The sequence below is a fragment of the Dipodomys merriami genome, unplaced genomic scaffold, assembly GCF_024711535.1.
Source record: "Dipodomys merriami isolate MVZ:Mamm:240054 unplaced genomic scaffold, mDipMer1.0.p SCAF_105, whole genome shotgun sequence".
NCBI classification, from domain to species: Eukaryota; Metazoa; Chordata; class Mammalia; order Rodentia; family Heteromyidae; genus Dipodomys; species Dipodomys merriami.
Window position 1 is genome coordinate 3,957,504 of NW_027202327.1, and position 571,683 is coordinate 4,529,186.

Genomic DNA, 571,683 nt, shown 5'->3' on the forward strand with positions numbered 1-571,683 from the left:
AGTGTTAGGGTGTGAGTGAGAGTTAGGGTTAGGGTGAGGATTAGAGTTAGGGTTAGGGTTAGGTTTATGGTGAGTTTAAGGGTTAGGGTGAGGTTTAGGGTGAGGGTTAGTGTTAGGGTGAGGGTTAGGGTGGGTTTAGGGTGAGGGTGAGGGTTATTGTTAGGTTAGGGTGAGATTTATGTGAGTGTGAGTGTGAGGGATAGAATTAGGATTAAGTTTAGGGTTAGAGTTAGGGTGAGGGTGAGGGTTAGGTTTTGGATTAGAGTTTGGGTGAGAGTGAGGGTGAGGTTCAGTGTTAGGATTAGGGTTAGGGTTAGGGTGAGGGTACGGGTGAATATTAGGGTTAGAGTTAGTGTTATGTTTTGGTTTAGTGGGTGGATAAGGGTTAGGGTGAGGGTTCGGTTGAGGGTGAGGGTGAGGGTTAGGGAGAGTTTGAGGGTTAGGGTTAGGGTGACCGTTAGGGTGAGGGTTAGCGTTAGGGAGGAGGGTTAGGCTTAGGGTGAGGGTTATGGTGAGGGTTAGGGTTAGGGTTAGAATGAGGGTTAGGGTGAGGGTTAAGGTTAAATTTAGGATTAGGGTGATGGTGAGGGTTAGTTTTAGGGTTAGGGTGAGGGTTAAGTTTAGGACGCGGGCTAGGCTGATGGTGAGAGGGTGAGGTTAAGGATGAGGGTGAGTTTTAGGGTTAGGGTTAGAGTTATTGTAAGGGTTAGGGTTAGGGTTAGGCTAAGGGTGAGTGCGATTCTTAGGGTTAGGTTTAAGGTTAAGGATAGTTTGAGGGTGGGGGTAAAGGGTAGGTTTAGGATTAGGGTTAGGTTTAGGGTTAGGTTGAGGGGGAGGCGAAGGTGAGGGTGAAGTTTAGGTTTAGGGTTAGGGTTATGGTTAGGTGAGGGCTAGGGTGAGGGTGAAGTTTAGGGTGAGGGTGAGGGTTTCGGTTAGGTAAGGGTTATGGTTATTGTCAGGGTGAGGATTAGGTTGAGGGTGAGGGTTAGTGTGAGGGTTAGGGTTAGGGTGAGTGATAGGTTTAGCGTTTTGGTGAGGGTTAAGGTTAGGGTGAGTTGTAGTGTGAGTGTGAGGGTTAGGGTTAGTTTGAGTGTTAGGGTTAGGGTGATAGGGTGAGGGTTAGTATTAGGGTGAAGCTTAGGGTGAGGGTGAGGGTTAGGGTTGTGGTTAGGTTTAGGATGAGGGTTAGGATTAGGGTTAGGGTTAGGGTGAGTGTTAGTGTGAGGGGTATGGTTAGGGTTAGGGTGAGGGTTAGGGTTAGTTTGAGGGTCAGAGTTAGGGTTAGCGTTAGGGTTAGTGTGAGGATAAGGGTTAGGGTGAAGGTTAGGTTGAGGTTGAGGTTTAGGGTTAGCGTTAGCGTTAGGGTGTGGTTTAGGGTGAGGGTTAGGTTTAGGGTTAAGGTGAGGGTTAGAGTTAGGGTGAGGGTTAGGGTAGGCTTACGGTTAGGGTTAGGGTTAGGGTTATTGTTAGGGTTAGTTTTAGGGTTAGGGTGACACTGAGGGTGAGGGTTAGCGTTAAGGTTATTGTTAGGTTTAGTATGAGGGTGGGGATGAGCGATATGTTTAGGATTAGTGTTAGGGTTAGGGTTAAGCTGATATGAGGTTGAGGGTGAGGGTGAGGTTTAGGGTTAGGGTTAGGGTTAGGGTGAGGGTGAGGGTGAGACTGAGGTTGAGATTTAGGGTGAGGGTGAGGGTTTCAGTTAGGTAAGGGTTAGGGATATTGTAAGGGTGAGTATTAGGTTGAGTGTGAGGGTTAGGGTTAGGATGAGTGTTAGGGTTAGGGTTTTGGTTAGGGTTAGGTTTAGGTTGAAGTTTAGGGTGAAGGTGAGCGTTAGGGTGAGGGTGAGGTTGAGCGTTAGGCTGTAGGTGAGGCTTAGGGTTACGGTGAGGTTTTTAGGGTGACGGTGAGGTTTAGGGTTACTGTGAGGGTTAGGGTTAGGTTTAGGGTGAGTGTTAGTTTTAGGGTTATGTGGAGGGTTAGTGTGAGGGTTAGGATTAGGGTTAGGGTGAGGTTTAGGGTTAGTGTGAGGGTTAGGGTTAGGGTTAGGTTTAGGTTGAGGGTAAGGGTTAAGGTGAGTGTTAGGTTGATGGTGAGGGTTAGGGTGAAAGTGAGGGTTAGGGATATGGTTAGGCTTAGGGTGAAGTTTAGGTTTAGGGTGAGGGTGAGGGTCAGGGTCAGAGTTAGGTTTCAGGAGAGGGTTAGGGTTTGGGTTAGGATTAGGGTGAGGGTGAGGGTGAGGGTTAGGTTGAAGGTGATGGGGAGGGTTAGTGTGAGGGTGAGGGTTAGTTTTAGGGTGAGGGTAGGGTTATGATTAAGGTTAGGGTTAGGGTGAGGGTGAGGGTTGGAGTGAGGGAATGGTGAGGTTGAGGGTGAGGGTGATGGTTAGTGTTTGGATGAGGGTTAGGTTTAGGGTTAGGGTTAAGTATCGGGTGAGGGTTAGGGTTAGTGTTTGGGTTAGGATGAGGGTTTGGGTTAGGGTTAGTGTGAGGGTAAGTGTTAGGGTGAGGGTGAGGGTTAGGGTTAGGATTAGGGTTAGGTTTAGGGTGAGGGTTATGGATAGGTTTAAGGTTAGGGTGAGGCTTTTGTTTAATGTTAGGTTTAGAGTTAGGTTGAGGGTGAGGGTGAGGGTTAGGATTTGGATTAGGCTCAGGATTAGATTTATGCTGAGGGTGAGGGTGAGTTTGAGGGTGAGGGTTAGGGTGAGGGTGAGTTTTAGGGTGAGGTTGAGGGTGACGGTGAGGGTTTCGGTTAGGTAAGGTTTAGGATTAGGGTTATGGTGAGGATTAGGATGAGGGTTAGGTTTAGGTCGAGGGTTAGAGTTAGGGTGAGGGTTAGGGTTAGGGTGAGGTGAGGGTTAGAATGAGGATTAAGCTGAGGGTTAGGGTTAGGGTGAGAGCTAGGTTGAGGGTGAGAGTTAGGGTGAGTGTGGGGTGAGGGTGAGGGTTAGGGTTAGGGTGAGGGTCAGGATTAGGTGTAGGTTTATTGTGAGGGTTAGTGTGAGGGGTAGGGTTAGGGTTAGGGTGAGGGTTAGGGTTAGCGTTAGGGTTAGTGTGAGAGTTAGGGGCAGGGTGAGGGTTAGGGTTAGGTTTAGGTTGAGAGTTGGGGTTAGGGTTAGTGTTACGGTGAGTGTTAGGGTGAGGGTTAGCTTGAGGGTGAGGGTTAGGGTTAGGGTGTGGGATAGGGTTAGGATTAGTTTTATTGTGAGTTTTAGCGTTAGGGTTAGTGTTAGGGTGAAGGTTAGGTTTAGGATTAGGGTTTGGGTAAGTTAAGGCTTAGGGTAATTGTTTGGGTGAGGGTGACGGTGAGGGTTACGTTAGGGTTAGGGTTAGGTTTAGGGTGATGGTGGGGGTGAGGGGTAGGTTTAGGATTAGGGTTAGGGTTAGGCTGACGGGGAGGGGAGTGTGATGGTGAGGTTTAGGTTTAGTGTTAGGTTTAGGGTTACGGTGAGGTCTAGGTTGGGGGATGAGGGTTAGGGTGAGTGTTAGGGTGAGGGTGAGGGTTTCGGTTAGTTAAGGGTTAGGGTTATTGTTAGGCTGAGGATTTGTTGAGTGTGAGGGTTAGTGTGAGGGTTAGGTTTTGGGTGAGGGTTCGGGTTAGGGTTTTTGGTGACAGTTAGTGTTAGGGTGAGGTTTACGGTGAGAGAGATGCTTAGTGTGAGGGTTAGGGTTCGGTTGAGTTTGAGCGTTAAGGTGTGGGTAATGGTAAGGTTTAGGGTGAGGGTTACTTTGAGGGTAAGGGCTAGGGGGAGGGTTAGGGGGAGGGTAAGGGTTAGGGTTAACATTAGGTTTAGGGTGAGTGTTAGGGTGAGGGTTCGGGTTAGGGTTAGGGATAGGTTTAGGGTGAGGGTTAGGGTTAGGGTTAGGGTGAGGAATAGGGTGAGGGTGAGGGTTAGGTTGAGGGTTAGGGATAGGGTGAGGTTTAGGGTTAGGGTTAGATTGAGGGTTAGGGTTAGGGTGAGGTTTAGGGTGAGGCTGAGGGTTAGGGTGAGGGTGAGGGTGAGGTTTCGGGTGAGGGTAAGGGCTAGGGTTTGGGTTAGGTTTAGGGTGAGGGTTAGGGTGACGTTGAGGGTTAGGGTGAGAGTGAGGGTTAGGGTGAGGTTTAAGGTTAGAGTTAGGGTTAGGGTGATGGTTAGGTTGAGGGTTAGGGTTAGGTTTAAGTTGCATGTTAGTGTTAGTGTGAGGGTTAGGGTTAGGGTTAGTGTGAGGTTAAAGTTTAGGGTGAGTGTGAGGGTTAGGGGGAGGGTGTGGTCTTGGGTGAGGGTGTTAGTCTGAGAGTGAGGGTGAGGGTGAGGGTTTCGGTTATGTAAAGGTTATCGTTATTTTTAGGGTGAGGATTAAGTTGACGGTGAGGGTTAGTGTGAGGGTTAGTGTTAGGGTGAGGATTAGGGGTGAGGGTTAGGGTAAGCATTAGGGTTGGGGTGAGGGTTAGGTTGAGTGTTAGAGTTTGGTTTAGTGTTAGGGTGAGGGTAAGGGTTAAGTATAGTGTTAGGGTAAGGTTTAGTGTTACAGTGAGGGTTAGGGTAAAGGTTAGGGATAGGATGAGTGCGAGGGTGAGGGTTAGGTTAAGGATTAGGGTTAGGGTGAGGGTTAGGGTTTCGTTTAGGGTTAGTGTTAGGGATAGGGTTAGAGTGAGGATGTGGGTAAGGATGAGGGTTAGAGTTAGTGTTATGTTTACAGTTATTGTGAGGGTGAGGTTGAGTTTTATTGTTTGGATTATGTTTAGGTTTAGGGTTAGGCTGAGGAGAGGGTGAGGGTGAGGGTTGAGGGTTAGGTTTAGTGTGAGGGTTAGGGTTAGGCTTAGGGTTAGGGTGAGGGTAAGGATTAGGGTGCGGTTTAGGGTGAGGGTGAGGGTTAGGTTTAGCATTAGGGTTAGGGTTAGTGTGAAGGTAAGGGTGAGGTGAGGGTTTCGGTTAGGTAAGGGTTATGGATAGGTTAGGGTGAGTAATAGGTTGAGGGTGAGGGTTAGATTGAGGGTTATGTTTAGGGTGAGGGTTAGGGTTAGGCTTAAGGTTAGAGTTATGTTTAGCGTGATGTTTAAGGTGAGAGTGAGGGTTAAGGTCAGTGTGAGGGTTAGGGTTAGGGTTAGGTTTAGGATTCGGTTTAGGGTGAATGTTAGGGTGAGGGTAAGGGTTTGGGTGAGGGTGAATTTTAGGGTGTGGGTGTGGGTTAGATTTAGGGCGAGGAATAGTGTTAGGGTTGGAATTCTGGTGAGGGAAAAGATTAGGGTTAGAATTAGGGATAGGGTGAGGATTAGTGTTAGTGTGAGGGTTAGGTTTAGGGTTAGGTTGAGAATTAGGTTTAGTGTGATGTTTATGGTGAGAGTGAGTGTTAGGGTGAGGGTGAGGTGAGGGTTAGGGTTCAGGTGAAGGTGAGGTTCAGGGTGAGGGTTAGGGTTAGGGTCAGGCTTAGTGTTAAGGTAAGGGTGAGGGTTACGTTTAGGGTGAGGGTTAGTGTTAGGGTTTGGGTTAGGGTTAGGGTGAGAGTTAGGGTTTCGGTTAGGGTTAGGGATAGGGTTAGGGTGAGGGTTAGGGTTAGGGTTAGGCTTAGGGTTAGGGTGAGGGTAAGGGTTAATATTAAGGTTAGTGTGAGGGTTAAGGTTAGGGTGAGGGCTAAGGTGAGGTTGAAGGTTAGGGTGAGGGTGAGGGTTTTAGTTAGGTAAGGGTTAGGGTTAGGGTTAGGGTGAGGATTAGGGTGAGGTTGAGGGTTAAGTTGAGGTTTAGGGTTAGGGTTAGCTTTAGGGTGAGGATTAGAGTTTGGATTATGGTGAGGGTAAGTATTCGGGTTAGGTTTAGGGTGAGGTTGAGGTTCAGGGTTAGCGTTAGGGTAAGGGTGAGGTTTAGTGTGAGGTTTAGGGTGAATTTTAGGATTAGGGTGAGGGTTAGAGGTAGGGTTAGGGTGAGGGTTAGGGTTAGGTTTAGGGTGAGTGTAAGAGTTAGTGTGAGGGTTAGGGTGAGGTTGAGAGTTAGGGTTATAATTAGGGTTAGGTTGAGGGTGAGGTTTAGTGTGAGGGTCAGGATTCGGTTTATGGATAGGGTGAGGATTAGGGTTAGTGTGAGGGATAGGGTTAGGTTTAGGGTTAGGGTTAGCGTTAGGGTGAGGATAAGGGTTAGGGTGAGGCTTAGGTTGAGGTTCATGGTTTGCTTTAGCGTTAAGGTTTGGGTGAGCGTTAGGGTGAGGGTTAGGTTTAGCGTGAGGTTTAGGCTTAGGGCTAGGGCGAGGGTTAGGGTTAGGGTGTGATTATGGTGAGAGTGAGTGTTAGGTTGAGGGTGAGGTTGAGGGTTAGGTTTAGGTTTAGGGTTAGGGTTAGGGTTAGGTTGAGAGTGAGGGTGAGGGTGAGAGTTAGGGTTCGGGTGCGGATGAGGGTGAGGGTGAGGGTTAGGGTGAGTTTCAGGGTTATGGTTAGGGTTACGGTGAGGGTGAGCATTAGTGATAGGGTTAGGGTGAGTTTTAAGGTTAGGGTGAGGGTTAAGGTTTGGGCTCGTGTTCGGGTGAGGGTGAGGCTTAGGGTGAGGGTGAGGGTGAGGTTTTTGTTTAGTTCAAGTTTGGGGTTAGGGTTATAGTGAGGATTAGCTTGATGGTGTGGTTTATCTTGAAGGTTGGGGTTTCGCTGAAGGTTAGGGTGAGGGTTAGGGTTAGGGTTATGGTTAGAGTTAGGGTGAGGGTTAGTGTGAGGGTTAGGCTAAGGGTTAGGTTTATGGTGAGGGTGAGGGTTAGTGTTATGGTTAGGTTGAGCGTTAAAGTCAGGGTGTGTGCTAGGTTGAGTGTGAGGTTTTTGCTGAAGGTGAGGGTGAGGGTTTCGATTAGGTAAGGTTTAGGGTTAGAGTTATGGTGAGGATTAGAGTGAGGGTGAGGTTTAGGTTGAGGGTTAGTGTAAGGGTGAGGGTTAGGGTTAATCTTAGGTTGAGGGTTAGGGTTAGGGAGATGTTTCTGGTGAGGTTGCGTGTTAGGTTGAGGGTTTGGTTTCGGGTGAGGTTGAGGGTTATGTATAGCGTTAGGTTAAGGATAACAGTTAGGGTTAGATTGTGTTTATGTTGAATGTGAGGGTTAGGGTGAAGGTAAGTTTGAGGGTTAGGTTTAGGGTTAGGGTTAGGGTTAGGGATAGGGTGAGAGTGATGGTGAGGGTGAGGGTTAGGTTTCAGGTGAGGGTGAGGGTGAGGGTTAGGGTGAGGGTCAGAGTTAGTGTTACGGTTTGGGTGAGGGTGAGGGTTAATGTTAGGGTGAAGGTGATGGTTTTGTTTAGGTAAGGGTTAGGGTTAGGGTTCTGGTGAGGATTAGCGTGATGGTGAGGTTTTGGTTGAGGGTTAGGGTTACAGTGAGGGTTAGGGTGAGGGTGAACGTTAGGGTTAGGGTTAGGGTGACTGTTAGGGTTAGAGTTAGGGTTAGGGTGAGGGTTAGGTTGAGGGGTAGGGTTAGGTTTAGGATCAAGGTTAGGGTTAGTGTGATGGTTAGGGTTAGGATTAGTGTGAGGTTAAAGTTTAGGGTGTGCGTGAGGGTTAGGGTTAGAGTTAGGGTTAGGGTGAGGTCTAGGGTCAGGTTGAGTGTTAGTTTGAGAGTGAGGGTGAGTGTTTAGGATAGGTAATGTTTAGGTTTATTTTTAGGGTGAGGATTAAGTTGAAGGTGAGGGTTAGTGTGAGGGTTAGGGTTAGGGTTCGGGTTAGGGTTCGGATGAGGGTGAGGGTTAGTGTGTGTGTGAGGGTTAGGGTGACAGTTAGGGTTAGGGTGACAATGAGGGTTAGGGTGAGTGTGAGGGTTAGGCTTAGGTTTCGGGTGAGGGTTCGGGTTATGGTTAGAATGAGGTTGAGGCTTAGGGTGTGGGGTAGGGTTAGTGTTAGTGTGAGGTTCAGAGTTAGTGTGGGGGTTAGGGCTGGGGTTAGGGTTAGGTTTAGTGTGAGGATTAGGGTTAGGGTGAGGGTTAGGTTGAGGGTTAGGTAAGGGTTAGGGTTAGGGTGAGGGGTAGGGTGAGTGTTAGGGTAAGGGTTAGTGTTAGGGTGAGGGTAAGCGTTAGGGTTAGTGTTAAGGCAAGTTTTAGGGTTAGGGTGAGGGATGGGGTAAGGGTAAAGGATAGGGTGAGTGTGAGGGCGAGGGTTAGGGTTACGGTTAGGTTGAGGTTTAGGGTTAGGGATAGGTTTAGGGTAAGGTTTAGGGTTACAGTGAGGGTTAGGTTTTGGTTTAGGGTGAGTGTTAGGGTTAGGGTTACGGTGAGGGTGTGGGTAAGGATGAGAGTTATGGTTAGGGTTATGTTAACGGTTAGTGTGAGGTTGAGTTTGAGGGTTAGGGTTTGGATTATGTTTAGGTTTAGGGTTAGGCTGAGGGACAGGGTGAGGGTGAGGGTTAGGTTTAGCATTAGGGTTAGGGTTAGGATGATGGTTAGTATTGGGGTTAGGATTAGGGTCAGGGTGAGGGTGAGGATTAGGGTTAGGTTTAGGTTGAGGGTTAGGGTTAGGGATTCGGTTAGGGTGAGTGTGAGGGTGAGATGATGGCTTCGGTTATGTAAGAGTTATGGTTAGGTTAGGGTGAGTAATAGTTTGAGGGTGAGGGTTAGGGTTAGGGTGAGGGTTAGGGTTAGGCTTAAGGTGAGAGTTAGGTTTAGCGTGATGTTTAGGGTGAGAGTGAGGGTTAAGGTGAGTGTGAGGTTTAGCCTTAGGGTTAGGTTTAGGATTAGTGTTAGGGTTAGGGTGAGGGTGATGGTGAGGTTTAGGTTTAGGATTAGCGTTAGGGTTAAGGTGAATGTTAGGGTGATTGTAAGGATTTGGGTGAGGGTGAATTTTAGCGTATGTGTGAGGGTTAGATTTAGGGCGAGGATTAGGGTTAGGGTTAGGTTTATGATGAGGGAAAGGATTAGGGTTAGAATTAGGGATAGGTTGAGGATTAATGTTAGTGTGAGTGTTAGGTTTAGGGTTAGGTTGAGGATTAGGTTTAGTGTGATGTTTATGGTGAGAGTGAGTGTTAGGGTGAGGGTGAGGATGAGTGTTAGGTTTAGGGTTAGGGTTAGGTTTAGGTTTAGGGTGAGAGTGAGGGTGAGGTGAGGGTTAGGGTTTGGGTGAGGGTGAGGTTCAGGGTGAGGGTTAGGGTGAGGTCAGGCATAGGATTAGGGTAAGGGTGAGCATTACATTTAGGGTGAGGGTTAGGGTGAGGGTTAGGTTTAGTTTCATATTTAGAGTGAAGTTGAGGTTTAGGGTGAGTGTGAGGGTTCAGATGAGGGTGAGGGTATGGGTTTGCGTGAGGGTTAGGGTGAGAGTGTAGTTTAGGGTTAGCGTTAGTGTTAGGGTGAGGGTTAGGGTTAGGGTTAGTTTTAGGGTGAGGGTGAGGTTTAGGGTTAGGATTCGGGTGAGGGTTAGGTTTAGGGTTATGGTGAGTTTTAGGGTTAGGGTTAGGGTGAGGGTTAGGGTAAGGGTTAGGTTTAGGGTGAGGGTTAGGGAGAGGGTGAGGGTGAGGATGAGGGTTAGGATTAGGTTTAGGGTTAGTCTGAAGTTGAGGGTTAGGGATAGGGTTAGGCTGAGGGTGAGGGGTAGGATTAGGGTGAGGGCTAGGGTGAGGGTGAGGGCTAGGGTGAGGGTGAGGGTTACACTGAGGGTGGAAGTGAGGGTGAGGGTGAGGATTAGGGTGACGGTTAGGGTTTGGGTTAGGGTGAGGGTTGCGGTTAGGGTGATGTTTAGGGTGAGGGTGAGGGTTAGGGTGAGTGTGAGGTTTGGGTGGGGTGAGGGTTAGTGTGTGGCTGAGGGTTAGGCTGAGGGTTAGGGTTAGGGTGAGGGTTAGGTTTAGGATGATATTTAGTGTGAAGTTGAGGGTTAGAGTGAGTGTGAGGATTCAGAGTTAGGTTGAGGGTGAAGGTTAAGGTTTGAATTAGGGTTAGGGTTAGGGATAGTTGTTGAGTTTGAGGTTGAGGCTAAGGGTGAGGGTAAGTGTTACGGTGAGGGTTAGGGTGAGGTTGAGGTTTAGGGTTAGCATTAGTGTTAGGGTTAGGGTGAGGGTTAGGTTAGGGTTAGGTTGAGGGTGGGGTGATGTTGAGGGTGAGGGTTAGAGTTAGGATTAGTTTTAGGGTGAGGGCTAGTGTGAGGGTAAGGGTTAGGGTGAGGGTGAGGGTTTCGGCTAGGAAAGGCTTAGGGTTATGGTTAGGGTGAGGATTAGGGTGAGGGTGAGTTTTAAAGTGAGGGTTAGGGTTAAGGTGAGGTTAGGGTTAGGGTTAGGGTAAGGGTTAGGGATAGGGTGATGTTTATTGTGAGGGTGAGGGTTAGGGTGATTGTGAAGGTGAAGGTGAGGTTGAGGGTGTGGATGAGCTTTAGGGTTAGGGCGAGGGTTTGGGTGACATTGAGGTTTAGGGTGAAGTTGAGGGTTAGAGTTAGGGTTCGATGAGGGATAGGGTTAGGGTTATGTTGAAAGCTAGGGTGAGGGTTAAGGTTAGGGTTAGGGTGAGGGTTAGGGTTAATGTGAGTGTTAGGGTTAGGGTTAGGCATAGTGTGAGGATAATGATTAAGGTTAGGGTTAGGGTGAGAGTGAGGGTTTGGGTTAGCATTAGAGTTAGGGTGAGAGGGTGAGGGTTAAGGTGAGGGTTAGGTTTAGTATGAGGGTGAGGGTTAGAGTTAGGTTTAGAGTGAGGGTTAGGTTTAGGGTGAGGTTTAGGGAAAGTTAAGGGTGGGGGTGAGGTTTCAGTTGTGGGTGAGTTTTCGGGTATGTGTGACGGTTAGGGTTAGGGTGAGGGCTAATGTGACAGTGAGGTTTACGGTGAGGGTGAGGGTTAGGTTTGCCGTGAGAATTAAGGTTAGGGTTAGGGTTATGATGAGGGTTAGGGTTAGGATGAGGTTTAGTGCGAGGATGAGGTTTAGGGATAGCGTTAGAATTAGGGTGAGGTTTAGGGTGAGGGTTTGGGTTCAGGTTAGGCTTAGGGTGATAGTGAGGGTTAGAGTTAGGGTTAGGGTTATGGTTAGTGTGCGGATAAGTTTTAGGGTGAGGTTTAGGGTGAGTGTGAGAGTTAGGGTTAGGTTGCAGGTTAGGGTGAGCATTAGGGTGAGCGTTATGTTTAGGGTTAGGGTTAGGGTGAGGTTTAGTGTTAGTGTTAGGGTTGGGGTTAGGGTGATGGTTAGGGTGAGGGTAAGGTTTAGAGTGAGGGTTAGGGTGAGGGTGAGGTTTAGGGATAGCATTAGGGTTAGGGTTAGGGTGAGGGTGAGGGTTAGGGTTAGGGTTAGGGTGAGGGTTAGGGTTAGGTTGAGGGTTAGGAATAGGGTTGGGGTTAGGTTCAGGGTCAGGGTTAGGGTTAGGGTTAGAGTTAGTGTGAGGGTGAGTGTCAGCGTTAGGGTTTGGAATAAGGTTAGGGTTAATGTTAGGTTGAGGGTGAGGGTGAGGGTGAGGGTGAGGTTTAGGGTTAGGTTTAGGGTTAGGGTTAGGGTTAGGTTGAGGGTTATGGTTAAGTTTCAGAAGAACGTTTGGCTGAGGCTTAGGGTTAGGTTTAGGATTAGGGTGAGGGAAAGGTTTAGGGTTAGGTTGAGCGTTAGGGTTAGTGTGAGGGTTAAGGTTAGGGTTAGGTTTAGGGTGAGGGTTAGGATGAGGTTTAGTTTTAGGGTTAGGATTAGGTTGAGGGTAAGAGTTAGAGTGAGGGTTAGGGTGAGTGTGAGGTTTAGGAATAGCATTAGGGTTAGTGGTAGGGTTAGGGTGAGGGTTATGGTTACAGTTAGGTTTAGGGTGAGGGTGAGGGTGAGGGTGAGGGTTATATTGAGGGTTAGGGTTAGGGTTAGGTTTAGGGTGAGTGTTAGGATTAGGCTTAGGTTTAGGGTGAGGGTGAGGGTTAAGTTTAGGCTTATTTTGAGGGTTAGGTTTACGATGAGGTTTAGAGTGATGGTCAGGGTAAGGGTTAGTTTGAGGGCTATTGTTAGGGTTAGGGTTAGAATGAGGTTTTGGTTTAGGGTTAGGGTTAGGGTTAGGGTGAGGTTAAGGGTTAGAGTGAGGGTTAGGGTGAGGGTGAGGATTTGGGATAGCATTAGGGTTAGGGTTAGGGTTAGAGTGAGTTTTAGGGTTACAGTTAGGTTTAGGGTAAGGGTGAGGTTTATTTTGAGGGTTAGAGTTAGGGTGAGGGTGAGGGTTAGGGTTAGGGTTAGGGTGAGGGTGCGGCTGAGGGTTAGGGTTAGGGTAGGGTGAGGGTGAGGATTAGGGTTAGGGTGATGGTAATGGTAAGGGTGAGGGTTAGAGTTAGGTTTAGGGTTAGTTTTATGGTTAGGGTTATGGTGAGGATTAGGGTTAGGGTGAGGGATAGGGTTAGCATTATTGTTAGGGTGAGGGTTAGGTTTAGTGTGAGGGTTTGGGTTAGACTTAAGTTTAGGGTGAGAGTAAGGTTTAGGGTGAGTGCTAGGTTGAGATTGAGGGTTAGGGTTAGCCTGAGTGTTAGGGTGAGTGTTACGGTGAGTGTTAGGTTTAGGGTTAGGGTTAGGGTTAAGGTTAGGGTGAGGGTGAGATTTATGGTTAGTGTTAGGGTGAAGGTTAGGGTTAGGGTGATATTTAGGTTGAGGGTGACGTTTAGGGTGAAGTTTCATGTTCGGGTTAGGTTGAGGGTTTGGGTGTGGGTGAGGGTTAGGTTTAGAGTGAGGGTTAGGGTGACGGTGAGAGTTAGGGTGAGTTTGAGGTTTAGGGTGAGGATTAGGGTTAGTGTGAGGATTAGGGTTAGGTTTCGGGTTAGTGTGATTGTAAGTGTTAGGAAGAGAGTTAGGGTAACGGTGAGGGTTAGGGTTAGCATTAGTGTTAGGGTGAGGTTTAGGGTGAGAAATAGGGTTAGGTTTAGGGTTAGCGTTATGGTGAGGGTTAGGGTTAGCATGAGGGTTAGGGTTAGGGTTAGGGTAAGGTTGAGGGTGAGGATGAGGGTGAGGGTTAGAGTTAAGTTTAGGTTTAGTCTGAGGGTGAGGGTTAGGTTTGGGATTAGGGTTAGGGTTAGGGTTAGGCTAAGGATGAGGGTGAGGGTGAGGGTTAGGGTTAGGGTGAGGATTAGGTTTAGGGTTAGGATTAGGGTGAGGATGAGGGTGAGGGTTAGGGTTAGGGTGAGGGTCAGCGTGAGGTTTAGGGTGTGGGTATGGGTTAGTGTTAGTTTTAGGGTAAGGGTTAGGGTGACGGTGAGGGTTAGGGTGAAGGTGAGGGTTAGGTTTAGGTTTAGCATTAGGGTGAGGGTTAGTGTTACGGTTAGATTTAGGGTGAGGGTTAAGTTGAGGTTTAGGTTTATGTTTAGGTTTAGGGTTAGTGTGAGGATTAGGGTTAGGGTCAGGGTTAGGTTTAGGGATAAGGTTAGGGTGAGGGTTAGTGTTAGGGTTAGGATTATGGGGAGGGTTAATGTGAGGTTAAGGGTTATATTTAGGTTTAGGGTTAGTGTGAGGATTAGGGTTAGGTTTAGGGTTAGGGTGAAGTTGAGTGTGAGGTTTAGTCTTAGGGTTAGGTTAAGAGTTAAGTTTAGGGTGAGGTTCAGGGTGAGGGTAAGGGTTAGGATTAGGGTGAGGGTGAGGGTGGGGGTTAGGCTTTGTATTAGGGTTAGGGTTAGGGTTAGAGTTAGGTTTACGGTAAGTGTAAGGGTTAGGCTGAGGGTTAGGCTGAGAGTGAGGGATAGGGTTGGCGAGAGTGTGGGTGAGTTTCAGAGTTAGGGTTACGGTGAGGGTGAGGGTTATGGTTAGTGTGAGGGTGAGGGTTAGGGTTATTGTGAAGTTTAGGGTAAGGGTGAGGGTTAGCGTAACGGTGAGGGTGAGGGTTAGGTTGTGCGTGAGGGTTTGATTTAGGGTGAGGTTTAGGGTGACGGTGAGTGTTAGGGTGAGGGTGAGGGTTAGGGTTATGGTTAGGGTGTGGTTTAGGTTTAGGGTTAGGTTTGGGGTGAGGTTTAGGGTGATGGGTAGGGTCAGGGTTAGGGTGAGGGTTAGGGTAACTGTGAGGGTTAGGGTTAGGTTTAGGGTTAGTTTTAGGATAAGGGTTGGGGTGAGTGTTAGGGCTATGGTGAGGGTTAGGGTTAGCCTTAGGGTTAGGGTGAGGGTTAGCGTGAGGGTGTGGTTTTGCGTTAGGGTTAGGTTGAGTGTCAGGTTAAGGGTTAGTGTTAGAGTGAGTGTTAGGGTTAGGGTGAGGGTTATGTTGAGGGTTAGGTTAAGGGTTAGGGTGACGTTGAGGTTTAGGGTTTGGTTTAGGGTTAGTGTGAGTTTGAGGGGTAGGTTTAGGATTAGGGTTAGGTTTAGGGCTAGGCTTACGGTGAGGATGAGGTTGAGGGTGAAGTTTAGGGTTAGGGTGAGGATTAGGGTTAAATTTAGGGTTAGGGGGAGGGTGAGGTTTAGGTTGAGGGTGAGGGTGAGGGTGATGGTGAGGTTTAGTGTGTGGGTGAGGGTTAGAGTAAGGTTTAGGGTGAGGGTAAGGGTTAGGGTAAGGCTTAGTGTGAGGGTGAGGGTTAGGGTGAGGTTTAGAGTGAGGGTTATGGTTAGGGTTAGTGTGAGGGTTAGGTTTAGGGTCAGGGTTAGGGTGAGGGTGAGAGTAAGGCTGAGAATGATGGTTAGGTTGAAGGTGAGGGTTTCAATTAAGTAAGGGTTAGGGTTAGGGTTAGGATGAGGATTAGGTTGAGGTTGAGGATTTTTTGAGTGTTAGGGTTCAGGTGAGGGTTAGTGTTAGGGTAAGGGTTAGGGTTAGGATGAAGATTAGGTTGAGGGTGAGGCTTAGTTTGAGGGTTAGGGTTAGGGTAAGGGTTAGGGTTAGGGTGATGTTTAGGGTGATGGTCAGGATTAGGGTAAAGGTGAGGTATCCGGTGAGAGTGAGGGTTCGGGAGAGGGTGAGTGTTAGGGTGTGTGTGAGGGTTTGGGTTTGGGTGAGTGTTAGGGTGACGGTGAGTTTTAGGGTGAGGTTGAGGGTTAAGGCTAGGGTTAGGTTTACATTGAGGGTTAGGGTAAGTGTTGGGTTAAGGGTGAGGCTTAGTTTGAGGGGTAGGGTTAGGGTTAAAGTTAGGGTTAGTGTGAGGATAAGTGTTAGGGTGAGGTTTAGGGCGAGGGTGAGGTTTAGGGTTAGCGTTAGGGTTAGGGTGAGGGCCTGGGTGAGGTTTAGGGTTAGGGTGAGGGTTATGGATAGGGTTAGGTGAGGGTTACAGTTAAGGTTAGGGTGAGGGTTGGGATTAGGGTGAGGTTGAGGGTTAGGGTGAGGGTGAGGTTTAGTGTTAGATTTAGGGTTAGGGTTAGGGTGAGGGTGAGTGTGAGGGTTAGGTTTAGGATTAGGGTTAGGGTTATAGTTAGGGTGAGTGTTAGGGTGAGGGTGTGGGTGAGAGTGAGTGTTAGAATATGGGTGAGGGTGAGGGTTAATATGAGGATTAGGTTTAGGGTTAGGGTTTGGGTTATGGTGAGGTTAAGGGTTAGGCTGAGGTTTAGGGTGAGGGTGAGGTTTAGGGATAGCGTTAGAGTTAGGGTGAGGGTTAGGTGTAGAGTTCAGGTTATGGTGAGGGTGAAGTTGTGGGTTAGCGTAAGGGTTAGTGTTAGAGTTAGGTTGAGGCTGAGGGAGAGCGTTAGGGTTAGGATTAGGATTAGGTTTAGGGTTAAGCTTAGGCTAAGGCTGAGCCTGAGGGTGAGGGTGAGGTTAGGGATAGGGTGAGTGTTAGGGTAGTGTTAAGTTTAGGGTTAGGGTAAGGGTGAGGTTTATGGTTAGGGTGAGGGTTAGGCTGCAGGTTAGGCTTAGGGTAAGGGTTAGGGTGAGGTTTAGGTTGAGGGTGAGGCTTAGGGTTAGGATAAGGGTAAGGGTTAGAGTGAGGGTTAGGGTGAGGGTTAGGGTTAGGGTTAACATTTGTGTTAGTGTGAGGGTGAGAGTTAGGGTGAGGGATAGGGTTAGGGATAGGGATAGGTTGAGGGATAGGGTTAGTGTGAGTGTTTGGGTTAGTGTGAGGATAAGGGTTAGGGTCAGGTTTAGGTTTAGGGTTAGAGTGAGGGTTAGGGTTAGGGTGATGTTTAGGGTGTGGGTGAGTGTAAGGGTGAGGGTGATGTTGAGGATGAGGTTTAGGGTGAGGATGAGAGTGAGGGTGAGAGTTACTGTTATTGTTAGGGTTAGGGTGAGGGTTAAGTTTAGGGTTAGAGTGATGATTAGGGTTAGGGTGATTTTTAGGGTGAGGGTGAGTTTAAGGGTGAGGGTTATGGTGAGGTTTAGGGTGAGGGTGAGAGTTAGGGTGAGTGTTACGGTTAGGGTTAGGGTTAGTGTGAGGTTTAGGGTTAGAGTTAGGTTGAGTGTTAGGGTTAGGGTGATGTTTATGGTGAGGGTGAGGTTTAGGGTGAGGTTTAGGTTTTGGGTGAGTGTGAGGTTTAGGGTTAGTTTTAGGGTGAGGGTTAGGGTGAGTGTTAGGGTGAGGGGTAGACTGTGGGGTAGGGTTAGGGTTCAAGTGAGCATTAGGTTTAGTGTGAGTGTTAGGGTTAAGGATAGTGGTAGGGTTAGTGTGATGATAAGTGTTAGGGTGAGGGTTATTGTGATGGTTAGTGTTAAGGTTAGCGTTAGGGTTAGGGTGAGGTTTAGGGTTAGGGTTAGGGTGAGGGTGAGGGTTAGTGTTAGAGTTATGTTTAGGGTGATGGTGAGGGTTAGATTTAGGATTAGGGTTAGGGTTAGGCTTAGGGTGAGGGTGAGGGTGAGGGTGAGGGTTAGGATTAGGTTGATGGTTAGGGTTAGGATTAGCATTAGTGTGAGGGTAAGGGTTAGGGTAAGGTTTAGGGTGAGGGAAAGGATTAGGGTAAGGCTTAGGGTGAGGTTGAGAGTTAGGGTTAGGGTGAGAGTGAGGGTTAGGTTTAGGGTGAGGGTGAGGGTTAGGTTAAGGGTCAGGGCTAGGGTGAGGGTGAGAATTAGGTTGAGGGTGATGGTGAGGTTGATGGTGAGGGTTTCAATAAGGTAAGGTTTAGGGTTAGGGTTAGGATGAGGATTAGGTTCAGGGTGAGGCTTAGTTTTAGGGTGAGGTTTAGGATTACGGTAAGGATTAGGGTTAAGGTGATGTTTAGCGTGAGGGTAATTGTTAGTGTGAAGATGACATTTCATGTGAGGGTGAGGGTTAGGTTGTGGGGGAGGGCTCGGGTTCGGGTGAGTGTTTGGGTGACGGTGAGGTTTAGGTTGAGGGTGAGGGTTAAGGTTAGGGTTAGGGTTACAGTGAGGGTTAGGGTTAGTGTTTGGTTTAGGATGAGGCTTAGTTTGAAGGGTAGGGTTATGTTTAGGTTTAGGGTTAGGGTTAGTGTGAGGATAAGTGTTAGCGTGAGGTGTAGGGTGAAGGTGAGGGTTAGGGTTAGTGTTAGGGTTAGGGTGAGGGTTAGGGTGAGGGTGAGGGTGAGGTTTAGGGTGAGGGTGAGAGTAAGGGTGAGGGTTACGGTTAGGGTTAGGGTTAAGGTGAGGTTTAAGGTTAGAGTTAGGGTGAGTGAGGTTTAGGGTGATGTTTATGGTGCGGGTGAGGTTTAGGGTGAGGTTTAGGTTTCGGGTGAGGGTAAGGTTTAGTTTGAGGGTTAGGGTGAGTGTTAGGGTGAGGGGTAAGCTGAGGGGTAGTGTTAGGGTTCGGGTGAGCATTAGGTTTAGTGTATTGGTTAGGGTTAGGGATAGGGGTAGTGTTAGTGTGATGATAAGTGTTAGGGTGAGGGTTAGTGTGATGGTGAGAGTTCGGGTTAGCGTTAGGGTTAGTGTGAGGGTTAGGGTGAGTGTTAGGGTTAGGTTTAGTGTGAGGGTGAGAGTTAGGGTTAGGGTTAGGGTGATGTTGAGGGTTAGATTTAGGATTAGGGTTATGGTTAGGCTTAGGGTGAGGGTGATGGTGAGGGTTAAGATTAGGTTTAGCATTAGTGTGAGGGTAAGGATTAGGGTAAGGGTTAAGGTGAGGGAAAGGATTAGGCTCAGGCTTAGGTTGAGGTTGAGGGTTAGGGTGAGGGTGAGAAAGAGGGTTAGGATTAGGGTTAGGGTGAGGGTTAGGTTTAGGATCAAGGCTAGAGTGAGGGTGAGAGTTAGGCTGAGGGTGATGGTGATGTTGAGGGTGAGGGTTTCAGTAAGGTAAGGGTTAGGGTTAGGGTTAGGATGAGGATTAGGTTGAGGGTGAGGCTTAGTTTGAGGGTTAGTGTTCGGGTGAGGGTTAGGGTTAGGGTAAGGTTTAGGGTTAGGGTGATGTTTAGGGGGAGGGTCAGGGTTAGGGTGAAGGTGAGGTTTCGGGTGAGGGTGAGGGTTCGGGAGAGGGTGAGGTTTAGGTGTGGCTGAGGGTTCGGGTTCGGGTTTGTGTTAGGGTGACGGTGAGGGTTAGGATGAGGGTGAGGGTTAAGGTTAGGTTTAGGGTTACAGTGAGGTTTAGGGTTACTGTTAGGTTTAGTGTAAGGCTTAGTTTTAGGGGTAGGGTAGGGTTAGGGTTAGGGTTAGGGTTAGTGTGAGGCTAAGTGTTAGGGTGAGGTTTAGGGTGAGGGTGAGGTTTAGGGTTAGCGTTAGTGTTAGGGTGAGGGTTAGGGTTAGGGTGAGGGTTCCGCTTAAGATTAGGGTGAGGGTTAGGTTTAGGGTGATGTTTACGGTAAGGATGAGGGTTATGGTGAGTGTTAGGGTCAGTGTTAGGATGAGCATTAGGTTTAGTGTGAGGTTTAGGGTTATTGATAGGGGTAGGGTTAGTGTGATGATAAGTGTTAGAGTGAGGGTTAGTGTGATGGTGACGGTTAGGGTTAGCGTTAGGGTTATGTTGAGGGTTAGAGTGAGGGGTAGGGTTAGGGTCAGAGTGAAGTTGAGGGTTAGGTTTAGGGTTAGGTTTAGGGTGATGGTGAGGTTTAGATTTAGGATTAGGGTTATGGTTAGGCTTAGGGTGGGGGTGATGGTGAGGGTGAGGGTTTGGATTAGGGTGAGAGTTCGCATTAGGGTTAGCATTAGTGTGAGGGTAAGGGTTAGTTTAAGTTTTAGAGTGAGAGTAAGGGTTAGGGTTAGGCTTAGGGTGAGTGTGAGGGTTAGGGTGAGTGTGAGAGTGAGGGTTAGGGTTAGGGTTAGTGTGAGGGTTAGGTTTAGGGTCAGGGCTAAGGTAAGGGTGAGAGTTAGGCTGAGAGTGATGGTGAGGTTGAGGGTGAGGGTTTCATTTATGTAAGGGTTAGGTTTAGGATTAGGATGAAGGTTGAGGGTTAGGCTTAATTTGAGTGTTAGGGTTCGGGTGAGGGTTAGGTTTAGGGAGAGGGTTAGGGTTAGGGTGATGTTTAGGGTGAGGGTTAGGGTGAAAGTTAGGTATCGGGTGAGGGTGAGGGTTCGGGAGAGGGTGAGGGTTAGGGTGTGTGTGAGGGTTCGGGATGGGGTGAGTGTTAGGTTGACGGAGAGAGTTAGGGTGAGGGTTAGTGTTAAGGTTAGGGTTAGGGTTACAGTGATAGGGATAATGTTGGGTTTAGCGTGAGGATTAGTTTGAGTGTTAGGGTTTGGGTTAGGGTTAGTTTGAGGATAAGTGTTAGGGTGAGGTTTAGGGTGAGGGTGAGGGTTAGGATTAGCGTTAAGGTGATGGTGATGGTTAGGGTGAGTGTTAAGGTTAGGGGGAGGGTTACGAATAGGGTTAGGGTGAGGGTTACAGTCAGGGATAAGGTGAGGGTTAAAATTAGGGTGATGTTTAGGGTGAGGGTGAAGGTTTTTGTGAGTGTTAGTGTGAGGGTTAGTCTGAGGGGTAGGGTTATGCTTAAGGTGAGCATTAGGTTTAGTGTGAAGGTTAGGGTTAGGTATAGGGGTAGGGTTAGTGTGATGAAAAGAGTTAGGGTGAGGGTTAGTGTGATGGTGAGGTTTAGGGTTAGCGTTAGGGTTAGGGTGAGGGTTAGGGTGAGAGTTAGGTTTAGGGTTACGGTGAGGGTGAGGGTGAAGTTTAGGGTTAGAGTTAGGGTTAGGGTGATGGTCAGGGTTAGATTTTGGATTAGGGTTAGGGTGAGGGTGAGGGTGAGGGTGAGGTTTATGTTGAGGGTTAGGATTAGGGTGAGGATTAGGGTTAGGGTTAGCATTAGGGTGAGCCTAAGTGTTAAGGAAAGGGTTCGGGTGAGGGTAAGGGTTACTGTGAGGCTTAGGGTGAGGGTGAGGGTTAGCGTGAGGGTGAGGGTGAGGGGTAGTGTTAGGGTTAGTGTGAGGGTTAGGTTTTGGGTCATGGCTAGGGTGAGGGTGAGAGTAAGCCTGAGGGTGATGGTGAGGTTGAGAGTGAGTGTTTCAATTAGGTAAGGGTTAGGGTTAGGGTTAGGATGAGGATTAGGTTGAGGGTGAAGCTTAGTTTTAGTATTAGGGTTCAGGTGAGGGTTAGTGTTAGGGTACGGGTTAGGGTTAGGGTGATGTTTAGAGTGATGGTCAGGTTTAGGGTGAGGGTAAGGGTTAGGGTAAGATTTACGGTTGGGGTTGGGGTGAGGGTTGCGGTTAGGGTTAGGGTGAGGGTTAGGATTAGGGTGATGTTTAGGAGGGTGAGGGTGAGGGTTAGGGTGAGGGTTAGGGTTAGGGTTAGGTTGAGGTTGAGCATGAGGATTAGGTTTAGGATTAGGGTTAGGATTAGAGTTAGGGAGAGGGTGAGGATGAGGGTGAGTGTTAGGTGATGGGTGAGGTTTAGGTATTGGGTGAAGATTAGGTTTAGTGTTTGGCTTATGGTGAGGGTAAAGGTTAGGATGAGGCTTAGGGTGAGGTTTTCGGGATAGTGATAGAGTTAGGGTGAGGGTTATGGTGATGGTTAGGTTTCCGATTAGGCTTACGGTAAGGATGAGTGTTAGAGTCAGGGTTAGGGTGAGAGTTACGGTTAGGGTTAGGGTGAGGGTTAAAGTTAGAGTTAGTGTTAGGGTGTTAGGTTAATGTAAGGGTGAGAGCTAGGTGGGGGTGAGAGTGAGATATTCGGTTAGGTAAATGTTAGGGATAGGGTGAGGATTAGGGTGAGGGTTAGAGTTAGGATTAGGGTGAGGGTTAAGGTGAGGGGTAGGGTTAGGGTTAGGGTGAGGGTTAGGGTTAGTGTGAGGGTTATGGTTAGGTTTAGGGTTAGGGTTAGGGTTATTGTGAGGATAAGGGTTAGGATGAGGGTTAGTGTGAGGGTGAGGATTAGGGTTAGCGTTAGGGTTAGGGTGAGGTTCAGGGTGAGGGTTAGGTTTAGGATTAGGGTGAGGGTGAGGGTTAGTGTTAGGGTTAGGGTTAAGGTGCTGGTGAGGGGTAGAGTTAGGATTAGGGTTAGGGTTAAGGTTATGCTTAGGGTGAGGATGAAGTTTACAATTATGGTGAGGTTTAGGGATAGAGTGAGCGTTAGGGTGAGGGTAAGGGCTAGGGTGAGGGTTCGGGTTTGGGTTAGCATTAATGTTTGGGTGAGGGTGAGTTTTAGGGTTATTCTTAGGGTTAGGGTGAGGTTGAGAGTGAGGGTTATTCTGAGGATTAGGGTTAGAGTTAGTGTGAGGGTGACTGTAAGTGTTAGTGTTAGGGTGAGGGTTAGTGTGAGAGTTAATGTGAGGGGTAATGTTAGTGTGAGGGTTAGGGTTAGCGTTATTGTTAGGGTGATGGTGTGGGTTAGGGTTAGAGTTAGAGTTAGGGTGAGGGTTAAGGTGAGGGTAAGGGTTTAAGTGAGGGTAAGGTGAGGGTCAGGGTCAGGGTTAGGGTTACGGTGAGGGTGAGGATTAGATTTAGGATCAGGGTTAGGGTTAAGGTTAGGCTTAGGGTGAGGGTGAAGGTGAGGGTGAGGGTTAGGATTAGGGTTAGGGTTAGGATTAGCATTAGGGTGAGGATAAGTTTTAGGGTTAGGTTTAGGGTGAGGGTGAGTGTTAGGGTTAGGGCTAGAGTTAGGATTAGTGATATGGTGAAGATTAGGGTTTGGGTAATGGTTAAGTTGAAGGTTAGGGTGAGGGTTAGGTTGAGATTTAGACTGAGTGTTAGGTTAATGTGAGTGTTAGGGTTAGGGTACGGGTTAGGGTGAGGGTAAGGTTTTGGGTGAGGGTAAGTTGAGGGTGAGGGTTAGGGTAAGCATTAGGGTTAGGGCTAGTGTTAGGGTGGGGTTTAGGCTTAGGGTAACATTTAGGGTGAGGGTGAGGGTGAGGGTTAGCGTTAGGGTTAGGGTATGGTTAGGTTTATGGTGAGGGCTAGGGTGAGGGTGAGAATTAGGATGAGGGTGATGATGAGGATGAGGGTGAGTGTTGCAGTTAGGTAAGGGTTAGCGTTAGGGTGAGGGTAAGGATTAGTGTGAGGGTGAGTCTTAGTTTGATGGTTAGGGTTAAGTTGAGGGGTAGGGTTAGGATGAAGTTTGGGGTGAGGTTGAGGGTTAGGGTGACTGTGTGTTTTCGGATGAGGGTGAGGTTCAGGAGAGGGTGAGGGTTAGTTTGTGGGTGAGGGTTCTGGTTCGGGTGAGAGTTAGGGTGACGGTGAGGGTTAGGGTGAAGGTTTTGGTTAGGGTTATGGTTAGGGTTAAGGTGAGGGTTATTTTTAGGGTTAGGTTTAGGGTTAGGTTTAGGTTGAGGGGTAGGGTTAGGGTTAGGATGAGGGTTAGGGAATGTGTGAGGGTTAGGGTTAGGGTTAGGGTTAGGGTTAGTGTGAGGATAAGTGATAGGGTGAGGTTTAGGGTGAGGGTTGGGTTAGGGTTAGGGATAAGGTGAGGATTAGGGTTAGGATTAGAGTTAGGTTGAGGTTTAGGCTGAGGGGTAGGTTTAGGTTTAGGGTGAGGGTTAGTTTAGTGTGAGTGTTAGGGTTCGGGTAATGTTTAGGGTGAGGGTAAAGTTTAGGGTGATGGTTAGAGTGAGGGTGAGGATTAGCTTTAACATTAGGGTTAGTTTTAGGGTTAGGGTGAGTGTTAGGTTTAGGGTTAGGTTTAGGGTAAGGGTGAGGTTCAGTGTGAGGGTTAGGTTTGGGGTTATGGTGAGTTTTAGGGATAGGTTGAGGGCTATGGTGAGGTTGAGGGTTAGATTGAGGGTGAGGGTGAGGGTGTGGGTGAGGGTTAGGTTTTCAGTTGGGTAAGGGTGAGGGTTAGGGTTAGGGGTAGGGGTAGGGTGATGTTTAGTGTGAGGGTGAGGGTAAGGATGAGGGTGAGGGTAAGGGTGTGGGTGAGGGTTCGGATTCATGTGAGTGTTAGGATGACGGTGAGTATTAGGTTAAGGGTGAGGGTTAGGTTTAGGGTTATGGTTTGCGTTAGGGGTAGGATGATGTTTAGGGTGATGGTGAGGGTTCGGGTGAGGGTGAGGGTTAGGGTCTGGGTGAGGGTTCGCGTTCGGGTGAGTGTTAGTGTGACGGTGAGGGTTAGGGTGAGGGTGAGGGTTAGGGTTATGTTGAGGTTTGGGTTAATGTGAGTGTTAGGTTCAGGATTAGGGATAGGGTTAGGGTTAGGCTTAGGGTGAGGGTTAGGGTTTGGGTGAGGGTTAGGCTTAGGGTGAGGGTTAGGGTGACAATGAGGGTTAGAGTGAGGGTGAAGTTTAGGGTTAGGGTTAGCTTTAGTGTGAGGGTAAGGGTTAGGATGTGGGTAAGGTGAGGGTGAGGGTGAGGGCTAGGGTTAGGGTCAGGGTTAGACTTAGGGTGAGGTTTAGTGTTAGTGTTAGGGTGAGGGTGAGAGTGAGTTTTAGAGTTTGGGTAAGGTTACGGTTAGGGTGAGGGTGACAGTGAGTGTTAGGGTTAGGATTAGGGTTAGGTTTAGGGTTACACTCAGGGTGAGGGTGAGGGTGAGGGTTAGGGTTAGGGTGAGGGTGAGGATTAGAATAAGGTTTAGGTTTAGGTTTAGTGTTAGGGTCAGTATTAGGGTGAGAGCTAGGGTGAGGGTGAGGGTTAGTGTTAGGGTGAGGGTGAGGATTAGTATAAGGTTTAGGTTTAGGGTTAGGGTGAGGCTTAGGGTTAGGGTTAGAGTGAGGGTTAGGGTTAGTGTGAGGGTTAGGGTTAATGTGAGGATAAGGGTTAGGATGAGGTTTAGTGTGAGGGTGAGGTTTAGGGTTACCGTTAGGTTTAGGGTGAGGGTCAGGGTGAGGGTTAGGTTTAGGGTGAGGTTGAGGGTGAGGGTTTGTATTAGGTTTAGTGTTAGGGTGATGGTGAGGGTGAAGGTGAGGGTTAGTATTAGGGTTCGGTTAGATTTAGCGTGAGGGTGAGGTTGAGGGTTAGTGTGAGGGTGAGGGTTAGGGTTAGCGTTATGGTTAGGGTGAGGGTGTGGGTTAGGGTTAGCATTAGAGTTAGGGTGAATTTTAGGGTGAGGGTTAGGGTTAGGGTGAGGGTGAGGTTGAGGTTTCGATTTATGTTATGGTTAGGCTTAAGGTGAGGGTGAAGGTGAGGGTGAGGGTTAGGATTAAGGTGCGGGTTAGGCTTAGGTTTAGCATTATGTTGAGGGTAAGTTTTAGGGTGAGGGTTAGGATTAGAGTTAGTTCTAGGGTTTACGATTAGTGATATGGTAAGGATTAGTGTTTGTGTAACGGTTAAGGTGAGGTTTATTGTGAGGGTTAGGGTGAGGGTAAGGGTTAGGGTGAGGGTAAGGTTTTGGGTGAGGGTTAGGGTGAGGGTGAGTGTGAGGGTAAGCATTAGGGTTAGGGCTAGGGTTAGGGTGAGGTTTAGGTTTACGGTTAGGCTTACGGTGATGGTGAGGGTGAGGGTTAGGTTTACGGTGATAGCTAGGGTGAGGGTGAGAGTTACGCTCAGAGTGATGATGAAGTTGAGGGTGAGGGTTTTAGGTAGGTAAGGGTTAGGGTTAGGGTTAGGTTGAGGATTAGGCTGAGGGTGAGGCATAGTTTGAGTGTTTGGTTTTTGGTGAGGTTTAGGGTTAGTGTTTGGGTGAGGGTTAGGGTTAGGGTGATGTTTAAGGTGTGGGTGAGGGTTATGGTGAGGGTGAGCTTTCAGGTGATGGTGAGGTTCATGAGAGGGTGAGGGTTATGGTGTGGGTCAGGTTTGGGTTTACGTGAGTGTTAGGGTGACGGTGAGGGTTAGGGTGAGTGTGACGGTTAGGGTTAGGGTTAGGGTTATGATGAGGGTTAGGGTTAGAGTTAGGTTTAGGGTGAGGCTTAGGTTGAGCGGTAGGGTTAAGGTTAGGGTGAGGGTTAGGGTTAGTGTGAGGGTTAGGATTAGGTTTAGGGTTAGTGTGAGGATAAGTGTTAGGCTGGGATTTAGGGTGTGGTTAAGTGTTAGGGTTAGCGTTAGGGTTAGGGTGAGGGTTAGGCTGAGTGTTAGGGTTAGGGCGAGGGTTACAGTTAAGGTTTTGGTGAGCGTTAGGTTTAGGGTGATGTTTAGGGCAAGGGTGAGGTTTAGGGAGAGGGTGAGGGTTAGGGTTAGGGTTAGGTTTAGGTTTAGGGTGAGTGTCAGCGTGAGGGTTAGGTTTAGGATTAGGGTTAGGGTTAGGGTTTGGCTGAGTGTTAGGGTGAGTGTGAGGGTGAGTGTTAGTGTGTGGGTGAGGGTTAGGGTTAGGGTGAGGATTAGGGTTAGGTTAAGGGTTAGGGTTATGGTGAGGGTAAGGGTTAGGATGAGGTTTCGGTTGAGGGTGAGGGTAAGGGATAGTGTTAGAGTTAGGGTTAGGGTTAGGATGAGGATTAGGGTTCAGGTTAGGCTTAGGGTGAGGCTGAGGGTTAGAGTTAGGGTTAGACTGTGGGATAGGTTTAGGGTGAGTGTTAGGGATAGAGTTAGGCTTAGGGTGAGGGTGAGGGTGTTGGTTAGGGTTATGGTTAAGGTGAGCCTGCGGGCGAGGGTTAGGTTTAGGATTATGGTTAGGGTTAGGGTTAGGCTTAGGCTGAGGTTGAGGATGAGGGTGAGGATGAGGTTAGGTTTAGGGTGAGGGTGAGGGTTAGGGTTAGGGTTATAGTGAGGGTAAGGGTGAGGGTTAGGGTTAGGCTTAGAGTGCTGGTTAGGGTGAGGGTAAGGGTTAGGGTGAGGTTTAGTTTGAGGGTTAGTCTTAGGGTTAGGATGAGGGTAAGGGTTATGAGGTTTAGGATGAAGGTGAGGGTTAGGGTTATCATTAGTTTTAGGGTAAGGGTGAGGTTTAGGGTGTGGGATAGGGTTAGGGTTAGGGATAGGGTGAGGTTTAGGGTTAGTGTGAGTATTAGGGTTAGTGTGAGCATAACGTTTAGGGTGAGGGTTTGGGTGAGGGAGACGTTTAGATTTATAGTTCGGATTCAGTTGAGGATTAGGGAGAGTGTTAGGGTTAGGATGAGGTTTAGGGTTAGGGTTAGAGTGAGGGTTAGGGTTAGGGTGATGTTTAGGGTGAGGGTGAGTGTAAGGATGAGGGTGAGGTTTAGGTTGAGGGTGAGAGTGAGGGTGAGGGTTCCGGTTAGGGTTATATTTAGGGTGAGTCTTAGGGTTAGAGTAAGGGTGAGTGTTATGGTTAGCGTGATGTTTATGGTGAGGGTGAGTTTAGGGTGAGGTTTAGTGTTCTGGTTCTGGTGAGGTTCAGGTTTAGGTTTAGGGTGAGGGCTAGTGTGAGTGTTAGGGTGAAGGTTAGGTTGAGGGGTATGGTTAGGGTTAGGGTGAGCGTTAGGTTTAGTGTGAGGGTTAGGGTTAGGAATAGGTTTAGTTTCAGTGTGATATAAGGGATAGGGTGAGGGTTAGTGTGATGGTGAGGGTTAGGGTTAGCGTTAGGGTTAGGGTGAGGGTTAGGGTGAGGTTTAGGGTGAGGGTTAGGGTTAGGGTTAGGGTGAGGGTGAGGGTTAGGTTTAGGGTTAGGGTTAGTGTGTTCGTGATGGTTAGATTTAGGATTGGTGTAAGGGTTAGGCTTACGGTGATGGGAGGGTTAGGATTAGGGTGAGGATTAGGGTTAGGATTAGCATCAGGGTCAGGGTAAGGGTTACGGTGAGGGTTCATGTGAGGATAAGGGTTAGGGTGAGGGTGAGGTTTAGGGTTAATATTAGGAATGGGGTGTGTCAGGGTGAGAGTTAGGTTTAGGGTTATGGTGAGGGTGAGGTTTAGGGTTAGGTTTAGGGTGACTATGAGGGTTAGATTTAGGATTAGGGTTAGGGTTAAGGTTACTCTTAGGGTGAGGGTGAGGGTTAGGATGAGGCTGAGTGTTAGGGTTAGGGTTAGCATTAGAGTGAGTTTAAGGGTTAGGATGAGGTTTAGGGTGAGGGTGAGGATTAGGGTTAAGATTAGGGTTAGGGTTAGTGATAGGTTGAGTATTAGGTTTTGGGTAAGGGTTAAGGTGAGGGGTAGGGTGAGGTTTAGGTTTAGGATTCGGGTGAGGTTTAGGCTGAGGGGTAGGTTTAGGGTTAGGGTGAGGGTTAGGTTAATGTGAATGTTAGGGTCAGTGTAAGGGTTAGGGTGAGGGTAAGGTTTAGGGTGATGTTTAGTATAACGTGAGGGTAGGGTGAAGGTGAGGATTAGGATTAGGTTTAGGGTTAGGGTTAGGGTGACGGTGAGGGTGATGGTGAGGGTGAGGATTAGGTTTAGGGTTAGGGTGAGGGTTAGGATTAGGGTGAGGGCTTGGGTGAGGGTGAGGGTTAGATGAGGGTGAGGGTGAGGGTGAGGTTTTCACTTAGGTAAGGGTTAGGGTTAGGGTTAGGTTGAGGATTAATGTGAGGGTGAGCGTTAGTTTGAGGGTTAGGTGTAGGGTGAGGGTTAGGGATAGGGTTAGGATGAGGGTTAGAGTTAGGGTTAGGGTGAGGGTTAGGGTTAGGGTTAGGGTGAGGGTTAGGGTGCAGGTGAGGGTTAGGCTTAGGGTTAGGGTTAGGGTGACAGTGAGGGCTAGATTTAGGATTAGGGTTAGGGTTAAGGTTAGGCTTCGGGTGAGGGTGAGGGTTAGGATTAGGGTGAGGGTTAGCATTAGTGTTAGCATTAGTGTGAGGGTAAGGGTTAGGGAGAGGGTTAGGGTGCTGGTGAAGGTTAGGGTTAAGATTAGTGTTAGGATTAGTGATAGGTTGAGTTTTAGGGTTTGGGTAAGGGTTAAGGTGAGGGGTAGGGTGAGGGTTAAGTTTAGGGTTAGGCTTAGGGTTACGGTGAGGGTTAGGGTCAGGGTTAGATTTAGGGTGAGGGTAATGGTTTGGGTGAGGGTGAGGGTTAGGGTTAGGGTGATGTTTAGGTTGTGGGTGACCGTTAGGGTGAGGGTGAGGGTTAGGGTTATGTTTAGGGTTAGGGTTTAGGTGAGGGTGAACATGAGGTTTAGGTTTAGGATTAGTGAGGGTTGGGGTTAGGGTGAGGGCTAGGGTGAGGGTGAGGGTGAGGGTGAGTATTAGGGTGAGGGTGAGGGTTAGGGTTAGATTGAGGATTAGGGTTAGGGTTACTCTTAGGGATATGGTGATGGTAAGGTTTAGGATGTGGTTTAGGGTGACAGGTAAGGATAGCATTAGTGTTAGGGTGAGGGTTAGTGTGAGGGTTAGAGTGAAGGTGAGGGTTATGGTTAGGGTTAGCGTTATGGTGAGGGTTAGTGTTAGAGTTAGGCTGAGTGTTAGGGTTCTGGTGATCTTTATGGTGAAGGTGAATTTTAACGTGAGGTTTAGTGTTCTGGCGAGGGTGAGGTTTAGTGTTAGGTTTAGGTTGAGGGTTAGTGTGAGTGTTAGGGTGAGGGGTAAGTTTAAGTTTAGGGTGAGCGTTAGGGTTAGTGTGAGGGTTACGGTTAGCGATAGGGTTAGGTTTAGTGTGATGGTAAGGGTTAGGGTGATGGGTAGTGTGATGGTGAGAGTTAGGGTTAGCGTTAGGGTTGGGGTGATGGTTAGGGTGACGTTTAGGGTTAGGGTTAGGGTGAGGGTAAGGGTTAGTGTTTGGGTTACTGTTAGGGTGAAGGTGAGGATTAGATTTAGGATTAGGGTTGGGATTAGTCTTAGGGTGAGTGTGACAGTCAGGGTGAGGCTTAGGTGTAGTGTGAGGGTTAGGGTTAGGGTAAGGTTTAGGGAGAGGGTAAGTGTTAGGGTGATGGTTAGGGTGAGGGTGAGAATTAGGGTTAACATTAGGGTCAGCATTAGGGTTAGGGTTAGTGTTAGGATAATGTTGGGGGTGATGGTGAGTGTTAGGTTTAGGGTGAGGGTGATGATAAGGTTGAGGCTGAGGGTGAGGGTTAGGGTGTGGATGAGCGTTCAGGGTCTGTTGAGTGTTAGGTGACCGCGAGGGTTAAGGTGAGGGGGAGGGTTAGGGTTAGGGTTAGGGTAAGGTTTAGGTTTAGGGTTAATGTGTGGGTTAGGTTTAGGTGTAGGGTTAGGATTAGGGTGAGGGTTAGGCTTAGTGTGATTTTTAGGGTCAGGGTAAGTTTTAGGGTGAGGGTGAGGGTTAGGATGATGGTTTGGGTGAGGGTGAGGTTTAGGTGTAACATTAGGGTTAGGGTTAGGCTTAGGGATAGTATTAGGGTTAGGGTTAATGTTAGGGTGTGGGTCAGAGTGAGGGTTAGGGTTAGGGTGAGTGTGAGGGTTAGGATTAGGGTGAGAGCTAGGGTAATGTTGACGGTTAGGTTGAAGGTGAGGGTGAGGGTGAAGGTGAGGGTTTCAGTTAGGTAAGGGTTAGGGTTTGGTTTAGGTTGAGGATAGGGTGAGGTTGAGGGTTAGTTTGAGGGTTAGGGTTAGGGTTAAGGTTAGGGTTAGGTTTAGGGTGACGTTGAGGTTTAGGGTTATGTTTAGGTTGAGTGTTAGGGTTAGGGTGAGGGTGAGGTTTCGGGTGAGAATAAGGGTTCGGGTTAGGGTGAGGGTTATGGTGTGGGTGAGCATTCAGGTTCGGTTGAGTGTTAGGGTAAGGGTGAGGTTGAAGGTGAGGGTGAGTGTTAGGGTTAGGGTTAGGGTGAGGGTTAAGTTTAGGGTTAGGGTTAGTGTGTGGGATAGGTTGAGGTGTAGGGCTAGGGTTAGGGTCTGCATTCGGGTTAGTGTGATGGTTAGGGTTAGGGTTAGTGTGAGGATAAGGGTTAGGTTGAAGTTTAGGGTGAGGGTTAGGGTTAGCATTAGGGTTAGGGTGAGGGTTAGGGTAAGGGTTAGGTTTAGGTTGAGGTTTAGGGTAAGGGTTAGGGTGAGGGTTAGGGTTAGGGCAAGGATGAGGGTTAGGGTTAAGGTTAGGATTAGTGATAGGTTGAGGATCAGGTTTTGGGTAAGGGATAAGGTGAGGGTTTGTGTGAGCGTTAGGATTAGGGTTAGGGATAGGGGGAGGATTAGGGTTAGGGTTAGGATTAGAGTGAGGTTAAGGCTGAGGTGTAGGTTAAGGTTTCGGGTGAGGTTAGGATTAGTATGAGTGTTAGGGTTTGGTTAAGGGTTAGGGTGAGGGCAAGGTTTAGGGTGATGGTTAGTCTGAGGGTGAGGGTTAGGTGTAGCATTAGGTTTAGGGTAGGGTTAGCGTGAGGGTAATGGTGAGGGTGAGGGTGAGGGTGAGGGTGAGTGTTAGGGTTAGGATTAGGTGAGGGTAAGGGTTAGGGTGAGGGCTAAGATGAGGGTGAGGTTTAGGTTGAGGTTGAGTGTGAGGGTGAGGTTTTCAGCTAGGTAAGTGTTAGGGTTAGTGTTAGGGTTAGGACTAGGGTGAGGTTGAGGGATATTTTGAGGGTTTGGTTTAGGTTGAGGGGTAGGGTTAGGGTTAGGGTTAGGTTGAGGGGTAGGGTTAGGGTTAGGGTGAGGGTTAGGCTTAGTGTGAGGGTTAGGGTAAGGTTTAGGGTTAGTGTGAAGATAAGGGTTAGGGTGAGGTTTAGGGTGAGGCTGAGGGTTATGGTTAGGATTATGTTTAGGGTTAGGGTGTGCGTTAAGGTTAGGGTTAGTGTGAGGGTTAAGGTGACAGTGAGGGTTAGGTTTTGGGTGAGGGGTGGGGTTATGGTGAGTGTTAGGGTGAGGGTTATTGTTAGGGTTAGTGTGAGGATTAGGGTTAGGTTTAGGGTTATGGTGAGGGTAAGGGTTAGGGTGAGGTTTAGGATGAAGGTGCGGGATAGGGTTAGCGTTTGGGATAGGGTGAGAGTTAGGGTTAGTGTGAGGGTGAGGGTTAGGTTTAGGTTTAGGGTTAGGGTTATGGTGAGTGTTATGGTGACAGTGAGGGTTAGGTTTTGGGTGAGCGTTGGGGTTATGGTGAGTGTTAGGGTGAGGGTCATTGTTAGGGTTAGTGTGAGGATTAGGGTTAGGTTTAGGGTTATGGTGAGGGTAAGGGTTAGGGTGAGGTTTAGGGTGAGGGTGCGGGATAGGGTTAGCGTTTGGGATAGGGTGAGAGTTAGGGTTAGTGTGAGGGTGAGGGTTAGGTTTAGGTTTAGGGTTAGGGCTATGGTGAGGGTTAGGGTTAAGTTGTGGCTTAGGGTTAGTGTGAGGATAACGGTTAGGGTGAGGGTGAGGGTGGTGGTTAATGTGAGGTTTAAGGTTATGGCTATGTTTATGTTTAGGTTGAGGGTAAGGGTTAAGGTTAGGGTGAGTGTTAGGGTTAGTTTGAGGGTTAGCGTTAGTATGAGGATAAGTGTTAGGGTGAGGGTTAGGTTGAGGGCGAGGGTTAGGGTTGTCGTTAGGTTTAGGGTGAGGTTTAGTGTGAGGTTTAGGGTTAGGGTGAAGGGTAGGGTTAGTGTTAGTTTTAGGGTTAGTGTTAGGGTGAGGGTTAGGGTGAGGGGTAGGGTTGGGGTAAGGGTGAGGGTTAGGGTTCGTGTGAGGGTTAGAGTTAGTGTGAGATTAAGGGTTAGAGTGAGGGTTAGAGTGAGGGTGAAGTTAAGGGTTATAGTTAGGCTTAGGGTGAGACTTAGGGTGAGGTTTAGGGTTCGGGTGTAGGTGAGGTTTAGCGTGTGCCTGAGGGTTAGGGTTAGGGTAAGAATTTTGGTGACGGTGAGGGGTAGGGTGAGGGTGAGGGTTTGTGTGAGGTTTAGCATTAGGGTTATTGTGAAGGGTAAGTGTTAGGATGAGTCTTAGGGTGAGGGTTAGGGTTAGATTTAGGATTAGGTTTAAGGTTAGGGTTAGGCTTAGTGTGAGAGTGAGGATGAGGGTTAGGATTAGGGTGAGGTAACCCTCACCCTAGGGTTAGCGTTAGGGTGAGGGTTAGTTTGAGGGTTAGGGTGAGGTTGAGGGTTAGGGTTAGATTTAAGGTTAGGATTAGTGATAGGGTGAGGATTAGGGTTTGGGTAAGGGTTAAGGTGAGGTTTAGGGTGAGGGTTAGGTTTAGCGTTAGGGATAGGGTGAGGATTAGGTTTAGGGTTAGTGTTAGGGTGAGGTTTAGGCTGAGGGGTAGGGTTAGGGTTAGGGTGAGGGTTAGGTTTAATGTGAGTTAGTGTTAAGTTAAGGATTAGGGTGAGGGTATGGGTTAGGTTGATGGTTAGGCTGGGGTGAGGGTTAAGTTTAGAATTAGGGTTAGGGTTAGGGTTAGGGTGAGGTTTAGGGATAGGGTTGGGGTTAGGGTGAGGATGAGGGTGAGGGCGTGGGTTAGGGTTAGGGTTAGGGGGAGGGTTAGGGTTAGGTTCGGGCTAGGCTGAGGGTGAGGGTTAGGATGAGGGTGAGGTTTCAGGTGAGGGTGAGGTTCAGGAGAGGGTTAGGGTTAGGGTGTGGGTTCGGGTTCGGGTTCGGGTGAGTGTTAGTGTGACGGTCAGGGTTAGGGTAAGGGTGAGGTTTGGGGTTAGGCTTAGTTTTAAGGTGAGGTTTAGAGTTATGGTTAGGTTTAGGGTGAGGCTTATGTTGAGGGGTAGGTTTAGGGTTAGGTTGGGGGTTAGGGTTAGTTTGAATGTTAGGGTTAGGGTTAGGGTTAGTGTGAGGATAAGTGTTAGGATGACGTTTAGGGTGAGTGTGAGGGTTAGGGTTAGTGTTAGGGTGAGGTTAAGAGTTAGGGTGACGGTCAGGGTTAGGTTTAGGGTGAGGGTTGGCGTTTGGGTGATGTTTAGGGTGAGGGTGGGGGTTAGGGTATGGGTGAGTGTGAGGGTGAGGGTTAGAGTTAGGGTTAGGGTTAGAATGAGGGTTAGGATTAGGTTTAGGGTTAGGGTGAGGGTTAATGTGAGGGTTATGGTTAGAGTTAGGTTGAGGGTTAGGGTTAGTGTGAGGGTCAGAGTTAGGATTACCGTTAAGGTTAGTGTGAGGATAAGGGTTATGGTGAAGTTTAGGTTGAGGGTGAGGTTTAGGGCTACCATTAGCGTTTGGGTGAGGTTTAGAGTGAGGGTTAGTTTTAGCGTTAAGCTGAGGTTTAGGGTTAGGGTGAGGGTTAGGGTAAGGCTTACGGTTAGGGTTAGGTTTAGGGGTACTGTTAGGGTTAGGCTTTAGGGTTAATGTGAGGGTGAGGGTGAGGGTTAGCGTTAAGGTTATTGTTAGGTATAGGGTGAGGGTGTGGGTGAGGGGTAGGTTTAGGATTAGTGTTAGATTTAAGGTTAGGCTGAGGTGGTGGGTGACGGTGAGGGTGAGGTTTAGGGTTAGGGTTAGGGTTAGGGTGAGTGTGAGGGTGAGATTGAGCTTTAGGGTGTGGGTGAGAGTTTCAGTTAGGTAAGGGTTAGGGATACTGTTAGGGTGAGTATTAGGTTGAGGGTGAAGGTTAGGGTTAGGTTGTGTGTTAGGGTTAGGGTTTTGGTGAGGGTTAGGTTTAGGTTGAGGTTTAGGATGAGAGTGAGGTTTAGGGTGAGGGTTAGGGTGAGGGTGAGATTCAGCGTTAGGCTGTAGGTGAGGGTTAGGTTTAGGGTGAGGTTTAGGGTGACGGTGAGGTTTAGGGTGACTATGAGGGTTAGCATTAGGTTTAGGGTGATTGTTAGGGTTAGGCTTAAGGTGAGGGTTAGTGTGAGGGTTAGGATTAAGGTTAGGGTGAGGTTTAGGGTTAGTGTGAGGGTTAGGGTTGGGGTTAGGTTGAGGTTTAGGGTTAGGGTGAGTGTTAGGGTGATGGTGAGAATTAGGGTGAAGGTGAGTATTAGGGTTATGGTTAGGCTAAGGGTGAGGTTTAGGTTTAGGGTGAGGGTGAGGGTGATGGTTAGGTTTAGGATTACCCTGAGGTGTAGGGTTAGGCTTAGTGTGAGGTTGAGGTTGAGGGTCAGAGTTAGGTTTCAGGAGAGGTTTAGGGTTACGGTTAGGATTAGGGTGAGTTGAGGGTGAGGTTTAGGTTGAGGGTGATGGTGAGGGTGAGGGTGAGGGTTAGGTTTAGAGAGAGAGTTAGGGTTAGGGTTAGGGGGAGGGGGAGGGGGAGGGTTGGGGTGAGGGTGATGGACAGGTTGAGGGTGAGGGTGATGTTTAGTGTTTGGGTGAGGGTTAGGTTTAGGGTTAGGATTAAGTTTAGGCTGAGGTTAGGGTTAAGGTTAGGGTTAGGATGAGGGTTAGGCTGAGGGTTTGGGTTAGGGTTAGGGTGAGGGTAAGGGTTAGGGTGAGGGTGAGCGTTAGGTTTAGGATTAGGTTTAGGTTTAGGGTGACTGTTAGGGATAGGTTTACATTTAGGGTGAGGGTTTTGTTTAATGTTAGCTTTAGAGTTAGGTTGAGGGTGAAGGTGAGTTTTAGGATTTGGATTAGTCTTAGGGTTATATTTAGGCTGAGGGTGAGGGTGAGGGTGAGGGTGAGTGTGAGTGTTAGCGTGAGGTTGAGGGTGACGGTGAGGGTTTCTGTTACTTAAGGGTTAGGTTTAGGGTTATTGCTGAGGACTAGGATGAGGGTTAGGGTTAGGTTGAGGGTTTGAGTTAGGGTGAGGGATAGGGTTAGGGTGAGGGTGAGGGTTAGAGTTAGGGTTAGGGTGACTGTTAGGGTTAGGGTGAGGGCTAGGTTGAGGGCTAGGTTGAGGGTGAGGGTTAGGTTTCGGGTGAGGGTGAGGATTAGGGTGAGGGTGAAGGTTTCGGGTAGGTAAGGATTAAGGTTAGGGTTATGGTGAAGATTAGGGTGAGAGTGAGGGTTAGCTTGAGGCTTAGGGTTAGGGTGAGGGTTAGTGTGAGGGGTAGGGTTAGGGTTAGGGTGTGGGTTAGGGTTAGTGTGAGGGTTAGGGTTAGGGTTAGGTTTAGGTTTAGTGTGAGGATAAGGGTTAGGTTGAGGGTTAGGTTGAGGGTGATGGTTACGTTTAGCGTTAGGTTTACAGTTAGCATTAGGGTTAGGTTGAGAGTTAGGGTTAGGGTGAGGGTTAGGTTGAGGGTGAGGTTTAGGGTCAGATTTCGGTTGAGGGTTAGGGTGAGGGTTAGGGTTAGGTTTAGGGTTAGGGTGAGGGTTAGTGTGAGGGTTAGGGTTAGGGTTAGGTTTAGGGAGAGGGTGAGGGTTAGTGTTAGGTTTAGGGTGAGGGTTAAGGTTAAGTTGAGGGCTAGGGTGAGCCTGAGGATTGGGTTAAGGGTAAGGGTGAGTGTTTCGATTAGGTAAGGTTTAGGGTTAGGGTTATGGTGAGTATTAGTGTGAGGGTGAGGGTTAGGTTGAGGGTTAGGTTAAAGGTGATGGTGAGGGTTAGGTTTATGGTGAGGGTTAGTGTTAGGGTGATGTATAGTGTGAGGTTGAGGGTTAAGGTTAGGCTTCTGGTGAGGGTTCGGGTGAGGGTTATGGTTAGTTTGAGGGTTAGGGTTAGGGTGAGGGTGAGGGTTAATATTAGGTTTAGGGTTAGGGTTAGGGTGAAGTTTAGGGTGAGGGTGAGGGTGAGGATGAGGGTGTATGTTCTGGTGCGGGTGAGGGTAAGGGTTAGGGTGAGGGTCAGGGTTAGGTTTAGGGTTATGGTGAGGGTGATGGTTAGCATTAGGGTTAGGATGAGGGTTAGGGTGAGGGTTAGGGTTAGGGTTAGATTTAGGATTAGGGTTAATGTGAGGATAAGAGTTACGGTGAGGGTTAGGTTGAGGGTGAAGTTTAGGGTTAGCATTAGGGTTAGGGTAAGGGTTAGTGTGAGTGTTAGGGTTAGGGTGAGGTTTAGGTTGAGGGTGAGCGTTAGGATTAGGGTTAGGTTTAGTGTGAGGGTTAGAGTGAGGGTTAGAGTGAGGGTTAGTGTTAGGTTGAGGGTTAGTTTTAAGATTAGGGTTATGGTGAGATTTAGGGTTAGGGTTATGGTTAGGGTAAGGGTTAGTGTTAGTATTAAGGTTAGATTTAGGGTTAGGGTTATTGTTAGAGTTAGGGTTTGGTTTAGGGTGAGTGTGAGGGTTGGCGTTAGGGTTAGGGTTAGGTTTAGGGTCATGGTGGGGGTAATGGTCAGGTTTAGGAATAGGGTTATGGTTAGGCTGAGGGGCAGGCAGAGGGTGAGGGTGAGGTTTAGGGTTAGGGTTAGGTTTAGAGTTACGGTGAGGGCTAGGGTGAGGGTGAGGGTTAGGTTGAGTGTTAGGGTTACGGTGAGGGTTAGGGTTAGAGTGAGGGTTATGGTTAGGTTGACGTTTAGGGTGAGGCTGAGTGTTAGGGATCGGATGAGGGTTCGGGTGAGGGTTCGGGTTAGGGTGAGGGTGAGGTTTAGGGTGTGGCTTAGGGCTAGAGTTAGGGTGATGGTTACGGTGATGTTTAGGGTTAGGTTGAAGGCTATTGTGTGGGTTAAGGTTAGGGTTAGTTTGAAGGTAAGGGTTAGGTTGAGGGCTAGGGTGAGGGTGATGTTTAGGGTGAGGGTTAGGGTGAGGGTTAGGTTTAGAGTTAGGGTTAGGGTGAGGGTTTGGGTGAGGGGTAGAGTTAGGGTTAGGTTTAGGATTAGGGTTAGGTTCAGGCTGAGGGTGAGGGTGAGGTTTAGGGTTAGGGTTAGGATTAGCGTTACGGTGAGTGCTAGGTTGAGGGTTAGGGTGAGGTTGAGTGTGAGGGTAAGTGTTAGGTTTAGGGTGAGGATTAGGATTAGGGTTAGTTTTAGGGTTAGGGTGAGGTTGAGGGTTGGGTTAGGGTTAGTTTGAGGGTTAGGGTTAGGGTGAGGGTTAGGTTGACCGTGAGCATTAGGGTGAGTGTTAGGGTTACGGTTATTTTTAGGGTGAGGGTAAGGTTGAGGTTTACGGTTAGGGTGAGGGTTACGGTTAGGGTTAGATTGAGGGTTAGGGTTAGGATGAAGTTTAGGGTGAGGCTGAGTGTTAGGCTTCAGGTGAGGGTTCGGGTGAGGGTGAGTGTGAGGGTGAGGGTGAGGTTTAGGGTGTGGCTTAGGATTAGTGTTAGGGTGAGTTTTAGGGTGAGGATTATGATTAGTGTTAATGTTAGGTTGAACGTGAGGGTGAGGGTTAGGTTTAGGGTTAGGTTGAGGGTTAGGGTTAGGTTGATGGCTTGTTTGAGGGTGAGGGTTAGGGTGAGGTTAAGGGTGAGGGTTAGGTTTAGAGTTAGTGTTAGGGTGAGGGTTAGTGTGAGGGGTAGTTTTAGGGTTAGGGTGAGGGTTATGGTTAGTGTGAGGATTTGCGTTAGAGTTAGGGTTAGTGTGAGGTTAAAGTTTAGGGTGAAGTTTAGGGTGAGGGTGAGGGTTAGGGTTAGGTTTAGGGAGAGGGTTAGGATTAGGTTTAGGGTGAGAGTTAGGGTTTGGGTATTGTTTAGTGTGAGGTTGAGGGTTAGGGTTAGGTTTAGGGTGATGATAAGAGTGAGTTGAGGGTTACGGTGAGCATTAGAGTGAGGGTTACGCTTAGCGTTAGGGTTTGGGGGCGGGTGAGGGTGATGTTGAGGGTTAGGTTTAGGATTAGGTTTAGGGTAAGGTGAGTGTTAGGTTGAGGGTAAGGATTTTGGTGAGGGTTAATTTTAGGGTGTGGGTGACGGTTAGGTTTAGGGTGAGGATTAGGGATAGGGTTAGGGTTATGGTGAGGGTAAGTATTAGGGTGAGGTTTAGGGTGTGGTTGAGGTTTTGGGTTAGCGTTAGTGTTAGCGTGAGGGTGAGTGTGAGGATTTCGGTTAGGTAAGTGTTAGGTTTAAGGTTATGGTGAGGATTAGGGTGAGGGTGAGTGTTAGTGTTAGGGTTGTGGTGATAGTTAAGTTTAGGGTGAGAGTTAAGGTTAAGGTGAGGGCTAGGGTGAAGATGAGGGAGAGGGTGAGGATGAGGTTTTCTGTTAGGTAAGGGTTAGGGTTATAATTATGGTTAGGATTAGTGTAAGAGTGAGGGTTAGCTTGAGGTTTAGGGTTAGAGTGAGGGTTAGTGTGACGGATAAGTTTAGGGTTAGGTTGAGGGTTAGGGTTTAGTGTGAGGGTTATGTTAGGGTTAGGTTTAGGGTTAGTGTGAGGACAAGGGTTAGGGTGAGGGTTATGTTGAGTTTGATGGTTAGGGTTAGCGTTAGGTTAATGGTTAGCATTAGGTTTAGGGTGAAGTTTAGGGTTTGGATGAGGGTTTGGTTGAGGATGAGGGATAGGTTTAGGTTTAGGTTGAGGGTTAGGGTTAGGGTTAGGGTTAGGTTGAGGGTTAGGGAGAGGGTTAGGGTTAGGTTTAGGGTTAGGGTGAGGGGTAGTTTGAGGGTTAGGGTTAGGGTTATGTTTAGGGTGAGGGTGAGGGTTAGTGTTAGGGTTAGGGTTAGGGTTAAGGGTAAGGTGAGGGCTAGGATGAATGTGAGAATGAGGCTGAGTGTTTCGGTAAGGTAAAGTTAGGGTTAGGGTTATGGTGAGGATTAGTGTGAGGGTGAGTGTTAGGTTGAGGGTTAGGTTAAGGGTGAGGGTGAGGGTTAGGATTACGGTGAGGGTTAGTTTTAAGGTGATGTTTAGGGTGAGGTTGAGGGTTAAGGTGAGGGTTCGGTTGAGGGTGAGGTTGATGATTAGGTTTAGGGTTAGGGTGAGGGTTAGGGTTAGGGTTAGGATTAGGTTGAGTTTTGGGGTTAGGGTTAGTGTGAGGTTTAGGCTTAGTGTGGGGGTTAGGGTTAGGTTCAGGATTAGGGTTAGTGTGAGGATAAGGGTTAGTGTGAGGGTTAGGATGATGGTGAAGGTTAGGGTTAGCGTTAGGGTTGGGGTTTTCGTTAGAGTTAGGGTGAGGGTTAGGGCGAGTGTTAGGGTTAGGGTGAGGTTTAGGTTGAGGGTGAGCGTTAGGGTTAGGTTTAGGTTCATGGATAGGTTTAGGGTTAGGTTTAGGGTGAGGGTTAGGGTAAGGGCTAGGGTTTGGGTGAGGGTTAGGATGAGGGCGAGGGTGAGGGTTTTGATAAGGTAAGTGTTAGGCTTAGGGTTAGGTTGAGGATTAAGTTGAGGGTGAGGGTTAGGTTGAGGGTCAGGGTTAGGGTGATTGGTAGTGTTGGGGTTAGGGTGAGGGTTAAGGTTAGGTTGATGTTTAGGGTGACGATGAGTGTTTGGGTGAAGGTGAGGGTTCGGGTGAGTGTGAGTGTTCGTGAGAGGGTGAAGGTCAGGGTGTTGGTGAGGATTAGGTTACGGATTAGTGTTAGCGTGACAGTGAGTGTTAGGTTGAGGGTGAGGGTTAGGGTTAGGGTTAGGGTGAGTGTTAGGGTTAGGGTTAGGGTTAGGGTTTGGTTCAGTGTTAGGATTAGGGTTAAGGTGAGGTTGAGGGTTCGGGTGAGTGTGAGTGTTCAGGTGAGGGTGAGGGTTAGATTATGGGTGAGGGTTAGGTTTCGGCTGAGTGTTAGGGGGATGGTGAGGGTTAGGGTTAGGGTTAGCATTAGGGTTAGGGTGAGGTTTAAGTTGAGATTGAGTTTTAGGTTGTGCGTGAGAGTTAGGGTTAGGGTGAGGATTATGGTTATGGTTAGGGTTTGGATTATGGTGAGTTAAAGGGATAGGGTGAGGTTTATTGTGAGGTTGAGGGTTATGGTTGGTGTTAGGGTTAGGGTGAGGGTTAGGGTTAGGGTGCGGGTTAGGGTGACAGTTAGGGTTAGGGTGAGGGTGAGGGTGAAAGTTAGGGTTAGGGTTAGGGTTATAGTTAGTCTGAGGGTGAGAGTAGGTTTAGAATTTGGATTAGGGTTATGGTTAGAGTTAAGGTGAGGGTGAGGGTTAGGGTTAGGATTAGAGTTAGGGTGAGAGTGAGGGTGAGGTTCAGTGTTCAAATTAGGGTTAGGTTTAGGGTTAGGGTGAGTGTTAGGGTTAGGTTTAGGGTTAGGGTTAGGGTTAGGGTTAGGTTGAGTGTTAGGTTTAGGGTTAGGGTGAGGTTGAGGGTTCGGGTGGGTGTGAGTGTTAGGGTGAGTGTGAGGATTAGAGTGTGGGTTTGGCTTAGGTTTCCGCTGAGTGTTAGGGTGATGGTGAGTATTAGGTTTAGATTTAGCGTTACGGTTAGGGTGAGGGATACGGTGAGGGTTAATGTTAGGGTGAGTGTTAGGGTTAGATCAGGATTAGGGTTAGGGTGATATTTAGGGTGATGTTGAGGGTTAGTGTGAGGGTGATGGTTAGGGTGAGGGTTAGGTTTAGGATTAGGTTTAGGGTTAGGGTTAGAGTGAGTGTAAGGGTGAGGGTGAGGTTTTGGGTAAGGTTGAGTTTTGGGTTTGGGGTGAGAGTTAGGGTTAGGGCAAGGATTAGGTTTAGGTTTAGGGTTAGGGTTAGGGTGAGTTTAAGGGTTAGGGTGAGATTTAAGGTGAGGGTGAGGTTTATGGTTGGCGTTAGGGTTGGGGTGAGGGTTAGGGTTAGGGTGCGGATTAGGGTGAGGTTTAGGTTTAATGTGAGAGTGAGGGTGAGGATTAGGGTTAGGGTTAGAGTTAGAGTGAGGGTGAGACTGAGGGTTAGAATTTGGATTAGGGTTAGGGTTAGAATTAGGGTGAGGGTGAGGGTTAGGATTACAGTTAGGGTGAGAGTGTGGGGTTAAGGTGAGGGTTAGGGTTAGGATGAGGCTTAGGGTGAGGGTTAGGTTTGGGGTGAGGGTTAGAGTGAGGGTTAGTGTGAGGGTTAGGTTTAGGTTTAGGATTAGGTTGAGGATGAGGGTTAGGGTGAGGGTGAGTGTGATTGTGAGTGTTTCGGTTAGGTAAGGTTTAGGGTTAGGGTTATGATGAGGATTAGGGTGAGGGTGAGGTTTAGGTTGAGGGTTAGGTTGAGGTTGAGGGTTAGGGGGAGGTTTAGGGTGAGGGTTGGTGTTAGGGTGGTGTTTAGGGTGAGGGTGTGGTTTAGTGTCAGTTTTAGGGTTATGGTTAGTGTTATTGTATGGGTTAAGTTTAGGGTTAGGGTGAGGGTGAGGGTAGGGTTAGCGTTAGTGTTAGTGTGAGGGTGGGGGTGAGGTGTAGGTTTAGGATTAGTGTTAGGGTTAGGCTGAGGGCTAGAGTGAGGGTAAGGGTGAGGGTGAGGGTGACGGTTTCTGTTAGGTAAGGGTTATATTTATTGTCAGGGTGAGGATTAGGTTGAGTGTGAGGGTTAGTGTGAGGGTTAGGGTTAGCAGGAACGTTAGGGTTACCGTTTCAGTGAGGGTTAGGCTTAGGGTGAGGTTTAGGGAGAGGGTGAGTTTTAGGGTGAGCTTTAGGGATCGGGTGAGGTTGAACATTAGGGTGTGGGTGAGAGTTAGGGTTAGGGTGAGTGTTAGGGTGTCGGAGAGGGAGAGGGTGACTGTGAGGTTTAGGGTTAGATTTAGGGTGAGAATTGGGGTTAGTGTAAGAGTCAGCATGAGGGTTAAGGTGAGGGTAAGGGTTAGGGTGAGAGTTAGGGTGAGGGTAACGGTTAGGATTAGCGTTAGTTTCAGGGTGAGGGTTACATTGAGTGTTAGGGTTTGGGTTAGATTTAGGGTTATTGTGAGGGTTAGGGTGAGGGTTAGGGTTAGGGTTAGGGTAAGGGTTAGGGTGAGAGAGAGGGTGAGGGTGAGGGATTCGTTTCCGTAAGAGTTAGGGTTAGGGAGAGGATTAGGGTGACGGTGAGGGTTAGGTTGAGGGTTATGGTTAGGGTTATGGTTAGAGTGAGGGTGAGGTTGAGGTATAGGTTTAGGGTTAGGGTTAGATATAGGGTGAGGGTGTTGGATTTGAAATACGCTTAAGTTTAGGGTTAGAGTTAGGGTGAGGTTGAGGGTGAGGGTTAGGGTTAGGGGTAGAGTTAGGGTGAGGGTGAGAGTGGGGATGAAAGTTAGAGCTAGGGTTAGGGTGAGGGTTATTGTGAGGATAAGTGTTATGTTGAGTGTTAGGATGAGGGTGAGGGTGAGGATGAGTGGTAGGGTGAGGTTGAGGGTTAGTGTTAGGGTTAGGGTTATGGTGAGGTTTAGGGTTAGGGATAGAATGAGGCTTAGGATTAGGGTGAGGTTTAGGGTTACGGTGAATGTTAGGGTGAGGGTTAGGGTTAGGGTCTGTGTAGGGTGAGAGTGAGGGTTCTTGTTAGGGTTATGGTGAGGGTTAAGTTTAGGGTGAGGGCTTGGGTGAGGGTGAGATTTATGGTGAGGGTGAGTGTGAGGGTGAGGGTTTCTGTTAGTTAAGGGTTAAGGTTAGTGTTATGGTGATGATTAGGATGAGGTTTTGGTTTAGTTTGAGGGTTAGGGTGAGGGTGAGGGTTAGGGTTAGGTTTAGGGTGAGAGTTAGCGTTTGGGTGATGTTTAGGGTGAGGGTGAGAGGTAGGGTGAGTTTGAGGGTGAGGGTGAGGATTAGGCTTATTGTTAGGTTTAGGGTGAGGGTTAGGATTAGGGTTAGGGTTAGAGTGAGAGTTCGTATGAGAGTTAGGGTTAGTGTTAGGGTGAGGGTTAGTGTGAGGGTTAGTGTGAGGGTTAAGGTTAGGGTTAGTGTTAGGGTTAGTGTGAGGATAAAGTTTAGGGTGAGGGTTAGGTTTACGATGAGGGTTAGGGTTAGCCTTAGGTTTAGGGTGAGGATTAGGTTTAGGGTGAGTGTTAGGGTTAGGGTTAGAGTGAGGGTTAGGGTTAGGGTGAGGGTTAGGGTTAGGATTAGGGTTAAGATTAGGGTTATTGTTAGGTTTAGGGTTAGGGTTAGGGTGAGGGTTAGGGTGAGGGTTAGCGTTAAGATTAGGGTTAGGTTTAGGGTTAGGGTGGGGGAGAAGGTTAGGTTTAGGATTATTGTTAGGGTTAGGGTTAGGCTGCGGGGGAGTCAGAGGTTGAAGTTGAGGTTTAGGGTTAAGGTTAGGTTTAGGTTTAGGGTGAGGGAGAGTGTGAGGTTGAGGTTAAGGTGAAGGTTTCGTTTATTTAAGGGTTAGGATTATTGTTAGGGTGAGGATTAGGTTGAGGGTGAGGGTTAGTGTGAGGGTTAGGGTAAGGGTGAGTGTTAGGGTTAGGATTTTGGTGACAGTTAGGGTTAGGTTGAGGTTTAGGGTGAGGGTGAATTTTAGGGTGAGCGTGAGTTTTAGGGTGAGAGTTAGGGTGAGGGTAAAATTGAGGATTAGGCTGTGGGTGAGGGTTAGGGTTAGTGTGAGCTTTAGGGTGATGGCGAGGGTTAGGGTGACTGTGAGGTTTAGGTTTAGGTTTAGCGTGAGGGTTAAGGTTAGGGTTACGGTGAGAGTTTGGGTGATGGGTAGGGTTAGGGTTATGGTGAGTGTTCGGGTTAGTGTGAGTGTTAGCGTTAGGGTTAGATTGATTGTAATGGTTAGGGTGAGGTTTAGCATGAGGGTAAGGGTTAGGGTTAGCGTTAGGGTTAGGGTGAAGTTTAGGGTGAGTGTTAGGTTTATGGTTAGGTTTAGGGTGAGGGTTAGTGTGAGGGTTAGTGTTAGGGTTAGGCTGAGAATGAGTCTGAGGATTAGCGTTAGGGTTAGGGGGAGGGTTAGGGTGAGAGTGAGGGTGAGGATGAGGCTTTCTGTTAGGTAAGGGTTAGTGTTAGGGTGAGGGTGAGGATTAGGGTGAGGGTGAGGTTTAGGTTGAGGGTAAGGGTTAGGGTGATGGTTAGGGTTATTGTTAGAGTGAAGGTTAGGGTTAGGGTGATGTTTAGGGTGAGGCTGAGGGATAGGGTTCGGGTTAGGTTTAGGGTGATGTTTAGGGTTATTGTGAGAGTTAGGGTGTAGATAAGGGTTAGGGTGAGGGTGAGGATTAGGGTTAGGTTTAGGGTGAGGGACAGGGTAAGGGTTAGGGTTAGGGTGAGGATTAGGGTGAGGGTTAGGGTTTGGGTTAGGATGAGGGTTAGGTTTAGTGTGAGGGTTAGGTTTAGGGATAGAGTTAAGTTTAGTGTATGGTTAAAGGTTAGGGTGATTGTTAGGGTGAAGTTTTGGGTAGGGTTATCCTTAGGGTTAGGGTCAGGGTTAGGTTTGGGGTGAGGTTTAGGTTTATGGTTAGGGTGAGGGTTAGGGTTAGGGAACTGTTTAAGGTGAGGGTGAGGGTTAGGGTTAGGGTGAGGTTGAGGTTAGGGTTAGGGTTTGGGTGAGGGCTAGGGTAATGATGAAGGCTAGGCTGAGGGTGAGGGTTGTGGAGAGGGTGAGGGTGAGGTTTTTGGTTAGGTAAGCTTTAGGATTAGGATTAGGGTGAAGATTAGGTTGAGGGTGAGGTTTAGGTTGAGGGTTAGGGTTAGGGTGTGGGTCAGCTTAGGGCTTATTGTGAGGGTTAGGGTGTTGTTTATGGTGAGAAAGAGGGTTCGTGTTAGGGTGAGGGTTAGGGTTCGGTTGAGAGTGAGGGTTAGGGTGTGGGTGAGGGTTAGGATTAGGGTGAGGTTTAGTGTGACGGTGAGCTTTAAGGTGAGTGTGCGGGTTAGGGTTAGGTTTTGGGTGAGGGTTAGGGTTAGGGTTAGGGTGAGGGTGAGGTTTAGGGTGAGGGGTAGGTTTAGGGTGATGGTGAGGGTTAGGGTTAATGTGAGCGTTAGGGTTAGGGTTATGGTTAGGTTTAGTGTGAGGATAAGTGTTAGGATGAGGTTTAGTGTCAGGGTGAGGGTTAGGGTTAGCGTTAGTGTTAGGGTGAATGTTAGGTTGAGGGTTAGAGTTAGGGTTAGGGTTATGGTGAGGATTACGGTGAGTGTTAGGGTTAGGTTTAGGGTGAGGGTTAGGGTTAGGGTGATGTTTAGGGTGAGGGTGAGGGTTAGGGTTTTGGTGAGGGTGAGGATTAGGGTTAGGGTTAAGATTATGGTGAAGGTTAGGTTTAGGTTTAGGTTGAGGTTTAGCGTTAGGGTTAGGTTTAGGTTGAGCGTTACGGTTAATGTTAGGGTGAGCGTGAGGGTTAGGGTGAGGGGTAAGTTTAGGGTTAGGTTAAGGGTTAGGGTTAGGGTGAGAGTTAGAGTTAGGTTTAGGGTTAGGTTGAGGGTGAGGGTGAGGGTTAGGGTTAGGGTAAGTGTGAGGGTTGAAGTGTGGGTGAGGGTGAGTGTTAGGGTTAGGGATACGTTGAGGGTTAGGTTTAGGGTGATATTTAGGGTGAGGGTGAATATTAGGGTGAGGGTGATGCTTAGGGTTAGGGTTAGGGTTAAGGTTAGGTGAGGGATAGGTATAGGATTAGGGTTAGGGTTAGGGTTAGCGTGAGTGTAAGGGTTCGGTTGAGGATTCGGGTCACCTTGAGTGTTAGGTTTTGGGTGAGGGTTTTCGTTAGGGTGCATATTAAAGTTAAGGTTAGGGTCAGGGTTTTAGTCAGTTTAACGGTTAGGCTGAGGTTTAGGGTGAGGGTGAGGGTTAGGGTTAGCGTTAGGTTTAGGCTGAAGGTCTGGGTGAGAGTTTGGGTTAGGGTTAGTGTGAGTGTGATGGTGAGGTTTAAGATTAATGTTATGGTTAGAGTTAGGGTGAATCTGAGGTTGTGGGTTAAGGTTAGGATTAGGGTTAGGTATAGGGTTAGGCTGAGACTGAGGCTTAGGGTGAGGTTTAGGGTTAGGGTGCAATTTAGGTTTAGGTTTAGGTTAGGGTTTGGATGAGGGTTAGGCTGAGGGTGAGGTTTTGGTTTAGTGTGAGTGTTAAGCTTAGGGTTAGGGTTAGGGTTAGGGTGATGGTAAGGGTTACGGTGAGTTTTAGGGTGAGTTTGAGGGTTAGGGATAGGGTGAGGTTTAGGGTTAGGGTTAAGGTTATTATGAGGGTTAGGGTGAGGGTTAGGGTGAGGGTTAGGGTTAGGTTTAGGGTTAGGGTTTGGGTGGTCGTTAGGGTGAGGGTAAGGGTTAAGGTGAGGGTTAGGATGAGGATGAGGGTTGGGATTGGGGTGAGGGTAAGGATAAGGGTGAGGGTTAGAGTGAGGGTGCGGGTTAGGGTTATCATTAGGGTTAGGTTGAGAGTGAGGGTTAGGGTTAGGGTTAAGTTTAGAGATAGGTATAGGGTGAGGATTAGGGTTAGTGTGAGCTTTAGGGTTAGGGTTAGGGTTAGGTTTAGGTTTAGGATGTGGGTGAGAGTGAGGGTTAGGGTTAGGGTTAGTGTTAGGGTGAGTGTGCAGTTGAGGGTTAGTGTTAGGATTAGGGTTAAGGTTAGGTTTAGGGTGAGAGTGAGGGTGAATGTTAGGATTAGGGTCAGGATTAGGGTTAAGGTTAGTGTGAGGATAAGGGTTAGGGTGAGGGTTAGGGTGAGGGTGAGGGTGAGGGTGAGGGTTAGGGTGACGTTGAAGGTTAGGGTTAGTTTGAGCTTTAGGGTGAGCATTAGGGTTAGGGTTAGATTTAGTTTGATGGATAGGATGAGGTTTAGGGTTAAGCTTAGGTTTAGGGTGAGAGTAAGTGTTATGTTTAGGGTGAGAGTTAAGGTTAGGGTGAGGGGTAGGGTGAGGGTGAGGGGTAGGGTGAGGGTGAGTTTGAGGGTGAGGGTTTCGGTTATGTAAGAGTTAGGGTTAGGTTTATGGTGAAGATTAGAGTGAGGGTGAGCATTAGGTTGAGGGTTAGGGTTAGGGTGAGGGTTAGGGATAGGATTAGGGTGAGTGTTATCTTTAGGGTGACTTTTAGGGTGAGGGTGAGGGTTAGGGTGAGGGTTCGGGGGAGGGTGCGTGTGAGGGTGAATGTTAGGGTTGGGTTATGGTGAGGGTTAGTATTAGGGTCAGAGTTAGGGTAAGGGTTAGTGTGAGGGGTAGGGCTAGGGTTCGGGTGAGGGTTAGGGTTAGTGTGAGGGTTAGGGTTAGGATTAGGGTTAGTGTGAGGATAAGGGTTAGGGTGAGGGTTAAGTTGAGGGTGAGGGTTAGGGTTACCGTTAGGTTTAGGGTGAGGTTTAGGGTTAAGGTCAGTGTTAGGGTTAGGGTTAGTTAGGGTGAGGGTTAGGTTTAGGGTGAGGGTTAGGTTTCGAATTGGTGTTAGGGTGGGTTTTTGCGTTAGGTTAAGGTATAGGGTGAGGGTTAGGGATGGGATTATGTTTAGGTTTAGGGTTAAGTTTATTGTTAGGGTAAGGTTTAGGGTTAGGGTTGGGGTGGGTGTGAGGGTTAGCGTGAGAGTTAGGGTCAGGGTTAAGTTTAGGCTGAGGGGGAGGGGGAGAGTGTGGGTGAGGTTAAGGGTTAGGGTTAGGGTTAGGGTTAGTGTGAGGGCTAGGATGAGGATGAGGTTTTGGGTGAGGGTGAGCGTAAGTGTTTCGGTTAGGTAAGTATTAGGGAATTGTTAGGGTGAGGATTAGGTTGTGGGTGAGGGTTTTTGTGACGGTTAGTGTTAGGGTGAGGTTTAGCGTTACGGTTTGGGTGAGGGTTAGGGTTAGACTGAGGTGTAGTGTATGGGTGAGGTTTAGGGTGAGTGTTAGGGTTCGGGTGATGTTGAGCGATCGGGTGTGGCTGAGGTTTAGGGTAAGGATGAGGGTTAGGGTGATGGTGAGGGTTAGGGTGACTGTGAGGGTTAGGGTTTGGGTTAGGGTTAGGTTGAGGGTAAGTGTTACGGTGAGGGTTGGGGGAGAATAAGGTTTAGGGTTAAGCATTAGGGTTAAGGAGAGGGTTAGGGTGAGGGTTGGGTTAAGGTTAGGTTTAGGGTTAGGGTTACTGTGAGGGTGAGGGTGAGGGAGAGTGTTAGGGTTAGGTTTAGGGTGAGGGTTAGGTTGATAGTGAGGGTGAGGGTGAGGGTTTCGTTTAGGTAAGGGTTAGGGTTAGGGTGAGGATTAGGGTGAGGTTGAGGTTTAGGTTTAGGTTTAGGGTTAGGGTGAGGGTTAGGATTAGGGTTAGAGTGAGGGTTAGGGTTACGGTGATGTTTAGGGTGATTCTGACGGTTGGGGTGAGATTGAGCGTTCGGGTGAGGGTGAGAGCTCGGTTGAGGCTGACGGTTAGTTTGTTGGTTAGGGTTAGGGTTAGGGTGAAAGTGAGGGTTAGGGTGAGGGTGAGGGTTAGGGTTAGGCTGAGGGTGAGGGTTAGGGTTAGGGTGAGGGTGAGGTTTAGGGTTAAGGTTAGGTTTAGGCTGAGGGTTAGGGTGAGGGGTAGGGTTAGGGTTAGGTTGAGGTTTCGTGTTAGTGTGAGGGTTAAGGTTAGGTTTAGAGTTAGGGTTAGTTTGAGGTTCAAGGTTAGGGTGGGGGTTAGGGTGAGGGTTAAGGGTAAGTGTTATGGTTAGGGTTAGGGTGAGGATTAGGGTGAGGGTTAGGTTTAGGATGAGGGTTATGGTTAGGGTTAGGGTGAGAGTACTGCTTAGGATAGGGTGAGGTTGAGGGTGAGTGTTAAGGTAATGGTGGGGGTGACTGTGACGGTGAGGTTTAGGTTTAGGCTTAGGGTTAGGGTGAGGTTGAGGGTTAGGGTTAGGATTAGGTTTAGCGTTAGTTTTATGCTGAGGGTGAGGGTGAGGGTGAGGGTTAGGGTGAGTTTGTGGGTGATGGTGAGTGTTAGGGTTAGGATTAGGGTTAGGTTGAATTTTAGCGTTAGGTTTAGCGTTAGGTTGAGGGTTAGGTTTAGGATTAGGGTTCGGGTTAGGGTTAGGGTTATTGTTAAGTCTAGGTTGAGAGTAAAGTTTAGGGTTAGGGTTGGGGTTAGGTTTAGGGTGAGGGTGAGGGTTAGGGTTAGGATTAGGGTTAGGTTTAGGGTTAGGCGGAGGGTTGCAGTGAGGGTGACGGTGAAGTTTAGAGTTAAGATTAGGTTTAGGTTTAGGGTGAGGGTTAGGGTGAGTGTGAGTTTTAGGGTTAGGGTAAGGGTAAGGGTTAGGGTTAGGCTGAGGGTTAGGGTTAGTGTGAAGTGTAGGGTTAGGGTGAGGGTTAGTTTAACGTTAGGGTTAGGGTGAGGGTTAGGGTGAGGGTTAGGGTTAGGGTTACTGTGAGGGTGAGGTTGAGGGTGATGGTTAGGGTTAGGATTAGCTTGAGGGTTAGGTTGAGACTGAGGGTGAGGGTGAGGGTTTCAGTTAGGTAAGCGTTAGGGTTAGGGCTCGGGTGAAGATTAGGGTGAGGGTGAGGTTTAGGTTGAGGGTTAGGGTTAGGGTGAGGTTTAGGGTTAGGGTTTGAGTGAGGGTTAGGTTTCGGGTGGTGTTTAGGGTGAGGCTGAGGGTTGAAGTTAGATTGAGGGTTCGACTTCCAGTGAGGGTTCGCCTGAGGGTGACGGTTAGTTTGTGGGTTAGGGTTAGGGTTAGGTTTAGGGTGAGTTAGGGTTCAGGTGAGTGTGAGGGTAATGGTTAGGGTGAGGGTGAGGTTTAGGGTTAGGGTTAGGTTTAGGCTGAGGGTTAGGGTGAGGGGTACGGTTAGGGTTAAGTTGAGGGTTTGCGTTATTGTGAGGGTTAGGGTTAGCGTTATAGTTATGGTTAGTGTGAGGTTTCAGGTTCAGGTGGGCCTTAGGGTGAGGTTAAATGTTATGGTTATTGTTAGGGTGAGGTTTAGGTTGAGGGTTAGGGTTAGGATGAGGGTTATGTTTATGTTTAGGCTGAGGGTGAGGGTGAGGGTGAGAGTGAGGGTTAGGGTGAGGTTGAGGGTGATGGTGAGTGATAGGGTTAGGATTAGGTTTAGGGTAACTTTTAGGGTTAGGTTTAGGATAAGTTTGAGGGTTAGGGTTAGGATTAGGGTTAGGGTTAGGTTTAGGGTTATTGTTAGGGTTAGGGTGAGAGTAAAGTTTAGGATTAGTGTTAGGGTCAGGGTTAAGTTTAGGGTGAGGGTGAGGGTGAGGATGAGGGTTAGGATTAGGGTTAGGGTTAGGGTTAGGCTGAGGGTGACGGTAACTGTGAGGGTGAAATTTAGGATTAGGATTAGGTTTAGAATTAGTGTGAGGGTTAGGGTGTGTGTGAGGGTTAGGGTTAGGGTAAGTTTAAGGGTTAGGGATAGGCTGAGGTTTAGGGTTAGGGTTAGGTTTAGTGTGAGGGTGAGGGTGAGGTTTAGGGTTAGGGTTAGGGTGAGCTTTAGATTTAGGTTGAGGGCCATGGTGAGTTTAAGGTTTACGGTGAGTTTGAGGGTTAGGCAAGGATTAGGTTTAGGGTTAGGGTGAGGATTAGGGTGGGGGTGAGTGTTAGTTTGAGGGTTAGGGTTAGGGTGATGTTTAGGGTGAGGCTTAGGGTTAGGTTGAGGGTGATGGTTCGGGTGAGGATGATGGTTTGGTTGAGGGTGAGGGTTAGGGTGTGGGTTAGTGTTAGGTTTATTGTGAGGGTTAAGGTGACGGTGAGGGTTAGGGTGAGGGTAAGGGATAGGGTTTGGGTTAGGCTGAGGGTTAGGGTTAGTGTTAGGTTTAGGGTGAGAGTTAGGGTGAGGGGTAGGATTAGGATTAGGGAAAGGTTAGGGTTAGTGTGAGGGTTAGGGTTAGGGTTAGGGTTAGAATTAGGGTTAGTATGAGTATAAAGGTTAGGGTGATGTTTATGGTGAGGGTGAGGGTTTGGGTGAGGATGAGGGTTCGGGTGAGGGTGAGGTTTAGGGTGGTGGTTAGCGTTAGGGTTAGGTTTAGGGTTAGGGTGAAGGTGAGGGTTAATGTGAGGGTGAGGTTTAGGGTTAGTGTTAGGGTGAGGGTGAGGAGTAGGGTTAGGGTTAAGGTGAGGGTTAAGTTTACTGTGAAGGTTAGGGTTAGGATTAGAGTTCGAGTTAGTGTAAGGTTAAAGATTAGGGTTAGCGTTAGGGTGAGGTTGAGTGTTAGGGTTAGGAATTAGGGTTTGGTTTTGGGTGAGCGAGAGGGTGAGGGTGAGTGTTAGTTTTAGGGTTAGGGTTAGGGTTAAGCTGAGGGCGAGGGTGAGATTGAGGGTAAGGTTTAGGTTTAGGGTTAGGGTTCGGTTGAGGGCTAGGTTGAGGGTGAGGTTTAGGTTGAGAGTGAGGGTGAGGGTGAGGTTTTCGGTTAGATAAGGTATAGGATTATCGTTAGGGTGAGGTTTAAGTTGCGCGTGAGGGTTAGTGTGAGGGTTAGGGCTTGGGTGAGGGCTAGGGTTACAATTAGGGTGAGGGGTAGGGTAAGGGTGATGTTTAAGGTGAGGGTAAGGGTTAGGGTGAGGGTTAGGGTTCGGTTGAGAGTGAGGGTAAGGTTGTGGGTGAGAGTGAGGGTTAGGGTGAGGTTTAGGGTGATGGTGAACTTTAGAGTGAGTGTGCGGTTTAGGTTTAGTTTTCTGGTGAGGGTTAGGGTTAAGGTTAGGGTGAGGGTGAGGTTTAGATTGACGGGTAGGTTTAGGGTTAGGGTGAGGGTTACTGTTAATGTGAGGGTTAGGGTTAGGATTATGGTTAGTTTTAGTGTGAGGATAAGTGCTAGGATGAGCGTTAGGTTGAGGGTGAGGGTTAGGGTTAGCATTAGGGATAGGGTGGCGGTTAAGTTGAGGGTTAGGGCTAGGGTTAGTGTTAGGGTGAGTGTTAGTGTTAGGGTTAGGGTTAGGGTAAGGTTTAGCATTAGGGTGAGGTTTAGGTTTAGGCTTAGGTTTAGGGTTAGGGTGAAGTGAGGGATAGGGTTAGCCTTAGGGTTCGGGCGAGGGTTAGGGTGAGGGTTAGGGTTAGGGTTAGGTTTAGAGTTAGGATTAGGGTTAGGGTGGTGTTAGAGTAACAGTGAGGGTTAGGGTAAGGGTGAGGGTTGGGGTTAGGGTTAGGGTGAGTGTTAGGGTGAGGGTTAGGGTTAGGGTGAGGGTTAGGTTAAGGGGTAGGGTTAGCGTAAGTTTGAAAGTTAGGGTTAGTGTGAGGTTTATGGTAAGGGTTAGAGTTAGGTTGAGGGTGCTGGTGAGGGTTAGTTTTAGGGTTAGGGTGAGGATGAGGGTGAAGTTTGGTTTAGGATTAGGGTTAGGGTTAGGCTTAGGGTGAGGGTGAGGGTGAGGTTGAGGGTTAGGGATAGGGTGAGTGTGACGGTTACGTTGGGGATTAGGGTGAGGGTTAGGGTTAGGGCGATGTTTAGGTTGAGGCTGAGGGTTAGGGTGAGTGGGATGGTTCGGGTTCTGGTGAGGTTTCGGTGAGGATGTAGGTTAGGGTTAATATTATGGTTAGGGTGAGGGTTAGCTTTAGGGTTGGGGTTAGGGGGACGGTTAGGGGGACGGGTAGGGTTAGTGTTAGTGTGAGGGTTAGGGTTATGCATAGGGTTAGTGTTAGTGTGAGGATAATGGTTAGGGTGAGGGGGAGGGTTAGGGTTAGCATTAGGGTTAGAGTGAGGTTTATGGTGAGGGTTAGGGTTAGGGTGAGTGTTAGGGTTAGGGTTAGGGTGAATGTTATTATTAGGATTACGGTTATGGTTTGGGTTAGTGTTATTTTTAGGGATAGGGTTAGGGTTAAGGTGAGTGTGAGTGGGAGGTTTAGCGTTAGGGTTAGGGTAATGGTGAGGGTGATGGTGAGTGTTAGGGTTAAGATCAGGGTGAGGGTTGGGGTGAGGGGTAAGGTTAGTGTTAGGGAGAGGATTAGGGTTAGGGTTAGAGTTAAAGTTAAGGTTAGTATGAGGATAAAGGTTCGGTTGAGGGTTAGGATTAGTGTTAGGCTTAAGATTAGGGTTAGGGTGAGCGTTAGGGTTAGGGTGATGTTTAGGGTGAGGGTGAGGGTTAGGGTGAGGGTGAGGTTGAGGGTGAGGGTGAGGGTGATGGTGACGGTGAGGATTAGGTTTAGGGTGAATGTGACAGTTAGGATTGGGGTTAGGGATAGTTTTAAGGTTAGGGTGAAGTTGAGGTTGAGAGTGAGGCTTAGGATTAGTGTGGGGGTTGGGGTTAGTTTGAGGGTTAGGGTGAAGGTGAGATTGAGGGTGAGGATTAGGGTGAGGGTGATGGTGAGGGTGAGGGTTGGGATTAGGGTTAGGGTTAAGGTTAGGTTGAGGGTGAGGGTGAGGGTTAGTGATATGGTTAGCGTTAGGGTGAGTGTTGGGGTTAGAGTTAGGGTAAGGATTAGGGTTAGGGTGAGGGTTAGGGTTAAGTTTAGGTTGAGGTTTAGGATTAAGGTTAGGTTTAGGGTGAGGGATAGGGTAAGGTTTAGGGTTAGAGTTACGGTGAAGTGAGGGTTAGGGATATCGTTACGGTTAGGTCGAGGGTTAGGGTGAGGTTTAGGTTTAGGGTGAGGGTTACAGTTAGGGTTAGGGTTAGGATAAGGTTCAGGGTTAGTGTGAAGGTTAGAGTTAGGCTGAGGATTAGGGTGAGGGTGAGGGTTAGGTTGAGTGTTAGGTTTAGGGTTAGGTTTAGTGTTAGGATTAGAGTGAGGATTAAGTTTAGGGTGATGTTTAGGGTGAGGCTGACGGTTAGGGTGAAGGTTCGTGTTCGGGTTAATCTGAGGGTTCGGGTTCAGTTGAGGGTTCAGGTGTGGGTTAGGGTTAGGATTAGTGTGTGGTTATGGTAATGTGAGGTTTAGGTTAAGGGTGAGGGTTAGGGTTAGGTTTAGGGTGAGTGTTAGGGTGAGGTTTAGGGTTAGGGTGAGGGTTATGTTGAGGGGTAGGGTTAGGGTTAGGGTGAAAGATAGGGTTAGTGTGAAGGTTAGGGTTAGGGTTAGTGTGAGGTTAAAGGTTAGGTTGAGGGTTAGGGTGAGGGTAAGGGTTAGGCTTAGGATTAGGGTTAGTTTTAGGGTTAGGCTGACGGGGAAGGTGAGGGTGAGGGTGAGCGTGAGGGTTATGTTAGGTTTAGGGTGAGGCTTAGGGTTAGTGTGAGGGTTAGGGTGAGGTTTAGTGTGAGTGTTAGGTTTAGGGGTAGGGTGAAGGTTAGGGTAAGGGTTAGAGTAAGGGTGAGGTTTAGGTTTAGGTTTAGGGTTAGTTTGATGGTGCGGGTGAGGGTTAGTTTTAAGGTTGTGGTGAGAGTGAGGGTGAGGATTGGTTTAGGATTTGAGTTATGGTTAGGGTTAGGCTTAGGGTGACGGTGAGGGTGAGGGTGAGGGTGACGGTGAGGATTAGGTTTAGGGTGAATGTGACGGTTAGGGATAGGGTTAGGTTTAGGGTTAGTGTGAAGTTGAGTGTGAGGGTGAGGGTTAGGATTAGGGTGAGTATTAGGGTTAGTTTGAGGCTTAGGGTGAGGTTGAGTATGAGGGTGAGGATAAGGATGAGGGTGAGGGTGAGGTTTAGGATTAGGGTAAGTGTTAGGGCTAGGGTTAGGTTGAGGTTGAGTGTGAGGGTTAGTGTTAGGGTTAGCGTTAGGGTGAGTGTTGGGTTAGGGTTAGGTTAAGGATTAGGGTTAGGGTGAGTGTTAGGGTTAGGTATAGTTTGAGGTTTAGGATTAGGGTTAGGTTTAGGGTGAGGGTTAGGGTGAGGGTGAGGGTGAGGGTGAGGGTTAGGGTGAGGGGTATGTTTAGGGTTAGGGTAAGGGTTGGGTTTAGTGTGAGGGTTCAGGTCAGGTTTAGTGTTAAGTTGAGGGTGAGGGTGAGGGTTAGTGTTAGGTTTAGGGTGAGGGTTAGAGTGTAGGTGAGGGTTAGGGTTAGGGTTAAGGTTATTATTAAGGTTAGGGTTAGGGTTAGGGTGAGGGTTAGATTGAGGGTGAAGCTTAAGGTTAGGGTCAGGGTTAGGGTTGGGGTTAGAGTGAGGGTTAGGTTTAGGGTGATATTTACGTTGAGGTTGAGGGTTAGGTTGAGGGTGACGGTTCTGGTGAGGGTGAGGGTTTGGGTGGGTGTGAGGGTTAGTGTGTGGGTGAGGGTTAGGTCTCGGGTGAGTTTTAGGGTGATGCTCAGTGTTAGGGTGAGGGTGAGGGTTAGTGTGAGTGTGAGGGTTAGGTTTAGGTTTAGGATTCGGGTGAGGTTTAGCATTAGGGTTAGGGTTAGCGTGAGGATAAGGGTGAGGTTCAGGGTTAGGGATAGGGTGAGGGTTAGGGTTAGTGTGAAGGTAAGGGTTAGGTATAGGGATAGGGTGAGTTTGAGGATGAGTGTTAGGGTGAGGTTGATGGTGAGGATTAGCGTTAGGGTTAGGGTGAGGGTTACGGTGAGGGTTAAGGTTAGTGTGAGTTTTAGGGTTAGGGTGATATTTATGGTGAGGATGAGGGTTAGGGTTAGGGTTAGGGTGAGGGTCAGGGTGAGGGTGAGGGTAAGTTATAGGGTTAGGGTTAAGGTTTTTTTAGAGTGAGTGTGAACGTGAGGGTTCGGGTTCGGGTGAGGTTGAGTGTTAGGGTGTGGTTGAGGTTTAAGTTTAGGGTGAGGATAAGGGTTAGGTTTAGGATTATAGTGAGCTTTAGAGTTAGAATGAGGTTTAGGGTGAGGGTGAGGTTTAGCGTTAGCAATAGGGTTAAGTTTAGGTTTAGGGTATGGTTGAGGTTTAGGGATAGGTTGAGGGTGAGGGTTAGGTTTAGGATTAGGGTTAGGGTTATAGTTTTGGTGAGGCTGAGGGTGAGGATTAGAGTTAGGATTAGATTTAAGGTTAGGGTTACAGTTATTTTTAGGTTTAGGGTTAGGGTTAAGATGAGTGTGAGTGTGAGGGTTAGCATTAGGGTTATGGTTAGGATTAGGGTGAGGGAGGGGGTGAGGTTTAGGTTTAAGATTAGGGTTAGGGTGTGGGTTAGGCTGAGGGTGAGGGTGAGAGTGAGGGTTAGGTTTAGGGTAAGGGTTAGAGTTATGGTTAGGATGAGGGTTAGGGTGAGGGTTAGTGTTAGGGTTAGGGTGAGGTTTAGGGTGAGGGTTAGGGTTAGGGTGAAGTTTAGGGTGAGGGTTAGAGGTAGGGTTAGGGTGAGGGTTAGTGTTAGGGGGAGGGTTAGGGTTAGGGTTATTGTGAGTTATAGGGTTAGGTTTAGGGTTAGAGTGAGGGTTAGGGTTAGGATTAGAGTTAGGGTTAGGGTTTCAGTAATTGTTAGTGTTACGGTTACGGTTAGGTTGAGGTGAGTGTGAGGGTTAGCATTAGGGTTATGGTGAGTGTTAGTTTGAGTGAGAGGGTGAGGTTTAGGTTTAGGATTAGGGTTAGGGTTAGGGTTAGGCTGAGGCTGAGGGTGAGTGTGAAGGTGAGTGTTAGGGTTAGGGCGAGGATTAGGGTTATGTTGAGGATGAGGGTTAGGGTGAGGTGTAGTGTTAGGGTTAGGGTGAGGATTAGGGTGAGGGTTAGGATGAGGGTTAGGATTAGGGTTAATTTTTTGTGTTAGGGTGAGGGTTAGGGTTAGGGTGAATTTTAGGGTGACGGTGAGGGTTAAGGTGAGGGTAAGGTTGAGGGTGAGGGTTAGGGTAAGCGTGAGTGTGAGAGTGATGGTGAGGGTTATTGTTAGGGTTAGGTTGAGTGTGATGATTAGGGTTAGGATTAGTGTTTGGTTAAGGGTTAGGCTGAGTGTGAGGGTGAGCATTAGGGTTAGGCTTAGGGTGAGTGTTAGGGTTAGTTTGAGGGTTAGGGTGAGGATAAGGTTGAGGGTTAGATTTAGGGTGACTGTGACAGTGAGGGTGAGATTTAGGGTTAGTATTAGGGTTAGGGTTAGGGTGAGGGTTAGGGTTAAGGTTAGGGTTAGGATTAGGGTTATTGTTATGGCTAGGATTAGGGTTAGGGTAAGAGTGAGGTTTAGGGTTAGGGTTAAGGTGAGGTTTAGGTTTAGCGTGAGGGCTACGGCGAGGGGGAGGTTTAGGGTGAGTGTGAGGGTGAGGTTGAGGGTAAGGGTTACGACTTGGCTTAGGGTTATGGTAAGGCTGAGGGTGACAGTGAGGGTGCGGCTGAAGGTAATGGTTAGGGCTAAGGTTGGGTTAAATTGAGGGCTAGGGTGAGGGTGAGGGATAGGGTGAGAATGAGGGTGAAGGTGAGGGTTTCAGTTAGGTAAGAGTTAGCATTATTGTTAGGGTGAGGATTAGGTTGAATGTGAGGCTTAGTGTGAGGGTTAGGGTTAGGGTTAGGGTGAGGGTGAGGGTTAGAGTTAGGGATAGGGTTAGGGTAAGGTTTAGGGTTAGGGTGAGGTTTAGGGTGAGGATTACGGTGAGGGTTCAGGTTAGGCTGAGGGTTCAGGTGAGGGTGAGGTTTAGGGTGTGGGTTAGGTTTAGGGTTAGGGTCAGGTTAGGGTGACGGTGAGGGTTAGGGTGAGGGTGAGGTTTAGGGTTAGGGTTAGGGTGAATGTTAGGGTGAGGTTTAGGTTGAGAGGTAGGTTTAGGATTAGGGTGAGCCTTAGGGTTAGTTTGAAGGTTAGGGTTAGGTTTAGGGTTAGTTTGAGGTTAAAGTTTAGGATGAGGGTTATGGTGAGGATGATGGTTAGGGTGAGGTTTAGGGTGTTGGTTAGGGTTAGGTTGAGGTTTAGAATTAGGTTTAGGATGAGGGTTAGGGTGAGTGTGAGGTTTAGGTTTAGGATTAGGGTCAGGATTAGGGTTAGGCTGAGGTTGAGGGTTTGATGAGGGTGAGCGAGAGGGTTCGGGTTCAGTTTAGGATGAGGGTTAGGGTAATTGTGAGGGTGAGGTTGAGGTTGAGGGTTAGGGTGAGGGTGAGTGTGAGGGTGAGAGTTAGCGTTAGGGTTAGGGTTAGGGTTAGGGTGAGGTTGGGGGTTAGGTTTAGTATTAGGGTTAGGGTTTGGATTAGGCTGAGGCTGACGGTGAGGGTGAGTTTGAGGGTTAGGGTTATTCTGGGGTTGAGGGTGAGAGTTAGGCTTAAAGTTAGCGTGAGGGTTAAGGTGAGGGCTAGGGTGAGGGTGAGGGTGTCGGTTAGGTAAGGGTTAGCGTTATTGTTAGGGTGAGGTTTAGGTTGAGTTTGGGGGTTAGTGTGAGGTTTAGGGTTAGGGTGAGGGTTAGGGTTAGAGTTAGGGTGAGGGTTAGGTTTAGGGTGATATTTAGGGTGAGGGTGAGGGTTAGGGTGAGGGAAAGAGTTCGGGTTCAGGTGAGGATTAGGTTATGGTTGAGGGTTAGGGTGAAGTTTAGGGTGACGGTGAGGGTTAGGGTGAGGGTGTGGGTTAGCGTTATCTTTAAGGTGACAGGGTGAAGGTTAGGGTTAGTGAGAGGGTTAGCGTGAGGGTTAGGGTTAGGGTTAGTGTGAAGTTTAGGGTTAGGGTTAGTGTGAGGATAAGGGTTATGGTGAGGGTTAGGAAGAGGTTGAGGGTTTGGGTTAGCCTTAGGGTTATTGTGAGGTTTAGGAAGAGGGATAGGGTTAGGGTGAGGGTTACGGTTAGGGTGATGTTTAGGGTGATGTTGAGGGTGAGGGTGAGGTTTGGGTGTGAGGGTGAGGGTTAGGGTGAGTGTGAGGGTGAGGGTGACGGTGAGGGTTAGGGTTAGGGTAAGGGTGAGGTTTATTGTTAGGATTACGGTTAGGGTTAGGGTTAGGCTGAGGGAGAGGATGAGGCTTAGTGTTAGGGTTAGGATTAGGGTTAGGGTTAGGGTGAGGGCTTGTGTGAGGGTTAGGGTTAAGGTTAGGGTGAGTTTTAGTGTGAGTGTTAGGGTTAGGTTTAGGGTTAGGCTGAGGGCGAGGATGGGGTTGAGTGAAAGGGTTAAGGTTAGGGTTAGGGTGAGGGTTAGGGATAGGGTGATATTTAGGGTATGTATGAGGGTTAGGGTGAAGTTTAGGGTTCGGTTTCAGGTGAGGGTTAGGGTGTGAGTGAGGGTCAATATTAGGGTGAAGATTAGGGTGACGGTGAGGGTTATGGTGAGGGTGAGGGTTAGGGTTATGTTTAGGGTGAGAGTTAGAGTTAATGTTAGGTTTAGGATGAGGGGTAGGGTAAGGGGTAGGGTTAGGGTTAGGGTGAGGGTTAGGGTTAGTGTTAGGGTTAGGTTTAGGGTTTGGCTTAGTGTGAGGATAAGGTTTATGATCAGGGTTAGGATTAGGGTGAGGGTTAGGGTTTGCCTTAGGGTTAGGGTGAGGTTTAGGGTGAGGGTAAGGGTTAGGGTTAGGGTAAATGATAGGGTAAGGTTTAGGATTAGGGTTAGGCTTAGGCTTAGGCTTAGGCTGAGGGTGAGGGTGAGATTGAGGGTTACAGTTAGGGCGAGGGGTAGGATTAAGTTTAGGATTAGGGTGAGAGTAAGGTTTACACTGAGGGTTAGGGTGAGGGTGAGGGTTAGGTTTATGGTTATGGTGAAGGTGAAGGTGAGGTTGAGGGTTAGGGTTAGGTTGAGGGTTAGGGTTAGGCTGAGGTCTAGATTGAGGGTGAGGTTTAGGGTTAGCATTACGTTTAGGGTTAGGTTTAGGGTGAGGGTTAGGCTTTGGTTAGCGTTAGGGTGAGGGTGAGGGGGAGGGTTAGGGTTAGGTTGAGGGTTAGGGTTAGGGCGAGGGCTAGGGTGAGGGTGAGCATTAGGGTGAGGGTGAGAGGGAGGGTGAGGGTGAGAGTTTCGGTTAGGTTTAGGGTGAGGTTTAGGTTGAGGGTGAGAATTAGGGTTAGCATTTGCGTTAGGGTTATAGTGAGCTTTAGAGTTAGAATGAGGTTTAGGGTGAGGGTGAGGTTTAGGGTTAGCAATAGGGTTAGGTTGAGGATTAGGGTAAGGTTTAGGTTTAGGGATAGGGTGAGGGTGAGGTTTAACTTTAGGATTAGGATTAGGGTTAGTGTTTCAGTTATTGTTAGGTTTAGGGTTATTGTCAGGTTGAGGTTTGTGTGATGGTTAGAGTTTTGTTCAGGCTGAGAGTGAGGGTTAGGGTTAGGATTAGGGTTAGGGTTGGGGTTACAGTTATTGTTAGGGTTTGGGTTAGGTTTAAGTTAAGTGTGACTGTGAGGGTTAACATTAGGGTTATGGTTAGGATTAGGGTGAGAGAGGGGGTGAGGGTTAGGTTTAAGATTGGTTTAGGGTTTGGGTTAGGCTGAGGGTGAGGATGAGGGTGAGGGTGAGGGAAAGGGTTAGGGTGAGGGTTAGGGTTACGGTTAGGATGAGGGTTAATTTGAGGGTAGGGTTAGCGTTAGGGTGAGGGTTAGGGTGAAGTTTAGGGTGCGGGTTAGGGTTAGGGTGAAGTTTAGGGTGAGGGTTAGGGTTAGGCTTAGGGTGAGGGTTAGTGTTAAGGTGAGGGTTACGGTTAGGGTTAGGGTGAGTTATAGGTTTAGGCTTAGGATTAGTGTGAGGGTTAGGGTTAGGATTAGGGTTAGGGTTAGTGTTTCAGTTATTGTTAGGTTTAGGGTTATTTTTAGTTTGAGGTTTGGGTGATGGTTAGCATTAGGGTTATGGTTAGTGTTAGGGTGAGTGAGGGTGTGAGGATTAGGTTTAGGATTAGGGTTAGGGTTAGGGTTTAGCTCAGGCTAAGGGTGAGGGTGAGGGTTAGGTTTAGGTTGAGGATTAGGGTTAGGGTTAGGATGAGGGTTAGGGTGAGGGGTAGGGTTAGGGTTAGGGTTAGGGTTAGGGTTAGGTTTAGGGTTAAGTTTGGGGTTAGGATGAGGGATAGGGTTAGGGTGAAGATTAGGGTGATGGTGAGGGTTAGGGTGAGGGTGAGGTTGAGGGTGAGGATTACGGTAAGTGTGAGGGTGAGTGTGATGTTGAGCATTATTTTTAGGGTTAGGGTTATGGTGAGTGTGAGGTTTAGGGTTAGGATTAGGGTTTGGTTAAGGGTTAGGCTGTGTGTGAGAGTGAGTGTGAGGGTTAGGGTTAGAGTTAGGGTGAGGGTTACGTTTAGTGTAAGGATTAGGGTGAGGCTGAGGTTGAGGGTCAGGGTTAAGGTGACTGTGACAGTGAGGGTTAGGGTTAGGGTTAGGATTAGTTTTAGGCTGAGTTTTAGGGTTAGGGTTAGGGTTAGGGTGAGGGTTAGGGTTAGGATTAGGGTTAGGGTTAGGTTATTCTTAGAGTTAGGGTTAGGGTTAGTGTAAGAGTGAGGTTTAGGGTTAGGGTTAGGGTGAGGTTTAGGTTTAGGGTGAGGGCTACGGTGAGGGTGAGGTTTAGGGTGAGTGTGAGGGTGAGGGTGGGGGTAAGGTTAACGATTTGTGTTAGGGTTATGGTAAGGCTTAGGATTATGATGAGGGTGAGGGTGAAGATTAGGGTTAGGTTTAGGGTTAGGGTAAGTGTGAGGTTGAGAGTTAGGGTTGCAATTAGGGTTAGCATGAGGGATAGGCTGAGGGTGAGGGTGAGGTTTAGGTTGAGAGGTACGGTTATAGTGTGAAGGTTAGGGTAATTGTGAGGGTTAGGGTGAGGGCTAGTGTGAGGGTGAGGTTTAGAGTGGGGGTGAGGGTGAGGGTGAGAGTTTTGCTTAGGTAAGGGTTAGGGTTATTGTTAGGGTGAGGATTAGGTTGAGGCTGAGGTTAATGTGAGGGGTAGGGTTAGGGAGTGTTAGGGTTAGAGTTAGGGTGTGGGTTAGGATTAGGGTGATGTTTAGTGGGAGAGTGAGGGCTAGGGTGAGGTTAGGCTTCAGGTTAGGTGAGGTTTAGGGTGTGGGGAGGGTTAGGGTTAGGGTGAGGGAAAGGGTTAGGGTTAGGTTTAGGGTGAGGGTCAGGGTGAGGGTTAGGGTTAGGGTTAGTATGAGAATAAGGGTTAGGGTGAGGGTTAGGGTGAGAGTGAGGTTTAGGGTTAGTTTTAGGTTTACAGTGAGGATTAGGTTTAGGGTTACGGTGAGTGTTTTGGTGAGCGTTATTGTTAGGGTTAGGGTTAGGGTGAAGGTGACGGTGAAGGTTAGGGTTAGCGTTAGGTTTAGGGTGAGGGTGAGGGTGAGGTTGATAGTTAGGGTTAGGGTTAGAGTTACAGTGAGGGTGAGAGTGAGTGTGAGGGTGAGGGTTAGGATTAGGTTAAGGGTTAGGTTTAGGCTGAGGGTGAGGGTGAGGGTAAGGGTGAGTGTGATCGTTAGGGTTATGTTTAGGGTATGGTCAGGGCTATGGTGAGGGTGAGGGTTAGGGTGAGGGTGAGGAAGAGGGTTTTGGTTACGTAAGGGTTAGGGTTAGTGTTAGGGTGAGGATTAGGGTGAGGTTGAGGGTTAGGGTGAGGGTTAGTGTTACGATTAGGGTTAGGGTTAGGTTTAGGTTTATTGTTAGGTTTACGGTTAGGGTTAGGGTTAGCGTTAGGGTGAGGGTAAGGATTAGGGTGAAGTTTAGGTTGAGGGTAAAGTTTCGGGTTAGGGTTAGGGTTAGGATTATGGTGAGGGTTAAGGTTAGGGTTAGGGTAAGTGTAAGGCTTAGATTGAGGGTTAGGGTGTGGGTGAGGTTTAGGGTTAAGGTGAGGGTTAGGTATAGCCTTAGGTTTAGGGTGAGGGTAAGGTTAGGGTGAGGTTTCGGGTTAGGGTTAGGGATAGGGTGAGGATTAGGATTATGGTTAGGTTTAGGGTGAGGTTTAGGCTGAGGGTTAGTGTTAGGGTTAGTGTAAGGGTTAGGTTTACTGTTAGGGTTAGGATTAGGGTTAGGGTTAAGGTTAGGTCAGGGTTAGGGTGAGGATTAGCGTTAGGGTGATGTTGAGGGTAACGGTGAGTGTTTCGGTTAAAGTGATGTTGAGGGTGAGGGTGAGGGTTTCGGTTAGGTAAGTGTTAGGGTTAGGGTGAAGATTAGGCTGAGGGTGAGGGTTAGGTTTTGGCTGAGGGTTAAGTTTAGGGTTAGGGTGAGGTTTAGGGTTAGAGTGAGGGTTAGGGTGAGTGTGAGGTTGAGGGTTAGTGTTAGGGTTATTGTTAGGATGAGGGTTAGGGTGAGGGTTAGTTTGAGGGTTAGGGTTAGGGTAAGAGTTAGGGTTAGATTGAGGGTTAAGTTTAGGGTTAGGATGAGGGTTCGGGTTAGTGTGAGTGTAGGGTTATAGTGAGGTTGAGGGTCAGGTTTACGGGGAGGGTGACGGTGAGAGTGAGGGTTAGGGTTAGGATTATGGTTAGAGTGAGTTTTAGGGTTGGGTTTAGGGTTAGGGTGAATGTTAGGATTAGGGTTAGGGTTAGTTTTAGGGTTATTGTTATGGTTATGGTTAGGGTTATGGTTAGCATAAGAGTGAGGGTTAGGTTTAGTGTGAGGGTTAGGGTTAGTGTTACCGTTAGGGTGAGGGTGAGGGTGAGGTTTAGGGTTAGGATTAGGGTTAGGGTTAGGGTCAGGTGAGGGTGAGGTTGAAAATTAGGATTAGGGTTAGGGTTAGGTTTAGGGTGATCACTAGTGTGAGGGTAAGTTTGAGGGTGATATTGAGGATGAGGGTGATATTTAATGTGAGGGATAGGGCTAGGGTGAGAGTTGGGGTTAGAGTTATTGTGAGGGTTAGGGTTATGGTAAGGGTTAGAGTGAGGGTTAGGGTTATGGTTAGGGATAGGGTCATGTTGAGGTTAAGGGTTAGGTTGAGGGTTAGGGTCAGGGTGACGTTTAGTGTTAGCTTTAGGGTTAGGGTGAGGGTGAGGGTTAGGGTGAGGGTTAGGGTTACGTTTAGGGTTAGGTTTAGGGTGAGGTTTAGGGTGAGGGTTAGGTTTAGGGTGAGGGTGAGGATTAGGTTAGGGTTATGGTTAGGTTGAGGTTTAGGTTTAGGGTGATGGCTACGGTGAGGGGGAGTGTTATGGTGAGTGTGAGGGTTATGGTGTGGGTTAGGGTTAAGTTTAGGGTGAGGGTTAGGCTGACAGTGAGTGTGAGGGTGAGGGTGAGTGTGAGGGTGAGGGTTAGGATTAGGTTTAGGGTTAGGGTGAGTTCTAGTGTGAGGGTGAGGTTTAGAGTGGGGTTGAGGTTGTGGGTGAGGGTTTCGCCTAGGTAAGGGTAAAGGTTATTGTGAGGGTGAGGATTAAGTTGAGGATGAGGGTTGATGCGAGGGTTAGGGTTAGGGAGTGTTAGGGTTAGCGTTATGGTGAGGGTTAGGTGTAGGGTGATGTTTAGGGTGAGGCTGAGCGCTAGGGTGAGCGTTAGGGTTCAGGTTAGGGTGAGGTTTAGGGTGTGGGAGAGGGTTAGGGTTCGTGTGAGGTTTAGGGTGAGGGGTAGGGTTAGGGTTAGAGTTAGGTTGAGGGTTCGGGTTCGGGTTCGGGTTAGGGTTAGTATGAGAATAAGGGTTAGGGTGAGGGTTAGGGTGAGGGTTATTGTTAGGGTTAGGGTGAGGGTGAGGGTGGGGGTGAAGGTTAGGGTTAGGGTTGGGTTTAGGTTGAGGGTGAGGGTGAGGGTTAGGTTTAGGTTTAGGGTAAGGTTTAGGGTTAGGCTTAGGGTGAGTGTGAGGGTGAGGGTTAGGTTTAGGATTAGGTTTAGGTGTAGGGTTAGGCTTAGGGTGAGATTGAGGGTGAGGGTTAGGTTTAGGATTAGGTTTAGGGTTAGGCTGAGAGTGAGGGTGAGGGTTAGGATTAGGGTGAGGTTAGGCTTAGCTTTAGGGTGAGGGTTAGGGTGAGGGTGATGTTCAGTGTGAGGGTGAGTTTTTGGGTTAGGTTGTGGGTGAGGTTTAGGCTTAGGGTGAGTGTTAGGGAGATGGTGAGTGTTAGGGTGAGGGGAGGTTTAAGGTTAGGGTTAGCGTTAGGGTGAGGGTAAGGGTTATGATGAGGGTTAGGGTGAGGTTAGGTTTAGGGTTAGGCTGAGGGTTAGGGTTAGTGTGAGGGTTAGGGTTAGTTTTAGGGTTTGGGTTAGTGTGAGGATAAGGCTTAGGGTGAGGGTGAGGGTAAGGGTTAGGTTTAGGTTTAGGTTGAGGGTTAGGGTGATGGTGAGGGTTAGTGTTAGGTTTAGTGTTAGGGTGAGGATGAGGGTCAGGGTTAGGTTTAGGATTAGGGTTAGAGTTAGGATAACGGTGAGGTTTAGGTTGAACTTGAGGGTTGAGCTGAGGGTGAGAGTTAGGGTGTAGCTGAGGGTTAGGGTTACGGTGAGGGTGAGGGTTAGGGTGAGGTTGAGGGTTAGTATTAGCGTTAGAGTTACAGTGAGGATGAGGGTGAGGGTTAGGTTTAGGATTAGGGTTATGGTTAGGGTAAGGGTGAGGGTTGGGGTGAGGGTGAAGGTTCAGTTGAGGGTGAGGTTTAGGGTGTGGCTGAGTGTTAGGGGTAGGGTGAGGATTAGGGTGATGGTGAGGGTTAGGGTAAGGGTGAGGGTTAGGGTGAGCGTTTGGTTGAGGGTTAGGTTTAGGGTTACGGTTTGGTTTAGGGTTAGGGTTAGGGTTACGGATATGGTGAAGGTAAGGGTTAAGGTGAGCTTTCGGGTGAGGGTGAGGTTTAGGGTTAGTGTTAGGTTTAGGATAAGGGTTAGGGTGAGGGTTAGGATTACGGTTAGGTTTAGGAAGAGGGTGAGGTTTAGGGTTAGAGTTTGGGTGAGTGATAGGTTTACGGTGAGGGTTAAGGATAGGGTTACGGTAAGGGTGAGAGTTAATGTTAGGGTTAGAGTTACGGTGAGGTTGAGAGTGAGGGTGAGGGTGAGGGTTGGGGTTAGGTTAAGGGTTAGGTTTAGGCTGAGGGTGAGGGTGAACATGAGGGTGATGGAGAGGGTTAGGGTTAGGGTTAGGGTTATAATCAGGGCTAGGGTGAGGGTGAGGGTTAGGGTGAGGGTGAGGAAGAGGAAGAGGATTTCGGTTAGGTAAGGGTTAGGGTTAGTGTTAGGCTGAGGATTAATGTGAGGTTGAGAGCTAGGGTGATGGTTATGGTTAGGCTTAGGGTTAGGGATAGGGTGATGTTTAGGGTGAGGGTGAGGATTAGGGTGACGGTGAGGGTTCACGTGAGGGTTAGGTTTAGGGTGTGGGTGAGGTTTAGGCTTAGGGTGAGGGTTAGGGTGATGGTGAATTTTAGGGTGAGGGTTAGTGTTAGGGTTAGCGTTAGGGTGAGGGTACGAGTTAGTGTGAGGGTTAGTGTGAGGGTGAAGTTTAGGTTTAGGGTTAGGGTTAGGATTATGGTGAGGGTTAGGGTTAGGGTTAGGGTAAGGGTAAGGCTTAGATTGAGGGTTAGGGTGAGGGTGAGGTTTAGGGTTAAGGTGAAGGTTAGGTTTAGCATTAGGGTTAGGGTGATGGTAAGGTTAGGTTGAGGTTTCGGCTTAGGGTTAGCAATAGGGTGAGGATTAGGGTTATGGTTAGGTTTAGGGTGAGGTTTAGGCTGAAGGGTAGTGTTAGGGTTAGTGTGAGGGTTAGGTTTACTGTTAGGGTTAGGATTAGGTTTAGGGTTAGGGTGAGGTCAGGGTTAGGGTGAGGGTTAGGGTTAGGGTGATGTTGAGGGTGAGGGGGAGGGTTTCGGTTAGGTAAGTGTTAGGGTTAGGGTGCAGATTTGAGTGAGGGTGAGGTTTACGTTTAGGCTGAGGGTTAAGTTTGGGTTTAGGGTTAGGTTTAGGGTTAGGGTGAGGGGTAGGGTGAGGGTGAGGCTGAGGTTGAGGGTTAGGGTTAGGGTTATTGTTAGGATGAGGGTTAGGGTGAGGGTTAGTGTGAGGGTTAGGGTTAGGGTAAGAATTAGTGTTAGAGTGAGGGTTAAGTTTAGGGTTAGGTTTACGTTGAGGGTGAGGGTGAGGGTTAGGATTAGACTTAGTGTGAGGATAAGGGTTCGGGTGAGGTTTAGGGTGATGGTGTGGTTTAGGGCTAGGATTGGGTTTAGGGTAAGGTTTAGGATGAGGGTGAGGGTGAGGGTGAGGGTTAAGGTTAGGGTGAGGGTTAGGGTTAGTGTGAGGGTTAGTGTTAGGGTGAGGTTGAGTGTCAGGTTTAGGGTGAGGGTGACGGTGAGAGTAAGGATTAGGGTTAGGATTAGGATTAGGGTGAGTTTTAGGGTTAGGTTTAGGGTTTCGGTTAGGGTTAGTGTTAGGATTAGGGTTAGGGTTAGGTTTAGGGTTATTGTTAGGGTTAGGGTTAGGTTTAGGGTTAGCATAAGAATGGGGGTTAGGTTTATTGTGAGGGTTAGGTTTAGGATTACAGTTATGGTGAGGGTAAGGGTGAGGTTTAGTTTTAGCATTAGGGTTAGGGTTATGTTCAGGTGAGGGTTTGATTGAAAATTATGTTTAGGATTAGGGTCAGGTTTAGGGTGATTACTAGGGTGAGGGTAAGGTTTAGGGTGACATTGAGGTTGAGGGTGAGGGTTAGTGTGATGGTTAGGGTGAGGATGAGAGTTGGGGTTAGAGTTAGGGTAAGGGTTAGGGTTAGGGTAAGGGTTATAGTGAGTGTTAGGGTTAGGGTTAGGCTTAGTTTCATGTTGAGGCTAAGGGTTAGGTTTAGGGTTATGATGAGGATGACTTTTAGGGTTAGCTTCAGGGTTAGGGTGAGGGTGAGGATTAGTGTGAGGGTTAGGGTTACGGTTAGGGTTAGGGCTAGGGTGAGGTTTAGGTGAGGGTTACGGTTAGGGTTAGGGTTAGGGTGAGGTTTAGGTTTAGGGTGAGGGCTACGGTGAGGGGGAGGGTTTCGGTGAGTGTGAGGGTTAGGGTGTGGTTTAAGGTTAGGTTTACGGTGAGGGTTAGGCTGACAGTGAGTTTGAGTTTGAGGGTTAGGGTTAGGTTGACAGTTAGGATTAGGTTTAGGGTTAGGGTGAGGGTGAGGGTGAGGGTTATGGTTAGTTTTAGGGTTAGGGTGAGGGATAGGGTGAGGGTTAGGGTGAGGGTGAGGGTTAGCTTTAGGGTTAGGTTTAGGGTAAGGGTGAGGGTGAGGGTGAAGGTTAGTGTTAGGATTAGATTTAGGTTTATGGTAAAGCTGAGGGTGAGGGTGAGTGTGAGGATGATGGTTAGGTTAAAGGGTTAGGGTGAGGGCTAGTTTGAGGGTGAGGTTTAGAGTGGAGGTGAGGGTGAGGGTGAGGGGTTAGTTTAGGTAAGGGTTAAGGTTATTGTTAGAGTGAGGATTAGGTTGAGGGTGAGGGTTAATGTGAGGGTTAGGCTTAGGGAGTGTTAGGGTTAGAGTTAGGGTGAGGGTTAGGGTTAGGGTGAGGTTTAGGGTGATGGAGAGGGCTAGGGGGAGGCTTAGGGAGTGTTAGGGTTAGAGTCAGCGTGAGGGTTAGGGTTAGGGTGAGGTTTAGGGTGATGGAGAGTGCTAGGGTGAGGGTTTGGGTTCAGGTTAGGGTGAGATTTAGGGTGTCGGAGAGGGTTAGGATTAGGGTTTGTGTTAGGTTTATTGTTATGGTGAGGGTAAGGATTAGGGTGAGGTTTAGTGTGAGGATGAGGATTAGGGTGAGGGTTAGGTTAGGGTTAGGGTGAAGGTGAGGGTGAGGTACAGGGTGTGGGTTAAAATCAGGGTGAGGTTTAGGGATACATTTAGGGTTAGAGTGAGGGTGAGGGTGCGTGTTAGATTTAGGTTTAGGGTGAGAGTTAATGTGAGGGTGAGGGTGAGGTTTAGGATTAGGCTTATGATTAGGGTTAGGCTGAGGGTGATGGGGAAGGTGAGGGTGAGGGTTAGGGTTAGGATGAGGGTTAGGGTTAGGGTTAGGGTTAGGGTTAGGGTTATGGTTAGGGTTTGGATGAGGTTTAGACTGAGGTTTAGGATTTAGGTTTATTGTGAGACTTAGGGTTAGGATTAGGGTTAGGGTTAGGCTGAGGGTTAGAGTTAGGTTTAGGTTTATGATAAGGGGTAGCCTGAGGGTTAGAGTTAGGGTTAGTGTGAGGGTTAGGTTTAGGGTTAGGGTAAATGTTAGGGTGAGGGTAAAGGTTAGGGTGAGGGTTAGGGTGAGGGTGAGGCTTAGAGTTAGATTGAGGTTTAGGATGAAGTTTAGGTTTATGATTAGTTTTAGGGTGAGTGTTAGGGTGTGGGTAAGTGTTAGGGTGAGGGTGAGTGTTAGGGTTCCGGTGAGCGGAATGGTAAGGTTGAGGGTTAGGGTGAGAGTGAGGGATAGGGTGAGGGTTTGTGTTAAGGTTAAGGATAGGGTGAGGATTTGGATTAGGGTTAGGTTTAGGGTGAGGGTTTTGCTGAGGGTAGGTTTAGGTTAAGGGCGAGGGTTAGGTTTAGTTTGAGGCTTAGATTTAGGGTTAGGGTGATGGTAAGTGTTAGGGTTTTGGTTAAGGTGAGTGTGAGGTTTAGGGTTAGAATTAGTTTATGGTTAGGGTTAGGATGAGTGTTGGGGTTAGGTTTATGGTTAGGGTTAGGATGAGAGTTAGGGTTAGGATTAGGGTGAGGGTTAGTGTTAGGGTGAGTGCTAGGGTGAGGGTGAAGTTTAGGGTGAGTGTAAGGGTGAGGGTGAAGTTTTTGCTTAGATAAGGGTTAGGGCTATGTTTAGGGTGAATATTAGGTTGAGGGTTTGGGTTAGGGTTAGGGTTAAGGTTAGGGTTAGGGTTAGGTTGAGGTTGAGGGTGAGGGTGAGGGTTAGTGTTATTATGAGGGTTAGGGTTAGGGTGAGGGTGAGGGTGATGGTGAGGCTTAGGGTTAGGGTTAATACGAGAGTTAGGGTTTCGGTGAGGGTTAGGGTTAGGGTGAGGGTTAGGATTAGGGTAAGGGTTAGGTTGAGGGTTAGGGATAGTGTGATGTTTAGTGTGATGGTTAGGGTGACCGTGAGTGTTCAGGTCAGAGTTAGCGTTAGGGTTAGAGTTAGGGATAGATTTAGGGTGAGGGTAAGGATGAGGGTGAGGGTTAGGTTTAGGATTAGGGTTAGGGTTAGGCTTAGAGTGAGTGTGAGGATGAGGGTATGTTTAGGATAAGGGTTAGGGTTAGAGTTAGTGTGAGTGTTCGGGTGAGGATGAGGATTCGTCTGATCTTGAGGGTTAGGCTTAGTGTGAGGATTAGGGTTAGGGTTAGGGTTTTGGTGAGGGTAAGGGTTAGGGTGAGGTTTAGGGTGAAGGTGAGGGTTAGGGTTAGCGTTAGGTTTAGGATGAGGGTTAGGGTGAGGCTTAGTATTAGGTAGAGGGTTAGTGTTAGGCTGAGGGGTAGGTTTAGGGTGATGTTTATTGTGAGGGTGAGGGTGAGGGTTAGGGTTAGGGTTAGAGTGATGTTTAGGGTGAGGTTTATTGTTAAGGTAATGTTTAGGATTCGGGTGAGTGTGAGGGTTAGGGTGTGGGTGAGCGTTTGGGTTAGGTTGATTGTTAGAGTGACGGTGAGGGTTAGGTTGACGTTCAGGGTTAGGGTAAGGTTTAGGGTGCTTGTTAGGGTTAGGGTGAGGGTTAGGGTGAGGGGTAGATTTAGGTTTAGGTTGAGGTTTAGTTTTTGGGTGAGGGTTACACTTATGTTTAGGGTACGGTAAGAGTTATGGTGAGGGTTAGGTTGAGGGTGAAGTTGAGGGTGAGGATTTCATTTACGTAAGGGTTAGGGTTAGACTTATGGTGAAGATTAGGGGAGGGTGAGGTTTAGGTTGAGGTGTAGTGTTAGGGTGATGTTAGGGTTAGGGTTAGGGTTAGGGTAAGAGTTAGGGTGATGTTTAGTATATGGATGAGAGTTAATGTTAGGGTTAGCGTGAGGGAAAAGGTTAGGGTTAGAGTTAGGGTGAGGGTTAGGGTGAGATGTAGGTTTAGGGTTAGGGTGAGGGTTAGGGTTAATGTGAGGGTAAGGGTTAGGGTTAGAGTTAGGGTTATTGTGAGCATCAATGTTAGGGTGAGTGTTAGGGTGCGGGTTAGGGATAGGGTTAGGGTTTGGGTTAGGGTGAGAGTTAAGGTTAGGGTGATGTTTAGGGTGAGGGTGAGGGTTAGGGTGAGGGTGAGTTTGAGGGTTATATTGAGGTTGAGGGTGAGGGTTACGATTAGTGTTAGGGTTTGGGTGAGTGTGAGGGTTAGTGTTAGGGTGATGGTTAGGGTTATTATTAGGGTAAGGATTTGAGTGAGGGTGAGGGTTAGGGTTAGGGAAAGGATGAGGGAGAGGGTTAAGGTGAAGGTTAAGGTGAGGATAATGTTTAGGGTTCGGATGAGGGTGTGGGTGAGGCTGAGTTTTAGGGTTAGGTTTAGGATTAGTGTTAGGTTTAGGGTTAGGCTGAAGTTGAGGGTTTGGTTGAGGGTGAGGGTTAGGTTTAGGTTTAGGGGTAAGGGTTAGGGTTATGTTTAGGTTGAGTTTTAGGGTTAGTGTGAGTGTTAGTGTGAGTGTGAGGTTGAGGTTGAAGTTTAGGGTGAGGGTGAGGAAGAGGGTGAGGGCTAACGTTAGGATTTGGGTTAGGGTGAGTTTTAGGGTTAGGGTTAGGTTTATTGTTAGGATTAGGATTGGGATGAGGTCTAGGGTGAAGATGAGGGTTAGGGTTAGGGATAGGATGAGGATTAGGGATTTGGGTGAGGGTTAGGTTTAGGTTTTTGGTGACGGTAAGGGTTAGGGTGATGTTTAGTTTGAGGGTGAGTGTTAGGGTGAGGGTGAAGGTAAGGGCTAGGCTTAGGGTGAGGGTGAGTGTGAGGGTTAGGTGTAGGATTAGGGTTAAGTTAAGGGTTAGAGTTAGGGTGAGGGTTAGGTTTAGTGTGAGGGTTAGGGTGAGGGTAAATATTAGTGTGAGTTTTAGAGTTAGAGTGAGTGTTAGGATTAGCGTGAGTGTTAGTGTGAGGGTTAGGATGAGAGTTAGGGTGAGGGTGAGGGTTAGGGTGAGGGTGAGGTTGAGGGTGAGGGTGAGGGTGAGGGTGAGGGTGAGGGTGATGGTTACGATGAGGGTTAGTGTTTGGGTGAGGGTGAGGGTTAGGATTAGGGTGATGGTTAGGGTTATTTTTAGGGGTAGGGTTAGGGTGAGGGTTAGGGTTAGGGAAAGGATGAGGGTAAGTGTTAGGGTGAGGGTTAGGGTGAGGATAAGGTTTAGGGTTAGGCTGAGGGTGGGGTTGAGGGTTAAGGTTAGGGTTAGGGTGAGGGTGAGTTTTAGGGTTAGGTTTAGGATTAGGGTTAGGTTTAAGGTTAGGCTGAGCTTGAGGGTTTGGGTGAGGGTGAGGGTTAGGGTTAGGTTTAGGGGTGAGGGTTAGGGTTATGTTTAGGTTGATTTTTAGGGTTGGGGTGTGTGTTAGGGTGAGGGTGAGTTTGAGGTTGAAGTTTAGGGTGAGGGTAAGGAAAATGGTGAGGGTTAGCGTTAGGATTAAAGTTAGGGTGAGTTTTAGGCTTAGGGTTAGGGTTATTGTTAGGATTAGGGTTAGGATGAGGGCTAGGGTGAAGATGAGGGTTAGCGTTAGGGATTGGATGAGGATTAGGGTTTTGGGTGAGGGTTAGAGTGAGGTTAAGTGTGAGGGTTAGGGTTAGGGTGATGTTTAGTTTGAGGGTGAGGTTTAGGGTAAGGCTGAGGGTTAGGTTTAATGTGAGGGTTAGGGTTAAGGTTAGGGTGAGCGTAAATATTAGGGTGAGGGTTAGAGTGAGAGTGAGTGTTAGGATTAGCGTGAGTGTTAGTGTGAGGGTTAGGATGAGAGTCAGGTTTAGGTTGAGGGTGAGGTTGAGGGTTAGAGTGAGTGTTAGGGTTAGGTTTAGTGTGAAGGTTAGTGTTAGGGTGAGGGTTAGGTTTAGGGTGAGGTTTAGGGTTAGGGTAAGGTTTAGGTTGAGGGTTAGAGTTAGGGGTAGGGTGAGGGTCAGGGTGAGGGTTAGGGTTAGGCTGAGGTTTAGGGTTAGGGTTAGTGTTAGTGTGAGACTTAGGTTTAGGCTGATGTTTATTGTGAGGGTGAGTGTTAGGGTGAGGGTGAGTGTTCGGGTGAGGGTGAGGCTTTGGGTGATGCTTAAGTTTAGGTGTGGTTGTCACTTAGCGTTAGAGTGAGTGTTAGGGTGACAGTGAGGGTTAGGGGAGGGTGAGGGTTAGGTTTAGAGGTAAGGTTAGGGTGAGGGTTAGGGTTATGTTTAGGATTAGGGTGAGAGTTAGGTTGAGGTGTCGGGGTAGGGTTAGGGTGAGGGTTAGGGTTAGGGTTAGGGTTAGTGTGAGGATAAAGGGTTACCGTTAGGTTTAGGGTGAAGGTGAGGGTTAGGGTGATGTTTAAAGTGAGGTTGAGGGTTAGTGTGATGTGAATGTGAGGGTGAGGGTTAGGTTGAGGGTGCGGGTGAGGGTGAGGTTGAGAGTGAGGGTTAGGGTTAGGGTTAGGATGAGGTTTAGGGTTAGGATTAGGATTAGGGTTATGGTTAGGGTTAGGGTGAGGGTTAGGGTTAGTATGAGGATTAGGGGAAGGTGAGGTTTGGGTTGAAGGGTAGGGTGAGGGTGAGGGTTAGGGTTATGATTAGGATGAGGGTTAGCGTTAGAGTGATGTTTAGTATGAGGATGAGGGTTACTGTTAGGTTTAGCGTTAGGGAAAGGGTTAGTGTTAGGATTAGGGTGAGGTTTAGGGTGACGTGTAGGTTTAGGGTTAGGGTGAGGGTAAAGGTTAGTGTGAGGGTAAGGGTTAGGGTTAGAGTTATGATTAGTGTGAAGATAAGTGTTAGGGTGAGGATTAGGTTGATGGTTAGTTTTAGGGTTAGGATTAGGTTTATGGTTTGGTTTAGGTTGATGGTGACGGTGAAATTGAGGGTGAGTGTTAGGGTTCGGGTGAGGGTTAGGGTTAGTGTTAGGTTTAGTGTCATGGTGAGGGTCAGGGTGAGGGTGAGGGTTAGAATGAGTGTGAGGTTGAGGGTGATGTTTAGGGTTAGGATGAGGGTTAGGTTGAGATTTTGGGTTAGGTTTAGAGTTAGGGTTAGGTTTATTGTTAGGGTGAGGGTGAGGGTTAGGGTGAGGGTGGTGCAGAGGGTTAGGGATAGGATTGGGGTTAGGGTTAGGGTAAGGCTGAGGGGTAAGGGGAGGTTGAGGGTGATGGTTAGGGTTAGGGTGATGGTGAGGGTTAGGTGTAGGTTTAGGGTTAGGGTGAGGTTTAGGTTTAGGGTTTGGGTTAGGTTGAGAGTTAGGGTGAGGTGTCCGGATAGGGTTAGGGTGAGGTTTAGGGTTAGGTTGAGGTTTAGGGATAGGGTTAGGGTTAGGGTTAGTGTGAGGATAAGGGTTATGGTGAAGGTAAGGGTGAGGGTTAGGGTTAGGGTTAGCGTTAGGTTTAGGGTGAGGGTTAGGGTTACGGTTTTTGTTAGGGTTAGGTTTAGGGTGAGAGTTAGGTTTAGGGTCATGTTTAGGGTGTGGTTGAGGGTTATTGTGAGGGTGAGGGTGAGGGTGAGGTTGAGGGTGAGGGTTAGGGTGAGGGTGCGTGTGAGGGTGAGGTTTTGGGTGAGGGTTAGTGTTAGGGTTAGTGTGAGGGTTAGGGTTAGTTTTTGGGGAGGGTGAGGGTTAGGGTTAGGATTAGGGATAGGGTTGGGGTTACGCTGAGGGTGAGGGTGAAAGTGAGGGTAAGGGTTAGGGTCAGGGTTAGGGTGAGGGTTAGGTTTAGTGTGACGGTTAGGGTCAGGTGAGGGTGAGGTTTAGAACAAGGGTGAGGGTGAGGGTGAGGGTTAGGGTTAGGATTAGGTTTAGGGTGAGTTTTAGGGTTGGGGTTAGGGTTAGAGTTAGGGTTATTGTTAGGGTTATGTTTAAGGTTACGAACAGGGTGCAGACAAGGGTTAGCATTAGGGTTACGGTTAGGGTTAGGGTGAGGGTGGGTTTGAGTGTTAGGGTTAGGATTAGGGTTAGGGTAAGGCTGAGGGGGAAGGTGAGGTTAAGGGTGAGGGTTAGTGTTAGGGTTAGGGTTAGGATTAGTGTGAGTGTGAGGCTGAGGGTGAGGGTGAGTGTTAGGCTTAGAGTAGGGTTAAGGTTAGGGTGAGGGTGAAGGTTAGGATTAGGAATAGAGTTAGGGTTAGGGTTAGGCTGAGGGTGAGGGTCAGGGTCAGGGTGAAGGTTAGGGTTAGTGTTAGGGTGAGGATAAGTATTAGGTTGAGGGGGAGGGTTAGGTTTAGGGTGATGTTTATGGTGAGGGTGAGTGTTTGGGTGAGGGTGAGGGTGATTGTGAGGTTTAGGTTTAGGGTTAGGGTTAGGTTGAGGGTGAGGGTGAGGGTGAAGGTTAGGTTTAGGATTAGGATTAGGTTTAGGGTTAGTGTGAGTGTTAGGGTGAGGATGAGTGTTCGGGTAATGGTGAGGGTTAGGGTGTGGGCGAGGGTTAGGGTTAAGTTGTGGATTAGGTTTAGATTTAGGGTTAGGATTATGGTGAGGGTAAGGGTTCGGGTGAGGTTTAGGGTGAGGGTGAGAGGTAGGTTTAGCATTAGAGTTAGGGTGAGGGTGAGGGTTAGAATGTTGGTTAGGGTGATGGTTACGTTTAGGGTTAGGGTTAGGGTGAGGGTGAGGTGAGGGTGAGGGTTAGGGTGAGGATGAGTTTTAGATTTAAGGTTAGGGTTATGGTGAGATTTAGGGTTAGGCTTAGGGTTAGGTTTAGGGTGAGAGTTACGGTGAGGTGTAGGGATAGGGGTGGGTGATGTTTATTGTGAGGGTGAGGGTTAGAATGAGGGTGAGGGTGAGGGTGATCTTTAGGGGTAGGATTAGGGTTAGGTTGAATTTTAATGTTAGGTTTAGGGTTAGGGTTAGGATTATTGTTAGCATTAGTGTTAGGGTGAGTGTGAGGGTGTGGGTGAGGGTTAGCGTTAGGGTTAGGGTTAGGGTTAGGGTGAGGGTGGGCTTGAGTGTTAGGGTTAGGATTGAGGTTAGGGTTAGGGTAAGGCTGAGGGGGAAGGGGAGGTTGAGGGTGAGGGTTAGGGTTATGGTTAGGGTGAGGATTAGGTTGAGGGTGATGGTTAAACTGAGGTTAGGCTTAGGGAGAGGGTTAGGGTTACGGTTAGGGTGAGTGTTGTGGTTAGGGTGATGTTTACGGTGAGGGTGATGGTTAGGGTGAGGGTGAGGGTGAGGGTTAGGTTTAGTGTTAGTTTTAGGGTGAGGGTGAGGGTGAGGGTTAGGATTAGGAATAGGGTTAGCGTTTGTGTTGGGCTGAGGGTGAGGGTCAGGGTGACGGTGAACGTTATGGTTATGGTTAGGATTAGGGTAAGGGTTATCTCTAGTGTGAGGGTAATGGTGAGTGTTAAGGTTAGTGTTAGGTGAGGGTGAGGGTGAGGATTAGGATTAGGAATACGGTTATGGTTAGGGATAGTTTGAGGGTGAGGATCAGGGTGAGGGTGAAGGTTAGGGTTAGTGTTAGGGTGAGGATAAGTGTTAGGGTTAATGTTAGGTTAGGGTTAGGGTGAGGGTTAGGGAGAGGGTAGGGGTAGGATTAGGGTGAGGTTTAGGGTGAGTGTGAGATTTGGGGTGAGGGTGAGGGTGAGGTTTAGTGTTAGGGTTAGGGTGAGTTTGATGGTGAGGGTTAGATTTAGGGTTAGGTTTAGTGTGAGGGTAAGAGTGAGGGTTACGGTTAGGTTGAGGGTTAGTTTTAGGGTGAGGGTTAGGGTTAGTGTGAGCGTTAGGATTAGGGTTAATAGGAAAGGGGGAGGATAAATGTTAGGGCGAGGGTGAGGTTAAGGGTGAGGGTTATAGGGTGTGGGTTAAGGTTAGGTTTATGTTGAGGTTTAGGCTGATGGTGAGTGTGAGGGGGAGGGTTAGGGTTAGGTTGAGGGTTAGGGTTAGCGTGAGTGTTAGGGTGAGGGTGAGGGTGAGGGTTCAGTTGAGGGTTAGGGTGTGCATGAGGGTTAGGGTTATGGTGAGGATTAGGGTTAGGATTAGGGTTAGGGTTCTGGTGAGCTTAAGGACTAGAATGAGTTTTAGTGTGAGGATAAGGGGTCGGGTTAGTGTTAGGGGTAGGGTGAGGGTTACGGTGAGTGTTAGGGTTAGGGTTAGGGTAAGGGTTAGGGTTAAGTATACGGTTAGAGTTAGGGTGAGGGTGATTGTGACTGTTAGGGTTAGGTTTAGGGTTAGAGTTAGGGTGAGGGTGAGGGTGAGTGTTAGGATTAGGGTTACGATTAGGTTTAGGCTGAGGGTGATGTGGACGTTGAGGGTGAGTTTTAGGGTTAGGATGAGGGTTAGTGTTAGGGTTAGCGTTAGGTTTAAGTTTAGGTTGAGTGTTAGGGTTAGGTTTAGGATAAGGTTTAGGCTGAAGGTTAGGGTTAGTGTGAGGGTTAGGTTTAGGGTTAGGGTAAGTGTTAGGGTGAGGGTAAAGTTTAGGGTGAATATTAGGGAGACGGTGAAGTTTAGGGTTAGGCTGAGGTTTAGTGTGAAGGTTAGGTTTATGGTTCGGGTTAGGGTGAGTGTTAGCGTGTGGGTACGTGTTAGGGTGAGGGTTAGGTTGAGGGTGAGGGTTAGGGTTCGGGTGAGGGTAAGGATAAGTGTGAGGGTTAGGGTGATGGTGAGGGATAGGGTGAGGGTTTGGGTTAAGTTTAAGGATAGAATGAGGATTTGGGTTAGGGTTAGGTTTAGGGTGAGGGTTAGGCTGAGGTGTAGGGTTAGGTTTTGGGTGAGGCTTATGTTTTGTGTGAGGGTTAGGGTTATGGTTATGGTTAGGATTAGTGTGAGGATAAGGGTTATTGTGAGGGTTAGGGTGAGGGTGAGTTGTAGGGTCAGCTTTAGTGATAGGGTGACGTTAGGGTGAGGGTCAGGGTTCGGTTTAGGATGAGGGTTAAGGTTAGGGTTATGTTTATGGTGAGGGTGAGTGTTGGGGTGAGGGTGAGTGTGAGGGTTAGGTTTTCGGTTAGGGTTAGTGTTAGGGTGAGGTATAGGGAGAGGATTAGGGTTAATGTGAGGGTTAGTGTTAGTGTTAGCGTGAGAGTTAGTGTGAGGTGTAGGTTTAGCGTTAGCGATAGGGTGAGCGTTAGGGTGAGGGTTAGTTTTAGGCTGAGGGTGAGGTTTAGGGTTAGGGTTAGGGTTAAGCTTAGGGTGAGGGTAAGGGTGAGGGTTCAGTTAATGATAAGTGTTAGGGTTAGCTTTCCTGTGAGTGTTAGGGTGAGGATGAGGGTTCGGGTGATGGTGAGGGTTAGGGTGTGGGCGAGGCTTATGTTTACAGTGAGGATTAGGTTTAGAATTATCATTAGGGTTAGGGTTAGGTTTAGGGTTATGGTGTTGGTAAGTGTTAGGGTTAGGTTTAGGGTGAGGGTTAGCGTTAGGGTAAGGGTTAGGGTAAGGGTAAGGGTAAGTGTTAGGGTTAGGGTGAGGGTCAGGGTGAGGGTTAGGTTTAGGTAGAGGGTTAGGGTTAGGATCAGCGGTAGGGTTAGGGTTATATTTATTGTGAGCGTGAAGGTTAGGGTGAGGGTGAGTGTTAGGGTGAGTGTGAGGGTTCGGGTGAGGGTTAGGGTTAGGGTGATATTTAGGGTGAGGTTTAGGGTTCGGGTAACTTTTAGGCTTCGGGTGAATGTGAGGGTTAGGGTGTGGGTGAGGGTTTGGGTTAGGCTGAGTGTTAGGGTGACGATGAGGTTTGGGGTGGGGGTGAGGGTTAGGGTTAGGTTTAGGATGAGGGTTAGGTTTACGGTGAGGGGTAGGGTGAGGGGTAGGGTTAGGATTAGGGTGAGGGCTAGGGTGAGGGTGAGGGTTAGCTTGAGGGTGAGTGTGAGGGTGAGGGCTTCGTTTAGGTAGGGTTAAGGGTTAGAGTTATGGTGAGGGTTAGGTTGAGGGATAGGGTTAGGGTGAGGGTTAGCGTTAGGTTTAGGGTGAGGGTTAGGGTTAGTTTGATGTTTAGTATGAGGGTGAGGATTACTATTAGGGTTAGCGTTAGGGAAAGGGTTAGATTAGTTTTAGGGTTAGGGTGAGGTTTAGGGTTAATGTGAGGGAAAGGGTTAGGGTTAGAGTTAGGGTTAGTGTGAGGATAAGTGTTAGGGTAAGGGTTAGGTTGCGTGTGAGTGTTAGGTTTATCGTTGGGGTTAGGGTGAGGATTAGGGTGACGGTTAAGGTTAGGGTTACGTTTTGGGTTAAGGTGAGGGTTAGGGTTTGGGTGATGTTTATGGTGAGGGTGAGGGTTAGGGTGAGGGTGAGGTTGAAGGTGAGGGTTAGGGTTAGGTTTAGGGGTGAGGGTTAGGGTTAGGTTGACTGTTAGGTTTAGAGTGAGGGTTACGGTGAGGGGTAGGTTGAGGGTGAAGTTTAGGGTGAAGGTGAGGAAGAGGGTGAGTGTTAGCGTTTTGATTAGGGTTAGGGAGAGTTTTTGGGTTAGGGTTAGGGTTATTGTTAGGATTAGGGCTAGGATGAGGGCTAGGGTGAAGATGAGGTTTAGGGTTAGGGGTAGCATGAGGGTTAGGATTTTGGCTGAAGGTTAGGGTTAGGTTTAGGGTGAGGGTTAGGGTTAGGGTGATGTTTAGTTTGAGGGTGAGGGTTAGGGTAATATTGAGGGTGAGGGTTAGGCTTAGGGTGAGGGTGTGTGTGAGGGTTAGTTTTAGGATTAGGGTTAGGTTTAGGGTTAGAGTTAGGGTGAGGGTTAGGTTTAGTGTGAGGGTTAGGGTTAAGGTTAGGGTGAGGGTAAATATTAGGGTGAAGTTTAGGGTGAGAGAGAGTGTTAGGATTTGCGATAGTGTTAGTGTGAGATTTAAGGTGAGTGTTAGGGTTAGAGTTAGGGTTAGGGTGAGGTGGAGGGTTAGGGTTAGGGTTATGATGGTGGGTTAGTTTTAGGGTGAGGGTTAGTGTGAGGGTGAGGGTTAAGGTGAGTGTTCGGGTTCTGGTTCGGGTTCGGGTTCGGGTTAGGGTTAGGGTGAGGGTCAGGGTTAGGGTTAGTGTGATGTTGAGGTTTAGGTTTAGCATTAGGATTAGGGTTAGCGTTAGGATCAGAGTTAGGGTTAGGGTAAGGGTGAGGTTGAGAGTGAGGGTGAGTGTTAGGGTTAGGTTTAGTGTGAGGGTTAGTGTTAGGGTGAGGGTTAGATTTAAGTTGAGGTTTAGTGTTAGGGTAGGTTTAGGGTGAGGGTTAGGGTTAGGCGTATGGTGAGGGTCAGGGTGAGGGTTCGGGTTAGGTTGAGGATTAGGGTTAGGGTGAGGGTTAGGTTTAGAATTAGGGTGACAGTTAGGGTTAGGTTGATGTTTATTGTGAGGGTGAGGTTTAGGTTGAGGGTGAGTATTCGTGTGAGGGTGAGGTTTCGGGTGAGGGTGAAGGTTAGGGTGAAGGTTAGGGTGTGGTTGAGGCTTAGGGTTAGGGTGATTGTTAGGTTGATGGTGAGGGTTAGGGTGAGGGTTAGGGTTAGGTTTAGGTTTAGGGTTAGGGTTAGTGTTAAGATTAGGGTGAGAGTTAGGTTGAGGTGTCGGGATAGGGTTAGGGTGAAGATTAGGTTTAGGGTTAGGGTTAGTGTGAGGATGAGGGTTAGGGTTAGGTTAGGGTGAGGGTTAGTGTTAGGGTGATGTTTAAGCTGAGGTTGTGGGTTAGTGTGAGGGTGAGTGTGAGGGTGAGGTTTAGGTTGAGGGTGGGGGTGAGGGTGAGGTTGAGGGTGATGGTTAGGTTTAGGGTTAGGGTGAGGTTTAAGGTTAGGGATAGGATTAGGTTTAGGGATAGGTTTAGGCTGAGGGTGAGGGTGAAAGTGAGGGTGAGGATTAGGGTTAGTGTGAGGATTAGGGTTAGTGTGAGTGTTAGGGGAGGGTGAGGGTTAGGTTCACCTATAGGGTTAGGGTGAGGTTTAGAGTTAGGGTAATATTTAGGGTGAGGGTGAAGGTTAGGGTGAGGCTGAAGGTTATATTTAGGGTTAGGGTTAGTGTAAGGGTTACGGCTAGTGTGACGGTTATGGTTAGTGTTAGGGTTAGGGGTAGGGTGAGGATAACGGTTAGGGTGAGGGTTAGGGTGAGGGTTAGGATTAGGGTTAGGGTTAGGGTGATGGTTAGTTTTTGGGTGATGTTTAGGTTGAGGATTAGGGTGAGGATGAGATTTTGGCTGATGGTGAGGGTTCAGGTGAGGTTGAGGGTTAGGGTGTCGGTGAGGATTAGGGTTAGGGTGAGGGTTAACATTTGGTTTAGGGTTAGTGTGAGGGTAAGGGTTAGGGGTAGGGTTAGGGTTGGGGTTAGGGTTAGGGTTAGGATTAGGGTGAAGGCTAGGGAGAGGGGTAGGGGTAGGGTTAGGGTGCAGTTTAGGGTGAGAGTGAGGGTTAAGGTGAGAGTGAGGGTGAGGGTTAGGCTTATGGTTAGGGTTAGCTTGAGAGTGAGTGTGAGGGTCAATGTTAGGATTAAGATTAAGGATAGGGGTATTGTGAGGGTGATGGTTAGGGTGAATGTTAGGGTTAGGGTTAGTTTGAGGGTTAGGGTTAGGTTTAGGGTGAGGTTTAGGGTTAGCGTGAAGATTAGGGTGAGGGTTAGAGTCAGGGGTAGGTTTAGGGTGAGTGCGAGGGTTAGGGTTACTTTTAGGGATTGCGTGAGGTTTATGTTTAGTGTTTGGTTGAGGGTGAGGGTTAGGCTGAGGGTTCGGTATATGGTAGGTTGAGTGTTAGGTTTAGTGTGAGCATTAGGGTTAGGGTGACGGTAAGGGTTAGGGTGAGGGTTAGGGTGAGTGTAAGTTTTAGGGTTAGAATTAGGGTTATGGTTAGTGTTAGGATGAGGGTTAGGGTTAGGTTTAGTGTTAGGATGAGGGTGACGATGAGGGTTAGGATTAGGGTTAGGGTGAATGTTAGCATTAGGTTGAGGGCTAGGTTGAGCGTGAGGGTTAGGGTGAGGGAGAGGGTGAGGGTGAGGTTTTCTTTTATGTATGGGTTATGGTTAGGGTTAGAGTGAGGATAAGGTGAGGATGTGGATTAGTGTTAGGGTTAGGGTTAGGGTGAGTGTGAGGGTTAGGGTTAGGGATAGTGTGAGGGTTTGGATTATGGTGAGGTTTGGGTTAGGGTGAGGGTTGGGGTAAGGGTTTGGGTGAGGGTTAGGGTTAGGGTGATGTTTAGTGTGAGGTTGAGGGTTAGGGTGAGGGTGAGGGTTAGGATAAGGATTAGGGTGTGGGTGAGGGTTAGGATTAGGGAGAGTTTTAGGTTGAATGTGAGGGCAAGTGTTAGGAATAGGAATAGGGTTAGGGTTAAGGTTAGGCTGAGGTGGAGGGTCAGGGTGAGGGTGAAGGTTAAGGTTAGGGTTAGGGTTAGGTTGAGAGTTATGAAGAGGGGTAGGGTTAGGTTTAGGGTTAGTTTTAGTGTGAGTGTGAGGATTCAGGTGAGGGTGAGAGTGAGGGTTAGCTTTAGGGTTAGGGTTAGAGTTAGGGTGAGTTTGAAGGTGAGGGTTAGTTTTAGGATTATGGTTAAGGTTAGAGTTATGGTGGGTGTTAGGGTCAGGGTTCGGGTGAGGGTGAGGGTGAGGATTAGGGTGTGCATGAGGGTTAGGGTTATGGTGAGGATTAGGGTTAGGTTTAGTGTTAAGGTTCTGGTGAACTTAAGGATTAGGCTGAGGTTTAGTGTGAGGATGATTGTGAGGGTTAGTTTTAGGGATAGGGTGAGGGTTATGGTGAGTGTTAGGGTTAGGGTTAGGGTTAGGGTGAGGGTGAGGTATAGGGTGAGGCTTGGGGTTAGGGTGAGGTTTAGGGATACGGTTAGGTTTAGGGTGAGGGTAATGGTGAGTGTTAGGGTTAGGTTTAGATTTAGAGTTAGGGTGAGGTTGAGGGTGAGTGTTAGGTTTAGGGTTAGGCTGAGGGTGATGTGGAGGGTGAGGGTAAGGGTTAGGGTTAGGATGAGGTTTAGTGTTAGGGTTAGGGTTAGGTTTAGGCTTAGGTTGAGTGTTACGGTTAGGTTTAGGGTTAGTATAAGGGTTAGGCTGAGGTTTAGGGTTAGTGTTAGTGTGAGGGTTAGGTTTAGGGTTAGGGTAAGTGCTAGGGTGATGGTAAAGTTTAGGGTGAATATTAGGGTGACGGTGAGGTTAGGGTTAGGTTGAGGGTTAGGTTGAAGATTAGGTTTCTGGTTCGGGTTAAGGTGAGTGTTAGGGTGTGGGTAAGTGTTAGGGTGATCGTTAGGTTGAGGGTGAGCTTTAGGGTTCGGGTGAGGGTAAGGATAAGAGTGAGGGTTAGGATGATTGTGAGGGTTATGGTGAGGGTTTGGGTTAAGGTTAAGGATAGGATGAGGATTTGGGTTAGGGTTAGGTTTAGGGTGAGTGTTAAGCTGAGGGGTAGGTTTAGGGTTAGGGTGAGGCTTAGGTTTAGTGTGAGGGTTAAGGTTAGGTTTAGGGAGACAGTAAGGGTTATAGTGTGGGCTAGGGTGAGTGTGGGGTTTACGGTTAGCATTAGGTTTAGGGTTAGGATTAGGATGAGTGTTAGGGTTAAGTTTAGGGTTAGGATTAGGGTGAGGGTGAGGTTTAGGTTAGGGTTAGTTTGAGGTTTAGTGTTAGGTGTGGGCTAGGGTGAGCGTAAGGGTTAGGGTGAGGGTGAGGGTGAGGTTTTTGGTTAGGTAAGGTTTAGGGTTCGGGTTAGGTTGAGGATTAGGGTGAGGGTGTGGGTTAGGGTTGTTGTTAGGGTTAAGGTGAGGGTGAGGGTGAGGGTTAGGGAGAGGGGCAGTGGTAGGGTTAGGGTGCGGTTTAGGGTGAGTGTGAGGGTTAGGGTGAGAGTGAGGTCAGGGTTCAGCTTATGGTTGGGATTAGCCTGAGGGTGAGGGTGAGGGTGCGGGTAAGTGTTAGGATTAGGGTTAAGGTTCAGGGTATTGTGAGGGTGAGGGTGAGGATGATTGTTAGGTTTAGGGTTAGTTTGAGGGTTAGGGTTAGTTTGAGGGTTAGGTTTAGTGTGAGGTTTAGGGTTAGGGTGAGGTTTAGGTGAGGGTTAGGGTGAGGGGTAGGTTTAGGGTGAATGTGAGGGTTTGGGTAACGTTTAGGGATAGGGTGAGGATAAGGTTTAGGGTTAGGTTTAGGGTGAGGATTAGGCTGAGGGGTAGGTATAGGGTAGGTTGAGTGTTAGGTTTAGTGTGAGGATTAGGGTTAGGGTTAGGGTGACGTTAAGGGTTAGGGTGAGGTTTAGGGTGAGTGTAAGTTTTAGGGTTAGAATTAGGGTTATGGTTAGTGTTAGGGTTAGGTTTAGGGTTAGGGTGAGGGTGACGATGAGGGTTAGGATTAGGGTTAGGGTGAGGGTTAGAGTTAGGTTGAGGACTAGGGTGAGCGTGAGGGTTAGGGTGAGGGAGAGGGTGAGGGTGAGGTTTTCGTTTAGGTATGGGTTATGTTTAGGGTTAGAGTGAGGATAAGGTGAGGGTGTGGATTAGTGTTAGGGTTAGGGTTAGGGTGAGGGTGAGGGTTAGGGATAGTGTGAGGGTTAGGATTACGGTGAGGTTAGGGTTAGGATGAGGGTTGGGGTTAGTGTTAGGTTGAGGGTTAGGGTTAGGGTGATGTTTAGTGTTCGGGTGAGGGTTAGGGTGATGGTGAGTGTTCGGGTGAGAGTTAGGGTTAGGTTTAGTGTAAGGGATAGGGTGTGGTTGAGGGCTGACGGTTAGGGTGAGGGTTAGGGTGAGGTTTAGGTTAATGTTTAGGGTTAGGGTGAGTGTGAGGGTTAGGGTTAGTGTTAGGTTTAATGTTAGGATAAGGATTAGGCTGAGGGTTAGGGTTGGGGTTAGTGTGAGTGTTAGGTTTAGGGTTATGGTTACGCTTAGGGTGAGGGTTAGGGTGAGGGTTACATTTAGGGTTAGAGTTACGGTTAGGTTTAGGGTGTGGGTAAGTGTTAGGGTGAGGGTTAGGGTTAGCATTAGGGTTAGGGTGAGGGTAAAGGTTAGGGTGAGCATTAGGGTTAGGGTGTGGGTGAGGGATAGGGTTAGGTTTAAGTTTATAGATAGGGTGAGGATTAGGGTTAGGGTTAGGTTTAGGGTGAGGGTTAGGCTGAGTGGTAGGGTTAGGTTTAGAGTGAGGGTTAGGTTTACTGTGAGGTTTAGGGTTAGGGTTAGGTTGAGGGTTAGGTTTATTATGAGGGTTAGGGTTAGGTTTAGGTTGAGGGTAAGGTTTAGGGTGAGGGTTAGGCTGAGGTTGAGTTTTATTGTTAACCTTAGGTTTAGAGTTAGGGTTAGGGTGAAGGTTTGGGTTAGGGTGAGGGTGAGGTAGAGGGTGAGGGTGACTGTTAGGCTTAGGTTTAGGGTGAGGGTTAGGGTTAGTGTTAGGGTGATTGTTAGGGATAGGGTCATGTTTATTGTGAGTGTGAGGGTTAGGTTAAGGGTGAGTGTTCAGGTGAGGGTGAGGGTTCAGGTGAGGGTTCGGGTTAGGGTGTGGTTGAGGCTTAGGGTTAGGGTGAGGGTTAGGGTGACAGGGGGTTAGGGTGAGCGTGAGGGTTAGGTTTACGTTTAGGGTTAGGGTGAGGGTTAGCGTTAGGGTTAGGGTTAGGTTGAGAGTTAGGGTGAGGTGTCGGGATAGGTTTAGGTTGAGGGTTAGGGTTAGCATTATGTTTACCGTTAGGGTTAGGATGAGGGATATTGTTATGGTCAGGATGAGGGTGAGGGTGATGATGAGGGTTAGTGTTAAGGTTAGTGTGACGGTTACTGTTATGGTGAGGTTTAGGTTTAGGGTGAGGGTTAGGGTAAGGTTTTGGTTTAGGGTTACGGTTAGGGTGAGGGTCAGGGTCAGGGTTAGGTTTAGGTTGAGGTTTAGGGTTAGGGTGAGGGTTAGGGATAGGGTTAGGTTGAGGGTAAGTGTTAGGATGAGGGTTAGGATGAGGTTGATGTTTAGGGTTACGGTGAGGTTTTGGGTTAGGGTTAGGGTGAGTGTGAGGGTTAGGGTTAGGTTTGGTGTTAGGAAAAGCGTTAGGCTGAGGGTTAGGGTTAAGGTGAGTTTTAGGGTGAGTGTGAGGATTAAGGTGAGGGTGAGAGTGAGGGTTAGGTTTAGGGTTAGGGTTAGAGTTAGGGTGAGTTTGAAGGTGAGGGTTAGTTTTTTTTTTTTTTTTTTTTTTTTTTTGTCGGTCGTGGGGCTTGAACTCTGGGCCTGGGCGCTGTCCTTCAGCTCTTCAGCTCAAGGCGAGCGCTCTACCACTTGAGCTACAGCGCCACTTCCGGTTTTCTGGTGGTTTATTGGAGATAGGAGTCTCACGGTCTCTCCTGCCCGGGCTGGCTTTGAACCGCGATCCTCAGATCTCAGCCTCCTGAGTAGCTAGGATTACAGGCGTGAGCCACCAGCGCCCGGCGGAAAATATTTTTTTAAAAGATGTGGTCTTATTGTTACAATTATCTTACACTATAAAAGACCTTATGCCCATGTTAGGGTGAGTTTGAAGGTGAGGGTTAGTTTTAAGTTTAAGGTTAGTGTGAGTGTTAGGTTAAGGGTTAGGTTTTGGGTTAGATTGAAGGTAAAGTTTAGGGTGAGGGTTAGGGAGAGTGTGAGGGTTAGGGTTAGGGTGAGTGTTAGGTTTAGGGTTAAGGTTAGGGTAAGGGTGAGGGTTAGGGTGAGGGTTAGGTTTAGAGTTAGGTTTAGGGTGAGTTTGAAGATGTGGGTAACATTTAGGGTGAGGGTGAGGGTTAGGGTTAGGGTGAGGGAAAGGGTTAGGGTGAGGGTTAGGATGAAGTGGAGGGTTAGGGTAAGAATTAGGGTTAGGGTGAGGGTGAGGGTGAAAGTGAAGGTGAGGGTTAGGGTTAGGATGAGGGTTAGGAAGAGGTTTAGGCTGAGTGTTAAGGTTATGATTAGTGTGAGGGTTAGGGTAAGACTGAGGGTGAGGGTGAGGTTTAGGGTTAGTTTTAGGGTGAGTTTTAAGGTTAGGGTTAGGGTTAGATTTAGGGTTATTGTTAGGGTTAGTGTTAGGGTGAAGGTGAGGTTGAGGTTTTTGTTAAGGTAAGGGTTAGGGTTAGGGTGAGGATTAGGCTGAGGGTGAGGATTAAGCTGAGGTTACGTTTAGGGTGAGGGTTGGGGTTATGGTTTGGGTGAGGGTTAGGGTTAGGGTGATGTTTAGTGTGACGTTGAGTATTAGGGTGAGGGTGAGGGTTAGGGTGAGGTTTAGTGTGTGGGTGAGTGTTAGGGTTAGGGTGAGTTTTAGGTTGAATGTGAAGGTAAGTGTTAGGAATAGGAATAGGGTTAGGGTTAAGCTTAGGCTGAGGTTGAGGGTCAGGGTGAGGGTGAAGGTTAGGTTAGGGTTAGGGTTATGTTGAGAGTAATGGAGAGGGGTAGGATTAGGGTAATATGAGTTTTAGGGTGAGTGTGAGGATTAAGGTGAGGGTGAGAGTGAGGGTTAGGTTTAGGGTTAGGGTTAGAGTTAGGGTGAGTTTGAAGGTGAGGGTTAGTTTTAAGATTAGGGTTAATGTTAGAGTTAGGGTGAGTGTTAGGGTGAGGGTTCGGGTTCGGGTTCGGTTGAGGGTTAGGGTGTGCATGAGGGTTAGGGTTATGCTGAGGATTAGGGTTAGGATTAGGGTTAGGGTTCTGGTGAACTTAAGGATTAGGCTGAGGTTTAGTGTGAGGATGATGGTGAGGGTTAGTTTTAGGGATAGGGTGAGGGTTACGGTGAGTGTTAGGGTGAGGGTTAGGGTTAGGGTTAGGGTGAGGTATAGGGTGAGGCTTGGGGTTAGGGTGAGGGTTAGAGATTCGGTTAGGTTTAGGGTGAGGTTGATGGTGAGTGTTAGAGTTAGGTTTAGGTTTAGAGTTAGGGTGAGGGTGAGGGTGAGTGTTACGATTAGGGTTAGGATTAGGGTTAGGCTGAGGGTGATGTGGAGGGTGAGGGTAAGGGTTAGAGTTAGGATGAGGTTTAGTGTTAGGGTTAGGGTTAAGTTTAGGTTTAGGTTGAGTGGTAAGGTTGGGTTTAGTGTTAGGATAAGGGTTAGGCTGAGGTTTAGGGTTAGGATTAGGGTAAGTGCTAGGGTGAGGTTAAAGTTTAGGGTGAATATTAGGGTGATGGTGAAGTTTAGGGTTAGGTTGAGGGTTAGGTTGAAAGTTAGGTTTATGGTTCGGGTTAAGGTGAGTGTTAGGGTGTGGGTAAGTGTTAGGGTGATGGTTAGGCTGAGGGTGAGCTTTAGGGTTCAGGTGAAAGTAAGGATAAGAGTGAGGGTTAGGATGAGGTTGAAGGTTAGAGTGAGGGTTTGGGTTAAGTTTAAGGATAGGATGAGGATTTGGTTTAGGGTTGGGTTTAGGGTAAGGGTTAGGCTGAGGGGTAGGTTTAGGGTTACGTTGAGCCTTAGGTTTAGTGTGAGGGATAAGTTTAGGTTTAGGCTGACAGTAAGGGTTAGGATGAGTGTTAGGGTTAATTTTAGGGTTAGCATTAGGTTGAGGGTGAGGTTTAGGGTTAGGGTTAGTTTGAGGTTTAGTGTTAGGTGTGGGGTAGGGTTAGGGTAAGGGTTAGGGTGAGGGTGATTCTGAGGGTTAGGTTTTTGGTTAGGTAAGGTTTAGGGTTAGGGTTAAGTTGAGGATTAGGGTGAGGGATTGGGTTAGGGTTAGTGTTAGGGTTTCGGTGAGGGTGAGGGTGAGGGTGAGTGTTAGGATGAGGGTTAGGGTTAGGCTTAGAGTGAGGGTGAATGTGAGGGTGAGGGTGAGTGTTAGGATGAGGGTTAGAGTTAGGGTTACGGTGAGGGTGAGGGTTAGGGTTAGTGTTAGTGTGAGTGTTAGGGTTACGGTGAGGGTTAGGGTTAGGGTGAAGGTTAGGGTTAGGTTTATGATGAGGTTTAGTGTGAGGTTTAGTGTGAGGGTGAGAGTTAGGGTGAAGGTTATGTTTAGGGTTAGGGTTATGGCTAGGGTTAGTGTGAGGGTAATGGTTATTGTGATGGTTAGGGTGAGGGTGAGGGTTACGGTTAGGGTGAGGGTTAGGGTTAGGTTTAGGGTTATGGTGAGAGTGAGGGTTAGGGTGAGCATTAGGCTTAGGGTTAGGGTTAGTTTGTGGGTTAGAGTGAGTGTGAGTTTTAGGGTGAGATTTAGGGTGAGGATGAGGGTAAGGGTTAGGTTGAGGGTTAGGTTGAGGTAGAGAGTTAGGGTTAGCATTAGAGTTAGGGTGAGGGGGAGGGTTAGGGTTAGGGTTAGGGATAGGGTGAGGATTAGGGTTAGTGTGAGGGTTAGGGTTAGGGTTATGGTTAGGTTTAGTGTGAGGATAAGGGTTATGATGAGGGTTAGGTTGAGGGTGAGGTTTAGGGTTAGTGTTAGTGATAGGGTGACATTAAGGTTAGTTTTAGGGTAAGGGTTAGGCTTCGGTTTCGGATGAGGTTTAGGGTTAGGGTGATGTTTATGGTGAGGGTGAGTGTTGGGCTGAGGGTGAGGGTGAGGGTTAGGTTTGGGGTTAGGGTTAGGGTTAGGGTGAGGTATAGGGTGAGGATTAGGGTTAATATGAGGGTTAGTATTAGAGTTAGGGTGAGGCTTAGGGTGAAGATAAGGGATAGGGTGAGGGTTAGGGTGAGGGTGAGCTGTAGGTTTAGCGATAAGGATAGGGTGCACGTTAGGGTGAGGGTTAGGTTTAGGTTGAGGGTGAGGGTTAGGTTTAGGCTTAGGGTGAGGGTGAGGGTGAGGGTTAAGTTTATGATAAGTTTTAGGGTTACCGTTAGTGTGATTGTTAGGGTGAGGATGAGGGTTTGGGCGATGGTGAGGGTTAGGTTTGGGCGAGGGTTAGGTTTACAGTGAGGATTAGGTTTGGGTTAGGCTTAGGGTTATTGTGAGGGTAAGGCTTAATGTGAGTATTAGGGTGAAGGCGAGGGTTGGTGTTAGAATTAGGGTTAGGTTTAGGTTTAGGGTTATGGTGAGGGTAAGGGTTAGGTTAGGTTTAGGTTGAGGGTTAGGGTTAGGGTAAGGGTTAGGGTGAGGGTGAGGGTTAGGGTTAGTGTTAGCATGAGAGTCAGGATGAGGGTTAGGTTTAGGTAGAGGGTTAGGGTTAGGCTGAGGGGTAGGGTTAGGGTGATATTTATTGTGAGAGTGAAGTTTAAGGTGAGGGTGAGTGTTAGGGTGAAGGTGAGGTTTCGGGTGAGGGTTAGGGTTAGGGTGATGTTTAGGTTTAGGGTAAGTTTTATGCTTCGGGTGAGTGTGAGGGTTAGGGTGTGGGTGAGAGTTTGGGTTAGGTTGAGTGTTAGGGTGATGGTGAGGTTTGGGGTGAGGGTGAGGGTTAGGGTTAGGTTTAGGGTGAGGGTTAGGGGTAGGGTTAGGATTAGGGTGGGGGCTAGGGTGAGGGTGACTGTTAGGTTGAGGGTGAGGTTGAGGGCTTCGTATAGGTAAGGGTTAAGGTTAGATTTAGGGTTAGGATTAGGGGAGGGTGAGGGTTAGGTTGAGGGGTAGGGTTAGGGTGAGGTTTAGCGTTAGGTTTAGGGTGAGAGTTAGCGTTAGTTTGATGTTTAGTATAAGGGTGAGGGCTAATATTAGGGTTAGCGTTAGGGAAAGGTTTTGGGTTAGGGTTAGGGTTAGCGTGAGGGTTAGCGTGAATGCTAGTTGTAGGGTTGGGGTGTGGGTTAGGGTTAGTGTGAGGTTAAGGGTTAGGGTTAGAGTTAGGGTTAGTTTTAGGATAAGTGTTAGGGTGAGGGTTAGGTTGAGTGTGAGTGTTAGGTCTATCGTTGGGGTTAGGGTGAGGGTTAGATTGAGGGTTAGGGTTAGGGATAGCGTTTGGGTTAAGGTGAGGATTAGTGTTTGGGTGATGTTTAGGGTGAGGGTGAGGGTTAGGGTGAAGGTGAGGTTGAGGGTTAGGTTGAGGGTGAGGTTGAGGTTGAGGGTTATGGTTAGGGTTAGGGTTTGGGTGAGGGTGAGCGTTAGGGATAGGGTGAGGGTTAGGGTTATTGTTAGAGTTAGGGTTAGGGTTAGGGTTAGGGTGAGGTTAAGGGTTAGGGTTAGTGTGAGGGGTAGGGTGACGATGAGGTTTAGAGTTAAGCTGAGGGTGAGGGTGAGGGTTAAATTTAGGGTTAGGGTTAGGGTTAGGGTTAGATTTAGGATTAGGTTTAGGTTTAGGGTTATTCTGAGGTTGAGGGTTTGGGTGAGGGTGAGGGTTATTAGGTTTAGGTGTGAGGGTTAGGGTTAGGTTTAGGTGGAGGGTTAGGGATAGTTTGAGGGTTAGGGTGAGGTGGAGGTGGAGGTTGAAGGTTAGGGTGAGGGTGAGGAAAAGCGTGAGGGTTACAGTTTTTATTAGGGTTAGGGTGAGTCTTAGGGTTAGTGTTAGGGTTATTGTTAGGATTAGGGTTAGGATGAGGGCTAGGGTGAAGATGAGGGTTAGGGTTAGGGCTAGGATGAGGGTTATGATTTTGGGTGAATGTTAGGTTTAGGTTTAGGGTGAGGGTTAGGGTAAGGGTGATGTTTAGTTTGAGGGTGAGGGTTAGGGTGAGGTTGAGTGTGAGGGTGAGGCTTACGGTGAGGGTGAGTTTGAGGGTTAGGTTTAGGATTAGGGTTTGGTTTAGGGTTAGAGTTAGGGAAAGGGTTAGGTTTACTGTGAGGTTTAGGGTAAAGGTTAGGTGAGGGTAAATATTAGGGTGAAGATTAGGGTGAGAGAGAGGGTTAGGATTTGCATGAGTGTTAGTGTGAGGGTTATGGTGAGGGTTTTGGTTAGAGTTAGGTTAGGGTGAGGTTGAGGGTTAAGTTTAAGTTTATGGTGGGGGGTTAGGGTTAGGGTGAGGGTTAGGGTGAGGGAGAGGGTGAGGGTGAGGGTTAGGTTTAGGGTTATTGTGAAGGTGATGATTAGGGTGAGGGTACGGGTTCGGGTTCGGGTTAGGGTTCGATTTCGGGTCGGGGTTAGGGTTAGGGTGAGGGTTAGGTTTAGCATTAGGATTAGGTTTAGGGTTAGGATGAGAGTTAGGGTTAGGGTAAGGGTGAGTTTGAGGGTAAGGGTGTGTTTTAGGGTTAGGTTTAGTGTGAGGGTTAGGTTTAAGTTGAGCTTTAGTGTTAGGGTAGTTTTACGATGAGGGTTAGGGTTAGGGGTAGGTTGAGGGTCAGAGTGAGGTTTAGGGTTAGGTTGATGGTTAGGGTTAGGGTGAGGGTTAGGGTTAGTGTTAGGGTGAGAGTTAGGGTGAGGTTGATGTTTATTGTGAGGTGAGGTTTAGGGTGAGGGTGAGTGTTCGCGTGAGGGTTCGGGTTCGGGTTCCGGTGAAGTATAGGGTGTGGTTGATTTTTAGGGTTAGGGTGAGTGTTAGCGTGACTGTGAGGGTTAGGGTGAGGGTGAAGGTGAGGTTTAGGGTTAGGGTTAGGGTGAGGGTTAGGTTTAGGGTTAGGGTTAGGGTTTGGGTGATATTTAGGGTGAGGGTTAGGGTGAGGATGAGGGTTCGGGTGAGGTTGAGGGTTCAGTTGAGGTTGAGGGTTAAGGTGTGGGTGAGGATTAGGGTTAGGGTGAAGGTTAACATTAGGTTGATGGTTAGTGTGAGGGTGAGGGTTAGGGGTAGGGTTAGGGTTGGGGTTAGGGTTAGGGTTAGGGTGAGGGTTAGGGAGAATGCTAGGGGTAGGGGTAGGGTGAGGTTTAAGGTGACTGTGAGGGTAAGTGTGAGAGTGAAGGTGAGGTTTAGGCTTAGGTTTAGGGTTAGGGTGAGGGTGAGGGTGAGGGTCAGTGTTAAGATTAGGGTTAGGGTTCGGGGTATTGTGAGGGTGAGGTTGAGGGTGAGGGTTATGGTTAGGGTTAGTGTGAGGGTTAGGGTAGGGTTAGGGTGAGGGCTAGTTTTGGGGTGAGGATTAAGGTTCGGCTAAGGGTTAGGGTGAGGTTCAGGGTGAGGTTTAGGGTTAGGTAGAATGTTAGGGTTAGGCTGAGGGGTAGGGTTATGGTGATGTTTATTGTGAGGGTTCGGGTTCGGGTGAAGTTTAGGGTTAGGGTGATGTTTAGGGTGAAGTTTAGGGTTAGGGTATGGTTTAGATTTCGGGTAAGTCTGAGGGTTAGGGTGTGGGTGAGGGTTTGGGTTACTTTGAGTGTTAGGGTGACAGTGAGGGTTAGGGTGAGAGTTAGGCTGAGGGGTAAGTTTAGGGTTATGTTGAGGGTTAGGTATAGGTTGAGGTTTAGAGTTAGGCTTAGGGTGAGGATAAGGGTTATAGTGAGGGTTAGGTTGAGGGTGAGGGTGAGGGTGAGGTTTTCGTTTAGGTAAGGGTTAGGTTTAGATTTAGGGTGAGGATTAGGGGAGGGTGAGTGTTAGGTTGAAGGGTAGGGTTAGGGTGAGTGTTAGGGTTAGGGTTAGGGTGAGGGGTAGCGTTAGAGTGATGTTTAATATGAGTGTGAGGGTTAATGTTATGGTTAGCGTTAGGGAAAGGGTTAAGGTTAGGATGAGGGTTAGGTTGAGAGTTAGGTTTAGGGTTAGGGTGAGGGTTAGGGTTAGGGTGAGGGTAAGGGTTAGGGTTAGTGTGATGGTGAGCATTAGGTTTAGGAATAGGGTTAGGTTTAGTGTTAGTCTGAGGGTGAGTGTCAGGGTGAGGTTGAAGTTTTGGGTTAGGATTAGGGTGAGGGTAAGTGTTAGGTTGAGGGTTAGGGTGAGGGTGAGTGTTAGGGTTAGAATTAGGGTTAGGGTGAGGGTTAGGGTTTGGGTGATGTTTAGGTTGTGGTTTAGCTTTAGGTTTAGGGTTAGTGTGAGGGTGAGGGTTACGGGTTGGTTTATGTTTAGGTTTAGGGGTAGGGTTAGGGTGAGGGTTAGGGAGATGGGTAGGGGTAGGGGTAGGGTGAGGTTTAGGGTGAGTGTGAGGGTTATGTTTAGGGATAGGGTTAGGGTTAGGGTGAGGGCTAGGGTGAGGGTTAGGCTGAGGGTGAGCTTTAGGGTTAGGGTGAGGGTTAGGGTTTGGGTGATGTTTAGGGTGAGGTTTAGTGTGAGGATATGGGTTCAGGTGAGGGTGAGGGTTTGGATGAGGGTGAGGGTTAGTGTGTGGGTGAGGATTAGGGTTATTGTGAGGGTTAGTGTTAGGTTTAGGTTTAGTATAAGGGTGAGGTTTAGGGGAAGGGTTAGGTTTAGGTTGAGGGTTAGGTTTAGGGTTAGGGTTTGGGTGAGGTTAGGGAGAGGGATAGGTTTAGGGTTAGGGTGAGGTTTAGGTTGAGTGTGAGGGTTAGGATCAGTGTTAGGGTTAGAGTGAGGGTTAGTGTGACGGTTATGGTTAGGGTTAATTTTAGAGTGAGGGTGAAGTTTAGGGTGAGGGTTAGGGTTATGGTGATGTTTATGGTGAGGGTGAGTGTTAGTGTGAGGGTGAGGGTGAGGTTGAGGGTCAGGTTTACATTTAGGGTTAGGGTTAGGGTTAGTGTTAGGTTGAGGGTGAGGGTGAGGATGAGGGTTAGGTTTAGGATTAATGTTAGGTTTAGGGTTAGTGTCAGTGTTAGGGTGAGGATGAGGGTTCGGGTAATGGTGAGGGTTAGGCTGTGGGCGAGGGTTAGGGTTAGGGTGAGGATTAGGGTTAGAGTTAGGGTTAGGATTATGGTGAGGGTAAGGGTTAGGGTGAGGTTTAGGGTGAGGGTGAGGGTGAGGGTGAGAGTTAGGGTTATCATTAGAGTTAGGGTGAGGGTGAGCGTGAGGATTAGGGTTACGGTGAGCATTAGGCTTAAGGTTAGGTTTAGGGTGATGTGGAGGGTTAGTGTGAGGGTTAGGGTTAGGATTAGGGTGAAGGTGAGGTATAGGGTGAGGGTTAGATTTAGGGTCAGGGTTAGTGATACTTTCAGGGTTAGGCTGAGAGTGAGGGTGAGTGTTAGAGTTAGGTTTAGGTTTAGAGTTAGGGTGAGGTTGAGGGTGAAGGTTAGGATTAGGGTTAGGATTAGGGTTAGGCTGAGGGTGATGGGGAATGTGAGGGTGAGGTTTAACGTTAGGTTTAGTGTGAGGCTTAGGGTTAGGGTTAGGGTTAGTTTTGGGGTGAGGGTTAGGGTTAGGTTTAGTGTTATGATAAGCGTTAGGCGGAGGGTTAGAGTTAGGGTTAGTGTGAGGGTTAGGTTTAGGGTTAGGGTAAGTGTTAGGGTGAGGGTAAAGTTTAGGGTGAGGATTAGGGTAAGGGTGAGGCTTAAGGTTAGATTGAGGGTAATGTGAAATTTAGGTTTCTGGTTAGTTTAGGGTGAGTATTAGGGTGTGGGTAAGTGTTAGGGTGAGTGTTAGGGTGAGGGTGAGTGTTAGGGTTCGGGTGAGGGTAAGGTTAACAGTGAGGGTTAGGGTGAGAGTAATGGATAGGGGGAGCGTTTGGGTTAAGGTTTAGGAAAGGTTCAGGATTTGGGTTAGGGTTAGGTTTACGGTGAGGGTTAGGCTTAGGGGTAGGTTTAGGTTAAGAGTGAGGGTTAGGGTTAGGGTTACGGTAAGTGTTAGGGTGAGGGTTGGGGTGAGTGTGACGTTTAGGGTTAGAATTGGGTGTAGGGTTAGTTTTAGGATGAGTGTTAGGGTTCGGTTTATGGTGAGGGTTAGAGTGAGGGTGAGTGTTAGGGTTAGGGTTAGGGTGAGTGTTAGTGTTAGGGTGAGTGCTATGGTGAGGGTGAAGGTTAGGGTCAGGGTAAGTGTGAGGATGAAGTTTTTGGTTAGGTAATGGTTAGGGCTATATTTAGGGTGAGTATTAGGGTAAGGGTGTGGGTTAGGGTAGGGTTAGTGTTAGGGTTAGGTTGAGGGTGAGGGTGAGGGTGAGGGTTAGTGTTAGGATGAGGATTAGGGTTAGGGTGAGGGTGAGGGTGAGGGATAGGGTTAGGGTTAGGGTGAGTTTGAGGGTGATGTTTAGGTCTAGGATTAGGGTTAGGGTTAGGATTAGGTTGAGTGTTAGGCTGAGGGTGAGGGTTCGGTTAGAGTGAGGGTTAGAGTGTGGGTGAGTGTTAGGGTTAGGGTGACAATTAGTGGTAGGGTTAGGGTTAGGGTTATGGTGAAGGTAAGGGTTAGGGTGAGGAATAGTGTGAGGATGAGGGTTAGGGTTAGTGTTAGGGTTAGGGTGAGAGTTAGGGTGAGGGTTAGGTTTAGGTTTAGTTTTAGGGTGAGGTTGAGGGTCAGGGTTAGGGTTAGGGTTAGGGTTAGGGTGAGGGTTAGGCTGAGGGTTAGGGTTAGTGTTAATGTGAGGTTTAGGTTTAAGGTTAGGGTTTGGGTTAGGGTGTGGTTTAGGGTTAGTTTTAGGGTTAGGATAAGGGTTAGGCTGAGGTTTAGGGTTAGAGTTAGTGTGAGTTTTAGGTTTAGGGTTAGGCTTTGGGTTAGGTTGAGGGTAAAGTTTAGGGTGAGGGTTAAGGTGAGGGTGAGGGGTCAGGGTTATGTTTATGGTTAAGGTGAGGGTTAGGGTGAGGGTTAGGTTTATGGTAACGCTTAGGGTGAGGGTTAGGGTGTAGGTAAGGTTTAGGGTGAGGGTTAGGATGATGGTGAGGTTTAGGGTTAGGGTGAGGGTAAGGGTTAGGGTGAGGGATAATGTGAGGGTGAGGGATAGGGTTAGCATGAGGGTGAGGGTGAGGGGATTGGTGAGGGTTATGGTAATGGTTAGGGTTAGGTTGAGGATTAGGGTTACATTTAGATTTAGGGTGAGGGTTAGGCTGAGGGGTAGGGTTAGGCTGAGGGAGAGGTTTAGGTTTAGTGTGAGGGTTAGGGTTAGGGTTATGGTGAGTTTTAGGTTTATTGTTAGGTTTAGGGTGAGGGTGAGGGATAGGGTTAGGTTGAGGTTGAGTGTAAGGGTTAGGGTGAGGCTTAGGGTGAGGATGAGGTTTATGTTTATCATTAGATTAACAGTTAGGGTTAGGATGAGGGTTAGGTTTAGGGTGAGGGTGAGGGTTAGGGTTAGGGTCATTGTGAGGGTTAGTGTTAGGGTGAGGGTTAGGATTACGGTGAGGATTAGGTTTAGGGTAAGGGTTAGGGTGAGGTTTAGGGTTAGTGTTAGGGTTAATGTGAGGGTCAGGGTGAGGGTTAGTGTTAGTTTGAGGGTTAGGGTTAATGTAAGGTTAAGGGTTAGTGTTAGGGTAAGAGTTAGGGTTAGGGTGATGTTTATTATAAGGTTGAGGGTTAGGGTGAGGGTGAGTGTTCATTTGAGTGTTAGGGTTCAGGTGAGGGTGAGGGTTTGGGTGTGGTTGAGGGTTAGTATTTGGGTGAGGGTTAGGGTGACGGTGAGGGCTAGGAGGAGGGTGAGGGGTAAGTCTAGTGTTAGGGTTAGGTTGAGGTTTAAGGTAAGGGTTATGGTTAGGGAGAGAGTTAGGGTGAGGTGTCGGGATAGGGTTAGGGTGAGGGTTAGGGTTAGTGTGAGGGTTAGGCTTAGGGTTAAGGTTTGTGTGAGGATAAGGTTTAGGGTGAGGTTTAGGGTGAGGGTTAGGGTTAGGTTTAGGGTGATGGTTAGGTTTAGGGTGATATTTAGGGTGAGGTTGATGGTTAATGTGAGGGTGAGGGAGTGGGTAAGTGTGAGGTTCAGGGTGAGGGTGAGGGTTAGGGTTAGGTTTAGGGTGAGGGTGAAGCTGAGCGTTACATTTAGGAATAGTGTTAGGGTTAGGGTTAGGCTGAGGGTGAGGGTCAGCGTGAGGGTGAAGGTTAGGGTTAGGGTTAGGATTAGGGTTACAGTGAGGGTTACGGTTAGTGTGAGGGTTATGGTTATGGTTACGATTAGGGATAGGGTGAGGGTAAGTGTTAGGGTGAGGGTTAGGGTGAGGGTTAGTGTTTGGGTGATGTTTAGGGTGAGGTTGAGGGGTAGGGAGAGGATGATGGTTCGCGTGAGTGTGAGGCTGAGTGTTAGGGTGAGGGTGTGGGTGAAGATTAGGATTAGGGTGAGGGTTAGGGTTAGGTTTATGGTTAGGATAGGGGTTAGGCTGAGGGTTAGATTCAGGGTTAGTGTAAGTGTTACTTTTAGGGTTAGGATAAAGGTTAGGGTGAGGGTAAAGGTTAGGGTGAGTGTGAGGGTGAGGGTGAGTTTTCGGGTTAGGGTTAAGATTAGGGTGAGGTTTAGGGTGTGGGTATGTGTTAGGGTGAGCGTTAGGTTGAGGGTTAGGGTTCGGGTTAGTGTGAGGGTAAAGGTTAGGGTGAGGGTTAGGGTGAGGTTGAAGTTTAGGGTTAGCATTAGGGTTAGGGTGAGAGTGAGGATTAGGTTGAGGTTTTGAGTTATGGTTAAGGATAGGTTGAGGATTAGGGTTAGGGTTAGGTTTAGGGTGAGCGGTTTGCTGAGGGGTAGGGTTAGAGTTAGTTTTAGGGTTAGGTTTAGTCTGAGGGTTAGGGTTAGGTTTAGGGTGACGGTAAGGTTTAGGGTGAGGGTCAGGATGAGTGTGAGTTTTAGGGTTAGCATTAGGTTTAGGGTTAGGGTTAGGATGAGGGTTCAGTTTAGGATTAGTTTTAGGGTGAGGATGAGTGTGAGGGTTAGGGTTAGGGCTGGGTGAGGGTTAATGTTAGGGTGAGGGCTAGTGTGAGTGTGAGGGTTAGGGTGAGGGTGAGGGTGAGTGTGAGGTTTTCGGTTAGGTAAGGGTTAGGGTTAGGTTTAGGGTAAGGATTAGGGTGAGGGTTTGTGTTAGCGTTAGGTTTAGGGTGAGGATGAGGGTGAGGGTTAGGGTTAGGGTTAGTTTGAGGGTTTGGGTTAGGGTTAGGGTTAGGGTTATGGTGAGGGTTAGGGTTAGGGTTAGGTTTAGGGTTAGGATAAGGGTTAGGCTGACGGTTAGGTTTAGTGTTAGTGTGAGTGTTAGGTTTAGGGTTAGGTTTTGGGTTAGGTTGAGGGTAAAGTTTAGGGTGAGGTTTAGGGTGAGGGTCAGGGTTAGGGTTAGGGTGAGGATTAGGGTGAGGGTTAGGATTAGGGTAATGGTTAGGATTAGGGTGACGTTTAAGGTGAGGGTTAGGTTTAGGGTTAGGGTTAGGGTTAGGTTTAGTGTGTTGGTAAGTGTTCGGGTTAGAGTTAGGGTGAGGTGGAGTGTTAGGTTTAGCATTAGGGTTAGAGTGAAAGTGACGGTTAGGGTGAGCTTAAGGTTAAGGTTATTGATAATGTGAGGATTAGTGTTAGGTTTAGGTTTATGGTGAGGGTTAGGCTGAGGGGTATGATTAGGGTTAGGGTGAGGCTTAGGTTTAGTGTGAAGTATAGGGTTAGCGCTAGGGTGAGGGTTAGGTTTACTGTGAGGATTATGGTTAGGTTTCGGTGAGGGTAAGGTTTAGGGTAAGGGTTAGGGTAAGGGTGAAGTTTAGGGTTAGCCTTAGCCTTAGGGGTAGGGTTAGGATGAGGGTTAGGGTTAGGGTGAGGGTGAGGTTGAGGGTGTGGGTGAGTGTTTGGGTTAAGTTTAGTGTGAGGGTTAGTGTTAGGGTGAGGGTTATGTTTATGATTATGGTTAGGGTTAGGGTGAGAGTTAGGGTGATGTGCCAGGATAGGGTTAGGGTGAGGTTTTTTTTTTAGTGTGAGTATAAGGTTTAGGGTAAGGGTTAGGCTGAAGGTGAGGGTTACGGTTAGCGTTAGGGTTAGTGTGAGGGTTAGGGTGAAGGATAGAATTAGCGTGAGGGTTAGGGATAAGGTGAGGGTTAGGGTTAGGCTGATGTTTAGGGTGAGCTTGATGGTTAGTGTGAGGGTGAGCGTCAGGCTTAGGGTGAGGGTCAGGGTGAGGGTGAGTGGTAGGGTTAGGTTTAGGGTGAGGGTGAGGCTGAGGGTTAGAATTAGGAATAGTGTTAGGGTTAGGGTTAGGCTGAGTGTGAGGGTCAGGTTGAGGGTGAAGTTTAGGGTTAGGGTTAGGTTTAGGGTTAGAGTGAGGGTTACGGTTAGTGTGAGGGTTATGGTTAGGGTTACGATTAGGGATAGGTTGAGGGTAAGGGTTAGGGTGAGGGTGAGATTTAGGGTTAGGGTTAGGGTGAGGGTTATGGTTTGGGTGATGTTTAGGGTGAGGGTTAGTTTGAGGATGAGGGTTCAGGTGATGGTGAGGGTTCAGGTGAGGTTGAGTGTTAGGGTGTGGGTGAGGATTAGGTTAGGGCGCGGGTTAACCTTAGGTTTAGGGTTAGTGTGAGGGTGAGGGTTAGGGGTAGCGTTAGGGTTGGGGTTAGGGTTAGGGTTAGGGTGAAGTTTAGGGAGAGGGGTAGGGGAAGGGTTAGGGTGAGGTTTAGGGTGTGAGGGTTAGGGTGAGAGTGAGGGTGAGGGTTAGGCTTAGTGTTAGGGTTAGGTTGAGGGTGAGGGTGAGGGTGAGCGTCAATGTTAGGATTAGGTTTAGGGTTAGGGGTATTGTGAGGGTGAGGATGAGGGTGAGGGTTAGGGTTAGGGATAGTGTGAGGGTTAGGTTTAGGGTGAGGGTTAGGTTTAGGGTGAGGATTAGTGTTAGGGTAATGTTTAGGGTGAGGGTCAGGGTGAGGTTTAGGGTTAGGTAGAGTGTTAGGATTAGGCTGAGGGGTAGGGTTAGGGTGATATTTATTGTGAGGGTGAGGGTTAGGGTAAGGTTTAGTTTTCGGGTGAGTTTGAGGGTTAGGTTGTGGGTGAGGGTTTGGGTTAGGTTGAGTGTTAGGGTGACAGTGAGGGTTAGGGTGAGGGTTAGGGTGAGGTGTAGGTTTAGGGTTAAGGTGAGGGTTAGGTTTAGAGTAAGCGTTAGAGTTAGCTTAAGGGTGAGGATAAGGGTTATAGTGAGGGTTAGGTTGAGGGTGAGGGTGAGGGTGAGGGTTTCGTTTAGGTAAGGGTTAGGGTTAGATTTAGGGTGAGGATTAGGGGAGGGTGAGGGTTACGTTGAGGGGTATGGTTAGGATGAGTTTTGGGTTAGGTTTAGGGTGAGGGTTAGCATTAGAGTGATGTAATGTTAGGATTAGCGTAGGGGAAAGGGTTAGGGTGAGGGTTAAGGTGAGGGTTAGGTTGAGAAGTATGTTTATGGTTAGGGTGAGGGTTAGGGTTAGTGTGAGGGTAAGGGTGAAGGTTAGTGTGAGGGTGAGGATTAGGGTTAGGAATAGGGTTAGGGTTAACGTTAGTCTGAGGGTGAGGGTCAGGATGAGTTGGAAGTTTTGGGTTACGCTTAAAGTGAGGATAAGTTTTAGATTGAGGGTTAGGGTGAGGATAAGTGTTATGGTAAGAGTTAGGGATAGGGTGAGGGTTAGGGTTTGGGTGATGTTTAGGGTGGGTGTTAGTATTAGCTTTAGGGTTAGTGTGAGGGTGAGGGTTACAGGTAGTGTTATGGTTAGGTTTAGAGGTAGTGTTAGGCTGAGTGGTTAGGGAGAGGACTAGGGGTAGGATTAGGTGAGGTTTAGGGTGAGAGTGAGGGTTAGAGTTAGGGATAGGGTTAGGGTTAGGGTGGGGTAAGGCTTAGGGTGAGGGTTAGGGTGAGGGGGAGGTTTAGGGTTAGTGTGAGGGTTAGGGTTAGTCTGAAGATTAGGGTTAGGGTTAGGGTGAGGGTAAGGGTTAGGGTGAGGTATAGGGTAAGTTATATGTTTAGGGTTAGGGTGAGGGTGAGGGTTAGGTTGAGGGTGAGTGTGATGGTGAGGGTTTCGTTTAGGTAAGGGTTAGGGTTAGGTTTATGGTGAGGTTTAGGGAAGGTGTGGGTTAGGTTGAGGGTTAGGGTTAGGGTGAGGGTTAGGGTGAGGGTGAGGGTTAGGGTTAGGGCTAGGGTGAGGGTTAGTGTTAGGGTGATGTTTAATATGAGTGTGAGGGTTACTGTTAGGGTTAGCCTTATGGAAAGGGTTAGAGTTAGCGTTAGGTTTAAGGTGAGGGTTAGAGTGAGGGTGAGAGTTAGGGTTAGCATTAGAGTTAGGGTGAGGATGAGGGTTAGGGTGAGGTTGAGGGTTAGGATTAGGTTTAGGGTGAGCGTTAGGCTTGAGGTTAGGGTTAGGGTGATGGTGAGGGTGAGGGTGAGGATTAGTGTGAGGGTTAGATTTATGGTTAGGATTAGGGTGAAAGTGAGGTATAGGGTGAGGGTTAGAGTTAGGTTCAGGGTTAGGGATACGTTTAGGGTTAGGATGAGAGTGAGGGTGAGTGTTAGTGTTAGGTTTAGGGTTAGAGTTAGGGTGAAGTTGAGGGTGAGCGTTAGGATTAGAGTTAGGATTAGTTTTAGGCTGAGGGTGATATGGAGGATGAGGGTGAGGGTTAACGTTAGGTTTAGTGTGAGGGCTAGGGTTAGGGTTAGGGTTCATTTTAGGGTGATATTTAGGGTTAGGTTTAGTGTTATGATAAGCGTTAGGTGGAGGGTTAGAGTTAGGGTTAGTGTGATGGTTAGGTTTAGGGTTAGGGTAAGTGTTAGGGTGAGGGTAAAGGTTAGGGTGAGGGTTAGGTTGAGGGTGAGGCTTAGGGTTAGGTTGAGGGTAAGGTGAAATTTAGTTTTCTGGTTAGCTTTAGGGTGAGTGTTAGGGTGTGGGTAAGTGTTAGTGTGAGTGTTAGGATGAGGGTGAGTGTTAGGTTTCCGGTGAGGGTAAGGGTAAGGGTGAGGGTTTGGGTTAAGTTTAAGGATAGGGTGAGGATTTGGGTTAGGGTTAGGTTTACGGTGAGGGTTAGGCTGAGGTTTAGGGTTAGGTTAATTGTGAGGGTTAGGGTTAGGGTTACGGTAAGTGTTAGGGTGAGGGTTAGGGTGAGTGTGAGTGTTATGGTTAGGGATAGGTGTAGGGTTAGGGTGAGGGTAAGACTTAGGGTGAGGGTTAGGGTGAAGGTGAGGATTAGGTTTAGGGTAAGGGTTAGGGTGAGGTTTAGGTTTTGGGTGATGTTTAGGGTGATGTTTAGTGTGAGGATGTGGGTTCAGGTGAGGGTGAGGGGTTGGATGAGGGTGAGGGTTAGTGTGTGTGTGAGGATTAATGTTAGGGTGAGGGTGAGGTTTAGGGGAAGGGTTAGGTTTAGGTTGAGGGTTAGGCTTAGGGTTAGGGTTAAGGTGAGGGTTAGGGAGAGGGGTAGGTTTAGAGCTAGGGTCAGGTTTAGGTTGAGTGTGAGGGTTAGGGTTAGTGTTAGGGTTAGGGTGAGGGTTAGTGTCAGGGTTATGGTTAGGGTTAATTTTAGGGTGAGGGTGAGGTTCAGGGTGATAGTTAGGGTTATGGTGATGTTTATCGTGAGGGTGAGTGTTAGTGTGAGGGTGAGGGTGAGGGTTAGGTTCAGGTTTACGTTCAGGGTTAGGGTTAGGGTTAGGTTGAGGGTGAGGAGTAGGGTGAAGGTTAGGTTTAGGATTAGGGTTAGGGTTAGGGTTAGTGTGAGTGTTAGGGTGAGGATGAGGGTTCGTGTAATGGTGTGGGTTAGGCTGTGGGCGAGGGTTAGGTTTAGGGTGAGGACTAGGGTTAGAGTTAAGGTTAGGGTTATGGTGAGGGTAAGGGTTAGGGTGAGGTTTAGTGTGAGGGTTAGGGTGAGGGTGGGAGTTAGTGTTAGCATTAGAGTTAGGGTGAGGGTGAGTGTTATGGTGAGGGTTAGGATTAGGGTTAGGGTGAGCGTTAGGCTTAAGGTTAGTGTTAGGGTGATGGTGAGGGTGAGGGTGAGGGTTAGGGTGAAGGTTTGGGTTAAGGTTAAGGATAAGGTGAGGACTAGGGTTGGGTTAGGCTTAGGGTGAGGTTTAGCCTGAGGGGTAGGGTTAGAGTTAGTCTGATGGTTAGGTTTAGTGTGAGGGTTATGTTTAGGGTTAGGGTGACGGTAAGGTTTAGGGTGAGGGTTAGGTTGATTGTGAGATTTAGGGTTAGCATTAGGTTTAGGGTTAATGTTAGGATGAGGGTTAGGGTTAGGGTTATGGTTAAGTTGAGGTTGAGGGTGAGCTTTAGGGTTAGGGTTAGGGTGAGGGTTAGTGTTAGGTTGAGGGCTTGGTTGAGGGTGAAAGTTAGGGTGAGGGTGAGGTTGAGGGTGAGTTTCTCAGATAGGTAAGGGTTAGGGTTAGGTTTAGGGTGAGGATTAGGGTGACCGTGTGGGTTAGGGTTAGGATTCGGGTTAGGGTGAGGGTGAGGATGAGGCTGAGAGTTAGTGTTAGGATGAGGGTTAGGGTTAGGATTAGGGTGAAGGTGAGGGTGAGGGTGAGGTTTAGGGTTAGGGTTAGCGTGAGTGTTAGGGTTACGGTGAGGGTTAGGGTTAGGGTGCGGGTTAGGATTAGGGTTAGTGTGAGGGTTAGGGTTAGGGTGATTTTTAGTGTGAGGGTGAGGTTTAGGGTGAGGGTGAGTGTGCGGGTGATAGTTAGGGTTAGGTTTAGGGTTAGAGATAGGGTTAGGTTGAGTCTAAGGGTTAGGGTGAGGGTTAGGGTGAGAGTGAGGGTTAGGGTTAGGGTGAGGGTTAGGTTTAGGGTTAGGGTAAGGGTAAGGGTGAGGGTGATATTTAGGGTTAGTATTACCGTTAGGGTGAGTGTTAGGGTTTGGGTGAGGTTCAGGGTCAGGGTGAGGCTTAAGCTGAGGTTAGGTTTAGGGTGAGGGTTATTTTTAAGGTTAGGGTGAGGGTTAGGTGTAGGGTGATGTTTAGTGTGAGGGTGAGGGTTAGGGTGAGGGTGTTTTTTAGGGTGAGGGTGAGGGTGTGGGTGAGGGTTAGGGTTAGGGTTAGGTTTCGGGTGAATGTGTGGGTAAGTGTTAGGATTAAGAATAGGGTTAGGGTTAGTCTAAGGTTGAGGGTCAGGGTGAGGGTGAAGGGTAGGGTTAGGGTTAGGGTTAATTTGAGAGTTACGGAGGGGGTATGTTTAGGTTTGGGGTGAGTGTGATGATTAGGTTGAGGGTGAGAGTGAGGATTAGGGTTAGGGTTAGGGTTAGAGTTCGAGTGAGTTTGAAGGTGAGGTTTAGGATTAGGGTTAAGGTTAGGGTTAGGGTAAGTGTTAGGGTTCGGGTTCGGGTTCGGGTTCTGGTTCGGGTTCGGTTGAGGGTTAGGATGTGCATGAGGGTTAGGTTTATGATGAGGATTAGGGTTAGGATTAGTGTTAGGGTTCTGGTGAGCTTAAGGATAAGGGTGAGGTTTAGTGTGAGGATGAGTGCTAGGTTAGTGTTAGGGATAGGGTGAGGGTTACGGTGAGTGTTAGGGTTAGGGTTAGGATTAGGGTTAGGGATACAGTTAGGGTAAGGGTGACGGTGATTGTGAGTGTTACTGTTAGGTTTAGGGTTAGAGTTAGGGTGAGGGTGAGGGTGAGTGTTAGGATTAGGGTTAGGCTGAGGGTGATGTGGAGGGTGAGGGTGAGGGTTAGGGTTAGGATGAAGGTTAGTGTTAGGATTAGGGTTAGGTTTAGGTTTAGGTTTAGGTTAGGTTGAGGGTGACGGTTAGAGTTAGGATTAGGGTGAGGGTTAGGGTTGGGTGTGGTTTAGGGTTAGGGTTAGGGTGAGGATTAGAGTGAGGGTGAGCTTTAGGGGAGGATTAGGTTTAGGGTGAGGATTAGGGTTAGGTTTAGGGTGAGGGTTAGGGTTAGATTGATGTTTAGGGTCAGGGTGAGTGGTAGGGTGAAGGTGAGGTTTAGGGTGAGGTTGAGGGTGTAGGTGTGGTTTAGGGTTAGGTTTAGGTTGAGGTTTATGGTGAGGTTTAGGGTTAGGGTTAGGATTAGGGTTAGAGTTAGAGTGAGGGTGAGGTGAGGTTTATGGTGAGGTTTAGGGTTAGGGTTAGGGTTAGAGTTAGAGTGAGGGTGAGGTGAGGTTTAGGGTTTGGATTATGGTTAGTGTTAGGGTTAGGGTGAGGGTTGGGCTGAGTGATAGGGTGAGGGTTATGGTGAGGTTTAAGGTTAAGGTGAGGGTTAGGGTGAGGGTTAGGGATAGCATTAGGTTTATGGTTAGGGAAGGGTTAAGATTAGGGTTAGGGTTAGGGTGAGGGTGAGGTCCAGTGTTAAGTTTACTGTGAGGGTTACGGATAGCATTAGGATTAGGGTTAGGGTTAGGGTAAGTGTTAGGGTTTTGTTGAGGGTGAGGGTGAGGTTTAGGTTTAGGATTAGGGTTAGGGTGAGGGTGAGGGTAATGGTTTGTATTAGGGTTAGGTTTAGGGTTAGGCTGAGGGTGAGTTTGAGTGTGAGGGTGAGGGTTAGGGTTAGGATGAGTGTTAGGGTTGGGGTTAGGGTTAAGTTTAAGGTGAGGGTTAAGGTTAGGGTTAGGGTTAGGATGAGGGTTAGGCTGAGGGTTTGGGTTAGGGTTAGGGTGAGGTTAAGCTTTAGGGTGAGGGTGAGGGTTAAAATTATGCTTAAGTTTAGGGTGAGAGTTAGGGTGAAGGTTAGGGTTAGTGTTAGGGTGAGGGTTATGGTTAGGGTTAGGAATAGCATTAGGTTTAGGGTTAGGGTTAGGGTGAGGGTTAGGGTTAGGTTTAGGGGAAGGGTGAGGTTTAGGGTTAGCAGTAGGGTAATGGTTAGGGTTAGGTTGAGGGACAGGGTGAGGATAGTTAGGGTGGGTGTGAGGGTGAGGGTTAGGGTTACGTTTAGGGTGAGGTTTAGGGTTTGGGTGAGGGTTACGTTAATGGAGGTTGAGGTTGAGGTTTAGGGTGAAGGCTAAGGTAAGTGTTAGGGTTAGGGTGAGTGTTAGCTTTAGGGTTAGGATTAGGGTTAGAGTGAGGGTTAGGGTGAGGGTTTGGGTTAGGCTTAGGGTTAGGGTTATGGTGAGGGTGAGTGTGATTGTAAGGGTTAGGGTGAGGGTGAGGGTTAGAGTTATTGTTAGTATTAGAGTGAGGTTGAGGGTTAGTGTTAGCATTAGGTTTAGGATTAGGCTTAGTGTGAGGGTTAGGGTTAGGATTAGCTTGAGGGTGAGGATGAGGGTTAGGGTTAGACTTAGGTTTGGGGTGAGGCCTAGGGGGAGGACAGGTTGAGGCTGAGGGTTAGGGTGAGGATGAGCGTTTCGTTTAGGAAAGGCGTAGTGTTAGGGTTTGGGTTGAGGATTAGGTGAGGGTGAGGTTTAAGGTGAGGATTAGGGTTAGGGAGAGGATTAGGGTGAGGGTGACGGTTAGGGTAAGGGTGAGGATGAGGTTGAGGGTGAGGTTGTAGCTTGGGTTTAGGTTTAGTGTGAGGGTTAGCGTGACGGGGAGGGTTAGGGTGAAGGTGAGTGTTAGGGTTAGGGTCAAGGTTAGGGTTAGGTTTAGGGTGAGGTTTAGGGTTAATGTGGGGTTTAAGTTTAGCGATATGATTAGGGTGAGATTTAAGGTTAGGGTGAGGGTTAAGGTGAGGGTGAGGGTTAGGGTTAGGGTGAGGGTTAGGGTTAGTTTGAGACTTTGCGTTAGGGTTCGGGTTAGTGTGAGGATAAGGGTTGTGTTGAGGTTTAGGGTGAGAGTGAGGGTTAGGGTTAACGTTAAGTATAGGGTGAGGTTTAGGGTGAGGGTGAGGAATAGGGTTAGCATTAGGGTTAGGGTGAGGTTTAGGCTTAGGGTTAGGGTTAGGGTTAGGTTTAGGGTTAGGGGTAGGGTGAGGGTTAGGATTAGGGTGAGGGTTAGGGATAGGTTTAGGGTTAGGATGAGGGTTAGGATGAGGGTTAGGTTTAGTCTTAGGGTTAGGGTGAGGGTGAGGGTGAGGGTAAATGTTAGGGTGAGGGTTAGGGTGAGTGTGAGGGATAGGGTTAGGGTTAGGTTTAGTGTTGGCGTTAGGGTGAGGGTTAGGGTTCGGTTTAGGGTAAGGGTTAGGGTGAGGGTTAGGTTGAGGGTGAGGAATAGGGTTATGATGAGGGTAAGGATTAGGGTGAGGGTTAGGGTGAGGTTGAGCATTAGGGTTTGGCTGATTGTAGGGTAAGTGTTCGGGTGTGGGCTCGGGTTAGGGTTAGGATTAGTGTGAGCGTTACGGTTATGGTGAGGGTAGGGTGAGTGTTAGCTTTAGGATTAGGGTTAGGGTTAGGGTGAGGGTTAAGGATAGTTTTACGGTTAGTTTGAGGTTTAGGATTAGGGTTAGGGTTAGGGTTATAGTTAGAGTGAGGGTGAGGTGAGGTTTAGGATTTGGATTAGGGTGAGTGTTAGGGTTAGGGTGAGGGTTAGGCTGAGGGGTAGGGTTAGGGTTATGGTGAGGCTGAGGGTGAGTGTTAAGGTGAGGGTGAGAGTTAGGGTGAGGGTGAGGGCTAGGGATAGCATTAGGTTTAGGATTAGGGAAGGGTTAGGGTTAGGGAGAGTTTGAGTGTGAGGATTAGGTTTAGGATTACGGTTAGGGTCAGGGTGAGGGTTAGGGTTAGGGTTAGGGGTAGGGTGAGGGTTAGAGTTGAGTTGAGGGTGAGGGTGAGGGTTAGGGTTTGGATTAGGGTTAGTTTAGGGTTAGGCTGAAGGTGAGTTTGAGTGTGAGGGTGAGGGTTATGGTTAGGGTAAGTGTTAGTGTTGGGGTTAGGGTTAAGGTTAAGGTGAGTGTTAGGGTTAGGTTTAGGGTTAGGATGAGGGTTAGGCTGAGGGTTATGGTTAGGGTTAGGGTGAGGGTGAGGGTTAAGATTAGGCTTAGGGTTAGGGTGAGGTTTAGGGTGAGGTTTAGTTTTAGTTTTAGGTTTATGGTTAGGATGAGGGTTAGGGTGAGGTTTAGGGTTAAAGTTACGGTTAAGGTGAAGGTGAGGGTGAGGGTAAGGCTTAGGTGAGGGTTAGGGTGAGGGTGAGGGATAGGGTTGTTGGTGAGGGTAAGGGTTAGGGCGAGGTTTAGGGTGACGTTTAGGGTTAAAGTTAGCATTAGCCTTAGGGTAAGGGTGAGGGTTTGGATGATGGTTAGGGTTAGGGTTAGGGATGGGTGAGGATTAGGGTTCCGCTTAGGGTTAGGTTGAGGGTTAGGTTGAGGGGTAGAGTTAGGGTTAGGATTAGGATGAGGATTAGTGTGTGGTTTAGGGTTAGGGTTAGGGTGAGGGTGAGGGTGAGGGTAAGGTTTAGGGTGAGGGTTAGGGTGAAGGTGAGGGATAGGGTTAGGGTAAGTGTAAAGGTTAGGGCGAGGTTTATGGTGAGGTTGAGGGTTAATGTTAGCATTACGGTTACCGTGAGGATGAGGTTTAGGGTGAGGGGTTGGGTTAGGGTTAGGGAGAGGGTGACGATTAGGTTTACGGTTATGGTTAGGATGAGGGTTAAGCTGAGGGGTAGGTTTAGGTTTATTGTTAGGGTGAGGGTTAGGGAGAGGGTTAGGGTTATTGTTAGGTTAAGGATGAGGTTGAGGGTGAGGGTAAGGGTCAGGGTGAGGGTAAGGGTAAGGGTTAGAGTGAGGTGGAGTTTTATGGATAGCATTATGGTTAGGTTTAGGGTTAGGGTGAGGGTTAGGGTTAGGGTTAGGGTGAGGGTGAGGGTTAGTTTTAACATTAGGGCTAGGGTTATGGTGATGTTTAGGGTTAAGTTGAGGGTGAGGGTTAGGGTTATGTTTAGGATTAGATTTAGAGTTAGGGTTAGGCTGATGTTGGGGGTAACTATGAGGGTTAGGTTTAGGTTTCGGATGAGGTCAAGGGTCAGTGTGAGGGTTAGGGTGAGGGTGAGGGTTTCGGTTAGAAAAGGCATAGGGTTAGGTTAGGATGAGGATTAGGGTGGGGGCGAGCTTTAACGTGAGGGTTAGGGTTAGGGTTAGTGTGAGGGTGAGGGTGAGGGTGAGGAGTAGGTTTAGGTTTAGGATTAGAGTTAGGGTTAGGGTTAACTGAGGGTTGGGGTGAGGGTGAGGCTTAGGGTGTAGGTGATTATATGTGTTAGGGTGAGGGTTATGGTGACGGTGAGGGTTAGGGTGAAGGTGACGGTTACGGTTAGGGTGAGGGGTCTGGTGAGGGATAGGGTGAGGGGTAGGGTGAAGGTTAGGATGAGGCTTAGGGTTAATGTGTGGTTTAGCTTTAGTTTTAGATTTAGAGTGAGAATAAGAGTAAGGGTGAGGGTTACGCTGAGAGTGAGGGTTAGAGTTAGCGTTAGGGTTAGGGTGAGGGTTAGGTTGAGGGTTAAGGTGAGGGTTAGGCTTAGGTTTAGGGTTATAGTTAGGGTGAGGGTGAGGGTGAGGTTTTGGATTTGGGTTAGCGTTAGATTTAGGCTGAGGTTGAAGGTGAGGGGGAGGGTTAGGGTTAGAGTGAGTATTAGGTTTGGGGTTAGGGTTAAGTCTAGGGTGAGGGTAAGGGTTAGGGTTAGGGTTAGAATGAGGGTTAGCCTGAGGGTTAGGGTTAGGTTTAGGGTGAGGGTAAGGGGAAGGGTGAGGTTTAGGGTGAAGGTGAGGGTTAGGATTAGGCGAAGTGTTAGGGTGAGGTTGAGGGTGAGGGTTAGGGTTAGGGTTAGCTTTAGGGTTAGGTGAGGCTGAGGGTGAGGGGAAGGGTTAGGGTGAGGTTTAGGGTGAGGTTGAGGTTTAGGTTTAGCATTAGGGTTAGGGTGAGGGTTAAGGTTAGGGTTAGAGTGAGGGTGAGGGATAGTGTTAGCATTAGGGTTAGGGTTAGTGTTAGTGCGAGGGTTAGGGTTGGGTTAGGATGAGGTTGAGGGTGAGGGATAGGGTAATGATGAGGGCAAGGATTAGGGTGAGGGTTAGGGTTAGGTTGAGGGTTAGGTTTTGGGTGAGTGTAGGGTTAGTGTCAGGGTGTGGGCTATGGTTAGGTTTAGGGTGAGGGTTAGGGATAGGGTTAGGTTTAGGGTGAGGTTTAAGGTTAGGGTTAGAGTTAGAGTGAGAGTGATGTGAGGTTTCGGTTTTGGATTAGGGATAGTGTTAGGGCTACGGAGGTGAGGGTTAGGCTGAGGGGTAGGGTAAGGGTTATGATGATGGTGAGGGTGAGTGTAAAAGTTAGGGTGAGGGTTAGGGTGAGGGTTAGGGTTAGGGATAGCATTAGGGTTAGGGTTAGGGAAAAGTGAGGGTTCGGTTTAGGGTTAGGGTGAGGGTGAGGTTTAAGGTTAGCATTAGGGTTTCCGTTATGGTTACGTTTTTTTTAAATTTAATTTATTTTTATTTGAGAACATACTGTACCGAGGAGTTACAATTACATGGACAGCATAATGCGTACATTTCTTACCAAGCATTGCAGCCTTCTCCTTTGTTTTCCCTTCACATCCCTTCTCAGCGTTCCCCCTCCCCCCCCAATCGGGGTTTCGGTTAGGGTTACGTTGAGGGTTAGGTTTAGCGTAGGTTACGGTGAGAGTGAGGGTGAGTGTTAGGGTTAGGGTTAGGGTCATGGTTAGGGTTAGGGTGAGTGTTAGGGTTAGGGTGAGGTTGAGGGTAAGGGTTAGGGTGAAGGCTAGGTTTAGTGTCAGGGTGAGTATTAGGGTGAAGGTGAGGGTGAAGGTGAGGGTTAGGTTTAGGATTAGGTGTAGGTTCAGGGTGAGGTTTTGGGATAGGGTTAGGGGTAGGGTTAGGGTGAGAATTAGGGTGAGGGTGAGGGTGAGGGTTATGGTTTGGATTAGGTTTATGTTTAGGGTGAGGCTGAGGGTGAGTTTGAGTGTGAGGGTGAGGGTTAGGGTTAGGGTGAGTGTTAGGATTGGGGTTATGGTTAAGGTTAAGGTGAGGGTTAGGGTGAGAGTTAGGGTTAGGATGAGGGTTAGTCTTAGGTTTAGGGTTAGGGTGAGTTTGACGGGAAGGATTAGGGTGAGGGTGAGGGTTAGTATTAGGCTTAGGGTTAGGGTGAAGTTTAGGGTGAGGGTTAGAGTTAGGTTTAGAGTGAGGGTTAGGGTGAGAGTTAGGGTTAGGGTTCGGGTTAGGGTGAGGGTGAAGGTGACGGTAAGGCTTAGGTGAGGTTTAGGGTGAGGGTGAGGTATAGGGTTTTTGTGAGTGTAAGTGTTCAGGCGAGGTTTAGGGTGAGGTTGAGGGTTAATGTTAGCATTAGTGTTACGTGAGCATGAGGGTTAGGGAGAGGGGTAGGGTTAGGGTGAGGGAGAAGGTGAGGATTAGGGTTTGGTTTAGGGTTAGAATGAGGTGTAGGCTGAGGGGTAGGTTTAGGTTTAGGGTTAGGGTGAGGGTTAATGTTAGGGTTTGTTTTAAGGTGAGGTTGAGGGTGAGGTTAAGGCTTAGGGTGAGGGTTAGATTGAGGTTGAGGCTTAGGGTTAGCATTAGTATTAGGTTTAGGGTTAGGTTTATGGTTAAGGTTAGGGTTAGGGTTAGGGTGAGGGTGAGGGTGAGGTTGAGGGTTAGGGTTAGGGTTAAAATTAGGGTTAGGTTTAAGGTTAGGCTGATGGTGGGGGTGACGGTGAGGTTAAGGGTTAGTTTTAGGGTTTGGTTTACAGTGAGATATAGGGTCAGGGTGAGGGTTAGGGTGAGGGTATCGGTTACAAATGGCTAAGGGGTAGGGTTAGTATGAGGATTAGGGTGAGGGTGAGGTTTAAGGTGAGGGTTAGGGTTAGGGTTAGGGTGAGGGTGAGGTTGAGGGTGAGGATTAGGGTTAGGGGTAAGATTAGTGTTAGGGTTAGGGATAGGCAGAGGGTGGGGGTAAGGGTGAGGCTTAGGGTGTATGTGAGGGTTTGGGTTAGGGTGAGGGTTAGGGTGATGGTGAGGTTTAAGGTGAAGGTTCCGGTTACAGTTAGGGAGATGCTTAGGGTGAGGGGTAGGGTGAGGGGTAGGGTTATTGATAGGATGAGGGTTTTGGTTAATGTGTGGTTTAGGTTTAGGTTTAGGGTTAGAGTGAGAATAAGGGTTAGGGTGAAGGTTAGGGTGAGAGTGAGGGTTAGAGTTAGCGTTAGGGCAAGGGTGAGGATTAGGGTGAGGGTTAAGGTGAGGGTTAGGGTTAGGCTGAGGGTGAGGGTTCGAAGTAGGGTTAGGGTTAGGGTGAGAATTAGGGTAGGGTGAGGGTGAGGGTGAGAGTGAGTGTGAGGGTGAGTGTTAGGGTGTGGGTGAAGTTTAGGGTTAGGGTGATGGTTAAGGTGACAGTGAGGTTTAGGGTGAGGGTGAGGGTTAGGTTTACGGTGAGCGTTAGGGTGAGGGTTATGGTTAGGGTTACTGTGAGGATTAGGGTTAGGGTTAGGGTTATGGTGAGGGTAAGGGTTAGGGTGAGGTTTAGGGTGAGGCTGGGGGTTAGGTTTAGCATTAGGTTTAGGGTGAGGTTTAGGGTTAGGGTGAGGGTGAGGGTGAGGTTTAGGGTTAGGATGAGGGTGAGGGTTAGGCATAGGTTTGGAGTTAGGGTCAGGGTCAAGGTTAGGGTTAGGGTTACAGTTAGGGTGAGGGTCAGGGTGAGGGTTAGTTTTAGGAGTAGGCTTAGGAGTAGGGTTAGACTTAGGGTGAGGGTGAGGTTGAGGGTCAGATTTATGTTTAGGGTATGGGTTAAGTTTATGGTTAGGGTTAGGGTGAGGCTGAGGGTGAGGGTTAGGGTGAGCGTGATGGTGAGGGGGAGAGGGAGGGGGGGTAGGTTTAGGGTGAGGGGTAGGGTTATGGTTAGGGTGAGGATGAGGGTGAGGGTGAGGGTTAGGGTGAGGGTGATGCTGAGGTTGATGATTAGGGTTTGGGTGAGGGTTAGGGTGAGCGTGAGGGTTAGAGTCAGCGTTAGGTTTAGGGTGAGGGTTATGTTGAGGGTTAGGTTGAGGGTTAGAGTTAGGGTTAGGGTGAGGGTTAGGGTTGGGTTGAGGCTTAGGTTGAGGGTTATGGTGAGGGTGAGGTTGAGAGTGAGGTTTAGGGTTTAGGTGACGGTTCGGGTTAGGTTGAGGGTTAAGTTGACAGTGAGTGTTAGAGTGAGGGTGAGGATTAGGTTAATGGTTGAGGGTTAGGGTTAGGGTTAGTGTGATGATTTGGGTTAGGGGTATGGTTATGGTGAGGGTAAGGGTTAGGGTGAGGTTTAGTTTGAGGGTGTGGGTTAGGGTTAATGTGAGGGTGAGGTTTAGATTTATCGTGAGGTTTAGAGATTGGGTTAGGGTTAGGGTTAGGGTGAGAGTTAGGGTTAGGGTTTGGATTAGAGATTGGTTGAGGGTTAGGTTTAGGAATAGGGTTATGGTTAGGGTTAGGCTGAGGATGAGGGTGAGGGTGAAAGTGAGGGTTAAGTTTAGGATTAGGGTTAGGGTTAAGCTGAGGGTTAGGGATAGAGTTAGGGTTAGGGTGAGGATTAAGTTTAGGGTTAGGTTTAGGGTTAGTATTAGAGTGAGGGTGAGGGTGAGGGTTAGTGTTTGGATTAGGGTTAGGGTTAGGGTTAGGTTGAGGGGTAGGCTGAGGGGTAGGCTTAGGGTTAGGTGATGTTGAGGGTGAGGGTTAAGGTCAGTGTAAGGTTTAGGGTGAGGGTGAGGTTTAGGGATAGCATTAGCTTTAGGGTTAGGGTTAGGGTTAAGGTGAGTGTTAGGGTTATGATTAGGGTGGGGGTGACGGTTAAGTTTAGGTTTAGGGTTAGGTTTAGGGTGAGTTTTAGGGATAGAGTTAGGGTTAGGGTGAGGGTTAGGTTTAGGGTGAGCGTTAGGTTTAGATTTAGAGTGAGAGTTAGGGTGAGCGTTAAAGTTTGGATTAGGGTTAATTTTAGGGTTCGCGTGAGGGTGAGGGTAAGAGTTAAGTGTAAGGTGAGGTTTAGGGTGATTGTGAGGGTTAGGTTTATGGTGAGGGTGAGGTTTAGAGTTAGCATTAGGGTTATGGTGGGTTAGGTTGAAGGGGAGGCTTAGGGTAGGGTTACGGTGAGTGTGAGGTTGAGGGTTAGGGTTAGGGTTAGGGTGAGGGTGAGGGTTATGTTGAGGGTTAGTGTTAGGTTGAGGTTGAGGGTAATGGTTAGTGTGAGGACTAGGTTTAGAGTGATGGTTAGGGTGAGGGTTCGTGTTAGGGTTAGTGTTAGGTTTAGGGTGAGGGTTAGGATTAGGATATGTGTGAGGATTAAGGTTAGGTTTAGGGTTATGGTGAAGGTAAGGGTTAGGGTGAGGTTTATGGTGACAGTGAGGCTTAGGGTTAGCATTAGGGTCAGAGTGATGGTTAGGGTGAGGGTTAGGGTTAGGTGAGGGTTAGGGATAGGTTAAGGTTTAGGGTGAAGTTCAGGGTTAGGGTTAGGTTTAGAGTTAGGGTGAGTTTGAGAGTGAAGATTTGGTTTAGGATAAGGGTTAGGGTTACGGTTAGGCTGAGGGTTAGGCTGAGGGTGAGGTTGTGGGTGAAAGTTAGGCTGAGGTTTAGGGATAGGGTTAGAGTTAGGTTTAAGTTTACTTTTAGGGTTAGGCTGAGCGTTAAGGTGAGGTTTAGTGTTAGGGTTAGGATTAGTTTTAGGGTGAGTGTTAGGGTGAGGGTAAGGGTTAGAGTGAGGTTTAGGGTTAGAGTGAGGTTTAGGGATAGCATTAGGGTTAGGGTTAGTGTTAGGGTGAGGTTTAGGCTTAGGGTTAGGTTTAGGGTGAGGGTGAGTTTTAGTGTTAGCATAAGGGTTAGGGTTAGGTTTAGGGTGAAGTTTAGGTTTAGGGTTAGGTTTAGGGTGAGGGTGAGCGTGAGGGTTAGTGTTAGGGTTAGGGTGAGGATTATGGTTAGGGTGAGGGTTAGGGTTAGGGTGAGGTTGAGAGTTAGGTTTAGGATTAGGCTTAGGTGTAGGGTTAGGCTTATGGTAAGGGTGAGGGTGAGGGTCAGATTTTGGTTTAGCGTTAGGTTTATTGTTATGGTTAGGGTTAGTGTGAGGGTGAGGGTGATCGTTAGGGTAATGATGATGGTGAGGGTGAGGGTTAGGTTTAGGGTGAGTGTTAGGGTTATGGTTACGGTTAGTTTGAGTTTGAGGGTGAGGGTGATGGTGAGGTTGAGGGTGAGGGTGAGGGTTAGGGTTTGGGTGTGGGTTATGGTTAGGGTTAGGATGAGAGTTCGACTGAGGGTAATTGTTAGGGTTAGCGTGAGGGTAAGGATTAGGGCGAGGCTGAGGTTTAGGTTTTGGATTACGGTTAGGGTTAGGTAGAGGGTTAGGCATAGGGTAAGGGTTATGGTGAGGGTTTTGCTTAGGGTTAGGTTTAGAATTAGGGTGAGGGTGAGGGTGAGTTTTAGGGTTTGGATTAGGGTTAGGGTTAGGGTTAGGCAGAGGGTGAGGTTGAGGGTGAGGGTGAGGGTTAGTGTTAGGTTAGGGTTAGGGTTTGTGTTAGGGCTAAGGTCAGGATGAGGGTTAGGGTTAGGGTTGGGTTTTGGATGATGGTAAGGCTGAGGGTTAGGCTTAGTGTTCGTGTGAGGGAAAGGGTTAGGGTGAGTGTTAGGGTGAGGGTAGTGTTAGGTTTAGCCTTAGGGTTCGGATGAGGGTTTGGGTGATGTTTAGTGTTAGGGTTAGGGTTAGGGTTAGTGTGAGGGAAATGGTGATTTTAAGGGTTAGCATGAGGGTTAGTGTGAGGGTGAGGGATAGCGTTAAAGTGAAGGTAATGATTAGGGCGAAATTTAGGGTGAGGTTGAGGGTTAATGTTTGCATTAGTGTTAAGGTGAGGGTGAGGGTTAAGGCGAGGGTTAGGGTTAGGTTTAGGGATAGGGTGAGGATTAGTGTTAGGGTTAGGTTTAGGTTGAGGATTAGGCTGAGCAGTATGGTTAGGTTTAGGGTTAGGGTGAGGGTTAGGGTGAGGGTTATGTTTAGGGTTAGAGTTAGGCTGAGTTTCAGGGTGAAGGTAAAGTTTAGGGTGAGGTTTAGGGTTAGGTTTAGGTTTAGGGTTAGCATTAGGGTTAGGGTTAGGGTGAGGGTTAGGTTTAGGGTTAGGGTGAGGGATAGGCTGAGGGCTTAGGGTGAAGTTTAGAGTTAATGTGAGGGTTAGGGTTAGGGTTAGCGTTAGTGTGAGGATAAGGGGTAGGGTGGGGGTTAGGCTGAGAATGAGGGTTAGGGTTAGCGTTAGGGTTAGGGTGAGGTTGAGGGTAATGGTTAGCGTGAGGACTAGGGTTAGGGTGATGGTTAGGGTGAGGGTTCATGTTAGGGTTAGTGTTAGCGTTAGGGTGAGGGTTAGGTTTAGAATATGAGTGAGGATTAAGGTTAGGGTTAGGGTTATGGTGAGGCTAAGGGTTAGGGTGAGATTTATGGTGATGGTGAGGGTGAGGGTTAGTATTAGGGTTAGAGTGATGTTAGGGAGAGGGTTAGGGTTAGGGTGAGGGTGAGGTTTACGGATTGGTTTAGGGTGAGCGTTAGGGTTAGGGTGAGGGTTAGGGTTAGGTTTAGGTTTAGGCTGAGGTTCAGGGTTAGGGTTAGGGTTAGAGTTAGGGTGAGGTTGAGGGTGAGGATTAGGTTTAGGATAAGGGTTAGGGTTAGAGTTAGGCTGAGGTTTAGGATAAGGGTGAGGGTGTAGGTGAGATTCAGGGTGAGGATTAGGGTTAGGGTTAGGTTTAGGTTTAGGTTGAGTGTTAGGGTTAGGGTTAGGATGAAATTTAGGCTGAGGGTTAGGGTTAGGGTTAGGGTGAGGGTTAGGTTTAGTCTGTGGTTTAGTGTTAGGATTAGGGTTTAGGTAAGGATGCGGTTAAGGGTTAGGGTGAGGGTTAGGGTGAGGGTTAGGGTGAGGGTGAGGATTAGGGTTAGGGTTAGGGATAGGGTCAGAGTGAGCGTTAGGTTGAGGGTTAGGGTTAGGTTTAGGGTTAGGTTTAGGGATAGGGTTAGGGTTAGGGTTAGGCCGAGGTTGAGGGTGAGGGTGAGGTGAGGGTTAGTGTTTTCGTTAGTTTTAGGGTGAGGGCTAGGGGGAAGTTGAGGGTTAGGGTGAGGATTAGGGTGAGGGTTTGGGTTTCAGTTCGGAAAGGCTTAGGGTTAGGGTTGGGGTGAGGGTTAGGTTGAGGGTGAGGTTTAAGGTGAGGGTTAGGGTTAGGGTGAGGATTAGGGTTCGGGTTAGTTTTAGGGTTAGAGTTAGTGTTATGATTAGCGTGAGTGTGAGAGTGAGGATGAGGGTTAGGTTGTAGGTGATGGTTAGGTTTAGGGATAGGGTGAGGTTTAGGGTTTGGGTGATATTTAGTGTGATGGTGAGGGTTAGGGTTAGCGTTTGGATTAGGGTGAGGGTGAGGTTATGGGGGGGGTCAGAATAGTATTAGGGTTAGATTTTGGGTGTGGGTGAGGGTTAGGGTTAGGATTAGGTTTAGGATTAGGGATAGGCTGAGGGTGAGGGTGAGGGTTAGGGTTCCAGTGAGAGTTAGGTTTAGGGTTAGTGTTAGGGTTAGGTTGAGGGTTAGGGTTAGGGTTAGGGTTATGGTAAGGGTAAGGTTTAGGGTGAGGGTTAGGGTAAGGGTGAGGTTTTGGGTTAGTTTAAAGGTTAGGGTGAGCGTGAGGGTGATGGTTAGTTTTACGTTTAGGGTTAGGCTGACGGTTAGGGTGAGGTTTAGTGTTAGTGTTAGGATTAGGGTTAATGTGAGTTTTAGGGTGAGGTTAAGGTTTAGAGTGAGGTTTAGGGTGAGGTTGAGGTTTAGGGTTAGCATTAGGTTTAGCGTTAGGGTTAGGGTGAGGGTTGGGTTTAGGGTTAGATTTAGGGTGAGGGTTAGGTTTAGGGTTAGGGTTAGGGGTAGGGTGAGGGGTTAGGGTGAGGGTTAGGGTTAATGTGAGGTTTAGGTTTAGGGTTAGCGTTAGTGTGAGGATAAGGTTTAGGGTGTGGGTTAGGCTGAGAGTGAAGGTTAGGGTTAGTGTTAGGGTTAGGGTGAGGTTTAGGGTGAAGGTTAAGATGAAGGTTAGGGTTAGTATGAGGGTGAGGTTTAGAGTTAAGTTTAGGGTGAAGGTTAGACTTAGGTTGAGGTTTAGGGTAGGGTGAGGATGAGGGTTAGGGTGAGGGTGAGTTTTAGATTGTGGGTGATGGTTAGGGTTAGGGTGAGGGTTAAGGTGATGGTGAGGGTTAGGGTGAGGGTGAGGGTAAGGATTACGGTGAGTATTAGTGTTAGGGTTAGGGTTAGGGTTATGGTGAGGGTAATGGTTAGGATGAGGTTTAGGGTGAGGGTGAGGTTTAGGGGTAGCGTTAGAGTTAGGGTGAGGGTTAGCGTGAGCGTTAAGATTCGTGTTAGGCTAAGGGTGAGGGTGAGGGTTAGAGTTAGGGTTAGTTATAGGGTTAGGTATAGGGTTAGGGTGAGGGTTAGGTTTAAGTTTAGTGTTAGGGTGAGGGTTAGGTAGAGGTTTAGTGCTAGTGTTTGGGTTAGGGTTAGGGTGAGTGTTAGGCTGAGGGTAAGGGTTAGAGTGAGGGTTAGGCTGAGGGTGAGGGTTAGGGTTAGGGTTAAGGTGAGGTTTAGGTTGAGGGTGAGGGTGAGTGTTAGGTTTAGGATTATGCTTAGGTGTAGGGTTAGGCTTCGTGTGAGGGTGAGGGTGAGGGTCATAGTTAGGTTTAGGGTGAGGGTTAGGTTATGGATAGGTTTAGGGTGAGGATGAGGATGAGGGTGAGGGTGAGGGTGATGGTGAGGGTGAGGGTGAGGTTGAGGGTTATGTTTAGGATGAGTGTTGCAGTTATGGTTAGTGTTAGGGTGAGGTTGAAGGTGAGGATTTGGGTGAGGTAATGGTGAGGTTGATGTTGAGGGTGAGGGTTACGGTTTGGGTGAGGGTTAGGTTTAGGGTTAGGGTTAGGATGAGGTTTAGGCTGAGGGTTAGTGTTATGTTTAGGGTGAGGGTAAGGATTAGGGTGAGGGTTAGGGGTAGGGTAAGGGTAAGGATCAGGTTGAGGGTGAGGGTTAGAATTAGGATTAGGGTTATGGTTAGGGAGAGTGTTAGGGATCGGGTTATGGGTAGGGTGAGGGTTTTGGTTGTAGTTAGGTTTAGAGTTAGGGTAAGGGTGAGGGTGAGGTTTAGGGATTGGATTAGGTTTAGGGTTAGGGTTAGGCTGTGGCTGAGGTTGAGGGTGAGGTTGATGGTTAGGGTTAGGGTGAGTGTGAGCATTAGGGTTCATGTTGGGGTTACAGTTAGTTTGAGGGTTAGGGTTAGGTTTAGGATTAGGCTGAGGGTTAGGTTGAGGGTTAGGGTCTGGGTTTGAATGAGGGTAAGGGTTAGGGTGAGGGTTTCGGGTGAGTGTGAGGGTTAGGCTTAGGGTTAGGGTGAGGGTAAGGGTTAGGGTGAGGGTTAGGATGAGGGTGAGGTTAGGGTTAAGGTGAGGTTAAGTGTAAGGGCGAGGTTTAGGGTGAGGTTGAGGGTTATTGTTAGCATCAGGGTTACTATGAGGGTGAGGGTAGGGAGAAGGTTAGAGTTAGGGTTAGGAATAGGGTGAGGATTAGTGTTGGGGTTAGGTGTAGGGTGAGGGTTAGGCAGAGGAATAGGGTTAGGGTTAGGGTTATTGTGAGGGTTAGGATGAGGGTTAGGGTTAGAGATAGGGTTAGGGTTAGGGTTAGGTTAGGGTGAGGGTTTGTGTTAGGGTTAGGGTTTGGGTGAGGGTGAGGGCTAGTGTTAGCATTAGGGTAAAGTTTAGGGTTAGGGTGACGGTTAGGGTTAGGGTGATATTTAGGGTGATGGTGAGTGTTAGGGTGAGGGTTACAGTGAAGGTGACAGTGACGGTGAATATTGGGGTTAGTGTTAGGGTTATGGTGAAGGTGAGGGTTAGGGTTAGGGTTACGGTTAGTGTAAGGGATAGGATGAGGGTGAGGGCGAGGGTGAGGGTGAGGGTTAGCGTTAGGTTTTGTGTGAGGGTGAGGGTTAGGGTGAGGGTTAGGGTTACGGTTACTGTTAGGGTTAGTGTGAGGTTTAGGGTGAGGGTTAGGGTTAGGGTTAGGGTGAGGGTTAGGGTTAGGGTTATGTTGAGGTTTAGGTTTAGGGTGAGGGCTGCAGTGAGGGTTAGGGTTGGTGTGAGTGTGAGGGTGAGGGTGAGGTTTTCGGTTAGGTAAGAGTTTGGTTATGGTTAGTTTTAGAGTTAGGGCTAGGTTTAGAGTGAGGGTTAGGGTTAGGGTGTTGTTTAGTGTGAGGCTGAGTGTTAGCATGAAGTTTAGGGTGTGGGAGTGGATTAGGTTTAGGTTGAAGTTTAGGGTGAGGGTTAGGGTTAGGGTTAGGGTTACGGTGAGGGTTAGGGTGAGGATGATGGTGAGCGTTATTTTTACTGTAAGGGATAGGGTTAGGGGGAGTGTGACGGTTAGGGTTAGGGTTAGGTGAGTGTTAGGGTTAGTTTGAGGTTTAGGGTGAGGTTGAGTTTGAGGGTCAGTGTTAGGGTGACGGTAACAATGAGGGTGAAGTTTAGAGTTAGTATTAGGATTACGGTGAGTTTTAGGTTTAGGGTTAGGGTTAGGGTGAGGGTTAGGGTTAGGATTAGGGTTAGGGTTTGGGTTATTTTTAGGGTTAGGATTAGGGTTAGGGTAAGAGTGAGGTTTAGGTTTATATTTAGGGTTAGGTTTAGGTTTAGGGTGAATGCTATGGTGAGGGTGTGGTTTAGGGTGAGTGTGAGGGTGACGGTGAGGGTAAGGGTTACGATTTGGGTTAGGGTTAGGGTAAGGCTGAGGATGACAGTGAGAGTGAGGGTGAAGGTTAGGTTTAGGGTTAGGGTGAGGGTGAGGTTGAGGGTTAGGTTGAGGATTAGGGTTAGTGTTAGGGTTAGGCTGAGGGTGACGGTGAGGGTGAGAGTGAAGATTAGGGTTAGTGTTAGGTTTAAGGTGAGAGCTAGCGTGAGTGTGAGTGTTACAGTGTGAATGAGGGTGAAGGCGAGGGTTTCGGTTAGGTAAGAGTTAGGGTTATTGTTAGGGTGAGGATTATTTTGAATGTGAGGGTTAGTGTGAGGGTTAGGGTTAGGGTGACTGTTAGGGTCAGAGTTAGGGTGAGGGTTAGGGTTAGGGTTAGGTTTAGGGTTATGGTGAGAGGTAGGGTTAGGGTTAGTGTGAGGGTTAGGGTTAGTGTGAGGGTTAGGGTTAAGGGTTAGGGTTAGGGTCAGGTTGAGGGTAAGGTTTAGGTTGAGGGTTAGGGTGTGGGTGAGAGTTAGGGTTAGCGTTAAGGTTAGGGTGAGGATTAATGTGAGGGTTAGGTTTAGGGTAGGGTTTGGGTGAGGGTGAGGGTAAAGGTGAGGCTTAGGTTAGGGTTAGGGTTAGGTTTAGGGTGAGGGGGAGGTTTAGGGATAAGGTTAGGGTGAGGTTTAGGTTTAGGGTGAGGGCTACGGTGAGGGTGTGGGTTAGGGTGAGTCTGAGGTTGAGGGTGAGGTTTTCAGTTAGGTAAGGTTTAGTCTTAGGTTTAGGGTTATGGTTAGGGTGAGGGTAAGGGTTAGGGTTAGGGTTAGGTTTAGAGTGAGGTATAGGTTTAAGGTTAGGCTGAGGGTGAGGTTTAGGGTGAGGGGTAGGGTTAGGGTTAGGGTGAGGGTTTGGGTTAGGGTGAGGGTTAGGGTTAGGGTGAGGGTGAGTGTGAGGGTGAGGGTTAGGTTTAGGTTTAGTGTTAGGGTGAGGGTTATCGTGAGGGTTAGGGTTAGGGTAAGTCTTAGGGTTAGGGTGATGGTTAGGTTTAGGGTTAGGGTTAGGGTGATGGTGAGGTTGAGCGTAAGGGTTAGGGTTAGTGTGATGGTGAGGGTGAGGGTGAGGGTATGGTTTAGGGTTAGTGTGAGGATAAGGGTTAGGGTGAGGGTTAGGGTGAGGGTGAGGCTTAGCTTTAGTTTTAAGTTTAGGGGGAGGGTTAGTGTTAGGCTTAGTGTTAAGGTGAGGGTTAGGGTGAGGGTGAGGGTTTGTGTTAGGATTAGGGTTAGGGTGAGATTTAGGGTTTGGATTAGGTTTAGGATAAGGGTTAGAGTTAGGGTGAGGGTTATGATTATGGTTAAGTTTAGGGTTAGGTTGAGGATTAGAGTGATGGTTAGGGTTAGGGTTAGGGGTACGGTGAAGGTGAGGTTGAGGGTTAGTGTGACGTTTAGGTTTAGGGTGAGGGCTACGATGATGGTGTGTGTTAGGTTGAGTGTGAGGGTGAAGGTGATTCTTTCCATTAGGTAATGGTTAGGGTTATGGTTAGGGTGAGGATTACGTTGATGGTGTGGGTTACTTTCAGTGTTAGGGTTATGGTGAGGCTTAGGGTTAGGGTTAGATTGAGGGTTATGGTTATGGTGATGTTTAGGGTGAGGCTGAGTGTTGCAGTCAGGGTGACTGTTGGGGTGAGGGTGAGGTTGAGGGTTAGGGTGTGGTTTAGGGTTAGGTTTATGGTGAGGGTTAGGGTGATGGTGAGGGTTAGGTTGAGGGGTAGGATTAGGGTTAGGGAAAGTGTTAGGGTTATTGTGACTGTTAGCATTAGGGTTAGAGTTAGAGTTAGTATGAAGATAAAGCTTATGGTGAGTTTTAGGGTGAGCATGAGGGTAAGGTTTATCGTTAGGGTTATGGTGAGGGTTAAGGTTAGGGTTAGGTTTAGGGTTAGGGTTGGGGTTTGGGTGATGTTTACAGTGAAGTTGAGGTTTAAGCTGAGGGTGAAGTTGAGTGTGAGGTTTAGGATGAGGGTGAGGGTGAGGCTGAGGGTGACCTTGAGGTTTAGCTTGAGGGTGAGGATGAGGGTTAGTTTTAGGGTTAGGTTTAGGGTGAGGGTGAGGTGAGGATTAGGGTTAGTTTGAGGGTTAGGGGGAAGGTGAGGTTGACGGTGAATGTTAGGGTGAGGTGACAGTGAGGGTGTGGGTTAGGGTTAGGATTAGGTTTAGGGTGACTTTGAGAGTTAGGGTTAAGTTTAGGGTGAGGGTGAAGTTGAGGGTAAGGGTTAGGGTTAGGTTAGGGTGAGGGTAAACTTTAGGCTTAGGGTTAGGGTAAGCATTAGGTTTAGGGTGAGTATTAGAGTTATGGTTAAGGTGAGGTTTAGGGTTAGGGTTAGGGTAAGAGTTAGGGTTAGGGTGAGGGTTAATGTTTGGTTTAGGGTGAGGGTTAAGGTTAGGTTTAGGTTTAGAGTGAGGTTTAGGCTTAGGGTTAGGGTGAGTGTGAGGGTTAGGGTTAGGTTTAGGGTTAGGGTGAGGTTTAGGGTTGGGGTGAAGTTTAGGGTGATGGTGAGGGTTAGGGTGAGGGTGAGGTTGAGGGTTAGGGTTAGGGTGAGGTTGAAGGTGATGGTGAGAGTTATTGTTAGGTTTAAGGTTAGGGTGAGTGTGAGGGTTAGGGTTAGGCTTATGGTTTGGTTAAGTGAGGCTGAGTGTGAGGGTGAGGGTGAGGGTTAGGGTTAAGGTTAGGGGGAGGGTTAGCGTTAGGGTTAGGGGGAGGGTTAGAGTGATGGGTAGGGTTTGCGTTAGGGTTAGGGTGAGGTTTAGTGTTAGGGTTAGGTCTAGGGTGAGGGTGAGGTTTAGGGTTTGGGTGAGGGTGAGGGTGAGGTTTTTGGTTAGGTAAGGTTTAGGGTCAGGTTCAGGGTTAGAATTAGGGTGAGGGTGTGGGTTAGGTTTAGGTTTAGGGTTAGGGTTACGGTGAGGGTAAGGGTGAGGTTTTTGGTTAGGTAAGGTTTAGGGTCAGGTTCAGGGTTAGAATTAGGGTGAGGGTGTGGGTTAGGGTTAGGGTTAGGGTGAGGGTGAGGGTGAGTGTTAGGATGATTGTTAGGGTGACGATGAGGGTGTTTGTGAGGGTGAGGTTTATGGTTAGGATTAGTGTGAGGGTTTGGGTTAAGGTTAGTGTTAGGGTTAGGGTGAGGGTTAGGGTTAGGCTTAGGGTCAGGGTTAGGTTTGGGGTGTGGGTTAGTCTGAGGGGTAGGGTTAGGGTTAGGGTTATGGTGAGGGTAAGGGTTAGGGTGAGGTTTAGGGTTAAGTTGAGGGTTAAGGTTAGTGTTAGGATTAGGATTAGGGCTAGGGTTAGGATGAGGGTGAGGTGAGGGTGAGGGTTAGGGTTAGGGTTAGTGTTAGGGTTAGGGTTATGTGAGAGTTAGGTTTAGGGTGACGCTTAGGGTTAGGGTGAGGGTTAGGGTCAGGGATAGGTTGAGGGTGAAGGTCAGGGTGAGGGTTAGGGTTAGGTAGTGGGTTCGGGTTAGGCTGAGGTCTAGGATTAGGTGATGTTTATTGTGAGGGTGAGGGTTAGGGTGAGGGGGAGTATTAGGGTGAGGGTGAATGTTCGAGTGAGGGTGAGGGTTAGGTTGTGCTTGAGGGTTAGGCTTAGGGTTGGGTTTAGGGTGAAGGTGAGTGTTAGGGTGAGGGTGAGGGTTAGGTTTAGGGTTAGGGGTAGGGTTAGGGTTAGGGTTAGGGTGAGACTTTTGGTTACTGTGAGGATAAGATTTAGGTTGAGGTTTAGGGTGAGGGTGATGTTTAGGGTTAGCGTTAAGTTTAGTGTGAGGGTTAGGGTGAGAATTAGCATTACGGTGAGGGTTTGGGTTAGGGTGAGGGTTAGATTTAGGGTGATGTTTAGAGTGATGTTGATGGTAAGTGTGAGGGTGAGGGTGAGGGTTAGTGTGAGGGTCACGATGAGGTTGAGGGTTAGGGTTAGGTTTAGGGTCTGGTTGAGGGTGAGAGATAGAATTAGGAATAGTGTTAGGGTTAGCGTTAGGCTGAGCGTGAGGGTCAAGGTGAGGGTGAAGGTTAGGGTTACGTTAACATTAGGGTTAGAGTTATTAGGGTTATGGTTAGTGTGAGGGTTATGGTTATGGTTACGATTAAAGATAAGGTGAGTGTAATAATTAGGGTGAGGTTAGGGTGAGGGTTAAGGTTAAGGTTAGGATTAGGGTGAGTGTTAGGTTTTGGGTGATGTTTAGGGTGAGACTGAGGGTTAAGGAGAGGATGAGGGTTCGGGTGAGGGTGAGGTTGAGGGTGAGTGTGAGGGTGAGGGATAGGGTGCGGGTGAGGATTAGGGTTAGGGTGAGAGTTAGTGTTAGGTTTAGGTTTAGTGTGAGGGTGAGGGTTAGGGGTAGGTTTAGGGTTAGGTTGAGGGTTAGGGTTAGGGTTAGGGAGAGGGGTAGGGTTAGAGTTAGGGGTAGATGTAGTGTGATTGTGAGGGCTAGGGTTAGGGTGAGGGTTAGGTTTAGGGTTAGGGTTAGGGTTTGGATGAGTTTGAGGGTGAGGTTTAGGTTTAGGAATAGGGTTAGGTTAGGGTTAGGGAGAGTGTTAGGGTGAGGGTAAGGGTTCGGGTCAGTTTTCGAGTTAGGGTGTGTGGGTGAGGGTTAGGGTTAGGGTGAGGATTAGGGTTAGGGCAAGTGTTAGGGTTATGGTGAGAGTTAGGGTTAGGGTGAGGTTTAGTGTGAGGATGACGGTTAGGGTTAGTGTTAGGGTTAGGTTAGTTTTAGGGTGAGGGTTAGGGTTTGGTTTAGGGTTAGGGTGAGGGTGAGGTATAGGGAGAGTGTTAGGGTATGGGTGAGGGATAGGGATAGGTTAGGGTTAGGGTGAGGGTTTCGGTGAGTGTTAGGGTTAGGTTTAGCATTAGAGGTAGGGTGAGGGTGAGGTTGAATTTTAGGATTAGGGTTAGGATTAGGATTAGGCTGAGGGTGATGTGGAGGGTCTGGGTTTCAGTTTGGGTTAGGGAGAGGGTTAGGTTTAGGGCAGGGTGAGGGTTAGGGTTAGGGTTAGTATTAGGGTTAGGATGAGGTTTAGGTTGAGGCTTATGGTTAGGTTAAGGGTTAGCATTAGGTTTAGGATGAGGATAAAGGTCAGGTTGAGTGTTAGGGTGATGGTGAGGTTTAGGGTTAGGGTTAAGGTTAGGGTTTGGGTTAGAGTCAGGGTTAGGTTGAGGGTTAGGGTATGGGTAAGTGTTAGGTGCGGGTTAGTATGAGGGTGAGGGTTAGGGTTACGATGAAGTTAAGTTTAGGGTGAGGTTTAGGGTGAGGTTGATGGTTAGGTTCAGCCTTAGGGTTAGGTGAGGGTGAGGGTTATGGTGAGGTTCGGTTTATGTTTAAGGATAGGGTGAGGATTTAGGTTAGGTTTAGGTTTAGGGTGAGGGTTAGGTTTATTGTGATGGTTAGTGTGATGGTGAAGGTCAGGGTGAGGGTGAGGGTTAGTATGAGGGTGAGGGTGAGGGTTAGGGTTAGGATTAGAATTAGGGTGAGTTTTAGGGATATGGTTATGGTTAGGGCTAGGGTTAGGGTTATTGTTAGGGTTAGGGTTAGGGTTAGGGTGAGGGTGCAGATGAGGGTCAGTGTTAGGGTTAGGGTTAGTTTTAGGGTTAGGGTGGTGTTGCGTGTTAGGGTTAGGATTAAGGTTAGGTTTGGGGTAAGGTTGAAGGGGAATGGGAGGTTGAAATTTAGGGTTAGGATTAGGGTTAGGGTTAGGGTGAGGGTTAGGGTAAGGGTGATGGTTAGGGTGAGGGTGAGGGTTTCGGTTATGTATGGATTATGGTGAGGGATAGGATTAGGGTGAGGGTGAGGGATAAGCTGAGCTTAGGTTTAGCGTGAGGGATAGGGTTAGGGTTAAGGTGAGGGTTAGGTTTAGGGTGATGTTTAGGGTGAGGATGAGGGTTAAGGTGAGTGTTAGGGTTAGGGTTAGGGTTAGGGTGAGGGTGTGGGTGATGGTTAGGGTTAGGTTTAAGTTCAGGGTGAGGGTGAGGGTGAGGGTGACGGTGTGGGTGAGGGTTAGGTTTAGGTTTAGTTTTAGGGTGAGGGTGAGGTTGAGGGTGAGGGTTAGGATTAAGAATAGGGTTAGGGTTAGGTTTAGACTGAGAGTGACGGTCAGGGTGAGGGTGAAGGTTAGGGTTAGGGTTAGGGTGAGGGTAAGGGTTACGGTTAGTGTGCGGGTTATGGTTAGCTTAATGGTTAGGGTTAAGTTGAGGTTAAGGTTTCAGGTGTGAGTGAGGGTGAGGGTGAGTGTTAGGGATATGGTTAGGGTTATTGTTTGGGTTAGGGTTTGGGTGATGTTTAGGGTGAGGGTTCGGTTTAGGGTGAGGATGAGTGTTCGGGTGAGGGTTCGGTGAGGGTGAAGGTAAGGGTTAGGGTGTGGGTGAGGATTAGAGTTAGCGTGAGGATTAGCGTTAGGTTTAGGGTTAGGTTGAGGGTGGGGTTGAGGTTTACGGTTCAGATTAGAGTTAGGGTTAGGGTAACGCTGAGGGGGAAGTGGAGGTTGAGGGTGAGGGTTAGGGTTATGGTGAGGGTGAGGGCTAGGGTGAAGGCGAGGTTTAGGGTGACGGTGAGGGTTTCGGTTAGGTAAGGGTTAGGTTTTGGGTGAGGATTAGGGTGAGGGTGAGGGTTAAGCTGAGGTTAGGTTTAGTGTGCGGGTTAAGGTGAGGGTGAGGGTGAGGGTTAGGGCTTGGGTGATGTGTAGGGTGAGGGTGAGTGTGAGGGTTACGGTTAGGGTTAGATTTAGGGTGAGGTTGAGGGTGAGGTTTAGGATTAGGAATAGGTTTAGGGTTTGGGTTGGGCTGAGGTTGAAGGTCAGTGTGAGAGTGAAGCTTAGGGTTAGGGTTAGGGTTAGGGTGAGGATTACTTTTAGTGTGAAGTTTATGGTTAGGGTTAGGGTTAGTGTTAGGGTGAGGGTATGGGTTAGGGTGAGGTTTAGGTTGTGGATGATGTTTAGGGTTTAATCTTAGGGTTAGGGTGTGTGTTAGGTTATGGGAGATGTTCAGGGTGAGGGTTAGGCTTAGGGTGAGGATGAGGGTTCGGGTGAGGGTTCGGGTGAGGGTTCGGGTGAGGTTTAATTGTGGGTTAGGATTAGGGTTAGGGTTAGGGTTAGGGTGAGGATTAGGGAGAGGGGAAGGAGTAGGGTAAAGGTGAGGTTTAGGATGTGGGTAAGTGTTAGGGTGAGGGTTAGGGTGAGGTTGAGGGTTAGGGTTAGGGTGAGGGTAAGGGTTAGGTTGAGGGTTAGGGTGAGGGTTAGGGTGAGTGTTTGGGTTAAGGTTAAGGACAGGGTGAGGATTAGGGTTAGGTTTAGGTTTAGGCTGAGGGTTAGGCTGAAGAGTAGCGATAGGGTTAGGGTGAGGTTTAGGTTTAGTGTGAGGGTTAGGGTTAGGGTTAGGGTTACGGTGAATATAACGGTTACGATGAGGGTTAGTGTGTGAGGTTTAGGGTTAGCATTAGGTTTAGGGTTAGGGTTAGGATGAGTGTTAGGGTTAGAGTTAGGGTTATGTTTAGGGTGAGGGTGAGGGTTAGGGTTAGGTTTAGGGTGAGGGTTAGTGTTAAGGTGAGGGCTAGGTTGAAGGTGAGGATTAGGGTGAGGGTGTGGGTTAAGGTTAGGGTTAGGGTTAGGATTAGGGTGAGTGTGAGGGTAAGGGTTAGGGTGAGGTTGAGGGTTAGTGTTAAGATTAAGGTTAGGGTTAAGGTTAGGGTGAGGGTGAGGGTGTGGGTGAGGGTTAGGTTTAGTGTTAGTGTCAGGGTTAGGGTTAGGGTGAGTGTTAGGTTTAGGGTGAGGGTTAGGTTTAGGGTAAGGGTTAGGTTAAGGGTGAAAGTTAGTGTTAGGGTTAGGGTTAGGTTGAAGGTGAGGGTTAGATTTAGGATTAGGGTTAGGGTGAGGGTGAGGGTGATGGTGAGGGTGATATTTATTGTGACAGTGAGGGTTAGGGTGAGGATGAGTGTTAGGGTGAGGGTGAGTGTGAAGGTGAGTTGAGGATTAGGGTATGCTTGAGGGTTAGGTTTAGGTTTAGGGTTAGGGTGAGGGATAGGGTTAGGGTTAGGGTTAGTGTGAGAGTTATTGTGAGGTGTAGGGATAGGATTAGGTTGAGGGTTAGGGTGAGGGTGAGGGTTAGCGTTAGCGTTAGGGTTAGGTTGAGGTTTAGGTTTAGGGTGAGGGTGAGGGTTAGGGTGAAGGTGATGGTGATGATTTCTGTTAGCTAAGGGTTAGTGTTATTTTTAGGGTCAGGATTAGGTTGAGATTGAGGGTTAGTGTGAGTGTTAGGGTTAGGGTGAGGGTTGGGGTTAGGATTTGGGTGAGGGTTAGGGTGAGGGTGAGGGTTAGGTTTAGGTTGAGTTTTAGGGTGATGGTGAGCATTAGGGTAATTGTGAGGGTTAGGTATGAGTTTAGCGTGAGGGTTATTTTTAGCGTGAGGTTTAGGGTGAGTTTTAGGGTGAGGGGTATTGTTAGGGTTAAGGGGAGGGTTAGGGTTAGTGTGAGGGTTAGGATTAGTGTTAGGGTTAGGGTTAGTGTGAGGATAAGGGTTAAGTTGAGGTTTAGGTTAAGGGTGAGGGTTAGGATTATCGTTAGGGTTAGGGTAAGTTTAGGGTGAGGGTTAGGGTTAGGGTTAGGGTTAAGATGAGGGTGAGGGTTAAGGTTAGGGTGATGTTTAGGGTGAGGGTGAGGTTTAGGTTGAGGATGAGGGTGAGGGTTAGGTTGAGGGTGAGGGTGATGGTGAGGGTTACAGTTAGGGTCAGGGTTAGGGTGAGAGTTAGGTTTAGGGTTAGGGTGAGGTTTAGGTTTATTTTAAGGATTAGGGTTATTGTTAAGTTTAGGGTTAGGGTGAGGGTGAAGGTTAGGGTTACGGTTAGGATGAGGGTAAGGTTTAGAGTGAGGGTTAGGGTGAGGGTGAGGCTTAGGGTAATGCTTAGGTTGAGGGTGAGGGTGAGGGTTAGGGTGAAGTTTCGGGTTAGGGTGAGGCTGAGTGTTAGCGTTAGTGTTAGGTTGAGCTTTAGGGTTAGGTATTCGTTTATTGTTAGGATTACAGTTAGAATGAGAGCTAGGGTGAAGGTGAGGGTTAGGGTTAGGTTTAGGTTAGGATGAGGGTTAGGTTTAGGTGAGGGTTAATGTTAGTTTAAGGGTGAGGGTTAGGGTTAGTGAGATGTTTAGTTTGAGGGTGAGGGTTAGGCTCAAGGTGAGGGTTCGGGTTAGGCTTAGGGTCAGGGTAAGTGTGAGGGTTAGTTTTAGGATTAGGGTTAGGTTTAGGGTTATAGTTGCAGTGAGGGATATGTTTAGTGTGAGGGTAAGGGTTAGGGTTAGGGTGAAGGTAAGTACTAGGGTGAGGGTTAGGGTGATAGTGAGGGTTAGGATTATCGTGAGTGTTAGTGTGAGGGTTAGGGTGAGTGTTAGGTTAGAGTTAGAATTAGGGTGAGGGTGAGGGTTATGGTCAGTGTTAGGGTTAGGGTTAGGGTTAGGGTGAATGTGAGGGTGAGGGTGAGGGTTATTGTTAGTGTTAGGGTTAGGGTTATGTTGAGGGTGAGTGTGAGGGTGAGGGTGAATGTGAGGGTTAGGGTTAGTGTGAGGGTTTGGATTATTTTTAAAGTTAGGGTGAGGTTGAGGTTTAGGGTGAGGGTGAGGTTTCAGCAGAGGATGATGGTAAGGGTGAGAGTTAGGGTGTCTGTGAGGGTTAGGGTAAGGTTGTGGGTTCCGGTTAGGGGTAGCATTAGCATGAGGGTTAGGGATAGGGTTCATATTAGGGTGAGGTTTAGGGAGAAGGATGGGGAAAGGGTTAGGGTTATGGTTAGTGTGAGGATTAGGGTTAGGGTTAGGTTTAGGGTGAGGTTTACAGTAAGGGTTAAGGTGACGGTTAGGGTTAGGGTTCGGATTAGTGTTAGTGTGAGTGTAAGGGTTAGGGTGAGGGGTAGTGTGAGAATGAGGGTTAGGGTTAGCGTGAGGGTTAGGGTGAAGGTTAGGGTGGGGGTTAGGGTGAGGGTTAAGGTTAGGGTTAGGGTTGGGCTTAGGTGAGGATTAGGGTGAGCGTAAGGTTTAGCATGAGACTTAGGGTGAGGGTGAGGTATAGGGTTATGGTCAGGGTAAGGGATAGGGCGAGGGTTAGGGTAAGGTTGAGGGTTAGGGTTAGCATTATTGTTAGGGTGAGGGTTAAGTTTAGGGTTAGGGTTAAGGATAGGGTGAGGATTAGGGTTAGGGTTACGTTTAGGGTGAGGGTTAGGCTGAGGGTTAGGGTTAGGGTTAGGGTTAGTGTGAGAGTTAGGGTGAGGGTTAGGGTTAGGGTTAGGGTTAGGATGAGGGTGAGGGTGAGGTTGAGATTAAGTTTTAGGATGAGGGTTAGTGTTAGGGTGATGTTTAGGGTTAGCATTAGGGTTAGAGTTAGGGTTAGGTTGAGGGTTAGCGTTATGGTTGTGGTTAGGGTGAGGGTGAGGTTTAGGGTTAGCATTAGAGTTAGGGTTAGGGTTAGGGTGAGGGTTAGGGTGAGGGTTACAGTGAGGGTTAGGGTTAGGTTGAGGGTTAGGGATAGGGTTGGGGTTAGTGTGAAAGTCAGCTTTAGGGATAGGGTTAGAGTTAGGGTGAGGGTGAGTGTGAGGGTTAGGTTTAGGATTAGGGCTAGGGTTAGGGTTATGCTGAGGGTAAGTGTGAGGGTGAGAGTGAAGTTTAGGGTTAGGGGGAGGGTTAGGATTAGGGTTAGTTTTAGGGTTAGGCTAAGGGTGATAGCGAGAGCGTACGTGAGGTTTAGGGTGAAGGTGAAGGTTAGGGTTTGGGTGAGGGTTAGGGTTAGAATGACGGGCAGGGTGAGGGGTAGGGTTAGGGTTACGGTGAGGGTTAGGGTAAGGTTTCGTGTTAGTGCTACGGTTAGGGTGAGGGTGAGGTTTAGGGATATCATTAGGGTTAGGGTTAGCGTTAGGGTGAGGGTTGGGTTAGGGTAAGGGTGAGGGTTAGTGTTAGCTTGAGGGTTAGGGATAGGGTTGGCGTTAGGGTGAGGGTGAGGGTTAGGGTTAGGGTTAGAGTTAGGGTGAAGGAGAGGGTGAGTGTGAGGGTGAGGGTGAGGTTTAGGGTTAGGGTGAGGGATAGGTTGAGGGTTAGAGTTAAGGTTAGGTTGAGGGTTAGGGTTAGGGTTAGGAAGAGAGTTTGGCTGAGGGTTACGTTTAGGGTGAGGGTTTCGGTTAGAGTAAGGGTTAGGATTAGTGTTAGCGTTAGGATTAGGGTAAGGGAAAAGTTTAGGGTCAGTGTTAGGGTGACTGTAGTGTTAGGGTTGGGGTTAGGTTTAGGGTGAGGGTTAGGGTTATTGTTAGGTTTAGGTTTAGGGTTAGGGTGAGGGTTAGGATGAGGTTTAGTTTCAGTGTTAGGGTTAGAGTTAGGGTGAGGGTAATGGTTAGAGTGAGGGTTAGGGTGAGCGTGAGGTTTAGGGATAGCATTAGGGTTTAGGTTAGAGTTAGGGGGAGGGTTAGTTTTACGGTTAGGGTTAGGGTGAGGGTGAGGGTTAGGTTTATGTTGAGGGTTAGGGTTAGGGTTAGGGTTAGTGTTAGGGTGAGGGTTATGTTTAGTGTGAGGTTTAGGGTTAGGAAAAGGGTTATTGTGAGGGTAAGGGTTAGGGTGAGGGTTAGGGTGAGTGTGAAAGTTAGGGTTAGCTTTAAGGTTAGGGTGAGGGTTAGGGTGAGGGTTAAGTTGAGGGTTAGGGTTAGTATGAGGGGGAGCGTTAGGCTTAGGTTTAGGGGGAGGGTTAGGGTTAGGGTGAGGTTTAGGTTTAGGGTGAGGGTTAGGGTTTTGGTATGGGTAAGGGTTAGAGTGAGTGTTAGGTTGATGGTGTAGGTTAGGGATAGCTTTAGGCTTAGGTTTAGGGTTAGGGTGAGGGTTAGAGTTACCGTTAGGATTAGGTTGAGGGTGAGGGTTATGTTGAGGTGTAGGGTTAGGGTTAGGTTTAGGGTTAGGGGGAGGGTTAGTTATAGGGTTAGGGTGAGGGTAAGGGTGAGTGTGAGGGTTAGAGTTAGGGTGAGAATTAGGGTTAATGTTAGGGTTAGAGTGACGGTGAGGGGAAGGATTAGGGTGAGGACTAGGGTAAGTTTCTGGTGAGTGTGAGGGTTCGGGTGAGGGTGAATTTTAGGGTGTGGGTTACTGTTAGGTTAAGGGTGAGGGTTAAGGTGACGGTGAGGGTTAGGGTGAGGTTGAGGGTTAGGTTTGCGGTGAGGATTACGGAAAGGGCTATGGATAGGGTTATGGTAAGGGTAAGGGTTAGGATGAGGTTTAGGGTGAGGTTTAGGAATAGGTTAGAGTTAGGGTGAGGGTGAGGGTGAGGGTTAAAGTTAGGGTTAGGATTAGGGTCAGTGTTAAGGATAGCATTAGGGTTAGGGTTAGTGTTATGGTGAGGTTTAGTGTTACAGTTAGGGATAGGGTTAGGGTGAGGGTTAGGGTTAGGGTTAGGGTTATGGTGAGGGTGAGGCTTAGGGTTAGGATGAGGGATAGGGTTAGTGTGAGGGTTAGGGTTAGGTTTAGAATTAGGGTGAAGGAATGGTTTAGGGTGAGGGTTTGGGTGACGGTGAGTGTTAGGATTAGGCTGTTAGATAGAGGGTTAGGGTTAGGGTGAGGGTTAGGGTGAGGTTTAGTTTTATGGTTAGGCTTAATGTTCGGGTGATGGTAAGGTTTAGAGTGAGATTTAGTGTGAGGGTCGGTGTTAAGGATAGCATTAGGGTTAGGGTTAGGGTTATGGTGAGGTTTAGTGTTACGGTTAGGGATAGGGTTAGGGTGAGGGTTAGGGTTAGGGTTAGGGTTAAGGTGAGGGTGAGGGTTAGGGTTAGGCTTAGGGTGAGGGTTAGGGTTACCGTTCAATTAGGTTGCGGGTTATGTTGAGGTGTAGGGTGAGGTTTAGGTTTAGGGTGAGGTTGAGGGTGAGGGTTAGGTTTAGGATTAGGCTTAGGTTTAGGATTAGGCTTAGGATGAGGGTGAGGTTGAGGGTCAGAGTCAGGTTTAGGGTGAGGGTTAGGGTTAGGGTGAGGGTGAGGGTGAAGGTTAGGTTGAGGGTGATGATGAGGATGAGGGTGAGGTTGAGAGTTAGGTTTAAGTTTAGGGTTATGTTTTGTTTTAGGCTTAGGGTTAGTGTGAGGGCTAGGGTGAAGATGAGGTGTAGGATTAAGTTTAGGATTAGGGTGAGGATTAAGGATAGGGTGAGTTTTAGGGTGAGGGGTAGGGTTAGGGTTAGGGTGAAAGTGAGGGTGAGGGTTAGGGTTAGGGTGAAGGTTAGGATTAGGTTGAGGATTAGGTTTAGAGTGACAGTGAGGGTAAGGGTTAGGTGAGAGCTAGGGTTAGGCTTAGGGTTAGGCTGAGTTTTAGGTTTGGGTGAGGGTGAGGGTGAGGGTTAGGTTCAGTATTATGCTTAGGTGTATTGTTAGGCTTAGGGTGAGGTTGAGGGTGAGGGTCAGAGTTAGGTTTAGGGTGAGGGTTAGGGTTATGGTTAGGGTTAGCGTGAGGGTGAGGGTGAGGGTTAGGGTGAGGGTCATGGTGAGGGTGAGGGTGATGGTTAGGATAAGTGTGTGGGTTAGTTTTATGGTTAGGGTTAGGGTGAGGGGGAGTGTGAGGGTGAGTGTGAGGGTTAGGATGAAGGTGAATGTGAGACTGTGTGTGAGGCTGAGGGTTAGGGTTAGGTTGAGGGTTAAGGTTAGGGTTAGGGTTAAGGTTAGGGTAAGGGTTAGTGTTATTGTTAGGGTTAGTATGAGGGTTAGGCTGAGGGTTAGGCTTAGGGTTAGGGTGAGGTTAAGGGTTAGGTTTAGGATTAGGTTTAGGGTTAGGGTGAGGGGTAGGGATTGATTTAGGGTTAGCATGAGGATTTTGGTTATGGTTAGGTTTAGAGTTATGGTGAGGTTGAGGATTAGGGTTTGAATAGGGTTAGGGTTAGGGTTAGGGTTAGGCTGAGGTTGAGCTTGAGGCTGAGGGTGAGGTTTAGGCTTACGGTGAGGGTTAGGGTGGGGGTGAGGAATAGGTTTAAGGTGACGGTAAAAGTTAGGGCGATTTTTAGGCTGAGGTTGAGGCTTAATGTTAGCATTAGATTTATGGTGAGAGTGAGTGTTAGCGTGATGGTTAGGGTTAGGTTTAGGTATAGGGTAAGGATTAGGGTTAGGGTGAGGGTTAGGGGAGGGTTAGGGTTAGGGTTAGTTTTAAGGTTAGGTTGAGGTTGAGGTTGAGGGTAAGGGTTAGGGTGAGGGTTAAGGTGAGGTTGCGGTTTAGGGTTAGCATTAGGGTTAGGCTTAGGGTAAGGGCTAGGGTTAGGGTTAGGTTTAGGTTGATTGTGGGTGTGAGATTGATGGTGAGGGTTATGGTGAGGGTTAAGGTGAGGGTGAGGGTTAGGGTTAGGGTGAGTTTAGGGTGACGGTGAGGGTTAGCGTGAAGGTGAGGGTTAGGGTTAGGGTTAGGGTGAGGTTTAGGGTTATGGTTAAGGTGAGGACTAGGGTAAGGAGTAGTGTTAGTGTTAGGGTGAGGGTTAGGTTTAATGTGAGGGTTAGGGTTAGGGTTAGGGTTAGTGTGAGGATAAGGGTTATGGTGAGGGTTAGGGTGAGATTGAGGGTTAGGGTTAGCGTTAGGGTTAGGGTGAAGGTTAGGGTGAGGGTTAAGGTGAGGGTTAAGGTTAGTATGAGGGTGAGTTTTAGAGTTAGGTTTAGGGTGAGGTATAGGGTAAGGTTATGGTGAGGGTGACGGTTCGGGTGAGGGTGAGTTTTAGGGTGTGGGTGACGGTTAGGGTTAGGGTGAGGGTTAAGGTGGCGGAGACGGTTAGGGTGAGGGTGAGGGTTAGGATTGCGGTAGGATTTGGGTTAGCGTTAGGGTTATGGTGAGGTTAAGGGTTAGAATGAGGTTTAGGGTCAGAGTGAGGTTTATGGACAGCTTTAGAGTTTGTGTGAGGGTTAGGGTGAGGGTTAGTGTACAGGTTAGGGTTAGGTTGAGGGTGAAGGATAGAGTTAGGGTTAAGGTTAGGATTCGGGTTAGGGTAAGATTTAGGGTGAGGTTTAGGGTGAGGTTGAGGGTTAGGGTTAGGTTGAGGATTAGGGTGGGTGTTAAGTATAGTGTTAGGTTTAGGTTTAGGGTTAGGGTGAGTGTTAGGGTGAGGTTTAGTGTTAGTGTTAGTGTGAGGGTTAGGGGGAGGGTTACGGTGAGGTTAAGGGTTAGATGAGGGGTACGGTGATGGTGAGGGTTAGGGTTAGCCTTTGGGTGAGTGTTAGGTTAAGGTTAAGGGTGAGGGTTAGAGTTAGGTTGAGGGTTAGATATAAGGTTGGGGTTAGGGTGAGGGTCAGGGTTAGGGTTAGGGTGAGAGTTAGGGTGAGGGTGAGTGTGAGGGTTCAGGTTAGGATTTGTGTTAGGGTTAGGGTTAGGCTGAGGGTGAGGGTGCGGGTGAGGGTGAGGTTTAGGTTTATTGTGAGAATTAGGTTTACGGTTAGGATTAGGATGAGGGTTACGGTTAGGGTTAGGAAGAGGGTTTGGCTGAGGTTAGGGTTAGGGTTAGGGTGAGGGATAGGGTTAGTGTGAGGGTTCGGCTTAGGGTTATGGTTAGGATTAGGGTGAGGGAAAGTTTTAGTTTGAGGTTTAGGGTGATGGTGAGTGTTAGGGTTAGGGTGAGCATTAGGGTGAGGTTTAGGGTTAGGTTTAGGGTTAAGGTGAGTGTTAGGTTGAGGTTTAGTTTTAGGGTTAGGGTTAGTTTTAGGGTGAGGATAAGGGTTAGAGTGAGATTTATGGTGAGGGTGAGGGTTAAGGATAGCATTAGGGTTAGGGTTAGAGTTAGGGTGAGGTTTACGGTTACTGTTAGGGTTAGGGTGAGGTTGAGGGTTATGTTGAGGTGTAGGGTTAGGTTTAGGTTTAGGCTTAGGTTGAGGGTTAGGGTTAGCGTGAGGGTGAGGGTGAGGCTAATGGTTAGGGTTAGGGTGAGGGTTAGGGTTAGGGTGAGGGTTAGAGTGAAGGTGAGAGTAACGGTTAGGTTGAGGGCTAGGTTTAGGGTGAGTGATAGGGTGAGGTTTAGATTTAGGTTGAGGGTGAGGGTGAGCATTAGGTTTGGGATTAGGCTTAGGTTTAGGGTTAGGCTGAGGATGAGGGTGAGGGTGAGGGTCAGAGTTAGGTTTAGGGTGAGGGTTAGGATTATGGCAAGGGTTAGGGTGAGGGTGAGGGTGAGGATTAGGGTGAGGGTGATGGTGAGGATGAGGGTGAGGCTAAAAATTAGGTTTAGGGTTAGGGTTATGCTTAGTTTTAGGTTTAGGATTTGGGTTAGTGCTAGGGTGAGGCTGAGGTCGAGGGTTATGGTTAGGATTAGGGTGAGGATTAAGATTAGGGTGAGTGTTAGTGTGAAGGGTAGGGTTAGCGTTACTGTTAGGGTGAGGGTCAGGTTTAGTGTGAGGGTTAGGGTTAGAGTTAGGGTTAGGGTTAAGGGTAAGTGTTAGGGTTAGGTATAGGGTGAGGATTAGAGTTAGGGTTAGTTTTAGGGTGAGGGTTAGGCTGAGGAGTAGGGTTAGTTTTAGGGTTAGTGTGAGGGTTAGGTTTAGGGTGAGGGTAAGGGTTTGGGTTAGGGTGAGTGTAAGTTTTAGAATGAGGGTTAGAGTGAGGGTGAGGGTTAGAAATAGCATTAGGGTTAGGGTTTGGGTTAGGGGAGGCTTACGGTTGCGGTTAGGGTTAGCGTGAGGGTAAGGGTGAGGGTTATGTTGAGGGTTAGGTTTAGGGTTAGGAATAGGGTTAGGGTGAGGTTTAGGGTTAGGGTTAGGGTTAGGGTGAGGGTGAGGATTAGGGTTAGGGTGAGGGTTAGGGTGACAGTGAGGGTAAGTGTTAGGGTGAGGGCTAGGGTTAGGATTAGTGTGAGGTTGATGGTGAAGGTTAGGGTTAGGTTGAGGATTAGGTTATGTTGAGGATTAGGGTTAGGGTGACAGTGATGTTAAGGGTTAGGTGAGTGCTAGGGTTAGGCTTAGGGTTAGGCTGAGTTTTAGGTTTGGGTTAAGGTGAGGGTGAGGTTTTGGTTTAGGATTAGGATTAGGTGTAGGGTTAGGCTTAGGGTGAGGGTGAGTGTGAGGGTCAGAGTTAGGTTTAGGGTGAGGTTTATAGTTATGTTTATGGTTAGGTTGAGGGTGAGGGTGAGGGTTATGGTGAGTGTCATGTTGAGGGTGAGGGTGATGGTTAGGTTTAGGGTGAGGATTAGGGTTATGTTTAGGGTTAGGGTGAGGGTGAGTGTGAGGTTGAGTGTGAGGTTTAGGATGAGTGTGATGGTGAGATTGAGGGTGAGGGTGAGGTTTAGGGTTTTGTTTGAGGATTAGGTTTAAGGTTAGGGTTAAGGTTAGGGTGAGGGTTAGGGTTAGGGTTAGGGTTAGTATGAGGGTTAGGCTGAGGGTTAGGGTTAGGGTTAGGGTGAGGGTAAGGTTTAGGGTGAGAGTGAGGTTTTGGTTTAGGATTAGGTTTAGGGTTAGGGTGAGCTTTAGGCATAGAGTTAGTGTTAGCGTGAGTGTTTTGATTAGGGTTAGGTTTAGAGTTAGGGTGAAGGTGACGGTTAGGGTTTGAATTCTTGTTAGGTTAGGGTTAGGCTCAGGTTGAGCTTGAGGCTGAGGTTGAGGTTTGGGTTAGGGTGAGGGTTAGTGGTAGGGTTAGGGTTAAGGTTAGGCTGATGGTTATGGTTAGGATTCGGGGGAGGGTAAGGTTTAGGGTGAGGGTTAGGCTGAGGTGTAGGGTTAGGGTTAGGTTTAGGGTGAGTGTTAGGGTTAGGGTTAGTATTACGTTTAGGTTAAGGTTTAGGTTGAGGGTAAGGGTTAGGGTGAGGGTTAGGGTGAGTTTGAGGTTTAGGGTTAGCATTAGGGTTATGGTTAGGGTGAGGGTTAGGGTTAGGGTTAGGGGTAGGTTGAGGGTGGGGGTGAGGTTGATGGTGAGGGTTAGATTTAGGGTTAGTTTTAGGGTGAGGGCTAGGTTGAGGGTGAGGGTTACGGTGAGGGTTAGGGTGAGGATGAGGGTTTTGGTTAGCAAAGGATTAGGGTTAGGGTTAGGGTGAGGATCATGTTGAGGGTGAGATTTAAGGTGAGGGTTAGGGTTAGGGTGAGGATTAGGGTTATGGTTAGGGTGAGTGCTAGGGTGAGGGGTAGGGTTTGGGTTAGGGTGAGGGTTAGGGTTAATGTTTGGGTTATGGTTAGGGTTAGGGTTAGTGTGAGGATAAGGGTTAGGGTGAGGGTTAGGGTGAGATTGATTGTTAGGGTTAGCGTTAGTGTTAGGGTGAGGGTTAAGTTGAGGGTTAGGTTTAGTATGAGGGTGAGTGTTAGATTTAGGTTTAGGATAAGGGTTAGGATTAGGGTGAGGTTTAGGGTAAGGTTATGGTGATGGTGAGGGTTTGGTTGAGGGTGAGTTTTAGGGTGTGGGTTTCAATTAGGTTTAGGGATAGGGATAAGGTGACGGTGAGGGTGAGGGTGAGGGTGAGGGTAAGGGTTGTGATAGGATTATGGTTAGGGTTAAGGTTAGGGTTATGGTGAGGGTCAGGGTTAGGATGAGGTCTAGGGTGAGGGTGAGGTTTAGGGACAGCGTTAGTGTTAGGGTAAGGGTTGGGGTTCACGTTAGGTTTATGTTGAGGTTGAGGGTTAGAATTAGGGTTAGGGTTAGGGTTAGGGTGAGGTTTAGGATTAGAGTTAGGGTGAGGGTTAAGGTTAGGGATAGGGTTCGTGTTAGGGTGAAAATCAGCGTTAGGATTAGGGTTAGAGATAGGGTGAGGGGGAGTGTGAGGTTTAGGGTTAGGATTAGGTTCAGGTTAGGGTTAGGCTGAGGGTGAGGGTGTGGGTGAGGGTGAGGTTTAGGGTTAGGGTGAGGGTCAGGTTTAGGGTTTGGGTTAGGGTTAGGCTGAGGGTGAGGGTGAGGGTGTAGGTGAGGGTTAGGGTGAAGGTGAGGGTTAGGGTTAGGATAGGGTGAGGGGTAGGTTTAGGGTTAGGGTGAGGGGTAGGGTGAGGTTAGGATTACTGTTAGGGTGAGGGTTAGCGTTAATGTGCGGGTTAGGGTTAGGGTTACTGTGAGGAAAAGGTATAGTGTGAGGATTAGGGTGAAAGTGAGGGTTAACGTTAGCATTAGGTTTAGGTTGAGGGATAGGGTGACCATTAGGGTGAGGGTTAGGTTTGGTTTAGGGTTAGGGTGAGAGTAAGAATTAGAATGAGGGTTAGGCTGAGGGTGAGGTTTAGGGATAGCATCAGGGTTAGGGTTAGGGTTAGGGTGAGTGTGACGGTTAGGGTTAGGATTAGGGTTAGGGTTAGGGTTAGGCTGAGGGTGAGGGTGAAGGTGAGGGTGAGGTTTAGGGTTAGGGTGAGAATTAGGTTTAGTTTTAGGGTTAGGGTTAGGTTGAAGATTAGGGTTAAGGTTAGGAAAAGGGTTTGGCTGAGGGTTAGGGTTAGGGTTAGTGTGAGGGATAGTGTTATTGTGAGGGTTAGGCTTAGGGTTAGGGTTAGGATTAGGGTGAGATAAAGTTTTCGGTTGAGGGTTAGGGTGACGTTAGGGTGAGGGTTAGGTTTAGGTTTTGGGTTAATGTGAGGGTTAGGTTGAGGTTTAGTTTTGGGGTTTGGGTTAGGGTTAGTGTGAGGGTAAGGATTAGAGTGAGATTTAGGGTGAGGGTGAGGGGTAAGGATAGCATTAGTGTTAAGGTAACCCTAGGGTGAGGGTTAGGGTTACGGTGAGGGTTAGGGTGAGTGTGAGGTTGAGGGTTATGTTGAGGGTTAGGGTTACGATTAGGGTTAGTGTTAGGGTGAGGGTTAGGGTTACGGTTAGGTTTGCGATGAAGGTTATGTTTAGGGTGAGGGTTAGAGTGAAGGTGCGGGTAAGTGTTAGGGTGAGGGAGAGGGTTAGGGTTATGGTTAGGGTGAGGTTTAGATTTAGGGTTAGGGTTAGGGTTAGGGTGAGGGTAAGGGTTAGGGTTAGGGTTAGGGTTAGGGTTAGTGTGAGGATTACGGTGTGGCTGAGGTTTACGGTTAGAGTGAGGGTTAGGGTGACAGTGAGGGTTAGGGTGAATTTGAGGTTTAGGGTAAGGGTTAGGGTGAGGGTTAAGGTTAGGGTTAGGTTAAAGTTAGGGTTAGAGTGTTGTGTACAGTTAGGTTTAGGGTGAGGGTTAGGGTTAGTGTGAGGTTTAGGGTTAGGGTTAGGGTTAAGGTTAGGGTGAGGGTTAGGGTTTGGGTTAGGGTTAGGATGAGGGTTAGGCTGAGGGTTAGGGTTAGGGTTCAGGGGAGGGTAAAGGTAAGGGTGAGTGTAATTTGAGGGTTAAGGTTCGGCTTAGGTTTAGGGTGAGGATTAGGGTGAGGCTTAGTGTTAGGGTTAGGTTGTGGGTTAGGGTTAGGTTAAAGTTAGCGTTAGGGTGACATGTACGGTTAGGTTTAGGGTTAATGTGAGGATTAGGGTTAGGGTTAGGGTTAAGCTTAGGGTGAAGGTGAGGGAAAGGGTTAAGGTGAGGGTAAGGGTTAGGGTGAGGTTTAGGTTGAGTTTGAGGGTTATTTGTTAGCATTAGGGATACGGTGAGGGGGAGGTTTTGGGTGAGGGTGAGGGTTAGGTTTAGCTATACTGTGAGATTTAGGGTTACGGTTAGGTTTAGGGTGAGGTTTAAGCTGAGGCGTATTGTTAGGGTTAGGGTTAGGGTGAGGGTTAGGGTGAGGGTTAGTGTTAGGGCTAGGATTAGTGTTAGTTTGAGGTTGAGGGTGAGGGTAAGGGTTACGGTGAGCGTTAGGGTGAGGTTTAGGTTTAGGGTTAGCATTAGGTTTAGGGAGAGGGTTAGGGTTAGGATTAGGGTTACGGATGGGGTGAGGGCTAGTGTTAGCTTTAGTGTTAGTGTTGGGATTAGGGTTAGGGTGAAGGTGAGTGTGAGGGTTAGGGTTAGGTTTAGGATTAGGTTTAGGGTTAGGGGTAGGCTGAAGTTGGGGTTGAGGTTGAGGGTGAGGGTTAGGGTTAGGGTTAGTTTTAGGGTGAGGGCTTGGGTGAGGGTGAGGGTTAGGGTGAGGGTGAGGGTGAGGTTGAGGGTATTATATTAGTAAAGGCTTCGGGTTAGTTTTAGGGTGAGTATAAGGTTGAGGGTGAGGTTTAATGTGAGGGTTAGGGTTATGTGAAGATTAAGGTTAGGTTAGGGTGAGGGTTAGGGTTAGGGTGATGTTTAGGGTGAGGGTGAGTGTTAGGGTGAGGGTGAGCATTAGGGTGAGCGTTAGGGTTAGGGTTAGAGTGAGGGATAGGGTGAGACTGAGGGTTAGGGTGAGCTTTAGGGTTAGGGTGAGGGTTAAGGTGAGGGCAAGAGTTAGTATGAGGGTGAGGGTTAGATTTAGGTTTAGGGTGAGGGTTAGGGTTAGGGTGAGGTTTAGGGTAGGGTTAGGGTGAGGGTGAGGGTTCGGCTTAGGGTGAATTTTAGGGTGTGGGTGGTGGTTAGGGTTAGAGAGAGGTTTAAGGTCATGGTGAGGGTTAGGGTGAGGGGAGGGTTAGGGTTTTGGTTGGGATTAGGTTTAGGGTTAGGTTTAGGTTTACGGTGACAGTAAGGGTTACGATGAGGTTTAGGGTGAGGGTGAGGTTTACGGATATGGTTAGAGTTAGGGTTCAGGTTAGGCTTAGGGTTAGCATGAGGGTAAGGGATAGGTTGAGGGTGAGGATTAGGGTTATGGTTAGGGTTAGGTTGGGGGTGAGGGTGAGTTTTAGGATGAGGGTGATGGTGAGGTTGAGGGTGAGGGTGAGGGTTAGGGTTTGGGTGAGGATTAGGGTTAGGGTTAAATTTAGGGTGAGGGTTTGGGTTAGGGTTAGGGTTAAGATGAGGGTTAGGCTTAGGGTTAGGGTGAGGGTAAGGGTTAGGGTGATTGTGAGGGTTGGGTTTAGGATTAGGGTTAGGGTTAGGGTGAGGATTAGGCACAGGGTTAGGTTTAGGGTTAGGGTGAGAGTTTTGGTTAGGGTTAGGATTAGAATTAGGGTGAGGATGCGGGTTAGGGTTTGAATAAGTGTTAGGTTTAGGGTTAGGCTGAGGTTTAGGTTGAGGGTGAGGGTGAAGGTTAGGGTGAGGGTGAGGGATAGGGATATGGTTATGGTTAAGGTTAGGGTGAGGATTAGAGTTAGGGTTAGGTTTAGGATGAGGTTTAGGGTGAGGGCTAGGTTTAGGGTTCGTGGGAAGGTAAGGGTTAGGGTTAAGGTTAGGGTGATGGTGAGGAATAGGGGTAGCCCTAAGGTTAGGTTTTGGGTAGGGTGATGGTTAAGGTTAGGCTTAGAGTGAGGATGAGGGTGAAGGTTAGCGTTAGGTTTAGGGTGAGTTTAAGGGTTAGGGTAAGGGTTAGGGTTAAGGTGAGGTGTGGGTAAGGGTTAGGGTGAGGGCTAGGGTTAGTATTAGGTTTAGGGAGAGGTTTAAGTTTAGGGTTGGGGTGAATGTGATGTTTAGGTTTAGGATTAGGCTTAGGTGTAGGGTTAGGCTTAGGGTGAGGGTGAGGGTCAAAGTTAGGTTTAGGGTGAGGGTTACGCTTATGTTTTTTGGTTAGTGTGAGGGGGAGGTTGAAGGTTAGGGTGATGGTAATGGTGAGGGTGAGGGTGAGGGTTAAGTTTAGGGTAAGGTTTAGGGTTATGGTTAGGCTTAGGGTGAGTTTAAGGTTGAGGGTTATGGTGAGGGTGATGGTGAGGTTGAAGGTGAGGGTGAGGGTTAGGGTTAGGGTTAAGGTTAAGGTGAAGTTTAGGGGTAGGGTTAGGATGAGGGTTAGGCTAAGGGTTAGGGTTAGGGTTAGGAAGAGGGTTAGGGTTAGGGTGAGGTTTATGGTAAGGTGAGAGTAAGGGTTAGGGTGAGGGTGAGGGTAAGGATTAGGATTAGGGTTAGGGTTAGGGTGAGGGTTAGGGGTAGGGTAAGGGTTAGGGAGAGGGTTTTGGTTAGAGTTAGGTTTAGAGTTAGGGTGAGGGTGAGGGTGAGTTTGAGGGTTTGGATTAGGGTTAGGGTTAGGGTTCGTCTGAGGCTGAGGTTGAGTGTGTGGGTGAGGGTTAGGGTAAGGGTTAGGGTTAGGGTGAGGTTGAGGGCTAGAGTTAGCATTAAGGTTAGGGTTATGGTTAGGGTTAGGGTTAGGGTAAGGGTGAAGGTGAGGGTTAGGGTTAGGGCTAGGATTAGGTTTAGGTTTAGGGTTCAGCTGAGTGTGGGCGTGAGGTTGAGTGTGAGGGTTAGGGTTAGGGTTAGTTTTAGGTTGAGGGCTAGGGTGAGGGTGAGGGTTAGCATGAGGGTTAGGGTGAGGGTGAGGGTTTCGGTTAGGAAAGGCTTAGGGTTAGGTGTAGTGTGAGGATTAGCGTGAGGGTGAGTTTAAGGTGAGGGTTCGATTTAGGGTGAGGATTATGCTTAGGGTTAGGATGAGGTTTAGGGTGATATTTAGTTTGAGGGTGAGGGTGAGTTTTAGGGTGAGGGTTAGCGTGTAGGTGAGGGTTAGGTTTAGGGTGAGGGATAAGGTGACGGTGAGGGTTAGAGTGAAGGTGAGAGTTAGAGTGAAGGTGAGAGTTAGGGTTACTTTCAGGGTGAGTGTTAGGGTGAGGCTTAGTGTGAGTATTAGGGTTAGGTTTAGGGTTATGGAGAGGGTAAGTTTTAGGGTGAGGTTGAGGGTTAGGGTTAGCTTTAGAGTAAGGGTGAGGTTTAAGGTGAGTGCTAGGTTTAGGGTGAGGGTGAGGATTAGGGTTAGGCTGAGGGTTGGGGTTAGGGTGAGGGTCAGGGTTAGTGTTAGTGTTAGAGTTAGGTTGATGGTGAGGGTTAGGGTTCAGATTAGGGTTAAGGTTAGGATTAGGCTGAGGGTTAGGGTGAGGGTTAGTTTTAGGGTGAGGGTTAGGTTTAGGGTTAGGGGTAGGGTTAGTTTGAGTGTTAGGGTTAGGGCTAGGAAGAGGGTTTGACTGAGGGTTGGGTTAAGGGTTAGGGTTATGGTGAGGGTAAGGTTTAGGGTGAGGGTTAGGGTCAACGTGAGGTTTAGGGTTTGGGTTAGGGTGAGGGGTACGCTGAGGGGTAAGGTTAGGGTTATCGTGAGTGTTAGGTTTAATGTGAGAGTTTTGGTTAGGGTTCGGGTTAGTGTGAGGATAAGGGTGAAGGTGAGGTTTAGGTTGAGAGTGAGGGTTAGGGTTAGCGTTAGGTTTAGGGTGAGAGTTAGGGTGAGGGTTAAGGTGAGGGTTAGGGTTAGTATGAGGATGAGGGTTAGAGTTAGGTTTAGTGTGAAGGTTAGGTTTAGGGTGAGGTTTAGGGTAAGCTTATGGTGAGGGTGAGTTTGAAGGTGATGGGAATTTTAGGGTGGGTGTGACGGTTTGGGTTAGGTTAAGGTTTATGGTGACAGTGAGGGTTAGGGTGAGGTTGAGGGTTAGGGTTGTGGTGAGGATTAGGGTTAGGGTTAGGGGTAATGTTATGGTGAGAGCAAGGGTTAGTATAAGGTTGAGGGTGAGGGTGAGGTTTAGGGACAGCGTTAGAGTTAGGGTGAGGGTTAGGGTGAGGGTTAGGGTGAGGGTTTCACTTACGGTGAGGTTGAGGGTTAGAGTTAGGATTAGGATTAGCGTTAGGGTGAGGGTAAGTTTTAGGGTGACAGTTAGGTTGAGGGTGAGGTTTAGGGTTAGGTTTAGTGTTAGTGTTAGGGTTAGGGTTATGGTGAGGGTTAGGGTGAGGGTAAGGGTTAGAGTGAGGGTTAGGGTGAGGTGAGGGTTAGGGATAGCATTAGGGTTAGGGTTAGGTTTAGGGTGAGGGTTAGCGTTAGGCTAAGGGTGAGGGTTAGGGTGAGGTTTAGGGTTAGGGATAGGGTTGGGGTTAGTGTGAAAATCTGCTTTAGGGTTAGGATAGAGTTAGGGTGAGTGTGAGTGAGAGGTTTAGGGTGAGGATTAAGGTTAGGCTGAGTGTGAGGGTGAGGGTGAGGTATAGAGTTAGGGTGAGAGTTAGGTTTAGGGTTAAGTTTAGGGTTATGCTGAGGGTGAGGGTGAGGGTGTAGGTGAGGGTTAGGGTGAAGGTGATGGTTAGGGTTAGGTTTAGAGTGAGGGTTAGGGTTAGGGTGAGGGTGAGGGTTAGGTTGAGTTGTAGGGTTAGGGTTAGGGTTAGGGTGAGTTTTAGCGTTAATGTGCAGTTTAGGATTAGGGTTAGGTTTAGTTTGAGCATAAGGGTTATGGTGAGGGTTAGGGTGAGATTGAGGGTTAGGGTTAGCGTTAGGGTTAGGGTGATGGTTAGGGTGAGGGTTTAGGTGAGCGTTAGGGTTAGTTTGAGGGTGAGGGTTAGAGTTAGGTTTAGGGTGAGGGTTAGGGTTAGGTTGAGGTTTAGGGTATGGTTAGGGTGAGTGTGAGGGTTTAGGTGAGGGTGAGTTTTAGGCTGTGGGTGACGGTTAGGGTTAGGGTGAGCGTTAAGGGTACAGTGAGTGTTAGGGTGAGGGTGAGGGTTAGGGTTGCGTTGAGGATTAGGATTAGGGTTAGGGTTATGGTCGTGGTGATGGTAGGTGTTAGGATGAGGTTTAGGGTGAGGCTGAGGTTTAGAGATAGCATTAGAGTTAGGTGAGGGTTAGAGTTCAGGTTAGGCTTTAGGGTAAGGGTGAGGGTTAGAGTTAGTGTTAGGGTTAGTGTTAAGGTGAGGGTAAGGTTTAGGGTAAGTGTTAGGTTTAGGGTAAGAGTTAGGGTTCAGTTGAGGATTAGGGTGAGCGTTAGGGTGAGGGTTAGGTTTAGGGTTAGGGTTAGGGTGAGGGTTAGGGTGAGGTTTAGTGTTAGTGTTAGGGTTAGGGTGAGGGTGAGGGTTAGGGATAGCATTAGGGTTAGGGTTAGAGTTAGGGTGAGGGTTAGGGTTAGCGTAAGGGTGAGGGTTAGTGTTAGGTTGAGGTTTAGGGATAGGGTTGGATTTAGGGTGAGGGTCAGGGTTAGGTTTAGGGTTAGGTTAAGTGTTAGGGTGAGGGTTAGGGTTAGGGTGATGTTTAGGTTGATGGTTAGGGTGAAGATGAGGGTTCAGTTGATGGTGAGAGTTCGGAAGAGGGTGAGGGTTAGTGTGTGCGTGAGGATTAGGGTTAGGGTGAGGATTTTTTAGGTTTAGGCTTAGTGTGAGTGTGAGGGTTAGGGGAAGGGTTAGGGTTAGGTTGAGGACTAGGCTTAGGGTTAGGTTTAGGGTGAGGTTCAGGGTGAGTGTGTGGGTTAGAGTCAGTGTTAGGGTTAGGGTGAGGGTTAGGGTGAGGGTTAGGTTCACCCTCACCCTCACCCTAACCCTTACACTCACCATAAAACTGACCCTAACCCTAACACTTCCCCTCTCCCTAACCCTAACCCTAACCCTAACTCTCAACCTAACCGTAACCCTAGCACTAACCCTCACCCTCATACTAAACCTAAACCTAACGCTAACCCTCACCCTAACCCTGATTCTCACCCACAACCTAACCCTCACCCTCACCCTCACCCTCATGCACACCCTAACCCGCACCCTAACCCTAATGCTAACCCTAATCCTCACCCTCACCCTAACACTCACCCTAAACCTTATCCTCACATTAACAAAAACCCTCACCCTAACCCTATCCCGGCAAATCACGCTAACTCTCACCCTATCCCTAACCCTAACCATAACCATAACCCTCACCCTAACCCTTATTCTAAACCTAACCCTCACCCAAAACCTAACCCTCACCCTAACGCTAACCCTCACACTAAACTTAACCCTAACACTCACCCTCACCCTCAACCTCACCCTCACCCTAACCCTAACCCTCATCCTAACCCTAACCCTAAACCTAATGCTAACACTAAACCTCACCCTAACCCTCACCCTAATCCTAACCCTAAACCTAACCCTCACCCTAACGCTCACCCTAATCCTCAACTGAACCCTAACTCTTACCCTAAACCTAACACTTACCCTAAACCTTACCCTCACCTTAACACTAACCCTAACACTAACTCTAACCCTCACCCTTACCCTTATTCTAAACCTAACCCTCACCAGAAACCTAACCCTCACCCTAACACTAACCCTCACACTAAACTTAACCCTAACACTCACCCTCACCCTCAACCTCACCCTCACCCTAACCCTAACCCTCATCCTAACCCTAACCCTAAACCTAATGCTAACACTAAACCTCACCCTCACCCAAACCTTACCCACACCCTAACGCTAACCCTAACCCTCACACTAAACCTAACCTTCAACCTAACGCTAACCCTAACTCTCACACTAAACCTAAGCCTCACCCTAACCCCAACCCTAACCCTCAGCCTAACCCTCACCCTAAACCAAACCCTAACCCTAATCCTCACCCTATCCCTAACCTTAACCTTAAACCTCACCATAACCCTCACTCTCACCCTAACCCTAATACTAAACCTAACCCTCACCCTCACCCTCACCCTCACTCTAACACTTACCCACACCCTAATCCTCACCCTAAACTAACCCTAAACCTAAGCCACACCCTAAACTTCACCCTAATCCTAACGACTACCTTAAGCCTAACCCTCACCCTAATCCTCAACCTAACCCTAAACCTCACCCTCACCCTTGGCCTCACCCTAAACTTTACCCTCAACGTAACCCAAACCCTAAATCTAAATCTAACATTCACACTAAGTCTAACCTTAAACCTCAGCCTAACCCTTATCCTAACCCTAAACCTAACCCTAAGCCTAACCCCTACCCTAACCCTAACGCTAACCCTAACAATAACTGACACCCTAAACCTTATCCTCACACTGACCCTAACCCTAACTCTAAACCTCATATTAACCCTCACCCTCACCCTAACCCTAACCCTAAACCTCACCCTACCCCTCACCCTAAACCTAATCATAACCCTCACCCTAAACCTAACCCTAACCCTCACCTTCACCCTAACCCTCACAGTCACACTAACCCTCACCCTAACCCTAAACCTCACCGACACCCTCACCCTCACCCTCAGCCTCACCTTCACCCTAAAGCTAACCCTCACCCTAAACATCAATCTAACAATAACCCTAACCCTAACCCTAACCCTAATGCTCACCCTAACCCTAATCCTCACCTTAAAGCTCACCCTCACTCTAATCCTCACCCGAACCCTAACAGTAAGACTTTCCTAAATGAAACCCTCAGCCTCACCCATGCCCTCACACTAACTCACACCCTCACTCTATCCCTCACTCTAAACCTAACCCAAACCCTAACCCTCACCCTCACCCTCACCCCCACCCTCAGCCTAACCCTAACCATAACCCTAATCCTATCCCTAACACTAACCCTTACACTATACTTTATCCTAACCCTAATGCTAAAACTAAACCTCACCCTCACTCTAAGCCTAACCCTAACTCTAATCCTCACCCTAACCCTACTCCGAATGCTAACCTTAAACCTCAACCTCACCCTAAAACTCATCTTAACCCTTACCCTCACCTTCACCCTCACCCTAATCCTAACCCTAACCCTAACCCTCACACTAACCCTCACCCTAACCCTAACCATAAACCTACCCCTCTGCCTAACCCTCACCCTAATATAACCCTAACAGTAATCCTCACCCTATACCTAAGCCTCACCCGAACCTTCACCCTAAGCCTAACCCTAAACCTAACCCTCACCCTTAAAAATCACCTTAAAAATCGCCCTCACCCTAATCCTCACCCTAACCCTACTCATAATCCTTTCCTAACCAAAACCCTCACCCTCACCCTTACCCTCACCCTACCCTCACTCTAAACGTAACCCTTACCCTAACCGTCATCCTCACCCTCACCCTCACCCTCAGCCTAACCTTAACGCTAACCCTAATCCTAACCCTATACCTTTCCCTCCCCCTCAACCTAACACCAACCTTAATCCTCACCCTAACCCTAACACTAACCCTAATACTATCGGTAAACCTCACCCTCACCCTAACCCCAACCATAACCCTAACACTCAACCTAACCCTAACCCTAATTCTAACCCTAACCCTCATCCACACCCTAACCCTCACCCTAACACTTAACCTCACCCTCACCCACATCCTCATCCTAACCCTAACCCTAACCATAATCCTCACCCTAACTCTCACACTAACCCTAAACCTACCCCTACACCTCAGCCTAAACCTCACCTTAACCCTTACCCTAACCCTAATCCTCACCCTAAGCCTCACCCTCACCCTAACTATAATGCTAACCCTAACCCTCAACCTCACCCTAAACCTCGCCCTAACACTTACCCTGACCATAACACTATCCCTCACCCTCACCCTAACCCTCACCCTAAACCCTATGCTCACCCTAATCCTCAGCCTAACCCTAAACGTAACCCTAACCCTAACCCTCACCCTTACCACCACCCTAACCTTCACCCTAACCCTCACGCTAACCCTAACCCTCACTCTAACCGTAACCCTCACCCTAACCCTTATCCTCACACTAACCCTAACACTAACCCTAACCCTAACCCTCACACTAAGCCTAACATTCATGCTAAACCTAACCCTACCTCTCACCCTCACCCTAAACTTAACCCTAAGTCTAACCCTCACCCTAACTCTAATGCTATCCCTAATCCTCTAACCATAACCCTAACCCTAACCCTATCCCCATCCTTCACCCTAAACCTCACCCTAATCCTAACCCTAACACTAACCCTCACGCTAATGTTACCCCTACCCCGATCCATCACACTTACCCTAACCCTCACAGACACCTTAACTCTCACCCTAACCATCACCCTCACACGAAACCTCACCCTCACACTAACCCTAACACTAAAAACAAACCTAACCCTCACCCTCAACTTCACCCTTACCCTATCCCTAACCCTAACCCTCACCCTCACCCTCATGTTCACACTCACTCTAACCCTAACCCTAACTTTCACCCTCACCTTAAACATCACCTTAAACCTAACCCTCACCCTAACCCTAACCATAACCCTCACCCTCAACCTAACCCTAACTATAACCCTAACCTTCACCCTAATCTTCATACTAACACTCACGCTAATCCTAACCCTCACTCTCACCCCAACCCTCACCCTAATACTTACCCTCACCCTAACCCTAACCCTAACCCTCACACTAAACCTAACCCTCACCCCAACTCTAACCCTAAACCTAACCCTAATCCTAAACCAAAACCTCACACTCACCCTCACCCTAAGCTTAACCCTCACCCTCACCCTCACCCTAAAACTCACCCTCAACCTAAACATCACACTAACCCTAACCCTCAACCTAAACCTATCCCTAACCCTCACCTAACGCTAACCCTCATCCTAACCCAACCCTAACCCTCACCTTCACCCTAGCCCTCATCCTAACCATAATCCTAAAAATAACCCTAACCCTTACCCTAAATCTCACCCTAACCCTAACCCTAACACTCACCCTCACCCTAACCCTAAACTTAACCGTCACCCTCACTCTCACCCTCACCCTAAGCCTAACGCTAAGCCTAACCCTCACCCTAAAACTCACCCTAAACCTTTCCCTCATCCTAATCCTATCAATAACCCTCAAACTCACCCTAACCCTAACCCTAACAAGAACCTAACCCTCACAGTAAACCTAACCCTCACGCTATTCCTAAACTTCACGCTCTGCCTAACCCTAACACTAACTATAACCCTCACCCTCACCCTCACCCTCAACCTAACCCTCACCCTCATCCTCAACCTAACCCTCATCCTCACCCTAAACATCACCCTAACCCTAAACCTAACCCTAACCCTAACACTCACCCTAACCTCACCCTAACCCTAATGATAATCCTAACCCTCGAACATCATCCTAAACCTCATGCTAACCCTTATCCTCACACTAACACTGACCCTAACCCTAACCCTCACACTAACTATAACCCTCACCTTAACCTTAACAATACCCCTCAACGTAACCCTCACACTAACCCTAAACATAACCCTAACCCTTTCCCTAACCCGAACCTTAACAGTAACCCTCACGCTCATACTAAACATCACCCTAACGCTAAGACTCACCCTAACCCTAACCCTAACGCTCACCCTAACCCTATCCCTGGACATAACCCTCACTCTACCCTAATCCTCACCCTAAACCTCACCCTAACCCTAACACTAACCGTACCCTCATCCTCACACTAAACCTCACCCTAACCCTTATTCTCACCATAACCATAACCCTAACCCTAAGCCTTACCCTAAACCTAACCCTCTCCCACACCCTAACTCTCAACCTCACCCTCACCCTCACCTCACCCTAACACTCTCCATAACCCTAACACTAACCCTAATCCTAAACCTAATCCTCACCCTGAAACTCACCCAAACCCTAAGCATAACAATAACTATAACCTTAACCCTCACCCTCTCCATCACCTAACAGTCACACTCACGCTAAAACTCACCCTAATCCTAAACCTACCCCTCTCCCTAAACCTAACACACAACATAACCCTAACCCTACCCCTAACACTCACCCTCACAAGAAACCTAAACCTAACGCTAACCCTCACCCTAAACCTAATCCTCACCCACACGTTCACCCTCACCCACACCCGAACCATCATCTTCTCCCTACCGCTCAACCTCACCTTAAACATCACCCAAACACTAACCCTCACCCTAATCCTAACCCTATCCCTAAACCTCACCCTAACCCCCACCCTAATCCTTACCCTCACCCTATCCCTAATCATAACCCTAAACATAACCCTCACACTAACCATAACCCTCACTCTAACCCTAAACCTAACCCTAACCCTAACCTTCAAACTCACCCTGATCCTCACCCTCAGCCTAACCCTATCCCTAACACTATTCCTAATTCTAACTCTCAGGCTCACCCTCACCCTAAACCTCACCCTAACCCTCACCCTCACCCTGACCCTCACCCTAACCCTCACCCTCACCCTCACATTAACCATCAACCTCACCCTAAACATCACCCTAACCCTAAACCTCACCCTAACCCTGAACCTAACCCTCACCCTCACGCTAACCCTCACCCTAACCCACTCTAACCTTAACGCTAACCCTAACCCTCACCCTCACCCTAAACCTCACCCTAAACCTTATCCTCACAATAAACCTAACCCTAAGCCTAACACTCACACTAACACTAACCCTCACCCTTACCCTATCCCGACACCTCACCCTAAATCTCACCCTAACCATAACCCTAACCCTAAATCTCAACCTAACCCTAACTCTAGACTTAACCCTCACCCTCACCCTAACCCTCACCGTCACCCTAACCCTCATCCTAACACTAACCCTCAACTACACCGAAACCCTCACCCTAACCCTAACGCTAACCCTCACACGAACACTCACCCTCACCCTAACCATCAACCTTATAATAAACATCACCCTAACCCTAACTCTCACCCTAACCCTAACCCTAACCCTTACCCTAACCCTAACCCTAAACCTAACCCTCACCCTAACACTAACCCTCACACTAACCCTAACCCTAACCCTCACCCTCACCCTAAACTTAACACTCATCCTAACTCTAATGGTAAACCTAATGCTAAACCTAAACCTCATCCTCACCCTAACCCTCACCCTAACACTAACCCTACCCCTCAGACTAACCCTGAACCTAAACCTAACCGTAACCCTAATCCTCAACCTAAACCTAACCTTTACCATAACCCTCACCCAACCCCTCACCCTAACCCTCATGCTAACCCTAACCCTCTCCCTCACACTAACCCTCACCCTAACCCTTACGCTCACCCAAAACCTAAATCTCACCCTCATCCTAACCCTGACCCTAACTTACCTACATCCTAACCCTCACTCTAAGCCTAACCCTAAACCTAACCCTCACCCTAACCCTCACTGTAACCCTAAACATAACCCTAACCCTCACCCTAACCTTTACCCTCAACCTAACCCAAACCCTAACCCTAAACCTAACACTCACACTAACCCTAACACTAACCCTCAGCCTAACCCTTATCCTAAACCTAAAACTAAGCCTAACCCTCACACTAACCCTAACCCTAACCCTCAGCCTAACCCTCACCCTAACCCTAACCCTAACCCTAACCCTGACCCTCACCCTCACCCTATCCCTAACCCTAAACCTAACCCTCACCCTAACCCTAACCCTCACCCTTACCATTACCCTCACCCTCAGCCTAACCCTAATCCTTAACCTAATCCTAACCCTCACCCTCACCCTAACTCTAAACCTAACACTCACCCTCACCCTCACCCTAAACCTATCCCTAACCCTCACCATAACGCTAACCCTCACCCTATACCTCAAACTCAACCTAACCCTAAACCTAAACCTAACCCTCATCCTAACCCTAAAACTAACCCTCAACCTCATCCTCACACTATACCTCACCCCAACCCTTATCTTCACCATAACCCTAACCCTAACCCTAACCCTAATTCTAACCCTAACCCTAACTTTCACCCACACCCTAACCCTCACTCTCACCCGAACCCTCACCCTCAACCTAACACTCAACCTAATCCTAACACTAACCCTAATCCTAAACCTAACCATCACCCTCAAACTTACCCTAAACCTAACACTAACCCTCACCCTCACCCTCACAATAACCCTCACCCTCACTCTAACTCTCACCCTAACCCTAACCCTCAACCTAATGTTAACCCTATCCCTAACCGTCACTCTCCCACTAACCCTAACGCTAACACTAACCCTCACCCGATACCTAATCCTCACCCACACACTAACCCTCTCCCTCAAACGAACCCTCACCTTTCCCCCAACACTCATCATCAACCTAAACCTCAACTTCACCCTAAACTTTCACCCAAACCCTAACCGTTACCCAAAACCTAACCCTAACCCTCACCCTAACCATAAATCTCAACCTAAATCTCAACCTCACGCTAATCCTCACCATAACCGTAACCCTTAGTTAAAAGAATCCCTCACTCTAACCCTCACACTAACCCTCAACCCTCACCTTAGCCCTCAGCGTAAACCTATCCCTAACCCTAACCCTCACCCTTACACTTAACCTCACCCTACCCCTTACCCTCACCCTAACCATAAACCAAACACTAATCATAATCGTCACACTAACCGTAACCCTCACCCTAACCCTAACCCTAAACTTCACCCTCAACCTGACCCTTACCCTCAGCCCAACCCTAACCCTAACCCTATTCCTAATCCTAACCCTCACACGCACCCTCACCCTAAACATCACCCTAAACCTAACCCTCACCCCAAGCCTAAGCTGATCCCTCCCCCTAAACCTAACCTCAGCTTAACCCTCACCCTCAACCTAATCTTCGCCCTAACCCTAACCCTAAGGTAAATGAAACCCTCACCCTCACCCTCACACTAAACTTCACCCTCACCCTAGCCCTCAACCTAAGCCTAACCCTAACACTTACCCTCAACGTCACCCACCCAAACCCCATCAGCTTAAACCTAACCCTTACCATAACCCTAACCCTAACTCTCACCATCACTCAAACATTCACCCTAACCCTTACCCTCACCTTGACCCTAACCCTAAAACTAAACCTCACCCTCACCCTCACCCTAATACTAACCCTAACACTATCCCTAACCCTCAACCTAATCCTAACCCTAACATTAACCCTAACCCTTACCCTCACCCTAAACCTCACCCTAACACTTACCCTCACCCTCAACCTAAACCTAACCCTAACCCTAACCAAAACCATAACCCTCACCCTAAACCTAACCCTCATCCTAAACCTAACCCTCTCCCTCACCCTAAACCTAATCCAAACCCTAACAATAACCCTAACCCTCACCCTCACTCTAACCCTCACCCTAACTCTTACACTGACCCTCATCCTTACCGGAATCCTCACCCTCACGATCACCCTAACCCTAACCCTAACCCTAAACATAACCCTCACACTAAACCTAAGCTTCAGCCACACCCTAAATATCACTCTCACCCTCACCATCACCCTTAACCTTACCCTCACCCTAAACCTAACCCTAAGACTAACAGTCACCCTCATCCTAACCCTTAACCTCATCCGAAAAATCACCCTAAACCTAAACCTCACCCTCACAATAAGCATCTCCCTAATCCTAACCCTCAACCTAATGCTAACCCTAACCCTCACCCTAACACTAACACTCACCCTAACTCTTACTCTCAACTTGAAACTCACCCTAAACCTAACCCTAACCCTAACCCTCACCCTAACACTTACCCTAAACCTAAGCCTCACCCTAAACCTAGACCTCACACTTACCCTAACCCTAACCATCACCCTCACCCTCACCCTCACCCTAAACCTTACCCTAACCCTTAACTTCAACCTTACCCTGACCCTTACACCTCAGCCTAACACTAACCCTAATCCTATTCCTAATCCTAACCCTCACACGCACCCTCACCCTAAACCTAACCCTAACACTAACCCTCACCCTCACGCAAAACATCACCCTCACCCTCACTGAACGCTCACCCTCACCCTAAACATCACCATAACCCTAAAACTGACCCTAAGCCTAAGCCTAAGCCTCACCCTAACCCTAACCTCAGCTTAACCCTCACCCTCAACCTAATCTTCACCCTAACCCTAACCCTAAGGTAAATGAAACCCTCACCTACACCCTTACACTAAACCTCATCCTCACCCTAGCCCTCACCCTAACCCTAAACCTAACACTTACCCTAAACCTCGCCTTCCCCCTCCCGCTCAGCCTAAACCATAACCATAACCCTAACCCTAACCCTAACCATCACGCAAACCTTTACCCTAATCCTTACTCTCACCATGACCCTAACTCTAACCCTAAACCTCACCCTCACGGTCACCGTAATACTAACCTTAACACTAACCCTAACCCTCACCCTAATCCTAACCCTAACACTAACCCTAACCCTCACCCTCACCGTAACCCTCACCCTAACCCTTACCCTCACCCTCAACCTAAACGTAACCGTAAGCATAACCCTCAAACTAACACTAAACCTCTCATTCTCCCTCACCCTAATCCAAACCCTAACAATAACTCTAACACTCATCCTCACCCTAACCCTCACCCTAACTCTTACACTCACCCTCACCCTTATCATAACCCTCATCCTCACAATCACCCTAACCCTAACCCTTACCCTCACCCTAACCATAACCCTAACCCTAAACCTAACCCTCACACTAATCCTAAGCTTCAGCCACACCCTAACCGTCACTCTCACCCTCACCCTCACCCTAAACCTTACTCTCACTCTAAACCTAACACTAACCCTAACCCTAATCCTAACCGTAACGCTCACCATACCACTCACACCAACCCTAACTCTAACCCTAAACCTCACACTCATCCTAACCCTCACCCTCACCCAAAAAATCACCCTAACCCTAAACCTCACCCTCACAATAAACATCAACCAAACCCTAACCCTCAACCTAATGCTAACCCTAAACCTCACCCTAAACCTAACCCTCACCCAAACCCTAACACTCACCCTAACCCTAACTCTCACCTGACCCTCACCCTAACCCTAACCCTCACCCTAACCCTAACCCTCACCCTAACCCTAACCCTCACCCTAAACCTAGCCCTCACACTTACCCTAACCCTATCCCTCACCCTCACCCTCATCCTCACCCTATCCCTAACCCTAACCTTGATTTTATCACTAACCTTCACCCTCACCCTCACTCTAACCCTCACACTCACCCTAACCCTAAACCTAACCCTAATCCTAAACTTCACCCTAATCCTAACCATTACCCTAAGCCTAACACTCACCCTAATCCTCACCGTAACTCTAAACCTCACCCTCATCCTAACCCTCACCCTAAACTTTACCCTCAACCTAATCCAAACCCTCAGCCTAAACCTAACACTCACACTAACCCTAATCCTCATCCTCAGCCTAACCCTTATCCTAACCCTCAACCTAACCCTAATCCTAACCCTCACCATAACCCTAACCCTAACCCTAACCCTAACCGTCACACTAAAACTAACCCTAACCCTCAGCCTATCGCTAATCCTAACCCTAATGCTAATCCTAACCCTCACCCTAACCCTAAACCTAACTTTCACCCGAACACTCAACCTCACCCTAACCCTCACCCTCACACCAAAAATCACCCTAACCCTAACCCTCACCCTAAACCTAACACTCACACGAACCCTAACCCTAACCCTCACCCTCACCCTCACCCTAAACCTAAACCTAACACACATCCTCACCCTAATCCTCACCCTAACCCTAACCCTAACCCTTACCTAACCAAAAACCTCACTCTCACCCTCACCCTCACCCTAAACCTCAACCTCACACTAGCCCTCACCCTAATTCTAACCCTCACCCCAGCCTTAACCCTAACCTTCCCTTTACCCCTCCCCCTAAAACTAATCCTAACCCTAACCCTAATCCTAACACTAACTCTAAACCTAATACTAACCCTAAAACTCACACTCACATAACCCTCACGCTAAACCTTACCGTCACCCTAACCCTAACCCTAAACCTCACACTAAACCTAACCCTAACCCTAATCTTCAACCTATCCTTAACCATAACCAAAACCTTCACCCTAAACCTCACCCTCACGCTAACCCTAATGCTAACCCTAACCCTCAACCTCACCCTAACCGTCACCCTAACCCTTACTCTCACCGTAACCTTAACCCTCACCCTCAACCTAAACCTCACCCTAACACATACCCACACCTTTACCCTCACCCTAACCCTTAGCCTAACCCTAAAACTAACCCTCACACTAACCCTAAACCTAACCCTCAGCCTAAACCTTATGCTAACCCTAAACCTAACCCTAACCCTCTCCCTAAACCTAACCCTAACCCTAAGCCTTACACTAACCCTAACCCTTACACTAACCCTAACCCTTACACTAACCCTAACCCTAACCCTCAACCTAACCCTAATGCTAATCCTAACCCTCACCCTCACCCTGCCCTAACCCTATCCCTCACCCTAAACCTAACTCACATTCTCATCCTCCCCATCACCCTCAGCCTAACCCTAATACTAACACTAATCCCAACCTATATTCTCACCCTCACCTTAACCTTAACCCTATCCCTATCCCTCACCTTTACCCTAACCCTCACCCTATACCTCACCCTCACCTTAACCCTAAACTAAACCCTAACCCTCACCCTAACCTTCACGCTAACCCTAACACTAACCTTACCCTCATCCTCACATTAAACCTCATTCTAACCCTTACTCTCAACATAACCCTAACCCAAATCCTTACCCTAAACCTAAACCTCTCCAACACCCTAACTCTCAACCTCACCCTCACCCTCACCCTCACACTCACCCTAAAACTCTCCCTAACCCTAACCCTAACCCTAAACCTAAACGTAACCCTCACCCTCAAACTCACCCTAACCCTAACCCTAACCCTCACCCTCAGCATCACCCTAACCATCACACTCACCCTAAAACTCACCCTAAACATAACCCTAACACTCTCCCTAACCCTAAACCTCAACAAAACCCTAACCCTCCCCCTAAACATCACCCTCACAAGAAACCTAAATCTAAAGTTAATCCTCACACACACCCTCACTCTCACCCTCACCCGAACCATCAGCCTATCCCTAACCGTCAACCTCACCCTAAACATCACCCAAACTCTAACCCTCACCCTAATCCTAACCCTAACCCTAACCCTCATCCTAACCCTCACCCTACTCCTTACCCTCAACCTATCCCTAATCGTAACCCTAACCATAACCCACACACTAAACGTAATCCTCACTCTAACCCTAATCCTAAACTTAAACCTAAACTTCACCCTCACCCTGACCCGCACCCTCAGCCTAACCCTAACCCTAACACTATACCTAATTCTAACTCTCAGCCTCACCTTCATCCTAATCCTAACCCTCACCCTCACCCTCACCCTGACCCTCACACCAACCTTCACCCTCACCCTCACATTAACCATCAACCTCACCCTAAACATCACGCTATCCCTACACCTCACCATAACCCTAACCCTAACCCTCGCCCTAACGCTAACCCTCACCCTAACCCTCACCCTAACCCTCACACTAACCCTAACCCTCACCCTAACCCTATGACGACACCTCACCCTAACTCTCACCCTAACCATAACCCTAACCCTAAACCTCAACCTAAACCTAACTCTAGACTTAAACCTGACCCTCACGCTAACCCTCACCGTCACCCCAACCCTCACCCTCACCCTATAACTAAGCCTCAACCACACCCAAACCTTCACCTTCACCCTAACCCTCACACGAACACTCACCCTCACCCTAAACCTCAACTTTATAATAAACATCACCCTAACCCTAACTCTCACCCTACCCCTAACCCTACCCCTTACCCTAACCCTAACCCTCAACCTAACAATAAGCCTCACTCTGACTGTCACCCTAACCCTAACCCTAACCCTCACCCTATCCCTTACCCTAACCCTAACCCTCACCCTAAACCTAACCCTCATCCTAACACTAAAACTCACACTAACCCTAACCCTAACCCTCACCCTCACCCTAAACCCAACCCTCATCCTAACCCTAACGGTAAACCTAATGCTAAACCTAAACCTCATCCTCACCCTAACCCTCACCCTAACCCTAACCCTCAAACTCACCCTAAGCCTAACCCTCACCCTAACCTAACCCTCACACTAAACTTAAAACTCACCCTAACCTCACCCTACCCATCAGCATAAAACTCACCCTAAACTTATCTGTAACCCTAATCCTCACCCTAACCCTAACCTTTTCCATAAACCTCACCCAACCTCTCACCCTAACTCTCATCCTAACCCTAAACCTCACCCTCATCATAACCCTCACCCTAAACCTTACCTACACCTTAACCCTCACCCTAAGCCTAACCCTAAAACTAACCCTCACCCTAAACCTCACCCTAACCCTAAACATAACCCTAAACCTCAGCCTCACCCTAACCCTCACCCTAACCTTTACCCTCAACTAACCCAAACCCTAACCCTCAACCTAACACTCACACTAACCCTAACCCTAACCCTCAGCCTAACCCTTATCCTAATCCCAAAACTAACCCTAACCCTCACTCTAACCCAAACCCTAACCCTAACCCTAACCCTCCCACTAACCCTAACCCTAACCCTCAGCCTAACCCTCATCCTAACACTCACCCTAACCCTAACCCTGACCCTCACCCTCATTCTATCCTAACCCTAAACCTAACCATCACCCTAACCCTTACCCTCACCCTTAGCATCACCCTCACCTTCAGCCTAAACCTAATCCTTACCCTAATGCTAACCCTCACACTCACCCTCACCCTAACACTAAACCTAACACTCACCCTCACCAGGACCCTAACCCTATCCCTATCCCTCACCATAACGCTAACCCTCACCCTATACCTCAACCTCACCTTAACCCTAAACCTAAACCTAACCCTCACCCTAACCCTCACCCTAACCCTAACCCTCATCCTCACACTATACCTCACCCTAACACTTACATTCACCATAACCCTAACCCTAAACCTACCCCTAATTCTCACCGTAACCCTAACACTAACCCACACCATAACCCTCACTCTCACCTGAACCCTTACCCTCAACCTAACACTCAACCAATCCTAACCCTAACCCTAATCCTAAAACTAACCATCACCCTCAAACTCACCCTAACCCTAACCCTAAGACTCACCCTCACCCTCACAATAACCCTCACCCTAACCCTAAAGCTCACCCTAATAGTAACCCTAACCCTCATACTAAACATCACCCTTACGCTAACCCTCACCCTAACCCCAACCCTCACCCTAACCGTAACCCTCAACCTAACCCTCACCCTCCCCTAATCCTCACCCGAACCCTAACCCGAACCCTTACCTAAACGAAACACTCACCCTCATCCTCACCCTCATCCTAACCCTCAACCTAAACCTTACCCTCAACCTAAACCTAACCCTAACACTCACGCTAACCCTAACCCTCACCATAACGCTAAACCTACCGCTACTCCTAACCCTCATCCTCACCCTAACCATCAACGTCACCCAAACACTCAACCTAACCCTAACCCTCACCCACACCCTAACCCTCACCCTCACCTGAACTCAAACCCTAACCCTAACCCTAAACCTCACCCTAAACATCACCCTAAGAATAACCCTCACCCAAATCCTAACCCTAACCCTCACTCTAACACTAAAAATCACACTAAACCTCAATCTCAACATAATAGACACCTTAAAAATAACCCTAAACCTTACCTAACAGAAACCCTCATTTTCACTCTGACCCTCACCCTAAACCTCACCCTCACACTAGCCATCACCCTAACCTTAACCCTAACCCAATCCCTAACGCTAAACCTATCCCTTACCATCATCCTACCCTCACCCACAACCTAAATCTAACCCTCAGCCTAACAGTCACCCTATCCCTAACTCTAACACTAACCCTCACCCTCATCCTAACCCTCACCCTAACCCTATCCCTACACCTCACCCTAACTCTCAACCTAAACCTAACCTTAAACATCGCCCTAAACCTAACCCTAAACCTAACCCTCACCCTCACCCTAACACTCACTGTCACCTTAACACTAACCCTCAAGCACACCCTAACCCTCACCCTCAGCCAAACCTTCACCGTCACCCTAAAACTCTCCCTCACCCTAACCCTCACCCTCACCCTCACAATAAACATCACCCTAACCCTACCCCTCAGCCTAAACCTAAACCTCTACCTAACTCTAACCATCACCGTGACTCTCACCCTAACCCTAACCCTAACCCTAACCTTCACCCCAACCCTTAGCCTAACCCTAAACCTCACCCTAAACCTAGCCCTCACCCTAACCCTAACCCTCACCTTCACCCTCACCCTCATCCTAACCCTAATCCTAATCCTAACACTAACCCACACCCTCACCCTGACCCTCACTCTAAACCTAACCCTAACCTTAACGCTAACCCTCATCCTAACATTAATGCTAACCATAACCCTCACTTTAACCTAAACCTCACCCTAACCCTTGCCCTCACCATAACCCTAACCCTAACCCTAACCCTAATCCTCACCCTAACCCTAACCCAAGCCCACATCCTAACCCTCACCATTACCCAAACGCTCATCCTCACCCTAACACTCACACTGAACCTAATCCTTACCCTAATCCTAAACCTAACCCTCAACCTCACCCTCACCCTAAGAATAAACCTAGTCCCAACCCAAAACCAACACTCACCCTCACCCTAAACCTAACCCTCACCCTAACGCTCACCCTAACCCTAACTCTAACCCTACACCTGACCCTCACCCTAACCCTCACTCTAACCCTTATCCTCACACTAACCAAAACACAAATACTAACCCTAACCCTCACACTAAGTGTAATCCTCCCCATATCCATAACCCTAACCCTAACCCTCACCCTCACCCTAAGTCTAATGCTAACCCTAACTCTCACCCTCACCCTAATCCTCACTCGAAACCTTACCCTCATCCTAAACCTAACCATCACCCTCACCCTAAATCTCATCCTAACCCGCAAACTAACCCTAACCCTAAACCCAACGCTCACCCTAACCCTCACCCTCACCCTAACCCTAACCCTAACCCTCATCATAACCCTAACCCTCACCCTCACCCTAACCCTTACCCTCACACTAACCCTATCCCTGTCCCTAACCCTAACTCTCACCAGAACACTCACCCTCAACTTAACAATCACTCTCACTCTAAATATCACCCTAAACCTAACACTCACCCTAAGCCTAACCCTAAACCTCACCCTAACCCTAAACCTCACCGTAAACCTACCCCTCACCCTAACCCTAACCCTCACACTCACCCTCACCCACACCATTACCCTAACCCTAACCCTCATCCTAGCACTCACCCTCACCCACACACTCACGCTAACCCTAACCCTAACCCACAAACTCACCTTAATTCTCACCCTAACCCTAACCCTAACCCTCACCCTAATTCTCATCCTAACACTAACGCAAACCCTAACACTCACCTTCACCCTAAACCTCACCCTAAAACTTACTCTCACCATAACCCTAACCCTAACCCTAACCCTAATCCTCAACCTAACCCTAACTTTTGCCCACATCCTAAACCTCACAATTACCCTAACTCTCATCCTCACCCTAACACTCACACTAACCCTAACCTTAACCCTAATCCTAAACCTAACCCTCAACCTCACCCTCACCCTAAGCCTAAAACTAGCCCTAACCCTAAACCTAACCCTCACCCTCACCCGAAACCTAACCCTCACCCTAATGCTCACCCTATCCCTAACGCTAACCCTACACCTAACCCTCACCCTAACCCTTATCCTCACACTTACCCTGATCCTCACCCTATTCCTAACTCTCACCCTAACCCTTACCCTCACCCTAACACTCATGCTAACCCTGCCTCTCACCCTCCCCCTAACCCTCACCCTAAACCTCACCCTAAACGTTACCCTCACCCTAACCCTTAAAATAACCCTAAATATAACCCTAACGCTCACCCTTTCCCTCACCCTAACCCTAATCCTAAACCTCACCCTCACCCTCACCCTAATCCTCACCCTAACCCTAAACCTAACCCTAACTCTGACCTGAACACTCACGCTCACCCTAACCTTCACACTAAACATCACCCTATTCCTAACCCTCATCCTATTCCCTACCCTAATCCTAACCCTCACCCTAACCCTAATTCTCACCCTGAACCTGACCCTAAAGCTTATATAACCAAAAACCTCACCCTCATCCTCAACCTAAATCTCACCCTCACCCTAGCGCTCACCTTAACCCTAACCCTCACCCTAACCCTAATGCTAAAACTACCCATCACTCTAACCCTCACCCTAACCCTAACACTAACCCTTACCTAACCGAAAACCTCACCCTCACCCTCAACCTCAACCTAACCCTCACCCTCATCCAAGCCCTCAACCTAACACTAACCCTACCCCTCACCCTACCCCTCACCCTAACTGTAACACTCACCCTAACCCTAACCATAACCCTCACACTAACCCTAACGCTCATCCTAACCCTAACCCTACCCCTCACCCTAACTGTCACCCTAACCCTCACCCTCACCCTAACCTAACCATAATCCTCACCCTAACCCTAACCAAAACAGTCACCCTAACAGTCAATCTAATCCTAACCCTCACCCACAACCTAAACCTCACCCTCACCCAAAAGCTAACCCTCACCCTAACCCTAAACCTCACCCTAAACATCACCCTAACCCTAACCCTAACCCAAATCCTAACCCTAACCCTTACACTCACCCTAACCCTCACCCTATCCCTAACGCTAACCCTAACCCTCACCCTCACACTAACCCTCACCCTAACCCTATCCATACACCTCACCGTAACTCTCACCCTAACCCTACCCTAACCCTAAACCTCACCATAACCGTAAACCTAAATCTAACCCTCACCCTCACCCTAACCCTCACCGTCACCCTAACCCTCACCCTAAACCTAACCCTCAACCACACCCTAACCCTCACACTCACCCGGACCCTCAACCTCACCCTAAAACTCACACTCACCCTAACTCTCACCCTCACAATATACATCCCCCTATCCCTAACCCTCAGCCTAACCCTAACCCTCACCCTAACACTAACCCTAATCTTAACACTAAACCTTACTCTCACGTACACCCTCACCCTAACCCTCACCCTAAACCTAACCCGAACCCGAACCCTCATCCTAACCCTCACCCTCACCCTAACTCTAATGCTAACCCTACCTCTCACCCTCACCTTAAACCTCACCCTAAACCTCACCCGAACCCTTACCCTCACCATAACCCTACCCCTAACTCTAACCCTAATCCTCACCCTAAACATAACCCTCGCCCACACCCTAACCCTCACCATAAGCTGAACCCTACCCTCACTCTAACACTCACACTAACCCTAACATTAACCCTAAACCTAAACCTAACCCTCAACCTAACGCTCACCCTATCCCTAACTCTAACCCTACACCTCACCCTCAACCTAACTCTCACTCTAACCCTTATCCTCACACTAACCCTAACCTTAACCCTCACACTAAGCCTAATCCTCACCCTATTCCTAACCATCACCCTAACTCTCACCCTCACCCTAAAACTCATGCTAACCCTAACTCTCACCCTCAACCTAACCCTCAACCTAAACCTCACCCTAAACCTTACCCTCAGCCTACCCCTTAAAATAACCCTATACCTAACCCTAACGCTCACCCTATCCCACACCCTAACCCTAACCCTAACCCTCACCCTCACCCTCACCCTAACCCTATCCCTAACCCTAACCCTAACCGTAACTCTGACCTGAACACTCACGCTCACCCTAACCCTCACACTAAACATCATCCTATCACTAACCCTCACCCTAAACCTTACCCTAATCCTAACCCTCACCCTAACCCTAATAATCACCGTAACCCTAACCCTCACAATAACCCTAACCCTAACGCTCAGCCTCACCCTCACCCTCACCCTAACCCTCATCCTAACACTAACCCTCACCCTCACCCTCACCCTCAAACTAACCCTAGCACTTACCCTACCCTAACCCACACCCTTACACTAATACTCACCCTAAACCTAGCCCTAACCCTTACATAACCAAAAACTTCACCCTCACCCTTACCCTCACGCTAACCCTCACCCTCACCATAGCACTCACCCTAACACTAACCCTCACCCTAACCCTAGCACTAACCCTCACCCTCACCCTAACCCTAACCATAAACCGAACCCTAACACTCATCCTAACCCTAACCCTAAACCCAATTCTAGCCCTAAACCTCACACTCACTCTAACCCTCACCCTAAACCAACCCTAACCCAAATCCTCACCCTATCCTTAACCTTAATCCAAAACCTCACCCTGTCCCTCACTCTCACCGTAGCCCTCACCCTTACCCTTACCCTCACCCGAATCCTAACACTCACCCTTACCCTAACCCTCACCCTAACACTTACCCACAACCTAACACTCACCATAAACCTAACTATAAACCTAAATTTCACCTTACCCTCAATCTAACCCTCAGCCTCACCCTCACCCTAACCCTCACCCAAACTTTTACCCTCACCCTAACACTTACGCTAACCCTAACCCTAACCCTTACCCTCATCCTAACCCTAACCCTCACCCTCACCCTCTCCATCACCCTCAGTCTAACCATAATCCTAACCCTAATCCTAACCCTCACCCTCACCCTCACTCTAACTCTAACCCTAAATCTAACCCTAACAGTCACCCTCACTCTCACCCTAACCCTAAACGTATCCCTAATCCTGACACTAACTCTAAACCTCACCCTGTACCTCACCTTCACCCTAATCCTAACCCTAAACCTCATCATCACACTAAACCTCACTCTAACCCTTACCCTCACCATAACCCTAACTCTAACCCTAACACTAATCCTCACCCTAACTTTAATCCTCATTCACACCCTATCTTGAACCCTCACCCGAACCCGAACCCATACACTGACACTCACCCTAACACTAACACTAATCCTTAACCTAACCCTAACCCTCAAACTCACCCTAAACCTAACCCTGAACCTAACCCTCCCCATCACCCTCACCCTCACCCTCACCCTCACCCTAAACCTCACACTAACTGTACCCGTACCCCTCTCACTACCCGTCTCCCAAACCCCAACCCTAACCCTAACCCTCAACTTAACCTTAACCCTACCCCTAACCCTCACCCTCACACTAACCCTAAACCTAAAGCTATCCCTCACCCTAACCCTTATCCTCACCCACATCCTAACCCTCCCACTCACCCGATCCCGAACCCAAACCCGAACCCTCATCCTCTCACTCACCCTCACCCTCACCCTAAACATCACCCAAACCATAACCATCACCCTAATACTAACTCTAAACATAACCCTAACCTTAACCTTAACCCTAACCCAAACCCTAAACATAACCATAACGCTCACACTAACCATAACCCTCACCATAACCCTAACCCTAACCATAGCCTAACCCTAACCTTCACCCTCACCCTGACCCTCACCTTCAGCCTAAACCTAACCCTAACTCTAATCCTAACCATAACCCTCACTCACCCTCACCCTCATTCTAACCCTCACTCTCATCCTGATCCTCAAAATCACACTTACCCTCACACTAACCCTAACCCTCACCCTAACCCTAACACTAAACCTCACTCTCACTTTCACCCTCAACTTCAGCCTAACCCTAACCCGAATCCTAACCCTAAGCCTAACCCTCACCCTCACCCTCACAATCACACTAAACCTCACCCTAAACCTAAACCTCACCCTTACCCTAAACCTCACCCTTACCCTAACCTTAATGCTAACCCTAACTATCACGCTCACCCAAACCTTCACCCTAAACCTCCCTCTAACCCTTACCCTCACCATATCACTAACCCTAACTCTAACCTAATCCTCACCATAACCCTAACCCTCACCCACAGCCTAACCCTCACCATCACCCGAACACTCGTCCTCACCCTAACCCTCACACTAACCCTAACCCTAACCCTAATCCTAAACCTAACCCTCACCCTCACCCTCACCCTCAACCTAAACCTAACCCTAAACCTAAACCTCACCCTCACCCTCACCCTCACACTAACACTCACCCTCACCATAAACATCACCATAACCCTAACCCTCACCCTAACACTATCCCTAAAGCTAACCATCACCCTAACTCTCACCCTAAACCTAACACTAACCCTAACCCTCACCCCAACCTAAACCTCACCCTAAACTTAACCCTACCCCTCTCCCTAACCCTCACACTAACCCTAAACCTAAGCCTAACCCTCAACCTAACCCTAACCCTTCGCCTAAATCTCAACCACACACTAACCCTCACCCTCATCTGAACCCTCACCCTCATCTGAACCCTCATCCTCACACTAAACCTCACCCTAAACATCACCCAAGCCCTAAACCTCACCCTAACCCTTACCCTCACCCTAAACCTCAACCTCAACCTAACCCTCACCCTAACCCTTACCCTCACCCTAACCCTAACCCTAACCCTAACCCTCACACTCACCCTAAACCTGACCCTAACACTACCCCTATCCCTCTCCCTAACCCTACCCCTATACCTAACCATAACCCTACCCGTAACACTCACCCTCACAATAACTCTAAACCTAACGCTAAACCTAACCCTAAACATTACCCAAACCCTAACCCTCACCCTAACCCTAACCCTATCCCTAACCCTCACCCTAACCCTCACCCTAAAACTTATCCTCACCCTAACACTAACCATAACCTTCAACGTCACCCTGACCCTCAGCCTCAGACTAAAACTAATCCTAACCCTATTCCTAACCCTAATCCTCACCCTCATCCTAATCCTAACCCTAACCCTAACCCTAATCCTCACCCTCCCCCGCACCCTCACCCTAAACCATACCCTCACCCTCACCCTCAAACTATCCCTCAAACTCACCGTAAACATCACCGTAAACCAAACCCTCACCCTCACCCTAACGCTAACCCTAACCCTCACCCTCACACTAACCTACACCCTAAACCTAATCCTCACACTTACCCTCACCCTAAACCTAACCCTAACCCTCACACTAACCCTAAACCTCACCCTAACCCTATCCCGACACCTCACCCTAACTCTCACCCTAAACAATCCCTAACCCTAAACCTCACCCTAACCCTAAACCTACACCTACCCCTCAGCCTCACTCTAAACCTCAACATCACCCTTACCTCAACCTAACCCTAACCCTCAACCACACCCTAACCCTCACCCTCACCCCAACCCTCACCCTCATCCGAGGACTCGCCCTCACCCTAACCCTCACACTCACAATAAACAGCACCCTAACCCTAACTCTCACCTTAATACTCTCCCTAATCCTCACCATAAAACTAAACCTCAACTTAACCTTAACCCTCACTCTGACCCTCACCCTATCCCAACCCTAATCCTAACCCTCACTCTAACACTCACCCTAACCCTAATCCTAAACCTTATCCTTAACCTAACCCTCACCCTAACCCTTACCCTCATCCTTTTCCTAACCCTAACCCTCACCCTCACCCTAACCCTATACAAACAATAACCCTAATCATCACCGTAACCCTAATCCTCACCCTCACCCAAACCCAAACCTTAACCGTAACCCTCAGCCTCACCCTCAACCTAAACATCAACCTCACCCTCAACCTAATCCTCACCCTCACCCTATACATCAACCTAAACCTAATCCTCACATTAACCCAAACCCTAACCCTCACCCTAACCCTAAAGATAAACCTAACCCTCACACTCAACCTAACCCTCATCCTAACATTTATCCTCACACTAACCCTAACTCTAACCCTAACCCTTACCCTCACACTAACCCTAACCCTCACCCTAAACCTAAACCTATATCTAACCCTAACTCTCACCCTAACCCTAACCCTAACCCTTTCCCTAACGCTAACCCTAACATTAACACTCACCCTCATACAAAACTTCACTCTAACGCTAACCCTCACCCTAACCCTAACCAAAACGTTCACCCTAACCCTACCCCTCAACCTAACCCTCACCCTCACCTAATCTTCACCCAAACTCTAACCCTAACCCTTACCTAAACGAAACCCTCACCCTCACACTCACCCTCAACTTAACCCTCACCAGTAACCTTACCCTCACCCTAAACCTAACTCTAACCCTCAGCCTAAACCTAAACCTCACCCTAACCCTAAACCAAACCCTCACCCTAACCCTCATCCTAACCCTCACCCTAAACCTAACCCTAACCCTCAACCTCACCCTAACCCTCACAGTCACCCTAACACTTAACCTAGCCCAAACTCTCACCGAACCCTAAACCTTACGCTAACCCTAAACCTCAACTTAAACATCACCCAACCCTAACCTTCACCCTCACCCTCACCCTCACAATAAACATCACACTAACCCTACCCCTCAGCCTATCCCTAAACCTCTACCTAACCCCAAAACTCACCCTGACCCTCACCCTAACCCTAACCCTCACCCTAACCCTTAGCCTAAAATTAACCCTCAACCTAAACCTCACCCTCACCCTCACCCTCACCCTCACAGTAACCCTAAACCTAACCCTAATACTAACACTGAACCTCACCCTCATCCTCACCCTAACCCTAACCCTAAACCTAAACCTTACGCTCACTCTCACCCTAACCCTCACTCTCACCCCAAAACTCACCCTAACCCTACGCCTACCCTTCTCCCTAACAATCATCCTAACCCTAACCCTAACCCTAACCCAAACCCTAACCTTACCCCTAACCTTAACCCTCACACTAACTCTAAACCTAATGTTAACCCTAAACCTAATCCTCACACACACACTAACCCTCAAACTCACCTGAAGCCTTACCCTCACACGAACCCTCAGCCTCACCCTAAACCTCACCGTAAACATCATCCAAACCCTAGCCCTCACCCTAACCCCAACCCTAAATCTCACCCTCACCCTAACCCTCACCTTAACCCTTATACTCACCCTAACCCTAACCCTAACACTAACCATAACCCTCACACTAGTGGTAAACCTTACCCTAACCCTAACCCTAACCATAAACTTCACCCTCACCCTCACCCTAAAACTAACCCTAACCCTCACCCTCACCCTCACCCTCACCCTCGCCCTCACCCTCAACCTAACCTACACCATCACTCTTTACTATAAACCTAACCCTAACTCTCGCCATAACCCTACACCTCAACCTAACTCTCACCCTCCCCTAACCCTCACACTAAACCTTACCCTCACCCTAACCCTAACCCTCACCCTAATCCTAACTCTCACCCTCACTTTCACCCTCACTCTAAGCCTAACCCTAACCCTAACCCTAATCCTAACCCTAACCCTAAACCTCACCATAACCCTAACCCAAACCATCACCCTCAACCTCACCCTCACCCGCACCCTCAACCTAACCCTCACCCTCACACTCACCCTTACCCTAAACCTCAACCTCACCTTAAACATCACACTAACCCTAACCCTCACCCTATCCCTAAACCTCACCCGCTCCATAAACCTAACCCTAACCCTAAGGCTAAACCTAAATCTCACCCTCACCCTAATCCTAACCCTAAACCTTATCCTCACACTAACCCTAACCCTAACCCTAACCTTCACCCTAACCCTATCCCGACACCTCAACCTAACTCTCACCCTAAACCTAACCCTAACCCTCACCCTCACCCTAACCCTCACTCTAACCCTTATCCTCACCCTAACACTAACACTAACACTAACCATAACCCTCACACTAGCCGTAAACCTTACCCTAACCATAACCATAACCATAACCTTCACCCTCAACTTCACCCTAAAACCAACCCTAACCCTAAACCTCACCCTCACCCTCGCCCTCACCCTCACCCTAACCTTCACCGTCACCCTAAAAATTGCCCTAACCCTCAGCCTCACCCTAATACTAACCCTCACCCTCACTTACACCCTAACTCTAAGCCAAACGCTAACCCTAACCCTAATCCTAACCCTAAACCTCACGCTAACGCTAACCCAAACCATCACCCTCAAACTCACCCTCAGCCGCACCCTCAACCTAACCCTCACTCTCACACTCACCCTTACCCTAACCCTCAACCTCACTTTAAACATAACCCTAACCCTAATCCTCACCCTAAACCTAACTTTAACCCTCACCCTAAACCTAACCCTAACCCTAACACTATACCTAAAACTCACCCTCAACCTTACCCTAACCCTAACCTTTATCCTCACACTAACACTAACGCTAACCCTCACCCTCACCCTCTCCCTCACCCTAACCCTCAACCTAACCTTAACCCACCACCATAACCATAACCCTAACACTCATCCTCACCCTAACCCTAAATCTAACCCTAAACTTCACCCTAACCCTCACACTAACACTCACGCAAATCGTAACCCTCTATCTCACTCTCACCTTCACCGTAATATTTACCCTCACCAAAACTTAATACTAACCCTCGCACAAAACCTCACCCTAAATTTTACTGTAATCCTAAACCTCACCCTCACACTCACCCTCACCCTATGCCTAACCCTCACCATCAAACTCACCGTAACACTTACCCTCAAACTTTAACATCACGCTAACCCCAACCCTCATCCTAACACTAACCCTAACCGTAATTCTAACCCTAAACCATACACTCACCCTAACCCTCACCCTAACCCTTACTGTCACCTTAACCCTAACCCTAACCCTCACATTAAACCTAACCCAAACACTAAGTCTAACCTTACCCCTCAGCCTAACCCCCACGTTAACCCTAATCCTCATCCTGTCCTTAAACTTAACACAAACACTCACCCTAACCTTCACGCTCACCCTAACCCTAATGCTAAACCGAACCCTCACCCTCACCCTAATCCTCACCATAAACCCTTACACTCAACCTAACACTAACCCTCACCCTCAACCAATCCCTCACCCTAACACTTACCCACACCCTAACCCTGACCCTAACCCTAACAATAAAACAACATTCACCCTAATCCTCAGCCCAACCCTAACACTCACCCTCACCCTAACACTCACCCTAACCTTAACCCTCACCCTACCCCTTAACCTAACACTAAACCTAACCCTCACACTAAACCTAACCCTAACCCGTATCCTAACCCTAACCCTCACCCTCACCATCCCCATCACCCCCAGCCTAACCCTAACTCCAACACTAAACCTAACCCTAACACTCACCCTCACCCTCACCCTAACCCTCACCCTAACCCAAACCCTAACCCTAATCCTAACCCTCACCCTAACCCTCACCTTAGTCCCAATGATAAACCTAACACTCACACTCAACCTAAGTCTCACCGTAACACTTATTCTCACACTAACAATAACTCTAACCCTAACCCTTCCCCTCACAATAACCCTAAACCTCACCCTTACCGTAAACCTACCGCTCACCCTAAACCTCACCCTAACCCTAACCCTAACCCTAACCCTTTCCCTAACGCTAACCCTAATAGTAACTCTCACCCTCATACTAAACATCAAACTAACGCTAATCCTCACGCTAACCCTAACACTAACCCTCACCCTAACCCTACCCCTCAACCTAAACCTTACCCTCCCCTAATCCTCACCCTAACTCTAACCCTAACCCTTACCTAAACGAAGACCTCACCCTCACCCTCACCCTCAAGCTAACCCTCACCCTCACCTTATCCCTCACCCTAAACCTAACCATAACCCTCACCCTCACCCCAAACCTCACCGTCACCCTAACACTCAACCTAACCCAAACCCTCACCCACACCCTAACCCTCACACTCACCCGAAGCCTAAAACTTACCCTAACCCTAAACCTCACCCTAAACATCACCCAAACCCTAACCCTCAAACGAACCTTCATCCTCACCCTAACAGTCACCCTCACCCTAAACTTCACCTTCACAATAAACATCACCCTAACCCTACCCCTCAGCCTAAACCTAACCCACTACCTAAACCTAACCCTCACCCTGACCCTCACCCTCACCCTAACCCTAACCCTAACTCTCACCCTAACCCTACCCTAACCCTAACCTTCACACTAAACCTAACCCTAACCCTTACCCTCACCATAACCCTAAACTTAACCCTAACCCTAACGTAACCCTAACCCTCACCTTCACCCTAATCCTCACACTGACCCTTACCCTCACCATAACCCAAACCGTAACCCAACCCTAAGCCTCACCGTAAACCTAACACTCCCCCACAACCTGACCCTCACCATCACCCGAACCCTCATCCTCACCCTAACACTCACACTAACTCTAACCCTAACCCTTATCATAAACTTAACACTCACCTTCACCCTCACCCTAAGCCTAATCCTAAACCTAACCCTTAACCTAACCCTCACCCTCAACCTAAACCTAACCCTCACCTTAACACTCACCCTATCCCTAATGCTAATACTACTCCTCACCCTCACCCTAACCCTCACCCTAACCCTTATCCTCACCCTAACCCTCACCTTAACACTAACACTAACGCTCACATTAAGCCTAATCCTAACCCAATACCTCACCCTAACACTAACCCTAACCCAAAACCTAACCCTCACCCTCACCCTCAACCCAACACTCACCCTCACCATAAACATCACCCTAACCCTAAACCTCATCCTAAACAGAACCCTAACCCTCACCCTAAACCTAACCCTAACCCTCACCCTAATGTCACCCTATCACTAACGCTAAACCTACACCTCACCCTCACCCTAACCCCCACCATAACCCTTATCCTCACACTAATCCTAACCATAACCTAACCCTAACACTCACACTAACCCTAATCCTCACACTATCGCTAACCCTAAACCTAAACCTCACCCTATCCCTCACCCTCACCCTAACTCTAATGCTAACCCTAACTCTCACCCTTAGCCTAACCCTCACCCTAACCCTTACCCTCACCCTAAACCTAACAATCCCCCTCACCCTAAATCTCACCATAACCCTCACACTCTCCCTAAACCTAACCCTAACCCTAACCCTCATCCTAAACCTAACCCTCACACTCACCCTAACCTTCATCCTAACACTTACCCTCAACCTAACCCTATCCCTAACCCTCACCGTAACCCTAAACCTCAACCTAAACCTGACCCTCAACCTAACCCTAACCCTAAACCAAACCCTTACACTAAACCTAAACCTCACCCTAAACCTAACCCTCAGCATAACAGTAACCGTCACACTAACCCTAACATTAAGCCTCACCATCAACCTCACCCTCACCCTCACACTAACCCTAACCCTCATCCTAACCCTAACAGTAAACCTAATGCTAACCCTAAAACTCACCCTCACACTAACACTCACCCTAAACCTTACCCTCACCCTAACCCTAACTCTAACCCTCACACTAAACCTAACACTAAACCTAACCCTATACCTCCCACTCAGCCTAACCCTCACCCTAAATCTAACTCTAAATCTAATCCTCACACTATCCCTAAACTTAACCCTAACCCTCACCCTCACCCTAACCCTCATGCTAACCCTAACCTTCACCCTCACCCTCACCCTCACCCTAACCCTTACCCTCACCCGAAACCCAAACCTCACCCTTATGGTAACCCTCACCCTAACCCTTACATACAATCTAAACCTCACCCTAAGCCTAACCCTAAACCTAACCCTCACCCTAACCCTCACCCTTACCCTAAACATAATCTAACCCTAACCCTCAGCCTAATCCTCACCCTAACCCTAACCCTCACACTCACCCTAACCCTCACCCTAAACTTTACCCACAACTTAACCCAAACCCTAACCCTAAAACTAACAGTTCCACTAACCCTAACCCTAACCCGCCGCCTAACCCTTATCCTAACACTAAAAATAACCCTAACCCTCACCGTAATCCAAACCCTAAGCCTAAACCTAACCCTCACACTAACCCTAACCCTAAGCCTCAGCCTAACCCTCACCCTACCTCTAAACCTAACCCTAACCCCCACCCTCACGCTCACCCTAAACCTAACCCTAAACCTAACCCTCACCCTAACCCTAACCCTAACCCTTAATGTCACCCTCACCCTCATCCTAACCCTAATCCTTACCCTATTCCTAACCCTCAACCTCACCCTAACTCTAAACCTAACACTCACCCTCACCTCACCCTAACCCTCACCATAGCGCTAACCCTCACCCTATACCTCAACCTCACCCTAAACCTAAATCTAACCCTAAGCCTCACCCTAAACCTCACCCTAATGCTAACACTAACCCCAACCTTCATCCTCACACTATACCTCACCCTAACCCTTACCTTCACCATAACCCTAACCCTAACCCTAACCCTATTTCTCACCCTAATTCTAACATTCACCCACACCCTCAACCTCACCCTCACCCAAACCCTCATCCTCAACGTAACACTCAACCTAACCCTGACCCTAACCTTAAACCTAACTTTAACCCTCACCCACACCCTCACAATAACCCACACCCACACACTAACCCTCACCCTAACACCATCCCTAACCCTAACGCTCAACCTAATGCTAACCCTATCCCTAACCCTCACCCTCCCACTAACCTAACCCTAACACTAACCCTCACCCTAACCCTAATCCTCACCCACACCCTAACCCTCTCCCTCACCCGAACCCTCACCTTTCTCCGAACACTCATCCTCACCCTAACCCTCTGCCTCACCCTAAACATCACTGAAGCCCTAAGCCTTACCCTAGACCTAACCCTAACCATCACCCTAACCGTAACCCTCAACCTAACCCTCAATCTCACGCTAATCCTCACCATAACCCTAACCCTTAGCTAAAAGAATCCATCACCGTAACCCCCACACTAACCCTCTCCCTCACCCTAGCCATCAGCCTAAACCTATCCCTAACCCTAACCCTCTCCCTCACCCTTAACCTCACCCTATCCCTAACCCTCAGCCTAACACTATCGCTAACCCTATTCCTAATACTAACCCTCTCATGCACCCTCAACCTAAACCTAACCCTAACACTAACCCTCAGCCTCACCCTCAACCTCACCCTCACAGAATGCTCACCCTCACCCTAATCCTAACCCTCACCCTAAGCCTAACACTAACCCTCACCCTAACCCTAACCTCAGCTTTACCCTCACCCTCAACCTAAACTTCACCATAACCCTAACCCTAAGGTAATTGAAACCCTCATCCCCAACCTCACACTAACCCTCACACTCAACCTAGCCCTCACCCTAACCCTAAAACTAACCCTTACCCTCAACTTCCCCCTCCCACTCCCACTCAGCCTAAACCTAACCCTAAACATAACCCTAAAGCTAACCCTCACCATCACCCAAACCTCCACCCTAACACTTACCCTCAAACTTACACAAACCCTAACACTACACCTCCCCCTCACCGGCACCCTAATCCTAACCCTAACCCTAACCCTAACAACTAACCCTCTCTTTCACCCTCACCATAATCCAAACGCTAACAAGAACCTAAACCTCACCCTCACTCTAACTCTCACCCTAACACTTACACTCACCCTCACCCTTACTGAAACCCTCACCCTAACCCTAACCCTTACCCTCACCATAACCCTAACCCTAACCCTAAACCTAACACTCACACTAACCCTAATCTTCACCCACACGCTAAACGTCACTCTCACCCTCACCCTCACCCTAAAACTTACCATCACCCTAAAAATAACCCTAACCCCTCACCCTAACCCTAACTCTAACACTTAACCCTCAACCTCATCCTAACCCTCAAACTCACCCGAACAATCATCCTAACCCTAACACTCACCCTCAAAATAAATATCACCCTAATCCTAACCCTCAACCTAACGCTAATCCTAAACCTCACCCTAACTCTAAAACTCACCCTAACCCTAACACTCACCCTGACCCTCGCCCTTACACTAACCCTAACCCTAACCCTCACCCTAACCCTCACCCTCACCCTAACCCTCACCCTCACCCTAAACATCACCCTAACCCTTACCCTAACCCTCACCCTAAACCTAACCTCAGCTTAACCCTCCCCCTCCCCCTAATCCTCAACCTAAACCTAACCTTTACCTAACCGAAACCCTCCCCCTACCCTCCCCCTAAACCTAACCCTAACCCTAACAATAACCATAACTCTATACCTAACCCTAACCCTAAAACTCAAACTGAACCTAATCCTAACCCTAAACTTCACCCTCACACTCACCCTGATTCTAACCCTCACTCTCACCCTGACCCTCAACATCACACTAACCCTCACACTAACGCTAACCATCACCCTAACCCTAACCCTCACCTTCACATTCACCCTCACCCTCAGCCTAACCCTAACTCTAACTCTAATCCTAACCCTAACCCTCACCCTCACCCTAAACCTCACCCTAACCCTTACCCTCAACCTTACCCTAACCCTCATCCTCACACTAACGCTCACACTAACACTTACCCACACCCTATACCTCACCCTAACCCTAACCCGAAACCTAATCCTCACCCTAACCCTCACCCTAAGCCTAACCATAACCCTAAACCTAACACTCATCTTAACCCTCACCCTAACCCTAACCCTCACGCTCACCCTAACCCTCATTCTAACCTTTACCCTCAACCTAACCCAAACCCTAACCCTGAACCTAACACTCACACTAACCCTAAACCTAACCCTCAGCCTAACCCTTATCCTAACCCTAAACCTAACACTAACCCTAACCCTCCCACTCACCCTAACCCTAACCCTTACCCTCACCCTCACCCTAACCCTCATCATCACCCTAACCCTCACCGTCACCCTAACCCTCATCCTCACCCTAAAACTCCACCACACCCTAACCCTCACCCTCAGCTGAACCCTCACCCTCACACCAACACTCACCCTCACCCTAACCCTCACCATCACAATAAACATCACCCTAACCCTAACTCTCAACCTAACATTAACACTAAACCTAAGCCTCAACCTAACCCTAACCCTCACCCTGACGCTAACCCTAACCCAACCCCAATCCTAACCCTCACCCTAACCCTTGCCCTAACCCTAACACTCACCCTAAACCTAACCCTCACCCTAACACTAACCCTCAAACTAAACCTAAACCTAACACTCATCCTCACCCTCTACCTCAAACTCACCCTCACCTTAACCCTCATCCTTACCCTAACCCTAAACCTAATGCTAACCCTAAAACTCACCCTCAGCCTAACCCTCACCCTAACACTTACCCTCAACCTAACCCTAACCCTAACCCTCAGAGTAAACCTAACCCTCACAATAACCCTAACCCTAAACCTCACACTAAACCTAAACTCAAACTAATCCTAACTGTACCCCTCAACCTAACCCTCACCATAAACCTAACACTAAACCTAATCCGCACCCTATCCCTAACCTTAACCCAAACAATCACCCTCATCGTAACCCTCACCCTAACACTTACCCACACCCTAAACCTCACCCTAATGATAACCCTAAACCTAACCCTCACCCTAACCCTCAACCTAACTCTACCCATAACCCTAAACCTAACCTTCACCCTAACAATCACCCTAATCCTAACCATCACCCTCACCCTAACCCTCACCCTAAACTTTACCCTCAACCTAACCCAAACCCGAACCCTAAACCTAACACTCACACTAACCCTAAACATAACCCTCAGCCTAACCCTCACCCTCACCCTAACCCTAACCCTAACCCTCACCCTAACCTAACCCTAACCCTCAGCCTAACCCTCGTCCAAAACCTAACCCTAACCCTAACCCTCACCCTCACCCTAACCCTAACCCAAACCCTAACCCTCACCTTAACCATAACCTTCACACTCACCTTAGCCTTCATCCTAACACTTACACTCAACCTAACCTTATCCGTAACCCTAAACCTAAACCTAACTCTCACTCGAACACTCACCCTCACCCTAACCCTCACCCTCACATTAAACATCACCCTAACCATAACCCTCAAACTAACCCTAACCCTAACCCTCACCCTAACCCTAACCTCACCATAACCCTAACCCTCAAACTAACCCTAACCCTAACCCTCACCCTCACCCTAACCCTAACCCTAAACCTAACCCACACCCTCACCCTAGTTCTCACCATAATCGTAACCGTAACCTATACCTAACCAAAAACCTAACCTTCACCCTCAACCTCACCCTAACCCTCACCCTCACCCTAGCCCTCACCCTAACACTAACCCTCACCCTAACCCTAATCCTAACCCTCAGCCTCACCCTCACCCTAAACTTCAACCTAACCCAACCCTCATCCTAACATTAACCCTAACCGTAATTCTAACCCTAAACCTTACACTCACCCTAACCCTCACCCTAACCCTTTCTGTCACCTTAACCCTAACCCTAACCCTCACACTAAACCTAACCCAAACACTATCTCTAACCCTACCCCTCAGCCTAACCCTCACGCTAAACCAAACCATAACCCTAATCCTCACCCTGTCCTTAAACTTAACACAAACACTCACCATAACCCTCACCCTCACCCTAACCCTAATGCTAAACTGAACCCTCACCCTCACCCTATTCCTCACCATAACCCTTACACTCACACTAACCCTAACCCTCAACCTCAACCAATCCCTCACCCTAACACTTACCCACACCCTAACCCTGACCCTAACCCTAACAATAAACCAACATTCACCCTAATCCTCAGCCCAACCCTAACACTCACCCTCACCCTAACCCTCACCCTAACCTTAACCCTCACCCTACCCCTTAACCTAACACTAAACCTAACCCTCACACTAATCCTAACCATAACGCTCAGCTTAACCCTTATCCTAACCCTAAACCTGAACTTAACCCTGACCCTAACCCTAACTCTCACACTAATTCTAACCGGAAGCGTCAGCCTAACCCTTATCCTAACAATAACCCTAACACTAACCCTCACCCTAACCCTAACCCTAACCCGTATCCTAACACTAACCCTCACCCTCACCATCCCCATCACCCTCAGCCTAACCCTAACTCCAACACTAAACCTAACCCTAACACTCACCCTCACCCTCACCCTAACCCTAACCCTCACTCTAACCCTAACTCTCACCCTATACCTCACCCTCACCCTAAACCTAACCCTAACCATAAACCTCACCCTAACCCTCACCCGAGCCCTAATACTAACCCTAACCCACGTCCTCACACTAAACCTCACCCTAACCCTTACCCTCAACATAACCTTAACCCCAACCCGAACCCTAATCCTCACCCTAACCATAACGCTCACCCACAACCTAAACCTCACCCTCAGCCAAACACACACCCTCACCCCAACACTCTCCCTAACACTAATCCTAAACCTAAACCTAACCTTCACCCTCACTCTGAACCTCACCTTCAGCCTAACCCTAACCCTAACTTTATTCTTAATCCTAACCCTCACCCTTACCCTCACCCTAACCCTAAACATCACACTAACCCTAAACCTCACCCTAACCCTAACCCTATGATTCAACCTAAACCTAAACTCAGCTTAACCCTCACCATCACCGGAATCCTCACCCTAACCCTATCCCTTACATAACTGAAATCCTCACCCTAACCCTTACCCTAACCCTCACCCTCATCCTAGCCCTCACCCTAAACCTAACCCTAACCCTAACCCTCACCCTCAACCTAAATTTCCCCCTCAACCTTACCATAAACCTAACCCTAATCCTAAACCTAAACCTCAACCCCAACCTCACTCTACCCATAACCCTAACGCTAAATCTAAGCTTCACACTCACCCAAACCTTACCCTAAACCTAACCATAACCCTAACCCTAAAACTCACCCTAACCCTAATACTAACCCTAACCCTCATCCTCACCCTGACCCCCACCATCACACTAACCCTCACACTAACACAAACCCTCACCCTAACCCTAACACTAAACCTCACCCTTCACTTTCACCCTCACCCTTAGCCTAACCCTAACCCTAACCCTAATCCTAACTTAAACCTCACCCTCACCTTCACCCTAACCCTAACCCTAAGCCTCACCCTCACCCTCCCCCACATCTCAAACCTCAGACTCACCCTCACCCTCACACTAACACTCAACCTCACCCTAAACCTCACCCTAACCCTAACCCTCACTCTAACACTAACCCTAAAACTCACCCTAATGCTAACCCTAACCCTAAACCTTACCCCAAACCTAAGGCTAACCCTAAACCTCACCCTCATCCTAAACCTCACCTTAAACCTTATCCTCACACTAACCCTAACCCTAACCCTAACCCTCAAACTAACCCTAACCCTCACCCTAACCCTATCCCTAAACCTCACTCTAACTGTAACCCTAATGAGCACCCTAACCCTAACTCTAAACCTAACCCCAACACTCACCCTAACCCTCACTGTCACCCTTACCCTCTCCCACATCCGAACCCTCACCCTGACCTGAACCCTCATCCTCACCATCACCCTAAACATCACCCAAACTCTACGCCTCACCCTAAACCTAAACCTAACCCTTACGCTCTCCCTAACCCTAACCCTAACCCTAAACATAACCCTCACATTAACCGTAAGCCTCACCCTAAACCTAAACCTAACCCTAACCCTAACCCTAAACTACAGCCTCACCCTGACCCTCAACCTCAGCATAACCCTAACCCTAACCCTAAACCTATTCCTAATCCTAAAACTCACCCTCAACCTCATCCTAAACCTAACCATATCCCTCAACCTCACCCTAAACCTCACCCTAACCCTTATCCTCACACTAACTCTAACCCTAACACTAACCCTCACCCTAACCCAATCCCGACACCTCAAGCTAACTCTCACACTAACCCTAAACCAATCCCTAACGCTCACCCTTACCCTAAACCTAAACCTAAACCTCACCCACACCCTAAAACTCACCCTAAGCCTAACCCTCAACCACACCCTAACCTTCACCCGAACCCGAAACCTAACACGAACTATCACCCTCACCCTAACTTTCACCCTCACAATAAACATCACACTAACCCTAACTCTCACCCTAACACTATCCCTAACCCTCACCCTAATCCTAACCTTCATCCTAACCCTAACCCTCACCCTGACCCTCACCGTAACCCTAACCCTAACCCTAACCCTCACCCGAAAATTTACCCTAACCCTACCCCTCACCCTAAACCTAACCCTCACCCTAAACCTAACCCTCATACTAACACTAACCCTAACCCTCTCCCTCACAATACCCCTAAACCTAACCCTAATCCTAGCACTAATTCTCACCCTCACCCTCACCCTAACCCTAACTCTCACTTAAACCCTCATCCTAACCCTAATGCTAACCCTAAATCTCACCTTCACCCTAAACCTCACAGTAAACTTTACCCGCAACATAACCTTAACCGTAACCCTAACCCTAAACCTCACTCTAACCCTGACCCTCGCCCACACCCTAACCTTCAACATCACCCTAACCCTCGTCCTCACCCTAACACTCACACTAAACCTCAACCTAACGATCCCCCTATCCCAAATGCTAACCCTACAGCTCACCCTCACCCTAATCCTCACCCTAAACCTAAACCTAACCCTTACCTAAACACAAACCTCACCTTCTCCCTAACCCTCATCCTCATCCTAGCCCTCAGCCTAACCCTAACCCTAAAACTAACCCTAACTCTAACCCTCACCCTCACCCTAACTCTAACCCTACACCTAACCCAGCACTCATCCTAACCCTAAACCTAAACATAATGCTAACCCTAAAACTCACTCTCACCCTAAATCTCACGCTAAACCTTACTGTCACCCTAACCGTAACACTAACACTCACACTAAACCTAACCCTACCCCTATCCCTCAGCCTAACCCTCACCCTTAACCTAAACCTAACCCAAATCCTCACCCTATCATTAACCTTAACCCAAACCCTCACCCTATCCCTCAACCTCACCCTAACCCTAAACCTAATCCTCACCCTATCCGTAACCCTAACCCTAAGACTCACACTCACCCTAGCCCTCACCATAACCAAACTCTAACCCTATTCCTAACCCTAAATCTCACCCTCAACTTAACCCTCATTCTAACCCTTACCTAATCCTAACCCTAACCCTAAAACTAACACTACCCTAACCCTCACACTAACCCTAACCCTACTCCACAGCCTAACCCTCATCCTAAACCTAACCCTAACCCTAACCCTCACCCTCAACCTCACCCTAACGCTAACCCTCACCCTCACCTTAACTCCACCCTTAGCCTAGCCCTAAACTTAACCCTAATCCTAAACCTACCCCTCAGCCACACCCTCACCCAAACCCTCACCATCACCCTAACGCTCACACTCACCCTATCCCTAACCCTAACCCTAAACCTCACCCTAACCCTAATCCTCACACTCACCCTCACATCACACTCACTCTAACTTTCACCTTCACCCTCACCCTAACCCTAACCCTAAACTAACCCTGACGCTAACCCTAATCCTAACCTTCCCCCTCACTCGAACCTCCACCCTTACCCTAAACATCACCCTATCCCAAACACAAACCTTAACCCTCATCCTCACCCTAATCCGCATCCTAACCTAACCCTAACCCAAAACTAAACTAAACCCTCACCCTCACCCTCACCCTAAAACTCACCCTCACCCTAGACGTTACCCTAACCCTAACTCTAAACGTAACCCTCACCCTCACCCTAACCCTCACACTAACCCTAACCCAAACCCTCACCCTAATCCTAACCCTCACCCTAACCCTAACCTTCACCCTCACCCTCACCCTAATACTAACCCTAACACTAACCCTAACCCTCACCCTCACCATAACAATCACCCTAACCCTAACTCTAACACTAACCCTCACTATAATCCTAACCCTCACCCTAAACCTAAACTTCACCCTCACCCTCACCCTAAACCTAACCCTAACACTAACATAAAACCTCCCCCTCCCCCTAACCCTCCCCCTATCCTTATCCTCACCCTAACCCTAACCCTAACCCTAAACCTAACTCTCACACGAACCCTAACCTTCACCCTAAACCTAACCCTAATCCAAACCCTCAGCCTAGCCTCAACCTAATCCTAACCCTTACCCTCACCGTAACCCTACCCATAACCCTAACCCTCACACTAACACTAACCCTCACACAAACCCTAACCCACATCCTCACCTGAAACTTCAACATCACCCTAACCCTCACCCTCACAATAACCCTCACCCTAACCCTAATCCTAACCTGAAACCTAACCCTCATATTAAACCTAATCCTCACCCTATCCCTAACCCTAACCCTAACCCTCACACACACCCTTGCCCTCACACTCACCTCACCCTAACCCTAAAACTAACCCTTACCCTAACCCTAACCCTAAACCTCACATGAACCCTAACACTCAACCTAACCCTTACCCTTACCCTAACCCTAACCCTTACCCTAACCCTAACCCTAAACCTCACACTAACCCTAACCCTCACCCTAAACCTGACCCTACCCCACAGCTTGAACCTCATCCTAAACCAAACCCTAAACATTACCCTCACCCTAACCCTAACCCTAACCTTAAACCTAACACTCACCCTAACCCTAACCCTCACTCTCACCCTCAGCCAAACCGTAACCCTAATCCTAAAACTAACCTTCACCCACACCCTCACCCTAACTATAACCCTAACCTTAATATTAATCCTCACCTGCACCCTCACCCGAAATATCACCCTCACCCTAAACCTCACCCAAATCCGCACACTAACTCTAACCATCACCCTGTTATCCTCACACTAAACCTAACTCTAATCCTAACCTAACCCTCACACTAAACCTAACCCTCACCCTAAACCTAACCCTCACCCTCACCCTAAAGCTACTCCTCACCCTAACACTCACCCTTATCCTAATCCTAACCCTAAACCACAACTTCGACCTAACCCTAACCCTAACCCTCAGCCTCACTCTAACCCTCACGCTAAACCTAACCTTCACACACACCCTCACCCTCAGCCTCACTCTCACCCTAACCCTCACCCTCACCCTGACCCTCAGCCTAACACTAACCCAAGCCCTAACCCTCACACTAACCCTAATCCTCACCCTAAGCCAATCCCTAACCCTAACCCTAACACTCAACATCACCCTAACCCTAAACTTAACACTTACACTCACCCTCACCCTAAATCTCTCAGTAAACCTAATCCTAAACCAAACCCTCACCCTAACACTCAACCTCACCCTCACCCTCATCATAACCCTCACCCTAACCCTAACTCTCATGCTAACACTAACCCTAACCCTCCCCCTCACTCGAAGTTTCACCCAAACCCTAAACATCACCCTAACCCAAACCCTCACTTAATCCTCACCCTCAACCTAATCCTCATCCTAACCTAACCCTAAACCTTACCTAAACAAAAACCACACCCTCACCCTCAACCTAACCATCACACTAACCCTAACCGGAACCCTAATCCTCACACTAACCCTAACCCTCACCCTAACCCTAATACTAAACCTCAGCCTAACACTGAACCTAACCCTAACCCTAACCCAACCCCGAACCCTCACCCTAAACTTAACCCTAATCCGAACCCGAACCTGAAGCCTCACCCTAAGCCTAACCCAAACCCTAACCCTAATCCTAAACCTAACCCTCACCCACACCCTCAGCCTAACTCTCACCCTAACCCTAACCCTAATCCTCACACTCCCACTCCCACTCACCCAAACACTCACACTTACCCTAACGCTCACCCTGACTCTAACCCTAACCCTAACACTAACCCTCACCCTCACCCTAACCCTCACCCTAATCCTCACCCTCTCCCTCACCCTAACTCTAACCCTCAACCTAAATCTCACACTCGCCGTATATCCTCACTATTACCATATCCCTTACCTAAAAGAAAACCTCACCCTAATCCTCACACTAACCCTCACGCTCACCCTAGCCCTCACTCTAATCCTAACCCTAACCCTAACCCTCACCCTCACCCTCACCCTAAACCTCACCCTAAACCTCACCCTCAAACTAATCCTAAACCTAACATTAACCATAACCCTCACAGTAAACGTAACACTCACCCTAAGCCTAACACTATCACTAAGCCTCACCCTCACCCTCACCCTCAGCCTAACCCTAACCCTAACCCTATTCCTAATCCTTACCATCACCCACAACCTCACATTAACCCTCACCCTCACCTCAGCCCTCACCCTCACAATAACCCTAACCCTAACCCTCAACCTCACCCTAACCATAACCCTAAATCTAATGCTCACCATCAGCATCACCCTAACCCTAGCCCTTACCTTCACCCTAACCCGAACCCTAACCCTTAACCGAAACATAGCCCTCACCCTAACCCTAACCGTCACCCACACCCTAACCCGAACCCGAACCCTCACCCTCAACCTAACCCTAACCCGAACCCTAACCCTTACCCGAACCCTAACCCGAACCCTAACCCTAAACCGAAACCTAGCCCTCACTCTAACCCTAACCGTCACCCACAACCTCAACCTAACCCTCACCCTAACCCTAAAACTTACCCTCACCCTAACACTAACCCTAACCGTAAACCTCACACTAAACCTAAACCTCATTCTAAAAGTAACTCTACCCCTCAGCCTAACCCTCACCCTAAACCTAACCCTAACCCTAATCCTCACCCTATCCCTAACTTTAAATCTAACCCTCACCCTAAGCCTCACACTCACCCTTACACTAATGCTAAACATAACCCTCACCATCACCCTAACACTCAACCTAACCCTTACCCTCACCCTAACCCTAACCCTCACCCTCACCCTAACCCTCACCCTAAACCTTACCCACACCTTAACGTCACCCTAACACTAACCCTAAACCTAAGCCTCACCCTAACCTTCACCCTAATCCTAACCATAAACCTAACCCTAACCCTCACCATAACCCTAACCCTAACTCTCACCCTAACTTTACCCTCACCCTAAACATAACCATAACCCTAAACCTAACCCTCACACGAACCCTAACCCTAACCCTCAGCCTATTCCTTATCCTAACCCTAAACTAACCCTAAACCTCGTCTTAACCCTAAAACTAACCCTAATGCTCACACTAACCCTAAAACTAACACTCAGCCTAATGCTCATCCTAACCCTAACCGTAACGCTAACCCTCACCCTATCCGTAACACTAACCCTAACACTCACCCTAACCCTAACCCTCACCCTCAACCTAACTCTAATCCTAACCCTAATCCTAACCATCACCCTCACCCTAATTCTAACCTTAAACCTAACCCTAACACTCACCCTCACCCTCACTCTCACCCTAACACTATCCCTAACCCTAACCCTAACCCTAAACCTCACCCCATACCTCACCCTCACCCTAACCCTAACCCCAACACTAAACCTCACCCTAACTCTCACCCTAACCCTCACCCTAACACTAACCCTCATCCTCACACTAAACCTCACAATTACCCTTCACCTCAACATAACCCTTACATTAACCCTAACCCTAATCCTCACCCTAACCCTAACTCTCACCCAAACCCTAAGCCTCACCCTCACTGAACCCTCACCCTCACCCTAACCCTAACCGTAATCCCAATCCTAACCCTAAGCCTCATCCTCAAACTCACCTAACCCTAACCCTATCCCTAACCCTCACCCTCACCCTCACATTAACCCTCACCCTCAGCCTAACCGTAACCCTAAACCTCACCATAACCCTCACACTAACGCTAACCCTAATCCTAACCCTCAGCCTAAAGGTAACACTACCCCAGACGCTCACCCTCATACTCACCCTAAACCTAACGCTAGCACTCAACCTAAACCTAATCCTCAACCACACCCTAACCCCCACTTTTACTCGAACCCTGATCCTCACCCTCACACTCATCCTCACCCTATCCCTCACCCTAACCCTCACCCTAACCCTAACCTTCAACCTAAACCTCACCCTCGCCCTAATGCTCACCATAACCCTATCCTTTACCTAAAAGAAACCTTCACCCTCACCCTCACACTAACCCTTACCCTGATCCAAACCCTCAACCAAACTCTAAACCTACCCCTAACCCTCACACTCACACTCACCCTAAACCTAATGCTAACCCTCACACTAACCCAAATCCTTCCCCACACCCTAACACTCACCCTCACTCGAACCCTCACCCTCACCCCAACCCTAATCCTCACCCTACCCCTAACCCTTACGTAAACATAATACTCACCCTAAACCTCACACTAACAGTAACCCTACCCCTAGCCCTCACCCTAACCCTCAACCTCACTCTCTGCCTAACCGTAACTCTAACCCTAAACCTCAACCTTACCCTGACCATAACCCTAACCCTAAACCTAATCTTCAACCTAAACCTAACCCTTACCCTAACCGTAACCCTCAACCTCACCTTCACCCTCACGCTAACGTTCCTCACCCTAACCCTAACTCTCACCCTCACCCTAACGCTAACCTTAACACTCAGCCTAACCTCTCCCTTAACGCTCACTCTCACCCTAAACATAACCCTAACCCGAACCCTCAGCCTAACCCTAACCCTAACCCTCACCCTAACCCTAAACCTCAACCTTATCCTCACCCTAAACCTAACCCTATCCCTTACCTAAACGAAACCCTCACACTCACCCTCACCCTCACCCTAACCCTCACCCTAACACTAATCCTCACCCTATCCCTAACCGAAACCCGAATCCTCACCCTAACCCTCACCCTCACCTTAACCATAATGCTAACCCTAACCCTCAACCTCACCCTAACCTTTACCCAGCCTTTACTTTCAACATAATTGTATCCCTCACCCTAAAAGTAATCCTCACCCTAACTCTCACGCTCACCTTAATTGTAACCCTAACTCTAACCCTCACCCTAACCTTAAAACTCACCCTAACACTAAACCTCACCCTCACCTGAAACCTAACACTCACCCTAAACCTCACCCTTACCCTAAACATCATCCTAAACCTAACCCTCAACCTAACTCTAACACTAACCTCCGCCTTAACCCTAACCCTCACATTAATCCTCACCCTCAACCTAATCAACATCCTAACAATAACTCTAAAGCTTCCCTAAACGAAACCCTCACCCTCACCCTCACCCTAATCCTAAGCCTCACACTAGCACTCACCCTCACCCTAACCCTAACCATAAACCTAACTCTAACCCTCAGCCTCACCTTCACCCTAACCTTAACCCTAACCCTAACAATTACCCTAAACCTAACCCTAACCCTAATCCTAAACCTAAATCTCACCCTAACACTAACCCTAACCCTAAAACTCACCATAATCCTAATCCTAATCCTAACACTCACCGTCAACTTCACCCTAACCCTAACAGTCACCCTCACACTAACCCTAACCCTCATCCTAACAATAACCCTAACCCTCACGCTCACGCTCACCCTCACTCTCAGCCTAACCCTAAAACTAACCCTAATCCTAACCCTAAACCTCACCCTGACCCTAACCCTAACACTCACCATCACAATATCCCTCACCATAAGCATCACCCTAAACCTAAACCCCACCCTAATTCTAAACCTAACCCTAACCCTAACCCTAACCCTCACCCTCATCCTAAACTTCACCCTAACCTTTATCCTCAAAATTACCCTAACCCTAAGCCTAAGCCTAACCTTCACACTAACCCTAACTCTCACCCTAAACTTACCCCTACCCCTCAAACTAACCCTCACCCGAAACCTAACCCTAAACCTCACCATAACCCTAACCCTAACCCTCACATTCACCCTAAGCTTCACTCTAACCCTAACCCTAACCGTAACCATAACCCACAACCTAACCCTCACCCTCACACAAACCCTCACTCGAACACTCACCCCCACCCTACCCCTCAGCCTCACCCTAAACATCACCCTAACCCTAACCCTCACTCTAACCCTAACCCTAATCCTCACCCTAACCCTAACCCTCAACCTAACCCTCACCACCAACCTAATGCTCACCCTAACAGTAAAGATAACCTTTTCCTACCTGAAACGCCCACCCTCACCCTCACCCTCACCCTAACCCTAAACCTCACCTTAACCCTAACATTTACCCTCACACTAACCCTCACCCTAACCCTAACCCTAACCCTCACCCTAACCCTAACCCTAACACTAACACTAACCCTCAGCCTAAACCTAACCCTAAACCTCACCCTTACCTTAACCCTCATGGTCAACCTAACCCTCATGCTAACCCTAATGCTCATCCACACCCTAAACCTCACCCTCACCCTCATCCTCACCGGAACCCTTACCCTCACCCTAACCCAAAACCGAACCCTAAACATCACCCTAAACCAAACACTCCCCCCTAACCCTAACCCTAACCCTCACCCTAACCCTAACCCTAACCCTAAACCTCAACCTCATACTCTTCCTAATCCTCACCCTAACCCTAACACTTACCTAATCCAAACCCTCACACTCACCCAAACCCTAGCCCTCACCCTCACCGTGACCCTAACACTAACCCACCTTCCCATCCTCACCCTCACCCTAACCCTAACCCCCACCCAAACACTTACCCTCACACTTACCCTAACCCTAATCCTAACCCTCACTGTAAACCTAACCTTCACACTATCCCTAACACTACCCCTCAGCCTAACCCTCACCCTAAACCTAGACCTAACCCTAATTCTCATCCTATCCCTAACTCTAACCCTAAACCGAAACCTAACTCTAACCTTCACTCTAACCCTAATGCTAACCCTAACCCTCACCCTTACCCTAACCCTCACCCTATCCCTTACCCTCACCATAACCATATCCCTCACCCTCAACCTAACCCTCACCTTAACCCTTACCCTCATCCTAAACCTCACCCTAACCCAAACCCTAACCCTAACCCTAAACTTCAAACTAACCCTCACCCTAACACTAACCCTAACCCACTCCCTAACACTAAACATAACCCTAGCCCTCACCCTCACAATCATCCTAAACCTTACCCTCACCCTAACCCTACCCCTACCCCTAACCCTAACCCTCAGCCTAACCCTCAAATTAACACTCACGCTCACCCTAAACATCACCCTTACCCGAACCCGAACCCTAACCCTAACCCTCACCGTCAGCCTAACATTAACCCTCACCCCAACACTCAACCTCACCCTAATCCTCAACCTAATCCTAACCATAACCCTTACCTAACCGAAAAACTCATCCTCACCCTCACCCTAACCCTCACCCTCATCCTAGCCCTCACCCTAACCCTAAACCTAACAGTCAACCTCATCCTCACCCTCAAACTCACCCTCATCCTAACACTAAACCCAACCCTAATCCTAACACTAACCCTCACGTTCATGCTCACCCTCACCCTCAAACAACCCTCACATTAACACTAATGCTAAAACTAAACCTTACCATCACCCTAACCCTCACCCTAACCCTTATCCTCACACTAACCCTAACAGTAAACCTACCGCTAAGCCGAACTCGAACCCTCACCGTAATCCTAACTCTAAGCCTCACCCAAACCTAACCCTCACACTAAATCTCAAACTTACCCTTATCCTCACCCTAACCCTAACCCTAACCTTAACCTAACCGAAACCCTCATCCTCAGCCTCACCCTAACCCTCACACTCACCCTAGCCCTCACCCTAATCCTAAACCTTACCCTCACCCTGACCCTCACCCTCACCCTCACCCTCAGGCTAAAACTAAAACTAACCCTAATCCTAACAGTAACCCTCATCCTCCCCCTCCCCCTCCCCCTCCCCCTAACTCTCACCTTAACCCTTAAGCTAACCCTAAACCTCACCCTCGTCCTAACCCTCACCCTCACCCTCACCTTCAGCCTAAAATTCACTCTAGCCCTAACCCTCAAAGATACCCTTAACCTCAACCTCACCTGAACCCTCACCCTCACACAAACCCTCACACTCACCCTAAAACTCACACTCACCTTAAACCTCACCCTCACCTTAAACATCACCCTAACCCTAAACCTCACCCTAAACTTAAACTTAACCCTCAGCCAAAAACTAACCCTCACCCTCACCATCAACATCACCCTAACCCTAACCCTCCCCCTAACCCTGACCTCACACTAAGCCTAACGCTAATCCTAACCCTAACAGTAAACCTAACCATCACACTAACCCTAATACTACCCCTCAGCCTAAACCTCACCCTAAACCTAACCATAAGCCTAATCCTCACCCTATCCCAAGCCCTAACCGGAGACCTCACCCTAACCTTACCATCACCCTAACCCTAATGCTAAACCTAACTTTCACCTTAACCCTAAACCTCAACCTCAACCTAACCCTCATCATAAGCCTTACCATTACCCTAAGCCAAACCCTAACACTCACCCTAATCCTAACCCTCACCCTTCCCCTAGCCCTGACCATAACCCTAAACTTAACCCTAACACTAACCGTCACCCTCAACCTCACACTCACCCTCAGCCTAACCCTAACCTAACCCTAACCCTCACCCTAACCCTCACTCTCACCCTCACCATAACTCTAACCCTAACCCTAACTCTCACCCTCACCCTAACCCTAAACCTATCCCTAACTCTCACCCTAACCCTAACCCTCACCCAAACCCTAACCCTAACCCTCACCCTCACCCTAACCCTAAGCCTCACCCAAACCCTAACCCTAACCCTCACCCTCATGCTAACCCTAACCCTAAACCTAACCTTCACCCTAACCCTTATCCTAAACCTAACACTAAACTCAACCCTCACTCTGACCCTAAAGCTCACCCTAAACCTTACCTTCACCATATCCCTAACCCTAGCCCTAACCCTAATCCTCACACTAACCAGAACTGTAACCCTAAACCTAACCCTCACCCTAACGCTCACCCTAACCCTAACCCTCACCCTCACCCTAACCCTCAACTCACCCTAAACCTAACACTCAGCCACACCCTAATCTACACCCTCACCTGAACCCTCGCCCTCACCCTAACCCTCACCCTTACCCTAAATGTAACCCTAATCCTAAACCTAACCCTGACCCTCATCCTCACCCTAACCCTAACCCTAACCCTAAGCCTAACCCTATCTCTAAACCTAACCCTCTCCCTAACCCTCACCTTAAACCTAATAGTAACCCTAACACTCTCCCTCACCCTAACCCTCACCTTAACCCTTATCCTCACCGTAACCCAAACCCTAACACTAACCCTGACCCTCACAGTAACCCTAACCCTCAGCCTAACCCTAAACCTAACCTCACCCTAAACCTCCCCCTAACACTTACCCTCACCCTAACGCTAACCGTAACCCTAAACCTCCCCACACCATAACCCTCATCATCGAACTAACACTCACCCTAAGCCTAACCCTCACCCACAACCTAACCCTAATCCTCACCCTCACCCTAAACATCACCCTAAACCTAACCCTCACCATAAACCTAAGCCTAATCCTCACCCTAAACCTAACCCTCACTCTCACACTCACCCTAAGCTTAAGCCTAACCCTAACCCTAATCCTAAACCTACCCTTCACCCTCACTCTCACCCTAAGCCTAACGCTACCCCTAACCCTAATCCTAAACCTAACACTCACCCTCACACTCACCCTAAGCCCAACCCTAACCCTAACCCTAAACCTAAACCTAAACCTCACCCTCACTGTCAACCTAAAGCTAACCCTAATCCTAACCTTCACCCTCACCCTCACCCTAACCCTAACCCTAACAATAACCCTCAGCCAAACCCTCACTGTAACAATAACCATAACCCTCACCGTAACCCTAAAGCTAACCCTAAACCTCACCCTCACCCTAACACTTATTCTCATACTAACCCTAAACCTAACCCTCACCCTCACCCTCACCCTCACCCTCAGGCTTACCATAACCCTAAATCTAGTCCTAACACTAAACTTCACCCTCACCCTCACCCTTACCCTAACCCTAACCCTAACGCTAACCCTCACCCTCACCCTAACCCTAACCTTAACACTCAACCTAACCCTAACCCTCAACCTAAACCTAACCCTCCCCATCACACTCACCATCAGCCTAAACCTCAGCATTAACCTACCCCTAACCCACACCCTATAACCCTCACCCTCACCCGAACCCTCACCCTCACCTGAAACTTCACCCTAAACCTAACCCTCACTCTAACCCTAACCCTTACCCAAACGAAACCCTCACCCTCACCCTCACACTCACTGTAACCCTCACCCTCACCTTAGATCTCACCCTAAAACTAAACCTCACCCTAACCCTAAACCTAACCCTCACCCTAACACTAAGCCTAACCTAACCTTCACCCTAAACCTCACCCTAACCCTAATCCTAACCGTAACCCTAAACCTCATCCTAACCTTCAGCCTCACCCTAACCCTAACGCTAACCCTAACAGTCACCCTCACCCTAAACCTCAACCTAATGCTTACCCTCAACGTGACCTTAACCCTAACCCTAACCCTAACCCTCATTCTAACCCTTACCCTAACCCTAACCCTCAACCTAACTCTAACTCCAACTTTCAAACAAACCCTAACCCTCACACTAAACCTCACCCTCAACCTCAATATCACCCTAAAACTTATCCTAACCCTAGTCATCACCCTAAACCTAACCCTAACCCTAATCCTAATTTCCAACCTCAACCTCCCCTGACCCGAACACTAACCCTAATCCTAACCCTAAACCTCACCCTCACCTTCACCCTCACTCTCACCCTAACCATAACCTTAACCCTAACCCTCACGCTAAACCTAACCCTCATTCTTATGCTGACCCTAACCCTAACCCTAACAATAACCCTAACCCTAACCCTAACAATAACCCTAAACGTAACCCTAACCCTAATCCTAACACTAACCCTCACCCTAACCCTAAAACTCACCCTAACCCTAATCCTAAACCAAACCCTCACTCTCACCGTAACTCTCAACCTAACCCTGACCCTCAACCTCACCCTAACCCTAACTCTCACACTAACCATAACCCTCACCCTACCCCTAACCCTAACCCTCACCCTCACCCTCAAGCTCACCCTCACCCTCATCCTAATCCTTACCCTAAAACTAATCCTAACCCTAACCCACACCCTCACACTAAACCTCACCCTAAACCTTATCCTCACACTAACCCTAAACCTAACCCTCACCCTCACCCTAAACCTAATCCTAAACTTAACCCTCACTGTAACCCTAACTCTTACCCTAACCCTAACCCTCACACTAACCCTCATCCTAACCCTTACCCTAACACTAAACCTAACCCTAAACCTCAACCTCAACCTCACCCAAACTCTAACCTTCACCTAACCCTCACACTAACCTAACCCTTACCCTAACCCTAACCATTACCCTCACACTGACCCTCAACCTTACCCTAACCCTAACCCTACCCTTCACCCTAACCCTCGCCCTCACCCTCAGACTAACCCTAAACCTAACGCTAACCCTAACCCTAATGCTCACCCACACCCTCACTCTAATCATAAACCTAACCCTAATCCTCACCCTCATCTTCACCCTAACCCTAACCCTCACACTCACCCTAATCCTAACACTAACCCTAAACCTAAACATCACCCTCACCCTAACCCTCACCCTAACCCTTACCCTCACCCTAACGCTAACCCTAAAACTAACCCTCAACCTAACCCTCACCATCACCCTCACCCTAAACCTCAAAATCACCCAACCCTCATACTAACCCTCACTCTAACCCTAACCCTCAACCACACCCTAACCCTCACCCTCACCTGAACCCTCACCATCACCCTAACCCTCACACTTACACTAACCCTAACCCTAAACCTAAACCTAACACTCACCCTCATCTTTACCGTAACACTAACCCGAACACTAACACTCACCCTAAACCTAAACCTTACCCTAAACCTAACCTTCACCCTAACCCTCAACTTAAAACTAATGGTAACCCTAAACCTCTCCCTCACGTCAACCCACACCCTAAAACTCACCCTAACCCTTATCCTCACACTAACCCAAACCCTAACACTAATCCTAACCCTCACAATAACCCTAAACATCAGCCTAACACTAAACTTAACCTCACTCTAACTCTCACCCTAACCCTTACCCTCACACTAACGCGAACCCTAACCATAAACCTCCCCTCACCCTAACCCTCACCATCTCCCTAAACCTCACGCTAAGCCTAACCCTCACGCACAAGCTAACCCTAATCATCATCCTCACCCTGAACATCAACCTAACCCTAACCCTCACCCTAAACCTAAGCCTAAACTTCATCCTCAACCTAAACCTTAACCTCAACCTAACCCTAAGCCTAACCCTAATAATAAGCCTAATTCTAAACCTATTCCTCACCCAGACTCTCAACCTAAGCCTAATCCTTACCCTAACCCTAATCCTAAACCTAACCCTCACAATCACACTCACCCGAAGCCTATCACTAACCCTAACCCTAATCCTAAACCTAACCCTCACCCTCACCCTCACCCTAAATTTAACCCTAACCCTAACTTTCACCTTCACCCTCACCCTAACATTAACCCTAGCAATAACCCTCACCTTAACCCTCACCCTAACTGTAACCCTAACCCTCACCGAACCCTTACACTAACCCTAAACCTCAACCTAACCCTAACCCTTACCCTAAACTTTATCTTCACACTAACCCTAAACATAACCCTCACCCTCCCTGTCACTGTAACCATAACCCTAACCCTTCACCTCACCCTGAACCTCACACTAACCCTAACCCTCAGCGTAAACATTACACTAAACCTAACCCTAACCCTCACACTAAACCGAACCCTAACTCTAACCCTCACCCTCACCCTAAACCTCACCCTAACCCTTATCCTCTCACTAACCCTAATCCTAAACCTCACCCTCACTCTCACCCTAACCCTAACCCTAAATTTAACCCTCACTCTAACCCTAACACTTACCCTAACCCTAAACCTAACCCTCACACTAACCCTCACACTAACTATTATCCTCACTCTAACCCTAACCTTAACCCCAAACATCACCCTCACCCTAACCCTAACCCTGAAACTAACCCTCACACTAACCCTAACCCTTAACCTAACACTAACCCTACACCTCACCCTAACTCTCACCCTCACCCTAACTAAATTCCTAAGCCTCACCCTAAACCTAAACTTAACCCTAATCCTCACCCTAACCCTAACCCTAACCCTCAACCTATACCAAAGCCTAACCCTAACCCTAACTGTAATCCTCAACCTAACCCTAAACCTAAATCTCACCCTAAACCTAACCCTTACCCTACACCTAACCCTAATCTTAACCCTCACCCTAACACAAACCCTAACCCTAACGCTCACCCTAACCCTTACCCTAACCCTAACTTTAACCCTAAACTTCACCCTTACCCAAACCCTAACCCCAACCCTCACCCTCACCATCAGCCTAAACCTAACCCTCACCCTATGCTAACCCTAATCCTAACCCTAACCCTCACCCTCACAGTCACCCTCAACCTAACCCTCACCCTTAAACTCACCTACCCCCTAACCCTGAAACTTACCCTACCCTAAACCCCACCCTCACCCTCACTCTCAAACTAACCTAAACCTCACACTAATCCTAACCCTAACCCTCACCCTCACCCTAAACATAACCCTCACCGTCACCGTCACCCTCAGCATTACCCTAACCGTCATCCTCAACCTCACGCTCACCCTAACATTCACCTTCACCCTAAACATCACCCTAACCCTAACCCTCACCCTAAGGCGAACCTTAGCCCTAACCCTAACCCTCACCCTAACCGTTATCTTCAGACTAACCCTTACTCTAAACCTAACCCTAACCCTCACATTAACCCAAAAACTCTCCCTAAGCCTAACCCTACCCTTCACCTTAATCCTTCCCCTAACCCTAAACCTCACGATAATCCTATCCCTAACTCTCACCCTCAATCTAACCCTCATCCTCACACTAATCCTCAGCCTAACCCTATCCCTTACCAAACTGAAATCCTCAACCTCACGCTCACACTCACACTAACCCTAACCTTAATGTTAACCCTAACCCTGACCCTCACCCTAATCATCACCGTACCACTTACCCTTACCCTAACACTAAACCTCACCTTCAACCTAACCCTCACCCTAACCCTTATCCTCACACTAACACTAACCCTATACATAACCCTAACACTCACACTAACCCTACCCCTCACCCTAACCCTAAACCTCAACCTAAACCTCACCCTCACCCTAATCCTAACCCTAACGGTCACACTAACCCTCAACTTCACCCTCACCCTCACCCTAAGCCTAACCCTAACCCTCACCCTAAACCTCACCCTAACCCTAACGCCAACCCTAACCCTCAATATAATCCTAACCCTCACCATACCCCTTATCCTCACACTAACCCTAAACCTAAATGTAACCCTAACACTAACCCTAACCCTCAACCAGAGCCTAACCCTACGCCTCACCCTATCCCTCACCCTAACCCTAACTAACTCTAACACTCACCCTAAACATAACCCTAACCCTCACCCTCACCCTAAACCTCACCGTCACCCTCACCTTCACCCTAACACTAACCCTCACCAACACCCTAACCCTCACCTGAAACAGAACCCTAACCCTCACCCTAACACTCCCCCTCACCCTAAACCTCACCCTAACCCTAATGCCAGCCCTAACTCTCACCCTAATCCTAAGCCTCACCATAAACCTTATCCTCACACTAACACAAACCCTAAACGTAACCCTATCACTAACCCTAACCCTCACCCTAACTCTAACCCTACACCTCACCCTAACCCTCACCATCACCCTAAAACTAACCTAACCCTCACCCAAAACCTAACCCTAACCCTCACACTCAACCTAAAACTAACCGTCACACTAACCCTCAGAGTAACCCTAACTCTCACACACACCCTAACCCTCACACTTACCAGAAACCTAACCCTCACCCTAAACACCACCCTAACCCTACCCCTCAACCTAAATATAAACTTTACCCTCACCCTAACCCTAAAACTCACACTCAACTTAAACCTCACTCTAACAATAATCCTAAATCTTACCTAACTGAAACACTCACCCTCACTCTCCCTCTCACACTAACACTCAGGCTCAACCTAGCCCTCAACCTCACCCTAAACCTAACCCTTACACTCACTCCCACCCTCGCCCTCAGCCTAAACCTAACCCTAACCCTAAATCTCACCCTCATCCTCACCTTAACCCTAAACTTAAAGGTAACCCTCACCCTCAAACTCAACCTAACCCTTACCCTAGCGCTAACAATGACCCTAACACTAACCCTAAACCTAATCCTAACACTAACCCTCACCCTAACCCTAAACCTCACCCTAAACTTTAACCTCAAACTAACCCTAACTCTATCCCTAAACATAATCCTCAAACTAAAACCAGCCCTCACCCTAACCCACACACTAACCCTCACCCTCGCCCTCAGCCTAAGCCTAACCCTTACCCTAACCCTCACACTAACCCTCACCCTAAACCTCAACCTAAGCCTCACCCTAATCCTAACCCTCACCATAACCCTTATCCTCACACTAACCCTAACCCTAAACCTAACTCTCACACTAACCATAACCCTCACCCAAACCCAAACCTTACCTCTCACTTTATCCCTCACCCTAACCCTAACATTAACTCTAACTCTCACCCTAAACATAACCCTATCCCTCACCCTCAACCTAACCCTCACCGTCACCCTAACTTTCACCCTAACACTAACCTTCACACACACCCTAACCCTCACGTGAAACCGAACCCTAACCCTCACCCTAAACCTCACCCTCACCCTAAACATCACATTAACTCTAATCCTCACCCTAACCCTCACACTAAACCTCAACCTCAACCTAATCCTCACCCTAACCCTAACCCTAACCCTAACCCTTACCCTCAACCCCACCCTCGCCCACAGCCTAATCCTAACCCTAAACCTATCACTCACTGTCAACCTCACCATAACCCTAAACCTCACCCTCACCCTAGCCCTCACCCTAACCCTAACCATAATCCTAACCCTAACACTAACCCTCAGCCTCTCCCTCAGCCTAACCCTAACCCTAAACGTAATCCTAATAATAAACCTCACCCTCAACCTAACCTTAACCCTAAACCTAACCCTCACCGTCACCCTCACCCTCACACTCACCCTAACCCTCACCATCACCCTCAACCCTCACCCTAACCCTCAACCTAACCCTAAACATCACCCTAACCGTAAACCTCACCCTACCCCTAAACCTCACAATAACCCTAACGATAACCCTAACCCTCACTCTCTCCCTAACCCTCACCATAACCCTTATCCTCACACTAAACCTAACCCTAACCCACACACTAACCCTAACCCAAACACTAACTCTAATCCTAACCCTCACCCTAACCCACACCCTAACCCTAACCTTAACGCTAACCATCACCTTAAACATAATGCTAACCCACACCCTCAACCTAACCTAACCCTCACTGTCACCCTAACCTTCACCCTAACCGTCACCCATAACCTAACCCTCCCCTGAACCTGAACTCTAACCCAAACCCTAACTCTCACCCTCACCCTAAACATCACCCTAAACCTAACCTTCACCCTAACTCTAATCCTAACCCTCACCCAAACCCTAAACCTCACACTAACCCACACACTCAACCTAAACTTCACCCTAACAATAACCCTAAGCCTTACCTAAACGAAAACCTCACCCTCATCCGAGCCCTCACCTTAAACCTCACCCTTACTTTAACCCTACCGCTCAACCTAACCCTCACGCTAACAATGACCCTAACACTAACCCTAACCCTCATGTCACCCTAAACCTCAATGTCACCCTTACCCGAAACTAACCCTAAAACTGAACCAAACCCTAACCCTCACCCTCACCGGATCCCTCACCCTCACCCGAAACCTCACACTCATCCTAACCCTCACCCTCACCCTAAATATCACCCTAACCATAACCCTCACTGAAAACCTAACCTCAACCCTACCTTAACCCTAACCCTCAACCTAACCCTAACCCTCACACTAACCCTCACCCTAAACTTTAACCTCACACTAACCCTAACCCTAACCCTAACCCTCACACTAACCCTAAGGCTCACCCTAACCCTAACCTTACACCTCAACCTAACCCTCAAACTAACATTCACACTAACCCTAACCCTAAACCTCACCCTCACCCTAACCCTCACCTTCACCCTAACTTGACCCTAACCATAACCCTAAAACACACCCTAACCCTCACAATCAACTGAACGCGAACCCGAACCCTCACCCTAATCCTCACCATAACGCTAACCCTAAACCTAATCCTAAACCTTATACTAACACTAACCCTAACTCTAACCCTCACCCTAACCCTAACCCTCACTAACCCTCATCCTAAGCCTTACGCTAACCCAAACCCTCACTCTCACCCTAACCTTAACCCTACTCCTAACCCTCACCCTAACCCCTACCCTAAACCTCACCCTAACCCTAACGCTCAACCTAACCCTCACCCTAAACCTAATCCTCACCCTAAACCTAACCCTAACCCTTACCTAACCCTAATCCTAACTGTCAACCTCACCCTCAAACTAAACCTAACCCTAACCCTAAACCTCACCATAACCCTAACACTAAATCTAACTTTAAACGTCTCCTTCACCCTAACTATCACCCTCACGCTAAACATTACCCTCACCCTAACCCTCACCCTACACCTAACACTCACCCTAACCCTCACCCTAACCCTAACGAAAACCCTAACACTCACCCTCACCCTAACCTTTAACCATACACTAACCCTAAGTCTAACCCTAACCCTAACCCTCAAACTAACACTAACAATCATCCTAAATCTAACCCTACCACTCACCCTAACCCTCATCCTAAGCCTAAACCTAAACCTAACACTAAGCTCACCCTAAACCTCACCCTAACCCTAACCCTCACCCTCACCCTCAACTTCAGCCTAACCCAAAACCTAACCCTAATCCTAACCCTAACCCTCACATTCACCCTAAACCTAACCCTCACCGTCACCCTCACCCTCACCCTAACCCTCACCCTCGCCCTAAACATCAACTTAACCCTAACACTCACCCTAACCCTAACCTTAACCCTAACACTAACCCTAACCCTCACCCTAATCTTTATCCTCATACTAACCCTAACTCTAACCCTATCCCTAACCATAATAATAGCACTAACCCTTACCATAACCCTAATCCTAACATTAACACTCACTCTAACCCTAACCCTAACACTCACCCTCACACTCACCCTAACCCTAATCCTCACCCTAACCCTAACCGTAATCCTAACCCTAACCCTCACCCTCACCCTAACCCTTATCCTCACACTAACATTAACCCTATACAAAACCCTAACTTTCACACTAATGCTAACCCTCATCCTAAGCCTAACACTACCCTTCACCCTAACCATAACATTAACCCTAACCCTCATCCTCACCCGAATACTCACCGTCACCCTAAAACTCACCCGAACACTACCCCTCACTTACACCCTAACCCTCATCCTCAGCGAACCTGAACCTGAACACGAACCCTCACCTTCACCCTAACCGTCACCCTCAACCAAAACATCACCCGGACCCTAACCCAAACCCTAACCCTCAACCTAAACCTCACCCTCACCCTACCCCTCACCCTAACCCTAACCTTCAACTCACCCTCACCTCACCCTAAGCCTAACCCTAACCCTAACCATAATCCTAAACCAAAACCTCACCCTCACCCTAACCCTAAACCTAACCCTCACCCGCACCCTCAATTTAACCCTCACCCAACTCTAAACCTTGCCCCAAACCTCACCCAACCCCTAAAACTAACACACACCCTAAACCTCACCATAACCCTCACACTAACCCTAACCCTCACCCTAACCCTAACCCTCACTCTCAACCTCACACTCACATTCACTTTCATCCTAACCCTACCCCTAACTCTAATCCTAACCCTAACCCTCACCCTAACACTCACCCCTAACCCTAACCCTAACCCTAACCCCAACCTAAACCTAACCCTAACCCCCACCTGAACCCTCACCCTCACCTGAACCCTCACACTCACCCGAACCCTCACCCTCACCCTAACACTAGGCCTCACCCTAAAGATCACCCTAACCCTAACTCTCACTCTAACCCTAAACCTAAACCTAAACCTAAACCTAACCCTCAACGTAACCCTCACCCTCATGCTAATCCTCACCCTAACCCTAACCCACACCCTAACCCTAAACCTTACCCTAACCCTAACCCTAACTCTAACTTTCACCCTAACCCTAACCCTCACCCTAACCCTCGCCTTAACCCTAACGCTAACCCTAACACTCACTTCACCCCAACCCTAAACCTAACCCTAACCCTAACCCTCACCTTAACTCTAATCTTTCCCCTAAACCTAACCCTAACACTAACCCTCACCCTAACCCTAAACCTAACGCTAACTCTCAACCTTACCGTCACCCTATCCCTAAAGCTAACCCTAACCCCACTTCACTCTAACACTAATCCTAACCCTAACCCTCACCCTAACCATAAACCTTACCCTAAACCTAACCCTAACCCTCACCCTCACCCTAACCCTCATCCTAACACCTATCCTCACACTAAAACTAACCATAACCCTAAGCCTAACCCTCACATGAACCCTAACCCTGACCCTAACCCTAAACCTCCCCCTCACCCTAAACCTCCCTTTTACCCTAACCCTAACCCTCACCCGAAACCTAACCCTAACCCGTACACTGACCCTAATGCTCACCGTCACCCTAAACCTCACCCTAAGCCTAATCCTCCCCCACACCCTAACCCTCACTCTCAAACGAACCCTAACACTCACCCTAACTATTACCCTCACCCTAAACATCACCTTAACCCTACCCCTCACCCTAACTCTAACCCTAACCCTCACCATAACCCTAACCCAAACACTAGCACTCACCCTCAACTTAAACCTCACCCTAACAATAAACCTAACCCTTACCGAACCGAAACCCTCACCCTCACCCTCACTCTCACCCTAACTCTCACCCTCAAACTAGCCCTCACCCTAAACCTAACCCTTACCTAACCAAAACCCTCACCATCTCCCTCACCCTCACCCTAACAATCACCCTCACCGATGCCTCAACCTAAACTTAACCCTCACCATAAACCTAACCTTCACCCTAAACCTAACGCTAACCCTAACCCTCACCCTAACTTAAATCTGACCATAAACCTTACCTGCACCATAACCCTAACCCTAACCCTAATCCTCACACTAACCCTAACCCTAATCCTCAATCTAAAGCTCACCGTAAACCTAACCCTCACCCTCACCCTAACCCCCACCGTCACCTTTAGCTCACTCTAACCCTAACCGTCACCCACACCCTAAAACTCACACTCACCCAAACCCTCACCCTCACGCTAACCCTACCCTAAACCTCACCCTAACCCTAACCGTCACTCTATACCTAACTCCAACCCTCACCCTAATCTAACCGTCCACCTAACCCTCACCCTCAACCTAATCCTCTCCCGAACACTAACACTAACCCTTACATAACCGAAATCCTCACCCTCACGCTCACCCTAACCCTGACCCTAAGCCTGACCCTCATCGTCATCCTAACACTAACCCTAAACCTAACCCTCACCCTAACCCTCACTCTAACCCTAATCCTAAACCTAAGCCTCACCCTAAACCTCACCCTAACACTAATGCTAACCCTAACGCTTATCCTAACCCTGACACTCACTTTAAACCTTACCCTCAAACTAACCCTATCCCTAACAGTAATCCTAACCCTCACACTGACCCTAACACTCACCCTAAACCTAACCCTAACCCTACCCCTCACCCTAACCATCACCCTAGCCCAACCCTAAACCTAACCCTCACCCTAAACCTATCCCTAACCCTCACATTCATCCTAACCCTCACACTTACCCTAAACCTCAAACTCACCCACAGCCTAAAGATCAACCTCACCAGAACCCTAACCATCACCCAAAATCTCACCCTCACCCTAAACCTCACACTAAACCTTACCCTCACGAAAACCCTTACCCTAACACTCACTCAACCCTAACTCTCACACTGACCCTCACCCTCAATCTAATCCTCACCCAAACAATAACGCTAGCCCTTACCTAACCGAAACACTCACCCTCACCCTCATCCTCACCCTAACTTTCACCCTCACCCTAGCCCTTATCCTAACCCTAACCCTAAACCTCACCCTCATCCTCATCTCTCCCTCAGGATAACCCAAACTCTAACCCTAATCCTAAACCTACTCCTCACCCCCACCCTCACCCTTACCCTATCCCTAACCCTAACACTAACACTCACCATAACCCTAAACCTCACCCTAAACCTAACACTGAACCTCACAATCACCCTAACCCTAAACATAACCTTAAAACTCAGCCTAACAAAAATCCTAACCCTATTCCTCACCCTAACTCTAAACCTCACCCTAACCCTAACCCTAACAATCACCTTAAACCTAAAACTCAATCTAACCCTCACCCTAACCCTAACGCTAACCCTAACCCTCACCCTCAAACTAACCCTCAACCTAACCCTTATCCTCACACTAACCCTAACCCTAACCCTAACTCTAACCCTCACTCTAACCCTAACCCTCACCCTAACCCGAACCCTACCCCTCACACTAACCCTCACACTAACTTTAACCCTAATCTTAACCTTCACCCTAACCCTAACCCTAACTCTCACACTCACCCAAGCCCTCACCCTCACCCTAACCCTCCCCCTCACACTAAACATCACCCTAACCCTAACCCTCACCCTAAACTTAACCCTAACACTCACCCTAATCCTCACCATAACCCTAAATCTAACCCTAACTCTCAACCTAAGCGTCACCCTATCCCTAACGCTAACCCTAACACTCAGCCTCACCCTACCCCTCATCCTAACACTTATCCTCACACTAAACCTAATAATAATCATAACACTAACCCTCACATTAACCCTAACCCTCACACTAACCCTAAACCTACCCCTCACCCTAAACCTCACCTTCACCGTAACCCTAACCATAACCCTCACCCCAAACCTAACCCTAACCCGCACACTCACCCTAACACTCTCCGTCACCCTAAACCTCACCCTAATGCTAACCCTCACCCACACCCTAACCCTCACTCTCAACCGAACTCTAACCCTCACCCTTACCCTTACCTTCAACCTAAATATCACCCTAATCCTAACCCTCACCCTAACTCTAACCCTAACCCTAAGCCTCAACCTAACCCTAACCCTCAAACTAACCCTCACCCTCAACTTAAACATCACCCTAACAATAACCCTAACCCTTACCTAACCAAAATCCTCACCTTCACCCTCAATCTCACCTTAAGCCTCACCCTAAACCTAACCCTTACCCTCAAACTCACCCTTGCCCTCAGCCTAACCCTAACCCTAACCCTAACCCTAACACTCACCCTCACCCACACGCTCACCCAACCCCAAACCCTAACCCTAACTCTAACCCTCACCCTCACCTTAACCCTCACCCTAGCCTTTAACCTCACGCTAACCCTAACTCTAACCCTAACCCTAACCCTCACAGTAAACCTAACCCTCAACCTAACCCTAAACATACCCCTCACCCTAACCCTCACTCTCACCCTAACACTAACCATAACCCTCACCCTAACCCTAACCCTCACCCTCACCCTAAACCTAACCCTAACCCTTACCCTTACCTTGACCTTCACACTAACCCTCACATTCATCCTAATCCTCACCCTAACAATAACCCTAACAATTATCTGACTGAAACCCTCAACTTCACCCTCATTCTCACCCTAACCCTCACCCTCACCCTAGCCTTCACCTTAACCCTAACCCTAACCTTCACCCTCATCCTCCCTGTCACCCTCAGCCTAACCCTAACCATAACCCTAATCCTAACCCTAATCCTCAACCTCACCCTCAACCTAACCCTAACCCTCACCCTAACCTTCACCCTCACCCTCACCGGCACCCTCAGCATTACCATAACACTAACGGAAATCATAAACCTTACCCTCACCCTCACCCTCACACTCACCCTCACCCTAGCCCTCATCCTAAACCTAAACCTCACCCTAACACTAACTCTAAACCTCACTTTTACCCTAACCCTAACCATAACCCTAACCCTCACCCTAACCCTCACCCTAACCCTAACCCTACCCCTCACCCTAACCCTCATCCTAACCCTAACCCTAACCCTCATCCAAACCCTAACCCTAACCCTCACCCTCAGCCTAACACAAACCCTAACCCTAATCTTAAACCTAACCCTCAACACCTCCCTCACCCTAATCCTAACCATAACCCTAATTCTAACTCTCACACCCACACTCAACTTAACCCTAACCCTAACCCTAACAATAACTGTAAATCTAATCCTAACCCTAACCCTCACCCTCAGCCTCACCAACACCCTAACCCTAACCCTAATCCTAAACCTAACCCCCACCCTCACCCTATCCCCAATCCTAACCCTTGCCCTAATCCTCACCCTAACCCTATTGCTTCAACCTTCAACCTCACCCTCACCCTAAACCTCACTCTAACTCTAAAGCTCACTATAACCCTAACCCTAAGCCTAACCCTTATCCTCATACTAACCCTAACCCTAACCCTAAGCTGTGGAGAGCTGCGGGAGCCGTGACCAAAGATGGCGTGCCCGTAAGGCGCAGCCACAAAAGCAATATTGTAGCTCCTTGGTAAGATGGTGCTGTCTCCGCCTTCCGTCTTCCCGGTGACGAGTTCTCTCTCTAAAAACAACTCCTTATATGGCTATGACTTGGCTCCTGGTTTGCTTCCGTGTTTGTGACCCTATCGGTATATGCCACGTGGCGCTTCGGGATTGGCCATCCAGGAGTCTTATAACCGGAGCGCCGGGGGGAGGGTGGGAGGAGTGGAGAGAAGTGGGAAGAAGCAGGCAGGAGAGAAGCAGGAGAGAAGTGTGTAACAAGGTCCTGAATAAACTGCATTTAGAAGAATCCCGGGTCGAGTCTTCCTTGCTGGTCCAGGTGGTCGCTACAGCTGGCGGCCCGTACGGGGAATTCAGAACTGTCTTCGGTCAGGGTGGTGAACTGGTAAGTTCCCAGGAAAAGGGAGAATCTGCGACAAGAGCGGGGGGTAAGTTCCCAGGTGCAGTGGAAATCCGCGATTAAACCGGGCATAATATGGGGCTCTTCTCTGTAGATAAAAGAGAGAGCAGAAACCTGGGAAGAAATAAAATACAGGCCTAAAGTGAAAGTAACAAAAAATAAAATTTTTAATAACTATGATGGGCACCACGACGTCACATCCAATTTTTCTGGCCCTGGAAGAGCTACTATGCTCAAAATGACTAAAGTTAAAGAAGGGTACTTTACAGAGGTTCCTTGAAGAATGCAACATTGTACCTCCTTGGTTCATAGTGTCTGGGAGCCTTACAATAGCTTCATGGGAAAAATTAGGCAGGGATTTGGATTTTGCCTATGAACAGGGCACATTAAAGCAGGAGTCCGCCCCATTTGGAGATTGATTAGTGGCTGCCTGGAGGTTCAGAGCTGCTGTGAGATTATAGAAAATGGACAGTCCGCACTGGAGCAGTTACAGGAGGAGAGTGAGGGTTAGGGTTATGGTTAGGGTTAGGGTTAGTGTGAGGATAAGGGTTAGGTTGAGGGTTAGTTTGAGGGTGAGGGTTAGGGTTAGCATTAGGGTTAGGGTGAGGGTTAGATTGAGTTTTAGGTTTAGGGTGATTGTTAGGGTTAGGGTTAGGGTGAGGTTTAGAGTTAGGGTGAGGAATAGGGTTAGGATTTTTGTTAGGCTGAGTTTTAGGGTTATGTTTAGGGTTAGGGTGAGTGTGAGGTTTAGTGTTAGGTTTAGGGTTATGGTGAGTGTTAGTGTTAGGGTTAGGGATAGGGTTAGGGTGAGGGTGGGGGTGAGGAGTAGGTTTAGGATTAGGGTTAGAGTTTGGGTTATCCTGAGGGAGAGATGAGGATGAGGGTGAGGTTTAGGGTTAGGGTTAGGATAAGGTCTAGGGTGAGGGTGAAAGTTAGGGTGAGGATGAGGGTGAGGGTGAGTGTTTCGGTTAGGTAAGGGCTAGCGTTATTGTTTGGGTGAGGATTAGATTGAGGGTGAGGGTAAGTGTGAGAGATAGGGTTGAGTGAGTGTTAAGGTAAGGGTTTTCGTGAGGGTAAGGATTAGTGTGAGGTTTAGGGTGAGGGTGAGATTTTGGGTGATGGTTAGGGTTCTGGTGAGGTTGATCGTTAGGGTGTGGGTGAGTTTGAGGTTTAGGGTGACGGTGAGGGTGAATGTGAGGGTTAGGGATAGGTTTAGGGTGAGGGTTAGGGTTAGGGTTAGGGGTAGGGTGATTGTTAGGCCCTGTCCCCAGGGTGCGCAAATGTATGGGGCAATGGAGAGCCCAAATGAGGAAATTTCCCAAGAAGGATGGCCTACCCTGAGGCATCCCAAGAGCCGCGGAGAGCCACTACAGGCTCGGCGGGACTGGACCTCCGCACTACCACCAGACTCGTACTAACCCTGCAAATGGGCGTTCAGTTAATAGAGTCAGATTTTCAAGGTCCTCTAGAACGGGGCACAGTGCGGTTACTACTTGGCGGGTCTTCCATTACTCTTAGAGGGCTTAAAATTCACCCAGCAGTTATTGACCCAGATTATACAGGTATAGTTAAAATCATGGTAGAAGCTCCAAAAGGTATTGTAGCAATTTCCCCTGGAGACAGAATTGCCCAATTGTTACTCCTGCCTAGCCCACATGAAAAATTTCCTGCCATACAGTCTGAGAGAGGTAAAAAGGGTTTTGGCTCCTCCGGAATTGAGTCAGTGTACCTAGCCCTGGATTTAGACCAGAGACCCACGCTTAAGCTGGAGATTGAAGGAAAAAGGATTATAGGACTGTTAGACACAGGGGCCGATCATAGCATTATTGCCAAAAAGGATTGGCCGAGAGGGTGGCCTCAGAACATTACAGGCCTCAGAACAAACCCTGAGAGTGTTGGGCTATGCCAAAGCCCCTGACATAAGTGAAAGACCCCTCAACTGGAAGGATGGAGAGGGACACTCTGGAAACATCCAGCCTTATGTTTTAGAATTGCCTGTCTCCCTGTGGGGTCGAGATTTACTCAAAGAGATGGGGTTTTGCCTTAGTAATGAATATTCTCCTACCTCAAAGGAAATGATGTTACAAATGGGCTACTGCCCAGGGCATGGACTGGGAAAAAACTTGCAAGGCTGTAAAGAGCCTATTGATGTCCACCAAAAACTTCATAGACATGGGCTGGGTTTTTCATAGGGGCCGCTGAGAATCAAGTTCCCATTACCTGGAAGACGGAGGAACCGGTATGGGTAGCTCAGTGGCCTCTATCCTCCGAAAAGCTTTTAGCCACTCATAAACTGGTAGAAGAACAAGTAGCCCTGAGCCATGTGAGACCCTCAGTTTCACCCTGGAATACTCCAATATTTGTGATAAAAAAGAAGTCGGGTAAATGGCGATTACTTCATGATTTGCGTGCCATAAACGCACAAATGCAAATTATGGGCCCTGTACAAAGAGGGTTACCTTTGCTTTCCGCACTCCCTGACCATTGGCCTATTATGGTAATAGATATAAAAGATTGTTTCTTTTCTATCCCCTTGCATTCTGCTGATTGTGAGCGTTTTGCCTTTACTGTGCCCTCCTGTAACCATGAAGAACCTGACCAAAGATATGAGTGGGTCGTGCTGCCTCAGGGTATGGCCAACAGCCCCACTATGTGTCAGCTGTTTGTCGGCAGGGCTATAGCTCCTGTTAAAGAACGGCATCCTAAACTCAGGGTGGTCCATTATATGGATGACATTTTGATAGCTCATAAGGAAGAAGCTGGGTTACAAAAGGCCTATGCAGAATTGGTATTTGCCTTAAGGGAACAGGGTCTTTATCCAGCACCAGAAAAAATACAAACAGGCAGAGTGGTGGAGTACCTGGGAGCTAAGATATATCCCAGGTCGATCATGCCCCAAAAATTGACCCTGAGAAAAGATAACTTAAAGACTTTAAATGATTTTCAAAAATTGTTGGGGGATATTAATTGGATAAGGGGGTATTTGAAATTGCCAAATTATGAATTAAAACCCTTTTTGATATGTTAAAAGGAGATATAGATTTAAACTCCCCACGAGACCTGACTGAGAGCGCCCGATTTGCTCTCAAAAGGGTGGAGGAGGCTTTAAGTGCCGCCTGTTTAAACAGGCTACAAGATGGCCAACCCTTTGATTTATGCATTCTTCCCACTGAGACCCAACCAACTGGGGTACTTTGGCAAGAGGGGCCGTTGATGTGGTTACACTCTCATGTTTCCCCTGAAAGGAGCTGGAATATTACCCTGAGGCGGTGGCGGGCTTAGCTCTGCAAGGAGTTCAACAAAGTTTACAATTTTTTGGAATTTATCCGCACTCCATCATTGTTCCCTATAATGCCTACCAAGTTCAGACTTTATGTGCCAGTATTGATAATTGGTCCATTTTGAGATGCATGTTTCCAGGAGATATTGATAATCATTTGCCCAAAGACCCCCTAATGAGATTTGTAAAGGAACATCCAGTGATTTTTCCAAAGGTAACTGCCCAAACGCCTATTGGAGGGGCTATAAATATTTTTACGGATGGTTCCAAAACGGGATGCGGGGTATATGTCGCAGGTAACCAAGACCCCGTGCAGCATCAATTTGTCCCTGGTAACCCACAGATTGTTGAGTTGATGATTGTAATTGAAGTATTTAAAGCTTTCCCCTGTGCCTTTAATTTAATATCAGATTCAGCCTATGTAAAAAATGCTTTAAAGATATTGGAAGCGGTTGGTACAATAAAGGCTACCAGTTCTGTTCTAGCTCCTTTTATCTTGCTACAATCCCTTATATGGGAACCCAAGGAACCCTTTTTTCCAATGCATATTCGAGCACATACGGGCCTCCCAGGACCACTGACAAAGGGTAATGCCCTGGCTGATGCACACACTCGTGCTGAGTGGGCGCTCCATGCTTCTTCTGTTGACTTAGCAAAAGATTTTCATGCCAAAATTCATGTAAACGCCAGGACTTTACAAAGCCACTTTTCCCTTTCTAGAGCGGATGCACGTCAAGTGGTAAAGGAGTGTCCCCGATGTATTATTTACCATAAGCCCCCTACGTTTGGAGTTAATCCACGTGATTTAAGACCCTTACAAGTATGGCAAATGGATGTAACTCATGTACCAGAATTTGGCCGCTTAAAATATCTACATGTTTCTGTTGACACCTTTTCGGGTGTTATACTTGCCACCCCCCTGTCAGGGGAAAAGGCTACTGATGTAATATCTCACTGCCTGGAAGCGTGGGCGGCCTGGGGAATGCCAAAACAGCAAAAAACTGATAATGGTCCGGCCTATACTGGGCAGCGCTTTGTTTCCTTTTGCACTCAAATGGGTGTTACTCTGGTGCATGGACTGCCCTATAACCCTCAAGGACAAGGAATTGTGGAAAGAACTCATCGTACTATCAAGGAAATGTTAATAAAACAAAAAGGGGGAGTTGGACCCCTGATGGCTACAGCAAGACAAAGAATAGCCATGACACTTTTCACCCTAAATTTTTTGAATTTGGATAACGCTGGTCGCTCAGCGGCGGATAGGCATAACTGTTCCACTCCTTTGGCCTTACGATCGGCTTTGTGGAAGGATGTGCTCACCGGCCTCTGGAACGGGCCTAACCCCGTGCTGGTATGGGCACGAGGATCTGTTTGTGTTTTTTCCTCAGAATCGTTCGGATCCAGTGTGGGTGCCCGAACGACTTGTGCGGTGAGTCCAAGATGAACGGAACACGGAAGAAACAAAAGATTCCGTTGCTGATCATCAGCTCCTGATGATCCAACAGGGGCAGACGGTAGCCAGATGGGGGATACTGTCTGCATTCCCGAGGCCCATGCCCGTGAGACATGACGCCTGTCTTTTCCCTAGATTTTTCACTACAAATAGGACTCTTAACCTTCCTTTTTACCCAGAGGATAAACAAATAGCATAGATAGGTGAAGCTAGAAATATTAGCTTGGTGGGCATGCTATGCTTTTGCTTAAGTGATGTGACCCTTAATGGTAGTTGCATGGCCTTGACTCGTTCCCCGGCCGCTTATTTTAGATATTGGTATGGGAATCCGGGATCAACTGAGGTTTGGGCAAATGCTACTGTATTTGTTAGTACTGTCTTAGGCAGATATTATGAAATCTTAAAGTTAAGCACTGACCCGTGGATTGTAAAGCAACCTAAATGGGCCCCTTTTTGCTAGCCTGACCGTATGGGGGAGGCTTGGCCTTGGACAGGTTGCCAATCACAATGCGCTGTTTGGGCTGATGAGTCTGAGCGTTTTTCATTCTCCCCTAGTGTTTTGTCCAATGCTAGTGTACAATACTGGGCTGGAATTAATCCCTTTAATAATTGGCTGTTATGTGGTCTTAATGGAAGTTGCTTGCAGGCCGAACCTATAGTTATGCTGCAAGGAGGTCACTTTTTTATAGCAAACATGACTTGCAATTTGACTAGTACTGCCCGTACTGTGGGTGCCAATTGTCATTTTAGTAAGAATTATACGGTATTTAGCTATCAGTCTACACCCGTGTGTGTGGTTTCCCCTTTTGTGTTTTTGGTAATTAACAACACCTCTGTATGCTCAGATGATGTATGTGCTTGCACTAATGAAACCTGCTATTATGCTACCTGCTGGAGTTCTCAGTATCCGTTAGCCATAGTTGCACGGATCCCACTTTGAGTGCCTGTGCCAGTAGATGCTTCTCAAGCTGTAACCTTGTTTAGGCATAAGAGAGATTTTGGCATCACTGCGGCCATTGTAACTGCTATAGGTGTGGCTGCTGCGGGTGCAACAGCTGCCGCTGTCGCCATGTCACATACTGTGCAGACGGCTCAGACTTTAAATAAATTGTTGGCTACTATAGCTAGAGCTATGGATTTATAACAAGCGGCCAATGCACAATTAAAAGGAGGACTGATGCTGTTAAATCAAAGGGTTGACCTTGTGCAGGAGCAGGTTGATATCCTGTGGCAGTTGGCTCAGCTGGGATGTGTTCAAAAATATGAATGGCTTTGTATTATTGCTATTCAGTATTATAACTCTACCCAAGCAGCAAATTTGTCTAAACAACTGTCAAGTTATCTTTTAGGCAACTGGATGGGGGAATTCAAACAATTGATGTTGCAGCTACAATCGGCAATTGTCGCGATAAACTCTACCCGCATGGATGATGCCCTGTTACAAGATGTTTCCTCCTGGATTTTGACAGCTGTGGATCATTTGAAGGAGTGGGCAGGAATGGGCTCCCTTATTGGTATCCTGGCATTGGTGATCTTGGTGTGCCTTTGGTACATATGCCGGATTAGGAGCTTGCAGGGCAGGAGTATGGCTACGGTGGTCCAGGCCTTCACTGCCATTGAGGCCGGACAGTCCCCCTACGCATGGCTTGCCACGTTAAAGGAATAGCACAGGGTGCGAGGCAAACGCACTGCACTTGGGAATCACTCCCTGGCGTGAGCCCAAGAAGAGCATGTTGGGTTGCAAGTGGGTTGATGCCCAAGATCCCACCTCTGCAAAAAAGGCATCGGACGGGCCTGGTCATCACTGGGGAAGGCGCCCCTCAGGCGAAGACCAGTGCAAGGTCCTCTCATTAATGTTTTAGACAGAGGTCCAACCTCTACTCTTACCTTTGCTTAATAAAAAAAAAATGGGGAGCTGTGGAGAGCTGCGGGAGCCACGACCAAACACGGCGCGGCCGTAAGGCGCGGCCGCAAAAGCAACATTGTAACTCCTTGGTAAGATGGCGCTGCCTCCCACTTTCCATCTTCCCGGTGACAAGTGCTCTCTGTAAAACAACTCCTTCTATGGCTATGACTTGGCTCCTAGTTTGCTTCCGTGTTTGCGACCATATCGGTATATGCCACGTGGCGCTTAGGGATTGGCCATTCAGGAGGCTTATAACTGGAGCACGGGTGCAGGGGGCGGAGAGAAGCAGGAAGAAGCAGGCAGGAGAGAAGCAGGAGAGAAGCTTGTAACAAGGTCCTGAATAAACCGCATTAGTAAGAATCCTGGGTCCCGTCTTCCTTGCTGGTCGAGGTGGTCGCGACACTAACCCTACACCTAACCCTCACCCTTACTCTCACCCTCACCCTAACTCTAACCCTATCCCTAACCCTAACACTCACCCTAACCCTAAAACTCACCCTAACGCTCACCCGAACACTAACGCTAACCCTAACCCTCAGCCTCAACCTAACCCTCACCCTAACCCTTATCCTCACACTAACCATAAACCTAACCCTAACCCTCACACTAAACCTAACCCTCACCCTGACCCCAACCCTACCCCTCACACTAAACCTCACCCTAACCCTAACCCTAATCCTAACCTTCACGTTAATCCTAACCCTAACCCTCACCCTCATACAAAACCTCACCCTCACTCTAATGCTCCCTCTCCCCCTAAACATCACCCTAACCATAACCATCACCCTAAACCTAACCCTAACACTAACCCTAATCCTAAACCTTAAACTAACCCTCACCCTCACCCTAATCCTCACAATAACCCTACCCCTAACCTAAACAAAACCCTCCCCCTCACCCTTACCCTCACGCTCACCCTCACCCTCTGCCTAACCCTCACACTAACCTTAACCCTCCCCCTAACCCTACCACTCACCCTAACCCTCAGCCTAAACTTAACACTAACCCTAACCCTCAACCTAACCTAAACCTCACCCTAACACTTACCCTCACCATAACCCTAACCCTAACCCTAATCCTCACACTAACCCTAAACCTAACCCTCACCCTAATGCTCTCCCTAAAACTAATTCTAACCCTCACCCTCATACTAACCCTAACCCTCACCTTATCCCTCACCCTAAAACTCACCCTAACCCTAACGCTAACCCTAACCCTCACTCTCAACCTAACCCTCACCCTAACCCTTACCCTCACCCTAACCCTTACCCTTACACTAATCCCCATACTAAACCTAACCCTAACCCTCAACAGAACCCTAAACCTCTCCTTCATCCTATCCCTCAACATCACCACAACCCTCACCCTAACCCTAACCATTATCCACACCCTAAAACTCACCCTCACTTGAACCCTCACCCTGACCCTTACCCTACCCTAAACCTCACCTGAAACCTAAACCTCACCCTAAAACTAATTCTAATCCTCACCCTCATACTAACCCTAACCCTCACCTTATCGCTCACCCTAAACCTCACCCTAACACTAAAGGCTAACCCTAACCCTAACTCTCCACCTAACCCTAACCCTAACCCTTACCCTCACACTAAACTTAAGCCTAACCCTAACCCTCACATTAAACCTAAATCTCACCCTAACCCTTACCCTACCCCTCACTTAAGCCCTCAACCTAACCCTAACCCTCAACCTCACTCTAACCCTAACCCTAACTCTCACCTTCACACTAACAGTCACCGTCACCCTAACCCTCACCCTAAACCTAACCATCACCTACACCCTAATCTGCACACTCGCCCTCACCCTAACTCACACCCTCACCCTAAACATCATCCTAACCCTAACCCTCACCCTAACGCTAAATTTAATCCTCACCCTAACCCTAATCTTCATCTTCAACCTCAACCTCACCCTAACCCTCACGTCATCCTAGCCCTCACCCTAAAACTAACCCTAACCCTCACCCTCACCCTCATCCCCAACCTCAACCTCACCCTAACCCTCACCCTAACACTCACCCTAACCCTAAACCTCACCCTAACCCTCAGCCTCACCTTAACCCTAACCCTAACACTCACCCCAACTCTAACCCTAAACCTAACCCTCAACCTCAGCCTACCCCTCAACCTTACCCTCACCCTCACCCTAACCCTCAACTTAACCCTTATCCTCACAATAACCCTAACCCTAACCCTAACCCAAACATTCACCCTCACCCTCACCCTAACCGTAACACTAACCCTAAACCTAACACTAACCCTCACCTCACCCCCACACTAACTCTAACCCTAACCCTAACCCTCACCCTCAACCTCACCCTAACTGTAACCCTAAACCGAATCCTATTTCTAATCCTCACCGTCACCCTCAATCTAACCCTAACCCTAACCCTATACCTCAACCTCACCCTCACCCTAACCATAAACCTAATCCTAACCCTCAACCTAAATCTCACCCTCAACCTAATCCTCACCCTAACCCTAACCCTTACCTAAACGACACCCTCACACTCATCCTCACCCAAATTCTCACCCTAACCCTTACCCTAAACCTAACACTAACCCTCACCCTCAACCTCACCCTCAGCCTAAACCTAACCCTAACCCTCACCCTAACCCTCACAATAACCCTAAATCTAACCCAAACCCTAACCCTCAATTTAACCCTCACCCTAAACCTAATGCTAACCCTAAACCTTACCCTCACCCTAACTCTCACCCTAACACTTACCCTCACCCTAACCCTCACGCTCACCCTCACCCTCAACCTCACCCTAGTCCTCAGCCTAACCCTAACCCTAACCCTAATCCTAAACCTACCCCTCACCCCCACCATCACACTAACCCTAACGCTAACCGTACCCTCTCCCTCACCCTAACCCTAACACTAAACCATACAATAACCCTAACCCTAACCCTAAAACTCAAACTAAACCACACCTTCACACTAAACAACACCCTAACCCCAACCCTCACCATAAAACTAAACCTAACCCTCAACCTCAACCTAACCCTCAACCTAAACCTCACCCTCAACCTAATCCTCATCATAACCCTAACCCTAAACCTTACTTAACCGAAAAACTCACCCTCACACTCACCCTCATTCTAACCAACACCCTCATCCTAGCCTTCATCCTAACATTAACCCTCACCCCAACCCTAACACTATCCCTCACCCTCACCCTAATACTAAACCTAACCCTAACCCTCACTCTAACCCTAACCCTAAACCTAACCCTCACCCTAAATCTCATCCTAACCCTAACCCTCACCTTAACACTAACCCTAACCTACACAATAACCCTAACCCTCAACCTCTCCCTAACCATCACCATAACCCTTATACTCACAGTAACCCTAACCCTAACCCTAACATTTACCCGTATCCTCACCCTAACCCTATCCCTAACCCTAATCCTAATACTGAACCTCACCCTCACTCTCACCCTAACTCTAATCCTAACCCTCACCCTCACCCTAATTCTAACCCTAACCCTAATCCAAATTCTCACCCTCAGTCTGACCCACACCCTAACTCTATCCCTAACCCTAACCCTATCCCTCACCCTCACTCTCACCCAAAACCTAAACCTCACCTTAACCTGCACCTAACACTAACCCTCACCCCAACCCTAATGCTAACCGTAACCCTCAACCTCACCTTATCCCTTAAACTCTTCCTAACTCTAACCCTAAAACTAAACCTAATCCTCTCCCTAACCCTAACTCTCACCCAAAACCCAAAAGTAAACATCACCTGAAACCTCACCCTCACCCTTACACTCACCCTAAACCTAACCCTAACCCTAATACTAAACCTAATCCTCACCCTAACCCTAACCCTAACCATCACCCTCACACTAACCCTCACCATCACCCTAACCCTAAACCTCACCCTAACCCTAACACTCACCCTAACACTAGCCCTCAGCGTAACTCTCACCCTAACCGTAACGCTAAATCTAACCCTAATCCTCACCATCAACCTAACACTCAGCCGAAACCTAACCCTCACCCACACTCTAAACCTCACCCTCACCAGAACACTCACACTCACCCGAAACCTCAACCTCACCCTAACCCTAAACCTAACAATCACCCTAACCCTAACCCTAAACCTAAACTTAACCCTAACACTCACCCTAAACCTAACCCTAACCCTAATCCTAACACTGAACCTCACCCTCACTCTCACCATAACTCTAATCCTAACTCTAAACCTCACCCTCACCCTAACTCTATCCATAACCCTAATCCAAATTCTAACCCTACACTCACCCTCACCCTAACTCTAACCCAAACCCTAACCCTAACTTTCACCCTCACCCTCACCGTAACCCTAACTGTTACCCTAAACCTAAACCTAACCCTAAGCCTCACCCTCACCCTAAAACTAACCATAACCCTCAACCTCACAGTAATCCTCACCCTATCCCTTAAACTCACCATAACCCTAACCAAAACCCTAATCCTCACACTAACCCTAACTCCCACCCACAACCTAAAACTCAACCTCAACTGAAACATCACCCTAACACTAACACTCACCCTAACCCTAACCCTCAACCTAACCCTCACCCTAAACCTAACGCTAACCTTAACCCTAACACTCACCATCCCCTTAACACTCAGCCGAAACCTAACCCTCACCCAGACTCTAACCCTCATCCTCACCTGAACACTCACACTCACGTGAATCCTCAAACTCACCCTAACCCTAACCCTAATACTGACCCTAACCCTAACCTTAACACTCACCCTAACCCTAACCCTAACCCTAACTCTAAATCTCACCCTCACCCTAACACTCTCTTTCACCCTAACACTGCTCTGTAACCTAATCCTCACCCACAACTTAACCTTCACCATCTCCCGAACACTCACACTCAACCGAACACTCAACTTCACCCTAACCCTAATCCTCACCCTAAACATAAGCCTAACCCTAACCCTCACCCTCAACCTCGCCCTTACCGTCACCCTAACCCTAACCCTCAACCTAATCCTAACCCTCAAACTAACCCTCACCCTCAACTTAATCCTCAACCTAACTCTAACCCTAACACTTACCTTATCAAAACCCTCACCCTCATCATCACCCTAGCCCTCAACCTAACCCTAACCCTTATCCTCAGCCTCACCTTCAACCTAACCCTAACCCTAATCCTCAGCCTTACCTTCAACCTAACCCTAACCCTAACCCTAAACCTAACCCTAACCCTAACGGTAACCCTATCCCTAATCGGAATCCTAACCATCCCCCTCACCCTAACTCTAAACGTAAACCTAACCCTCACGCTAACCCTCACACTAACCCTAACGTTATGCCTAACCCTCAACCTCCCCCTCACCTTCACCCTAACCCTCATCCTCAACCTAACCCTAACACTACCCCTCACACTACCCCAGATCCTAACCCTCACCCTCACCCTAGACCTCACCCTAATCTTAACACCCACCCTAACCCTAACACTAACCGTCACCCTAAACCTAACCCTAACCCTAGCCCTCACCATAACCCTAATGCTAACCCTAACCCTCACTCTAACCCTCACCCTATCCCTAATCCTCAACCTAACCCTCACCCTAATACTCACCATAACCTTAAATCTAACCCTTACCTAAACGAAACCCTCACACTCACCCTCACCCTAACCCTCATCCTCAACATAGCCCTCACCCTAACCTTAATCCTCAACCTAACATTAACCCTCACCCGAAATCTATCACTAACCTTCACCCTCTCCCTAACCGTAAGCCTAATCATCACCCTAACACTAACACTAAACCTCACCCTAATGCAAACCCTCACCCTAACACTTATCCTCACAGTTAACCTAACCTTAACCCTCACCCTAATCCACTACCTATCCCTAACTCTAAACCTAACCCTCACCCTAACCCTCACTCTCACCCTAACCCTAATGCTAACACTAACACTCAACTTTACCCTAACTCTTATTCTCACATTCAAACTAACCCTAACCCAATCCCTAAACCTCACCCTAACCCTAACCCTAACCCTATCCCTAAACTGAACCCTAACCCTCACTCTCACTCTAACTCAAAACCTAAAACTAACCCTCTCGCTAACCCTCACCCTAACCCTAAAGTTATCCCTAAACCTCACCCTCACCCTCACCCTCATTCTCTCCCTAACACCCTCAACCTAGCCTGCACCTAACCCTAACCCTAACGCAAAACCTCCCACTCCACCTCACCCTCAGCCTAACCCTAACCCTAATCGTAAACCTACACCTCATCCCCACCATCACCCTAACCCTAACCCTATCCCTAACCATCACCCGAAACCTCACTCTCAACCTAATCTTCAACCTAACCAGCACCCTCACCCTAATCCACACCATAACCATAACCCTAATCCTTACGTAACTGAAACCCTCACACTCACCCTCACCCTAACCCTCCCTCTAACACTTTTCCTCACACTAAACCTAACCCTAACCCTCACACTAACCCTAATCCTCACCCTATCCCAAACCCAAACCCTAACCCTCACCCTAACCCTCACACTCACCCTAACACTAATGCTAACCCTAAACCTAAACCTAACCCTCCACCTAACCCTAACTCTAAACCTCACCATAAACCAAAACCTAAACCTAACCCTAACCCTCACACTAACCCTCACCCTAACCCAAACGCTAACCCAAAACCTCAACCTCACACTAAACCACACCCTAATACTTACCCTCACCATAAGCCTAACCCTAACACTATTCCTCACCCTAAAACTAACCTTCAACCACACCCTAAAATTCACCCTCACCCGAATACTTACCCTCACTCTAACACTCACCTAACTATAAACAAAATCCTAAACCTAACACTCAACATTACCCTCACCCGCACCCTAACGCTAACCATAACCCTAAACCTCACCCTCATCCACACCCTAACCCTCACCTCACCCTAAACATCACCCTAACCCTAACCCTCACCCTAACGCTCACCCTAACCCTAACGATAAACCTAACCCTCAGCCTCACCCTAACCCTCACCCTAAACTTTAACCTCACACTAACCCTAAATCTAACCCAAACCCTCACACTAACTCTAACCCTAAACCTAACCCAAAATCTACCACTCAACCTAACACTCAACCTAACCCTAACTCTAAACCTAACCCTAACCCTAACCCTCACCCAAACCCTCACCCTCACCCTAGCCCTCAACATAATCCTAACCCTCAACCTAACCCTAACCCTAACCCTCACCCTCAACTTCAACCTAACCCTAACCCTAACCCTAAACCTCACCCTAACCCTCACCCAAAACCTAACACTAAGCCACACCCTAAACCTCACCCTCACCCTCACACTCACCCTCACCTGAACCCTCACCCGAACCCTAACACTCAGCCTCACCCTAAACATCAACCTAACAATAACCCTCACTCTAACCCTAAGACTAACCCTCACCCAAACCCTAACCCTCAACCTAACCCTTACCCTCACCCTAGCCCTCACCGTAACTCTAACCCTAAACCTAACCCTAAACCTAACCCTCAACCTCTGCCTCCCCCTCAGCCTTACCATAACCCTAATCCTAAATATACCCCTCACCACAACCATCACCCTAAACCTAACCCTAACCCTAATGCCCACCCTCACCGTCACCCTAAACCTAATCCTAACAATAACCATAACCGTAAATCTATCCTTAATACTAACCCTAACCCTTACCTTAACCATAACCCTAACCCTATAACTCACTGTAACTGTAATCCTAACCCTAACCCTCACACTAACACTAACCCTCACTCTAACCCTTACCCTAACCCTCAACCTAAACCTAACCCTAAACCTAACCATCAACCTAAAACTAACCAAAAGGCTCACCCTCAAGCTAAACTTCACCCTAACCCTAACACTCACCCTAAACCTCACCCTAACCCTAACGCTCACCCCAAACATAACGCTAACCCTAACCTTCACCCTCAACCTAACCCTCACCGTAACTCTTATCCTCACACTAACCCTAATTCTAAATCTAACCTTTATCCTCACACTAAGTCTAATCCTAAACTTATCCCTAACCCTCACACTAACCCTATGCCTCACCTAACCCTAAACCTACCACTCACATTAACCCTAACCCTAACCCTAAAATTAATCCTAACCCTCAACCTAACAATAACCCTCACCCTAATCCTCAACATTACCCAAACCCTAAACTTTACCTAACGGAAACACTCACCCTTAGCCACACCCTAATCCTCACACTCACCCTAGTCCTCACCTTAAATTTAACCCTAACCCTCACCCTAACACTATCCCTCACTTTATCCCTAAACCTAACCCTGACCCTAACCCTCACCCAAACCCTAACCCTAACCCAAACCCTGAACCTAAACCTAACCCTAACCCTCACCCTCCACCTAACCTTCATCCTAACCCTAACCCTCACCATAACCCTAATGCTAACCGTAAACCTAACGCTAACCCTAACCATCACCCTCAAACTAACCCTCACCCTAACCCTTATCCTCACCCTAACCGTAAACCTATCCCTAACCCTAACCCTCACAATAACGCTAAACCTCACCCTAACCCTAACCCTACCTCTCACACTAACCCTCACCCTAACCCTCAAACTAACCCTAACCCTCAGGCTAAGCCTCACTCTCACCATAATCCTCACCATAACCCTAACCCTAACCCATACCTAACCGAAACCTCACCCTCACCCTAACCTCACACTCAACCTCACCCTCACCCGAAAACTTACCCTCACCCTCATCCTCACTATCTCCCTAACTCTAACCGTAAACCTAACCCACAACCTCACCCTCACCCTAACACTCATCCTCACCATAAATACACCCTAACCCTAACCCTCACCCTAACCAGAACCCTCACCCTAAACCTAACACTCAACCTCACCCTAAACATCAACCTAACCCTAAACCTCTCCCTAACCCTTACCCTAACCCTCACCCTTATCCTAAACCTCAACCTAACCCTCACCCTCACCCTAATCCTGACCAAAACCCTAACCCTAAAACTTACCTAACCGCAACCCTCACCCTCACCATCACCATAACCCTCACCATCACCCTAGCCCACACCCTAACCTTAACCCTCACACTAACCCTAACACTAACCCTCACCCTCACCCTAAACCTATCCCTAACCCTAAACCTCACACTAACCCTCACCCTAACCCTAACCATAACCCTAACCCTAACCCTCACCCTAACCCTCACCATAACCCTAACCCTCAACATAAACCTCACCATCATGCTAATCCTCACCATAACCCTAACCCTAACCCTTACCTGACCAAAACACTCACACTCACCCTCACCCGAAACCTTACCCTCCCCTGAGTTCTCAACCTAACCTTAACCCTCACTGTAAACTTAACCTTCACCTTAAACCTAACAGTAACGCTCACCCTCACCCGCATCCGAACTCTAACCCTCTCCCTCAACCTCACTCTCACCCTAACCCTAAACCTAACCCTAAACCTAAACCTAACCCTCAACCTCACCCTCAGCCTAACACTCACACTCACAATAAACACGCCCTAACCATCACCTCACCCTAACCCTAATGATAACCCTAACCCTCAACCTCACCCTTACCCTCACCCTAATTCTTACACTCACCCTAAACCTAACCTTAACCCTCACCCTAACCCTAACTCTAACCCTCACACCAACACTCACCCTTACCCTAATGCTAACCCTAAACCTCAGCCTCACCCTAAACCTCACCCTAAGACTTACCCTCACCATAACCCTAACCCTAACCCTAATCCTCACCCTAACACTAACCCTAACCCTTACCCTCACCATCACTCTCACCCTAAACCTAACCCTAACCCTAACCCTCATCCTCACCTTCACACTAACACTCACCCTCACCATAAACATCACACTAAACCTAATACTCAACCTAAATATAACCCTAACCCTCACCCTAACCCTAACCCTCACCCTAAGGCTCACTATAACCTTAAGGCTAACCATAACCCTTATCCTCACCCTAATCCTCAACCTAACCCTCATCCTCACACTAACCCTAACCCTAACCCTCACACTAACCCTAAACCTCACCCTATCCCTAATCCTTCCTCACAGTAACCCTAACCCTAACCCTCACACTAACCCTAAACCTCACCCTATCCCTAATCCTAACACTAAAGCTAACCCTAACCCTCATCCTCACCCTATCCCGAATTCTAACCCTAGTCCTTTCCCTCACCTTAACCCTCACCCTCACCTTAAACATCACTCTAAACCTAACCCTGACCTTATGCCTAACCCTAACCCTCACCCTAAACCTAACCCTCAATCTAACCCTCACACTCAACCTAATCCGCACCCTAACCCAAATCCTAACCCAAACCCTCAAACTAACAGTAACCCTAATCCTCACCCTCAACCTCAACCTAACCCACAGCCTAATCCTTACCCTCATCCTAACTCTAAACCTAACCCTAATCCTCACACTAAACCTAACCCTCACCCTAACCCTTACCCTACCCCTCAGCCTAACCCTCACCTTAGCTCTAACCCTAACCCTAATCCTAACGCTATCCCTATCCCTAAACCTCTCCCTAACCCTTACCCTAACCCTCACCCTTATCCTAACCCTCAACCTAACCCTCACCCTCACCCTAATCCTGACCAAACCCTAACCCTAAAACTTACCTAACCGAAACCCTCACCCTCACCATCACCATAACACTCACCATCACCCTGGCCCACACCCTAACCTTAACCCTCACACTAACCCTAACACTAACCCTCACCCTCACCCTAAACCTATCCCTAACCCTAAACCTCACCCTAACCCTAACCATAACCCTAACCCTAACCCTCACCCTAACCCTCACCATAACCCTAACCCTCAACATAAACCTCACCATCATGCTAATCCTCACCATAACCCTAACCCTAACCCTTACCTGACCAAAACACTCACACTCACCCTCACCGAAACCTTACCCTCCCCTGAGCTCTCAATCTAACCTTAACCCTCACCCTAAACTTAACCCTCACCTTAAACCTAACAGTAATGCTCACCCTCACCCGCATCCGAACTCTAACCCTCTCCCTCACCCTCACTCTCACCCTAACCTTAAACCTAACCCTAAACCTAAAGCTCAACCTCACCCTCAGCCTAACACTCACACTCACAATAAACACACCCTAACCATCACCTCACCCTAACCCTAATGATAACCCTCAACCTCACCCTAACCCTCACCCTAATTCTTACACTCACCCTAACCCTAACCTTAACCCTCACCCTAACCCTAACTCTAACCCTCACACCAACACTCACCCTTACCCTAACGCTAACCCTAAACCTCAGCCTCACCCTAAACCTCACCCTAAGACTTACCCTCACCATAACCCTAACCCTAACCCTAATCCTCACCCTAACACTAACCCTAACCCTTACCCTCACCATCACTCTCACCCTAACCCTAACCCTAACCCTAACCCTCATCCTCACCTTCACACTAACACTCACCCTCACCATAAACATCACACTAAACTTAATACTCAACCTAAATATAACCCTAACCCTCACCCTAACCCTAACCCTCACCCTAACGCTCACTATAACCCTAAGGCTAACCCTAACCCTCATCCTCACCCTAATCCTCAACCTAACCCTCATCCTCACACTAACCCTAACCCTAACCCTAACCCTCACACTAACACTAATCCTCACCCTATCCCTAATTCTAACCCTAGTCCTTTCCCTCACCTTAACCCTCACCCTCACCCTAAACATCACGCTAAACATAACCCTCACCTTATGCCTAACCCTAACCCTCACCCTAAACCTAACCCTCAATCTAACCCTCACACTCAACCTAATCCGCACCCTAACCTAAACATAACCCTTTCTTAACCAAAACCTTCACCTCACCCTCACCTTTACCCTAACCCAAACCCTAACCCAAACCCTCAAACTAACAGTAACCCTAATCCTCACCCTCACCCTCACCCTAACCCACAGCCTAATCCTTACCCTCATCCTAACTCTAAAACTAACCCTAATCCTCACACTAATCCTAACCCTCACCCTAACCCTTACCCTACCCCTCAGCCTAACTCTAACCCTAACCATAATCCTAACCCTATCCCTATCCCTAAACCTCACCCTAACCCTCACCCTGACCCTAACCCTAATGCTAACCCTAACCCTCACCAGCATCCTAACCCTCACCCTAAACCTTACCCTGACATTAACCCTAACCCTAACCCTCACAGTCACCCTAAACCTCACTCTAACCCTAACTCTCACACTAACCGTCAACCTCACCCTAATCCTCACCCTAACCATAACACTTACCTACCCGAAACCCTCACCCTCACCCATACACTAGCCCTCACCCTAACCCAAACCCTAAACATAAACTTCGCCCTCAGCCTCACCCTCACCCCCTTCCTCAGCCTAACCCTAAACCTAAACCTAATCCTAACCTAACTCTCAACCTCACCCTCACACTAACCATTGAAAGACCCCAGACTCCTGAAATACTTTCGTCAACGGGAGGGCGCCCCAGAAACTCAGACTCCAGGCCGGAAGATGCAATAAGCAAGAGGAGTTTATTTGATGTTTGCGCAAACGGACTCTCTGTCCAGAGCAGACAGGGAGACCCGAGCAGCGGTTACAAGCTTTCTTTTAAAGGCAAATACCACAAGATTAATGCATAACACAAAGCTTCCCATGATTGGTCCATTTAAAGGTCATCATAGACTCCAACAATCACTTTGCCACGCGGGAAATTTTGTAACACTCTTTGTAAAATGACTGGCCCATGGTTGGTTTACGGGGGGGTTACCTGGTTACAGGCCTATGATTGGTTGACATTTGGCTTAGCTTGTGGTCTTGCCAGGTGGTCGTTATCTCAAGGTCCTGTCTGGGGAATTTCTAAATGGGAACTGAGGAACACGTACTGTCTGTTCTTTATCTATGACCACTGACCTTGTCCTGGGGCCGACACCTGGGCTCTGAGACTTTACCCAATTCCTTGTTTCAGGCGGGGGTAGGGGGGTTGGTGTTAGCTCAAGCAAGCAAGTTTACCGAAGCAGAGTCAGCAGTTAGTAAATTGTAAAATGGACGCAGCCCTAATTTTTTTAATTCTTCATTCCCCACTTCTTCTCTGGAGTAATTTTAACCTTAAAATTTAGGGTGTCTCTATATTATTTTGTGGGGTGTCAGTTGTTCTCACTGCTTGGTATTGAGACCTCAGAACTAATAGTTGGACTGTGCTGATATTTTTCTTTTAGAAAAGACATCAGTCTGTTGACTATACAAGGTCCGATTGTAACAAAAGTAAGAGTACCAGAGCCCCTTACATTTTTTTTACCAGTCCTCCCTCCGGTTATCACAGTTAACTTAATTTTATACCAGTTGTACTTGTAAGCTCCAATTTTAAGACATACTCATACCATTTGCGACATACTCATACCATTTGCGACATACTCATACCATTTGCTACATACTTAAACTTTCTGAAGTTTGTCTTCTTTCCCTTTTCCAAACAATTAAGGACAATCCTTACTTTTTAAATCCTTTCTTATCTAAAGGGGATACCAATTTTTCCCCAATTCCCTTCCCAAGGCTTTCTTTACTACCCCCCTCTCCTTTATAATTCCTTTTCCAAGACTTTCTTTACTACCCCCCTCTCCTTTACAATTTTCATGATAACACACTCAGGTTATTACCATACCAGAGCCAAACTAGAATGTGACCTAGAGTGGATTTTCAGTCACTATGCACTGAAGTGACTAAGACAAGCAAGCCAGTGATATCCTTGTCCTCAATATCCACTGTGGGAAGAGAGGGTTTCTGGATATCACCCAAAAGAATGTCCCACAAGATCTTAGATTTAGCAGCAGTCAACCAGGAAGCAGACTCAGGTGATGGAATCAGGCAGGAGTTTCTCCAGGTGGCTGTCAGGCCGTCTTTGAACTTTACCCATTAGGGTATGCAGCAGCAGCAGCAGCAGCAGCAGCAGCAGCAGCAGCCGCAGCAGCAGCAACAGGATCTCTCAGTGGCTCCAAGGGACTGTCACACCTCATGCTCGGCTGTAAATTCCTACACAGACTGGTTAAAAATACATAGCATAGGATTGGCAGGCTTTGATCCTGCTGATTTTTAAGATCTTTAAACAATAGTCCAGGACAATTTACCAAAATCACAACTTTTTTACTAACCAGATATTTTTTTAAATAGACACAGAAGTCTCAGAAGGCTTAGTCTTGTAGCCATCTCTGACAGATGCAGTCTTTACACCTTGTACACTGACAACTGTTAACACTATTTTATGCCTTTTTTTTAAAATTATTTTATCTATTTTGCCTCATTTCTCCAAAACTGACTCTGGACCATTGATCTTAAAATGGGGGTAGAAGGGCAAAGGTCCATCTTCTGTAACTTGTTGATCTTACCTACAGGAACCTATAACCTTAGCCTATTTTACAAAGAGGCCATCAGGGTTAGATGTCATTTAGAACAATATTTAACTTTTGATAACTGCACAGACCTTTTTTCCGGCCACAGCAGTGTAGCTTGTTTAGCACTCTGGTTTGCAAAAGCATCTTTCTAGATGGCTTAGGAATGTGATCTCTAATGATCCCAAACAATGCCTAAGTTACCTTTGCAGGCCTTTAGACAGATATCAAATAGAAACACACTCTCAGGTTTACAAATGTTTTCCTGAGCAGATGAACTTCATGTAACTAGTGTCAGCTCAATTAGAGCTTTTGGCACATAAAGGGGTTGAGATTTAAACTATCCCCCACATTTTATAACATTGGCTTTTACTATCACAGAGGACTGGCAAGTTCCTGTCCCTTACAAGGTAGATAGTCATGGACATTTGGCATGCTTATAAACTCTTTTTATGACCTCCCGGCTCTGACCAGTTTTGAAGGGCCACGCACAAGTGACTTTGCATCTAAAATTTCTGCCATCCAAGCAGTGGCTGCCTGCCTCTGGATGCTCCTCCATTGCTTTTGTCCCAGGAGTGTCTTCTTCACATTGGGAAAAATGCCTCATTGGCATTTCCCTTTAGCTGGTCGCTGGACATGAACTCGGGGCCTGAGCACTGTCCCTCAGCTCTACAGCTCAAGGCTAGCACTCTGCCACTTTGAGTCCCAGACTAAGGGCTTGAATGTTGTCCCCTAACTCTTCAGTCCAGGGCTAGTACTCTGCCACTGTGAGTCTCGAGCTTGGGGCTTGAGTACTGTCCCCTGACTCTTCAGTCCAGGGCTAGTACTCTGCTGGCTGAATAGAGGTGACAGTCTCACAGGAACCTTTTTGTGCCCGGGCTGGATTTGAACCAGTTTGCATATCAGTGAGTCTTATAAAAGGCCATTTTACTCCAATTAAAAGCAACAAGGTGGTCCACATAGCTTTTAATCATGCTCTTACCTGAAACTTATTAAGAGTCAAAGTTACATCTGAAAAACTTTTAAGAATCCTCTGTGCTTTGCTCTGGGCTTGCTGGAAACTTAAAAAAAAAAAAAAAAACAACCTGTCGGGCGCTGGTGGCTCACGCCTGTAATCCTAGCTAATCAGGAGGCTGAGATCTGAGGATCACGGTTCAAAGCCAGCCGGGGCAGGAGAGACCATGAGACTCCTATCTCTAATAAACCACCAGAAAACCGGAAGTGGGGCTGTAGCTCAAGTGGTAGAGCACTCGCCTTGAGCTGAAGAGCTGAGGGACAGCGTCTAGGCCCAGAGTTCAAGCCCCACGGCCGACCAAAAAAAAAAAAAAAAAAAAAAAAAAAAATCTATAAGAGCAAACTGGAATCGCAATTATTTTGGTAATCCTAATTTTTTCCTTTGTGTACATTGAGGCCAATGTTAAGAACAATTTTACATTTAAACTTTATATCCAAAAATCCATTCCTAATTTTTTTTAAACCTCTTATTTGCATTTTGAAAAGATCCCTTGAAATCTTGAGGCCAAGTGTCACTCATTGCCTCTTAGTTGCTTGTTTTAAAACAGACACACATTAAGATTTTTAAACTCAAATGACAATTTTTCCTTAATGCGAAAATAACAATCATCATAACTGAACCAAAAAGCTAGACTTCGTGTATTTATGGCTTTTAAAAACATCCTAATTTTAAAACATTAAAAGCAAGTCACATTATATAAATAACTTTTTAACCCCTTTTTTTAAAGGCCTTTCTAATTTTAATGTTAACACATCCAAGGGGAAGTTTTAGCAATACTAATCAGATAATCACATCACTCATTTTAAGCATCATGTTTTTAGTGTCTATCTGCAGGGAAAAGAAAGAACAAAGATGGGCCACTCAGCCCGTTCTATGGAATGGGTACGCACCCAGTCCGACTCTTTAGGGCTAGATGAACTGCGTTTGTGCCAGCTTGCCCTCTTTCACCATGCATGGACTCTTCCCAGGACCTGTCCCACCATGCATGACTAGCTGAACTGCACTTCTGCTTGTTCACCCCTTATCCCTAAAGATAGGTCTTCTGTTGGCTTCTAAGTTTTTCCCCGTCTCTTTTCTTGGTTCTTGAATGAAATACACAGTTTTTAGACAGACAGAACAGGTAATATCTTTGACAGTGTTAACCTAACCTTTACATTTAAATTTTTAATATTTATCCCAAATTTTAGCCAAGGGAACCAGATCCCAAACAGCCAATGCATTTTGTTATGCCAGATAACTTGATTACAGTATAAACAGTCTTATGCATTTAAAATATTAGTTTTTTAAAATACCAGATTTTCTAATTTGCAAGTTAAAAAAATCTTTAAAAAGCCATTTAAAACAATGTGAAGATTTTTTTTAGAATTTTTGGTAATGTCCAAACCTCATAACCTTTTGAATTTTAAATTTAAACTCACCCAATTGTTACAGCATGCTGACAATTCTTATCTTTGAATACGTTCACAGACACACACAAAACACTCACACAGATAGACAAGAGCACTTTACAAATTGTTACATTGTCAGGACTACCTGAAAAAGTCCAAACTAGACAGAAAGCCTTCTACACCCTCCCTGCTGGCAGCCTCCATGAGGAGTAAATGCAGCCTGAGGCTTGAAGGGAACCAAACTAGCCCAGTAACCTTCCATGCCTCAGGGGGGGATGGGCGTAGCAGGTCTGTGACCAAGCCCTGCTGGAACTTTTATTTCCCCAGAGATGTTCAAATAAATAACAAAAACACAGATAAACACAAAAACCAAGGATCCACATTTAAAATTGGTACCAATTCTAAAACAGAACTAGACAAGAACTGAAGTCTGACTTCCCTACCCCAGAAAACATAAAACAAGCACACACACTAAAGTAAACAAGACAAATAAGTGGCCACAAAGACAAAATCAGGTCTCAGTGAATGGGGCGACATCTCACCACCATTCACTTACCAGGGGACTCAACACCCCTACTCACCTCCGGAGGATTTTTCTCTTAGATTCCTGCAGACGTTGACCCAGGGGCCTTCCAAGGCGGAGGAGAATTGCCAGTCATCTTGGGGCAAGGGAAAGAAGTCCCTAGCGGCCATCCCCTCAGACTGACAGGTTCTCCCCCACGTTTAGACCCCCCCCCCGAGCCAAGGCCCGAAGCTGAGATCTAACTGAGGCCACTCGCAGGTGGTCAGTGGCAGCTTCATAATTGATAAACAAGCAAGTTACAAAAGCAGAAGCACCGGTTTTTGTTTTTAAACGAACTAGGACAAGGTCTCAGGTGTCCTAGGAGTGGACTCGCTTGTTGACCCATTTCCTTGAAAGTCACAAAACAAACACCAAAGACAATTAACGTCAGACAGACACAGACAAGACTAGACAAACGCCTCGCGGTCCCCGAGTGAGCACAAATGAGGAGAGAAACTTCAGAAGGGAGAGGCCGGCCATGACTTAACTCCCCCGAACACAGAAACACTCGGATCTCGTCCCCCCTCCACGCGACCCTGGAGTAGGACTCCAGGGCGGGACTAGGGTAGTGGGCACGTCTGCTTTTCCCTCTAGTCCACAACAAATTCACGCACCCTGGGGTAGAAGCACAGGGCGGGACCAGGGTAGTGTGCACGTCTGCTTTTCCCTCTGGTCCACCACACATGTCCTGTACAGGCACTTTTGGATCCCCAAAACATGAAACAAACACGAAAGACAAGAGCTCTATCTTACCTCCTGCCGGTCCTGGAATCTGGGGTTGGGGGAGCCTGGTTCCCGGCCAACGCACCAAATGAAAGACCCCAGACTCCTGGGATACTTTCTTCAACGGGAGGGCGCCCCAGAAACTCAGACTCCAGGCCGGGAGATGCAATAAGCAAGAGAAGTTTATTTGACTTTTGCGCAAACAGACTCTCTGTCCCGTGCAGACAGGGAGCCCCGAACAGTGGTTACAAGCCTTCTTTTAAAGGCAAAAACCACAAGATTAATGCATAACACAAAGCATCTCATGATTGGTCCATTTAAAGGTCATCATATACGCCAACAATCACTTTGCCATGCAGGAAATTTTGTAACACTCTTTGTAAAATGACTGGCCCATGGTTGGTTTAAGGGAGGTTTACCTGGTTACAGGCCTATGATTGGTTGACATTTGGCTTAGCTTGTGGTCTTGCCAGGTGGTCGTTATCTCAAGGTCCTGTCTGGGGAATTTCTAAATGGGAACTGAGGAACACGTACTGTCTGTTCTTTATCTACGACCACTGACCTTGTCCTGGGGCCGACACATGGGCTCTGAGACTTTACCCAATTCCTTATTTCCAGGAGGGGGGGGGGTTGGTGTTAGCTCAAGAAAGCAAGTTTACAGAAGCAGAGTCAGAAGTTAGTAAATTGTAAAATGGACGCAGCCCTAATTTTTCTAATTCTTCACCAAAACCTTAACCCTAAGCCTAACCCTCATCCTTACCCACACCCTCACACTAACCCTAACACAAACCCTCACCCTAACCCTCACCCACACCCTAAACCTAAAATTAACCCTCACCCTCACCCTTGCCCTCACCCTCACCATAACCCTAACCCTAACTCTAAACCTCAACCTAACCCTAACCCTTACCCTAACCCTAAACCTAACCATAACACTCACCCTAATCCAAACCCTAACCCTCACCCTAACCCTAACCCTTACCCTAACCCTCACCCTAACCCTAACCATCACCCTAACCCTAACCCTAACCCTCATCCTCACACTCACCCTATACCTAAACCTTACCCTAACCCTCACCCTAACCCTAAACCTTACCTTAACACTAACCCTAAACCTTACCCTCACCCTAACACTAACACTAACCCTAACACTCACCCTAGACCTCACCCTAAACCTAACGCTTAGACTAACCCTCACCCTAACCATTATCCTCACACTAACCCTAACCCTAACCCCATCCCTAACCCTCACAATAACTCTAACCCTCACGCTAACAGTAAATCTAACCCTCACACTAAGCCTCACCCTCACCCTAACCCTAACACAATCCCTCACCTGAAACCTAACCCTAACCATCACAATCACCCTAACCTTCACCTTCACCCTAACCCTCACCATAATAGTAACCCTCACTCTAACCCTAACCCAAACCTCACCCTCACCCTAACCCTAATCCTAACCCTAATCCTAAACCTCACCCTAAACCTAACCCTCACCCTCACCCTCACCCTAAACCTCATCCTCAACCTAACGCTCAATGTAACCCTAAATCTAACCCTAACCCAAAACCTCACGCTAACCCAAAACCTCTCCCTCCCCCTCAGCCTAAACCTAACCCTAATGCTAAACCTAACCCTCACCCCCACTCTCACCCTAACCCTAACCCTAAGACCAACCCTCACCCTCACTCTCACCCAAACCCTAACCCTAACCCTAAAAATAACCCTGACCATAACCCAAACCCTAATCCTAAACCTAACCCTCACACTAAACCTAACCCTAGCTCTAACCCTCACCCTCAACCTAAACCTCACCCTAACCCTTATACTCACACTAACCTTAAACCTAATCCTAACCCTAACGCTAAACTTAACCCTAACCCTCACACAAACCCTAAACCTCACCCTAATCCTAACGCTACCCCTCACACTAACCCTCACCCTAACCCTCACCCTCACCCTAGAGCTCACCCTAACCTTAACCCCCATCCTACCCCTAACACTAACCCTCACCCTCACCCTAAACCTAAACTTAACCATAACCCACAACTTAACCCTAACCCTCACCTCACCCTAAACATAACCCTAACCCTAAACCTTACCCTAACCCTCACCCTCAGGCTAAATAGTACCCTAAACCTAACTCTCAAGCTAACCCTAAACCTAACCCTCACCCTAACCCTCACCCTAACCCTAACTCTAACCAAAACCCTCACACTAACCCTAACCCTCAACCTAACCTTAACTCTACCATTCACACTAGCCCTCAACCTAACCCTAACCCTCAACCTAACCCTAACCCTGACCCGCACCCTCAACTACAACCTAACCCTAACCCTAACCCTAAACCTCACCATAACCCTCACCCTAAACCGAAATCTAATCCACACCCTAAACCTCACCCTCACCTTCCCCCTCCCCCTCACCCGAACCCTCACACGATCCCTAACACTCAGCCTCACCATAAACATCAACCTAACCCTAAACCTCAATCTAACCCTTACCCTAACCCTCACCTTAACGCTAACCCTCAACCTAACCCTCACCCTAGCCCTCACCTTAACTCTAAACCTAACCCTAACCCTAAATCTCACCCTCACCCTCTGCCTTCCTCTCAGCCTAACCATAACCCTAATCCTAAACCTACCCTTCACCCCACCATCACCCTAAACCTAACCCTAACGCCAACCCTCACCCTCTCCCTAACCTTAACAATAACAATAACCCTAAACCTAAATCTAAATTTAATCCTAACCCTAACACTTACCCTAACCATAACCCTAACCCTAAAACTCACTGTAACACTAATACTAAACCTAACCCTCACCATAACACTAACCCTCACTCTATCCCTCACTGTAACCCTCACCCTAAACCTAACCCTAACCCTAACCATCAACCTAAACTTAACCCTAAGGCTCACCCTCAACCTAAACCTCACCTGAACCCTAACACTCACACTAACCCTCACCATTACACTAACGCTAACCCCAACCCTAACGCTAACCCTAAACTTCAACCTCAACCTAAACCTCACCCTAACCCTTATCCTCACACTAACCCTAATCCTAAACTTAACCCTAACCCTCATACTAACCCTAACCCTCACCCTAACCCTAACCCTAACCCTCACCCTCACCCTAGACCTCACCATAATTTAACCCCCACCCTAACCCTAACAATAACCCTCACCCTAACCCTAACTATTACCCTCACACCAACCCTCACCCTTACCTTAATGCTAACCCTAAACCTCAACCTCACCCTAAGACTTACCCTCACCATAACCCTAACCCTAACCCTAATCCTCATCCTAACACTAACCCTAACCCTCACCCTCAACCTCACTCTCACCCTAAACCTAACCCTATCCCTAACCATCATCCTCATCCTCACACTAACACTCACCCTCACCATAAACATCATACTAAACCTAATCCTCAACCTAACCATAATCCTAACCCTCACCCTAAACCTAAAACTCACCCTAATGCTCACCGTGACCCTAAGGCTAACCCTAACCCTCACCCTCAACATAAACCTCAACCTAACCCTTATCCTCACAGTAACCCTAAACCTAACCCTAACCCTAACCCTCACACTAACCCTAATCCTCACCCTATCCCTAACCCTAACCCTAACACTAACCCTAACCCTCACCCTCAACCTAATGCTCAACCTAACCCTCATCCTCCCACTAAATCTAACCCTAACCCTAACCCTCACACTAACACGAATCCTCACCCTATCCCTAATTCTAATCCTAATACTTTCCCTCACCTTAAACCTCACCCTCACCCTAAACATCACGCTAAACCTAACACAAACCCTAACCCTAACCCTCAATCTAACACTCACCCTCAACCTAATCATCACTCTAACCAAAACATAACCCTTACCTACCCGAAATCTTCCCCTCACCCTCAGCCTAACCCAAACCCTAACCCTAACCCTCAACCTAACAGTAACCCTAATCCTCACCCTCAACCTCACCCTAACCCTAAAGCTAATGTTAACCTTTACCCTAACCCTAACCCTAATGCTAAACCTAACCCTTAACCTCACCGTAATGCACACCCTAATCATTACCCTGACACTAAACCTAAGCCTAACCCTAATCCTCACACTAAACCTAACCCTCACCCTAACGCTTATCCTAACCCTCAGCCTAACCTTCACCCTAACTCTAACCCTAACCCTAACACTAACCCTATCCCTAACCCTAAACCTCACCCTAAACCTCAATCTCACCCTAACCCTAATGCTAATCCTAACCCTCACCAGGACCCTAACCCTCACCCTAATCCTTACCCTCACCCTAACCCTAACCCTAACCCTAACCCAGAGAGTCACCCTAACCCTTACCCTAAAGCTAATTCTCACACTAAACGTCACCCTCACCCTAAACCTCCCCCTAACCCTAACACTTACCTAACCGAAACCCTCACTGTCACCCATACACTAGCCCCCATCCTAACTCAAACCCTAAACATAAACCTCACCCTCAGCCTCACCCTCACTCTCTCACTCAGCCTAATACTAAACCTAAACCTAATCCTAACCCTAACGCTCAACCTCACCCTCACACTAACCATAACCATAACCCTCATCCTTACCCACACCCTCACACTAACGCTAACACTAACCCTCACCCTAACCCTCACCCACACCCTAAGCCTAAAATTAACCCTCACCCTCACACTTACCCTCACTCTCACCCTAACCCTAACCCTAACCCTAACCCTCACCCTAACCCTAACCCTAAACCTAACCCTAACACTCACCCTAACCCAAACCCTAACTCTCAGCCTAACCCTAACCCTTATTATAACCTTCACCCTAACCCTAACCATCAACCTAATACTAACTCTAACCCTCACCCTCACACTCACCCTATCCCTAACCCTTACCCTAACCCTCACCCTAACCCTAAAAATTACCCTAACACTAACCCTAAACATTACCTCACCCTAACAATAACCCTAACCCTAACACTCACCCTAAACCTCACCCTAAGCCTAACGCTTAACCTAACCCTCACCCTAACCATTATCCTCACACTAACCCTAACCCTAACCCCATCCCTAACCCTCACACTAACTCTAACCCTCACCCTAACACTAACGCTACCCTCACCCTAAGCCTCAACCTCATTCTAACCCCAAACCTAACCCTCACCCGAAACCTAAAACTAACACTAACACTCACCCTAACCCTCACCGTCACCCTAACCCTCACTCTAACCCTAACCCTCACACTAACCCTAACCCAACCCTCACCCTCATCCTAACCCTAACTCTAACACTAATCCTAATCCTAACCCTAAAACTAACCCTCTCCTTCACCCTCACCCTCACCCTAACCCTCACCCTCATCCTAGCCATCACCGTAACCCTAACCCTAACCATAACCCAAAACCTCACCCTCACCCTCACCATCCACCTCAGCCTAAACCTAACCCTAATCCTAAAACTAACCCTCACACCCACCCTCAGCCTAACCCTAAACCTAACCCTAATGCCAAACCTCACACTCATCCTCACCCAAACCCTAACCCTAACCCTAACTATAACCCTAACCATAACTTTAACCCTAATACTAAACCTAACCCTCACACTAACCCTAACCCTAACTCTAAACCTCACCCTCAACCTAACCCTCAGCCTAAATCTTACCCTCACACTAACCCTAACCCTAACACTAACCCTAACCCTCACACTAACCCTTACCCTCAACCTAATCCTATCGCTACCCCTAACACTAAACCTCATCCTAACCCTCATCCTCACCCTAGACCTCACCCTAACCTTAACCACCACCCTAACCCTAACACTAACCCTCACTCTCACCCTACACCTAAACCTAACCCTAACCCACAACTTAACCCTAACCCTCACCTCACCCTAAACATCACCCTAACCCTAACCCTCACCCTGACGCTAAATAGTACCCTAACTCTTACCCTAACCCAAAACCTAACCCTCATCCTAAAGCTAACCCTCACCCTAACCATCACCCTAACCCTCACCCTAACCCTAACGATAACCCTAACCCTCACCCTCACCCTAAGCCTCACCCTAAACCTTAACCTCACACTAACCCTAACTCTAACCCAAAACCTCACACTAATCCTTACCCTCACCCAAACCCTAACTCTACCCCTCACCCTAGCCCTAAACCTAACCCTAACCCTGAACCTAACCCTAAACCTAACCCTTACCCTCACCTTCACCCTAACCCTAACCACAACCCTAACCCTCACCGTAAACCTCACCCTAACCTGAAACCTAATCCACAACCTAAACCTCACCCTCACCCTCACACTCACCCTCACCAGAACCCTCACCCGAACCCTAACACTCAGCCTCACCATAAACATCAACCTAAACTTAACCTCACTCTAAACCTAACCCTAACCCTCACCCTAACCATAAACCTCAACCTATCCCTCACCCTCACCCTAGCCCTCACCGTAACTCTAAACCTAACCCTAACCCTAAACCTCACCCTCACCCTCTGCCTCCTCCTCAGCCAAATCATAACTCTAATCCTAAAACTAACCCTCACCCCCACCATCATCCTAAACCTAACCCTAATCCTAATGCCAACCCTCACCCTCTCCCTCACCCTAACCCAAACCCTAACCCTAACCCTAACAATAACTCTAACCCTAAATCTCACCTTAATCCTAACCCTAACCCTTACCCTAATCATGACCCTAACCCTAAAACTCACAGTAAACCTAATCCTAACCCTAAGACTCACCCTAACACTAACCCACACACTAACCCTCACCCTAACCCTCACCTTAAATCTAACCCTAACCCTAACCATCAACCTAAACCTAACCCTAACGCTCACCCTCAACCTAAACCTCAACCTAACCCTAACACTCACCCTAACCCTCACCCTAACCCTAACGCTAACGTTAAAATTAACCCTCAATCTAACCCTCACCCTAACCCTTATCCTCACACTAAACCTAATCCTAAACCTAACCCTAACCCTCACACTAACCCTAACCCTCACCCTAACCCTATCCCTACCCCTCACACTAACCCTAACCCTAACACTAAACCTCATACTAACCCTCATCCTAACCCTAACCCTAAACCTAAACCTAATCCTCACCCTCACCCGAACCCTCACCCTCACCTTAACCCTCAACCTCACGCTAAACTTCACTTAACACTAACCCTCACGCTAACCATGACCCTGACCCTCAGTCTTAACATAACCTGCAATCTAAGCCTCACCCTCACCCTAATCCTCACCATAACCCTAACCCTAAACCTTACCTAACGGAAAAACTCAGCCTCACCCTCACCCTAATCGTCATGCTCACCGTAGCCCTCACCTTTACTTTAACCCTCATCCTAACACTAACACTAACACTCACCCTCAACCTAAACCTAACCCTAACCCTAACCCTCACACTAACCCTCACCCTAACCCTAATCCTAACTCTAAACCTCACCCAAACCCTAACACTCACCCTATCCCTCAACCTAAACCTAACCCTAACCCTCACCCTCATCCTAAACCTAAAGCTAACCCTACCCCTCACACTAACCCTAACCCTCACACTAACCCGAACCCTCACCCTAAACCTAACCCTACCCCTCACACTAACCCTCACCCTAACTCTCACCCTAACCCTATCCCTCAAGCTAACTCTCAATCTATCCCTAATCCTCACCATAACCCTAACCCTAACCCTTACCTAATCGAAACCCTCACCCTCACCCTAGCTCTAGCCCTTACCCTAACCTTATCACTCACCCTAACCTTATCCCTCACTCTAACCCTCTCACTAAACCTCCCCTCTCCCTAACCCTAACCCTAGCCCTAACCCTCACTCTAATCCTATCCCTAACACTCACCCTAAAGCTAACTCGCCCCCAAACGCTAACCTTAAACCTAATGCTAAACATAACCCTCACCCTCACCTAACCCTCCACCTAACACTTATCCTCACACTAAACCTAACCCTAACCCTCATACTAACCCTAATCCTCACCCTATCCCAAACCCTAACCCTAACCCTCACCCTAACAGTCACTCTCACCCTAACCCTAATGCTAACCCTAACACTCAAACTCACCCTAACCCTCACCCTAACCCTTACCCTCATCCTAACCCTAAACCTATACCTTACCATCACCCGAACTCTAAACCTCACCCTCCCAGTAACCCTAAACCTAAACCTAACCCTCACAATAACCCTCACCGTAAAACAAAACGCTAACAAAAAACCTCAACCTCACCCTAAACCTCACCCTAATACTTACGGTCACCATAACCCTAACCCTAACCCTAATCCTCACCCTAAACCTAACCCTGACCCACACCCTAAAATTCACCCTCACACGAATCCTTACCCTCAACCAAACACTCACCTTACTCTAAACCTAATCCTAAACCTAACCCTCAAGGTAACCCTCATCCGCACCCTAAACATAACCCTAATCCTAACCCTCACCCTCATCCTCACCCTAACTCTCACCTCACCCTATACATCAACCTAACCCTAACCCTCACCCTAATCCTCACCCTCACACTAAACAGTACCCTAACCATAACTCTCACCCTAACCCTCACCCTCACCCTAGCCCTCAACCTAACCCTAACCCTCACCCTAACCATAACGATAACCCTAACCCTCACACTCACCCTAACCCTCATCCTAAACTTTAACCTCACACTAACCCTAACTCTAACCCAAACCCTCACACTAAACCTAACCCTCACCCTAACACTAACTGTACCATTCACCCTAACCATCACCCTAACCCTAACTCTAAACCTATACCTCACCCTAACCCTCACCCTCACCCTAGCCCTCAACCTAACCCTAACCCTCAACCTAACCCTAAGCCTAACCCTCATCCTCACCTTCAACCTAACCCTGACCTAACCCTAAACCTCACCCTAACCCTATCCCTAAGCCACACCAAAACCTCACCCTCACCCTCACACTCACCCTCACCTGAAGCCTCATCTGAACCCTAACACACAGCCTCACACTAAACATCAACCTAATCCTAACTCTCACTCTAATCCTAACACTAACCCTCAACCTCACCCTAACCCTCAACCCAACCCTCACCCTCACCCTAGCCCTCACCGTAACTCTAAACCTAACCCTAAACCTAAACCTCACCCTCACACTCTGCCACCACCTCAGCCTAACTATAACCCTAATCCTAAACCTAACCCTTACCCCCACCATCACCCTAAACCTAACCCTAGCCCTAACAACAACCCTCACCCTCACCCTCACCCTAACCCTAAACCTAATCCTAACAATAACCCTAACCCTAAATCTAACCTTAATCCTAACCCGAACCCTTACCCTAACTTTAACGCCAACCCTAAAACTCACCATAACCCTAATCCTAACCCTAACCCTCACCCTAACACTAACCGTCACTGTAACCCTCAACCTAACTCTCACCCTAAACCTAACCGTAACCCTAACCATCAACCTAAACCTAACCCTAATGCTAACCCTCAACCTAAACCTCACCCTAAACCTAACACTCACCCTAACCTTCACCATAATCCTAACGCTAACCCCAACATTAAAGCTAACCCTAACCTTCACCCTCAACCTAACCCTCACCCTAAACCTTATGCTCACACTAACCCTAATCCTAAATCTAACCCTAACGCTCACCATAACCCTAACCCTAACCGTCACCCTAACTCTCAAACTAACCCTAACCCGAACCCTTATCCTAAATGTAACCCTCACCCTTACCCTAACGCTAGGTGTGACCCTCACCCTAACCCTCACCCTGAACCTCAACCTCACCCTCACCCTAATCCTTACCTCACCCTCACTCTCATCCTAAACGTAAACCTAACCCTAACCCTAACCCTAACCCTCATCCTCACCCTCACCCTAACACTCACTCTCACCATAAACATCACACTAAACCTAATCCTCAACCTAACCCTAAACCTAGCCCTCACACTAACACTAATCATCACCCTATCCCTAATTCTAACCCTAAACCTTTCCCTCACCAAAACACTAACCCTAACCCTAATCCTCGCCCTCAACCGAACCCTCACCCACACCCAAAAATTCACCCTCACCCAAACCCTTAGCCTCACCCTAACATTCATCCTAACCCTAACCCTAAACCTAAACCTAACCCTAACCCTCACACTCACCTTAACCCACACTCTCACCTTAAACATCACGCTAAACATAACTCTCACCTTAAGTCTAAGCCTAACCCTCACCCTAACGCTAATCCTCAATTTAACCCTCACCCTCATCCTATTACTCAGTCTAACCTAACCATAACACTTACCTAACCGAAACCCTTACCTAACCCTCACCCTCTCCCTAACCCAAACCCTAACTCTAACCCTCATCCTAAAGCTAACCCTAATCCTCACCCTCACCCTGACCCTAACCCTAATCCTAACCCTCACCCTAACCCCATCCCTAATGCTAAACCTAACCCTCAACCTCACCCTAAACCACACCCTAATCCTTACCCTCAAACTAACCCTAAGCCTAAACCTAACCCTCAAATTAAACCTAAACCTCAGCCTCACCCTCACACCCTCTCCCTCAGCCTAACCCTAAAACTAAAAGTAATCCAAACCCTAGCCCTCAACTTCACCCTCAAACTAACCGTAACAATAACCCTAACCCTAACCTTCATCGTTACCCACAACCTCACCCTAAACCTAACCCTAAAACTCACCCTAAACCAAACCCTAACCCTCACACTAACCCTAATCCTTACCCTAACACTAACCCTAACCCTAACCCTAACCCTCACCCTAAGCCTACCCCTAACCCTCACCCTCATAATCACCCTATCCCTAACCCTTACCCTAACCCTCACCCTAACCCTAAACCTTACCCTAACACTAACGCTAACCCTTACCCTCACCCTAAAACTACCCCTAACATTAACATTCACACTAACCCTAACCCTAACCCTAACGCTTAACCTAAACCTCACCCTAACCCTCACCCTAACCCTCACCCTAACCCTTATTCTCATACTAACCCTAACACTAACACCAACCCTAACCCCCACACTAAACTTAACCCTCACCCTAAGCCTAAACCTCACTCTAACCCTACCCCAAACCCTCACCTGACACCTAACCCTAAACCTCACACTCACCCTAACCTTCACACACACACTAACCCTCACCCTCATCCGAACCCTAACACTCACCCTAACCCTAACCCTCACACTAACCCTCACCCTCAACTTAATCCTCAATAACCATAACCTTTACCTAACCGAAACCCTCACCATCACCTTCATGCTCACTCTAACACTCAACCTCACCGTAGTTCTCACCCTAACCCTAACCCTAACCCTCACCCTCACCCTAAACTTTAACCTCACACTAACCCTAACCCTAACCCTCACACTAAACCTAACCTTCAACCTAAACCTAACCCTACCCCTCAACCTACCCCTCACCCTAACCCTAACTCTAACCCTAACCCTCACCCTAAACGTAACCCTAACACAAACTCTAAACCTCACACTCACACGAAACCTCAATCCTCACCCTAACCTTCAGCCTCCCCCTAAACCTCACCCTAACCCTAAACCTCACTCTAACCCTAACCCTAAACCTCACCCAAAACCTAACCCTCAACCTAATGCTCACCCTCACCCTAATCCTCACCCTAACCCTAAGTGTAACCGTTACCGAAATGAAACCCTCAACCTCACCCTCACTCTCACCCTTACCCTCACCCTAGCCCTAACCTTAACTCTCACCCTAAACCTATCCCTAACCCTAACTCAAACCCACAAGCTAACACTCAACCTAACCCTAATGCTAACCCTAAACCTTACCCTCCCCCTAAACCTCCCCCTAACCCTTACCCTCAAAGTAACCCTAACCTTATACTTAACCCTAACACTCATACTAACCCTAACACTCACCCTAACCCTAACCCTACCCCTCAACCTAACCCTCACCCTAACCCTAACCCTCACCCTAAAACTTACCCTCACCCACACCATAACGCTCAAACTCACCCTCACACTAACCCTCACCCTAAGCCTCTCCCTCACCCTAAACCTCAACTTAACACTAACCGTCACAAAAAACCCTAACCCGAAACCTCACCCAAACTCTAACCCTCACACTAACACTCACACTCAACCTAATCCTCACCATAAAATTAACCCTAACCCTTAACTAACTGAAAACATCACCCTCACCCTAACCCTAATCCTAACTCTCACACTAACCCTAACTCTCACCCTAACCCTAACCCAACCCCTAATCCTGACCCTCACCCTAACCCTAACCCTCACCCTCACCCTCCCTCTCACCTTCACCCTAACCCTCACCCTCAACCTAGTCCTTACCCTTTCCCTAACATTCACCCTAACCCTAACTCTAACCCTCACGCTCATCCTAACCCTGACCCTCACCATAAATCTAACCCTTATCCTAACCATAACCCTCATCCTAATCCTCACCATAAACCTAAACCTAACCCTTACCTAACAGAAACCCACACCGTCACCCTCAACCTCACCCTAACATGCAGCCTCACCCTCAACCTCACCCTCACCCTCAGCCTAAATCTAACCTTAAGCCTAATCCAAATCCTAACCCTCACCCTTACCCTCAACCTAACTCTAAACCTAACAATAAACAAAACCCTGACCCTAAACCTAAACCTATCCCTAACCCTCACCCTCACCCTAACCCTTTCCCTCACCCTAACCCTAACCCAAAACCTGAGACTAACCTTCTTCCTAACCCTAACCCTAACCCTAACACTCACCCTAACCTTAACCCTCACCCTAACCCTAACCCTCACCCAAAACTAACCATCACCTTCACCCTAAACCTCACCATCACCCTCACCCCAACCCTCACCCTCACAATCACCCTAACCCTAACCATAACCCTAACGCTCACCCTAAGCCTAACCCTCACCCTCACCCTCACCATCACCCTAAACCTAACCCTCAACCTCACCTCACCTTAATCCTCCCCCTAAACTTAACCCTCTCCTGAAACCTAACTCTGACCCTCAACCTCACCCTCACCCTAAGCATAACCCTACACCTAAGCCTAATCCTAAACCTAACACTCACCCTCACACTCACCCTCATCCTAAACCTAAACCTCCTCCTAAGCCTAAACATAACCCTAACCCTCACCTTCACCCTAACCCTCACCATCACCCTAACACTCACCCTAACCCTTATCTCAACTTAACCCTAATCCTAACCCTAACCATCATACTAAGCCTAAACCTCACCCTAACCTTAATCCTAACCCTCACACTAACCCTCACCATAACCCTAACCCTAACCCTCACATTAAACCTAAACCTCACCCTAACCCTAACCCTAAACCTCACCTTATCCCTCACCGTAACCCTAACCCTATCTCTCAACTTCACCCTAACCTTAACCCTAACCCTAACCCTAAACCTCACACTAAACCTAAACCTCACCCTAACCCTAACCCTAACCCTTACCCTCACACTAATGCTAACCCTAATCCTAACCCTCACCCTCACCCTCACCCTAAGCATAACCCTAATCCTAAATCTAACCCTCACCATCACCCTAACCCTAACCCTAAACCTCACCCTCAACCTAACACTAACCCTAAACTTAACCCTAACCCTACCCCTAAAACTAAGCCTCACCCTAAACCTAACACTAAACCTAACCCTCACTGTAAACCTAACCCTAACCTTAACCCTTACCCCAAACTAATCATCACCGTCACCCTAACACTCACCTGAACCCTAACCCTCAAACTAAGCCTCACCCTGAACCTAATCCTCATCCTAACCCTAACACTAACCCTTACCTTATTGAAACCCTCACCCTCAACCTCACCATCACCCTCAGCCTATCACCCTCACCCTAGCCCTGACCCTAAACCTCACCCTAACCCTAACGCTAACCCTAACCCTCACCATCACACTAACCCGCACCCTAACACTTATCATCACACTAACACTAACCCTATCCCTAACCCTCACAATCACACTAACCCGCACCCTAACACTTATCATCACACTAACCCTAACCCTATCCCTAACCCTAACCCTCACACTAAACCTTACCCTAACCCTCACCCTGACCCGAACCCTCACCTTCACCCTAACCCTGAACCTCACCCTAAATATCACCCTAACCCTAAACCTTACCCTAACACTAAGCCTCATCCGAACCCTAACCCTCAAACTAAGCCTCACCCTAACCTAATACTCATCCTAACCCAAATCCTAACCCTTACTTAATTGAAACCCTCACCCTCAACCTCACCATCAATCTTAGCTTAACTGTCACCCTCACCCTAGCCCTGACCCTAAACCTAACACACACTAAACCCCACCATCACCCTCACCCTCAGCCTAAAACTCACCCTCACCCTAACCCTAAAATTAAACCTAATCCTCACCCTAACCCTAACCTTCACCCTCAACCTCACTCTCACCCTAAGCCTAACACTAAACCTAACACTAATCATAACCCTCAACCTCACCCTCACCCTAAACCAAACCCTAAACCTCAACGTCACCCTCACCCTTACCCTAACCCTAACGGTAACCATCACTCTAACCCTCACATTCACCCTAACCCTAACCCTTAACCTCACACTCACCCTAACCCTAACCCTAACCCTCACCCTCACTCTAACCCTCACCGTAACCGTAAGGCCAACCCTGACCCTCACCGTCACCCTAACTCTCACCCTAACACTTACCCTAACACTAACCCTAACCCTAACCCTCACAGTAACCCTAACCCTCACCCTAACCCTGACCCCACCCATCACCCTAAACCTCACCCTAAACCTAACCCTAACCCTAAACCACACCCTAACCCTAAACCTAACACTAACACTAACACTCACCCTCACCCTAACACTCACTGTCACCCTAAATCCTCACCTGAACCTAAACCTCACCATAATCCTAACCGTCACCCTCATCCTAACTATAACCCTCACCCTCACCCTAACCCTAACCCTTAAACTCACCTTATCCCCCACCCTCACTCTCACGCTAACTGTATCCCTCACTCACAGCCTAACCCTCAGCCTAACCCTTACACTTACCCAAAACCTAACTCTAACCCTATCCCTAATGCAAAGCCTAACCCACACCCTAACCCTAACCCTCATCCTAACCCTTACCCTCACACTCACCCTCACCCTAACCCTCACCCTAAACTTAACTCTCAACCTAACCCTAAGCCTAAACCTCACCTTCACCTTCACTCTAACCCTAACCCGAAACATAACTCTAACCCTAACCCTAATCCTCACACTAACCCTAAAACTAAACATAACCCTAACCCTCACCTTAATCCTAACCCTAACACTAACCCGCACCCTAACGCTAACCCTCACTCTCACCCTCACCCTCATCCTTAGCCTAACCCTAACACTAACCCTAATCCTAAACCTACCCCTCACCCTCACCGTAAAACTAAACCTAACCCTAACCCTCACCCTCACCCTCAACCTTACCCTAACCCAAACCCTAACCCTCACCCTAAGCCTAACCCTCACCATAACGCTAACCCTAAACCTAACCCTAATCCTCACCCTAACCCTCAACCTAACACTAATGCTAACCCTAACCCTCACCCTTACCCTAACCCTCTCCCTAACCCTTACACTCACACTAACCCTAAACTTAACCCTAATCCTCACACTAACTCTAATCCTAAACCTAACCCTTAACCACACCTTAACCCTCACCCTAACCCGAACACAAAAGCTCACCTTAACCGTCACCCTCAACCTAAACATCACCCTAACCCTAAACCTCACCCTAACACTAACCATAAACCTCACCCTCACTCTAAGCTTAACCCTAAGCCTAACTCTAAACTTAACACTCACCGTAACCCTGACCCTAACACTCAGGCTAAGCCTAACCCTCATTCTCACTCTAACACTCACCCTAAACCTTACTGTCACCCTAAACTTCAGCCTACCCCAAACCCTCACACTAAACCTAACCCTCACCCTAACAATAACCCTAACCCTACCCCTCAAACTAACCCTAACCCTCACCCTAATCCTAAACTTAATCCTAGCCCTCAGCCTCAACCTAGCCCTCACCTTAACCCTAAGCCTAACAAACCATACAACTAACCCTAAACCTAACTCTAATCCTCATCATCACCCTCACCATCACCCTCACCCTAACCCTCACCATCACCCTAACCCTAACCCTAACCCTCACCCTCACCCTAACCCTAACCCTAACCCTCACCCTAAACGTAACACTAACCCTAATGCTATCCCAAATCCTCACCCCCAACCTAACCCTCACTCTAACCCTTAACCTCACCCTAACCCTGACTCTAACCCTAAACCCTCATCGTAACCCTAACCCTCACCCTAAGCCTAACCTTAACCCTCATCCTCACCATCACCCTAAACCTAAGCCTAATCCTAACACTCATCTTAACCCTAACCCTAACACTAACCCTCATCACAACCCTCACGCTCACCCTCAACCTAAACCTAACAGTAACCCTAACACTCACCCTAAAACTAACCCTAACTCTAATGCTATCCCTAACCCTCACCCTCACCCTAACCCTCACTCTAACTCTTACCCTTAACCTAACCCTAACACTAAAACTAAACCTCATCCTAACCCTCACCCTAAACATAAACCTAACCCTAACCCTCACCCTAATGTTCACGCTAACCCTCACCCTAACACTATCCCTCACATTAACCCTAAAACTTTCCCTCACACTAATCCTAAACCTAACCCTAAGCCAAAGCCAAACCGTCTTCCTAACCCTAACCAAAACCTCCAACATAATCCTAACCCTAACCATAAAACTAACCCTCACCCTCACTCTAACCCTCACACTCACCCTCACCCTAACTCTAACTCTAACCCTAACCCTGAACCTCACCCTAACCCCAAACCTATCCCTAACCCTCAATCTAACCCTAACCCTCACCCTAACCCTAACCCTCACCCTCACCCTAACCCTAACAATAAAGCTATCCCTAAAGCTCACCCTTACCATAACCCTCACTCTAACCTTTACCTTCACCCTAACCACACCCTAACACTAACCCTAACCCTAACCCTAACACTAACACTAAACCTCAACTTACCCCTCACCCTAACCCTAAACCTAAACCGAACTCTCAGCCTAACTCTCACACTAACCCTCAACCTAACCCTAACCCCCACCCTCAACCTAAACTTCACCCTAAAACTTATCCTCACCCTAAACCTAACCCTAACCCTAATCCTCACCATCAACCTAAGCCTAACCTGAACCCTAACCCTCACCCTAAACCTCATCCTAATTCTAACGCTATCCCTAAACCTCATCCTCACCCTAAACCTCACCCTATCCCTTACCCTCATCATAACCCTAACCCTAACCCTAAACGTAATACACACCGCAAAACTAACCCTCACCCTCATCCTAACCCTCACCGTCACATTAACTCTCAGCCTAACCCTAAAAGTCAACTACACCCTAAAACTCACCCTCACCTAAAACCTCACCCCCACACTTACCTTTCCCTAAACCTCACCCTAACACTAACCCTAACACTAAACCTAACTCTAACCCTCACCCTCATACTAACCCTCACCCTCACCTTAACCCTCAACCTAACTCTCACTGTAACTCTAACGCTAACTCTAACTCTCATTCTCACCCTAACACTAACCCTAAACCTTATCCTCCCACTATCAATAACCCTAACCCTAACACTCACATTAACCCTAACACTCACCCTAAACCTAACCCTACCCCTCACCCTACCCCTCACCATAACCCTAACCCTTACCCTCACACTAACCCTAACCCAAACCCTCAACTTCACCCTAACACTCACTGTCACCCTAACCCTAAACCTCATCTACACCCTCAACCTCACCTTTACCCTCACCCTCACCCTAACCATCACCCTCACAATAAACATCACTCTAACCCTAACCCTTACCCTAACCCTAACCCTAACCTCACCTTAACCCTAACCCTCAACTTAAAACTCACCCTCACCCTAATCTTCACCCTAACCCTAACCCTAATCATTTCCTAACCGAAACCCTCACCCTCACCCTAACACTAACCCTCACCCTAGCCCTCAACCTAAAACTATTCCTAACCCTAACCCTCACCCTCAACATCACTCTACCCTCAACCTAACCTTAACCCTACCCTAACCCTAACCCTAACACTAACCCTAATGCAAACCTTAAACCTCAACCTCACCCTAACCCTCACCCTAACACTCACCCTCACCCTTAGCCTCAACCGCAACCTCAACACTAACCCTCACCCTAAAACTAATTCAAACCCTAACCCTCACCCTCACCCTAACTCTAAACCTAACACTAACCATAAAACTAACCCTAAACATAACTCTCACCCTCACCCTCATCCTCAACATCAACCTCACCATAACACTCACCCTCACACTCACCCTAACCCTCACCATAACCCTAACCCTCACCTTAAAACTCACCCTCACCGTAATCCTCACCCTAACCCTAACCCGAAGCATTTCCTAACCGAAACCCTCACCCTCACCTTAACCCTAACCCTCACCCTAGCCCTCAACCTAAAACTATTCCTAATTCTAACCCTCACCCTCAACATCACTCTACCCTCAACCTAACCCTAACCCTACCCTCAGCCTCACCCTAACACTAACCCTAATGCAAACCTTAAACCACAACCTCACCCTAATCCTCACCCTAACACTCACCCTCACCCTTAGCCTCAACCTCAACCTCAACACTAACCCTAACCCTAAAACTAATTCAAACCCTAACCCTCACCCTCACCCTAACTCTAAACCTAACACTAACCATAAAACTAACCATAAACATAACTCTCACGCTCACCCTCATCCTCAACATCAACCTCACCATAACACTCACCCTCACACTCACCCTAACCCTCACCATAACCCTAAACCTCACCCTAAAACTAACTCTGACCCTCACCCTCATGCTCACCCTACGATTAACCCTAAACCTAAGCCTAAACCTAAACATAAACCGCAAACTCACCCTCACACTAAACCTAAATCTCACCCTAACCCTAACCCTAACTCTAGCCCTCACCCTAACCCTCACCCTTACCGTCACTCTAACCCTCACCCTAACCTTAACCCTCACCCTAACCCTAAATGTAACCTTCACCCTCACCCTCAACTTAACCCTCACCTAACCCTAAACTTCACCCTAACCCTCACCCTCACCCTAACCCTAACCCTAATGCTATTTCTAACCCTCACCCTCACCGTAAACCTCACTCTAACCCTTACCCTCACCATGAACCTAAACTTTACCCTCACCCTAAAGCTAAACCTCACCCTAACCCTCACACTAAAACTAACCCTAACCCTATACCTCAGCCTAACCTTCACCCTAAACATAACCCTAACCCTAATCCTCACCCTATATCTCACCCTAACCCTCACCCTCACCCTAAATCTAAACCTAACTATAACCAAAACCTTCACCCTAACCCTAACCCTATCGCTAACCCTCACCCTAACTGTAACCCTAATCCTAATCCTAACCCTCATCTTCACCCTAACCCTTACCCTCACATTGCCCTAACCCTCACCCTAACCCTAACCCTCACCCTAACCCTCAGCCTAACCCTCATCCTAACCCTAAACCTAACCCTAACCCTCACCCTAACCTTAACCCTAACCCTAACCCTCACCCTCACCCTCAACCTCACCATCACCCTCACCCTCAACCTCACACTCACCCCCACCCTAACACTAACCATAACCCTAACCCTCACCCTCACCCTCACCCTAAACCTTACACTCATGCTAACCCTAAGCCTAACCTGAAACCTACCCTCACCCTAACTCTAACCGTATCCGTAAACCTCACCCTCACCCTAAACCTCATCTTAACCCTTACTGTCACCATAACCCTAAACCTAACCCTAAACCTAATCCTCACTAAAACCCTAACCCTCATCCTCACCCTAAACCTCACCGACACCTTAACACTCACTCTAACCCTAATCCCCACCCACACCCTAAAACTCACCCTAACTCGAACCCTCACCCTCACCCTAACCCTACCGTAAACCTCACCCTAACCCTAACACTCACTCTAAACCTAACTCTAACCCTCACCCTAATACTAACCGTAGCCCTCAACTTAACCCTCACCCTAACCCTAACGCTCACCCTAACCCTCAGTCTCACCCTATCCCTCACCCTAACCCTAACCCTAACCCTCTCCCTAACCCTCACCAACACCCTCCCCCTAACACTCACCTTCACCCTAAACATCACCCTAAACCTATCCCTCACCCTAACCCTAACCGTAATCCTCACATAAACCTAACCCTCACATTAAACCTCACCCTCACTCTAATCTTCACCCTAAACCTAACCCAAAGCCTCTCCTAACCGAAACCCTCACCTGCACCCTAACACTCACACTAACTCTGACCCTCACCCTAGCCCTCACCGTAAAACTAACCCTAACCCTAACCCTCACCCTCAACCCTACCCCCACCTTCAGCCTAACCCTAAACCTAATCCTAAACCTAACCCTAAATCTCACCCTCACCACCACCCTAACCCTAACCCTAACCCTAAATCTAACCCTCACCCTCAACCTAACCCTAACCTGAACCCTAATCCTAACCCTAACTCTCACCCTAACTTTAACGCTGCCCTTAAACCTAACCCTCACCCTAAACTTCATTCTAACCCTTACTCTCATCATAAGCCTAACCTTAACCCCAACCCTAATCCTACCGCAACCCTAACCCTCACCGACACCCTAACCCTCACCGTCACCTTAACCCACACCCTAACCCTAACTGTCACCCACAACCTAAAACTCACCCTCACCCTCACCCTCACCCTCACCATAAATTTACCCTAAACCTCACCCTAAACTTAAACCTCACCCTAAACCTAATTCTAACACTCACCCTCATACTAATCCTAACCCTCACCTTAACCCTCACCCTAACGCTCACCCTAACCCTAACTCTAAAACTAACCCTTACCCTAACCCTTACCCTCACACTAAACTCACCCTAACCCTGACATTAACCCTAACCCTAACCCTACCCCTCACCCTAGAACTCACCCTAACCGTAAACCTAACCCTCACCTAACCCTAACCCTAACTCTCACCTTCACCCAAACCCTCACCGTCACCCTACCCTCACCCTAAACCTAACCCTCACCTAGACCCTCACCCTCACCATCACCCTTACCCTCACCCTAACACTCACCCTCATCCAAAACATCACCCTAACCCTAACCCTCACCCTCACCCTAACCCTAATCCTTACCCTAACCCTAAACTCACCTTAAACCTCACCCTCACCCAAATCCTCACCATAACCCTAACCATAAGCCTTTCCTAAGTGAAACCCTCACCCTCACCCTAACCCTAACCGTAACACTCACCCTAACCCTAAACCTAATGCTATCCTTAAACTTCACCCAAATCCTAACCCTCACCGTTAACTTTACCCTCACCCTCAACCTCAACCTACACCTACCCCTCAGCCTACCCCTCACCTGAACCGTAACCTAACCCTAATACAAACCCTACCCCTCACAAACAACCTCACCCTAAAACTAAACCTAAAACTAAACCTAACCCCCACCCTAACCCTAACCGTATCCATAAACCTCACCCTAACCCTAACCCTAATCCTAAACCTAACCTTCACCCTAACCCTCTCCATAACCCTTATACTCACCCAAAACCTAACCCTAACCGTAGCCCTCACCCTAACACTTACCCTCACCCTCTTCCTAACCCTAATCCTCAACATCACCCTAAACCGCACCCTGAGCCATACCCTCACCCTAACTCTAATCTAATCCTTACTCTAACTCTCACCTTAACCCAAAACCTATCCCTAACCCTCATCCTAACCCTAACCCTCACACTAACCCTAACACTAACTCTCACCCTCACCCTCACCCTAACCATAAACCTCACCCTTATCCTCACCCAAACCCTAACGCTAACCCTAAACCTCACCCTCACCCTAAACCTCACCCTAAACCTTACCCTCAACGTATCCCTAACCCTAACCGTAATCCTCACACTAACCCTAACCCTAACCCTCAACCTAACTCTCACCCTAACCACAATCCTCACCCTCACCCAACACTTTCTGTCACCTTAACCCTCACCCTAACCCCAACCGTCACCCACACCCTAACCCTCACCTTCACCCGAACCCTCACCCGAACCCTCAAACTAACCCTAAACCTAACCCTAACACTCAACCAACCCTAACCCTCACCCTAATCCTGACTCTAACCCTCACCCTCACCCTCACCCTAACCCTAACCCTAACCCTCCCCATAACCCTCACACTAATCCTAAAGCTAACCCAAACCCTCACTGTCAACCTGAACCTCACCCTAACGCTTATCCTCACAGTAACCCTGCCCCTCAACCTCAACCTCAATTTAACCCTAACACTAACCCTCACCTTAACCCTAAACCTAATCCTCAACCTCACCATAACCCTCACCCTAATGCTCAACTTCACCCTAACCCTCACCATAACCCTAACCCTCACACTATCCCTAACCCTCACACTCACCTGATCCTTCAACCTAAGCCTAACCCTAACCATAACCCTCACCCTAATCCTCACCTTAAACCTCACCCTAACCCTAATCCTCACCCTAACCCTAACCCTAACCCTTTTTTAACCAAAACCCTCACCCTCACCCTAACCCTCACTGTACCCCTCAAACTGACCCTCGCCCTCAATCTAAACCTAACCCTTAGCCTAACCCTCATTCGAACCCTCACCCTCACTCTCAGCCTAAACCTAACACTAACCCTAATCCTAACCCTAACCCTCACCCTCACCCTCAACATAACCCTAACCCTAACCCTCACCCTAAACCTAATGCTAACCCTAAACCTCACCCTCACCCTAACCCCAACCATAATGCTAACCCTCAACCTAACCCTAACCCTAACCCTAATGCTAACCCTAAACCACACCCTCACACTAACCCTCACCCTAAAACTTAACCTCAACCTCACCCTCACCCTCATCCTAACCCTAACCCAAACCCTCACCCTAACTCTCACACTAACCCTAACCTAACCCAACCCCTCACCCTAACCCTCACCCTAAACGTAACCCTAAACATAATCCTCACCCGATCCCTAACCCTAACCCTAAACCTCACCCTAACCTTCACCCTCACCCTAACAATAATGCTAAACCTAACCCTCAACCTTACCCTAACCCTCGCCCTAACCCTTACACTGACCATAATCCTATACCTCACCCTCACCCTAACCCTCATGCTAAACCTTACGATCACCATAAACCTCACCCTAACTTTCACCCTAACCCTCACGCTAACCCTAACCCTCACTCTCACCCTAACCCTCACTCTAACCCTTATACTCACACTAACCCTAATCCTAACCCTAAACCTAACCCTCACACTAAGCCTAACCCTCACCCTAACCCTAACCCTACCACTCACCCTAACCCTCATCTTAACCCTAACTCTAAACCTCACCCTAACCCTAACCCTAACCCTAATCCTCACACTAACCATAACCCTAACCCTATCCCCATCCTTCACCCTAAACCTCACCCTAATCTGCACCCTATCCTTAATCCTGAAGCTAATGCTACCCCTAACCAGAAACCTCACCTTCACCCTAAAACCCACAATCACCCTAACCCTAAAAATAATCCAAAACTTCACACTAACCCTAACCCTCACTGTCACCCTCAGCCTCACCCTAAGCGTAACCTTGCCCTAACCCTAATCCTAAACCTAAACATCACACTCACCCTCACCCTAACCCTAACCCTAACAATAATCTTAACCCTCACCCTCACATTCCTCCTTAACCTAACCCTAATCCTAACCCTAACCATAACCCTCACCCTCACCCTAACCCTAACTCTAACCTAACCATCACCCTAACCCTCACACTAACACTCACGATAATCCTAACCCTCACGCTCACCCTAACCCTCACCCTAATACTTAGTTACACCCTAACCCTAACCCTAACGCTCAAACTAAACCTAAACCTCACCCCAACTCTAACCCTAAACCTAACCCTAATCCTAAACTTAACTTTCACACTCACCCTCAACCTAAGCCTAACCCGAACCCTCACCTTGACCCTAACCCTCACCCTCAACCTAAACATCACACTAACCCTAACCCTCACCCTAAACCTAACCCTAACCCTAATCTAAACCTTACCCTATTCCTAACCCTTACCCTAACCCTCACCTTCACCCTAGCTCTCATCCTAACCGTAATCCTAACAATAAACATAAAACTAACCCTAAAGCTCACGCTAACCCTAACGCTAACACTCACCGTCACCCTAACACTAAAATTAACCCTAACCCTCACCCTCACCCTCACACTAAGCCTTATCCTAACCCTCACCCTCACCCTAACCAGCACCCGAACGATTACCCTCATCCTAACCATAACCCTAAACTTCACCCTCACCCTAACCCTAACCCTAACAATAACCCTAACCCTCACAGTAAACCTTACCCTCACCCTAACCCTATCCCTCACCCTCACACTAACCCTGACCCTAACTCTAACCCTCACCCTCACCCTAAACCTCAACCTAACCCTCACCCTCATCCTCACCCTAACCCTCACCCTCACCCTAAACATCACCCTAACCCTAACCATCACCCTAACCCTAACCCTAACCCTAACCCTAATCCTCACCCTAAACTTACCCTAACACTAACGATAATTCTAACCCTCACCCTCAACCTTAACCTCACCCTAACCCTTATCCTCACACTAACCCTAACCCTAACACTCACCCTAACCCTCACACTAACCCTAACCCTCCCGATAAACCTAACAATAGCCTTCACTCTAACCCTCACCCTAACCCTCACCCTCACCCTAACCCTCACCCTAAACCCAACTCTAACCCTCACCCTTACCCTAACCGTCACCGTCACCCTAACACTCAACCAAATCCTAACCTTAACCCACACCCCTTATCACTCACACTAACCCTAAACCTCAACCTAATCCTCACCCTAAAAATAACGCTAACCCTTACCTAACAGAAACCCTCACCCTCATCTTCACCCTATCCCTCAGCCTCACCCTAAACCTAAGCCTCAACCTAACCCTCTCCCAATCACTAACGCTAACCCTAACCCTCACCCTCACCCTAACCCTCAACCTAACCCTATCCCTACACCTCACAATAACGCTCACCCTAACCCTAACCCTAACCCTAACCCTCACCCTCACCCTAAACCCAAACCTAAACCTAACCCTCAAGCACACCCTAACCCTCACCTCACCCAAACCCTCACACTAACCCTAACACTCACCCTCACCCTAACCCTCACCCTAACCCTTACACTAAACCTACCCTCACCCTAAACCTAACAATCACCCTCACCCTAACCCTCACCCTAACCCTAACGCTAACCCTAATCTTAACACTAACCCTCACCCTCACCCTAACCCTAAACCTAACCCTAACACTCACCTTAACCCTCCTCCTAACCCTAACGCTAACCCTATCCCTCATCTTCATCCTAAACCTCACCCTAACGCTTACCCTCACCATAACCCTAACCCTAAACCTTACCCTAATCCTCACCTTAACCCTAACCCACGCCTACACCCTAACCCTCACCATCACCCGAACCCTCATCCTCACCCTAACACTCACACTAACCATAACCATAAAGCTAATTCTAAACCTAACCCTCAACTTCACCCTCACACTAACCCTAACCCTAAACCTAACCATCACCCTCATCCTCACTCTAACACTCACCCTTACAATAAACATCACCCTAACCCTAACCATCACCCTAAACCTAACCATAACACTCACCCTACACCTCACCCTCACCCTAAACCTCACCCTAACCCTTATCCTCACACTAACCCTAATGCTCACCTTATAAGTAACCCTAACCCTAACGCTCACCCTAACCCTCACCCTCACCCTAACTCTAATGCTAACCCTAACTTTCACCCTCACCCTAACCCTCACTCTATGCCTTACACTCAACCTATCCCTCACCCTCATACTAACCCTCACCATTACGCTTACCCTCACACTAACCCTGTCCCTAACCCTAACCATAACCATAACCATAACCCTAAACTGCAAAGTAAACATAATACTAACCATAACGCTCAACCTAACCTTCACCCTCACGTTCACCCTAATCCTTACCCTAACCCTAATCTTAACACTAACCCTCACCCTCAACCTCACCCTAATCCTAAGCCTAACCCTAACACTCACCCTAACCCTCATCCTAAACCTAACGCTAACCCTAACCCTAATCCTCACCCTAACCCTAACCCTCGCCTACAACCAACGCTCACCATCACCTGAAACGCCATCCTCACCCTAACACTTACACTAACCATAACCATAACGCTAATCCTAAACCTAACCCTCACCCTCACCCTCACACTAACCCTAAACCTAAACCTAACCCTCAGCCTCACCCTCACCCTAACACTCACCCTTCCCATAAACACCACAGTAACCCTAAACCTCATCCTAAACCTAATCCTAATCCTCACCCTAAACATAACTCTCACCCTAACACTCACCCTATCCCTAACACTAACCCTACACCTCACCCTCACCCTAAACCTCACCCTAACCCTTAGCCTCACACTAACCCTAAAGCTCACCCTATCCCTCAGCCTAACCCTAACGCTCACCCTAACCGTCACCCTCACCCAAACTCTAATGCTAACCCTAACTCTCACCCTCACCCTAACCCTCACCCTAACACTTACACTCACCCTAACGCTAAACCTCACCCTCAAGCTAAACCTCAACCTAACCCTTACCCTCACCCTAACCCCCAAACTAAACCTAATCCTAACCCTAACATTCACCCTATCCCTCACCCTCACCCTCACCCTAACCCTAACCCTAACCCTCACCTAAAACCTAAACCTCAACCTCACCCTAACCCTCACCCTTACCCTTACCCTCACACTAACCCTATGCCTAACGCTAACCATAACCCTATCTCTCACCAGATCACTCACCCTCACCCTCACCCTCACACTCACACTAAACATCACCGTAAACCTCACACTCGCCATAACCCAAACCCTAATCCTCACCTTAACCCTAACCCTAATTGTAACCCTAACCCTCACACTAACCCTAACCCTAACCCTCACACTCACACTTACCCTAATCCTCACCCTCACGATCACCGTAATCCTAACCCTAAACCTAACCTTAACGCACACCCTTACCCTAATCCTCACCCAAACAATAACCCTAACCCTTACCTAATCGAAAACCTCACCCTCAACCTCACCCTCACCGTAACCCTCACTCTCAACCTAGCCCTCACCTTAACACTAACCATCACCCTAACCCTAACCCTAACCCTCAACCTCACCCTAACCCTAACCCTAAACTTAACCCTAAGACTCATCCTAAACCTAACCCTAAACCTAATTCTAACCCAAAACATCACACCCTAACCCTCACCATAACCGTTACAATCACCCTAACCCTAACCCTAACCCTAAACCTCACACTAAACCTAAACCTCACCCTAACCCTAAGGCTAACCCTCAGCATAAACCTAACCTTAACCCTAATCCTCACCCTATCCTTAACCTTAACCCAAACACTCACCCTAACCCTCACCCTAACCCTCAACCTAACCCTTACCCTCACCCTAAACCTAAAACTCACCCTCAAACTAACCCTCACCCTAACATTTACCCATGCCCTAAACCTCAGCCTAACCCTACCCCTACCCCTCTCCCTAACCCTACCCCTAACCCTAACACTAACCCTAATCCTAACCCCCCCTAAACCTAACCCAAACCCGAACCTTCACCATCACCCGAACCCTCATCCTCACCCTAACCCGCACGCTCACCCTGAACATCACCCAAACCCTAGTACTCACCCTAACCCTAACACTAACCCTAAATATCATCCTCACCCTAACCCTCACCCTAACCCATATTCTCACCCTTACCCTAACCCTACACCTAACCATAACCTTCACACTAACCGTAACGTTAACCCTAACACTAACATTAACCCTAACCCTAAGCTTCACACTCACACTGACGTTCACCCTCAGCCCAACCCAATCCCTAAACCTGTTCCTAATCCTAACCCTCACCCTCACCCTAAACCTAACCCTAACCCTAATCCTCACTCTCACCCTCACCCTCACCCTCACCCTAAACCTAACCCTCACCCTCACCCTAAACATCACCCAAAACCTAACCCTCACCCTCACCCTGACCCTTACCTAACCGAAACCCTCATCCTCACCCTCTCCCTAAACCTCACTTTCACCCTAGCCCTTACCCTAACACTTAGCTTCACACTAACCCAAACCCTAACCTAACCCTTACCCTAACCCTATCCCAACACCTCACCTTAACTCTCCCCCTAAACCTAACCCTAACCCTCACCCTAAACCTAACCCTAAACCTAAACGTCCCCCTCACCCTAACCCTCAATGTCACCCTAACCCTCACCCTAAACCTAACCCGGAAGCACAACCTAACCCTCACATTTACCCGAACCCATCCCTCACCCTAACACTCACCCTCACCCTAACCCTAATCCTCAAAATAAACATAACCCTAACCCTAACTCTCTCCCTAACACTAACACTAACCCTCACCCTAACCCTAACCCTCAACCTAACCCTAACCCTCACCCTAAATCTAACCCTCACCTTAACACTTACCCTCACAATAAAACTAAACCTAACACTCACCCTCACCCTCACCCTCAACCTCACCCTCACCTTAACCTTAACCCTCATCCTCACCCTAACCCTAAACCTAATGGTAACCCTAAACCTCACCCTCACAGTAACCGTCACCCTAACACTTACCCTCACCCTAACCCTAACCCTAACCCTCACACTAAACTTAACACTCACCCTAACCCTAACCCTGAACCTCACACTCTATCTTACACTCACCCTAACCCTATACAAACCCCTCAGCCTAAACCTCACCCTATCCCTAACCTTAACCATAACCTTCACCCTAACAAACATCCTCACCCTAACCCTAATGCCAAACCTAACCCTCACCTCAACACTCACCCTAAACCTTACCCTCACCCTAACACTAACCCTATACCTAACCCTCTCCCTAATCCTCACCCTAACTCTAAACATAACCCTAACCATAACCCTCACCCTAAACTTTACCCTCAACCTAACCCAAACCCTAACCATAAACCTAACACTCACACTAACCCTAACCCTAACCCACAGCCTAACCCTTACCCTAACCCTAAACCTAACCCTAACCCTCACCCTAACCCTAACCTTAACCCTAATACTAACACTAACCCTCACCCTAACCCTCACCCTAATCCTCACACTCCCCCAAACCTCATCCAAACCCTACCCCTACCCCTCTCCATAAGCCTCACCCTAACACTAAACGTCAACCTAAACCTAACTCTAACCCTAAACCTCACCCTCACACTAACCTTAAACCTAACGCTAACCCTCATGCTAACCCTAATTCTCACACACAACCTAACCCTCACCCTCACCCTCACCCTCACCCTCACCCTCACCCTCACCCTCAACCTAAACCTAACTTTCACCAACACACTCACCCTGACCCTCAAATTAACCCTAACCCTCATCCTCACCCTACACATCACCTTAAACCTAACCCTCACCCTAACCCTAACCCTATCCCACACCCTAAACTTAATCTCAGCTTAACCCTCACCCTCACCCAACTCCTCTCCCAAATCCGAACCCTTACCTAACCGAAACCCTCACACTCACACTAATCATCACCCTCACCCTATCCCTCACCCTAAACCTAATCCTATTCCTAACCCTCACACTCAAACTCCCCTTCCCCCTCCGCCTTACCCTGAACCTAACCCTAACCCTAACCCTAACCCTAACACTACCCCTCACCCTCACCCTCACCTAAACCATAACCCTAACAATAACCCTAACCCTAGCCCTAACCCTAACCCTAACCCTAAAACTCACTCTAACCCTAACCCTAACCCTAACCCTCACGCTCATCCTCATCCTAAACCTAATGCTAACCCTAACCCTCAACCTCACCCTAAACCTCACCCTAACCCTTACCCTCAACATAAACCTAACCCTCAACCTAAAACTAACCCTCACCCTAACACTTACCCATAACCTAACCCTCACCCTAACCCTAATGCTTACCCTCACCCTAACCTTAACCCTAACCCTAAACCTCACCCTCACCCTAAACCTCACCCTGACTTTTACCCTCAAACTAAACCTAACCCTAACCCTTACCCTAACATTCAAACTAACCCAAAACCTAATCCTCATCCTAAACCTAATCCTAACCCTAACCCTAAACCTCACCCTGCCCTAACCCTAACCCTCACCCTAACCCTAACCCACACCCTCACCCTCCCAATGAACCTCAGCCTAATCCTAACCCTAATGCTAAACCACACCCTCACGCTCATCCTAACTCTAATGCAAAACCTAACCATAAAACTCACCCAAACCCTCACCCTAACCCTTACCTATCCCTAACCATAACCCTCACCCTATACCTCACCCTCACCCTAACCCTAAACCAAACCCTTACCCTCACACTAAACCACACCCTAACTCTAACACTAACCCTAACCCTCATCCTCACACTAAACCTCACCCTAAAACTTACTCTCACCATAACCCTAACCCTAACTGTAATCCTCATCTTAACCCTAACCCAAATCCATACCCTAACTCTCAACCTCACCCGAACTCGAACCTGAACCCTAACATTCTCCCGACCCCTAACCCTAACCCTAATCCTAAACCTAACCCTCACCCTCAAACTCATCCTAAACCTAATCCTAACCCTAAACTTCACCCTCACCCTCACCCTAACCGTCACACTCAACCTAAAACTCACCCTAACCCTAACCCTACCCCTCTCCCTAACACTACCCCTAACCCTCAACCTAATGCTAACCCTTCCCCTAACCCTTACCCTCACACTAAACCTAAACCTAACGATAACCCTAACCCTACACTTAATCCTCACCCAAACCCTATCCCTCACCCTCACCCTCAACCTCACCATCACCCAAACCCTCATCCTCTCCCTAACACTCAACCTCACCCTAAACATCACCCAAACCCTAACGCTCACCCTAATCCTAACCTTAACCCTAACCCTCACCCTAACCCTCACCCTAACCCTCACTGTAAAGGTAACCCTCTCTCTAACCCTCACCCTAACCATAACGCTAACGCTAAACCTCACCCTCACCCTAACTCTAACCCTAAACCTTATACACACTAACCCTAACCCTCACCCTAACACTTACCCTAACCCTAACCCTCACCCTAACACTATCCCTCACACTAAACTTAACCCTAACACTCACCCTCACCCTCAACCTTACCCTCACCCTAATACTAACCCTAGGCCTAACCATAATCCTTACTTTAATCCTAATCCTAACCCTCACCTTCAGCCTAACCCTAACACTAACCCTAACCCACACCCTAACCCTTACACTCACATTCACTCTAACCCTCACCCTAACCCTTACACTCATCCTAACCCTATCCCTAACTCTAAACCTAAACCTAACTCTCACCCTAACACTCAAATTCACCCTAACCCTCACCCTCACATCAAAAATCACCCTAAACCTAACCCTCACTCTCACCTTAACCCTAACAATAACCCTCACTCTAACCCTAACCCTCATCCTAACATTAACCATAACCTAATGCTAGCCCTAAACCTCACCCTCACCCTAACCCTCAACCTAACCCTTATCGTCACTCTAACCCTAACACTCACCCTAACCCTAATGCTAACACTCACCCTAACATTAACCCTAATCCTAAACCTCACACTCATCCTCTCACCCTGACCTTTACCCTCACCCTAACCCTTATCCTAACCCTAAAACTAACCCTCACACTAACCCTAACCCTAACCCTAACCCTCAACCGAACCCTCATCATAACCCTAATCCTAACCCTAACCCACTCCATCACCATGCCCTATACCTAACCCTAACCCTAACCGTAAACCACACTCTCACCCTCCCCATCACCCTCAGCCTTATCCTAATCCTAACCCTAATCCTAACCCTGACCCTCACCCTCACCCTAACCCTAATGCTAAACCTAACCCTAACACTCACCCACACCCTCACCCTAACCTTAAACCTATCCCTAACCCTCACTCTAACCCTAAACCTCAACCTATACCTCACGCTCACCCTAACCCTAAACCAAACCCTAACACTCACCTTAACCCTCACCCTAACCCTAACACTAACCCTAATCCTCATCCTCACCCTAAACCTCACCCTAACCCTTACTCTTACAATAACTCTAAGCCTAACCCTAACCCTCACCCACACCCTAACTCTCAACCTCACCCTCACCCTCACACTCAACCTAACACGCTCCCTAACCCTAACTCTAACCCTAATCCTAAACCTAACCCTCACCCTCAATCTCAAGCTAACCCTAACCCTAACCCTCACCCTCACCCTCACCCTAACCCTCACACTCACCCTAAAACTCACCTTAACCGTAACCCTAGCCCTCTCCCTAACCCTAACCCTAACCCTCAACCTAACCCTAACAATACCCCTAACCCTCTCCCTCACACTAAACCTAAACCTAATGCTAACCCTCACCCTAACCCTAATCCTCACCCACACCCTAACCCTCACCTTCAAGCGAACCGTCACCCTCACCTGAATCTTCAACCTCACCCTAACCCTCAATCTTATCCTAAACATCACCCAAACTCTAATCCTCACGCTAATCCTAACCCTAACCCTAACCCTCACCCTAACTCTCACCCTAATCCTTACCCTCACACTATCCCTAATCGTAAACCTAACCAAAACCCTCACACTAACCCTAACCTTCACTCTAAATCTAATCCTAACCCTAACCCTAACCTTCACCCTCATCCTCACCCCCACCCTCAGCCTAACCCTAACCCTAACATTATAACTAATTCTACCTCTCACCCCCATCATCACCCTAAACTAATCCTAACCCACACCATCACCCCTACCCTCACCCTAACCCTCACCCTCACCCTCACACTAAACATCAACCTCAACATAAACATCACCCTAACCCTAACCCTCACCCTAACCTTAACCCTAACCCTCACCAGAACGTTAACCGTCACCCTAACCCTCAGCCTAAACCTTATACTCACACTAACCCTATACCTAAGCCTAACCCTCACACTAACCATAACCCTAAACCCACCCTATATCGACACCTTACCTTAATTCTCACCCAAACCCTAACCCTCACCCTAACCATCACCCTAATCCTAACTCTAAACTTAACCCACACCCTCACCCTAACCCGCACCGTCACCCTAACCCGCACCATAAACCTAACCCTAAACCACACCCAATCCCTCACCCTCACCCGAACCCAACCCTCACACGAAGACTCACCCTCACCCTAACCCTCAACCTCACAATAAATATCACCCTAAACCTAACTCTCACCCTAACCTTAACCCTACACTTACCCTAAACCTAACCATCAAACTAACACTAACCCTCACCCTGACCCTCACCCTAACCCTCAAACTAATCCTAACCCTCACCCTAACCCTTACCCTAACCCTAATCCTAACCCTCACCTCACGCTCACCCTAAACATAACACTCATCTTAACCCTAAGGGTCAACCTAATACTAAACCTAAACCTCACCCTCACACTAACCCTCACCCGAACCCTTACCCTCAACCTCACCCTCACCCTAACACTCATGCTAAACCTAAACTTCACCCTCACCCTAACCCTCACCCTGACCCTTACCCTCACCCTAACCCTAAACCTCACCCTCACCCTAACACTCACCCTAACCTTTACCTAAAACCTAAACCTCACCATAATCCTAACCCTAAACCTAAACCTCATCCTAACCCTAAACATAACCCTAACCCTAACACTCACCTAACCCTCATCCTAACCCTAAACCTCACCCTAACCTTTACCCTCAACCTAACCCAAACCCTAAACCTCACCCACACTCTCTCCGTCCCCCTCAGCCTAACCCTAACCCTGACCCTAACCCTAATGCTAACCCTCACCCAAACCCTAACCCTAACGCTAACAATAACCCTAACCCTAACCTTAAAACTAATCTTATCCCTAACCCTCACCCTAACCCTAAACCTAACACTAAACCTCACCCTACCACCAATCCTAACCCTAAGCCGCACCCTAAACCTAACTATGACCCTCATCCCAACCCTAACACTCACCCTAACACTCACCCTAACCCTAACCATAACACGTACCCTCACCCTCACCCTAACCCTAACCCTAAACTTTTTACCTCACAGTAAACCTAACCCTAACCCTAACCCTCACCCTCACCCTAACCCTCACCCTCACCCTCACCCTCAACCTAAACCTAACCCTCACCCTCAACCTAACCCTAACCCTCATCCTCACTCTAAACCTCACTGGCACCCTACCCCCACCCTAAGCCTAACCCTAACCCACAAACTAACCGTCACTCTCACCGCAAATCTCCCTCGAACCAAAACCCTCACCCCAACCGTCAGCCTCAACCTAAACATCACCGTAAACCTAACCCTCACTCTAACCCTAACCATAACCCTCACACTATCCCTCAACCTAAACCTCACCCTCACCTTGATCCTCAACCTAACCCTAACCATAACCCTTACCTAACCGAAACACTCACCCTCACCCTCACTCTCAACCTAACCCTCAACCTAACCCTAACCCTAAACCTCACCCTCACACTCACCCTCACAGTAACCCTAACCCTAACCCTAACTCTCACCCTAACCCTCACCCTAACCCTATCCCTCACCTTACCCTTAACCCTAACCCTAAACCTAACCCTCACCCTAACCCTAACCCTCACTCTCACCCTCAACCTCACCCTCAGCCTAACCCAAAACAAACCCTAATCCAAACCCTAACCCTAATCCAAACCCTCACCCTAACCCTCACCCTCACCCTACCTCTAAACCTAACCGTAAACAAAAACATCACCCTAACCCTAAACCTACCCCTAACCCTCACCCTAACCCTAAACCTAATCCTAATCCTAACCCTCACCCTCACCCTAACACTTACCCTAACCCTAACCATAACCCTATCCCTCCTAACCCTTACCCTAAGCCCAACCCTCACTCTAACCTTAACCCTAACCCTATCCCTCACACAAACCCTAACCCTCACCCTCACCATCAACCTCGCCATCACCCGCACCCTACCCCTCACCCTCACCATAACCCTAACCATAACCCTAAACCTTACCCTAAACCTAACCCTCACCCTCACCCTCAGCCTAACCCTCACTCTCAACCTAAGCCTAACGCTAACCCTAACCCTCACCCTAAATTTAACTCTGACACTCACACTCACTCTAAGCCTTACCAAACTCCTAAGCCTAATCCTAAACCTAACCCTCACCTTCACCCTCACCCTAAACCTCAACCTGACCCTAACCTTAACCATAACCCCAATCCTAACCCTAAACCTAACCCTCACCTTCACCATCACCCTCCCCGTCACCTTAACACTCACCCTCAACCTCACCCTCACCCTTAAACTCACCCTCACCCTAAGCAGTACTCTCACCCTAACCCTCACCCTAACCCTAAATATAACCCTCATCCCAACCCTAACACTCACCCTAACCCTCACCCTAACCCTAACCATAATACTTAACCTCCCCCTCACCGTAACCCGAACCCGAACCTATAACCTCACAATAAACCTAACCCTAACCCTAAACCTCACCCTCACCCTAACCCTCATCCTCACCCTCAACCTAACCCTAACCCCCACCCTCAACCTAACCCTAACACTCATCCTCACTCTAACCCACACTGGCATCCTAAACCTCACCCTAAGCCTACCCTAACCCACAAACTAACCTTGACACTCACCACAAACTTCCACCGAACCCAAACCCTCAATCTCACCCCAACCCTCAGCCTCAACCTAACCATCACCGTAACCCTAACCTTCACTCTTACCCTAACCATAACCCTCACCCTATCCCTCAACCTAAACCTCAACCTAACCCTAACCCTTACCTAACAGAAACACTCACCCTCACCCTCACTTTCACCCTAACCCTCACCCTAACCCTAACCCTCACCCTCACCCTCACCCTCACAGTAACCCTAACCCTATCCCTTAACCTCACCCTAACCCTCACCCTAATCCTAACCCTAACCCTAACCCTCACCCTAACCTAAATGCTAACCCTAACCATTACCTTCACCCTAACCCTCACCCTAATCCTTACCCTCAACCTAACCATAACCCAAACCCTAACCCTCATTGTCTCCGTATCCCTCACCGTCAACCTAACCCTCATCCTTACCCTAAACCTCACCCACACCCAATCGCTCTATATCACCCGAACCTTAACACTCACCCTAAACCTCACCTGTACTCTAAACCTTACTCTAAACCTAATCCTCACCAAAACAGTAATGATAAACCTCACCCTAACACTAACTCTCACACAAACCCTCACCTGCATCATAATCCTCACGCTAACACTTACCTAACAGAAACCCTTGCCCTCACCCTCACCCTCACCCAAAACTTCACGCTCACCCTAGCCCTCACACTAACACTAACGCTAACCCTAACCCTAAACCTCACCCACGCTCTCTCCCTCCCACTCAGCCTAACCCTAACCCTGACCCTAACCCTAATGCTAAACCAAACCCTCACCCTAACCTTCACCCTAACCCTAACCCTAACCCCCACCCTCACCCTAAACCTTACCCTAACCCTAACCCTTAAACTCAACAAAACCTGACCCTCACCCTAACCCTAATATGCATCCTAACGCTAACCCTCACCCAAACCCTAACACTGAAGGTCACCTGAATCCTCAACCGAACCCTGACACTCACCCTAACCCTAACCCTAACCATAATCCTATACCTATCCCTCCCCATAAACTTAACCCTAACCCTAACCCTAACCATCACCTTCACCCTAACAATCACCCTCACACTAAATATCACCCTAAACCTAACCCTTACCCTAATCCTGACCCTAACCCTAAACATATCTCTCACCCGAACCCTCACCATAACACAAACCAAAACCTAACCCTCACCCTCAACCTAAACGTCATCGTCACCCTAACACTCAGCTGTAACCTAACCCTGACTCACACCCTAACCCTAACCCTTACCTAACCAAAACCCTTACCCTCACCCTCAGTCTCACCCTCACACTAGCCCTCAACCTAACCCTATCCCTCAACCTAACCCTAACACTAACCTTCAACCTCACCCTCACCCTAAACCTAACCCTAACCCTCAACCTCACCCTAACACTAACCCTAAGACTAAACCCTAAATCTAACCCTAAACATCACCCTCACCCTAACCCTAAACCTCACGCTAAACAGTACCCTAACCTTAACCCTCACCCTAACCCTCACCCTAAACCTAACTCTCACCCTCAGCCTCACCCTAACCCTAACTATAACCTTAAAACTCACCCTCATGCTAACCCTCACCCTAACCTGTAACCATACACTAACCCTAAGTCTAACCCTAACCCTAACCCTCACACTAACACTAACCCTCACCCTAACCCTAAAACTACCCCTCACCCTAAACCTGCCACCTAACACTAATCCTAACCCTAACACTAACCCTCACCCTAACCCTAACCATAACACTCACCCTCACCCTCAACCTAACCCTAAACCTAACCCTAAACCTCACCCTAACCCTAACCCTTACCCTAACCCTAATCCCACACCTCACCCTAACCCACACCCTCACCCTAACCCTAACCCTCACCCTCAACCTAACCCTAACACTAACCCTCACCCTAAAGCTAAATCTAACCCTAACCCTCACCCTGACCATCACCCTAACCCTAACACTAACCATAACAATAATCCTAACCCTAACCCTCACCCTCACCATCACCCTCACCCTAATCCTAACGCTAAAACTCACCTTCCCCATTACCATCAAAGGAACCCTAACCCTCACCCAAATCCTAACCCAAACCCTCACCCTCACCATCACCTTCAGCCTAACACTAAACCTAAACCTTATCCTAACCCTAACGCTCACATTCACCCTGAACCTAACCCTCACCGTCACCCTCACCCTCACCCTCACCCTGAACCTCACCCTCACCCTAACCTTCACCCTAACCCTAACCTTAACCTTAACCCTAACCCTAACCTTCACCCTAACCTCACCGTAACATTTATCCTCATTCTAACCCTAACTCTTACCCTAACCCTAACACTGAGACTAACCCTATACCTAACACTAAAACTGACCCTAACACAAATCCTAACCCTAATCCTCACCCTAGCCCAAACCCTCACCCTAACCCTAACCCTAACAATCACCCTAACCCTAAAACTCACCCTAATCCTCACATTAACACTAACGCTAACCCTAAACCTCAACCTAACCCTCAACCTAACCCTTATCCTCACACTAACCCTAACCCTAACCCTAACACTCACACTAACCCTAACCCTCACCCTAACTCAAACACAACCGCTCACACTAACCCTCACACTACCCCTAAACCTAATCCTAAACTTCACCCTAACCCTAACCCTAAACCTCACCCTCACCTAAACCCTCACCCTCACCCTAACACTAACCCTGACCCTAAGCCTAACCATGAACATCACCCTCACCATAAAACTCACCCTTACCCTTACACTCACACGAACCCTAACCCTAACACTCAGCCTAACCCTCACATTAAACTTCACCCTAACCCTAACCCTCACTTTACCCTTAACCCTAACCTTAAAACTAAATTTCACTCTACCCCTCAGCGTCACCCTAACACTAACCCTAATCCTCACCCTACCCTCACCCTAACCCTAACCATAACCCTCACACTCACCCTAACCCTCACCCTAACCCCAACTCTCACCCTAAACCTAACCCTCACCCTCTCCCTAACCCTCACCATAACCTAACCCTAATCCTCACCATAGCCCTCATCTTAACGCTCACCCTAACCCTAAACCTCACCCTCACCTTAACCCTAACCCTAACCCTCACACTAACCCTAAACCTCACCCTCACCTTAACCATACCCCTCACCTTAACCCTCACCCTAAACCTAAACCTAAACCTAACCATCACCCTCAGCCAGTCACCCTTACCCTCACCATAAACCTAACCCTCAGCCACACACTAACCCTCACCCTCAACCAAACCCTCACCCTCACCCTAATCCTCACCCTCAACTTAAACATCACCAAAACCCTAACCCTAAGCCTAAACCTCACCCTAACCCTACCCCGCTCCCTAAAACTCACCCTCGACCTAGTCCTCACCATAACTCTAAACCTAACCCTTTCCTAACCTTAACACTCATCCTCATCCTAACCCTAACACTAAACTTAACCGTAACCCTAACTCTCACACTAACCCTCACCCGAACACTCGCGCTAATCCTAACCCTCACTCTCACCATAAAATTCACCTTAAACGTTACAATTACCCTAAACTTAACCCTAACCCTAACACTTACAGTAAAACTAAACCTCACCCTGACCCTAACCCTATCCCTCACCCTCACCCTCATCCTCACCCTAACCCTAATCCTAACCCTACCACTCACCCTAACCCTAACTCTAACCCTAACCTTAAACGTAAACCTAACCCTAACACTCACCTTAACACTAAACCTAACTCTAACCCTCACCCTAAACCTAACCCTAACCCTCACCCTCACCCTAACCCTCACCCTAACACTAACCTTAATCCTAAACCTCACCCTAAGCCTCACCCTAACCATAATCCTAACCCTAACACTCACACTCACCCTCACCCTCATCCTAACCCTTACCGTCACCCTAACCCAAATCTTAACCCTCACACTAACCCTAACCCTCGCCCTAGCCCTAACACTACTCCTCAGCCTAAACCTCATCCTTATCCTAACCCTAATCTTCACACTTAACCTAACCCGAAACTTAACCCTAAACCTCACCCTAACCCAAACCCTCACACTCACACTCACCCTCAGCCTAATCCTAAACCTTACCCTAATAATAACCCTAACCCTCACACTCACCCTCACCCGAAATCTAACCCTAACCCTAACTCTTAACCTCACCCTCGACTTAACACTAACCCTAACCTTAACCCTAAACCTCACCCTAACCATCACCCTCAACCTAACCCTAAACCTATCCCTATTCGTCACTCTAACCCTAAACCTAACCCTATCCTTAAACCTCACCCTAACCCTAACCAAAACCCAATCCCTAAACCTAACCCTTACCCTCACTCTAACCCTAAAACAAACCCTAATCCTCACACTAAATGTAACCCTAACCCTAACCCTCAACTAACCCTAACCTAACCCTAACCCTCATCCTATTTCTAACCCTAACCCTAACCCTCACCCTCACCCTAAACCTCACTGTCACCCTAACCCTCAATTTAACCCTATACCTCACCCACACCCTAACCCTCACCCTCACCCGAATCCTCACACTCACCCTAACCCTCACCCTCACCCTTAACATCACACTAACCCTAACCCCTCCCTAACACTTACCCTAACCCTAACCCTCACCCCCCTCGCTAACCCTAACCCTAACCATAAAACTCACCCTCAACCTAACCATCACCCTAACCCTATCCCTAACGCTAACCCTCACACTAAACTTAACCCTCACCCGAACCCTAACTCTACCCCTCAGCCTAACCCTCATACTAACACTGAACCTAACCCTAACCCTCACCCTTACCCTAACCCTCACCCTCACCCTAAACCTAACCCTAACACTAATCCTCACCCTCACCCTCACCCTAACACTAAACCAAACCCTAACAATAACCCTAAAGCTAACCCTAAACCTAACCCTAAATCTAATGCTCACTCTAACCCTAACCCTAACCTAACACTAACCCTCACCCTCAATCTATCCCTAAGCCTAACCCTAACCCTCACCTTAACCCTCACCCTAACACTCATGCTAAACCTAATCCTAATCCTTACCTAACTGAAAACCTCACTCTCACCCTACACCTCCCCCTCACCCAGCCCTCACCCTAACCCTAAACCTAAGCCAAACCTAACCCTCAACCTAGTCCTCCCCTTCCCCCTCACACTCAGCCTAACCCTAAATCTAACCCTAATACTTATCTTAACCCTCATCCTCACCCTCACCCTAACACTAAAAGGAACATTAACCATCACCCTAAACCTAAACATAACCCTAAACTTCACACTAACCCTAACACAAACACTAACCTTAACCCTCAACCTAACCCTAACCCTCACCCTCACCCTCAACCTCACTCTCAGCCTAACCCTAACCCTAACCCTAATCCTAACTCCAAAATTCACCCTAACCCTCACCCTAACGGAAACTCTACCCTAACCCTCAACATAACCCGAATCCTTATCCTCACCCTCACCTTAACTTTAACCCTAAACCTAACCCTAACTGTAACCCTCACCCTAAACCTAACCCTAAACGAAACCCTAACCCTAACCCTCACCCTAACCCTCACACTCACCCTAACACTCACCCTAAACCTAATGCTCACCCTAACCCTCACCCTCACCCTCACCCTCACCCGCACCCTCATCCTAACCCTAATCCTAACCCTAACCCTAACTCTAACCCTGACCCTAATCCTAACCCTAAACTCACACTCACCCTAATCCTAAACCAAATCCTAACCCTCACCTTAACCCTCACCCTAACACTCACACTAACCCTAAACCTAACCCCAGCACTCACCCTCACCTTAAAACTAACAATAACCGGAACACTCACCCCAACCCTCACCCTAACCTTACTGCTAACCTTAAGTCTCAACCGCACCCTAAACTTCAGCCTAAAACTTACCCTCACCCTCACCCTAACCTTTACCCTAAACCTCACCACAACATAAGCCTCACCCTAACCCTAAGCCTAACCCTCACCCTAACCTTCATCTTAACCCTAACCCTAAACCTAAACCTAACCTTCACCCTCACCCTAACGCTAACCCTCCCCCAACCCTCACCCTAACCCTAAACCTAACCCAAAACCTCACACACACCCTAAACCTCACCCTAACCTCACCATAACCCTAACCCTGACCCTCACCCTAACCTCACCCTAACTCTAACCCTAACACTCACACTCACTCTAACCTTCACACTAACCCCAACCCTCACACCAACTCCAACTCTCACCCTCACCCTCACCCTAAACCTAAACCTAACCCTCACCCTAGCCCAAATCGTAACCCTCACACTAACCCTAACCTTCACCCTCACCCTAACACTAACCCTCCCCCAACCCTCACCCTAATCTTCAACCTAACCCTCACCCTCAACCTCACCCTAAGCCCAACCCTATCCCTAACCCTAATCCTAAAAATAACACTCACCCTGACCCTAACCCTCACCATAAACCTCAAACTAACACTTTGCCTCACCCTAACCGTGTGAGACAAACCCTGACCCTCACCCTTATCCTAACCCTACCCCCACCCTGAACCTCATCCTAACCCTCATCCTATCCATATCACTTAACCTTACCCCCCTCGGTAACCCTAACCTTAAACCTAAATCTCACCCTCACCCGAACCGTCACCCTAACCCTAAATTTAACCCCCACACTAACCTAACCCTCACCCTAACCCTAACTTTAACCCTCAGCCTAAAACTCACCCTAACCCTAACCCTAACCCTAAAACTCATCCTAACCCTAACCCTAATCCTCACCCTCACCCTCATCCTAAACCTAACCCTAACCCTAATCCTCACCCTCACGCTCAGCCTAACCCTAACCCTAACCCTAACTATAACCCTAACACTAACCCTAAACCTAAACCTAACTCTAACCCTCACACTAATACTAAGCCTAACCGAACCCTAACCCTAAACCTCACCCTAACCCTAATCCTAACACTAACCCTCACCCCAACCCTAACCCTAACCCTTACTCTCACCCTAACCCTAATCCTAACCCTAACCCTCACCCTAACCCTAACCCTAACCCTCACCATAACACTAACCCTCACCCTCACCCTAACCCTCACCCTAACCCTAAACCTGACCATAAGTCTCAACTTAACTCTCAACCTAACCCTAACCCTCACCCTAAACCTCACGCTAACTCTAACCCTAACCCTAACACTCATCCTCATCCTAACCATAACCCTAACCCTAATGCTAACCCTAAGACTCACCCTCACCCTAAAACTCACCCTAACCCTTATCCTTACCCTCACACTAACCCTAACACTAAACCTCAAACTAATCCTCACCTTAACACTAATACTAACCCTAAACCTAACCTTCCCTACCCCTACCCCTCACCCTAAACCTAACTCTAACCCTAACCATACCCTCAGCCTAACCCTAAACGTAACCCTCACCCTAATCCTCACAGTCACCCTAAACCTCACCCTAAACCTAACCCTAACCCACACCCTGACCCTCCACGTCACCTTGACCCTCACACTCACCCTAACCCTCACCCTCACCTAAACATCACCCTAAACCTAACCCTAACCCTAAACCTCATTCTAACCCTAACTTGCACCCTAACCCTCACCCTCAACCTAATCCTCACTCTAACTCTAACTAAACCCTTAGCTAACTGAAACTCTAACCCTCACTCTCACCCTCACCCAACCCCACACCCTATCCCTCGCCCTAACCTTAACCCTAACCCTCCCCCTCACCCTCTCCCTCCCCCTCCCCCTTACATCTGTCTAACCCTAACCCTAATACTAACCCTAACCCTCACCCTCACCCTCACCCTAACCCTAACCCAACTTTAACCCTCACCCTCACCCTCACCCAAAATCTCACCCTAACACTAACGCTCACACTAACCGTCATTCTAACCTTAAACTTAACCCTCTCCCACACCCTAACCGTCACCCTCCCCCTAACACTCACGCTAACACTAACCCTCACCCTGTCACCCTAAACCTATACTTAACCCTCTAACACACCCTAACCCTAAGCCTAACCCTAACACTAACCCAACACTTACACTAAACCTAAACCTCACCCTAATCCTAACCCTACCCCACACGCTCACACTCACCCTCACCCAAACCCACACCCTAGCCCTCACCCTATCTCTAACCTTAACACTCACTCTAACCCTCTCCCTAACCCTAAGCCTAACCCTAAGCCTAAGCCTACCCCTAAAAATAAGCCTCACGCTAATGCTAACCCTAACCCTAAACCTTACCCTCACTGGCACCTTAACCCTCACTCTCTCCCTAACCCTCACCCTAACCCTTACACTCACCCTAACCCTAACCCTAACCCTAACACTTACACTAAAACTACACCTCACCCTAACCCTAACCCTACCCCACACCCTCACCCTCAACCTCACCCTAACCCCAACCCTAATCCTAACATTCACTCTAACAGTCTTCCTAACCCTAACCCTAACCCTAAACCTAACCCTAACCCACACCTAACCCTAAATCTAACCTTAACCCTCACCCTAAGGATAAACCTAACCCTAACTCTATTCCTAAACCTAACCCTCACCCTCAGCCTAAACCTCAGCCTAAACCTCACCCTACCACTTTTCCTCACCCTAACCATGACCCGCACACAAACCCTAACCCTCACCCTCATCCTAACTCTACCCCTCACCCTCACCCTAACCCTAATACTAACCCTTTCCCTAACCTTTACTCTCAACCTCACCCTATCCCTAACCCTAAATCTAACCCTCACACTAACCCTCACACTAAACTTTACTCTCACCCTAACCCTGACCCTAACACTAACCCTCACTCTAACCCTAACCCTCACCCTAACCCTAACTGTACCACTCAGCCTAACCCTCATCCTAAAACTAACCCTAACCCAAACCCTAACTCTAAACCTCACCCTAACCCAAACCCTAACCGAAACCCTAAACCTCACCCTCACCCTAAACCTAACCCTAATCCTAATCCTCAACTTAACATTCACCCTAACACTCACACTAACCCTAAACCTCACTGTCACCATAATCCTCATCCTAAACCTTACCCTCAGCCTATCCCTCACGCTAAACCTCACCCTTACCCTAACGTTATGCCTAACCCTCAACCTCCTCCTCACCCTCACCCTAACCCTCATCCTCAACCTAACCCTAACACTACCCCTCACACTACCCCAGATCCTAACCCTCACCCTCACCCTAGACCTCACCCTAATCTTGACCCCCACCCTAACCCGCACCCTAACCCTCACCCTCAACCTAATCCACACCCTAGCCCTCACCCTAAACATAACCCAAACTCGAAACCTAATCCTCACCCTCCCTCTCCCCCTCACCTCAGCCTAACTCTGACCCTAACCCTAATCCTAACCCTAACCCTCACCCTCACCCTCACCCTAACCCGAAACCTAACCGTAACCCTCACCCTCACCCTTACCCTAACCCTCACCCTAACAGTAACCCTCACACTAACCATCACCGGAACCCTAAACTTAAACCTCTCCCATCCCCTAAACCTCACCTTAACCCTAACCTTAACCCTAAGACTTACACTAAACCTAAACCTCACCCTAAACCTAACCCTACCCCTCAACCTCACATTCACCCTCACCCTAACGCTAACACTCACTCTAACCCTCTCCCTAACCCTAACCATAGATGTAACCCTAAGCTTAAGACTAACCCTAACAATAAGCCTCATGATAACGCTAACCCTAAACCTTAACATTACTCTCACCGGCACCCTAACCCTCACTCTCACCCAAACCCTCACCCTAACCCTTACACTCACCCTAAATTTAAGCCTAATCCTAAAACTTATACTAAACGCAAACCTCACCCTCAACTTCACCCTAACCCTAACCCTAAACTTAACACTCACTCTAACCCTTTACCTAACACTAACCCTAAACCTAACACTAACCCTAACCCTCACCCTCACCCTAAACCTATCCCTCACCCGCAACCTAACCCTCACCCTATCCCTAACACTAACCCTCACACTATCCCTAACCCTCACCCTAACCCTAACCATACCCCTCGTCCTAAACCTCATCCTAACCCTAACCCTAATCCTCACCCTAAACCTTATCCGAAACCGAACCCTAATCCTAACTCTCACCCTAACCCTAACCCTCACCCTGACACTCACCCTCAGCCTAACCCTAACCCTAACTCTAATACTAACCCTAAACGTCACCCTCACCCTCACCCTAACTCTAACCCTAACCCTAACTCTAAACCTCACCCTCACCTTCAACTTAACTCTGACCGTAACCCTCTCACCCAAACACTAACTCTCTCCCTAACCCTCATGCTAACCCTGACCCGAACCCTCACACTCACCCTAAATGTAACCTTCACCCAAACCCTCGCCCTAACACACACCCTAACCCTAATGCTACCCCTAACACTCACCCTCACCCTAAACCTCACCCTAACACTTTCCCTCACCCTAACCCTAATTCTAACCCAACCCTCACAATAATGCTAAACCTAACCCTACCTCAACTCACCCTAACACTCACAATCACCCTAACAATCACCCTAAACCCAACCGTCACCCACAGCCTAATTCTCACCCTCACATGAACCCTCAAACTCACTCTCACCCTCAACCTCACACTAAACATTACACTAACTCTAACCCTCAGCCTAACCCTAACCTTAACCCTCACCCTAACACTCACCCTCACCCTCACCCAAAGCCTAACCCTAACCCTAATCCTAAATCTAACCCTCACCCTCATCCTAACTCTCACCCTAACATCACACTAACACTTTTCCTCACCCTAACTGTAATCCTGACACAAACCCTACACCTCACCCTAAAAATAACCCTACTCCTCACACTCACCCTCACACTAATCCTAATCCTAACCCTAAACCTAAACCTCACCTTCAACCTCGCCCTAACCCTAAACCTAACCCTAAACCTTACACTCACCAGTACCCTATCCCTAACTCTAAACCTAACCCTCACCCTCACCCTAACCCTCACACTAACTCTAACCTCACCCTAACCTGATCTCTAACCCTCAGCCTAACCCTCACCCTAACCCTATCCCTAACCCTCACCTAACACTAATCCTAACACTAATCCTAACCTTAAAACTCACCCTAACCCTATCCCTAACCCTAACTCTAACCTTCATACTCACCCTTACCCTCACCCTCAGCCTACCTCTAACCCTTACCCTTAACTTCAACCTAAGCCTAACCCTAACCCTAATCCTAAACATAAACCTCACCCTCATCCTCAGCCTAACACTAACCCTAACCCTAATCCTAACCCTCACCCTCACCCTAACCCTAACCATATCCATAAACATTAACCATACCCTAACCCTCAAACTAACAGTAACCCTTACCCTCACAATCACCCTAACCCTAACCCTAAACCTAACCCTCACTGTAACCTTCACGCTAACCCTATCACTAACCCTAAACCTCACACTAAACCTCAACCAAACCCTTACCCTCAACTTAACCCTAACCCTAACCCTAACCCTAATCCTCATCCTGACTCTAACCCTAACCCTAAACCTAACCCTCAGCCTAAGCCTCAGCCTAACCCTAACCCTAAACATAATCCTCATGGTAACAGCTACCTTAAAACCTAAACCTTACCCTAAACGGCACCTTAATCCCACCCTAACCCTAACCCTCGCCCACACCCTAACCCATACCCAAACCCGAACCTGAACCCTCACTGTAAACATCACCCTAAGCCTAACGCTAATTCTAAACCTTACCCTCAAACTCGCCCTCACCCTCAGCCTAACCCTAATCCTAACACTAATCCTAACGCTAGCCCTCCCTCTCCCCCTCCCCCTAACTCTAACCCTAACCCTCACTCTAAGGCTAAGTCTAACCCTCACCCTCACACTAACCCTCACCCTAAAACTCAACCTAACACTTTGCCTCACACTAACCATAACCCTCACAAAAATCCTATCCCTCACTGTAAACCTAACCCTAACCCTCATCCTCACCCTCACCCTAACTCTAAACAGAAAGCTAACCCTCAGACTAACCCTAAGCCTCACCCTAACGCTAAATCTACTGCTCAGCCTAACCGTCCTCTTAACACTAACCCTAACCCTAACCCTCAACCTAACCCTAACCCTGACCCTCACCCTAACTCTCACCCTCACCCTAAACCTAAACCTGACCCTAATCCTCACCCACACCCCAAATCTAACCCTAACCTTAACAATAACACTTACGGAAAACCTAACCAGAACCCTAACCCTAAACCTAACCCTAACCCTAATCCTAACCGAAACCTAAACCTAACCCTTGAACTAACCCTAACCCTAACACTCACCCTCACCCTCACCCTAACCCTAACCCTATCCATAACCCTCAACCTAACGCTAACCTTAACCCTTACTCTAACTCTCACCCGCATTCTAACCCTCACCCTAACTTTAACCCTAACCCTAAGCCTCACCCTAACACTCACCCTAACTCTAAGTCTCACCCTACCACTCACACTAACTCTAACCGTAACCCTAACCCTATACCTAAACCTCACCCTAAACATCAGCCTAACCCTCACCCTAACCCATACTTTCACCCTAACCCTAACCCTAACGCTAACCCAAACACTAAACCTAACCCTCAGCCTAACCCTAACTCTAGCCCTCAGACTAACCCTCATCCTAACACTAACACTCACCCTCATCCTAACCCTAACCCTAAACCTAAACCTAACCCTCACTGTAATCCTCACCCTAACCCTTACCCTCACCCTAACCCTAACCCTAACCCTCACCCTAACCCTCACCCTCAGACTAACCCTAAACCTCACCCAAACCCTAAGCCTCACCCTCACCTGAACACTCACACTAACCCTAACCCTCACCCTCACCCTAAATTTCACACTAAATATAACCCTCACGTTCATCTTAACCCTAACCCTAAGCCTAACCCTCACCCCAAGCCTCACCATAACCCTAACGCTCACCATACACCTGACCCTTACCCTCACCTTAAACCTCAAACTAACCCTAAACCTAACCCTCAACGTAAACCTCACCCTAACCCTTACCCTCAACCTAACCCTCATCCTAACCGTCAACCTAATCCTCACACTAACCCTAATCCTCACCCTAACCCTAATCCTCACCCTAACCCTCACCCTCACTCTAACCCTCACCCTCACCCTAACCCTCACCCGAACCCTTTTACTCACCCTAACCCTAACCCTAACCCTATCCCTCACAAAAAACATAACCCTCACCCTAGCCCTTATAGTCACCCTAATCCTAACCCTAACCCTCACACTAACCTTAATCTTTACCCTAACCCTACCCCTATGCCCCACACTAACCCTCACCCTAACCCTAAGCCTAACCCTAATTCTCACCCTATCCCTCAACCTCACCCTCACCCTAAACCACACCGTCACCCTGACCCTCACGCTAACATTAACCCTAGCCCTCACCCTCACCCTTAACCTCACCCTAAACCTAACCCTAACTCTCACCCTCACCCTAGCCCTTACCCTAACCCTAACCCTAACCCTAACCCTCAAACTCACCCTAACCCTCAACGTCAGCCTAAACCTCACCTTAACCCTAAACCCTAACCCTTACCCTCACCCTAACCCTAACCCTAACCATAACACTCAACCTCACCTTAACCCTAACCCTAACCCTAACACTCATCCTAACTCTAACACTCACTCTCACCCGAACTCTAACCCTAACCCTAATCCTAACCCTCACCCTCACCCACACACTAACCCTAAGACTATACCTAAACCTCTCCTTAACCCTAACATTTACCCTAACGCTAACCTCACCCTCAATCTGACACTAACCCTAACACTAAACCTAACCCTCACACTAAACCTCATCCTAAACCTAACGCTAACCTATCCCTCACCCTAAACCTCACTATAACCCATACCTTCAACCTAACCCTAACCCTAACACTAACACTAAGGTTCACCCTAACCACTAAGTTCATCCTAATCCTATCTCTCACCCTAACTCTAACCCAAACCGTAAACCTAAACCTCACCTAACACTAACACTAACCCCAACCCTAACCCTAACCGTCACCCACACCCTAACCCTAAACCTAACCCTAACCCTCACACTAACACTCACCCTAATCATAACGCTAACCCTTACCCTAATCCTAAACCTAACCCTCACCCTAACCTTAACCCTAACCCTAACCCTAATCTTCCCCCTATCCCTAACCCTAACCCTAACCCTCACCCTCAACCTAACCCTCACTGTCACCCTAACCCTCAATGTAACCCTAACCCGACCCATCACCCTAACCCTCACCGATACCCTAACCATCACTCTAACCTCACCCTAATCCTTACCCTCAACGAAACCCTAACCCTAACCCTCACACTAACCCTAACCCTCATCCTAACCCTAACCAGACAACTCAGCCTATCTCTCATCCTAATCCTAACCCTAAACCTAACCCTCACCCTAACCCACATCCTAACAGTATCCTTCCCCCTCACACTTACCCTCATCCTCAGCCTAACCCTAATTCTAACCTAATCCTAACCCTAACCCTAACCCTTACCCTAACCCTAACCCTAAACCTAAGCCTCACCCTCACCCTAATCCTAAGACTAAACCTAAACCTCACCCTAACCCTCACCCTAACCCTAATGCTAACTTAACCCTCACCCTAAACCTCACCCTAACCTTTATCCTCACCCTAACCATAACCATAACCCTAACGCTAATCCTCACAATAACCCTAACAGTAACCCTAACCCTACCCATAAACCTCACACTAACCTTCACCCTAACCCTAAACCTAAACCTAAACCTCACCCTAAATTTAACCGTAACCCTCACCCTCATCCTCACCCTCAGCCTAACCCTAACCCTAAACCTAAACTTAACCCTAGCCCTCACCCTCAACCTCACCCTAACTCTAACCCTAACCCTAACCCTAAACCTCACCCTCAACCTAAACCTAACCATAACCCTAACACTCACCCTAAACCTAACCCTCACACTAATGCTAACGCTAACACTCACCCTCACCATAACGTCACCCTAACCCTTATTCTCATCATAACCCTAACACTAAACATATCCCTAACCCTCAGCCTAACCCTACCCCTCACCATCAACCTAACCTTCACCGTCACCCAAACCCACACTCTCACCCTAAACCTCACCCTCACCCTCACCCTCACCCTCAGCCTAAACCTAACCATAAAACTAAATCTAACCCTAACCGTCACCCTCAACTTCACTCTAAACCTAACACTAAAACAAACCCTCACCCTTACCCTCACCCTCACACTCACCCTAAGACTAACCCTAACAATAACCCTGAACCTCACCCTAACCCTTTTCCTCACCCTAACCCTAACAATAACGCTAATGCTCACACAAACACTAACCCTCACCCTAAGCCTTACCCTCACCTTAAACCTAACCCTCAAACTAACCTTTCCTCTCACCCTAACCGTAACCCTAACCCGCACCTTAGCCCTCACCCTAATCCTAACCCTAACCCTAATCCTCACCCTATCCCTAACACTCACCCTACCCCTAACCCTAACTCTCACCCTCACAGTAGCCCTCTCCCTAATCCTAACCCTAAACCTCACCCTCACCCTAACCCTAACAGTTATGTTAACCATGACCCTAACCGTCACCATAACCCTTGCCCTCATCCTACCCTAACCCTAACTATAATCCTCACCTAACCCTAACCTAAACCCTAACACTAACCCAAACCGTAACCCTCAATCTAACCCTATACCTACAACTCACCCTAACCCTAACCCTCAACCTCAGCCCCACCCTCAGCCTAACCCTAACCCTAAACCTAATCCTAACCCTAGCACTCACCCTCACACTCACCCTAACTCTAACACTAACCCTAATCCTAACCATCACCCTCACACTTACCCTAAACCTAAACATACCCCAAAACCTCAACCTAACCCTAACACTCACCCTAACCCTAAACTTCACCCTCACCCTTTCCCTAACACTAAACCTAACCCTCACCCTAACTCTCACCCTCACCCTAAACCTAACGCTAAACTAATCCTCACTCTAATCCTCACCCTAATCCTTACCCTCATCCTAAAACTAACCGTAAATCTAATCCTCACCCTAAATCTAACTATAACCCTCCCCCTCCCCATCCCCCTCACCTTCACCCTCACCCTATCTCTAAACCTAACCCTAACCCTAACCTTAACACTCACCCTAACCCTAACCCTCATGTTAATGCTAACCCTAACCCTCACTCTCACCCTAACCCTCACCCTAACTGTTACTCTCACCATGACCCTAAACCTAACCATAACCTAACTCACCCTAACCCTAACCCTCATCATCAACCTAACCTTCACCGTCACCAGAACCCGCACTCTCAACCTAAACATCACACTAACCCTAACCCTCACCCTAAATCTAAACCTAGATCTAAACCTAACCCTAACACTCACCCTAACCCTAACCCTCATGCTAACACTAACCATAACCCTCACCTTCACCCTAAACCTCACCCTAACCCTTACTCTCACCATAACCCTAAACCTAACCATAACCCTAACTCTCACCCTAACCCTAACCCTCACCATCCCCCTAACCTTCACCGTCACCTGAACCCTCACTCTCCCCCTAACCATCACCCTCAACCTAAACATTACACTAACCTCAAACCTCACCCACACCCACACCCTCACCCTAACCCTCAGGCTAAACCCAAACCTAAAACTAAACCTAACGCTAAATGTCACCCTCACCCTCATCCTAACCCTTACTCTAACCCTCACACTAACCCTAACCCTCACTCTAATCTGAATCCTAATCCCAACCCTAACCCTAACCCTAATCCTCACACTAACCCTAACCCTAATCCTAACCCGAACCGGAACCCTAACCATCTCCCTTACCCTAACCATAACCATCACCTTAATACTAAGACTAATTCTGAACCTAACCCTCACCTTCACCCTAACCATCACCCTAACCCTAAAAATCACACACACCGTAACCCTCACCCGAACCCGAACCCTCACTCTCACACTTCCCATCACCGTCACCCTAACCCTCACCCTCACCATAAACATCACAATAACCCTAACCCTAACCTTAACCCTAACCCTAACAATCACCCTAATCCTCACCCTCAACGTCACCCTAAGCCTAACCCTAACCCTAACCCTAATCCTTAACCTAACACTCACCCACAACCTTACCTTCATCTTCAACCTAACCCTAACTCTAACCCTAATCCTAACCCTAGCTCTCACCTTCACCTTCAACCTAACTGTAACACTAAACCTATCCCTAACCCTCACACTAACCTTACCCTCACCCTAACCCTAACCCTAACCCCCACCCTAACCCTCACCCTAACCCTAAATCTAACCCTAAACCTAACCCTCACCCTAACCCTATCACTCACCCTAACACTGACCCTAATCCTCACCCTCACTCTAACCCTCACCCTAACCCCTACTCTCAAACTAACCCTAAACCTAAACATAACCCTAACCTCACCCTCACACTAACCCTCACCCTAACCCTAACCCTCACCCTAACCCTAATCCTCACCCACACCCTAACCCTCACCCTCACCCGAAAACTCACACTCACCCTAACTTTCACCCTCACCCTAAACATAACACTAACCCTAACGGTCAACCTAACCCTAACCCTTATCCACACCCTAACCCTCACTCTCACCCTCACCCTCACCCTAACCCTAATGCTAACTGTAACCCTAATCCTAAACCTAACTCTCACCCTAAACCTCAGACTAACCTAAGGCTAACCCTAACCCTCCCCCTCCCCTTAAACCTCAGCCTCACCCTTACCCTTGCCCTTACCCTCACCCTCAAACTAACCCTAACCATAAATCTAACCCTCACACTAACCCTAACCCTCACCCTAACCTGAACCTTAACCATCGCCCTCACCCTAAACCTCACCCTAACACTAACGCTAATCTTAACTGTAATCCTCACCCTAACCCTCACCCTAACCCTAACCCTAATACTAACACGAACCCAAACCCTTACCCTACCCCTCACCCTAACCCTAACCCTCACTCTCACCCTAACCCTGACCCTAACCCTTACCCTCACCCTACCTCTTATTATAACCCTAACCCTAACCCTAACCCTCACCCTAACCCTCATGCTAACCCTAATCCTAACCCTAACACTAACCCTCAACCTAACCCTTACCCACAACCAAACCCTAACGCTAACCCTAACCTTAACCATCACACTAACCCTAACCCTCACACTAACCCTTACTCTCACCCTAACTCTATCCCTAACCCTCAACCTAATCCTAACCCTAACCCTAACCCTAAACCTCTCCCTAAGACTAACCCTCATGCTAACGCTAATCCCAAACCTCTCGCTCATTCTAACCCTCACCCTAACCCTTACTCTCACCCTAACTCTAACCCTAAACCTAATCCTCACACTAACCCTAACCCTAACCCTAACCCTCACCTTAACCCTCACCCTAACCATCACCCTCGCCCTAACCCTCTCTGTCACCCTCACCCTCACCCAAAACATCACCATCACCCTAACCCTTACCCTCACCCTAACCCTAAACCTAACCCTCAAACTCATGCTAACCTTCACCCTCATCCTCACCCTAACACTAATTATAACACTAACCCTAAACCTTACCTTAAACCTAATTCTAAACCTAACCCTCACCCTAAAACTAATGCTAACCCTAAACTTCACCCTGACCCTAAACTTCACCCTCACCCTTACACTCACCCTAAACCTAAACCTAAACCTAACCCTAATCCTAATCTTCACACTAACCCTAACTTTAAACCTCAACCTAAACCTCACCCTAAACCTCACTCTAACCCTAACCTTCTCCCTAACGCTAACCCTAATTCTAACCCTCAAACTCATCCTAACCCTCACTCTCACCTAACCCTTCACTCTAACTCTACCCCTCACCCTCACCCTAAACCTCACCCTCACCCTAACCCTCACCCTCACCCTAAACATCACCCTAACCCTAACACTAACACTAACCCTAACCCTCACCTAAACCTAACCCTCACCCTCGCCCTCACTCTACCCTAACACTAACCCTAAACCTAATCCTAAACCTAACACTCACCCTCACACTAAACCTCACCATCACCCTAACCCTTACCTTAAACCTAAGCATCACACACAACCTAACCCTAACCCTCACCCAAACACTCACTCTCACCCTATCCCTCACCCTAACCCAAAACCTAACCCTCACACTCACGCTAAACTTCACCCTCACCCTCACCCTAACTCTATCCCTAACACTAACTCTAACCCTTACCTTAAACCTAACTCTAAACCTAACCCGCACCCTAACCCTAACGCTAACACTAAACTTCACTCACCCTAAACCTAAACCTAAACCTAAGCCTAATCCTCCCACTAACCCTAACTCTATACCTCAACCTAACCCTCAACCTAAACCGAACCCTAAACCTAACCTTCACCCTAACGCTAACCCTAACCCTCAAACTCATCCTAACCCTCACTGTCACACAACCCTTCACCCTAACCCTACCCCTCACCCACACCCTAACACTCATCCTCACAGTAACCCTCCCACTCACCCTTAACCTCACCCTCACCGTCACTCTAATCATCACCCTAACCCTAACCCTAACCCTAATCCCCACCTAACTCTCCTTCACCCTCACTCTAAGCCTAACACTAACCCTAAACCTAACCCTAACTCTAACACTCACACACAACCTAAACCTCACACTCAACTGAACCCTCACTCTCAACCTAACCCTCACCATCACCCTCAATCTAACCCTCATCCTCACTCTAAACATCACACTAATCCTAACCCTCACCCTAACCCTAACCCTATCCCTCAACCTAACCCTCACCCTCACCTCACACAAAGCCTAAAACTAACCCTAACCCTAATACTAAACCTAACACTCATCTTCACCCTAACACTCACCCTCAGCCTAACCTTAACCCTAACCCTAATCCTAACCCTAGCTCTCACCCTCACCCTCACCCTAACTCTAACCCTAACCCTAATCCTAACCCTCACCCTCACCCTCAACCTAACCCTCACCCTAACCCTTACCCTCACCCTCACTCTAACCAAAACCCTAACCCTAACACTAACCTAACCCTCACTTTAACCCTGACCCTACCCCACAGCCTAACCCTCACCCTCACCCTAACACTAACCGTAATCCTCCCCCTATCACTAACCCTAACCCTAACCCTCAGCTTAACCCTAGGCCTCACCCTAACACTATCCCTCACGCTAACACTAACCCTAACCCTCCACCTTACCCTAACCCTCAACCTAACCCTTACTCTCACCATAATCCTAAACCTAACTATAACCCTAACCCTCACTGTCACCCTAACACTCACCCTAAACCTAAAACTCACCCTAACCCTAACCCTCACCCACACCCTAAACCTCATCCTCACCCGAACCCTCACACTTACCTTAACCCTCACCCTCACCCTAAACATCGCACTAACCTGAACCATCACCCTAACCATAACCCTTACCCTCACCCTCACCCTCACCCTCACCCTAAGCCTCACCCTAACCGTAACTCTAATCCTAAACCTAACTCTCACTCTAACCCTCTTCCTAACTCGAACCCTTATCCTAACCCTAGCCCTCACCCTCACCCTCACCCTCAGGCTAACCTTAACCCTAACCGTAATCCTAACCCTAACCCTCACCCTCTCGCTAGCCCTGACCCTCAACTTCAGCCTAACCCTAACCCTATCACTAATCTTAACCCTAAGCCTCACACTCACCCTCACCGTAATACTCACCCTAACCCTCATCCTAACCCTTACCTAACCGAAATCCTCACCCTCAGGCTCACCCTCACCCTCACCCTAACTCTCACCATCAAGCTAACCCTCTCCCTCAGCCTCAGCCTAACCCTAACCCTAACCCTAACCCTCACCATCAACATCACCCTAAACCTAACACTTACCCTAACTCTCACCCTCAACCTCACTCTAACCCCAATCCTAACTCTCACCCATACCCTAACCCTCACCCTAACCCTCACCCTAACCATTATCCTCACCCTAACCCTAACCATAACTCTAATCCTAACCCTCATACTAACCCTAACCCTCACCCAACTTTGACCCTATCCCTCACACTCACCATAAACCTCATCCTAACCCTAACACTAAACCTCACCCTAACCCTCACCCTAACCCTTACCCTCACCCTAACCCTCACCCTCACCCTAACCATACTCCTAACCCTAACCCTCACCCTTACCCTTACCCTCAACCTAAACCTTACCCTAAGCCTAACGCTAACCCTAACCGTCACCCTCACCCTAACCCTCAACCTAACCTTTATACTCACCCTAACGCTAACCTTAACCCTAATCCTAACCCTCACACTAACACTAACCATAATCTTAACCCTAACCCTCACATTCACCCTAACCCTAAAACTAACCCTAATCCTCACCCTCATCCTAACCCTCAAACTCACCCTCACCCTAACCCTCAATCTCACCTTCACCCTTACCCTAACCCTAACCTAACGCTCACCCAAACCCTAAACCTCACACTAACCCTAATCCGAACCGTCACCCTCACCCTCACCCCAACCCTAACCCTCACACTCAACCTCACCCTAAACCTCTCCCTCACATAATCTTCACCCTAACCCTTACCCTCACCCTAAATTTAACCCTAACCCTAAACCTCACTCTAAACCTATCCCTCATCCTAATCCTCAACCTATCCCTAACCCTAACCCTAAACCTCACCCTCACCCTAGCCTTCACCCTAACCCTAACCCTAACCTATCCCTAACCCTAACCCTCACCCTGAACCTCATCTTAAAACTCACGCTATCCCTAAACCTCACACTCACCATAACCCAAACCCTAAGCCTTAGCCTCACCCTAACTCTCGACCTAACCCTAACCCTCACACTAAACTTAACCCTCACCCTTACCCTAAATCTCACCCTCATCCTTACCCAAACCGTAACCCTAACACTCACTCTAAAACTAATCCTAAACCTAATGCTAACCCTAACCCTCACCATCTCCCTCAAACTCACCCATATCCCTTACTCTCACCCTAACCCTAAACCTAACCCTAACCCTAACCCTCAGACTAAACCTAACCCTCACCTTAACCCTAACCCTACCCTTCAGCCTAACCGTCACCCTAACACTAAGCCTAATCCTCACCCTATTCCTAACCCTTACCATAACCCTCACCCTCAACCTAGCCCTCACCCTATCCCTAAACCTAATCCTACCCTCACCCTAACCATAACCCTAATGCTATCCCTAAACCTCACCCTCACCCACACACTCACCCTAACCCTTACCCTCACCTAAACCTAAGCCTCACACTCAACCTAACTGTCTCCCTAATTCTCACCCTCACCCTCACCCTGATCGTCACCCTAACCCTCTCCGTCATCATAAACCTCAACCTATCCCTAAACCTAACCCTCACCGTCAACCTAACGTTCTCCCTAACCCTAACCCTAACCCTCACCCTCACCCTAGCCCTCACCCTAACCCTAAATCTAAACCTCACCCTCACCCTAACTGTAATGCTGACCCTCACATTAACCCTCAGCCTAAACCTTACCCTTACAATAACCGTAAAATTCACCCTCACCCTTCCACTCACCATAACCCTTAACCTCACCCTAACAATCACTCGAAACCTAACCCTAAACCCTAACGCTTAGCCTAACCATCACCCTCACCCTAAACCTAACCCTCACTGACAACCTAACGTTCTCCCTAACCCTAACCCTAACCCTCTCCCTCACCCTAGCCCTCACCCTAACCCTAAACCTAACCCTCACCCTAACCCTACTCCTAACCCTAACACTTACCATTACCCTTACACTCAACCTAAACCTTTCCCTAATTCTAACGCTAACCCTAACCCTCACCCTAACGCTCACCCTAACCCTTAACCTCACCCTAACCCTAAACTTAACCCTAATCCTAACCCTCACACTAACCCTAACCCTCACACTAACCCTAACCCTATCCCTCATCCTGACCCTAAACCCCATCCTAACCCTAACCATAACCCTCATTCTAACCCTGACCCTAAACTTAACATCACCCTAATCCTATCCCTAAACCTCATCCTCACACTAAACCTAACCCTAAGCCTCACCCTACCACTCACCCTAACCCTAACACTCACACAAACCCTAAACCTAACCCTCACTCTAACCCTCATCCTCACGCAAACTCTCACCCTAAGCCTTACCCTCACACTCATCCTAACCTCAACCCTTACCCTAACCCTCACACTAAACCTAACCCTGACCCTAACCCTAACCCTACTCCTCAACATAACCATTACCCTAACGCTAACACTAACCCTAATCCTAACACAAAACCTTATTATACCAAAACCCTAACCCTACCCCTTACCCTCACCCACATGCTAAACCTCACCCTAACCCGAAACCGAACCCTCACCCTAACCCTCACCCTCATCCTAAACATCAACCTAACCCTAACTCACACCCTACCCCTAATGCAAACCCTCAGCCTAACCCTAACCCTCACCCTCACCCTAATCCTCACACTAACCCTAGCCCGAAAACATTCCGAACTTAAACACTCACCCTCACCCTCACCCTAACCCTAACCCTAAACCTCACGCTCACAGTAACTCTCACCCTTACCCTTACACTCAAACTCACCCTAACCCTCACACTAACCCTAACCTACAACCTAACCCTAACCCTAACCTTCACCGTGACCCTCAGCCTTACCCTCAGCCTAACACTAACCCTAACTCTAATCTTAAACCTAACCCCCTCCCTCAACCTAACCCTAAAACTAACCCTCACCCTACCATCACCCTAACCCTAACCCTAACCTAACCCTCACCCTAACCCTAACCCTCACCCTAAACCTCACCCTAACCCTAGCCCTCACCCTCACCCTCAACCTAAACCATTCCTAACCCTAACACTAACCCTCACCCTAACTCTCACCCTAATACTTACCCTCACACTAATCCTAACCCTAACCCTCACCCTCACACTAAACCGAACCCTAACCCTAACCCTCACCCAAACCCTCAACCTAAACCTAATGCTCAACATAACTCGAAAACTACCCCTCAACCTAAACCTCACACTCACCCTAAACCTCACCCTAACCCTTAAACTCACCCTCACCCTAACCTTAACCCCCACCCTAACCCTCACACTAAACCTCACCCTCACCCTAACCCTAACCATACCCCTGACCCTAAACCTCACCGTAACTCTAACCTTAACCCTAATCCTAACCCAACCCTTACCTAACCAAAACCCTCACGCTCAACCTCACCCTCACCCTAAACCTCACCCTCAACCTAGCTGTCAACCTAACCCAAAATCTAATGCAAACCCTAACCCTCACACTCACATAACCTAACCCACACCCTAACCCTCACCCTAACCCTAAAGCTGACCCTAACCTTAACCCTCACCCTCACACTAACCCTAAACCTAACCCTAACCCTGACGCTAACCGTCAACTTAAACATTACCCTAAACCTAACACTCAGCAAAAACCTAGCCCTCACCCTAACCCTCACCCTAACCTTAACACTCACGCTCACCCTCACCCTAAACCTTTCTAACCCTAACACTAACCCTCACCCTAAACCTCACCCTAACCCTAACCCTAATCCTAAACCAAACCTTACCTAACCAAAACCCTCACCCTCTACCTCACCCTCACCCTAAACCTCACCCTCAACTTAGCAGTCACACTAACCCTAACCCTAATCTTAACCCTAACCCTCACCCACACAGTAATCTAACCCTAACCCTAACACTCACCCTAACCCTCACCCTAACTATAACGCTCACCATAATCCTAAACCTACGCCTCAACCTAACCCTCACACTCACCCTAAAACTCACCCTAACCCAGAACCTCACCCTCACCCTAACCTTAACCGTCACGCTAACCCTCACACTAAACCTAACCCTCACCCTAACACTAAGCCTACCCCTCACCCTAACCCTTACCATAACGGTAACCCTAATCCTAATCCTAACCCAACACTTACTTAAACCTAACCCTCACCCTCAACCTGACCCTCACACTAAACCTCAACTTCCACCTAGCTGTCAACCTAACCCTAACCCTAATCCTAACCCTAACCGTCACTCTCACGGTTAACCTAACACTAAACCTAACCCTCACCCTCAACTTAACTCTCACCCTAATCCATACTTTCACCCTCACCCTAACCCTCACACTAACCCTACCCCTCACCCTAACCCTAACCCTAACACTCACCCTCAACCTAACCGTCTCCCTAACCCTCAACCTCACCCTAGTCCTCACCCTAACCCTAACCCTCACCCTAAACCTTACCCTCAAAATAACCCTAATGCTCACCCTTACCCTAACACTCATCTGACCCTTAACCTCACCCTAACCCTCACCCTAAATCTAACCCTAACCCTAACCGTCACCCTCACCCTAACCCTCACCCTAACCTAATTCTAACCCCAAACCTAAACCTAAGATTAACCCTCAACCTAACCCTCACCCTCACCCTCACCCTAACCCTAACTCTCACCCTAACACTACCCCTATCCCTAAACCTCACTCTAACCCTCAACCTCACCCTAACCCTTACCCTCATGCTAACCCTAACCCTAACTGTGACCCTAAACCTAACCCTTACCCTCAAACTCACCCTAACCCTAACCCTAACCCACACCCTAACACTCACCCTCACCCTAACCCTAACCCTAATCCTAGCCCGAACTCTCATCCTAACCCTCACCCAAACACAAACCTCCACCCTTAACCTCACCGTCATCATAATCCTCACCTTAACCCTAACCCTAACACTTTCCTAACTAAAAAACTCACCCTCACCCCAACCATCACCCTCAACCTCACCCTAACCTAACCCTAACTCTAACCCTCACACTCACCCTCAATGTAACCCTAACTCTAAAAATAGCCCTAACCCGTACACTCACACTAATCCTAACCTAAACTTTACCCTAACCCTCACCCTCACCCTAGCCCTCACCCTAACCCTAAACCTAACCCTAACCCTCACCCTAACCCTAACACTCACCCTCAACCTAACCATCACACCAAACCTAACTTATACCCTAACACTAAACTAAACCCTCACGCTCGCCCTCACCCTCACCCACAGCCTAACACTAACCCTAACCCTAATCCTAACCCTAACCCTCACCCTCACCCTAACCCTAACTCTTTCCTAACTTAAACACTCACCCTCACGCTCACCCGCACCTTAACCCTTGCCCTCACCTAAACCTGAAACTCACACTCACCCTAACCCTCACCCTCACCCTAATCGTAACCCTACCCTCATCCTAACCCTGATGCTAACACTAACCCTCACCCTCACCCTAACCCTTTCCCTAACACTTACTCTCATCCTAACCCTAACACTCACCCTAAACCTTACCCTCACCCTAATCCTAAGCCTAAACCTTACCCTCACCCTCTCCCTAACCATAAACCTCACCCTAACCCACAAACTAACCATAATGCTCACCCTAAACATCACCATACATCTCAACCTAAGCCTCGTCCTAAACCTAAACCTAACCCTCACCCTAATCCTAACCCTCCACCTAACACTAACCCTCACCCTCACCCTCAACCTCACACACAGACAAATTATAACCCTAACCCTAAACCTAACCCTAACCCTCACCCTCACCCTCACGCTCACCCTAACCCTAACACTAAACATAACATTCACCCTCACACTCACTCTCAACCTAAACCTAATCCTAACCCTAAACATAATCCTAACCCTCTCACACTAACCCTAACCGTACTGCTCACGCTAACCCTCATCCTCACCCAAAACCTCACCCTCACCCTAACCATAAACCTAACCCTAACCCTCACCCTCACCTTAGCCCACAACTAACCCTAATCCTAAAACTAATCCTCACCCTAACCCTAACCTTCACCTTCACACTAACCCTCATCCTCACCCTAAACCTCACCCTAACCCTAACCCTAACCCTAACCCTCATTTCACCCAACCCTCACACTAAACCTAAACTTCACCCAAACTTTAAACCTAACCCTCACCCTCATCCTCACCCTCAGCCTAACCCTAACCCTAACCCTAATCCTCAACCTAAACGTCACTCTCACCCTCACCCTAACCCTAACCCTCACCCTCACCCTAAACCTAACCCTAACCCTCAACCTAAAGTTAAACCTCACCCTAAACCTAACCCTAACCCACACCCTAACACTAACCCTCAAAGTAACCCTAAACCTCCGTCTAACATAATCCTGAACCTAACCCTCACCCTCACCCTAGCACTCACCCTAACCCTAATCCTAACCCTAATCCTCACCCTAAACATAACACTCATCCTCACCCTATACATCACCCTCAAACTAACCCTCACCCTAACCCTAACCCTAAAACTCAGGCTTACAATAACTCTCACCCTAACACTTACACTCACACTCACCCTAACCCTAACCTACACCCTAACCCTAACCCTAACCCTCACTTTCACCCTAACCCTCACACTAAACCTAACCTTCATCCTAAGGCTAACTCTAACCCTCACTCTCACCCTCACCCTTACCCTAACCCTCACCTTAACCCAAACCCTAACCCTCACCCTCAACAAAACCACAACCTAACCCTTAACCTCACCTAAACCTAACCCTCACACTTAACCTATCCCTCACGCTCACCCTAACCCTAACCCTACCCTCAACTTATCCCTAATGCTAACACTAACCCTCACCCTCTCCCTTATCCTCTCGCTAACCTTTACACTCACCCTAACCCTAACCATAACGCTAAACCTTACCCTCACCCTAATGCTAACCTTAACCCTCACCCTCACCCTAACTCTAAACCTAAACCTCACCCTAACCCTAATGCTCACCCTAACCCTCACCCTACATCTCAAACTAAGCCTCATCGTAAACCTAAACCTAAACCTCACCCTAACCCTAACCCTCACCCTAACACTAACACTAACCCTCACGCTCACCCTATGCTCACCCTATGCTCAGCCTAATCATAACCCTAACCCTAAACCTAACACTAACCCTCAACCTCACCCTCACCCTAACCCTAAAACTAAACATAACTCTCACCCTCAAACTCACCCTCACCCTAAACCTAACCCTAACACTAAAAATAACGCTAACCCTAACCCTAAACCTCTCAATAAACCTTACCCTCACACTCACCCTAACCGAACACCTCACCCTAATCCTCACCCTCACCTTAATCCTAACCCTCACCCTAACCCTTACACTAAACCTCACCCTCAATTTAGCACTCACCCTAACCCTAATCCTAACCCAAATCCTCACCCTAACCCTAACACTCACCCTCACACTAACCCTCACCCTCACCCTAACCCTTACCATAAACCTAACCCTAACCCTCACTTTCACCCTAACCCTCACACTAAACTTAACCTTCATCCAAACCCTAACTCTAACCCTCACCATCACCTTCACCCTCAGCCTAACCATAACTAAACCCTAATACTAAACCTAAACCTCACTCTCACCCTCACCCTAACCCTAACCCTCAACCTAACCCTTACCCTAACCCTCAATCTCACACTCACCCTAACCCTCACCCTAACCCTAACTCTCAACCTAACCGTTACCCTCACTTAACCTAACCCTCACCCAAATATTAACCCTCACCCTTACCCTAACCCTAACCCTAACCCTCACAGTAACCCTCACCCTAAACTTGACCCTAACTCTCACCCTAAACCTTACACTCACCCTCATCCTAACCCTCAATCACACACTCACCCTCACCCTCACCCTTACCCTCACCCTAACCCTAAACCTAACTTTCAACCTAACCCTTACCCTCACCCTTACAATAACCCTCAAACTTTCCATAACCCAAAACCTAACCCTAACCCTAAAACTCACCCTCACCCTAACCATCTCCTTAACCCTAAACCTCACCCTCACCCTCACCCTAAACCTAATGCTCAACCTAACCCTAACCCTAAACCTCACCCTCAACCTAATCCTAATAGTCACCCTCACACTAACCCTCACCCTAATCTTTACCCTCACACAAACCCTAATACTCACCCTCATCCTAACACTCACCCTAACACTTAACCTCACGCTAAATCTCACCCTAAGCCTAATCCTAACACTAACCCTCACCCTAACCCTCACCCTCACCCTAACCATAACCCTAAGCCTCATCCTAACCCTAACCCTCAAGTCCTCAACCTAAGCCTTAACCTCACCCTCACCGTAACCCACACACTAAACCTAACCCTCACTATAACCCTACCACTAACCCTAACCCTCACACTCACCCTTTTCCTCAACCTAACCCTAACCCTAACCAAAATCCTAAACCTAAACCTCACGCCTATCCTCACCCCGACCCTAACCCTAACCCTAACTCTCATCCTAACCCTAACCCTAAACCTCAAGCCCTCACCCTAACCCTTACACTCACCCTAACCCTTACCCTCTCCGTAACCCTATCCCCATCCCTAACCCTAACCCTCACACTAACACTAACCCTCAACCTAAACCTACCCCTCACCCTAAACTTAAACCTAAACCTAACCCTAACCCTAATCCACACACTAACTCTAAACCTCACCCTAACCCTAACCCTAACCATAAACCTCACCCTAATCCTTACCCTCATCCTAACCCTAAACATAACCTAACCCTAACCCTCAGATAAAATCTAACCCTCACACTAAACGTAACTCTAACCCTCAGCCTAACTCTCACCCTAACACTCAGGCTAACCCCAATCCTAACACTAACCCTCAACCTAAACCTCATCCTCACCCTAACCATAACCCTTAACCTCACCCTAACCCTCACCCTCACCTTCACCCTAAGCCTAACCATAAACCTAACCTAATCCTAACCCTAACACTCACCTTCACCCTCACCCGAACATTAATCTTATCCCTACCCCTAACCCTCACCCTCACCCTCACACTCACCCTAACCCTCAGCCTCACCCTTACCCTCACACTAACCCTAAGCCTCACCCTAACCCTAAGCCTCACCCTAACCCTAACAATAACCCTCACCCTCACCCTTACCCTAACCCTATCCTTAACCCTAACGCTCACCTTAATGCTCACACTACCCAAAATGATATCACTAACCATCACCCTCACCCAAACCCTCACCCTAACCCTAAACTTAACCCTAACCCCCACCCTAAACTTAACCTTCAACCTAAACATAAACCTACCCCTCCCCCTAAACCTAAACCTAACCATAAACGTAACCCTAACCCTAACCCTCACCCTGACCATAATCCAGACACTAAGCCTAAACCTAAACCTAGCAATCATCCTCACCCTCAACCTAACCCTCATCCTTTCCCTTACCTTCACCCTAACCCTCAGCCTAACCCTAACCCTAAACATAACCCTCACCCTAAACCTCACCCTAAACTTCAACCCAACCCTCACCCTCACCCTAACCCTCACACTAACCCTTAAAATCACCCTAAACCTAACCCTAACCCTAACACTAACCCTCACCCTCATTATAACCCTCACCCTAAGCGTATCCATACCCCTCACCCAAAGACTCATCCTAAAAGTAACAATAACCCTTACCCTCACAATAACCCTAACACTAATCCTAAACCTAACCCTAACCCAAACCCTCACGTTCACCCTCATCCTCACCCACAGTCTAACCCTAACCCTAACCCTAATCCTAAACCTAACCCTCACCCTCACTTTCACCCTGACCCTAACTCTAACCCTTAACCAACCTGAACCCTCACGCTAATTCTAAACCTCACCCTCACCTTAAAACTCACCCACACCCTAACAATAACCCTAAAACTCACCCTCAGCCTAAGCCTAACGCTCACACTAACCCTCACCTTAAACCAAACCCTAACACTTGCCCTCACCCTAACCCTCACACTAACCCTAATTATAACACAAAGCCTCACCCTAACCATAACCCTAACCCTAACCCTATCCCCTAACCCTCACCCTAACACTAAACCTCACCCTAATCCTCACCTTAACCCTCACCCTAAACCTAACCCTAACCCGAATCCTAACCCTAACCCCACCCTCACCTGCACCCTCAGCCTAACCCTAAACCTTACCCTAATCCTAACCCTCATCCTAACCCTCACCCTAACCCTAATCCTAACCCTGACCCTGACCCTAACCCTAACCCTCACCTTAAACTTTACCCTAATCCTAACCCTCACCCTCAACCTCACCCCCACTCTACCCCTAACCCTAACACTATCCCTGACTCTCACACTCACCCTCACCATAATCCTAAACCTAACCCTAACCCAAACCCTAAACCTAACCCTCACCCTAAACCTAACTCTCAAACTCACCCTCCCCATAATCCTAACCCTAACCCTAACCCTCACCATAACCCTCACCCTAAACCTTATCCTAATTCTAAGTCTAAACATAACCCTAAACCTCCCCCTCACACTAACCCTCACCCTAAACCATACCCTAATCCTAAATCTAACCCTAACCATAACCCTCCCCCTCACACTAACCCTCACCCTAACCAAAACCCTACACCTCACCCTACAACTCATCCTAAACCTAACCCTAAACCTAACGCGCACGCTAACCCTAACCCTAAACCTAACCCTCACCCTAAACCAAAACCTCACCCACACCCTCACCCTAAACCTCAGTCTAAACCTACTCCTAACCCTAATCCTAACCCTAACCCTAACCTTAATCCTAAACCAAACCCTCAAAATTAACCTCACCCTAACTCTAACACTTAACCAAACTTAACCCAAACCCGAACTCTAACCCTCACCCTAACCATAACCCTACCCCTCACCCTAACACTTATCTTAACCCTAACCCTTACCCTAACCCTAAACCTCAACCGAAACCTCACCCTAACCCTAACCCTCACGCTAATCCTAACCCTCACCCTCACCCTAAACCTCACACTAGCCCTCAACCTAACTGTAAACCTAATCCTAACCCTACTCCTAAACCTAACCCTCACCCTCACCCTAAATCTAACCCTAAACCTAACCCTAACACGCAACCTCACCCTAACCCTAAACCTAACCCTCACCCTAACACTCAACCTAACCCTTATCTTCACACTAACCCTAAACCTCAACTTAACCCTAAACCTCACCTTAACCCTAAACCTCACCCTAACATTTACCCTCATCCTAACTCTAAACACAACCCTAACCCTAACCCTCACACCAACTCTAACTCTCACCCTAACCCTACCCTCACCCTAACCCTAAACCTAACCCTAACCCTAATCCTCACTCTAACTCTAAACCTCACCCTATGCCTAACCCTAAACCTAACCCTCAACCTAACCCTTACCCTCACCCTAACCCTAACCTTAACGTAACCCTAACCCTCAGACTAAAGCTAAACCTCACAATAACCCTAACCCTAACCCTCAACCTAACCCTCACCCTAACACTCAGGCTAACCCTAACCCTCACCCTCACCCTAACCTTCACCCTAACCCTAACACTCAACCTAACCCTCACCCTAACACTCATGCTAAACCTAACCCTCACTCTCACCCTAAAGCTCACCCTAAAACTTACCCTCACACTAAAAGTAAACCTTACCCTCATCCTAACCTGAACCGTAACCCTAACCCTCACCCTCACATTCACCCTCACCCTCACCCTCACCCTAACCCTAACCCTAACCCTAACCGTAACCCCCACCCTCACCTGCACCCTCAGTCTAACCCTAAACCTTACCCTAATCCTAACCCTCACCCTCACCCTCACCCTAACCCTAACCCTAACCCTGACCCTGACCCTAACCCTAACCCTAACTCTCACACTCACCCTCACCATAATCCTAAACCTAACTCTAACCCTCAACCTAACACTAACCCTCACCCTAACACTAACCCTCACCCTAAACTTTACCCTAATCCTAAACCTCACCCTCACCCTCACCCGCACTCTAACCCTAACCCTAACACTAACCCTGACTCTCACACTCAACCTCACCATAATCCTAAACCTAACCCTAACCCAAACCCTAAACATAACCCTCACCCTAAACCTAATTCTCAAACTCACCCTCCCCATAATCCTAACCCTAACCCTAACACTTACCCTAAACCTCACCCTAAACCTTACCCTAATCCTAAGTCTAACCCTAAACCTACTCCTCCCCCTCACACTAACCCTCACCCTAACCCATACCCTAATCCTAAATCTAACCCTAACCCTAACCTACCCCCTCACACTAACCCTCACCCTAAACCTTACCCTCAGCCTAACCCTAACCCTAACCCTAATGCTAACGCTCATACTAACCATTACCCTCACCCTCACCCTACCTCTAATCTTAACCCTAACCCTACCCCTCACCCTGAGTCTAACCTTAACCCTAATCCTAATCCTAACCCTAAACCTCACTTTCACCTTCACCCTAACCCTAACCCTAAATCTAAACCTCCCCTCCCCTTCACACTCACCTTCACACTAACCCTAACAATAACCCTAACCCTAACCCTAAACTTCACCCTCACCCTCACCCTCACCCTAACCAAAACCCTACACCTCACCCTACAACTCATCCTAAACCTAACCCTAAACCTAACGCGCACGCTAACCCTAATCCTAAACCTAACCCTCACCCTAAACCAAAACCTCACCCACACCCTCACCCTAAACCTCAGTCTAATCCTACCCCTAACCCTAATACTAACACTAACCCTAACCTTAATCCTAAACCAAACCCTCAAAATTAACGTCAGCCTAACTCTAACACTTAACCAAACTTAACCCTAACCCGAACTCTAACCCTCACCCTAACCATAACCCTACCCCTCACCCTAACACTTATCTTAACCCTTACCCTTACCCTAACCCTAAACCTCAACCGAAACCTCACCCTAACCCTAACCCTCACGCTAATCCTAACCCTCACCCTCACCCTAAACCTCACACTAGCCCTCAACCTAACCGTAAACCTAATCCTAACCCTACTCCTAAACCTAACCCTCACCCTCACCCTATATCTAACCCTAACCCTAACCCTAACACGCACCCTCACCCTAACCCTAACCGTAACCATCACCCTAACCCAAAGTGTAACCCTAACCCTCACCCTCACCCTAAATCTAACTCTAACCCTAACCCTAACCCTAACCATAACCCTAAGCCTCACCCTAACACTAAGGGAAACCCTAACCCTCATCCTCACCCTAAACATCACCCTAACCCTTACACTCAAGCTAACACTAACTAACCCTAACCCTAACCTTCAAACTAATCCTAACCCTAACCATAAACCTAACCCTAAACTTCACCCTAACCCTCACCCTAACCCTAACCCTAACCATCACCGTAACACTAACATTAACCCTCACCCTAAAACTCACCGTTAACCTAAACCTCACCCTAACCCTAACCATAATCCTAACCCAAACCATCACCCACACCCTAACCCTCACCCTCACCCGAACACTCACCCTAACCCTAAACCTCACCCTCACCTTAAACATCACCCTAACCCTAACCCTCAACCTAACCCTAACCTAACCGTCACTCCAACCCTCACCCTCACACTCACCTTCAGCCTAAGCCTAACCCAAAAACCTAACACTAATCCTAAACCTAAGTCTCACCCTCAGCCTAACGTTAACCCTAACCCTAACCCAAAATTTAACCCTCACCCTCACCCTAGCCCTCACCCTAAACCTAACCCTAACCCTCACCCTAACACTCAACCTAACCCTTATCTTCACCCTAACCCTAAACTTCACCCTAACCCTAAACCTCACCCTAACCCTAACCCTCACCCTAACTCTAAACCCAACTCTAACCCTAACCCTCACACCAACCCAAACTCTCACCCTAACCCTACCCTCACCCTAACCCTAAACCTAACCCTAACCCTAATCCTCACTCTAACTCTAAACCTCACCCTATGCCTAACCCTAAACCTAACCCTCAACCTAACCCTTACCCTCACCCTAACCCTAACCTTAACGTAACCCTAACCCTCAGACTAAAGCTACACCTCACACTAACCCTAACCCTTACCCTCAACCTAACCCTCAACCTAACATTCAGGCTAACCCTAACCCTCACTCTCACGCTAACCCTCAACCTAACACTCTCACTCTATTCCGAACCCTCATCCTCACCCTCACCCTCACCCTAACCCTAACCCTAACCCTAAACCCTATTCTAACCCTAAACGTCACCCAAACCTAACCCTAAACCTAACCATCAACCTAACCCTTACCCTCACCCTAACCCTAACCTTAAGGTAACCCTAACCCTCAGACTAAACCTAACCCTCACAATAACCCTTACCCAAACCCTCAACCTAACCCTCACCCTAACACTCAGGCAAACCCTTACCCTCACTCTCACCCTAACCCTCAACCTAACACTTACTCTCACCCTAACCCTAATCCTAACCCTCACCCTGACCTCACCCTAACCATAAGCCTAACCCTAACCCTATCCCTAATACTAACCCTAATGCTCACCTTCACCCTCTCCCGAACCCTAATCTTAACTCTATCCCTAACCCTCAACCTCAACCTCAATCTCACCCTAAACCTCAGCCTCACCCACATCCTCACCCTAACCCTAACCCTAACCCTCACCCTCACCCTTACCCTAACCCTAACCTTAACCCTAAAACACCCTAACCGTCACCGTAACCAAAATGCTAATCCTAAGCATCACCCTCACCCTAACCCTAACCCTTACCCTCACCCTAACCCTAACCTTAACCATAACCCTAACCCTCAGAGTAAAGCTAACCCTCACCCTAACCCTAACCCTAACCAAAATCTCTTGTCACCCTAATGCTCAACCTAAATCTAACCCTCACCCACACCTACTCCTCACCCTCACCCGAACCCTTACATTCACCCTAACCCTCATCCGAACCCCAAACATCACCCTAACTCTAACCCACACCCTAACCCTAAGCCTATCCGTCAACCTAACCCTAACCCTCACCCTCACCCTCACCCTCAACCTAATACTCACCCTAACCCTAACCCTAAAACTTACCTAACCAAAATCCACACGCTCACCCTTATGCTCACGCTAACCCGAACCCTCACCCTAGCCCTTTCCCTAATCCTAACCCTCACTCTCACTCTCACCAACACCTTCAAACTCAGCATAACCCTAACCCTAACCATCACAATAACCCTCACCGTCACCCTAATCATCACCCGAACCCTCACCCTATCCCTCACATTAACCCTAACCCTCTCTAACTCTAACGCTCATCCTAACCCTAACTCTCAGCCTAAGCCTAAACCTAACCCTTATCCTAACCCTAAACCTCCTCCTCACCCTTACCCTCTCCCTCACCCTCACCCAAGCCCTCATTCTAAGCCTAACCCTCACCCTCACCCTCACGCTCACCATAACCCTGAACCATACCCTAACCCTAACACCAATCCTAACCCTAAATCTAACCCTCACCCTATCCCTAAACCTAACCCTCACCACCCTCTCACCCTAAACCAAATATTAACCCTAAAAATAACCCTAACCCTAATGCTAACCCTAACCCTCAAACTCACAAAAACAGTTACCCTAACCCTTACCCTCACCCTAACCCTATCCCTGACCATAACCCTAACCTTCACACTCACGCCAGCCCTCACCCTAACCCTAATCCTAAACCCAATCATCATCCTAACCCAAATATTCACCCTCAACCGAATCCTCACCCTCACCCTAACCCTCACCCTCACCCTAAACCTAAAGCTCATTGCCACACTAAGTCTCAACCTAACCCTTACACTCACCCTCACACTAACCCTCACACTAACCCTAACCATAACACTAACACTAACCCTAAACTCACCCTCACCCTCACGCTCACACTCAACCTCAGCCTAATACTAACCCTAACCCTAATCCTAACCCTAAACCTCACCCTCATACTAACCCTAATCCTAACCTTAAAACTCACCCTCACCCTCACCCTCAAACTCACCCTCACACTAAACCTCACCCTCACCCTCACCCTAACCCTAACCATAACACTCACCCTAATCCTAACCCTCACCCTAACCCTAATCCTCACTCTCACCCTCACCCCAACCCTAACACTCACCTCAACTTCACGCTAAACCTCACCCTCACGCTTACCCTCACCATAACCCTACACTCTCCCTAACACTAACCCTAATCCTAACCCACAAACTAAACCTAAACATCAGCCTAATCCTCAACCTATCCCTAACCCTTACCCTAAACTTCACCCTCACCCTCACCCTAGCCCTCACCGAACCCTCACCCTAATGGTAATCCTAACCCTCACCCCCAACCTAACCCTCACCTAACCCATACCCTCACCATACCCCTAATCCTAAACCTAACCCCAACCTTCACACTAAACCTAAAACTAACCCTAACCCTAACCCTAACCGTAATCCTCACCCTATCCCTAAACCTAACCCTAACCCTCACTCTCAACATTGCCCTCACCCTAACCCTAAAACTAATCCTAGGCTCAACCTCACCATAACCCTAATGCTATCCCTAAACCTCACCCTCACAATAACCCTCACATTCAACCTCACCCTCACCCTAACCCTAAACCTAACACTAACCTAACACTAAACCTAACACTCACCCTAACCTTCACTCTAACCCTAACCCTAACTCTCACTCTAATTTTAACAGTCAACCTCACACACACCATAATCCTAACCCTAACCCTATCCCTAAACCTCACCTTCACCCTAACCCTTACCCTAAACTTTACACTCAACCTAACACTAACACTATTCCTAAACCTCAAACAAACACTAACCCTAAACCTAACCCTATCCTGATCCCTCACCCTCACCCTGACCCTCACCCTCAGCTTTCCCCTAACCCTAATCCTAATCCTAACCCTAACCCTCACCCTAAACCTAACCCTCACCCTAATACTCACACTAACCCTAACACTCACTCTCACCCTAACCTTAACCCTAACCCTTACCCCCACCCTAATCCTATCCCTATTCCTAAACATAACCCTCCGACTAAACCTAAACCTCCCCCTAACCCTAACCTTAAACCTACCCTAACCCTATCCGTCACCCTAACCCTCAACCTAACCGTTACCCCAAACCTAACACTCAACCTCACCCTAACCTTCACCCTAACTCTTAATCTCAGCTTCACCCTAACCATCACACTAACCTTAACCCTCACTTTAAACCTATCCCTATACCTCACCCTCACCCTCACCCTCAACCTCAGCCTAACCCTCACAATAACCCTAACCCTAACCCTAACCCTAACCCTCAACCTCACCCTAACCCTCACCCTAACGGTTACCCTCAACCTAACCCTCACCCTAACCCTAACACTAACCTTAACCCTCATTCTAACCCTCACAATAACCCTGAGCCTAAACCTAACCCTCAACCTAAACGTCACCCTAACCCAAATCCTAACCGTAAACCTCAACCTCACCCTAATCCTAAACCTAACCCTCAAACTCACCCTAACCCTCACCCTCACACTAACCCTCACCCTAACACTAATCCTCACCCTCACCCTCACCCTAACCCTTACTCTCACACTGACCCTATCCCTAACCCTCACCCTCATCCTAACACTCACCCTTACCCTTAGCCTCACGGTAACCCTAACGCTAACCCTAACCCTCACAGTAACACTGAGGCTCACACTAACACTAACCCTACCCCTCAAATTAAACCTCAACCTAAACCTAACCCTAACCCTAACCTTCACCCTAACCTTAACCCTAGCCATAACACTCACCCTAACCCTAAACCTAGAACTCACCCTAACCCTCAACCTAACCCTTACCCCAACCCTAAAACTCAACCTCACCCTATTCCTCACCCTAACCCTTAACCTCAACTTCACCCTAACCATCACACTACACCTAACCCTCACCCTAACCTGATCCCTATCCCGCACCCTCACCCTAACCCTCAACCTCAGCCTAACATTCACAATAACCCTAAACCTAAACCTAAAACTAAATCTCACACTACAACTCACCGTAACACTAACCCAAAATCTCAACCTCACTCTAACCGTCACCCTAACACTTACCCTCAACCTAACCCTCACTCTAACCCAAACACTAAACCAACGCTCATTCAAACCCTCACAATAACCCTAAGCCTAAACATAAACCTCAACCTAAACGTCACCCTAACCCAAACCATAACCAAAACCCTCAACCTAACCCCAATCCTAAACCTAAACCTCAACCTCACCCTAACCCTAATCCTGACCTTAACCCTCACCCTAAACCTAACTCTAACCCTAACCCTCAACCTCACCCTAATCCTAATAGTAACCCGAACCCTAATGATAACCCTCACCCTAAAGCTCCCCCTCCCCCTCCCCCTAACCCTAACCCTAACATTAACTGTAACCCTAATCCTAAACCTCACCCTAGCCCTCACCCTCACTCTGATCCTCACCCTCACACTAGACCTCACCCTAAACCTCAGCCTAATCTTTATCCTCACCCTAAACCTAACTTTAACATAATCCTAACCCACATACTAACACTAACCATCACTCTAACCCTGGCATTATGCCTCAACCTACCCCTCACAAAAACCCTCACCCTCAACCTCACCCTAGACCTAACCCTCATCCTAACCCTAAGCATCACCCACACACTAACACTCAACCTAACCCTAAGCCTAACCCACACCTTCACCCTCACTCTCACCCTCACCCTCACCCTAAACCTGAGCTTCACCCTAAACATCAACCTAACGCTAACCCTCACACTGACGCTAACCCAAATCCTCACCCTCACCCTCACACTCACTCTAAGGCTAACTCTAAACCTAATCTTAAACCTTACCCTCACCCTGACCTTAACCCTAACCCTAAACCTCACCCTCACCCTCACCCAACCCTAACCCTAAACATAAACCTAAACCTCACCCTAACCCTAACCCTCGCCCTAACCCTAACCCTAACAATCAACCTCAACCTAAAGCTAACCCTACCCCTAACACTAACCCTGACCCTAAACCTCACTATAACACTAACGGGAACCCTAACTCTCACCTGCACCGGAACCCTCACCCTATCCCTTAACCTCAGCCTCGTCCCAAACCTAACCCTCACACAAACCCTCACGCTAAACCTAATCCTCACCCTAACTCTAACCCTACCCCTCACCCTAACTCTCACCCTAACCCTAAACCTCACACACATCCTAACCCTCACCCTTACCCGAAACCTTACACTCACCCTAACAATCATCCTCACCCAAAACATCAACCTAATCCTAACCCTAACCCTAGCGCTCACCCTAACCATAACCCTAACCCTTACCTTAAGGAGACCACCACACTCCCCTTACACTAATCCTAACCCTAAAGCTAACCCTCACACTCACACTCACCCTCACCCTAACACTAACCATAAACCTAACGCTAACCCACACAATAACCCTAAACTTAACCCTCACCCTAACCCAAACCCTCACCTTCACCCTCACCCTAATCCTAACCCTAATCATTACCTAACGGAAACCCTCGCCCTCCCCTCTTCCTTACCCTTACCCTCACCCTAACCCTAGCCCTCACTCTCACCCTAACAATCATGCTAAACCTAAACCTTACTCTCACCCTAACCTTCACCCTAACCCTTACCCTCACCCTAATCCTAACCCTAAACCTAACCTTAACACTTACACTAAACCTGACCCTCACCCAAACCCTCACCCTAATCCTAAACCTAACCCTAACCCTCACCCTCACCATAAACCTCACCCTCACCCTAACCCTAAACTTTACCCTCCCCCTCCCCCTCCCCCTAACCCTCACTCTCACCCTAGCCCTAACTCTAACCTTTACCCTCACCCTAACACTAGCCCTCACATTAAACCTAACCCTCACCCTCACCCTAACCCTCACCGCAACCAAGCCCTCACCCTAACCCTAACCCTCAACCTAAACCTAACCCTAACCCTAACCCTAACCTGAGCCCTCACCCCAGCCCTCACCCTAACCCTAATCCTAACCCTAATCCTCACCTTAGCCCTAACACTTACCCTCACTCTAAACCTCACCCTCACCCTAAACCTCACCCTAACACTAACCCTAAACCTCACGGTGACAGTAACTCTCACCCGAATCCTTACAATCATCATCAACCTAACGCTCACACTAACCCTAACCTACACCCGAACCCTAAACCTAACACTCACCCTCACCCTCACCCTCTAACTCACCCTCAAACTCACCCTCACACTAACCCTCACCCTCACCCTCAACCTAACCCTAAACCTAACTCTCACCGTAACCCTAACCCTCACCCTAACCCGAACTTTAACCCTCACCCTCAACCTCTACACAACTTTAACCCTCAACCTCACCCTTATCCTAACCCTCACCCTAACCCTAATGCTAACCTTAAACCTCACCCTCACCCTAAACCTCACCCTAACCCGTACACTCACCCTAAACCTAACCCTCACCCTAAACCTTACCCTCACTCTCACCCTAACCCTAACCCTCACCCTAACACTCTCCCTAACCCTAACCCTAAACCTAACCCATAGCCTAAACTTAACGGTCACCCTAACACTCACCCTCACCCTAAACATCACCCTCACACTAACCCACACCCTAACCCTAACCCTCACTCTAAACCTAACCCTCACCCTAACCCAAACATTAACCCTAACATTAACGTTAACCCTTACCCTCACACTCATCCCAACCCACACCCTAACCCTTACCAGCACCCTAACCATAACCCTAACACTTACCTATAGGAATCCCTCACCCTCCCCTCACCTTAACCCTAACCCTTACCATCACCCTCACCTGCCTCCTCACCCTATCCCTCACCCTCACCATAGTCCTCACTCTAAACCTTACCCTCACCCTAACACTAACCCGCACACTAACCCTAAATCTCACCCTCACTCTCACCGTCACTCTCACCCTCATCCTAAACCTAACCCTAACAATACCCCTAACGCAAACCCTAAACCTAACCCTCAGTCTAACCCTAAGCATTACTCTAATCCTAACCCTAACCCTCAACCTAACCCTAACCCTACCACTTACCCTCACCTAAACCTAACCCAAACCCTATACCTAACCCTCAAGCTAACCCTCACCTTAACACTCAAGCTAACCCTAACCCTCATTCTCACCCTAATCCTAACCCTAACCCTAAGCCTAACCCTCACCCTCAACCTCATGCTAGCCTCACCCTAACCCTAATCCTGAATCTAACCCTAAAACTCATCCTAAACCTAAACTTCACCCTCACCTTAACCCTTAACCTAACCCTAATCCTCACCCTACCCTAACTCTAACTCTAACCCTAACCCTCACCCTAACCCTAAGCCTACACCTCAAACTAATCCTAAACCTAATGCTAACCCTCACCCTAAGCCTACACCTCACACTAATCCTAACCCTAACCCTAACCCTCACACTAACCCTCACCCTAAGCCTAACCCTCACCTTCACCCTAGGCCTCACCGTAACCCTAATCCTAACCCTAACCCTCACCCTAACCCTAAACCTCAAGCTAACCCTAACCCTCACCCTCACACTAACTCTTACCCTAACTGTAACGCTAACATTAACCCTAGCCCTCACCCTAAACCTAACCCTACCCTTAACCCTAACCCTCACCCTAACCCACACCCTAACCGTAAACCTAACCCTCCTCCTCACCCTAAACCTAAACCTAACCCTAACCGTAACCCTAAACCTAACCCTCACCCTCACCCTCACCCTCACCCAAACAATAACCCTAAACCTCACCCTCACCCTCACCAAAAACCTCAGCCTCACCCTCAACCTAACCCTAACCCTAACCCTAATCCTCAAACTAAACCTAATCCTCACCCTAACCCTAATGCTAACCCTAACCCTCACCCTCACCCCAATCCTCACTCTAACCCTTACCGTCTCCCTAATCCTAACCCTAAACCAAACCCTAACCCTAACCCTCAGAATAAACCTAACCCTCACCCTAATGCTAACCCTATCCCTCAGCCTAAACCTCACCCTGACCCTACACCTAACCTTAATATTCACCTAATCCTATCCCTAATCCTAAACCTAACCCTCACCCTCACCCTCACCCTTATCCTAATCCTAACCCTCACCTTAACCCTAACCCTATCCCTAAACCTCACTCAAACCCTCACCCTAACACTCCCGCTAACCCTAACCATCACTCTCACCCTAACCTTAACCCTAACCCTTACCCTCATCCTAATCCTAACCCTAACCCTAACCCTCACACTAAAACTAAACCTCCCCTTAATCCTAACCCTAAACCTAACCCTAACCGTCACCCTAACCCTCAACCTAATCCTTACCCTAACCCTAACCATCACTCTCACCCTATCCCTCACCCTAACCCTTAACCTCAGCTTCACCCTAACCCTCACACTAACCCTATCCCGCACCCTCACCCTCACTCTCAACCTCAGCCTAACTCTAACAATAACCCTAACCCTAACCCTAAATCTCACCCTACCCCTCACCCTAACCCTAACCCTAACCCTCAGCCTCACCCTAAACCTCAACATAACACTTACCCTCACCCTAACCCTCACTCTAAACCTAACACTAACCCTAAACCTCACACTAACCCGCAAAATAACCCTAAGCCTAAGCCTAACCCTCAACCTAAATGTCACCAGAACCCAAACCGTAACCGTAACCCTCACCCTAACACTAATCCTAAAACTAACCCTCACCCTCACCCTAATCTTCACTCTCACCCTAACCCTCACCCTCACCCTAACCCTGACTGTATCCCAAACCCTCATGCTAACCCTCCCTCTCCCCCTCACCCTAACCCTAACCCTAACATTAACACTAACCCTCAATCTAGCCCTCATCCTCACCCTATTCCTCACCCTTACCCTAGCCCACACCCTAACAATCACCCTAATCATTATCCTCACCCTAAAACTGACCATATCGATCACCCTCACCCTAGCCCTAACCCTTACCCTAACCCTAAGCTTCACCTACACCCTAATACCAAACCTATCCCTAAACCTCACGCTAACCCTAACCCTTTACCTCACCCTCACCCTCAGACTAACCCTAACCCTAACCTTAACCCTAACCCTAACCATAATCCTAACCATAATCCTCATCCTTACCCTCACCCTAACCATAACCTAAATCCTAACCGTCACCCTCACCTTCACCCTAACCCTAAACCTAACACTAACCCTTACCCTAACCTTAACCATCACCTTAAACATAACACTAAACCTCACTCTCACCCTAACCCTAACCCTAAACCTAACCCGTACCCTCACACTAGCCCTAACCGAAACCCTAACCCTCACCCTACACCTTATACTACATCTCACCTATCCCTAACCCTAAACCTAACACTCATCCTAACCTTAACCCTAACCCAAACCTCACCATCACCCTAATGCTCACCCAAACCCTAAACCTCACCCACACACTATGCCTCACCCTCACCTGAACCCTCACCCTCATGCTAACCCTCATCTGAACAATAAACATCACCCTAACCCTAACCCACACCCTAACGCTAACCCTAATCCTCACCCTAACCCTAACCCTCACCCTCAACCTAATCCTCACCCTAACCCTAAAACTTACCTAACCGAAATCCTCACGCTCACCCTCAAGCTCAAGCTAACCTGCACCCTCACCCTAGCCCTCAACCTAAACCTAACCCTCACACTCACCTCACCATCATCCTCAACCTCAGCATAACCCTAACCCTAACCATCACAATAACCCTCACCTTAACCCTAATCATCACCCTCACCCACACACTATCCCTCACACTAACCCCAACCTTCTCCCTATCTCTAACTCTAACCCTCATCCTAACCCTCAGTCTCAGCCTAACCCTAAACCTAACCCTAATCCTAACATTAAAACTCCTCTTCACCCTTACCCTCTCCCTCACCCTCAAACAAGCCCTCATTCTAAACCAACACTCACCCTCAACCTCATGCTCACCATAACCCTGACACATACCCTAACCCTAACACCAACCCTAACCCTAAATCTAACCCTCACCGTAACCCTGAACCTAACCCTCCTTCCCCGTCTCACCCTAACCCAAACATTAACGCTAACAATAACCCTAACCCTAACGCTAACCCTAACCCTCACCCTCACCCTAACCCTTAACCTAAGCCTAACCCTCACACTAACCATAACCCTAAACCTTACCTAACGGAAAACCTCACATTCCCCTCACCCTAACCTTAACCCTAACCCTAAGCATCACCCTCACCCTCACCCTAACCCTCACCCTCACCCTAGTCCTCACTCTTACCATTACCCTCACCCTAACCCTAACCCTCACACTAAACCTAACCCTCACCATAACCCTAACCCACACACTAATACTCACCCTCAACCTAACCCTAACCCTCACCCTAACCATATCCCTAACCATAACCCTAAGCTTCACCATCACCCTAGCCCTCAACCTAACCCTAATCCTCAACTTAACCCAAACATTCACCCTCACCTTAACTCTAACCCTCACCCTAAACCTCACCCTCACCCTAACCCTAAACCTCACAGATACACTAAGTCTCACCCTAACCGTTACACTCACCCTCACTCTAAATTTCACACTAACCCTAACCTACACCCTAAGCCTAAACCTAACCTTCACCCTCACCTCAACCTCACCCTCAGCCTAACCCTAAACCTAACCCTAATCCTAACCCTAAACCTCACTCTCATCCTAACCCTAAACCTAATCTTAAACCTCACACTCACCCTCATTCTCACGCTCACCCTCACACTAACCCTCACCCTCAGCCTCACTCTCACCCTAATCCTAACCCTAGCACTCACTCTAACCCTAACCCTAACCCTCACAATCACCCTCACCCCAACCCTAACACTCATCTCAACCTCACGCTAAACCTCACCCTCAAACTTACCCTCACCCTAACCCTTCCCCTCTCCCTAACCCTAACCCTATTCCTAACCCACACACTAAACCTAACCATCACCCTAAACCTTAACCTATCCCAATCCCTAATGCTAACACTCACCCTCACCCTGACCCTCACACTAAAAATAACGCTAACCCAACCCTCAATCTCACACAAACCCTCACTCTAATGCTAATCCTAAACTTCACCCTCACCCTAACCCTCACCTAACCCTTAACCTCAACTTAACGCTAATGCTAACCCTAACCCCAACCTTCACACTAAACCTAAAACTAACCCTAACCCTAAACTTAATCCTAGCCTCAAACTCACCCTAACCCTAATGCTATCCCTAACCCTCACCTAAAACCTAACTCCCACCCTAACCCTTACCCTCACCTAACACTGACCCTCACCCTAATCCTAACGTTACCCTCACCCTTACTCTAATGAGGTTTACCTCAAATTCACCTTAACCCTCACCCTAAGCCTCACCCTAAACCTAACGGTCAATCTAACCCTAACCTTACCCCTCACCCTAATCCTCATCCTAACCCTAAACCGAACCATCACCCTAACCCTAAAACTACCCCTCACACTAACCCTCACCCTAACCCTAACCCTAACCCTAACTCTCACCCTAACCCTAACACTATCCCAAACCCTGACCGCCACCGGAATCCTCACCCGAACCATAACCATCACCCACACACTATGCCTCACCTCACCCGATCCCTCACACTAACCCTAACCCTCACCCTCACCCTCACCCTAAACATTATCCTAACCCTAACCCACACCCTAACCCACACCGTAACCCTCACCCTTACCCTAACCCTCACCCTAACCATCACCCTAAACCAAACATTAACCCTAACATTAACCCTAACCCTAACGCTAACCCTCACCCTCACCCTCACCCTAACCCTAACCCTTAGACTAACCCTAACCCTCTCCCTAACCCTCACTCTATCCCTAAACCTAACCACCACACTAACCCTAACCCTCACCTTAACCCTAACCCTAACTCTCACCATCACCCTAAAAATATCCCTAACCCTAAACCTAACTCTCACCCTCACCCTAGCCCTCAACCTAACCCTAAAATTAACCCTGAACCTCACCCTCACCCTAAGCCTAATGCTCACCCTCACCCTAATCCTTACCCTCACACTAACCCTAAATCTCACCCTTACCCTAAAACTGAACCTCACCCTAACACTCACCCTCACCCTCACCCTAACCTTAACCCTAACATTAACCCTAAACCTAATCCTAAACCTCACCCTAGCCCTGACCCTCATCCTGATCCTCACCCTCAACCTAGCTTTCAACCTAAACCTCACTCTAATCGTTATCCTCACCCTAACCCGAACCTTAACCCTAATCCTAACCCACACACTAACACTAACCCTCACCCTAACCCTGAACTTATCCCTCACCCTAACCCTCACACTTACCCTCACCCTCAACCTCACCCTCGCCCTAACACTCACCATAACTCTAAGCCTCACCCACACCCTAACCCTCAACCTAAACCTAAGCCTGAACCACACCCTAAATCTCACACTCACACGAAACTGAAACCTCACCCTAAACCTGACCCTCAGAGTAAACATCAACCTAACGCTAACCCTCACCCTAACCCTAACCCTAACCCTCACCCTCACCCTCACGCTAAGCCTAACCCTAACTCAAATCCTAAACCTTACCCTCATCCTCACCCTCACGCTAACCCTAACCCAAACCTTCAACCTTAACCTAAACTAACCCTAAAACTAACCCTGAACCTAACCATCACCCTAAACCTAATGGTAACCCTAAACCTCACCCACACCCTAACCCTCAGCCTAAACCTTATCTTCACGCTAACCCTCCAGTCATCCTAACCTTCACCCTAACCCTAACCCTCACACACACCGTAACCCTCACTCTAACCCTAACGCTCACACACACACCTTAACCCTTACCCTTACCCGCAACTTCACCCTCACCCTAAAAATCACCCTCAACCTAAACATCACCCTAACCCTAAACCTAACCCTAGCCCTCACCCTAACTCTAACCATAACCCTAGCCCTCACCCTAACTCTAACCATAACCCTTACCTAAAGGAGACCATCACCCTCCCCTCACCTTAACCCTAACCCTCACCCTCAACCTCACCCTCACCCTAAACCTTACCCTCACCCTAACCCTAACCCTAAAACTAAACCTAAACCTAACCATCACCCTCACACTCACCCTAACCCTAACCCTAACCCTCACCCTCACCTTAACCAACACCCTAACTCTAACCCTCACCCTAACCCTACCCCTAACCTTAACCCTCACCCTCACCCTTACCTTCAAACTATACTTTTCCCTAAACCTAATGCTAAGCCTAACCCTTACCCTCACCCTAGCCCTCACCCTAACCCTTATCCTCACCCAAATCCTAACCTTAACCCTAATCCTAACCCTCCGACTAACCCTGAAATTCACCCTAACACTAACCCTATCCCTCACCATAAACCTCACCCTAACGCTCAACCTCAACCTTGCCCTTAACCTCACCATAACCCTCAACCTATCCCCCAACCTAAACCTCAACCTAACCCACATCATCATCCTAGTCCTCACCCTAACCCTACCCCTAACCCTCAACCTCACCCTCACCCTAAACCTTACCCTCACCCTCACCTTAACCCTGACCCTAATCCTAAACCTAACCCTCAATTTCACACTCACCCTAACCCTTACCCTAATCCTCAATCTCACACTCACCCTGACCCCAACTCTAACCCTCACCCTCACCCTCACCCTAACCCTAATGCTCACGTTAATCCTAACCCTAATCCTAAACCACACCCTCACCATAAGCCTAATGCTCACCCTCACCTTAACCCTCCTCCTAACCCTTACCCTCACACTAACCCTAAACCTCAACCTCACCCTAACACTCACCCTAGCACTTAACCTCACCCTGACCCTCACCCTAACCTTAATCCTAACCCTCACCTTAACCCTCACCCTAACACTAACACTTACCCTCACCCTAACCCTCACCCTCAGCCTAAAAATTAACAATAAAACTAAACCTAACCAAAACCCTCACCCTCACCCTCAACCTAAACCTAACACTAACACTAAACCTAAACCTCACACTGACACTCACCCTCACCATAAACCTAATGCTAACCCTAAAAATAACCCTAACCCTAACCGTCACACTAAAACTAACCCTCACACTAACCCTCTCCGTACCCCTCACTCTAAACCTCCCCCTCCCCCTAACCCTAACCCTAACCCCAAATGACACCCTCACCTTAGCCCTCACCCTAACCCTTATGCTCAACCTAATCCTCACCCTACCCCTAATCCTCACCCACACACTAACACTCACGCTCACCCGAACCCTCACCCTAACCCTAACACTAAACCTAAACCTCACTTTCACCTTAACCTTCACCCTAAACCTTACCCTCACCCTAACCCTAACCCTAATTCTAAACCTAACCCTCAACTCACACTCACCCTAACCCAACCCTAACCCTCACCCTCACCTTAACCCACACCCTAACCCTAAGCCTAATCCTAACCCTAGCCTTAACCCTCACCTTAACCCTCACCTCACCCTAACCCCAATTCAAACCCTCACATCAACCCTATCCCTAACCTTAACCCTCACCCTCACCCTTACCTTCAAACTAACACTTACCCTAACCCTAACATTAAGCCTAAACTTACCCTCAGCCTAACCCTCACCCTAACACATATCCTCACCTTAACCCTAATCCTCACCCTCACACTAACCTTAACATTCACCCTAACACTAACCCTATCCCTCAACCTAAACCTCACCCTAACCCTTACCCTCAACCTAACCCTAATCCTAACCTTAATCCTAAACCTAACCCTCACCCTCACACTCACCGTAACCCTAACACTAACCCTCAACCTCACGCTAACCCTAACCCTCACCCTCACCCTCACAGTAACCCTCTCCCTAATCCTAAACCTAACCCTCACCCTCACACTAATCCTAATGCTCATGTTAATCCTAACCCTAACCCTAAACCTCAAACTCACTCTAATCCTAATGCTCACCCTCACCCTAACCCTCATCGTAACCCTTACCATCACACTAAACCTAAACCTCACCATCACCCTAACACTCAACCTAGTACTTAACCGCACCCTAACCCTCACCCTAAACCTACCCCTAACATTCACCCTAACCCTCACCCTAACCCTCACCCTAACACTAACCCTAACCCTTACCCTCACCCTCACCCTCACCCTCAGCCTAAATTTAACAATAAACCTAAAACTAACCATAACCCTGACCCTCACCCACAACCTAACCCTAACACTAAGACTAAACCTAAACCTCACACTGATATTCACACTCACCCTAAACCTAAACCTAACCCTAAAAATAACCCTAACCCTAACCATAACACTAAACGTAACCCTCACACTGGTCCTAACCGTACCCCTCACACTAACCCTCACCCTCTCCCTAACCCTAACCCTCACCCTAACCCAAACCATAACCACAACCCACACCCTCAACCTAGCCCTCACCCCAACCCTAATCCGAACACTAATCCTCATCCTAAACCTAACCCTCAACCTCACACTAACCCTCACACTCACCCTAAACCTCAGCCTAAACCTAACCCTAACATTAGCCCTCATTTTCACCCTAAACCTCACACTAACACTAACCTTCACCCTAACCCTAAACCTAACCCTCACCCTCACCCTCACCCTCAGCCTAACCCAAACCCTAACACTAATCCCAACCCTAAACCTCAACTTCACCCTCACCCTAACCCTAACCCTAACCCTCACCCTCAACCTAGTTGTCACCCTAAATCTAAAACTAACGCTCACCCAAACCCTCACCATATCCCTCACCCTAACCCTAAACCTCAACCTCACCCTAACACTCACCCTAGCACTTAACCTCACCCTGATCCTCAACCTAACCCTAATCTTAACCCTCAACTTAACCCTCACCCTAACACTAACCCTTACCCTCACCCTAACCCTCACCCTCAGCCTAAAATTAACAATAAACCTAAATCTAACCATAACCCTCACCCTCACCCTAAACCTAACACTAACACTAACACTAAACCTAAACCTCACATTGACACTCACCCTCACCATAAACCTAACGCTAACCCTAAAAATACCCCTAACCCTAACCCTCACACTAAACCTAACCCTCACACTAACCCTCACCGTACCCCTCACTCTAAACCTCAACCTCAACCTCACCCTAACCCTAACCCCAACCGACACCCTCACCTTAGCCCTCACCCTAAACCTAATACTAAACCTAATCCTCACCCTAACCCTCACCCACACACTAACCCTCACCCTCACCTGAACCCTCACCCTAACCCTAACCCTAACCCTAAACCTCACTTTCACCTTAACCCTCACCCTAAACCTTACCCTCACCCTAACCTTAACCCTAATTCTAAACCTAACCCTCAACCTCACACTCACCCTAACCCAACCCTAACCCTCACCCTCACCTTAACCCACACCCTAACCCTAAGCTTAACCCTAAGCCTAACCCTAACCTTAACCCTCACCTTAACCCTCACCTCACCCTAACCCTAACTCAAACCCTCACATCAACCCTATCCCTAACCTTAACCCTCACCCTCACCCTTACCTTCAACCTAACACTTACCCTAACCCTAACATTAAGCCTAACCTTACCCTCAGCCTAACACTCACCCTAACACATATCCTCACCCTAACCCTAACCTTAACCCTAATCCTCACAATCACACTAACCCTAACATTCACCCTAACACTAACCCTTATCCCTCACCCTAAACCTCACCCTAACCCTCACCCATATCCTAGCCCTCACCCTAACCCTAAACCTCACCCTCAACCGCACCCTCACCCTAACCCTTACCCTCAACCTAACCCTAACCTTAACCATAATCCTAAACCTAACCCTCACCCTCACACTCACCCTAACCCTAACACTAACCCTCAACCTCACGCTAACCCTAACCCTCACCCTAACCCTCACAGTAACCCTCTCCCTAACCCTAAACCTAACCCTCACCCTCACACTAATCCTAATGCTCATGTTAATCCTACCCCTAACCCTAAACCTCAAACTCACTCTAATCCTAATGCTCACCCTCACCCTAACCCTCCTCCTCACCCTTACCATCACACTAACCCTAAACCTGACCCTCACCCTAACACTCACCCTAGTACTTAACCTCACCCAAACCCTCACCCTAAACCTAACCCTAACCCTAAACCTCACCCTAACTTTCACCCTAACAATAACCCTAACCCTTACCCACACCCTCACCCTCACCCTCAGCCTAAAATTAACAATAAACCTAAACCTAACCATAACCATGACCCTCACCCTAACCCAAACCCTAACACTGACACTAAACCTAAACCTCACACTGACATTCACACTCACCCTAAACCTAAACCTAACCCTTAATATAACCCTAACCCTAACCATCACACTAAACGTAACCCTCACACTGGTCCTAAGCGTACCCCTCACCCTAACCCTCACCTTCACCCTAACCCTAACCCTCACCCTAACCCTAACCATAACCTCAACCCACACCCTCAACTTAGCCCTCACCCTAACCCTAATCTTAACACTTTTCCTCACCCTAAACCTAACCCTCAACCTCACACTAACCCTCACCCTCACCCTAAACCTCAGCCTAAACCTAACCCTAACATTATCCCTCATTTTCACCCTAACCCTCACACTAACCCTAACCTTCACCCTAACCCTAAACCTAACCCTCACCCTCACCCTAACCCTCAGCCTAACCCAAACCCTAACATTAATCTCAACCCTAAACCTCACCCTCACCCTCACCCTCACCCTAACACTAACCCTAACCCTAACAATAACCCTAACCCTAAAGCTAACCCTAACTCTAACCCTAACTCTCACCCCCAACCTAATCTTAAACTTAACCCTAACCCTAACCCAAACCCTAACCCTCACCCTCAGCCTAACCATAATGCTCAACCTGATCCTAACCCTAACCCAAACCCTAACACTATCCCTAACCCTAACCAGTCACCCCAACCCTCACCCTCACCCTAACCCTCACCCTAGCCCTTACCCTCCCCCTCATCATAACCTTAACCCTCACCCTAACCCTCACACTAAACCTAACCCTAACCCTAAGCCTAACCCTATCCCACAACATAACCCTCACCCTAACCCTAATCCTAAACCTAATCCTTACCTTAACCTTACCTAACCAAAAAACTATACCTCACCCTCACCCTCACCCTCACCCACACCCCAAACCCCACACTAACCCTCACCTTCACCCTCAACCTCACCGTCACCCTAAACATGACCCTAACCCTACCCCTCATCCTAGCCCTAATCCTAACCCTCAGCCTAACCCTAACCCTCACTCAAACCCTCAACCTCACCCTAATCCTAACCCTAATCCTATGCCTAACACATTCCTAAATAAAACACTCTCCCTCACCCTCACCCTCACCCTAAACCTCACTCTCACCCTAACCCTCACCCTAACACTCACGCTAACCCTAACCCTCACTCTCATCCTAACCTTCCCCTAACCCTTACCCTCACCCTAAACCTAACCCTAACCCTAACCCTCACCCTAACCCTACCCCTACGCCTAACCCTAACCCTCAACCTAATCCTCAACCTAACCCTAACCCTAACCCTAACCTTCAACCTCACCCAACCCTTACATTCACCCTCAGCCTAACACTCAGTCTAACCCTAACCCTCACCCAAAACCTAACCCTAAACCTCACCCTCTGCCACACCTTCAGCCTAACACTTACCCTCAACCTAACTCTCAGCCTAACCCTAACCCTAACCCTCATCCTAACCCTCACAATAGACCTACCCCTAACCCTAACCCAATCCTCAGACTATACCTAACCCTCACCCTAACCCTCACCTTAACAATAACGCTAAATCTCACCCTCACCTTATCCCTAATCCTAACCCTTACCCTCTCCCCAACCCTAACCCTCACACTCACCCGAACATTCACCCTCACCCTAACCTTCTCGCTCACCCTAAACCTCACCCTCACCCTAACCCTCACCCTAACCCTAACCCTTACCCTCACCTTAACACTTACCTTCACCCTATCCTCACATCACCCTAATACTCAACTAAACTGTTACCTTAAAATTTACCCTAACCCTAACCCTCACCCACACCCTCACCTTCAACTTCACCCTAAACCTCACCCTCAGCCTAGCCCTCACCCTAACACTAACCCTAATCCTACCCTCACCCTCACCCTCAACCTCACCCTCAGCCTAACAATAAGCCTAACCCTAATCCTAACAGTAATGCTGACCCTGACCCTCACTCTCACCATAACCCTAACCCTAACCCTAACCCTCACCCTAAATCTAACTGAACCCCTCACCTTAAACCTAACACTAACCCTACCCGTAAACCTAACCCTCACACTAACCCTATCCCTAACCCTAAACATGAACCTTCCCCACATCCTAACACTCACCCTAACCTTAACAATAACCCTAACCCTCAACCTCACCCTAAACTTAACCCTAACCCAAACCCTCACATTCACCCTCACCCTCACCCCCAGTCTAATCCTAACCCTAACCCTAATGCTAACACTAAACCTCACCCTCACCCTCACCTAACCCTAACCCTAAGGCTAACCCTCACCTTCACCCTCACCCTAACACTAACCCTAACCTTAACAATAACCCTAACCCTAACCCTAACCCTCACAATAACCCTAAACCTAACCCTAACCCTAACCCTAACCCTCACCCTCAGCCTAATCTTAATCCTAACCCTAACCCTAAACCTAACCTTAAACCTAACCCTAATCCTAACCCTAACCCTAACCCAAACCCTCACCCTCACCCTAACCCTCACGCTAACCCTTACCCTCACCTTCATCCTAACCTTAATCCTCACCCTAACCCTCACACTAAACCTAACCCTAACCCTAAGCCTAACCCTAAACCTAATCATAACCTTAACCCTTACCTAAACAAAACCCTAAACCTCACCCATACCCTCACCCCCACCCTCACCCCAAACCTCACCCTAACCGAAACCAAAACTGAACCCTACCCCCCACACTCACCGTCACCCTAAACATGACCCTAACCCTAACCCTCATCCTACCCCTAATCCTAACACTCAGCCTAACGCTAATCCTCACTCTCACCCTAGCCCTCACTCTAACCCTAACCCTAACCCTAACACTCACCCTCTCCTTCACCCTCACCCTCACACTCAGTCTAATCCTAACACTAACCCTAATCCTAACCCTATCCCTAAACCTCACCCTAACCCTAACCCTCACCCTAACCCTCACTCTAACCCTAACCCTAACCCTAACCCTCACACTAACCCTCAACCTAACCCTAACCCTCACCCTAAAAATAAACCTCACCCTCACCCTAACCCACACCCTAAACTTAACTCTTACCCAAACCTTACCCTCACCCTCACACTAACCCTCACACTTACCCTAACCCTGAACCTAACCCTAAACCTCACCCTCACCCTAACACTAATGCTCACCCTAACCCTTAGCCTAAACCTAAAGTTCACCGTCACCCTAACCCTAATGCTCACCCTCACCCTAACCCTAACCCTCACCTCACCCTAACCCTCACCCTAATCCTACCCTAAACCTAACCCTCACCCACACACTTATCCTCAACCTAATCCTTACCCAAACCCTAACGCTAAACCTAACCCTCACCCTAACCCTCTCCCTCACCCTCACCCTCAGCCTAACACTAACCCTAACCCTATTCCTAAACCTAAACCTCATCCTAAGCTTACCCTAAGCCTCAACCTCACAATAACCTTCACCCTCACCCTAACCCTAACCCTAAAACTCACCCTCACCCTAAACCTAATGCTCACCCTAACCCTCACCCTAAACCAAACCTTAACACTTACCCTCACCCTAACACACACTAACACTCACCCTAAACCTAACTCTAAACCAAAACCACACCCTAACCATCACCATAACCCTAACCTTAACTCTAGCCCTCACCCTAACCCTAACCCTCACCCCAACCCTAACTCTAACCCTCACCCTCACCTAACTCTTTCCTAACCCTAATACTAACACTCACCCTAACCCTCACCATAACCCATGCCCTCACCATAATCCTAAACCTAAACCTCAGCCTCACACTAACCCTCACCCTAACCCTAACCCGAACCCGAACCCGAACCCTAACCCTAACGCTGAAACTAACCCTAAAACTACCCCTCAACCTAAGCCTCACCCTCAACCTACCACTCACCCTATCCCTCACACTCACCCTCACCCTAAACTTAACCCTCACCCTAACCCTCACCCTAACCATAACCCTAACCCTAATCCTAACCCTAACACTTAACTAACGAAAACCAACACCCTCAACCTCACACTCATCCTAAACCTGAACCTCACCCTAACCCTCAACCTAAACCTAATCTTAACCCTCACCCTCACCCTAAACCTAATCCTAACCCTAACCCTAACCCTAACCTTAACCCTCACCCTAACCCTCACCTCACACTGACCCTAACCCTTTCCCTCACCCTAAACCTAACCCTAACCCTAATCCTAAACCAAACCCTCACCCTCACACTCACCCTAACCCTAACCCTAACCCTCACCTTCACCTTAACCCACACCCTAACCCTAATTATAACCCTAACCCTAACCCTAACCTTAACCCTCACCCTAACCCTAACCTCACCATTACCCTAACTCTAACCGTCACCTTAACCCTACCCCTAACCTCAATCCTCACCCTCACCCTTACCTTCAAACTAACCCTTACCCTAAATCGATCGCTAAGCCTAACACTTACCCTCACCCTAACCCTCACCCTAACCCTTACCCTCACCCTAATCCTAAACTTAACCCTAATCCTAACCCTCACACTAACCCTAACATTCACGCTAACACTAACACTATCCCTCAACATAAACCTTACCCTAAACCTCACCCTCAACCTAGCCCAAACCCTAACCCTAACCTTCAACCTCACCCTCAATCTCAGCATAACCCAAACCCTAACACTAATCCTAACCCTAAACGTCACCCTCACCCTCACTCTAAAGCTAACAATAACCCTCAACCTGACACAAACCCTCTCCCTCACCCTAACCCTCACCCTCACCCTAACCCTAACTTTAACCCTCACCCTAAACCTAAGCCTCACCTTAACCCTCACCCTAAGCCTAACCCTAACTCTCACACTAACCCTCACCCTAAAGCTAACTCTCACCCTAACCATAACCCTCACCCTCACCCTAACCCTCAGCCTCACCTTAAATCTCACCACAAACCTTACCCTCACCCTCAGCCTAACCCTCACACTTACGCTAACCCTGAACATAACCCTAACCCTAAACCTCACCCTCACCCTAACTGTCTCCTTAACCCTAAACCTAACCCTCACCCTCATCCTAACCCTAATGCTCACACTAAACCTATGCCTAACCCTAAACCTCACCCTCACCCTAAATATAATGCTCACCCTCACACTAAGCCTCACCCTAACCCTTACCCTCCCCCTCCCCCTAATGCTATTCCAATCCCTAACCTAACCCTAACACTCACTCACAACCTTAGCCTCAACCTAAACCTTACCCTAAACCTAAATCTAACCCTAACCCTCACACTCACCCTAACCCTCACCCTAACCAATATCCTCACCCTAACCCTAATCTTAATCCTAATCCTAACCCTCACACTAACCCTATCCCTCACCCTAACCTTAACCCTATCCTTCACACTGACACTCACCCTCACTCTCACCCTCAGCCTAAACCTACCCCTAACCCTAACCCTAAATTTAAACCTCACCCTTCCCCTCCCCCTAAACCTAAACTTAAGGCTCACACTCACCCTCACCCTCACCTTAAACCTCACCTTCACCCTAACCCTAACCTTCAACCTTAACCTAAACTAACGCTAACCATAACCCTGAACCTAAACATCACCCTAAACCTAATGGTAACCCTAAACCTCACCCGCACGCTAACCCTCAGCCTAACTCTCATCCACAACCTAAACCTCCCTGTCATACTAACCTTCACCCTAACCCTAACCCTCACACACACCGTAACACTCACTCTAGGCCTAATCCTCACACACACCCTAACCCTTACCCTTCCCCGAAACTTCACCCTCACCCAAAAAATCACCCTCACCCTAAACATCACCCTAACCCTAACCCTAAACCTAGCCCTCACCCTAACTCTAACCCTAATCTTTACCTAAAGGAGACCATCACCCTCCCCTCACCCTAACCCTAACCCTCACCATCAATCTCACCCTCACCCTAATCCTTACCCTCACCCTAACGCAAACCCTAAACCTAATCCTAAACCTAACCATTACCCTCACACTCACCCTAAGCCTAACCTTAACCCTCACCCTCACCTTAACCCACACCCTAACTCTAACCCTCACCCTAAACCTAACCCTAACATTAACCCTCACCCTCACCCTTACCTTCAACCTATACTTTTCCCTAAACCTTACGCTAAGCCTAACCCTTACCCTCACCCTAACCCTCACTCTAACTCTTATCCTCACCCAAATCCTAACTTTAACCCTAATCCTAACCCTCCCACTAACCCTAACATTCACCCTAACACTAACCCTATCCCTCACCATAAACCTCACCCTAACCCTCACCCTCAACCTTGCCCTCACCCTCACCATAACCCTCAACCTATCCCCCAACCTAAACCTCAACCTAACCCACATCCTCATCCTAGCCCTCACCCTAACCCTAACCCTCAACCTTACCCTAAACCTAAACCTTACCCTCACCCTCACCCTAACCCTGACCCTAATCCTAAACCTAACCCTCAACTTCACACTCACCCTAACCCTAACCCTAAACCTCACTGTCACCCTCAACCTCACTCTAAATCTAACCCTAAACCTCAACCTCACCCTAACCCTAATGCTCACGTTAATCCTAAACCTAACCCTAAACCACACCTTCACCCTAAGACTAATGCTCACACTCACCCTAACCCTCCTGATAACCCTTACCCTCACACTAACCCTAAATCTCACCCTCACCCTAACACTCCCCCTAGCACTTAACCTCACGCTGACTCTCACCCTAACCCTAATCCTAACCCTCACCCTAACCCTCACCCTAACACTCACCCTTACCCTCACCCTCACCCTCACCCTCAGCCTAAACTTAACCCTAAACCTAAAGCTAACCATAACCCTCACCCTCACCCTGACCCTAAACCTAACACTAACACTAAACCTAAACCTCACACTGACACTCACCCTCACCCTAAACCAAACCCTAACCCTAAAAATTACCTTAACCCTAAACCTCACACTAAACCTAACCCTCACCCTAAACCTAACAGTATACTTCATGATCACACTAACTCTCACCCTAAACCTTACACTCACCCTCACCCTCACCCTCATCCTCAGCCTAACAGAAACCCTAACCCTAATACTAACCCTAACCCTCACCCTGATCCTCACCCTCACCCTCAAACTAACCCTAACCCTAACACTCACCCTAACCCTAACCCTCACCCTAAACTTAACCCTAGCGCTCAACCTCACCCTCAATGTCATCCTAACCCTCACCGTAACCCTTACCCTCACCCTAACTCTAACACTAACCCTAACCTGCACACTAAACCTAACCCTCACACTCACCCTAACCCTAAACCTCACCCTAACCTTAACCCTAACCCTAACCGACACCCTCACCTTAGCCCTCACCCTAACCCTAATCCTAAACCTAATCCTCACCCTAAAACTAACCCTCACCCTCACAATAACCCTCACCCTCACCCTAACACTCACCCTAACCCTAATCCTAAACCTAACCCTCAACCTCACACTCACCCTAACCCAACGCTAACCCTCACCATCACCTTAACCCACACCCTAACCCTAAGCCTAACCGTAACCCTAACCCTAACCTTAACCCTCACCGTAACATTCACCTCACTCTAACCCTAACTCAAACCCTCACATCAACCCTATCCCTAACCTTAACACTCAACCTCACCCTTACCTTCAACCTAAAACTTACCCTAACCCTAACATTAAGCCTAAACCTTACCCTCAGCCTAACCCTCATCCTAACACTTAGCCTCACCCTAACAGTAACCTTAACCCTACTCATCACCCTCACACTAACCCTAACATTCACCCTACCACTACCCTATCCCTCACCCTAAACCTCACCCTAACCCTCACCCTCATCCTAGCCCTCATCCTAACCCTACCCCTCATCCTCAACCTCACCCTCACTCTAACCATTACCCTCAACCTAACCCTAACCCTAACCCTAATCTTAAACCTAACCCTCACCCTCACACTCACCCTAAACCTAACACTAACCCTCACCCTCACGCTAACTCTAACCCTCACCCTCACCCTCACCGTAACCCTCTCCCTAACCCTAACCCTAACCCTCACCCTCACTCTAACACTAATCCTCATTTTAATCCTAACCCTAACCCTAAACCTCACCCTCACCCTAATCCTAATGCTCACCCTCACCCTAACTCTCCTCCTAACCCTTACCATCACACTAAACCTAAACCTCAACCTCACCCTAACACTCACGCTAGCACTTAACCTCACCCTAACCCTCACCTTAAACCTAACCCTAACCCTAACCCACAGCCTAACCCTCACCCTAACACTAACTGTAACCCTCACCCTCAATCTAACCCTCAGCCTAATCTTAACCCTAAACTTAAACCTAACCCTAACCCTCACCCTTACCCTCACAGTAACCCTTACACTAACACTAAACCTAAACCTCATACTGACATTCACACTCACCCTAAACCTAACCCTAACCCTAAAAATAAGCCTAACCCTATCCATCACACTAAACGTAAACCTCACACTGATCCTAACCGTACCCTTCACCCTAACCCTCACCCTCACCCGAACCCTAACCCTCACCCTAACCCTAACCATAAGCTCAACCCACACCCTCATCTTAGCCCTCACCCTAACCCTAACCATAAGCTCAACCCACACCCTCATCTTAGCCCTCACCCTAACCCAAATCCTAACACTAATCCTCACCCTAAACCTAACCCTCACCCTCAAACTAACCCTCAGCCTCACCCTAAACCTCAGCCTAAACCTAACCCTAACATTATCCCTCACTTTCACCCTAACCCTCACATTAACCCTAACCTTCACCCTAACCCTAAACCTAACTCTCACCCTCACCCTCAGCCTAACCCAAACCCTAACACTAATCCCAACCCTAAACCTCACCCTCACCCTCACCATAACCATAACCCTAACCCTCAACCTCAACCTAGTTGTCACCCTAACCCTAAAACTAACGCTCACCCAACCCTCACCTTATCCCTCACCCTAACCCTAAACCTCACCCTCACCCTAACCCTAATGCTCACCCTCACCTTAACCCTCACCCTAACCCTTACCTTCACACTAACCCTAACGCTCACCCTCACTCTAACGCTCATCGTAACCCTTAACCTCACCCTAATACTCACCCTAACCCTAACCCTAACCCTCATCCTAACCCTACAACTAAACCTAACCCTCACCCTCACCCTTAACCTCAACATAATACTTATCCTAACCCAAACACTAACCCTATCCCTAACCCTCACCCTAAACCTCAGCCTAAACTTTATCCTCACCCTAACCCTAAACTTAACCCTAATCCTAAACCTCACCCTAACTGTAACTCTAACCTTCACACTCACCTTTATCGTCTCCCTCACCCTAAGCCTAACCCTCAACCACACCCTAACCCTAATGCTCACGTTAATCCTAACCCTAACCCAAAACCTCACTCTCACCCTAACCCTAATGCTTACCCTCACCCTAACCCTCCTTTTAAGCCTTACCATCACACTAACCCTAAACCTCAGCCTCACCCTATTAACCTAAACCTCACACTGAAACTCACCCTCACCCTAAACCTAACACTAACCCTAAAAATAACCCTAACTCTCACCCTCACCCTAACCCTATGCCTCACACTAACCCTAACCCTAACCCCAACCCACACCCTCAACTTTGCCTTCACCCTATCCCTTTCCTAACCCTAACCCTAACCATCATTCTAAAGCTCACCCTTAACCTTACCCTCACCCTAATCCTAACCCTAACCCTCACCCTCACACTAACCCTAAACCCAAACCTAAACCTCACCCTAATCCTCACCCTAAACCTCACCCTAACCCTAAAGCTCACACTAACCCTAAACCTATCCTTCACCCTAAACATCACCCTCACCCTAACCCTCACCCTAAGGCTTACCCTCACCCTCACCCTAATCTTAATTCTCAGAGTAACCCTCACACTAAACCTAACCCTCAAGCTAACCCTAAACCTACCCATCACCCTAACCCTCACCCTCAACCTAACCCTAACCCTAACCCTAACTCTAACACTCACCCTAAACCTAACACTAACCCTCACCCTAACCCTAACCCTAAACCTCACCTTCAACCTCGCTCTCACCCTAATCCTCAGCCTAAACCTTACCTCACCCTAACTCAACCCTAACCCTAACCCTCACACTAAACGTAACACTCACCCTTACCCTTACCCTCATCCTTATCCTCACCCTAAAACTTACCCTAACCTAAACCTCACCCTAACCCTAACCCTAAGGCTAAACCTAACCCTAACCCTCACCCTAACCCTGAACCTAACACTTTCCCTCACGCTTACCCTAATCCAAACCCTAACCCTAACCCTCATTCCAAACCTAACCCTAACCTTAACAATAACTCTACCCCTCAGCGTAACCCTCACTCTAACCCTAACCCTAATACTCGCCCTAACCCTTTCCTAACCCGAACGCTAACCGTCACCCTAACCCTCACCCTAACCCTTACTCTCACCCTAATCCTAACCCTAACCGGAACGCTCACACTAACCCTAAACCTACCCCTCAACCTAAGCCTCACCCTCAACCTAACCCTCACCCTAACCCTTACACTACCCTCACGCTAACATTAACCCTCACAGTAACCCTCACACTAAACCTAACCCTCACCCTAACCTTAAACCTACCCCTTACCCTAAACCTCAACCTAACCTTAACCCTAACCCTAATCCTAACCCTAACCCTTACCTAACCAAAACCATCACCCTCAATCTCACCCTCACCCTAAACCTCACCCTCAACCTAGCTGTCAACCTAACCCTAACACTAATCCTAAACCTAACCATCATCCTCACCATTACTGTAACCCTAATGCTCACACTAATCCTTACCTAAACCCTTACACTCACCCTAATGCTAACCCTAACCCTCACCCTCACCCTAACCCTAACCCTAACCCTAACACTTTACCTCACCCATACCCTAATCCTAACCCTAACCCTAACCCTCACCCTCACACTAACCCTAAACCTCAGCATAAGCCTCACTCTAACCCTAACCCTAATCCTCGCCCTAACCCTTTCCTAACCCTAACCGTAACCGTCACCCTAACCCTCACCCTAACCCTTTCCCTCACCCTAATCCTAACCCTAACCCTCACCTTCAAACTAACCCTAACCCTAACCCTAACCCTCACTCTAAGCCTCACTGAAACCCCAAAGCTCACACTAACCCTAAACCTACCACTCACCCTAACCCTCACGCTCACCCTAACCCTCACCCTAACCCTTACCCTCACCCTCACCGTAACATTAACCCTCACAGTAACCCTCACACTAAACCTAACCCTCACCCTAACCCTAAACCTACACCTTACCCTACACCTTATCCTAACCCTAACCCTAACCCTAATCTTAACACTAACCCTTACCTAACCAAAACCCTCACCCTCAATCTCACCCTCACCCTAAACATCACCCTCAACCTAGCTTTCACCCTAACCCTAACCCTAATCCTAACCCTAACCATCACCCTCAAACTAACATTAACTCTCACCCTAACTCTCACCCTAAACCTAACGCTCACCCTAACCCTAAACCAACACCTCAACCTAACCCTCACCCTCAACGTAACCCTTACCCTTACACTAACACTAACCCATACCCTAACCCTCACCCTAACCCTAAACTTAACCCTAATGCTAACCCTAACACTCACCTTCAACCGAACCCTCACCCTAACCATTACCCTCATGCTAACCCAAATCCTAAAGCTAATCCTAACCCTGACTCTAAACTTAACCATCACCCTAACACTCACCCTACCCCTCAGCCTAACCCTCACCCTAACCCTAATCCTAATACTCGCACTATCCCTAACCCTAACCTTAACCCTAGCCTCACCCTCACCCTAAGCCTAATGCTATCCCTAACCCTCACCCGTAGCCTAACCCTCACTCTAACCCATACCCTCCCTTAACCCAAACACTCATATGCACCCTAAACCTCACCCACCCCTAATGCTAAACCTAATCCTCACCCTCACCCTAACCCTCACCCTAACCCTTATTCTCACCCTAACCCTAACCCTCAACATAACGCTTACCCTCACCCTAACCCTAACCCTAACCCTCACCCTCACCCTCAACCTCAACCTCATGCAAAACCTCCCCCTAACCATAACCCTAACACTAAACTTCACCCTCACCCTAAACCTAACCCTCACTCTAACCCTCACCTGAACCCAAACCCTAACCATAACCCTCACCCGAACTATTACCCTAACCCTAACCCTAACCCTCACCCTCACCCTAAACCTAACCCTTACTCTAACCCTCACCCTAACCCTAAACCTAACCCTAAACCTCACCCTAAACCTAACCCTAACCCTCAACCTCACCTTAGCCCTCACCCTAACCCTAATCCTCACACTCAACCTCAAACTCACCCTAAACCTCACCATCAACCTAGCTGTCACCATAACCCTAACTCTAATCCTAACCCTAACCTTCACCCTCAACCTTACCCTAACCCTAAACCTCACCATAAACCTCACTTTAACCCTTATCCTCACCCTATTTCTACCCCTAACGCTCAACCTCACCCTAACCCTAACCCTAACCCCAACCCTCACCCTAACCCTAATGCTCACCCTAACCCTAAACCAATTCCTCACCCTAACCCTCACGCTCACCCTAACCCTCACCCTAACCCTCACCCTTTCCCTTACACTCACCCTCACCCTAACCTTAACCCTCACCCTACCCCTCACGCTAAACCTAACCCTCACCCTAATTCTAAACCTAACCCTCACCCTAACCCTCAACCTAACCCTAACTCTAATCCTAACCCTAATCATGACCTAACCAAAACCCTCACCCTCAACCTCACCTTCACCCTAAACCTCACCCTCAACATAGCTGTCGCCCTAACCCTAACCCTAAACCTAACCCTAACCATCACCCTCACAGTTAGCCTAACCCTAACCCTAACCCTCACCCTCACCTTAACTCTCACCCTAACTCTAACCTTCACCCTCACCCAAGCCCTCACCCTAACCCTTACCCTAAACCTCACCCTCACCCTAAACCTAAACCTCAACCTCACCCTTACCCTCAACATAATACTTACCCTAACCCTAAAGCTAACCCTTAACCTCACCCTCACCCTAACACTCAGCCTAACCCTTATCCTCACCCTAAACCTAACCTTAACCCTAATCCTAACCCTCACACTAACATTAACACTCACCTGACCCCTAACCCTGTCCCTCACCCTAAACCTCACCCTAAACCTCACCCTCACCCTCATCCCAAACCTAACCCTAATCCTAAACCTAAAATTCACACTCACCCTCACCCCAACCCTAATCCTAATCCTAACATTAAACCTCACCCTTACTCTAACCCGAACCCAAACCCTAACCTTCACACTAAACCTAAACCTAAACCTAACCCTCACCATCACCCTAACCCTAACCCTCACCCTCACCCTAAACCACACCATCACCCTAACCCACACTCTAACCATAACCCTCACCCTAACCCTACCCTACTCCTCACCCTAATGCTCATTCTAAACCTAACACTAAACCTAATCCTCAACCAAACCCTAACCCTAGCCCTAACTCTACCTCACCCTCATTTTTACCCTCACCCTAACCCTCACTCGCAGCCTCAACCTAACTCTAATAATAATCCTAAGCCTAGCCCTTACACTCACCCTAAACCTAACTCTAACCCGAATGTGAACCCTTACCCTCACCCTCACACTAATCCTCACTGTAACCCTTACTTTCACCCTAACCCTAACCCTAAACCTGACCATCACCCTCACCCTAATCCTAACCCTAACCCTCACACTAAACCTAAACCTCACCCTAACCCGTACCCTAACCCTCAACCTCAACTTAATACTCACCCTAACCCTAACCATCACCGTAACCCTAATCCTCACACTAACCCTAACCGTAACACTAACCCTAAACCTCACCATACTCCTCCCTCTAACCCTAAACCTAACCCTCACCCTCACCTTACCCCTCACCCTAACCCTAATCCTAAACCTCACCCTCACCTTAACCATCACCCTAACCCTCACCCTAAACCTAACAGTCACCCTAACCCTCAACAAAACCCTAATGCTAACACTAACCCTCACTCTAACCCTCACTCTAAACCTAACCCAAACCCTCACCCTCACACTAACCCACAACCTAACCCTTACCCTCAACCTAACCCTAACCCTAACAGTAAACCCAACCTTCATAATAACCCTAACCCTCACCCTAACCCTAACCCAACCCCTAACCCTAACCCTCATCCTAACCCTAACCCTAACTCTAACCCACACAGTCTCCCTAACCCTCACCATCTCCCTAACCCTCACCCTAAACCTAATCCTCACCCACATCCTAACCCTAACCCTCACAGGAACCCACACCCTCACCCTAACCATTACCCTCAAACTAACCCTCACCCTACCCCTAAACCTAAACCTCACCCTCAACCTAACACTCAGCCTCACCCTCACAAGAACTCTAAACCTAAGCCTAACCCTAAACTTAACCCTTACCTCCAATCTAACTCTAGCCCTAACCTTCACCCTAACACTAACCCTAACCCTAACCCTAACCCTCACACTAACCTTAATACTAACCTTCACCCTAACCCTTACCCTAACCCTAACTCTAACAATAATCCTAACCCTAAACCTCACTCTCAACCTCACCCTCACCCTAACCCTAAACCTTAAACCTCCCCCTCCCCCTCCCCCTCCCCCTCAGCCTAACACTAAACATAACAATAATCCTGATCCTAACCCTCACCCTCACCGTCACACTCACCCTAAACCTAATGCTAAAAATAACCCTCACCCTAACCCTAACCCTAATTCTAACCCTCACACTAAACCTAACCTTCACCCTAACCCTAACACTAACCCTAACCCTCACCCTAACCCTCACCCTGACCCTAAAACTAACACTCACCCTAACCCTCAACCATACCCTAACACTAACACTAACCCTCACTCTAAACCTCACCCTAAACCTAACCAAACCCCTAACCCTAACCCTCATCCTAACCTAACCCTAACTCTAACCATCACCGTCTCCCTAAACCTCACCATCTCCCTAACCCTCACCCTAAACCTAAGCCTCACCCACATCCTAACCCTAACCCTAACAGGAACACACACCCTCACCTTAAACATTACTCTCAACCTAACCATCACCCTACCCCTAAACCTAAACCTCACCCTCAACATAACCCTCAACCTCACCCTCACACTAACTCTAACCCTAACCCTAACCCTTTCCTAAAACCTAACTCTAACCCTTACCTTCACCCTAACCCTAACCATAACCCTAAACCTAAACCTCACCCTAACCCTAATACTAACCCTCACCCTAACCCTTACCCTAACCCTAATTCTAACAATAATCCTAACCCTAAACCTCACTCTCAACCTCACCCTCACCCTAACCCTAACCCTAAACCTCACCCTCACCCTCACCCTCACCCTCAGCCTAACTCTAAACCTAACAATAATCCTAAATCTAACCCTCAACCTCACCGTCACTCTCACCCTAAACCTAATGCTAAAAATAGCCCTCACCCTAACCCTAACTCTAACCCTCACACTAAACCTAAACTTCACCCTAATCCTAACACTAACCCTAACCCTCACCCTGACCCTCACCCTCAGCCTAACTCTAACCCTAACAATAATCCTAAACCTAACCCTCACCCTTACACTCACCCTAAACCTAACCCTCACCCTAAACCAAAACCTAACCCTAAACCTAACCCTCATTTTCACCCTCACCCTCACACTCTGCCCAACTCTAACCATAACAATAATCCCAAACCTAACCGTCACCCTCAATTTCAGCCTCAATCTAACCCTAACCTTAATCCTCACCCTCACCCTCAACCTCACAGTAACCCTAACAATAAAAATAACCTTAACCCTAACCCTAACCTTCACCCTAACACTCACCCTCACCCTTACCCTAACCATACCCCTAAACCTAACCCTCACACTCAACGTTATTCTCAACATAATACTTACCCTAACCTTAAACCTAACCCAAACCCTCACCCTCACCCTAACCCTCAGCCTAAACTTTATCCTCTCCCTAACCCTATCCCTAACCCTAACCGTAACCCTAAACCTAAACCTAACACTAACTCTAAACCTAATCCTAACCCTTACCCTAACCCTAACACTAACACTAACACTCACCCTAACCCTAAATGTATCCCTCACCATACCCCTCACCCTAACCCTCACCCTCACCATCACCCTATCCCTCACCCTCACCTTAATCTCAACCATAAACCTATACCTCACCCTCACCCTAGCCCTCACCCTACCCCTAATGCTCACCCTTACCCTCACCCTCACCCTAAACCTTACCCTCACCCTAAACCTACCCCTTACCGTAATCCTAAACCTAACCCTCACCCTCACCCTCACCCTAACCCTAACCCTAACCCTCACCCTCACCCTCATCCTAACCCTAACCCTACACCTCTCCCTAAAACTAACTCTCATCGTAACAATCACCCTAACCCTCAACCTCAACCTAACCATAAACCTAATCCTCACCCTCACCCTCACCCTCACCCTAACCCAAATTCTAACCCGAACTCTCACCCTAACCCTCACCCAAACCCTAACCCTCACCCTAACACTCACCCTCACCCTAATCTTCACCCTAACCTTAACCCTACAACTTTCCTAACTAAAACACTCACCCTCAACCTCACCCCCAAGCTCAACCTTACCCTAACCTAAAACTAACTCTAACCCTCACACTCACCCTCAAATAAACCTAACCCTAACCCTCACACTGAACCTAAACCTCACCCTAACCCGAACCCTAACATACACCCTAACACACACCCTCACATTAACCCTATCCCTCACTCTAACAAAACCCTAAACCTTACCCTAACCCTCAACTTTACCGTAGCCCTAACCCTAACACTAATCCTAACTCTAATCCTCACCCTAACCCTAACACTCACCCTCAACCTAACCCTCACCCTCACCCTAACACTCACCCAAACCCTAACCCTAAACCTCACACTCACACTAATTCTCACCCTAAACTTTAAATTCACGCTCACCCTAACCATCTCACCAACCCTAAGCTACACCCCAACCCTAACCCTAACCTTAACCCTAACCGTCATCCTCACTCTCAACCTCACCCTAACCCTAACCCTAATCCTAACCCTTACCCTCAACCTAACCCTCACCATAACCCTAACGCTAACACTAACCGTCACCTGCACCCTAAACCTCAACCTCAACCTAGCCATCACAATAACCGTAACCCTAATCCTTACTCTAACCCTCACCCTCACCTTAATTGTCACCCTAACCCCTACCCTCACCCTCAACCTAACATTCACACTAAACCTAACCCTGACCCTAACAATCACCTGCAACCTAACCCTCTCCCTAACACTAACTCTAACCCTCATCCTCACCCTAGCCCTCACCCTACCCCTAACCCTAACCATAAACCTCAACCTCACCCTAACAGTAATGCTCACCCTCACCCTAACCCTCAGCATAACCATTACCCTCACACTAACCTTAATGCTCACACTCACCCAAAAACTCATCCTTACCCTTAACCTCACCCTGACCTTCACCCTAACCCTAACCCTAACCCTAACCCTCACTCTCACCCTAACCCTAAACCTAACCTTCATCCTAACCCTAATCCTAACATAAACCTTAACCCTCACCCTAACCCTAAACATCACCCTAACCATAACCCTAACCCGCACACTAACCCTACCCCTACCCCTAACCCTCAACCTCACCCTTGACCTCAACCTAACCCTTACCCTAATCCTAACGCTAAGCCTAACCCTCAACCTCACCCTATCCCTCACCCTAACCCTTATACTAACCCTCACCATAAACCTAACCCTAAACCTAACACAAACCTTAAAACTCACCCTAACCGTAACCTTCACCATAACCATAATACTAACCCTCACACTAACCCTACCAGTAACCCTAACCCTCAACCTCACCCTTGACCTCAACCTAAACCTTACCCTAACCGTAACGCTAAGACTAGCCCTCACCCACACCCTAACAATTACCCTCACTCTAACCTTAACCCTAAACCTAATCCAACACCTTACCCTCACCCTCACCCTCACCCTAACCCTAACCCTAACCCTCAACCTCAATCTCACCCTCACCTTAAGCCTAACCCTAACCCTAAACCTCACCCTAACGCTAACCCTCGCCCTAACGCTAACCCTAAACCTCAACCTCACACTAAACCTAACACTAACCCTCACCCTAACCCTAACTCTAATCCTAACCCTAAGCGTTAACCTCACCCTTACCCTAAACCTAACCCTAACCCTCACCCTCACCTTAACTCTCACCTTAACCCTTACCCTCACCCTCAACCTAACCCTCACACTAACCCTAAACCTCAACCGAACCCAAACCCTAAACCTCACCCTCACCCTCACCCTAGCCCTCACCCTAACCCGAACACTAACCCTAAACCTCACCCTCATCCTAACTCTAATTCTCACTCTCACCCTAACTTTGACCCTAACCCTTACCCTCACACTAACCCTAACGCTCACCCTCATCCTAACCCTCATCCTAACCTTTAACCTCCACCTAACCGTCACCCAAACCCTAACCCTAACCCTAAGCCTCACTGTCAAACTCACCCTAACCCTAACCCTCAGACTAAGCCTCACCCTCACCCTTACCCTCACCCTAAACCTTACCCTAAACCTAATGCTAACCATAATCCTCACCCGCACCCTAAACCTCACCCTAACAATTATCCCCACCCAAACCCTAAACTTAACCGTAATCCTAACCCTCACACTAACCCTAATCCTCACCCTAACCCTAACCCTATCCCTCACCCTACCCATCACCCTAACCGTCACCCTCACCCTAGCCTCACCTTCACACTAAACCTTATGCTCACCCTAAACTTAACCCTAATCCTAATCCTAAATCTAACCCTCACCATCACCTTCACCCTAACCCTAACTCGAACACTCACTCTCACCCTCACTCTCACCCTAACTGTAATCCTAATCCTCACCCTAACCCAAACCCTTGCCCTAACCCTAAACCTAACACTCAACCTCACACAAAACCTAACCTTAAAACTCCCTCGCCCCCACACCCTAACCCTAACATTAATCCTAACCCTAACTCACACCCTAACGCTCACCCAAACCCTAACCCTCACACTAACCCTCACCCTCACCATAATTCTCACCCTAACCATAACCCTAACACTTTCCTAACTAAAACAGTAACCCTCAACCTCACCCTCACCCTCAACCTCACCCTAACCTAACCCTAAGTCTAACCCTCACACTCACCTTCAACCTAACCCTAACCCTAAAAATAACCGTAAACCTAACCCTCACACTATACCTAACCCGAAGCCTAACCCGAACCCTAACCAAAACCCTAATACACACCCTCATCCTAACCCTAACCCTGACTCTAACCCTAACCCTAACCCTAACAGTAACCCTCACCCTCACGCTCAACGTAGCCCTCACCCTAACCCTAATCCTAACCCTAATCCTCACCCTAACCGTAACACTCACCCTAACCCTAAACCTCACCCTAACCCTAACCATAACCCTTACCCTCACCATCAAACTAACACGAAGCCTAATCCTAACCCTCACCCTCACCCTAGCCCACACCCTAACCCTAATCCTTACTCTAACCCTAACCCTTACCCTCACCCTCAAACTCAGCCTAATCCTAACCCTAACACTCACAATAACCCTTACGGTCAAAATAACCCTCAACCTAACCCACACTCTAACACTAACCCTAACCCTAAACCTAAACTTAACACTCACACTAACCCTAACCCTAAACCTCAATCTTACCCTCAACCTAACCCTTAACCTGACCCTAACAATAACCCTAACCCTAACTCTCATCCTAACCCTCACCTTAAACCTTACACTCCCGCTAACCCTAAACCTCACCCTCACCCTAACCTTAACCCTACCCTCACCCTAACCTTAATGCTAACCCTAAACCTCAGCCTCAACATAACCCTCACCCTAACACTTAGCCTTTCCCAAATCTTAACCCTCACACTCACCCTAACCCTAAACTTAACCCTAACACTCACCCTAACCCTAACACTCACACTCACCATCACCCTAACCCTCACCCTAACTCTTACCCTCATCCAAACCCTAATCCTAACCCTAAAACTTAACCCTCACCCTCAACCTAGCCATCACCCTAACCCTAACCCTCACCCTAAACCTAACCTTAACAATAAACCTAAACCTAAACCTCACCCTAAACCTTACCCTCACCCTAACGCTAACCCTCACAATCACCTTAACTCTCACCATAACACTTACCTTCACATTCACCCTAAGCCACACTCTAAACCTAACCCTCACCCTAAACCTAACTCTAATCATCACCCTCACCCTCACCCTCAGCCTAACCCTAAACATGACCCTAACTCTCACCCTCACCCTAAACCTCATCCTCACCCTAATCCTCACACTAACCCTAACCATCACCCTCACTCTCACCTTAACCCTAACACTAACCCTCACCCTCATCTTAAAGCTAACCCTAATCCTTACCCTCACACAGCCCCTAACCCTAATCCTAACCCTTATCCTCACCCTAACTTTAAACTTAACCCTAACGCTCAACCTAACCCTTACCCTCAGCCTCACCCTAACCCTAACCCTCACACTAAACCTAACACTTTCCCTAACCCTAACCCTTCCCCTCACCCTAACCATCAACCTAACAATAAACCTCACCCTAACCCTAACCCTAACCCTCACCATCAACTCCCGCTAACCCTCACCATCACCCTAACCCTCACCCTAACCCTCACCCTAACCCTAAACCTAACCCTAATCCTAACCCTAACCCTCACCCTAACCCTCACCATAACCCTAACGCTAAACTTAACCCTCACCTGCACCCTAACCCTCACCCTATCCCTTATCTTTACCCTAACCCTAAAGTTAACGCTAATGCTATCCCTCACCCTAACCCTTACCATCACCCTAACATTAACCCTACCCCTCACCCTAACCTTTACCCCAAATCTAACCCTCAACCTCCCCCGTGCCCTAACCCTAAACCTAAACCTAACCCACACCATAAACCTAATCCTCACCCTAATCCTAACCCCAACCCTCACCCTCCCCTCACCCTAACCCTAACCCTAATACTCACACTCACCCTCACCCTCACACTAACCCTAACCCTAAGGCTAACCCTCACCCTCACCCTACCCCTAACCCTAACTCTCACCCTACAACTCATCCTGACCCTAACCCAAATCCTAACTCTTACCCTAACCCTAACACTCAACCTAACACTTACCATGATCCTAACCCTCACGCTAACCCTAACCATAACCCTAACCCTCACCCTAACTCTCACAATAACCCTAATCCTAAACCTAACATTCAAACTAACCCTAACATTTATCTTAAACCTAATCGTAAACCTCACCCTACACCTTACCCTAACCATAACCCTAACCCTGACTCTAAGACTCACAGTAACTCTAACCCTAACCTCACCCTAACTCTAATCCTACCCCTCAACCTAACCCTCAACCTAACCCTCAACCTAACCCTAACTTCACCCTAACTCTAACGCTACACCTCAACCTAACCCTCACCCTAACCCTAACCCTAACCCTAACTCTCACCCTAACCTTAACCGTAACCCTAACCCTTATGCTAAACCTAACCCTCACACATACCCTACCCCTCACCCTCACCTGAACCCTCAACATGAACTTATCCTTCACCCTCAACCTATACATCACCATAACCATAACCCTCAGCCTAACCCTAACCCTCACCCTAAACCTCACGCTCAGACCTCACCCTAACCGTATCCCTAAACTTTACCTAAGCGAAATCCTCACCCTAACCCTGAACTTCACCCTAACTATCACCCTCATCCTAGCCCTCACCCTAACCTTAACCCAAACACTAAACCCAACAGTCACCCTCACGCTCACACCCAACCTCATCCTAAAGCCCACCCTAACCACCACCCTAAACCTAACCCTCACGCTAACCCTCACCCTCAGCCTAATCCACACCCTAACCCAATCCCTAACGCTTACCTAACTGAAATCCTCATCCTCACCCTAACCCTCACCTTACCCATCACCCTCAACCTAGCCCTCACCCTAACCCTAACCCTAACCGTAACCATTACCCTCACCCTAAACCTAATCCTAACCCTCAACCTCACCCTCAGCCTAACCCTAACCCAAACACTAATCCTAACCCTAAACCCAACCCTCACCCTAACGCTAAACCTAACCCTAACACTCACCCCTCAACCTAACCCTAACCCTAACCTTAATCCTAAGCCAAACACTCACCCTAACCCTAACCCTAACCCTAAAACTCACAGTAACCCTAACCCTCACCGTCACCCGTACCCTAACCCTCAACCACACCCTACCCCTCACACTCACCCGACCACTCACCATGAACTTAACCATCACCCTCACCCTATACATCACCATAACCGTAACCCTCAACCTAACACTAACCCTAAACCTCACCCTCAACCTATCCCTAATCCTAAACCTCACCCTCAGCATAATCCTCACCCTAACCGTATCCTAACCTTTACCTAACAGAGATCCTCACCCTCACCCTAACGCTCACCCTAACCCTAAACCAAACACTAACCCCAACGCTCACCCTCACCCTCATCAACCTCAGCCAAACCCCACCCTAAACCTCACCATAACCCTAACCCTCAACCTAACCCTCACCCAGAGCCTATTTCACACCCTAACCCAATCCCTAACCCTTACCTAAATGAAATCCTCACCCTCACCCTAACCCTCACTTAACCATCACCCTCAACCTAGCCCTCACCCTAACACTAACCCAAACACTTACCCTCACCCTAAACCTAACCCTAACCCTCACCCTCACCCTCAGCCTAACCCTAACCCAAACACTAATCCTAACCCTAAACCTAACCCTCACCCTAACGCTAAACCTAATCCTAACCCTCAACCTCCCCTCAAATTAACCTAACCCTAATCCTAATCCTAACCCTAACACTCACCCTAACCCTAACCCTAACCCTCACCATAACCTTGACCGTAACCCTAACTCTGACCATCACCCTAACCCTCAGCCTAAACCTAACCTTCACCCACACCCTAAACCTCACCCTCACCCTCACCCTCACCATGAACTTAACACTCACCCTCACCCTATACATCACCATAAACATAACCCTCAACCTAACACTAACCCTAAACCTCACCATAGAACTTACCGTCACCCTAAACCTCACCCTCAGCCTAATCGACACACTAACCGTATAACTAACCTTTACCTAACCGAAATCCTCACCCTCAACCTAACCCACACCCTAACCATTACCCTCATCCTAGCCCTCACCCTAACCCTAACCCAAACACTAAGCTCAACCCTCCGCCTCAAACTCAACCACACCCTAAACCCCACCAAAACCCTCACCCTAACTCTAAACCTCACACTAACCCTCATCATCTGCCTAATCCACACCCTAACCCAATCCCTAACCCTTACGTAACTGAAATTCTCACAATCACACTAACCCTCACCTTAAACATAACCCTCATCCTAGGCCTCACCCTAACCCTAACTCTAACCGTTAACCTCACATTAATCATAACCCTAAACCTCACCCTCACCCTCAGCCTAAACCTAAACCAAACAATAATCCTAACCCTAAACCTAAACCTCACCCTAACCCTAAACCGAACCCTAACCCTCACCCTCCCCTCAACTTAACCCTACACCTAAGCCTAACACTAACACAAACCCTAACCCTAACCCTAACCCTCACCATAACCCTAACCCTCACCCTCACTATACCCCTCACCCTCACCCGAACCCACAAAATGAACTTAACCCTCACCCTCACCCTCATCCTCAGCATAAACCCCAACCTAACCCTGACAATAACCATAACCCTCAACCTAAACCTCACCCTCAGCCTAATTCCCACCCTAACCCAATCCCTAACCCTTACCTTACTGAAATCCTCACCCTCAACCTAACCCTCACCTTAACCATCACCCTCAAACTCACCCTCAGCCTAACCCTAACCCTAACCCTTACCCTAAACCTAAACCTATCCCTCAACCTCACCCTCAGCTTAACCCTAACCCAAACACTAATCCTAACCTTAAACCTGACCCTCACCCTAACCCTAAACCTAACCTTAACCCTCACCCTCCCCTCAACCTAACCCTAACTCTAACCCTAACCGTAATCCTAACCCTAACACTCACCCTAACCCTAAACCTAACCCTAACCCTCACCCTAACCCTAAACCTACCCCTAACTCTCACCATCACCCTAACCCTCACCCTAAACCTAACCCTCACCCACATCCTACCCCTCACCCTCACCCGAACAATCACCATGAACTTAACCCTCACCTTCACAATATACATCACCCTAACCCTAACCCTAACCCTATCCCTAACCCTAAACCTCACCCTAACCCTAACCCTCACCCTAAACCACACCCTCAGCCTAATCCTCACCCTAACTGTATCCCTATCCTTTACCTAACTGAAATCGTCACCCTCTCCTTACCCTCAACATAACCATCAACCTCATCCTAGCCCTCACCCTAACAATATTCCAAACTCTAACCCCAACACTGACCCACACCCTCACCCTTAACCTCAGCCTAAACCTCACCCTAACCCTCACCCTAACCCTCTACCTCAGCTTAATCCACACCCTAATCCAATCCCTAACCCTTACCTAAATGAAATCCTCACCCTCACCCTAACCCTCACCTTAAACATCACCCTCAACCTAGCTCTCACCCTAACCCTAACCCTCACCCTCAACCTCACCCACACCCTCACCCTAACCCTCAACCTCACCCTAACACTAAACCTAACACTAAACCTAACCCTTACACTAACCCTAAACCTAGACTGCAATCTCACCCTCAAGCTAACCCTAAAAATAAACCTAACAATAACCCTAACCCTAACCCTCACCCTAAACCTTACCCTCACCCTCACCCTCAGCCTAACCCTAACCCAAACCCTAATCCTAACCCTAAACCTAACCCTCACCCTAACCCTAAACCTAACTCTAACCCTAACCCTAACGCTCACTCTAACCCTCACCCTAACGCAAACCCTCACCCTAACCCTAACCATAACCATAACCCTCACAGTCACCCTAACCCTAAGCCTAATCCTAACCCTCACCCTCACGCTAGCCCACACCCTAACTCTAACCCTAACCCTCACCCTCACCCTCAACCTCAGCCTAACCCTAACCCTAACACTCACAATAACCCTAACCGTCACACTAACCCTCAACCTAACCCACACTCTAACATTAACCCTCAACCTCACCCTCACCCACACGCTCAACCTAACCCTCACCCTAACACTAACCCTAACCCTAAACCTAAACTTAACCCTCAAACTAACGCTAACCCTAAACCTCAATCCTACCCTCAACCTAACCCTTAACCTAACCCTAAAAATAACCCTAAACCTAACTCTCATCCTCAACCTCACCTTAACCCTTACCCTCCCGCTAACCCTAACCCTCACCCTCACCCTAACCCTCACCCTAACACTTAGCCGTTCCCAAATCTTAACCCTCACACTCACCCTAACCCTAACACTCACCCTAACCCTAACACTCAACCTAATCCTAACCCTAACCCCCACGTCACCCTCACCACAACCTACACCAAAACTTAATCCTCACACTCACCCTCATCCTGAACCTAACCCTAACCCTCACACTGAACCTCACCATCAACCTAAACCTCATCCTAAAACTTACTCTCACCCTAAACCGAACCCTCACACTCACCATCATCCTAACCCTCACCCTAACTCTTACCGTCACCCAAACCCTAATCCTAACCCTAACCCTTAACCCTCACCCTCAACCTAGCCATCACACTAACCCTAACCCTCACCCTAAACCTAACCCTAACACTAACCCTAACCCTAACCCTCAACCTAAACCTTACCCTCACCCTAACTCTCACCCTCACAATCACCTTAACTCTCACCCTAACCCTTACCCTCACATTCACCCTAAGCCACACACTAAACATATCCCTCACCCTAACCCTAACTCACCCCTCACGCTCACCCTCACCCTCAGCCTAACCCTAAACATGACCTAACCCTCACTCTCACCCTAAACCTCATACTCACCCTAACCCTCAAACTAACCCTAAACATCAACCTCACCCTCCCCTTAACCCTAACCCTAACCCTCACCCTCATCCTAAAGCTAACCCTAATCCTAACCCTCACACACCCCCTAACCCTCATCCTAACCCTTATCCTCACCCTAACCCTAAACTTAACCCTAACTCTAACCCTCACGGTCAACCTAACTCTCAACCTAACCCTTACCCTCAGCTTCACCCTAAATCTCACCCTCACCCTAACCCTCACACTAAACCTAACACTTTCCCTAACCCTAACCCTACCCCTCACCCTAACCATCAAGCTAACAATAAACCTCACCCTAACCCTAACCCTAACCCTAACCCTAACACTAATCCTAAACCTAAACCTCACCCTAACTCTCACCATAACCCTAGTGCTAAACTTAACCCTCACCTGCACCCTATCCCTCACCCTATCCCTTATCCTTACCCTAACTTTAAACTTAACCCTAATGCTAATCCTCACCCTAACCCTTAGCCTCACCTGAACATTAACCCTACCCCTCACCATAAACTTAACCCCAAATCTAACCCTCAACCCCCCCTCCCCCTAACCCTAAACCTAAACCTAACCCACATCATAACCCTAAACGTCACCCTAAACCTAACCGAACCCTCACCCTCCCCTCAACCTAACGCTAACCCTAATCCTCACACTCATCCTCACCCTCACACTAACCCTAACCCTAACGCTAACTCTCACCCTAACCCTAACCCCAACCCTAACTCTCACCGTACAACTCATCCTGACCCTAACCCTAACCCTAACACATACCCTCACCCTAACACTCAACCTAACACATACCCTCACCCTAACCCTCACCCTCACCCTAACCCTAACCCTCACCCTAACCCTCACAATAACCCTAATCCTAACCCTAACATTCAACCTAACCCTCACATTTACCTTAAAACTATTCCTCAATCTCACCCTAACAATTACCTTAACCATAACCCTAACCCTAACTCTAAGACTCACACCATCCCTAACCCTAACCTCACCCTAACCCTAACCCTACCCCTCAACCTAACCCTCAACCTAACCTTAAACCTAACCCTAACTCTGACCCTAACCCTAACCCTAACCCTCACCCAAACCCTACCCCACACCATCACCCGAACCCTCAACATGAACTTATCCCTCACCCTCACCCTATACATCACCATAACCATAACCCTTACCCTAACCCTAACCCTCACCCTAAACCTCACCCTCAAACTAATCCTCACCCTAACCGTATACCTAACCTTTACCTAGCCGAAATCTTCACCCTAACCCTAACCCTCACCCTAACCATCAGCCTCATCCTAGACCTCACCCTAACCTTAACCCAAAAACTAAGCCCAACCCTCACCCTCACCCTCACATTCAACCTCATCCTAAACCCTACTCTAACCCCCACCCTAACCCTAACCCTCACCCTAAACCTCACCCTCAGCCTAATCCACACCCTAACCCAATCCCTAACCCTTACCTTACTGAAATCATCAACCTCATCCTAACCTTCACCTTAACCATCACCCTCATCCTAGCCCTCACCCAAACCCTAACACTTACCCTCATCCTAAACCTAACCCTAACCCTCAACCTCACCCTCAGCCTAACCCTAACCGAAACACTAATCCTAACCCTAAACCCAACCCTCAACCTAACACAGAACCTAACCCTAACCCTCACTCTCCCCTCAACCTAACCCTAACCCTAACCCTAATCCTAACCCTAACACTCACCCTAAACCTAACCCTAACCCTCACAATAAGCCTAACCATCACCATCATCCTAACCCTAACCCTCACCCACACGCTACACCTCACACTCACCCGAACGCTCACCATGAACTTAACCCTCACCCTCACCCTATACATCACCATAACCATAACTCTCACCCTAACACTAACCCTAAACTTCACCCTAACCCTAAACCTCACCCTCAGCATTATCCTCATCCTAACCTTATCCCTAACCTTTACCTAACCGAAATCCTCACCCTCACTCTAACCTCACCCTAACCATCACCTTAATCCTAGGCCTCACCCTAACCCTAAACCAAACACTAATCCCAACCCTCACCCTCACCCTCACCCTAATCCTCAGCCTAAACCCCACCCTAACCCTTAACATAAACCTAGCCCTCAACCTAACCCTCACCTTCAGACTAATTCCCACCCTAAACCAATCCCTAACCCTTACCTTACTGAAATCCTCACCCTCACCTTAACCCTCAACTTAACCATCACCCTCAACCTCACCCTCAGCCTAACCCTAACCCTAACCCTTACCCTCACCCTAAACCTAACCCTAACCCTCAACAGAACCCTCAGCCTAACCATAACCCAAACACTAATCCTAACCCTAAACCTGACCCTCACCCTAACCATAAACCTAACCCTAACCCTCACCCTCCCCTCAACCTAACCCTAACTCTAACCCTAACCGTAATCCTAACCCTAACACTCACTCTAACCCTAAACCTAACTCTAACTCTCACCCTAACCCTAAACCTTCCCCTAACCCTCAACATCACCCTAACCCTCACCCTAAACCAGCCTTCACCCACACCCTACCCCTCACCCTCACCCGAACACTCACCCTGAACTTAACCCTCACCCTCACCCTATACATCACCCTAACCATAACCCTCACCCTATCCATAACCCTAAACATCAGCCTAACCCTAACCCTCACCCTAAACCACACCCTCAGCCTAATCCTCACCCTAACTGTATCCCTATCCTTTACCTAACTGAAATCGTCACCCTCAACCTAACCAACACCATCATCCTAGCCCTCACCCTAACCATACCCCAAACACTAACCACAACACTCACCCACAACCTCACCCTCAACCTCAACTTAAACCTCAACCTAACGCTCACCCTAACCCTCTACCTCAGCTTAATCCACACCCTAATCCAATCCCTAACACTTACCTAAATGAAATCCTCACCCTCACCCTCACCTTAAACATCACCTCAACCTAGCTCTCACCCTAATCCTAACCCTCACCCTCAACCTCACCCACAACCTCACCCTAACCCTCAACGTCACCCTAACACTAAACCTAACCCTAGACCTAACCCTCACACTAACCCTTACCCTCACCCTCACCCTCAGCCTAACCCTAACCCAAACCCTAATCCTAACCCTAAACCTAACCCTCACCCTAACCCTAAACCTAACTCTAACCCTAACCCTAAACCTAACCCTCTCTCTAACCCTCAACCTAACCCTAACCATAACCATAACCCTAACCCTAACCATAACCCTAACCCTGACAGTCACCCTAACCCTAAGCCTAATCCTAACCCTCACCCTCACCCTAGCCCTCACCCTAACCCTAACCCTAACTCTAACCCTAACCCTCACTCTCACCCTCAATCTCAGCCTAACCTTAACCCTAACACTCACAATAACCCAAACCGTCACACTAACCCTCAACCTAACCCACACTCTAACACTAACCCTCACCCTCACCCTTACGCACACCCTCACCCTAACCCTCACCCTAGCACTAACCCTAACCCTAAACCTAAACTTAACCCTCACACTAACCCTAACCCTAAACCTCAATCCTACCCTCAACCTAACCCTTAACCTAACCCTAAACATAACCCTAACTCTAACTCTCATCCTAACCTTCACCTTAACCCTTACCCTCCCGCTAACCCTAACCCTCATCCTCACCCTAACCCTCACCCTAACCTTAACCCTAACCTCATCCTAACCCTAATGCTAACCCTAAACCTCAGCCTCAACATAACCCTCACCCTAACACTTAGCCTTTCCCAAATCTTAAACCTCACACTCACCCTAACCCTAACCCTAACCCTTATACTCACCCTAACCCTAACCCTAACCCTTACTCTCAACCACACCCTAACCATTACCCTAACCCTAACCCTCACCCTAACCCTCACCCTATCCCTAACGCTCACCCTAACCATAACACTACACCTCACCCTAACCCTCATCCTAACACTAAACCTAACCCTCAAACAAAGCCTCACCCTAACCCTTACCCTCACACTAAACGTTACCCTAACCCTCACCTTCACCCTAACCCTAAACCTCACCCTAACCCTCACCCTAACCTGAGCCTCAACCACACCCTAACGCAAACTCTCTACCAAACCCTCATCCTCACCCTAAACAGCACCCTCACCCTAACCCTCACCCTATTCCTAAATCTAACCTAAACCCTAAACATAACCCTCACCCTCACACTCATCCTAAGCCTACTGCTAACCTTAACGGTAAACCTAAACCTAACCCTCACCCTCAACCTCACCCTAACCCTAAACCGAACCCTAAGCCTAACCCTCACCCTCACCCTAACCCTAATCCTAACACTATAACGAACCCTCACACTCATCCTAACCTTCACCCTAATCCTAACCCTAGCCCTCACCCTCACCCTAACCCTCACCCTTACCCTAATGCTAACCCTAACCCTAATCCTCACCCTAACCCTAAACCTAACCCTAACCTTACCCCTCAACCTAACCCTGAACCTAACCCTCAAACTCATCCTAATACTCACCCTAACCCTAACCCTAACCCTAACCCTCAACATAACCCTTAAACTCAAACTAACCCTAAACCTAACACTAACACTAATCCTAACCTTAACCCTAACCCTCATGCTAACCCTAACCCTACCCCTCATCCTAAAGCTCATCCTAACCTAACCATTTCCCTACCATCAACCTAACCCTAACCTTCACCCTAAGCCTCACCCTCATCCTAAACATCACCCTCACACTAAACCTCAACCTAAACCTAAACCTAACAGTCAACCTCAACCTAAAACTCACCCTCATCCTCACCCTAACTTTAAACGATCCTTAACCCTAACACTACCTTAAACCTAACTGTAAAACTAACCCTCACCATAACACTCACCCTAACCCTTACGCTAACACTAAACTCACCTTCACCCTAAACCTCACCATAATCCTTACCCTCACCCAAACCCTACCCTAATCCTAATCCTCATATTAACCCTCACCCTAATCATAATCATCACCTTAACCCTCACGCTAACCCTAAACCAAACCTTCTCCCAAACGCTAACCCTAACCCTAACCCTCACCCTCACCCTCACACTCACCCTTACCGTCACAGTTACCCTAACCCTCACCCTAACCCTAGCCCTCACACACACCCTAACCCCCAAGCATCACAAGAACCCTCACCCTAACCTAACCCTCACTCTCACACTCAACCTAAGCCTAACCCTCATCATAATCCTAAATCTCACTCTATCCCTAATCCTCACGCTAACCCTAAACTTTACCCTCACCATAACCCTCACCTTAACACTAACCCTCACCCTAAACCTAACCCTCACCCACACCCTTAGTCTCACCCTCACCCGAACACTCACCCTCACCCTAACCCTCAGCCTCACCCTAAACCTCACCTTCAGCCCAATCCTCACCCTAACCGTATCCCTAATCCTTACCTAACCGAAATCCTCACCCTCACCCTCACTCTCACCCTAACCCACACCCTCATCCTAGCCCTCATGCTAACCCTAACCCTAACACTAACCCTAACCCTCACGCTCACGCTCACCCTCAACCTCATCCTAACACTAACGCTAACACTCACAATAACCCTTACCATCACACTAACCCTCAACCTAACCCTCACTCTAACCGTAAACTTCACCCACACCCTCACTCACACAATCACCCTAATCTTCACCCTCACCCTAACACTAACCCTAACGCTTAACTTAAAACTAACCCTTGCAATAACCCTAAAACTAAAACCCAATCCCAACTTCACCCTAACCCGAAAACTAACCCTAACAATAACCTTAACCCTAAACCTCACCCTACCCCTCACCCTAACCCTAACCCTAACCCTCACCCTAACCCTCACCGTAACTCTAACCCTAACACTCACCCTAACCCTCACGCTAACCCTAACCCTACCCTCTCCCTAACACTAATGCTAACCCTAAACCTCACCCTCTCCATAACTGTCACCCTAACACTTAGCCTTTCCCAAATCCTAACCCGCACAATCACCCTAAACCTCACCCTAAATCTTACCCTCACCCTAACCCTAACCTTAACCCTCATCCTCACCTAAACCTAACCCTAACCTTAACCCTAACCCTCACCCTAACCCTAATGTTCATCTTAACCTAACCCTACTCCTCACCCTAACCCTCATCCTAACCGTAAAACTAACCATCAACCTAAGCCTCACCCTAACCCTTACCCTCACCCTAAATGTAACCCTAACCCTCAATTTCATCCTAACCCTAACCCTAACCCAAACCCTCATACTAACCTTCCCCCTAAGCCTCACCCTAACCCTAAGCCTCAAACATAACCTAACCCTAACCCTCAACCGAACACTCATCCTCACCCTAACCATCACACTCTCCCTAACCCTCACCCTAACCCTAAAACTAACCCTCACCCTAAACATAACACTCACACTCACCCTCATCCTAAGCCTAATCCTAACCCTAACCATAACCCTAATCTTAACCTAACCCTCACATTCACCCTCACCCTAACCCTAACCCTAACCCTAACCCTAACCCTGACCCTCACACTCACCCAAACCTTAACACAAACCCTATCCCTCACACTCATCCTAACATTCACCCTAATACTAACCATAACCCTCACACTCACCCTTACCCTAAAGCTAACCCTAAACCTAATCCTCACCCTCACCCTCACCCTCAGCCTAAATCTAACCTTAATCCTAATCATAAACCTAACCCTCACCGTCACCCTCACCCTAAACTTAACCGTAACCCGAATCCTCACACTCACCCTCACCTTCAACGTAACCCTTTCCCTAAATCTAAACCTCACCCTAACCCTAACCCTAAACCTAACTGTAAAAATAACACTAACACTCAGCCTAAACCTAAGCCTAACCCTACCTCTCAACCTAACCCTAACACTCACCTTAACCCTCACCCTAACACTCAAGCTAAACCTAACCCTCACTCACACCCTAAACCTCACCCTAACCCTTACCCTCACCCTAACCCTAACCCTAACGCTAACTGTAAGCCTCACTCTAACCCTCACTCTAAACCTAATCCACACCCTCATGCTCACCCTCAGCCTAACGTTATCCATCACCCTCACCCTATCCCTCACCCTAAGCCTTAAACTCACCCTAACCCTGACTCTAAACCTAACCCTCAACCTCACTCTAAAACTCACCCTAACCCTAACGCTACACCAAGCCTAACTCTCATCCTAACCTTCACCCTAACCCTCAACCTCACTTTAAACTACACCCTCAACCTAACCCTCACCTTCACCCTAAACTTCACAGACACCCTAACCCTAAACCTCACCCTCACCCTCACCCTAAACCTAAACCTAACCCTAACCCTAATCCTCACCCTCACCCTAGCCCTCAACCTAACCCTAACCCTAACCATCACCCTCACTATAACCCTAATGCTAACCCTAACACTCACCGTATCCCTCACCCTCACCAAACACTAACCCTCACTCTAGACCTAACCCTAACCCTAACTCTCACCCTAAACTTAACCCTCAACCTAACCATTCCTAACACTCACCCTCACTCTAACGCTCAAAGTCACCCTAAACCTCACACTAAACCTAACTCGAAAACTCACCCTCACCCTAACCCTCAACCTAACCCTAACCCTAACCCTCACCCTCACCCTATCCCTCACCCTAACCCTAACCCTAGCCTTCAGCCTAACCCTCATCCTAACCTCATCCTCACCTCATCCTAAACCTCATCCTCACCATAACCCTAGTGCTAAGCTGAACCCTCACCCTCACCCTAACCCTCACCCTAACCCTTACCCTCACCCTAAACCTAAAACTCACCCAAACCCTAACCCTACTCCTCATCCTAACCCTAACCCTAAACCTAACCCTCACCCTCACCCTAACCCTAACGCTCACCCTAACTCTAATGCTCACCATCACCCTAACCCTCACCCTAACTCTAACCCTCACCCTCACCCTAACCCTCCCCTAACACTAACCCCAACCCTATCCCTCACCCTCACCCTAACCCTAATGCTAACCCTAACCCTAATGCTCACTCTCACCCTAACCCTCACCCTAAACCTTACCCTCACTCTAACCCTAACCATAAACCTCACACTAACAATAACACTCACCCTAAGCCTCAGCCTAAACCTAAACCTCACCCTCACCCTCACCCTCACCCTAACCCTCACCCACACCCTAACCCTCACCCTCAACTGAAACCTCACCCTCACCCTAACCCACACTCTTAGCCTAAACATCACCCTAACAATAACCCTAATCCTCACCCAACACTAACCGTCACCCTAAATCTCACCCTCACCCTAATCCTCACCCTAACCCAAACCTAACCCATAAAAAATGGAAACTCTCATCATTCCCTCACCCTATCCCTATCCATAACCCTAACCCTCAATCTCACCCTAACCCTTACCCTCACCCTAACCCTCACCCTAACCCTAACTATAACCCTCAGCCTAACCGTAACCTTCACCCCCACCCTCACCTAATCCTAACCCTAACCCTCACCCTAAACCTCACACTCAACCTATCCCTCTCCCTAACCCTTTTCCTCAAACTAACCCTAATCCTAAATAACTAACCCTAATCCTAAACCTAACCCTCACCCTCACCCTAACCCTCACCTTAACACTGAAGCTACTCCTACCTTCATTCTCACCCTAACCTTCACCCTAACCCTTACCTTCACCCTAATCCTCACCCTAACCCTTACCCTCAATCTAACCATAACCATAAACCTCACACTAAACCTAACCCTCATCCTAACCCTAACCCTAACCCTCACCATAACCCTAACCCTAACCCTAGCCCAAACCTCACTGTCAGACTAACCCTCACCCTAACCCTAACCCTCAACCACACCCTACGCCTCAATCTCACCCGAAACCTCACACTCACCCTAACCCTCACCCTCACCCTGAACATCAACCTAAAACTAAACCTCACCCAAACCTTATCCCTTCCCTCACCCTAAACCTAACGCTCACCCTAACCCTCACCCTCACCCTAATCCTCACCCTAACCCTAAGCCTGACCAATACCTAACCAAAATAATCACCCTCAACCTCACCTGCAACCTAATCCGCACTCTCACCTAGCCCTCACCCTATTCCTAATACTTACTCTAAACCCAAGCCTCACCCTAACCCTCAACCTCAGCCTATCCCTAACACTAACCCTCACAATAACCCTCACCGTCAACCTAACCCTAACCCTTACCCTCACCCTAACCCTCACAGTAACCCTAAACCTGTCCCTAACCCTCACTCTAACCCTCACCCACACCCTCACCCTCAGCCTAAAACTAACCCTAAACTTAACCCACATGCTAAACCTAACCCTCACACTAACCCTAAACCTATCCTTCACATGAACCGAACCCTAATACTAAACCTCACCCTCACACTTACCCTCACCCTATCCCTAACTCTCACCCTCACCCTAACCCTAACGCTCACCCTCACCCTAACCCTAACGCTCACCCTAACCCTAAAGCTCACCATCACCCTAACCCTCACCCTAACCCTCCCCCTAACACTAACACCAACCGTAACCCTCACCCTCACCCTAACCCTATTGCTAACCCTAACCCTAAGGCTCACCCTCACCCTAACCTTCACCCTATAACTTACCCTCACCCTATCCCTAACCATAAACCTCACAATAACAATAAGACTCACCCTAAGCCTCAGCCTAAACCTAAACCTCACACTCACCCTCACCCTCACCCTAACCCTCACCCACACCCTAACCCTCACCCTCACCCGAAATCTCACCCTCACCCTAACCCACACCCTCAGCCTAAACACCACCCTAACCATAACCCTAATCCTCACCCAACACTAACCCTTAAAAAACGGAAACTCATCATCCCCTCACCCTAACCCTAACCATAACCCTAACCCTCAATCTCACCATAACCCTTACCTGAACGCTAACCCTCATCCTAACCCTAATTATAACCCACACCCTAAACCTAACCTTCACCCCCACCTTCACCTAATCCTAACCCTAACCCTCACCCTAATCCTCACACTCAACCTATCCCTCACCCTAACCCTTTTCCTCAACCTAACCCTAATCCTAAACCTAACCCTCACCCTCACCCTAACCCTCACCCTAACACTCAAGCTACTCCTACCTTCATTCTCACCCTAAACTTCACCCTAACCCTTACCTTCACCCTAAACCTCACCCTAACCCTTACCCTTAATCTAACCATAACCATAACCCTCACACTAAACCTAACCCTCATCCTAACCCTAACCCTAACCCTCACCATAACCCTCACCCTAACTTTAACCCTAACCCTTACCCTAGCCCAAAACCTCACTGTCAGACTAACCCTCACCCTAACCCTAACCCTCAACCACACCCTACGCCTCAATCTCACCCGAAACCTCACACTCACCTTAACCCTCACCCTCACCCTGAACATCAACCTAAACCTAAACATCATCCAAATCCTATCCCTTCCCTCACCCTAAACCTAACGCTCACCCTAACCCTCACCCTCACCCTAATCCTCACCCTAACCCTAAGCCTGACCCATACCTAACCGAAATAATCACCCTCACACTCACCCTCAACCTAACCCGCACTCTCACCTAGCCCTCACCCTATTCCTAATACTTACTCTAAACCCAAGCCTCACCCTAACCCTCAACCTCAGCCTAACCCTAACATTAACCCTCACAATAACCCTCACCGTCATCCTAACCCTAACCCTTACCCTCACCCTAACCCTCACAGTAACCCTAAACCTGTCCCTAACCCTCACTCTAACCCTCACCCACACCCTCACCCTCAGCCTAAAACTAACCCTAAACTTAATGCACACACTAAACCTAACCCTCACACTAACCCTAAACCTATCCCTCACCCGAACCCGAACCCTAATACTAAACCTCACCCTCACACTTACCCTCACCCTAACCCTAATGCTAACCCTAACCCTGACCATCACCCTAAACCTCACCCTAGCCCTTACCCTCACCCGAAACCGAATCCCAAACCTAAACCTAACCCTAACCCTCACCCTAATCCTCAACCTAACCCTAACCTGAAACCTCACACTTAGTCTAACCCTCTCTGTCACCCTAACCCTCAATCTAACCCTAACCCTAACACTCACCCTCACCCTAACCCTCACCCTAAACCTAACCATAACCCTCACCCTCACCCTATCACTAACACAATCCCTAACCCTATCTCTCAGCCTAACCCTCACCCTAAACCTAACCCTAAACCTAACCCTTACCATAACCCTTATGTAACGGAAATTCTCACCCTCCCCTCAACCTAAACCTAATCTTATCACTAACTCTAACACTAACGCTCACCCTCACTCTCACCCTCACCCTCTCCCTAAGCATAAGCTTAATCCTAAACCTAATCCTAATCCTAAATCTAAACCTCACCCTCACCCAAAACCTCACCCTAGCCCTAAACCTATGGCTAAACCTCACCCTAACCCTAACTCTCGCCCTAACCCTAACCCTAAACCTAACCCTCAACCTCAACCTAAACCAAACCATAACACTCAACCTAACACTCACCCTGATCCTAACAGTAAACTTAACCCTCACCCACACACTAACCCTCACCTTAACCCTTATCCACACCCTAACCCTAAATTTAACCCTTATCCTAAACCTCACACTCACCCTCACCCTTAACCTAACCCTAACCCTCACCCTCACCCTAACCCCCACGGTCACCCTAAACTACACACTCACCCTAACCCTAACCCTCAACCTCACCCTCACCCTAACCATAAACCTAACCCTAATGCTAACCCTCACACTAGCCCTCACCCTAACCCTAACCCGAACCCTCCCCCTTACCCTAACCCTAATGCTAACCCTAACCCTCACCATATCCCTCACCCTCCCCTAACCCAAACACTAACCCTCACCCTAAGCCTAACCCTAACCCTATATCTCACCCTCAACCTAACCCTCAACCAAATCGTTCCCGGAACCCTAACACTCACCCTCACTCTAATGCTCACCATCACCCTAAACCTCAAAGTAAACCTAACTCTAACACTCACCCCCACCATAACCCTCACCCTAACACTAACCCTAACCCTCACCGTCACCCTGTCCCTCAGCCTAACCCTAAACCTCACCCTAAACCTTACCCTCACCCTAAACCTAACCCTCACCATCACCCTAACCCTAACGCTTACCCTCACCCTAATGCTCACCATCACCCTAACCCTCGCCCTAAACCTAACCCTCACCCTCACCCTAGCCCTCCCACTAACCCTAACCCTAACCCTCACCCTCACCCTCACCCTTACCCTAATGTTAACGCCAAATCTAAACCTCACCCTAACCCTCACCCTAACCCAAACCCGAACCCTGACACTAACCCTAACCCTAACAATAACCCTAACAATCACCCTCACCCTCACCCTCAGCCTAAACCTAACCCTAATCCTAATCTTAACCCTCACACTCACCCAAACCCTAACCCTAAATTTAACGCTCACCGCCAAACTCACCCTAACCCTAAACCTAACGCTAACCCTCACCCCAATCCTAACCCTCACCCCAAACCTAACACTAACCCTAACCCTCACCCCAAGCCTAACCCTATCCCTCACCTTCACCCTCAACTTAATCCTAACCCTAACCGTAACCGTTACCCTAACCCTCACCCTAAACCTAACGCTAACCCTAACCCTCACCCTCACCCTAACCCTTATCCTCACCCTAAACCTAACCATAACCCTCACACTAACGCTAAACCTCACACTAACCCTAACCCTCACACTAACCCTAACCCTACCCCTCAGCCTAACCCTCACCCTAAACCTAAACCTCACCCTCACCCTTACCCTAACCCTCACCCTCACCCTAACCCTCACCGTCACCCTAAACCTCTGCCTAACCCTAGCCGTCACCCTCACCCTCACCCTAACCGTAACTCTAATCCTAACAGTCATCCTCACCCTAAACCTAATGCTAACCTTAACCCTAACCCTATCCCTTAGCCTAACACTCACCCTAAATCTAATGCTAAATCTCACCCTTGCACTAACCCTCGCAATAACCCTAACCCAAACCCTAAACCTCACGCTCAACCTAAACCCAACCCTAACCCTCACCCTAACGGTCACCCTGATCCTAACGGTAACCTTAACCCTCACCCACACCTTATCCCTCACCCTAACCCTTATACTCACCCTAACCCTAACTTTAACCCTAATCCTAACCGTCAAAATAACCCTCAACCTCACCCTCACCCTCACCATAACCCTAACCCTCATCCTCACCCTAACCCTCAGCGTCACCCTAAACCTCACCCTCACCCTAACCCTAACCCTCAGCCTCACCCTCACCCTAACTTAAACCTAATCCTAACCCTAACCCTCACACTCACCCTAACTCTCACCCTAACACTAACCTGAAACCGAACCCGAACCCAAACCCTAATGCTAACCCTAACCCTCACCCTATCCCTCACCTTCACACTAACCTAAACACTAACCCTCACCCTCACCCTAACCCTAACCCTAACTCTCACCCTCACCCTAACCCTCAACCTATCCATTCCCGGAACCCTAACTCTTACCCTCACCGTCACCCTCACCGTCACCCTATAACTAATCCTAAAACTCACCCTCACCCTAACCCTCACCCTCAACCTAAACCTAACCCTCACCCTCACCCTATCCCTCACACTAACCCTAACCCTATCCCTCAGCATAGTCCTCACCGTAACCCTTACTCTAACCCTAACCCTTACCATAACCCTTATCTAACGTAAACACTAACCCTCCACTCAGCCTAACCCTAACCCTAACTCTAATCCTAACCCTCACCCTCACCCTCACCCTCACCTAACCCTAAACCTAACGCTAAAACTCACCCTAACCCTAACCCTCGCCCTAAACCTAACCCTAACTCTAACCTTAACCCTCAACCTCAACCTAACTCTAACCCTAACACTCCCCCTAAACCTCACCCTGACCCTTACCCTCAGCCTAATCTCAACCCTAACCCTCACCCTACCCCTCACACTAAACCTAACCCTCCCCTGACCCTAACTCTACCCTTCACCCTAAACCTCACCCTAACCTTAACCCTAATACCAACCCTCATCCTAAACCTAAACCTACCCCTAAACCTAACCCTCACCCTAACCATCACCGTCAACCTAACCCTCATCCTAACCCTAACACTCACCCACAGCCTAACCCTCACTCTCACCCGAATCCTCACCTTCACTCTAACCCTCACCCTCAGCATAAACATCACCCTAAAACTAACCATAACCCTAACCCTCACCCTAACTTTAACCCTGACCCAAAACCTCACCCTCACCCTAATCCTCACCCTAACCCTAACCCTAACCCTTACCTAACGGAAACTCTCGCCATCCCATCACCCTAACCATAACCATAACCCTAACCCTCACCTTCACCCTCTCCCTCACGCTAACCCTAACCCTAACCCTCAGCCTAACCCTAATCTTCACCTTCACCCTCACTTAATCCTAACCATAACCTTAACCGTAACTCTCACCCTCACACTTTCGCTCAAACTAATCCTTACCCTCACTCTCACCCTAACCCTCGCCCTAACTCTCACGCTACTCCTAACACTCACTCACAACCTAACCATCACCCTAAGCCTTACACTCACCCTAACCCTAACCATAACCCTCACACTAACCCTAACCCTCACCCTAACAGTAACCCTACACCTCAACCTAACCCTCATCCAAACCCTCACCCTAAACCTAACCCTAAACCTCACACTAACACTAACTCTAACACTATCCCTGACCCTAACCCTCACCCCAACACTCACTCTAATCCTCAAACTAAACCTTAATCTCACCCTAAACCTAACCCTATCCCTCACCATAACCATTAACCTAACCCTCACCCTAAACCTCCAAATAATACTTACACTCACCATAAACCTAACCCTAACCCTCACCCTGTACCTCAGCCTAACTCTTATCCTCACACTAACCCTAACCCTCACCCTCACCATATCCCTCACCCTAACCCTAACCCTATCCTTCAGCCTAACCCTTACCCTAACTCTTACTCTAACCCTAACCCTTATCATAGCCCTTATCTAACGGAAAATCTAACCCTACACTCATCCTAATCCTAACCCTAACACTAACCCTACCCCTTACCCTCACCCTCACCCTCATTATAAGCCTAACCCTAACACTAACCTAATACTAAATCTAACCCTCACCCTCACCCTCACCCTAAACCTAAACCTAATGATAAACCTCATCCTAACAGTAACACTCGTCCTAACATAACCCTAACCCTAACGCTCAAATTCAACCTAACACTAACTTTAACCCTAAACCTAACTCTCACCCTAACCCTCACCCTAACCCTTACCGTCAGCTTCATCCTAAACATAACCCTCACCTTAACCCTCCCACTAACACTAATGATCACCCTAACTCTAACTCTAACCCTCACACTCACTCACAAACTCACCCTAACCCTAAACCCAACACTCACCCTCACCCTAACACTCACCCTAAACCTAACCCTCACCATAACCCTAACCCTAAATCTTACCCTCACCCTAACCCTAATCCTATTCCTTAGCCTCACCCTAACCCTAAAGCTAACACTAACTCTCACCCTAAAACTCACCCTAATCCTCACCCTGATCCTAACTGTAACCTTAACCCTCACCCACACCCTAATACTCACCCTTACCCTTATCCTCAACCTAACCCTAAATTGAACCCTAATCGTAACCATCACACTAACCCTAACCCTCAAACTCAGCCTCACCCTCACCCTAACCTTAACCCTCACCCTCACCCTAACCATCTTCGTCACCCTAACCCTCATCCTAACCCTAAACCTGACCCTCACCCTCACCATCACCCTAAACCTAAACCTAAACCTAACCATATCCCTCACATTTACGCTAGTCCTCACCCTAATCCTAACCTAAACTTCACCCTAAACCTAACCCTAATGCTAACCCTAACCCTAAACCTCACCCTATCCCTCACCCTCACCCTAACCGAAACCCTAAACCTCACCCTAACCCTAACCATAACCATCAGCCTAACCCTCAACCTAATTGTTACGGTAACCCTAACGCTAAGCCTAACACTTACCCTCACCCTAACCCTCACCCTGACCGTTATCCTCAACTAACCCTAACCTTAACCCTAATCCTAACCCTCACACTAACCCTAACCCTCACCCTAACCCTAACACTGCTCCTCACCCTAACCCTAACCCTAACCCTCACCCGAATATTCACTCTAACCCTAAACCTCACCCTCACTCTAACCCGCACCGTCACCCTAACCCTCAACCTAAACCTATCCCTAACACTCACCCTCACCCTCACCCTCACCCTCACCCTAACCCTAACCCTGACCCTATCCATCACCCTAAACCTAAACATATCCCTCAGCCTAACCCCCACCCTAACCCTAACCCTAAACCAATCCCTTACCATAACCCTTATCTAATGAAAACTCTCACCCTCCGCTCACCCTAACCCTAACCCTAACACTAACCTTAACCCTCACCCTGACCCTCACCCTCACACTAAGCCTAACGCTAAACCTAACCCTAATCCTAATCCTAAATCTAACCCTCAACCTCACCCTCAACCTCACCCTCACCCTAACCCTTAACCTAACGCTATACCTCACCCTTACAATAACACTTGCACTAACCCTAACCCAAAACCTAAACCTCAACGTGAACCTAACCCTAACCCTAATCCTCACCCTAACACTCACCCTGATCCTAACGGTAAACTTAACCCTCAACTGCATCATAAACCTCACACTAACCCTTATCCTCACCCTAACTCTAACTTTAACCCTAATCCTTACCCTCACATTAACCCTCATGCTCACCCTCACCCTCACCCTAACCCTAACCCTAAACCTCACCCTAATCCTAACCTTCACCTTGACCCTAACCCTCACCCTAACCCTAACCCTAACACTCACCCTCACCCTCAACCTAAGACAAAACCTAATCCTAACCCTAACCCTCACCCTTACCCTAGCCCTCACCCTAACCCTAACCCTAACCCTCACCCTCATCTTACCCCTAAAGCTAACCCTAACCATAACCCTCACCCTATCCCTCAACCTCACCCTAACCCAAACCCTAACCCTAACCCTAACCCTTATCCTAACCCTTACCCTAACCCTTAACCAAACCGTTGCTGTAACCCAAACGCTAACCCTAATACTCAACCTCACCCTAACCCTCACCCTAACCCTTATACTCACCCTAACCCTAAACTAAACCCCAATCTTAATCCTCACACTAAACCTAACACTCACCCTAACCCTATCCCTGCTCCTCACCCTAACCCTAAACCAAACTGTCACCCTAATCCTCATTCTTACCCTAACCCTAAAACTCACCCTCACTCTAACCCTCAACTTCACCCTAACCCTCACCCTAACCCTAAACCTAACACTCACCCTCACGCTAACCCTCACCCTAACCCTAACCCTAACCCTCACCCTCACACTATCCCTCACATTAAACATAAACCTATCCCTCAGGCTAACCCACACCCTAACCCTAACCCTAACCCTAACCCTTACCATAACCCTTATCTAACTAAGACTATCACCCTCCCTCACCCTAACACTAACCCTAACGCTAAACCTATGCCTCACCATAATCCTCACCCTAACCCTCACCCTAACCCTCACAATAATACTTACCCTCACCCTACCCCTAACCCTAACCCTCACCCTAACTCTTACACTCACCCTAACCCTAACCCTCAATCTCACCCTAACCCTCACTCTAAACCTAACCCTACCATCACTCTAACCCTAATGCTAAGGCTAAACCTCACCTCACCCTAACCCTCACCCTCACCCTCACCCTAAGCCTAACCCAAAGAAACACTGTCACCCTAACCCTCACCATAACCTTAACCCTCACCCACACCCTATGCTTCAACTTCACCCGAGCCCTCACCGTCAACTTAACCCTCACTGTCACCCTAAACATCACCCTAACCCTCACCCTCACCCTAATCCTAGCCCTAACCCTCACCCTCACCTTAACTCTCACCCAATCCCTTACCCTCACCCTCACCCTAACCCTCCCACATACACTAACAATTAGCCTAATCCTAACTCCAAACCTCACACTCACCCTCAAACTCATCCTAAACCTGACCTAACCCTAATCCTCACCCTCCCCCTAACTCTCACCCTCCCCGTAACCCGCACCCTCACACTACCCCCAAAACATCACGCTCAAACCAACCCTCACCCTAAACTTACCCCTCACCCTAACACTCACCCTAATACTCACCCTCACCCTAACCCTAACCCTATTCCACAGCTTCACCCTAACCCTAAAGCTAACCCTAACTCTCAACCTAAACCTCACTCTAATCCTCACCCTGATCATAACGGTAACCTTAACTCTCACCAGCACCCTAACCCTCACCCTAACCCTAACTTTAACCCTAATCCTAAACCTCACACTAACCCTCACACTCACCCTCACCCTCACCCTAACCCTAACCCTAACACTCACCCTCAGCCTAACAATCTCCATCACCTTAAACCTCACCCTAACCCTAATGATAACCCTCACCCTCACCCTCATCATAACCCTAATGCTAACCCGAACCCTAACCCTCACCCGATCCCTCACCCTCACCCTAACCCAAACACTAACCCTCAACCCTAATCCTAATACAAACCCTAACCCTCACTCTCACCCTCACCTTAAATCTAACCCTATCCCTAAACCTCACCCTCACCCTCACCCTAACCCTAACAATAACCTTAACCCTAAGCCTAACCCTCACCCTAACACTTACCAGAACACTTACCCTCACATTAAACCTAACTCTCAACCTAACGCTAAACCTACCCCCTCAGCCTAACCCTCACCCTAAACCAAACCTTAAACTTAATCCTCTCCCTATCCCTAGCACTCACCCTAACCATAACACTCACCCTCACCCTAAACCTCATCCTAACCTTAACCGTAACACTAACCCTCAACATACTCCTCACCCTAAACCTCAACCTAACCCTAACCCTAACCCTAACCCTAACACTCACACTAACCCTCACCCTAACCCTAAACCTAACCATCACGCTGACCCTGAAATAAACTCTAATCCTAAACCTAACCTTCACCCTCACCCTCATCATAACCCTCACCCTCTACCCTCACCCTCAGCCTCAGCCTATCCCTAACGCTAAACCTAACCCTCACCCTCACCCTCACTCACAGCCTAAACCTAACCTGAACCCTACCCCTCACCCTCTACCCTCACCCTCAGCCTCAGCCTATCCCTAACCCTAAACCTAACCCTCACCCTCACCCTCACTCACAGCCTAAACCTAACCTGAACCCTAACCCTCACCCTCACCCTAACCCTAATCCTAACCCTCACCCTAACCCTAATCCTCACCCTAACCCTAAAGCTATCCCTAACCCTAAACCTCAACCTCACCCTCAACCTAAGCCTAACCCTCAACCTAACACTAATGCTAAAACTGTCACTCTCACCTTAACCCTCTCCCTAACCCTAACCTATCCTTAAACCTAACCCTCACCCTAAACCTCACCCTAAACTTAAACCTAACCATAAACCTCCCACTCACCCTAACCCTCAATGTAACCCTTATCCTAAGCCTCAGCCTAACCCTCACATTAACCCTAACCCTCACCCTAACCATAAGCATAAACCTTACCCTCACACTCTTTGTCAACCTCAGCCTAACCCTCACCCTAACCCTAAACGTAACCCTAATTCTCACCGATCCCTAACACTAACCCTAACCCTCACACTCAACCTATCCCTCAACCTAACTCTAAACGATACCCTAACCCACACCCTCACCCTCACCGTGAACCTAACCCTCACCCTCATCCTTAACATCACCCTATCCTTATCCCTCACCCTAACTCAACCCTAACCCTCACCATAACCCTAACCCTCACACTAACCCTCTCCCTCAAGCAAATCCTCACCCTAACCCTAATCCTAACACTAACACTTACCTATCAGAAAACCTCACCCTCACCCTCACCCTAATCCTGACCCTCACAATAGCCCTTACCCTAACCCTAACCCTCAAACTCACCCTCACCCTCAGCGTAACCCTAACCCTAACCCTAATCCCAACCCTAACCCTCACCCTCACATTAACCCTAACCCTAACCCTAAACCCCACCCTCCCTCAAACCCTCACCCTAACCCTAACCCTAACCCTAACCCTAAACCTCACACTAACTCACACCCTCACCCTCACCCACACCCTAACCCTAACACAAACCCTAAACCTAACTCTCACCCTCACCCTAAACCTCACCCTAAACCTTACCCTCACCCTAAACCTAACCCTAACCCTAACCCTCACACTAACCTAACCCTTCCCCTCTCCCTAACCCTAAACTTAACCCTAACCCTAACCCTTACAGTAGCCCTAACCCTCACAATAAACATAACCCTACCCCTCAATCTAACCCTCATCCTACACCTAACCCTAACCCTTTCGTTTACCCTAACCCTAACCCTCACCTTAAAAAAAAACCATCACTCTCACCATCACCCTGACCCTCAGTCTAACCCTAACCTTAAACCTAAACCTAACCCTAACCATCACCCTCACCCCCAGCCTAACTCTAAACCTAATACAACCATAACCCTCACTCTAACTCTAATCCTCACGCAACCTCTAACCCTCAACCTCAACCTCATTCTAACCCTAATCTTAACTCTAACTCTCACCCTAACCCTAAACCTCACCCTAACACTTACCCTCAACCTAACCCTCACCCTAAATCTAACCCTCACCCTAAACATAACCCTAACCCTCACCCTCACACAAACGCTCACCATCACCCTTATCCTCAACATAACCCTAACCCTAACCCACACCCTAACCCTCACTCTCACCCTGACCCTCACCCTCATGCTAAACATTACCCAAAACATAACCCTCACACTAAACCTAAACCTAACCCTCACCCTAACCCTAAACCTCACCCTAAACCTAACCCTCACCCTAAACCTAACCTTAACACTCACCCTAACCCTAACCCTCAACATCAAACTAACCCTCACCATAACCCTAACCCTCACCCACACCCTAACCCTCACTATCACCCTGACTCTCACCCTCACGCTACACATCACCCTAAACATAACCCTCACCCTAAACCTAACCCTAATCCTCACACTCACCCTAACCCTCACCATCACCCTAACCCTCACCATAACCCTAACTCTCACACACACCCTAAACCTCACTCTCACCCTGACCCTCACCCTATCCCTAAAACTCACACTAACCCTAACCCTAATCCTAACCCTCAGACTAATCCTAACCCTCACCCTAACCCTAACCATTCCCCTCAGCCTAACCCTAACCCTAACCCTAATTCTCACCCTATCCCTAACCCTAACCCTAACACTCACCCTCTCCGTAGCCCTCAACCTAACTCTAACCATAAACCTAACCCGCACCCTCACACTCACCCTCACCCTAAAACTCACCCTCATCCTTAATATCACCCGACCCTATCCCTCACCCTAACCCAAACCCTAACACTCAACCAAATCCTCACCCTAACCCTAACCCTAACACTTACATAACCGAAACCCCCAGCCCCACCCTCACAATCAACCTAAACCTCAGCCTCACAATAGCCCTCACCCTAACCTTAAGCCAACCCTAACCCTAACCCTCAAACTCACCCTCACCCTCAGCCTAACCCTAACCCTCACTCTCATTCAAACCTTTACCCTAACCCTAACCCTAAACCTAACCCTAAACCTCACACTAACTCTCACCATCACCCCCACCCCCACACTAATCCTAACACTAACCCTAAGCCTAAATCTCACCTTCACCCTAAACCTCATCCTAACATTTACCCTCACCCTAAACCTAACCCTATCCCTCACACTAACCTAAGCCTTACCCTCTCCATAACCCTAAACTTAACACTAACCCTAACTCTCACAGTAACACTAACCCTCACCCTAACCATAACCCTACCCCTCAATCTAACCCTCATCCTACCCCTAACCCTAAACCTTTCGTTTACCTTCACCCTCACCCTAACCCTAACACTCACCTTAAAAAAAACCGTCACCCTCACCCTCACCCTCACCCTCAGTGTAACCCTAACACTAACCCTAATCTTAGCCCTAACCCTCACCCTCAGCATCACCCTAACTCTAACCCTAATCCAACCATAACCTCACTCTAACTCTAACCCTCACCCAAACCTAACCCTCACCCTGCACCTCAATCTAACCCTAACCTTAACCCTAACTCGCACACTAACCGTGACCCTCACCCTAACCCTTACCCTCACCCTAAACCTAACCCCCACAATAATCCGAATGCTAACCCTAACCCTAACCCTCAAACTGACCCTCAACCTAACTCTAAAACTAACGCTAACCATCACCCTAACCCTAACCCTATTTTTCACCCTCAACTTAAACTTCACCGTCACCTTAATCCTAACCCTAACCCTCACCCACAGTCTAACCCTCACTCTCACCCTGACCCTCACCCTCACTCTAAACATCATCCTAAACATAACCCTCACCCTAACCCTAACCCTAAACCTAAACCTCACCCTAACCCTAACTCTCACCCTAACCCTCACCCTAAAGCTAACCCTCACCCTAAACCTAGCCCTCACCATCACCCTAACCCTCACCCTAACGCTTAACCTCAAAGTAACCCTCACCCCAACCTTTCCCTATCACTCAGCCTAACCCTCACCCTCACCCTAACCCTAACCTTCACCCTAACACTAACCCTAACCCTAACCCTAAGCCTCACACTAAATCTAACAATCACCCTAAACCTTACCCTACCCCTCTGCATAACCTCACACTAACCCTGACCCTACCATGCACCCTAAACCTAACCATAATCCTAAGCCTCACTGTAACACTAGCCCTAACCCTTACCCTCACCCTAACTCTCACACTAATCCTAAGCCTAACCCTAACCCTAACCCTAAACTTCACCCTAACCATCACCCTCACCCTAACCCTCAGCCTCAACCTCACCCTCACCCTCAACGTCACCCTCACCCTCACCCTAACCCAAACAATAACCCTAACCCTACCCTAATGCTAACCCTCACCCGAAACCTTAACCTACCCCTCAGCCTAACCCTCACCCTCACCCTAACCCTAACCCTAAACTTCACCCTACCACTAACCCTAACCCTAACTCTTACAAGAAATCTAACCCTCACCCTAACACTTACCCTACCACTCAGCCTAATCCTCACCCTAACCCTGACTCTAAAGTGCACCCTAAACCTAACCATAACCCTAACCCGATCCCTAACCAGGACCCTAACCCTTACCCTCCCCCTAATCCTCAAACTAATCCTAAGCCTAACCATAACCCTAAACCTCACCCTAAACCTCACACTAACCCTAACCCTAACCCTAACCCTAAGCCTAACCCTAATCCTAAACCTAAGCCTCACCCTCACTCTAACCCTCATATTCTCACTCACTCTCACCCTAGGCCTAACCTTAATCCTAACACTAATCCTGAACTTACCACTCACCCTTACACTCACCCTAAACCTAACCCTAACTCTAACCCTCACCCTAATCTTTACCCTCATCTTAACACTAACCCTAACCCTCTCCCTCACCCTAACCCTATCCCTATCCCTAGCATTAACCCTAACCCTCATCCTATCCCTAAACCTAACCTTCACCCTCACCCTAACCTTAACCCTAACCCTCTCACTAATCCTAATGCTAAAACTAACCCTAACCCTCGCCCTAACCCTAAAACTAACCCTAACCCTCACCCTAACCCTAACCCTCACCCACACCCTAACCCTCACTCTCACCATAACCCTCACCCTCTCCATAAACATCACCCTAAACATAACCCTCACCCTAACCCTAACCCTAAGCCTCACCCTAAACCTAACCCTCACTCTCACCCTCATTCACAGCCTAAGCCTAACCCTAACCCATCCCTCACCCTAAACCTAACCCTAAACGTAACCTCCCCCTAACCCTAAAACTCACCCTAACCCTAACACTAACCCTAAACATCACCCTAACCCTAACACTCACCCTTACCCTAACCCTATCCCTAACCCTAAACCTCACCCTCACCCTCACCCTAAGGCTAACCCTAAACCTAACACTAATCCTAAACCTACCTCTCACTCTCATCCTTACCCTAATTCTAACCCTAACCCTAACCCACACACTAATACTCACCTATACCTTCACCCTAACCCTAATGCTAACCTAACCCTAACCCTCACCCTCACCCTAACCCTAACCCTAACCCGAACCCGAACCGTCACCCTCACCCTAACCCTCACGCTCACACTAAACCTCACCCTCACCCTAACCCTACAGCTAACCCTCACACTAACACTTACCATCACCTTAATCCTCAAGTCACCCTAATCCTCACCCTAAACCTAAAGTTAAACCTTATGCTAACCCTAACCCTCACCCTCACCCTAAACTTCACCCTCAGCCTAACCCTCACCCTCACCCTAGCCAACACCCTAACCCTAACCCTAACCCTAACACTCACCCTGACCCTAGCCCTCACACTCACCCTAACACTAACCCTAAACCTAACCGTAACCCTCACCCTAAACCTACCCCTAAACCTCACCCTCACCCTCAAGCTCACCCTCAACCTAACCCTAATCTTAAACCAAATACGTACTATAATCCTCACTTACCCTCACCTTAACACTAACCTTCAAACTCACCCTCACCCTCACCCTCACCCTAACCCTTAGCCTCACTCTCACAGTCACCCTAATTCTAACCCTAACAATAAACTTCACCCTCACCCTAACCCTAACCCTAAACCTATCCCTCACCCAACCCTCACCCTAAACCTAACCCTAAGCCTCACCCTCACCCTAACCCTCACCCTAACCCTTACCCTCACCCTAAGCCTAATCTAACCCAAAACCTAACCGTAACCCTCAGACTAAACATAACCCTCACCCTAACCCTAACCCTACACCTGAGATTAACCCTCAGCCTAAACCTAACCCTAACCCTAAATCTCACGCTATCCCTCTTCATAACCCTAACTCTCACACTCATCCTAGCCCTCACCCTAACTCTATCCCAAACCCCAACCTTCACCCGAACCCTCACACTCACCATCACCCTCACCCTAATCCTAATAATAACTTTAACATAACTCTCACTGTAACCCTAACCCTACCCCTAACCTAAGCCTCCTCCTCTCATTCCCACTTATCCTCAGCCTAACCCTAACCCTAATCCTAATACTAACCCTAACCATCACTCCCACCCTCACTCTAAACCTAACCCTATCCCTAAACCTCACCCTCACCGTCACCCTCACCCTCACCCTAACCCTAACCCTAACACTAACACTAACACTAATCCTAACAATAACCCTCACCCTAACCCTCAGCCTAACACTCACACTAAACCTTACACTAACCCTAAGCCTCACACTAAACCTAATACACACCCTAATCCTAAAAATACCCCTCATGCTAACCATAACCTTAACCCTAACCCTAATGCACACCCTAACCCTAAGCCTAACCCTAACACTCACCCTCACCCTAGCCCTAACCCTAACAATAATCCTAACCCTAAACCTCAACCTAACCCAAACCTTCATTCTAACCCTAACCCACACCCTATACCTAACCCTCACCCTAACCCTGACATTCACCCTAAAAGTTTCCCTAACCGTAAACTTAACAATAACCCTAATCCTCACCATAACCCTAACCTAACCTTAACCCTAACTCTCACCCTAACCCTAACCCTAACCCTAACACTAACCCTAAACCTCCCACTCATCCTAACCCTCAGCCTAACACTTAACCTCACCCTCACCCTAACCCTGACATTAACCCTAACCCTCACCCTAACCCTAAGCCTAACCATCACCCTCACTATAACCCTCATTGTCACCCTAATCCTCACCCTAACCCTGACCCTCACCCACACACTAACCTTCACCCTAAACTTAAACCTCACTCTCATAGTAATCCTCAACCTAAGACTAACCCTAACCCTAACACTAATCCTAAACTTAACCCTCATCCTCACCCTCACTTTAACACTAACACAAATACTCCCCCTAAACGTAAACCTCAACCTAACTCTAACCCTAACCCTAAACCTAACCCTCATTCTCTCCCTAACCCTAACCCTAAACCTAACACTCACCCTAATCCTAACCCTAACCCTAACCCTAATCCTCACCCTAAACATCAAACTTTACCTAACCCTAACCCTAACCCTCATCCTAACCCTTACCCTCATACTCACCCTCACCCTCACCCAAAGTATAACCCTAAACCTAATACTAATCCTAAACCTAACTCTCATCCTCACACTCGCCCTAAGGCTAACCCTAACGCTAAACCTAACCCTAACTCTCCCCCTCACCCTAGCACTCTCCCTAACCCTAACCCTAAACCTCACCCTCACCCTAAACTTCTCCCTAACCCTTGCCCTCAAACTAACCCTAACCCTCATCCTAAACGTAACCCTACCCCTCACCCTAACCCTAAGCCTCACCCTCACACTAACCCTAAACTTCAACTTAACCCCAACACTAACACTCACCCTAATCCTAACCCTCACCGTCACCCTCACCCTCAGCCTAACCCTAACCCTAATTCTAATCCTAACCCTATCGCTCACTCTCACCCTCACCCTAACCCTAAACCTAACCAAAACCTCAACATCACCCTCACCCTCACCCTTAACATAACCCTAAAAATAACCCTAACCCTAACCCTAACCCTAACCTTCACCCTAACCCTAACCCTAAACCTCAACCTAACCCTCACCCTCAACCTAACCCTCATCCTTACACTTACGTTATCCCTAACCCTAATTCTCAAGCAAACCCTCACCCTAAACATTCCCTCACCTTAACACTCACACTAAACATAAGCCTCACTGTAACCCTAAACTTACCCCTCACCCTAACCCTAACCCTCAACCCAACCCTAACCATCACCTTAACCCTAAGACTAACCCTAACCTTCACCTTAACCCTACGCCTAACCCTAATAACTAATCCTAACCCAAAACCTCACCCTAACCGTAACCCTCACACTAACCCTAACCCTCACCCTAACCCTAATGCTAACCTTAAACTTAACCCTCATCCTAACCCTCACCCTCATCCTCACCCTAACCTTAACCCTCCCCCTCACCCTAACATCAATCTAAACCTTACCCTTACACTCACCTTAACCCTCATACTAACCCTAACCCTCCCCCTAACCCTAACCGTAACCCTCACCCTCACCCTCAAGCTCATCCTCAGCCTAAACCTAATCCTAACCCAAATCCTTACCCCAATCCTTAACCTTACCCTCACCTTAACCCTAACCGTCAAATTAACCCTCACCCTCACCCTCACCCTAACGCTCAGCCTCAATCTCACCGTCATCCTCACCCTAACCCTAACCCTCACACTCACACTAAACCTAACACTAACCCTAACCCACAATCAACCCTCACCCTAATCCTAACCCTAAACCTCACCCTCACCCCATCCCTCACCCTAACCTTTACCTTCACCCTAAGCCTAAACCTAACCCTAAACTTAACCGTAACCCTCAGACTAAACCTCACCCTCACACTAACCCTAACCCTAACCCCAATTCTCACCCTATCCCTAACCATAACCCTAACCCTCACACTCATCCTAGCCCTCATCCTCTCTATCCCTAAACCTAACCCTCACCTGAACCCTCACCCTCACCTTTATCCTAATCCTAACAATAAATTTAACCCTAACTCTCACAGTAACCCTAACCCTAAACCTCCCCCTAACCCTAACCTTCCCCTCCCCTTCTCACTCACCCTCAGCCTAACTGTAACCCTAATCCTAATTCTAACCCTAACCCTCTCTCCCATCCTCACTCTAATCCTAACCCTATCCCTAAACCTCAGCCTCACTGTCAACATCACCCTCACCCAAACCCTAACAATAAACCCAAATCTAAACCTAACCCTAACCCTAAACCTCACCCTAACACTAACCCTAACCCTACACCTCACATTAAACCTTACCCTAACCCTAAACGTAACCCTATCCCTCAGCCTAAACCTCACACTAAACAGAACCCTAACGCTAATCTTCACCCTATCCTTAACCCTAACCCTAACCCTAACCCTCACCCTGACCCGCACTGTCACCCTAAACCTAACCCTCACCCTCAAACTCACCCTAATATAAACCCTAACCCTAATCCTAATTCTAACACTATCCCTCACCCTCACCCTCACCCTAACCCTAACCCTAACCCTAACCCGAACACTAACCCTCACCCTAATCCTCACCCTAACATTCACGCTAACCCTAACACTCACTCTCACATTAAACCTCACCCTCACCCTATCCCTTATCCTCACCCTAAACCTAAGCCTAACCCTAACACTCACACTAAACCTAACCCTAACCATAACTCTAAAACTACAACTCACATTAACCCTAACCATAATCCTAACCCTAAACCTCACCCTAACCCTAACCTTCAATCTATCCCTAACCCGCACCCTAAACCTAACCCTCACCCTTACCCTAACCCTCACCCGAACACTTACCCTAACCCTAACCCTAACATTAACCCTAACCCTCACCCTAACCCTAACCTAACCTTAAACCTAACACTCACCCTAACCCTCATCCTAAACTTCCCACTCACATTAACCATCAACCTAACCCTTATCCTCGCCCTCACCCTAACCCTCACATTAACACTAACCCTGGCCCTATCCCTAAGTCTAACCCTCACCCTCACCCTCATTCTCACACTCAGCCTAACCCTAACCCTATCCCTAACCGTCAACCTCACCCTAACCCTGACCATAGCCCTTAACTTCAAACTAACCCTAACTCGAACCCTAACACTAACCCTCAGACTAAACCTAACCCTCACATTAAACCTAACCATTCACCTCACCCTAGCCCTTATCCTAACGCTAACTGTAACCCTAACCCGCACCTGAAACCTGACCCTCACCCTAACCCTCACCCTCATCCTAAACATCACCCTAAGCCTATCCCTCACCCTAACCCTAACCCTAAACTTCACCTTAGCGTGAGGACGCTAAACCTCACCCTCACCCTAATCCTCAACCTAACCCTAAACCTAACCCTTAACTAACAGAAACCCTCACCCTCACCCTCACTCTCACCCTAATCCTCACCCTCACAATAGCCCTCACCCTAACCTTAACCCAACCCTAACCCTCAACCTCATCGTCACCCTCCGCCTAACCCTAACCTTAACTCTAATCCTAACCCTAATCCTCACCATTACCCTAACCCTAACCCTAACCCTAACACTCACCCTCATTCAAACACTCAACCTAACCCTAACCCTAACCCTCACCCTCACCCTCACCCTCACCCATACACTAATACTAACACTAACCCTAACCTTAACCCTAACCCTAACCCTAAGGCTCACACTAATCTAACCATCACCCTCACACTAAACCTAACGCTAACCCTAACACTAACCTTCCCCCTCACCCACACCCTCAACCTCAACCTAACTCTAAGCTTCACCTTAACTCTTACCCTAACCCTAACCCTAACCTTTACTTTAATGAAACCCTCAACCTAACCCTAATCCTAACCCTAACCCTCACCCTCACTCTAATACTCACCCAAACCCAAACGCTAACACTTACCTAACCGAAACCCTCACCCTAACCCTCAACCTCACCCTCACCCACACACTAATCCAAACACTAACCTTAAACCTAACATTCACACGAACCCTAAACCTCACACTAACCCTAAACCTACCCCTCACTTAACACTAACCCTAATCCTAAACCTAAACCTTACTCTCACCCTAAGCTTAACCCTAACCCTCAGACTGACGCTAGCCCTCACATTAACCCTAATCCAAACCCTAACCCTCACCCAAACCCTAAACTTCACCCTAACGCAAAACCTCACCCTAAACCTTACACTAATCCTAACCCTATCATTAACCCTAACCGTCACCCTGACCCTAATCCTAAACCTAACTCTAACCCTCCCCCTCACCCTAACTATCAACGTAACCCTTACTCTCACCCTCACACTAAGAATCACACTGACCCTAACCCTCACCCTAACCCTAACCCTAATCCTCACCCTCACCCTCACCCTCAGCCTAACACTAACCGTAACCCTAATCCTAACCCTAACCCTCAGCCTCACCCTCATCCTAACCCTATCCCTAAACCTCACCCTCACCCTCACCCTCACCCTAACCCTCAACCTCACCCTAACCCTAACCCTAATCCTAACCCTCACCCTAACACTAAACCTCACCCTAACCCTAACCCTCACCCTCATATTAACCATAACCCTAACCCTAACCCTCACCTTATCCCTCACCCTAACCCTCATGCTAAACCTAAACCTCAAACTCACCCTAACCCTCACCCTAACCCTTACCCTACCCCTAACCCAAACCCTAACCTAACCCTAACCCTCACCCTAACCCTAACTCTACCCCTCAGCCTAACCCTCACCCTAAACTTAACCCTAACTATAATTCTCAACCTATCCCTAAACCTAACCCTAACCCTCAACCTCACCCTAGCCCACACCCTAATTCTAACCCTATCCATAACACTCATCCGAACCCTCACACTCAGCCTAACCCTCACCCTCATCCTAAATATCACCCTAAGCCTAACCCTAACCCTCACCCTAACCCTAACCCCAACCCTCAATCTATCCCTAACACTCAACCTAAATCTCACCCTCACCCTAATCCACAACCTAACGCAAAAACTAACCCTTACATAAGCGAAAGCCTCAACCTCACACTCACCCTCACCGTGACCCTCACCCTAGCCCTCACCCTAAACTTAACAATAACTCTAACGATCAACCACTCAAGAAACCTCATCCTAACCCTAATCCTAAACCTAATCCTAAACCTAAAAATCACCTCACCCTAACCCTAACCCTAACCCTAACCCTAAACCTCAACCTCACCCACACCCTCACCATAACCCTAAATCTAACCCTAACCCTCAACCTAAACCTAAAACTCACCATAACCCTAACCCTCACCCTCACCCTAATGCTAAACCGAACCCTAACCCTAACCCTCCCTCTTACTCTCACACTAAACCTGAGCCTAAGCCTAACCCTAATTCTAATCCTAACCATAAAGCTCACTCTCACCCTCACCCTAAACCTAACTCTAACCCTAAACCTCACCCACACCCTCACTCTCACCTTCACCCTAATACTAATCCTAACCCTAACACTAACCCTCACCCTCACCCTAACCCTAACCCTAACTCTAACCCTAAACCTCACACGAAACCTAACCCTCACCCTAACCCTCACCCTAAACCTAACCCTCATCCTTACCCTAATCCTCACCCTAACAGTAACCCTAACCCTAACCCAATCCCTTACTCTAACCCTCATCCTAACCCTAACCTTAACCCTAACACTAACCCTCACTCTCTCTAAGCCTCACCCTAACCTTTACCCTCACCCAAACCCTCACCCTAACCCTAACCCTAACATTAACCTTAACCCTCACCCTAACCATCACCCTAACCATAACACTAACCCTCACCCTCAACCTAACCCTCACGCTAACCCTTACCGTCTCCCTAACCCTAACCTTAACCCTAACCCTAACCCTCAAAGTAACCCTAACGCACACCCTCATCATAAACCTACCCCTCCACCTAACCCTCATACTACCCCTAAGCCTAACCCTCATGCATACCCTCACCCTAACCCTAACCCTAACCCTCAACCTAACCCAAACCGTCACCCTCACCCTCACCGTCACCCTCAGTCTAACCCTAACCCTATCCCTTATCCTATGCCTAATCCTCAACCTCACCCTCACCCTAACTCTAACCCTAATCCCACCCTAACCTTCACTCTAACTCTAACCCTAACCCAACCCTAACCCTCATTCTCACCCTGACCCTCACCCTCAAGCTAAACATCACCCTAAACATAACCCTCACTCAAAACTAACCCTAATCCTCACACTCACCCTAATCCTCACCGTCACCCTAACCCTCACCATAACCCTAACCCTCACCCACACCCTAACCCTCACTATCACCCTGACAGGGACCCTCACGCTAAACATCACCCTAAACATAACCCTGACCCTAAACCTAACCCTAAGCATCACCCTAAACCTAACCCTCACCTTCACCCACATGCTCACTCACAGCCTAAGACTAACCCTAACCCTAACCCTCACCCTCACCCTAACCCTCACCCTAACCGTTAACCTCACACTAACCCTAACCTTAACCCTAACACTAACCCTCAGACCAAACAAACCTCACCCTAACCCTAAACATTCCCCTCAACATAGCCTTCAACCTAACGCTCAACGTAACCCTAACCCGCACCCGAACACTCACCCCCACCCTAACCCTCACCCTCATCCTAGACATAAACCGAACCCTAACCTTCACCCTAACCCTAACCCTAAACCTCAACTTAACCCAAATCCTCACCCTCACCCTAATCCTCACCTGCATCCTAAACCTATCCCTTACCTAACAGAAACCCTCACCCTCACCCTCACCCTCACAATAGCCCTCACCCTAACCTTAGGGTTATTGTGAAGATTAGGATGAAGGTGAGGGTTAGGGTGAAGATTAGGATTAGGGTGAGTGTTAAGGTTAGGGTTAGGGTTAGGCTGATGGCTAGGGTGAGGGTGAGGGTTAATGTGAGGGTGAGGGTGAGGGTTAGGGTGTCGGTGAAGATTAAGGTAGTGTGAGTGTTAGGGTGTTAGGGTGAGGGTGCGGTTTAGAGTTAGGGTTAGGTTTAGGATTATGGTCAGTTTGAGTATTACTGTTAAGGTTAGGGTTAGCATGAGGGTTAGGGTGAGGGGTAGGATTAGGGTTAGGGTGAGGGTTAGGGTTAGTGTAAGGGTTAGGGTTAGGGTGAGGGTGAGGGTGAGGGTGATGTTTAGGGTTAGGGTTAGGGTTATTGTGAGGGTTAGGGTTAGTGTGAGTGTTAGGGTGAGGGTAAGGGTTATGGTGAAGGTTAGGGTGAGGTTGAGGTTTAGGGTTAGGGTTTGGGTGAATTTAGAGTTCAGGTGAGGGTGAGGGTTAAGGTTAGGTTTTGGGTGAGGGTTAGGGTTAGGGTGAGAGTTAGAGTTAGGGTTAGGGTGAGGGTGAGGGTGAGGTTTAGGGTTAGAGTTAGGGTGAGGTTAAGGGTTAGGTTGAGGGTTAGGATGAGGTGAGGGTTAGGGTTAGGGTGATGTTTTACGTTAGGATTAGGGTTAGGTTGAGGGTTTGGGTGAGGTTTAGGGTTAGTGTTAGAGTTAGGTTTAGGATGAGGGTTAGGTTGAGGTTAAGGGTTTGGGTGAAGGTTAGAGTGAAGGTGATGGTTAGGGTTAGGGTTAGGGTGAGGGGTAGGGTGAGGGTTAGGTCTTGAGTTAGGGTTAGGGTAAGGGTTAGGGTGAGGGTTAGGGTTAGGGTTAGGGTTAGGGTGAGGGTTAAGGTTAGGGTGAGGGTGAGGGTCTGGGTGAAGTTTAGGGTTAGGATTAGTTTTAGGGTTAGGGATAGTCTGAGGGTGAGGTTGAGTGTGAGGGTGAGGATTAAGGTTAGGGTTAGGTTAAGCTCAGGGCTACGGAGAGGGTGAGGGTTAGGGTGAGAGTGAGGGTGAGGGTGAGAGTTTTGGTTATGTAAGAGTTAAGGTTATGATTAGGGTGAGGATTAGGGTGAATTTGAGGGTTAGAGGGAGGGTTAGCGTTAGGGCGATGGTTAGGTTTTTGGTTAGGGTGAGGATTAGCGTTAGGGTGATATTTTGGGAGAAGGTGAGGGTTACCGTGAGGTGAGGGTTCGATTGAGGGTGAGGGTTAGGGTGAGGATGAGGGCTAGGTTTAGGTTTTTTTGAGAATTAGTGTGAGGTTAAAGTTTAGGGTGAGGGTTAGGTTGAGGGTGAGGGTTAGGGTTAGTGTTAGGGTTAGGGTGAGGGTTAGGGTGAGGGTTAAGGTTAGGGTTTGGGTGAGGGTGAGGTTTAGGATTAGGGTTAGTGTGAGTGTTAAGGTTAAGGTTAGGGTTAGGATGAGATTTAGGGTTAGGTTGAGGGTGAGGGTTTCGGTTAGGTAAGGTTTAGGGTGAAGATTAGGGTGAGTTTGAGATTTAGCGGGAGGGTTAGGTTTAGGGTGAGATTCAGGGTTATGTTTAGGGTGAAAGTTAGGGTTAGGGGGATGTTTTGGGTGAGGGTGAGGGTTACCCTGAGGTGAGGGTGAGGGTGAGGGTGAGGGTTAGGGTGAGGGTAAGGGTTAGGGTGAGGGTGAGGGTTAGGGTTGGGGTGATGGTGACCTTGAGGGTGTGGATGAGGGTTAGGGTTAGCGTGAGGGATAGGGTGAGGGTAAGTGTTAGGGTGAGGGTGAAGGTTAGGGTTAGGGTGAGGGTGAGGGTGTGGGTGAGGGCTCTGGTTAGGTAAGGTTTAGGGTTAGGGTTATGGTGAGAGCTAGGTTAAGGGTGAGGTTTTGGGTGAGGGTGAGGGTGAGGTTGAGGGTTAGGGCCAAGGTGAGGGTTAGGGTTAGTGTGAGGGTTAGAGTGACGGTGATTGTTAGTGTCAGGCAGAGGGTTAGGGTTAGGGTTAGGTTTAGGGTGTGGATTAGGGTCAGGATGTGGGTTACGGTGAGGGGCAGGGTTAGGGTTAGGTGAGGTTTAGGGTTAGTGTGAGGAATAGTTTTAGGTTTAGGGTTAGGGTGAGGGTAAGGGTTAGGGTGAACGTTAGGTTGAGGGTGAGGGTTAGAGTTAGGGTGAGGGTGAGGGTTAGGGTGATGTTTATGGTTAGGATTAGGGTTAGGATTAGGGTTAGTGTGAGGGTTAGATTTAGGGGTAGTGTGAGTGTTAGTGTGAGGGTAAGGGTTAGGGTGAAGGTTAGGGTGAAGGTGAGGGTTAGGGTTAGGGTTAGGATGAGGGTTAGGTTTAGATTGAGGGTTAGTGTTAGGTTGAGGGTTAGGTCAGGCTAGGGTTAGTGTGAGGTTGAATGTGAGGGTGAGGATTAGGGTTAGTGTTAGGGTTAGGGTGAGGGTAAGGGTTAGGGTGAGCTTTAGGGTGTGGGTGAGGATTAGGGTTAGCATTAGGGTTAGGGTGAGGGTTAGGTTGAGGTTTAGGGTGAGAGTGAGGTTTGGGTGAGGTTTTGGTTTAGGGTGAGTGTTAGGGTTAGTGTTAGGAAAAGAGTTAGTCTTAGGGTGATGTTTAGGTTGAGGGTGAGGGTTAGGGTGATGGTGAGGGTTCGGTTTAAGATGAGATTTACTGTGTGGGTGAGGGTTAGGTTTAGCGTGAGGGTTAGTTTTACAGTGAGGGTTAGTGTGAGGGTGAGGCTTAGTGTTAGGGTGAGGGTTAGTATTAGGGTTAGTGTTAGGGTTAGGGTGAGGGGGAGGATTAGGTTTAGCATGAGGGTTAGGGTGAAGTTTAGGGTTAGAGTGAGGGTTAGGGTTAGAGTGAGGGTGAGGGTAATTGTTAGGCTGAGTGTTAGGGTGAGGAACAGGGTTAGGATTAGGGTTAAATTTATGGTTAGGTCTAGTGTGAGGGTTAGGGTTAGGGTTAGGGTGAAGATTAGGGTTAGGTTTAGGTTGAGTATTAGAGTGTGGGTGAAGTTTAGGGTGAGGGTTAGCGTTAGGGTGAGGTTTAGGTTTAGGATTAGGGTAAGGTTTAGGGTTAGCCTGAGGGTGAGGGTGCAGGTGAAGGAGTGGGTTAGGGTTAGGTTTAGGGTTAGGGTTAGGCTGAGGGTGAGGGTGCAGGTTAGGTTTAGGGTGAGAGTTAGGGTTAGGTTTACGTTTAGGGTGAGGGTGAGGGTTAGGATGACAGTGAGGATTTGTGACAGGCTGAGTGTTAGGGTTAGGGTTAGGGTTAGGGTGAGGGTTAGGGATAGGTTTAGGGTTACATTGACGGTTTGGTTGAGGTGTAGGGTTAGGGTTTGGTTTAGGGTGAGGGTGAGGGTGAGGCTGAGGGTTAAGGTGAGATTGAGGGTGAGTGTGAGGGAGAAGGTTAGGGTTAGGTTTAGGGTTAGGGTGAGGTTGACGATGAGGGTGAGTGTTAGTGTTAGGATTAGTGTGAGGGTTAGGATTAGGCTGAGGGTGATCTTTAGGGTGAGGTAAGGGTTAGGGTTAGGGTTAGGGTGATGGTTAGTGTTAGTGTGAGGCTTAGCGTGAGTGTGAGGGCAAGGGTTAGTTTGCGGGTTAGGGTGAGAGTAAGGTTTAGGGTTAGGTTTAGGTTTAGGTTTACGTCAGGGTTAGGTTTAGGGTGAGGGTTAGGGTTAATGTTAGGGTTAGGGTTAGGGTAAGTGTTAGGATGTGGTTGAGGTTTAGGGTAAGGGTGAGGTTTGGGGTTAGTGTGAGGTTTAGGGTTAGGGTTAGGTTGAGGGCTAGGGTGAGGGTGAGCATTAGGATTAGGCTTAGGTTTAGGGCGAGGGTTAGGGTTATGGTTAGTGTGAGTGTGAGGGTGATGGTGAGGGTTAGGATTAGGTTTAGGTTGAGGGTTAGGGTTAGTTTAAGGGTAAGGTTGACTGTGAGGTTAAGGTTTAGGGTGAGGATTAGAGTGAGGATGAGGGTTAGGGTTAGGATTAGGATTAGGGTTAGGGTTAGGATTAAGATTAGGGTTAGAGTGAGGGTTAGGCTAAGGGTGAGGGTTAGTTTTAGTGTGAGGGTTAGGGTTAGGGTTAGGTTTAGGGTGAGGGTGAGGTTTAGGGTTAGGGTTAGGGTTAGGTTTAGGGTTAGGATTAGGGATAGGGTTATTGTTAGCTTTAGAGTTAGGGTGAGGGTGAGGGTTAAGGTGAGCCTGAGGGTGAGGTTTAGGGTTAGGATTAGTGTTAGGTTTAGGGTTAGGCTGAAGTTAAGGGTGAGGGTGGGAGTGAGGGTTACAGATAGGGTTAGGGTGAGGGTTAGGTTTAGTGTGAGGGTTAGGGTTAGAGTTAGTGTTAGTCTGAGTGTAAGGGTGAGGGTTATGGTGAGGGTGAGGGTTAGGGTTAGGTTTAGGGTGAGAGGTAAGGTTACGGTTAGCATTAGGGTTAGGGTGAGGATAAGGATTAGGGCTAGGGATAGTGTGAGGTTTAGGGTTAGGGTTAGCGTGAGGTTGAGGATTAGGATTAGGGTTAGTGTTAGGCTGAGGGTGAGGGTGAAGGTTAGGGTTAATTTTAGGTTGAGCTTTAGGGTTAAGGTGAGGTTTAGGTTTAGGGTTAGTGTTAGGGTGAGGGTGAAGATGAGGTTAAGGGTGAGCTTGAGGCTGAGGATTAGGGTTAGGATTAGTGTTAGGTTTAGGGTTAAGCTGAGGGTGAGTGTGATGGTGAGGGTTAGTTTTAGTGTTAGGGTTAGTGTGAGGGTAAGGTTTAGGGTGAGGGTTAGTGTTAGAGGTAGGATTATGGTGAGGCTTAGGGTAAGGGTGAAGAATAGGTTTAGTGTGAGATTTAGGGTTAGGGTTAGGGTAAGTTTTAGGGTTAGGATTAGGGATAGGGGTATTGTTAGCTATAGAGTTAGGGTGAGGGTGAGGGTTAGGGTGAGCCTGAGGGTGAGGGTTAGGGTTAGGATTAGTGTTAGTTTTAGGGTTAGGCTGAAGGTAAGGGTGAGGGTGGGGTTGAGGGTTAGTGTTAGGGTTAGTGTTAGGCTGAGGGCGAGGGTTAGGGTTAGGTTTAGGTGAGGGTGAGTGTTAGGGTTAGGGTTAGGTTTAGGCTTAGGGTGAGGGTTAGGGTTAGGGTTAAGGTAAGGGTGAGGATTAAAGTGAAAGTTAGGTTTAGGTTAGGGTGAGGGTTAATTTGAAGGTAAGGGTTAGGGTAAGGGTTAGGGTGTGGGTGAGGGTGAGGCTTAGGGTTATTGTTGTTTTGAGGCATACTGTGAGGGTGAGGGTTAGGGTTTCGGTTAGAGAAAGGGTTAGTGTGAGGGTGAGGGTTAGGGTTTCGGCTAGAGTAAGATTTAGAGTGAGGGTGAGGGTGAGGGTTAGGGTTAGGCTGAGGTTTAGGTTCAGGGTAAGGGTTAGTGTTAGGGTGAGGGTGAGGGTTAGGGTCAGGGTTAGTGTTAGCTGAGGGCTACGGTAAGGTTGAGGATTAGGGTTAGGGTTAGGGATAGGGTGAGGTGTAGGATTAGGGTTAGGGTTAGTGTGAGGGTTAGACTCAGGGGTAGGATTAGGGTTAGCATGAGGGTTAGGTTGAGTGTGAGTGTTAGGATTAGGGTTAGGGTTAGTGTTAGGGTGAGGGTTAGGTTTAGTGTGAATGTTAGTTTTCGGGTTCAGGTTAGGGTGATGGAAAGGTTTTGGGTGAGGTTTAGAGTGAGGGTGAGTGTTAGGGTTAGTATTAGGTTTAGGGTGAGGGTTAGGGTGAGGTTTAGGGTTAGGGTTAGTTTTAGGGTGAGGGTTAGGGTTAAGTTTATGGTGAGCATTAGGGTTAAGGTGAGGGTTAGGTTTAGGGTTAGTGTTAGGGTGAGGTTGAGGTTGAGGTTGAGGGTGAGCTTGAGGGTGAAGGCTAGAGTTAGGATTAGTGTTAGGTTTAAGGTTAGGCTGAGGGTTAGGGTAAGTGTGAGGGTAAGTGTGAGGGTGAGGGTAAGATTTAGGGTGAGGATTAGGGTGAGGGTGAGGGTTAGTGTTTGGTTTAGGATTAGGGTGAGAGTTAGGGTAAGGGTGAGGAATAGGTTTAGTGTGAGGTTTAGGGTTAGGGTTAGGGTAAGGTTTAGGTTAGGATTAGCGATAGGGTTATTGTTAGCTTTAGAGTGAGGTTGAGGGTGAGGGTTAGGGTGAGCCTGAGGGTGAGGGATATGGTTAGGATTAGAGTTAGGGTTAGGGTTAGGCTGAAGGTATGGGTGAGGGGGGTGAGGGTTACAGATAGGGTTAGGTTTAGTGTGAGGGTTAGGGTTAGAGTTAGTTTTAGGCTGAGGGTAAGGGTTAGGGTGAGGGTTAGGGTGAAGGTGAGGGTTAGGGGTAGGGTTAGGTGAGTGGTAGGGTTAGGTTTAGCATTAGGGTTAGGGTCATGATAAGGATTAGCGTTAGGGATAGTGTGAGGTTTAGGGTTAAGATTAGGGTGAGGGTTAGGGTTAGGCTGTGGGCGAGGGTGAGGGTGAGGGTTAGGGTTAGGTTTTGGGTGAGGATGAGGGTTAGGGTTAGTGTTAGGCATTGGGTGAGGGTTAGGGTTATGGTTAGGGTGAGGGTGAGGGATAGGTTTAGGGTAAGGGTGAGGATTAAAGTGAAAGTTAGGTTTAGGTTAGGGTGAGGGTTAGTGTGCGGGTAAGGGTTAAGGTGAGGGTTAGGATGAGTGTGAGGGTTAGGCTTACTGTTATTGTTATGGTGAGACATAGGGTGAGGGTGAGGGTTAGGTATTCAGTTAGAGTAAGGGTTAGTATTTGAGTGAGGGTGAGGGTTAGGGTAAGGCTGAGGGTAAGGGTCAGAATGAGGGTTAGGGTTAGGGTTAGGGTGAGGGTTAGTGTTAGTTTTAATGTTAGCTGAGGGCTAGGGTAAGGTTGAGGGTTAGGGTTAGGTTTAGGGATAGGGTGAGGTTTAGGGTTAGGGTTAGGGTTAGTGTGAGGGTTAGACTCAGGGGTAGGTTTAGGGTTAGCATGAGGATTAGGTTTAGTGTGAGGGTTAGGAATAGGGTTAGGGTTAGTGTTAGGGTGAGGGATAGGTTTAGTGTGAGGGTTAGCGTTAGGGTTCAGGTTAGGGTGAGGGTAAGGTTTCAGGTGAGGTTTAGGGTGAGGGTGAGTGTCAGGGTTAGTATTAGGGTTAGGGTGAGGGTTAGGGTGAGGGTTAGGTTTAGGGTTAGGTTTAGGGTGAGGGTGAGGGTGAGGGTTAAGGTTAAGTGTAGGGTGAGCGTTAAGGTTAAGGTGAGGGTTAAGTTTAGGGTTAGTATTAGGGTGAGGGTGAGGATGAGGTTGAGGGTGAGCTTGAGTGTGAGGGTTAGGGTTAGGATTACTGTTAGTTTTTAGGGTTAAGCTGAGGATGAGTGTGATGGTGAGGGTTAGGTTTAGGGTTAGGTTGAGGGTTAGGGTTAATGTGAGGGTAAGTTTGAGGGTGAGGGTAAGATTTAGGTGAGGATTAGGGTCAGGGTGAGGGTTAGTGTTAGGGTTGGGATTAGGGTGAGCGTTAGGGTAAGGGTGAGGAATAGGTTTAGTGTGAGGTATAGGGTTAGGGTTAGGGTAAGGTTTAGGGTTCGGATTAGGGATAGGGGTATTGTTAGCTTTAGAGTTAGGGTGAGGGTGAGGGTTAGGGTGAGCCTGAGGGTGAGGGTTATGGTTAGGATTAGTGTTAGTGTTAGGGTTAGGCTGAAGGTATGTGTGAGGGTGGCGGTGAGTGTTACAGATAGGGTTAGGGTTAGGGTTAGGGTGAGGGTTAGGGTTAGAGTGAAGGTTAGGGTTAGAGTTAGTGTTAGGCTGAGGGTAAGGATTAGGGTGAGGGTGAGGATGAGGGTTAGTGTTTGTGTTAGGATTAGGGTGAGGGTTAGGGTAAGGGTGAGGAATAGGTTTAGTGTGAGGTTTGGCTTTTGGGTTAGGGTTAGGCTGAGGGTGAGGATTAGGGTTAGGGTAGTGTGTGGGTTAGGTTTAGGGTTAGGTTTTTGGTGAAGGTTAGGGTTAAGGTTAGGATTAGGGTGATGGTTAGGGTTAGGTTTAAGGTGAGGGTTAGGGTGAGTGTGAGGGTTAGGGTTAGGGTGAGGGTTAGGGTTTGGGTGAGGGTTAGGGTTAGCGTTAGGGAGAGTGTTAGGGTGAGGGTGTGAGTGAGAATTAGGGTTAGGGTTAGGGTGAGCGTTAGGGTTAGTGTTTCGGTTAGGGTTAGGGCTAGAGTAAGGGTGAGGGTTAGGGTGAAGTTTAGGGTGAGGTTTAGTGTTAGTGTTAGGGTTAGGGTGAGGGTTAGGATGAGTGTGAGGGTTTGGGTTAGGGTGAGGTTTAGAGTTAGCGTGAGGGTTAGGGTTAGGGTTAGGGTAAGGGTGAGTGTGAGGGTTAGGTTTAGGTTGAGGTTTAGGGTTAGTGTAGGGGTTAGGGTTAGGGTTAGGATGAGCATTAGGGTGAGGGTGAATGTTAGGGTGAGAGTTAGGGTTAGAGTGAGGTTTAGTTTTAGGATTAAGCTGAGGGTTAAGTTTAGGGTGATGTTTAGTGTGAGGGTGAGGGTTAAGTTGAGGGTGAGAGTTCGGGTGAAGATGAGGTTTAGGGTGTGGGTTCGATTTAGGATTAGGGTGAGGGTTATGGTTGCGGTGAGGTTTAGCATGAGGCTGAGGGTTTGGGTTAGTGTGAGGGTTAGTTTTAGGGTTAGGGTTAGGGTGAGGGTTAGGGTGAGGGTTAGTGTTAGGGTTAGGGTTAGGGTGAGGGTTAGGGTTAGTGTTAGGGTTACAGTTAGTGTGATTGTTAGGGTTAGGGTGAGGTCTAGGGTGAAGGTTAGGTTTAGAGTAAGGTTTAGGTTTAGGGTTAGTGTGAGGGTTAGGATGTGGGTGAGGTTTAGTGTTAGGGTGAGGGTTAGGGTGATGGTGACAGTTAGGGTGAGTTTTTGGTTTAGGGATATGGTTAGGGTGTGGGTTAGGGTTAGGGTTCGTGTTAGGCTGAGTGTTAGGGTGAGGGGTATGTTTAGGGTTAGGGTGAAGGTTAGGATTAGTGTGAAGGTAAGTGTTAGTTTTAGGGTTAGGGTGAGCGTAAAGATTATGGTGAGGTTTAGGGTGAGGGTGAGGTTTTGGGTTAGCATTAGGGTTAGGTTGAGGGCTAGGATGAGGGTTAGGGTTAGGGTTATGATTAGGGTGAAGGTGGGGGTTAGGGTTTGGGTTAGGTTTAGGGTGAGGATTAGGGTGAGGGTCATGGTTAGGGTGAGGATAAGGTTTAGGGTGAGGGTGAAATTTAGGGTTAGGCTTAGGGTTAGGGTGAGGGGTAGGGTCATGTTTACGGTTAGGGTTAGGTTTAGGGTTAGAGTGAGGGTTAGGGTGAGGGATAGGGTTAGTGTTTGGGTTACAGTTAGGGTGAGTGTTAGGGTTAGGGTGAGAGTTAGGGTTAAGTTTAGGGTAGGGTGAGTGTAAGGGGTAGGGTGAGGTTTAGGTTTAGGCAGAGGGTGAAGGTGAGGGTGAGGGTTAGGGTTAGAGTTAAGGTTAAGGTGGGTGTTAGGGTTAGGATGAGGTTTAGGGTGAGCTGTAGGGTTAGGGTTAGTGTGAGTGTAAGGTTGAGTGTTAGGGTTAAGGTGAGGGTGAGGGTTAGGGTTAGGGATAGGGTTACATTTAGGGTGAGTGTTAGGGTTAGGGTGAGGATTAGGTTTAGGTTTAGGGTAGGGTGGTTGTAAAGGGTAGGGTGAGGGTTAGGGTTAGGCTGAGGGTGAAGTTGAGGGTGAGGGTTAGGGTTAGGGTTAAGGTTAAGGTGAGTGTTAGGGTTAGGTTAGGGTTAGGATGAAGGTTAGGTTGAGGTGTAGGGTTAGGGTTAGTGTGAGGGTAAAGTTGAGGGTTAGGGTTACGGTGAGGGTGAGGGTTAGGGTTAGGTGTAGGTTTAGGGAGAGGGTTAGGGTGTGGGTGAGTGTGAGGGAAAGTGTTAGGGTGAGGGTGAGGGTTCGCATTAGGGTTAAGTTTAGGGTTAGGGTTAGGGTGACGTTTAAGGTGAGGGTTAGGGTTAGTGTTAGGGTTAGGTTTTGGGTAAGTGTTAGGGTAAGTTTGAGGGATCGGTTTAGTGTTAGAATTAGGGTAGGGTGAGGTTAAGGGTTAGGGTGAGGGTTAGGGTTAGGCTGAAAGTTAGGGTTAGCATTAGGTTTAGGTTTATGGTGAGGATGAAGATTAGGGTGAGGAGTAGTTTTAGCGTTAGGGTGAGCGTGAGATTGAGGGTGAGGGTGAGTGTTAGGGTGAGGGTTATGGTGAAGATGACAGTTAAGATTAATATTAGGTTTAGGTTGAGGGGTAGGGTGAGGGGTAGGGTAAGGGTTAGAGTGAGGGTTAGGGTTAGTGTGAGAGTTAGTGTTAGGGTTAGAGTTAGGGTTACTGTGAGGTTAAGTTTGAGGGTGAGGGTTAGGTTGAGCGTGGGGTTTAGTGTTAGGGTTAAGGTGAGAGAGTATTAGGGTGAGGATGAGGGCTAGGGTTAGGGTTAGGATTAGGGTGAGGGTTAGGGTGAAGGATAGGGTTAGTTTTCGGGTTAGGGTGAGGGTGAGTGTTAGGGTTAGGATGAGGGTTAGGATAAGGTTTAGATTTAGGGTGAGTTTAGTGTTAGGTTTTAGGTGAGGGCGTGGGTGAGCATTAGGGTTAGTGTAAGAGTTAGGGTGAGGGTGAAGGTTAGGGTTAGGGTTAGGGTCAGGTTTATGGTTAGTGTTAGGTTTAGGTTTAGGGTGAGTGTTAGGGTTAGTGTGCAGTTTAGGATTAGGGTTAGGGTTAGGGATAGGGTGACGATAAGGGTTAGGATGAGGGTTAGGGTGAGGGTGAGGGTTAAGGTGGGGTTGAGAGTGAGGGTTTCGTTTAAGTAAGGGTTATGTTTTGGTTTAGTGAGTGGATTAGCGTTTGTTTGAGGGTTAGGGTGTGGGTAAGTGTTAGGGCTAGGTTGAGGGTTAGGGTTAGGGTGAGGGTGAGCATTAGGGTTTCGGTTAGGTAAGGGTTAGGTTTAGTGATAGGATTAGGGTTAGGTTGAGGTTAAGAGTTAGGGTGAGTTTTAGGATGAGGGTGAGGTTTAGGGTTAGCGTTAGGGTTAGGGTGAGGGTTATTGTTAGGGTTAGGGTGAGGGTTAGGTTTACAGTTAGGGTTACGGTGAGTGTGAGTGTGAGGTATAGGGTTAGGTTTAGGGTGAGGGTGTGGTTGAGGGTTAGGTTTAGATTTAGTGTTACGGTTAGGGTTAGGCTTAGGGTTATGGTGAAGGTTAGGGTTAGTGTTAGGGTGAGGATTAGGTTTAGGTTTACGGTTAGGGTGAGAGTGAGTGATAGGTTGAGGATGAGCGTTAGGGTTAGGGTTAGGGTTAGGGTTAGGGTTAGGGTGAGGTTGATGGTTAATTTTAGGTTTAGGGTGAGGATTAGTGTTAGGGTTATGGTTTGGGTGAGGGTGAGTGTTAGGATTAGCATTAGGATTAGGGTGAGGATTAGGGTTAGTTTTAGGTTTAGGCTAAGGGTGAGGGCGAGGTTGAGGGTTAGGATTAGGATAAGGGTGAGGGTGGGGGTTAGCTTTAGTGTGAGGTTTAGGTTTAGGGTTTGCATGAGGGTTAGGTTTAGAGTGATGTTGAGGGAGATGGTGAGGATTAGGGTGAGAGTGAGGGTTTGGGTGAGGGATAGGATGTGTTTGAGGGTTTGGGTTAGGTTGAGGGTGAGGGTTAGTGTTCGTGTTAGGGTGAAGGAAAGGGTGAGGGGTATGATTAGGGTTAGGGTGAGGATTAGGATTAGTGTGAGTGTATTGTTTAGGGTTAGGGTGAGTGTAAAGTTTAGGGTGAGGTTTAGGGTGAAGGTGAGGTTCTCTGTTAGCCTTAGGGTTAGTTTGAGGGTTAGAATGAGGATTAGGGTTAGGGTTATGGTTAGGGTGAGGGTGAGTGTTAGGGTTAGTGTTAGGTTTAGGAGGATGATTAGGGTGATGGTTAGGGTTAGGGTTAGGGTTAAGGGTAGAGTTAGGGTGAGGTTTAGGGTTAGTGTTATGGTTTTGGTGAGGGTGAGTGTTAGGGTTAGGGTGAGTGTTAGGGTTAGGTTTAGGGTTTGGGTAGGGTGGGGGTAAGGGGTAGGGTGAGGGTTAGGGTTAGGCTGAGGGTGAGGGTTAGGGTTAGGGTTACGGTGAGTGTTAGTTTTAGGGTTAAGGTTAGGATGAGTGTTAGGTGAGGGATAGGGTTAGGATTAGGATGAGGGTGAGGGTTAGGGTTAGGGTGAGGTTGAGGTTTAGGGTTAGGTTGAGGGTTAGGGAGAGGGTGAGGCTTAGGGTTAGGGTGAGGGTTAGGGAGAGAGTTAGGGTGAGGGTAGGGGTGAGGTTTAGGTTAAGGGTTAGGGTTAGGGTAAGGGTTAGGGTGACTGTTAAGGTTAGGATTAGGTTTAGGTTGAGACTTAGGGTGAGGAGTAGGGTTAGGGTACGTGTGAGCATTAGTGTTAGTGCGAGAGTTAGGTTTAGGTTTAGGGTGAGGGTTACCGTGAGGGTAATGGTAAGGGTGAGAGTTAGGATGAGGGTGAGGGTTAGGGTTAGGGTTAGGGTGAGGGTGAGTGTTAGGGTGAGGTTGAAGCTAAGTTTAGGGTTAGGGTGAGGGTTAGCGTGAGGGTTAGGTTTAGGTTTAGGTTAAGGGTGAGAGTGAGTGGTACGGTGAGGATGAGGGTTAAGGTTTAGGTTTAGGGTTAGGTTTAGGGTCAGGGAGAGGGTGAGGGTTAGAATTAGGTTAAGGTTTACCGCGAGGTGTAGGGTGAGGGTTAGGTTTAGGGTTTTGGTTAGGATTAGAATGAGGGTGAGGGTTAGGGTTAGGGTAAAGGTGAGTGTGAGGGTGAGTGGTAGGTTTAGGATTAGGGTTAGGGTTAGGCATAGGGTTAGGATGAAGGTGAGGGTTACAGTTATGGTGAGGGTTAGGGTTAGGTTGAGGGCGAGGGTTAGGGTTAGGGTGATGTTTACTGTGAGGGTGAGGGTTAGGGTGGGTGTGAGGGTTTGGGTGTGGGTTATGGTGTGTGTGACTGTTAGTGTTAAGGTGAGTTTTAGGATGACGGTGAGTTTGAGGGTTAGGTTTAGGGTAAGGGTAAGGGTGAGTGTTAGCGTGAGGGTTAGGGTTAGGGTGAAGTTTAGGGTTAGTGTTAGGGTTTGTGTGAGTGTTAGGGTTAGGATTACGGTTTGGGTTAGTGTAGGTTGAGGTAAGGTTTAGGGTGAGGGTTAGTTTCAGGCTGAGGGTGAGGGTGAGGTTGAGGTTTAGGGTTAGGTTTAGGGTTAGGGTGAGTGTAAGGGTTAGGGTTATGTTTAGGATGAGGGATCAGTTGAGGGATAGGATTAAGGTTAGGTTGAGGGTGAGGGTGAGGGTTAGGGTTAGGGTGAGTGTTAGGGTTAGTGTTAGGTTTAAGATGAGGGTTAGGGTGAGGGGTAGGGTTAGGGTTAATGGGAAGGTTAGGGTTAGTGTGAGGCTTAGGGTTAGGTTTAGGGTTAGGATGAGGGTTATGGTTAGGGTTATTGTTAGTGTAGGGTGAGGGTTAGGGTGAGGTTTAGCGTTAGTGTTAGGGTTAAGTTTAGGTTGAGTGTTAGTGTTATTATGAGTGTTAGGGTTAGGGTTAGGTTTAGTGTTAGGGTGAGTGTAAGGGTTAGGGTGAGGTTTAGGGAGAGGGTGAGGGTTAGGGCAAGGTTTAAGTTTAGGATTAGGGTCAGGGTGAGCGTGAGCGTTAGGGTTCGTGTGAGGGGTAGGCTGAGGTGTAGGGTTAGGGTTAGGGTTAGGGTGAGGGTGAGGGTGAGGATTTCGGTTAATTAAGGGTTAGTTTTAGGGTTAGGGAGAGGATTAGGTTTTGGGATAGGTTGAGGGTTAGTGTGAGAGGTAGGGTTATGGTTAGGTTGAAGGTTAGGTTTAGTGTGAGGGTTAGGTTTAGGGGTAGGATTAGGGTGAGGGTGAGGGTAAGTGTTAGGGTGAGGGTTAGGATGAGGGTGAGGTTTAGAGTTAGGATGAGGGTGAGGGTTAGGTTTTGGATTAGTGTTATGGTTAGGGTTAGGCTTAGGGTGAGGGTGAGGGGTAGGGTGATGGAGTGGGTTGGGGTTAAGTTTTGGGTGAGGGTGAGGGTTAGTATGAGGCTTAGTGTAAGAGTTAGGGTTAGGGTTTGGGTGAGTGTTAGGGTGAGGTTGAGGGTTAAGATTAGGTTTAGGGTTAGGGTGAAATCTAGGGTGAGGGTTAGGGTTAGGGTTAGGGTGAGGGTGAGGGTTAGGGTTAGGTTTAGGAGGAGGGTTATTGTAAGGGGTAGGGTTAGGGTTAGTGTGAGGGTTAGGATTGGTGTGAGGTTTAGGGTTAGGTTTAGGGTTAGGGTTACCGTGAGGGTAAGGGTAAGGGTGAGGTTTAGGATGAGGGTGAGGGTTAGGATTAGGGTTAGGGTGAGGGTTAGCCTGAGATGTAGGTTTATGTTTAGGGTGAGGGTAAGGTTTATTGTGAGGGATAGGTTTAGGGTTAGGGTTAGGTTGAGGGTAAGGGTTAGGGTGAGGGTTAGGATGAGCGTGAGGTTTAGGGTAGGGTGAGGGTTAGGGTGATGGTGAGGGTTAAGTTGAGGGTTAGGTTTAGGGTTAGGGTTAGGGTCAGGGTGAGGATTAGGGTTAGGGTTAGGGTTAGCATTAAGGTTAGGGTGAGGCTAGGGGTTAGGGTGAGGGTGAGGATTAGGTTTAGGGTGATGTTTTTTGTGAGGGTGAGTTTTACCGTGAGGTTAGGGTTAGGGTTAGGGTGAGGGTTTGGGTGAGGGTGAGGGTTAGGGTTAGTGTTAGGGTTAGGGTGAGGGTTAGGGTGAGTGTTAGGTTTTGGGGGAGGTTGAGGTTTAGTGTTAGGCTTAGGGTGAGTGTAAGGATTAATGTGTTAGGGTTAGGATGAGGGTTAGCGTTAGATGAGGGTGACGGTGAGGGTGATGGTTTCCCTTAGGTAAGGGTTAAGTTTATGGTTAGGGTGAGGATTAGGGTGAGTTTGAGGGTTAGAAGGAGGGTTAGTGTTAGGGTCAAGGTGAAGGTTAGGTTTAGGGTGATGTTTTGGGTGAGGGTGGGCGTGAGGTTGAGGTTTATGGTGAGGGTGAGGGTTAGGGTTAGGGTGTGGGTGATCGTGAGGCTGAGGGTGAGTGTTAGTGTTAGTGTGAGGGTTAGGATGAGGGTAAGTGTTAGGGTGAGGGTTAGGGTTAGGGTTAGGGTGAGGTTGAGGGTTTCGGTTAGGTAAGAGTTAGGGTTAGTGTTAGGGTTATGGTGAGGGCTATGTTCCGGGTGAGTTTTATTGTGAGGGTGAGCGTGAGGTTGAGGGCTAGGGTGATGGTGAGTGACAGCCTTAGGGTGAGGGTGAGGGTTAGGGTTAGGGTTAGGGTGAGGATTAGGGTCAGATTGAGGGGTAGGTTGAGGGGTAGGGTAGGGTTAAGGTGAGGGTTAGGGTTAGTGTGAGTGTTAGGTTTAGGATTAGGGTTAAGGTTACCGAGAGGTTAAGGTTACGTGTGAGGGTTAGGGTGAGCATGGGGGTTAGGGTTCTGGTTAGGGTGAGAGTGATTGTTAGGGTGAGGATGAGGGTGAGGGTTAGTGTTAGGGTGAGGGGTAGGGTTAGGATGAGGGTTGGGGTTAGGGATAGGATGAGTTTAGGGTTAGGTTTTGGGTGAAGACAAGTGTGAGGGTTAGGGTGAGTGTAAGAGTTAGGGTGAGGGTGAAGGTTAAGGTTAGTGTTAGGGAAAGGGTGAGAGGTAGGGTGAGTGTTAGGTTTAGGGTTATTTTTGGGTTAGTGTGAGGGTTAGGGTGAGGTTTAGGGTTAGTGTTAGGGTTAGGGTTAGGGTGAGTGTTAGGGTTAGTGTGAGGGTTAGGATTAGGACTAGGGTGAGGGTTAGGGTGAGAGTAATTGTTAGGGTGAGCGTTAGGGTGAGGGTGAGGGTTAGGGTTAGGGTTAGGGTGAGGGTGAGGGTCAGGGTTTGCTTTATGTAAGGGTTAGGTTTCTGTTTCGTGAGAGGATTAGCGTTTGTTTGAGGGTTAGCATGAGGGGTAGGGTTATGATTAGCGTGAGGGTTAGTGTTAGGGTGAGGGTTAGGTTTAGTGATAGGATTAGGGTTAGGGTGAGGGTAAGGGTTAGCGTGAGTGTCAGGATGAGGCTGTGGTTTAGGGTTAACATTAGGTTTAGGGTGACGGTTAGGGTGAGGGTTAGGGTTAGGGTTAGGGTGAGGGTTAGCTTTAGGTTGAGGGGTAGGGTTAGGGTTAGTGTGAGGATTAGGTTTAGGGTGATGTTTAGGGTGAGGGTGAGGGTCAGGATGAGGGTGAGGGTTAGGTTGTGGGTGAGGGTTAGGGTTAGTGTGAGTGTTAGGGTGACAGTGAAGTTGTAGGTTAGGGGTAGTATAAGGGTTAGGGTGAGTGTTAGGGTGAGTGTTAGGGTGAGTTTGAGGGTTAGGGTTAGCGGTAGGGTGAAGGGTAGGGTGATGGTTAGGGTTATGGTTATGGTTAGGGTTAGGGTGAGGGTTAGGGTGAGGGTTAGGGTTAGTGTTAGGGTTAGGGTTTGTGTGAGTGTTAGGGTTAGGGTGAGTGTTAGACTTAGGGTTAGGCTTAGAGTTAGGGTGAAGTTGAGGGTGAGGGTTAGGGTTAGGAGTAGGTTTTGTCTGAGGGTGAGGGTGAGGGTTTGGGTTAGGGGAAGGTTTAGGGTTAGGTTTAGGGTGAGGGTTAGGGTTAGGGTTCGGATGAGGGTTATGTCGAGGGGTATGGTTAGGGTGATGGTTAGGTTTAGGGTGATGGTTAGCCTGAGGGTGAGGGTTAGCGTTAGGGTGAGGGTTAGGGTGAGTGTTGTGATTAATGTTAGGGTTAGCCTTCGGGTGAGGCTTAGGGTTAAGTTTAGGGTTACTGTGAGAGTGAGGGTTATGGTATGATTAGGGTGAGGGTTAGGGTTAGGTTGAGTGTGAGGGTGAGGTTGAAGTTGAGGGTTAGGGTTTGGGTTAGGTTTAGGGTGAGTGTGAGGGTGAGGATTAAGGTTTTTGTAAGGGTTAGGGTCAGGGTTAGGTAGAGAATTAGATTGAGCCTGAGGAATCGGGTGAGGTTTAGGCTTAGGATGAGGGATAGGTTTAAGGTTAGGGTGAGGGTTTTGGTTAGGATGATGTTCAAGGTGAGGGTGAGGGTTAGTGTGAGGGTGAGGGTTCCTTTGAGGGTGAGAGTTAATGTGTGGGTTAAGGTTAGGATTAGCGTGAGGGTTAGTATTAAAATGAGGGTTGGGGTGAGGGTGAGGATTAGGGTTAGGGTTATGATGATGTTTAGGGTTAGGGTTAGTGTTAGAGTGAGGGTTCGGGTGAGGTGTAGGATTAGGGTTAAGTTGAGGGTTAGGATTCGTATGAGGTTTATGGTTAGGTTTAGGGTTCGGGTTAGGGTGAAGGTAAGGTTTTGGGTGAGGTTTGGCGTGAGGGTGAGGGTGAGGGTTAGAGTGAGGTTTATGTTTAGGGTTAAGGTTAGAGTTAGCTTGAGGTTGAGTGTGAGGGTTAGTGTTAGGATGAGAGTTAGGGTTAGGTTTAGGCTGAAGGTGAGGGGGCGTGTGAGGGTTAGGGTTTGGGTTAGGGTTAGTGTGAGGTTAGAGTTAGGGTTAAGTTTAGAGTTACGTTGAGGTTAAGTGTTCGGGTGAGGGTTAGGGTGAGGGTGAGGTTTAGGGTTAGGGTTAGGGTGAGGGTTAGGTTGAGGGTGAGGGTTAGGCTGAGGTTGAGTTTTAGGGTGAGGTTTAGGGTGATTGTTAGGTTTAGAGTTAGGGTGAGGGTGAGGGTTAGGGTTAGGGTAAGGGTTAGGGTGATTGTTAGGGTTAGTGTGAGTTTTAGAGTTAGGGTTAGGGTTAGTGTGAGGGTAGGGTGAGGGGTAGGTTTAGGGTTAGAGTTAGGGTTAGTGTGAGGGTTAGGGTTAGGGTTAGGGTTAGGGTGAGTGTTAGGTTTAAGGTTATGGTGAGGGTTAGGGTTAGGATTAGGGTAGGGTGAGGGTGAGCAGGAGGGGGAGGGTTGGGTTTAGGTTTAGGGTTAGGGTTAGGGCAAGGGTGAGGTTTAGGTTTAGGGGTAGGGTTATGTTTAGTTGAGAGTTGGAGTGATGTTTAGGTTTAGTGTTAGGGATAGGGTTAGGGTGAGTGTTAGAGTTATTGTGTGGGTTAGGGTTAGGGTTAGGTTTTTGGATTGGGTAAGGGTGAGGGTTAGGGTGAGTGTTAGGGTGAGGGTGAGGGTTAGGCTAAGGGTTAGGATAAGGATTAGGTTCAGGATGAGGGTGAGGGTTAGGGTTATTGTGAGTGTTAGGCTGAGGTGTAGGTTAGAGTTATGGTTAGGGTTAGGGTGAGGGTGAGGGTGAGGGTTTCGGTTAAGTAAGGTTTGGGTTTAGGGTTAGGCCGAGGATTAGGGTGAGGGTGAGGATTAGGGTGAGGGTTAGGGTTAGGGATAGGTTGAGGGTTAGCGTGAGGCATAGCCTTAGGGTTAGGCTGTGGGTTATGGTTAGGGTTAGGGTTAAGGTGAGGGATAGGGTCAGGGTAAGGGTTAGTTTGAGGGTGAGGGTGAGGGAGAGGGTTAGGTTTAGGGTTAGGTTGAGGGTTAGGATTAGTGTGAGGTTTAGGTTTAGGGTTAGGGTGAGTGTGAGGGTTACAGTTGGGGTTATATTTAGGGTGATGTTGTGGGTTAGTCTGAGGGTGAGGGTTCTGGTGAAGGTAAGGGTTAGGGTGTGGGTGAAGGTTAGCGTTAGGGTGAGGGTTAGGGTGATGGTGAAGATGAGGGTGAAGTTGAGGGTTAGGGTTAGTGTTAGGGTTACGGTTAGGGTTAGGGTGAGGTTGAGGGTTAGGGTTAGTGTTAGGCTGTGGGTGAAGGTGAGGGAGAGGGTTAGGATTAGTCATACGGTGAGGCTGAGTGTTAAGTTTAGGGTTAGCGTTAGGCTTAGGGTGAGGGTTATGGTTGGGGCTAGGTTTAGTGTTAGGTTTAAGATTAGGGTGAGGGTGAGGATGAGGGATAGGTTTAGGGTGAGGATGAATGTTAGGGTTAGGGTTAGGTTTAGGGTGATTTTGATGTTGAGGGTGAGGATTAGGGTTAGGGTTAGCCTAAGGATGAGGGTGAGTGTGAGATTTAGGTTTAGGGTTAGTGTTAGAATTAGGGTTAGGCTTAGGGTGAGGGTGCGAGTGAGGGTGAGGGTTAGGTTTAGGGTGTGGTTTAGGATTAGGGTTAGAGTGAGGGTTAGGGTTATTGTGATGGTGAGGGTTAGGGTGACGGTGAGGGTTAGGGTGAGGTTGAGCGTTTAGGTTAGGGTGAGGATGAGGGTTACGTTTAGGTTGACTGTGAGGGTTAGAGTTAGGGTTAGGGTGATGGTTATGATTAGGGTTAGGGTGAGGGTTAGGCTTAGGATGAGGGTGAGGGTGAGGGTTAGGATTAGATTTAGCGTGAGTGTTAGTTTTACGGTTAGGTTAAGACTTCGGTTTAGGGAGATGTTTATGGTTAGGGTTCGGGTGAGGGTTCCTGTGAGGATGAGGTTTAGGGTGTGGTTGAGGGTGAGAGTGAGGGTGAAGGTTAGGTTTAGGGTTAGTGTTAGGCTGAAGGTGAGGGTGTGGGAGAGGGTTAGGTTTAGGATTAGGGTGAGGGTGAGGGTTAAGCTTAGGGTGAGGGTTTGGGAAAAGGTTACTGTGAGGGTGAGGGTGAGGGATAGTGTTAGGTTTAGGGTTAGGGTTAGGTTTAGGGTGTAGGTTATAGTTAGTGTGATGTTTAGGGTGAGGGTGTGGGTTAGTGTGAGGGTGAGAGTTTGGGTGAGGGTAAGGTTTATTGTGTGGGTGAGGGTTAGCTTTAGGGTGAGGGTTAGGGTGACGGTGAGGGTTAGGGTGAGGTTGAGCGTTAGGGTTAGTATTAGGGTGATGGTTAAGGTTAGGTTGAGTGTTAGGGTTAGGGTGAGGGTGAGGGTAAGTGTTAGCCTGACGGTGAGGGTTAGTGTTAGGCTGAGGTGAGGGTGAGGGAGATGGTTAGGGTTAGGCTTAGGGTGAGGGTGAGTGTTAGGGTTAGGGTTAGTGTTAGGCTTAGGGTGAGGGTTAGGGATAGGGCTAGGTTTAGGGTTAGGGTGAGGGTGAGGGTGAGGGTGAGGGTTAGAGTTGGAGTTAGGCTTAGGGTGATTGTGACGGTGAGGGTTAGGGTTAGGGTTAGGGTTAGAGTTAGGGTGAAGGTTAGGCTTAAGTTGAGGGTGAGTGGGAGGGTGAGTTTTAGGGTTAGGGTGATGTTAGGTGTGAGGGAGTGCGTTAGTGTGAGGGCGAGTGTTCCGGTGAGTGTGAGGGTTAGGGCGTGATTGAGGGTTAGGTTTAGGGTGAGGGATAGGGTTAGGGTGAGGGTTAGAGTGACGGTGACTGGTAGGGTTATTATCAGGGTTAGGATTAGGATTAGGGTGAGGATGAGGGTTTGGGTTAGGGATAGGGTTAGGGTGAGCATTAGGATTAGTGTTAGGGTGAGTTTTAGAGTTAGGCTCAGGGTTATTGTAAGGATAATTTTTAGGATGAGTTTTAGGGTGAGGGTGAGGTTTAGGGTTAGCATTACGGTTAGTGTGAGGGTTAGGTTGAGGGTTAGGCTGAGGGTTAGTGTTAGGGTTAGGTTTCTGTTGAGCGTGACGGTTAGCTATGTTTTAGGGTTAGGGTTAGTGTTAAGGGAGGGTTAGATTTGGGTTAGGGTTAGAGATAGGTTGAGGGTTAGAGTTGGGTTTGGGTTAGAGTTAGGGTGAGGATGAGGGTGAGTCTTAGGGTTAGGATTAGGATTAGGGTGAGGGTGAAGGTGAGGGCTAGGATTAGGGTTAGTGTTAGGCTGAGGGTGAGCATGAGGTTTAGGGTTAGGATTAGGGTGAGGGTGAAGATTAGGTTTAGGGTCAGTGTTAGGGTGAGGTTGAGGGATATGGGTACGGTAAGGGTGAGGATGAAGGTGAAAGTTAGGGTTAGGTTTAGGGTGAGGGTTAGGGTCAGGGATAGGGTGATGTTTATGGTGAGGGTGTGGGTTAGTGTGAGGGTTAGGGTTAGGGTTAAGGTTAGGATTACGGTGAGGTGAGGGTTAGGTTTAGGATGAGGATTAGGGTGATGGTGAGGGTTAGGGTGAGTTTGAGGTTTAAGGTTAGGGTTAGGTTGAGGGTTAGGGATAGGTTGTGTGTTAGGGCTAATGTTCCGGTGAGGGTTAGGTTTAGGGTTAGGGTGAGGGTTAGGCTTTGTGTGAGGGTGAGGGTGAGAGTGAGGGGTTAGGTTTAGGGTGAGGGTTAGGGTTAGAGTTAGGATGAGGGTTCGGTTTAGGGTGATGTTTATGATTAGGGTTCTGGTGAGGGTGAGGTTTAGGGTGTGGTTGTGGGTTAGGTTTAGGGTGAGGGTTAGGGTGACAGTGAGATTGAGGGTAGAGGGTTAGGGTTAGTTTAAGCTGAGGGCTAAGGTGAGGTCGAGGTTTAGGTTTAGGGTGAGGGTTAGTGTGAGTTTTAGGCTCAGAGGTAGGGTTAAGGTTAGAGCGAGGGTTAGGTTTAGGGTGAGGGTGAGATTGAGGGTTAGGATTTTTGGTCTTAGCATTAGGGTTAGGAGGAGGGTTAGGGTTAGGCTTAGTGTCAGGGTGATGGTGAGTTTGAGGCTTAGGGTGAGGGTGAGGGTTAGGGTTAGATTTAGAGTGAGGGTTAGGGTTAGGCTTAGGTTGAGGTTGATAGTGAGGGTTAGGTTTAGGGTAAAGTGGAGGGTGGGGTGAGGGTTAAGGTTAGGCTTAGGGTTAGGGTTAGGGTGATAGTTAGGTTTAGTGTGAGGGTTATTGTTAGGGTTAGTGTTATGGTTAGAGTGAGGTTTAGGGTTAGGCTTAGGGGGAGGTTGATGGTGAGGGTTCGGTTTAGGGTAAGGTTGAGGTTGGGCATGAGGGTTAAGGTTAGGCTTAGGTTTAGGGTTAGGGTGATGGTTAGGTTTAGTGTGAGGCTTAGGGTTAGGATTGGGGTTATGCTTAGGGTGCGGGTAAGGGTTAGGGTGTGGGCTATGGTGATGGTGAAGGTTTGGGTTAGGGTGAGGGTTAGGGTTAGTGTGAGGGTTAGCTTTAGGGTTAGGGTGAGGATAAGGATTAGGGTAAGGGATGGTGTGAGGTTTAAGGTTAGGGTTAGGGTGAGGGTGAGGGTGTGGGTGAGGGGTAGGTTTAGGGTTTGGGTTTACCTTCGGTTGAGGGTGAGGGTGAGTTTTAGGTTTAGGGATAGTCGTAGGTTTAGGTTTAGCGTGAGGGTGAGGGTGAGGGTTAGGGTTATGGTGAGGGTTAGGGTTAGGGTGAGGGTGAGGGTTACAGTTAGGGTTATGTTTAGGGTGAGGGTGGGGGTGAGTTTGAGAGTGAGGGTTCGGGTGAAGGTAAGGGTTAGGGTGTGGGTGAGGGCTAGAGTTAGGTTGAGGGTTAGGGTGATGCTGACGGTTAGGGTGTGGTTGAGGGTTAGTATTAGGGTGAGGGTTAGGGTTAGGGTTAAAGTTAGGGTGAGGGTTAGGGTTAGGGTTCGTGTTAGGCAGAAAGTGAGGGTGAGGGTGAGGGAGAGGTTTAGGATTAGTCATACGATGAGGGTGAGTGTTAAGGTGAGGGTTAGGGTTAGGCTTAGGGTGAAGGTTATGGTTATGGTTAGATTTATGGTTAGGTTTAAGGTTATGGTTAGGGTGAGGGTGAGGGATAGGGTTAGGGTGAGGGTGAAGGTTAGGGTTAGGTTTAGGTTTAGGGTGATTTTGATGGTGAGGGTTAGGGTTAGTGTTAGGGTTAGCATAAGGATGTGGGTGAGGGTGTGATTTAGGTTTAGGGTTAGTGTTAGGTTTAGGGTTAGGCTTAGGGTGAGGGTGAGGGTGAGGGTGAGGGTTAGGGTTAGGGTGAGGTTTAGGATTAGGGTTAGAGTGAGTGTTAGGATTAGGGTGAGGTTTAGGGTGACGGTGAGGTTTAGGGTGAGGTTGAACCTTAGGGTTAGTTTGAGGGTGAGGGTTAGGGTTAGGTTGAGTGTGAGGGTTAGGGTTAGGGTTAGGGTGAGGGTTAGGCTTAGGATGAGGGTGAGGATTAGATTTAGCTTGAGGGTTAGGTTTTAGGTTAGGTTAAGGGTTCAGTTTAGGGAGATGTTTATGGTTAAGGTTCGGTTGAGGCTTACGGTGAGGAAGAGGTTTAGGGTGTGGTTGAGGTTGAGGGTGAGGGTGAAGTTTAGGGTTATGGTTAGTGTTAGGCTGAAGGTGAGGGTGAGGGAGAGGGTTAGTTTTCGGATTAAGGTGAGGGTGAAGGTTAGGCTTAGGGTAAGGGTGAGGGAGAGGGTTAGGTTTACAGTGAGGGTGAGGGTGAGGGATAGTGTTAGGGTTAGGTTTAAGGTTCGGGTGAGGGTGAGGGTGAGAGTTAGGTTTAGGGTTAGTCTTAGGTTTAGGTTTATGCTTAGGGTGAGGGTGAGGGTTAGGTTTAGGGTGAGTGTTAGGTTTAGGTTTAGGGTGTGGGTTAGAGTTAGTGTGATGTTTAGGGTGAGGGTGTGGGTTATTGTGAGGGTGAGTGTTCGGGTGAGGGTAAGGGTTATGGTGTGGGTGAGGGTTAGCTTTAGGGTGAGGGTTAGGGTGTTGGTGAGGGTTAGGGTAAGGTTGAGCGTTAGGGTTAGGATTAGGGTGAGGGTTAGGTTTAGGATGAGTGTTAGGTTTAGGGTTTGGGTGAGGGTTAGTGTTAGGCTGAGGCTGAGGGTGAGGGAGAGTGTTAGGGTTATGCTTAGGGTGAGGGTGAGTGTTAGGTTTAGGGTTAGTGTTAGGCTTAGGGTGAGGGTTAGGGATAGGGTTAGGGTTAGGGTTTTGGTGAGGGTGAGGGTGAGCGATAGGCTTAGGCTTAGGGTGAGGTTGAGGGTGAGGGTTAGGGTTGGGATTAGGTTTAGGGTGATTGTGAGGGTGAGGGTTAGGGTTAGGTTTAGGGTTAGAGTTAGGGTGAGGGTTAGGCTTAGGGTGAGGGTGAGGGTGAGGGTTAGGGTTAGGGTGAGGTTTAGGTTTAGGTTTAGGGTTAGGGTGATATTTAGGGTGAGAGAGTGTGTTAGTGTGAGGGCGAGTGTTCGGGTGAGTGTTCGGATTAGGATGTGATTGAGGGTGAGGGTTAGGGTTAGAGTGACCGTGAGGGGTAGGGTGATTTTCAGGGCTAGGATTAGGTTTAGGGTGTGGATGAGGGTTTGGGTTATGGTTAGGTTTACTGTGAGGGTTAGTGTTAGGGTTAGGGTCAGGGTTATTGTAAGGATAAGGGTTAGGATGAGGTTTAGTGTGAGGGTGAATGTTAGGGTTAGGGTTAGGGTTAGTGTTAGGGTTAGGTTTCTGGTGAGCGTGAGGTTTAGGGTATGGTTTAGGGTTATGGTTAGGGTTAAGGGAGGGTTAGATTTGGGTTAGGGTTAGAGGTATGTTGAGGGTTAGAGTTGTGTTTGGGTTAGACTTAGGGTGAGGGTAAGGCTGAGGCTTAGGGTTAGTATTAGGATTAGGGTTAGGTTGAGGGTTAGTGATAGGGTGAGGGTTAGGTTGAGGGTTAGGGTGATGGTGAGGGTTAGGGTGAGCGTGAGGTTTAGGTTTAGGATTAGTTTTGGGGTTAGGATTAGGATTAGTGTGAGGTTTAGGGTTAGGGTTAGGGTCAGCGTTAGGGTGAGGATAAAAGTTAGGGTAAGGTTTAGGGTGAAGTTGAGAGTTAGGGTTAGTGTTAGGGTTAGTGTGAGGCTTAGGGTGAGGGTTAGGGTTAGGTTTCGGGTGAGGGTGAGTGTTATGGTAAGGTTTAGGTTAGGGTTAGAGTTAGGGTGATGGATAGTGTTGGGTTAGGGTTAGAGTTAGGGTGAGTTTTAGGTTTGGGTTTATGGTTAGAGTTAGGTTGAGGCTGCGGGTGAGGGTTAGGGTTACTATTAGGGTTAGGTTTAGGGTTAGACTGAGGGTGAGGGTTAGGGTTAGAGTTAGGGTTACTGTGAGTGTTAGGGTGAGGGTAAGGGTTAGGGTAATGGTCATTATGAGGGTTAGGGTGAGAGGTACGGTTATGGTTAGGGGGAGGGTAATATTGAAAGTTAAATTTTGGGGTTTGATGAGGGTTAGCATGAGAGTTAGGGTTAGGATTAGGGTTAGGGAAAAGTATAGGGATAGGATAAAATTTAGGGTTATGTTTAGGGTAGGGGTGAGGATTAGGTTTAGCGTAAGGGTGAGGAGTAGGTTGAGGGTTAGGTTTAGGGTTACGGTTAAGGTGAGCTTTAGGGTGAGGGTTAGGTTTAGGGTTTGGGTTAGGGTTAAGGTCAGGGTGAGGGTTAGGGTTAGGGTGAGGGTTATGGTGAGATTGAGGTTTAGGGTTAGCGTGAGTGTTAGGGTGAGGGTTAGTGTGAGGGTTAGGTTTAGGGTTAGTGTGAGGGTTAGCGTGATGGTAAGGGTTAGGGTTAGGGTTAGTGTTAGGGTAAGGGTTAGGATTAATGTTAGAGTTAGGGTTAGGGTGAGAGTTAAGTTTAGGGTTCGGGTTAGGGTGAGGATGAGGGTTAGGGTTAGGATTAGCGTTAGATTTATGGTTAGACTGAGTGAGAGGGTGAGGGTGAGGGGTAGGGTTAGAGTTAGGGTTAGTGTTAGGGCTAGAGTGTGTGTGAGGACTAGGGTGAGGGTGACAGTGAGGGTGAAGGTTAGGGTTAGGGTCAGGGTTAGGCTTAGCTTTAGGGAGAGGATTCGGTTGGGGATGAGTTTTAGGGTGAGGGTTATGGTTAGAGTGAGGGTTAGGTTTTGGGTTAGGGTAAGGCTTATGGTTAGGATGATGTTTAGGTTGAGGCTGAGGGTTAGGTTGAGGGTGAGAGTTGGGGGGAGGGTGAGAGTTAGGGTGTGGGTGCGGGTTAAGATTTGGGTGAGGGTTAGGGTGAAAGTGAGGGTTAGGCTGAAGGTGAGAATTAAGGTTAGGGGTAGGGTGAGGGTTAGAATTAGGGTTAGTGTTAGGGTGAGGGTTAGGGTGAGGGGAAGGACTATGGTTAGGGTGAGGGTTAGGATAAGTGTGAGTGTTGGGTTTAGGTTTAGGGTTCGGGTTAGGTGAGGGTAAGTGTTTTGGTGAGGTACAGGGTGAGGGTTAGGGTGAAAATTAGGCTGTCGGTGAGGATTAAGGTTAGAGGTAGGGTGATGGTTAGAATTAGGGTTAGTGTTAGGGTGAGGGTTAGGGTGAGGGGAAGGATTAGGGTTAGGCTGAGGGTTAGGATAAGTGTGAGTGTTGGGTTTAGGTTTAGGGTTCGGGTTAGGTTAGGGTAAGGGTTTTGGTGAGGTTTAGGGTGAGGGTTAGGGTTAGAGTTAGTGTGTGGATGAGGGTGAGGTTTAGGGTTAGGATTAGTGTTAGGGTAAGGTTTAGGCTGAGGGTGAGGGTGAGAATGAGGATTACTCTTAGGGTGAGGTTGACAGTTAGGGTGAGGGTTAAGGTTAGTGTTAGTGTTAGGGTGAGGGCTAGTGTGAGGGTGAGGGTAAGGGTTAGGGTTAGGGAAAGGGTGAGGTTTAGGGTTAGGTTTAGTGTTAGGCTGAGGGGTAGGCTGAGGGGTAGGGTTACGATTAGCGTGAGGGTTAGGTTTAGTGTGAGGGTTAGGGTTAGGTTTAGGGTTAGGGTTAGGGTGAGTGTTAGGTTTAGTGTGAGGGTTAGGTTTAGGGTTAGGTTAGGGTTAGGGTGAGGATTGAGGTGAGGGTTAGTGTTAGATTTAGGGTTAGGGTGAGGGATAGGTTTAGGAATATAGTGAGGTTTGCAGTTAGTGTGAGGGTTAGGATTAGGGTTAGGGTTACCGTGAGTGTAAGTGTAAGGGTGAGGTTTAGGATGAGGGTAAGGGTTAGGATTAGGGTTTCGGTTAGGGTGAGGGGTAGGTTGAGGTTTAGGGTTAGGGTTATGTTAAGGGTAGGGTGAGGGTTTGGGTGAGGTTTAGGGTTAGTGTTTGGGTTAGGGTTAGGGTGAGTGTTAGGGTTAGTGTGAGGTTTAGGGTTAGGGTTAAGTTTAGGGTTAGGGTTAGGGTTAGGTTTAGGTTTAGGGTAAGGTTTAGGGTGAGGGTTAGTGTTAGTGTTAGGATGAGGTTGAGTTTTAGGGTGAGTTTTAGGGTTAGGTTTAGGTTTAGTGCCAGTGTTAGGGTTAGGGTTAGGGTGAGGATGAGGTTTAGGGTGAGGGGTAAGTTTAGGGTAACGTTTAGTTTGAGATTGAGGGTGAGGTTTAGGGTTAGGTTGTGGGTTAGGCTTAGGGTTAGGATGAGGGTGAGTGTTAGGGTTAGGTTTAGGATGAGGGTTAGGGTGAGGGGTAGGGTCGGGTTAGTGTGAGCGTTAGGGTTAGGGTTAGGATTAGGATTAGGGTTACCATGAGGGGAAGGGTGATGGTGAGGTTTAGGATGAGGGTTAGGGTTAAGGTTAGGGTGAGGGTTAGGGTGAGGATGAGGGTTATGGTGAGGGTAAGGGTTATTGTGAGGGTTAGGTTTAGGTTTAGTGTTAGGTTGAGCGTAAGGTTTAGGGTGAGGGTTAGGATGAGGGTGAGGATTAGGGTGAGGGTTAGGCTTAGGGTGAGAGTTAGGTTTAGGGTGAGGGCTAGGGTGAGGGTGAGGGTTAGGGGAAGGGGGAGGTGGAGGTTTAGTTTTAGGGTATGGTTGAGGGTTAGGGTTAAGTCGAGGATTACCGTGAAGGTGACTGTTAGGGTGAGGGTGAAGTTTAGGGTTAGTGTTAGGGTTAGGGTGAGGATTAGGATTAGGGTTAGGGTTAGGATTATGGTTAGGGTGAGTTTGGGGTTAGGGGTAGGGTGAGGGAAAGGGCAAGGGTTAGGGTGATGTTAAGGTTAGGGTTAGGGTTAGGGTGATTTTTAGTGTGAGGGCTAGAGTTAGGGTTAGGTTTAGGGTGACGGTTAGGGTGAGGGTAAAGTTTAGGATGTTAGGGTGGTGGTGCGATTTAGGGTTAGGATTCGGGTGAAGAGTTGGGTGAGGGTTAGGTTTAGGCTTAGGGTTAGGGTAAGGGTTAGGGTGAGGTTAAGTGTTGATAGAGGGTTAGGGTTAGGGTGAGGGAGAGGGTCAGGGTGAAGTTTAGGGTTAGAATTAGGTTTAGGGTTAGAGATAGGCTGAGGATGAGGGTGAGTTTGAGGGTGAGGATTAGGCATCTGGATAGGCTGAGGGTGAGGGTGAGTGTGATGGTGAAGGTTAGGGTGAGAGTGAGGCTGAGGGTTTGGGATTGGTGAGGGTTAGGGCTATGATTAGGGTGAGGATTACGGTGAGTTTGAGTGTTAGAGGGAGTGTTAGGTTTAGGGTGAGGGTTAGGGTTACGGTGAATATGAGGGTTAGAGTTAGGGTTAGTGTGAGGATTAGGTTGAGGTTAAGGGTTAGTGTGAGGGTGAGTGTGAGGTTGAGTATTAGGTTTAGTGTTAGGGTTAAGTTGAGGGTTAGAGTTAGGGTTTGTGTGACGGAGATGTTTTCGGTTAGGGTTAGGGTGAGTGCTAGGATTAAGGTTAGGGTGAGGATGATGGTTAGGGTTAGGGTGAGGGTGAGGGTGAGGGTGAGTTTTAAGGTAACGGTTAGGGTTAGGGTGAGGGTGAGGGATCGGGTTAAGATTAGGTTTAGGGTTAAGGTTAGGCTGACGGTGAATGTGAGGATGAGAGGTTTAGGGTAAGGGTTAGGGTTATAGTTAGTGTGAGGATTACTGTGAGGGTGTAATTTAGGGTGAGGGTTAGAGCTAGGGTGAGGTTTAGGTTTAGGATTTGGGTGAGGGTTAGAGTTAGGTTGAGGTTTAGGGTGAAGGTGAGTGTTAGGGTTAGGGTGTGGGTTAGGGTTAGGATTAGGGTTATGGCGAGTGTTAGGGTGAGGGTTAAGGTTAGGGTTAAGGTTAGGGTGAGGTTGTGTGTTATTGTTAGAGTTAGGGTTAGGTTGAGGTTTAAGGTGAAGTTTAGAGTTAGGTTGAGGGTGAGGGTTAGGGTTAGGTTGAGGGTGAGAGTTAGGGTTAGGGTGAGAGTTAGAGTTAGGGTTAGGGTGAGGGTGTGGTTTAGGGTTAGGTTTGGGGTTCGAATTAAGGTGAGGGTGAGGTTGAGGAATAGGGTTAGGATTAGGGTTAGAGTTAGGGTGAGGTTTAGAGTGATGTTTAGGTTTAGGATTATTGTTGGGGTGAGGGTGAGGTTTAAGGTGAGTGTTAGGGTTAGGGTGATGGTTAGGTTGAGGCTAATGGTGAGGTTGAAGGTTAGGGTGAGGGTTACTGTTAGGGTTAGAGTTTGAGTGAGGTGTAGGGTGAGGTTTAGGTTTAGGATTAGTGTGAGGGTTAGGGTTAGTGTGAAGATAAGTTTTAGGGTGAGGGTTAGAGTGCGGGTTAGGTTAAGGTTTAGGGTAAGGTTTAGGGTTAGGTTTAGGTTAAGGAATAGGGTTAGGGTGAGGGTTGGGCTGAGCAGTAGGGTTAGGGTGAGCGTTAGGTTTAGGGTTAGGGTGAGGGTAAGGGTTAGGGTGAGGGTGAGGGTTAGGTTTTGGGTTAGGGTGAGGGTAAGGGTTAGGTTGAGGGTTAGGATGAGGGTAAAGATTAGGTTTAGGGTGAAGGTTAGGGTGATGTTTAAGTTAGGGTTAGGGTGAGGTTTAGGTTTAGGATTAGTGTGAGGGTTAGGGTTAGTGTGAAGATAAGTTTTAGGGTAAGGGTTAAGGTTAAGGTTTAAGGTGCGGGTTAGGTTAAGGTTTAGGGTAAGGTTTAGGGTTAGGTTTAGGATAAGGAATAGGGTTAGGGTGAGGGTTAGGCTGAGCAGTAGGGTTAGGGTGAGCGTTAGGTTTAGGGTTAGGGTGAGGGTAAGGGTTAGGGTGAGGGTGAGGGTTAGGTTTTGGGTTAGGGTGAGGGTAAGGGTTAGGTTGAGGGTTAGGATGAGGGTAAAGATTAGGGTTAGGGTGAAGGTTAGGGTGATGTTTAAGGTTAGGGTTAGGGTTAGCGTTAGGGTTAGGTTGAGGGTTGGGGTGAGGGTAAGTGTTAGGTTGAGGTTGAGGGTTAGGGTGAGGTTTAGGTTTAGGGTTAGGGTTAGGTTCAGGGTGTGGGCTAGTGTGAGGGTGAGGGTTATGGTTAGGGTTAGGTTTAGGGTGAGCATTAGGGTTAAAGTTATGGTTAGGATGAGGGTTAAGGTGAAAGGTAGGGTTAGGGTTAGTGAGAGGGTTAGGGTTAGTGTGAGGGTTAGGTTTAGGTTTATGGTTAGGGTGAGGGTAAGGGTAGGGGTGAGGGTAAGTTTTAGGGTGAAGTTTATGGTTAGGGTTAGTGTTAGGGTCTGGGGTAGCGTTAGGTTGAAAGTGAGGGTGAGAGTTAGGTTTAGGGTTAGTGTTAGGTTTACGGTTAGGCTTAGGGTGAGGATGAGGGTTCGGGTGAGGTTTAGGGTTAGAGTGAGGGTTAGGATTAGGGTTAGTGTGAGGGTTATGTTTAGGGTGGTGTTTAGTGTGAGGGTGTGGGTTCATGTGAGGTGAGTTTTCGGGTGAGGGTGAGGGTTAGTGTGTGGGTGAGGGTTAGGTTTAATGTGACGGTTAGGGTTAATGTTAGAGTGAGGGTTAGGGTGAGGTTTAGGGTTAGTGTTTGGGTTAGGGTTAGGGTGAGTGTTAGGGTTAGTGTGAGGGTTTGTTTAGGGTTAGGTTTAGGGTTAGAGTGAGGATTAGGGTTAGGGTGAGGGTTAGTGTTAGGATGAGGGTGAGGGTTAGGGTGATATTTAGGGTTAGGGTTCGGTTTAGTGTGAGTGTTAGGGTTAGGGTTAAGGTGAGGATGAGTTTTAGGGTGATGGGTAAGGTTAGGGTTACATTGAGGGTGAGGGTGTAGGTGAGGTTTAGAGTTAGGTTGAGGGTTACGCTTAGGGTTAGGGTGAAGGTTAGGGTGAGGATGATGGTTTTGGTGAGGGTAAGGTTTATTGTGAGGGTTAGGTTTAGCTTTAGGGTTAGGTTGAGGGTAAGGGTTCGGGTGAGGGTTAGGATGAGGGTGAGGATTAGGGTGAGCGTTAGGCTTAGGTTGAGGGTTAGGTTCAGGGTGAGGGCTAGGGTGAGGCTGAGGGTTAGGTATGGGTGAGGGTTAGGGTCAGGTTGAGAATTACCGTGAAGGTGAGGGTTAGGATGAGGGTGAAGGTTCTGGTTAGTGTTAAGGTTAGGGTGAGGATTAAGTTTAGGGTTAGGGTTAGGATGAGGGTTAGGGAGAGTGGTAGGCTTAGCGTTAGGGTGAGGGTTAGGGTTAGGTTGAGGGTAAGGGTGAAGGTGAAAGTTAGGGTGAGGGTTACCATTAGGGTTAGGGTTTGACGTGTAGGGTGAGGCTTAGGTTTATGGTGAGGATTAGGGTGAGTTTGAGTGTTAGAGGGAGGGTTAGGTTTAGGTTGAGGTTTAGGGTTAAGATGAAGATGAGTTTTAGGGTTAGGGTTTTGTGTGAGGATTAGGTTGAAGTTAAGGGTTAGTCTTAGTGTGAGGGTGAGGTTGAGGGTTAGTTTTAGTGTTAGGGTTAAGGTGAGGGTTAGGGTTAAGGTGAGGGTTAGGGTGAGGGTTAGGTTTGAGTGACTGTGAGAGTTTGGGATAGGGTTAGGGTGAGTGTTCGTGTTAAGGTTCCGGTTAGGATGAGGGTTAGCTTTAGGATGAGGGTGAGGGTTAGGGTGAGGTTTAGGGTTATGTTTAGTTTTAGTGTGAGTGTTAGGGTTAGGGTTAGGGTGAGTTTGAGAGCTATAGGGAGGTTTAGGGTTAGGGTGAGTGTTAGGGTTAGGGTTAGGGTGAGGGTTATGGTTAGTGTGATGTTTTGGATGATGGTGAGGGTTACCATGATGTGAGGGTTCGGGTGAGTGTTTGGGATAGGGTGAAGGTAAGGGTTAGGGAGAGGGTGAGGGTTATGGTTAGGGTGAGGGTGACCATGAGAGTGAGGGGGAGAGTGAGGGTTAGGGTTAACGTGAGGGTTAGCGTGAGGGTAAGTGTTATGGTGAGGGTGAGGGTTAGGGTTAGGGTGATGGTGGGGGTAAGGGTGAGGGTTTCTGTTAGGTAAGTTTTAGGGTTAGTGGTATGGTTATGGTGAGAGCTAGGTTGAGGTTGAGGTTTAGGGTGAGGATGAGGGTGATGTTGAGTGTTTGGGTGTGGTTGAGCATTAGCCTTAGGGTGAGGGATAGGGTGACCGTGAGTGTTAGAGTGAGGGTGAATTTTAGGGTTATGGTTAGGGTTGGGGTGAGAATTAGGATCAGGATGAGGGGTAGTGTGAGGGTTAGGTTTAGGGTTAGGGTGACGTTTAGGGTTAGTCTGAGGGTTAGGTTTAGGGTTAGGTTTAGGGTTAGGTTAGGGTGAAGGCAAGAGTTAGGGTGAGGGTTAGGATGAGGGTCAGGGTTAGGGTTAGGGTGAGGTTTAGGGTTATTGTGAGGGTTAGGCTTAGTGTTAGGGTTAGGGTTAGGTTTAGGGTGAGGGTTAGGGTTAGGTGAGGGTTAGGATGAGGGTGAGGGTTAGGGTTAGGGTTAGGGTGAGGGTGTGGGTTACGGTGATGTTTAGGGTTAGGGTTAGTGTTAGGTTTTAGGGTGAGGGTTAGGTTGAGGTTTAGGGTTAGGGTTAGAGTTAGGGTTAGTGTGAGGGTTAGGGTGAGGGTAGGTGTTAAATTCAAGGTGAGGGTGAGGGAGAGGTTTAGGGTTAGCGTTAGGCTTATGGTTAGGTTTAGGGTGAGGGGTAGGGTTAGGGTTATTGTGAGCGTTAGGATTAATGTGAGGGTTAGATCTAGTTTGAGGGTTAGGGTTATGGTGAGGGTGAGGGTAAGTGTTAGGCTGAGGGTGAGGATTAGGATTAGGTTTAACGTTAGGATGAGGTCTAGGGTGAGGGTTAATTTTAGGGTTCGGGTTAGAGTTAGGATGAGGGTTAGGGTGAGGGTTATGTTTAGGGTTAGTTTGAGGGTTAGGGTTAGTTTTACGGTTAGGTTTAGTGTGAGGGTGAGGGTGAGGGTTAGAGTAATGGTTACGGTTAGGGTGAGGGTGAGGGTTAGGTTTAGGATTAGGGTTAGGGTTGGGTTAGGCTGAGGGTGAGGGTGAGGTTGAGAGGGTTAGGGTAAGGGTTAGAGTTATGGTTAGGGTTAGGCTTAGTGTGAGGGTGAAATTTAGGGTGAGGGTTAGTGTTAGGGTGAGGTTTTGTTTTAGGATTATGGTGAGGGTTAGGGTTAGGGTGATGTTTTAGGGTGAGGGTGAAGGTTAGGGTTAGTGTGTGTGTTGGGGGCCAAGAAAGTGTGTGGAAAGATAAGATTCCTCCAGCCCTAAGCAAACTACATTTGGCTAACCATAAATATTCCTCCAGCCCTAAGCAGACAACATTTGACTAACCATAAATATTTGTCTTATCTCCAGCCCTAAGCAAACGGCGCCTGGCTAACTATAAATATTTCTTAGAAAGACTAGCACAACGGCCAAAGGAAAAGCATGACCCATCCCTGACCCCGGGACTTCTCACACTTGCTTCTGCAAAGTTTTTTCATTCTTTCCCTTCCCCTGTCCCTTCGGGTATATAAACCCTGACTCACTTTAATAAAGCAGACCTTGACCCGACTCAGACTGACTTTGTCTTCCTTTATGCGCTTGGTCTCTTTTCTCTCGCGCCCCCATTGGATTTTAGGAGGCGCCTCCTCGAGCCTAACGAATAACTGAACCTGCTGGACGGGTCAAGTGGCTCCCAACGTGGGGCTCGAGGCACGGTGGCCTACCAGACGGCGCTGGAGACGGGGATCCCCAAAAATCTAAGGGTAGAGACGCCCACATCGCATCACTCGTACACCGCCTTAAGTCTTGAGGTAAGTTTGCCGTCCCATAAACCATGGGCAAGACGTTGTCTAAAGAGCCATTACTTATAAAGGAAATGAAGGAAACTCTTAAAGAGAGAGGAATAAGAGTAAAAAGAAAGGATATTGTAAAATTTTTTTTGTTTTGTCGTCGGAAAAATGTCCTTGGCTAATTTTGAGTGGCTCAGACATTCATCCCCTTCCCTGGAGTAAAGTAGGGAAAAATATTAATGATTTAGCGGCTAAAGGAGAAGAAATTCCCGAGGCCTTTTTTAGTTTTTATGGGATTATCAGGGACATTTTAAAAGAGGTAGAAAAGGGAAGAGATGGTGCCCGCTTATTGATTTTAACGGAGGACACCTGCTGCCTCATGAATGGAATAAGATTGTACAATCGGTCCTGACCAGAGGTCAATATTTAACCTGGAAGGCTGAATTTATAGATAAGGCAGAGTTTCAGGCTATCATAAACAAAAAACATGTTCAGATGGCCACTACCATCTGAAGTTGCTTTTTCTGTTGCAGTCCTGGTTTCCTCTGTTTTTGTTTAGTGTTAATTGTCTCTGTTGTCTGTCTTGTTGTTCTTAAAGGGAAGGGGGGGCAACTAACAACCCCCTTAAGTCTGACTTTAGATCACTGGAAAAAAGTTACAGCTCGAGCTCAGATTGTCAGGTTTTAGGAACTTGCTAGTTTGTCAATTATGAAATTGTCACTGACCACCTGTGAGTGGCCCCAGTTAGATCTCAGCCTTGGGCCTTGGTTCAGGGGGTCTGAGCGTGGGGGAGAACCTGACAGTCTGAGGGGACGGCCGCTAGGTATTTTTGTTTTCCCTTGCCCCAAGATGACTGGGAATTCTCCTCCGCCTTGGAAGGCCCCTCGGTCAATGCTTGCAGGAATCTAGAAAAAAGAAAAAAGAAAAAAAAAATCCTCCGGAGGAGAGTAGGGTTGTTGACTCCCCTAGTAAGTGAATGGTGGTGAGATGTCGCCCCATTCACTAAGACCTGATTTTGTCTTTGTGGCCACTTGTTTGTCTTGTTTAGTGTGTGTGTTCATTTTATGTTTTCTGAGGTAGGGAAGATTTGGGTGAGTGTGGCAGGCTCACTCAGCAGACTCTGGATTCAGCTTGCTGAATGAGAACAGCACAAAGATTCAAAAGACTAATTAGTGAATTGCCTTGCTAGATAAGCAAGCTCTGGGAAAATAACGCCCAACAAAGGTACCTAGTTAAAAGAAATACTGTCTTAAATTTTTGTTTAAAAACTTTAAAAGGTGTACGTACAACTGATTTTGATTTTTTCGCACTTTAAGATCTGTGTGAGTGTTTTGTGTGTGTCTGTGAACGTGTTCAAAGATAAAAATTGTCAGCATGCTGTAACAATTGGGTGAGTTTAAATTTAAAATTCAAAAAGTTATGAGGTTTGGACATTGACCAAAAAAAAAAATCTTTGCATTGTTTTAAATGGCTTTGTAAGGATTCTTTAACTTGCAAATTAGAAAATCTGGTATTTAAAGACTAATGTTTTAAAATGCATAAGACTGTTTATACTGTAATCAAGTTATCTGGCTTAACAAAAATGCATTCGCTGTTTGGGATCTAGTTCCCTTGGGTAAAATTTGGGATAAATATTAAAAGTTTAAATGTACAGGTTAGTTTAACACTGTCAAAGATGTTACCTGTTCTGTCTGTCTAAAACTGTGTATTCCATTTGAAAACCAAGAGAAGAGATGGAGAGAAACTTAGAAGCCAACAGAAGACCTTTAGGGGTGAGGGGTGAACAAGCCGAAGTGCAGTTCAGCTGGTCATGCATGTTGGGACAGGCCCTGGGAGGGGTCCACGCATGGAGAAAGAGGGCAAGCTGACGCAAACACAGTTCATCTAACCCTAAAGAGTCAGATTGGGTGTGTGGCCATTCCATAGAAGGGGCTGAGTGGCCCATCTTTGTTCTCTTTTTTCTCTGCAGATAGACACAGAAAACATGATGGTTAAAATGAGTGATATGATGATCTGATTAGTATTGCTAAAACCTCCCCTTGGATGTGTTAACATTAAAATTAGGAAGGCCTTAAAAGAGGGCTAAAAATTTATTTATATAATGTGGCTTACTTTCAATTATGTTCCACAATTAGGATGCTTTTAAATGGTATAAAGGTGTTAAGTCTTGCTTTGTGATATAGTGAAGGTGACTATAATTCTTGCATTAAGGAAAAATTGTCATTTGAGTTTAAGAATCTTAATGTGTGTCTGTTTTAAAACAAGCAACCAGAGTTCCGGGAAGATGGCGGAGGAGAAGCTAGAATCTGAACAAGCTCTCGCATAGAGTTCCAGTGAACAGTCCTAAGCCAGAGAATCACACCAAGTGTGCCATCACAGGACAGAGAGTTAGTCAAGAGAGGGGAAGCCAAGGAGACACATCTGAGCGCCTGCCAGCAGCTGCCTCTGCGGTGGCGGGGTTGCGGCGGCGACCACCGCCGCGGGGTCATACCTGAGACACAGAGAGTCTGGGACGAAGGATGAGCGGATTCTACTCAACACCAACAAGAACTGACAAGGAGCGGACATCTTCATCCTGCAGTTTGCAGACCAGAGACGACCCAGGATCCAAGACTCGGCATGAGTACAAGCCCGACGTCCTCACTCCTTCTCAGGGAGCAGAGGAGGGAAGGCCACCCCTCCACCCCCAGCACCGGTGATCTCCATCTTGGATACCGACAAAGCTCGGAGGAGCTGCTAGCTCCAGCTCAGGCCTTGGAATAAAATGAGTCATTTAGCAGGTCACAAGAACTTAACGGCGAAGTGACCTGCCAGACTCAGCTCCATCCAGGGAAAAGTCACCCAGCTCAGGCGCCAGCCATTGGAGTGGCTTTCCTCACTGGGTAACCAGAGCCAGAGGCTGCCCGTCCCTCTAGCAGCCACCACAATCAATTGAAAAACAGAAACCCTGAGAATGGCTCCAGGCTGGGCACTGTGAGTTTTATCACAAAATATCCCCAGGGAAAAACTACTGTTAGTTGAAAGGCCTCAACTCTACCCAGAACCTAGCCTCATCACTGCATCCCCCTCTTTTGTGATTCTCAAAGCTGATCACCCTCCCAAAAAACTAACCTGGGAGGGGGACCTCAAAATCTTGGGTAAAGCAGAGCATTTTTCTGCCTCTTCCAACAAACCGACTTAAGAAACCAATCAAGCCACAGGACCACAAGCTGACCAGAGACTCCAACCAACAAGAGGCTGGTTACAGACAAAAGGGAGATACAGGATTCTTCCCACTCCTCCCCCCCCAAAAAAAGGACTTTTTTTTCTTTTTTCTTCTTCTTCTTCTTTTCTTTTTTTGTTTGTTTTTTGTTACCTTATATATATATATTTTTTTCTCTTCTAAAACTTTTATTAATATTTAATTTTTGCCTCTTCTGAAAAAATAATTGTTTTCCAGTAACTTTTTTTTCTTTCTCCTCTTATAATTTTTATTTTAGGAATATGTGAATGAGCGTTTTCTTTTCTTTTCTTGTCTTCTTTCTCTTTTTCTTTCTTTCTTAATCATCCTTTTGTTTTTTGTCTAGCTCTACTGAACTTCTGATCTTTTCTTCTCCCTTTCCCATCCTCAAAGTTTTTCACATCTCCTCTATGTCCCTCCCTTTCTCTCAACATATTCACATTCCTCTCGAAATAGATGGTATTTTAATCTCTATAATAACATTAATTTTTACGTTTCTATTTTTTTCTGGTCTCTTTTCATTCCCCTTTCCGTCTCTTCTTTTTCTCTCTCTCTCTACTTGCATCCTACCCAACCCATTTCCTGCATTGTGATTAGGACATAGTTAACTCTCCCTGTGCCTCCCCACACCAATCTATTCCTGTTTTTACCTACATCTCTCCCTAATCCTAATAATTTCTGGTTTTCCAAATTCTTTTCTGCGGTTCGAAGTCCTTTAACATATAGTTGTTTGATGTTGAATAGATGTATCTGTTGAACTAGATTGTATCTGTAGACAATTGACTGTACAAATGCAAACTTTGGTTGATGGTTTCCTTAAGATAGTGTTCTAGCACAAAACTGGTGCTATCTTCATCTCAAATGGGCAGAGTAAGCCGGAAAAACACAAGAAAAATGGCAAATTCGGGTATCTGAATTCCCAATCTTGATAATCAGGGATTAGAACTGATAAAGAATAATCCAGAGGAGAGTTCCCAAATAGCTCTACAAACACTACTAGCAAACATGATAAATGAGAAGTTTCACAATGTACAAAGGAATCTGTATGAGCGTGATAGGGAGAGAGAGGAGGCATCCCAGAAGTTTATACAGGAATATCATAAGCGTGAGGAAGCTACTCAAAAACTGATACAGTATTTGCGTGAACAACTTGAGAATACTCAAAGAGAAAGGGAGGAATGGCGTGAGCAGGCTGAGAACACTCAAAGAGAACTGTAGGAATCCCACGAACGCGAGGAAGCTAATCAAAAAGTAATACAGGAATTGAGAGACCAGGTAGAGAACACACAAAGATCACTAAAGGCATCCATAGAACCCATTAACAAAGAGCTGAAGGAAGTCAGGGAGACCACAAAGGGAAAGCTGAATGGAACCCAACAGAAGGAATGGGAGTCCAAAGAAACCATATCCATCCAACTAAGTGATTTGAGGACAAACAGTGAACACCAAATTAAGGAAGTAAAGAGATTCATACAAGACCTAAAACAGAGCTTCAACAAAGAACTTGAAGCCATCAAAGCTGACCAATTAGAAGGAAAAGAGATAAAAAACAAAGTAGAGAGTCATGACAGCAGGTTAGACCATGCAGAAGATTGAATCTCAGGGATTGAAGACAGCATAGATATTATAGAGAAAGAACATACAACCATCCAAGACAAGTCCAAGAAATATGATAGATCTATTCAACACCTGGAAGACACCATCAGAAGGCCTAACTTAAGGATAATGGGTGTAGAGGAGCACCTAGAAACAGAAATTAATGGTCTAGGAAATTTGTTTAACAGGATCCTACCAGAGAACTTCCCAAACATGCAAAAAGATAGGCCTATTCAGATACAAGAATCCTTTAGAACCCCAAATAGACCAGACCAGAATAGAACATACCACCCTCACATTATAATCCACACAGGATCAACTCAGAACAAGGAAAAGATCCTTAAAGCTGTCAGGGAGAAAAGGGTAATCACCTATAAAGGGAAACCAATAAGAATCACCTCAGATTTCTCAGCAGAGACAATCAAAGCAAGAAGAGCCTGGAATGATGTATGCCATGCCCTAAAAACAAACAACTATCAACCAAGAATACTGTACCCAGCTAAACTCTCCTTCATAACTGAAGGCCAAATAAAAACCTTCCACAGCAAAGAAAAATTGAAACAATATATCTCCACCAAACCAGCCCTACAAAAGATTCTTAAAGATGTCCTACACATAGAAAACCAACAAGACCACAATAAAGGCCAACAAACTGCACCCAAACTGACAATCCAAGAACCATAGGAAGAACCCAGTATTCACAGCCCCCAAGAAGGTGGATAACATGGCAGGAACTCCTAAATACCTCTCAGTCCTATCTCTTAACGTTAATGGACTGAACTCTCCAATTAAGCGACATAGACTGTCTAGTTGGATTAAAAAACAAGGCCCTTCTATCTGCTGCCTGCAGGAGTCACATCTTGCCCATAAAAACAAACACATTTTCAATGTTAAAGGCTGGAACAAAATCTACCAAGCAAACGGCCCTCATAAACAGGCGGTAGTTGCAATCCTAATATCAGATAAAATAGACTTCTAATTAAAATTCGTGAGAAGAGATAAAGAAGGTCGCTACATGCTAATTAAAGGATCTCTCCTTCAGGAGGATATTACAATTCTAAATATCTATTCGCCAAACAATGGAGCACCCAAATTTATCAAAGAAACACTACTTTCCCTCAAATCCCATATAGATCCAAAGACATTAATTGTTGGGGATTTTAACACACCACTCTCCCCACTAGATAGATCAACTCGGCAAAAACTCAACAGAGAAACCGCAGATCTAAACAGCTGCATAGATCAACTAGACTTAACAGACATTTACCGAACATTTCACCCAGCAGCATCAGAATACACGTTCTTTTCAGCAGCACAAGGAACGTTTTCTAAAATAGACCACATTTTAGGCCACAAAGCAAACTTGTCTAAATTCAGAAACACTGAAGTTATACCTTGCATTCTCTCTGACCACAAGGGTATAAAATTAGAACTCAACACCAAAAGCCACCAAAGCAAGTCCGGTATCACATGGAGGCTGAACAACACACTGCTGAATCATGAGTGGGTCATGGAAGAGATTAGAAAGGAAATTCAAATGTTCATGCTATTCAACAAAAATGAACACACAAATTACCAGCTCCTCTGGGACACAGCAAAGGCAGTACTCAGAGGCAAGTTTATAGCTCTGAGCTCCTACATCAACAAATTGGAGAGATCTGAAACTAACAATTTAATGACACATCTAAACCTCCTTGAAAAAGAGCAGGAAGATAAACCCCAATCCAGTAGACGGAAAGAAATAATCAAAATTAAATCAGAATTAAATGAATTAGAATCCAAAAAAAACTATAGAAAGAATCAACAAAACAAAGAGTTGGTTCTTCAAAAAACTTAAAATTGAGAGACCCTTAGCAAACCTTATCAGAAAAAGGAGAGAACAAACCCAAATTAATAAACTCAGAGATGAGAATGGAAACATCACCACGGAAACAACCAAGATTCAGAACATTATAAGGGAATACTTCTCAAAACTTTATGCTAATAAGTTTGAGAACTTGACAGAAATTGACCTTTTCCTAGCAAATATTGACATGCCAAAACTAAACCAAGATGAGTTAAACCAGCTTAACAGGCCCATATCAAGCATTGAAATAGAAACAGCAATAAGAGACCTCGCAGCTAAGAAAATTCCAGGACCAGATAGTTTTACAGCGGAATTTCACAAGGCCTTCAAAGCAGAGCTCACACCAATACTCCTCCAACTCTTCAATGAAATTGAAAGAGAAAGCTCACTACCGAACACATTCTATGAAGCCATCATAACCCTCATCCCAAAACCAGGCAGGGACTCATCAAAGAAAGAGAACTATAGACCCATTTCTTTGATGAACATTGATGCAAAACTTCTCAACAAAATTTTGGCCAATCGACTTCAACAATTCATCCAAAAAATCATACACCATGATCAAACAGGATTCATTTCAGGGATGCAAAGCTGGTTCAATATACGCAAATCAATTAATATTATTCATCACGTCAACAGGAGCAAGAATAAGAACCACATGGTTATCTCAATAGATGCAGAAAAATCATTCGACAAGGTCCAACACCCCTTTATGATGAAGGTTTTGGAAAAATTAGGAATCCATGGAACATTCCTCAATACAATAAAGGCTGTATATGACAAACCTACAGCCAGCATTATACTCAATGATGAAAAACTAAAGCCATTTCCTCTTAACTCAGGAACAAGACAAGGATGCCCACTCTCTCCACTTCTCTTCAATCTAGTATTAGAATGCCTAGCTACAGCAATAAGACAAGATGCAGATATAAAGGGGATCCAAATAGGGAAAGAAGAAATAAAACTCTCCCTCTTTGCAGATGACATGATCTTGTACTTAAAGAATCCCATAGACTCCACTCCCAAATTACTCAATCTGATTCAAAACTTTGGCAAATTAGCAGGTTATAAAATTAACCCCCAAAAATCAATGGCTTTTCTGTATGCCAACAATGAGAAAAGTGTGGCTGAAATTAGGAAAGCAACTCCATTTGTAATAGCCCCACAAAAAATAAAATACCTAGGAATTAACTTAACTAAAGAAGTGAAGGACCTCTATGATGAAAACTTTAAAATCTTGAAAAAGGAAATCAACACAGAACTTAAAAAATGGCAAAACCTCCCATGCTCCTGGATTGGCAAGATTAACATCGTGAAAATGGCAATACTTCCCAAGGCTATCTACAAATTCAACGCGATACCTATCAATATTCCACCCTCATTCTTCAAGGAAATAGAGGAGGCAATCCAAAAATTCATATGGAACAATAAAAGACCCCGAATAGCAAAAACGCTCCTCAACGGAAAGAACACTGCTGGAGGAATATCAATACCAAATTTCAAACTCTACTATAAAGCCATAGTAATCAAAACAGCTTGGTATTGGCATAAGAACAGACCTCAGGACCAATGGAATAGAATTGAAAACCCAGAAATGAACCTACAGACCTATAGCCATCTAATCTTCGATAAGGAAGCTAAAACAATGGAATGGAAGAAAGACAGCCTCTTCAGTAAATGGTGCTGGCAAAATTGGTTAACTACATGTAGAAAACTTAAGCTAGATCCTTATATATCACCCTGCACCAGAATCAACTCCAAATGGATCAAAGACCTTGAACTCAAAGCAGACACTCTGAAAACATTACAGGATGGAATAGGAGAAACCCTAGTTCTCCTTGGCTTAGGCCGAAATTTTCTGAATAGAGACCCGGAAACACAACAAATCAAAGGAAGGTTGGACAAATGGGATTGCATAAGGTTGCAGAGCTTCTGCAGGGCAAATGACATAGCTAGCAAGATCAATAGAAAGCCCAACGATTGGGAGAAGATCTTTACTAGCCATACAACGGACAAGGGTCTCATATCTAAAATATACTTGGAACTCAAAAAATTAAACCACCCAACAACAAATCCTCAAAGAAACAACTGCCCAATAAATAAGTGGGCGAAAGACTTAAAGAGAAACTTCTCTGAAGAAGAAAGAAGGATGGCCAATAGACACATGAAGAAATGTTCAACATCCCTAGCCATAAAAGAAATGCAAATCAAAACAACATTGAGATATCACCTCACTCCAGTTAGAACAGCAAAAATCAAGAACTCTTAACAACAACAGATGCTGGAGGGGATGTGGACAGAAAGGAACCTTACTTCATTTTTGGTGGGAATGTAAACTTGTTCAACCACTTTAGAAAGCAGTATGGAGGTTCCTCAAAAGACTTCACATAGATCTCCCCTGTGATCCAGCAATCCCACTTTTGGGCATTTACCCAAATGTTTACAAACAAGACCACACTAAAGCTACCAGCACAACTATGTTTATTGCAGCATTATTTACCATAGCTAAGATATGGAACCAACCCAGATGCCCCTCAGTAGATGAATGGATCAAGAAAATGTGGTATATATACACAATGGAATTCTATGCCTCCATCAGAAAGAATGACATTTCCCCATTTGTTAGGAAATGGAAAGGTTTGGAAAAAATTATATTAAGTGAAGTAAGCCAGGCCCAAAGAAACATAGATCCCATGGCTTCCCTTATTTGCAATATCTAGTATAGGTATGAGTCAAGCGGAAAAGATCAGATAATGTGATGTTAGGAAAATGAACCCTTAAATATGTATTTTAATGTTTTCGTTTCTTTCATGCATGTGTTTCTAACGCATTTATAAGATTATTTCTTTCTTGCTGTGTATGTCCCTCCCCCACATTGTAACCCCCGCTTTCACTATATTTGATGTCAGTATAACATGTGGAGGAGATGGGGACAAACAAATCGTTTAAGGATTCAGGTGGACCTGTTGCAACAATGAGAAGTACAAAATGTCATGTCAAAACCAGCTTTACAATGTCGGTGTGGGGGGGAGGGGTTATGATTGGGTGGTGGGGAGGGGGGAGGTTGGGAAGGGAGGTGAAGGGTAAACAAAGGAGGAGGCTGCAATGCTTGGTAAGAAATGTATGCATTATCCTGCCCATGTAATTGTAACCCCTCTGTACAGTATGTTCTCAAATAAAATAAAATAAAATAAAAAATAAAATAAAATAAAACAAGCAACCAAGTGGCAATGAGTGACACTTTGCCTCAAGATTTCAAGGGATCTTTTCAAAATGCAAATGAAAACTAAAGTATAAAATATTAAAGGTGATTAATAAGAGGTTTTAAAAAATTATTAGAAATCGATTTTTGGATATAAAGTTTAACTGTAAAGGTGTTCTTAACATTGGCCTCAATGTGCACAAAGGAAAAATTAGGATTACCAAAATAATTGCTATTCTAGTTTGCTCTTATAGGTTTTTTAAGTTTCCAGTATGTCCATAGCAAAGTACAGAGGATTCTTACAAGTTTGTCAGATGTAACTTTGACTCTTAATAAGTTTCAGGTAAGAGCATGCTTAAAAGCTACTTCTATGTTGACGACCATGTTGCTTTTAATTGGAGTAAAGTGGCCTTCTATAAGACTCATTGATCTGAAACTGGTTCAAAGCCAGCCCGGGCACAAAAAGGTTCCTGTGAGACTGTCACCTCTATTCAGCCAGCAGAGTACTAGCCCTGGACTAAAGAGCCAGGGGACATTACTCAAGCCCCAAGCTCGAGACTCACAGCGGCAGAGTACTAGCCCTGGACTGAAGAGTTAGGGGACAGCATTCAAGCCCCGAGTCTGGGACTCAAAATGGCAGAGTGCTAGCCTTAAGCTGTAGAGCTGAGGGACAGTGCTCAGGCCCCGAGTTCAAGTCCAGCAACCAGCTAAGGAAAATGCCAATGAGGCATTTATCCCAATGTGGAGAAGACACTCCTGGGAAAAAAGAAATGGAGGAGCATTCAGAGGCAGGCCACTGCTTGGATGGCAGAAATGTCAGATCCTAGAGTCATTTTGTGGCCCTTCAAATCTGGTCAGAGCCGGGAGATCATAAAAAGAGTTTGTAAGCATGCCAAATGTCCATGACCATCTACCTTGTAAGGGACAGAAACTTGCCAGTCCTCTGTAATAGTAAAAAGATAATGTTATAAAATGTGGGGAATAGTTTAAATCTCAACCCCTTTATGTGCCAAAAACTCTAATTGGCAGCTCTAATTGAGCTGACACTAGTTACAGGAAATTCATCTGCTCAGGAAAAAGTTTGTAAACCTGAGAGAGTGTTTCTATTGATATCTGTCTCAAGGCCTGCAAAGGTAACATAGACATTATTTGGGATCATTAGAGATCACATTCCTAAGCCATCTAGGAAGATGCTTTTGCAAACCAGAGTGCTAAACAAGCTACACTGCTGTAGCCGGAGAAAAGATCTGTGCAGTTTTCAAAAGTTAAAATAGTGTTCTTAATGACATCTAACCCTGATAGCCTCTTTGTAAATTAGGCTAAAGTTATAGGTTCCTGGCTAGGTAAGATCAACGCCCCTAAAGTCAGCTTGAAGAAGTTATGGAAGATGGATCTTTGCCCTTCTACCCCCATTTTTAAGATCAAGGGTCCAGAGTCAGAAATTTTGGAGAAATGAGGCAAAATAGATGAAAAAAAGTCATAAAGAATAATGTAATTGTTGTAGGTGTTCAAGGTGTGGAGACTGCATCTGTCAGAGATGGCTACAAGACTAAGCCTTTTGAGCCTTCTGTGTCTATTTACAAAAATATCTGGTTAGTAAAAAGAGTTGTGATTTTGGTAAATTGTCCTGGGCTATTGTTTAAAGATCTTAAAAACCAGCAGGATCAAAGCCTGCCAAGCCTATGCAATGTATCCTTAACCAGTCTGTGTAGGAATTTACAGTCCAGCATGAGGTGTGACAGTCCCTTGGAGCTACTGAGAGACCCTGCTGTTGCTGCTGCTGCTGCTGCTACATACCCTAATGGCCTGACAGCCACCTGGAGGAACTCCTGCCTGATTCCATCACCTGAGTCGGCTTCCTGGTTGACTGCTGCTAAATCTAAGATCTTGTGGGACATTCTTTTGGGTGATATCCAGAAACCCTCTCTTCCCACAGTGGGACAAGGATATCACTGGCTTGTTTGTCTTAGGCACTTCAGTGCATAGTGACTGGAAATTCACTCTAGGGTCACAGCCTAGTTTGACTCTGATATGGTAATAACCTGAGTGTTTTATCAATGAAGGTAATACTCTTAGCCTTAAAATCTAGCAAGCTTCTGCATCACAGTGGTGCCTTAACGCTGTTCTAAGATAAAGGTTCTGCAAGCCAAAGGAAAATTGGGCAGTTTTAAACTACAGCCACAAAGATGCTCAAAAAATCATAAAAAAAAGAGGATAGTGAAGAAAGCCTTGAAAAAAAAAGGGGGGGCTCTGGTACTGTTACTTTTGTTACAATCGGACCTTGTATACTCAACAGACTGGTATCTTTTGTAAAAGAAAAAGATCAGCGTAGTCCGTCTATTAGTTCTGAGATCCAAATACCAAGCATTGAGAACAACTGACACCCCACAAGATAATATAGAGACACCCCTACGAATGAGATAAGAACCCCCTAAATTTTAAGATTAATATTAGTCCAAAGAAAAATGGGGGAATAAAAAATTAAAAATTAGAGTTATATTTTACAATTGCTAACTGCTGGTTTTGCTTCTGTAAACTTGCTTGCGCTAGCACTGACCCTTCCCCTCCCTGGAGATATATAAAAAGTTTCGGAGTCTAGATGTCGGCCGTGGGACAAGCTCTGTAGTCCTAAATAAAGGGCTAACAAGTAAATGCCCCAAATGGCCAAATGGGACCAAAGATAAGGAACAAAGAGTATGTTCCTCCGCATTCCTGTGTAAAAATTCCCGATTTAGGGGGCTCAAGATAAGGGCCATTTGATGAGCCCAGCAGACTAGGCCAAGTGTTAATCAATCACAAGCCTGTAACACTGTAGATTCCCTAACCCTTACCTCCCAGAGTGACTACCTCAGTTTGATCATCCGTGCTAATTGTTTTATTGCAAAGAGTGTTATAAACGTCCCCAGGTAGTATGACATTGATGTTGGGATATCCTCCTTTTCCCTGTGCAACAATGTTATTAATGTTTCTGCCTCCCTATGCTCACAACAGTGCCAGGTTTTTGTTTGTGGCAATAATATGGCCTACACTATACTTCCCCAAAATTGGACAGGGCTCTGTATTCAAGCTATTTTGCTCCCAGACATTGAGTTGATTTCCGGAGATGAGCCAGTACCCATTCCTGCCTTAGATTATTTTGTTCCCCGACATAAAAGGGTGGTACAATTTATTCCCCTACTGACAGGACTTGGAGAGGCTGGTGCTTTAGGCACTGGGACTGCATGATTAGCCACTGCTGTCTCCTCATACTCCAAGCTTTCACAACAATTAGCTGATGATAATACTAAAGTTTATCAATCTGTTAAAGATCTTCAGGATCAGTTAGATTCATTAGCTGAGGTGGCTTTACAAAATTGCAGAGGTTTAGATCTTTTAACTGCTGACAGAGGTGGCATTTGCTTAACTTTACAGGAAAAGTGCTGTTTTTATGCCAATAAGTCTGGCATTGTAAGAGATCGAGTTAAAAAACATCAGGAGGAGATTGAAAGACGGCGACATGAGATTTTGAGCACCCTATTTGGGCTGCTTGGGGGGGACTTTTACCCTATGTTCTTCCCCTCCTGGGGCCTCTTGTTGGATTACTTTTGCTTGTTTCCTTTTTCCCTTGGGCTTTTCAGTGCCTTATGTGCTTTATAAAAAATCAAATAGATTCTGTTCTTCCAAAAAAATTTGATCTCGGTGCATTATCATTGCTTAGAGACTCAGGAGGACCCCACGGAGCACACCGCGGTCACCCCTAAAGAAGGACTGTAATTCCATACACTTCTTCCCTAATGATTCCTAGAAAGCTAGAAAATATCCAATAACGGGAGTATTAGGAAGCTTACCCTGAATAGCACTACACACAGAGGCCATACAGGCTGGCTCAACAAGGCATGTAGCCAGTAGCCTAAGACAGGATGTTTTCTCATAACCTACCTTTGGAAAATTTGTTGATAAAACAGGTAAATGGCTTACCACAACCCAGGGGAAACCTTCCCCCTGAGGATGATGCCTTTTCTCTTACAGATGCAGCTAGAACTCCAGACTTGGACCTTCCTGTTTGAATTTATTAAATAACAGATTAATCTCTGGTCTTCTAAGCCCATACAGGTTCATCATCATCACCTCGATATGGCGGAATAAGGCATTGAGATTGAGAATTTACCCTAGGCTTTTAATTAGTGCTTTGCCATGAGCTTGTTCCAGTGGGAAACAGCCCCCCTTTTTTCTTTTTCTTATTTAGAAAATCTTTCTTCTTATTCGTAACTTCTGACCATTCAACGGGCAAGACTTATTGTCATAAGGGATAGGTTCGCCCCTCCTCCTATAGGCTCCTCCGCTTAGGGGGAGGATGCACCTATGGGAGGAAGAAGAAATGCTCTAATCAAGGGTGCAGGTAGGACTGTAGGGAGATGGATCCGCGAGATCCCAAAACCCAAGACCCCTGAGTGGCAAGCTCTGGTGCATGACGGTTGGCATGCATACCCACGAGCCGTCTCCTCAAAAAACATGCCAAGGCCTGTAAAACTCCTCTCCCTGAGTGAGGACACTCTCTCAGGAGCGGAGAAAAACCCTGGGCCCTTAGAGGAACAGAGCCTCTGTCACCCCCTTAAAAAGAGCAGCCAACAATTGATGGTCAATTTTCTAAATAAGAAAGGGGGATTTGTTGGGAGCCAAGAAAGTGTATGGAAAGATAAGATTCCTCCAGCCCTAAGCAAACTACATTTGGCTAACCATTAATATTCCTCCAGCCCTAAGCAGACAACATTTGACTAACCATAAATATTTCTCTTATCTCCAGCCCTAAGCAAACGGCGCCTGGCTAACCATAAATATTCCTTAGAAAGACTAGCACAATGGCCAAAGGAAAAGCATGACCCATCCCTGACCCCGGGACTTCTCACACTTGCTTCTGCAAAGTTTTTTCTTTCTTTCCCTTCCCCTGTTCCTTTGGGTATATAAACCCTGCCTCACTTTAATAAAGCAGACATTGACGCGATTCAGACTGACTTTGTCTTCCTTTATGCGTTTGGTCTCTTTTCTCTCTCGCCCCCATTGGTTTTTAGGAGGCGCCTCCTCGAGCCTAACGAATAACTGAACCTGCTGGACGCGTCAGGTGTGGGTTAGGGTTAGGATTCGAGTTATGATGAGGGTCAAGGTGAGGCTTAGGGTTAGGGTTAGTGTTAGGGTGAGGTTGAGGGTTAGGGTTATAGTAAGGGTTAGGGTTATAGTTAGGGTTAGGTTGAGGGTTAGGGTGAGGTTTAGAGGTAGGTTGAGGGTGAGGGTTAGGGTTAGGTTTGGGGTTCGAATTAAGGTGAGGGTGAGGTTGAGGAATAGGGTTAGGATTAGGGTTAGGTTTAGGGTGAGGGTAAGAGTGATATTTAGGTTTAGGTTTAGGGTTAGGGTGAGGGTTAGGGTGAGTGTTAGGGTTAGGGTGAGGGTTAGGGTGAGGTTTAGGTTGAGGGTAAGGGTGAGGTTGAAGGTTAGGGTTAGGGTTAGTGTTAGGTTTAGGGTTTGAGTGAGGTGAGGTTTAGGTTTAGGTTTCGGATTAGCGTGAGGTTTAGGGTTAGGGTGAGGATAAGTTTTAGGGTGAGGGTTAGGGTAAGGCTTAGGGTAAGTTTTAGAGTGAGTTTTAGGGTAGGAACAGGATTATGGTGAGGGTTAGGTTGAGCAGTAGGGTTAGGGTGAGGGTTACGATGAGGGGAAGGATTAGGGTTGGGGTGAGTGTTAGGGTGAGGTTTAAGGTTAGGGTTAGGGTTAGGGTTAGGTTGAGGGTTAGGGCGAGGATAAGGGTTAGGGTGAGGTTGAATGTTAAGGGTGAGGTTTAGGGTTAGGTTTAGGTTTAGGTTTAGGCTGAGGGCTAGGAAGAGGGTGAGGGTTAGGGTGAGGGTTATGGTTAGGGTTAGGTTTAAGGTGAGTATTAGGGTTATGTTTAGGGTTAGGATGAGGGTTAAAGTGAGTGGTAGGGTTAGGGTTTGGGAGAGGGTTAGCGTTAGTGTGAGGGTTACGTTTAGGGTTACGGTTAGGGTGAGGGTAAGGGTAGGGGTGAGGGTAAGTTTTAGGGTGAAGTTTAGGGTTAGGTTTAGGGTTAGGTTGTGGAGTAGCTTTAGGGTGAAGGTGAGGGTGAGAGTTAGGTTTAGGGTTAGTGTTAGGTTTAGGGTTAGGCTTAGGGTGAGGGTGAGGGTGAGGGTTAGGATTAGGGTGAGGGTTAGGGTTAGAGTTAGGGTGTGGGTTAGGTTTAGGGTGATGTTTAGTGTGAGGGTGTGCGTTCGTGTGAGGTGAGTTTTCGGGTGAGGGTGAGGGTTAGTGTGTGGGTGATGGTTAGGGTTAGGGTGAGGGTTAAGGTTAGAGTTAGGGTGAGGGTTAGGGTTAGGGTTAGGGTGAGGGTTAGGCTTAGGGTGATGTTTTGGGTGGGGTTGAGGGTTACCATGAGGTGAAAGTTCAGGTGAGGGTTCGGGATAGGGTGAAGATGAGGGGTAGGGAGAGGGTGTGGGTTATGGTTAGGGTGAGGGTGACCGTGAGAGTGAGGGTTAGGGTGAGGGTAAGAGTTAGGATGAGGGTGAGGGTTAGGGTTAGGGTGAATGTGGGGGTTGGGGTGAGGGTTTCAGTTAGATAAGGGTTAGGGTTAGTGTTACGGTTATGGTGAGGGCTAGGTTGAGGGTGAGGTTTAGGGTGAGGATGAGGGTGATGTTGAGGGTTAGGGTTTGTATGAGCGTTAGGGTTAGGGTGAGGGGGAGGGTTAGGGTGACCATGAAGGTGAGGGTGAGGGTGAGAGTTAGGGTTACGGTGAGTATTAGTGTCAGGATGAGGGGTAGTGTGAGGGTTAGGGTTAGGGTTAGGGTGAGGTTTAGGGTTAGTGTGAGGGTTAGGGTTAGGGTTAGGGTTAGGGTGAGGGTGAGGGTAAGGCTTAGGGTGAGGGTTAGGATGAGGGTGAGGGTTAGGATTAGGGTGAGGTTTAGTGTTAGTGTGAGGGTTAGGCTTAGGGTTAGGGTTAGGGTTAGGGTTAGGGTGAGGGCAAGGGTTAGGGTGAGGGTTAGCATGAGGGTGAGGGTTAGGGGTAGGGTGAGGTTTAGTGTTAGTGTGAGGGTTAGTCTTAGGGTTAGGGTTAGGGTTAGGGTGAGGGTAAGGGTTAGGGTTAGTGTTAGGCTGAGGATGAAGTTGGGGGTTAGGGTTAGGGTGACATTGCGGGATTGGGTGATGTTAGGCTTAGGGTTAGGTTAAGGTTTAGGGTGAGGGTTAGGTTGAGGTTTAGGGTTAGAGTTAGAGTTGGGGGTAGTGTGAGGGTTAGGGTGAGTGTAAACGTTAAAGTGAAGGTTAGGGTGAGGGTGAGGGTTAGGGTTAGCATTAGGGTTACGGTTAGGTTTAGGGTGAAGGGTTAGGTTATGGTTATTGTGAGTGTTAGGGTTGGTGTGAGGGTGAGGGTTAGTTTAAGGTTAGGGTTATGGTGAGGGTGAGGGTAAGTGTTAGGCTGAGGGTTAGGTGGAGGATGAGGGTTAGGATTAGGGTTAACGTTAGGGTGAGGTCTAGGGTGAGGTTTAGGGTTCAGGTTCAGGTTAGGGTTAGGATGAGGGCTAGGGTTAGGGTTAGGGTTAGGGTGAGGTTGAGAGTAAGTGTTAGAGTTAGGGTTAGGTTGAGGGTTAGGGTGAGGTTTAGAGTTAGGTTGAGGGTGAGCCTTAGGGTTAGGGTTAGGGTGAGGGTTATGGTTAGGGTGAGAGTTAGAGTTAGGGTTCGGGTGAGGGTGAGGTTTAGGGTTATGTTTGGAGTTCGAATTAAGGTGAGGATGAGGTTGAGGATTAGGGTTAGGATTAGGATTAGAGTTAGGGTGAGGTTTAGAGTGATATTTAGGTTTAGGTTTAGGGTTAGGGTGAGGGTGAGGGTTAGAGTGAGTGTTAGGGTTAGGGTTAGCATTAGTGTGAGGGTTAGGTTGAGGGTAAGGGTGAGGGTGAAAGTTAGGGTGAGAGTTACCGTGAGTGTTAGGGTTTGAGGTTTAGTGTGTGGTTTAGGTTTAAGGTGAGGTTTAGGGTGAGTCTGAGGGTTAGAGGGAGGGTTAGGGTTAGGGTGAGGGTTAGGGTTAGGATTAAGATGAGGTTTAGGATTAGGTAGAGGTTAAGGGTTAGTGTGAGGGTGAGGGTGAGGTTGAGGGTTAGGTTTAGTGTTAGGGTTAAGGTGAAGGTTAGGGTGAGTGTTAGTGTTAAGGTTAGGGTTAGGATGAGGGTTAAGATTAGTATGAGGGTTAGGGCTAGGGTGAGGGTGAGGGTTAGGTTTAGTTTTAGTGTGAGTGTTACGGTTAGGGTTAGGGTGAGTTTGAGGGCTAGAGGGAGGATTAGGGCGACGGGTAGTTTCAGGTTTACGGTGAGGCTTAATTTGAGGGTGCGGATTAGGGTGAGGGTGAGTTTTAGGGTGAGGTTTAGGGTGAGTGTTAGGGTGAGTGTGAGGTTTAGAGTTAGGGTTAGGGTCAGGGTGAGGGTAGGGTGAGGGGTAGGGTTAGGGTTAGGGTGAGGTTTGGGTTAGGGTTAGGGTTAGGTTTTGGGTGATTTTTAGGGTTAGGGTGAGGGTTAGGTTTAAGGTTATGGTAGTATGAGGGTAAGGGTTAGGGTGAGTGTTAGGGTTAGGCTGAGGGTGAGGGTATGGGTGAGGGTAAGTGTTAGGGTTAGTGTTATGGTTAGTGTTAGGCTTATGGTTAGGGTTAGGATGAGGTTTAGGGTGAGGGGTAGGGTTAGGATTAAGGTGAGGGTGTGGGTTTGGTTAGGTTTAGGTTGAGGGTTAGAGTGAGGGGTAGGTTATGTGTTAGTCAGGGTTTTGGTGAGTGTTAAGTTTATGGTGAGGGTTAGTGTGAGGGTAGGATTAGGATAAGGCTTAGGGTGAGGGTTAGGTATAGGGTGAGGGTTAGTGTGAGGGGTAGGGTTAGGGTTAGGGTGAAGGTTAAGTTTAGTGTGATGGTTAGAGTTAGGTTTAGGGTGAGGGTAAAGGTTAGGTTTAATTTTAGGGTGAGAGTGAGGGTTAGGGTTAGCGTGAGTGTTAGGCTGAGATTTAGTGTGAGAGTTATTTTTAGGGTTAGGTTTAGGGTTAGCGTGAGGGTGAGGGTTAGGGTTAGGGTTAGTGTTAGGTTGAGGTTTAGGTTGAGGTTTAGCAATAATGTTAGGGTGAGGGTTAGGGTGAGTGTTAAGATTAGGGTTAGGTTTAGGGTGAGGGTGAAGATTATGGTTAGGATTAGCATTAGGGTAAGTGTTAAACTTAGGGTTAGGGTTAGGATGAGGGTTAGGGTGAGGGGTAGGGTTAGGATTAAGTTGAGGGTGAAGGTGAGGGTGAGGGTTAGGTTTAGGGTGAGGGTGAGGTTTAGGTTAGGGTTTGGTTGAGGGTTAGGTTGAAGTTTAGGGTTAGTGTTAGGCTTAAGGTTTGGGTGAGTTATAGGGTTATGGTGAGGGTTAGTGTTAGGGTAGGATTAGGATAAGGGTTAGGGTGAGGGTTAGGTTTAGGGTGAGGTTTGTGGTGAGGGGTAGGGTTAAGGTTAGGGTGAAGTTTAGATTTAGTGTAGGGGTGAGAGTTAGGGTTAGGTTTAGGTTTAGGGTTAGGATGAGGGTTAGCCTGCGGATAAGGTTTAGGTTAGGGTTAGAGTTAGGTTGAGGGTTAGGGTTAATGTTTGGGTTAGGGTTAGGGTGAGTGTTAAGGTTAGGGGTAGGGTGAGGGTGAGGGTGAGGGTTATGGATGGATTAGCGTTAGGGTTATGGTTAGGCTTAGTGTGAGGGTGAGGGTTAGGTTTAGGGTTAGGTTGAGGGTTAGGGTTAGTGTGAGGGTAAGGGTGAGGGTGAGGTTAAGATTTATGGTGAGGATTAGGGTGAGGGTGAGGGATAGGTTTAGTGTGAGGGTTAGGGTTAGGGTTAGGGTGAGGGTGAGCATTAGGTTTAGGGTTAAGGAAAGGGTTAGGGTTAAGGTTAGGGTTCGGGTTAGGGTTAGGGTGATGTTTAGGATTAGGGTTAGGTTTAGGGTTATTGTTGGCTTTAGAGTTATTTGAGGGTTAGGGTTAGGTTTAGGTTTAGGGTGAGCATGAGGGTGAGGGTTAGGGTTAGGATTAGGATTAGGGTTAGGGTTAGGCTGAGCGTAAGGTTGAGGGTGTGGGTGAGGGTTAAGTTTAGGCTTAGGGTTAGGGTTAGTGTGATGGTTAGGTTTTGTGTGAGGGTTAGGGTTACGGTTATGGTTAGGGTGTGGGTAAGGTTTAGGGTGTGGGTTAGGGTGAGGGTGAGGGTTAGGTTTAGTGTGAGGGTTAGGGTTAGTGTGAGGGTTAGGGTTAGGGTTAGCATTAGGGTTAGGATGAGGATAAGGATTAGGTTTAGGGATGGTGTGAGGTATAGAGTTAGGGTTAGGGTGAGGGTGAGGGTTAGGGTGAGGTTTAGGGATAGGGTGAGGGTGAGGGTGTGGGTGAGGGTTAGGTTTAGGATTTGTGTTAGACTGAGGGTGAGTGTGAGGGAGAGGGTTAGGTTCAGGATTAGGGTTTGGGTAACGTTTAGATTTAGGGTTAGGACTAAGCATACGTTGAAGGTTAGGTTTAGGTTTTCGGTTAGGGTTAGGGTTTGAGTGAGGGTGAGGGTGCGGGTGAGTAATAGGGTTAGGTTGAGGGTGAGGGTGAGGGTGAGGGTTAAGGTTAGGTTAGGGTGTGGAAGAGGGTGAGGGTTAGGGTTAGATTTAGGGTTAACCTTCGGGGAGGGGGAGGGTGAGTGTAAGGTCTAGGGTTAGTCCAAGGTCTAGGTTTAGGCTTTGGGTGAGTGTGAGTGTGAGGGTTAGAGTTAGGGTTATGTTTAGCGTGAGGGTGTGGGTTAGTGTGAGGGTGAATGTTCAGGTGAGGGTAAGGGTTAGGGTGTGGGTGAGGGTTAGCGTTAGGGTGAGGGTTAGGGTGATGGTGAGGGTTAGGGTGAGGTTGAGGGTTAGGGTTCGGATTAGGGTTAGGGTTAGGGTTAGGTTGAGGGTGAGAGTTAGGGTTAGGGTTAATGTTTGGCTGAAGGTGAGGGTGAGGGAGATGAAGAGTGTAAGGCTTAGGCTGAGGGTGAGTGTTAGGGTTAGGGTTAGTGTTAGGCTTAGGGTGAGGGTTCGGGATAGGGTTAGTGTTAGGGTTAGGGTGAGGGTGAGGGTGAGGGATAGGGTTATGGTGAGGATGAGGTTGAGGGTGAGGTTTAGGGTTAGGGTTAGGTTTAGGGTGATTGTGAGGGTGAAGTTTAGGGTTAGGGTTAGAGTTAGGGTGAAGGTGAGGGTGAGAGTTAGGTTTAGCATTAGTGTTCGGTTTAAGGTGAGGCTTAGGGTGAGGGTGAGGGTGAGAGTGAGGTTGAGGTTTAGGGTTAGGGTTAGAGATAGGGTTAGGGTGATGGTGAGAGTTAGGTTTAGGGTTAATGTTAGGCTGAAGGGGAGGGTGAGGGTGATGAATAGTGTAAGGCTTAGGGTGAGGGTGAGTGTTAGGGTTAGGGTTAGTGTTAGGCTTAGGGTTCGGGTTCGGGATAGGGATAGTGTTAGGGTTAGTGTGAGGGTGAGGGTGAGGGATAGGGTTATGGTGAGGGTGAGGGTGAGAGTGAGGTTTAGGGTTAGGGTTAGGTTTAGGGTGATTGTGAGGGTGAGGTTTATGGTCAGGGTTAGAGTTAGGGTGAAGTTGAGGGTGAGAGTTTGGTTTAGGGTTAGTGTTTGGTTTAGGGTTAGGTTTAGGGTTAGTGTTGGGTTTAGGGTTAGGCTTAGGGTGAGGGTGAGGGTGAGTGTAAGGGTTAGGGTTAGTCCTAGGTCTAGGTTTAGGCTTTGGGTGAGTGTGAGTGTGAGGTTTAGAGTTAGGTTATGTTTAGGGTGAGGGGGTGGGTTAGTGTGAAGGTGAGTGTTCAGGTGAGGGTAAGGGTTAGGGAGTGGGTGAGGGTAAGCGTTATGGTGAGGGTTAGGGTGACGGTGAGGGTTAGGGTGAGGTTGAGGGTTAGGGTTAGGGTTAGGGTTACGTTTAGGGTGAGGATGAGAGTTAGGGTTAGGGTTAATTTTAGGCTGAAGATGAAGGTGATGGAGACGGATAGTGTAAGGCTTAGGGTGAGGGTGAGTGTTAGGGTTAGGGGTAGTGTTAGGCTTAGCGTGAGGTTTCAAGATAGGGTTAGTGTTAGGGTTAGGGTGAGGGTGAGGGTGACGGATAGGGTTACGGTGAGGTTGATGTTGAGGGTGAGGTTTAGGGTTAGGGTTAGGTTTAGGGTGATTGTGAGGGTGAGTTTTAGGGTTAGGATTAGAGTTAGGGTGAAGGTGAGGGTGAGAGTTAGGTTTAGGGTGAGTGTTTGGTTTAGGGTTAGGCTTAGGGTGAGTGTGAGTGTGGGGGTGAGGGTTAGGTCTAGGTTGAGGTTTAGTGTGAGGGAGTGGCTTAGTGTTCGGGTCAGTTTGAGGGTTATGTTGTGGGTGAGGTTTAGGTTTAGGATGAGGGTTAGGGTGACGGTGAGGGTCAGCGTGACGTTGAGCATTAGGGTTAGGGTTAGGGTTAGGTTGAGTGTTAGGGTTAGGTTTAGGGTGAGGGTTAGGGTTAGGGTGAGGTTTATGGTGTAATTTAGTGTTACAGTTAAGATTAGTGTGAGGGTTAGTGTTAGGGTTAGGGTCAGGTTTAGGGTAAGGATAAGGGTTATGGTGAGGGATAGGGTGAGGATAAGTATTAGGGTGAGGGTTAGGGTTAGGGTGAGTGTTAGGGTTAGGGTTAGGGTAAGCGTGAGGCGTAGGGTGAGGGTTAGGGTTAGGATTACGATTAGGGTGAGGGTTAAGTTTAGGTTTGGGTTAGGGTTTGGGTTAGGGTCAGGGTGAGGGTTAGGGATAGGGTGACCATTGGGGTTAGGGTGATTGTTAGGTTTAGGGTTAGGGATAGGCTTAGTGTGAGGTTAGGGTTAGGTTTAGGTTTAGGGTTAGGGTGAGGGTGAGGGTGAGGGAGAGGGTTAGGGTTAGGGTTAACGATAGGGTCAGCGTGAGGGTGAGAGTTAGGTTTAGGGTTAGTGATAGGTTTACGGATAGGCTTAGGGAGAGTGTGAGGGTGAGGGTGACGATTAATGTAAGGGTGAACGTTAGGGTTAGGATGAGGGTGAGGGTTAGAGTGAGGTTGATGCTTAGGGTGAGGGTGTTGGTTAGTGTGAGGGTAAGTGTTCAGTTGAGGGTGATGGTTAGGGTGTTGGTGAGGATTCGGGTTAGGGTGTGGGTTAGGTTTAGGGTTAGGGTTACAGTGAGTGTTAGGCTTAGGCTGCGGGTAAGGGTGAGGTGAGGGTTACATTTAAGGTGAGGGTTAGGGTTAGGGTTAGTGTGAGGGTTTTGTTTAGGGTGATGTTTCGAGTGATGGTGAGGGTTCGGGTTAGGGTGAGTTTTAGGGTGTGGTTGAGGGTTAGTGTTTCGGTCAGGGTTAGGGTGACGTTGAGGGTTAGGGTGCCATGAGGGTTAGGGTTAGGGTTAGAGTTAGGGTGAGGGATTGGGTCAGGTTTAGGCTTAGGGTGAGTGTTACGGTGAAATTTAGGGTGAGGGTTAGGGTTAGGATTAGTGTGAAGGTTATGTTTAGGGTTAGGGTGAGGGTAGGGTGAGGGGTAGGTTTAGGGTGAGGATTAAGGATAGGGTGAGGGTGAGGGTGAGGGTTAGGGTTAGGGTTAGGGTGAGGGAGAGGGTTAGGGTGAGGATTAGGATTATGGTGAGGGTTACGGTATGGGTTAGGGTTAGGGTAAGGGTGAGGGTGAGTGTTAGCGTGAGGTTAATATTTAGGGTTAGTGTTAGGGTGAGGTTGAGGGTTAGGTTTAGTGTTAGGGTTAGGGTGAGGGGTAGGGTGAAGGTTAGGGTTAGGGTTAGGGTTAGGGTCAGGTTTAGGGTGAGGGTTAGGGTTAGTTTTAGGTTTAGGGTTTAGGTGAGGTTAAGGGTAAGTGTTAGGGTTAGGCTTTGGGTAGGGTGAGGATTAGTTTAGGGAAAGGGTTTATGGTAAGGTTTATGGTAAGGGTGAGGGTTAGTGTGAGGTTTAGGTTTAGTGTTAGGGTTAGGGTTAGAGTGAGTGTTAAGGTTAGTATGAGGGTTAGGGTTAGGGTTAGGTTTTGGGTTAGGGTGAGGGTAAGGCTTAGGGTGAGTGTTAGGGTGATGGTGAGGGTTAGGGTCAGGGTTAGGGTATGGATTAGGTTTAGGTTGAGCTTGAGGATTAGGGTTAGGGTGAGGGTTAGGTGATTGGTAGGTTTAGATTTAGGGTTAGGGTGAGGGTGAGAATGAGGGTGAGGGTTAGGGTAAGGGTTAGGTTATGGCTGAGGGTGAGGTTTAGTGTTAGGGTTAGTGTTAAGCTGAGGGTGAGTGTGAGGGAGAGGGTTACGGTTTGGCTTAGGGTGAGGGTGAGGTTTAGGCATAGACTTAGGGTTAGGATTAGGGTGAGGGCTAGGGTTAGTGTTAAGGTTAGGTTTAGGGATAGGTTGAGGGTGAGGGTGTAGGATAGGGTAGGGTGAGGGTTAGGTTTAGGGTTAGGTTTAGGGTGATTCTGAGGGTGAGGGTTAGGGTTAGGTTTAGGGTTAGATTTAGGGTGAAGGTGTGAGGGTGATATTTAGGTTTAGGGTAATTGTTAGGTATAGAGTTAGGCTTAGGGTGAGGGTGAGGGTGAGGGTGAGGGATATGTTTAGTATGAGGGTGAGGGTTAGGGTTAGGATTATGTTTAAGTTTAGGTTTAGAGTCATTCTGAGGGTGAGGTTGTGGGTTAGGGTTAGGGTTAGGGTGAGTGTTAGGCTTTGGGTGAGGGTGAGGGTCAGGGTTAGGTTTAGGGTGAGGGTTAGGGTTAGTGTTAGGGTGAGGGTTCGGTTTAGGGTGATGTTTCGGGTGAGGGTGAGGGTGAGGGTTCGTTTGAGGGTGATGTTTAGGGTGTGGTTGAGGATTTGGGTTAAGGTGAGGTTTAGGGTGATGGTGAGGGTTAGGGTGAGGGTGAGGGTTAGGGTTAGTGTTAGGATGAGGGTGAGGTTGAGGGTTAGGTTTAGGGTTAGGGTGAGGGTTAGGGTGAGATTGAGTGTTAGGGTTACGGTTAGGGATAGGGTGAGGGTTAGGTTTAGGTTTAGGCTTACGGTGAATGTTAGCCTTAAGGTGAGGGTGAGGGTGAGGTGAGGGTTAGATTTCCTGTGTAGGTTAGGGTTAGGGTTAGGTTGAGATTTCGGTTTAGGGTGTTGTTTCAGGTGAGGGTGAGGGTTTGGGTTCGGGTGAGTTTTAGGGTGTATTTGTGGGTTAGGATTAGGTTAAGGGTTAGGGTGACAGTGAGTGTTAAGATGAGCATGAGGGTTAGGGTTAGGGTTAGATTTAGGGTGAATGTTTGTGTTAGGTTTAGGGTTAGGGAGAAGGTTGGGTGAAATTTAGGGTTAGGGTTAGGGTTAGGGTTAGGATTAGTGTGAACGTTAGGATTAGGTTTCTGGTCAGGCTTATTTGGAGGATAAGGATTATGGAGAGTTTTAGGGTGAGGGTAAGGGTTAGTGTTAGAGTTAGTGTTCGGGTTAGGGTTAGGGTGAGGTTTTGGGTTAGGGTTAGGTTTTAGGTGAGAATGAGGGTTAGGGTAAAATTTAGGGTTAGGGATAGGATTAGGGTGAGGGTTAGGGTTGGGTTAGGTTTTAGAATTCTGGTGAAGATGAGGGTGAGGGTTAGGGTTAGGATTAGGGTTAGGGTTAGGGTTAGAATGAGGGTGAGGGTGAGGGTTAGGGTAAGCGTTAGTGTTACGGTTAGGGTGAGAATTAGGGTGAGGGTGAAGTTTAGGGTGAGTCTTAGGGTTAGGGTGAGGTTTAGGTTTAGGGTTGGGGTTAGAATTAGGGTGAGGGTGAGGTTTAGGGTTAGGATTAGGGTTAGGGTTAGGGTTAGGCTGAGGGTGAGGTTGAGGGTGAGGTTTAGTGTTAGGGTGAGTGTTAGGTTTAGGGTTAGGGTTAGGTTGAGAGTTAGGGTGAGGGTTAGGGTTAGGTTAGGGTGAGGATGAGGGTTAGATTGAGGGTTAGGATTAGGGTTATGGTGAGGGTTAGGGTTAGGGTTAGGCTTAGGTTGATGGTTAGGGTGAGGGTTAGGGTTAGGGTTATTGTGAGGGTTAGGATTCGTGTTGAGAGTTAGGGTTAGGGTTAAGGTTAGGCTTAGGGTGAGTGTTAGGATTAGTGTGAGGTTTAGGGTTAGGGTTAAGGTTAGGGTTACAGTGATGGTAAGGGTTAGGTTTAGGGTGAGGATGAGGGTGAGGTTTAGGGTAGGGGTTAGTGTGATGGTTACGTTGAGGGTGAGGTTTAGGGTGAGTGTTAGGTTTAGGGTGAGGGTGAGGGTTAGGGTTAGGGTGAGGTTGAGGGTTAGGGTTAGGATAAGGGTTAGGGTGAGTGTTTGGGTGAGCGTGAAGGTAATGGTGAGTTTTAGGATTAGGGTGAGGTTGAGGGTTAGGGTTAGGGTTAGGGAGAGGGTTAAGGTGAGGGTTAGGGTTAGGGTTAGGGTTATGGTGAGGGTTAGTGCGAGCGCTAGGATTAGAGTTAGTGTGTGGGTGAGGGTCAGGGTGAGGTTAAGGGTTAGGGTGATTTTAGGGTGAGGGTGAGGGTTAGGATTAATGTTACGGTTAGGGTGAGGGTTAGGGTGATGGTTAGGGTTAGGGTGAGGGTTAGGGTGAAGGTTAGGGTTAGTGTTAAACTTAGGGTTTGAGTGATGGATATGGTAAAAGTTAGTGTTAGTGATAGGCTTAGGGTTTGGGTGAGTGTTAGGGTTAGTGTTAGGGTCAGGCTTAGGGTAGGGTGAGGGTAAGGATTAGGATAAGTGTTAGGGTGTGGGCTAGGGTGAGGGTGAGGGTTAGGGTTAGTGTGAGGGTTAGGGTTAGGCTTAGAGTTACGTTTAGGGTGTGGGTAAGGGTTAGGTTGTGGGTTTGGGTGAGGGTTAAGTTTAGGGTTAGCTTGAGGGCAAGGGTTAGGGTGAGGGCTAAGTTGAATGTAAGTATTACAGTTATGGTGAGGATAAGGATTAGGTTTAGGGTTAGTGTGAAGTTTAGGGTTAGGGTTAGGGTGAGGGAAAGGGTTAGGGTGAGGGTTAGGATGAGGTTTAGGGTTATGTTGAGGGTGGGGGCGAGGGTGAGGTTTAGGGTTACGGTTACTGTTAGGCTGAGGGTGAGGGTGAGGAAGAGGGTTAGGTTAAGGTTTAGGGTGAGTGTGAGGTTTAGTCTTAGGGTTAGGATTATGCTGAGGGTGAGGGTGAGGTTGAGGGTTAGGGTTAGGGTGAGGGTTGGGGTTAGGGTTAGGGTGAGGGTTAGATTTAGGGTGATGTTTAGTTTGAAGGTGTGCATTAGTGTGAGGGTGAGGGTTAGGGTGTGGGTGAGGGTTAGGTTTAGGCTGAGGGTTAGGGTGACGGTGAGGGTTAGGGTGAGGTTGAGCGTTAGGGTTAGGGTTGGGGTGATTTTTAGTGTTAGGCTGAGGGTGAAGGTGAGGGAGAGCGTTAGGGTTAGGCTTAGGGTGAGGGTGAGTTTTATGATTAGGGTTAGGGTTAGCATGAGGGTGAATGTGAGTGATAGGGTTAGGGTGAGGGTGAGGTTGAGGATGAGGGTTAGGGTTAGTGTTAGGTTTAGGGTGATTGTGAGTGTGAGGGTTAGGGTTAGGGTTAGGGTTAACGTTAGGGTGAGGTTGAGGGTGAGAGTTAGGTTAAGGGTTAGTGTTAGTTTTAGGGTTAAGCTTGGGCTGAGGGTGAGGGGTATGGTTAGGGTGAGGTTTAGGGTTAGGATTGGGGTTAGGGATAGGGTGAGTGTTCGGGTGAGGGTGAGATATAGGGTGTGGGTGAGGGTTAGGGTGAGGGTGAGGGTTAGGGGGACAGTGAGGTTTAGGTTTAAGATTAGGGTGAGGGTTAGTGTTAGTGTCAGGGTGAGGGATGCTCTTAAGGTGAGGGTTAGGGTTAGGGTGAGTGTTAGGTTCACGGTGAGGGGTAGGGTGAGGGTCAGGGTTTGGATTAAGTTTAGGGTGAGGGTGAGGGTTTGGGTTAGGGTTAGGGTTAGGGTGAGGGTTAGGGTGAAATTTAGGGTTAGGGTTAGGGTTAGGGTTAGGATTAGTGTGAGGGTTAGTGTTAGGGTTAGGTTCAGGGTTATTGTACGGATAAGGTTTAAGGTGAGGTTTAGGGTGAGCGTGAGGGTTAGGGTTAGAGTTACGGTTAGGTTGAGGGTTAGGGTGAGGGTTAAGGTGAGGATTAGTATTAGGGTTAGGTTTCTGGTGAGGGTGAGGGTTAGGGTATGGTTTAGGCTTAGGGTTAAGGTTAGGGATGGGTAAGATTTGGGTTAGGGTTAGAGTTAGTTTGAGGTTTAGAGATTGGTTTGGGTTTGAATTAGGGTGAGGACGAGAGTGAGGGTTAGGTTTAGGTTTAGGATTAGGGTGAGGGTGAGTGTGAGGGTTAGGATTAGGGTTAGTGTTAGGCTGAGGATGAGGGTGAGGGTGAGGTTTAGGCTTAGGATTAGGGTGAGGGTGAGGGTTAGGGTTAGGGTTAGTGTTAGCTGAGGGCTAAGGTGAGGTTGACGTTTAGGGTTAGGGTTAGGGATAGGGTGAGGTATAGGATTAGAGTTAGGGTTAGTGTGAGAGTTAGGCTCAGGTGTAGGGTTAGGGTTAGCGTGAGCTTTAGGTTTAGTGTTAGTTTTAGGATTAGGGTTAGGGATTGTGTTAGGGTGAGGGTTAACTTTAGTGTGAGGGGCAGGTTTATGCTTAGCGTTAGTGTGAGGATAAGGGTTCAGGTGAGTGTAAGGGTGAGGGAGAGTGTTAGCGTTAGTATTAGGGTTAAGCTTAGGGTTAGGGTGAGGGGTAGGGTTAGGGTTAGGTTTAGGGTGAGGATGAGGGTGAAAGTGTGGGTTTTTACGGTGAGCTTTAGGGTTAGGGTGAGGGTTAAGTTTAGGATTAGTGTTAGGGTGAGGGTGAGGGTGAGGTTGAGTGTTAGGGTGAGGGTGATGGTGAGGGTTAGCATTAGGATTAGAGTGAGTTTTAGGTTTAGGCTGAGGTTGAGATTGATGGTGAGGGTTAGGTTTAAGGTTAGGTTGAGGGTTAGGGTTAGTGTGAGGGTAAGGGTGAGGTTAAGATTTTGGGTGAGGATTAGGGTGAGGGTGAGGGATAGGTTTAGTGTGAGGGTTAGGGTTATGGTTAGGGTTAGGGTGAGGGTGAGGTTTAGGGTTAGGTTTAGGGAGAGGGTTAGGGTTAAGTTCAGGTTAAGGGTTAGGATTCGGGTTAGGGTTAGGGTGATGTTTAGGATTAGGGTTAGGGTAACTGTTAGTTTTAGCTTTATGTGAGGGATAGGGTTAGGGTTAGGTTTAGGGTGAGCATGAGGGACAAGGTTAGGGTTCGGATTAGGATTAGGGTTAGGGTTAGGCTGAGGGTAAGGTTGAGGGTGGGGGTGAGGGTTAAGTTTAGGCTTAGTGTTAGGGTTAGGGTGATGGTTAGGTTGAGTGTGAGGGTTAGGGTTAGGGTTAGGGTTATGGTTAGGGTGTGGATAAGGGTTAGGGTGGGGATTAGGGTGAGGTTTAGAGTTAGGGTTAGGGTGAGGTTTAGGCTTAGTGTGAGGGTTAGGGTTAGGGTTACCATTAGGATTAGGGTGAGGATAAAGTTTAGGGTTAGGGATCGTGTGAGCTTTAGGGTTAGGGTGAGTGTGAGGATGAGGTTGAGGGTGAGGTTGAGGTTTAGGGTTAGGGTGAGGGTGAGGGTGCGGGTGAGGTTTAGGGTTAGGGTTAGGGCTAGGTTGAGGGTGAGTATGAGGGAGAGGGTTAGTTTAGGATTAACATGAGTGTGAGGGTTAGGTTTAGGTTTAGGGTTAGGTTTAGGGTTAGGGTGAGGGTGAGGGTGAGGGTGAGGAATAGGTTTAGGGTGATGGTGAGGGATAGTGTGAGGTTTAAGGTTAGGGTTAGGGTTAGTAAGAGCGTAAGGGTCAGGATTAGGTTTAGGGTTAACCTTCGGGTTAGGGTTAGAATGTTGGTGAGGGTGAGGGTTAGGGTAAGGTTTAGTGTTAGCGTTAGGGTGAGGATTAGTGTGAGGGTGAAGTTTAAGGTGAGTGTTATGGTTAGGGTATGGATTAGGTTCAGGTTGAGGATGAGGGTTAGGTTAGGGTGAGAGTTAGACTGAGGGGTAGGGTTGGAGTTAGGGTGAGGATGAGGGTGAGGGTTAGGGTAAGGTTTAGTTTGAGGCTAAGGGTGAGGTTTAGTGTTAGGGTTAGTGTTAAGCTGAGGGTGAGGATTAGGGAGAGGGTTAGGGATAGGATTATGGTGAGGGTGAGGTTTAGGTTTAGACTTAGGGTTAGGCTTAGGGTGAGGGTTAGGCTTAGAGTTAAGATTAGCTTTAGGTATAGGGTGAGGGTGAAGGTGAGCGGTAGGGTTAGGGTGAGGGTGAGGTTTAGGTTTAGGGTTAGGTTTAGGGTGATTCTGAGGGTGAGGTGTTGTGTGAGGGTTAGGGTTAGCGTTAGGGTGAAAGTGAGGGTGAGAGTTAGGTTTAGGGTTACTCTTAAGTTTAGGGTTAGGCTTAGGGTGAGGGATAGGGTTAGGGTGAGGGTGAGGGTTAGGTTTAGGTTTAGGGTGATTCTGGGAGTGAGGTTGAGGGTTATGGTTAGGTTGAGTTTTAGGGTTAGGGTTAGGTTTAGGGTGAGGTTTAGGGTTAGGGTTAGTGTGAGGGTTCGGTTTAGGGTGATGTTTAGTGTGAGGGTGAGGGTGAGGATTCAGTTGAGGGTGATGTTTAGGGTGTGGTTGAAGGTTAGGTTGATGGTGAGGGTTAGGGTGACCGTGAGGGTTAGGGCGAGGGTGAGGGTTAGGGTTAGATTTAGGGTGATTCTGGGGGTGAGGTTGAGGGTTAGGGTTAGGTTGAGTTTTAGGGTTAGGGTTATGTTTAGGGTGAGGTTTAGGGTTATGGTTAGGGTTAGGGTTAGGGTTAGGGTGAGGGTTAAGCTTAGGGTGAGGTTGAGTGTGAGGTTGAGGGTTAGATTTAGGGTGAGGGAAAGGGTTAGTGTTAGGGTGAGGGTTCGGTTTAGTGTGATGTCTCGGGTGAAGGTGAGGGTGAGGGTTCGGTTGAGGGTGATGTTTAGGGTGTGGTTGAGGATTGTGGTTTGGGTGAGGGTTAGGGTGACGGTGAGGGTTAGGGTGAGGGTGAGATTTAGGGTTAGGTTTAGGGTTAGGGTGAGGGTTTGCATTAGCGTTAGGGTTAAGGTGAGGTTTAGGATTTAATTTAGGGTTATGGTTACTGTTAGGATTAGTGTAGGGGTGAGGTTTAGGGTTAGCATTAGCCTTAGGGTGAGTTTTAAGCTGAGGGTTAGGTTTAGTTGTCGGGTGAGGGTGTGGGTTAGGGTAAGGTTTAGGGTTAGGGTTATGGTTAGGGTCAGGATTAGGGTTAGGAAGAGGATTAGGGTTAGGATTAGGGTTATTTTCAGGGTTAGGGTAAGGGGGAGGGGGAGGGGGAGGTGGAGTGTTAGGGTTAGGGTTAGGTTTAGGGTGAGGGTGAGAGTGAGGGTTAGGCTTAGGATTAGGATTAAGGTTAGGCTTAGGCTGATGTTGAGCTTGAGCATGAGAGTTAGGTTTTTTGTTAGGGTTAAGGTTATTGTTAGGGTTTGAGTAGGGCTAGGTTTAGGGTGAGGGTTAGGGTGAGGGTAAGTCTTAGGGTGTGTTTTAGGGTGAGGATGAGGATTAGGATTAGGGCTAGGGTTAGGGTGAAGACTAGGGTGAGGGTTAGGGTTACGGTTAGGGTTATTCTTAAGGTGAGGGTTAGGGTGAGGGTTAGGGTGAAGGTTAGGGTGAGGGTTAGGTTTAGGGTTAGTTTGAGGGTTAGGGTCAGGGTGAAGGTGAGGGTGAGGGTGAGGGTTAGGGGTAGGTTTAGGTTGAGGGTGAGTGTTAGGGTTAAGGTTAGGTTTAGAGTTAGGGTGAGCCTGAGGGTGAGGTTTAGGGTTACGATTAGTGTTAGTGTTAGGTTTAGGCTGAGGATGAGGGTGAAGGTGAGGGTTACTGTTAGGGTGAGGGTGACGGTTAGGGTGAGTGTTAGGGTTAGTGTTAGTTTTAGTGTGAGAGCTAGTGTGAGGGTGAGGTTAAGGTTGAGGTTTAGGGATAGGGTGAGGTTTAGGGTTAGATTTAGGGTTAGTGTGAGAGTTACACTGAGGGATACTCTTAGGGTTAGGTTAAGTGTGAGGTTTAGGGTTAGTATTAGGGTTAGGTTTAGTGTGAGGGTTAGATTTAGTGTGAGGGTTAGGGTTAGGGTTAGGGTGAGGGTGAGGGTTGAGGTGAGGGTTCGTGTTATGGTTAGGTTTAGTGTGAGGAGTAGGGTTAGAGTTATAGTGAGTGTTAGAGTTATTGTGAGGGTTAGGGTTACCGTGTGGTTATGTTTAAGGGTGAGGGTTAGGATAAGGTGGAGTGTTAGGGTTAGGTTTAGGGTTCGGTTGAGGGGTAGGGTTAGCGTTATGGTTAGGGTAGGGTCAGGGTTAGGGTGAGCTTTAGGGTTAGTGTTAGGGTTAGGTTTAGGGTGAGTTTTAGGGTTAGTGTGAGGGTTAGGGTTAGTGTTAGGTTTACGGTTAGGGTGAGGGTAAGTGTCAGGGTGGCTATTAGTGTTAGGATGAGGTTGAGAGTGAGGGTGAGTTTTAGGGTTAGGTTTAGGATTATTGTGAGTGTTAGGGTTAGGGTTAGCGTTAGGATGAGGGGTAGGGGAAGGGTTATGTTGAGGGTGAGGGTGAGGGTGAGGTTTAGGTTTAGGTTTAGGGTGAGGGTTAGGGTTAGGATTACATTGAGGGTGAGGTTTAGGGTTAGGATTAGGATGAAGTTTAGGGTGAGGGGTAGTGTTAGGGTTAGTGTGAGCGTTAGCTTTAGTGTGAGGGTTAGTGGCTTACGGTGGGGGGAAGATTAAGGGTGAGGGTTAGGATGAGGGTGAGGGTTAGGGTTAGGGTGAGGGTTAGGGTGAGGATGAAGTTTAGGGTTAAGTTTATGGTTAGGGTGAGGGTTAGGGTTAGGGTTAAGGTTAGGGTTATGTAAGGGTGAATATTAGTGTGAGGGTAAGGGTTATTGTGAGGGTTAGGTTTAGGGTTAGGATGAGGGTTATGGTGAGTGTTAGGGTTAGGGTTAGGGTTAGGGTTAGGTTGAGGGTGAGGGTTAGGGTGTGGGTGAGTGTGAGGGTGAGGCTTAGGGTGTCGGTGCGGTTTAGGGTAGGGTGAGGGTTAGGGTGACGGTGATGGTTAGGGTAAGGGTGAGGGTTAGGGTTAGTGTTAGTGTTAGGGTTAGGGTCAGAGTTAGGATTAGGGTTATGGTTAGGGTTAGAATGAGGGTTAGGTTGAGGTTAGGGTTAGGGATAGTGTTAGGGTGAGGCTAAGGGATAGGGTGAGGGTTAGGTTTAGGGTTAGGGTGAGGGTTAGGATGAGGTTGAGGGTTAGGTTTAGGGTCAGGGTTAGTGTGATGTTTAAGGTTAGGGTTAGGGTTAGGGTTATGTGTAGAGTGAGGTTTAGGGAGAGGGTAAGGGTTAGGTTGAGGGTGAGGGCTAGGGTGAGGCTGAGGGTTAGGGTGAGGGTGTGGGTGAGGTTTTGGGTTAGGGTATGGGTGCGGATTAGGATCAGGTTGAGGATTAACGTGAAGGTGAGGGTTAGGATGAGGTTGAGGTTTAGGGTTAGTTTTAAGGTTAGGGTGAGGATTAGAGTTAGGGTTAGGGTTAGTATGAGGGTTAGGGTGAGTGGTAGGATTTGAGTTAGGGTGAGGGTTAGGGTTAGTGTGATGTTTAGGTTAAAGTTAGAGTTAGGGTGAGTGCAAGGGTTAGGGTGAGGGTTAGGATGAAGGTGAAGGTTAGGGTTTGGGTGAGGGTTAAGGTGAGGGTAAGGGATATGGTTAAGATTAGGGTGAGGCTGAGGTTTAGGTTTGTAGTTAGGATTAGGGTGAGGGTTAGGGTTACATTGAGGGTTAGTGTTAGGGTGAGGGTGATGTTGAAGTTGAGGGCGACGTTTATGATTAGTGTGAGGGTTAGTTTGAGGGTAATGGTTAGGGTGAGTTTTCGGTTGATGGTTAGGTTGAGAGTGAGGGTTAGGGCGAGGTTTTGGGTTAGAGTGAGTGTTAGGGTTAGAGTTAGGCTGAGAGTTAGGGGTAATGTGATGTTTAGGGTGACGGTGAGGGTTAGGGTGAGGGTGCGAGTTCGGGTGAAGATGAGGGTTAGTGTGTGGGTGAGGGTTAGGGTGAGGGTGAGGGTTAGGTTTAGGGTGAGGGTAATTGTTAGGCTGAGGATTAAGTTGAGGGTGAGGGTTAGGAATAGGGTTAACTTTAGTGGGAGGTGTAGGGTGAGGGGTAGGGTTAGGGTTAGGGTGAGGTTTAGGGTTAGTGTGAGGGTTAGGGTTAGAGTTAGGGTTAGGGTGAGGGTAAGGGTTACAGTGAGGTTTAGGATGAGGGTGAGGGTTAGGGTGAGTGTTAGGGTTAGGCTGAGGGTTAGGGTTAGGATGAGGGTTAAGGTGAGGTTAAGGGTTATGGTGAAGATTAGGGTGAGGCTGAAGTTTAGATGTGTACTTAGGGTTAGGGTGAGGGTTAGGGTTATGTTGAGGGTTAGTGTTAGAGTGAGGGTGAGGTTGAAGGTGAGGGCGACGTTTAGGGTTAGTGTGAGTGTTCGGTTGATGGTAAGGGTTAGGGTGAGTTTTAGGTTGATGGTTAGGGTGAGAGTGAGGGTTAGGGTGATGTTTTGGGTTAGAGTGAGTGTTAGGGTTAGGGTTAGGCTGAGAGTTAGGGGTAGGGTGATGTTTAGGGTGAGGGTGAGGGTTAGGTTGAGGGTGAGAGTTCGGGTGAAGATGAGGGTTAGGGTGTGGGTGAGGGTTAGGCTTAGGGTGAGGATTAGGGTGAAAGTGAGAGTTAGCGTGAGTTTGAGGGTTAGGGTGAGGGTTAGAGTGAGGGTGAGGGTATTTGTTAGGCTCAGGATTAAGTTGAGGGTGAAGGTTAGTATTAGGTTTAACGTTAGGGTGAGGTGTAGGGTGAGGGTTAGTGTTAGGGTTCGAGTTAGGGTTAGGATGAAAATTAGGGTGAGGGTTAGGGTTAGGGTTAGTTTGAGGGTTAGGGTTAGGGTTAGGGTGAGGGTGAATGTGAGGGTTAGGGTAACGCTTAGGTTTAGGGTTAGGGTGAGGGTGAGGGTTAGGGTTAGGATTAGGGTTATGGTTAGGGTTAGGCTGAGGTTTAGGTTGAGGGTAAGGGTGAGGGTGAAGGTTAGGGTTAGGGTTAGGTTAGGGTTAGGGTTTGAGTGAGGTGAAGGTTGAGGTTTTGTTTTAGGGTTAGTGTGAGGGTTAGAGTTAGGGTGGGGATAAGTTTTTGGGTGAGCATTAGGTTGAGGGTTACGGTAAGTTTTAGGGTGAGTTTGAGGTTGCAGAATAGGGTTAGTGTGAGGGTTAGGCTGAGCAGTAGGATTAGGGTGAGGGTTAAGGTTAGGGTTATGGTGAGGGTAAGTGTTAGGTTTAGGGTGAGGGTTAGGGTGAGGGTTAGGTATAGGTTTAGGGTTGGGTTATGGTTAGGGTGAGGGTTAGGCTGAGGTAAGGCTTAGGTTGAGGGTGAGGGTTAGGGTGAGGATGAGGGTTAGGGTTAGGGTTAGTGTGAGGATTAGGTTGAGGTTAAGTGTTAGTGTGAGGGTGAGGGTTAGGGTGAGGGTGAGGGTTAGGGTTCGTGTTAGGGTTAAGGTGAGGGTTAGGGTGAGGGTTAGGGTTAGGGATAGCGTTAGGGTTTGGGTGACGGTGAGGTTTAGGTTTAGGGTTAGGGTGAGTGTTAAGGTTAAGTTAAGTGTTAGGATGAGGGTGAGGGTTAGGTTGAGGGTGAAGGTGAGGGTTTCGCTTAGGTAAGAGTTAGGGTTATGGTTAGGGAGAGGATTAGGGTGAGTTTGAGGATGAGAGGGAGGGTTAGGGTTAAGGTGAGGGTGAGAGGGAGACTTAGGGTTAAGGTGAGGGTTACGGTTAGGTTTAGGGTGATGTTTTTGGTGAGGGTGAGGATTACCGTGAGTTGAGGGTTCGTGTGAGTGTTCGTGTTAGGGTGAAGTTAAGGGTTAGCGTGAGGGTGAGTGTTAGGGTTAGGGTGAGTGTGACCGTGAGATTGAGGGTGAGGTTGAGGGTTAGGGTTAGGGTTTGAGTGAGGTGAAGTTTGAGGTTTTGTTTTAGGGTTAGTGTGAGGGTTAGAGTTAGGGTGGGGATAAGTTTTTGGGTGAGCATTAGGGTGAGGGTTAGGGTAAATTTTAGGGTGAGTTTGAGGTTGCAGAATAGGGTGAGGGTGAGGGTTAGGCTGAGCATTTGGATTAGGGTGAGGGTTAAGTTTAGGGTTATGGTGAGGGTAAGGGTTAGGTTTAGGGTGAGGGTTAGGGTGAGGGTTAGGCTTAGGATTAGGGTTGGGATAGGGTTAGGGTGAGGGTTAGGGTGAGGGTAAGGATTAGGTTGAGGGTGAGGGTTAGTGTGAGGATGAGGGTTAGGGTTAGGGTTAGTGTGAGGATTAGGTTGAGGTTAAGGGTTAGTGTGAGGGTGAGGGTTAGGGTGAGGGTGGGTGAGAGTTAGGGTTCGTGTTAGGGTTAAGGTGAGGATTAGGGTGAGGGTTAGGGTTAGGGATAGCCTTAGGGTTTGGGTGAAGGTGAGGTTTAGGGTTAGGGTTAGGGTGAGTGTTAGGGTTAAGGTAAGTGTTAGGATGAGGGTGAGGGTTAGTTTGAGGATGAGGGTGAGGGTTTCACTTAGGTAAGAGTTAGGGTTATGGTAAGGGTGAGGATTAGGGTAAGTTTGAGGGTTAGAGGGAGGGTTAGGGTTAGGGTGAGGCTTAGGTTTAGGGTGATGTTTGAGGTGAGGGTTCGTGTGAGGGTTTGTGTTAGGTTGAAGTTAAGGGTTAGCGTGAGGGTGAGGGTTAGGGTTAGGGTGAGTGTGACCGTGAGATTCAGGGTGAGGGTGAGGGTTAGGGTGAGGTTTCTGTTTACGGTTAGGTTTAGGCTTAGGGTGAGGCCTAGGGTGAGGGTGAGGGTTAGGATGAGGGTGAGGGTTAGGGTTAGGTTGAGGGTTAGAGTTAGGGTGAGGATAAGTTTTAGGGTGAACGTTAGGTTAGTGTTAGTGCAAGTTTTAGGGTGAGTTTGAGGGTGAGGAATAGCGTTAGGGTGAGTGTTAGGCTGAGCAGTAGGGTTAGGATGAGGTTTATGGTGAGGGATAGTGTTAGGGTTAGGGTGAGGGTAAGGGTTAGGGTTAGGGTGAGGTTTAGGGTGATGTTTAATGTTAGGGTTAGGGTTCTGGTTAGGGTGAGGGTGAGGGTTAGGGTGAGGCTAAGAGTTAGGTTGAGGTTGAGGGTTAGGGTTAGGTTTAGGGTTAGGCTTAGGGTGATGCCTAAGGTGAGGGTTAGGGTTAGGGTGTGGGTTAACGTGAGGGTGACAATTAGGGTGAGGGTGAGTGTTTTGGTTAGGGTTAGGGATAGGGTGAGTATTAGGTTAAGGTTAAGGTTAGGATGAGGGTTAGTGTGAGTGGTAGGGTTAGCCTTAGGGTGAGGTTGAAGTTTAGGGTTAGAGTTAGGGTTAGGTTGAGGGTTAGATTTAGGGTGAGGATAAGTTTTAGGGTGAGCGTTAGGGTTAGGGTTAGTGTAAGTTTTAGGGTGAGTTTGAGCGTGAGGAATAGCGTTAGGGTGAGTGTTAGAGTGAGCAGTAGGGTTAGGGTGAGTTTTATGGTGAGGGTTAGTGTTAGGGTTAGGGTGAGGTTAAGGGTTAGGGTTAGGGTGAAGTTTAGGGTGATGTTTACGGTTAGGGTTAGAGTGAGGGTGAGGGTTAGGATGAGGGTAAGGGTTAGGTTGAGGGTGAGTGTTAGGGTTAGGTTTAGGGATAGGCTTAGGTTGAGGCCTAAGGTGAGGGTTAGGGTTAGGGTGAGGGTTACCGTGAGGGTGAGGATTAGGGTGAGGGTGAGTGTTATGGTTAGGTTTAGGGTTAGGGTGAGTATTAGGGATAAGGTTAAGGTTAGGATAAGGGTTAGTGTGTGTGGTAGGTTTAGGGTTAGGGTGAGGTTGAGGGCTAGGTTGAGGTTTAGAGTTAGGGTGAGGGTGAAGTTAGGGTTAGGTTTAGGGTGACGGTTAGGGTTAGGTTTAGAATTAGAGTTAGGGTTAGGTTGAGGGTGAGGTTCAGGAATAGGTTTAGGATTAGGGTTAAGGTTAGGGTGAGGGTTAGAGTGATGTTAAGGGTTAGGGTTAGGGTTAAGGTAAGGGTGAGGGTTAGGATGAATGTTAGGGTTAGGGTTAGGTTTAGGGTGAGGGGTAGGGTGAGGGTGAGGGTTAGGGTTGGTGTTAGGCTAAGGGTTAGGGTGAGGTTAAGAGTTAGGGTGAGGGTTAAGGTTAGGGTTAGGTTGAGGGTGAGGATGAGGGTCAGAGTGAAATATAGGGTTAGGATTAGGTTTAGATTTAGGGATAGGCTGAGGGTGAGGGTGACTTTGAAGGTGAGGGTTAGGCATAGGGTTGAGGGTGAGCGTGATGTTGAGGGTTAGGGTGAGAGTGAGGGTGAGGGTTTGGGTTAGGTAAGGGTTAGGGTTATGTTTAGGGTGAGGAATAGGCTGAGTTTTAAATTTAAAGGGAGGGTTAGGGATAGAGTGAGGGTTAGGGTTAGGTTTAGGGTGAGGGTTTGGCTTAGACTGATGTTTTGGATGAGGGTGAGGCTTAGCGTGAGTTTGAGTGTTTGGGTGAGGGTAAGGGTTAGGGTGAGGATGAGGATTAGGCTTAGGTTAAGGGTGAGGCTAACCCTAAGCGTTAGGGTTTGGGTGAGGAGGAGGGGTAGGGGGAGGGGTAGTGTTAAGTTAAGTGTTAGGGTTAGTGTGAGGGTTAGGGTGAGTGTAAGTTTTAGGGTGAGTGTTAGGGAGAGGGTTGAGGGTTAGGGATAGTGTTAGGGTTCGGGTGAGGGTTAGGGTGAGGGTTAGGGTTAATGTGAGGGTGAGGGTTAGTGTGAGGGCTAGGGTTTGGGTGAGGATTAGGTTTTGGGTGTGGGTTAGGGTGTTAGGGTTAGGGTGTGGGTGAGTCTTCGTGCTAGGGTGACGGTTAGGGTGATGGTGTGGGTTAGGGTTCCTGTTAGGGTGAGGGTTAGGGTGAGGGGTATGGTTAGGGTTATGTAAAGGGTAAGGGTGGGTTTTAGGGTGAGGGTCAGGGTGAGAGTTTGGGTTAGGTAAATGTTATGGTTATGTTTAGGGTAAGGATTAGGGTGACGGTTAGTGTTAGGGTGAGGCTTAGGGTCAGGGTGAGGGTTAGGGTGAGAGTGAGGGATATGGTGAGGGTGAAGTTTTGGGTGAGGGTTAGGGTGTGGGTGATGGTTAGGGTTAGGGTGTGGGTGATGGTTAGGGTTAGGGTGAGGGTTAGGGTGACTGTGAGGGTTAGGGTTACGTTTAGGATGAGGGTTAGGATTAGTGGGAGGGTTAGTGTTAGCTTTAGGGTTAGGGTGAGGGTAAGGTTTAGGGTGAGGTTTAAGGTAAGGGCGAGGGTTTGGGTTAGTGTAAGGGTTAGGTTGAGGGTTAGGGTGAACTTTAGGGTTAGGGTTATGGTTATGGTGAGGGTAAGAGTTAGGGTTTGGTTTAGGGTGAGGGTTAGGGTTAGAGTGAGGTTTAGGGTAAGGGTTAGGTTTAGGGTTAGATTTAGGATGAGGGTTAGGGTTAAGTTTAGGGTGAGGGTTAGGGTGAGCGTTAGGGTTAGAGTTAGGGTGAGGGTTAGGTTGAGGGTGAGGGTGAGGATTAGGTTTAGGGTTAGGTTTAGGGTGAGGATTAGGGTTAGCATTAGTGTTAGGGTGAGCGTTAGGGTTAGGGTGAGGGTTAGGTTTAGGGTAAGGGTGAGGGTGAGTGTGAGGTGTAGGGTTAGTGTGAGGGTGAGGGTGAGGGTGAGGGTGAGGGTTAGGATTAGGGTGAGGGTTAGGGAGACGGTTAGGTTGAGGGTTAGAGTTAGGGTTAGGGTGAGGGTGAGGGTTAGGGTAAGGGTAAGCGTAAGGGTGAGTGTTAGGGTGAGGGTTAGTGTTAGTTTTAGGGTTATGGGGAGGGTTTGTGTGAGGGTGAGGGTGAGGATTAGGTTTAGTTTAAGGGTTAAGTTTAGGGTTAGGGTTAATGGTGAGGGCTAGGGTGAGGGCGAAGTTTAGGGTGAGGGTGAGGTTTGGGTGAGGTAGGGTTAGGGTGAGGATTAAGGTGACGGTGAGGGTTAGGGTGAGGGTTTGGGTCAGGGTGAGGGTTAGGGTTAGGGTTAGGCTGATGGTTAGGTTTACGGTGAGCTTTAGGGTGAAGGTGAGTGTCAGGGTGAGGGTGAGAGTTCGGGTGAAGTTGAGGGTTAGTCTATTTGTGAGGCTGAGGGTTAGAGTTAGGGTTAGGGTGAGGTCTAGGGTTATGTTAGGGTTAGGGTTAGGGATAGGGTTAGGGTGAGGGTTAGGTTGAGATTTAGGGTGAGAGTTAGGGTGAGGGTTAGGTTTAGGGTTAGGGTGAAGTTTAGGTTTAGGTTTAGAATGAGGGTTAGGTTTAGGGTGAGGGTTAGGGTTAGGGTCAGTGTTAGGGTTATTGTGAGGTTTAGGGTTAGGTTTAGGTTGAGGGTAAGTGAGGGTAAGTATTAGCATTAGGGTGAGGATTAGGGTGAAGGTTAGGGTTAGGGTGAGGTTTAGCGTTAGTTTCAGGGTAAGGGGAGGGTGAGGGTAGGGTTTAGGATGAGGATTAGGGTGAGGGTGAGGAATAGAGTTAGGGTTACGGTGAGGGTTAGGGTAAGGGTGAGGGATACATTTACTGAGCGAGTTAGGGTTAGGTTTATGGTGAGGGTGAGGATTAGGGTTAGGGTAAGGGTGCGGATTAGGGTTAGGGCTGGGTTAGGGTTAGGTTTAGGGTTAGGATTAGGGTTAGGGTGAGGTTTAGGGTTAGGATTAGGGATAGGGTTAATGTTAGCTTTAGAGTTAGGCTGACGGTTAGGGTTAGTGTTAGGTTTAGGATGAGCCTGAGGGTGAGGGTTAGGGTTAGGATTAGTGTTAGGGTTAGGGTTAGGCTGAGTTTGGGTTTGAGGACTACAGATAGGGTTAGGGAGAGGGTTATATTTAGGGCGAGTGTTAGGGTTACTGTTAGAGTTAGGGTTAGGCTGAGGGTAAGGGTTAGGGTGAGGGTTTGGATGAGGGTGAGGGTGAGGGTGAGGGTTAGGGTTAGGGTGTGGGTTAGGGTTAGTGTGAGGGTTAGGGTTAGGGTTAGTATTAGTGTTAGGGTGAGGATACGAATTAGGGTTAAGGATAGTGTGAAGTTTAGGGTTAGGTTTAGGGTGAGAGTGAGGTTGAGGCTGAGGGTGAGGGTAAGGTTAGAGTTAGGGTTAGGGGGAAGGGAAGGGGGAGGGTTATGGTTAGGGTTAGTGTTAGGCTGAGGGTGAGGTTGAGAGTGAGTTTTAGGTTTAGGATTAGGGTGATGGTGAGGGTTAGAGTTAGGGTTAGGTTTAATCTTAGTGTGAGGGTTAGGGTTAGGGTAAGTATTAGGGTTAGGATGAGGGTTAGGGATAGGGTTAGGGTAAGGGTGAGTATTAAGGTGAAAATTAGGTTTAGGTTAAGGTGAGGGTTAGTGTGAGGGTAAGGGTTAGCGTGAGGGTTAGGGTGAGGATGATGGTTAGGCTTAGAGATATTGTTGTGGTTAGGCGTAGGGTTAGGGTTAGAGTTAGGGTTTGGTTAGAGTGAGGGTTAGTGGGAGGGTTGGGTTTATGGTTAGGGTTAGCCTGAGAGTTAGGTTCAGGGTGAGGGTTAGGGTTAGGTTGAGTTTTAGGGTGAGGGTGAGGGTGAGGGTTAGGATTAGGGTTATTGTTAGCTGAGGGCTAGGGTGAGTTTGAGGGTTAGGGTTAGGGTTAGAGATAGGGTGAGGTATAGCATTAGTGTTAGGGTTAGTGTGAGGGTTAGGCTCAGAGGTAGGGTTAGTGTTAGCATGAGCGTTAGGATTAGTGTGAGGGTTATGGTTAGGGTGAGGGTAAGGTTTCAAATGAGGGTTATGGTGAGGGTGAATGATAGGGTTAGGTTTAGGTTTAGGGTGAAGTTGAGGGTGAGGGTTAGGGTTAAGTTTCGGGTGACCTTTAGGTTTAGCGTGAGGTTTAGGGTTAGGGGTAGTGTTAGGGTGAGGGTGAGGGTGAGGATGAGAGTTAGGGTGAGGGTGAGGGTGAGGGTTAGTGTTAGGTATAGGGTTAGGCTGAGGGTTAGGCTGAGGGTAAGGGTGATGGTGAGAGTTCGGTTTAGGGTTAGGTTCAGGGTTAGGCTTAGTGTGAGGGAAAGGGTGAGTGTGAGGGTAAGGTCTAGGTTGAGGATTAGGGTGAGGGTGAGGGTTAGTGTTAGGGTTAGGGTTAGGGTGAGGGTTAGGGTAAGGGTGAGGGATAGGGTGAGGTTTAGGCTTAGGGTTAGGGTGAGGTTTAGGGTTAGGTTTAGGGTTATTGTTAGCTTTAGAGTTATGTGAGGGTTAGGATTAGGGTTAGGATTAGGGTGAGGGTGAGGGTGAGGGATAGGGTTAGCATTAGGGTGAGGGTTAGGGTTAGGGTGAAGGTGAGGATTAGAGTTACGGTGATGTTTACGGTGAGGGTGTAGGTTAGTGTGAGAGTGAGTGTTTGGGTGAGTGTGATGGTTAGGGTGTGGGTGAGGGTTAGGTTGAGGGTTAGGGTTACAGTGAGGCTTCAGGTGAGGTTGAGGTTTAGGGTTAGGATTAGGGTGAGGGTTAGGGATAGGTTGAGTGTTAGGGTTAAGGTTAGGGTGAGGATTACGGTTAGGGTTAACGTTAATATTAGGGGCAGGGTAAGGGTGAGGGTGAGGGTTAGTTTTAGGGTGAGTGTTAGGTTTAGAGTTAGGGTTCGGGTTCGGTTTGGGGTGATGTTTATGATTAGGGTGAGAAGGAGGGTTCTGGTGAGGGTGAGGATTAGGGTCTGGTTTAGTGTTAGGGTTAGGGTGAGGGTTAGGATGACGGTGAAGGTGATGATTAAGGTTAGAGTTAGTGTTAGCTGAGGGCAATGGTGAAGTTGATGTTTAGGGTTAGGGTTAGGGATAGGGTGAGGTGTAGGATTATAGTTAGGGTTAGTGTGTCTATTAGGCTCAGGAGTAGGGTTAAGGTTACCATGATGGTTAGGTTTATTGTGAGGGTTAGGTTATGGTTAGGGTTTGTGTCAGGGTGAAGATTAGGTTTAGTGTGAGGGTTAGGTTTAGGGTTAGGGTTAGGGTGAGGGTAAGGTTTCGGGTGAGGTTGAGGGTGATGGTGAGTGTTAGCGTTAGTATTACGGTTACGGAGAGGGTTAAGGTGATGGTTAGGGTTAGGGTTAGGTTTAGGGTAAGGGTGAAGTTCAGGGTTAGGATTTTATGGTGAGCGTTACGTTTAGGGTGAGGGTTAGGGTTAGGGTTAGTGTTAGAGTGAGGGTGAGAGTGAGGTTGAGGTTTAGCGTGATGGTGAGGGTGATGGTTACGGTTAGGTTTTGAGTGAGGTTTAGGGTTAGGCTGAGGGTGATGTTGATGGTGAGGGTTAGGTTTAGGGTTAGGTTGAGGGTTAAGGTTAGTGTGAGGGTAAGGGTGAGGGTGAGGGTAAGATTTAGGGTGAGGATTAGGGTGAGGGTGAGGGATAGGTTTAGTGTAAGGGTTAGGGTTATGGTTAGGGTTAGAGTGAGGGTGAGGATTAGGGTTAGGGTTAGGGAGAGGTTTAGGGTTAGGGTTAAGTTTAGGGTGAGGCTTAGGGTTAGGTTTAGGTTTAGGGTGTGGTTTAGCTTTAGGGTTATGGTTAGGATTATTGTTAGCTTGAGAGTTATGTGAGGGTTAGGGTTAGGGTTAGGTTTTGGGTGAGCATGAGGGTGAGGGGTAGTGTGAGGGGAATGGTGAGGGTGAGGTTAAGATTTAGGGTGAGGATTAGGTGAGGGTGAGGGATAGGTTTAGTGTGAGGGTTATGGTTATTGTTAGGGTTAGGGTGAGTGTGAGGATTAGGGTTAGGGTTAAAGAGAGGTTTAGGGTTAGAGTTAAGTTTAGGGTGAGGCTTAGGGTTAGATTTAGGTTTAGGGTGTGGTTTAGCATTAGTGTTAGGGTTAGGGCTATTGTTACCTTGAGAGTTATGTGAGGGTTAGGGTTAGGGTTAGGTTTTGGGTGAGCATGAGGGTGAGGGTTAGGGTTAGGATTAGGTTTAGGGTTAAGGTTAGGCTAAGGGTAAGGTTGAGGTTGTGGGTGAGGATTAAGTTTAGGCTTAGGGTTAGGTTTAGGGTGACGGTTAGGTTTAGTGTGAGGGTTAGGGTTAGGGTTAGAGTTAAGTTTAGGGTGTGGGTAAGGGTTAGGGTGAAATTTAGGGTGAGGGTTAGGGTAAGGTTGAGGGTTAGGGTTAGTGTGATGGTTAGGGTTAGGGTTAGATTTATGGTTAGGCTGAGGATCAGGATTAGGGTTATGGATGGTGTGAGGTTTAGGTTTAGGGTTAGGGTGAGGTGAGGATGAGGCTGGGGGTTAGGGTGAGGCTGAGGGTTAGCATGAGGATGTGGTTGCGGGTGAGGGTTTGGGTTAGGGTAAGTGTTAGGCTGAGGGTGAGGGTGAGAGAGAGGGTTAGCTTTAGGATTAGGGTGAGGGTGAGGGCTAGGTTTAGGGTTAGGGATAGGCATAATTTGAGGGTTAGGTTTATGTTTAGGGTTAGGGTGAGGGTGAGGGTAAGGAATAGGGTTAGGGTGAGGGTGACGGATAGGGTGAGGTTTAGGGTTAGGGTTAGTGTGAGGAAGAGGGTGAGGGTTAGGGTTAGGATTAGGGTTAACCTTCGGGTGAGGGTGAGGGTGAGAGTTAGGTTTAGGGTTAGTAGTAGGTTTAGGTTTAGGTTTAGGCTTAGGGTGAGTGTGAGGGTGAGGGTGAGGGTTAGGTTTATGGTGAGGGTGAGGGTTAGGTTTAGGGTGAGGTTGAGTTTGGGGTTGAGGCTTAAGGTTAGGCTTAGAGTTAGGGTTAGGTTGATGGTGAGGTTTAGTGTGAGGGTTAGCATTAGGGTTAGAGTTACGGTTAGGCTGTTGGTAAGGGTTAGGGTGAGGGTTAGGGTGAGGGTGAGGGTTAGGGTTAGGTTGAGGGTTAGGGTTAGTGTGAGGGTTAGGGTTAGGCTTAGTTTTAGGTTTAGGCTGAGGATAAAGATTAGGGTTAGGGATGGTGTGAGGTTTAGGATTAGGTTATGGTGACGGTGAAGGTGAGGGTGAGAGTTAGGGTGAGGTTTAAGGTTAGGGGGAGGGTGAGGGTGCAAATGAGGTTTAGTGTTAGGATAAGTGTTAGGCTGAGGGTGAGGGTGAGGGAGAGCATTAGCTTTAGGATTAGGGGGAGGGTGAGGGTTAGGTTTAGTGTTAGGGTTAGGCATAGGTTGAGGGTTAGGTTTAGGTTTAGGGTTAGGGTTAGGGTGAGGGTGAGGGTGAGGAATAGTGTTAGGGTGAGGGTGACAGATAGGGTGAGGGTTAGGATTAGGGTTAGGGTGAGGAAGAGGGTGAGAGTTAGGGTTAGGATTAGGGTTAACGTTCTTGTGAGGGTGAGGGTAAGAGTTAGATTTAGGGTTAGTGGTAGGTTTAGGTTTAGGCTTAGGTTAAGGGTGAGGGTTAGGGTTAGAGTGATGTTTATGTTTAGGGTGAGGTTAAAGTTGGGGCTGAGGGTTAAGGTTAGGCTTAGGTTTGGGGTTAGGGTGAGTGTTAGGTTTAGTTTGAGGTTTAGCGTTAGGGTTAGAGTTACGGTTAGGCTGTGGGTAAGGTTTAGGGTGAGTGTTAGGGTGAGGGTGAGGGTTAGGGTTAGGTTGAGGGTTAGGGATAGTGTGAGGGTTTGGGTTAGGGTTAGCTTTAGGGTTAGGCTGAGGATAAGGATTAGCGTTAGGCATGGTATGAGGTTTAGGTTAAAGTTAGTGTGAGGGTGAGGGTGAGGGTGAGAGTTAAGGTGAGGTTTAAGTTTAGGGTGTGTGTGAGGGTGCAGGTGAGGTTTAGAGTTAGGGTAAGTGTTAGGCTGAGAGTGAGGGTGAGGGAGAGGGTTAGGTTTGGGATGAGTTTGAGGGTGAGGGTTAGGTTTAGTGTTAGGGTTAGGCATAGGTTGAGGGTTAGGTTTAGGTTTAGGGTTAGGGTTAGGGTTAGGGTGAGGTTGAGGGTTAGGGATAGGTTTAGAGTGAGGGTGAAGGTTAGGGTGAGAGTTAGGGTTAGTGTTAGGTTTAGAGTGATTGTGAGGGTGAAGGTTAGGGTTAGGGTTAGTGTAAAGGTGAGGATAAGTGTGAGATATAGTTTTAGGGACAGTGTTAGGTTTAGGGTTAGGCTTAGGGTGAGGGTGAGGATGAGAGTGAGGATTAGGGTGAGGTTGAGCGTTAGGGATAGTGTGAGGGTGAGGGTTAGGGTTAGGCTGAGTGTTAGGGTTAGGGTTAGGATTAAGTTGAGGGTAAGGCTTAGATGAAGGTGAGGGGGAGGGGGAGGGTTAGATTTAGTGTGAGGGTTAGTGTTAGGGTTAGGTTGAGTGTTCGTTTTAGGGTGATGTTAAGGGTTAGGGTTTGGGTGAGAGTTCCGGTGATGGAGAGATTTAGGTTGTGGTTGAGTGTTAGGGTTAGGGTGAGGGTTAGGGTGATGGTGAGGATTAGGATGAGGCTGAGGGTTAGCATTAGTGTTAAGGTTAGATTGAGGTTTTGGGTTAGGTTTAGGGTTAGGGTGAGGGTTAGGGTGAAATTTAGGGTTAGGGTTATGTGTAGGGTTAGGATTAGTGTGAGGGTTAAGGTTAGGGTTAGGGTCAGTATTAGAGTGAGTATAAGGATTAGGGTAAGTTTTAGGGTGAGCGTGTGGGTTAGGGTTAGTGTTAGGTTTATGGTGAGGTTTAGGGTTAGGGTTAGGGTGAGGGTTAGGGTTAGGGTGATGTTTAGGGTTAGGGTTTCCTTTAGTGTGAGGGTGAGTTTTCAGGTGAAGGTGAGGGTTACGGTGTGGGTGAGGGTTAGGTTTAGGGTGAGGGTTAGTGTGATGGTGAGGGTGAGGGTTAAGTTGAGGGTTAGGGTTAGGGTGAGGGTTAGGGTGAGGTTGAGTGTTAGGGTGACGGTTAGGGTTAGGGTGAGGGTTAGGGTTAGGGTTAGGTTTACGGTGAGTGGTAGGGTTACGGTGAGGATGAGGGTGAGGTGAGGGTTAGATTTATGGTGAGGGTTAGGGTTAGGGTTAGGGATAGGGTTCCGTGTAGGGTGATGATTCGAGTGAGGGTGAGGATTCGTTTGAGGATGAGTTTTAGGGTGTGAGCATGAGGGTTAGGGTTAGGGATAGAGTTAGGGTGAGGGTTTGGGTTAGGTTTAGTGTTAGGGTGAAGGTTAGGGTGAAATTTCCGGTTAGGGTTAGGGTTAGGGTTAGGATTAGTGTGAAGGTTAGGGTTCGGGTTAGGGTCCGGGTTAGGGTGAGGTTTAGGGCGAGGGTGAGGTTTAGGGTTAGTGTTAGTGTTTCGGTGAGGGTTAGGGTTAGGGTTAGGGTTAAGGTTAGGTTTCGGGTGAGAATGAGGTTTAGGGTAAAGTTTAGGGTTAGGGATAGGATTACGGTGAGGTTTAGGTTTGGGTTAGGGTTAGAGTTAGGGTGAAGGTGAGGGTGAGGTTTAGGGTTAGGATTAGGGTTAGGGTTACGGTTAGAATGAGAGTGAGGGTGAGGGTTAGGGTAAGGGTTAGTGTTAGGGTTAGGGTGAAAATTAGGGTGAGGGTGAAGTTTAGGGTGAGTGTTAGGGTTAGGGTGAGGTTTGGGTTTAGGGTTAGGGTTAAAATTAGGGTGAGGGTGAGGTTTAGGGTTAGGTTTAAGGTTAGGGTTTGGGTTAGGCTGAGGGTGAGGTTGAGGGTGAGGTTTAGGGTTAGGGTTAGTATTAGGGTGAGTTTTAGGGTTAGGGTTAGGGTTAAGATGAGTGTTAGGGTTAGGGGTAGGGTTAGGGTTAGGGTGAGGATCAGGGTGAGATTGACGGTTAGTGTTAGGGTTATGGTCAGGGTTAGGTTTTGGGTTAGGTTTAGGTTGAATGTTAGGGTGAGGGTTAGGGTTAGGTTTAGGGTGAGGGTTAGGATTAGTGTGAGGTATAGGGATAGGGTTAAGTTTAGGGTAAAAGTGAGGGTAAGGTTTAGGGTGAGGGTTAGGGTGAGGGTGAGGTTTATGGTTAGGGTTAGGGCGAGAATGAGTGTTAGGGTAAAGTTTAGGTTTAGGGGTAGGATTAGGGTGAGGGTTAGGGTTGGGTCGGGTTACAGTTAGGGTGAAGGTGAGTGTGATGGTTAGGTTAAGATTAGGGTTCGGGTTAGGGTCAGAATGAGGGTGAAGGTGAGGGTTAGGGTAAGGGTTAGTGGTAGGGTTAGGGTGAGGATTTGGGTGAGGGTGAAGTTTAGGGTGAGAGTTAGGGTTAAGTTGAGATTAAGGTTTTGGGGTTAGGGTTAGAATTAGGGTGAGGGTGAGGTTTAGGGTTAGGATTAGGCTTAGGTTTAGGGTTAGGCTGAGGGTGAGGTTGAGGGTGAGGTTTAGGGTTAGGGTTAGTGTTAGTGTGGGTGTTAGGGTTAGGGTTAGGGTGAGGATGAGGGTTAGGGTGAGGGGTAGGTTTAGGGTTAGGATGAGGATGAGGGTGAGATTGAGGGTTAGGGTTAGTGTTAGGGTGAGTTTTAGGGTTAGGGTTAGGGTTATGACGAGGGTTAAGGTGCGGGGTAGGGTTAGGTTTAGGGTGAGGATCAGGGTGAGATTGACGGTTAGTTTTAGTGTTATGGTGAGGGATAAGGTTTGGGTTAATGTTCGGTTGAGGGTTAGGGTTAGACTTAGGTTTAGTCTGAGGGTTATGGTGAGGGTTATGTTTAGGGTGAGGGTTATGGTTAATGTGAGGGTTAGTGTTAGGGTTAAGGTTTGGGTTATGGTGAATGTATCGTTTAGGGTGAGGGTTAGGATGAGGGTGAGGTTTAGGGTTAGGGTTAGTGTGAGAATGAGGGTTAGGTTGAAGTTTAGTGTGAGTGTTAAGGTTAGGGTGAGGTTTCGGTTTTAGGTTTAGCGTTAGAATTAGGGTGAGGGTGAGGGTGAGGTAAAGTTTTGGTTTAGGGATAGGATTAGGGTAAGGGATAGTGTTGGGTTAGGGTTAGAGTTAGGGTGAAGGTGAAGGTGAGGGATAGGGTTAGAATTAGGGTTAGGGTTAGGGTTAGACTGAGGATGAGGTTGAGGGTTAGGGTAAGGGTTAGTGGTAGGGTTAGGGTGAGGATTAGGGTGAGGGTTAGGGTTAGGATGAGGATTAGGGTGAGGGAAAGGGTTGGGGTTAGGATGTGGATGAGGGTGAGATTGAGGGTTAGGTTTAGGGTTATGGTGAGGGTTAGGGTTACGGTTAGGTTTAGCTTGAGGGTTAGGGTGAGAGTTAGGGTTAGGGTTAGGGTGAGGGTTAGGGTTACAGTTAAAGTCAGTGTTACGGTGAGGGTGAGGGTTACGGTGAGTGTGACGTTTAGGGTGAGGATTAGGGTGAGGCTTAGGGTTAGGGTTAGGGTTAGGTTGAGGGTTAGGGTTAGGCTAAGGGTTAGCTTGAGTGTTAGTTGCCGGTGAGGTTTAGAAATATGGTCAGGGTTAGGGTGAGTGTAGGGTGGGGGGAAGTGTTAGGGTTAGGGTTAGGGTGATGGTTAAGGTTAGGGTTAGGTTTAGGCTTAGGTTGAGGGTTAGGTTTAGGCTTAGGTTGAGGGTTAGGGTGAGGGTTAGGGTTGGGTTTACGGTGAATGTTAGGCTTAGGGTGAGGGTGAGGGTGAGTTGAGGGTTAGATTTACGGTGAGGGTTAGGGTTATTGTTAGGGAGAGCGTTCGGTTTAGGGTGATGTTTCGGGTGAAGGTTCGGGTTCGGGTGAGGGTGAGTTTTATGGTTTGGTTGAGGGTTAGGGTTAAGGTGAAGGTTAGGGTGACGGTGAGGGTTAGTATGAGCGTGAGTGTTAGGGTTAGGGTTAGAGTTAGGGTGAGGGTTTGGGTTAGGTTTAGGTTTAGGGTGAGGGTTAAGGTGAAATACAGGGTTAGAGTTAGGGTTTGGTTAGGATTAGTGTGAAGTTTAGGGTTAGGGTTAGGGTCAGGGTTAGGGTGAGGGTAAGGGTTAGGTTGAGGTTTAGGGTGAGGGTGAGGTTTAGGGTTAGCATTAGTGTTTGGGTGAGGGTTTAGTGTGAGGGTTAGGGTTAGGGTTAGGATTCAGGTGAGAATGAGGTTTAGGGTAACGTTTAGGGTTAGGGATAGAATTAGTGTGAGGTTTAGGGTTGGGTTAGGGTTAGAATTAGGGTGAAGATGAGGGTGAGGGTTAGGGTTAGGATTAGGGTTAGGGTTAGGGTTAAAATGAGGGTGAGGGTGAGGGTTAAGGTAAGGGTTAGTGGTAGGGTTAGGGTGAGAATTAGGGTGAGGGTGAAGTTTAGGGTGAGTGTTAGGGTTAGGGTGAGGTTTAGGTTTAGGGTTAGGGTTAGAATTAGGGTGAGTGTGAAGTTTAGGGTTAGGATTAGTGTTAGGGTTATGGTCCGGCTGAGGGTGAGGTTGAGGCTGAGGTTTAGGTTTAGGGTTAATGATAGGGTGAGTCTTATGGTAAGGTTTAGGGTTAGGATTAGGGTTAGTGTGAGGGGTAGGGTTAGGTTTAGGGTGAGGATGAGGGTGAGATTGAGGGTTAGGGTTAGTCTTATGGTGAGGGTTAGGGTTAGGTTTCCGTTTAGGTTGAGGGTTTGTGTGAGGGTTAGGTTTAGTGTTAGGGTGAATTTTAGGGTTTGTGTGAGGGTTAGGGTTAGGGTTAACTTTAGGGTTAGGGTGAGGGTGAGGGTTAGGGTGAGTGTGAGGTTTAGGCTGAGGTTTAGGGTGAGGGTTAGGTTTAGGTTTAGGGTGAGATTGAGGGTTAGGGTTAAGCTAAGGTTTAGGGTGAGTGTTAGGGTGAGGGTGAGGTTTAAACTTATGGTTAAGGTTAGGGTGATGTAGGGTGAGGGGTAGGGTTAAGGTGAGGTTTAAGTTTAGGTTTAGGGTTAGTGTAAGAGTTAGGGGTAGGGTGCATGTTAGGGTTAGGGTGAGGGTTAGCGTTAGGGTTAGGGTAGGGTGAGGGTAAGGGTTAGGTTGAGGGTTAGGGTTAGGCTGAGGGGTGAGTGTGAGTGTGAGGGGAAAGGTTAGGGTTAGTGTTAGGTTAAGTCTTAGACTTAGGTTTAGGGTTAGGATGAGTGGTAGGGTGAGTGGTAGGGTTAGGATTAGAGTGAGGGTGAAGGTGAGGGTGAGGTTTAGGGTTAGGTTTAGGGATAAGGTTAGGGTTAGGGTGAGTGTTAGGGTTAGGATTAGGGTTATGGTGAGGTGTAAGGTGAAGTTTAGTGTTAGGGTTTGGTTTAGGTTCAGGGTTACTTTTAGTGTTAGGCTTAGGGTTTGGGTGAGTGTTAGGGTTAGGTTTAGTGTTGGGCTTAGGTTAGGGTGAGGATAATGTTTAGGGTAAGTTTTAGGGTTTGGGTAACGGTGAGATTTAGTGTTAGGGTTAGGGTGAGTGTTAGGGTTAAAGTTAGGGTTAGGATGAGGGTTTAGTTTAGGGTGAGTGTGAGGGTGAGGTTTTCGCTTAGGTAAAGGTTAGGGTTAGGGTTATGGTGAGCATTAGGGTGAGTTTGAGGGTTAGAGGGAGGGTTAGGGTTAGGGTGAGGGTTAGGTTTAAGATGAGGTTTAGGGGTAGGGGTAGGGTTAGGGTTAGGGTGAGGATCAGGGTGAGATTGACGGTTAGTGTTAGGGTTATGGTAAGGGTTAGGTTTTGGGTTAGGTTTAGGTTGAGGGTTAGGTTGAAGTTAAGGGTCAGGGTGAGGGTGAGGGTTAGGTTTAAGGTGAGGGTGACCGTGACAGTGAGGGTGACAGTGAGGTTTAGGGTTAGCGTGAGGGTTAGGGTGAAGGTAAGTGTTAGGGTGAGGGTGATGGTTAGGGTGAGGATGAGGGTTTCTGTTGGGTAAGGGTTAGGGTTAGTGTTACGGTTATGGTGAGGGCTAGGTTGTGGGTGAATTTTAGGGTGAGGATGAGGGTGAGGTTGAAGGTTAGGGGGTGGGTGAGTGTTAGGGTTAGGGTGAGGGATAGGGTAAACATGAGGCTTATTGTGAGGGTGAGGGTTAGGGTTAGGTTTATGTTTAGGGTGAGTATTAGGGTCAGGATGAGGGTTAGTGTGAGGGTTAGGGTTAGGGTTAGGGTAGGTTTAGGGTTAGGGTTAATTAAGTTTAGGGTGAGGCTTAGGGTTAGGTTTAGGTTTAGGGTGTGGTTTAGCATTACGTTTATGGTTAGGGTTATTGTTAGCTTTAGAGTAATGTAAGGGTTAGGGTTGGGTTAGGTTTAGGGTGAGCATGAGGGTGAGGGTTAGGGTTAGGATTAGGATTAGGGTTAGGGTTAGGCTGAGGGTACGGTTGAGGTTGGGGGTGAGGGTTAATTTTAGGCTTAGGGTTAGGGTTAGGGTGATGGTTAGGTTTAGTGTGAGGGTTAGGGTTAGGGTTAGAGTTATGTTTAGGGTGTGGGTAAGAGTTAGGGTGAAGGTTAGGGTGAGGGTGAGGGTTAGATTTAGGTTGAGGGTTACGGTTAGTGTGAGTGTTAGGGTTATGGCTAGCTTTAGGGTAAGGCTGAGGATAAGGATTAGGGTTAGGGATGGTGTGAGGTTTAGGGTTAGGGTTAGGGTGAAGGTGAGGGTGAGGCTGAGTTTTAGGGTGAGGCTGAGGGGTAGGGTGAAGTTGAGGGTGTGCGTGAGGGTAAGGGTTAGGGTAAGTGTTAGGCTGAGGGTGAACATGAGGGAGAGGGTTAGGTTTAGGATTAGGGTGAGGGTGAGGGTTAGGTTTAGGGTTAGGGATAGGCATAGGTTGAGGGTTAAGTTTAGGTTTAGGGTTAGGGTGAGGGTGAGGGTAAGGAATAGGGTTAGGTTGAGGGTGACGGATAGGGTGAGGTTTGGGGTTAAGGTTAATGCGAGGAAGAGAATGAGGGTTACAGTTAGGATTAGGGTTAACCTTCGGGTGAGGGTGAGTGTGAGAGTTAGGTTTAGGGTTTGTAGTAGGTTTAGTTTTAGGCTTAGGGTCAGGGTGAGTGTGAGGTTTAGAGTTAGGGTGAGGGTGAGGGTTAGGGTTCGGATTAGATTTAGGTTTAGGTTTAGGGTTAGGGTTAGGGTGGGTGTGAGGTTGAGGAATAGTGTTAGGGTAAGGGTGACGGAAAGGGTGAGGTTTAGAAGGTTTAGGGTTAGGCTTAGGTTGAGGGTTAGGATGACGGTGAGGGTTAGGGTGAGGTTGAGCATTAGGGTGAGGGTTAGGGTTAGGTTGAGTGTTAGTGTTAGGATTACGGTTTATTTTAAGGGTAAGGCTTAGGATGACGGTGAGGATGAGGGTGAGGTTTAGATTTAGTGTGAGTGTTAGTGTTAGGGTTAGGTTGCGTGTTCGGTTTAGGGTGATGTTAAGGGTTAGGGTTCGGTTGAGGGTTCGGGTGATGGTGAGGTTTAGCGTGTGGTGGAGTGTTAGGGTTAGGGTGAGGGTTAGGATGATGGTGAGGGTTAGGATGAGGCTGAGGGTTAGCATTAGCGTTAACGTTAGGGTGAGGGTTTTGGTTAGGGTTAGGGTTAGGGTGAGGGTTAGGGTGAAATTTAGGGTTAGGGATATGTTTAGGGTTAGGATTAATGTGAGGGTTAAGGTTAGGGTTAGGGTCAGGGTTAGAGTGAGTATAAGGGTTAGAGTGAGGTTTAGGTTGAGCGTGAGGGTTAGTGTTAGTGTTAGGGTTAGGGTGAGGTTGACGGTGAGGGTTAGGGTTAGCATTAGGTTTCTGGTGAGGGTGAGGGTTAGGGTAAGGTTTATTGTTAGGGTTAGGCTTAGTGGAGGGTTAGGTTTGAGTTAGGGTTAGAGTTGGGTGAGGGTTGCGGTTAGGATTAAGGTTTGGGTGAGGGTGTGGTTGAGAGTGAGTGTTAGAGTTTCGGTTAGTGTAAGGCTGAGGGTGAGGGTGAGGGTGAATGTTACGGTTAGGAATAGGATGAGTGTGAAAATTAGAGTTAGGGTTTGGGTTAGGCTTAAGATGAGGGTTAGGGTTAGTGTTAGGGTTAGGGTTAGGGTTAGGGTGAGGGTCAGGGATATGTTTAGGGTAAGGGAGAGGATTAAGGTGAAAGATAGGGTTAGGGTTAGGGTTAGGGTGAGGGTGAGGGATAGGGTTGGGTAAGGGTGAGGATTAAGATGAAAGTTAGGATTAGGGTTAGGGTTAGGGTTAGGGTTAGGGTGAGGGTGAGTGTTAGGGTGAAGGTTAGGGTTAGGGTTAGGGTGAGGGTTAGGTTTAGGGTGAGGGTTAGGGTGAGGGTGTGTGTTAGTTTGAGGGTGAGTCTTCGGGTGAGGGTGAGGGTTAGGGTGTGGATGAGAGTTAGGGTTAGGATGAGGTTTAGGGTGAGCTTGAGGTTTAGAGGTAGGTTTAGTGTGAACGTTAGGGTTAGGTTGAGTGTGAGGGTTAGTGTTAGGGTTAGGGTGAGTGTTAGGGTTAGGGTTAGGGTTTTGGTGAGTGTTAGGCTTATGGTGAGGGCGAGGGTGAAGGTTAGGTTTATGGTCAGGGTTACGATTAGGTTTAGGATGAGGGTTCGGTTTAGGGTGATGTTTAGGGTTAGGGTGAGGATGGGGGTTTGGGTGAGGTGAGGTTTAGGTTGTAGTTGAGGGTTAGGGTTAGGGTGAGGGTTAGGGTGACAGTGAGGGTTCGGGTGAAGGTGAGGGTAAGGGTTAGGTTTAGGGTTAGGGTTAGGGTTTGGGTTAGGGAGAGGGTGAGTTTTAGGGTGCAATTTAGGGTTAGGGTTAGGATTAGTGTGAGGGTTAGTGTTAGAGTTAGGGTCAGGGTTAGGGTGAGGATAAGGGTTAGGTTGAAGGATAGTGTGAGGGAAAGTTTTAGGGTTAGGGTTAAGGTAAGGGTGAGGCGTAGGGTGAGGGTTAGGGTTAACGTTAGGGTCAGCTTGAGGGTGAGAGTTAGGTTTAGGGTTAGTGATAGGTTTAGGGTTAGGCTTAGGGAGAAGGTGAGGCTGAGGGTGAGTATTAATGTTAGGTTGAGGGTTAGGGTTAGGGTGAGGGTGAGGGTTAGAGTTAGGGTGAGGTTTAGGGTGAGGTTGCTCGTAAGTGTAAGGGTGAGTGTTCGGTTGAGGGTGAGTGTTAGGGTGTTGGTGAGGGTTAGGGTTAGGTTGAGGGTTAGGGTAATGGTGAGGGTTAGGGAGATGTTGAGGGTCAGGTTTAAGTTTAGGGTGAGGGATAGGGTTAGGGTGAGTGTGAGGGTGAGGGTGAGGGTTAGCGTTAAGCTTAGGTTGAGGGTGAGGGTTAGCGCTAGGATTAGGGTTAGGGTTAGGGTGAGAGTGAGAGTGAGGGATAGGGTTAGTGTGAGGGTGAGGGTGAGGGTTAGGGTTAGGTTTAGGGTAATCATGAGTGTTAGGATTAGGGTTAGGGTTAGGGTTAGCCTTAGTGTGAGGGTGAGGGTGAGAGTTAGGTGTAGGGTTACTGTTAGGTTTAAGGTTAGGCTTAGGGTGAGGGTGAGGGTGAGGGTTAGGGTTAGGGGGAGGTTTAGGGTTAGGGTTACGTTGAGGGTTAGGGTTAGGGTGATTTTTAGGGTTAGGTTTTCGTTTAGTGTGAGGATGAGTTTTCAGTTGAAGGTGAGAGTTAGGGTGTGGGTGAGGGTTAGGTTTAGGGTGATGATGAGGGTTAGGTTTAAGTTGAGGTTTAGGGTTAGAATTACGGTTTGGTTTAGGGTTAGGCGGAGGGTGAGGTTGAGGGTGAGATTTAGGGTTAGGGTTAGTGTTAGTGTGACTGTTAGGGTTAGGGTTTGGGTGAGGATGAGGGTTAGGGTGAGGGGTAGGTTTAGGGTTAGGGTGAGGATGAGGGTGAGATTGAGGGTTAGGGTTAGTGTTAGGGTGAGTTTTACGGTTAGGGTTAGGGTTAGGATGAGGGTTAAGGTGAGGGTTAGGTTTATGGTTAGGGTGAGGATCAGGGTGAGATTGATGGTTAGTGTTAGGGTTATGGTGAGGGTTAAGGTTTGTGTTAGGGTTAGGTTGAGGGTTAGGGTGAGGGTTAGGCTTAGGTTTAGGGTGAGGGTTAGGATTAGTGTGAAGGTTAGGGTTAGGGTTAAGGTTAGGGTTACTGTGAGGGTAAGGTTTAGGATGAGGGTTAGGATAATGATGAGGTTTAGGGTTAGTGTTAGGGTGAGGATGAGGGTTAGGATAAATTTTAGATTTAGGGATAGGATAAGGGTGAGGGTAAGGTTTGTGTAGGGTTACAGTTAGGGTGAAGTTGAGTGTGAGGGTTAGGGTTAGGATTAGGGTTAGGGTTAGGGTCAGAATGAGGGTGAGGGTGAGGGTTAGTGTAAGGGTGAGTGGTAGGTTAGGGTGAGAATTAGGGTGAAGGTGAAGTTTAGGGTGAGTGTTACGGTTAGGGTGAGAATTAGGGTGTGGGTGAAGTTTTGGGTGAGTGTTAGGGTTAGGGTGAGGTTTAGGTTTAGGGTTAGGGTTAAATTAGGTTGAGGGTGAGGTTTAGGGTTAGGGTTAGGGTTAGAGTGAGGGTGAGGTTGAGGGTGAGGTTTAGGTTTAGGGTTAGTGTTAGGGTAAGTTTTAGTGTTAGGATTAGGGTTAAGATGAGGTTTAGGGTGAGGGGTAGGGTTAGGGTTAGGGTGAGGATCAGGGTGAGATTGACGGTTAGTGTTAGGGTTATGGTGAGGTTTAGGGTTTGGGTTAGGTTTAGGTTGAGGGTTAGGGTGAGGGTTAGGATTAATGTGAGGGTTAAGGTTAGGGTTAAGGTTAGGGTTACGGTGAGGGTAAGATTTAGGGTGAGGGTTAGGATGAGGGTGAGGTTTATGGTTAGGGTTAGGGTGAGAATGAGGGTTAGGGTAAAGTTTAGGTTTAGGGATAGGTTTAGGGTGAGGGTTAGGATTGGGTAGGGTTACAATTAGGGTGAAGGTGAGTGTGAGGGTTAGAGTGAGGATTAGGGTTAAGGTTAGGGTCAGAATGAGGGTGAGGGTGAGGGTTAGGGTAAGGGTAAGTGGTAGGGTTAGGGTGAGGATTAGGGTGAGTGTGAAGTTTAGGGTGAGTGTTAGGGTTAGGGTGAGATTAAGGTTTTAGGGTTAGGGTTAGAATTAGGGTGAGGGTGAGGTTTTGGGTTAGGATTAGGGTTAGGGTTAGGGTTAGGGTGAGTGTGAGTTTGAGGGTGAGGTTTAGGGTTAGGGTTAGTGTTAGTGTGAGCGTTAGTGTTAGGGTTATCGTTAGAATGAGGGTTAGTGTGAGGGGAAGGTTTAGGGTAAGGGTGAGGATGAGGGTGAGATTGAGGGTTAGGGTTAGGGTTAGGGTGAGGGTTAGGGTTAGGGTTTGGTTTCGGTTGAGGCTTTGGGTGAGGGTTAGTGTTAGGGTTAGGGTGAGGGTTAGCGTTAGGGTAAAAGTTAGGGTTACGGTGAGGGTATGGGTTAGGGTTATTGTGAGTGTTAGGGATAGGGTTAAGGTTAGGGGTATGGTGTCTGTAAGGGTTAGTGTGAGGATTAGGATGAGGGTGAGTCATAGGGTTAGGGCTAGGGTGAGAATGAGGGTTAGGGTAAAGTTTAGGGTTAGGGTTAGGATTAGGGTGAGGGTTAGGTTTGGGTACGGTTAGAATTAGGGTGAAGGTTAGGGCCAGGGTTAGGGTTAGGATTGGAGTTAGGGTTAGGGTTAGAATGAGGGTGAGGGTGAATGTTAGGGTAAGGGTTAGTGGTAGGGTTAGGGTGAGGGTGAAGTTTAGGATGAGTGTTAGGGTTAAAGTGTGGTTTAGGTTTTAGGGTTTGGGTTAGAATTAGGGTGAAATTGAGGTTTAGGGGTAGGTTTAGGGTTAGGTTTATGGTTAGGCTGAGGGTGAGGTTAAGGGTGATGTTTAGGGTTCGGGTTAGTGTTAGGGTGAGTGTCATGTTTAGGGTTAGGGTGAGGATGAGGGTGAGATTGAGGGTTAGGTTTAGGGTTATGATGAGGGTTAGGGTTAGGCTTAGGTTTAGGTTGAGGTTTATGGTGAGGGTTAGGGTTAGGGTTAGTGTGAGGGTTAGGGTTAGGGTTAAGTTTAGGTTTACGGTGAGGGTATCGTTTAGGGTGAGGGTTACAATGAGGGTGAGGTTTAGGGTTAGGGTTAGGGTGAGAATGAGGGTTAGTGTGAAGTTTAGGGTGAGTGTTAGGGTTAGGGTGAGGTTTAGGTTTTAGGTTTAGGTCTAGAATTAGGGTGAGGTTGAGGGTAAGGTATAGTTTAGGTTTAGGGATAGGATTAGGTGAGGGTTAGGGTTGGGTTAGGGTTAGAGTTAGGGTGAAGGTGAAGGTGAGGGATAGGGTTAGGATTAGGGTTAGGGTTAGGGTTCGAATGAGGATGAGGGTGAGGGTTAGGGTAAGGGTTAGTGGTAAGGTTAGGGTCAGGTTTAGGGTGAGGGTTAGGGTTAGGATGAGGGTTAGGGTGAGGGGAAGTGTTAGCGTTAGGGTGAGGATGAGGGTGAGATTGAGGGTTAGGTTTAGGGTTATGGTGAGGGTTAGGGTTACGATTAGGTTTAGGTTTAGTGTTAGGGTGAGGGTTAGGGTTAGTGTGAGGCTTAGGGTTACGGTTAAATTTAGGGTTACGGTGAGGGTGAGGGTTTCAGTGAGTGTGAGGTTTAAGGTGAGGTTTCGTGTGAGGGTTAGGGTTAGGGTTAGGGTGAGTTTGAGGGTAGGGTTAGGCTAAGGGTTAGGGTGAGTGTTAGGTGCGGGTGAGGTTTAGAGTTATGGTTAGGGTTAGGGTGAAGTTAGGGTGAGGGGTAGGGTTAGGGTTAGGGATAGGGTGAGGTTTAAGTTTAGGGTTAGTGTTAGTGTAAGGGTCAGGGTTAGGGTGAGTGCTAGGGTTAGTGTGAGGATTAGGGTTAGGGTTATGTTAGGGTGAGGGTAAGGGTTAGGGTGAGAGTAAGGGTTAGGCTGAGGGGTGAGAGTGAAGGTGAGGGTAAGTGTTAGATTCAGTGTTACGGTAAATGTTAGGCTTAGGTTTAGTTTTAGGATGAGGTTAGGGTGAGTGGTAGGGTTAGGATTAGGGTGAGGGTGAAGATGAGGCTAAGGGTTAGGGTTAGGGTGAGAGTGAGGGTTAGGGTTAGGGTTAGGGAGAGGGTTAGGGTGTGGGCGAAGTTTACGGTTAGGGTTATGGTGAGGGTTAGGGTGAGGGTTAGGGTTAGGGTTAGGGTGAGGTGAGGGTTAGCGTGAGGTTAAGGGTTAGGGTGAGTGTTCAGGTGAGGGTGAGGGATAGGTTTAGTGTTAGGGTTAGGGTGACGTGTAGGGTGAGGGTAAGGTTTAGGGTTAGAGTGAGGGCGAGGTTTAGGGTTAGGTTTAGTGTTAGGCTTGGGGTTTGGGTGAGGGTTAGAGTAAGGGTTAGGATTAGCGTTAGGCTTAGGATTTGGATGAATGTTAGGGTTAGGTTTAGGATTAGGCTTAGGTTAGGGTGAGGACAAGGTTTAGGATAAGCGTTAGGGTGAGGGTGGGGGTTAGGTTTTGGTTTAGGTTTAGGGTGAGTGGTAGGGTGAGGGTCAGGTTTAGGGTTAGGATTAGGGTTATGGTTAGGTTGAGGGTTTGTGTGAGGTTTAGGTTTACTGTTAGGGTTAGGGTTCTGGAGAGTTTTAGGGTTGGTATGAGTGTTACGGTTAGGGTTAGGTTTTGGTTAAGGTGAGGGTAAGGGTTAAGGTGAGGGTTAGTGTGATGGTGAGGGTTAGGCTAAGGGTTAGGATAAGGAGTAGGGTCAGGTTGAGCGTGAGGGTTAGGGTTTTACGGTTATGGTTAGGTTTTGGTTAAGGTGAGGGTAAGGGTTAAGGTGAGGGTTAGTGTGATGGTGAGGGTTAGGCTAAGGGTTAGGATAAGGAGTAGGGTCAGGTTGAGCGTGAGGGTTAGGGTTAGGGTGAGGGTGAGGGTTAGGGTTAGGGTTATGGTGAGGCTGAGGGTGAGGTTTAGTGTTAGGGTTAGTGTTAAGCTGAGGGTGAGGGTGAGGGTTAGGGTTAAGGTTAGGTTTAGGGTTAGGGTGAGGGTTACGGTTAGGTTTACGGTGAGTGTTAGGCTTAGGTTGACGGTGAGGGTGAGGTGAGGGTTAGATTTACGGTGAGGGTTTGGGTTATTGTTAGGGAGAGCGTTCGGTTTAGGGTGATGTTTCGGGTGAGGGTTCGGGTTCGGGTTCGGGTGAGTTTTATGGTGTGGTTGAGGGCTAGGGTTAGGGTGAGGGTTAGGGTGATGGTGAGGGTTAGTTTGAGCGTGAGGGTTAGGGTTAGGGTTAGAGTTAGGATGAGGGTTTGGTTTAGGTTTGGTTAGGGTTAGGGTGAGTGTAAGGGAGAAATTTAGGGTTAAAATTAGGGTTAGGTTAGGATTAGTGTGAAGGTTAGTGTTAGGGTTACAGTCAGGGTTAGGGTGAAGATAAGGGTTAGGCTGAGGTTTGGGGTGAGGGTGAGGTTTAGGGTTAGCATTAGTGTTAGAGTGAGGGTTAGGGTGAGGGTTAGGTTTAGGGTTAGGTTTCGTGTGACAATGAGGTTTAGGGTAAAGTTTAGGGTTAGGGATAGGATTAGGGTGAGGGTTATGGTTGGGTTAATGTTAGAATTAGGGTGAATATGAGGGTTAGGGTTAGGGTTAGGAATAGGGTTAGGGTTAGGGTTAGAATGAGGGTGAGGGTGAGGGTTAGGGTAAGGGTTAGTGGTAGGGTTAGGGTGAGAATTAGGGTGAGGGTGAAGTTTAGGGTGAGTGTTAGGGTTAGGGTGAGGTTTAGGTTTAGGGTTAGGGTTAGAATTAGGGTGAGGGTGAGGTTTAGGGTTCGGATTAGGGATAGGGTTAGGGTAAGGCTGAGGGTGAGATTGATGGTGAGGTTTATGGTTAGGATTATTTTTAGAGTGAGTGTTAGGGTTAGGGTTTGGGTGAGGATGAGGGTGAGATTGAAGGTTAGTGTTAGGATTATGGTGAGGTTTAGTTTTTGTCTTAGGTTTAGGTTGAGGGCTAGTGTGAGGATTAGGGTAAGGGTTAGGGTGAGGGTTAGGATTAGTGTGAGGATTCGGGTTAGGGTTAAAGTTAGGGATACGGTGAGGGTAAGGGTTAGGGTGAGTTTTAGTATGAGGGTGAGGTTTATTGTTAGGGTTAAGTTGAGAATGAGGGTTAGGGTAAAGTTTAATGTTAGTGATAAGATTAGGGATAAGGTTGGGTAGGGTTAGAGTTAGGGTGAAGGGGAGGGTCAGGATTAGGGTCAGGATTAGGGATAGGGTTAGGGTTAAAATGAGGGTGAGGGTGAGGGTAAGGGTAAGGGTTACTGGTAGGGTTAGGGTGAGGATTAGGGTGAGGGTGAATTTTAAGGTTAGTGTTAGGTTTAGGGTGAAGTTTAGCTTTTAAGGTTAGGGTTAGAATTAAGGTGAGGGTGAGGTTTAGTGTTAGGATTAGGGTTAGGGTTAGGGTTCGGCTGAGGTTGAGGTTGAGGCTTAGGTTTATGGTTGGGGATAGTGATAGCGTGATTCTCATGGTAAGGTTTAGGGTTAGGATGAGGGTTAGGCTGAGGGGTAGGTTTAGGGTTAGGGTGAGGACTAGGGTGAGATTGAGGGTTAGGGTTAGGTTTATGGTGAGTATTAGGTAGGTTTAGGTTGAGGTTGAGGGTTTGGGTGAGGGTTAGTTTTGTGTTAGGGTGAGGTTAGGGTTTGTGTGAGGGTTAGGTTTAGGGTTAACGTTAGGTTTGCGGTGAGGGTGAGGGTCAGTGTGAGTGTTAGGTTTAGAGTGAGGTTGTGGGTTAGTGTGAGGGTGTGTTCGAGTGAGGGTTTCGGTTAGGGTGTGGTTTAGGTTTAGGTTTAGGATGAGAGTTTGGTTGACTTTGAGGGTTAGGGTGAGGTTGAGGGTTAGGGTTAGGTTTGGCTTGAGGGTTAGGGTTATGTTGAGTGTGAGGGTTAGTGTTAGTGTTAGGGTTAGGGATAGGGTTAGTGTGAGGGATAGGATTAGGTTGCGGGCGAGGGTGAGGGTTAAGTTTAGGGTGAGGGTTACGGTTAGGTTTAGGATGAGGGTTCGGTTTAGGCTGATGTTTAGGGTTAGGGTGAGTGTGGGGGTTCGGGTGAGGGTGAGGTTTAGGGTTAGGGTTTGGATTAGGGTGAGGGTGAGGATTAGGGTGTAATTTAGGGTTAGTGTTAGGATTAGTGTGAGGGTTATGGTTAGAGTTAGGGTCAGGGTCAGGGTAAGGATAAGGGTTAGGGTGAGGGATATTGTGAGGGTAAGGTTTAGGGTGACGGCAAGGGTAAGGGTGAGGCGTAGGGTGAGGTTTAGGGTTAGGGTTAGGGTTAGGGTAAGGTTTAGGTTGATGGTTAGGTTTGTGTTTGTGTTAGTGTTTGGGTTAGGGTCAGTGTGAGGGTTAGGGATATGGCGAGGGTTAGTGTTAGGGTGAGTGTTAGGTTTACGGTTATGGTTAGGGTTAGGGTGAGGGTGAAGGTGAGGGATAGGGTTAGGGTGAGGGTGAGGGTTAGGGTGAGGGTTAGGGTTAGGGTTAGTTTTAGTGTAATCGTGATGGTGAGTTTTAGGGTTAGGGTTAGGGTTAAGGTTAGGGTGAGGTTGAGGGTGAGAGTTAGGTTTAGGGTTACTGTTAGGTTAAAGTTAGGCTTAGGGTGAGGGTGAGGGTGAGGGTTAGGTTTAGGGTGAGGTTTAGAATTAAGGTTAGGGTGAGGGTAGAGGTAGGGTGATGTTTAGGGTTAGGGTTTCATTTAATGTGAGGGTGAATGTTCAGGTGAAGGTGAGGGTTAGGCTGTGGGTGAGGGTTAGGGTTAGGGTGAGGGTTACAGTGATGGTGAGTGTGAGGGTGAGGTTTGAGTGTTGGGGTTAAGGTGAGGGTTAGGATGAGGTTGAGTGTTTGGGTTAGGGTTAGGTTTAAGTTGAGGGTTAGGGTTAGGTTTAGGGTTATGGTGTTAGGCTTAGGGTGAGGGTGAGGGTGAGCTGAGGGTTAGATTTACGGTGAGGGTTAGGGTTAGGGTTAGGGAGAGGGTTGGTTTTAGGGTTAGTGTGAGGGTTAGGGTAAGGTAAAGGTTAGGGTTACGGTGAGGGTAAGGTTTAGGGTGAGGGTTAGGATGAGGGAGAGGTTTAGGGTAAGGGTTAGGGTGAGAGTGAGGGTTACGGTGAAGTTTAGGGTGAGTTTTAGTGTTAGGGTGAGGCTTAGGTTTTAGGGTTAGTGTTAGAAATAGAGTGAGGCTGATGGTGAGGTAAAGTTTAAGTTTAAGGATAAGATTAGGGAGAGGGTTAGGGTTGGGTTAGGGTTAGAATTAGGGTGAAGGTGAGGGTGAGGGTTAGGTTTGGATTATGGTTAGGTTTAGGGTTAGTATGAGGGTGAGGGTGAGGGTTAGAGTAAGGGTTAGTGGTAGGGTTAGGCTGAGGATTAGGGTGATGGTAAAGTTTAGGGTGAGGGTTTGGTTTAGTGTGAGGGTTAGGGTTAGGGTTAAGGTTAGGGTTACGGTGAGGGTTAGCGTTAGGGTGAGTGTGAGGTTTAGGGTGAGGTTTAGGGTGAGGGTTAGGGTTAGGGTTAGGGTGAGGTTGAGGGTTAGGCTTAGGCTAAGTTTTAGGCTGAGTGTTAGGGTGATGGTGAGATTTACAGTTATGCTTATGGTGAGGGTAAGGTGAGGGTAGGGTTAGGGTAAGGGTTAAGGTTAAGTTTAGGGTTAGTGTAAGGGTTAGGGTTTGGGTGAGTGTTAGGGTTAGTGTGAGGGTTTGGGTTAGGGTTAGGGTTAGGGTGAGGGTGAGGGTTTCGCTTAGGTAAGGGTTATGGTTATGGTTATGTTGAGGATTAGGGTGAGTTTGAGGGTTAGAGGGAGGGTTAGGTTTAGGGTGAAGGTTAGGGTTAGGGTGAGGGTGAGGATTAGGGTTAGGGTGATGTTTTGGGTGAGGGTGAGTGTTACTGGGAGGTGAAGTTTCGTTTGAGGGTTCGGGTTATGGCGAAGGGAAGGGTTAGGGTGACGGTGAGGGTTAGGTTTAGGGTGAGGGTGACCGTGAGAGTGAGGATGAGGGTGAGGGTTACGGTTAAGGTGAGGGTGAGGGTGAGGATGAGGGTTTCGATTAGGTAAGGGTTAGGGTTAGTGTTACGGTTATGGTGAGGACTAGGTTGAGGGTGAGGTTTAGGGTGAGGATGAGGGTGAGGATGAGGGTTAGGAGGTGGGTGAGCGTTAAGGTTAGGGTGAGTGTTAGGGTAACCATGAGGGTTAGGGTGAGGTTTAGGTTTAGGGTTATGGTTAGGTTGAGTATTAGGGTTAGGATGAGGGGTAGTGTGAGGGTTAGGGTTAGGGTTAGGGTGAGGTTTAGGGTTAGTTTGAGGGTTAGGCTTAGGGTTAGGGTTAGGGTGAGGGTGAGGGTAAGGGTTAGGGTGAGAGTTAGGATGAGGGTGAGGGTTATGGTTAGTTTGAGGGTGTGGGTTAGGGTAATGTTTAGGTTTAGGGTTAGGGTTAGTGTTAGGTTTAGAATGAGGGTTAGGCTCAGGTTTAGGGTTAGGGTTAGAGTTAGTGTTAGTGTGAGGGATAGGGTAAGGTTAAGGGTTAAAGTGAAGGTAGGGTGAGGGTGAGGGTGAGGTTAAGGGTTAGGGTTAGGGTTAGGTTAAGGGCTATGTTGAGTGTGAGTGTTAGGTCGAGCGTGAGGGTTTGGCTTAGGTAAGGGTTAGTGTTATGTTTAGTATGAGGATAAGGTTGTGTTTGAGAGTTCGAAGGAGAGTTAGGGTTAGGGTGAGTGTTAGGATTAGGGTTAGGGTGAGGGTTAGGGTTAGTGTGATGTTTTGGGTGAGGGTGAGGGTTAGCATGAGGGTGACAGTTTGGGTGAGGTTAAGGGTTCGGGTGAGGATGAGGGTTAGGTTAGGGAAAGGGTGAGGGTTAGGGTTAACATTACGGTTATTGAGGTGTAGGGTTATTGTTAGGGTAACGGTAAGGGTTAGTGTGAGGGTTAGTGTGAGGGTGAGGTTTAGGGTCAGGGTGAGTGTTAGGGTTAGTATTAGGGTTATTGTGAGCTTTAGGGTGAGAGTTAGGGTTAGGTTTAAGGTGATGTTTTTGGTGATGGTGAGGGTTACCGTGAGGTGAGGGTTCATGTGAGGGTTCGGGTTAGGGTGAAGTTAAGGGTTAGGGTGAGGGTGAGGGTTAGGGTTAGGGTGAAAGTGACAATGAGAGTGAGGGTGAGGGTGAGTGTTTGGGTTAGCGTGAGGGTTAGGGTGAGGGTAAGTGTTAGGGTGAGGTTGAGGGTTAGGGTTAGGGTGAGGGTGAGGGTGAGGATGAGGGTTTCCGTTAGGTAAGCGTTAGGGTTAGTGTTAAGGTTATGGTGAGTGTTGGGCTGAGGGTGAGGATGAGGGTGAGGTTGAGTGTTAGGGTGTGAGTGAGCGTTAGGGTTAGGTTGAGGGTTAGCATAAACGTGAGGGTTAGGGTGAGGATGAGGTTTAGGGTTAGGGTTAGGGTTAGGATGAGGGGTAGAGTGAGGGTTAGGGTCATGGTTAGGGTGAGGTTTCAGGTTAGTGTGAGGGTTAGGCTTAGGGTTAGGTTTAAGGTTAGGGTTAGGGTGAGCGTAAGTGTTAGGGTGAGGGTTAGGATGAGGGTGAGGTTTAGGGTTAGGGTGAGGGTGTCGGTTAGGGTGAGGGTTAGGTTGAGCTTTAGGGTTAGGCTTAGATTTAGGGTTAGGGTGAGGGTTAGGGTGAGGGTATGGGTTAAAGTGAAGGTTAGAGTGAGAGTGAGGGTTAGTTTGAGGGTGTGGGTTTGGGTTTGGTAAGGGTTAGTGTTATGATTAGGGTGAAGATTTGGTTGAGTTTGAGTGTTAGAGGGAGGGTTAGGTTTAGGGTGAGGGTTAGGTTTAGGGTTAGGGTGAGGTTTAGGGTTAGCGTGAAGTTTTGGGTGAGGGTGAGGGTTAGCGTGAGGTTGAGTGTTTGGGTGAGGGTAAGGGTTAGGGTAAGGATGAGGGTTAGGGTTAGGTTTAGGGTGAGGGTTAGGGTGAGCATTAGCGTTTGGGTGAGTGGTAGGGTGAAGTTTAGCTTTAGTCTTAGTGTAAGGGTTAGGGTTAGTGTGAGGGTTAGGGTGAGGGTAAGGGTTAGGGTGAGGTTTAGGGTGAGTGTGGTTTAGGGTTTGTGTTAGCATTAGGGTGAGGGTTAGGGTGAGGGTTAGGGTTAGGGTTTGGGTGCTGGTGAGGGCTAGGGTTAAGGTGCGGGTTAGCGTTAGGCTGAGGATTAGGGTGAGTGTTAGGGTGAGTGTTAGGGTGAGTGTTAGGGTAAGGGTGAGGGTTAGGATTAGTGTTAAAGTGAGGCAGAGTGTGAGGGTGAGTGTTAGGTTTAGGGTTAGGCTTAAGGTTAGGGTTAGAGTTAGGGTGAGGGCTAGGGTTACTGTGAGGGTGAGGTTTTGGGTGAGGTTTAAGTTGTGGGTGAGTCTTAGGGTTAGGGTGACGGTGAGGGTTTGGGTGAGGGTATGGGTTAGGGTTCGTGTTAGTGTGAGGGTTAGGGTGAGGGGTATGTTTAGGCTTTTGATTATGTTGAGGGTGTGGTTTAGGGTGAGTGTGAGGGTGAAGGTTTGGGTTAGGTAAATATTAGGGTTAGGTTTAGGGTGAGGATTAGGTGACAGTGATGGTTAGGGTGAGGGTTTGGGTCAGGGTGAGGGTTAGGATTAGGATAGGGTTAGGGTTAGGGTTAGGGTGAAGGTGAGGGTGAGGGTGAGGGTTTCAGTTAGGTAAGTGTTAGGGTTAGTGTTAGGGTTATGGTGAGGGCTAGGTTGAGGGTGAGGTTTAGGGTGAGGGTGAGGGTGAGGTTGATTGTTAAGGTGTGGGTGAATATTAGGGTTAGGTTGAGGGTTAGGGTGAGGGTAAGGCTTAGGGTGAGGGTGAGTGTTAGGGTTAGGTTTAGAGTTAGTGTGAGTATTAGGGGTAGGATGAGAGGTATGGTGAGGTTTGGGGTTAGGTTTAGGGTGAGCTTTAGGGTTATTCTGAGGGTTAGGTTTATGGTTAGGGTTAGGGATAAGGTTAGGGTGAGGGTAATGGTTAGGGTGAGTGTTAGGATGAGGGTGAGTGTTAGGGTTAGGGTGAGGGTGAGTGTTAGGGTGATGTTTAGTATTAGGATTAGGGTTAGGGTTAGGGTTATGTTGAGGTTTAGGTTGAGGGTTAGGGTTAGGGTTAGAGCTAGGGTTAGTGTGAGGATTAGGGTGAGGGTAAGGGGTAGGGTGAAGGTGAGGGTGAGGGTGAGGGTAGGGTAAGGGTAAGGGTTAGGGTGAAGTTTAGGGTGAGGGTGAGAGTTAGGGGCAGGGCTAGGTTTAGGGTGAGGGTTAGGGTTAGGGTGAGGGTTAGGGTGAGGGTAAGGGTTAGGGTGAAGGTTAGGGTGAGGTTGAGGTTTAGGTTAAGGTTTAGGGTTAGGGTGAGTGTTAGGGTTAGTGTGAGGTTTAGTGTTAGGGTGAGGGTTAGGGTTAGGGTGAGGTTGATGTTGAGGGCGACGTTTAGGTTTAGTGTGAGTGTTAGAGTGAGGGTAAGGTTTAGGGTGAGGGTTACAGTGAGGGTTAGGGTGAGAGTTCGGGTCAAGGTGAGGGTTAAGGTGGAGGTGAGGTTTAGGGTTAGGGTTAACTTTATGGTGAGGGTTAGGGTGAGGGTTAGGGTTAGGGTTAGGGTTAGGATGAGGTTGAGGGTTAGGGTTAGAGTTAGGGTTAGCTTGAAAGTTAGGGTGAGGTTTAGTGTGAGGTTTAGGGTTAGAATCAGAGTTAGAGTTAGGGTTAGGGTGAAGTTGAGGTTTAGGGTTAGGTTTGGGGTTTCAATTAGGGTGAGGGTGAGGTTGAGGAATAGTGTTAGGATTAGGGTTAGGATTAGGGTGAGGGTTACAGTGATGTTTAGGGTTAGGGTTAGGGTTAGGGTGAGGGTGAGATTTAGGGGGAGTTTTAGTGTTAGGGTTAGGTTTAAGGTGAGGGTTAGGTTGAGGGTAAGGGTGAGGGTGAAGATTAGGGTGAGGTTTTGGATTAGGGTTATTGTGAGGGTTAGGTTTAGGGTGAGGATAAGTTTTAGGGTGAGGGTTTAGGTAAGGGTTAGGGTAAGGTTTAGGTTAAGGTTTAGAGTGAGTTTGAGGGTGAGGAATAGGGTTACAGTGAGGCTTAGGCTGAGCAGTAGGTTTAGGGTGAGGGTTAGTGTGAGGGTGAGGGTAATGGTTAGGGTTAGGGTTTAGGGTGACTATTAGTGTTAAGTTTAGGGTTAGGGTGAGGGTTAGGGTGAATGGTAGGGTTAGGGTTAGGGTGAGGTTTAGGGTTAGTATGATGGTTAGGTTTAGGTTTACAGTTAGGGTGAGGGTAAGCGTTAGGGTGAGTGTTAGTATGAAGGTGAGAGTTTGGTTAGGGTGAGGTTTAGGGTGATGTTTAAGGTTAGGGTTAGGTTGAGGGTTAAGACGAGGGTTAGGATTAGGTTTAGGTTTTGGTTTAGGATGGGAGTTAGGGTGAGGATAAGATTTAGGTTGAAGATTTGGATTAGGGTTAGGGTTAGGGTGAGGGGAAGGGTGAGGGTTAGATTTAGGGTTAGGGTTCTATTTAGGGTTAGGTTGAGGGTGAGGATGAAGTTTAGGGTTAGGATTAGGTTTAGAGGTAGGGATAGGCTGAGGGTGAGGGTGAATATGAGGGTGAGGGATAGGGTTAGGTTTAGGGTTATGGATAGGGTGAGGTGTAGCATTAGGCTTAGTGTAGTGTGAGGGTTAGGCTCAGGGTTCGGGTTAGGGTTAGCGTGAGGGTTAGGGTTAGGGTTAGGCTTAGTGTTAGGGTTAGGGTAAGGGTGAGGGCGATGGTGAGAGTTAGTGTTAGGATTAGTGTTACGGTTAGGGTTAGGCTGAGGGTGAGGGTGATGGTGACGTTTAGGTTTAGGGTTAGGTTGAGGGTTAGGCTTAGTTTCAGGGTAAGGGTGAGTGTGAGTGTAAGGTTTAGGTTGAGGATTAGGGTAAGATTGAGGGTTAGGGTTAGGGTTAGGGTTAGGTTGAGTGTTAGGGTAAGGGTGAGGGATAGGTTTAGTGTGAGGTTTAGGGTTAGTGTTAGAGCTAGCATGGGGATGAGGTTTAGTGTTAGGATTAGGGTTAGGGTTAGGGTTAGGCTGAGGGTAAGAGTGAGGGTGGGGTTGAAGGATAAGGTTAGAATTAGGGTTTGGGTTTGGGTGATTGTTAGGTTTAGTGTGACTGTTAGGGATAGGGTAAGATTTACAGTTAGGGTAAGGATAAGGATTAAGGTTTGGGTTAGGCTGAGGGTGAGGTTTAGGGTTAGGGTGAGATCTAGGGTGAGGATGAGGGTTAGGGTGAGGGTGAGGGTGAGGGTGATGATGAGGATTAGGGTTAGGGTTACTGTTAGACTGAGGGTGAGGTTGAGGGTGAGAGTTAGGTTTAGGGTTAGTCTTAGGTTTAGGTTTAGGCTTAGGGTGAGGGTGAGGGTGAGGGTGAATGTTAGGGATAGGGTGAGGGTTAGGGTTAGGGTTAGGGTGAGGGTTAGAGTAAGGGTGATATTTGGGGTGAGAGTGGGGATTAATGTGAGGGTGAGTGTTCAGGTGAGGGTAAAGGTTAGGGTGTGGATGAGGGTTAGCTTTAGGGTGAGGGTTAGGGTTAGGTTAAGTGTGAGGGCTAAGGTGAGGGTTAAGGTTAGGTTAGGGTGAGTGTTTGGGTGAGGGTGAGATTTCGGGTTACTGTTAGGGTTAGGCTAAGGGGTAGGGTGATTGTTACAGTTAGGGTTAGGATTAGTTTTAGGGTGAGGGTTAGGGTGAGGGTTAGGGTTAGGGTAGGGTGAGGGTAAGGGGTAGGGTGAGGGTTAGGTTTAGGGTGATGGTGAGGATGAGGGTGAGGGTGAGGGTTACGGTTAGGTTTAGGGTTACAATGAGTGTTAGGGTTAGGGTTAGGTTTAGGATGAGGATTAGGGAGAGGGGTAGGGTTAGGGTTAGGGTGAGAGTTAGGGTGAGGTTGAGGGTTATGGTTAGGGTGAGGGTGAGGGTTGGGGTGAGGGTGAGGGTTAGGGATAGGGTTTGTGTGAGGGTAAGGGTGAGGGTTAGGTTTAGGTTTAGGTATAGGATGAGGGTGAGGGTTAGGGTGATGGTAATTGTTAGGGTGAGTATTAGGGCGAGGGTGAGGGTTAGGATTAGGATTATGGTTACGGTGAGCTGTAGGGTGAGGGTTAGTTTTGGGGTTAGGTTTAGGTTTAGGTTTAGGGTGAGGTTTAGGGTGAGGGTTAGGGTTAATATTAGGGTTAGGTTTTGGGTGAGTGTTAGGGTTAGGGTGAGGGTTCGGGTTAGTGTTAGTGTTAGGGTAGTGTGAGGGTAACATCTAGGATGAGGGTTAGGGTTAGGTTGAGGTTGAGGTTGAGGGTGAGGGTTAGGGTTAGGATGAAGGTAAGGGTGAGGGTGAGTGTTAGGGTTAGGATGAGCGTTAGGATTAGGGTTAGGTTTAGGTTGTGGGTTAGGGTAAGGGGTAAGGTAAGGGTTAGTGTGAGGGTTAGGGTTAGTGTGAGGGTTAGGATTAGGTTTAGGTTTAGGGTGAGAGTGAGTGTTAGGCTGAGGATAAGGGTTAGGTTTAGGGTTAGGGCTAGGGTGAGGGTTAGGTTGATGGTTAGGGTTAAGTTTAGGGTTAGTGTGAGGGTGAGTGTTAGGGTTAGGGTAAGGGTAAGGGTGAGGGTTATGTTTAGTGTGAGGGTTAGGGTTAGGGTGAGGGTAAGGTTTTGGGTGAGGTTTAGGGTGAGGGTGAGGTTTAGGGTTAGGTTTAGTGTTAAGGTGAGGGTTAGGTTGAGTGCTATGGTTAATGTTAGGGTTAGGGTGAGGGTTACTGTGATGGTAAGGGTTTGGGTGAGGTTTAGTGTGAGGGTGAGAGTTAGGCTTAGCGTTAGAATTAGGGTGAGGTTTAGGTTTAGGGTTAAGGTTTAGGTTTAGGGTAAGTGTTAGTGTGAGGGAAGTTTTTGTGTGAGGTTTAGGGTGAGGTTGAGGGTTAGGGTTAGGGTTAGGTTTAGGATGAGGTTTAGGTTTAGCTTTACAGTTAGGGTAAAGGTTAGGGTGAAGGTTAGTGTTAGGGTTAGGATTAGCTTTAGGCTGATGGTGAGATTGAATGTGAGGATTTGGGTTAGGGTTAGGCTTAGGGTTAGGGTTACGGTTAGGATGAGATTTGGGTTTGGGTGAGGGTGAGGGTTATGGTTAGGGTTAAGGTTATGGTTAGGATGAGGTTTACGGTAAGGGTTAGGGTTAGGGTTAGGGTGAGGGTTAAGGTTAGGATGATGTTTAGGGTGAGGGTGAGGGTTAGGCATAGAGTGAGGGTTTGGGTGAGGGTGAGAGTTAGGGTGTGAGTGAGGGTAGGGTTAGTGTGAGGTTTAGGGTTAGGGATAGGGTTAGGGTTATGGTGAGGTCTAGGGTGAGGGTTAGTTTTAGGTTTAGTTTGAGCAATTGGCTGAGGATGAAGGTGACGGTGAGGGTGAGGTTTAGGCTAAGCGTTAGGATTAGTGTTAGGTTGAGGGTGAGGGTTTGGGTTAGGGTTAGGTTTAGAGTGAGCCTATGGTTGGGTTTAGCTTTAGGATTAGGGTTAGGGTTAGGTTTAGGGTGAGGGTTAGGGTTAGAGTTAGGGTGAGGGTTAGGGTGAGGGGTATGCCTAGGGTTATTGTGCGGGTTAGGATTAGTGTGAGGGTTAGGATTAGGTTTAGGGTGAGGGTAAAGTTTAGGGCGAGGTTTAGTGTGAGGGATAGGGTTTGGGTTAAGGTGCGGGTTAGGGTTAGGGGGAGAGTCAGGCTTAGGGTTAGGGTGAGGATTAAGTTGAGGGTTGAGGTGAGGTTTAAGGTTAGGGTTAGTTTTAGGGTGAGGATTAGGTTGAGGGTTAAGATTAATGTTAGGGTGAGGGTTAGGGTGACACTGAGAGTTAGGCTGCGGTGTAGGTTTAGGGTTAGGGTGAGGGGTTGGTTGAGGTTTAGGGTTAGGGTGAGGGTGAGTCTTAGGTTTAGGGTTAGGGATAAAGTTAATGTGAGGGTTAGGGTGAGGGTAAGATTTAGAGTGAGGGATAGGGTGAGGATGAGGGTTAGGGTTAGGGTTAAGGTGAGGGGTTGGGTGAGGGTTACGGTTAGGATTATGGTGAGAGTTAAGGTTAGTGTTAGGGTTAGGGTTAGGTTGAGGTTTAGGGTTAGTGTGAGGTTTAGGGTTAGCGTTAATGTTAGGGTTAGGTTGAGGTTATAGGTTAAGGTGAGGGTTAGGTTGAGGGTGAGGGTGAGGGTTAGGGTTAGGGTGAGGGTGAGGGTTAGGCTTAGGTTGAGGATTAGGCTGAGGGTTGGGGTTAGGTTCAAGGTGAGGGTTAGTGTTCATGTGAGGTTTATGGTTAGGGTTAATGTTAGGTTTAGGGTTAGGATGAGGGTCAGGGTTAGGGTGAGGGTTAGGGTGAAGGTTAGCGTGAGAGTTAGGGTTAGGGTTAGGTTTAGGGTTAGGGTGAGGTTGAGGGTTAGGGTTAGTTTAGAGTGATTTTTAGGGTTAGGGTGATGGTGACAGTTATGTTTTGGATTAGGATTAATGTTAGGGTTAGGATTAGGCTTAGGGTGAGTGTGAAGTTGAGAGTGAGGTTTAGGGTTAGGGTGAGGGTTAGGGTTAATGTTAGGGTGAGGGTTAGGGTTAGGGTTATGTTTAGGGCGAAGTTTAGGTTTAGTGTGAGGGTGAAGGTAAGGGTTTGTGTGAGAGTGAGGGTTCGGTTGAGGGTGAAGTTTAGCCTGTGAGTGAAGGTTAGGGTTAGGGTGAGTGTTAGGGTGATGGTGAGGGTGAGTGTTAGGGTTATGGTTAGGGTTAGGGTTAGGATTAGGGAATGGGCGAGGGTTAGGGTGTGGTGTTGCGTTTGGGTTAGTGTGAGGATTAGTGTTATTTTGAGTGTTAGGGTTAGGGTTAGGATTAGGGTGAAGTTTAGGGTTAGGGTGAGTGTTAGGGTGAGGGTGAAGTTTAGGGTTAGTGTTACAGTTATGGAGAGGGTTAGGGTGAGGATTAGGATTAGGGTTCAGTTAAGGGTGAGGGTGAGGGTTAGGGTTAGTTTTAGGGTGAGGATGAGGGTTAGAGTGAGGATTAGGGTTAAAGTTAGGTTTAGAGTGAGGGTTAGGTTGAGGTTTAAGGTTAATACCAGGGTTAGGGTGAGGGTGAGGTTTAGGGTGACAGTGAGGGATATGGTTAGGATAAAGGATAGGTTTATGTTGAGGTTTAGGTGAGGGTAAGGTTTAGGGTGAGGGTTAGGTTGAGTGTGAGGGTGAGGGTTAGGTTTAGGATGAGGGTTAGTGTTAGGGTTAGGCTAAGGTTGAGTGTGAGGGTTAGGGTTAGTGTTAGGTTTAGGGTGAGCTTGTGCAAGAGGGTTAGCGATAGAGTGAGGATTTCGGTTAGGGTTAGTGTCAGGGTGAGGGTTAGGCTGAGGGGCAGGGCTAGGGTTAGGGTGAGGGATAATGTTATTGTGAGGGTGAGGGTTAGGTTTAAGGCTAGGGTGAGGTTTTGGGTTAAGGTGACGCTATGGGTTAGTGTTAGGGTTAGGGGGAGGGTTAGGGTGAGTATGAGGGTGAGGATTAGCTTTAGGTTTATGGTTAGGTTTATGGTTTGGCTTAGTGTGAAGATGAGTGTTAGGGTTAGGATTAGGTTTAGGTTGCGAGTGAGGATGAGAGTTAGGGTTTGGATTAGGGTTATGGTGAGATTTAGGCTGAGTGTGAGGGTGAAGCTGAGGGTGAGGGTTAGTGTTAATATTAGGGTTAGGGTGAGGTTAAAGGTTATGATTAGGGGTAGGCTTAGGGTGATGGAAAGGGTGAGGGTGAGGGTTATGGTTACGGTGAGGGTTAGTGTTTGGGTGAGGGATAGGGTTAGGATTAGGGTGAGGGTTAGGGTTAGGGTAAGAGTGAGTTTGAGGGTTAGGTTTAGGATTAGTGTGAGGGTTAGGGTTAGGCTGAGGGTGAGGGTGAGTGTGAGGGTGAGGGTTAGGGTTAGGGTGAGGTTTCTGGTTAGGTTTAGGGAGGGTTCGTTTTAGTGTCATGTTTAAGGTGAAGGTGAGGTTGAGGGTGAGTGTGAGGTTTCGGGTTATGGTGAGGGTTAGAGTGTGGTTTTGGGTTTGGGATAGGGTGAGGGTTAGGTTGACAGTGAGAGTTAGGGTGAGGGTGAGGATTAGGGTTAGGTTTAGGGTGAGGGTTAGGGTTAGGGTTTGGGTTAGGGTTAGTTTGAGGGTGAAGGTTAGGTTTAGGGTTAGGTGGGGTTAGGGTTAGGGTGAGGGTAGGATTAGGGTTAAGGATAGTGTGAGGATGAGCATTAGGGTTAGGGTTAGGGTTAGGGTGAGGGTGATGGTGAGAGTTAGGTTTAGGATTAGTGTTAGGGTTAGGGTGAGGCTTAGGGTGAGTGTGAGGCTGAGAGTGAGGGTTAAGTTTAGGGTGAGGGTTAGGTTTCGTGTTAGGGTGAGGGTTAGGTTTAGGGTTACAGTGAGGGTTAGGATGAAGATTAGGATTAATGATAGGGTTAGGTTAGTTAATGTTAGGGTGAGGGTTAGTTTTAAGGCTTAAGGTGAGGGTTAGGGTTAGGGTTAGGGTTAGTGTTAGGGTTATGGGGAGGGTCAGGGTTAGGTTTAGGGTTAGGGTGAGGGCTAGGGTGAGGGTGAAGGTGAGGGTTAGGGTTAGGGATAGGGTGAGGATTATGGTTAGCGTTAGGGTTAGGGTGAGGGTTAGGTTGACGGGTTGGCTTAGGGTTAAGTTGAGGGATAGGTTTAGTGTGAGGGTTAGGGTTAGCATTAGTTTTCGGATGAGGGTGAGGTTGAGGGTTAGGGTTGATGTTACATTTAGTGTGAGCGTGAGGGTGAGGGTTAGGTTTAGGCTTAGGTTTAGGTTTAGGGTTAGGCTTAGGGTGAGGGAGAGGGATAAGGTTAGAGGGAGGGTTAGGGTTACATTTATGTTTAGGGTGAGGGTGATGGTTTGGGTAATGGTGAGTTTTCCATTAGGTTGAGGTTAGGGTGTGGGTGAGGTTTAGGCTTAGGGTGAGTGTTACGATGACGGTGAGGATTAGTGTAATGGTGAGTGTTAGGGTTACAGTTAGGGTTAGTGTGAGGGTGAGGGTTAGGTTTAGGGATAGAGTGAGGGTTAGGGTGCAGGGTTGGTTTAGGGTTAGGGTGAGGGTTAGGGTTAGTGTGAGGGTTAGGGTTAGGGTTAGGGCTAGGGTGAGGTTAAGGGTTAGAGTGAGGATTAGAGTGAGTGTTAGGGTGAGGGTTGGGTTTAGGGTTAGGGTTAGGGTGAGGGTGAAGGTAATGTTTAGGGTGAGGGTTAGGGTAATGTTTAGGGTGAGCGTTAGGGGGAGCATTTGGGTTAGGGTTAGGGTTAGGGTGAGGGTGAGGGTAATGATTAGGGTGAGGGTTAGGGTGAGGTTGAAGTTTAGTGTTAGGGTGACTGTTAGGTTGAGTGTTAGGTTGAGGGTTAGGGTTAGGGTTACATTTAGGGTGAGGGTGAATTTGAGGGTTAGGTTTAGTGTTTGGGTGAGGGTTAGAGTGACGATGAGAGTTAGGCTTAGGGTTAAGGTTAGGGTATGGTTGAGGGGTTGTGTGAGGGTTAGGATTAAGTTTAGGGTGAGGGGTTGGGTGAGGGTTAGGGTTAGGGTTATGGTGTGGGTTAGGGTTAGGGTTAGTTTTAGGGTTAGGGTGAGGGTTAGGATTAGTGTGAGGGTAAGGGTTAGGGTAAATATTGAAATTAGGGTGAGGGTAAGGGTTAGGGATAGGTTGAGGGTTAGGTTTAGTGTGAGCGTTAGGGTTAGGGTTCGGGTTCGGGTTAGTTTTAGGGTTAGGGTTAGGGTTAGGTTGAGGCTTAGGCTGAGGTGTAGTTTTAGGGTGAGGGTTAGGGTTTGAATGAGTGTGAGGTTTCGGGTGAGGGTAAGGGTTAGGGTTTGGTTCAGGGTTAGGTTTAGGGTGAGTGTTAAGGTGTCATTGAGGTTTAGGGTGAGGGTTAGGTTTAGGGTTAGGGATAGGGTGAATGTTATTATGAGGGGGTGGGTTAGGGTTAGGGTGAGGGTTAGGTTTAGTGTGAGGTAAAGGGTTAGGTTGAGGGTTAGGGTGAAGGTGAGGGTTAGGGTTAGCATTAGTTTTAGGATATGGGTGAGGTTTATATTTAGGGTGAGGGTTAAGGTGATAGTGAGGGTTAGGATTAGGGTTAAGTTTAGGGTGAGGGTAAGATTTAGGGTGATGGTTAGGGTTAGGGTGAGGTTTAGGGTTAGAATTAGGTTTAGGATGAGGGTTAGGTTGAAATTAGGTTTAGGGTTAGGTTAAGGGTTAGGGTGATGGTGAGTGTTAGTTTTAGGCTGAGGGTGAGGGTTAGGGTTAGGTTTAGGATATGGGTCAAGGTTATGTTTAGGGTGAGGGTTAAGATGACGGTGAGGGTTAGGGTTAGGGTTAGGGCGAGGGTAAGAGTTATGGTGATGGTTAGGGTTAGGGTGAGGTTTTGGGTGAGCTTTAGGTTTAGAATGAGGGTTATGGTGAAAGTTAGGTTTAGGTTTAGGGTTAGGGTGAGGGTGAGGTTGAGGGTTAGGTTAAGTTTAGTGTTTTGGTTAGGATGAGGGTTAGGGTGAGTGTGAGGGTGAGGGCTAGGGTTAGGATTAGGGTTAGGGTGAGGGTTAGGCTGTGGGTGAGGGTGAGGCTGAGGGTGAGGTTTAGGGTTAGAGTGAGGTTTAGGGTTAGGGTGAGGGATAGGGTTAAGGTTAGATTTAGGGTGAGGGTTAGGTTTAGGTTTAGGGTTGGGGTGAGGTATAGGTTTAGGATTAGTGCTGGGTTAGGGTTAGGCTTTTAGGTTGAGGGTGAGTGGGAGGTGAGGGTTAGGGTTAGGGTCAGTTTTCGGGTTAGGGTTAGGGTAAGGGTTAGGGTTAGAGTGATTTTGAGGGTGAGGGTGAGCTTTAGGGTTTGGGTGAGGGTCAGGTTTAGCGTGTGTGTGAGGGTTAGGGCTATGATTAGGGTTAGGTTGACAGTGAGGTTTATGGTGAGGGTGAGGGTTATGGTTAGGTTTAGAGTGAGGGTTAGGGTGAGGTTTAGTGTTAGGGTTAGGGTGAGTGTTAGGGTTAGGGTTAGGGTTAGGATGAGAGTTAGGTTGGGGCTTAGGGTTATGGTTAGGGTGAGGGTTAGGTTGAGGGGCAGGGTTAGGTTTAGGGTGAGGGTTAGGGTTAGTGTGAGGGTTATGGTTAAGTTTAGGGTTAGGGTGGGGGCTAGGGTGAGGGTGAGGTTGAGGGTTAGGATTAGGGATAGGGTGAGGATTAGGTTTAGGTTTAGTGTTAGGGCGAGGTTTAGGCTGATGGGTACGGTTAGGGATAGGCTGTGGGATAGGTTTAGTGTGAGGGTTAAGGTTAGGTTTACTGTTAATATTAGGGTTAGGGTAAGGGTTAGGGTGAAGGTTAGCGTTATGGTGAAGTTTAGGGTTAGCATTCGGTTTAGGATGAGGGTTAGGATGAGGCTAAGGGTTAGGGTTAGTGTGAGGGTTAGGGTGAGGATAAGTGTTAACGTGAGGGTTAGGGTGAGGGTGAGAGGTATTTAGGAGTAGGGTTATGGGGAGGATTAGGGTTAAGTTTAGGGTTAGTGAGAGGGTTAGGGTAAGCGTTTTTGTTAGTGTTAGGGTTAGAGTTAAGGTGAGGGTTAGGGTGAGGTTGAGGGTTAGGGTTAGGGTGAGGGTTAGGGTTAAGTTTAGGGTTAGGGTGGGGGTTAGGGTGAGGGTGAGGGTGATGGTTACGGTTAGGGATAGGGTGAGGATTAGGGTTAGATTTACGGTTAGAGTGAGTATTAGGCTGACGGTTAGGGATACGGTTAGGCTGAAGGCTTTGTTTAGTGTGAGGTTTAGGGTTAGGGTTAGGGTTAGGGCTAGGGTGAGGTTAAGGGTTAGGTTGAGGGTTAGGATTAGGGTTAGTGTGAGGTTTCGGATTAGGGTAAGGGTTAGGGTAAAGGTAAGGGTGAGTGTGAGGGTTTGGTTTAGGGATAGGGTTAGGGTGAGATTTAGTGTTAGGGTTAGGGTTAGGATAATGTCAGCGTTAGGGTGAGAGTTATGGTAAGGGTTATCGTTAGGGTTAGGGTGAGGGTTAGAGTGAGGGTTAGGGTTAGGGTTAGGGTTTGGGTGAAGGTGAGGGTGAGGGTTAGTGTGGCGTTAAGGTTTAGGGTGAGGGCTACTGTGATGGTGAGTGTTAGGGTGAGTGTGAGTATGAGGGAGAGGGTTTCTGTTAGGTAAAGGTTAGGGTTATGGTTAGGGTGAGGATTAGGTTGAGGGTGAGGGTTAGTTTGAGTGTTAGGGTTAGGGTGAGATTGAGGGTGATGGTTAGGATTAAGGATAAGTTGAGGTTAAGGGTTAGGGTTAGATTTAGTTTGAGGGTTAGGATTTGGGTGAGGGTTAGGGTTAGGTTTAGGGTTAGGGTGAGGGTGAGGGTGAGGGTTAGGGTTGGGTTAGTGTTAGAGTTAGGATGAGGTGAGGGTTAGGGTTAGGATGAGGGTTAGGGTTAGGTTTAGGCTGGGGGTGAGGGTGAGGATGAGGGTTATGTTTAGTGTGAGGGTTCGGGTTAGGGGTAGGATTAAGGTTAGTGTCAGTGTTAGGGTTAGGGTTAGGATGAGGGTTAGGGTTAGGTTTAGGCTGGGGGTGAGGGTGAGGATGAGGGTTATGTTTAGTGTGAGGGTTCGGGTTAGGGGTAGGATTAAGGTTAGTGTCAGTGTTAGGGTTAGGGTTAGGGTTAGAATGAGGGTTAGGGTGAGGGGTAGAGTTAGGGTTAGTGTGAGGGTTAGGGTTATTGTGAGGATTAGGTTTAGGGTTAGGATTAGGTTGAGGGTAATGGTTAGGGTGAGCATTAGGATGAGGGTTAGGGTTAGGGTTAGGGTTAAGGTTAGGATGAGGGTTAGGGTGAGGGTGAGGGCTAGATTTATGGTTGGGGTTAGGGTGAGCATTAAGTTGAGGGTTAGGTTTAGGGTTAGGGTGAGGGTTAGGGTGAGGGGAAGGTTTAGTGTGAGGGTTAGGGTGAGGGTTAGGGTTAGGGTGAGGGTAAGGGTGAGGGTTAGGGTTAGGGTTAGGGTTAGGCTGAGTGGGAGGCTTAGTGTTAGGGTGAGGGTAAGGGTGAGGGTTTCAGTTAGGTTTAGGTTTAGAGGGAGGATTAGGGTGAGGGTTCCGTGAGGGTGAGGGTTAGGGTGTGTGTGAGGGTTAGGGTTAGGGTGAATGTTAAGCTAACGGTAAGGGTTAGGGTGAAGGTGACACTTAGGGTTACGGTTAGGGATAGGGTAAGTGTTAGTGTGACAGTGAGGGTTTGGGTGAGGGTTAGGTTTAGGGTTAGGGATAGGGTGAAGGTTAGGGTGAGGGTTAGGGGTAGTGTGAGGGTTAGGGTTAGGGTTAGGGTTAAGGTGAGATTAAGGGTTAGGAAGCGGTTTAGGGTGAGGGTTAGGGTTTGGGTTAGGGTGAGGGTTATGGTTAGTGTGAGGGTTAGGTTTAGGGTTAGAGTTAGGGTTAGGGTGAGGGTAAGGTTTAGGGTGAGCATTAGGACGAGGGTCAGCGTTAGGGATAGGGTTAACGTTAGGATGAGGGTTATGGTGAGGGATAGGGCTAGGGTCATGGTTAGGCTGAGGGTGAAGTTGAGTGTGAGGATGAAGGGTAGGTTTAGGTTTAGATTGAGGTCTATGGTTTAGGTTTAGGGTTATGTTTAGCGTTAGAGTGAGGGTTAGGGTTACATTGATGTTTTGGGTGAGGGTGAGGGTTTGGGTGAGAGTGAGGTTTCGGTGAGGGTGAGGGTTAGGGTGTGGTTGAGGTTTAGGTTTAGGGTGAGTTTTAGGGTGACTGTGAGGATTAGGGTGAGGGTGAGTTTTAAGGTAATGTTTAGGGTTAGTGTGAGGTTTAGGGTTAGGTTTAGGGATAGAGTGAGGGCTAGGGTGCTGGGTTGGGTTAGGGTTAGGGTGAGGGTTAGGGTTATTGTGAGGGTTAGGGTTAGGGTTATTGTTAGGGTTAGGGCTAGTGTGAGGTTAAGGGTTACGGTGAGGGTTAGGTTGAGGGTGAGGATTAGGTTTCGCTTTAGGGATAGGGTGAGGTTTAGGGTGAGGTTTAGGTTTAGGGTTAGATAAAGGGTTAGGGTGAATGTGAATGTTAGGGTTAGGGTGAGGGTTAGGATTAGGGTTAGGGTTAGGGTTAAGGTGAGGGAAAGGGTGAGGGTGAGGGTTAGGGTGAGAGAAAGGGTGAAGTTGAGGTTTAGGTTTAGGGTTAGGTTTTGTGTGAGGGTTAGGTTGATTGTTAGGGTTAGGGTGAGGGTTAGGTTGAGGGTTAGGATGAGGGTTAGGGTTAGGTTAAGGTGAGGGTTAGGATGAGGGTTTACGTTAGTGTTAGGGTGAGGGTTAGGGTGTCGGTGAGGGTTAGGCTTAATGTTTGGGTTAGTGTACGTTTGAGGGCTTGGGTGAGGGTTAGGGTTAGGGTGAGGGTGAGGCTTAAGGTTAGGGTTTGGTTTGGGGTTAAGGTGAGGGGTAGTTTGAGGGTAAGGTTTAGGGTGAGGGTTATGTTGAGGATGAGGGTTAGCGTTAGGTTTAGTGTGAGGGTTGGGTGAGGGTTAGGGTTAGGGTTATGGTGAGGGTGAGAATTACTGTTAGAGTTACTGTTAGGGTTAGGGTGAGGGTGAGGGTTAGTATTAGTGTGAGTGTTAGGGTTAGGGTTAATATTAGTGTTTTGGTGAGGGTAAGGGCTAGGGTTAGGTTGAGGTTTACGGTTAGTGTGAGGGTTATGGTTAGGGTTTGGGTTAGGGTTAGCGTCAGGATACGCGTTATGTTGAGGGTTAGTATGAGGTTGAGGGTTAGGGTTCTGGTTAGGGTTAGGTTTAGGGTGAGAGGTGGGTTAGGTTGAGGCTTAGGCTGAGGGGTAGGGTGAGGGTGAGTGTGAGGGTTAAGGTGAGGGTAAGGGTTAAGGTAGGGTTGAGGGTTAGGGTTAGTGTAAGTGTTAGGGGGATGATGAGGATTAGGGTGAGGGTTAGGTTTAGGGTTAGGGATAGGGTGAAGGTTAGGGTGAGGGGTTGGGTTAGGGTTAGGCTGAGGGATAGGTTTAGTGTGAGGTTTAGGGTTAGGGTTAGGGTTAGGGTGAGGTTAAGTTTTAGGAAGAGGTTTAGGGTGAGGGTTAGGTTTAGGGTTAGGGTGATGGTTAGGGTGTGGGTTAGGGTTTGGGTTAGGGTGAGGTTTAGTTTGACAGTGAGAGTTAGGATAAGGGTGAGGATTAGGGTTAAGTTTAGGGTGAGGGTTAGCATTAGGGTTTCGGTTAGGGTTAGTTTGAGGGTGAGGGTTAGGATTAGGGTTAGGTGGGGGTTAGGGTTAGGTTGAGTGTTAGGATTAGGGTTAGGGATATGGTGAGGTTGAGCGTTAGGGGTAGGGTTAGGGTTAGGGTGAGGGTGATGGTGAGGGTTTGGTTTAGGATTAGTGTTAGGGTTAGGGTGAGGCTTAGGGTGAGTGTGAGGGTGAGGTTGAGTGTTAGGTTTAGGATGAGGGTTATGGTTAGAGTGAGGGTTAGCATGAGGATTAGGGTGAGGGTTAGGCTTAGGGTTAGGGTGAGAGTTAGGTTTTTGGGTAAGTGTTACAGTTAGGGTTAGTTTGAGGGTGAGCGTTAGGGTTAGGGTTAGGGTTATGGGAAGGGTTAGGGTTAGGTTTAGGGGTAGGGTGAGGGCTAGTGTGAGGATGAGGGTGAGGGTTAGGGTTATTGATAGGGTGAGGTTTAGGGTTAGCATTAGGTTTAGAATGAGGGTAAGGGTTTGGGTTAGGGTTAGGGTTATAGTTAGTGTGAGGGTGAGGTTGAGGGTGAGAGTTAGGGTTAAGATAATGGTGAGGGTTAAGGTTAGGGTGAGGCTGATATTTACAGTTGGGGGCAGGGTGAGGGTGAGTGTGAAGGTGAGTATTAGGGTGAGTCTGAGGTGAGGGTTAGGGTTAGCATTAGGGTTAGGGTGAGGGCTTGGGTGAGGTTTGGTTTAGGGTTAGGTGAAGGGTTAGGGTGAGGTTGAGTGTTAGGATTAGGCTGAGGCTGATTTTTAGGGTTAGGTTTAGGGTGTGGGTGAGGATTATGTTTAGGGTGTGTTAAGGTGATGGTGAGGGTTAGGTTTAGCGTTAGGGTTAGGGTGAGTGTTAGGGTGAGGGTTAGGGTTACGTTTAGATTTAGGGTGAGGGTTAGGTTGAGGGTTAGGGTTAATGTTAGTTTTAGGTTTAGGGTGAGGGTTAGGGTGAGGGTGAGGGTTACGGTTAGGGTTAGGTTTAGGGTTAGGCTGAGGGTGAGGGTGAGGATTAGGTTTAGGTTTAGGTTTCGGGGGAGCTTGAGTGTGAGGGTTAGCTATAGTGTGAGGATTAGGGTTAGGGTTAGGGTCAGGATGAGGGATAGGCTGAGGAGTAGGTTTAGTGTTATGTGAGGGAAAGGTTTATTTTGAGGGTTAGCGTTAGTGTTAGGGTTAATGTTAGAGTGAGTGTTAGGATGAGGGTTAGGTTTAGGGTTAGGGTAAGGGTAAGGGTGAGGGTTAAGGTTAGGGTTCGGTTTAGGGTGAGGGTTACGATTTGGGTGAGGGTGAGGGTAATGGTTATGCTAAGGGTTAGGGTGATGGTGAGGGTTAGGGTTAGGGATTGTGTGAGGATTAGGGGTAGCTTGAGGATTAGGGTGGGGGTTAGGCTGACGGGTAGGGTTAGGATTAGGGTGAGGGTGAGGCTGAGTGTTAGGGTTGGGTTTGGGGTAGAGTTCGGGTGAGGGTGAGTGTTAGGGTTAGGATTAGTTTTGGGTTTATGTTTAGGCTGGGAGTTAGAGTGAGGATGAAAGTTAGTTTTAGGGTGAGGGTTAGGGTTAGGGTTAGGGTTAGGTTTAGTGTGAGTGTTAGGGTTAGAGTTAGGGTTAGGATGAGGGTTGGGGTGAGGGGTAGGTTTAAGGTTAGGGTGAGCGATAGGTTTCATGTGAGGGTTAGGTTTAGAATTAGGGTTAGGGTTATGGTGACGGTAAGGTTTAGGGTGAGGTTTAGGGTTAGTGTGAGGGTTAGGGTTAGGGTTAGGATGAGAGTTAGTGTATGGGTGAGGGCCTGGGTTAGGGTCAGGATTAGGGTGAGCGTTAGGGTGAGGGTTAGTTTTAGGTTTAGGGTTAGGGTAAGGGTTAGGGTGAGGTTAAGGTTCAGGGTGAGGGTTAGGGTGAGATTGAGGGTTAGGTTTAGGATGAAGGGAAGGGTGAGGGTTAGGGTTAGGGTTAGGGTTAGGATTACACTGAGGGGTAGGGTTATTGTTAGGTTGAGTGTGAGGGTGAGTGTTTCAGTTACGGAAGGTTTAGTGTTAGTGTTAGTTTGAAGATTAACGTTCGAGTTCGGGTTCGGATGAGGTTTAGGTTGTGGGTGTGGGTGAGGTTTAGGTTTATTGTGAAGGTTAGGGTGATGGTAAGGGTAACGGTGAGGGTGACGGTTAGTGTTAGGGTTAGGCTTAGGGTGAGGGTAAAGGTTAGGGTTAGGGATAGGGTGAGGGTTAGGGTGAGAGGTTGGGTTAGCTTTAGGGTGAGGCTTAGGGTTAGTGTGAGAGTTAAGGTTAGGTATAGGGTTAGGGTTAGGTGCACGGTCAGGGTTAGCATGAGGATGAGGATTAGGGTTAGAGTAAGGGTTAGGGTGAGGGTGATGTTAGGGTTAGGTTTAGGGTGAGGTTAGGGTTAGGGTTAGGGTGAGGGTGAGGATGAGGTTTAGGGTTAGGTCTAGTGTTAGGGTGAGATTTAGTTTGGTTTAAGGTTAGGGTGTGTGATAGGATGAGGGTGAGGTATAGGGTTAGGGTTACAGTGAGGTTTAGGGTGAGGGTGAGGTTTAGGGTTAGGGTGAGAAGAAGGGGGAGGGTTAGGGTTAGGGTTAGGCTGAGGGGTAGGGTTAGGGTTAGGGTGAGTGTTTCAGTTAGGTAAAGGTTAGGGTAAAATTTAGGGTTAGTTTTAGGGTTCGGGTTCGGGTTCGGGTGAGGTTTAGGGTGTGGGTGTGGGTTAGGGTTAGGTGAAGGTTAGGGTGACGGTAAGGGTTAGCTTGAGGGTGACAGGGCTACGGTTAGGGTTAGGGTGAGGGTAAGGGTTAAGTTTAGGAATAGGGTAAGGGCTACGTTGAGGGGTTAGTTTAAGGTTAGGTTGAGTGTTAGGGTTAGTGTGAGAGTTACGGTTAGGTATACTGTTAGGTTTAGGGTGAGGGAAAGTGTTAGGGTGAGGGTGAGGGTGAGGGTTAGGGTTAGGGTTAGTGTTAGGATTAGGGTAAGTGTTAGGATGAAGGTTTGGTTTAGCGTTAGGGTAAGAGTTAGGGTGAGGGTGAGGGTTAGGGTTAGGTTTAGGGTGAGGTTTAGGCTTAGGGTTAGGGTTTAGGTGAGGGTGCAGTTAATGGTTATGCTGAGGGTTAGGGTGAGGGTTACGACAGGGTGAGGAATAATGGTAGGTTTAGGGTTAGGATGAGGCTTAGGCTGACGGGTAGGTTTAGGGTTAGGGTGAGGGAAAGGTTTAGTGTGATTGTTAGGGTTAGGGTTAGGGTTAATGTTAGGGTGAGGGTAAAGGTTAGGGTGAAGTTTAGGGTTAGCATTCGGTTTAGAATGAGGGTTAGGGTGAGGGTTAGGGTTAGGGTTATGGTGAGTGTGAGGGTTAGGGTTAAGGTTAGGAAGAGGGTTAGGCTTAGGCTTAGGTTGAGGTTGAGTGTGAAGGTGAGTTTTAAGGATAGGGATAGGTTAAGGTAGATGGTGAGACTGAGGGTTAGGTTTAGGGTTTGGGTGATGGTTAGGTTTAGAATGAGGTATAGTGTTAGGGTTAGGTTTACGGTTAGGCTGAGTGTGAGGGTGAGGTTTCGGTTTAGGGTTAGGGTTAGGTTTAGACTGAGGGTGAGGTTAAGATTTAGGATTGTTTTAGGGTTAGTTTTAGGCTTCTGGTGAGGGTGAGGGTGAGGGTTAGGGTTAGGGTTAGGGTTAGGGTGAGGGTTAGGATTTTGGTGAAGGTTAGGTTTAGGGTGATGTTGAGAGTGAGGGTGAGGGTTAGGGTGAGGGTGAGGGTGAGGGTGAATGAAGGTGTGGTTGAGGATTAGTTTTAGGGCTCGCATGAGGGTTAGGGTGACGGTGAGGGTTAAGGTGAGTGTGAATGTTAGGGATAGGGTTAGGGTGATGGTAATTGTTAAGGTGAGGTGACGGTTAGGGTTACGGTTAGGGTTAGGGTTAGGGTTAGGTTGAGGGTAAGGGTTAGCATGAGGGTGAGGGTGAGGGTTAGGGTTAAATTACTGTTAGGTTTAGGATGAGGGTTAGGATGAATGTTAGGCTTAGGGTTAGCCTAAGGGTTAGGGTAAGGCTGAGGGTTAGTGTTAGGTTTAGGGTGAGGGTTAGGGTTAGGGTTTGAGTGAGTGTGAGGTTAATCTTTATGCTGAGGGTTAGGATGAGGGTGAGGGTTAGGGTTAGGTTTAGGGTTAGGGTGATTGGTAGGGTGAGAGTTAGAGTTAGGTTTAAGGTTAGGGTGAGGTTTAGGGTGAGGTTGAGGGTTAGGGTTAGTCTTCGAGTTACGGTGAGATTTGGGGTGAGGGTTGGGTTGAGGGTGAGGGTTAGGGTTAGGGTGAGGGATATGGTTAGGGTGAGGGTTAGGGTTAGGGTGAGGTCTAGGTCGAGGGTGAGGTTGAGGGTGAGGGTTAGTGTTAGGGTAAGTGATAGGGTGAGGATTAGGTTTAGGGTTAGGGTTATGGTGAGGGTTAGGCTCAGTGATAGGGTTAGGGTTAGGATTAGGATTAGGGTTAGGATGAGGGTTAGGGTATCGTTAGGTTTAGGGTGATGGTGAGGGGTAGGGTGAGGTTGAGTGTTAGGGTGAGTGTGAGGTTGAGAGATGTGGTTATGATTAGTGTTAGGTTTATGGTTGGGCTGAGGGTGAGGGTGAGGTTTAGAGTTAGGGTTAGGTTAAGGGTTAGGGTTAGGTTGAGGATGAGGGTGAGGATTAGGTTTAGGAATAGTGTTAGGGTTCTGGTTAGGCTTAGGGTGAGGATGAAGGTAAGGTTGAAGGTTAGGTTTAGGATGAGCATTAGGTTTAGGGCGATGGATAGGGTTAGGTTTAGTGTTATGTTGAGGGTGCGGGTTAGGGTGAGGGTGAGGGTGAGGGTTAGGATTTCAGTTATTGTTAGGGTTAGGGTGAGGTTTAGGTTTAAGGTGACGGTGAGGGTTCGGGTTCGGGTGAGGGTTAGTGTTAGGTTTAGGATGATGGTTAGGGTTAGGTTTTGGTTGAGGGTGAGGTTAATCTTTGTGCTGAGGGTTTGGGTGAGGTTGAGTGTTAGGGTTAGGTTTAGGGTGAGGGTTAGAGTTAGGGTTAGGATTTTGGTGAGGGTGAGGGTAATGGTTAGGGTGATGTATAGGGTGAGGGTGAGGGTTAGGGTAAGGGTTAGGGTTATGGTGAGGGTTAGGTTTAGGGTTAGGGTGAGGGTTAGGGTGAGGGTGAGGGTTAGGATTAGGGTTAGGGTGAGGGTTAGGGTGAGGTTTTGGTTGAGGGTGAGGGTTAGGGTTATGGTGAGGGTTAGGGTTAGGTTGAGGGTTAGGGTTAGTTTGAGGGTTAGGGTGAGTTCTAGGCCGAAGGTTAGGGTTAGGGTTAGGGATTTGGTGAAGATTTGGGTTAGGGTTAGGGTTAGGGTGAGGGTTAGGCTGAGGGGTAGTTTTAGGGTTTGGGTGAGGGATTGGTTTAGTGTGAGAGTTAGGGTTAGGTTTGATATTAGGGTGAGAGTAAGGATTAGGGTGAGGGTTAGGGTTAGGGTGAGGGTTAGGGTTAGCATTAGGGTTAGTATGAGGGTTAGGGTTTGTGTTAGGGTTGTGGTTAGGGTGAGGGTGAGGGCTAGGTTTAGGATTTGGTTGAAGGGTAGGGTTAGGGTGAGGGTGAGGGTGAGGTTGAGTGTTTCAGTTAGGTAAGTGTTAGTGTTAGTGTTAGGGTGAGGATTATGGTGAGGGTGAGGGTGAGAGTGAGGGTTAGGGTGTGGGTGATGGTTAGGTTTAGGGTAAGGGTTAGGGTTATGGTGAGGGTTATGGTGAGGGTTAGGGTTAGGTTTAGGGTTAGGGTGAGGTTTAGGGTGAGGGTGAGGGTTACGATTAGGGTTAGGGTGAGTGTTAGGGTGAGGTTTTGGTTGAGGGTGAGGGTTAGTGTTAGGGTGAATGTTAGGGTTAGGTTGAGGGTTAGGGTTAGGGTTTGGGTTAGGGTGAGTATTAGGCTGAGGGGTAGGTTTAGAGTTTGGGTGAGGGATAGGTTTAGTGTGAGAGTTAGGGTTAGGTTTACTATTAGGGTGAGAGTAAGAGTTAGGGTGAGGGTTCGGTTTAGGATGAGGGTTACGGTTAGCATTGGGGTTAGGATGAGGGTTAGGGGGAGTGTTAGGGTTAGGGTTAGAATGAGGCTGAGGGCTAGTGTTAGGATTTGGGTGACGGGTAAGTTACGGTGAGGGTGAGGTTGAGCTTGAGTATTTCAGTTAGGTAAGGGTTAGTGTTAGTGTTAAGGTGAGGATTAAGGTGAGGGTGAGGGTGAGAGTGAAGGTTAGGGTGTGGGTGATGGTTAGGGTAAGGGTGAAGTTTAGGGTGACGGTAACGGTTAGGGTGAGGGTGTCGGTTAGGGTTTCATTTATTGTGAGGGTTAGGGTTAGGGTTAGGGTTAGGGATAGGGTAAGGGTTAGAGTGAGGGGTTGGGTTAGGGTTAGGGTGAGGGTTATGGATAGTGTGAGAGTTAAGGTTAGGGATAGGGTTAGGGTTAGGGTGAGGATAAGGGTTAGGGTGAGGGTGAGGTTGAGGATTAGGGTAAGGGTTAGTGTTAGGGTAAGGGTGAGGGTTAAGATGAGGGTTAGGTTTAGGTTTAGGGTAAGGTTTAGGGTGAGGGTTAGGTTTAGGGTTAGGGTTTGGTTGAGTGTGAGGGTAATCTTTATGCTGAGGATTAGGGTGATGTTGAGGATTAGGGTTAGGTTTAGGGTTAGGATGAGGGTTAGGGTGAGAGTTAGTGTTAGGTTTAAGGTTAGGGTGAGGGTTAGGGTGAGGGTGAGGTTTAGGGTTAGCGTTAGCATTAGGCTCAGAGTGAGGGTTAGGATGAGGGTTAGGTTTATGTTTAGGGTGAGGGTTAGGGTGCGGGTTAGGGTGAGTGTGAGTGTTAGGTTTAAGGTGAGAGATAGGGTTAGGGTGAGGGTTACGGTTAGGGTTGGGGTGAGTTCTAGGTTGAGGGTGAGGGTGAGGGTTAGGGTTAGGGATAGGGTGAGGATTAATTTTAGGGTGAGGGTTAGAATTAGGGTGAGGTTTAGGATGACAGTGAGGATTAGGGTAAGTGTGAGGGTTAGGTTACATTTAGGGTGAGGGTCAGGGTTAGGGTTTGGGTTAGGCTTAGGGTTAGTGTGAGGGTGAGGTTTAGGGTTAGGGTAAGGGTTAAGTGAGGTTTAGGGTTAGTGTGAGTGTTAGGCTGAGGTGTAGGGTTTGGGTGAGGGATAGGTATAGTGTGAGATTTGGGGTTAGGTTTAATGTTAGGGTGAGGATAAGAGTTAGTGTGAGGGTTAGGGTTAGGGTGAGAATTAGGGTGAGCATTAGGGTTAGGATGAGGGTTAGTGTGAGGGTGAGCGTTAGAGTTAGGGTTAAGTTGAGGGTGAGGGTTAGGGTTAGGGTAAGTGTGAGGATTATGGTTGGGGTTAGGGTGAGGGTGTTGGTTAGGATCAGGATTAGGTTTAGGGTTAGTGTGAGGGCGAGGGTTAGGGTTAGTGTTAGGTGAGGGTTAGAGTTAGGGTTAGGGTTAGGGTGAGGGTGAGGCTTAGGTTTAATGTGATGTTTAGTGTGAGGGTGAGGATTAGGGTTAGAGTGAGGGTTCGGGTGAGGGTGAACATTAGGGTGTTGGTGAGGTTTAGGGTTAGGGTGAGGGTTAGGGTGACAGTGAGTGTTAGGTTGAGGGTGAGGTTTAAAGTTAGGGTTAGGGTGAGGGTTAAGTTTCAGGTTAGGGATAGGATTAGGGTGAGGGTGAGGGTTAGGTGAGGCTTACAGCTAGGGTGAGGGTTAGGGTTAGGGATAGGTTTAGGGTCATGGTGAGGTTTAGGCTTAGTGTTAGGGTTAGGATTAGGGTGAGGGTGATGGTGAGGGTTCGGGTGAGGGTTAGATTTAGTGTGAGGGTTAGGGTTAGGGTTAGGGTGATTGTTAGGGTGAGGGTTAGTGTTAGGGTTAGGGAAAGGTTTAGGGTGAGAGTACTGTTAATGTTATGAATAGGGTTAGGGTGAGGGTTAAGGTGAGGTTGAGGGTTAGGTTTAGCGTTAGCGTTAGCGTTAGGGTGAGTGTGAAGGTTAGGGTTAGGTTTTGGGTTAGGGTGAGGGTTAGGATTAGCTTTTGATTTAGTGTTACGTTTAGAATGAGGGTGAGTGTGAGGGTGAGGTGTAGGTTTAGGATTAGGGTAAGGGTTATCTTTAGGGTTAGGGAGAGGGTGAGGGTTAGGGTTAGTGTTTGCATTAGGGTGACGTTGAGAGTCAGGGTTAGGTTTGGGGTTAGTGTTAGGGCTAGGGTTAGGTTTAGGGTTAGGGTGAGGTTGAGGTTGAGGGTTATGGTGAGGGTGAGGGTTAGGGCATGTGTTATGGTCAGGTTTCGGGTAAGGCTTAGGGTGACAGTGAAGGTTAGCGTTAGGGTTAAGTTTAGGGTGAAGGTGAGGGTTACCTTTAGTTTTACCATGCGTGTTAGTGTTAGGGTTAGGGTTAGGTTTAGGCTTAGGGTGAGGTTGAGGGTAAGGGTGAGTGTGAGGGTGAGGGTGAGGGTTAGGGCATCGGTTATGGTCAGGTTTCGGGTAAGGGTTAGGGTGACGGTGAAAGTTAAGGTTAGGGTTAGGGTTAGGGTGATTATTAGGGTGAGGGTTAGGTTTAGGGTTAGGTTTAGGTTGAGGATAAGTGTTAGGGGGAGGTTTAGGGTGAGGGTTAGTGTTTGCGTTAGGGTTAGGTTGAGTGTTAGGGTGAGTGTTAGGGTTAGTGTTAGGGTTAGGGTTAGGGTGAGGGTGAGGTTGAGGGTTAGAATTAGGGTGAGGTTTAATGTGACAGTGAGGATTAGGGTAAGTGTGAGGGTTAGGGTTAGATTTAGGGTGAGGGTGAGGTTTAGGGTTAGGGTTACGCTGAGTTGTAGGTTTAGGGTTTGGGTGAGGGATAGGTTTAGTTTGAGAGTTAGGGTTAGGTTTAATGTTAGGGTGAGGGTAAGAGTTAGTGTGAGGGTTAGGGTTAGGGTGAGAATTAGGGTTAGCATTAGGGTTAGGATGAGGGTTAGGGTGAGGGTGAGGGTTAGAGTTAGGGTTAGGTTGACGGTGAGGGTTAGGGTTAGGGTTGGGTGAGGGTGAGGGTGAGGGTTAGGTTTAGCATTATTTTCATTGTTAGGGTTAGGCTTTTGGTGAGGGTGAAGGTGAGGGTGAGGGTGTGGGTTAGGGTTAGGATTACGGTGAGGGTAAGGGTTAGGTTCAGGGATAGGGTGAGTGTAAAGGTTAGCGTGAGTGTGAGGTTTGAGCTGAGGGTGAGGGTTAGGGTGTGGTTGAGGGTTACAGTTAGGGTTAGGGTTAGGGTTAAGGTTAGGGTTAGGGTTAGGGTTAGGGTCAGCATTAGGGTTACATTTACGGTGAGGTTTCGGGATAGGGCTAGGTTTAGGGTGATGGTGAGTTTGAGGGTTAGGATTAGAGTTATTGTGAGGGTGAGGGTGAGGGTTACCTTTAGGTTTAGGGTTAGGTTTAGGCTGAGGTTGTAGGTAAGCCTGAGAGTGAGGGTTATGGTTAGGGTGAGGGTTAGGGTTAGGGTTAGGGTGAGTTTTAGGTTTAGGGTTTGGGTTAGTATGAGGCTTAGGCTGAGGGGTAGGTTTAGGGTTAGGGTGAGGATTAGTGTTAGTGAGAGAGTTAGGGTTAGGGTTAGGGTTTGCTTGATGTTAAAGGTTAGGGTGAGTGTTAGGGTTAGTGTGAGGGTTAGGTTCATGGTTAGGGTGAGGGTTAGGGTTAGGGTGAGTGTAAGATTTAGGGTGAGGGTTAGGGTGAGGGTGAGGGTTAGGGTTAGGTTTAGGGTTAGGGTGAGGGCGAGAGGTAGGGTTAGTTTTAGGGTTAGGGTGGGGGATAGGTTTAGGGTGATAGGTTTAGGATTAGGATGAGTATTATTTTGAGGGTGAGGGTTACGGTTAGGGTTAGGGTGAGGGTTTGGGTGACAGTAAGGGTTAGGTGGAGGGTGAGGGTTAGATTTAGGATTAGGGATTGGGTGAGGAATGTGTGATTGTTAGGGTTAGGATAAGGGTTACAGTGAGGTTTAGGTTTAGGGTTAGGGTGAGTGTTAGGTTTAGTGTGAACGTTAAGTTTAGGGTTAGGGTTAGGGTGAGGATAAGGGTCAGGGTGAGGGTAAAGTTTTGTGTGAGGATTAGGGTTAAGGTTAGGGTTAGGGTGAGGAAAACAGTTAGGGTGAGGGTTAGGGTGAGGGTTAGGGTTTAGTTTAGGATTAGTTTTAGGGTTAGTGTTAGGGTTTGGGTGGCAGTTAAGGTGAGGAAAACAGTTAGGGTTAGGGTTAGGGTGAGGGTTTGGGTTAGGTTTAGGGTGAGGGTGAGGGTGAGGGTTAGGGTTAGGTTTAGCGTTGGGGTGAGGGTTAGGGTGAGGGTGACGGTTAGGGAAATGGTTAGGTTTAGGGTGAGAGCGAGGGTGAGTGTTAGGGTTAGGGTTACCCTTTGGTTGAGGGTGAGGGTGAAAGTGAGGGTTAGGGTGAGGGTGAGGGTTAGGGTTAGGGTTAGGGATAGGGTTAGGGTGAGGGTTAGGGTGAGAGTTAGTGTTAGGAATAGGTTTAGGCTGAGGAGTAGGGTTAGGGTTAAGGTGAGGGTTATGGGTAATAGGGTTAGGTTTAAGATTAGGGTGAGGGTTAGGATTAGGTTAAGGGTTAGGGTTAGGGTTAGGGTTATTTTTAGGGTTAGGGTTATGGTGAGTGTGATGGTGAGAGTGAGAGTTACGTTTATGTTTAAGTTTAGGGTTAGAATGAGGGTGAGGGTTAGGGTTATGGTTAGGATTAGGGTTAGGTTTAGGGTTAGGCTGAGTGTGTGGGTGAGGGTGAGGGTTAGGGTTAGGGTTATGGTTAGGGATAGGTTTAGGTTTAGGGTTAGGGTTATTTTTAGCGTTAGAATGAGGGTGAGGGTTAGGGTGAGGGTGAGAGATAGGTTTAGGATTAGGTTTAGGTTTAGGGTTAGGGTTAAGCTGAGAGTGAGATTGAGGGTGAGGGTGAGGGTTAGGGTTTGTGTGATGTTTAGGTTGAGGTTGAGGGTCAGAATGTGTGTGCGGCTTCGAGTGAGGCTGAGGGTTAGATTGTGGTTGAGGATTAGGGTGAGGGTGAAGCTTAGGGTGAGAGTAAGGGTTAACGTGAGGTTTAGGGTGAGGGTCAGCGTTAGGGATAGCATTAGGGTTAGGTTTAGTGTTAGGGTTAAGATTAGGGTGAGGGTTAGGCTTAGGGTTAGATGTAGGGTCAATGTCAGGGCGAAGGCTAGGGCTAGGATTAGGGTTATGGTTAGGTTTTGGCTAATTGTGAGGGTGAGGGTGAGCGTTAGGATTAGGTTTTGGTTTAGGGTTAGGGTTAGGATGAGGGTGAGGGTTGGGGTGGGGGTGAGGTTTAGGTTTAGGTTTAGGGCAAGGGTTAGCTTTAGGATTAGGGAGAGGGTTAGAGTGAGGATTAGGGTTTGTGTCAGGGTTAGGGTGAGGTTGAGCCTTAGGGTTAGATTTGGGTTTAGGTTTAGGGTTAGGGTGAGGGTTAGGGCTAAGGTTAGGGTGAGGGTGAGTTTTAGGCTGAGGGTGAGGGTTACCGTTAGTGTTACCCTAAGGGTTATGGTTAGGGTGAGGGTTAGGGTTAGGGTTAGGGTGAGGTTTATGCTGAGGGTGACGGTGATTGGGAGGGTTAGGTTTAGGATTAGGGTTAGGGTCAGGCTTCTGGTGAGGGTGAGGGAGAGGGTGAGGGTTAGGTTTAGTTTTAGGTTGAGGGTTAGGGTTAGGGTTAGGGTGATGGTTAGGTTTAGGGTGATGTTTACGGTGAGGGTGACGATTAGGGCGTGGGTGATGTTTAGGGTTCGGGTAAGGGTTAGGGTGACGGTGTAGGTTAGGGTAAGGGATAGTATTAGGGTGAGGGTTAGGGATAGAATTAGGGTTAGGTTGAGTGTTAGTGTGAGGGTTAGCTGTAGGGTTAGGTTTAGGTTGAGGTTAAGGGTTAGGGTGAGGGTTAGGGTTAGCGTTATGGTTAGGGTGACGTTTAGGGTGACTGCTAGGGTTAGTCTTAGGGTTAGCATGAAGGTGAGGGTTAGAGTTAGTGTGAGGTTAAAGGATAGGGTTGCTTTAGGTTGAGGGTGAGGTTGAGGGTTTGGACGAGGGTTAGGGTTATTTTTAGGGTGAGGGTGAGAGTGTGGGTTAGGGTTAGGATTAGGGTTATGGTTAGGGTTATGCTGAGGGTGAGGGTAAGGGTGAAGTTGAAGGTGACAGTTAGGGTTAGAGTGAGGATTATACTTCGGTTAATGTTAGGGTGAGGGTTAGGGTTAGGGTAAGAGTGAGAGTAAGGGTTAGGGTGAGGGTAAGGTTTTTTGTGAGGGTTAGGGTTAAGATTAGGGTAAGGGAGAGGAAAAGGGTTAGCGTGAGGTTTAGGGTGAGAGTTAGGGTTTGGCTTAGGATTAGTTTTAAAGTTAGCATTAGGTTTAGGGTGCTGGTTAGTGTGAAGGTTAGTGTTAGTCTTAGGGTGAGGGTGAGGGTTAGGGTTAGGTTTAGGGTTAGGGTGAGGTTTAGGTTTAGGGTTCGTGTTAGGGTTAGGGTGAGTGTGAGTGTGAGGGTGTGGGTTAGGGTTAGGGTTAGGGTGAGGGTGAGGGTTAGGTTTAGGATTAGGGTTTGGGTTAGGATTAGGCTTAGGGTGAATTTGAGTGATACGGTTAGGGTTAGGGTGATGGTTAGCATTTGTGTGAAGGTTAGGGTTGGGTTTAGGTTGAGGGTTAGTGTGAGGGTGAGGGTGAGGGTGAGATTTAGGGTTAGGGTTAGGGTGAGGTTTAGTGTTAGTGTGATGTTTAGGGTGAGGGTGAAGTTTAGGGTGAATGAGGGTTTGGGTGAGGGTGAGGGTGAGGGTGTTTGTGAGGGTTAGGTTTAGGGTGAGAGTTAGGTTTAGGGTGATGGTGAGGTTTAGGGCTAGGGTGAGGGTTAAGGATAAAGTTAGGGTTAGGGTGAGGCGGAAGTTGAGGGATTGGCTTAGCGTTAGTCTTAGGGTTAGGGTGAGGGTTAGGGTGACGGTGAGGGTTACGGTTAGGATGAGGGTGAGAGTTAGGTTTAGGGTTAGGTTTAGGGTGAGGTTTAGGGTTATGGTTAGGTTTAGGATGAGGTTTAGGCTGAGTAGTAGGCTTAGGTGTAGGGTGAGGGTTAGGGTTAGTGTGAGGGTTAGGGTTAGGATTAGGGTTAATATTAGGGTGAGGGTTAGTGTTAGGGTAACGTTTAGGGTTAGAGTTAGGGTTCTGGTAGTGTTAGGGTTAGGGTGAGGTTAAGGGTGAGGGTGAAGGTTATGGTTAGGTTTAGTGATAGAGTGATGGTGAGGGTGAGGATGAGGCTTAGGGGTCAGATTAAGATTAGGGTTAGGGTTAGGCAGAAGATGACGGTGAGGGTTAATGTGAGGGTGAATTTTAGTGTTAGCTTGAGGGCTAGACTGAGTGTAAGTGTTAGGGTGAGGGTGAGGTTGAGGGTTTCTGTTAGGTAAGGGTTAGGGTTAGGGTTATGGTTAGGATTATGGTTAGGGTGATGTATAGGATAGAGTGAGGTTTCGGGTTAGGGTGAGGGTTTGGGTGAGGGTGTGGGTGAGAGTTAGGTTTATGGTGAGGTTTAGGGTGACTGTGATGTTTAGGGTGAGTGTGAGGCTTATGGTCAGGGTTAGGGTTAGTATGAGTTTTAGGGTTTTGGTTAGGGTTAGTGTGAGGGATAGGCTAAGGGGTAGGGTTATTGTTGTGGTGAGGCTTAGGTTTATTGTGAGGGTTAGGGTTAGGGTTAGGGTTAGGGTGAGGGTAAGGGTAAGTTTTAGGATTAGGGTTAGGATTACGCTTAGGGTGAGTTGAGGGTTAGGGTTAGGGTTAGGGTGAGGGGTAGGGTTTGTGTGAGGGTTAGGGTTAGGTTTAGGATGAGGTTGAAGGTGAGGGTGAGGCTTAGGTTCAGTGTGATGTTTAGGGTGAGGGTGAGGGTAAGGGTGAGTATGAGGGTTCGGGTGAGGGTTAGTGTGTGCGTGAGGGTTAGGGATAGGGTGAGAGTTAGGGTGACGGTTAGGGTTAGGGTGAGGGGTAGGGTTATGGTTAGGGTTAGGGTGAGGTTTAGGGTTAGGGTTAGGTTTAGTGTGAGAATTAGGGATAGAGTTAGGGTTGGAGTTATGTTGATGATAAGGTTTAGGGTGAGTTTTAGGGTGAGGGTTAGGGTTAGGGTTAGCGTTAGGGTTAGGGTGAGGGATAGGGTGAGGGTTAGGTTTTGGCTTAGGGTTAGGATGAGGTTTAGGTTGAGGTGTAGGGTTAGGGTTAGGGTGAGGGTTAGGGTTACTGTGAGGGTTAGGGTTAGGGATAGGGATAGGCTTAAGTTTAGGGTGAGGGTTATGGTTCGGGTAACGTTTAGGGTTAGGGTTAGGTTTATTGTTAGGGTCAGGGTTAGGGTGAGGGTGAGAGTTACGGTTATTGTTAGGTTTAGGGTTAGAATGAGGGTGAGGGTTAGGATTAGGATTAGGTTTAGGTTTAGGGTTAGGCTGAGGGTGAGGTTCGGTGTGAAGTTGAGGGATAGGGTTAGGGTTAGGATGACGGCTAGGGTGAGGATTAGGGTGAGTGTGAGTGTGAAGTTGAGGTTTTCGGTTAGGGTTAGGGTTAGGATAAGGATTAGGGAGAGTGGTAGGTTAGGGTTAGGATTGGATTTAGCGTTAGTGGAGGGTTAAGGTTAGGGTTAGGTTTAGGATTAGGGTTAGGGTAAGGGTGAGGGTGAGTGTTAGGTTCAGGGTTAGGGTTAGAGTGAGGGTTAGGGTGAGGGTGAGGGTTAGAGTTAGTGGAGGGTTAGGGTGAGTGTAAGGGTAAGGGTTAGGTTTAGGGTTAGGTTGAGAGTTAGGGTGAGGGTGAGGGTTAAGGTTAGGGTGAGTGTTTGGGTTAGGGTGAGGGTGAGGGTGAGGGTGAGGGTTGGGGTTTGGATTAGGGTTAGGGTGAAGGATAGGGTGAGAGTGAGGTTTAGGTTCAGCGTTTACTTTAGGGTTAGGGTGATGTTTAGGGTGAGTTTGAGGTTTAGTGTGTGGGTGAGGGTTAGTGTTAGGGTGAGGGTTAGGGTGAGGTTTATGGGGAAGGTTACGGTTAGGGTTAGGGTGATGGTTAAGGTGAAGGTGAGGGTTAGGGTTAGGGTTAGGCTGAGGGTAAGGGTTAGGTTGAGGGTTTGGGTGAGGGTTAGGGTTAGGGTGAGGGATAGGGTTAGGGTGAGTGTAAGGGTTAGGGTGAGGGCAAGGGTTAGTGTGAAGGTGAGGATAAGGGGTAAGGTGATGCTTAGGGTGAGGGTGTGTATTAGGGTTACGTTTAGGGTAAGAGTGAGGGTTAGGGTGAGGGTGAGTGTTATGTTTAGGGTGAGGATTAGGGTTAGGAAGAGGATTAGGGTTAGGGTGAGGGTTATGGTGAAGGTTAGAGTTAGTGTGAGGGTTAGGTTGAGGACGAGGATAAGCATTCGGATGAGGGTTAGGGTGAGGGTGAGGTTTAGGTTTAGGGTTAGGGTGGGTGTGAGGGTTAGGGTGAGGGTAGAGTTAGGGTTAGGATTAGGTTGAGGCTTAGAGTTAGGGTTACTGTTAGCGTGAGGGTTAGGGTGAGTGTGAAGGTTAGGGTTAGGGTGAGGATTAGGGTTACGGTGAGGGCTAGGTTGAGGCTGAGGGTTGGGGTTAGCGTGAGGGTTAGGGTGAGGGTTAAGGTGACCGGTAGTGTTAAGCTTCGTGTGAGGGTTAGGTTTCAAATGAGGCTTTGAGTTAGGGTTAATATTAGGGTTATGGTGAGGGTAAGGGTTAGGGTGAGGTTTAGGGAGACAGTGATGGTTAGGGTTAGCCTGAGTGTTAGGGTGAGTTTTAGCGTGAGTGTTAGGTTTAGTGTTAGGGTTAGGGTGAGTGTGAGGGTTAGGGTTAGGGTTAGGGTCAGGGTTAGGGTTATGCTTTCGGTTAGTGTTAGGGTTAGGGTGAGGGTTAGAGTTACAGTTAGGGTTAGGGTGCGGGTGAGGGTGACGATTAGGGTTAGGGTTATGTTTAGGGTTAGGGTGAAGGTGAAGGTTAGGTTTATGATTAGGGTTAAGGTTAGATTGAGGCTGAGGGTGAGGGTGAGAATTAGGTTTAGGATTAGGGTTAGGGTTACGTTTATGGTAAAGTGTAGGGTTAGTGTGAGGATTAGGTTTAGGTTTATGTTTAGGGTGAGGGTAGGTTTAGGGAGAAGGTTAGGGTGACGGTGAGGATTGGGGTTAGGGTTAGGGTTAGGGTGAGGGTGAGGGTGAAGGTTAGCGTTAGGATTAGGGTTAGGTTTAGGTTTAGGTTGAGGGTGAGGGTGAGGTTGACAGTGAGGGTTACATTTAGGGTTAGGTTGAGGGTGAGTACTAGGGTGACCTAAGGGTTAGAGTGAGGGTGAGTGTGTGGGTGAGGATTTTGTTTAGGTAAGGATTAGGTTTAATATTACTGTGAGGATTAGAATGTGAGTTATCATGAGTGTTAGGGTTAGGGTGGGGTTTAGGGTAAGGGTTAAGTTGAGGGTTAGGGTTAGGGCAATGTTTACGGTGATGGTGAGGCTTAGGGTAAGGGTGAGTTTTCGGGAAAGGAATGGGGTTAGGGTGTGGTTTAGGGTTAGGATTAGGTTGGGGTGAGGGTGAAGATTAGGGTTAGGATGAGGATTATGGTTAGTGTGAGTTTTACGATTATGATTAGGGTTAGGCTTAGTTTGAAGGTGAGGGTGAGGATTAGGTTTAGGGTGAGGTTTAGGGTTAGGGTTAGGGTTAGGGTGATGTTTAGGGTGATGGTGAGGGTTAGGATGAGAGTGAGGGGGATGATGAGGGTGTAGGTGAGGGTTAGGTTTATGGTGAGGGTTACGGTGACTGTGAGGTTTGGGGTGAGTGTGAGGCTTATGGTTAGGGTAAGGGTTAGTGTGAGGTTTAGGATTTGGTTTAGGGTTAGGGTGAGGGGTAGGGTGAGGGGTAGGTTTATTGTTAGGGTGAGGGTTAGGGTTAGGGTTAGGGTTAGGGTTAGGGTGAGGGTGAGGGTGAGGGTTAGGTTTAGGTTTAGCGTTAGGGTTAGGATTAGGTTTAGGGTGAGTTTAGAGTTAGGGTTAGTGTTAGGGTGAGGGGTAGGTTTTTTTTGTGGGTTAGGGTTATTGTTTGGGTGAGGGTGAGGGTGACGGTGAGGGATAGGGTTAAGGTTAGATTGAGGGTTCGGGTTAGTGTGATCTTTAGGCTGAGGTTGAGGGTTAGTGTGTGGGTGAGGGTTATTGTTAGGGTTGAGTTAGGGTGACGGTTAGGGTTAGGATGAGGGTGAGGATTAGGGTTAGGGTGAGAGCAAGGGTTAGAGTGAGGTTGAGGGTTAGGGTTATGGTTGGGTTTAGGGTGAATGTAAGGGTTAGGTTGAGGGATAGGGTGAGTGTGAGCGTTAGGATTTGGGAAAGGTTAAGTGTTAGGTTGAGGGTTAGGGTGAGGGTGAGGATTAGGGTTAGCATTAGGGTTAGGGTGACGGTAGGGTTAGGGCTAGGGTGAGGGTTAGGGTGAGGGTGAGGGTTAGGGTTAGGGTGAGGTTTAGGGTTAGCATTAGGGTTAGGGTGACGGTAGGGTTAGTGCTAGGGTGAGGGTTAGGGTGAGGGTGAGGGTTAGGCTTAGGGTGAGGGTAAGGGTTAGGGTGAAGTTTAGGGTTAGGGTTAGGGTTAGGGTTATTGTTAGGGTTAGGGTTAGGGTTAGGGTGGGGGTGGGATTGAGGTTTAGGGTTTGGGTGAGTGTGAGGATTAGGTTTAGTTTTATGGTTAGGTTTAGTGTTAGGGTGAGGGTGCGGTTTTGGGTGAGGGTGTGGGTGAGGGTGAGGGTGAGGTTTAGTGTTAGAGTGAGGGTAAGGTTGAGGGTTAGTGTGATGGTAAGGGTTATTGTGAGTGTTAGGGTTAGGGTTAGGCTGAGGTTGAGGGTGAGGGCGAGCGTGAAGGTTAGGGTTAGTGTTAGAGTTAGGGTGAGGGCTAGGATGAGGGTGAGGGTTAGGGTGAGGGTGAGGGTGAGGGTGAGGATATCGGTTAGGTAAGGCTTAGGGATAGGGTTAGGGTGGGAATTAGGCTGAGGGTGAGGGTTAGGGTTACGTTTAGGTTTAGGGTGAGGGTTGGGGTTTGGGTTACGGTGAGGGTTAGGGTTAGGCTGATGTAGAGAGGGAGGTTGAGGGTTAGGGTCACTGTGAGATTTCGGGTGAGGGTGAGGGGTAGTGTCTGGGTGAGGTTTAGGATTACGTTGAGAGATAGGGTGATGGTGAGGGTTAGGGTTACAGTTAGGTTTAGGGTGAGACTTAGGGTAAGGCTTAGGTTTAGGGTTAGTGTTTGTGTTAGGGTGAGGGATAGGGTTAGGGTGAGAGTGTGGGTGAGGGTGAGGGTGAGGGTTAGGCTTACAGTAAGGGTTAGGTTGAGGGTTAGGGTGACGGTAAAGGTTATTGTGAGTGTTAGGGTTAGGGTTAGGCTGAGGTTGAGGGTTAGGGTGAGGGTAAGGTTTAGGTTTAGTGTTAGGTTTAGGGTTAGGGTGAGGGCTAGGATGAGGGTGAGGGTTAGGATGAGGGTGAGGGTGAGAGTGAGGATTTCGGTTCGGTAAGGCTTAGGGATAGGGTTAGGGTGAGGATTAGGCTGAGGGTGAGGGTTAGGATGAGGGTTAGGGTTAGGGTGAGGGTTAGGGTTTGGGTTAGGGTGAGGGTTAGGGTTAGGTTGATGTATAGACTGAGGGTGAGGGTTTGGGTGAGGGTGAGTGGTAGGGTGTTGGTGAGGTTTAGGATTACGTTGAGTGTTAAGGTGACGGTGAGGGTTAGGGTTAGGGTTAGTGTTAGGGTGAGATTACAGTTAGGGTGACTGTTAGGGTGAGGGGAAGGTTTAGACTTAGGGTGAGGTTTTGGTTTAGTGTGAGGGTTAAGTATAGGATTAGGGTGAGGGTAAGGGTTAGGGAAACGTTTAGAGTGAGGGTGAGGGTTAAGGTTAGTGTAAGGGTTAGGGTTAGGATTAGGCTTAGGGTGAGGGCTAGGGTGAGGGCAAGGGTTAGGATTAGGCTTAGGGTTACAGTGAGGTTTGGGGAGACAGTGAGGTTTAGGGTTACGGTTAGGATTAGGGTGAGGGTTAGGGTTAGGGTGAGGGTTAGGGTTAGTGTGAGAGTTAAGGTTAGGGATATTGTTAGGGTTAGGGTGAGGGTAAGTGCTACGGTGAGGGTGAGGGTGAGGGTTAGGGTTAGTGTTAGGGTGAGTGTTGGGATGAGGGTTCGGTTTAGAGTTAGGGTGAGGTTGAGTGTTAGGGTTAGAGTTAGTGTGAGGGTTATGGTTAAGGTTATGTTTAGGGTTAGGGTTAGGGTGAGCATGAAGGTTAGGGTTGGGTTAGGTTTAGAGTTAGGGTGAGGGTGAGGGTGAGGGTTACCTTTAGGGTTAGTGTTAGGGTTAGGATTAGGCTTAGGGTGAGGGTGAAGGTGAGATTGAGTGTTAGTTTTAGGGTTAGGGTGAGGGTTAGGTTTAGGGTGAAGGTTAGGGTGACAGTGAGGGTTAGGGTGACAGTGAAGGTTAGTGTAAGTGTGACGGTTAGGGTTAGGGTTAGGGTGAGAGTGAGGGTTAGGGTCAGGGTTTGGTTTAGGCTTAGGGTTAGTGGGAGGGTGATCGTTAGGGTTAGGGTTAGGGTAAGTGAGGGTTAGGGTTAGGGTGAGGGTTAGGTTTAGGTTTAGCGTGAGGGTTAGAGTTAGGGGGATGTTTAGGGTGAGGGTGAGTTTTAGGGTGAGGGTTCGGGTGAGGGTTCGGGTGTGGGTTAAGGGATAGGTGAGGGTTAGGGCGAGGGTGAGTTTTTCGGTTAGTAAGGGTTATGTTTAGGTTTATGGTGAGGATTAGGGTGAGGGTTCGGTTGAGGGTGGGGTTTTGGTGAGGGTAGGGTTAGGGTTAGGGTGAGGGTGAGGGTGAGGTTTAAGGTATAGGTGAGGGTTAGGTTTATGGTGAGGGTTACGGTGACTGTGAGTTATAGGGTGAATGTGAGGCTTATGGTTAGGGTTAGGGTTAGTATGAGGTTTAGGATTTGGGTTAGCGTTAGGGTGAGGGTTAGGGTGAGGGGTAGGTTTATTGTTAGGGTGAGGTTTAGGTTTAGTTTGAGGTTAATGTTATGGTTACGGTTTGGGTTAGGGTTAGGGTGAGTTTGAGAGTGAGGGTTAGGTTTAGGATTAGCGTTAGGGTTAGGATTAGGCTTATGGTGAGTTGAGGGTTAGGGTTAGGGTGAGGGTTACTGTTTGTGTGAGGGTTAGGGTTAGGGTTTGGGTGAGGGTGAGGGTGAGGGTGAGGGTTATGGTTAGGGTTAGTTTGAGGGTTAGGGTTAGTGTGATGTTTAGGGTGAGGGTGAGGGTTAGGGTGAGTATGAGGGTTCGGGTGAGGGTGAGGGTCAGTGTGTGGGTGAGGGTTAGGGTTAGGGTGAGAGTTATGGTGACAGTTAGGGTTCGGGTGAGGGTGAAGGTTAGGGTTAGGGTGAGGGAAAGGCTTAGGGTGAGGTTTAGGGTGAGGGTTAGGGTTATTGTTAGGGTTAGGGTTAGGGATAAGTTGAGGGTGGGATTGAGGTTTAGGATTAGGGTTAGTGTGAGTGTTAGCTTTAGTTTTAGTGTTAGGATTAGTGTTAGGTTGAGGGTGAGGGTTAGGTTGAGGGTGTGGGTGAGGGTGAGTGTTAGGTTTAGAGTGAGTGTTAGGTTGAGAGTTTGTGTGACGGTAAGGCTTATTGTGATTTTTAGGTTTAGGGTTAGTCTGAGGTTGAGTTGAGGGTGAGAGTGAGGGTTAGGGTTAGTGTTAGGATTAGTGCTAAGATGATGGCTAGGATGAGGGTGAGGGTTAGGGTGAGGTGAGGGTGAGGGTGAGAACTTCGGTTAGGTAAGGGTTAGGTATAGGGTTAGGGTGAGGATTAGGCTGAGGGTGAGGGTAAAGGTTTGGGTGAGGGTTTGGGTTAGGGTTTGGCTGAGGGTTAGGGATACAGTGAGGTTTAGTGATACGGTAAGTTTTAGTGTGAGAGTGAAGGTTAGGATTAGGGTGAGTATTAGGTTTAGTGTGAGAGTTTGGATTATAGTTATTGTTAGGATTAGGGTGAGGTTTAGGGTGAGGTTAGGGTTAGGGTGAGTGTTAAGGTTAGGGTGATGTTTAGGGTGAGGGTGAGGGTTAGCCTGACGGTGAGGTTTCGGGTTCGGGTGAGGGTTAGGGTGATGGTGACGGTTAAGGTGAGGGTGAATGTGAGGGTTAGGTTTAGGGTTAGCCTTTGGGTGAAAGTTAGGGATAGTGTGAGGGTTAGGGCGAGGGTTACGTTTAACTTGAGGGTTAGTGTGAGGATTAGGGTTAGGGTTAGGGATAGGGTTAGGGTAAGGGTTAGGGTGAGATTTAGGGTGAGGGTGAAGGCTAGGGTTAGCGTTAGGGTTCGGTTGAGGCTTAAGGTGAGGGTTAGTGTGAGAGTTACGCTTAAGGTAAGGGTTAGGGTTATAGTTGGTTTAGGGTTAGGTTGAGGGTGAGGGTGAGGATTAGGTTGAGGGTGAGGGTTAGGTTTAGGGTTACGGTGAGGTTTAGGGTGAGGGGTACGGTGAGGGTTAGTGTGAGGGTTAGGGTTAGGTTTAAGTTTAGGGTTAGGTTGAGTTTAAGGGTTATGTTGAGAGTTAGGGTAAGGGTTAGAGTTAGGGTTAGGGTTAAGGTGAGGGTTAGGGTGAAGGTAAGGGTTAGGGTAAGTATAAGGATGAGGGTGAGGGTTAGGGTTAAGTTTAGGGTGAGGGGTAGGTTTAGGGTTAGGTTTAGGGTTAGTGTGAGGATTAGGGTTAGGGTGAGGGTTAGGGTGATTGTGAGGATTAGGGTTAGATTTAGGATTAGGGTGATGGTTAGAATGAGTGTATGGGTGAGGGTTAGTGTTAGGGTGACGGGGAGGATGAGGGTCAGTGTTAGGGTTAGGGTTAGGGTTAGGGTGAGGTTGAGGGTGTGGGTTCTGTTTAGGGTGAGCGTTAGGTTTAAGGTTAGGGTGATGGTTAGAGTTAGGGTTAGGGTTAGGGTGAGGTTGAGGGTTAGGTTTAGGGTTAGGTTTAGTGTGAGGGTAAGGGTTAGGGTGAGGGTTAGGGTGAGTGTGAGGGTTAGGATTTGGGAAAGGCTAAGTGTTAAGGTGAGGATTATGGTGAAGGTGAGATTTAGGGTTAGCATTAGGGTTAGGGTGACGGTAGGGTTAGGACTAAGGTGAGGGTTATGGTGAGTGTGAGGGTTAGGGTTACGGTGAGGGTAATGGTTACGGTGAGTGTTACGGTGAGGGATAGGGTTAGGGTTGTTGTTAGGGTTAGGTTTAGGGTTTGCGTGGGGCTGGGATTGAGGTTTAGGGTTTCGGTTATTGTGAGGGTTAGGTTTAGGGTTAGGGTTAGGTTTAGTGTTAGGGTGAGGGTGAGGGTTAGGGTGAGGGTGTGGTTGAGGGTTAGTGTGATGTTTAGGGTTATTGTGAGTGTTAGGGTTAGGGTTAGGCTGAGGTTGAGGGTGAGGGTGAGGGTGAGGGTTAGGGTTAGTGTTATGGTTAGGGTTAGGGTGAGGGCTAGTATGAGGGTGAGGGTGAGGGTGAGGATTTCGTTTAGGTAAGGCTTAGGGATAGGGTTATTGTGAGGATTAGGCTGAGGGTGAGGGTTAGGTTTAGGGTGAGGGTTAAGGTTTGGGTTAGGGTTAGGATTAGGGTAAGGGTGATGTATAGAGTGAGGTTGAGGGTTAGGTTCACTGTGAGGTTTCGGGTGAGGGTGAGGGGTAGGGTGTGGGTGAGGTTTAGTATTACGTTGAGGGTTAGGGTGACGGTGAGGGTTAGGATTACGGTTAGGTTTAGGGTGAGGCTTAGAGTTAGGGTGACGGTTAGGGTGAGGTTAGGGTTAGAGTTAGGGCGAGGGTTTGGTTTAGTGTGAGGTTTAAGTATAGAATTAGGGTGAAGGTAAGGATTGGGGTGAGGGTAAGGGTTAGGGTGAGGGTTAGGGTTAGTGAAAGGGTTAGGTTTAGGATTAGGGTTAGGTTGACGTCTAGGGTTAGGGTGAGGGTTAGGATTAGGTTTAGGGTTAGGGTGAGGTTTGGGGAGACGGTGAGGGTTCGGGTTACAGTTAGGGTTAGGGTGAGGCTTAAGGTTAGGGTGAGGGTTAGGGTTACTGTGAGAGTTAAGGTTAGGGATAGGGTTAGGGTGAGGGTGAGGGTAAGGGTTAGCGTGAGGGTGAGTGTGAGGGTTAGGGTTAGGGTTAGCATTAGGGTTAGGGTGAGGGTTAGGATGAGGGTTAGGTTTAGGGTTTGGGTAAGGGTTAGGGTGAGGGTTACGGTTAGGTTTAGGGTTTGAATGAGGGTGAGGGTAATCTTCATGTTGAGGATTAGGGTGAGGTTGTGTATAAGGTTTAGGTTTAGGGTTAGGGTGAGAGTTAGAGTTAGGTTTAAGGTTAGGGTGACGGTTAGGGTGAGTGTTAGGCTTAGGTTTACTGTTAGCGTTAGGCTTAGAATTAGGGTTAGGATGATGTTTAGGTTTAGGGTTAGAGTGAGGGTTAGGGTTAGAGATAGGGTGTGTGTGATTGTTAGGGTTAGGGTGAGAGATAGGGTTACGTTGAGGGTTAGGGTTAGGGATATGGTGAGGATTAGGGTTAGGGATAGGGTTAGGGTGAGGGTTAGGCTGAGGGGTAGGGTAAGGGTTAGGGTGAGGGATAGATTTAGTGTGAGGGTTACGTTTAGGGTTAGAGTTAGGGTTAATGTTAGGGCGAGCATAAGAGTTAGGGTGGGGGTTAGGGTTAGGGTGAGGGTTAGATTAGGGTGAGGGTTAGGTTTAGCATTCGTGTTAGGATGAGGGTTAGGGTGAGAGTTACGTTTAGAGTTATGTTTAGGGTGAGGGTGAGGTTGAGGGTTAAGGTGAAGGTTAGGGTGAGGGTTAGGTCTAGGGTGAGGCTAAGTGTTAGGGTTAGGGTTAGGCTGAGGGTGAGGTTCAGGGTGAGGTTTAGAATGAGTGTGAGGGTGAGGGTTAGGGTTAGGGTTAGTGTTAGGCTGAGGGTGAGGGTGAAGTTTAGGGTTAGGGTTAGATTTATTGTGAGCGTGAGGGTAAGGGTTAGGGTTAGGATTAAGGTCAAGGTTAGGGTTAGGCTGAGGGTGAGGTTGAGCGTGAGGGTGAGGGTGAGGGTTAGGGTTAGGATTAGGGTTAGGCTGAGGGTGAGGGTTAGCTTTAGGATTAGTGTTAGGGTTAAACGTTAGGCTTGAGGTGAGGTTGAGGGTGAGTTTGAGGGTTAGGTTTACGGTGAGGGTTAGGTTTAAGGTTAGGGATAGCATTAGGGTTAGGGTTATGGTGGGGGATAGGTTTAGAGTTACGTTTAGGGTGAGGGTGAATGTTAGATTTAGGATTAGTGATAGGGTAAGTGTTAGTCTTAGGGTGATGGTGAGTGTGGGGGTTAGGTTTAGGGTGAGGGTTATGGTGAGAGTGACGGTTAGGATAAGTGTGAGGGTTAGGGTTAGGGTTAGGGTGAGTGTGAGTGTGAGGGTTAGGGTTAGGTTTAGGGTTAGGATTAGTGTGAGGGTGAGGTTTAGGGTTAGGGTTAAGTGAAGGTTACGGTTAGGGTGAGGATTAGGGTCAGGGATAGGGTGAGGGTTAGGATTAGGGTCATGTTTAGGGTGAGGGTGAGGTTTAGGGTGAGGGTTCGTTTTCGGTTGAGGGTGAGATTTAGGTTGTGGGTGAGGGTTAGAGTTAGGGTGAGGGTTAGGGTGAGGGTTTCGTTTAGGTAAGGGTTAGGATTAGGGTTAGGGTGAGGATTAGGTTGAGGGTGAGGTTTAGGTTTCAGGTTAGGGTTAGGGTGATGGTTAGGGTTAGGATTAGGTTTAGGGTTATGCTTCACGTAACGGTTATGGTTAGGGTTAGGGTTATTGTTAGGCTTAGGGTTAGGGTGAGAGTGAGAGTTACAGTTATGGTTAGGTTTAGGATTAGATTGAGGGTGAGGTTTAGGGTTAGGATTAGGTTTTGGTTTTGGGTTACGCTGAGGGTGAAGTTGAGGGTGAAGTTGAGGGATAGTGTTAGGGTTAGGTTCACGGTTAGGGTGAGTGTTAGGGTGGGTGTGAGTGTGAGTGTGAGAGTGAGAGTGAGGGTTAGGGTTAGGATGAGGATTAGGGAGAGTGGTAGGGTTAGGGTTAGGATGAGAGTTAGGGTTAGTGGAGGGTTAAGTTTAGGGTTCGGTTTAGGATTAGGGTTAGGGTAAGGTTTAGGATTAGGTTGAGAGTTAGGGTGAGGGTGAGGGTTAGGGTTAGGGTGAGTGTTTTGGATAGGGTGAGGGTTAGCGTGAGGGTGAGGTTTATGGTTAGGTTTAGGTTTAGGATGAAGGATAGGGTGAGATTGAGGTTTAGGTTTCGTGTTTACTTTCGGGTTAGGGTGATGTTTAGGGTGAGGGTGAGGGTTAGGGTGTGGGTGAGGGTTAGTTTTAAGGTGAGGGTTAGGGTGAGGGTTATGGTGAGGGTTATGGTGAAGGTTATGTTTAGATTTAGGGTGAGGGTTAAGCTGAAGGTGAGGGTTCGGGTTAGGTTTAGGCTGAGGATAAGGATTAGCTTGAGGGTTAAGGTGAAGGTTAGTGTTAGGGTGAAGGATAGGGTTAAGTTGAGGGTTAGGGTTTTGGTGAGTGAGAGGGTTCGGGTGAGGTTTCGGGTAAAGGTGAGGTTTAGGGTTAGGGTTAGGGTGATTGTTATGGTGAGGGTTAGTGTTAGAGTTAGGGAAAAGATTAGGATGAGGGTTAGGGTTAATGTTATGATTAGGGTTAGGGTGATGTTTAAGGTGATGGTGAGGGTTAGGCTTAGGTTTAGGGTTAGGGTGAGGGTTAGTCTGAGGGGTAGAGTTAGGGGTAGGTTGAGGGATAGGTTTATTTTGAGGGATATTGTTAGGGTTAGTGTGAGAATAAGGGTTAGGGTGAGGAAGAGGGTTAGGGTTAGCGTTACCGTGAGGGTTAGGGTTTGTGTGAGGGTTAGGGACAGGTTTACCGTTAGGGTGATGGTTAGCATTAGGGCTAGGGTTATATTTATGGTGAGAGTAAGGGTTAGGTTTAGGATTAGGTTTATGGTTATTGTTAGGCTTAGGGGGAGGGGGAGGGTGAGGGTGAGGGCTAAGGTTAAAGTTAGGGTGAGGGTTAGGGTGAGGGATAGTGTTAGGGTTAGGGTGAGCGTTATTGATAGGTTGGTGTTTAGGGTGAGAATGAGGGTTAGGATGAGGGCGAGGGTTCGGGTGAGGGTGAAGTTTAGGTTGTGGGTGAGGGTTGGTGTTAGGGTGCGTGTTAGGGTGACGGTGAGTGTTAGGGTTAAAGATAGGGTTAGCGTTAGGGTGAGGTTTAGGGTTAGGGTAAGTTCAGGGTGAGTGTTAGTTTGAGGGTTAGGTTTAGGTTTAGGTTTAGGGTTAGGGTTATTGTTAGGATTAGGGTTAGGGTTAGGGTTAGGGTGAGGGTAAGCATTAGGATGAGGTTTAGGGTGAGAGTTAGGCTTAGCGTTAGGTTAAGGGTGAGGTTTAGGGTTAGTGTTAGTGTTAGGTTTAGGGTGAGGCTGCGGCTTTGGTTTAGGGTGAGGTTTAGGGTTTGGTTAGGTTTAGGGAGAGGGTATGGGTGAGGTTTAGGATTAGGGTTAGGGTTAGAGTTAATATGAGGGTGAGAGTTAGGGTTAGGATTAGGGTTAGGGTTAGGGTTAGTTTGAGGGTGAGGTTAAGGGTGAGGGTTATGGTTAGGGGTAGGGTGAGGGTTAGGGTGATGCTGAGGGCTAGGGTTAGGGTTAGGGTTAGGTTGAGGTTTAGGGTGACGATTAGGGTTAGAGTTAGGGTTAGGGTGAGTATGAGGTGTAGTTTTATGGTGAGGGGTAAGGTGAGGTTGAGGGTTAGGGTTACGGTTCAGCTGAGGGGTTGGGTTAGGATTAGGGTTAGGGTTAGAGTTAGGGTGAGGGTGAGAGTTAGGGTCAGTATTACGGTTAGGGTTAGGGTTAGTCTGAGGTTGAGGTTAAGGGTGAGGTTTAGGGTTATGGTTGGGGAGAGTGTTAGGGTTAGGGTAAGGATTAGGTTTAGGCTGAAAGGTAGGTTTAGGTTTAGGGTGAGGTTTACGTTTAGGGTGATGGTGAGGGTGAGGGTTCGGGTTAGGTTTAGGTTTAGGGTTAGGGTTAGGGTTAGTGTTAGGATTAGGGTTAGGGTGAGGGTAAGCATTAGGGTGAGGGTTAGGGTTAGCGTTAAGGTTAGGGTGAGTGTTAGGGTTAGGATTCGGGTAAGCATTAGGGTTAGTCTGAGGGTGTGGTAAAGTGTGAGGGTTAGGGTTAGGGTTGTGGAGAGGGTTAGGTTTAGGGTAAGGATGAGAGTTAGGCTGAGGTTTAGGTTTAGGCTTAGGGTGAGGGTTAGGGTGTGGGTATGGGTTAGGGTTAGGGTGACGGTGAGGGTTAGGGTGAGCCTGAGGGTGAGGCGTAAGGTTAGGGTTAGGGTTAGGTTGAGGGTTAGTGTGATGGTTAGGGTTAGGGTTAGGGTTAGAGTTAGGGTGAGGGTGAGGTTAGTGTTAATGTTAGGGTTAGGGTTAGGGTTATTGTGAGGGTTATAGTTAGGGTGAGGGTGAGTGTGAGGGGTAGGTTTAGTGTTAGGTTTAGGCTTATGGTTAGGGTTAAGCTGAGGGTGAGGGTTCGGGTGAGGGTGAGGTTTAGGGTTAATGTGAAGTTTAGGGTGAGGTTGAGCTGTCAGGGTGAGTGTGAGGGTTCGTGTTCGGGTGAGGTTTAGGTTGTGGGTGAGGATTAGGGTTAGGGTGAAGGTTAGGGTGAGAGTAAGTTCTGGGTGAGTGTTAGGGTGAGGATGAGGGATAGTGTTAGCATTGGCGTGAGGGTTATGTTTAGGGTGAGGTTTAGGGTTAGGGTTAGTGTTAGGATTAGGGTGAGGGTTAGTGTTAAAGTTAGGGTGAGGTTGAGGGTGAGTGCTAGGGTTAGGATTAGGGTTAGAGTTAGGTTTATGCTGATTGTGAGGGTGAAGGTTATGGTTAAGATTAGGTTTTGGTTTAGGGTTAGGTTTAGGATATGGGTAACTTAGGTTGAGGGTGAGGTGTAGGTTTAGGATTAGGGTAAGGGTTAACTTTAGGGTTAGGGAGAGGGTTAGGGTTAGGGTTCGGTTTAAGGTTAGCGTTAGGATGAGGCATAAAGGTAGGGTTAGAGTTAGGTTGTGGGTTAGGGTGATGGTTAGGGTTAGGGTTAGAGTTAAGTTTAGGGTGAGGGTTAGGGTTACGGTTAGGGTTAGGGTTAGGGTTATTGTTAGGGTTATAGTTAGGGTGAGGGTGAGGGTGAGGGTGGGGCTAGTTTTAGGGTTAGGTTTAGGTTTAGGGTTAGGGTTAAGCTGAGGGTGAGGGTGAGGGAGAGGGTGAGGGTGAGGGTGAGGGTGAGGGTTAGGTTTAGGATTAGTGTAATTGTTAGGGTTAGGCTTAGGGTGAGGATGAGGGTGAGGGTTAGGGTAAGGGTGAGGGTTAAGTTGATAGTGAGGGTGAGGGTAAGTGTGAGGGTTATGGTTAGGGTTAGGGTGAGGGTGAGGGTTAGTGTTATGGTTATTTGAGAGTTAGGGTTAGGGTTAGTGTTAGGGTTAGGGTGACTGTGAGGGTTAGGTTTACAGTGATGTATAGGGTGAGGCTGAGGTTTAGGGTTAGAGTGAGGGTTCGGGTGAGGGTGAGCGTTAGGGTGTTGGTGAGGGTTACGTTTAGGGTGAGGTTTAGGGTAACAGTGAGTGTTAGGGTGAGGGAGAGGGTTAAGGTTAGGGTTAGGGTGAGGGTTAGGGTTAGGGTTAGGGTTAGGTGAGGCTTAGAGTTAGGATGAGAGTTAGGGTTAGGGATAGGGTTAGGGTGAGGGTAAGGTTTAGGGTTAGGGTTAGGATTAGGGTGAGGGTGAGGGTGAGGGTTAGATTTCAGATTAGTGTTAGGTTTAGGGTTCATCTTAGGGTCAGTGAGAGGGTTCGGGTGAGGTTTAGGGTAAGGGTGATGTTTAGGGTTAGGGTTAGTGTGATTGTTAGTGTGAGGGTTAATGTTATGATTAGGGTTAGGGTTAGGGTTAAGGTGAGGGTGAGGGTTAGGGTTAGGTTTAGGGTTAGGCTGAGGGTTAGGCTGAGGGTTAGGGTTAGGTTGAGGGATAGTTTTATTGTGAGAGATATTGTTAGGATCAGGGTTAGCGTTAGCGTGAGGGTTAGGGTTTGTGTGAGGGTTAGGGATAGGTTTAGTGGTAAGGTGAGGGTGATGCTTCAGGTTAGGTTTAGGGTTAGATTTAGGGCGAGGGTAAGGGTTAGATTTAGGATTAGGTTTTTGGGTACTGTTAGGCTTAGGGGGAGGGGGAGGGTGAGAGTGAGGGTTAGGCTTAATGTTAGTGTGAGGTTTAGTTTGAGGAATTGTGTTAGGGTTAGGGTGAGCATTATTGTTAAGTTGGTGTTTAGGGTGAGGATGAGTGTTAGGGTGAGGGCTAGGGTTTGGGTGAGGGTGAGGGTTAGGTTGCCGGTGAGGGTTAGTGTTAGGCTGAGGTTTAGGGTGACCGTGAGCATTAAATTTAAGGTTACCGTAATTGTAGGGTGAGTGTTAGGGTGAGGGTTAGGTTTAGGTTTAGGGTTATGGTTAGATTTAGTGTTAGGATTAGGGTTAGGTTTAGGGTTAGGGTGAGGGTAAACATTTGGGTGAGGATTAGGGTTATTGTTAGGGTTAGGGTGAGGGTTAGGTTTAGTGTTAGGGTTAGGGTTAGGGTGAGGCTGCGGCTTAGGTTTAGGGTGAGGGTTAGGGATAGTGTGAGGTTTAGGGATTGGTTAGGTTTAGGGAGATGGTATGGGTGAGGGTTAGGATTAAGGTTAGGGTTAGAGTTAATGTGAGGGTGAGAGTTAGGGTTAGGATTCGGTTTAGGGTAAGGGTTAGTCTGAGTGTGAGGTTAAGGGTGAGGGTTATGGTTAGGGATAGGGTGAGGGTTAGGTTGATGGTGAGGGCTAGGGTTAGGGTTAGGGTTAGGTTGAAGTTTAGGGTGATGGTTAGGGTTAGAGTGAGGGTTAAGGGTGAGCGTGAGGGTTAGTTTAATTGTGAGGGGTAGGGTGAGCTTTAGGGTTAGGGTTATGGTTAGGCTGAGGGGTAGGTTTATCATTAGATTTAGGGTTAGAGTTAGGGTGAGGGTGAGAGTTAGGATTAGGATTACGGTTAGGGTTAGGGTTATTCTGAGGGTGAGGTTAAGGGTGCGGGTTAGGGTTAGGTTCGGGGAGAGTGTTAGGGTTAGCGTAAGGATTAGGTTTATGCTGAAGGGTAGGGTTAGTGTTAGGGTGAGGTTTAGGGTTAGGGTGAGGTTTAAGGATTGGTTAGGGTTAGGGAGAGGGTATGGGTGAGGGTTAGGATTAGGGTTAGTGTTAGAGTTAATGTGAGGGTGAGAGTTAGGGTTAGGATTAAGTTTAGGGTAAGGGTTAGTCTGAGTGTGAGGTTAAGGGTGAGGGTTATGGTTAGGGGTAGGGTGAGGGTTAGGGTGATGGTGAGGGCTAGGGTTAGGGTTAGGGTTAGGTTGAAGTTTAGGGTGATAGTTAGGGTTAGAGTGAGGGTTAAGGGTGAGAGTGAGGGTTAGTTTAATTGTGAGGGGTAGGGTGAGCTTTAGGGTTAGGGTTATTGTTAGGCTGAGGGGTAGGTTTATCATTAGATTTAGGGTTAGAGTTAGGGTGAGGGTGAGAGTTAGGATTAGGATTACGGTTAGGGTTAGGGTTATTCTGAGGGTGAGGTTAAGGGTGCGGGTTAGGGTTAGGTTCGGGGAGAGTGTTAGGGTTAGGGTAAGGATTAGGTTTAGGCTGAAGGGTAGGGTTAGTGTTAGGGTGAGGTTTAGGGTTAGGGTGAGGTTTAAGGATTGGTTAGGGTTAGGGAGAGGGTATGGGTGAGGGTTAGGATTAGGGTTAGTGTTAGAGTTAATGTGAGGGTGAGAGTTAGGGTTAGGATTAGGTTTAGGGTAAGGGTTAGTCTGAGCGTGAGGTTAAGGGTGAGGGTTATGGTTAGGGGTAGGGTGAGGGTTAATGTAATAGTGAGGGCTAGGGTTAAGGTTAGGGTTAGGTTGAGGTTTAGGGTGACGGTTAGGGTTAGAGTTAGTGTTAGGTTGAGCTTGAGGGTTAGTTTTATTTTGAGGGGTAGGGTGAGGTTTAGGGTTCGGGTTACGGTTAGGCTGAGGGGTAGGGTTAAGATTAGATTTAGGGTTAGAGTTAGGGTGAGGGTGAGAGTTAGGATTAGGATTACGGTTAGGGTTAGGGTTATTCTGAGGGTGAGGTTAAGCGTGAGTGTTCGGATTAGGGTTGGGGAGAGTGTTAGGGTAAGGATTAGGTTTAGGCTGAAGGGTAGGGTTAGGGTTAGGGTGAGGTTTAGGGTGAGGGTGAGCATTAGGGTGAGGGTTAGGGTTAGCGTTAGGGTTAGGGTGAGGGTTAGGGTTAGTGTTAGTGTTAGGGTTCGGGTAAGGCTGCAGCTTCGGTTTAGGGTGAGGTTTAGGTTTAGGGATTGGTTAAGGTTAGGGAGAGGGTATGGCTGAGGGTTAGGATTAGGATTAGGGTTAGATTTAGGGTGAGGGTGAGTGTTAGGGTTTGGATTAGGGTTAGTGTTAGGGTTAGTCTGAGGGTGAGGTTAAGGGTGAGGGTTAGGTTTAGGGTTGGGGAGAGGGTTAAGGTTAGGGTAAGGATGAGTGTTAGGCTGAGGGGTAGGGTTAGGGTTAGCGTGAGGGTTAGGGTGTGGGTATGGTTTAGGGTTAGGGTGACAGTGATGGTTAGGTTGAGTGTGAGGATTCGGGTTATTTTTAGGGTTAAGGTGAGCCATAAGGTTAGGGTTAGGGTTAGGTTGAGGGTTATAGTGATGGTTAGTGTTAGCGTTAGTGTTAGAGTTAAGGTTAGGGTGAGGGTTAGGTTTAGGATTAGGGTTAGGGTTAGGGTTATTGTTAGGGTTATAGTTAGGGTGAGGGTGAGGGTGGGGGTGAGGTGTAGGTTTAGGTTTAGGTTTAGGTTTAGGGTTAGGGTTAAGCTGAGGGTGAGGGTGAAGGTGAGGGTGAGGGTTAGGGTTAGTGTGGAGTTTAGGGTGAGGTTGAGAGTCAGGGTGAGTGTGAGGGTTCGGGTGACGGTGAGGGTTAGGTTGTGGTTTAGGATAAGGGTTAGGGTAAGGGTTAGGGTGAGAGCAAATGTTAGGGTGAGGGTTAGGGTTAGGATGAGGGATAGGGTTAGCGTTAGCGTGAGGGTTATGTTTATGGTGAGGGTTAGGGTTAGGGTGATGGTGAAGGTGAGGTTTAGGGTTAGGGTAAGTGTGAGGGTTAGGGTTAGGGTGATGTTTAGGGTGAGGGTGAGGTTTAGGGTGAGGTTGAGGTTTCAGGTGAGGGTGAGGTTTAGCTTGTGGCTAAGGGTTAGGTTTAGGATGAGGGTTAGGTTGATAGTGAGTGTTAGGGTAAGTGTGAGCGTTAGGGTTAGGGTTAGGGTTAAATTTAGGGTTAGGGTTAGGGTTAGGGTAAGGGTGAGGCTGAGCGTTAGGTTTAGCGTTAGGAGAGGCTTAAGGGTAGGGTGAGTGTTAGGTTTAGGCTTAGGGTTAGGGTGAGGGTGAGGGTGAGGGTTAGGTTTAAGGTTAGGATTAGGGTGAGAGTGAGGGTGAGGGTTAGATTTAGGATTAGTGTAACTGTTAGGGTTAGGCTTATGGTGAGTGAGAGGGTGAGGGTGAGGGTTAGGGTAAGGGTTAGGTTTAGGGTTAGGGTTAGGGTTAATGTTAGGGTTAGGGTTAGTGTGAAGCGTAGGGTGAGGGTGAGGGTTAGTGTTAGGGTTAGGGTTAGGTTGGTGTGTAGGGTGACGGTTAGGTTTAGGGTGAGCCTGAGGGTTAGTTTTATGGGGAGGGGTAGGGTGAGGTCTAGGGTTAGGGTTAGTGTTAGGCTGAGGGGTCGGTATAGGGTTAGGGTGAGGGTGAGGGTTTTGGTTAGGCTGATGGTTAGTGTTAGGTTTAGGGTTGGGGTGAGTGGTTGGGTTACGGTTAGTGTGAGGGTTAGGGTTAGTGTGAGAGTTAGGATTAGGGATAGGGTTAGGGTTAAGGTGAGGGTAAGTGTTAGGGTGAGAGTTAGGGTGAGGTTTAGGGTTAGGTTTAGAGTTAGGTTTAGGGTGAGGTTTAGGGTGAGGTTTATGTTTAGGGTTAGGGTAAGGTTTAGGATGAGGGTGAGGTTTAGGGTTAGGTTTAGAGTTAGGGTTAGGGTTTGGGTGAGGGTGAGGGTAATGGTTAGGGTGAGGGATAGGGTGAGGTTGAGGGTTAGGGATAGGGTTATGGTTAAGGTGAGGGTTAGGGTGAGGGTTAGGGTTAGGTTTATTTTTAGGGTGAGGGTGAGGTTCAGGGTTAGGGTGAAGGTTAGAGTGAGTGTTAGGACTAGGGTAAGGCCAAGGGTTAGCGTTAGGGTTAGGGTTAGGTTGAGGTTGAGGGTGATGGTTAGGGTGAGTGTGGGGGTCAGGGTTGGGTTAGGGTTAGTGTTAGGGTTAGAGTTAGGCTGAGGGTGAGGGTGAAGTTTAGGGTTAGGGTTACGTTTACTGTGAGCATGAGGGTGAGGGTTAGGGTTAGGATTAGGGTTAAGGTTAGGGTTTGGCTGTGGGTGAGGGTGAGGGTGAGGGTGAGGGTTAGCTTTAGGATTAGTGTTAGGGTTACGGTTAGGCTTATGGTGGGGGTGAGTGTGAGTTTGAGGGTTAAATTTAGGGTGAGGGTTAGTTTTAAGGTGAGGGATAGCATTAGGGTTAGGGTTATGGTTAGGGTGAGGGTGAAGGTTAGGTTTAGGATTAGTGACAGGGTTAGTGTTAATCTTAGGGTGAGGGTGAAGGTGAGGGTTTTTGTTAGGGTGAGGGTTATGGTGACAATGTGGTTTAGGGTAATTATGAGGGTTAGGGTTAGGGTTGGTGTGAGGTTGAGGGTTAGGGTTAGGGTTAAGGTTAGGGTTAGTGTGAGGGTGAGGTTTAGAGTTAGGGTTAGAGTTAAGTGAGGGTTATGGTTAGGGTGAGGATTAGGGTTACGGTTAGGTTGAGGGTTAGGTTTAGGGTGATATTTAGGGTAAGGGTGAGGTTTAGGGTGAGGGTGAGGGTTCGGGTGAGGGCGAGGTTTAGGTTGTGGGTGAGTGTTAGGGTTAAGGTGAGGGTTAGGGTGATAGTGAGTGTTAGGATAAGGGTGATGTTCAGGGTTAGGGTTAGGAAGAGTGTAAAATTTAGGGTTAGGTTTAGGGTTAGGGTGAGTGTGAGGGTTAGGATTAGCGTTAGGGTGAGGGTGAGGGTGAGGGTTAGGTTTAGGATTAGGATTAGGGTGAGGGTCAGGGTTAGATTTAGGATTAGTGTTAGGGTTAGTCTTAGGCTTATGGTGAGTGATAGGGTGAGGGTGAGGGTTAGGGTAAGGTTTAGGGTTAGGGTTAGGGTTAGGGGGATTGTTAGTGTGAGGGCTAGGGTTAGGGTTTGGGTTACAGTGAGTGTTAGGGTTTATGTTATTGTCAGGGTTACTGTGAGGGTTAGGGTGAGGGTGAGGATTAGTGTGAGGGTTAGGGTAAGAGTTAGGGTTAGGGTGAAGTTTAGGGTGAGTGTTAGGGTTAGGATGAGGGTGAGTTTTAGGGTTAGGGTGAGGGTTAGGGTTAGTGTGAGATATTAGGGATAGGTTTGCTTTAGAGTGAAGGTGAGGTTGAGGTTTAAGAATCGTGTTAGGGTTACTGTTAGGGTTAGGGTGAGAGTGTTGGTTAGGGTTAGGATTAGGGTTAGGGTTAGGGTTATGCTGAGGGTGAGGGTAAGGGTGAGGTTGAAGGTGACAGTTAGGGTTAGGGGGAGGGTTAGGCTTAGTTTTAGTGTTAGGGTGAGGGTTAGGGTTAGGATTAGGATGAGGGTTAGGATGAGGGGTAGGGTGAGGATTAGTTTTAGGGTGAGGGTTAGAGTTAGGGTCAAGGATAGGGTCAGGATAAGGGTTAGGGTGAGGGTTAGGGTTAGGGTGAGGGTTAGGTTGAGGGTTAATGTGAGGGTTAGTGTTAAGGTGAGGTTAAGGGTTAGGGTGAGGGTTAATTTGAGAATGAGGTTTAGGGTTAGGATTAGGCTTACTGTGAGGGTGAGGGTTAGGTTTAGGTTTAGGGTTAGGGTGAAGGCTATGGTGAGGGTGAGATTTAGTTTTAGTGTTAGGGTGAGGATTAGGGTGAGGGTAAGGGTTAGGGTTAGGGTTAGGGTGAGGTTTAGACATAGGGTTAGGTTTTTGTCGGGTTGAGTTTGAGGGTTAGGATTAGGTTTAGGGTTAGAGTTATGGTGATGGTGAGGGTGCGGGTTAGTGTTAGGATTAGGGTTAGGGTTAGGGTTAGGCTGAGGGTTAGGTTAAGAATGAGGGTTAGGGTTAGTTTTAGGGTTAGCATAAGGGTGACGGTTAGGGTTAGGGTTAGGGTTAGTATGAGCGTTAAGCTGAGGGGTAGGGTTAGGGTTAGGGTGAGAATTAGTTTTAGTGTGAGAGATAGGATTAGGGTTAGGGTTAGGTTGAGGTTAAGGGTTAGGGTGTGGGTTAGGGTTTGTGTGAGGTTTAGGTGGAGGATTAAGGTGAGGATTAGGGTAAGGGTGATGGAAAGGGTTAGGGTGAGGGTTAGGTTGAGGTTGAGGTTTAGGGTTAGGATTAGAATGAGGGTTAGGCTGAGGGGTAGGGAGAGGGCTACCTTTAGGGTGAGGGTTAGGGTGAGGGTCAGGAATAGGGTGAGGGTAAGGTTTAGGTTGAGGTTTAGGGTTAGTGTGAGGGTTAGGTCGAGGGTTAAGGTGAAGGTTAGGGTTAAGGTGAGGTTAAGGTTTAGGGTGAGGATGAGCTTTAGGGTTAAGATTAGGCTTAGTGTGAGTGTGAGGGTTAGGATTAGGTTTAGGGTTAGGTGAAGGCTAGGGTGTGGGTGAGATTTAGGGTTAGACTTTGGGTGAGGATTAGGGTGAGTGTGAGGGTTAGGGTTAGGGTTAAGTTTAGGGTGAGGTTTAGGATAGGGTTAGGGTTAGGGTGGGGTTGATGTTTAGGGTTAGGATTAGGGTTAGGGTTAGAGTTAGGGTGATGTTGAGGGTGAGGATTAGGGTTAGGATTAGGGTTACGGTTGGGCTGAGGGTGAGTTTAAGGGTGAGGGTGAGGGTTAATGTTAGGGTGAGGGTTAGGGTTAGGGTTAGGTAAGGGTGAGGGTGAGGGTTAGGGTTAGGGTTAGTATGAGGGTTAGGCTGAGAGGTAGTTTTAGGGTTAGGGTGAGGATTAGTTTTAGTGTGAGAGTTAGGATTAGGGTTAGGATGAGGTTGAGGTTAAGGTTTAAGGTGAGGGTTAGGGTTAGAATGAGTGTTAGGTTGAGGATTAGGGTGAGGGTGAGGGTTAGGATGATGGAAAGGTTTAGGGTGAGGGTTAGGGTGAGTGTGAGGGTTAGGGTTAGGATTTGGATTAGGGTGAGGGTGAGGGTTAGGTTTAGTTTTAGGGTTAAGTTGGGAGCTAGGGTTAGGGTGACATTTAGTTTTAGGTTTAGGATGACGGTTATTTTGAGGGTGAGGTTTAGGGTTAGGGTTGGGTGAGGGTTAGTCACTGTGAGGGTTAGGTTGAGGGTTAGGGATAGGGTTAGGATTAGGGATAGGGTGAGGTTTAGGGTGAAGTTTAGGGTTAGGGTGAAGGTTAGGGTGAGGATTAGGGTTAGGGTTAGGGTGAGGATTAGGCTTAGTGTGGAGGTTAGGTTTAGGGTTAGTGTTAGAGTGAGGGTAAGGATTTGGGCGAGGGTAAGTTTTTGTGTGAGTGTCAGGATTAAGATTAGTATTAGGTTGAGGAAAAGGGTTAAGGTGAGGGTTAGGGTGAGAGGGTTTGTCTTAGGATTAGTTTTAAAGTTAGCTTTAGGTTTAGGGTGGTAATTAGTGTGAGGGTTGTGGTTAGGGTTAGGTTGAGGTGAGGGTTAGGGTTAGGATTAGGGTTAGCTTTAGGGTTAGGGTGAGGGTTATGGTTAGGGTTACGGTGAAGGTGAGGGTGAGGGTTCGGGTGAGGGTTCGGGTGAGGGTGAGGGTGAGGGATAGGTTTAGGATTAGGGTTTGGGTTAAGATTACACTTAGGGTGAATATGAGGGTTAGGTTTAAGATTAGGGTGATGGTTAGGGTTTGTGTGAGGGTCAATGTGAGGGTGAGTGTGAGGGTGAGATTCAGGGTTAGGGTTAGGGTGAGGGTTAGGGTTAGTGTGATGTTTAGGGTGAGGGTGAAGGTTAGGGTGAGTGTGAGGGTTCAGTGAGGGTGAGAGTGAGGGTGTGGTGAGTGTTAGGGTGAGAGTTAGGGTTAGGCAGAGCTTGAGGGTTAGGGTTAGGGTGAGGGTTAAGGATAGGTCTATGGTTAGGGTGATGGGGAGTTTGAGGGCTAGGTTTAATGTTAGCCTTAGGGTGAGGGTGAGGGTTAGGTTGAGGGTGAGGGTTAGGGTTAGGGTGAGGGTGAGATTTAGGATTAGGGTTAAGTTTAGGGTGAGGGTTAGGGTTAGGTTTAGGTTTAGGATGAAGTTTAGGCTGAGGAGTAGGCTAAGGCTTACCATGAGGGTTAGGGTTAATGTGAGGGTTAGGGTTAGGGTTATGGTTAATTTTAGGGTTAGGGTTAGGTTTCGGGTAACGGTTAGGGTTAGGGTTAGGGTTCTGGTAGTGTTAGGGTGAGGGTGAGGATAAGGGTGAGCAGGCGGGTTACGGTTAGGTTTAGGGTTAGAGTGATGTTGAGGGAGAGGGTGAGGGTTAGGGGTAGGATTAAGATTAGGGTTAGGGTTAGGCAGAGGATAAGGGTGAGAGTGAAGTTGAGGGTAAAAGTTAGGTTTAGATTGAGGGCTAGACTGTGTATAAGGGTTAGGGAGAGGGTTAGGGTGAGGGTTTCGTTTAGTTAAGGGTTAGGATTAGGGTTAGGGTGTAGATTAGGTTGAGGGTGAGGTTTAGGGTGTGGGTTAGGGTTAGAATGAGGGTTAGGGTTAGGATTAGGATTAGGGTGATGTTTAGGATGGGGTGAGCTTTAGGGTTAGGGTGAGGGTGAGGGTGAGGGTGTGGGTTAGGGTTAGGTTTATGGTGAGGATTAGGGTTACTCTGAGGTTTAGGGTGAGTGTGAGGCTTATGGTTAGGGTTCGTGTGAGGTTTAGGGTTTGGGTTAGGGTTAGGGTGAGGGGTAGGGTGAGGGTTAGGGTAATTGTTAGGGTGAGGCTTAGATTTAGTGTGAGGGTTAGGGTTAGGGTTAGGGTGAGGGTGAGGGTGAGGGTGAGGTTTAGGTTTAGGAAATAGGCTTAGGGTTAGGATTAGGCTTAGGGTGAGTTGAGGGTTAGGGTTAGGGTGAGGGGTTGGGTTTGTGTGAGGGTTAGGGTGAAGTTGAGGGTGAGGGTTAGGTTTAAGGTTAGGTTGAGGGTTAGGGTTAGTGTAATGTTTGGGGTGATGGTGAGGGCTAGGGTGAGTATGAGGGTTTAGGTGAGGGTTAGTGTGTGGGTGAGGGTTAGGGTTTGTGTGAGAGTTAGGGTGACGGTTAGGGATAGGGTGAGGGTGAGGGTTAGGAATAGGGTAAGCATTAGGGTGCGGGTAGGGTTATGGTTAGGGTGAGGGTGAGGTTTAGTGTTAGGGTTAGGGTTAGTGTGAGAATTAGGGATAGCGTTAGGGTTGGAGTTATGTTGAGGGTAAGGTTCAGGGTGAGTTTTAGGGTCAAGGTGAGGGTTAGGGTAAGCATTAGTGTTAGGGTGAGGGTCGGGGAGAGGTTTAGGGTTAGGGTTAGGGTGAAGGTGAGGGTTAGGGTTAGGGTTAGCGTTGGGGTGAGTGTTAGGTTTAGGGTGAGGGTTAGGGATATGGTTAGGTTTAGGGTGAGAGTGAGTGTGAGGGTTAGGGTTAGGGTTAGGGTTAGACTTAGGTTGAGTGTGAGTGTGAGGGTGAGTGTTAGGGTTAAGGTGAGAGTTAGGGTTAGGGTTAGGGATAGGGATAGGATGAGGGTTAGATTTAGGTTTAGGGTTTGGATGAGGTTTAGGTTGAGGTGTAGGGTTTGGGTTAGGGTGAGGGTTAGGGTTAGTATGAGGGTTAGGCTTAAGATTAGGGTGAGGGTTATGGTTCAGGTAACGTTTAGGGTTAGGGTTAGGGTTATTGTTAGGGTTAGGGTTATAGTGAGGGTGAGAGTTACGGTTGTGTTTAGGTTTAGGGTTAGAGGGAGGGTGAGTGTTAGTGTTTGTGTTTAGGTTTAGGGTTAGATTGAGGGTGAGTGTTACGGTTAGGATTAGGTTTAGGCTTAGGGTTAGGCTGAGGGTGAAGTTGAATATGAAGGTGAGGGATAGGGTTTGAGTTAGTTTGACGGCTAGGTTGAGGATTATGGTGAGTGTGAGGGTTAGGTTGATTTTTTCGGTTAGGGTTAGGGTTAGGATGAGGATTAGGGAGAGGGTTAGGGTTAGGGTTAGGATGAGACTTAGGGTTAGTGGAGGGTTAAGGTTAGGGTTAGGTTAAGGATTAGGGTTAGGTTAAGAGGTAGGGTGAGTGTTAGAGTCAGGGTTAGTGTTAGAGTGAGGGTTAGGGTGAGGGTGAGGTTTAGGGTTTGTGGAGGGTTAGGGGTAGGGTTAGGTTGAGGGTTAGGGTTAGGTTGAGGGTTAGGGTGAGCGTAAGGGTAAGGGTTTGGTTTAGGGTTAGGTTGAGAGTTTGGGTGAGGGTTAGGGTTAGGGTTAGGGTGAGTGTTTGGGTTAGGGTGAGGGTTAGTGTGAGGGTGAGGGTTAGTGTTAGGTTTAGGGTTAGGGTGAAGGATAGGGTGAGAGTGAGGTTTAGGTTTAGCGTTTACTTTAGTGGTAGGGTGATGTTTAGGGTGAGGGTGAGGTTTAGGGTGTGGGTGAGGGTTAGTTTTAGGGTGAGGGTTAGGGTGAGGGTTATGGTGAAGGTTACAGTTTGGGTTGGGGTGAGGGTTAAGGTGAAGGATAGGGCTAGGGTTAGGGTTATGCTGAGGGTAAGGATTAGCTTGAGGATTAGGGTGAGGGTTAGGGTTAGGGTGAGGGATAGGGTTAAGGTGAGGGTTAGAGTTAGGGTGAGTGTAAGGGTTAGTGTGAGGGTTAGTGTGAGGGTGAGGGTAAGGGATAAGTTTAGGGTTAGGGTGAGGGTGAGTATTAGGGTTAGGGTTAGGGTAAAGGTGAGGGTTAGGTTGAGAGTGAGGGTTAGGTTTAGGGTGAGTCTTAGGGTTAGGGTGAAGGGTAGTGTGAGAGGTAGGTTTAGGGTTAGGTTGAGGGTGAGGGGTAGGGTGAAGGTTAGGGTTAGGGTTAGGGTACGGGTTAGTGTAGGGATAGGGTAAGGGTTAGGTTGAGGGTTAGTGTTAGGGTTAGGGTTAGGTTGAGTGTTAGGGTGAGGGTTATGGTGAAGGTTAATTTTAGTGTTAGGGTTATGGTGAGTGTGAAGGTTAGGTTTAAGGTTAGGGTGAGTGTTAGGGTTATGCTTTCGGTTAGGGTTAGGGTTAGGGTGAGGGTTAGAGTTAGGGTGAGAGTGAGGGTTAGGTTGAGGATTAGGGTTAGGTTTACGTTTAGGGTGAGGGTGATGGTGAGGGTTAGGTTTATGATTAGGGTTAAGGTTAGATTTAGGCTGAGGGTGTAGGTGAGTGTTAGGATTAGGATTAAGATTAGGGTTAGATTAGGGTTAGGGTTAGGGTGAAGTTTAGTGTTAGTGTGAGGATTAGGTTTAGGTTTAGCTTTAGGGTGAGTTGAAAGTTTAGGGTGAAGTTTAGGGTGAGGGTGAGGATTAGGGTGAGGGTTATGGTTAGGGTTAGGGTGAGGGTGAGGGTGAGGGTTAGCTTTAGGATTAGGGTTTGGTTTAAGTTTAGGCTGAGTGTGAGGGTGAGGTTGACAATGAGGATTACATTTAGGCTTAGGGTGAGGGTGAGTGCTAGGGTGAGATTTAGGGGTAGAGTGAGGGTGAGGGTGAAGGTGAGGATTTCAGTTAGGTAAGGATTAGAGTTAGGGTTAGTGTGAGGATTAGGTTGAGGGTGAGGGTTAGCATGAGTGTTAGGGTGAGGGTGAGGTTTAGGGTAAAAGTTAAGTTGAGGTTTATGTTTAGGGTGTTGTTTATGGTGAGAGTGAGTGTTAGTGTAAGTGTGAGGGTTAGGGTAAGGTTTAGGGTGTGGTTGAGAGTTAGGCTTAGGTTGAGGGTATGTTTTACGGTGAGGGTTAGGGTGAGGGTGAAGATTAGGTTTAGGTTGAGTTTTAGTGTGAGAGTTACGATTATGGTTAGGTTTAGGCTTAGGTTGAGGGTGATGTTGAGGGTTAGGGTTAGGGTGAGGGTTACGTTTAGGGTTAGGGTTAGGGTGATGTTTAGGGTGAAGGTGAGGGTTAGTGTGAGGGCTAGGGTTAAGGTGAGGGTTAGGGTGACCGTGACGGTTAAGGTGAGGATGAGCTTGAGGGTTAGAGTTAGGGTTAGCCTTTGGGTGAAGGCTAGGGTTAGGGTGAGGGTTATGGTTAGGGTGAGGGTTAGTGTGAGGATTAGGGTTAGGGTTAGGGTTAGAGTGAGGGTAAGGGATATGGTGAGGTTTAGAGTGAGGGTGAAAGTTAGGGTTAGCATTAGGGTTAGGGTTAGTGTGAGAGTTAAGATTACTATTAGGTTTACGGTTAGGTTGAGTTTAAGCGTTATGTTGAGATTTAGGGTGAGGGTTAGAGTTAGGGTTAGGGTTAAAGAGAGGGTTAGGGTGAGGGTGAGGGTAAGGGTTAGGGTAAGTATAAGGATGAGGGTGAGGATTAGTTTAAAGTTAGGGTGAGGGGTAGGGGTAGTGTTAGGTTTAGGGTGAGGATTACTGTTAGGGTGAACATTAGGGTAAGGGTGAGGGTAAGGGTGAGGGTGAGGATTAGGGTTAGGGTTAGGATTAGGGTGAAGCTTAGGATGAGTGTGAGTGTTACTGTAAGTGTTAGGGTTATGGTGAGGAAGAGGGTCAGAGTTAGGGTTAGGATTAGGCTTAGGATGAGGTTGAGGGTGAGGGTTTTGTTTAGGGTGAGGGTTAGGTTTAAGGTTGGGGTGAGGGTTAGTGTGAGGGTTAGAGTTAGCGTTAGGGTTAGGGCAAGGTTGAGGGTTAGGGTTATGGTTGGGTTTAGGGTGAGGGTAAGGTTTAGGGTGAGTGATAGGGTCAGTGTGAGGGTTAGGATTTGGGAAAGGCTAAGTGTTAGGGTGAGGTTTATGGTGAGGGTGAAGTTTAGGTTTAGCATTAGGGTTAGGGTGAGGGTAGGGTTAGGGCAAGGTTGAGGGTTAGGGTTATGGTTGGGTTTAGGGTGAGGGTAAGGTTTAGGGTGAGTGATAGGGTCAGTGTGAGGGTTAGGATTTGGGAAAGGCTAAGTGTTAGGGTGAGGTTTATGGTGAGGGTGAAGTTTAGGTTTAGCATTAGGGTTAGGGTGAGGGTAGGGTTAGGGTTAGGGTAAGGGTTGAGGGTTAGGATTAGGGTGAAGGTAAGGTTTAGGGGGGTGTCTAGGGTGAGGGTTAGGTTTAGGGTTATTGTTACGGTTAGGGTTAGGCTTAGGGTGAGGGTGAGGGTAAGGCTTAGCGTTAGGTGAGGCTTAAGATTAGGGTGAGTGTTAGGGTTAAGCTTAGAGTTAGGGTGAGGGTTAGAGTGAAGGTTAGGGTTAGGGTAAGGATTAGGTTGAGGGTGAGGGTGATGGTGAGGGTTAGATTTAGGATCAGTTTTATGGTTAGGGTTAGGGTAATGGTGAGTGATAGGGTGAGCGTGAGGCTTAGGGTAAGGGTTAGGGTTAGATTTAGGTTTAGGGGGATTGTTATGGTGAGGGTTAGGGTTAGGGTTAAGGTTACGGTGAGTGTTAGGGTTAATGTTAGGGTTACGGTTAGTGTGAGGGTGAGGGTTAGCTTTAGGCTTAGCGTTAGGTTGAGGTTTAGGGTGACGGTTAGTGTTAGGGTTAGGGTTAGGGTGAGCCTGAGGGTTAGTTTATGGTGAGGGGTAGGGTGAGGTTTAGGGTTAGGGTTAGGGTTAGGCTGAAGGGTAGGGTTAGGGTTAGGGTGAGGGTGACGGTGAGGGTTTTGGTTAGGGTGAGGGTTAGGGTTAGGTTTAGGGTTAGGATGAGCAGTTGGGTTAAGGTTAGTGTGAGGGTTAGGGTTATTGTTAGAGTTAGGATTAGGGATAGGGATACGGTTAGGGTGAGTGTAAAGGTTAAGGTGAGAGTTAGTTTGAGGTGTAGGGTTAAGTTTAGCGTTAGGGTTAGGGTGAGGGTTAGGGTGAGGGGAAGGGTGAGGGGTATGGTTATTGTTAGGGTGAGGCTTAGGTTTAGTGTGAGGGTTAAGGTTCGGGTTAGGTTTAGGTTGAGGGTGAGGGTGAGGGTTAGGTTTAGGATTAGGGTTAGGATTAGGATTAGGTTTAGGGTGAGTTGAGGGTTAGGGTTAGGTTTAGGGTGAGGTTGAAGGTGAGGGTGAGGGTTAGGTTTAGGTTTAGGTTGAGGGTTAGGGTTAGTGTGATGTTTAGAGTGAGGGTGAGGCTTAGGGTGAGTATGAGGGTTCGGGTGAGGGTTAGTGTGTGAGTGAGGGTTAGGGTTAGGATGAGATTTAGGGTGACCGTTAGGGTTAGGGTGAGGGTGAGGGTTAGGTTTAGGATTAGTTTTAGGTTTAGGGTTAGGCTGAGCGTGAGGTTGAGTGTGAAGATGAGGGATAGGGTTAGTGTTAGGTTGACGGCTAGGGTGAGGGTTAGGGTGAGTGTGAGGGTGAGGGTGAGGTTATTGATTAGGGTTAGGGTTGGGATGAGTATTAGGGAGGGGGGTAGGGTTAGGGTTAGGATGAGAGTTAGGGTTAGTGGAAAGTTAAGGTTAGGGTTAGGTTTAGGATTAGGGTTAGGGTAAGTGTTAGGGTGACTGTTAGGTTCAGGGTTAGGTTTAGAGTGAGGGTTAGGGTGAGGGTGAGGGTTAGGGTTTGTGTGATGTTTAAGGTGAGGTTGAGGGTCAGGTGAGTATGAGGTTTCTGGTGAGGGTGAGGGTTAGGTTGTGGGTGACGAATAGGGTTAGGGTGAAGTTTAGGGTGAGGTTTAGGGTGAGGGTGAGGTTTAGGGTAAGCATTAGCGTCAGGGTTAGGGTTAGGTTGAAGGTTAGGGTTAGGGTTAGTTTTAGGTTTAGGATGAGGTTGAGGGTTAGGGTTAGGGTTAGATTTAAGGTGAACATCAGGGTGAGTGCTAGGGCTAGGATTAGGGTTATGGTTAGGTTTTGGCTGATTGTGAGGGTGAGGGTGAGCGTTAGGATTAAGTTTTGGTTTAGGGTTAGGGTTAGGATGAGGGTGAGGTTTAGGGTGAGTGTGAGGGTTAGGTTTAGGATTAGGGTAAGGGTTGGCTTTAGGGTTAGGGAGAGGGTTAGGGTGACGATGAGGGTTTGTGTTAGGGTTAGGGTGAGGTTGTAACTTAGGGTTAGGTTTGGGATTAGGCTTAGGGTTAGGGTGAGGGTGAGGTTGAGTTTAGGCTGAGGTTGAGGGTTACCGTTAGTGTTACCATAAGGTTTAGGGTTAGGGTGAGGGTTAGGGTAAGTGTTAGGGTGAGGTTGAGGGTTATAGCTAGGGTTAGGGTTAGGGTGAGTTTTAGGTGAGGGTGACGGTGAGGGGGTGTGTTAGGTTTAGGATTAGGGTTAGGGTTGGGGTCAGGCTTAGGGTGAGGGTGAGGTTTAGGTTTAGTGTTAGGTTGAGGGTTAGGGTTAGGGTTAGGTGAGGGTTAGGTTTAGGGTGATGTTTACAGTGAGGGTGACGATTAGGGCGTGGGTGATATTTCGGGTTCGGGTAAGGGTTAGGGTGACGGTGAAGGTTAGGGTTAGGGTTAGCGTTAGTGTTAGGGTGAGTGTTAGTGTGAGGTTTAGGTTCAGGGGTAGGTTTAGTTTGAGGGTAAGGGTTGGGGTGAGGGTTAGGGTTAGGGGTAGGGTGAGGGTTAGGGTTCGTGTGAGGTATAGGGATAGGGTTGCTTTAGGGTGAGGGTGAGGTTGAGGATTTGGACTAGGGTTAGGGTTATTGTTAGGGTGAGGGTGAGAGTGTGGGTTAGGGTTAGGCCTAGGATTAGGGTTAGCGTTATGCTCAGCGTGAGGGCAAGTGTGAGGTTGAAGGTGAGAGTTAGGGTTAGGGTGAGGGTTTGGGTTAGTGTGAGGCTTAAGGTTAGGTTTAGGGTGAGGGTAAGGTTTAGGTTGAGGGTTAGAATGAGTGTGAGTGTTATGGTTAGCTTAAGTGTTAGGGTGAGGGTTTGGGTGAGGTTTAGGGTTAGGGTTAGGGTTAGGGTGAGGTTTAGGGTTAGGATGAGGGTTAGGTTGAAGGTTAGTGTGAGGGGTAGGGTTAGAGGTAGGGTGAGGGTTATTGTTCGGGTTAGTTCGAGTGTTAGGGTTAGGGTTAGGTTTATGTTGAGGTTAATGGTTAGGGTGAGTTTGAGGGTTTGGGTTAGGATTAGGGTAAGGGTTAGGTTGAGGGTTAGGGTTAGGATTAGGATTATTGTGACGGTTAGGGTGATGGTTAGGGTTAGGGTTAGGGTTAGTGTGAGGGTAAGGGTTTGGGTGAGGTTTAGGGTGAGCGTAAGTGTTAGGGTTAGGGTTAGGGTTAGGGTGAGTTGTAGTGTGAGATTTAGGGTTAGGGTTAGTGTTAGGGTGAGAATTAGCATTAGGGTTAGGGTTAGGGTGAGGGTTAGGGTGCGGGTGAGGTTTAGGGTTAGCATTGGATTTATGGTGACGGTTAGGGTGAGGATTAGAGTTAGAATTAAGGTTAGGGTAAGGGTGAGGGCGAGGGTTAGGGTTAGGTTGAGGGTGAGGGTGAGGGTGAGGGTTAGGGTTAGGGTGAGAATTGGGTGAGGGTGAGGGTTAGGGTGAGGGTGAGGCTTAGGGTTAGTGTTAGGGTTAGGCTGTGGGTGAGTGTGAGTGTGAGGGTTAGAGTTAGGGTTAGGGTAAGTGTTAGGTTTAGTGTGTGGGTTAGGGTGAGGGTGAGGGATAGGGTTTGGGTGAGATTTAAGTTGAGGGTTAGGATTAGGGTAACAGTGAGCGTGACAGTTAGAGTTAGAATTAGGGTTAGAGTTATGGTGAGGGCTAGGATGAGGGGGAAGCTTAAGGTGAGGGTGAGGGTGAGGTGAGGGTTTTGTTTAGGTAACGGTTAGGGTTAGGATTAGGGTTAAGGTTAGGATTAGGGTGAGCGTTAGTGTGAGGGTTAGAGTTAGGGTTAGGGTGATGGTTAGATTTAGAGTGATGGTTAGGGTGAGGGTTAAGGATAGTGTGAGGGTGAGGGTAAGGTTTAGGGGGAGTGTTAGGGTGAGGATGAGTTTTAGGGTGAGGGGTAGGTTTAGGGTAAGTGTGAGCCTTAGAGTTAGTGTGAGGGTTAGAGTTGGGATTAGGGTTAGGATTAGTGTGAGGCTGATGTTTAGGGTTAGTATTAGGGTGAGGGTAAAGGTTAGGGTGAGGGTTAGGTTGAGGGATGGGCATAGGGTTAGGATGAAAGTTAGGATGAGGTTGATGGTTAGGGTGAGGGTTAGTGTGAGGGTTAGGATTAGGGTGAGGGTTAGGGTTAGGGTTAGATTTAGGGTGAAGGTGAGGTTTAGGGTTAGGGATAGGGTTAGGATGAGGGGAGGGTGAGGTTTAGGGTTAGGTTTAGGGTTAGGGTGATGGTTAGGTTGAGGGTTAGGATTAGTGTTTGGGTTAGGCTTAGGCTGAGGGTGGGGCTGTGGGTTTGGGTTAGGTTTAGGGTGAAGGTTGGGGTTAGGGTGAGGGTTAGGTTTAGGGTGATTGTTACGGTTAGGGTTATTGTTAGGTTTAGTTTTAGGGTTAGTGTGAGGGTGAGATTGAGGTTTAGGATTAGGGTTAGTGTTAGGGTTAGGTTTAGGTTTAGGGTTAGTGTTAGGGTGAGGGTGAGGGTTAGGGTGAGTGTGTGCGTGAGGGTGAGGGTGAGGGGTAGGGTTAGATTGAGGGTTAGGTTGTGGGTTAGAGTGACGGTAAGGGATATTGTGAGTGTTAGGGTTAGGGTTAAGCTGAGGTTGAGGGTGAGTGTGAGGGTTAGGGTTAGTGTTAGTTTTGGGGTTAGGGTGAGGGCTACGTGAGGGTGATGTTTAGAGTGAGGGTTAGGGTGAGGGTGAGGATTTTGGATAGGTAAGGGTTAGGGATAGGTTTAGGGTGAGGATTAGGCAGAGGGTGAGGTTTATGGTTAGGGTGAGGGTTAGGGTTAGAGTTAGGGTTAGGGTGAGGGTTAGGGTTAGGTTGATGTATAGGGTGAGGATGAAGGTTAGGGACATGCTGATGGTTCGGGTGATTGTGAGGGATAAGATGTGGGTGAGGGTTAGGTTTAGGGTGAGGGTAACTGTTTTAGTGAGGGTAGGGTGTTGGCTAAGTTTTGGGATAGGGTGAGGGTAATGGTTAGGGAGAGGGTTAGGTGAGGGTTAGGGTTAGATATAGGGTTAGGGTGAGGTTTAGGGTTGGGGTTAGGGTTAGGGTAAGGGTGAGGGTGAGGCTTAGGGTTAGTATTAGGTTTTGGTTTTCGGTTAGGCTGAGGGAGAGTGTGAGGGTTAGGGTTAGTGTGAGGGTTAATGTTAGGGTTAGGGTGAGTTTTAGGATGAGGGTGAGGGTTAGGTTGAGGGTTAATGTGAGGGGTAGGTTTATAGTTAGGGTGAGGGTTAGGATTAGTGTGAGTGCTAGGGTGTAGTGTGAGTGTAACGGTTAGGGTGAGTGTCAGCGTGAGGGTAAGTGTTAGGCTTAGGGTTAGGGTGAGTTGTAGGGTGAGAGTTAGAGTTTGAGTTAGGGTTAGGGTGAGAGGTAGCGATAAGGTTAGGATTAGGGTGAAGGTGAGCCTGAGGGTGAGGGTGAGGGTTAGGGATAGGTTTAGGGTTAGGGTAAGGGTTAGGGTTAGGGTTAGGGTGAGTGTTAGGGTTAGGGTTAGGGTTAGGGCGAGGGTGAGGGTGAGGGTTCGGTTTGGGGTTAGGGTGAGGGTGATTGTGAGGCATAGGATTAGGATTAGTGTTTAGGTTAGGTTTAGGCTGAGAGTGAGGGTGAGGATTAGGGTGAGGGTTAGGGTTAGGGTTACGTTGAGGATAAGGTTTAGGGTGAGGGTTAGGCTGAGGGTGAGGGTTAGGTTTAGGGTTAGGGTTAGGGTTAGGATTTGGATGAGGGTGATGGTGAGGGTTAGTGTTAGGGTGAGGCTTAGGTTTAGGGTGAGGATGAACATTAGGGTTAGGTTTAGGGTGAGGGTTAGGCTTAGCGTGAGGGTGAGTGTTAGGGTGAGGGTGAGGTTTCGCGTGAGGGTGACGGTTAGGGTGTGGGTGAGGTTTAGTGTTTGAGTGAGTGTTAGGGTGTCATTGAGTGTTAGGGTGAGTTGAGTGTTAGGTTTAGTGTGAGGGTTAGCGTGAGGGTTAAGGTTAGGGTGAGGGTGAGGATGAGGATTAGGGTGAGGGTGAGGGTTAGGATTAGGGTTAAGTTTAAGGTTAGCATGAGCATAAGGGTTAGCATGAGGGTTAGGGTGCGGGTGAGGGTTAGGGTTAGCATTAGAGTTATGGTGAGGTTTAGGGTGAGGGTTAGGTTTAGGATTAAGGTTAGGTTTAGGGTGAGGGTGAGGGTAGGGTTAAGGTTAGGGTTAGGTTGAGGGATATGTTTAGGCTTAGGGTTAGGGTGGGGATGAGGTTTAGGGTTAGGGAGAGATTGAGCGTTAGCGTTAGGGTGAGGGTTAGGGTGAGGGTTAGGATGAAGTTAAGGGTTAGGATGAGTGCTATTCTGAGGGTGAGTGTGAGGGTTAGTGTGAGGTTTAGGGTTAGGATTAGGCTAGGGTGAGGGTGAGGGTTATAGTTAGGGTTAGGGAGACGGTTAGGGTGAGGCTGAGTGTTAGGGTAAGGGTTTGGGTGAGGGTTACGATTAGTGCGAGGGTTACATTGAGGGTAAGGGTAAGGTTTAGGGTGAGAGTTAAGGTGAGGTTGAGGGTTATGGTTAGGGTTAGTGTAACGGTGAGGGTAACGGTTAGGGTTAGGATTAGGGTTAGATTTAGGGTGAGAGTGAAGGTTAGTGTTATGGTTAAGGCGAGGGTAAGGGATAGGGTGAGTTTTAGGGTTATTGTTAGGGTGAGAGTGAGGGTGAGGGTGAGGGTAAGGGTTAGGTTTAGGGTGAGGCTGAGAGTTAGATTTAGGAATAGTGTTAAGGTTAATGTTAGGCTGGAGGGTGAGGGTAAGTGTGATGGTGAGGCTTAGGGTTAGGATTAGGGTTAGGTTTAGGGTTAGCGTTAGGCTGAGGTTGAGGCTAAGTGTGAGGGTGAGGGTTAGTTTGAGGGTTTTGGTTAGGGTGAGCATTAGGCTTATGGTGAGGGTGAGGTTTAGGGTTTCAGTGAGGGTTAGGGTGAGGGATAATATGAGTCTGAGGGTTAGGGTTAGGGTTAGGGAGACGGTTAGGCTTAGTGTGAGGATAAAGTTAAAGGTGAGGTTTAGGGTGAGGGTAAGTATTAGGGTTAGGGTGAGTGTGAAGTTTAGGTTTAGGGTTAGGGTTAAAGTGAGAATTAGTGTTAGGGTGAGGGTGAGGTTTAGCGTTAGGGTTAGGGAGACAGATAGGTTGAGGGTGAGGTTTAGGGTTAGGGTTAGGTTGAGGGTTAGGGTTAGTGTGAGGGTGAGGGTAAGAGATAAGGTGAGAGTTAAGGTGAGCGTGAGTGTTAGGGTGAGGGTGAGGGTTAGGGTTAATGTGAGGGTTAGGTTTAGGGTTAGGGTGAGGGTGAGGGTTAGGTTGAGGGTGAAGGTGAGGGTGAGGGTGAGGGTTAGGGTGAGGGTTATGGTGAGGTTAAGGTTTAGTATGAGTGTTAGGATGAGGTTGAGCGTTAGGATTAGTGTGAGGGTAAGTGTGAGTTTTAGGGTTAGGGTGTTATTTGGGTGAGGCTTTAAGGTTAGGGTTATTGTTAGGGGTAGGTTTAGGGTTAGGGTGAGTGTTAGGGTGAGGGTGAGGGTTAGGGTGAGGGTGAGTGTTAGGGTTACGGTTAGGGTTATGGTGAGGGTTAGGGTTAGGGTTAGGGATAGGGTGAGGGTTAGGGTGAGGGATTGGATTAGGGTGAGGTTTAGGGTTAGCATTAGGTTTAGGGTGAGTGTTAGGATGAGGTTAGGTTAAGAGTTAGGTTAAGGGTTTGGGTGAGGGTGATTGTTAGGTTTACGGTGAGGATTAGGTTTAGGGTTAGGTTTAGGGTGTGGGTGAAGGTTCTGGTTAGGGTGAGGGTTAGGATGAGGGTGAGCGTTAGGGTTAGGGTTAGGGTGAGGGTTAGGTTGAGGGGTAGGGTTAATGTTAGGATTAGGGTTAGGGTGAAAGTTAATGTGAAGGTCAGGGTTCGGCTTAGTGTCAGGGTTAGGGTTAGGGTGAAGGGTTGGGTGCTGATTAGGGTTAGGGTGAGGGTGAGGCTTAGGAATAGGGTTAGGGTTTTTGTTAGGGTGAGGGTAAGGTTTAGGGTGGGGGTTAGGGTGAGGGTGAGGGATCCGGCTAGGATTAGGGTGAGGGGTTTTATGAGAGTTAGGGTTAGGGTTTTGGTGAGGGTTAGGGTTAGTGTTAGGGATAGGGTTAGGTTGATGGTATGGGTTAGGTGTGGGTTAGGGTGATGGTGAGGGTTAATTTGAGTGTGAGTGTTAGGGATAGGGTTAGGGTGCAGTTTAGGTTTAGGGTTAGGGATAGGGTTAGTGTGAGGGTTAGTGTTAGTGTTAGGTTTAAGGTGATTGTGAGGATGAAGGTTAGTGTTAGGGTTAGGGTTATGGTGAGGATGAGGATGAGGTTTAGTATTAGGGTTCGGGTTAGGGTTAGGCTTAGGTTGAGAGTGAGGGTGAGGGTGAGGTTTAGGGTTAGGGTGAGGTTTAGGTTTAGGGTTAGGATGAGGGTTAGGTTTAAGGTGATGTTGGGAGTTGGCGGTGAGAGTTAGGGATTGGTGAGGGTTAGGTTTAGTGTGAGGGTAAGCGTGATGGTGAGGGTTAGGGTGAGGGTGAGGGTTAGGGTAAAGGGTAAGGGTTACGGTGAGGTTTAGGGTTAGGGTTAGGTTTAGGGTGAGGGTTAGGGTGCAGATTATGTTTAGGGTTAGTTTTAGGTTTAAGGTTAGGGTTAGTGTGAGGATTATGTTTAGGGTTAGGGTTAGGATAAAGGTAAGGGTGAGGGTGAGGTTAAGGGTGAGGATGATTGTTAGGGTTAGCTTTAGGATTAGGGTGAGGTTTAGGGTGAAGGTTAGGGTGAGGTTGAGGGTTAGGATTAGGGTTAGGGTGAGGGTTAGGGTTAGGGTGAGGGAGAGGATTAGGGTGAGCATTAGGGTTAGGGTTAGGATTAGGATGAGGGTTAGGGTGAGGTGTAGATTTAGGGTTAGGGTGAGGGTTTGGGTTCGTGTGACGGTTATGTTTAGTGTTAGGGTTAGGGTTATGCTGAGGCTAAGAGTTAGGGTGAGGTTTAGGGTTAGGGTGAGGCTTCGGGTTAGGGTTAGGATAAGGGTTAGTGTGAGTTTGAGGGCCTGGGTTAGGGTTAGGGTTAGGGCGAGCATTAGGGTGAGTGTTAGGGTTAGGGTTAGGGTGAGGGATAGGGTGAGGGTTAGGTTTAGGGTGAGGGTTAGGTTGAGGGTGTAGGTTAGGGTTAGGCAGAGGGGAAGGGTGAGGGTTAGGGTTAAGGTTAAGATTAGGCTGAGGTGTAGGGTTAGGGTTAGGGTGTGGGTAAGGTTGAGGTTTAGTGTTAGGGTTCGTGTTAGGTTTAGGCTTAGGTTGAGAGTGAGGGTGAGGTTGTGGTTTAGGGTTAGGGTGAGGTTTAGTGTTAGGGTTAGGATGAGGGTTAGTTTTAAGGTGATGGTGGGAGCTCATGTGAGGGTGAGGGTTAGGGATTGGTGAGGGTTAGGTTTAGTGTGAGGGATAGCGTGACGGTGAGGGTTAGGTTGAGGGTGAGGGTTAGGGTTAGGGTAAGGGTTATGGTGAGGTTTAGGGTTAGGGTTAGGTGTAGGGTGAGGGTTAGGGTGCGGGTTATGATTAGGGTTAGTTTTAGGTTTAAGGTTAGGTTTAGTGTGAGGGTTAGGTTTAGGGTTAGGTTTAGGATAACAGGAAGGGTGATGGTGAGGTTTAGGTTGAGGGTGAGGGTTAGGGTTAACTTTAGGTTTAGGGTGAGGGTTAGGGTGAGGTTGAGGGTTAGGATTAGGGAGAGGGTGAGGGTTAGGGTTAGGATGAGGGAGAGCATTGGGTTTAGGTTTAGGGTGAGTGTGAGAGTGAGTGTTAGTGTTGGGTTAGGGTTAGAGTTAAGGTGAAGGTGAGGGTTAGGGTTAGGATTAGGGTTGTGGTTACATTTAGGCTGGGGATGAGGGTGAGGATGAGGGTTAGGATTAGGGTGAGGGTTAGGTTTAGGGTTAGGATTAGGTTGAGTGTTAGGGTTAGGTTTAGTGTTAGGATGAGGGTTAGGGTGAGGGGTAGATTTAGGTTTAGAGTGAGGGTTCGGGTTCGTGTGAGGGTTATGTTTAGGGTTAGGGTTAGGGTTATGTTGAGGCTAAGGTTTATGGTGAGGTTTTGGGTTAGGGTGAGGTTTAGGGTTAGGGTTAGGATGAGGGTTAGTGTGAGTTTGAGGGCCTGGGTTACGGTTAGGGTTAGGGTGAGCGTTATGGTGAGGGTTAGGGTTAGGGTTAGGGTGAGGGTTAGGGTGAGGGTGAGGGTAAGGTTTAGGATGAGGGGAAGGGTGAGGTTTAGGGTTAGGGTTAGGATTAGGCTGAGGTGTAGGTTTAGGGTTAGGGTGACGGTGAGGATTAGGTTTAGTGTTAGGGTTTGGGTTAGGCTTAGGCTTAGGTTGAGGGTGAGGGTGAGGGTGAGGTTTAGGGTTAGGGTGAGGTTTAGGGTTAGGGTTAGGATGAGGGTTAGGTTTAAGGTGATGGTGGGAGCTCATGTGAGGGTGAGGGTTAGGGATTGGTGAGGGTTAGGTTTAGTGTGAGGGTTAGCGTGACGGTGAGGGTTAGGGTGAGGGTGAGGGTTAGGGTTATGGTAAGGGTTACGGTGAGGTTTAGGATTAGGGTTAGGTGTAGCGTGAGGGTTAGGGTGCGGGTTATGATTAGGGTTAATTTTAGGTTTAAGGTTAGGTTTAGTGTGAGGGTTAGGTTTAGGGTTAGGGTTAGGATAACAGGAAGGGTGAGGGTGATGTTTAGGGTGAGGGTGAGTGTTAGGGTTAGCTTTAGAGTTAGGGTGCGGTTTAGGGTGAGTGTTAGGGTGAGGATGAGGGTTAGGATTAGCTTTAGGGTGAGGGTTAGGCTTAGGGTGAGTGTGAGGGTGAGTGTTAGTGTTGGGTTAGGGTTAGAGTTAGAATGGGGGTGAGGGTTAGGGTTAGAATTAGGGTTGGGGTTGCATTTAGGCTGGGGGTGAGGGTGAGGATGAAGGTTAGGATTAGGTTGAGGGTTAGGATTATTTTTAGGGTTAGGATTAGGGTGAGTGTTAGGGTTAGGGTTAGGGTTAGGATGAGGGTTAGGGTGAGGGGTAGATTTAGGGTTAGGTTGAGGGTGAGGGTTCATGTGAGGGTTATTTTTAGGGTAAGGGTTAGTGTTATGGTGAGGCTAAGGGTTAGGGTGACGTTTAGGGTTAGGGTGAGGTTTTGGGTTAGGGTGAGAGTTAGGGTTAGCGTTAAGAATGAGGGTTAATGTGAGTTTGAGGGCCTGGGTTAGGGTTAGTGTTAGGGTGAGCATTAGGGTGAGGGTTAGCTTTAGGGTAAGGGTGAGGCTTATGGTGAGGGTAAGGTTTACGGTGAGGGTTAGGGTGAGGGTGAGGGTTAGGGTGAGGATGAGGTGAAGAATGAGGCTGAGTTGTAGGGTTAGGGTTAGGGTGAGGGTGAGGGTGAGTGTTTCAGTTAGGGAAGGTTTAGTGTTAGGTTTAGGTTGAAGATTAGGGTGAGGGTGAGGGTGATGATTAGTGTTAGGGTGTGGGTCTGGGTGAGGGTTAGGGTTAGGGTGAAGGTTAGGGTGACGGTAAGGGTTAGGGTGAGGGTGAAAGTTAGGTTTACGTTTAGTGTTAGGGTTATGGTTAAGGTTAGTGTTAGGGTTAGGGTGAGGGTTAGGGTGAGGGGTTGGGTTAGGTTTAGGGTGAGGTTTAGGGTTCGTATGAGAGTTAAGGGTAGGGATAGTGTTAGGGTTAGGTTGAGGGTGAGGGTTAGCATGAGGGTTAGGTTGAGGGTTACTGTTAGGGTTAGCTTTAGGCTTAGCGTGAGGGTTATAATGAGGGTTAGGATTAGGGTTAAAGTAAGGTTTAGGGTGACGGTGAAAGTTAGGGTTAGATTTAGGGTGAGGGTTAGTGTTAGGGTTTGGGTGAGGGTGAGGGTAATCGTTATGCTGAGGTTTAGGCTGAGGTTGAGGTTTAGGGTAACGTTTAGGGTTAGTGTGATTGTTAGGGTGAGAGTTAGACTTAGGTTTAAGTTTATGGTGAGGGTTAGGGTGAGGGTGAGTGTTAGTGTTAACGTTAGGGTTACAGTGAGGGTTAGGGTGAGGGTGAGGTTTAGGGTTAGCGTGAGGGGAAGGGTGAGGATTTGGGTTAGGGTTAGGCTAAGGGGTAGGTTTAAGGATAGGGTGACGTTGAGGGTGAGGATTTCAGTTAGGTAAGGGTTAGGGTTTGGATTAGGGTGAGTTTTAGGTGAGGGTTCGGGTGAGGGTGCGGGTTAGGTTTTGGGTGAGGGTTAGGGTTAGGGTCAGGTTTAGAGTTAGGGTTAGGTTTAGGGTGAGGGTTACAGTGAGAGTTTGTTTCAGGGTTAGTTTTAGGGTTAAGGTTAGAGTTAGTGTGAGGTTTAGGTTTAGCGTTAGGGTTAGGATAAATGTAAAGGTGACGGTGAGGTTTAGGGTGAGGGTGAGGGTTAGGGTTAGCGTTAGGGTTAGGGTGAAGGTTAGGGTGAGGGTTAGGATTAGGGTTAGGGTGAGGTTGAGGGTTAGGTTTAGGGTTACGGTGAGGCTTAATTTTAAGGTGAAGTTTAGGGTTAGGTATAGAGTTAGGGTGAGGGTGAGGGTGAGTGTTAGGTTTGGGTTAGGGTTAGAGTTAGGGTGAGGGTGAGGGTTAGGGCTAGGATTAGGTTTGGGGTTAGGTTTAGACTGGGGGTGAGGTTGAGGATGAAGGTTAGGTTTAAGGTGAGGTTTAGGGTTATGGTTAGGGTTAGGATTAGGATTAGGATGAGTGTTAGGGCTAGAGTTAGGGTTAAGATGAGACTAAGGTTGAGGGCTAGATTTATGGTTAGGGTGAGGCTTGGGGTTATGTTAGGGTTAGGTTTAGTGTTAGGGTTAGGGCTCTCATGAGGGTAAGGTTTAGGGTGAGGTTTATGGTGAGGGTTAGGATGAGAGTTAAGGTGAGGGTAAAGGCCTGGGTTAGGGTTAGGTTTTGGTTGAGCATTAGGGTGAGGGTTAGGGTTAGGGTGAGGGTTAGGGTGAGGGTAAGGTTTAGGGTGAGGATTAGGGTTAGGGTGAATGTTAGGGTTAAAGTTAAGTTGAGGGTAAGGTTTAGGGTGAAGGTGAGGGTGAGGGTTAGGGTTAGGGTTAGCGTTTGGTTTAGGGTGAGTGTTAGGATGAGGGTTAGGATTAGGGTTAGGGTTAGGTTTAGGGTGAGGGTGAGGGTTAGTGTTAGGTTTTGTGAGGGTAAGGGTTAGTGTTTGGGTGAGGGTGAGGGTAATATTTATGCTGAGTGTTAGGGTGATTGTGAGGGTTAGGGTTAGGTTTAGGGTTAGGATGAGGGTTAGGGTGAGAGTTAGAGTTCGGTTTAATGTTAGTTTGAGGTTTAGGGTGTGAGTGAGAGTTAGGGTTAAGGTTAGGGTTACGGTGAGGTTTAGGGTGAGGGTTAGGGTGAGGGTGAGGGTTAGCGTTAGGGTGATGGATAGGGTTAGGATGAGGGTTAGGTTTAGGGTTAGGGTTAGGGTTAGGTCAAGGTTGAGGGTGAGGGTTAGGATTAGGGTTAGGTATAAGGTGAGGATTATGTTTAAGGTTAGGGTTAGGGTGAGGGTTAGGCTGAGAGCTAGGGATAGGGTTAGGGTGAAGGATAGATTTAGTGTGAGGGTTAGTGTTAGGGTTAGGGTTAATATTAGGGTGAGGGTAAAAGTTAGGGTGAGGTTTAGGGTTAGGGTGAGGATAGGGTTAGCATTAGTGTTATGATGAGGGTTAGGGTGAGGGTTAGGGTTAGGGTTAGGGTTAGGGTGAGGGTTAGTTTAAGGGTTAGGGTGCAGGTTAGGGTGAGTGTTAGGGCTAGGATGAGGCTAAGGGTTAGTGTTAGGTTTCGGGTGATGGTGAGGGACAGGGTGAGGGTAAGGCTGAGGGTGAGGGTGAGGTTTAGGTTTAGGGTTAGGGTAAGGGTTAGGGTTAGGCTGAGGGTGACGTTGAGGTTTAGTGTTAGGGTTAGTATTAGGGTTAGCTAAGGGTGAGTATTAAGGTTAGGATTCGGGTTAAGGTTAGGGTTAGGCTGAGGGTGAGGATTAGGGTTAGGATTAGGGTTAGGGTGAGGGTGATGGTTCGGATGAGGGATAGCATTAGGGTTAGTGTTAGGCTGAGGGTGAGGATTAGGGTTAGGTTAGGGTTAGGGTGAGGGTGAGGGTTAGGATGAGTGATAGCATTAGGGTTAGTGTTAGTGTGAGGGTTAGGGTTAGGGTTACGGTTAGGGTGAGGGTGAGTATTAGGTTTAGGATTAGTGATAGGGTTAGGCTTAGGGTTAGGGTGAGGGTGAGCGTGAGGATTAGGGTTAGGGTGAGGGTTAGGTTGACAGTGAGGGTTAGGGTAAGTGTGAGCGTAGGTTCGGTTTAGGGTGAGGGTGAGGGTTAGGATCAGGGTTAGGTTAGTGAGAGGGTTAGTGTTAGACTGAGGGTTATGGTTAGTGTTAGGGTGAGGGTTAAGTTTAGGGTGATGTTTAGGGTGAGGGTGAAATTTATTGTGAGAGTTCGGGTTCGGGTTCAGGTGAGGGTTAGGGTGTGGGTGAGGAATATGGTTAGGGTGAGGGTTAGCGTGACAGTGAGGGTTAGGGTAAGGGTGAGGGTTAGGGTTAGGGTTATGGTGAGTGTTAAGTTTAGGGTAAGGGTTAGCGTGAGGATGAGGATTAGGGATAGGGTTAGGTGAGGCTTATGGTTAGGGTGAGGGTTAGGATTAGGCTTAGGGTTAGGGTGAGGGTTAGGGTTGGGGTTAGGGTGATTTTTAGTGTGAGGGTTATTCATAGGGTTAGGGTTAGGGTAAGGGTTAGGGTTAGGGTTAATATTATGGTTGGGGTTAGGGTGATTTTTAGTGTGAGGGTTATTCATAGGGTTAGGGTTAGGGTAAGGGTTAGGGTTAGGGTTAATATTATGGTTAGGGTTAGGGTGAGAGTGAGGGTTAGGATTAGGGTTAGGGTGTGGAGTAGTGTTAGGGTTGGGTTAGGGTTAGAATTATGGTGAGGGTGAGGGTTAAGTTTAGGATTAGGTTTAGGGTTACGTTAGGGTAGGGTTAGGCTGGGGGTGAGAGTGAGGATGGGGGTTAGAGTTAGGGTTAGGGTTAGGTTTAGAATGATGGTTAGGGTGAGGGGTAAGTTTTGTGTTAGGGTGAGGGTTAGGGTTTGTGTGAGGGTTAGGGTTAGGGTAAGAGTTAGTGTTAGTGTGAACGTAAGGTTTAGGGTGAGGTTTAGGAAGAGGGTGCGGGTTAGTAAGAGGGTGAGGGTTAGGTTTAGGGTTAGTGGTTGGGTGAGTGTTAGGGTGAGGGTGAGGGCTAGGGTTAGGGTTAGGGTTAGGGTGAGGGTTTGGGTGAGGGTTGGGTTTAGGTTTAGAGTTACGGTGAGGGTGAGGGTTAGGTTTAGGGTGATGGGTAGGGTGAGGATGAGGGTTAGGGTTAGGGTTAGGCTGAGGGTTAGGGTTAGGGTTATGGTTACGGTGAGAGTGAGGTTGAGGTTTTCAGTTAGGTAAGGGTTAGGGTTAGGGTTAGGTTGAGGATTAGGGTGAGGGTGAGTGTGAGGGTGCGGGTTAGATTGAGGTTTAGGGTTAGGGTTAGGGTTAGGGTGAGTTGTTGGGTTAGGGTTAGGGTGAGGGTTAGGTTTAGTGTGAGAGTTAGGGTTAGGGATAGGGTTAGGGTTAGGGTGAGCATAAGGGTTATGTTGAGAGTTAGTGTTAGGGTTAGATTTAGGTTTAGGGTGAGGGTAAGGGTTAGGGTGAGGGTTAAGACGAGTGTGAGGGTTAGGTTTAGGTTTAGAGCTAGGGTGAGTATTAAGGTCAGGGTGAGGGCTAGGGTTAGGGTAAGGGTTAGTGTGAGGGTGAGGGTTATGTTTAGGTTTAGGCTGAGGGTTAGGGTTAGGGTTAGGGTTTGCGTGAGGGTGTGAGTAATGGTTATGCTGAAGTTTAGGATGATGGTGAGGGTTTGGGTTAGAGATAGTGTGAGCAATAGGGATAGGTTTAGGTTTAGGGTGAGGGTTAGGCTGACTCTTAGAGGTAGGGTTAGATTGAGGGATAAGTTTAGTGTGATTGTTAGGGTTAGGGTTAGGGTTAATGTTAGGCTGAGGGTAAGGGTTAGGGTAAGGGTTAGGATTAGGGTGAAGTTTAGGGTTAGTATTCGATTTAGGATGAGGGTTAGGGTGAGGGATAGGGTTAGGTTTAAGTTTCGGGTGAGGGTGAGGGTAAGGGTTAAGGTTAGGAAGAGGGTTAGGGTTAGGCTTAGGTTGAGGATGAGGGTGAGGGTGAGGGTTAAGGAAAGGGTTAGGTTAAGGGAGATGGTGAGACTGAGGGTTAGAGTTATGGTTTGGGTGAGTGTTAGGTTTAGGGCGAGGCATAGGGTTTGGATTAGGGTTAGGGTTAGGCTCAGGGTGAGGTGAGGTTTAAGTTTACGGTTAGGGTTAGGTGTATAATGAGGGTGAGGTTTAGGTTTAGTATTAGTTTTAGGGTTAGTTTTAGGCTTTTGGTGAGGGTGAGGGTGATGGTTAGGGTTAGGGTGAAGGTTAGGTTTTTGGTGAGTGATAGGATTAGGGTGATATTTAGATTGAGGGTGAGGATTCGGTTGAGGGTGAGGTAGAAGGTGAAGGTGTCGGTGAGGGTTAAGTTTAGGGTTCAGGTGAGGGTTAGGGTGATGGTGAAGGTTAAGGTGAGCGTGAGTTTTAGGGATAGGGTAAGTGTGAGGTTTAGGGTTAGGGTTAGGGTTAGGGTGAGGGTTAGGTTTAGGGTTAGGTTTAGGGTGAAGGTGAGGGTGAGGGTTAGTGTTAGGGTTAGGGTTACTGTGAGGGTGAGGGTAAGGTTTAGGATTAGTGTTAGGGTTAGGGTTAGGCTTAGGTTGAGAGTGAGGGTTACTGTGACGTTCAGGTTTAGGGTGAGGTTTACGGATAGGGTTAGGATGAGGGTTAAGTTTAGGGTGATGGGGAGGGCTCAGTTGAGGGTGAGGTTCAGGGTATGGGTGAAAATTTGGTTTAGGGTGAGCGTTAGGGTGACGGTGAGAGTTAGGGTGAGGGTGAGGGTTAGGGTTAGCGTAAGTGTTACGGTGAGGTTTAGGGTTAAGGTTAGGTTTAGGGTGAGTGTTAGGGTGATGGTTAGTTTTAGGGTTAGTTTTACCGTTAAAGTTAGGATTAGTGTGAGGTTTAGGTTTAGCTTTAGGGTTAGGATAAAGGTAAGGGTGAGGGTGAGGTTTATGGTGAGGGTGAGGGTTAGGGTTAGCATCAGGGTTAGGGTGAGGCTTAGGGTGATGGGTAGGATTAGGGTTAGGATGAGGGTTAGGGTTAGCATCAGGGTTAGGGTGAGGGTTAGGGTGATGGGTAGGATTAGGGTTAGGATGAGGTTGAGGGTTAGGTTTAGGGTTAGGGTGAGGGTGTGGGTTAGGGTTAGGGTGAGGGTTAGGGTTAGGGTGAGGTGTAGGGTGTGGGTGAGGGTTAGGGTTAGTGTTAGTGTGAGGGTGAGTGTTAGTGTTAGAGTTAAGTTAGGGTTAGTGTGAGGGTGAGGGTTAGGGTTAAGATTAGGGTTAGTGTGAGGGTGAGGGTTAGGGTTAGGTTTAGGGTTACGTGAGGGTTAGGGTTAGGGTGAAGGTTAGGGTTAGGGTGAGGGTTAAGTTTAGGGTGAGGCTGATGTTTAGGGTGAGGGTGAGGGTGAGGGTGAGGGTGAGTGTTAGGGTGTGGGTGAGGGTTAGTTTTAGGGTGATGGTAAGGGTGACAGTGAGGGTTAGGGTAAGGGTGAGGGTTAGTGTTAGGGTTATGAAGAGGGTTAAGGTTAGGGTTAGGGTTAGGGTTAGGTTGAGGTTGAAGCTTAGGGTTAGGGTGAGGGTGAGAGTGAGTGTTAGTTTTAGGATTAGTGTTAAGTTTAGGGTTAGGCTTATGGTGAGTGACAGGGTGAGGGTGTGGTTTAAGATAAGGGTGAGGCTTAGGGTTAGGGTTTAGGTGATTTTTAGGATGAGGGTTAGGGATAGGGTTAGGGTTAGGTTTAAGGTGAGGGTTAAGTGTTAATCTTAGCGTTAGGGGTAGGGTGAATGTTAGGGTGAGGGTGAGGGCTAGGGTTAGGTTTAGTGTGAGGTTGAGGGTTTGGGTGCGTGTTTGGGTTAGAGTTAGGGTTACGGTGAGGGTGAGGGTTAGTTTTAGGGTATGGGGTATGGTGAGGGGTTGGGTTAGGGTTAGGGTTAGGCTGAGGGTTAGGGTTGGGTTATGGTTAAGGTGAGGGTGAGGTTTAGGGTTTCATTTAGGTAAGGGTTATGGTTAGGGTGAGGATTAGGGTGAGGATTCAGGTGAGGGTGAGGGTTAAGTTGAGGGTTAGGGTTAGGGTTAGGGTGAGTGGTTGGGTTAGGGTTAGGGTGAGGGTTAGGGAGGGTAAGGGATAGGGTTAGAGTTAGGGTAAGGGTTCGGGTTAGGGTTAGCGTTAGGTTTAGGGTGAGTTTTAGGGTGAGGTTTAAATTTAGGGTTAGGATGAGGGTTAGGTTGAGGGTGAGGGTTAGGGCTAGGTTTAGGGTGAGGGTTAGAATTAGGGTTAGGGTTTGTGTGTGGGTTAAGGTAATGGTTACGGAGAGGGATAGGGTGAGAGTGAGTGCTAGGGTTAGGGTGAGGGTTAGGGTGAGGGTTAGGTTTAGGGTTAGGGTTAGGGTGAGGGTTAGGGTGAGGTTTATGGTGAGGGTTAGGGTTAGGGTGAGGGTGATGTTTAAGGTTATGGTGAGGGTTAGGGTTATAGTTAGGTTGAGGTCTAAGCTGAGAGTGAGGGTTAAGGTTTAAGGGTGAGGTTTAGAGTTAGGGTTAGGGTTTGGGTGAGGTTTAGGTTAATGGTTAGTGTTAAGGATAGGGTTAGGGTGAAGGTTAGGTTTAGGGAGAGTGTTAGGGTGAGTGTTAGGTTTAGGGTTAGGGTTAGGGTGAGGGTTAGGTTGAGGAAGAGTGTTATGGTTAGTGTTAGGGTTAGGGTGATGGTTAGGTGAGGTTTATGCTGAGGGTGAGGTTTAGGGTTAGGATTAGGGTTAGGGTGAGGTTAAGTGTTAGGGTTAGAGTTAGTGTGAGGGTTAGGTTTAGAGTGAGGGTTAGGTTTAGGGTTAGGGTGAGGTTGAAGGTGAGGGTTAAGGTTGGGTTAAGTTTAGAGTTAGGGTGAGGGTGAGGGTGAGGGTTAGCTTTAGGGATAGTGTTAGGGTTAGGGTGAGGGTGAGGGTGAGGGTGAGGGTTAGGGTGACCGGTTTAGAGTAAGTGTGAGGGTTAGGGTTAGGGTTAGGGTGAGGGTGAGGGTTAAGTTCAGGGTTAGGGTTAGAGTTAGGGTTATTGTGATGATAAGGGTTAGGGTTCAGGTTAGGGGTAAGTGAGGGTTAGGGTTAGGGTTAAGGTAAAGTGAGGGTTAGGGTTAGGGTGAGGCTTAGGGTTAGTGTGAGGATTAGGGTGAGGGTTAGGTTGAGGGTTATGTTTAGGGTGATGTTTAGGGTAAGGCTGAGGTTTAGTGTGAGAGTGAGGGTGAGGGTGAGGCTAAGTGTTAGTGTGTGGGTGAGGGTTAGGTTTAGGGTGAGGGTTAGGGTGACAGTGAGAGTTAGGGTAAGGGTGAGGGTTAGTGTTAGGGTTATGATGAGGGTTAAGGTTAGGGTTAGTGTTAGGGTTAGGTTGAGGTTGAGTCTTAGGTTTAGGGTGAGAGTGAGATTGAGGGTTAGATTTAGGATTACTGTTAGGTTTAGGGTTAGGCTTATGGTGAGTGACAGGGTGAGGGTGAGGTTTAGGGTAAGAGTGAGGCTTAGGGTTAGGGTTTAGGTGATTTTTAGGGTGAGGGTTAGGGATAGGGTTAGGGTTAGGGTTAAGGTGAGGGTTAGGGTTAATCTTAGGGTTAGGGGTAGGGTGAATGTTAGGGTGAGGGTGAGGTTGAGGGTTTCAGTTAGGTAAGGGTTACGGTTAGGGTGAGGATTCAGGTGAGGTTGAGGGTTAACTTGAGGGTTATGGTTAAGGTTAGGGTGAGTGGTTAGGTTAGGGTTAGGGTGAGGGTTAGGGTTAGTGTGAGAGTTAGGGTTAGGGATAGGGTTAGGGTTAGGGTGAGGGTAAGGGTTAGGGTTAGAGGTAGGGTAAGGGTTCGGGTTAGGGTTAGCGTTGGTTTTAGGTTGAGGGTTAGGGTGAGGTTTAAGTTTAGGGTTAGGATAAGGATTAGGTTGAGGGTGAGGGTTAATGTTAGGTTTAGGGTGAGGGTTACAGTTAGGGTTAGGGTTTGTGTGTGGGTTAGGGTAATGGTTACGGTGAGGGATAGGGTGAGAGTGCATGTTAGGGTTAGGGTTATGGTTAGGGTGAGGGTTACGGTGAGGGGTAGGTTTAGGTTTTGGGTTAGGGTGAGGGTTAGGATGAGGGTGAGGGTTATGGTTTGTGTTAGGGTTAGGGTGAGGGTTAGGGTGAGTTTTATGGTGAGGGTTCGGGTTAGGGTGAGGGTGAGGTTTAGGGTTCTGGTGAGGGTTAGGGTTAGAGTTAGGGTGAGGTCTAAGCTGAGAGTGAGGGTTAGGGTTAGGGTTAGGTTTAAGGGTGAGGTTTAGAGTTAGGGGTTAGGGTTTGGGTGAGTGTTAGGGTAATGGTTAGTGTGAGGGATAAGGTGAGGGTGAAAGTTAGGGTTAGGGAGAGAGTTACCGTGAGTGTTAGGTTTAGGATTAGGGTTAGCGTGAGGGTTAGGGTGAGGAAGAGTGTTATGGTTAGTGTTAGGGTTAAAGGGTTAGGGTGAGGTTTATGGTGAAGGTGAGGCTTAGGGTTAGGATGAGGGTTAGGGTGAGGTTTATGGTGAGGGTGAGTGTTAGTGTTAGGGTGAGGTTTAGGGTTATGCTGACGGTTAGGGTTAGAGTTAGGGTGAGGTCTAAGCTGAGGGTGAGTGTTAGGTTTAGGGACAGTGTGAAGATTAGGGTTAGTGTGAGGGTTAGGCTGATGGGTAGGATTAAGTTTAGGATGAGGGATAGATTTAGTGTGAGGTTTAGGGTTAGGGTTAATATTAGGGTGAGGATAAGAGGGTGAGGGTTATTGTTAGGGTGAGGTTTAGGGTTAGAATTAGCGTTAGGATGAGGGTTAGGGTTCGGGTTCGGGTTAGGGTGAGTGTGAGGGTTAGGGTTAAGGTTAGGAAGAGGGTTAGGTTTAGGCTTAGATTGAGGATGAGGGTGAGCATGAGGGAGAAGGAAAGTGTTAGGTTAAGGGAGAGGTTGAGGCTGAGGGTTAGGGTTATGGTTTGGGTGAGGGTTAGGTTTAGGGGAAGGCATTGGGTTATGGTTAGGGTTAGGGTTAGACTGAGGGTGAGAATGAGGCTTAAGTTTAGTGTTAGGGTTAGGTTAAGAGTGAGGGTGAGGTTTAAGTTTATGATTAGTTTTAGGGTTAGTTTTACTCTTTTGGTGAGGGTGATGGTGAGGTTTAGGGTTAGGGTGAGGGTTAGGGTTTTGGTGATGCTTAGGATTAGGGTGATGTTTAGAGTGAGGGTGAGGGTTCGTGTGAGGGTGAGGTAGAGGGTGAAGGTGTGGGTGAGGGTTAAGGTTAGGGTTCAGGTGAGGATTAGGGTGATGGTGAAGGTTAAGGTGAGCGTGAGTGTTAGGGATAGGGTTAGTGTGAGGTTTATGGTTATGGTTAGGGTTAGGGTTAGTGTGAGGGTTAGGTTTAGGGTTAAGTTTAGGGTGAGGGTGAGGGTGAGGGTTAGTGTTAGGGTTGGGGTTAGTGTGAGGGTGAGGGTTAGGTTTAGGATTAGTGTTGGGGTTAAGGTTAGGCTTAGGTTGAGAGTGAGGGTGAGTGTGAGGTTCAGGTTTAGGGTGAGGGTTACGGTTAGGGTTAGGATGAGGGATAGGTTTAGGGTAATGGGAAGGGCTCAGTTGAGGGTGAGGTTCAGGTTGTGGGTGAGGGTTAGGTTTAGGGTGAGCGTTAGGGTGACGGTGAGAGTTAGGGTGAGGGTGAGGGTTAGGGTTAGGGTAAGTGTTACAGTGAGGTTTAGGATTAAGGTTAGGTTTAGGGTGAGGATTAGGGTGAAGGTTAGGTTTAGGGTTAGTTTTAGGGTTAAGGTTAGGGTTAGTGTGAGGTTTAGGTTTAGCGTTAGGGTTAGGATAAAGGTAAGGGTGAGGCTGAGGTTTAGGGTGAGGGTGAGAGTTAGCATTAGGGTGAGGAGTAGGATTAGGGTTAGGGTGAGGTTGAGGGTTAGGTTTAGGGTTAGAGTGAGGGTGAGAGTTGGGTTTAGTGTGAGGGTTAGGGTTAGTTTTAGGGTGAGGGTTAGGGTGAGGGTAAGTTTTATTTTGAGAGTTAGGGTAAGGTTTAGTGTGAGAGTTAGGGGGAGGGGGAGGTTTAGGGTAAGGATTAGGGGAAGGGTGAGGGTTAGCGTTAGGGTTAGGATAGGCTGAGGGGTAGGTTTAGGTTTAGGGTTAGGGTGAGGGTGAGATTTTCAGTTAGGGAAGGTTTAGTGTTTGGGGTAGGTTGAGCATTAGGGTGAGGGTGAGGGTGATGATTAGTGTTAGGGTGTGGGTGTGGGTGAGGGTTAGGGTTAGGGTGAAGGTCAGGGTGACAGTAAGGGTTAAGGAGAGTGTGACGGTTAGGGTTAAGGTTAGGGTTAGGGTGAGGTTTAGGGTGAGCGTTTGGGATAGGGTTAGGTTGAGGGTTAGGGTTAGTGTGAGAGTTAAGGGTAGGGATAGGATTAGGTTTAGGTGAGTGTCAGGGTTAGCATGAGGGTGAGGGTGAGGGTTAGGGTTAGGGTGAGCTTTAGGTTTAGGGTGAGGGTTAGGGTGAGGGTGAGGGTTAGAGTTAGGGTTAGTGTAAGGTGAAGGTTAGGGTGAGTGCTATGTTTAATGTTAGGGTTAGGGTAGGGTGAGGGTTAGGGTGATGGTAATGGTTTGGGTGAGGTTTAGGGTGAGGGTGTGGGCGAGGGTTAGGTTTATGATTAGGGTGAGGTTTAGGTTTAGGGTTAAGGTTTGATTTAGATGGAGGGTGAGGGTGAGGGTGAGGGTTACGGTTAGGGTGAGGGTGAGGGTAAGGTTTAGGGTGAGGTGAGGGTTGGGGTGAGGGTTCGTGTTAGGTTCAGTGTTATTGTGAGTGCTAGGGTGAGGGTGAGGCTTAGCGATAGGGTTAGGAATAGAGTGAGGCTTAAGGTTACAGTTAGGGTTAGGTGAGGGTTAGGCTGAGGGGTAGGATTAGGGTTATTGTGAGGTTAGTGTTTGGGTTAGGGTTAGGTTTAGGTTTAGGGTGAGGTATAGATTTAGTGTGAGGTTTTCGTTTAGTGTTAGGGTTAGGGTTAGGTTTACGCTGACGGTTAAGGTGAGCGTGAGTGTGCGGGTTAGGGTTAGGGTTAGGTTAAGGTTGAGCGTTAAGGTGAGAGTTAAAATGGTTAAGGTGAGGGTTAGGGTTAGGGTGAGGTTTAGGGTTAGGGTGAGGGTTAGGGTTAGGGTTAGGGTTGGTATTAGGTTTTGACTTAGGGTGAGCGTGATGCTGAGGGTTATGGTTATGGTTGGATTGAGGTTTAGGGTTAGTTTGAGTGTAAAGGTGAGGATGAGGGTAAGGTTCAGGGTAAGGATTAGGGTGAGGGTGAAGGTTAGGTTTAGGGTTAGGGTTACGGTAAGAGTTAGGGTGAGGGTGAGGGTTAGGTTTAGTGTGAGGGTTGGGTTAGGGTTAGGTTCATGTTGCGGGTGAGGTTTAGGGTAAGGGTTAGCCTGGGAATTAGGTTTAGCATTGGGTTTAGGGTGAGGGTAATGCTAAGGGTGAGGTTTAGGTTGAGGGCGAGGGTTAGGGTGAGGTTTAGGGTTAGGGTTAAGTTTAGGGTGAGGGTTGGGTTTTGAGTTAGGGTTAGCATGAGGGTTAAGATGACTGGTATGGTTAGGGTTAGGGTGAGTGTTATGTTTAGTGTGAGGGTTAGGGTTAGGTAAGGGTAAGGGTTAGTGTGAGGGTTAGCGTGAGGATGAGGTTTAGGGTTAGGGTTTGTGTTAAGGTTAGGGTTAGGGTGAGTGTTATGGTTAATGTTAGGGTTAGGGTTAGGGTGAGGTTTAGGGTTAGGGTTAGGGTTAGTGTAGGATTAGGGTTAGGGTTATGGTTAGGCTGAGCGTGTGGGTGAGGCTCTGGGTGAGGGTTAGGTTTAGGGTTAGGGTTATGGTGAGGGTGAGGGTGAGGGTGAGGTTTAGGGTAAGGGTTAGGGTTAGGTTTAGGGAGAGGATTAGGGTGAGCGTGGGGGTTAGGGTGAGGGTTAGGTATAGGTTGAGGGGTAGGTTTAGGGTTAGGGTGAGGGTTGTGGTTAGGATGATGTTTAGAATGAGGGTGAGGATTAGTGTGAGGGTTCGGGTTCGGGTGAGGATGAGAGTTAGTGTGTGGGAGAGGGTTAGGATTAGGGTGAGTGTTAGGGTGACAATAAGTGTTGGTGTGAGGGTGAGGATTTAGGGTTAGTGTTAGGGTGATGGTTAGGGTTAGGGTGAGGGTTAGGGTTAGGGTGTTAAGGTTAGGGTTAGGGTGAGGTGTAGGATTAGGGTGAGGGTGAGAGTTAGGATTAGTTTGAGGGTTAGGTTTAGGTTTAGGGTTCGGCTTAGGGTGAGGTTAAGGGTTTGGGTGAGGTTTAGGGTGAGGCTGAGGATTAGGGTTAGCCTTAGTATTAGGGTGAGGTTTAGGTTTAGGGTTAATATTAGAGTTATCTTGAGGGTGAGGGTGAGGGTTAGGGTTAGGATGAGTGTAAGCGTTAGGTTTAGGCTGAGGGTGAGGGTGAGGGTGAGGGTTACGGTTAGGGTGAGGGTAACGTTTTGGGTGAGGTGAGGGTTAGGGTGAGGTTTAGTGTTAGTTTCAGTGTTAGGGTGAGAGCTAGGGTGAGGGTGAGGGTTAGGGTTAGGGTTAGGGATAGGGTGAGGCTTAAGGTTATGGTTAGGGTTAGTGTGAGGGTTAGGTTGAATAGTAGGATTAGGGCTATTGTAAGGGTTACATTTAGTGTGAGCTTTAGGGTTAGGTTTAGGTTTAGGATGAGGTTTAGGTTTAGTGTGAGGGTTTCAGTTAGTGTTAGGGTGAGGGTTAGGTTTAGGCTGACGGTTAAGGTGAGCGTGAGGGTGAGGGTTAGGGTTAGGGTTAGGTTAAGGGTGAGGGTTCAGGTGAGGGTTAAGGTTAGGGTTAGGGGGAGGGTTAGTGTGAGGGTAAGGGTTAGGGTGAGGGTTAGGGTTAGGGTGAGGGTTAGGGTTAGGGTGAGGGTAAGGGTTAGGTTTATGGTTTGGGTTAGGCTTAGGGTGAGGCTGAGGTTGAAGGGTTAATTTTAGGGTTAGGTTGAGTTTTAGGGTTAGGGTTAGGGTTAGGGTGAGGGTTAGGCTGAGGGGTAGGGTTAGGCTTAGCCTGAGGTTATGTTTAGTGTGAGGGTTAGGGTTAGAGTTAGGGTTAGGGTGAGTGTTAGGTTCAGTGTGAGGGTTAGGGTTAGGATTAGGTTTTTGTTGATGGTGAGGATTAGGGTTAGGGTGAGCGTGAGGGTTAGGGTTAGCATTGGGGTTAGGGTGAGTGTAATGTTTAGGATGAGGTTTAGGGTGAGGGTGAGGTTTGGGGTTAGCGTTAGGGTTAGGTTGAAGGTTAGGTTTAGGGTTAGTATTAGGGTTATGGTTAGGGTGAGTGTGAGGTTTAGGATTTGGGTTAGGATTAGGGTGAGATTTAGGGTAAGGGTGATGGTTAGTGCAAGTGTAAGGGTTAGGGTGAGTGTTAGGGTGAGGGTGAGATTTAGGGTTTGGGTTAGGTTTAGAGTTAGGGTTAGGTTGAGAGTTAGGGTGAGGGTTAGGGTTAGGGTTAGGGTTATAGTAGGGTGAGGGTAAGGGCTAGGGTGAGGGTTAGGATTAGGCTGAGGGTGACGGTGAGGGTGAGAGTTAGGGTTAGCTTAGTGTTAGGATGAGTGTTAGGGTTAGGGTTAGGGTTAGGATGAGTGTTAGGGTGAGGGGTAGGTTCGGGTTAAGTTGAGGGTGAGGGTGAGGGTTAGGGTGAGGTTGAGGGTTAGGGTTATTATTAGGGTTAGGGTGAGGGGTAGGGTGAGGATTAGGTTTAGGTTTAGGTTTAGGGTTAGGGTTAGGGTGAGGTTAGGGTGAGGTAAGGGTGAGGGTTAGGGTTAGTATTAGGGTTAGGGTTTGGGTGAGTATTAGATTTAGGGTGAGGGTTTTTGTTAGTGTTAGGGTTGGGGTAGGGTGAGGGTAAGGTTTAGGGTGAGGGTTAGGGTGAGGGTGAGGGTGAGTGTTAGGGTTAGTGTTAGTGTTAGGGTTTGGGTGAGTATTAGATTTAGGGTGAGGGTTTTTGTTAGTGTTAGGGTTAGGGTAGGGTGAGGTTAAGGTTTAGGGTGAGGGTGAGGATTAGTGTGAGGGTCAGGGTTCGGGTGAGGATGAGAGTTAGTGTGTGGGAGAGGGTTAGGATTAGGGTGAGTGTTAGGGTGACAATAAGGGTTGGGGTGAGGGTGAGGATTTAGGGTTAGTGTTAGGGTGATGGTTAGGGTTAGGGTCAGGGTTAGGGTTAGGCTGTTAAGGTTAGGGTTAGGGTGAGGTGTAGGAATAGGGTAAGGGTGAGAATTAGGATTAGTTTGAGGTTTAGGGTTAGGTTTAGTGTTCGGCTAAGGGTGAGGTTAAGGGTTTGGGTGAGGTTTAGGGTGAGGCTGAGGGTTAGGGTTAGCGTTAGGATCAGGGTGAGATTTAGGTTTAGGGTTAATGTTAGAGTTATCTTGAGGGTGAGGGTGAGGGTTAGGGTTAGGATTAGTGTTAGGGTTAGGTTTAGGCTGAGGGTGAGGGTGAGTGTGAGGGTTACGTTTAGGGTGAGGGTTACGTTTTGGGTGAGGTGAGGGTTAGGGTGAGGTTTAGTGTTAGTTTCAGTGTTAGGGTGAGAGCTAGGGTGAGGGTGAGGGTTAGGGTTAGGGTTAGGGATAGGGTGAGGCTTAAGGTTATGGTTAGGGTTAGTGTGAGGGTTAGGCTGAATAGTAGGATTAGGGTTATTGTGAGGGTTACATTTAGTGTGAGCTTAAGGGTTAGGTTTAGGGTTAGGATGAGGTTTAGGTTTAGTGTGAGGGTTTCAGTTAGTGTTAGGGTAAGGGTTAGGTTTAGGCTGACGGTTAAGGTGAGCGTAAGGGTGAGGGTTAGGGTTAGGGTTGGGTTAAGGTTGAGGGTTAAGTTGAGGGTTAAGGTTAGGGTTAGGGGGAGGGTTAGTGTGAGGGTAAGGGTTAGGGTGAGGGTTAGGGTTAGGGTGAGGATTAGGGTTAGGGTGAGGGTAAGGGTTAGGGTTATGGTTAGGGTTAGGCTTAGGGTGAGGGTGAGGGTGAGGGTTAGTTTTAGGGTTAGGTTGAGTTTTAGGGTTAGGGTTAGGGTTAGGGTGAGGTTTAGGCTGAGGGGTAGGTTTAGGCTTAGCATGAGGTTTATGTTTAGTGTGAGGGTTAGGTTTAGAGTTAGGGTTATGGTGAGTGTTAGGTTCAGTGTGAGGGTTAGTGTTAGGATTAGGTTTTTGTTGATGGTGAGGATTAGGGTTAGGGTGAGCGTGAGGGTTAGGGTTAGCATTGGGGTTAGGGTGAGTGTAATGTTTAGGATGAGGTTTAGGGTGAGGGTGAGGTTTGGGGTTAGCGTTAGGGGTAGGTTGAGGGTTAGGTTGAGTGTTAGTATTAGGGTTATGGTTAGGGTGAGTGTGAGGTTTAGGATTTGGGTTAGGATTAGGGTGAGGTTTAGGGTAAGGGTGATGGTTAGTGCAAGTGTAAGGGTTAGGGTGAGTGTTAGGGTGAGGATGAGATTTAGAGTTTGGGTTAGGTTTAGAGTTAGGGTTAGGTTTAGAGTTAGGGTGAGGGTTAGAGTTAGGGTTAGGGTTATGGTAGGGTGAGGGTAAGGGCTAGGGTGAGGGTTAGGGTTAGCCTGAGGGTGAGGGTGAGGGTGAGAGTTAGGGTTAGGCTTAGTGTTACGTTGAGTGTTAGGGTTAGGGTTAGGGTTAGGATGAGGGTTAGGGTGACGGGTAGGGTTAGGGTTAGGGTGAGGGTGAGGGTGAGTTTTCGGGTGAGGTTGAGGGTTAGGGTTATTATTAGGGTTAGGGTGAGGCGTAGTGTAAGGGTTATTTTTAGGGTTAGGTTTAGGGTTAGGGTTAGGGTGAGGTTAGGGTGAGGGTTAGGGTTAGTGTTAGGGTTAGGTTTTGAGTGAGTATTAGATTTAGGGTGAGGGTTTTTGTTAGTGTTAGGGTTAGGGTAGGGTGAGGGTAAGGTTTAGGGTGAGGGTGAGAGTTAGACTGAGGGTGAGGGTGAGGGTTCTGTTGAGGGTGAGGTTTAGGTTTAGGATGAAGGTTAGGATTAGGGTTAGGTTTATGTTGAGGGTAAGGGTCAGGGGTAGGGTAAGGGTTAGTGTGAAGATTAGAGTTAGTGTGAGGTTTTCGGTTATGGTTAGAGTTAGGGTGAGGATGAGTGTTAGGCTGAGGATGAGGGTTAGGTTTAGGGTTAGAGTGAGGTTTAGGGTTAGGTTTCAGGTTATAGTGAGGGTGAGTGTTAGGGTTAGGATGAGGTTTAGGGTTAGGGTTAGGGTTAGGGTGAGGGTTAGGGTGACGTTTAGGGTTAGGTTTAGGGTTAGGGTGAGGGTGAGGGTTAGGGTTATGTTTAGGCTTAGGGTGAGGTTTAGGGTTAGGGTGAGGTTTAGGGTTAGTGTTAGGTTTAGTGTTAGGGTGAGTGTTGGGTTGAGGGTTAGGTTTAGAGTTATGGTTAGGCTTAGGGTGAGGGTGATGGTGAGGTTTATTTTTAGGTTTAGGGTGAGGGTGAGGTTTAGGGTTAGGGTTATGGTTAGGGTTAGGGTGAGGTTTAGGGTGAGATTTAGGGTTAGTGTTAGGTTTAGGGTTAGGGAGAATGTTAGGGTTAGTGTGAGGGTTAGAATTAGGGGTAGGTTTAGAGTTAGTGTGAGGGTAAGATTTAGTGTGAGTGTTAGGGTGAGTGTGAGGGTGAGCGTTTTGGTAAAGTAAGGTTTAGGTTTAGGGTTAATGAGAGGATTAGCGTTTGGGTGAGGTTTAGGGTGAGGGTACATGTTAGCGTTAAAGTGAGGATTAGGGTTAGGGTGAGGTTGAGCATGAGGGTTTCGGTTAGGTAAGGGATAGGGTTAGGGTTAGGGATAGGTTGAGGGCTAGTTTGAGGCGTAGGGTTATGGTAAGAGTGAGGGTTAGGCTTAGTGTGAGGGTTAGGTTTATGATAGGATTAGGATTAGGTTGAAGGTAAGGGTTAGGGTGAGTGTTAGATTGAGGGTGTTGTTAAGGGTTAGCCTTAGTGTTAGGGTTAGTGTTAGGGTGAGTGTTAGGGTTAATTTTAGGGTGAGGGTGAGTGTTAGGTGAGGGTTATTGTTAGGTTTAGGGTGAGGGTGAGTATTAGGGTTAGGGTTAGGGTTAGGGTTAAGTTAGGGTCAGGGTTAGGGCTAGGGTGAGTGTGAGGTTGAGGTTTAGGTTTAGGTTTAGGGTGAGGTTTAGGATTAGGTTTAGAGTTAGGGTTAGGTTTAGGCTTAGGCTTAGGGTGAGGGTGAGTGTTATTGTTAGGGTGAAGGTTAGGTTTAGGGTTAGGGTGAGGTTTAGGGTTAGGGTGAGTGTGAGGGTGAGTTTTCGGGTTAGGTTTAGGGTGAGGTTTAGGGTTAGGTTTAGTGTTAGGGTTAGGGTTAGGCCTAGTGTTAGCGTGAGGGTGAGGGGATTTGTTAGGGTGAAGGTTAGGGTGAGGTTTAGGGTTAAAGTGAAGTTTAGGGTGAGGTTGAGAGTTAAGGTGAGGGTGAGTGTTAGGGTGAGTGTTAGGGTTAGAGTTAGGGTGAGGGGTAGGGTGAGGGTTAGGGTTAGTGTCATGGTTATGTTTAGGGTTAGGGTTAGGGTGAAGGTGAGGTTGAAGTTTAGGGTTAGGATTAGGTTTAGGGTTAGGGTTAGGCTGAGGTTGAGTGTGAGGGTGAGGGTGAGGGATAAGGTTAGGGTTAGGGTGAGGGGTATGTTGATGGTTTGGGTTAGGGTGAGGGTGAGGGTTTGGGTTAGGTAAGGGTTAGGGTTATGTTTAGGGTGAGGATTAGGTTGAGTTTGAGGGATAGAGGGAGGGTTAGGTTTAGGGTGAGGGTTAAGGTTAGGGTGATGTTTTGGGTGAGGGTGAGGGTTAGTGTGAGTGTGAGGATTTGTGGGAGGATAAGTGTTAGGGTGAGAATGAGGGTTAGGCTTAGGGTTAGGGTGAGGTTTAGGGTTACCGTTAGGGTTTAGGTGAGGGGGAGGGGGAGAGGAGGTTTAGTGTTAGGGTAAGAGTTAGTGTTAGTGTGAGGGTTAGGTGAGGGTAAGGGTTAGGGTGAGGGTTAGGGAGACGTTGAGGGTTAGGGATAGTGTGTTAGGGTTAGGGTGAGGGTTAGAGTGAGGGTTAGGGTTAATGTGAAGATTGGGGTTAGGGTTAGGGTTAGGATTAGGCTTAAGTTTAGGGTTGGAGTAAGTGTGAGGTCTAGGTTTAGGGTGAGGGTGATTTTGTGTGAGGGTTAGGGTGTGGGTGTGTCTTAGTTTTAGGGTGAGGTTTAGGGTGACAGTGAAGGTTAGGGTGAGGGTGTGTGTTAGGGTTCATGTTAGGGTGAGGGTTAGGTGAGGGGTATGGTTAGGTTATGGATAGAGTGAGTGTGGGGTTTAGAGTGAGGATCAGGGTGAGGGTTTTGGTTAGGTAAATGTTATGGTTATGTTTACGGTATGAATTAGGGTGACAGTGAGTGTTAAGGTGAGGGTTTGGGTCAGGGTGAAGTTTTGGGTGAGGGTGAGGGTGAGGGTCGTTGTGAAGGTTTGGGTGAGGGTTAGTGTGTGGGTGATGGTTAGGGTTAGGGTGTGGGTGATGTTTAGGGTTAGTGTCAGGTTTAGGTTGACGTTGAGGGTTAGGGTGACGGTGAGGGTTAGGGTTACAGTTAGGGTGAGGGTTATGATAAGTGGGAGAGTTAGGGTCAGGTTTAGGATTAGGTTGAGGGTAAGGTTTATTGTGAGGTTTAAGTGAGGATGAGGGTTTGGGTTAGCGTTAGGGTTAGGTTGAGGTTTAGGTTGAAGTTTAGGTTTAGGGTTATGGTTAGGGTGAGGGTGAGTGTTAGGGTTTGGGTTAGGGTGAGGTTTAGGGTTAGGGTGAGGGTTAGGGTAAGGGTTAGGGTTAGGGTTAGATTTAGGATGAGGGTTACTGTTAAATTTAGGGTGAGGGTTAGTGTGAGCATTAGGGTTAGAGTTAGGGTGAGGGGTAGAGTTAGTGTGAGGGTGAGGTGAGGGTGACGGTGAGTGTTAGGATTAGGGTGAGGGTTAGGGAGAGGGTTAGGGTGAGGGTTAGGGTTAGGATTAGGGTGAGGGTGGGTGTTAGGGTGAGGGTAAGGGTTAGGGTGAGTGTTAGGTTGAGGGTTAGTATTAGGTTTTGGGTTAGGGTGAGGGTTTGGATGAGGGTGAATTTGAGGATTAGGTTTAGTTTAAGGTTAAGGTTAGGGTTTGTGTTAGGGTGAGGGCAAGTGTGAGGATGAAGTTTAGGGTGATGGTGAGTGTTTGGGGTAGGTTAGGTTTAGGGTGAAAATTAGGGTGACGGTGAGGGTTAGGTTTAGTGTGAGGGTTAGGTTTAGGGTGAGGTTTAGGGTGAGGGTGAGTGTTAGGGTGATGGTGAGAGTTGGGGTGAAGGTGAGGGTTAGGATTTTTGTGAGGCTGAGGGTTAGAATTAGGGTTAGGGTGAGGTCTCGGTTTTAGGTTAAGGTTAGTAATAGTGATAGGGTTAGGGTGAGGTTTGTGTGAGGGTTTGGGTGAGGCTTAGGATGAGGGTTAGGTTTAGGGTTAGGGTGAGGTTTAGGGTTAGGGTTAGGTTGAGGGTTAGGTTTAGGGTGAGGGTTAGGGTTAGGGTGAGAGTTAGGGTTAGTGTGAGGGTTACGGTTAGGTTTAGGGTGATGGTAAGTGAGGGTAAGTGTTAGGGTGAGGGTTAGGTTTAGGTTGAGGGTTATGGTTAGGGTGAGGGTTAGGGTTAGGGTTAAGGTTAGGGTTAGGTTTAGGGTGATGGTGATGTTGAGCGTTAGGGTTAGGGTTAGGATGAGGTTTAGGTTTAGTTTGAGGGTAAGGGATAGGGTGAGGTAAGGTATAGGGTGAGGATTAGGGTGAGGGTGAGGTTTAGGGTTATGGTTAGGGTGAGGGTTAGGGTTAGTGTGAGGGTTAGGGTTAGGTTTAGGGTGAGTGTAAGTGAGGGTAAATTTTAGGATGAGGGATAGGTTTAGGGTGAGGGTTAGGGTTAGGGTGTGGGTTAGGGTTAGGGTTAAGGTCAGGGTTAGTTTTAGTGTGAGGGTGATGGTGAGGGTTAGGGTTACGGTTAGGTTGAGGTTTAGGCTTAGTTTAAGGGCAAGGGCGAGAGTGAGGATAAGGTAAAAGGTGAGGATTAGGGTGAGGGTGAGGATTAGAGTTAGGGTTAAGGTGAGGGTGTGGGTAAGGGTGAGGGATAGGTTTAGTGTGAGAGTTAGGGTTAGAGTTAGATTTATGGTGAGGGTGAGAATTAGGGTTAAAGTTAGTGTGAGGGTCAGGTTTGGGATTAGGGTGAGGGTTAGGTTTAGGGTTAGGGTTAAGGTGAGGTTTAGGGTTAGGATTAGGGATAGGGTTATGTTAGCTTTAGAGTTAGGCTGAGGGTTATGTTTAGGGTTAGGTTTAGGATGAGCCTGAGGGTGAGGGTTATAGTTAGGATTAGTTTTAGGTTTAGGTTTAGGCTGAAGGTAATTCTGAGTGTGGGTTTGAGGGTTATGGATAAGGTTAGGGTGAGGGTTAGGTTTATTTTGAGTGTTAGGCTTAGGGTTAGAGTTAGGGTTAGGCAGAGTGTAAGGGTTAGGATGAGGGTTATGGTGAGGGTGAGGTTTAGGGTTAGGGTTAGGGTGTGGGTTAGGCTTAGTGTGAGGGTTAGGGTAAGGGTTAGCATTAGGTTAAGGGGGAGGATAAGGATTAGGGTTAGGGATAGAGTGCAGGTTAGGTTTAGGTTTAGGGTGAAAGTGAGGGTGAGGGTGAGGGTGAGGGTAAGGTTAGAGTTTGGGTTAGGGTGAAGGTGAGGGTGAGGGTTATGTTTAGGGTTAGTGTTAGGCTGAGGGTGAGGTTGAGGGTTAGGATTAGGGTGATGGTGAGGTTTAGGTTTAGGGTTAGGGTTAATCTTAGGGTGAGGGTTAGGGTTAGGGTAATGGTTAGGGTTAGGATGAGGGTGAGGGATAGGTTTAGGTTAAGGGTGAGGATTAAGGTGAAAGTTAGGTATAGGTTAGGCTGAGGGTTAGTGTGAGGGTAAGTGTTAGCGTGAGGGTTAGGGTGAGGGTGAGGGTTAGGCTTAGGGTTCTTGTTATGGTGAGGCATAGGGTAAGGGTGAGAGTTAGTGTTTTGGTTAGAGTGAGGGTTATTGGGAGGGTGGGGTTTATGGTTATGGTTAGCCTGAGGGTTAGGTTTAGGGTTAGGTTGTGCGTTAGGCTTAGTGTGAGGGTAAGTGTGAGTGTGAGGGTAAGGTTTAGGGTGAGGATTAGGGTGACCATGAGGGTTAGTGATAGGGTTAGGTTTAGGGTTAGGGTTAGGGTGAGTGTTAGGGTAAGTTTGTGGGATCGGGTGAGGGTTAGGGTTAGGGTTAGGGTGTGGTTTAGGGTTAGGGTTAGGGTTAGAATTATTGCTAGCTATAGAGTTATGTGAGGGTTAGTGTTAGGGTTAGGCTTAGGGTGAGCATGAGTTTGAGGGTTAGGGTTAGGATTAGGGTTAGGGTGAGGATTAGAGTTAGGGTGATGTTTATGGTGAGGGTGTGAGTTAGTGTGAGGGTAAGTGTTCGGGTGAGGGTAAGGATTAGGGTGTGGATGAGGGTTAGCGTTAGGGTGAGGGCTAGGCTAGGGGTAGGGGTAGGGTTTGTGTTAGTTTTAGGGTTAGGGTTAGGTTTAGGGTGAGGGTTAGCGTTAGGGTTATAGTAGGGTGAGGGTAAGTGTTAGGGTGATTGTTAGGGTTTGGCTGAGGACTAGTGTGAGTATGAGTGTCAGGGTTAGGGTTAGTGTTACTGTTAATGTTAGGCTTAGGGTTAGGGTTAGGATGAGGGTTAGGGAGAGCGGTAGCTTTTGGATTAGGGTGAGGGTGTAGGTGAGGGTTCAGGTTAGGTTAAGGGTGAGGGTGAGGGTTAGGGTTAGGGTTAGGGTTAGGGAGAGGGTTTGGGTAAGGGTGAGGGTTAGGGTTAGGGTTAGGGTTATGGTGAGGGTTAGGGTGAGGGTTGGGGTTAGGGTTAGGTTTAGGGTGAGGTTGAGGTTTAGGGTGAGGTTAAGGGTTAGGGTGAGTCATAGGGTGAGTGTGAGGGTTAGGTTTAGTGTTAGGTTTAGATTGAGGTGTAGGGTGAGGGTTAGGGTTAGGGTTAGTGTTAGGTTAGGTTTAGGGTGAGGGTTAGGGTTAGTGTTAGGCTTAGGGTTTGGGTGAGTGTTAGGTTTAGAGTAGGGTGAGGATAAGGGTTAGGGTGAGGTTTAGGGTGGGGGTGAGGGTTAGGTTTAGGGTTACGTTTAGGGTGAGTGATAGGGTGAGGATTAGGTTTAGGGTTAGGTTTACGGTTACTTTTAGGGTGAGGGTTAGGGTGAAGTTTAGGTTTAGTGTTACGGTTAGGGTTAGGATGAGTGTTAGCGTTAGTATGAGAGTTAGGGTTGGGGTTAGATTTTGGATTAGGGTGAGGGTAAGGGTTAGGGTGAGGATTAGGGTGAGGGTCAGGGTGAAGGTGAGGGTTAGGCTAAAGGTTAGGGTAAGGATTTGGGTCAGGTTGAGGGTGAGGGTTAGGATTAGGGTGAGGGTTAAACTTAGGGGTAGGGTTAGGGTTAGAGTTAGGGTGAGGCTGAGGGTGAATATTTCGTTAAGTAAGGGTTTAGGGTTAGCCAGAGGATTAGGGTGAGGGTGAGGATTAGGGTGAGGGTTAGGTTTAGGTTGAGCGTTAGGTTTAGGTTGAGGGTTAGTGTTAGGGTGAGGGTGAGGGCTAGGATTAGGGTTAGGGATAAGTTGAGGTTTAGCGTGAGAGGTAGCGTTAAGGTTAGGGTGAGTGTTAGTTTTAGGGTTAGGGTTAGGTTTAGGGTGAGGGATAGGGTCACATTAAGGGTTAGGGTGAGGGGGAGGGGGAGGGTTAAGGTTAGGGTTAGGGTTAGAGTGAGGGTTAGGGTGAGTGTTAGGGTTATGGTTATTGATAGGTTGAAAGTTAGCATGAGGGGTAACGTTAGTGTTAGTGTGTGGGTTATGGTAAGGGTTAGGTTTAGGGTGAGGATTAGGGTCAGGTAAGGGTGAGGGTGAGGATTAAGGTTAGGGTTGGGGTTAGAGTGAGGTTTAGGGTGAGGCTTAGGTTTCGGGTTATGGTGATGGTTA